A 576716-nucleotide genomic window follows, 5' to 3' on the forward strand; every position below is an offset into this window, starting at 1 on the left:
ATTGGCATACGTCGGGAGGCCCTCTCACCTTAGCGTGCACACACACCGCCCCACCGCCCAATCCTCGCAATGTCAACAACGAGAAGGATGGATGAAAGGGGCTTGGGCAAGGGGTTGAGACTACCCACGCTTATGGTGCTCCCTTTTTATGTAGCCACTATTATGATGCCCAATAGTGACCACATCATCTCATGCCCCTACTAGGTGCTTGCTTTGTAAACACCCTTACCCACACTCCTTGCTCGAATCCTACCCGCCCACACCCCCCTCATCGCAACCCACCCAAGATAAGGCAAGCATACCTCTCTAGAGAGCGCCCCTCATGGTTGGACCCTAGAGTCTTTCCATCGATTAACTTGAGGCATTTCAACATGTGTCTTTTGCATCTAGCTTCTGATAGTACACACACACACACGTAAAATCAATATAGTAAGTTATTTGTTCTTGAGAGATGTAAGAGAGGTAATGTTTTGAGGGAGAAGAAAGGTAGAGATTTTTTAGTAAGTTCTTGTCTTACAATTGTCACTTTTGAATTTGGAGGAAATGGCAATGTCCCAAGCTATGAGGGTCAGTGCAAAATCATTAATCATGGATGGTACATATTGACCAAAATACAAAGTGTTTTATATTAATTACCATGGAGAAAGTCTTCAAGTCAACTTATAGTGCCTGGAAAATGTTGGCCCAATCCTGGAGATAGATCATGAATAAAATAGATTCATGTACACAATGTGTAAAAATAGAAATGGTGAAGACATAGTATAAGTTATGAATGAGTGAGAAGAAGTATTTTTGCCAGCTAATGCCAAACTCAGTAAGATTTCCACAAATACTACATGTCTTCGAGTCTTTAAGGTATATATGGATGCATTATCAAGTGTCGACACCTAAACCTTGAGGTTATCCTCCTGTGCTTGTGAAGAGAAGAGTGCCCATCCCCCCCACCCAAGGATAGGCTCTTGCTAGAACTCATGTGTAAGTCTTAAACTACAACATGGCTCTTTGCTTGTTTGTTCATGTGGATGGATAGACAGCAATCTGTTTTTCAAGATGCCTATTAGAAAAATAAAAATCACTGACATTGTACAAAACAATGGACAAAGATTTTACCCAATTCTTTTCTCATTTTCTGACAAAGACAATAGTTTGGAAAAAATCAAAATTCACCCATTACTATCGGGGATAAGATAGGAGTTTAGCTAAAAGTGCGGATGTAAATATTGTTGGAATATGAAGCCAAAGTGAGTCAAAAATGAGTGTACTAGTGGTTTTATAGTCTAGTGAGTCCTAGACATGCCACATGTCATATTGGGAGATATCCCATAGACATTGTGACTTTCTAGAGTCTAGTGGTACACTATATATTGTTATACTTGTCTATTGTCTAATATATCAATCAACATCAAGCTTTATATCATGTGAGTATTTTGGTTATCATTGCCTAGCACTTTTTCTTTCATTTTCCTTTCCATTTTGCTTTTCATTATGCTTTCCACATTTCCATTCCATTCTTAGCCAGCTACTAGATCTCTTCATGTGGTATCAGAGCTAGGTTCCTAGCCCTGCTTTGTCTTTCCCTTTCCCTTCCAAGAGTCTATTGGGAGATATCCCATAGACATTGTGACTTTCTAGAGTCTAGTGGTACACTATATATTGTTATACTTGTCTATTGTCTAATATATCAATCAACATCAAGCTTTATATCATGTGAGTATTTTGGTTATCATTGCCTAGCACTTTTTCTTTCATTTTCCTTTCCATTTTGCTTTTCATTATGCTTTCCACATTTCCATTCCATTCTTAGCCAGCTACTAGATCTCTTCATGTGGTATCAGAGCTAGGTTCCTAGCCCTGCTTTGTCTTTCCCTTTCCCTTCCAAGAGGTTGAGGTGAGGGAGGCCAATGAAGCTACTCTACCTCCTCCTACTTGGAAGGCTGCCCTCTTCTCTCCTTAAATTCTCTTCTCCACGCCATGATCTGCTGCCACCTCTCTTCTCATTCCTTCAGCTACATCTTTCTGTGACCTATAGACGATGTAATGCTTTTATCTAGATCTGAAAGTAGAATCACAGCTTTGTGTCTTCAGCAAAGTTCTAGAGGATCTTGAGTACTACAAATTTCGTTTTTACATCATTGCAATCCGAGTTCTCTGTGAAAAGTTACAGCCCTTGCAAGAACTGACGAAATTTGTTTCTGCGCGCGAATTTTGATCTAGAGCTCAATGATTTGACAGCCCAAGCATGACGCAACCAGCTCAACGTGGAGCTGTCCATCCTCTTCATCGTTGATCTTTGCTCCAGCCTACCATTTGCTCCTTCTTCCTGACATTCTCTTGGAGTTGTTGCCCGCAAGTTGGTGCTCGTATTTTGCCCGCCATTCTGCTCCACGTAGCTCTGCTGCCCACGCAGTTGTGAGCTCTTGACATTACATTGCGGTGACTCCTTCACGTGACTACTCCGACACACTCATTGCTTATTCGATTAGTGTCTGAGGTACTTCGCATTGATTGACTTCCCGATTGGTCGTGGTACCTGAGGCTTCTACTTCGACATTGGTGACTCTCCTTCCTGCATTTTGAGAGTCATCATGTAATTTCTCCATGTAGTGTCATCAAAGAATACTACGAGACAATCTTGATGCTTTAGAAAGATTCGGTTCATCATTCTACTAAAAGTAGCTGGAGCATTGGTCAAACCAAATGGCATAACCAAAAACTCTCAATGACCCGTTTGCGTTCTGAAAGCAGTTTTGTAAACATCTTCATCCGTCATTCTAACTTGATGATAACCAGATTTAAGATCAATCTTGCTAAAGACTTTAGCTCCTCTCAACTTGTCAAGTAAATCATCTACTCTTGGAATTGGATACCGATTCTTGACTGTAAGTTTGTTAAGTGCTCTATAATCCACACACATCCTAAATGTGCCATTTTTCTTTTTCACCAAAAGAATCGGAGCACCATACGGGAGCTACTTGGTCTAATCAATTTTCTTTTCAGCAATTCTTCAATGTCTTTGAATCTCTTTTCTAAGATGTTTACTTGATATGGAGCTCTACAAGGAGGTGAATTTCTAGGTAAAATCTCTATGTGATGATCTTCAGGAAAAGACTTGGGTAAACCTGGGGGTAATTCGTCCAAGAAACAATATGAAAATTGCGAGATAAAATCTTTATAATCGTCATTTGATTTAATTTGCACGGCCATTATCGAATTAACCAAAACCAGAAATGATTTTTCACCCTTCCTAAAAGCCCTTTTAGCTTGTGTGTGATTCAACAAAGGATTCATTTCATTCTTTATTTGTCCCTTTAAACAAATTCGACTATCCTTGTGTGTGATCCACATTTGGTGAGTGTTATAGTCAACATCAGGATTAAATTGATGTCACCACGGCATTCCCAAAATTATATCTTTTTCATTAAGAGGTGCTACTAAGAAATTTCTCCTTTCTTTATATGGATTGATCGCGAGTTCCAAATCTTTCACTTCACTCAAGCAATTATATCTAGTCCCAATAAAAGTAGCTTTAACCTTGTACTGTGTTGGTGAAACTTTAAGATTCATTGCTTTTACTAATCGTTCAGAAATGAAATCGTGTGTACTTCCATCATCGTGTAGAAAAACAATTTCCTTCTCCTTTATTTTCCCCTTCATTTTAAGCAATGCATAAGGAAAAAGCTTACCTGATTTACCTGAGTCAGAAGTGTTACCCTCTTGCTTGACTTCGTCAATCACATTCATCTTTGCGGTTGATGTCTTCTTCTTTTTTGGACAATTATTTGCATAATGTCCCTCTTTGTGGCAGTTGAAACAAGTTTCCTTCTTCAAGTCTGTCTTCTTTTCTTCTTTTGCTTTGTCGCGGTTCTTCAAAGAGGTAGTCGATGGCGTAAAGCGAGAATACAGCTTGAACTCAAACTTCTTGTCCCTCTTATGAAAAGGAACAAAAGGTTTACTCTTTTCTCCATCCTTGGGTATCCCGTTCTTTCTTTCACAACTTGTAGCAAGTGATATGGCCGAACTCAAAGAATGAGGATGAAACATGTTGATCTCGGCTTTTATTTTAGCCCTAAGACCATATATAAATTTTCTCTTTTGCTCTTTCTCAAAAATCTTATCTATGGTTTGAAGTTGAATGAGAGATTGCCAAAATCTCTTATTATATAAAGCAACATTCTCTTTTTCAAGTTGATGCAAACTATCCCATTGTTGACGGGCTTTTGACTTGAATTGTGTCGGAAGAAAATCTTTCTTCAATCTTTTCTTCAATTCGTTCCAAGTATTTGGTCGTCTTTTACTATTTTTGACCACATTCCACCATAGTGCCGCATTGTCAATAAGATGGTTAACAGCACATTTAATTTTATCTTTTTCAGGAAATCGTTCATCCTGGAAATAATCATCATGTTGACTAATCCATGCCAAAACAATTTTTGCATCTTTTTTCCCATCATATTTTTGAAAAGCAAAAGATTTCCCACTAATTTTATTTTCCTTTTTCTCTCTTAATGCAGATTTAACAGCTTTACGAATCACTCCCTCAGAATCAGATCCCGATGAACTCTCACCTCTCGCATGTCTCTTTCTTTTCTTGCTCTTAGATCTCTCAAGTTCTTTTTCTAACTTCTCTTGTTGATCTCTCTCTTGTAAAAGTTGAAGGTGAAATGCATTAATTTGCTCTTGAATCGTAGGAGATGGCGGAAGATGTTGTGCCATTTTGCCAAAGCAAATAAATTCTCTTATACTCAATAAAAAATAAAATTTGCTCAGTCATTATACTTATCTCTTGTGCGCTTGCCACCCAAGTTGAGAGCGTCCACACGTGTTGCCAATTGTCTTTGCCAAGTTCCGCAATACCAATTTTATGATGCTATGAGTATGTGAGAAAATCTTCTCGACGCTTAGTGACGAGAGCTTTATGGCTTGTAGATTTTGCCGAATATTGCGTTGCCGGAGTAGAGGAGCCTCCAAGAATCAGCTTGAGGAGAGCTTCCCATATGCTCGAGAAATGAGAGAAATAGCACGAAAATAAGAGGGGTAGAAAAGGAGTAGAGGACTCCGATAAGTTGTTGAAAGACTTTGATAACTTATCAAGCAATTCCCATCGTCTTATCATTCTCAATCTGTTCTTATCTTCTTCTTCAACGTTTTTCCTTTGAAGAGCATTTTCGGACTCGTTGATGTGCTCAAAATTAGCCCGAACGGATCGGGGAAATGGATTCGGAGGGTCCAAAAACCCTGTAGCCAACTTTAGAAGAGATTTCGTCGCCGAAATTTTATAAGCAGCTGCTTCTTGATTCCGCGCGGCCGATCGTGACAGGAAGAAGAACAAGCAGTAATTTCTTTTCAAGGGCTGTGTTCAGCCGTTATGGAGAGGCTTTGGAGGGAAGCTTAAGGGCTATGCACTGGAGCAAGAGAGAGAGGGAAATGGTGACGCAAGAAGAGAGAGGCGACTCGTCCGTCGCGCGGCGAAACAGAAAAGAAGCTCTGTGTTGTTTTTTTTTTTCCCATGAAGAAGAAGAAGACGACTTTGATCAAAGTCTTAAGGCCCTCAAAAAAAATTAACTCATCATTTTACCACTCTCCCAACCTCCCAAGTACATTTGGAGCTCTCTTTTGGAAATCTCACTCTACAGATCCTTCAACTCTCTTTCCAACAATGTCTTGGAGAAGGACCTCTCAATCTCACTCCTCTTGGAGCATAGCAAGAGCTCTGATACCATTGAAACGTAAATACAATTCAAACACATACGATAGCACCAAAAATCGAATATGCACGGAAACTCATAAAAGACGAGGTAATCACTGAGGTGTGTGGCTCGTGATCCCATACCAAGAGTATTTATAATATTTCAATAAGCACATGAGCCATAGATACAAAGTTACGTATTCATCTCTTGATCATCCCTTTTCCATACTTTTCTCTTGAGCATCTTTTTATCTTACTTTTCTCTATGTCACTCCTTTTCTCACGTACTCATCCAAATTTACATGTCAAAAGTGAAAGGCTTTTAAGCACTCTCCCTTATCCAAAATGTAATGACCCTTGGCCATTTAACAAGTCACATAACACTAGCACAAAACCATGGCATTTAGCCTTTATTCCCTCGAGCATGTTTACTTCCATCCGTCCATGTCATTTCCTGTACTCAATAAACCAATCCACCATTAGTCAAATACTTAGCGCAATGATATACATCATATGATTAGCCAATCATGCTAACTAATGGTCTTTACAAATGACAAACCATTAATGTGAGTATTTCTAAATGGGCATCACCCATGATACTTATTAATGGCACATGTTTAGTTAGGCGTCCCTGACTAAACCCAAGCATTTAAATAGAACCCCCACCACGTTTGGTGCGATTCTATAAATACTTTGCATCATTTCGAACAAGAGCTTTGAGAAACACTTTCTTGTAACAAGGTGAGAGACTACTGAAATGGAACCAAGAACAAAACATGATAATGATGGTCTAAGGCGAGGGACTATTGGAATGAAACAAAGAACAGAACATGACAATGATGGTCATCAAACTGTGCACCCTATGTAACTCAGAGGCTAAAGTCTGAGCTTGTTTAGAGGTTGATCCAAGCACTCTCATGGCTTGAGACTCAACATGCTCAGAGGCTCATGTTATAGCATGGCTACATGACTACCTCATAGGTCTAGGAATACACCAACATCCTGGAACTCAACCAGGCCTGATAACGAGACCTATCAAAGCCAATACATGGCTCTCACAATACATCCCCCTCTAAACCTATCAAAGCCAATACATGGCTCTCACAGTACATCCCTCCTTGGCTTCATAACAGGACATGTTAGGAAGCCACACACCAAAATAGGAAAACTAATACATCTATTTAAGGTAGAGGACCTTTAGACTCGATGAATACCAAACACTCAATACATATCATTTTAGGGGGACTACCCAAGCTAGGCTATTGGTTTTTAGCAAAAATACTAAAGATCACAAGGAACATTTAGAATTGACTTTTTCTCTTTTAAAAGAAAATCAATTATACATCAATTCTGAGAAGAGTTTATTATTTCAAGATCGCATTGAATACTTGGGTCATATCGTTTCAAGTAAAGATATTCAAGTAGACCCAAAGAAAGTGAAATGTATAGAAACCTGGCCAAGGCCTAAAGATATACATGAAATGAGATCATTTTTAGGCTTATGTAGTTACTACAGGAAATTCGTTAGGAGCTTTGCTTTCTTAGCAAATCCACTGACCTATCTCCTAAAGAAAACTACAAAGTTCATTTGGATTCCAGCCATGAAAAATCATTTCAAGCTTTAAAAGAAGCTTTAGTCAAATCTCCAATACTTCAGTTACCGAACTTTTCACTACCTTTCTTTATTGTCGTAACTGATGCTAGTGGAACTGCAATTGGAGCTGTGCTTATGCAAGATAATCATCCGATAGCATTTGAAAGTAGAAAGCTTAAGCCAGCAGAGTTCAATTATAGCACCTATGACAAAGAATTGATAGTAGTTGTACGTGCCCTAAGGATTTGGAAACATTATTTAATGGGTTCAGAATTTTTATCAAGACTGATCGACAAAGCATTAAGCACCTCTTGACGCAACCATTGATTTCTGATAGACATATCAAATGGGCTTCTTTTATTCAAAGTTTACAGCCAATGATTCAATATCAGCCCGGAAAAGAAAATACGGTTGCAGATGCATTAAGTCGAAGACTGAAAATTAACAACATTTCAGTAATTGAAATACAGCCATTTGAGGCAATGAAAAATTCTTACCACGATGACTCTGATTTCTTTGATATATGGACTAAGCTGGAGCAGAACAATTGGAGTCCTATATCTAGCTATTCAGTGAATGATGGATATCTCTTTTATGAGAAAAGACTTTGCATCACCAGTCCATTTAGATTACAAGTAATGGAGGAAATGCATCAACCTCCTTATGTGGGACATCGAGGGGTGACTGCAACTTATCAAAGTATTGTCAAAGAATTTCATTGGCCTTTAATGAAGAAAGACATCTCTAAGTATGTTTCTGAATGTTTGATTTGCCAAAAGATTAAAAGTTTAAAGGGGAAAACACTAGGACTATTAATGCCTTTGTCTATTCCTTCACAGTCTTGGGAACAAATATCTATGCATTTTATTACAAGGTTTCCTTTGACTTTTAATAAGAATAACATGATCTGGACTATCGTGGACCGCTTTATTTATTGCCTTGCAAAAAGACATTATCTGCACCACAAGCGGCACACATGTATTTGAAGTACGTTTTTCCACATCATGGATTACCAAAGATTATAGTTTCAGATCGAGACTCCAAGTTTTGTAGTGCCTTTTGGAGAACTTTATTTGAAAATCTTGGCACCAAGGTGGATTTTACTTCAGCTTTCCATCCTGAAGCAAATGAACAAACGGAGGTAACCAACACTATCTTGGATATGCATCGGATATATGTTGATGCTCAAGGTAGATATTGGGATAAGTATTTGCATTTTTTGCAATTTGCTTATAACAATACGATCCATTCTACTATAGGAAGAGCTCCATTAGAAATAATATATGGAAAGTTATTACCGATCCCTATCACAAGGATTAGTCAAAAGATAGAAGCTGCAGATGATTTTACAAAAAACTATGATCAGATCATGAGAGAAGTGACTGACGCCATTAAGAGAGATCAAGAGAAGTATACTAAGCAAGCAAATAAGAAAAGACAACATATGATGTATAAGGAAGGAGATGTTGTCCTTCTATGAGTTGAAAAGAGGTGTTTAAAGAGTGTCGATAAATGCCCTGCAGTGAAATTAGCACCGAGGTTTTATGGACCTTTCAAGATTATCGCTAAGGTAAATGATTTGACTTTTCATTTGGACTTGCCAAATCATTGGAAGATTCATAATTCCTCACATTCATCTCTTGAAACCTTTTAAAGGAAAATTACCAACGCATCCTGTATATGAAGAACCACCTTTGATTGTTAATGAAGTTGAAGTTCAGGAGCCTAATTGTATTCTAGATGATCAGCAAAGAACAACGCGCAAAGGAAAGACTTATAACTCCTATTTATTGAAGTTTAAAAATCATCCAAAAGAGAATGCACAGTGGTTCCTTGAGCAGTTTTTTCGAGACCATCCTGATATCCTTAACTCATATAAACGGAATCACAACTGAGGTTAGTTGCACTTTAAGCAAGAGGTAATGTTACGATAAAGTATTTCTCAAAGCTCTTGTTCGAAATGATGTAAAGTATTTATAGGATCACAACAGACGTGGCGGGGGTTCTATTTAAATGCTTGGGACGCCTAACTAAACGTGTGCCATTAATAAGTATTATGTGTGATGCCCATTTAGAAATACTCACATTAATGGATTGTCATTTGTAAATACCATTACTTAGCATGATTGGCTAATCATATGATGTATATCATTGCGCTAAGTATTTGACTAATGGTGGATTGGTTTATTGAATACAGGAAATGACATGCACGGATGGGAGTAAACACGCTCGAGGGAATAAAGGCTAAATGCCATGGTTTTGTGCTAGTGTTATGTGATGTATTAAATGGCCAAGGGTCATTACATTTTGGATAAGGGAGAGTGCTTAAAAGCCTTACACTTTTGACATGTAAATTTGGATGAGTACGTGAGAAAAGGAGTGACATAGAGAAAAGTAAGGTAAAAGGATGCTCAAGACAAAAGTATGGAAAAGGGATGATCAAGAGATAAATATGTGACTTTGTATCTATGGCTCATGTGCTTATTGAAATATTATAAATACTCTTGGTGTGGGATCACGAGCCACACACCTTGAGGGGGGAGATTGTACCCAGTGATTGCCTCTTGTCTTTTATGAGTTTCCGTGCATATTCGATTTTTGGTGCTATTGTATGTGTTTGAATTGTATTTACGTTTCACACCTTGCCCGGGGGGGTGTTGGAATATGAAGCCAAAGTGAGTCAAAAATGAGTGTACTAGTGGTTTTATAGTGTAGTGAGTCTTAGACATGCCACGTGTCATATTGGGAGATATCCCATAGACATTGTGACTTTCTAGAGTCTAGTGGCACACTATATATTGTTGTACTTGTCTATTGTCTAATATATCAGTCAACATCAAGCTTTATATCATGTGAGTATTTTGTTTATCATTGCCTAGCACTTGTTCTTTCATTTTCCTTTCCATTTTGCTTTTCATTATGCTTTCCACATTTCCATTCCGTTCCTAGCTAGCTACTAGATCTCTTCAAATACTAGTACTATTTTTTGTTTTGGACTGTGCTTTTTAAGCTTTTCATATTCGTTACTTAAGTCAAGGTTCCCTCTCGATTTTGTGATCTACAATGACAGTATGTCTAATCTCAATCAACTGTGGTTGGTTACTTCTTCACGAACTTCAATATACATAAGTTTGCTTCACAAACACATTTTATCACACTTGAGTATATACCTAGATGAATCCAAGAACATTCCCAAACTCATCCTCTAAAAACACAACATAGTGCAATTTCAATCTCACGATAGTCACTCATAAGATTGAAAACCATAAACTCCATCACGCATAGCAGGGACTAGCTACTATGACATCCCCACTGACGTCATCAGTGCCCAACAGTGAGTGTAGTAGACCATAGTATAAAAGTATGCTCTCACACATACAAATCCATACACCCACACATACTTGAGCATCCATTTATACAAGGTCTTCGTACTGAGTTTCTGTTGGCACTCCAGAGGTGAAGGGCAAACTCAGCCATGACGAAGGCTAGCACTACAGGAGAAGGCTAATAAAAAAGTAGTCCAAATCTCTTCATTCAAGCTACAACTGCTTGTGAAGTCTAAACGATTTCATTTTAGTCTCTCCCAAACGAGCATCTAAATCTAAATCTAGCTGATAGGGCAACGCACCATTTTAGATAGAAAGAATTATCGCAATACCAGCAGGCCGCAACTTGGATAAAAACTTCACAACGTGAAATTTGCATGTCCGCTGATACAACAAAAGCATATACCTAGATAAATCTAGGAACATTCCCAAACTCATCCTCTAAAAACACAACATAGTGCAGTTTCAATCTCACGATAGTCACTCATAAGATTGAAAACCATAAACTCCATCACACATAGCAGAGACTAGCTACTATGACATCCCCTCTGATGTCATCAGCGCCCGACAGTGGGTGTAGACCATAGTATAAAAGCATGCTCTCACACATACAAATCCACACACCCACACATACTTGAGCATCATTTATACAAAGTCTTCATACTAAGTTTCTGTCGGCACTCCAGAGGTAAAGGGCAAACTCAACCATGACGAAGGCTAGCACTAAAGGAGAAGTCTAATAAAAAAGTAGTCCAAATCTCTTCATTCAAGCTACAACTGCTTGTGAAGTTTAAACGATTTCATTTTAGTCTCTCCCAAACAAGTATCATACTTGAGTATCTCCATTTAAATTAGGATGATTGCTTTTGAGGCTGAGAATTTTAAAAAAATACATATAGTTGAAAAGATTATAATAGCTACCATAAATTTACAATATTAGTACTTGTAAATTATTTATTTTTTAAATCACTTCTCAAAAAGCACTAGTTTGAAAGCTTACCATCAACATGCTCTTGATCTTTATCTTGCATTCTACCACAATGCAAGATCCCCCTTGTCAAAGACCCAACACATTTGCACGACATAGGGTGTGTACTAATAATAAGAAATCCCGAGTCATCTCAAAAGTTGGAGGCAACCATAAAATCCTTCACTTGAGACTTTGTAAAGAAGTAACACATGCTTTATTTTCAAAGGTGACATTAACCATTTATATATGAACAATGCATATGTCAAATCATGAATATTAGAGACTAATCCATCTCGATCCATTATGCTACTAGATAAGGAGTTATTGTAGAGAGTGAAGTGCTCATTACCAAAGATGAGACCTGTACAACACGACGCATACTCGTGAGAGTTGTGATCTTGAATTTGTAGCCAACCTATTGAGACATAAATTTCCATGATTGTAAACCCAACCTTTGCGTGTGTGCGGGTGTCACAAAAAAATGTGTGCACACTTTCTTTTTTTGGTGAAAATTTTGATGCTTTATATTATAGAGTAACTATCCCAAAATTAAATGTGCCAAAATACATCAAGAGATCTTTGTATAAGACAAGTATACATTAGAGTCTATGTAATGAGTTTGCACACAATCATAGAAGGATTGCTGCAAGGGGTGCCTAAAAAAAGAGAGAGATGAGAAAGTAGGATCACCAAAGACACTATGATTTCTGTCCTTCCATAGAGTCTAGAGTGCCCAGTAGCAAATCCGTACACACACATACACACACACACACACACACAGGGAGAGACATGCATGCATAAATAGACATACATATATACATATGTACATACGTGCGTGCATCCATCCATCCAATTACATACGTACATACATGCCTACTTTTTTATTATGTAAAAGAGCCTTTCATTAAGAAGAAAATGCTGTCATAGCTGTTCCAAAGCGAGACACACACGCGCGCGCACATATACAAAGAGATACACATACATACATACACATACATATGGGAACCAATCTAGGAACTATGTCCTCTTGCAAGGTTAGCACCCACTAAACAAGAAAAAATGACAGGTTGCTTGCGATACTGTTTGGTAAATGAAGTGTTACAAGCGTCAAACGCAGCACTGAAGATGAAGTCGTCAAAAATCACATTTCTTTTAGCTATTTATGCTTTTTGTCGTAACATTTACTACTTTTATTATCAGTAGCCAGTTTGTGTACAAAGCAGATCCTGAAACCAGTGAGCCATAGAGTCCAGCTCACTCACCCCCTCCCTCCCTCCCTCCTGCAAAGAGGGGAAGAGTTCCCTTTTTTTAAATGCCTCTAAGCTGATCCTAAAACCAGAACCAAAACATGGACAGACCTGCTGGCCCTCACATACATTTCAGTTCAGTTCACCATTCTTAATCCTGTGGTAATAAAAATGCCCCCTTCCAAAGGCTCTATAAATCTGCCATGTCTGCTGTGGTAAATTCTTGGCGCCCATTTTCCTGTGCATCAGTTACTTTATCGTGCTCTTTTACAAGATCCTCAGTCTCTTCCATTTGCATAGATTCTGTCCTTTCTTTTAATACTTTTTCTGTGTTACCATTGCTCTCTTGTCCAACCAGTGATGGCATAATATACAAACCAGCAAAGTCCTTTATTTTCTGCATCAATCTAACCTTTGAAGCATGCTTTTTGCCAGCTATGTGCAATTCGAGGACCTTCTTAGTGCGACAATCTACATTGCACAATTCACATCTTCCAAGCAGTTTCTTGACTTGAACTGCATGCTTTCTGCCAGCTAAATGGATTTCTAAGTCCTTACCACTTCCGCATTTGACTTGACACAGTCTGCATTCGGGCCCTTCCCTTTTCTCAAAGGAATCAGGTTGCACAGGAGGAGCATTGCTTGAAGGTTCTCTTTGAAAGTTTTTTTGAAAGATATCATCACTTTCTTGTGTAGCAGCAAACCTGGTTAGAAATCTCAGAAAGCAAGCAGAATGCATTTTGATAATGGAGCCATCCACATTCATGTCACAGTCTGTGCCACACAATCTGTCACTTTCCTGGAAATCTATGGAGTCGGTTTGTGTGTCCAAAACTGTGGTCCCTGCTTCAGAACCTGCAAATTCATCCAAGACTGCAGACAATCCTTTAACAACACATGCAGGTACTCCACCCTGGGCAATCAATGTCTTGAGATAATCTGCACGCCTTTTGCTGATAGAATGCCCCTCCAATGTGCATTGGACATTCTCCTCTTTTCTGAATTTCTCAGCTACAGGTCCACCATTTTGATCATTGGATGCGATAACATTACAAAAACTTTCTTGCACAACCTCTTTTTCTTCTCTCTCATCCAAGGGATTAATATCACTTGGGTTCAAACATGAGGCAGCATTTTGGGAACTCATTTTCTTGACCCTGAGTGCATGCTTTCGGCCAGCCAAATGGGCCTGTAAGGATGCTTTGTCACATTCAACATCACATAACTCGCATCTCATCCGTTTCCCATCAGAAACAGTCGATCTTTCTGCCATCTGTGAACCATCTAAACTTGCAGAAAGTAAGACGTGGTCTTGAATTCCATTAGAAGGAGTTAAATCACTAATATTTGAAGATTGGACCTGATTTCTTTCCTTTACACCTTCATCTTCCATGTTGGAAGCCGCAACACTGAGCTGTGATTCAACGTCACCTTCAAGTTCATCTCTATTCCTTTTTCTGCCACTACAAGGTGACATCTCCAGACCTGGCAATCCACCTGCCAATCCCATCTCAACCTTTGCCAGAGGGGACTTCAGACGAGCTGCATGCCTTTTCCCAGCAAGATGTGCCTCTAGAATCCTTCTACTCTGACACGTGATTTTGCACAACTCACAAAATAGCTTTTCTTTCTCATTTCCACTCACAAGGCCTTTTTGTACGGCTTGTGTTATTTCTTTACCATCTGTAGACCCTGAAACTGCAGCCACCTTAGTCATCATGGATATATCTTGCCACATTTGCTCAATCGTCATGTGGCATTCTCCTTCTTCCCTGCAAGTAGGAGAATTGGTTTGCATTGATTCTGCTTTGGGTGCATGAACCTGTTCCTCCATTGAACACAAGTTTGAAGTAAGCACTCTCTCTTATGTGCAATCTACCTGGCAGAGAAAACACCCAACCAGACTACTCAAGTTATTTTTTCGTTTCATTTACAGAGCAAAAATTCAGAGAGAGAGAGAGAGAGAGAAGCCCTTATTTTGAAGGAAAAGATACATTGCAGGTTATATATACCAGTCCCCATATATCTGCATTAGTAGTGGAAATAATGTATTTTATATAATATAGACCAATTCAGGTATATGTGACTTGAATTAGACATTGCATCTTCCTCCTATTTTAAATCTCATGCAAATGCGTCTATTATTGGAAATCAGACATCCCAAATTTATGTGCAGCTATTCAGTAAAATAAAATGGGTTTGTATTTTTTCATATAGGCCAGGCTTCTCTGCATAGATTCAATCATAAAGCCTTTGAATTCGGATTTTGGCTGCCATGTTGTCACATGCACCCCTACACTTGGGTGCAAAGTGACACACTAGCTACATCGACAAGTGCATTAGTTCCCAGATAGGAGATTTTGTCGTATGTTGTCACCCCTTTGTGAGCCCTTGTCCAGGGACAGTCAGGCACAAGCTACGTAGGTCAGTCTCTCAGCCTTAGGTCAAGTCAGTAATTCAGTTCTTGTTCACTAGTACCCACTGGAGAACAGCAGGTTAAGTGTTTCAATCTTATAGGTTAGGTCTTAGCCTAGGTTAGGAGCCCTTTAGGGCCCCCAAAGGCTGGACAGGTAAGCAGGGAAGGCAGCCGGCAAAGGCTGCCCAAAAACTCCCCTGGCAAATGAGCCAGGGAGGGCTTTGATAGGCTGGTTGTAGGCCAACCAGTCTGTAAAACAGACCGACCCAGTCGGCTGTTTACAGACTGGCTTGGCTCAGTTCCAGCCCTATAAAAGGGCCCCCTTGCTGCCCTTTTGAAGCATTCAGTTTGCTCCTACCTTCAGCTCTCCTACAGCTCCACTTCAGCCTCCTGTGCAGCCCCTGAGATCCTCAGATCTGGCCCTGCTCTAGCCTCAATCCCTTGGCCATCAGTTCAGCCTGATCTGAAGGTGACCACGCAGCACAACAGTCGGAGGTTTGGACCAGCAAACGGAGAGAGGTTTAGGCACTGTTTCCTCAGCTTTCTCAGCTCTCTTTTACAGTTTACACAGCTCACTCTCAGCTCTATATTTCAGTCATCTCGCAGTTTCTCTCATAGGATCTATCACTCCTAGTTTTCACTCTCTCACTCACGCAGTAACCCTGCATTCCGGTAGACAGCACAAGCCTCTTCCTTGCCTTGCAGAAGCGTCCTACATCGTCAGTGTGGACAGCCTCAAGGTCTCGGTATTGGTTGGCGTTGCCTCTCAGGTCTTTGGGTCTATTATACGTGTGCACAGTGAGCTCTTTAGAAGCGCGTTCCATGCTCTCTCGAAGAGTGTTCTTTGTATTTCTCAGTTCTCCAAGTATAAAGCAAATTCTCCCCTGATTGGGGGAGGGGGCCCTCAGTGGATACAGGGACCCAATCGGTTGTCGACTCTACTCTCTCTCTATCCTCATCTCCTTTCTCTCTCTATGGTAAACAACGCTAATTCCTTACTAAAGATTTAAAGAAGGTCTTGCTGTGAACTACACGCTCAGATTACCGTTGCATGTTACATTGGTATCAGAGCTTCGGTCTATATCCAGCTTGACTACCGCAAGTGTATGGTTGTGTTGAGATCCGAAAGGAACACACAATCAAGCGCCATGGAAGGGTCAGGAAAAGATTTCAACTTCGAAGACTTTGAAGAGGAGAAAGACTACCAACAAGATACGCTTCGCCAAATGCTCAAGTGATGGCAAACCTTCTAGAGCAGAATCGGGTCCTCCTGCAGCAACTCGAAGAACATTCATCCCAGCTGGAAGAAAGCAGACAGTTGGACCAACCAAAACAACGTCTGGAGGAAAAAGAAGCAGAAAAGCCGCTGGAAGAAAGAGGAACCACAGATTTTGAAAAACTGCTCTTGTTGATGCGTGAGGAACGCAAAAATGAGGAGGCACTGTGACGCGCAGAGCTCACCTAGGCAGAGAGGCACTAAAAGCTAGACCGATAGGTGATGCTTCTCCAACACAAACAGATGTTAGCCGCTATGTAGGCAAGTTTGAGCGCAGCAGCCGTCTTCGCCACAGCTTCGCCATCGACAAAAGTAACACCACTCACTCGGTCCACTTCAAATTTTGTTAAGTATGATGGTAAGTGTGACCATTCAACAATTTTGCAATTTATTTATCAATTTGTAGCTCATTTTCCATTAGCGCGGATTCAAGATGAGCAAGATAAAGTCCACCTTGTAGCCCCTCATCTTACAGGTGAGGCGGTGACTTGGTGGCAGCATTGGGCTAGTAAGCATACTGACCCAAAAACGTTTAAGACAAATTTCATTTGGGCAACGTTTGTGGCCGACCTCATAGCCCGTTTTCTCCCACCCCAATATATGCTTAACTTGGAGGATGAGTTCGCTCGTATCTCCCAGAATGGTTTGCCTGTGTTGACATACAGTAACAAGGTCATCACATTGGCGCAATAGTTGGGCGTGACAGAGAGCACAAAAAAGAAGCAATTCATTGGAGGATTGGACACGAACATACGTTTTACCATTCGGAACTTTGACCCGCCGGATTACAAGCGAGCACTGACTCTCGCATAGAATCAGGAGATGATGCTGAACGGGGAAAAGCCCAAGCAGGTCCAGAAAGATTCCAAAGCCCCGCAAGAGTCAAATGACATAGCGGGTAAGGATCAAAAGAAGGACAACCAGTTCCAAAAGAAAAACGACTAGGTTTCTAGTCAAAAGGAGTCCAAGCCAAAGATGACTTCAGATGAGAAGACTAAAGCGGATATTATGGGAGGCTATCTACAACCCAACGAGCAGAAGTGGTACCACCAAGAACATCCCTGCTTTCATTGCCACCACATCGCTCGGCATGGCAAGAAGGATTGTCCGAAGACTTCTCAGATAAAAAAAAGACGCTCATTCGAGCGTACGGCACAGCTAACGGGCATCAATTTATTGTCATGTTCGATATCAAGAGTTCAGAAGATGCCATCTCTCCTCAGCTTGCCAAATAGTGGGGTGCACCTTAGTGCCTCACGAGCTTCCAGTGGATGGGTTCAGGCTTGGCTTGCGCACACACATCACGCATAAGGCCATCCATTTCACTTTTTCGGTTCAGAAGGCCATGTTTACGCGGAATTTTATATTGACTCCTTTGATGGGATGCGGCATGATCCTCGGGATTCAGTGGTTCCATGAGCATGTTCCGACGCCTGATTGGCAACAGGACACCTCCACGATTGTGAAAGGTTTACCTAAGCCCATCATGATACGCGATGACCAGAGCATACCAGGGATTCCATTAATCTCTCATATTCAAGCAAGTCGCGCCGCCCCACAAGAGTGCCATGTGTGCACTTGTCTATGTCCAGTGTCAAATCACGACAGTTCAAGCCGCTCCTCCGATGGGGCAAGCAATGGTGGATCTACTCCAAGAGTTCAAAGACATCATGCTTCGGGACGATCTGCCACCCCAGTTGCCTCCCAACCGACCGGAAGACCATCGCATCGATCTACTTCCAAACTCGACACCTCCAAGTAAGTTCCCTTATCGACTTTCAAAGTCTATGGGAGGGGAGTTAGAGCAACAACTGTCTCAATTACTACGCGCAGGGTTTATTAGACCTTCTTCACCTTTTGCTACACCCATTCTATTTGTGGCAAAGAAGGATAAGTCCGCACGACTATGTGTCGACTATAGAGCACTCAACAAGCTTACGATAAGCAAGAAGTTTCCTATGCCCCGCATCGAGTACATCTTGGAAAGACTCAATGGTGCAAGATTTTTTTCAAAGATTGACCTCAAGAGTGGCTACCATCAAGTCCGGATTTTTGAAGCTGGCATCCCAAAGACAGCTTTTCGAACTGAGCGAGCTCATTACGAGTTCGTCATCATGCCCTTTGGTCTCAAGAATGCACCACCAACATTCAACAAGGTGATGTCCCGGATATTCGCAGAGTATACTGGGAAGTCCTATTCATCTTTCTCGATGATATCCTTATCTTTTCCACGACAGCCGAGCAACATATTAAGGATGTGCCATGTGCCCTGCAGTTATTATGGGATAACCAGCTATATCTCGACGCAAAGAAAAGTGAATTCGGATTGCTGGAAATTCAGTATTTGGGCTATATCATTAGTGCTCAAGGGATTCGACTGGACCTTGAGAAGATCCAAGCTATCACAAGTTGGGTTGTCCCCACGACGGCCCAGGAGATCCGATCCTTTGTGGGTTTGTGTCAAGCATACCTCGCACATGGAGGGTTTCTCAACATACGCAGCCCCTCTTACAGATTTACTCAAGGGGATAAAGACACGCAGACAAAAAGTTCAAGTCAGAGGCAAAGCTTTGCAAGCCTTTCACGACTTGCAACGGTTGGCCATGACAACACCACTTATGAAGATCGCCTCTTGGGATGATCCATTTCGAGTAATTACACACACTCTAGCAATGTCGCCATAGGGACAGTTTTACGACAAGAGGATAGGCCCGTGGCATACTACAGCAGAAAGCTTAACGATACCGAGGCTTAGCAATCTTCTTTAACAGGAGAACATTCAAGCACTGTTCTGCCCATAATGCATAGTTGTGTGCTCCTTCCAGTTTCTTTATGTTCAGAATTGAAGAATCACCTCCTCCTGATGCCATATCAGATGAGGAAAGTACCTGACTCCCTGGAAGTAAAAAAAGCTGAATAAAGGTTCTGATTTCTCAGAAAAGGCCTGCTCTATTCTAGAGCCAGAAGCACTCTCAATGGTGCTGTTTTTACTGTCAGTAAAATCTGCAGCAAAACAGTAAATGTCCCTGCAACTACTGTACCTTCTGACAAACTGTTCTGAGTTCAGAGAGGCATAAAAAACAGTAATTTTAGACTGCTGCTGCTGCTCAACAAGTGCTTAACAGTGCACAATCATCTAACAAAACCACCAACACTGCTGTAAACACTGCTGTACTGACTGTACTGATCACTTCTCCCACCTCAGATGAGGTATTGCACTAAGTTAAATTGCAGAAACCACTTGACTAACACCCCAAAAAAAACAGTAAATGATCCTTCAGCCTGTCACAAAACCTGCAACAGTAAATGGGATAAATCCCAAGCAATCACCCTTATACCAAGGGGAGAAAATGCATCTGAAGATCTCTGTCGGTAACCCAAGTGTTATCAGACAAAGTCTGGGCAAAAGCCCCTTGATCTGACAACTGAATCAAGCGGAGGACACCTCAACACTGCGGTAGCATGCAATATGAAAATCTCTCTGACACTTGTTCCTGACAATGTGCAATGCATAGACTGCCCCTGTGTACTCAGTAACAACACAAATCACAAAGTACAAACACCAAGAAGAAAATCTTTTGAGCACTGTCAACGATGGGCAGTTAGGGACCAAGTAAACTCGATGCGCCCTAACCAAGCGTGGCTCAACTGAGATTTTCAAAGTGCGTACAAAGAATGTGACCTGCAACAAATGTCACCAAATGCACTGCGGAAACAAAGCAAATGTGTGCTCCCTGGCTACACACTGCCTCAAGGCATATACTGCAAACACATCCAGGCAAAAGCCCTTTGATAAGGTCACCCAAAACTGAGAATTGCACTCAGTAAATGCATAGAAGCCTCTGATGTATCTCAACAAATGCACAGTATACTGCTAGAATGCTTCAGGAATATTCCTCTTCCAATCAGAAAATCTGATGTACTTCTGTCCCTGCAGAGTACCTGTGTACTATCAGTGCACGCTTCCCCCAAAAAAGAGTCGAGTTTTTGCAGCAAAAAAAAAAAAAAACTTGCTGTACTTCTGTCCCTGCAGATGAGGCGTCCGTACAGTTGTACGGCAGTCCGTACGACTGTATGGACAGTCCGTACGACTGCCTCGAAGCAGCTGCGCAGCGTCGCCCTTGGAGTAGCGCGACGCCCGAAAAAACCAGCTGCTGTACAGCTCTAGCAGCTGCTGTGCAGCTGCCTGATGCAGCTCCGCTCTGAAGCTGCGAAATGCGCCGCCTGTGCCGCCACCCTGAAGCTGCCCACGAAATGCGCCGCCCTAGCTGCGAAATGCGCCGCCCTAGCTGCGAAATGTGCCGCCCTAGCTGCGAAATGTGCCGCCCTAGCAGCCTGCGAAAAGGAAAAACGCCGCTGCTGTACCGTCGACCTGTCTAGATCTGTCCGTACGGTCGTACGGACGACGTACGGCCGTACGGATCGGTCCGTACGGAACGGATTTGGTAGGCAGATGAGGCTAGGGAGAGGAGGTGTGGCTAGGGAGAGGCTCTGATACCAGTTGTGTTTTATTAGGATTAGGTTTACCCTATGACTGTCTTAAGACAGTCATAGGTGTCCTATCTTTAATTCTTTAATTAAGGGTTGGCAATGTGCCTTTAACCCCAACAGTGGTACCGTCCTTGAATCTCATAGTGTGCTGGACATATGCATAGAGAGTGCTTCTTTGTCTTCACCTCTCCTAGTGTGCAAAGCCTGCATATTCCCTGCTCTCTCAGTATCCTGACAGCTCTGCATCCTTCTATCCCCAGCTGATGGGATGACCTCATCTGCCCTATGGCAATCCTTAATGAATGTGCAATGCGTGAGTCTTCCAGGTATGAGGGTCTAATGACCACTCCGTCCTCTGATATCCTAAGGAAATGGTCGCGGTTGAACTGGATCTTGGTGGGAAACTTTTGGTCCCCTCACCCAGTCCGTGCCGTGTAAAGATGTAATAGATCCAACGGTATGATACAGTTCATCTCATCTCGTGGGATCAGGGAAGATGGGGCATCCAAGCTGTATTGAAAGGGCGGAAGTCGATCCATTTGGATTGCACTGATTAACTACACCTCGTACTAGGTGACCACTCACATAGCAGCCCTCATTTGCCACACATGACATGCACTAAATTCTAACATGTGATAGTCTCTTCGTGGTAGGAGGATAAAGAAAGCATGACTTCGATTCTGTTTGGCTGAATTTTTGGCATCTAACATACTCCCAAGGATATCACCAAGTTTGGCTAAACAGACTACATCCTTTGTTGTTCTAGATATGGAACCATTGTAGCTCCCTCCATCTATAAAGGAGTGGTTATTAGATTTATTTTTCCTAGGATTTTAGAGGTTCTCTCTTAAATTCTGGAATATTATTGGAATACATATACATATACCTTTGTAAGACTAGAATATGTCCAATCACACAAATTTAGATTTTTTGATGTTCTAAAGACCAAAAATCTACACAGAAAATCAAAGAGAGAATGAAAGAGAAGAAAAAAGAGGTAAACAAAAACTTTTATGAAAAACAAAAGGAATACATATGCATGCCAAGTTCTTCATGGGGTGATCCTCGTTCACAACCCACTCAGCCTCACTTTTTTTCTGTTCCACTCTCTCAGTTTTATGACTACATGGTGTTAATTTTCAGTTCATGGCTATAAATTTCTTGTTCTAATTAAATAAAATACTCGGAAGCCCGCTTCCACGCAAGCTCTAACAATGGAGAACTTCGATCAATCGTAGGATATGAGGATAGTCCAATACCACCTACAAATGTGGAGGAGCACACCTAGCGATGGAGCACGATGAGCAAGAGCTCAGTAGGGGGAGCATAACTACAAGGTTACACATAGGCCTGTGAGCATAGTCTACAAGGTTACACACAAGCACGGAGGATCATGGTGTACTTCTAGTGGGAGTACCTAGCTTGCTCTAATTGCACACATCACCAGACTGAATATCCAGTCTATGTGTTTTCATTGTGTTTAACTGGAGATTTCATCAGATTGCTTTGGGATCAATATTTGTACAGGTACTGCCAGTTAATTGGGGGGTCCAGGGTGAAAGTTGTCCGTAAAGACAAACGGTAATGTCTCATTGACGCCTACTGCAAGATTGTCCTTGACATTAACGACGGAGACTTCAATAAGTTCGAGTTGATGATCGACGGAGGTGACGCCAGGGTGAAAGTTGTCCGTAAAGACAAACGGTAATGTCTCATTGACGCCTACTGCAAGATTGTCCTTGACATTAACGACGGAGACTTCAATAAGTTCGAGTTGATGATCGACGGAGGTGACGAGAAGCCTTTTCCAATCAAGCTCGATAGCATGACTTTAGAAGGACCAAACAACGATCTTGTCAAAGCCTTATGATGGAGAAAAAGGACCCGGAAGATCAACAGGTGAGACTTGCTCCAGAGTTGGTTGGAGGGATTCCTACCAATGGGGATCTACGTGGACCAGCCACAAGGACCTCACTCTGCGAGGAGGTATGGACCACGATGCAAATGGCACCGGTATATGCTGGTTGAATTTGACCCAAGATATTTGGTACCTTGCACGGTTTGGTCAATCCTTGTCTTCAAAGGGGACAACTGGATAGTGTTGTTGGTGCCTTGGGTCACTGAAGAGACAGGATTGTTTGCAACTTGGACCAGTGAATGTAACCATGTTCCAAACTGGACCCAATTGTTCAAGAGCGATACAAGAAAGCTTGTCATCCTACTTCAACAACATGTATCCACTTGCTTGGTAATATTTCTTTTTGTTTTTCAATAGTATGCTTATTAAGAAATCAAATGTTTTCCTACTGTTCAGTCACGGTCAATGGGGACTAGGTCTAGCATTTGAGGGTGGACCCCCTTGCTTGGGGTTATGGGCATTAGTGACCCACAAGAGTGATGGCCTCTCTTTGAGAGGGACATCTGGAAACCACACCCCACCTGAGTACCCAAACATGGGACCAATCAAATGCACAGATTGCATACTGACCTAGGAACTATTCAAGAGAATGTTCCCTGAGCTTTGGGTGTGGGCCTCGCAGCATGCCAAGAGTAATGGAGATACAAGATAAGACGACAATCGAAATGAGCTCAATATGGCTCAATTATGACCTTAGAGTACGTCAATAGATAGTCCAAGCTGTTAGGAACCCGTGGGTGCGATCTTCTCATAACTTTGAAATTTTAGGGTTTTTGGGAGTGACACGTGGCAGACTGCCACATAGAATCTGAGCTGGCAGGTCAGTCCACCTGTCCCACACATGTGGCATCATGCATGGCAGGTGGCAGGGCATGCAAGCCAAATGTCTGGCCCCAAATCTGGTAGATTTTAGGCCAGTTGTGGGCTGTCCTCTTTGGGACTGCAGCCCACCAAAAATCTGCGACAAGTGTCCACCTTCCACTCTGGGCCGGGGGGGGGGGGGGGGGGGGGGGGCTGAGCCTATAAAAGAAGGCCTCTCCCCTTCATTCCCTACATGAAAATTCGTCACTTTTCTTCTCCCTCCTTTTGGTTGATGCAGTAGAACCTCTCCAGCTCCTTGGGTGCAGCCAGCTTCTCCCCAGGCCATTCTCTCACCTCAGCAACACTTTCTCTCTCTACAGCAACACACTCTTTCTCTACAGTTCCAGCCCCTCCTCTCCAAAAATTTGCCCCCTCTCAGCTCTTCTGGAACAGCAGCAGCATCCTCTCTCCTTCTCCTAGCCTGGAGCAGCCACAGCCCCTTTCTCTCTCCTGTTGCAGTCTTTCTCTCTCTACTGTAAAATTTCTCTCTCTACTGTTCCAGCCCCTTCCCCTTGCAGAAATCTGCCTTCCTCTGCACCTCTGGAACAGCAGCAGCTCCTCTCTTACATCCCCTCCCTTAAGATCAGCTTTGGCACTCTCTCTCTACAGCTATCACTCCATAAAGGCTTTCTCTCTCTAGCCTACAGGCTGTTTTTCTAAGCTGTTCTCATTCCAGCCTGATTTCCACACTCTCCTCACCCAAGGGAGCTTCAGAGGCATCAAGGACTTCATAAGTCACGAAGGGAGTCTGTGTTGTCAAGTTTATCTCATTTACAGCACTATTTCATGTTGTTTCTACTATCTTTCGAGAAACTAGTGCATGCCTCTAATGTTGGATGTAAATGGTGATTGTTGCAGGCTTCTTCCTTGTGGATTGGGCAAGCCAAGTGTTGAAACCTGAGCTTGGAGTCCTCCTTTCTGTTGTCTACCTTGTACATATGCTCGAGTCTTGTATCTAGGTCCTAGGCTTTCACTAAGTTCATCAGTTTGGGAGGTGCATTGCACCTTGGTCTTGTATCTCCATTTTCAAGAATAAAGTGAGCCTGGATAAGGGGGAGGGAGGCCGTCTTGGCCCCTCAATCATATTGCAATTTCCAATGATGTCACTTTGTGTTTAAGCTGTATAAGTCTTAATTCCAGCTTAATTGCAATCTCTTAAGTTCAAGTATATGTGTTTGGCAACACGCAATCATTTCATTCAAACGCCTCTGCAAAATCCATTGTCTGAATTGATAGAAAGCACCAAGTAGTTTACAAAGCTCCTGGGGATATTCGAGGTGTGGGATTCAGGACCAAAGAAAGAAGACATCCTCAACATGTTCTTGAGTGCTTCTGCAAAGGACCTGATGCAGCAATTATATTCCTGAGTGCTTCCACAATGGAGTTGATGCAGCAATTCTTTGATGCAGTTGGTACTGGGCCACACTGTCATTGAGAGGGGGTCTTGGGGAAATAGGGTCAATGCCCCACCTCTGAGCCCCCAAATGAGGAGAGCTCAGGGGGTTGACACCTCAGAATGTATGAGAGTAGATGACCTGTAGGGAGATCCTGTTTAGGGTTTGTTTGGGGCAGCCCAAAGGGCCCCCAAGGACTGCCTTCATGAGCTGGCTGTGGGGCTGGAAAGAGCCCAACCATAAGCCCAAATGGAGGGCATGCCTAGCAGGAGCAGCAAGAAAAGGGCTGTAAAGAGAGATTACCTGGTCAACAGCAGGAGCAGGATCGGTTACAACAGCCAGGACAGATCTGGACTAGCGGCCTGTACAGAATGGTGCAAGGACTTTCAGAGGTGGGCTCCAGCACCAGAAGCGGCCAACACTGGCTGCTAGGGGTGCTTCTATAGGCCCCACAAAGCAGTCGGCAGACTAGTCGAGTCAGATCTGGTTGGCAGACTGCTGACCAGGTTGGCTGGTCTGCAGGATCAGTCGGCCAGTGTGGCCAGGGATTCTTGCCCATAGACAGCCCCATTGCGGAGGCCGTTTACACTGAAGGAGTTCTTATGGGAACAGAGTGCCAGCAGTCCATAGGAGGGGAAGAGATGATTCCTCCCTGATATAGTAGGTTTGATTATAAAGGTGCACCGGAGGGACTGTCAGCAGTGAACTCAAGAGCAGAATTTCCTACAACAGCTACTATCAAGGACAACAGCTACTATCAAGGACACCCAGTTATTGAGGAGGGGTCTACAGCAGAAGGATCAGCAAACAGAGCCTGTTGGTGGCGCTTTCTATGTGTATTCTCTCCATATCTAAAGTGTTCTCTCTATAAGCACACGGAGTGAATTGTGTTCCGCATTAAAGTGTTTTATCTCAGGCTTCATCTTCCGCTGCTGAGTCCTCTACGTTTTCCAACATGCTGTCTTCAACCAGAAGAACCCTTGGCTTGCCCTTCACTGTGTAAGGTTCAACTTTAAATGCAATACTTCAGGTTGTTTCTACAATAATCTTCTCCGTTTTGTTGGACTCACAAGGTCCTAAAATCTGTAACACTAGGAATTTTTCCTGTTATGTTAAAAAACAAAACCACCTGATTCATGAAAGAGAGACTTCTTTTCTAAGGCTAAAAACAGGTTTATTGAAATGAAGTTGTGTGGCCGCTTCAAGAGTTTTGGGCCTAGCTAGGGATACATTTGAAGCTATCCCTGCATGTAATCCACAACTGACTTTAACCATTCTTCTTTCTCATCAATGCCTTTTGCAAAGGCTGATAATGGATTGGTCTAGAATTTGACTGATCCATATTGATTCAGTTCATACCATTGCATACTAATCAGCAACAAAAGAGGGGAAAAAAGTAATTAGGACATCCCATTTAAACTCTTCCCATAATAATTGTCTGTTCTTGTACTTCCTGCATGAGCATCAAAATGCAACATTGCAAGCCTCATCTTTACTTTTTCGGTAGCTTAAAGTACTCTTTCAACTTACTGATACAATCCTAACTCGTTGGTTAAATGCTATCCCTTCTGTATGAATGAGCCTATTTGAAACATTAAATAAGCCTTGTGAAATTCACAACTTCACATTACGAGCCCTTAAAGCTGACTAGTTATTGAGATGTCAAAGTCATGGGATTGCGCAATCAATAATTCCACTAGATTTTCACTTAAAATCGCAAGAATATTTAAAAATTAACACATCCGCATGAAAGCATCCACATCTGAATTTCTCTGCACAATTTACAACGAGTTCACCTACACGATCCAAAAGCTTGCAAGGGCAATTTCATCGATGCCAGATGTATTCAAGACAACCCAAAGGTAATTTTTTCCTTCGCTGGGATTTCATACACTTCTACAATGAAGATCTCGCTGGAACAAATCTTTGAATCTATGAAAAGTATTTGCACCTCCTTTTCTTTTCCTTCGTAAAGGATTTACAGACTATGGAGAACTCGCTGGAACAAAGCGCAAATTTCTATGATAAGTCTTTGCACCCCCGTTTTTACGAACCATAAATTTTCATGTTTATGAAGAGCCCAGTTTATTTCGTTTTTAGTTGTGAAATGCGCTTGTGGTCGGAAAACTGTCTTAAGCATGCGAAAAGCACCAATGTACATGCCACAACAGTAACGGACGATGCGGTGCAAGCTCTAAGGGTTTTGCCTGATCCGTGCAGGCATGAAGAGCCTACAACCTTGCTTTACACGATGTTGACCAACCAGCAACTATTACTGCTGCACATTGCCCAGCCTTGGGATGGCCTGCTTGGACGGGCTGTGCAGAGCTCCACTACCCAATTACGAAGTGCCCAAAAAACACAAAAATACCCAAATTGCTCTGCAAAGAACCGGACCGGAGGTTGGCGATGCACGAGAGCCCTCCAGAGCTCAGGGCCTGACCTCCCGCCACCAAAGATTCATGAGACAAAACGTGGCTACGAGCTAAGGAAGAGTATTGCTAGAGTGACTCAAAACACAAAACATCAACCACGTTTTAATTCTCAAACGTATCACGCACCTTTTGTTGTTTGGAGAGAACAATTGTTGCAAAGCTTGAGGCCGCAGATGGATCGAGCAAGATTTCATTCACCTCAGCTGCATTCTTCTTGGTTCTTCATAGGGTTTTAAGTTGCATAGGTAGGGAGTCCGGGATTGGGATTTGAAGTTTTAAACCATGGTTCACATGGGAACAAGATGAATGTACATTCAATGTGAATGTCAACAAGATACAGATAGGATTCCCATGCCCGGTAATCCCATTGGTGATTTTTGGAGGCAATACCCAAACATGTAGTCAAGAGGATGATAGGACCTCTCCAGAATTTCAATGAGTATCCGCCAAGCACAAATCACTCCAGACATCAACATGAAATTGGAGCCACACCCTACTTGGCATAGACCAAAGCTGCTCGATGAAAAGTACCTCCTTGAATACATGGAGGCTCCATCTTCCTTTTGCATGCATCCCACATTTAATGCGGTGCCCCGTTGCTACTAGTGGGATACCAATCATCATGATCCAGATAATGCAGATGCTCCTTGCAATTGGCCGTTAATCAATAGAAACTCTAAAATCAAATGGACAAGCTAGGAAACACTCATCAGAGCCTTGGACAGACATGCATCAATTATGCAAAGCAGTTATGACAAAACACTCAAGGAAAGTGCAAGATACAGTGAAGCCTTAGCAGTCGTCCTGGAGGTGTCCCTCACCATTAACGACCATTTGCCCAACCTGAGCTTCAATCAAATCAATAGATAGATGCTCAAACAACGAGTCACCTCTTTCAAAGGGCCATATCTCTTCAAGGGCGTTATGTCTGTTTGTTTGAAGAAATGGTTGACACTGGCTTCTTAAAAACTGAGCAAGCAATCTACGGTGTTCGTGGATTACAAGGAAAAGATCGATAAGAAGCTCGCTCCATTTATCACTGCCGCCATCTTTACCATACTCATTAGGTAAAGACAACTGCACCACAACATCAGACGGGTAATCAAATCAGTCCAGGGGAGTTTTTAACCTTGTGGCAATAAGGGCCAGAAGTGCAATCTAGGACAACAACTATGAGAGCATTATGTGTGTAGAGTAGCGACAAAGGGTTCTTCAAGTCTAGAAATTTTATAAAACAAAATGAGTTGCAATGATATGCTAAAATGCCCAAAATTTCTCAATTTGCATCCTCAAATTCCTTTGCTCAAGTCTCAATATTTGCCATACCCCAGTCTCTTCATTATCATACTACTAAATACTTATATCCTTGCATAATATAGGAGGCTGAGTCATATTTGCCAATGGATGGCCAAATTTGCAATGATGGATACAATTGACGAGTCTCAGACTACATTTGTAGCAATTCTGACAAAATATCTTGTGAGAGGATGGTCGAATATGTTGAAGTTCTTAGTAAAAGGGTAGTAGACATCTTTCCTTATACAACAAAGCTTCCATTCTGCACAAGTTTGAGCATGCTCAATCTGAAAACTCTTCCTCGTCACACTTCAGCCTACTTTTCCAAAGCGTGGCAATACATCTTTTCCATTGCCTCACACCCAATGCTTCCAATCGGGTGATAATTGTGCAACCAGCTTCAAACATCCCTGCCATCAACAAACTATTTAACATGCAATGATGAACATGAGTGGTTGATTGATAGAAATTGATAGATGCATATGATTACCGTAAAGCTTGATACTAGTGTGAAAAAAACTAACTAAGAGGTCTCTTGTCATGACGTTCTCCACCTAGCCACAGTTTTTGAGAGTGCTCCCACTAATTTGAAATGTCCTCCCATGAGTTCTTTCTCTCTCCTTATGTTCCTACATGGATCTCTCTCTCTAGAAACCTCCCCTAAAGCCAACACTTGCCACTTAGCCTTTATATTAATGCCATATGTCCAAAAAGGGATCTTGTGGGATGTATTTTGTATCACAAAAATCTCCAAGCGAAGGTACTTTTCAATTATCCAAATTTGCGCAATGATCCAAATCTATCAATCACAATAACTCAGCACACTATCATGTCATGGGACAGCCCCCTTCCAAGAATGCTATATGTCTAGCTCATTAATATAGCAAGAGGGAATAAAACTAGACATTTCAAATGCATGTGTGTATGGTTGTGGATAAGGGAAGTGTTGATAAGATGTACATGTGTATGGTTGTGGATAAGGGAAGTGTTGATAAGATGTTTTGAAGTTGGATTCATCTTGGTTGTTAATATCATGATTGAATAGATCAAATGCTTAGTACATTCTCCAAGAATCTTGGGAAGAATGATGCATTTACTTTAGTAAAGATAATGGATCTTGTGAAACAATATCGTACCCTGTGGCTTGAGGTTCATCACTTGAAAGAGACTTATGATCTCAAGAGATTTATCCAAGGTGGAGAATGTGAGGAATGTTGGACAAAGAGATTGAATGACTTGATCTCTCATAAAGAAAAAAATAGATCAAATAACATATGTATATGGTAAGTAATATGCCTCTTATCTAGATGTGGTGCCCATGGATGGCTTAACATTTTTATCCTTTGTTCCAGTCCATGAATATGAATTCATGTTTTGATGCAAGAACCTCTAGTGATTGATAGAAAGGTAAAGCAGACACAAGCTTAAAGAAGGGACATTGACTATGAAAGGTGCATGTTTGAGAAGAGAAGTTTGATTAAGAGGGAAAAACCATACACTAGAAGACACTATAGTGTGGTGGAATACTCTCTTTGAAGCCCAAGCCATCATCTTTGATTGGGTCAAGAGCAACACTACTACTTTGTGCAATCCTTTTCGATGCCCAACATCTTCTCCTTCAGAACAACTTGCACAACCTTAGAGTCAACCATTTGAAGTAGAAGATTTAATTAACGTACCTACATGAGAGCTGTACATTGACTCACAATGATCTCGCCAAATGTGAGAAAAAGTAGCCAGACTCCTAACCCAAAGCTCTAGTAAAGTCCCCCAAACTCCCATGCACTATTTCATCATCAACTGAGGCCCCAAGATCTGATAGCATCATCTTCACACCCCCCAAACAGAATCTACCGAAAACCCTACCCCTACATTAACACCAAATACCACTTTATTACAATAGATGAGATGCCCCAGAAAAATTGCCACCTGAATATACTACTAGTAGGCTACTAAAGTTGAAGTTTCTCTATATCCTGAAGAAGAACTAGTTTCCACTTAGCATACAAGTTAAAATTTCCCATCAAGCCCACCTCCCTTAATACTCCCACCATTTTACTCCAGGCTCTTTTAGCTATCACACATGACCAGAACAAGTGGCCAATGTCCTCCTCACCTCATCCACATAGAGGACAATGCAAATTAACCTCTTTCCATCTCCCAATCCTAGAACAAAGAGGTAACCACTTGTGAAGTATTTTCCACAATATAAATCTCCCCTTGCGTGCTTCAAATCCTTTCCATAGGTCCTTCACCCAACTTCTCCACCACTTAGGGAAATGCCTAACCTTCCATTATCCTTCAGATAATCAAACATTGACATTTTGTCCATTACCTATCTATACATAGCTTAGCAGAAATTTTCTTAAGCGCTGCTCTACCACTAATTGACCCTCCAACCAACCACTGGAACTCAGCTGGATGGCCACTCATCTTGCAAACTATTCAATACAATATACAACAAGACTTTTTCTTTGTCATCCAAGTTAAGCTGCTCCACCAATCTACTCATTGGTGGGCCCTGTTTGTCCCACAGCTGCAACCAAGTAGAAAGACCTTTTCACGCATGCTCCTAGCCTAGGATAGATCCAAGGAATCCATCGACTTCTCATTAATATGGACAGCCCAACTCCACCATATGTTCTCATGAAGATTGGAATCCCCTCATAGCCCCACCCTTCCCTTCCACATCATCAGTCCACTACATTGTTTCTAGGCATCAATTAACCATGACACCAAATCTAAACCCAAATCTTGAGAGGTACCTACTCCCTTACCTCCACCATTTTCAACAAACCACTTCAAGCACTAAAACCAAGGGGCCTAAAACCAAGGGGCTCGGTAATCAAAGATCTTATGCAACCATTTAGCCAGCAAAGAGATATTTTTTAAATCCACATCAAGAACTCCTAACCGCCCACCTACCTTGGGGGCCTTCAAAGCATCCCATGGGAGATAATGCCATTTTGTCTTCACTCCATCCTTCATCCACAAAAAAGTGCTAAACAATCTCTCTACCTCCATCCAACAAGATCTTTTGAATCTCCAAATTGAGGTTAAGAAAGTGGTCATAGCCGTACCAATATATGTTTGATGACTAAGATACATGAATTCTAGCCCAAAGTCATTCCACAATTTTTGGTTTTAATTTATCCTTGAACCTATCAAATCTCTGACATAGAGTGATGCCAACTCCTAGAGGGGTCCTAAATACCAGATCACCACCCCTCATTCAATCCATTTCCCTTTAAATTGATTTAACCAACCAAGCTTGATGCTTGCATCAGTCTTCATGGCAAATGACTTGCTCCAACTACATGCTAACCCAGAAAGATCACAAAAATTCTCCAAAACACCCACTGAATTGTCAACACTAGATTGATTTTCAGCAACCAAGGCAATCGTATCGTTTGCAAAAAATTAAGAATAGAACTGTTCACTAGATGGAAACTCCAATCACTTTATACTTCCCAACTCTAGACCATGTCTAATTTGGGCTATTAGAGGCATAGTACAAATTGCAAACAACAAAGGGGCGAGAGGGAACCCTTGTCTCACTAACCTGTGGAAATCAAAACAGCCAACTACCTTGCCACATTAATGCACAAAGCTGCAAAGGCATTCCCAAATAGAGGGATCACCATACATCAAAAGGCCTCACTAAACCCCAGCTTTTATTCAAAATTGCTAAGATGAAAGTCCACTTTATTCTATCATAACCTTTATCAAAATCAAAGTCCATAAGAACCAAAATTTTTTGCATCTTCATGGCAAAATCCACAACAAAGGAAACATTTAAGATATTTTCAAATATCTCCCTCTTCCTAATAAATCCATTCTTCTCACAGTCAACCACCTTAATACAAATATCTCGGATTCTACAAGCCAATGGTTTAGCCACAAATTTTTATGACGTATTTAACATACGATGGGCCACCAATCCCCACCTTCAACCTATTTTAACACTTAGGGAACAACATCATCAAACCTACATTCACATCAGTAGACAACATCCCCTTACCCATGGAAGCATTTACCATTGCAACATAATGAAACTTAGCTACATCCCAAAAGGCAACATAAAATTTAGAGGTAAGCCCATTAGGTCTTGGAGATTAATCCTTTTCCAAACAATATTCTCCTCTTTCAACTCATCCATAGTAAGACAACTTGCTAGACTAGCTCTCTGAATACTAGACACACTTTTATTGAGTTCTTGCAAAAAGGCTTCGGCCTGTCTAGCTCATTCTTCATCCATTACCCCCTGCTCCCCAATAATCTTAGACAATCCATTAGGTCTAGGAGATTAATCCTTTTTTTTTTAAATTATCACTTCTTTCAACTCATCCATAATAAGTTGTGTTGCTAGACTAGCTCTCTTAATACTAGACACAATTTTACTGAGTTCTTGCAAAAAGGCTTCGGTCCTATCTAGCCCATTCTTCTCCATTACCCCTGGCTCTCCAATAATCTTAGACAATCCATGCCAAAACACCTCAGTTGCATGCCAATATTTGGAATGATTGCCACTTTTTCTTAAGAGGACTCTCTCAGACATCCACTCAGGATTGCAAAAGTGATAGAGATTCAAATTTCTATGCATGGGATAGTGACTTCCATTGTTGGATACTGGTTTAGGACAAGACATGCTGATTGGCTGAAAGGGAACTATGTTCTTGAATTAGTTGCATGTCCAAAAAGGAAATTTGGTTGTATAGCTATACCAAAACTTCATCTTTCTTGAAATACCATCATACCAAAATGTTGCCCAACTTTTGAATTCCTTTGACAATGGTAGCAATCCATGAGGACTAAAATATTGACAATTTTCAAGATTTCTATGAAAATACTCTTAAATTTAGGCCTCTTTTTTGCATATTTTCTCCCCCATAGTGATAGTATACAATAGTGCTTTTAATTATGATTTAAAAAGTCCCAAATTTAAAAGGAACATTCCATTTAGTTCTCATTTGTGCACAATGTTACCCACTTTATACACAATAGTATTTTGATAGGTAGTGATGAAGCTAGCATAATTGACACCCCTATCTCAAAATATACCCTTTTTCCTCACCAAGGTGGTCCCCTTACCCTAAATCTATCTTTGCCAAATCCTCCCAAATGTTAAAAGTCTTTTAAAATCTCAAATTTGGCTTGAAATATTTCAAACCTTATCATAAACCATTCCTATGCATCCATATCATTTTCCAACCCCCTAATTCCTTCTTTTCTCACCATACCATTGTATGTTATGATCTCAATTCTTGATGTGTAGTCTCCAGTGGTGAGTCACATGTCATGGGAATCTTGGGCAAATGCTATTGAAGCCTCTACTCTCAAACAACTCCTTGTGGGAGCCCCGTATGTGCAAACCACCCAAACTTCTACTGGATCATGCACAAGTGATTCCACGAGGGCAGGGATGAGAGGGGAGAAGGGCTAGAGAGGGGAATGAGGGCATGAGGGAGAGGAGATGGTGGTAGGGGAATAGTGGCAATCACAAAACAACTCCTAAGAAAGAACAAGAAGACTCAAGGAAGAGAGTGAGAAGAAGAGAGCTTCTATTCCAATTCTTGAAAGTACACAATGAAGACCAAGGTCAATTTTTGGCCTTATATCCATATCCACCTTTTGAAAGGAGGGTTGAGCCTTGCACTCTCTTATACCTCTCTTCTCTTGTTTTATAAGCACTTGGGCCCATTTAGCTCCAAGGGAATTATCAGCTGCTACTCCTCATGCTCTCTCCTACATTTTCGCTTTCACTACTATTAACTGACATGGCGGTTAACGTGCTCCCCTTCCTGTTCACAGTCCACCCATGGATTGTGTTGGGTGTATAATGTTGGACTTGAGGGCATTGTTCATTATTTGGTAGGGGTCAAATATCCTATGGGAGATGTGGCAAACGGGATGTAGCAGCTTCTAAAAATGTGTCTCGAAAATATCTTCAAATGTCTAAATGTGATGGCCGAGAAGATTTTGGACATGTGTATTACTTGAGGGAATAAGGGGCCCTCGTTGAGATAGAACACTATTTTTGCTTTTGCAGACGCTTATGGTGCTCTTCCATCGGTAGGTCTAGAGTAGGAAGGTCACTTAGCAACATAGTTAGTAGCCAAAAAAAGTTCATGGTTGCCACAACTGTTGGATCTAGTATGGATGCAAATGTCATGTTGAACTCCTCCATTTGGGTAGCGAGGGCGAGGGAGGAGCCAACCCCCAAAAAATTAAAGCGAGGGAAGTTGTATGCAATGTTGGGATCTTTTTCTTGCATCTTCTCAAAATTGGGCCAACTCCAGCATTGGCGTAGTAGCATGAAGGTGGGGTCGATCCACCATTCATGCCCCACATAGCATTAAGTCCTCCAAAATGTTGTGTGTTTCAAAAATGGGATTCTCCATTGATTACTGTCTACCATGGCGAAACCACCCATTCCTTGTTTTTGGAAATGTCTATAGAATAATATCTTTGTCGGCTTGGGTTATGATGTTGTAGTTAGGTTGGTTATATCCTCCCCATGTGTGCCAATCATGTTCACATCGCCATTTGCAAAAGTTGCATAGAATGAGCTTAGTTAAAGCTTTCACCTCCATAATGTCTTTCTGAGAGAGATGAAAGTTTTGCAGGTTTCCTTTCCACCTGTTCACGTCTGTCACTTCTTTTACTGACTTGAAAGAAGTTATTGCCTCATAGTAGGTATCGTGATCTGGTGTGGAGTCTTGTGGCTATGCTGATCCTCTTCTTCTAGGGGATGTTGGCCAAATTCTTCTTCTAGCTCCTCTTTGTATGGCCCTTCCAGATGGGAGAAGAGCATGGGCTTTAGTATATTGTACCACTAATTGGTACCCATGTCTTTGCATCCCTCTTCATCAAGAGACTCCTATTGCATGTCCCCTGTTCTGTGCTATGCAGTAGAGGGCTGTGTGGTGGAGTCCATGCTTGTCTGAGTGCCAGTGTGACTGTGGAGCTTGGGCCTATGCCAGGTGTTGTGTCGGGGTGAGGAGGGAGGTGGGTGTGGGGAGGTCAGAGAAAGAGTCCAAGTTAAGTCCATATTATTAGGATGGACTTTTGTAGGGTAGGCCACATGTGAATCATCAAATTGACTTATGCCAGTTTGAATCATGTTCTGAAGGGCTTGTAAAATATTATTGTAAAGGACCATGATGTCGGTAGTGAGATATCTTTCACTTCCTGCCATAACCAGGCAGTGGAAAATGAATTTGACGTCATTGTGCCCGCACCCCTATATCCATTCAAGACTACGTTGGAGAATCTTAAGATTGCAAGGGAGGTATTCTAGGATAAAAGGCTTTATAAGTTCCAATAGTGGTGTAGTCATAAGGAAATTAGCAGACTCTTGAAGCACTCTACCTCATGCCATGAAATTTTATACAATGGGGTGGTAATGGAGTGTTAGGATATCCATGTCTTGTTCCAAAATTAAATTTGCACGTGGTCTGTACTACCCCTAGGAGGTGTCGGAAGGCGTCTTGGAGCCGATGGATAATATTAGAAGTGGTACTCTCCATCCTCATGCATCCATCTTGTTGTGCACGTTGCCTTCTTGTAGTTGGCCACAAATTTGATAGCCTATCAGAGGTTCAGATGGCAGGGGGCTTGTCTGCTACTATCTACAATCCAAGTGATCTGACATAGGGCACCACCTCAGGGCCATGAAGTGCCTAGTATATCCTGTAATTTTTTATGTTGCACCTAAACTGTGAGTGCAGCACCATGCCCTGCAACTATTTGAGCCACTCCTTGGCGAGAGGGGAGAACCTTGTGAAATGTACTACATGCTCAGAGAAGTTATTGACTTCTATTGTGTCCTAGATTCTGCATTTGTAGAGGGTGCAAGTAGTGGATTGTTGTGTTGGGGACTCTTTTTCATGGAATTGTTCCCACTCCATTTGATTGGGTAGCGGTATGGAAATGGTATGGGATGTGGAAGGGGTAACATATTGATGAAGAGTTGCCCAGTGAGCTCTTCACTTGAAAAGAGGTCGTGCGTGGAGACAGGGTGTGAAGAGATGGTGGACATGTAGGTGACTAATGCATAGGAGTGATAGCAGAAGCTCTAGGAGGCTGTGGAAATTTGGACAAAAATTGAACTGAGATTTGGTACGATGCAAATGAGGTATTGACAAATGAGGCAGGTTGTTTATATAGGGGACCTATTAAAGCAATGGGTTATGTTTAGAAATAGCACAACAACTGGCTTTAATAAAGTAGCACTGGCATTAGCAAGGAGATATAGTAGTGACTCGATGTTAATAAAGCAACAGGGTAGCATTATTAAAGCAATAAGTGGCCTTATTCTAGCAACAATTGGCATTAATGGAATAGCGTGTTGTAGAATTAGAGGTCGGGCATTATCAGTAAAGTAGCAATTGGCATTAATATGGCAACAATTGGCATGATTTTTAGCATAATGGGAGTACGGAGTTTGCTACATTAATTTTATAGTAGTAATGAGACAACTGAGTTAGTCATTCCTTTATCAGTCTCACTGTGTTAGGGATATAGCATCGAGTCAACTTTTGAGGTCCTTGATGATGATTTTGACTACCTGACTAACTCTACAGGACTTCTCCATGTGTGCAAGTACATAGGAATTGAGACACATATGATAAGCCACCATGAAGTGTGTGTGTCCTTTTGTGATTCCCACTATGAAGTCAAATTCTAGGAGGATAAGAATCCATCGAGTGATGTGACCGGTCATGCATGGCTTATTGACTAAGTATAGGAAAGCCTGGTGATCTATGAAGAAGACAAGCTTGTTTGCTAACAAGTAATGCCTAAACCTTTTAATTGCATACACCATGGCGAGTCCCTCTCATTTAGTTGTGGTATAGTTCATCTCAGCATCATTTTGCTGGCAATGACTAGAAAAGTATATGGGGTAATCCAAGTTAATAAACTCACCTGGTTGTGCGAGTACCCACCCTACTAGCAAATTTTGAGACATCGATGCGAACATGAAATACTAAGTCCCAATCAGAAGCTCGCAAAATAGTGGCGAGGGCCAAGACCAACTTAAGGGTCTCATAGGATAACTAACACTCTTCTGTCCAAATAGAACACAATTAGCAATTTGTATAGGGGGCAAGCAATCTCAGCATAATTCTAAATAAAGTGATGGTAGTAGCTTGTATGCCCCTTGAATCGCTGTACATCCTTTTTATTTGTGGGTGGGGGTAGTTCTAGAATTAGCTTGATCTTATTATAATCCATGGAAATCCCATTCTTGGACACTAGGTGCCCGAGTATCACCCCATGCTTCACCCAGAACTGACACTTCAAGAGATTGAGGGAGATTCAATAGAGATGACATCTCTCTCAAATACAAGTCTTAGATATTTAAAATGATCATCCCATTTAGAGTGAATGCATAGATCATCTAGGGAAACCTATAGAAAATCCCTTAGGCATTCCTTAAAGGAGGTGATCATCAGCTACCACCACTAGAATGTAGCAGGAGCCTTGGAGAGTCTAAAGATCAACTTTTGAAGCATAAACTCCCCATTTCATGGTGAATGCAGTTTTATACTGATCTTGAGGCACTATAGACACCTGATCATATCCTGAGAACCCATCTAAGAAGTTGTATGCTTCTTTGCTTGTGACCCTTTCCAAGACATGCTATGTGAAGGGAAATTGGTCGTGATCCTTATGAGTTTCCACATGTACTTTCTTGAGATCAAACCATACCCTAACCTTGCTATTGTTTTTTAGCACACATGACTATGGGCGACACCCAGTCTGTATGCTCAATCTCATAAATGAAACCTGCATTGGTTTGTTTCTATAGTTCTTCTCGGATGATCATTGCATATTTTGGGTTCATGGGATAGGGTCATTGTTGTACCGATCTAATGTCATCTATCATAGGGATGGTGTATTTCTAGGTGAAACAATTTTGAAACTCATGTGACAAGGCAAGCAAGCCTTGTTCTTGCTCAAGAGTTAGGTCATCAGCTATGTAAATTGTCTTAGGGTCTTCTCCTATACCAGCCAGGTTCACCTTCTTGACCTTGCCAAGACTGTCGTACCCATTTTGGTCTCCTTCTTTGTAAGGTAGTCAATAGAGCGAGCGAGAAAAGGCGAGCGGGCCCAAAAAAGTGAGCGATCTTTTCCACAATCCCTTATAGAGGTAGCCAACATAGCTCTGTGAAATCCACTATTTGGGAAGAATCTCCGAAATGAAACTTAACCTACTTTCCATATTTAGGAGAGTAAAGCAAGTTCATAATATATTATAATTATCTTGATAATGTAACTTGGACTTAGTAGCATAGGAGAGACTAAAGCAACTAACACTTTTCCAACAACTCAATTCTCAAATCCTTCAGTGGGTCTATTGACGATGACTTGCACAATTTATTGATATTTCATAGTCCCTCATATGGCTGCAAGTTGTATATTCATGCCTATGAGTCTCACTATATACGCATGTCAAAAGATTTTATTGATTTTCTTTCTCTTCATCAAGATCCTAGGTATTCATTTGCCTCATATAAAGTTGCAAACATATCTCACGCCTTTTTTAATGTTTTCATTGTATTTAACTATCCAAGCACAACATCCTGTACATTTTGCTTTCTCAAATGGTAATTGTATTTGTCCTTCCTATCCCATTTAAATCGTGCATGTGAAATACATTGTGTCTATGGATTACTCTTGGATTACCAATAGCTAGTTTGTTAATGTACCATCAACATATTCCCATTTGTCATCCAATAAACCAATGTACATTTCCAAGTAATGTGATTTGAGTTGTCTAGATTCACTAAAATCTCAAGATTAATGTTTCTTGTAGTTGACATGATTTGGGTGTCAAATGACCTGTATACAAACCTGAGGTCACTAGACCAGACATTGCATTTGCAGTGGGAGTTGTTAGCAGGTATATGGCTAATCCAGGAAAGAGGCATTGGGAGGCAGTTAAGTGCATCATGAGGTACATGAAGGGTACCAAGGAGATGTGCATTTGCTTTGGTAGAGGAGACATGCATGTACTTGGGTACACAGATTCAGACTATGCAGGGCATGTGGATAGTAGGAGATCCACTTCTGGTTATGTGTTCACCTTTGCAGGTGGTGCAGTGTCGTGGATGTCTCGCACACAGAAGTGTGTTGCTTGGACAATTTGCAAGTTTCCATTGAGAGTGATTGTGCATGCCAGGAGGATACATACAAGCAACATGACCAATTTCCACCCAACTCTTGCACAAATTTGGAATCTCTAAGATCTTTCTCTCTCTTACCAAATGAGCAAGGTACCTACAAATCAATAATCACTAATTATTTGGACCTCCTATATAAAGAAAAGTTCACAAAAAATTTGAGACAAACAAAACTGATTGTCAAGTTCAATGTTGTTATAAGCTTCACAAAACAAAAATAGAAAAGCACCATCATTAAAACTAAAAGGGACCACAACCCTGTGAGTGGCCATGTCCAACTCAGAGAGACCGTCTACTTTCTTTCCTCCCTTACTCTCAATCTTTGAATCCTTTGATCGTAGAGCTAAGAACAAGTGCTTTCTTCCTTCCAATTTTATGTCCTCCATGTACTGTTGCATTCTGTAATTTTTTGTTGTCTCTAAAGGAATGCCCATGGTTGTTACAATCCTCAAGTCATCAATGAACTTTCAAAGCCTGGGTCTCTACTTTCTCAAGAAATATCTCTCTATTAATCCATCTACACAAGTGGAAAACAAAGTATTCACACAACTAAGACTTATGGCACTTCTATAATACATACAAACATTGCAAAATAAGTTTATTTATGAAAGGAATAACTCACCATCTATACTCCACATCCCCCACATGCATGAAATAGATATCCCTCATTGGTTTCGTAGCCTCCAACAAGGAAAGAAAAATGATTTTTTTCTCCAATCTCAAATCAGACTTTGCTATGAGTTGCAGCTTCTCCATAGTTACACAAGAGTCCAGACCATCAAATCGCAAGGCAAATAACTTTTCCAACCAGGCCTCACCCAAGCGTGGATCTATGCAATTCAAAACCTATCCAAGCACTGCATGTTAGATGCATAAAATGATTAAAAAATGTAACAACAAGAAGAATTAAACTCTCACCTTTCCCATCCTGTCAACAATTCTCTTTTGAATCAAGACGCATTGCTTTCCTTTAGTTTCTATTCTTTGGTCTATAGGCATCTTTGTGGATATCTTATCAATTGATTTTTTAAGCTCTCTGTTGTACTCAACCTACATAAAATATTTCCTTTTATAGAAAGAAAGGGAATGAAAGAGAATAAGCACCAAGAGAAGTGTAGCATTAAACCTGAAGGACCAATCTTGCAAGATAGCCTCTTGTCAACGGAAACCAGGGCCTTTTTCCTTTACTCTCATGAGCCCTCCAGTTCTCTATGGATTTCACTTCATTAGGAGGCAATAATCTCATAAATATCGTAGGATCACACTCACAAATGTTGTGTGCATTTATGAGTGTGTCTCGGAGGCTAGGTTTGATGATGGCATGCTCATTCATACTACAAGATACATCAAAAGATTAGTTCATTTGTACAAAATAAAAATAATGAAGGTAAAGAATTATACAACACAAAATAATGAAAGAAAAAAAGGTATCAAAGTACTTATGAATTCATGCGCTGTAGGCCAGCCAATAGAGTAATCTTGTTCGGCTCAACTTTTAGCATGTTCTAATAGTACTATATGGTCTTGTACTTTGTAAGCCTTAAAGGGCCTAGGGACTTGATGCAAATCTGCTATCTCTTCCTCATCCCCGTCCTCTTCTATGACTTTTGGAGCAATTTGACCTCCCTTATAGGGGGTCTTAGCATATTTGGCCTTGGGTGCTCTTGCTTTTTGGAGTGGTTTATCCTCAAGAGGAGGCATCTCTATAAAAGGGGCCTCTTCCACCTCAAGGAAACTGAGGGGGGCCTTTATTCTATCCAATCTGGCACCCCAATTTGATGAAAACTTGTGGTGTACCATCAAGATGCCAACATACCTTAGCCAATGAAGGTTTATTCTCACTTTTCTTACCCTTGGTCCTCAATTGGGGCCCTCCAAATATTTAACATGTTAAGGAGAACTACTATACCTAGACCTTTGGGATCATACATCGCCACCTTGGTTCTTGGCTTTTCGACTACATCTATGGTCGCCAAGACATGCATCCAATGAACAAATCGAGAGAGAGGAGAGGAGAAGAGTGAAGATGAGGAGAGAGGGAACAGCTAGAGAGCACACCACAAATGACTAACTGTACACTAGATTTAGTTGAAACTGTAGAATATATACAAATCCCTTTAGGGTTAGGGTTTCTTACCCTTTTCTTTATAGCACTCTATTGGGTTAGTACTATGCACATATAGAACATATTATGTTGATATGGTTCCTCAACACCTTCCCTCAAGATCAACATCATGAAGTAGGCCTTCCCTCAAGATGATCATTTTGGGGAATCGAAGAAGGACTAAGCATGACATTCCATCACACTCCTTTAATGGGAATGTCCTTCCTCTACGTCAAAGTAAGAGCTTGTCGGTACTTCTCAAAATCTCTTTGCCAAGTGGTTTGGTGAAGATGTCTGCAATGTTTTCTTTGCTATCACAATGCTGTAGTGTGATGTCACCAAGTAACACTCTTTCTCTGATGAAATGCTCTCTAACAACAATGTGCTTTGGATTCTTGGCCAATGCTTGAGCTGATTGATTATCACAGTATGTTGTTGTTGTCTTTGATTCATTAAAGCAATTTGTTTTTGACAATAGTATTATGAGCCATATAGCTTCACATGCACCTATTGTGAGTGCCCTATATTTTGCTTATGTTGAAAACATAGAAATAGTTGGTTGCTTGCTTGACAACCATGATATAGCACCTTGACCAAGGAAAAATGCATATCCCTATGTGGATCTCCTAGTCTCATGATCTCTTGCATAGTCATTGTCACTCTCTCCATGCAACCTTGGATGACTTCGTTTGTATTATATTCCAAACTGTCTTGTACCTCTGATGTATCTCAAGAATCTTTTGGCTAAATTCCAATGAGACTATTTTGGATTTGCCATAAACTGTGCTAGTGAACTTATTGCATAACAAATATATGGCCTTGTGATAGTCAAATAAATAAGACATGAGCTGCCGATAGTACTCATCATTGGCTATAGGCTTTTTTGAATATTTCGTAAGTTTTAAACTCTGTTCCATGGGAGTGATTGCAATCTTGCAATCTACCATTTGAAACTTCTTCAGAAGATTGTCAACATACTTTAACTAACTTATGAAGGTGCTATCTGAGTCTCTCCATAACTCAATACCAAGACAATAGTGCATAAGTCCAAGATCTTTCATGTTGAACTCTAATGATAAGTCTTGATTTAGCTTTTTTATGAAGCTATCATTGCTACCGATCACAATTAGATCATCTACGTACAAAAGTGCAATAGTGATGTTTTAGCTGCCTAGGCTTACGGCCCATCTACGATGCTGCATTTCACCTACCCTAACCTTATCCTCAAGCCATGGCATGGCGGGGTTTGCGATCAATCTCACAGGACCCGATGAGGTCAAGGTGGAGACCATTGGTGGTCTCTTCATCCCCGAACCACTCTAGATGTGACAATTCACTGATCTAAACCTTTCCCTACCTTAAGTGCACTAGCTTCACCTTTGCCCTTGAATTGGGAGGCAGTTTCCTTCTCCCTATTAGCTTGTTTGCAAAGCTCCTTACTCATGGTCTTAGCTTGGGACCTAGTGATCACATTTAGTGATACAGAAGACACCTGGCCCCTCTCAATACTCAGCAAGTTAATGCTGGCTTTTGAATCAAGAGCTAGTCTAGGAGCTTTCCTCATGAAGAAATCCTTATACAGATGATCCATCCCACAATCCAAACACAACAGAGTGCTTGAATTGGGTGCGGTAGGCCGGAGTGCAAGTTGATCATCCTTGTATGGGTAGTCTTTAAGGAAGTGAGATCCTTGACATTTATAATAGGCTATAACCTAGTTGGTAATTGCTTTGTATGGACACTCACTTACACGATGATGCGGACCTTGGCAAGTATAATGTTGAATTGCTGGTTTATGATTCACGATGTTCATGTCTCCTGCTTATTGCATTGTAAGGCATAGTCAGGGTCCTCCCAATCACTTGGTGGCTCCTTGATGATTACCTAATTTATGAGAGTAATCCGTGGTGGTGGGGGTTGTGGACCTAGAATTGGACCTAGAATTGCTGAAGGCAAAGGCAAGGTTTGAGCCCGTAATGGCCCTTGGTTGGCCTTAGGGGCTCCTTGTAAGGCTAACTGGACCTAATTACATTGATTAGGTGGCATCGAAAAGGACAATGGCTAACTTTGTTTGTACATGGGTGGGGCCATCGGCTTGGGGTATCAACATTGTAAAGTTTCATGATTTCCCTACCTAGCACAATGGGTACAGTAGAGCACTGGCCTTGCTTGTAGGTGAGGGAACTCATTTGTTCGGTGGTTGCATGGGCATATCCCACACCACACATTGTCTCGTCTCGAAAACAAGTGTGGATTACTTGGGCCTTCCCTGCCCAGCCCACCCTTGAGCTGTTGGGCCACTCAATTCAGTAGTTCCATGGCTACCTCATATATGCTTATGCCATTAGTCACTTGGGCGGCATCCTTGGCCTCAACAGAGCTAATGGTCTTGACCAAATGAGACACTATTGAGGGGGCAACAGGGGATTTCTCGGGCTATGACTTATCCTTCATGTTGTCATCCAGGAGCATGGCACTCAAGCTACACAACTCGAGGGATGAGGGATTTAGGGTGAAAAGATGATCATGCAACTTAGCATCCCTTAATCTGATGAGGAATCGAGGCAACAACTACTATCACTCATTCTCTCATGTGGTTCACAATGGGAATTTAGATGTTTTATTCTTGCAATATATTTCCAAAGGGTTTCATGCTCCTTTTGCTTAACTTCGTACAACTAGTTGATTGGACTCCAATTTGGGCATGTGAAGGCCTTCCTTAGGGTCTCCCTGTACATTGTCCTGCCTTGCCATCAAGGCTAAGCCCAAAGCATTATCTTTATCCAATTCACCAAGTCTCCAAAGGTCTCATAGATATGCTCAAACCTTTCAACGTGGGAGACACAATCTCCTTCACCTAAGCACTTAGTGATGAGCTTAAAGATCGTGATCAGGTGATTGTGTGAGGCATTAGTATCCCTCCCCATGACTACTTGTGGTTCCACCCCACTTTCTAGCACTTGCACTAGGATCTTCATTGCCTCATTAGTGATGAATACCGTATATGGTGTAGGCAGAGGTGCTTGAGGGACTAGCATAGTACCAAAGTTGGGTGTTCCCTAGGGTCGATTATAAAGGTTTGTCGGCCTGATAGGAATCGAAATGGATGGTCTTGGTCTCATTGGACCTATAGCTAGCATACACAATGGGCTCATTGGACCTATAGCTAGCATACGCAATGGGCTCATTGGACCTATAGCTAGCATATGCAATGGGCTCAGGTCTAGGGCTTGGGTCTATTGGTATTACCGATATGGGCCTTGGCTTCACATTTGGAAATGGCCTATAGAATGAAGTAGTGGGGGAGGAAGTGCTCTCTAGAGCTCCCCCCAAAGTTGCAAACAGATTAGGACGAGGGGCTATTGATTGTGGGAAGGTATTAACCCCAAAGTCCATTTGATCAGTCCTCCATCCTTCGGGACTAGTGCTTGGGTATCAGTCCTCTATCCTTTGGGACTAGTACTTCGGTATCCAAGGCTTAGAAGTCCTTGTGATGATGCAGGGTATAGGCTTGCTTGGTGCATTACCGAATATTGCAGTTGATGGTGGGTCTTGGTGCTCCTCAGCCACCCTATTTTGCCTCGAAAATGAATTGATTTGTTGGGGGTCAGCCAAGCTAAACCCTCCCATGAGATTGGAGAATGACTCCCTCAAACACAAGGTTGTGTTGGAAGGGGTGGGGACTAGGGCCTTACAAAGCTAGAGTTGGGAGCCATGGAGGCTCTCGGATTCGGCGGGTTCAAGTTTTTCCCCATTTCAGTGTCAAAGCTCATAGCATCACCTGAACTTGAGGACCTAATGTGCATGGGACCATGCATCGAATACAAGCTCAAGGTCGAGATCCTGGATGGAACTGACAGTGCGGCACTAGATGGATCAGTTAGGATGTTGTTGGAAACACCTATCACCCTCCTAGACCTTAGGTGCATGTGTCGCCTACTCCACAAAGCTGTCCAGTCTCTGTGTCTTCCTAACCCTTAAAGTAACAGACACTGCATTAACCTTAAAGCAATGACTCAGTGAGTTTCCACATTATTAGTCACTATGATAACAATAAAGTAGTGACGGCCGCTGCTTTAGCAAGATAGCAGTAACTCTTAAAGTTGCTCGACTAAATAATGCTATGGGTGAATAAAGCAACAACCAATAAAGTAGCAGGTGATAAGTCATTGCATTATCAATAAAGCAATGGGTGATTATAGTAGTGACAACTGAATAAAGAAGCGAATGGATATAGCAACGGGTCACAAGTTACTGCATTAGCAATAAAGTGACGAGTCACCAATCGTTGCATTAGCATTAAAGCAGGGGTTGACCTCTAAAGTGACGATTGTTAGTTCATTAGCTGCCATGTGGTGTTAGGTGAGGTGGATGGGGGTGGGTGGCTAGTTGGCAATCCACATGTCAGTTGTTGTGTTATATAGCAGGAGTATACTAGCAACAATTGACTGAGTTGCTACGTTAATTTTCTAGTAGCGACTCCTAGTTTGGCACAGCTACGCTACCAATTCTACCTACTCCAATTTAAAAAACACAAAAAACAACCACTTAAAAGCATCAAATGTTTGCAAGTGACATGTGAATCCATTGCAGGAAATGAAAGAACACCCTGAATCAAATAAACTACTAGTTATGCAATTGCCGATCAATGATTGGTGTAGAATCATAGTAATTGGTAAGGGAAATACATAGAAAATTCTAGAGGTTATCAATCAGTTATCTCTGTCTTTGGACCAGTTAATGGAGGAGGATAATGTTCTTTTGGTGGAATTTGCGGAGAAGTCTCTCGATACAATGAGGAACCTCTTCATATATTCTAATCTCCCTCCCCCAGCGGGGCCTTTGTCCCCAAAAATTTTGGGTCTGAAGTGTTTTTCTTTACCAAAAGGGTCATCCTCCAGCACAACACAACATAGCTTTTGCGAACTTGAGGGTCTTTTAGAAGATGTACAAGAGAATATTTTCAACTTATGTCTACTACAGTCACTCCAAAAAAGGGCTCCACACATACATATACTAATCCATATTTCCCTCCACGGGTGTTGGAAGCGAAATTGTTGGCATATGATAACAAAATTTGGGAACTTCATGATATGAATTTATTAAGCACCGTTTGCACTAGATATGTGGCTTTTTCTGGCTGATCTTGTGAAATCATCTAAAACATTGAAGATGGACGCAAAGAGGCAGGCGTAGAGCTTGAATATTAGCATCACACACAACCACCCTTTTTCCAATTTTCGACCATTGTCAACGTTTGCCACAGGCAGGTGCCCTTCTCCCATGGGTGTTTTTGGGAGGTGTAAGAGCCGGATATTAGAAACGGAAAGGAGAACTCCTAAGTACCTAAATGATATCTTCAATGTTGGGAGACCTTATGTTAAATGCAGATGTTTGGAGGAAAGGATTGATTGCAGGGCACATCCATTATGGTATGACCATGGAGTTTGGTATATGCTGTACAACTTACTAGTGTTCTTTCCAAATGGACCATTGAAAGCTGCCTTCAACTCCTTCATTTTATTTATGAAGGAATGTATAATATAATTTCATTCATTGATGCATTTTAGCATAATTGGTACTTGAAAGTGAAATTACTAATATTTATGATTTTTTGATTTATGAAGGCTAGTGATATGGCTATATTCTGCAAGGCTTCTCTCACATTCTACTACATGAGGGAGCTGGTTTTATTAGCAGTTAAGAATTTGGAGAAGAACCCCCTTGCTCCATTATTACCCCAACCGTCACCAGGAGTGATGTCGTATGGGGAACTCATGCTACGGTCCCCTGAGATGTTGCCCTCTAGAGCATTTGGATCTCGAGCAAGAGGGAGATTAGCAGGATGCATCGGATATACAAGGGGCTGGGGGCCCACAACTTAATACTTACTAAGAGACCACTATTCCAGTAATATGATTGAATGGCAACCTCCTTCAAAGAGTTTAGTGCATTTGGATAGCTCGGAATCCTAGGTACAACCATCAAAGATCTTAAGAGGGGGTAAGACCATGTCATACACTGATACAAAGAACAAGAATCTTTGTATACGACATCTACTTTATGATGACAAGGACTGATTAATGGTAGGTCTGTGACGGTTGCTTGAGAAGTATTGTGATGTTACCACATAACAAGAAAATTCTGATGAGAGTAAAGAGAAGAAGTCTAATGTCTTCATGCATGCATTATTTGATAACCCTCTACTTGAAATATTTTCAATTAAAAAACTATTTATGGACTTTTTCTCCCACCACAAGATGGATAGTATGATTGATACCATAAAAGATATTAGCATTGCTCGGAATTTTTCTGGTAATTTAGCATCTTTGCTTTGTAAACCTGGGACAATATTCACGGATGGATCAAAGATTGTATGTCACTGTGACACTAATACTTTTAGGAAATTCATAAAAAGGGAATGGGGACATGTATGTACTATTGATAATGAAATCGTAATTGAGAACACATTAAAGGAATATATGAAGAAGGGTTTGGGACATATCCCTAGAAAAGAGTTGAGTATTGATGGGACACTAGAAGTATTGTATATGATCTGGAACCAAGTAATAACATTAAGTCCCAGGTTTTTAGAAATGTTGAACCCAATGGAGAGGGAATTTGGATTATTTTGCACTAAATATTTGAGGAGACGAATTGAGAAGAAGAAACTAAACATTGTTGGAAGTGGGGATCTCTTGAGGACACCGTCTATTAAGAAGTAAGTTAGAAGACTGACAAGTTCTCTTCTTATTACTTCTACAGATAAGTCAGCTTTGACTCTAGCGTATATTTGTAAGAAGTTCATTTACGACCAAGCTATATTAATAGTATCTAGCAGAGACTTCGCAAGAGTGGATAGCCCATACATCTTAGACCGACTGGTCAAAGATATTCAAAACTTTAACTTAAATATTACTTTGGACTCCCATGCATTACCATATTTAATGGCTACCTTCAAGGACCACAAGAACACTTTCAGATGGATTACTAATGCACAGCTTTGTATCTTTTTGGAATTGGCGTCATTGATCACTTTTGCTTTACACAAGCATGCTTGGATCCCATCATGAATTCATCCAGGGATCTTCAAGAGCAAATCATACTAGAAGCCAACATTACCGTAAGGGCATTTTGGATATTCAGTTCCATCTATGAGGTAAAATTAAATTTACCAAAAAGGATCCACTCGGTGTTCAGTGCAGATATAGGTAAATGTTATGAAAACATCCCTTTGGATGGACAATATGGGTTGAATAAGGTCATATAAAAAATCATCAGTATGGCCTATAGAGGGAAGAAAAAGAGATATCTGAACCTAAACTGGAGTAGGAAGAAAGATCATGGAGTGATAGACGGAGCAAAACCATGATATCTTGGTCTATATAGGAATGTATCATGATCAATATGTGGCTCCTGGAAAACATGCACTTGAGATTAGGAGAACAAGTGTATAAACAAATCTCAGGCATACCTATGGGATTTTCCTGCTCACCCCTATGGTGTAATTTATATTTACATTGGTTTGAGTTTAACTTCATTAAGAAATTATGGAAGGATAATGATTGGGGAAGATTACCAAATTTGAACACCCATTTTAGATATATGGATGATATATTTTTAATCAATGTGGATTCCTCGAGAGATCTTCAAAGTGCAAGAGAAAGATGAGATCAATCCATGTTTGATTTACCCCCTCCAATTCTTGGAAATAAAAGACACTACAGTGGATGTACAAATTGGAGAGGATGGTATTGCAAGAGGAGTAAGAACCAACTCTTTGAGTATGTCCATTACTGTTACCAATTAGAGCAATGGAATAGCAATGAATGAACAAATATGATAAAACTGAGTCCCTGGACTACCCAGTATGTAAGTTCATATGGGCTGATAGTAACTAACCCCTATCATTCTTCGAGAGCGTAATCCTTTCACAACAAGTAATGCCCATACTGCATACTGAGAAAGAGGATTTCAATGCCTTTGGGCAGATTAAGAAATTTATCGGGAACTTTTAAAAGAATGGGTTCAAGTGCGATAAAAGTAGAAGACTTATAAGAGGATTCTTATAGCAGGAGTTTCGTGGATACAACTTGGACCTTCAAAAATTGAGGAAGTGGTTAGGTAGGTACACCTCCACAATCCACAACTCATAGGAACGTATAAATTATATATATATTTCTTGGGCAGTAGTCCGACCCAATCCATAGTGATGGGTGGTCTACTGCCCTCACTTGGATTGTGTGTTGGACCTGCGGGTATGTGGTAGGTGGGTCACACACACACACACACATATATCCTCCCATTGTTAGAAGTGCCAGAAAATATATTAATTTTATTGGGGCTTTTCCTAATATGGTATATTACTATATGGTAAGGAAAAAGAGTAAAGCATATACTGAGTTATGATAAGGAGAATGCTTTGAGACATGATCATGGAGAATAATTATAGTCGATAATAATTGATACATATGTACCAAGGATAATGAGAGATGACTAACACTTATATACCAAGGGTATTTTCATAATTGACCTTAATTTTTGTATCCGGACCATGAGAACCGGAATTTTACATGAGTTATGATGCAAAATTATGTTGTAAAGTATTATTGGAGATAGATAAGAGTACTAAGGAAGAGAGAATGGGGAGTGCATTAGCTAACTACTTCTAGTTAATTTAACGATGGATAGTGTTCTCCACATTACAAATTGGACTACCATGGGTAAGGGAATGTACCGTGACTACAAGGGAGATTTATAGGCAATAGCGAGTATACCGTGGTTATTCAAAAGATACCTATGGATACCCCTAAGTATCGAGATTATACAAGGGACCCAGAGATGGGACGAAAGGTAAAGGTAATATTGAAGCTTCTAACTTGAATGTTATATCAAGAGAAGACCCTATCCATCTTACCGTTGGAAGTATGGACACTAGGTAATTGAAGAGACTCTAATGGACACCGCTCTACGATAAAACTCAAGATCATGGCTAGATATTTTCACTGACCGAGATAGGGATATGCAACAGCCAATAATTAATGTTGAAGCATACCAAAGGAGCACCTTGGAGGGAACGTCTTCCCCTTCCCTCGAGAATCATGGCATCCAAAGGAGAAACTAGAGTAGGGTAGTACAAGACCACCATTCTCAAACTTGTTGAACATGAAGAATAGGAAAATGCATACGAGATTGAACTGAGAACACTAGAAGGAAGTGAGGGAGTTGGATGTGAGCTCCAAGAAGAGTGAAGGGACTGCATCGAATACGTGTGACTAGCAATGGAACTCTCACAAGTTTGTAGGCAACCTTGAAGTACCAGCTGTCTTGGATTATCGAGATGAATTGGAGCTTTCTAATGTTTCTCACCGTTGTATGTATACATACATACATACATAACCATATATAGATGGATAGATAGATAGATTGATTCATATATCTATCTATAGTTATGTAAATAAAACTCAGCACACCTTAGAAACTGAAGATGGCCAAGTGACAAAATAAGGAATGCAAGCTCTATTCATTATCTCATACACTTTCACCTATATACATATATTTATTTATTTAGTTATTTATTTGTTTATATAAAGGTAAAGAAAGAGAAGCAGTTAAGGCAACCAATCAAAATCATTAACTCAAAAGGAATAAAGAAAAAAGATCATAACTATAATTAAATTATTAAACATGAACATGTATATATATATATATATACATATAAATACATATATCTATAGCTATATCTATCTATCTATCTATATATATATATCTCTCTCTCTCTATATATATATAGATGAGATAACGAATAGAGCTTACATTCCTATATATATATATATATATATATATCCATTCATGTATCTATATAGATATACCAAACTAAAGCTGACCTTAGAATAAACAAGAAAAAATACCAGCTTTAAAGATGACAAGATTTAACTAACCCACCAAACATACACTCTCACAAATATGTATATTAATTAAACTATATGTGTGTATGTGTGTACATATAAAGAAACCAAATGAAAATAAATTCTACCTAGACACTTTTTGTTAAACCAAATTTAGAGAAAGAAAATACCAGCAGCAAAACTTGCAACTTGCGCTATGATCATATATACAAATAAAAATAATAAGATATATACAATCATAGACTAATATACACTTAAACTTAAAGATAAATAAAAATAAATAACACACTTAATAAATGCATACTTATGTAAATACATAAGCATATGAAAATAGAACTATGTGTGTGTGTGTGTGTGTGTGTGTGCATGTGTGTGTAATAAAGTATCTAAATAATTTCAGGCAAAATTTACTTTAGCCAAACAAAAAACCCAACAAAGGGAGTCGGACACTTCAAAGAATAACTTAAACTCATGAACAATATATATATATATACGTACATACATACATTTATTTATTTATAATTATATTTATATATTATTATATTTGTATACCTATATAAACCAAGGATGAATGACACACTCTAGTAACACAAAAAAATGAGATGAAGGGAAACGGCCTACCTGATGCATTGAGGCCCAGAAACACTGGACGAGGAAGAAGCAAGAGAGGCAAAGAGAAAACCACGTTCCTCGTGGATGGAACGACTGGTGAGGTAGGAGTACAAGGAGCAAAGGATAGTGGGATGACCAAAATGTAAAGCAAAGAAATGGCCAACAAAGAGTAGGCGGGGAGGCACAAGACTTGAAGCATGGTGCCACAAAAGCCACGAGGCTCATGCACACACATGAAGCCTAGTCCCTAACACAATGGAACAACAAGTTGAGAGATGCACATGGACTTTTGTGAAGATCACAAACGTTTGAGGTAGGCATGTCGATTTGTCACCCCACCATATCTTCAAGTTCCTTGATGACCCAGAAGCACAAAAAAAGAGGGAGAGAGTAGGCTAAAAGAGCAAGCTGCAATGATCTTAGAAAGAGATGAGAAATGAACCAGCTGGAATGAGTAGCCTTTCTACATTAGCAAGATAGGGCATGTCCATTTTCTAAGAACTTTGTGAGAAGTTGGCAAGGAAGAAGACGAAGTAGGCGAGTCAAAAGGATATCAGTAGAGGCATAACACCGGCGAGATGAGCAAAGGAAAGCTTGGTTAATGCTCACAATGTCAATCGAAGCATGAAGGAACATCCACACATCTAGCCAAATTTAGACGAACAACTTTAACACCACCTGGTAGAGAGTGCTCACCCAATGACTACTTAGATAGGCTAAGGAAGTAAGGCAAGGAAGCAAGGCTAGCAGGTGATGATCTGGAATGACAATCAACAAGCTAAAGGACAAGGGAGCTCCTAGCATAAACGCAAATCAACAGAGACATCCAGGATCATGGCAAGAAACCCGCTTCATGTACATTGATAGCTTTGCCAACTACCTTCTGAAGACCTAACAAGAAATATTGGTGCAACCCTCTCAGAGCAACCAAAAGCATAGGTAGAGAGCTGTCTGACATAAAACTTTGTCAACCCTTCAATTCAAACATGGTCAGATCTCCGCTGGAATACATAGAAGCTTCTTATACAGATAAAAACACTAAGATCCATGGTGTTGTCCAACTCCCAAAGAATATGAACATTAGCCATCAAGACCCTAATCAAAAGGAAGGAAGCTAGAGAGACCCATAGCCAAAGATGAAAGAGCACAGGGTCGAAGATTCCACAAAGCACTGCCAACCATTAATGTCCTACCACCCTTAAAACTACATCTACCTATAGCCATAGTGCTTAGATGCAAAGGCACCTTGAATTAATAATTAATCATTATAAAAAAATGTTAGAAAAAAGTTTCTTAACACTAACTACAAGTAAAAATCAATCAAATAATTGAACAACTATCCTACTTTTTTTATGAGAACCACACTGCCTCTCCCTCGACCTCAAAGGGCTCAAAGCTGAGGACACCTACTCATCCATTTTTGAACACGACTTCTAAAATCTCTAACAAAGGTATCATGACACTACTTTAATTATTTCAAAAACTTTAACGAAAAGATGATGCAAGGTGACCTTGTCATTCCCACTCTGAATAGAGACAAAGTGTGAACAGACAAGTCAAAAGAGAGGCACGTCAAAACGGCCAACTAATTTATTTTCTGGCAGAGAGTTAGGTTTTCCTAGCTATTGCCTAATTACCAAAATCTTGCACTCTTTAGATTAATTAGACGATGCAACTTTGAGAGATCGATATTGCACTCTTTAGATTAATCAAACGATGCTACTTTAAACTAATCTAAACATTTAAAGCATACATATAAGAGCATAAATATGAGAGCATATACATATACATATATACATATATGCATATACATACATATATATATATATATATATATATATATATATATGCATATATATATATTAAAAAAACAAAGGGAATATATATATATATATACATAAGAGCATAGCTATATAAATCTTTAACCATAGATACATAAGCACATATAAATATATAAATATAAATATTTATATTTATATGAAAATATATATTTATATATCTATATATAGCTATATATATACAAATAGAGGCAACATTAGCTTAAGAATACCACTGAAAAATGGCTAACATTAAAATACACACACACCCACCTATATACATATATAAATATAAAATAAATATACATACATACATACATACACATATATATTTATATGTATAGTTATATTTATATTTATATTTGTATTTACACACACACACACACATAAATATGTATAATGTAAAGAGATTAGAACAAATTTAAGAGGCAAAAGAACTTAAACCACATGCAAAGAGATGAAATCATAACAAATTTGAACTGTATATTGTGGATTAGTACTACGGATAAGGAACATGTTTTGTAGATGTATGAATTGCAGTCTATATGTATTCCACCTTCATTGTTTTGTGTAATAAGCAAAAAGAATTTGTTTAGGATGGATGTGATACGTAATTTAGCATCATTGATGTAGTAAGCATGAAAGTTCATTGAACTTTGTGAAAATTCAAGTCTGGTCCATTACACCCCCTAACACACACTTGGTCGTGGTTGTTTGCAATTGTATTGCAATCTCCACGTTTTTTCTACATACCATTTTGAAGTTAGTAGTAGCCTGGTATGTCTTTTCAGTTTTGATTTTGGCTTGTGTGTGTGTCTCTCTCTCTCTCTCACAAAGAGGGGTTCAAATGGCATGGCAAGCTAGACTAACGTAATTGTTGGTGGAAAGGTATGGCTGGATTAGCAACCTCTAGTTATGCTCTGGTTTTGTGTGCATGTCTGAGAGACATAGCACATCCTCAATTACATCCGCACCATCCTTCGTACCGAGAATTTGTACCACCCATTGCATGTTACTTGTGCCACCACCTACATGTCTAGATTCCTTCCCTCTATGTGTGTGTGCATACACGTGCATGCTCGTGCATGCGTGCGTGCATGTGTGTGTGTGTGTGTGTGTGTGTGTGTGTGTGTGTGTGAGAGAGAGAGAGAGAGAGAGAGAGAGAGAGAGAGATCACGATGCATTATTATAACGGGGCTAGTTATGCTCTGGCTAGATGCCCCCCACGCCCTTGCCATTTGAATGAACCCTCAATGTTATTTTTTAGTCCAAATTGGGCCAAACAATTTGCTGCATCACTCATCCGTAAATGGGGAAATGTATAATAAAGAATTGGCACATTTGGAAAATAAACCAACCCACACAATACATGTAGTCGATGGCTACCCCACTCTTCCAACCGCACTGAATTCATTTTCTCTCACCTCTCCTGTTGTAACTCCAACACTAGCATTGGGGGGGTTACAACCATTTTTGGCCCCATTGCCATCATTGGCCTTTAAGAAAGCCTTTTTTTTTTTTTTGGGCCCAAAAATGGCTTTTGGCATCTAAAAATGTTCGTATGGGGGGTTTGCAAGCATTTTTGGGCCCGAAAAGGTTTTATTTTATTTTTGGTTGCCCACAGAGTGGCACTCGAGGCCTCAAACGGTTGCCATTTTTGTATCCCCAAAAAAGGTTTGGTTTTTTTGCTTTGGGTGGGGGGAGGATTTTGGGCCCAGGAGACTTTGCATTCTTCTCACACGTAGGTCAATCATACAAACCCTCATTCTTTGCATCCTATATTTGATCGATCTTTGATTTTTTACACATATACACTACAATTTTTAATGCCATGTTGTGAACCATATCCTTTGTAGCCTTGGCTTAACACATGCACGATATCCTAGGGATCTATAATTAAGTACAAAAATATTCTCAATAGGTTTCAAATATTTTTCATAGATTAGTCGTCATGCTGCAGGACGTAAAATGCGGGTCCATGGATGGGTTTTGGAATACATGCAAGAAAATGGAGTTTGATGTTTTTTAGAACTGCCCCAATAGAGGGAGAGGGGGGACATTGGTTAGGTGTGTTGTAGCCATTGAGGCCACTGTTGATAGATTCCCAATTTGACTGGCTAGTGTCTACGCTCCCAACTCGTCTTCGAAAAGGTCTGATGGCTGGAAGTGCCTCTAGGAAAAACGTGATGGGGATCACTAGCTCATAGGAGGGGATTCGAATTTTATAGAAGGGCTCCAAGATAGAGGTCACATGCATCGCCTCCTCTTTCATCCCAAGAACGTGATGCCTAGGAAGATCTCTCACTCAGCAAGGGGCTAGTGGACTGCATAGACTTTGACAATGACACCCTGAAAGGATTTACTTGGTCAAATGGTAGAGTAGGGTCAGAGTTTAGATCGAGTTGGTTGGATCGCTTCTACGCCTTCGACGAAGGACATGCTCTAATGAAAGGGGATTACCTAACTCTGTTTGATCACATCCTAGTCTTCTGGTCACAAACTTCTGGCACATTGCTGACACTTTCATAAAGGAGCTTAATTAGATTGTGGGGGAGGAAGCAACTCAGGATGCGGATTGGTGGTAGGATCTTGGAACCCTCATCGAAGACCTCAACCCCTAAGTGTTGCACTACCACAACCAAATCTTGGGTAGACCATTCAAGGCAGAAGAACTAAATGAAGCCCTTAATGCAATGGCAAAGGACAAAGCTCCAGGCTCCAACGACTTCATGGTAGAATTCTTCATTAACTTCTAGGACCTATTAAAGAATGACTTCATGGACATGGTCAACCACGCCATCAATAGGGGATCCCTGTTAGTTTTTGTGAACACGGGGCTCCTCAAGCTTTTTCCCAAATGGGTAAACAGATTGAAGGTAGGTGATTGGCGGCCAATCACCATGCTTAATATTTCTTATAAGATTCTAGCAAAAGCGATGGCCATCAGAATTTGAGAGGTGTGTATGTCTGCGGTCGCGGTTTTAGAGCAATGTGGGTTTGTCAAAGACTAAGATATCTTTGACAACATCCTCAATGTGTCTGCCTTGCTAGACTATGCCTAGAAAATAGGGCAGAAGGCCCTACTCTTCGGTTTTGACCTCGACAAGGCCTATGACAGTGTCCGGTGGGACTACATTATGGAGGTGATGAAAAGATTAGGTTTATGTGAGGGCTTCTGCAACATGGTCTCAGCCCTCTTCGGTAATGCCATCCTGTGTCTGAATGGAGGCATGGTAGGATGCTTTGATCTTAAATGATCCATTCAACAAGGCTGCCCCTTAGCGCCTCTCTTGTTCGCCATGGGGACAATACCACTAATCCACAAAGTTAGAATAGCCATCGGGGACGGATCTCTCCAGGGCCTCCAGCTCCCATTTGAAAATCAGTTCAGCCTTCAACTCTTCTCGCTGACGATACCCTTGCCCTTTCTTTGAAAGACCTTGACAGTGTGAGAATCCTCCTCTACATCCTAGATCACTTCTGCAAAGCCTCTAGCTCCCAGTGTAGCTGGCAGAACACTTTCCTAGTAAGGGTGGCTGGCCCTCTTCATGATTGGCTCGCTAACAAACTAATGCAGATTGTCAAGAAAGGGGAGATTGTTTGATATCTAGGAGCACACAAGTGATAGAGGTTCAAATGGTTCCTAGAAAGGGTCAAGTCTAAATTGAGAGCCTGGCATGACATGAGCCTTGGATGGAATGTGAGAACTCTCATCATCCATCAGATCCTTTCCTCAACAACCACCTATCTGGCATCGATCTCTGGCACTTCACCAAATGCCAATGGTTGGAGGTGGAGGTTGTTCTGAGCATTTCTCTAGACTGAGGAAGGAGATAAAAGGAGAATGCACCATGTACTGTGGGAGCCCCTCAAGCTACCTAAGGCCCAAGGAGGTCTTGGCCTCCAGGATATCAGATGCCGTAATGTGGCCCTAATAGTAGGTAAGTGGTTGCAGCGCCTGTTTGTGAAAGCCAATCCCCCTGGGTTGAGATAGCTAAAGTCTTCCTCAAGAAAGGGAATGCGAAAGGCATTGGCACCTAGAAAAATCTTCAGTGGCATGATCGGCTCTATTCTATCTTCCCAATCAAGATTGTATGGTCTGATTTAATTTTTGATTTGGTGTTTGCATTGAAGGAATGTGTTGGGTGTATGGTGTGGAAGGGTTGCCTAGGTCTGTGGAGAGATGCTAGTCTCCTGGAATCAATCTAGTGAAGCAGGGCTTTTAGGAAGGACCCGTTTGCACTGCATGATCTGCCTCGAGCTCGCAGTATGCATAGGAAAGGACTCAAAAAGTGGGAGGACATGTGGGATGACTCTAAAGCTGATTGGATCTTCGTGGAGGAGCTCACGATCAAATTTGCACTTACATTGAGCGTGACCTCTTGCAAGTAGTGATTGATCGGATCTTGCAAGAGTGGCCTTCCAATTGCGTCTCATCCCAAAAGGGCCGCCTTAGCTAGTGGGTGTGCAAAAAAAACAAGATTGGCCGCATCTCGGCGAAGGTCCTATACAGAAACTTATCCCAAGTAGGGTTAATGACCATGGTCCTCAATTGGAAATGGAAGTTAAGGAGGGGGAATCTTTGGTGGCCAAAAAGGTTTAGGGATGCCTGGAAGCTCTGTGTGATGGGGAAAGCTAAGTTCATGCTGTGGAAGATCCTCAACCACTGGATCCTCGTCCACAGCAAGTTGGCCAAACATATCCCACTATCCATAGTCTGCCCGATGTGCGAGAAGGCCCTAGAGTCACTTAAGCATCTATTTTGGTCTTGCCCTGTGACTTGCGAAGTATGGATAAAGGTGGAAGTGGCCATTAGAAAAGCAGGGTTGATGGTGAAATTCTACATCAAAACAAGATGGAGGATGGTGCTGCTGGGAGACGTGCCCCACCTATCGTCCATGCTAGGCACTGCTTGGCCATTAGTTCGAGCCGTAGTTTTTCTATTGGTTTGGGAACAGAGAAACCAGATAGCCTTCAATTCGAGTATTGCATTTGGGCTTTGGGAATCCCACTTGTATCGCTTGGTGAAAGCCTATCTCAGAGACTTTGGGTGGATGATGGGCTCCAAAGACCTTGTGGTCAGCCATGCACTGCTCTCCATATGCTACACGATGTAACCCCATGCTATTGTGCTGGCATAGCATAGGCTGCGGGCCTCTACCCTTGTAGTCAACCAATTTTTGTAATGGGTCTCTTTTTTTGGGCTTGACTAGCCCCTATAAACATACTCTTCTTTTTTGGGGAAAAAAAAATATTGCTCATAGATTGGGCATGTCCACGAACGAAGCCAAAAATTTATTTTAAAATACAAATAGATGGATGAAGGGAATAATTACTTCACTTAAAGGTGCTACTCTCCTCCTTTGACAAGACCTCCTTGGATATGCCCTATGTGTTGCATACCATACCTATGACCCTATCATGTAAGGCCGTTCCGAGAGAGAGAGAGAGAGAGAGAGAGAGAGAGAGAGAGAGAGAGAGAGAGAGAGAGAGAGAGAGAGAGAGAGAGAGAGAAGGTGGCTAGTCATCATGTTGTAGAAGTGAATGATCCCTCTAGAAAGAGCCACAACTATTTTGGAAGCAAAAAATAGAGAGAGAGAGAGAGAGAGAGAGAGAGAGAGAAATAAGGTGACTATTCATCATGTTGTAGAAGTGAATGATCCCTCTAGAAAGAGCCACAACTATTTTGGAAGCAAAAAATCTAGCAAAAAATCATCATGGTGAATCTTTTGTTTTAAATGTTTCCTATTTCCCTTCACAAAGATGCACACTTATTATAATATCTTTCATTTTCATGATTGAGCATTTATACAAGTGGATGGGGTTATGTCTCTTAGTCTATGTAGGACATATGTGTACTATGTGGTAATCGTAATAATATTTTGGAAACAAGGGAGCATTCTTTGATTATGTAATTAATTTTAGTGTATAATGGCAAAAAAAATTTAGAACATCTAAAGAATGAGCTTTGTATCAATGCTAAAAAGAGTACTTTTCTTGAAAATCAAATTTGTTAGGCATGACACTAGAGATGTTCATCACATCACATTGTTCCATCGCACGTACCATATCATTATAATAAAAGGCACAGACTTTAGATGGAATTTAAAAAAAAGGGAATATTTTAAAGAATTGAAAGATAGCACTAACATATTAGACTAGTTCCCATCATGTCTCGCTTGTAAAAGTCTATTTTAATCAAAACTATGCCTATGGATCTTGTATTATCAATGCTTCGATAGGTGGTTGAAAAAACCACTAAAATTTAAGAACAAAGAATCAATTCTAAATAGCCTCTTTATCAAGAGCCTAAATATTTTCAGACATTCCCATGACCCATTTCTGTTAAGAGATAACATACTCATGAGAAGAAAGGAGAGCTATTAGGACATATTATGTTTTACTACTTGAGCAAGCATAGTTTCTATACCTATCTCTAGTTTTATTATTTTTTGGATTTTCTCTGATTGTAAGGTGGTATATTTGACATTGAGCTCCTCTAAAGAAGGTCTATACTTTGAACTTCAAGTCTATCCAATGAAACATTTAACTGGAAGTTGATGTAATCGGGATGCCTTGAGAACTCATGAGCTTGGATCCATCAACAAATCGATGATGCATTTGATTTGCTATGAAGACTAAAAAAGACCTTTCCTCACATTGAAGCTAGAGGAAATTGACAAGCCAATTGATCTGCTATGAATGCCAAAGAGACAAGGACTTGGCCACATGTTTGACATAAGTGAATACCAATAAAATGTCTCTTACACTTAGCACTATAGAAAATTGACCACACATACGAATCTACAAGGCTACTTGAGACACATGAAGCTTGTTGGGAAATGATCAAAACCACCTTTGAAGATATTATTGGTTATTGATAATCGAGTGTGAGCTAAGGAAAGTGCAACCATCTCCCAAAGACTTGATAGATGTGATGTTATTTTTTGTCATTGAAGAAACCCAGCTAGGTGTACTAATTACGGATGATAGCATCAAGGCAACCTTAATGGTAATGTGCTAGAAAATTTTCATTGTTGCCACATAGTTTTGAAAATTTGCTTTTGCTCATAGCTCCTCATCTAATTTTGCTTGCTTTCATTGTACAATACCTACATATTATTTGTTTAGATGTTTGAAATGAGCAAGTGAGACACGATAAAACATTTTCTAATGAGCCTTAGGCTTGCATTGCGGTCTTTTGAATATTGGCTAAATACTCCACATAAAAGCCTCGAAGGATGCTACTTTTACAGAGTACCATTTTTAGTGTGCATCAAATATATCATGGAAGGTGGTTTCTACTACATGTTGGATGATTACCTTTTACTTTGATATGGAAAAAGGAGCAAGAACTATGGTCGATGATGTAGTGTGATTCTCAACAAAGTGTGTTTTCTTTCTCTCTCACTCAAAGAGCAATACTTCTTCTCCTCTTGTATTGAAAATTGTAAAAGATGTCATATTTCGTGGTCATTTCTAGGCCTTATCATGTATCATATATTCTTAAGCATAGTAATGGGGAAATACAATTCACATACATCTGTCTTTGCTTTGTTTATATTGAAATGATTTTTTTCTCTTATAGCATGTAGATTTAGAGCCTGTCCCTATACCCACCCTATACCAGCTTGGTAATGGGGTAGTCACCATGGGATTCTCGAAGCTGCGCTACAACTAGCCACCAGTAGCTTCCTAATAAAATTTGGGGGGTGCTTGGGGGTACCCCAATTTGGAAAGGGGGGCATAAGGTATGTTTCCTGCAGTGGGAGGGTAGAGGGGCGAGCTCCACTGGTTTTGGCATACTTCTATGGGGACACCTTCCCTCCATCGGACCATCACCTCCCCTCCATCTGACACCCTCCAAAGAAGCTGCGCATCTTCGCTACTACCAAGACTATGGGGACATACTCTTAGGCCATCTACACATCGCCGACGCCCGCCAAAGTGAGAGAAGGCAATGGGTGGGATGTGTTTACACACGAGCGGGATGTGATAACACAAAAAAGGCAACAATCTGAAAATGGCATAAGTGGTTAAGGCCGTGGGGGTTTTCATTGAAGGACTCGAGTCGAGAATCGAGATCCTCGTTTCCTGCTGGGAGTCATAATGGGCACCAGCTTTGTTGTGCAACGTATGTTACTGCACCACGTGTGTGTACTGACGACGCCCGGTCCCCATGTTGGGCGGGTGTGTGTGTGTGTAATGGCCCTTATATTTCTCTCAAAACTATGATAACACGATGCCTTGATGATATGCCCTTGTAATAGATGATGAAATTTGTCTTTACTGAAGAGGAATCGTCATCATCACTTTACAGTGCGGTCCTCTCCTTTCAGGATGGGACTCGGGAGTGATACCCCCTGACTTCTCCTTCGCTGTTTCTATCGATTCGGATGGTCTTGACTCCTCAGGCAGTCGATTCACCGACGCTTTCATCTCATTTCAGTATTGGGCGGACTGAACTTCCCCCGATCTGCATCCCGGCTTTGCTGCATTTCTGTAATGGCCGCTCCTGGCACTTCTCAGCAACTTTTGAAGGTTAATTACGTCCTTGATTCTGTGAAATTTCCCACGTCGTTTGTTTCTGTCCTGCTAAATCCATCTTCGATTATTGTTTTTCATGGCGCCTGCAGAAGAAACCGTTCTGAGGTGCTATATTGTAATGTTAGGTTCAATGGCGACAGACGCAGCAGCGGACGCAGCCATTATGATGAAAGCGCACGTTTGGCGAGTGCTGCATGTTGCATTGCCTCGACTCGTCTAGAAATATATTTTATACTACTAGGAGCTTACTGGATACGGAGGTGTCAAGATGGAATTGAGGGGCAGAGATAATTTGATTCTGGAGGGATCATCGGTTCTGGAGACAGCTCTGGAATTTTCTGTTAGCTTGATGCCCGTGTGGGTACCTGTATTGATAGGTCTCATAGTGGTCTGGGCTTGGAAGCCAAGATGGGTGAGTTTATTGTTTTTGGGCTTGAGGAGCAGACCACGCTTACTTTGGACCAGTCCACCTGGGTTTGGAGCACGGAGAATTTGGCTAGCTATGACTGCTTTTACGGCATTCCACATGTTGTTGAAGGAATGTTGGCTGAAATTCGGAGCATGGAAATTGCCCAGAACGCAGCTTGTTCACTCGACAGAGAAAAGGTGGGGTTATGGTGGTCAGTCGAGTCCTGAAGCTTCTTTTCCTGGCGAAATCTGTATATGGTTGACTTATGATGGCTTATCAAGGAAATGATATGATGGATTGGATGTCATGGGTCAGTGGCTATGCGTGTTTGCCTAAGACAAGGAACTTCCAAAAGCTTTTCCTTTATCGAGGGGTTTCTTTTTCTTTCCACTGAACGGGAAATATAGGTTAGGGTCCTTGTATCCTGGGAGGATGGTGGTTATTATGAGCTCAATGCCCAAATGGGCTATTGTCAAAGTTGATACGGTTAGCTATTTGGAATCTGGATTAATGTTAAAGAGTGATTAGATTGGGGTGTTTGGTAGGTCTTCAATTATGACATGGGGTATTTAAATGTATCACAAGAGGCTCCACTCCCCCTCCCTATTTAATGCCCCTCCTCCCCTTTTTTACATCAATGCCCCCCATCCCCTCTCTCCTCTCGCACCCCCCACTTCTCCCCTCTCCCACTCACCTTCACTCCCTTGACTTCCCTCTCCTCTACTAATTATTGGAAGATTTTACTTTATCTTTTGTTTGAGCTAGTTTATACTATCTTATCATGGCGATTATAGTGGTTTTGTCACCTTGTTTGTTTTACAGTGGTGCAACTCCTTCACTGGAACATGTAGAATGTGAGACATCCAGTACTCCAAATTTGGCTCGGTCAGTTGTTGGAGATGAGGATGTGAGGGATCTTCAGCGCAGGCTGGAGCTCAAAGATGGCGGGTCACCTTGGGAGTTAATGATGAATAAAGAAGTTCCTGGCATGACTTACGAAGCATGGCGCCGTGATCCACAGGCAAGTTCCCGGAAACCCCCTGCCATGTCTTAAAACTTTGGGTGCAACGAGACATTTTCGTTTTTTCTTGTTGACAGACAGCTGGCATTGTGGTGGAGAGAGAGTAATGCATTGCCCTCTCAGTTTTAAGTTGCAAGTCTTATATAGATGCTGCTGCATTATGCTTACCTATTAATCAGATTCATTTTTCATATGCACATGTATGCAAGTGCAGAGTACATGTCCTCACGCTAATGCACATGACTCCCCACGTGCATGCATGCACCCACCTGCACACACAGGTACCTGCTGAACAATCTGTATCTACAGAACGTGCTGGGTCTCTGCCTGAGAAACAGATTGTTTGTTGGTCAGGGTGCCTTGTACTGTAATATATTTTAATTACACTTGGCCTTTTGTTCCTCTGCTGATGCTGTAGCTGAGAAAGCAGACTGCTCCTTCTAGGTTTGAAGGTTGGGCCAGGCAGGCTGATCCTATTCTCCCACTTCTGTCCTCCTACAACCTAGTATGGCCTCGATGGTCCTGATTTGGCTGCTTGAAAGCCCTTTTATCCTGCTTGCCTTGGCCTATGAGAGACAAAAAGAGCAAAGGACCGGGACAATGAGCTATTGCTGTACCAAGCATCCACTCCCTCAGCACACATCTGCGAGACGATTGACTGTGAGTTATAATGGCAATCCCTTACCCTTACTTTCTTCCATAGATTAATTCAGTACTTATTCTAAGTAGAAGTCAAGAATCGCAATGACCAGTGTCAGCTAGAATAGATGCACATCAAGGACAAAGCAGCCACTTGGTAGCTGAAGTGGATGTTGGATCAGCACGACAATCTGACACACTAGTCCATGGCACTGGTGTCCATCTTCTCAACTTTGTTGAGGTAAGCCATGGATTGACATAATGCTTCCCCTTCTAGAGGTATCATACCTGTTTCAGCCAGTAGGATGGGGTAGGGTAAACGCTTATGTAATGTTTCTATTCTTTCCCAATATTTCCTAGAGAGCCCGGGTGTCCAAGTGGGGCATATGTAAAGGATTACTGTCTGCACAAGCATGGTGTATAGAGACTCTCGCTCATTTCCCAATTCCACAGAGCTTTTAGACCTCCTAGAATCCTCCTTTCCACACATGCATTCCATTTTGTAGTTGTCTGTAAAATCTAGTCCTAGATATTTATATGTGTTGTCTGTTTCCAGAGGTACCCTTTCAAATGTGACGTCTAGTTGTTTGTTACGTGTCCTGAGCACCATTATCTTTGTCTCATCTATGTTGACCTGCATTCTAGAGTGTTTGCAGAATTCTCTCAGTGCATCCAGATGTATTTGCAGGCTCTCCTTGATCTTTGCGAAGAATACTACATCATCTGCATAGATGAGCATTAACAAAAATCAAAACACCTTTCTTATTGTGCATTCTCATCCACTCTTCCAACTCATTGATGAAAAGACTAGTGAGAGGGGGCAGCCTTGCTTAACCCCTATGTCACTCCTTATTGCAGGTGACACATCCACTAGGGGCTGTGCTAACTCAGCTAGAACCTTCTCGCAGGGTCGGTATGTGGCTTCTCTGAGTTCCAGAGGAAATTTAATCTTTTCCAATCTTTCCCACAGCCTCTTACGTGGCACAGTGTCGAACGCTTTCTTGAAATCTACAAAACAGCAGTACACAGCCTCTTTCTTACCTTCGGCTCCTTGAGTTGCAGCCCTTATGTCAACCAGATGATCAACCGTTGAGTGTTTGGGACGAAAGCCTGCTTGGGATGGCGCCCTCACTCCTTGTTCCTCCGCCCATTTGCTGATTTTTTGCTCAAGGATAGTGCCATATAACTTTGCCATTAGGCCGCTTACCGTTATTGTCTGATAATTCTTTGCCATCTTGCTATCTCCTCCCTTATGGATCGGTGCAATCCTACTAATCTGCTAATTTGATGGGAACCCTTCGTCTACAGCCATATTCATAAGTTTTGTAAGCATTTTCTTTGCGTTCTCACCTCCCCTATAACATCTCCGCTACTAGCCCTTGTGAGTCTGTAGCTTTCCCATTAGCTAGTTTTTAAAGGCCTTTTTCCATGTCTTCCTCGGTTATGATTCCATTTGTTGTTTTGATAGTATAGTTATGGTTGATCTTTTCTTCCCCATCTCTTCGTAGAGGCTTTTGACTAACCGTATCATGTCTTCCCATTGTGCCTCCCAGCTTGGGGTGCAATGGAAAAACTTTCTAGGATTTTGTTTCAGCTCCTCAAAGCTCTCAAGCTGTTTGCATTCTTGAGATATATTCCTTTTTGGGTGCCTTACCACCTGTTTATATGCTTGAGCTTTGTCCTCCTTCTCGTTTGTGCTTGCTGCTTCTAGGCTCCTTACAGTCCTGGTCGTACAAGTGATTACATGGCATCCCCACACTTCTTCCCTTGCTTTTAGCAAAGCATTTTTGGGCGGATGCGCATATCTGTTATGTATTTGCTCAATTTCTTGACATGTTGAAGGCGTTGGCCCTTGTGCCATTGCCACCTCTATCTCCCTTTCCTAAATAAATGCTTTTTTGTAGTCCATTCTTAACCTAGATGTGTGAGGGTTTTCTGTTTGTTTTACGGCATTGCTGGTCCCTATTATGCCTATAGAGATTGCTCTATGATCCGACTCAAGAGTCTCCTCCTCAATCCTGATGTAATCATTCATATGCTTTGCATGTGAGTTTGTGATCACATAGTCAACTGTGCTTGATCCTTGAGCTGTCTTGCATGTGTACCCTCCCTTGTTTTGAAAATTCGTTGTGCCATTGCATGTTTGTAACCCAAAGCATCCATACAATATGAGGAGTTATATTCCCATATATCAAGAGTGAGATCTTGGCTCTGACGGTCTTCTCCGAGTAGAGTAGTGATGGGTTGGACCTCTATCGTGCTTGCTTTGGTCAGCCTCTGCATCTTGTGTGGTGGCTCTGCTGCTCTGGGTCGTCTCTTTGTGCTGATCCATGCTGCCCTACTAGTATATCCCATTGTGTCCACTGGATGATTCAAATGAATAGAAGTTTGTGACATGTCGCTATGCTTGGTCTGTCTCTTGCTAACCCACTCTCGGCTAATCATCTGGATGACTCTAATACCAACCTTGATAGTAACTAACTAGGCAAGACCCATACCCTATGAAGAGATGTCACTGCTTGGAAGATGGCATCAAGCTGAAGTGGTGTCATAGCGAACTTTGCCTGTATGATCTGATTTTGGACCGAGGGCTTACTTTGGATCATCTTGGATTCCATAGTCACATGTAGCCTCTCAAATCTCTGCCATAGTCACATGAAAACGTGTTTTGTCCTGTCCAAATGCGATGAAACGTTTCATCACGAAACATTTCTAAACAGGACGAAATGCTTTGCACAAAACGCTGTTTCGCCCAAATCCTGAAATAACTTTTAAAACAAAAATTTTCCATTTTTTCAATGATTCAATGTTCATATATCTAGATTCTAGAATACATATGCTTTTCAATCCTTAAAGATTGATTTATCTGAAGTTGAAACTTGAGAATCAAGATTGAAAGCTTGAAATAAATTTGAAGGATGTGTTGGTGTTTTATATATCCTTTTTGGGTTTCTTGACTTATATTCCTCTTTGTTAACTCTAAACTTGAGTATAACATATCTTAGTAGCCAATAGCCTTGAATATATATATTATCATTTCAAAACCTATCCGGTTCGTCTGACAACACGAAACGAAACGAAACAAAACTTGTCGAAACGGTAAAATAGGCGAAACGTTTCTTGTGACTATGATCTTTGCCAATTGGTCACCGATAGGTCGCTCCCTCAGAAGGGTGCTGCATGCATGGCTGTTGGCCTCACAAGTTTGCCAAAGAGCCATCCTTTCGTCGGGGGGTCCTGGAAGTGTGCCTGAAAGCATTGTCACTCTAGGTTAGCCAGAGCTCCGTACCTCGTGTGAGTTGAGTTTTGGCTGCATTAGTCATTGTGAAAATTGGCCAGGAAAAAGGCCCTTAGATAGGTGTATGACTGCACGATCTCAACCGGCTACCCTCAGTAGGTGAAGTTGTGTCGAGGAAGCACTGCCCATGAGCTGTTGAAGATCGTAGCCTTTCTTTGCAAAACACCTCTAGGGCTGTCATCTGCGTATAGTGAAATCTGTATCATTAGATCAACAAGCAAGGATCCATGAAAGTTGTGATCTCATCAATGTAGAGCCCAAAGAGTGTCAGTGAGAGGTGGCATCCTGGCTTTACTCTGATCGTGCCCTCAATCCAATCTGATAGGCATCCAAGAGCCCGTACTCTTCCTTTGATTGACTTATATGGGCTTATCACCTCCTCGATCATATCCCCTAGGATGTATCTCTTAGAGTCTCCTAATCATGCAGGCCTGTGTGACTATCAAAGGCCCTTCGAGAGTCTACAAACCAAGTGAAGACTTTTTGGGATCCCGATTTTACATCCTTGATGATGGCCCGTGAGGTGAAAATATGATCAAGAGTGGAATGCTGTCTTCAGAAATCAGTCTGTCCCAAAGCTCGCTGCCCATGCCTCTCAGTGTAAGAGCTCATCTCTCTTTCTAGTACCGATCCATAGATCTTGGCCAGTGTGTGGCCAATCATGAGGATGGAGTAGTTCCGTGTGTCCATGGGGTCCCCTACCTTGTGTATCGGCACAATGATGGTGGTACTCAAAGTAGGAGGGAAGCCGTGGCATATTGCGTGGTTGAACATCTGCGCCAAAACCTCATGCCCATGTGCAAAGTGCTGAGTCCGTAGCCCCTCATGGTCTTGGGCTCCTCGATTGTGGAGCCGGCGCAGTGCAGCTTGCACATTCTATGCATTGAATAGGACGGATGTGTTGGGCCTAAGCAGAGACGACATGTCGTGTGGTGCCAAATTGGAACGTCATAGAGTGAGGTCACGTACATGTGCCAGATGCCTAGATCTGTGATGGGGATGGGTGGCTTACCCTCAGAGAGAAGTCCCCATCTAATAGTGGGATCCCCTCCTCAGAAAGAACTGATCACCTCATCCATCCTTTGTGTGAGCCTTCTTTTATCCTCTCCTAAGGCATCAGAAAATAACTCCTTCTTGGGGGCTGCTGTGCCTTTTTTGATCACATCTTTGCATTCTAGTATTGCGGTTTCCCCTTTGGTGATTTTCTATGTAAATTGCTGACCGTGCATTGTTGCCTGCAAAGATGCCAAATCTTTTCTGAGTTTTTCATTCTCAGATTTCAGTTCTTCCATTGCCTTGTTTGCCCCTTTTGGTGCTCTTTGCGTATCTCTTAGCTGTTGTAGTTTGGTCCCCATGGCTTGCATCTGGTTTTTAAGGCGGGTCTTTTCTGATTCCCATGTTGATCTCTCCTTCCCCCATTCATCCCTCTTGCTCTTCACCTTCCGTCGTTCGTCTTGCATCCATCCACCTTGCTTCTTTATCTCAGCAATTACATAGGCAACGTGCATAGTTATCAAACGTTTGGAGGTTCCAAACGTTTGGAGGTTCCAAACATTCGATAAGTTTGAAAAAATGAGGTGGAGTTTCCAAACGTTGGTTTTTTTAATATCATAATTTCAATTAAAAAAATGCTATGCTGCATATTTTGACATATATGTCATTATTATGCTGCATATTTTGACATATTGCCATTACAAATAATAATACATAGCTTACAAGCTAGAAATTTCATTTAAATTTAGAATTTTAAAGCAAAAACCAGTTACAAACTTACCACTGCCGAACCAGTCACATTTTGAGTTTTGACGCTCAAAGAGTTGAACTACAACGTTTGGAACTTGGGGCCTAGGCCCATAAATTGAAAACAACATTACAAAGCCAAATACGAAACCTTTTTCCTCAAAAAACAGCTTACAAATTAGAACTTGCTAGCTGCAAAATATGAAACTTGAAAGCGATAGTGTCCCCAAACATCAATGTCAAGGCTCGGAACTACTAACTAGCTACTAAATAGCTGGTAGCTAGTAGCTAGCATCTAAAAGCTAGAGCAGGCTGCAGCATGCAACCCTAGGGCCTGGAGAGCTGGAAACGTCACGACCTTGGAGGTAGAGCTGTTGCTTTCAACGCATGAGGTAAGGATGCCGTCGTGCGGGTATGGGCATCAAAACGGGCATGAAAAAAGAGGCAAAATCTTCATAGTTTAAGACTTAGGGTCTTTTTCAAATGTGGGGTTTTTCAAACTTGTGCATGCAAAGCAAAGTTTGATTGAAGTTTCCAAACGTCTTTTTTTCAAACGTTTCCAAACGTTTGGTAAATCAGTCAAACGCGTTTGATAGTAACTATGGCAATGTGTGCTTTCTCATTGAGCAATGCCACATCAGTGGCTTCCAAATGGTCAACCTTCTCAATCGGCACTAGACAAACCTTGTTGAGGTGGGTGATGACATCAGCAATACCTTTTGGTGGTGTCCCTGCTGTATATGTGGTCATGGCAGCTTCCAACGGTTGTTCCCCCAAGCATCTTCTACACACCCTTGTGTCCATCTAATGCATCCAATGTACACAATTGTACTTTCTCTGACAGTTCCCTTTTTATGGCATGATCAGAAACCTTGCTGTAGTGTGTTTTGTTTGCTGTTTTTACTGTTAGAAATCAGCCAACAGAGGGTACGCACAGCGGAAGACTGATAGAATAGCCCAGGAGCTCACACAGTGTTGTGTGGGGAGTGGAATCACAAACTTCTTAAACTTATGTGCATAGCATAGATGTGCAGACTCATCAATAGACAATGAACCAGCCAGATAGAGAAACCACCAAAATAATATATTTCCGTCCAAAGCTATGGACACAATACAAAAGAGAGAGAGATCAAGAGTCCCACCAATGGTGCGGTCGTCTGATCTTACCACAAGGTCCTTCTCCTATCTGCCGGCTATCTCTAGACTTGAGCCTGCGTGCTCCACCTCGAGTGTCTGTAGACTTTCTGTCCAGAATGATCTTCTCAACCTTGCTGGCCTGTGTGTCAGCCTAGGTAGGCAGCCCTCTGTGAGCTAAGTCTGCAGCTCCTCAGCCTAGTTTACCTCCTGGTCATAGGCCCAACTGGTGCTGCTCTGCTGCTCCTTCCTGCTGCCTGAAGTGCTGCTCCAGAAGATGAGAAATGGAGGCCCTCCTTTTATAGCCCCCAAGGGCTGCTGACCAGTATGGCGGATCAGACTAGTCTGTAAAATCCGACCAGGTTGGCTGGTCCAACCAGCCCTATAAAAGGGCTTTTGCCAGGCCCTTTTAGGGCTGTTGCTTCTGCCATTGTAGGAGCCTCTTGCAGGCGATTTTGCCTGCCCTCTGCCCCTCCTGCCTTTTGCAGCCCTCTGCAGGCACTCTCTGGCCCGCAAGGTCCGCAACAAATGAATAACTCTAGATAACCTGGACCACGAACTCTCACTGAGCTCTCAAGCAGGTACTCTTCTGGCTTCAATACATCTTGTCCATCACCTTCTAGCACTCTGTGTCCGAGATTTGAAGAAGCACCCACACTTCCTCTTTTGCCTTCGAAGAAGGCCAATCCCTTCCAATCTTGCATTACCTGAGACAAATGAAGAGTAGAGTCTCTCCATAGCATGCTATAAAGGCTCAAATGAAGAAGAACAAGTACATACCAGATCGTCGTACTGCCTATGTGCTTGCTCTGAAAGCAAACCATGCACCTCATCGAGGCACATACCAATAGCCTGTGTAATCCTGTATTGTTCCCTTCTGAAGTATAGCGTCCATTTGAACGTGAGACCCCAGGGTGTCAGTATCAACAATAGCCACACACCTGGAAGATACCAAGCACTCCATGCTGTCCTTCACCTTCACAAAGGCATTTGACTCCTCGTCGACCCACATCTCAATGTCAAACATCATCACTGTGGTTTCTAGGTTGGCATATCTGACCTCAGTAACACACGGAGATGTCAACAAGAACTCTTCAATTACCACATTTGCTTTGGCCTTTGTATCACCCTCTGAATCTGAGTCAAACTCCTTCCTTTTGTTTTTTTGATCCGCCTTCTTCTTTCTATAGTCCTTCGCAAAATGACCTGGCGTGTCACAATAGAAGCACTTCTTCTTCTGCTTCCTCTTGGAAGTATCCTCGTCATCAGAGTCGTCTTTCTTGGACTTGCCACCATTAGGCTTGCCCTTTCCTTTGCCAGTGTAATCCTTTGCCAGCAACGCCTTGTCATCCTTGTCGTTGTTGTAGAGTTTCTCCCTAGCTTCTTCCTGTAGCAGTAATGCACCCAACTCCTCAAAAGTCAGAGGTTTGGTCCTCTGTCCTGTTGTCACGGTCGTAACAAAGCTTTTGAAACTTCGAGGTAGCCTCCTCAGTACCATCAAGGCCAAATGGCACGAATCCACCTTCTGACCAACTGATGCCGGTTGATCCCTCACCACCTTGACCTTCGTGAGGTGGTTATGTACCGAATCTCCCTCATTCATATCAAGGTTGTAGAGCTGATGTTGAAGAAGCAAGATCCGGGATGTGTTGTCTGTCTCATACAGATCCTTCAAAGTGACCCATGCCTCTACTGATGTCTCGGCCATCTATATGTGAGGAAGCACGGAGTCCGCCGTAGTTCCCATGATCAATGCCAGGGCATGGGCATATCTGTCTTCCCAAGCTTCGAGCTCCTCTCTGTCTACTGCCATGAGTATATCTCCCTGTCTGTCCATTATGTCCTTTAGCTTCGCCTCCACTCCCATTGTCAATTTCCACAATTTCCGAGCCACTAAATGACTTTGGATTTTCACCTTCCAGATCGGGTAATTTGACCCATCTAGTTTCCGAGACTCTCCAAAGTTAGGGACAATGAAAGAAGAAATCTAGGGAAGGAGGAAGGGAGAGCAGGGGCTGAAGAGGTTGACATCTCTGCTGCTGAACCACACAGCAAAGTCGATTAAACTCAATCTTTAGTAGACCAGAACTGTGAACGCACCTGACTGAACCTGAGTCACCCTCCTTCTCGCAAGGGCACAGTCCTCCAGTCGTGGAAGTCGATTCCTAAGAGCTTCTGAATCAGGGTCGTCCTTCTGCAAGGTCCTTGTCTTCAGGTTCCCACACCTGTGAGCCTCCTACTTGGGCCTTGATACCATGTTAGAAATCACCCAACAAAGGGTACACACAGCAGAAGACTGATAGAATAGCCCAGGAGCTCACACAGTGTGGTGTGGAGAGTGGAATCTCAAACTTCTTGAACTTATGTGCATAGCATAGAAGTGCAGACTCATCAATAGACAATGAACCAGCCAGATAGAGAAACTACCAAAATAATATATTTCTGTCCAAAGCTATGGACACAATACAAAAGAGAGATAGATCGAGAGTCCCACCAATGGTGTGGTCCTCTGATCTTACCACAAGGTCCTTCTCCTATTTGCTGGCTATCTCTAGACTCGAGCCTGCGTGCTCCACCGTGAGCGCCTGTAGACTTTCTGTCTAGAATGATCTTCTCAACCTTGCTGCCCTGCGTGTCAGCCTAGGTAGGCAGCCCTCTGTGAGCTAAGTCTGTAGCTCCTCAGCCCAGTTCACTTCCTGGTCATAGGCCCAACTGGTGCTGCTCTGCTGCTCCTTCCTGCTCTTTGAAGTGCTGCTCCAGAAGATGAGAAATGAGGGCCTGGAGGCCCTCCTTTTATTTCCCCCAAGGGCTGCTGACCAGTCTGGCTGACCAGGCTGGTCTGTAAAACCCGACCAGGTTGGCTGGTCCAACCAGCCCTATAAAAGGGCTTTTGCCAGGTCCTTTTTGGGCTGTTGCTTCTGCTGTTGTAGGAACCTCTTGCAGGCCTTTTTGCCTGCCCTCTGCCCCTCCTGCCTTTTGCAGCCCTCTGCAGGCTCTCTCTGGCCCGCCATGCTGCGCCATATCCAGGGCCTGTTGTAGGTTGCTTTCCTGCCCATGAACCCCACCACCTGGCTTGCCACACAGGTGCCTTTCTTTTGGGAATACGCTGCCATCTGGTGCTGCTCCAAATATTCTTCTGCCAGGGCTGATCCAAGCTGAGCAGCCATAGCCGACTTTCCGTCCATAAGCTCCATTTGTTGCAGCCCTCCCATGGCTCCTCCGGGTACCTCTCTTTTCTTCATTCTTTGATTCCTGCTCACATGGCAGACATTACCCTGCCCATGTGTCAGTCTCTCAAGACCTAGGTTCACCCCCCCCATGCTCTCCCCATATGGGGGCTTACAGATGGGGAGGTGACCTTTCCAACATTTACCTCCTAATGGGTCCTTTAAGCAGAGAGAGAGAGAGAGAGAGAGAGAGAGAGAGAGAGAGAGAGAGAGAGAGAGAGGTTCAGGCTGAAAAGGGGAGTCCCCTTTTTACTGCATCGTATTTTGGTTGCTGTTTTTACGTCCTATTGGGCCCTTTAAGTAGAGAGAGAGAGAGAGAGAGAGAGAGAGAGAGAGGTTCAGGCTGAAAGGGGGAGCAGGGATCATGCAGTAGAATAGGGAGATAAGGTGTCAGTTAAATAGGTGGAGTGGAGGTGGGGCTCTAATAGTCCTTGGCTCTTCATGCAAAGCTAGCAAATGTTGTGCAAACTGCCAATGTTTGCATCAAACGAATCTGACTTAATCAGTGAACTCTTTATGAAGTCACTAAGCTATTCCACCTAGAGAATGACACGCTATTCCATTCCATGTTGAGAGAGAGATGTTCAGGCTGAAAGGGGGAGTGCCCTTTTTACTGCACGATCAGAGACCTTGCTGCAGTGTTTTTTGTTTGCTGTTTTTATGTACTATTCGGCCCTTTAGAAGAGAGAGAGAGAGAGAGAGAGAGAGAGAGAGACGTTCAGGCTGAAAGGGGGAGCAGGGAGCCTGAAGTAGAACAGGGAGGTAAGGTATCAGTTAAATAGGTGGAGTGGAGGTGGGGCTCTAATAGTCCATGGCTCTTCGTGCAAAGCTAGCAAAGGTTGTGTAAACTGCTTAATCAGTGAACTCTTCATGAAGGGATGTTAACCCATTTCCAGGGTTAACATATTGGCCATCCATGCCAGATTCCAGCTAGGCGTATGTGCACATTTTGAACTATAGTTGTATTACATTTAGGTGTGCGTATGTCATATGGTTTGGACCATAGGGTAGGAGGATTAGATCCACCTCCACATCATATTGGCTGCAATCCATTAGGCCTCTCATTGTATGACACATGGCATAGAGGTTACCCTCTTCTATTTATATATTGAGAGCATAGTGGGAGGAGTCCTCATTCCAATAGCCCTAGTTTGGAGTCCGCTTGTGTCTGTTTGCATGAGTGTGTACATAGATGGGTCCTCATTGCTTTCTAGGAACATGCCAGCATTGTGCTCTTTCTTTTGTGTGAGAGGCTTTGGGATTTGCATGTGCTTGTAGCGTTTGGTTGAGTTTTTGCTGTTTTTCAGTTTGTGATGTTCAGCCTTCTACATGACTTCTATTGCGACATGGACACTCGGTGTTGTTTCTAGGCTATACAACAAACTAAGCCATTCCACCTTGAGAAGGACATGCTAAGCCATTCCACATTGAGAATGCCATGCATCTTGTCAATGCAGCACACTCTGTGTGCAAGTGATTTATTGGTACAAACGTTGAGCTTGGTGTTACACTAATGAGATAGGCATGTTCCCAGTTAGCGAGACTGGGATTGTGTTGACAATTTGAGGGAACTTGCTTGAATGATGAATCCATTTTCGTAATTGTTTGTGTCTGATTGTACTGACTTCAAATGATTTTCTTTTTTCACCTTTACTATGCCTTTTACTTCTGAAGAAACTTTTGACTACATACTATGCCTTTAATTACTGAGAAATCTGAAATTTGTGTGTGGATTGTTGCTGAAGTCGACGGATAAGGGTTTCGGTCTAAGTTCCTACTATCTCAGGATAAAATTAAGTTTGTTGCGCTATTGTGGGATGAAATTAGGTTTTTTATCTATGTGACTTGAGCTGTTGTCCTGCATCACTAGGTTTGTCTGCCTTTCAAATGTAAACAGAAGCTTTGATCTTAGGGCAAATAACTAGGACTTCTGTTTGCAACTTCCTAGTGGCACTTGTCAGTAAATCAGAAGATTTCACTTGAGGATTAGTCTTTCATCTTAAGGGGTTGTGTGTAGTTCTGAGCAGACAGAGTTTCTCACTGGTTGTCTTGTTCATTTTTCAAAATTTCAGGTTGTAGCTTTTTTAATGTGAGGAGGTCTCAAGTGTACTAAAGAAGATCAAAATCTTTGAGTTGGCTTACGGTAATATAGCTTCATGTTATGTTGCAGGGGGGCCCTACAGAGTACAGGAGCTGCACGGTGTTTGAAGATGCCACCCCAGAGATGGTGAAGGATTTCTTTTGGGATGATGAATTTCGGTCTGAGTGGGATAGTATGATTATATACTCGAAGTCATTAGAAGAATGTACAGAGACAGGGGCAGAAATTGTCCATTGGACCAGAAAGGTGACCGCATTCAATCTGAATTTACCTGGAAACTTTTTCATTATCGTCTGGTGATGTGCATTCTGACTACTTACAAATTCTGTGTCTGATGCTGCTGCAACTGCCATAGTATCCCTTTTTCTGTAGTGACCGGGAATATCTTATTGGTCGGAGGATATATGAGTCAGGAAGCACATACTTCTGTATAACGAAGGTGCTACTTTGCAGAACTCGGTTTTAGATGGTTTAATTGTATCCCTCAATGTGCATTAACAAACTTGCCGTTGATTGCAAATGCAGGCTGTACCCTATACTGCCGTCCCCACACGAAAGAAATTTAGAAGAGTTGATAAATACTACTCGAGCTGGTGTATTAGAGCAGGTTGTGGCTCATCCCGTGCTTTGAAATAGCCATGGGGCTTTTTGATATTCAATGGATTTGCATTGTTTTATTCGACCTTGGCTGTGGCTTGGGGTAAAAATCTGATTTTTTTCCTGCCTGCAGCTGCATCTGCAAAGGGCAATGGTCAATTGACTGCATGTGAGGTGACCTTTTTTCATTGTGAAGATATGGGCATCCCAAGGGATATTGCTAAATTTGGTGTTCGACAAGGGATGTGGGGTTGTGTCAAGAGAATGGAGCCTGGGCTTAGGAAGTATCAAGCTCTTCGCAAGTCTTCAGAACTGCTGTCTCACAGTGCGCTCATGGCGCAAATTGTCACAAGAGTACCTGCCAATTATTTTGAGGATTCTACTGTACCTGTTCTGGATGAACTCTCAAACCCTGATTCTGGAAGGAGGGGGCATCCAGATTTTTTGAAGTGGTTTATTGTTGGTGGGGCTGTTGTCCTTGCTTTTGGGCTGGATAGGGGGGTGGTGGGGAGAGTCTTAGTGTCTGGTGTTGCAAAAGGGCTCAGTAAGCTTGGACATAGATCTTAATTCTTCTGAGTCCATTTTACAAGCTTATCCTGTTTTCCCCAGTTGATGATCTCAAAGAGCAGTGCAGGAGAGGGTTAATGATGCGGTAGAGTTCCTTTTTCTACTGGAGAGGGTTAGCTGGAAATTCTGCTGGATGACTGATCATTCAGGCTGCAACTGAAAAATACAAATTTTACATGTCTACAATGGTCAATTCATTTAAAGAAAAGTATTATTTTTATTAGTATGGATGGTTTTTTATGTATCAGTCTGCTCATGTTGTTTGATGGTACAAATCCAAGGAAAATGGTTGTGCTTCATGTTTGGCTGGGCAATCTATTGAAGAGAACTATAATCAAGCATTAGCCTTCCATTGACAAACCCAACATCCTTTTGCCAGTATGTCCCTATTGATGGTTTAATGCAATTCAGGATGTGTGAAGGGCATCAACGATCTTTACTTTTGGATTGAGTACAAGTTTATCAAAGGATCAAATCTTTTTCGAGGAAAAAACTCAAATGTGTTTTTCTGTTGTCACAAACATGTTACTCTACAAGAGATGTACCCCATATAAACCAAACAGTGGGAGGGATGGAGTCCTGGTGGACAGGTACAAAGACAAGCATAGGTATATGTCGAGGAGGGATAGGGAGTTAGGGACATAGGGAGTTTGTGTGTGTCTGTGCATGTATGCATGTGCACACATACTTCGTGTGTGTGCATGTGCATGTGCATGCCCGTGTGTGCATGGATGTGTATGTGCGTGCGCACGCTGTGTGCTTGTGTGAGTCCTATTTCATATTTTCTTACTTTTTAGGGGTCCCTTATCTCTCTCTCTCTCTCTCTCTCTCTCTCTCTCTCTCTCTATATGCAGCTTGTGTGAGTCCTATTTCACATTTTCTTACTTTTTAGAGGTCCCTTCCCGCTCTCTCTCATGCGCACGCGTGTGCATTTGTGTGAGTCCTATTTCATTTTTCTTGCTTTTTAGGGGTCCCTTGATACTGTGTGTGTGTGTGTGTGTGAGAGAGAGAGAGAGAGAGAGAGAGAGAGAGAGATTGGCCATTACACTTGAGTTTTGATAAATTTCTTCACTCTCTTCTTTTTGTAAATGGAAGATGTTTATTAGCTTTCTATGAAATTTGATCATAGACCAGTGATGAATAGTGCACACACTTGGATATAGGAGATGGCTTTAATTGACTACAGGAAATGAAAAACATTAGTATGAAAAGTTATTTAACTAATGTCTAAGCTATTGTGAAATGCAATAGCCATGAGGTTGCATAGTCACCAATATTGTTATTCTTGACAAGAGCTAACGAGATCTATGAAGATATGTATTTTGTAAAGGAGGAGCAATATGGGAGTCTAATAGAAAGAAATGCTCTTGGAATGAGAAATACAAGTGAAAGACATTGATATGGAAAATCTCGCATCAATATGAAGAACTCATCAAAGTCAAATACATGCTTTTCCTTTCTTTGGGTTTTGTATTTTATCCAATCAATAAAGCTTCCAAAAATGTTCTCTTGTTAGAATAGCTCCTTAGTTCGTCTCATGTTAGTACATAGGTTAATCTATGGGTGAGGGTCATGTAGAGTGGATAAGGTAATCAACAATCCTTTGACCTATAGGTGCATGTATATAAGCTTTATTTTCTTTGATAGAATCATTGTAGGTCATCATGTTGTGCACCCTTTCTATGTTACTATGTATGTGCTGTCTCTCTTCGTCAACTACACAGAATGTACGGGGTTACACTCTGTTGGCTACACAATTGGAAAGCATAGGAGCATGAGGGCCTAATTTTGCCCATGGGCAGGAGGTCTTAGCCTCGGTTCTAGCACAGATGTTCAACCATGTATGCCACGGATTCCCACTTGCTTGGAACACTACCACTCTTGTACCAATACACAAAGCAGGAGACCCCATGGATATTGCGAACTAGCGCACCCTCATGATTGGCCACTCATTGGCCAATATTTATGGATCGGCATTAAAGGGAATTAATAGTCATATAGAGGCTCAGGGGTAGCAGGCACTAGGATAGGTAGGATTTTGGATGCAGCATTCCACTCTAGATCACATCTTCACTTTGAGGGCTATGAGGCAAAGTCCAGACACCAGAAAGTCTACGCTTGCTTTGTAGTCTTTCAAAAGGCTTTCGACACCATCTCGCTATCTCACATGATGAGGAGACTACACAAAATGCAGATCCTAGAGACTTGATTTGGGGTGTGATGAGCCTATATGAGTCCATTTGAGGGAGAGTTTGTGCCCCAGGTGGTTTATCGGATTGGGTTGAGAGCACGATAGGGGTGAAGCAGGGCTGCCCCCTCTCACCGACTTTTGACACCATATCGCGATCTTGCATGATCAGGAGACTTCAAGAGATGTAGATCCAAGAGACTTTGATTTGGGGTATGTGAGGGAGACTTTGAGACTTTCGGAAGGCTTTCGAGACCATCTCGTGATCTTGCATGATCAAGAGACTACTTGAGATGCAGATCCCAGAGCCTTTGATTTGTGTAATGAGCCTATATGAGTCCGTAAGAGGGAGAGTTTGTGCCCTAGGTGGTTTATCGAATTGGGTTGAGAGTACAATAGGGGTGAAGCAGGGCTGCCCCCTCTCAGCGACTCTTTTCAGACTCTACATATATGAGATCACATCTTCATAGAACACCTAGGGGGCGAGGAATGACTACTGGCTGACCACATGACATAGATATTGCTATACGCCGATGGCATAGTCCTCATATCATCTTCAATGGAGGGGCTGCGGAGACACATCGAGAGATTCATAATTAGACCCCAATGTCTAGAGGACAGAGGAGTCTCACATGCACTAAGGATCGTCATTGGACAAATGTGGGTTTTGTCCCATTAGCTGAGGATTGAGGAAAGGAGAGCAGTAGGTATACCTAGAGAGCAACGGATGTGCATGTTATGCACATTCGGAGTGGTTGAGACAAAGGAGCATTTTCTTTCTACCTACCAAGTCTACTATGAGATCAGGGGAGGCCACCACTGTCTCTACCTGGAGGGGAGCAGCTGATCCACTTTCATGACTAGGATTGCATTGGGCTCTATCCGTTGGAGATGCACCGACACAGGGACACACTACTACGATAGATCACAGAGCAGTAGGAGGCGACTAGGCCACAAGATACAGAGGCTGACAGAGCACGACGATGTGTCATAGACTCTACATTTGAGCTAGCTCTAGGACACAATAGAGTAGAGGAGGAGCATTGAACTGATATGAGGGCATCTTGGATTGGTAAAGAGAGCCGACACAATGCCACCGAGAGAAGGACGCAGAGACCACGTGCGACAGAGAGCATCCATAGCACATTCTACTGGGGTTCAACCTATCATAGCTTTCCTGAGGGGAGACCGACCAAGACGAGGGGTTACTTTGGATCGAGGAGACCACGCCTCTCGCACCATAGTGTGGACAACTCGACAGACAAAATCTGAGATATCTTCACACCTCATCAAAGAGCCATCTCTATGCCAAGCTTCGATTTTTGAGTCTTAGCTCTTAGATTGCTTCAGGTTGTATTTGATTTTGATTTTTCTTTAGCTCAGATATCAGCATAGATTAGTACTCATATCAATAAGGCCCCTAGTGCACCATTTGCTCTTGCCCATTGAGACTTGTACGAGTCTTCTTTTTGTGCATGTTGTCACATAGGTCTGTGAGGCCTCCCACGAAGTTAATACATCTCTCCCCCCCCCCCCCCCCCCGCCCCCCCTCTCTCTCTCTCTCTATATATATATATATATATATATATATATATCGTGGTATTGGTGCCCCCTTCAATCTTTTGTTTCTTATACGTTGAGTTTGGAGAGGTAAGGCATTTGCGAGAGAAAATCCTTGAATCGGAAAAGAGTTGTGAGAGAGTAAAAAAATACGTGTGAGAGGGCTGCAAGATCATTGATAGGAAAAGAGCCCAAAAAAACTTATTGTTAACCCTGTGGCAACAAGGGCCAGAAGTGCAGTCTAGGACAACAACTATGAGAGCATTTTTTGTATAGAGTAGCGGCAAAGCTCCGCTTGTAATATCTTGAACCTAAAAGATAGTATGATAAATCTTAAAGGATGAGGATAGCCAAAATCCTCTCTAGAAAAGATCCAATCATACTTGCAAAATCAGGATCTAGAGAGAGAAAGACTAAATCTAGAGAGAGAGAAAGACTAAAAGCCTACACTTTCGAAGGTCCATCCACTTTGTGTAGAGACCCAAAAAGTCCCTCCACTTTGTGTAGAGACCCAAAAAGTACCCCCCAAAAGTGGAGGGAATCCTGTCCAAAAGGTCTCCTACACAAGAGGTCCCACCACGGAGGTACCTACGGATTGTGTAGAGACCAACATGTATAAATATCTCTCAATAGAATGAAGCTCCGACTCTTTGGGGTTTAGTGTTCAAGCTCACTACTGTGTTCATGCGATTGATCTCTATTGCGTCCATGCTCTCTTACACTATCGTGTTCTAGCATGCCCTTACCCTTGCATGCTCTACCCTTATACTTCCTCCTCCTCCCTCATCCTTCTCCTCCATCTCCTCCTCCTCCTCCTCCCTCCTCCTTCCTCCTTCCTCCTCCTTCTCCTCCTCCTCCCTCCTCCTCCCTTCTCCTTCTCCTCCTCCGTCCTCTTCCTCCTTCCTCCTCCTCCTCCTCCTCCTCCTCCCTCCTCCTCCTCCTCCTCCTCCCTCTCCCTCTCCCTCCCTCCTCCTCCACTCGCCTCTCTCTTCCTCATCCTTCCTTGTCCCTCCTCCTCAACCCTTACCCCTCAAATCCACGAAGGAGACTAGCTCTCCACTTCTCAACCTTGGACGACTCCGGAACCTTGCAACCCTGGAACTCCTAGTTAGCTCTCTCAACCCTGTCCTCCTTTCAAACCTTGAAATCCCCTTCTAAACCCTTGAACTCCTGTGGAGGCGAGAGCCTCCATCAATTGTTATGATAAAGATCTCTTTCTCATTCACGTGCGCATGAGATCTGCTTTCCACGCTTTAGCCTACACCTCTCATCAGATCACGACCTGAGGGCCTATGCTACGATCAGCAGCGACACGACTATAGGTGACCAACACCCTCGGAACCTATAAAAGGGTAAAACAGAGACAACATTTGGCGCCGTTGCTGGGGAGGTTAGTGCCTGAAGCAAAAGCGGAGCACGTGCTTGTATGTGAGAAAAGTATCACTTTTTCTGTCCCCCCGCTCCACCACCAATTTTTTCGGCACCCCCCCTTCCCCCACCCACCCCACACCCCCCACACCTCCCCTTTTTTCGTCCACCCCCATCCTCCCCCCAATACCCACCATTTTCCCCTCTACTATCTCTCTACCACTCCACACACACACATCTCCCCTTTCCCCCCCTCCACCTCCACCCCTATCTCCTCCACCCCCCCCTCCACCCACCCTCCACTCCACACCACCACTCTCACCACTCCAAACCCCACCCCCCTCCACTCTACGATCTCTCTACCTCTCTCCACCCCCCATCTCCATCACCCTCCACTCCTCTACCTCTCTCTAACCCCCACCCCCTCGACTCCACCATCTCTCTACCTCTCTCCACCCCCCATCTCCTCCACCCCCTTTCTCCATCACCCTCCACTCCTCTACCTCTCTCTATCCCCCACCCCCTCCACTCCATCATTTGTCTACCTCTCTCTACACACCATCTCTCCTTTTTCTCCTCCAAGTCCCATTTCCTCTCCCCCTCTTCCACCTCCACCCCCCATCTCCACCATCTCTCTACCTCTCTCTACACCCCTTGTCCCCTTTTCCTCCTCCACCCGCTCCACCTCCACCCCCCACCTTTCCCCCCCACCTCCACCTCCACCCGCCTTCTCCACCTCCACCTCCACCCCCCTTCTCCACCCACCCCATCTCCACCCCCCGACCCCCCCCCATCTCCACCCCCAACCCCCCCTCTCTCTCTCTTCTCCCCCCACCTCCTCTCTCTCTCTCTTCTCTCCCCTCTCCCCCCCTCTTCTCTCTCTCTCTCTCTCTCTCTCTATCTCTCTCTCTCTCTCTTCCCCTCCCTTCTCTCTCTAGATTCTCCCCCCCTGCTCTCTCTCTCTCTCTCTCTCTCTCTCTCTCTCTCTCTCTTCTCCCACCCCCTCCTCTCTCTCTATCTCTCTCTCTCTCTCTCTCTCTCTCTCTCTCTCTCTCTCCCCCCCTTCCCTCTCTCTCTTTTTCTAGCTCTTCCCCCGTCCCCCTTCCCCCCCCCTTCCTCCCCTCCCCTCTACCTAACTAAGAAGGCCTTAAGGCCTTAGGCTTGCTACCCCAAGGCCGTTTGCCCGCTAGCTAGGCGCGGCGCCTGCACAAGGGCGACACCCATGCGTAAAGCGATAGCGACGGCAGCGCCTGCCTGTCCGGCCACCCACTCTACCGAGGGCCTTAAGGCCCTCCTCCATAATCCTTCCCCCCCACCCCATCCATCGTAACCCCTCCCCCCTCATGTAACTTCAAAACCACCCCCTCCCCAAAAACCTCAATCGCCGCTGCCACCCCCCCTCTCAATCTAGAAAAAAAAACCCCTAACCTTAACCATACTTTAACCTAGGCTTAGGGCAAACTAACCTAAATTTGGTTAAGTATGATAGGTTAGGTTAGGCTAACTAGCTAGGGCAGGTTAGGCTAAACTTGAGTCAGCTAACCTTAAGTTAGTTGAACCCCTATTTGGTTAGTCTTGACTCAAATTAGTTAGGGTAAGTAATTGTAGTTAGAGAATTAACTCATCAAACTAACTCAGTTGCACTAACTAGCAGTTACCCCAACTCAGTTGGGGTTAGTCCACCTAAGGCACCTTCACACATAGACTTAAAGTCTGGAGACCATTCACACCACACTTTGGACCAAGGGACACACCCCCCCTTCCCAAGCCAAAAAGACCACATTTCACCCCAATTTAACCCTCTATATCTTGCCCGTTTGGGACCCAAATTGGACCCAGATTGAACCACAACTTCACACATGGAACCATTGAGCTACGGGAACTTTTTTTAGCCAATACCAGACCATTTAGGCATCCATAACACTCATCAATTTGTGCCCCCGTGTGGGCCTCTTTTTCACATTATTTCACTCAATAGATTCCATTGTGACCTCCGATCGACAAATCGTCTGCACCGGCACATTTTACCACTCACATGGAACAATCCTAGGCACGTTTTTAACATGACGGTCCCTACAACACTAACACATCCCTAACCCCCCCTAACAATTTTGACTCCTTTTTTGGGAGCCCATATCACGGCCGTTTAAAGACCAAATTGCACCCATATTGAATCAAGATTTCATGCATGTAAAGATGTATTGTAAATGAAGTTTTTCAGAGTATTTAACCATCAGTTTTGGGCTCTAGTATTTGTCTCACGTAGGCACCGATTTTGACCTATCGCTTGCTTGTTTTTTACCATTTTTGGGTCCATGAAGTTCGAAATCATAATCGAACTTTGCAATCATATGCACCCACCTGAAATTCACAAATAGGACTTGTTTATGCACCTCATATCTAGATGAAGAATGGCCCCTGCATACTTTCGCAAGCTTTCTTTAGCCCTCGATGCTCTTGAAGAATTCAACCTCTCACCATCGACAAGCAGGATGGAGGACATAACAATTGAAGAAGCAATAAGTAGTGACGATCAAAGTCCTTTAGAACACCTTAAAGAACAATGCAATCGCAACAAAAACAATAATGGCAGATGACACTTTGGTAAATTGGAAATGCCAAAGTACAATGGACGAGAGAACCCCGCCAGGTTCTGTCAACTCTTCAACGCAGCATGTGCTGCTAGAGGTGACCAGTCAAATGAAAACAAAGCCACCTAGTTCCCGATGGCTCTAACTGATGAGGCTTCCGAATGGTACCTCGACCTTCTTGTAGAGGGGAGAGCCACATGGGCACTGCTATCTGACCAGTTCAGAAGAAGATTCCAAACAGAAAGGCTGTAAGATGACCCCGCATTACAACTTAGTAATATAGATATGCGCAAGAAAGAAAAGGTCAAAACATACCTGGGAAGAATGAAAAGATTAATAGCAAAGTGTGATCCCCGTTTGGACAACAAGTACCTCATAGCATGGTTCATTTGGGCTTGGAAAAATCCATTCGCAAGGACATGAAAAAAGTCAGCAGCTATGCACATTTAAGCGATGCTCATGAAGTAGTAATTGACATTGAGGATGGCATGACCGATTCTGACAGCGACAGTGATGGCTATAAATCAAGTCATCGCGACGACAAGAAATCTTCAAAGAAGGGAAGCACTTCCCACAAAGATCACACCATCGAGGACAGAGTGGAAGCCATGGCCCTAAGAGTAAAAGATGAAATGATGCAAGCCATCGAGCAAAAGCTGCGTGTCTCTTAGCCACCACAGTATCCACGAGATAAAATGTTTGGTGCCCACATTGTATGGCCAACCATACAACCAATGAATGCCCAATCTTAAGGAACAGACTAAACCCACCAGAAGTGGCTTAGCCCCCACGCTTATGGTGCCCCATTTGCAATGCTACAGGGCATGATGTAAATACTTGTTTCTATAACATGAGGTAGCACAACCACGGCCCCAACAATACCAACAACTGTCGCCAATCCCAATGTACAGATAATTGGGATTGGCACCTAATGCACAAGTGCCACGCCTCAACCCACACCCGGTGAGAACACAAGTGCCTCAACTAATGAGGAATCCCAATCCTCTGCAATATCCATGGGCTCTCAATCTTGCTCTAGTAGTTCCAGTGCAACAACTCCAACCTGAAGAGCTGGAACCTCACTATGGGTATGAAACAGAATACCCTATGTACTACATGGATGGTGTTGAAGGACTCATCCCGGTGTATGCAAATCAAGTAAGACCCACCACATATCAAACACCCATCAAGTGTTTGATATGCAAATCAAGTAAGACCCACCACATATCAAACATCAAGTGTTTTGGTTATGGAGAAAACCATCGCATAGCAGAATGCCCACACAAGGGTAACCCCATTTCATTCCAATTTTTGTGCAGGGAATGCAGAGTTGGGCATGCTTTCATGGATTGCCCACTAAGAACAAAGCCTCAGCCAACCATGGAAGTAAAACCTGAAGTACCCCTGGGGATGATAAGTGTGGAAAATCATAGTGTGGCATCACAGCCAGTCTTGATCATAACAAGACAAAAGAAAGAAGTGGCCTGGCAAAAATTCCTTTCTACTCAAAAAGCAAAGAGCCCTCTGGCAAAACAAGCCATGCCAATCCCATAACACAGTGAGACCATGCTTAGCACGTCCATGGAAAGTGCCACCCAAGGAGCCAAGGAAGCATACCCCAATGCTGAAACTGAAAGGATGCGTTACCAAGCCTTGAAGCAATGGGTTCAACAAGAATAAAAATTTGAGGTAGACAAGATGGCAGCAACAGAGGTTAGAGCACCATCAGCACCCACCAGCATTGACATGGTGATTGATCCCAACAATTTCCAACAGGTAATAGAGCAACATGCAAAACATCCCCAATTAAATGGCACCGCACTAGCAAGCTTGATAAGCTGCCCCGTCACAATGCCAATTGGGACCTTACTAAGAAATTGCCCTACAATGTAGGAGAGTTTCAAGGGATCGATCGAATCTTCACAATACTTCCCCCCACTTGAAGAAGAGGAAAATGTAATTTCAGTAAAATTTGGTGCTCGGGGTGACATAAAAAATGTAACCATCCCGCTAGAGCATAAAGCCTTTGGTCAATACCTGGCAATAGTAGATGGCGGAGCCAGAGTCAACATTCTGGCAAGAGATCTATATGAAGAATGGGGCCTACCTTAAATGCAGAAGGCCACATTTAACATCCGCCTAGACCACACGAAAATGAAGCCATTAGGTATCGTTGACAATGTGTCAACAAAAATTGTTGGAGTAAGATTCACCTCTAGTTTACTATCTTGGATCTTCCCAAGGGTGCTATAGTATGCCATATATTATTGGGATAACCATGGATTTGGGAAGCGTCAGTACTCCATGATTGGGGCACCGATAGGATCACTATCCAAAATAGAGAAACCACTGTCAAGATAAATCTGGGAATAGGGGAAATCAAACTTACTATTCCTAAAAATGTTGAAGACACTTTTTCCACTACAGCCACTAGTCATGCATCGCCTGTGCCTACCAATGCACAAAAGCCCATAGAAGGGGATACACAAAGTGACATCAATAATTTGATATAGACGGCTACAATAGATAATTATGAAACAACACATCTAATATTGCTAGATGTGGATGCCCAAATGATACAACTAGAAGCACCAATCTAGGATGATGAATCAAAAGTAGTGGAAATGCCAGTCTTCATGACAAGCGTCGAATGGGACAGTGACCCTGAAGAGTCCATAATAGAAGGCTACGGTGCCGACATAGATTGGGATTTGGAAACAGAAGCTGATAATGCAACCTTGGAAGGCCAAGTTTTTGACAATGACTTGGCAATCCTACAGGCACTCATGGCCATTGACCAAGATCGACCCTCCAGCACACTTCGAGACAAGAGTGGTAGAATTGTACTTAACTAAGCCCACAAAAGTGCGTGAGTCCCTAAATTTTAAATGGGATCCTGAAGGGCTTGAAGGTGTTTGTATAGCTGAAGAACCACTCCTTCAGAGTGCGACTCCTATTGAAAATCCACCATTGGTCTCACAAAGCAAAAAGCTTAGAAAGTTCAAACCCAATGTGAGAATGAAGAGTGAAAAGGTGAATAGTAACAAAAAAGGACAAGGGAACATAGGTGAATTGGACCAAATATATTCCAGTGGAGCTAGTAGCCAAGCAAGCACATCAAAATGCCATGAAGGCCTAAGGGAAGTTCCCGATTACTACACTAGAGGAGAAGCAACAATAGCAATGCCTAGGCCAATCAGGGAATCCGAGCTCAAAGAAACAAAGAATATTGAGGATACCCTAGTTAATGAAGGACCAACCAAGACAAGGAAAGTGAATCTTGCCTTGGATGGTGAAGAAGAAAAGTCTATGTACATCGGTGAACAACTCACTCTAGAAGAAGAAAATGAATTGAAAGCATTGCTAATGGAATATAGAGATTGCATGGCTTGGTCCTACAAAGAAATGAAAGGGATTTCCCCAGAAGTTGCAGTACATACCATACCAATAAAGGAAGGATCCAAACTAAAGGTATGTGGACCTTACAAGACAAATCCCAAGCATGGCACCCATGTCTATGAAGAACTAGAAAAACTATTGGAGGCTGGTTTCATTTATGAGATCGAGCATACCTATTGGGTGTCACCAATTGTGATTGTTCCTAAGAAAAACAAGAAGCTCAGAATATGTGTGAATCTCATGAACGTCAATGCAGCAACAATCAGAGATCATTATCCCCTACCATTGATTGAAACACTTTTAGAAAGTGTAGCAGGATTTGAAGTGTATAGCTTCTTGGATGGGTTCAGTGGGCACAACCAAGAACAAATTGCACCTCAACATTAGGCAAGGATAGTATTTGCCATAGAATGGGGCATTTTTGCATACAGAGTCATGCCATTTGGCTTATGCAATGCCCCATCCACTTTTCAAATGGTAATGTACACCGCCTTCAAGGAATTTCTCAGTAAGTTCCTACAAGTCTTCCTCGACAACTTGTGTGTACACTTAAGACAAAAGGATCACTTGAAATGCCTTAAAGAAGTGCTTAAAAAATACAGGGAGTATGGAATCTCTTTGAATCCTCTAAAATGCCAATTCTTGATCACACACGGAGTAGTCTTGGGACACATAGTCTCTCGACATGGGATTGCAACTGACATGGACAAAATAAAGATCAGCATGGAACTTCCCCCCTGCTAAATGCCAAGGGAATTCATGTCTTCATGGGACATGCCGAATACTATAGAAGATTCATACTGAGGTATGCCATGATTGCAAGGCCCCTACACAAGCTCCTAGTCAGCTTCATCTAGACAGATGAATGCGAACAAGCATTCGAAACACTCATCAATCATAACAAAATAGGCTATTTCACTCTTAATGGAAAAGCTCAAGCTGAGCTGGATCATCTGGGATGTCAATTGATCTAAAAAGGCATTGTTTTTAGACTGCTTGGCATACCCATGGGCTTTGAGGTGTCTATGAAGGATCAATGGGGCTGGGTACTTAATAGATTCAGCACAAAGCTGGAAAGGTGGAGAGGATTTCAATCAAACCTAGTGGGAAGAAGGATGGTACTAAATCATTGCCTGTATCCCATAATGATTTTTTACTTGTTTTGTTGGCATCCAAGTCAAGCGGGACTAGATAAACTTATTGCCAAATGTAGATTCTTTCTGTGGGGGGGATATAACAGAATTGCCAAGGTGAGATGGGACTTCTACACTCAACCCAAGAGTGAAGGAGGGATGAGAGTGGTTGACATAAAGCATGCGGCGACAAAATTGGCTGCGACATGGATCTTCAAAGTTCTTCTAAACTCGAAACTGGATTGGGCTACCAAGGGTAGTGATTTATGGAAATCTTTGTGGAGAGCATTAGAATCAATTAAAACACAACTGCGCTTCTCTGACAAAGGTTTTTTTATGAGATTGGACCTATTTGGGCATCAGTAATACACATAAATGCTTTACTTAGCAATACGGATTTTATTAGAGCCTGCTTCCTGTTCAACAAGGGCATACAATCTTGGGGTCAACTGTGGCAAAGAGATCATATCAGATGGAAAACCTTGCTGGAGATTCTGAGAGAATTTGGACTAACTAATCAAGATGCTATGTTTGTCATTGATAGACTAGCTCTTTGGGATGGTGACACACAGTGGAAGGGGGGCTCAGTGCTTAACTATGCATTAGAGTTTAGTTTGATACACCCCTCATTTGCTCCCGGTTGCTAGACCTTATGACACTATTGAAGATATGATCCATGTATTCCTTGTGGAACACCTCCAACTCGACGCTTTGCTGGAAGTGGAGATTTCATTATATTTGGGCCAAAACTATTCCGGAGAAGATGTCAACCTTGCTCTGGTCCGGTTATGCTGAAGGCTATCTAGACAAATGCAAGGGGCCTCAAGATTGGAAAAGGGGATGGATCTATTTAGAGGTAATGATATCATTAGAATGGTGTACTGGTGAAAGATGGCAAGTCATTGGAGGATAATCCAAATACATAATTGTTGACTAGAAATAAGTAACTTAATGGCAAAATCGTTGGTTGATGCCAATAAGAATTAAGAGAAGTACATCTCACGTCAAATTGTATAAATGGTAGTATGATTTTACTCTCGCTCTATAAGTTTTGGTCACTATCACCTAAGTCTTCTTATCCCAATGCATGCATGATAGAAATGACATAAGTTTTCTTATTCTAGCCATGGAAGACCATTTGATAGATCTTTTTTATCTAGAGTCCTATAAATATGATATAAATTTTTAATGAACGGGTTGCTTTTGATGTTGCTAATTGCTATGAGTCCTCTTTATATACTTGTAACTTGTGTAATTAAGTCATTTGAAGTTTTTATACTTGCTTCTCCATCTTTTCTATGGATATAGGGTTTAAGACTTTTAAAAATTTTTGCTTTAGTAAATTGTTTTCATTGTAGCATATTTTCTTATGCTTTAATCTGATTCTTAGTTGAGATGATTTGTGTGGGGGTTAAAGGTCATTGTGCCTTTACCCCAGTTATGTACAATACTCAAACACATATATAAATGAATGAAAAAGAAGATTAGGGTGGTTCTGCACCCACCAAAACTTATGTGGCTCTCTGTTTCTCTCTCTCCCTCTTCCGTTCTTGCTTCCATTGAGAGCACTCTCAACTGATATCAGAGCTCTGGTGATCTAGCTGAGCGTGCATGAATGCTTGAAGCTCAGCAGCTATGTGGGAGGAAGGAGAAGCTCTGTGGGAAGCTTTGTGGGTGACTTTACTTGCATCTGAGTGTGTAGAGCTTGGAGGAACCTTTGGAAAAGTCACTTTGGCTTTGCGAAGTGGTTTGGAGAGCCTGTTAAGTGTTTTCAAAGAAAAAAGTCGTTTTTTGAGCTTTTCCTTGTTCCGTTCAATGACAGAGACTCCGTATTGACTTGTAGAGGCAACTATTGCTTGCTTTTGGTGTCACTTCACTTCAAGAGCTTGGAAACACCTTCATTTTTAAATCTGGGATCATTTCATTGGATTTCTGACTCACTGTGTCAGTTTCTACATTTTTTTGCTTGGGTGTTGGAACTCAAGTTTGGAGCAACCATTTGTAGATCTGTCAGTTTTGATGGACTCAGGAGGTCCTAAAACTTCTATATTGCTCATCATTCGCACTTCGGTGGAGTTTACAAACATCTCTATTTCCAAAAACGTTTTTCAGTCCATGTGTTGGACCTAGTGATTGAGACCACGGTTTCCAAAACCGTCTGTCCCATTGCATTTCGGATGCCCAAAAACCCCTACCTATCAGTTCTTGCATGATTTGGTGGAGTATTTTCAGAGTTATACATCTCTGTGTATTCAATTTTGTCTCTCTGTTATGCATTTTTCATTCTAAGGTTTTGAAACCTTAGATTTATGCCACATGGCAGTGGATGTGTTGACTCCCATTTCTCACTCATCAGTTGGGATTTTGGAGTTTCGGCACAAGAGAGATATTTGCAAATTTTCTCGCTGAGTTCGATTATGCAATGGCGCCCATGTTTTGAGGCATCTCAAGTTCTATTTTCAGTAGCGGTCTTTTTCGTGGGACCATGATTTCTTGAGCATAATGAGATCACTCTGGTTGCAGTTTGAGCCATGTGCGCTCATTCGTGGTGTGCATTGGGTTGTAGTGGATGATTTATAGGCCATTTGGATGCATTGCGATCCTTATTGGATGCGATGATAGGCCCAAATTGCCTTGTGGGATGCTATTTTTTATGGATGCTTTGCACATGGATGCTATATTATGCTAAGGGACAGCTTTGACACATTGCAGGTGATGCACTGATAGTGTTATGCTCTCTTGGTTGAGATATTATTGATATATATGCCCATGGACGGTGTTTATGCTTGAGCCATTTGGCACTTATTAGCATTTTGGATTGCCATTATAGTTGGCATTTTCTTTTGGGCCAGATTTGCTCATATGGATGCATAGTACATGCACATGAGTCAGCTACATCTTTTGATGCTTTGAGCTTTGAGTTTTGGTGATATTTCACTCTATTGTGGCATACACATTTGGGTGCACCTAGTATTTGGTGTGATTCTCTCTTACAGGCACTAGCATTTGGGATTTTGCTTTATTTGCATTATGGCATCTTCTTCCATGTCTGAAAAGGATTTTTTCAGCATTAAAAAGTTTGATGGGACAAACTTTTCTTTGTGGAAAGAACAAATAAGGGATGTGCTTATTCAAAAGAAGCAGATTAAACCCTTGGCAGGGATTGAAGCTAAGCCTGCAAATATGTCTGAGGATGATTGGAATGAGTTGGAAGATTTGTGGAAGAAACTGTGTGCCACTTATGAAAAGGAAACTGCCTCTAATAAAGTTTACCTCATGAAGAGGTTGTTTGAGCTACAGATGAAGGAAGGGGTCTCCATTGCTTCTCACTTGAATGAATTCAATATTATTTTCAGCCAGCTTTAGGCTCAGCAGATGAATTTTGATGCGGAGACTAAGGCAATATTTCTCTTATGTTCATTGCCATCCTCATGGGATACCTTCTGTACAACTGTCAGTAACTCTGCACCTGGTGGAGTACTGAAATTTGATGATGTTGCGGGTAGCTTGTTGGCCGAGGAGATTAGACGCAAGTCTATGGACGACAACAAGTAGGATGCAGTCTTAAATGTGCAAAGGGGCAGATCACAGTTCAGGGGAAGTCCCAAGAAAGAGGGAAGTCTCGTAGCAAATCCAGGGCACGGAACATTGAGTGTTGCCACTGTGGCAAGAAGGGCCATATGAAAAAGGATTACTACAAGTTGAAAAGAGAGTAAAAGGATAAGAAAAAGAATGCAAATTGGGGTGCAAATCAAAAGGAAGAGAGTCCAAGGGAGAACAAAGGAAAAGTGAAGATCGAGGAGATCAATGCAGTCACACATGATAGTGACAATGACATTCTCTTGAGGATTGGATTTTGGATTCTGGTGCTTCATTCCATGTTACTCCTCATAGGGAATGGTTCTCCACTTATGACAGTGGAAAGACAGGTTGTGTGCATCTTGGAAATGACTATGCATGTGACATACTGGGAGTAGGTGACATAAAGTTTTCTTTTGCAAATGGGTCTGCATTTATTTTGAAACATGTGAGACATGTGCCTAAGTTGACCAAGAGTCTTATTTCAATGGGTCAGCTAGATGATGTTGGTTTTCACACCACTTTTAGATTTCAGAGTTGGAAAATTCAAAAGGGCTCTATGCTTTTGGCCAGGGGTGCCAAGTGTGGGACTTTGTATCCCTTACATGTATCAGGGGTATTTGATCATGTTGTTGCAATAACTGAGCGGCTAAACACTTCTTTGTGGCATTGCAGGTTGGGGCACATGAGCCAAAATGGAATGAAACTCTTATGCCGTTTGGGTTATGTACTGCATTTGAGTTTCTCTGATTTTGAATTTTGTGAGCACTGTCTCTATGGGAAGCAGACTAAATCAGCCCATAAAAGAAGGGGAAAGAAAGAGTTTGAAAAGCCTGATTTGGTGAATTCAGACGTATGTGGTCCCATGCCTACACGGTCATTAGGTGGGGCTGAATACTATGTGACATTCATTGATGATGCAACTAGGAAAGTGTGGGCTTATGCTATAGCTCGAAAGAGTGATGTGTTACAGGTATTTCAGAAATGGCTGGCCTTGGTTGAGAATTAGTCAGGTAGAATGCTTAAATGCCTACAGACTGACAATGGTGGAGAGTATCTCTCTCATGACTTTCAGCATTTCTGTGATACACGTGGGATTAAGAGGGAGCTCACATCCCCTTGTACTCCAAAGCAAAATCCAGTTGTAGAAAAGATGAACCGTACCATTCAAGAAAGGTTGCAATGCATGCTTTCCAATGCAAGTCTTTCTAATGGTTTTTGGGCTGAGGCAATGAAGACTGCAGTGCATGTGATCAATAGATCACCTAGTAAGAGTTTGGATGGTGGTATTCCTGAAGAGGCATGGAGTGGCAAGAAGCCCTCTTACTCTCATTTGCATATATTTGCGTGTGAGGCATATGCACATGTGCCAAAAGAGCTTCGAAAGAAGCTAGATCCTAAGTCTAGGAAATGCATCTTTCTAGGTTATGGTGAAAGTGGAGAGATGGGCTATCATCTTTGGGATCCAGAAGCAAAGAAGATCATACGCAGCCATGATGTAGTCTTCAACGAGAAGAAGATGCATAAGGCACCCATGAGGGATGTGGAAATGAGGAGAATCACTTTCCAGGATGTGAATCCACCTGCATATGTTGATAGACAGCAAGCTGTCCATGCACCAAATGTGCAAGAAATGGTACCACCAAATACTCCCACAGGTATACAATCGAGGGTAGATGATGGATCATCTATTGGTGGAAATGATGAGCCAAATGTGGCTGATATGCAGATGGGACAGCAAGCTGAAATGCCCTTAAGAAGATCATCTAGAGTGTCTAGACCGCCTGATAGGTTTGTTCTAGGGGTAGACTATGTGATGCTTACTGATTGCGGGGAGCCTTCTTGCTATAAAGAGGCTATGATGCGCGAGGATCAACGCAAGTGGGAGTATGCTATGCAATCAGAGATGAGTTCACTTATGAAGAATAAGTGAACTCATGGAAAGAAATCATTGCCATGTAAATGGGTCTACAAAATGAAGGTCACAGGTGATAATGTGCCTAGTACAAGGCCCGTTTGGTCGCTAAAGAGTTCAAGCAAGAGAAGGGTGTGGACTTTGATGAGATATTCTCTCCGGTTGTGAAGATGACCACACTTAGATGCATGCTTGGACTAGTGGCATCAGAGGATATGGAGCTTATGCAGATGGATGTCAAGACAGCTTTCTTGCATTGGGGATCTGCATGAGGAAATTTACATGGTGTAGCTGGAAGGCTTTGAAGAAAAGGGCAAAGAGCATTTAGTTTGTAAGCTGAAGAAGAGTCTCTATGGTCTTAAGCAAGTGCCTAGAGAATGGTATCAAAAGTTTGATGCTTACATTCGGTTCCAGGATTTTAAAAGGAGTGAAATTGATCACTGCCTCTACACTAAAAGGGCTAAGGATAATAGCCTGATAATCCTGGCACTATATGTGGATGATATGCTATTGTATGACCTCTAACACCCCCTCTCAGCTCCTAGATCATGAATCATCCTGAGGGAGCTGGAATGACTGCTAAGCAGTTGCTAAGCCAAGGGCTTGGTGAAGAGATTGGCCTTGTTGTCCTTTGTCTTACAATACGTCAATCAGATCACATCATTCAGAACCTTCTCCCAAACATAGTGGTATTGGATCTCAATATGCTTGGTACGAGCATGAAAAACACAGGATTTCGAGCAAGAGCAATACAACTCTAATTGTCACTGTGGATGACGTTTGGGGATGTTGAGAGAGAGAGAGAGAGAGGAGAGAGAGAGAGAGAGAGAGAGAGGGGGGGGTGGGTGGGGGGAGAGAGAGAGAGAGAGAGAGAGAGAGAGAGAGAGAGAGAAGAGAGAGAGAGAGAGAGAGAGAGAGGGAGGGAGGGAGGAGAGAGAAGAGAGAGAGAGAGAGAGAGAGAGAGAGAGAGAGAGAGAGAGAGAGAGAAAGAGAGAGAGAGAGAGAGAGAGAGAGAGAGAGAGAGAGAGAGAGGGGGGGGATAGAGAGAGAGAGCGAGAGAGAGAGAGAGAGAGAGAGAGAGAGAGAGAGAGAGAGAGCAGGGGGGTGGGTGTGGTGGGGGGTGGGGAGAGAGAGAGAGAGAGAGAGAGAGAGAGAGAGAGAGAGAGAGAGAGAGAGAGAGGAGGGATGGAGGGAGGGAGGGAGGGAGGAAGGGAGGAAAAGGAGAGAGAGAGAGAGAGAGAGAGAGAGAGAGAGAGAGAGAGAGAGAGAGAGGATGTGGTTGGGTCGAAAAGGTTAAGTAGTTTAAGCAAGATCGGCTGTCCTACAATGGGTTGCTAACGTGCAAGACAACAAATAGAGACCTAACATTGGTAAGAAAATTTCCCCCCCTCTGAAATAGTAAAGCAAGATGTGATGATTCCAGCTAGCAATAGCTACATATTAGCAAAACATGGAGAATTAGATTAAGGGACACATATTGGGAGGCACAAGTAGGCTAACTCAAAGAAGGCTAATCGGAACCATAGTTAATCATTTTCATGATAGAGGGACAAACATGTCCAACAAACACCAAAGACAACACATTGTGAAGGGTAGAAAGCTCCAAGAAACGGTCCAATAGAAGAGCCGTGAATGCTAGAGATCCAATGTCAAAATTCCTTGAAAAGAATGGAGATTTGCTAAGAAAACCTAATTTTGATTCCTCGAATCCCCACCTTAAGACCTGGCGGAGCGGGTGTCTAATCCGTTGTAGATGGGCCATGCTACTCATTGTTCTTACTCAAACACTGAGTAATTTCAACCTTTTGCTTTCCATATGAATATGATGCTAGTCTATGAGATTTGGACTTGGCATGATCAGATAGATCACTATTCTGAATGTTGCAAGACCCTAAGTTTCCATAGTCACTCTTACTATTTGTATCTTGCCTACAAAAAAGCCAAAACATTCAACCCATATCCCTATTGAAATAAGCCCAATCAAAAACCCATCCCTATCGAAATATGCCCAATAAAAAACCTTGGTCCCCAGCCTACATTCCATTCTTTCCTAGCTTCTCTCATATGACTAGCCTTATTTGGTCCCAAACTTGCATCTAGGCCTTCTCTAAACTTGCATCTTGATTATTTGATTTTTAATAAGAGTGAATATGTGTTGTGAATTAGTCTTTCTCTTTTTATTAGATTTTGAAGATGAATCTTTCTTACTTAATTCCCACATATTGAATATTATCAATTGCACAAAACCGTTGCTCTTTGATACAAAAATTAACAAAGTATCAAAAATAAATACTCAATGCTTTGCTAAATTAATAAATTTAACAATTTTAACAAAGTATTAAATAAGAGATACGTAATGCTTGGATAAATTAATAAATTTAAAAGAAAAGTTGATATTATGCTTCAAGCTCATGAGGTATAGGTATCAGGATTGGAGTTTGGACAAATGATTATGAGAGAAGCATAGGCTCAAAGCTACCCAGGGATACACTGCTACATCCGGATACCTAAATCGTGATGCAAGGCATTTGACACTATGGAAAAAATTAAGGACCTACATCTGGTTTAAAAACCTGGATATCTCAAATGTAGTGACTCATGAACCATGAGCTTCATCTGAAAGAGGAGAAGCGTCACACAAAATGAATTTATAGTGACTTGGTGACAAGCTCCAAAAGTGCATTATCTTGGGAGCGACCAAATTTATTACCAATGCAATTTTCAAATGGTCAGATCCAAGAAATAAATTAAACAATAGGAGATTGCTCAATTTTGTCAAATAGAATCCAAATCCAAAGTTCTATATCTGTGCCATACTATTTAGGCCACTGGTGAGTTGTAACCAAAAGAGTCGACTGTCATGAGCATTTGATTGATAAAAGGCCAACATCAAGTTATAAAATTACACAAAGATTTACCTTTTAAGCCTAAGAAATAACATTAGGAGACAACTCTTACTAACAAAGATGGAGAGTGTCCAAGTTACTTTGGCAACATTTTTTATTACCCTCCTCATAGATTACACATGATTGTAGATATAAGGCCATCTTAGTGGCACTAGCAATGGAAGTGAGAGAAACAAAGATGTGCTATGAAAATAATGGCATCACAAGGTGCACTACTAAGTAGTTACTAGGAGCAAATGTGCAGCACGTAGACGTGTTGACATTAACCAAACCACGAAAATGGATTTGAAAGAAAATTCTAACTATATAGTGGCATTCTGATGGTTCAATCAAGAGGAAGAAGGGTTGCAACATAGCGCTCAAAATGCAAGGGTGAATCTAATGTAGTATGATAGCAACAGATGGAAGATCAAAGCCTTAATCCAATGGAGGCTCTGTAAAGGTGACTAACCTAGGTTGTAGCATGTTGTGAGAGACAGAGCTCTTCGTGTGGTGCTAGAAGAAGCTATAATTGTGTTGCTAGATGTCATGAGCAATGGTGTTCATAGGTCAACGGAGTGTAGGCTTGCAAGTGGCCGATTGGCAGAGGTAAGGCATGCGAGTGCAACACATGTGGGGGGTTCGGAAAATTCAGAAGGAAGATCCGAGGTGCTCAACACATAAAGCATGATCTAGCGATCATTTTTTGACAAGGCATCAGGATGCTTATGAGTGTCATGTGGCACTTGAATGGCTCTTGGAGACTCTCAACCATTGAGAGTCCTTCTCTCTTTTAGGATGAGAATGGGAAGATGCTATAGCACTTGGGGCCTCTCTCACACACACACATACAAAGTTCTCCCTAGTACTCTTAGATACTCTATGCCTCAAAGTTTCTTAGAATATCTTACAATTTCTTAGACTTAGATACTCTCTGCCTTAAAGTTTCTTGCAGTATCTTACGTCTCTCTCTCTCTCTCTCTTTGAAGAAGAAGGCCGCCCCCATACGACCTAAACTAAACACTCAAACCTGCAAGCAACCTCTCTACGCTTAACGTGGGCGCTTGCGAACTGTCAGTGCTGCAGCGCCTGGGAACGGCATACACTTTGCTTTCCTCCATACCACACGGGTTTCCAGTCCATCTTTTATGCTTGTTTTGCCACCATCTGCTCAAGTACTGTTTGGGCGGACATTGTATATTTTTACACCACCACAAGTGTTTCGCCCTCAAGCTCAGTATTTCTGGGGACGATTTCCGGTGCGAGTCTGGAAAAGATCCAGCTGCTGGATCCCTCCAAGGGTAGCCAACGCCTGAAGAAGATTTGTCTGGCAGCGATTGTCGTAGCTCCAGAAATCGTAGTGGATTCTTGATTGTTTGTATAATTATTAGACGACCTCAATCGACTGCACCTGAGGGCGTTTGGTCTAGTGGTATGATTCTCGCTTTGGGTGCGAGAGGCCGCGAGTTCGATTCTCGCAACGCCCCTCCTAAAGTCCGGATGGTGTAGTTGGTTATCACGCTAGTCTCACACACTAGAGGTCTCCGGTTCGAGTCCGGGTCCGGACACATTTTTATCGACATGGGGAAAAACGTATAGACAAGTGTTTTTTTTTTGGCCATTTTTTGTATTTTTGTTGGCACTTAAGCCATTTTTTGTATTTTTGTCGGTCTTTTCGTGGGCTAACTGTTAGGTTCTCCACTCGGGGTCCGTACATTTTTCCACTTTTATATGATTAGATAAACACACACAAGCCAAGCACTACTTCGTTTTCTTTAAAACACATAGATAAATCGAATTTTCCAACAAAATTAAGTAGAAAACATTGTGAAGAGAAGCTGAGCAACTATGGAGGCTTGAAAACAACAAGGGCTCGCATTGGAAACAACGTAGAAAAGTCTACTACTTTTATTTCATGATAAAAATGCCGTAGATATAGGTTGAAGTTACACATCTCACACATTGAACAATCACACCTACTAATTACATGGTGGTCACACAATCATACATACATGCAAACACATAGGCAAGACCTTGATCCCAATAAAACCCCTCCCACAAGGGATTGCCTCATTCTATGTCAAGGATAATTGATAGTTTTTTTGGTCAAGGATAAATCCAAGGCTCTAGTTTCACATGCCAATTAGGTTACACACACATTACATGCATCTCGAGATTCCAAGCCAATCCCCATAATCTTAGGACTCAGAGCTCACTAGGTTTTTTCAATGGTAATCGAGCAAGATAGAAATAGTAAACTGGAGTCACACAACAACACATGGAGACTAGGAGTGTGCTTCCTAACTAACAAAAGTGCTACGAGTACTTTGATTTTAAGCCTTTATTTAAATGCCCTTTATCATGATTGTTTTGATTTCACATAAAAGACTTTAGGATCTCTCTGAGTTCGATGACACAATAAAAACTGCATACTCAAATCAGTGTGAGTCTTCAATCCTATCATCAACGTTGCATTTATATCATGGTTGCTCTCATATGTTAGTTTCATTTCAAGCAACATTCACGAGTTGATGCAAATGTCAAGGAAAACATAATAATATACAATATCATCCCACCTTCCAACAACACTATTTATACTCTAGAAAAATCCCTCTTCTATGATTCTATGTGCTCGCTTTCTCAATGGAAATAAGATGAATTACATTCAATGGCCTTGCCAAGGGGAAGTGCTGGTTTTAGAGCACAGTGTAAAGGAGTGAATGGTGAGACCACGCCACTCTATTCTTGCTGATGGAGAGCCTCCGTCCTACAAAACCACACAATCACATGGTCACAACTTAAATCACCCTCACCTTTTGGTTGTATCTATTATGGGTCGAAAACCAAGCTCTTCAAGTGATTTAATTCAATACAAACACTTTGTCGTATGTGAGCATAGACAAGTCCATGTTGACTAAAAAATTTGTAATATTGCCATCACTTCAAAAACTATGCCTTGCAGAGTACCTGTGGCACACAAAAGAATTTCCTACTTAATGGATGGACTTAATAACACAAAGGACGACTTGCAAGGCTGCTAGCACAGGCACAATATGGGAACATTAATTTCTTGCTTATTGAATTTTCATGCCAAATTTTAGGGCTCAGAAACCTATAGCTCCATGCTACGAAGGATGTCCTGATTGATGATGTGAAAAATCCATCCAAGTCCATGTTTTCATAGCACTTTATGGAAGGGTAGCAGTTACCATTTTCATTCTTGGGATGATTCTTGATGGCAATGCTGATGAGACCAAGGAGATCTCATCTACATGTTCTTCAAACGACGATGAACTAGGCATTGTGGGCTACTCCTTTGCTGATTTATGCCCCTCTTTTAGTGGCACCATTAGCAACTTGAATCTGACCACCCATTGCAAGGGTCATCAATTTCCTTCTTGTCTAGCCTCACAATTGGAGCACCACGGGAGTTGAACCTTAACGCCATGAAGGTCGACGAATCATAGGACTCTCGAAGTCCATCTCTCAGAGCAATTTGGCATGGACAATCTTATTTTCTCCACAACCAAGCACTCAGGAACTATAGTTGATAGCAAAACATCCGCACCAAAATGAAGGGGAAGGCTATGCTGAAGCGGCTCTTTCTTTTCCTATGGGATTGTGATATCAACAATGGATGTGGTAGAGCCAATATAGCTAACTGATGATGAAAGCATGCCTAGAGAGGAGGAAATTCTTTCTATTCAAGGGAAAAAGATGGACTAATGAGAACTATCGGAACCTTTAGAGTCCCCATGAGGGAAGTTTTGGATGAAGCAATAGAGGAAGGATTGAGATTGGAGCCCCGATCATCGACGAGAGTAGGAAGAGAACATTGGGCAGAATCAATCTTTCCTCCAAAGACGGCATTTCTTCGACATTGGCAACCTAGGCGGTAATGCCCCCTCCAACTGCAAGTTCTATCACATGAACGGAAAGTATGGCTATGCAGAATGCACATGAACTATGTCTATAAGCTACTGTATCAAGCAACGGTAAAATGCACATGAACTACATGTGTAGCAATGTGGAACTACGACACTATCTGAAACAACGTACAAGTGAGTAGAAAATTCACTACAAAGCAACATATAAACACACATTGCCAGAATAAGGAAAAATTGACGGGAGTTCAAACAACACTCACTACTTTTCAGATGAGATTCAGGGACTCACCGATTTCATTGCATGAAGAGTTGGTTTACAATTGGCGCTAGCTTACCAATTGAGCTGTGCAAGATCACCATCGCTCTCCCTGGATTCTAAGTCCCTGGCACTTCTACATCGACCCCTCAAGTGACAACAAAGGTAGATGCTGTAGTCCTTCAAGAGATGTGCTGCAAGGCTTCTTTGCTATTTATGTTGGTCAAGAATGTAAGCAGTTTGTTATTCCTTCTATCTACTTGAATCATGTCATCTTTAACTTCTATTGGAGAAGACAAGGAAAAGCTCGGTCTCAGTAAAAAAGGGGTCGAATAGGTACCCATGAAGGGGTCAAATAGGTACCCATGAGGTCAGAATGGAGCATAGTAAAGTCATACGAGGTGGAAGAGCAAGAGTAGGAAAACTATGACAAAGAGTGTTTACTGAGGGTAAAATTTGGCATCGAAAATCACACAAGGGCATAGTAATGTGTGGAAAAAATGGACATCAGTACCAGCGACTTGACTGAGAAATGAAAAGCAACACCAACAACTCAACCGAGAAATGGCAAATTATGGTCAGATCCGAGAAAATTGGTGAGGGAAGGGGGCTTCTTCAACAAAGGAGGGATGGGAAGGCAAGAAAAAAGGAAGAGGGAAGGAACAAACATGGGGAGGGAGGCCACCATAGCCGGAGCTCAAGACATGATCTGGTGTTGGGGAGGTTGCCTGGGGTGATGAAATTGCTAGAGGAGGAGCAGAAGTGAAGCAAGGGCAAACCAAAAGAATCTCTCATAGGAAAATAGGGTAGAGAAAGAAGAAGAAAGAAGAAATGTTTTAGATTGCATGTGCTATTTTGGACTCGCATTCAATGGCCAGGTTGCAACATCCAAATTCGATTGTGCTATAGGGTTCTCCTTTTAAAGCCATGTGACCTACACCAATATAGTTTTTTCTCAATCTCTGAGGCAACTAGATAAAGGGAGAAAATTAATTTTCCCTTTGAGAGAAGAACCATCACAAAGACCTTCCCCGATGGGGTGGGCCAAAAATAGCTAGAACAAGGGTTATAGAACCTTGCAGCAGGTCTCTCAATAGCACAGATTGGTAGTGGGCTAGCTTATGCACTTGTGTTGGGGTGTCATCTACCTCTTGACCTTCTATAGTAGTAGCTCCTACTCCTTGCTTGGCCCTTAGACCATGGCACAATATGTATTTGGACTTGCCCTATTGCATATAGAGACTATCCCCAATCTCAACGGCCCCTTCATTATGCAGATCACTCTAAATTTGATATAATACAGCCAAGGCAAACTTAGTGTGTGTCTCCATCAATCAACAACAATGACCTAAAGCCATAGAAGGTCCTCGAAGTCCCATTCAAATTAGCAAAGCAAATCAAGCATGAAACCTTTCGAGTTAGAATAGTTGTACAAAGATTTTGGTTTGGCAGCCAAGAAGAATTGAGCAAGCACCTAGTAATTACTGTAGAGAATGAGCAAGAGAGAATAGCAATGATGACCAAGATTGATGATGCGAGTGAAACACATATGCAAGCCCTTGGATCAAACATGACAACAAGCGCTCTTCTTAAAGCTAATTGTTTGCATTCTATGTAATTGGGATTAGAAGAGAAATTGACAAACTAATTATTTTTTTTTGGGGGTGGAAAGTATTTGCAATATATCTAATGTGATGTGACATTTAAGAATAAGAGGGCTATAGACCCATGGTTGAGGTGGAAGGCTCATTTCCAACCCCTCAGCAAGAAATGGGCCTCTCGCATCCCATACAACTTCCATTATACATATCTCGTCTCTTATATATATGCCTTCTTTTCCCCCAATTAAGCTATGAAGTCTCTTCTCCTTCTCTCATGGAGTCCCCCCTATTTCCTCTATCTCCCTCCAATTCCCTCCCTATGCGTATATTTCCCATCCCTTTCCATGTGTACATTCTGATTGCAATTATCACCTCTGATGAAATCCCTCCTTGCCTCCTCCTTTGGTTATGCTTTACTGATGTGTGCTTATATGGATTGTGATCGGAGATACGGTGTGGCTCAAGAATAACTCACAAATTTGGTGTGCTTGCTACTGGGATAAAATTTCCATATTGACAATGGATTTGAGCATTATTTTTCTTGTGTCTTTGCTTTCCACCCATTTTCATGGAGTTTTTATCATTTCTTCTTCTTTCTTTCCATGTAAGAATTGCAAAATAAGAGAAAAGTGCTCCTCAAATTAAATTTTTAGGGGGGGATTAATCCTCACCTTGAGTTAATTTTTATTCTATACACTCCCCCTCCCCTTCCCTTATTTTCCCTTGTTTTCCCCCTCCCTTAGTGAATCCCACCCTTCTTTTCTTTGCCCCACTTCCCTTATTTTCCCCCTCCCATCTTGAATCCCACTACTTCAAAACCTATGTCTCTTAATTGACCATCATTGCTACTATCCAAACAAACATATTCTTATATAATGAAACTCAAACATAGGCTAGCATCCCCCCAATTTGTAAAGGATTTCCTTGATCAAACATAATGTGTGGTTTTGATGCCATATCCACATGCCCTAGATTAGATGCCCACTATTGTCTTAAATATTAACATGCATGGATCACATGGTTCCCAACATTGGGTTATTGCATCAATAAACTCTAAAAGTTGGTCATTCCCCTTATATTTAGACAGAATGACCTCGAACAAGTCCCCCCCCTCATATTGTCAATTTCTTCTACAACAATAGATAGCTAGTCCACGTATTACACACATTATCTCCACAACCTCCTATCTTAACTAGGACACCCCCAAATATACACGCACGGGGGCCTCGTTCTAGCAAAATTCTCCACAAGTACTACAATAATCAATGAAAAACTTTGCTTAATCTCCTTAGTTTGCTTGTGAAACCAAAATTCGGCAAGCCCTTCCATGAAAACAAGTATCAATTTAATCCATTCCTCCTTTGTTAAAAAAGTAAGCACAATGCAAATGGAGCTTTTAAAAAAAAGATAATCTTAATGGCTTGCATCTATCCCACCACTAAAGGAAGGGATCTATCATTTTCTCCCATTAAAAAAAGAGACAAAGGAGGAAAAAGAAATAAGAAAGATTAATTGTGGATGCTCTCCTTCGACCTCAAAGGGGGATGCTCCTCCTTAATTGTGTGATGTTACAACCATCAATTCATATGCAAAAGAAATGTATTGAATCATCCAATTTGCTTCACCTTACACTCATTAGAAATTTGATCTCACTAAAGCAAATACATAGAGCTTGCAAAATTGCATATTTTTCTTTTTATAGCACTTAAATTTGACATGCCCTTGAAAAGCTAAAATTTTTGGCACTCCCTCTCTCTCACCTTCTTCCATTCCGCTTCCGTTGTTGAGATCTCTCAACTGGTATCAGAGCACGGGTGTTCTAATTGAGCTCGGGGGTGAGCTTTGGAGCCCAAAGTCTACTACTACAACTCTGTAGGAGGAAGGAGAAGCTTTGTTGGGTGACTTTACTTGCATCCTAGTGTGCAGAGACCTTGAAAAAACCTTTGGAAAGCTCTTTGAGTGGTTTTGGAGCAAAAAATACGTTTTTTGATGATTCCCCTGTTCCTTTCGACGATGATTGAGAGTCTGGAATGACCTATAGAGGCAACTATTGCCTATTTTTGGTGTCCATTACACTTTGGGAGTTTGAAAACCCCTTCATTCTTGAATTTGGGATCATTTCATTGATTTTTGACTCACTGTCTCTTTGCTTCAACGTTTTTCTGCCAGTGTGTTGGAACTCAAGTTTGAAGCAAGCATTCGTAGATCAGTCAGTTCCAGTGGACTCAAGAGGTCCTAAAACTTCTATGTTGCTCATCATTCACACTCTAGTGGTGTTTACAAACAGGTATGTTTGCAAAAACGGTTTTTGGTCTATGTGTTGGACCCGGTGATTAGGACCACGGTTTCCAAAACTGTCTATTTCATTGTGTTCTGGAGGTCCAAAAACCCTACCTGTTAGCTCTTGCGTGATTTTGTGGATATTTGGAGAAGTTTTGTCTCTTTGAGATGCTGAATCGTCATTTTCTCTATCAAAAATCCATTCAAAGGTTCAAACCTTTGAAATTTTGATTACAGGCCAATTGTAAAGGTTGACTCCCTATTTCTCATTCATTGGTTGGGAGTTTGGAGTCCCAACAAAAGAGAGATATCTGTAGATTTTATTGTTGAGTCTGATTATGCAGTGACACCCATGTTTTGAGGCATCTTAAGTCCTATTTTTAGTAGCAGTCATTGCCGTGGGGTTGTGATTTTTGGGACATACCTTATGCAGATCACTCTGGTTGTAGTCTAAGCCATGTGCGCTCATTTGTGCTTTTGATTAGGTTGTAGTGGATTCTTTCTAGGGCATGTGGGCGCATTGCAATCCTTTTTTGATGCACTGATAAGACCAGATTGCCTTATGGGATGCTTTATTGATGGACGTTTAGCACTTAGTTGCTATATTTATGATGACGGATAGCTATGAATTATAGTGGATGCACTGGGTATGCTATGCTCTCTTGGATGAGACTTTATTAATGCTTATGTGCATGGAAGGTGTTTATGATTGAGGCATTTGGCCCTTATTGGCATTGGGTTTGCCATTGTTTTGTCATTGCAAGTTGACATTTTCTCTTGGTCCAGATTTGCTCATATGGATGCATAGTATATGCACATGAGTAAGATGCATTTTGATGCTTTGAGCTTTGAGTTTTTTGGTAATATTACCCTCCATTGTGAGAGACATATTTGGGTGCACCTGGTATTTGGTGTGATTCTTTCTTCTAGGCACTAGCATTTGGGATTTTGCTTTATTTGCATCATGGCATCCTCTTCCATGTCTAAAAAGGAGATTTTCAACACTAAAAAGTTTGATGGGACAAACTTTTCTTTGTGGAAAGGACAAATAAGGGACGTGCTTATTCAAAAGAAGCAGATTAATCCCTTGGCATGAATTAAAGCTAAGCCTGTTGATATGTCTGAGGATGATTGGAATGAGTTGGATGCATTAGCAAAGTCTACTGTTAGACTTCATCTTGTAGAGTTAGTTTATTTCATAGTAGTAAATGAGCAGACTACAGAAGATTTGTGGAAGAAATTATGTGCCACTTATGAGAAGGAAACTACTTCTAATAAAGTTTACCTCCTCATGAAGAGGTTGTTTGAGCTGCAGATGAAGGAAGGGGTCTCCATTGCTTCTCACTTCAATGAATTCAATATTATTTTCAACCAGCTTCAAGCTCAGAATCTGAATTATGATGCGAAGACTAAGGCGGTGCCTCACATGCGGCAGGGGCATATACAAGCTGACTCTGCATCCACCCTCATACTGGTCTGGGGTATATGGAGCTACCTTTTATGTTCATTTCCATCCTCATGGGATACCTTCCATATAGCTATCAGTAACTCTATAGTTGGTGGAGTACTGAAGTTTGAAGATGTGCGTAGCTTGTTGATTGAGGAGATTAGGCGAAAGTCTATGTATGACAACAAGTAGGATGTAGATAGGGGTAGAGCCTTAAATGTGCAAAGGGGTAGATCACAATTTAGGGGGAAGTCTCAAGAAAGAGGGAAGTCTCATAGCAAATCCAAGGCAAGGGACATTGAGTGTTACCATTGTGGCAAGAAGGGCCACATGAAAAAGGATTGCTACAAGTCAAAAAGAGAGAAAAAGGATAAGAAAAAGAATGCAAATTGGGGTGCAAATAAGAAGGAAGAGAGTCCCAGGGAGGACAAAGGAAAAGTGAAGATCGAGGAGATCAATGCGGTCACTGATGATAGTGACAATAATATTCCCTTCATGTCTAGTCTATTTGCTATAGAGTTGCTTACCATTTTAGATGATGCATATTACCAAGATTGGATTTTGGATTCTAGTGCTTCATTCCATGTTACTCCTCATAGGGAATGGTTCTCCACTTATGATAGTTAAACGATAGGTTGTGTGCATCTTCAAAATAACTATGCATGTGACATAGTGGGAGAAGGTGACATAGAGCTTTCTTTTGCAAATGGGTCTGGCTTTGTTTTGATAAATGTGAGACATCTGCCTAAGCTGACCAAGAGTCTTATTTCAGCGGCTCACAGGTAGATAATGCTAGTTATCAAACCACCTTTGGTTTTGGGAGTTGGAAAATCCAGAAGGGCTCTAAGGTTTTGGCAAGGGGTGCCAATTTTAGGACATTATATCCCTTACATGTACCAGGCGTGTTGTTGCAATAACCGAGCATCCAAGTACTTCTTTATGGCATTGTCGATTGGGGCACATGAGCTAGAATGGAATGAAACTCTTATGCCATTTGGGTTATGTACCACATTTGAGTTTTTCTCACTTTGAATTTTGTGATCGTTGTCTCTATGGGAAGCAAACTAAATCATCCGATAAAAGAAGAGGAAAGAAAGAGCTTGGAAAGCTTGATCTAGTGCATTAAGACATATGTGGTCCCATGCCTACACAATTATTAGGCGGGGCTATGAATACTATGTGTCATTCATTGATGATGCAACTAGGAATATATGGGATTATGCTCTAGCTCAAAAGAGAGATTGTTCCAGGTATTTCAAAATTGGTTGGCTTTGGTTGAAAATCGGTCAGGTAGAACGCTTAATTACCTATGGATTGACGATGGTGGAGACTCTCTCTCATGATTTTCAGCATTTTTGTGATACACATGGGATCAAGAGGGAGTTCATGTCCCCTCATACTCTAGAGCCAAATCCAGTTTTAGAACAGATGAACTACACCATTCAGGAAAGTTTGCAATGCAAGTCTTTCTGGTGGTTTTTGGGCTGAGTCAATGAAGACTGCAGTGCATGTAATCAATAGATCACCTAGTAAGAGTTTGGATGGCGGTATTCCTAAAGAGGCATGGAGTGTCAAGAAGACATCTTACTCTCATTTGTGTATATTTGGGTGTGAGGCATATGCATATGTGCCAAAGGAGCTTCAGAAGAAGCTAGATCTTAAGTCTAGGAAATGCATCTTTCTGGGTTATGGTGAAAGTGGAGGGATGGGCTATCGTCTCTGGGATCCAAAAGCAAAGAAGATCATAAAAAGCCATGATGTGGTCTTCAATGAGAAGAAGATGCCTAAGACACCCATGAGGGATGTGAAAATGAGGAGAATCACTTTCCAGGATGTGAATCCACCCCCATATGTTGATAGACAACAAGCTGTCCATACATTGAATGTGCAGGAAATGGTGCCACTAGGTACTCCCATCGGTTCAAGGGCAGATGATGGATCATTTATTGGTGGAAATGATGACCAAATGTGGCTGATATGCAGATTGGACGGGACAGTAAGCTGAAATGCCCTTGAGAAGATCAGCTAGAGTGTCTAGACCGCCTGAGATATTTGGTCCAAGGGTAGACAATTGGATGCTTGCTGATTGCAGGGAGCCTTCTTGCTATAGGGAGGCTATGATGCATGAGAATGAATGCAAGTGGGAGTATGCTAGGCAATCAAAGATGACTTTAATCATGAATAATAAGACTTGGGACTTGGTTTCTTTGCCACATGGAAAGAAAGTATTGCCATGTAAATGGGTCCACAAGATGAAGGTCATAGGTGATGATGTGCCTAAGAACAAGGCTTGTTTGATTGCTAAAGGGTTCAAGCAAGAGAAGGGTGTGGAATTTGATGAGATCTTCTCTCCAGTTGGTGAAGATGACCACACTTAGATGCGTACTTGGACTTGTGGTAGTAGAGGATATGGAGTTTATGCAGATGGATGTCAAGACATCTTTCTTGCATGGGGATATGCATGAGGAGATTTACATGGTACAGCTAAAAGGCTTTGAAGAATAGGGCAAAGAACATTTGGTTTGCAAGCCGAAAAAGAGTCGAGCTATGGCCTTAAGCAAGTGCCTAGAGAATGGTATAAGAAGTTTAATGCTTTCATTCGGTCCCAGGGTTTCACAAGAAGGGAGATTGATCATTGCCTCTACACTCAGAAGGGCTAAGTATAATAACCTGATACTCTTGGCACTTTATGGTGGATGATATGCTATTGGCTAGAAAGAACACTTACGAGATGGATGCATTGAAGGTCAAGTTGCATGAGGCCTTTGACATGAAGGATTTGGGACTTGCAGGTTATATTCTTTGTATGGGCATCACGCGTGACCGAAGTAGGAAGCTCCTTTGTTGGCTTTCATAGAAGGAGTATGTTACAAAAGTGTTGCAGCATTTCAATATGGAGGGGGGGAAGGCAGTAAGTACTCCATTGCTTCCATATGTGAAACTGAGTTAGGAAGATAGAGATGAGGAGAGGGCTATGATGGTTAATGTTCCTTATGCATCAGTGGCGATTGGGAGTTTTATGTATGCTATGATAGCTACTAGATGGGACATTGTATTTGCAGTGGGAGTTGTTAGCCAATATATGGCTAATCCAAGAAAGAGGCATTGGGAGGCAGTTAATTGCATCATGAGGTACATGAAGGGTACCAAGAAGATGTGCATTTGCTTTGGAAGAGGAGAGATGCATATTCTTGGGTACACAGATTCAGACTATGTAGGGCATGTGGATAGCAAGAGATCCACTTCTGGTTATGTGTTTACCTTTGTAGGTAGTGTAGTGTCATGGATGTCTCATGCATATAAGTGCATTGCTTTGTCCTACCATAGAGGCCATGTATGTTGCAGCCATAGAGGGTTACAAGGAGGCTATATTGCATGATTGGCTAGTGGGAGATTTGGGGATCCATACAAATGTACCAACATTTTGATTCCATGAGTGCTATTCAGCTAGCATGAGATTTGGTCTTTCATGCAAAGACCAAACACATTAAGGTCGGGGACCATTTTATTAGGAGGTACTTGAGGATAAGCACATAGAGCTTGTCAAGGTTCATACAGATGATAACCCTACAAATATGCTAACGAAGAGTCTACCTAGTCAGCGGTTTGAGTATTGTTGTGTATTGATGGGCATTCGATAGTATGTCCACTGGTTGTTCTCTTTTAAAAGCACATTGGCCTTTAAGTGGGAGGTTGTGGGGATTAAAGACCACTCTTCCTTAACTTCGGTTATGTACAATACTCAAACACATGTAAATATGGATGACATAGAAGATTAGGCTGTTTTGCACCCACTAAAACTTATGTGGCTCTCTCTTTTGGCTCTCCCTCTCTCTCATCTTCTTCTATTTTTCTTTCGTTGTTGAAATCTCTCAAGAATCACTCACACCACTCAGATGAACATCAAAACTCTCTAGATGTCTTCCTAAGCAACTATTCCATTCTTACGAAGTCTGCTAAACTCTAAAGAGATTTATAAGTGTCATAGACTACTCATTAGATGGGATTTTCCCTCTCTAGCATGTGCTTTCCTTAAGGCTACTATCCCCTCTTAGCCCTATTCTCCCCCTCTAGCTCAAGACATCCTTTATCTTTATGATGCGTCTGACAAAGTCACTAGCAACTCTGATTTCTTTCACCTTAAGAGGAAATCTTGTCATTATTTTTCCATATCATGAAATGTACTTCGAAGACTCCACCAAATGTCCTATAGCCTAGCCACAAACCATTTAACTAGATCAACCCATGCAACGTTGTATTCAAAAAAAGCCAAGGCAACTAGTTACTTACCGATCAGATTCAAGTTTAGGTTCAGATGCAAGCAACCTTTCAGACCTTAGGTGCATGTAGGTGAGTCAAGGTGAGTGAAAACTTGGCTAGCTACATCAGTTCAGGTCAACAATGCTCACTACCATTCAACTGGCTAACCCAACATGCATTGAGTTACTAACTCGATGTGCACTGGATTATTAACTCAATGTATGCTGTGTTATAACACAATGTGCACTTAATGTACCATGTTACTATTTTTGGTAGTTTTAAGCTCTATTTGGAAATTCTCAATGCTTCTTTATGGACTCACAGCCTTTTAGATGTGGCCACTTTATAATTTTCCCCTTGGTTCATTCAATCCACAATTTTACCCCTTTATCAACTTTTTGGAGTCTCAGTTCAATGGTTCTTGGTGGTTTGTGGAGATTTTGTGCATAATAAATCCCTTAATGATAAAAAATGGGACAATGCAATTCAATTTTCACCCTTGCAACACTGACTAGGTAACCCAATGTATTTTGAGTTATGGTTAATGCAGCATGAGTTACGATGCTAATGCAGCATATGCTAGGTTAATAACCCCACCTACGTTGGGTTAAGGGTTGATGCTATTTTGGACCAAATTTAGTGCATTAATTATGTTAGCTGCTGGCAGATCTTGTTAGATGTCAGGATGTTACTTCTTGTTAGAGTGCTAGTTGCTAACGTAAGATGGTCAATTTCTATCCCAACATGGTCAAAGGCTAACGCAACATGCTAGTTAACATAGCATGCACTAGGTTATAATGCAGTGTGCACTAGGTTAGAATTAACCCAGTGTATCCCCCCCAAACTCTGCTGTTGATAGAATCTTCAAATTTTTGAAAGCTTCTATAGCTTTTGTGCAGCATTGGGAGTGCTTGGGGGAAGTTTTCTACGTCCTCTAATCAAAAGAATAAAAAACAAGCACGTTTGGAGCAAAATAGACAAAAAAAGGACTGTTTATCATTTCCAAGACCTTGAAAGACACAACTAATTATCACTTCTCAGCCTTTTCTATGAATAGGATTGCATATAAGGTTCAACCATGATTTTTGCTACCATTTCCTAGATTTGTACAACTTGAAACCTCAAAAAGCATAAAAAACTAACTTGAAATGACTTCCTAGCTTCCTTCTCGCTCACTTTCCCCTTCGTCTCACCTTATTTCTCTCTCAAAATACCAAAAACAAGAACTTTTCATCTAGTTACTAAGTGTTGGGCAATGGAAGATAACAGAAGAAGAAAATGCAAGCAAAAGCATACCTTGAACTCCTTGGCAATGATGTGTAGTCTGAAGTGGCTCACATGTTGTGGAGATATTGGAGGAATGCTGATGGAGCCTCCTACTCCATGCTACTCATTGTGGGAGCAATGCAAGCATGGATAGGGGCCATGAGTGTCACATAAATGAATTCAAGAGTTGTTACAATGCAAATGCTCATGAGAAGAAGGGGGAAGGGAGAGGGGGGAAGGACAGGGAGAGAGGGAGAAGAAGAGGGAGGGGGAGTGGGGAGCACGAAGGATAGGGAGAGAGGGGGAAGAAGAGTAAGGGGCAGTGGGGAGCAAGAGTGAGGGGGAGTGGGGAGCAAGAAGCAAGAGAGGGGAGGGGGGATGAGAGGCATTCACAAAGACAAGGGCATGAAGGACAAAAACAACACTCTTTAAAGAAGAGAGATCTTGTACTCCTCAAACTTGAAAGTAATAGCTGAAGGCCAAAGTTTGACTTTAGGCCTTTGATACAAGTCACCTTTTGAAAGGAGGGCCAACCCTTTGCTCTCACACCTCTTCCTACCATTTTACTATCTTATTCCTAGTATTACATCTCCCTTGGTCTGCTACGGCTCCAAGGTATCTTCTAACAAAATTCATGAGCGCATTGTGCATATTTACAATCTAGTCTGCGGGAAGGCACAAAATGTCACAATGTTAACCTAGGCGGTTAACACCTTCCCTCTCTCTCCCTCTCCTTTATCTCTTGACCTTTGATTTGCCCTCATTTCCTTTCTCTTTTTCTCTCTTTTCTCTTCTCCCACCCCCCCTCTCTCTCTCCCTCCCCTTTTCCCTCTCTTATCTACCTCCTTTTTGCATGTTTCCCTCTTTCTTTTTGCTCTCTTTTTTGCCTCCTTTCCACATGTTTTCCTCTCTCTTTTTTCTCTATTTTCCCTTCATCCCCTCTCTTTATGCATCTTTCCCTCTCATTTCCCTTCATTACCTCTCTTTTTTTCTTTCTTTTTCCTTCATTCCCTCTCTTTTTCCTTTTTTTCCTCTCTCTCCCTATGTTTTGTCTCTTGCCCTCTCATTTGCTCTCTTTTTCCTTCTCTTTTTACCTCTTTTTTGTTCGTCCCCCCTCTCTCTCTTTCCTTCGTCTCTCCTCTCCCTCCCTCCCTTTCCCCCCCTCTTTTTTGTCTCTTTTCCCCTCTCCTTTCCCTTTGTTATTGTGTGTCTTTCCCCCTTTCTTTTCGCATATTTTCTACTTCATCCCCTCCCCCCCCTCTCTTTTCACATCTTTCCCTCTCTTTTTTGCATTGCCTTCCTCATTTGCTCTCCTTCCCTTCATCTCTCTTCCTTTTGCCCTCTCTTTTCCACCCTTTTGTCCCATGTTGCGACTAAAATTAAACACGATGAGCAATGGATTAAGTTTAATGTATTATGTGGTAGTGCAAGGGAAGTGTGTGTGCATGGTTGGGATTTGGGAGAAAGAACGCTTAGAGTAGAGTGCAATGAAATTGGCAAGAACGAACTTGTGGGATATAGGAAGCTTTGGAGAGATTGGGACATGCCAAACATCACCAAAGACTTTCACATGAAGGACATACTGGCTTGTGTGGATATCTTCATGGATGATGTAACAGAGGATGCACATGAGGAGGTCGTGAGTGACCCCCTAACAATGACAAAGGGAGTGACAATACGAGTGACAATAACACTAAGAAATAGTCTTTTTGCTTCAACATATACACCCCATATATATGACAATGTCTTTTTTAGGGATTGATTTTGTTTATAGATACAAAATTTTTTGGAAGTTTAAAGCCAATAGTTTCTACTTTTATTATTATTTTCTATTGTTGAGCTAGATGGCATGTATATGATGAGAGAGTTTTAGGCAATTTTGTAGCTTTGAGGCCATGTATTCATTTTGTTACTACTTTGTAATAGATGTAGTAGGGCAGAATGGGGCTATAACAAGCCCCATTTTGTCCCATTATTTTTTTTCAAAATTTGACAGCATCGGTATTTCTATCAGACACTAACCGACATTCGCACTACTGACTCCTAAATGAAAATTCTAAGTGATTTTTTCTAATGGAAATTCAAATGGAAACACCGACACTTCCCCCCTTAGCATTTTCAAGTGCGATTTTTGTCAAATTTTCCATAAAAAATAGACCGATACCTTGTAATAAACACAAGAACTTGTGGATCAATCCCTCATCAATGCTCATAGCTAGCACATTGGATGGTATACAACTATCCAAGTAGATGAAGGTGTTCTTTACCATACATGATGAAGGTGTTCTTTACCATACATGATGAAGGTGTATAAGTGTCCAAGTAGATGAAGGAATTCTTTACCATACACACATTGTAGGTGATCCAAAGGCAAGGAAAATACAATTTCATAGCTTTATTGAGGCTCTAATAAGGACTAATTTAATGCATTAATATTGGAAAGACAATAATCCTTCGATAACTTTTTCTTTTTAAAACTGATGATGCACATTGAGAATAGTAACTAAGCTCGCCACCATAGATAAATTGCAATCAATTTCCAAGTAAATCACTTAAATCTATTTGCTAAGGATTTAAAACATAGAATACAATGGAGGGATAATATGCAAAAGCAAGCTAGGCATGGGTCTTGGATTGCTAGAGAAGACAGTGTTACCACAATAGGATGGGGTGACTCCGAATTAATAGCTTCACCAAAGGTTGCCATGTTAGAGTGAGTATATGGGATGTAGACTCAGTGAAAAAATTCACTCATATATGAGTTATTTACTCGTTATTTATAGCCATCTATAGGCTAGAGTTCAGCTAGCTAACAAAGTCAGCAAAGGACCTCTAGCTTTTTATCTACTAAGAGCGAGCACCTAGACTATCGGTTATATAAGGCAATGAAGAGATGAACTAACTTGACAGGAATTTTCTTTAATACAAATATCTATTGAACTTCCAATTTGAGCCATATCCACCACATTAAATTGTTCTCCAAAGACCATTGGCCTTTCAAAAAATAGGAATAAAACCTATACTTACTTGGTGTATAGTGTGTGAAAATATGTTTCTTTATAGACTTTTGTAGCTCTTAATACAATGTTGCAATTGTCAATCACATGCATGTTGATTGAGAGCCACAACAAAATGAAGCAATCATATGTGACAATCTCGTTTATACATGATAGTAGCAATGTCTAGTACTCAATGAGTACTACATGTCTCATTCAAAGGGATTTGATATAAAGCTACCAAAAGATTCATAGTTTTTTAGTATGCCTAAGGATATAAAATTTTACTTTTTTCAAGGAAAATGAAACAAAATATTAAAAGGTGGTTATTGTTTGTGTGTATGTGGGGTGGGGGGTGGGGGCGTTCATGTATAGACATGCATGTGTGGAACCACATATGCATGCATGTGTGTGTGGATTCATGAATGCGTGCATGTATGGGTACATATGCATATGTGATATTATCATTGAAAGATAGTGGGTGTTAATGTTGGTAATAAAATCAACAAGTCAATTGTTAGACAACATATTGAGAACTACATAGATTTTTTTTTGTAAAGTGAGATAAACAACATGAAAACAACTCCTGCCACCAGAACACATGTACTCAAGAAGTCATGGCAAGGAAAAAAAGAGAGCTTTCATATTGTGTGATATATTAGAAGGGATCACAAAAAATTTGTATTCATGTTTCATATGGAAATGGTAGCTAGTGTCTTTGATAGTTAGAGCTAGTGATTTATGTTAAAGTTATTGAAAAATAAGTCTTTCTCAAAAGAACATAACATCCAACCCCCTATAATGCCTCATCCATGGCCCTTTGTAACATTGTAATTTTAGGCTATTTAGGAACCCTATCTTTAGTGCTTAAAAGGGTCAAACCTTGGGTGACTTGACCATCAAGTCAAACAAGGGCCCAAAGTAATCTTTTCAAGGAAATGAAACATTGCATCCAAAATTTTATGGCCTAGATCCAAAGAAAAAACACTAGTTGAAGCATCACAAAAATCCATGGTGCACAAATAAGTTATTACCGAGAGAGTATCATGATATAAATAACACTTCAAGGTAAAGAGCTCGATGTACAATGAGAAAAAAGAGTTTACTAGGATTGTTTGTCGACAGGGGTATGCATTAGGGTCTAGAAAGCCATGGATGGTAGAAGGTTTACTTGATTGTGAATTTTGAAGGCTTTTACATTCGTGGGTGAGGCTTGAGGATCAATTGCATCAATGTTACATGCCTCATCAAAGCTAGGGATAATTTCACCCTTAGTTTGCATTGTTGCTCCCCAATCAAGCAAGAGACGAGCAATTTTGGGGCGATGGAAGATAATAGCAAGATTGAGAGGGGTGGCATGGGAATGGGTGAAAGCATTAGGATCAGCTCCATTGAGGAGGAGGAGTTGTGCAACATCCTTTTGGCCAGCTTCCACAGCACAGTGGAGAGGTGTGTAGCCCTCATCATCAAGTGAATGTATGTCAGTTGTAAAAGAGTCAAGCAGAAACTTCACGATGTCAATGTGGCCTTTAAAGGCTGCTCTATGGAGGGCAGTCCATCCATGTTGGTCACGACTAGTGTCCAAGGCACCAGCATCAAGGCATTGCTGAATGTCACGGAGTGCACCCTGTCGTGCCGCACCTCGCATGTCATCACCAAGCCGGAGTAGATCAAGGAGTCGGCGATTGCCAAGTGGGAGTGCGAGATCAAAGGGGGTGAGGCCAGTGTTAGTACATGCATCGATGCTAGCACCAGCGTCTACTAACAAATGTGCCATTGAGATATCACTACGGGAAGCAGCATGGTGGAGGGCAGTGTAGCCATCGGTAGTACATGCATTGGGATCTGCACCAGCATGGAGGAGGAGTTGTGTGCAATGGAGGCACCCAGGTTTCATGGACGTGGCAGCGGCGAGGAGGGGAGTGTGTCCGTCACGGCCCACCGAGTTCACTAATGTTGTTAGAGGTGGTGCCATGGCTTGGTCATCTGCAGGTGGAGCATGTTGGCTAGCTTGAAGGAGGAGCTCCACCACAGCGACATGGCCACAACTGGAAGCAAAGTGCAATGCAGTCCATCCTTGGGTGCCACCAAGGGCGTCTGGGGATGCACCCTTTGCCACGAGCAATTCCACGATGAGTGCATCTCCGAGGGCAGAAGCAATCTGTAAGGGTGTTTGCATGCAACCAACAACTCCTTCATCAGCCTCCACAGCCGCCCCGAACTCTAACAGAACTTGCACAATCTCTGCACGTCGCCTCTCCACCGCCACATGCATTGCTGTGCGTCCATTCGCATCTGCTACATCCACCACTCTTTCATCCCTCTCCAGAATCGCCCTGATGCCCTCGATCGACCCATGTTCTACTAGCCTCCTGAGTATGCATCCCCCAACAATTACAACCCTCATTCCGTGATCAGAGAACACCTGCTTCGTCTTGGCACTGAACCACTCCAAACTCACCGCTCCATTTTCACCCACACCTCCAGGCACCACCACACTCTTGACCGTGAACGTGTCTTCGCTTATAATCTCCTCAGGTAACTCCTCTTGTGCGATCAATCCCACCTCCAAGGTCATCCTCCCTAGCGGCTTTATAATGCCATGAGACGGCTTCACTGTGTACTTATGAGGAGTTGTTTGTTGAACCAGGAACGCTACCGGCATCGTATACATCACGTTCTTCAGCACCACCTTCGAGCTCGATGCCTTTCCAATCTCGAACCTCATCACCAGCTCCCTCGGCTCTATGATGAGAAGCCTGTCCATGGCTTCTTCTCCAAGTAGGTTCGATCAATGACCACACCTGGAAATCAGGCAATAACAACATCAGGAATGTCTGACGGGATTCGAAACGATGCTGAGTACGTCTACAAGTAAGCTTCTCATGGGTTCAAAGCTCACGAGGGAAGCTGGTGCCGGCTGACGGCTGCATAAATTGTAGCTCTGTATACTTTTAATGGACTCACAGAGGTATAAATAGCCACAAAATTAATGTACCTTTCGGAAACAGATATCCCAGCGTTGCTGTCAGGTGTGCGATTCTATGGGCTGGTTGCAGACTAGCCTTGAAGCCGCAAGTCGAGCTGAATTTCGAAAGGATCATGCTGTCTGAGTTCCGATTCTCTGGGAGCAAACGTTGAAGCAGAGGGAGGAAAACACATTGAGGAATGCGACATGCTCGCCTGCATCGTGTCTGTACTGATACTCAATGGTAGGAATTGATACTCAATGGTAGGAATCACAAAGCCGAACTGCAACTCCCAGTCGTTTCTGGTACAGTCCTTACGAATGCATGGGTTGGCGTCCCTCAAGGCGAGAAGATTCGGGGAACAAGTTTGACATGCGACTACACCACGGAACACCCTAGAAGCAGTAGCTGCCGAGAGGGGGAGATGATGAGGTATGTGAAAGGCCTGGTCAGCCAGTTCCTACGAGGGCACCATACAAGGACAGCGGCAACGATGTGTCTAGATCGAAACGGGAAGATACCGCCGCTCAATTGAAAACGGCTGAACAAGCAAGGGTCGACGGATGGAACGAGCAAATCGCCTGGGATTACGAAGTGCAGAAGGCTAAATGGGAGGCAACAATAATGGTGAATAGAAGAAAGAAGGCAAGCTACAGTAAAACCAAAGATGGGCAAGGATTTGGTCGTAAACATTGTTGGATGGATGAACGTTTTTTTGGGCAGTTGACGAAGGATTCGTCGTATTGAATGGCGCTTAGGCGTTGCCAAGTGTCGCCCAAAGCCGGCATTTCTTATGCGCATATTTCTGATTAATATACCACCAAGCACATAATACACCACCACCCTTTCCTTCCTTCCATTTCTTTATCGCAACACACTCCATAAATAAACCCCTTTGCTTATCCTCTTCTTTCTATCACTTATATGAGCCTTTTCCTCATTTATACCATCATGCAACGCTATCATTCAAGATAATGTTTCACGTATGCATTTTCTTCAAACCCCAATTACATGTGCCCTAAGTCTTCTAGGCGTTTGGTCTTCTTCATAATTATGGAAAAATATTCTCCTTTCCTCCTCTTTTTCTATAATTCTCCATCTAAAACAAAATCCTAGCCACTCTTTCCCTAGTAGCCTTACCCAACCAATAAATGTCATAACAAGAGACAAAGCCCTTGTATTATACAATTCTGATACCCACTCGAGGTCGGGCACCTCTAGATCGATTGGTTCTTCATGAAGAAGAGAGGCAACGATTTTGTCATGGACTCTTTTATTCAGCATAGTCATAATGGCCTAGCATCCAAGTGATGGGGCGGGCAGTGGATCCTCCTTATCTTGTCAGTTGGCCCTCTTCAGTTTATAAGGTGTGCTAGAGTTTTATTTACCTAACTATATATAGATATATAAATATATATGATCTATAAATAAATAAATATTAGATTTATATATATGGTTATGTATGTATGTATACATTTTTTTTTCTTATATATACTTATTCTTAATGATTTATTGATTTAAATTGCTTTTAAATTGTGTTTGATTCCCCCTTTTGTCATATAAATGCATTGTTCTATATAGGCTTTCATAGTACTCTATATATATGTTTGATTTGATCTCTTCTATATATATATATATAATTTATTTATATATTTATGTATGTATGTATTGTATATGTATATGCATATGTATATGTATATTTGTCACTAGTTTGCTAGGACATAAAAATGTCCTAGGACACTTTTATGTCCTATTAACCTAGCCACTTCCTAGAATTGTTCTAAAGCATTCATAAGGTATTTTGGGTTTTTGATTATTTTCCATAATAGTTTATATGCTAAAAAAAACTTGGAATTAATATGGATTGGAACTTGCATGAATTACTTTGAGTTCTACCTAAAGTATTAAGGTAAGGAAACATGGTTTTTACACTTTTATTTTCACTAAAACTAGATCCCTTTATCATAAAAACATACAGAATTGTTACTCATTCAATTTTACATAGCATAAATTTTCTTCTTCATAGACATCCTTTGTACCCCTGTTATTACCTTTAAAAAGTGTTGAAAAATAATTACTTTAAGAAACATCCCTCATAATCACTCTCAATGTAATAATATTATAAATATACAATTACTTATTAAACACATTTATATCAATATGACAAGAGCTTTCTAGTATTTTAATAGCATAGATAACAAGACATTTATGGATATGTTTCTAAAGAAGTTTAAATTACGATAAATAAGTATTAACTTGGGCTTATATATCACTCTCATACAATATATGTAATATTTAATACTATATATGCAAGTATAACCCCATAGATGTGCTCAAATAGGGTTTTCTGACCAATTTGAGTGGGAGAATGACTATATTTGGACATTGGATGTGAAAGTTATGCCACTTTTAAAAGTGTTGTCCATGGTAGTTTCGCTGGTTAAATTACTATAAATAAGTATTAACTTGGGCTTATATATCACTCTCATACAATATATGTAATATTTAATACTATATATGCAAGTATAACCCCATAGATGTGCTCAAATAGGGTTTTCTGATCAATTTGAGTGGGAGAATGACTATATTTGGACATTGGATGTGAAAGTTATGCCACTTTTAAAAGTGTTGTCCATGGTAGTTTCGCCAGCGAAACTACCATGGAAGACCTACTTCAAAAGGGTTTCATTGCTGCTGGTGAAACTACCTTGATGGCTTACTTCAATGAGGCTTCTTTGGATAAACCCTTTCATAGGCTAGGTTGAGAGAGGGTTTTCAATGTCACCCCCTAAAGTAAAAGTTGTAAGAAGGATCATAAGGGAATTTTCATAGAGAAGTCTACTCTACATGTAGGTTTCTTCAAACGCCATCCCATTATGTTACTCACCATTCCCAAAGATTCATGTAAGGATTTGTGTATAAAATAGGCATTGCTATAATACTTTGCATATTTCTATGTGAAACTATGTTTTGTTCCGATCTATTTTTGCCATATCTTTACATAGTTGGAAGCTTTTTTTTTTCTTCACTCGGACGCTTGAAAGATTTCGCTCGGAAAATGCTCATCCCCATGTGTGTGTGTGTGTGTTTCCATGTATTAATTGATGTTAGATTTTTACTCATTGATATTTAAGAATGGGAAACCTCTTATGATCAACTAAATGGGATTGAATATATACTTTAAGCCATGATAAGTCATAGGATTAAACATATTTGACATCCATACACTACGAAAACATGAGATATGTCATCATATTTAAAAATACATTATATCTACTAACGACAGTACACTCATCAACAACTTCTACATCAAAGTAAAACACCAAAATGGCATTGGAGAAGGTATACTCGATGACATAAAGAATGGGATATACCTAGTAATATTTTATTGTAAAGTCAAAATACATGACAAGACAAAAAAGAAATGGATATACACTAGACAAAACATCATTAAGGGTGAGTTTCCTTTTACTTAATTGTGACATGGATAACAACTAGGGAGATGCATTCTAAACCTTCCTTTCCAGCGTAACATAAATTGTTCCTTCCTAAACATAAATTGTTATGTTGGATGGTGGTAGATTAGTATCTCTTCTTCAATTAAGGATGGCAAACTTCACAAAGTTTGACGAGTATATTGGGGTATTTATATCAGTAGGATTATTTCGATTGATCTTTAGATTTTTGGAAATTTCTATAAAGGCAGTCCTAGAAAAAAAAAACACCAATTGATTGAAATATTGCATGACAATTTGAAGCATTATATTATTTTACAAAGAAATGCCTAGAATTTGATTCATATTAAATCAATATGTTGAATTAAAGTTCAACATTATAAAGAATTGGTTTGCATATATATTGTAACCACACCCACACACCATATCATACCTAGAGGTTGCTTATTCACCTATACTACCTTTCCCTCAACCACTATGTTAGTCTAGCAAGCCACACCATTTAAACATCTCTTTATGATAGCAATCAAGGTATCAAAAGCACTTTTTTGGCAACAGACAAAACACCTAACCATACCTATATCTTTGACCTTTAGAAGGGAGTTAGATATGAGATCATCTTTTTCATTTGCATTTGCTACTATTCTTGCATCTAAATTTTCCAATGGTCTTAATGTTGATATTAATCCAACATCATAGCTCCATTCATGCATAAGAAGCCATTTGAATAGAAAGGATTTTGACTTAAGATGACACTTAGGAATTGTCTACTTTTTTAGAGAAATTAACTCCTTGGAGAGGAAGTGCATCTTTTTCCTCTAGTTGGAGTTGACCATAGAAGGCTTTTCATGCTATCTCAGGTTATCCTATTGTGTGATATTGAGCTACCATACATTTGCATATATGATAAACAAGTTGTAATCTTTGTTAGTTCTTTGCTCTTGTACATAGCACTTGTATAGTATATTTGCTCATCTACCTAATGTCCTAAAAAATTATAACTCAATACAAAAAAGTCAAAATGAAGTTTAACACGTACTATCGAGAGAAAATCATGTTCAACATTTAAATGTGTACATGGATTTATGAGTACACAATAGAAGAAACAAAATTTCAAAAATTTAGTATTAAATCGTGCCATGAAAACATTTATTTGACATTAGTAATAGTCTCTAAGCTACCCTAATGAGCTCCAAAACTAGCCTAAGATAGCTACCTTAAGCCATGATAAAGTGGCCATGCTAATAATGACAATATTATTTTAAAAAATTATCAAGATTATCTGAACTAACCTAATGAACCACGCATCTAAGCTAACTCATCTACCTTAAGTAGACCACTAACTTAACTGTAACCTAAGCTATCAATGGAAATTGGAAAAAAGAAAGGTCGATAACTCAAATGAGTGTCCGCATAATAGGGAGATGATTGTGCAGCCCTAGTAGGTTAGTGCCGCTTTGCAATTCCTGAGTAGGTGAGTGCCAAAGTCAAGTATGTATGCATAAAAAGTGGCATATCTGGAGAGGGCAAGAAAGGAGAAAACTAATATCACATATTTTGCATTTCAATGAAAACACAAGCCTCAAATTAGAAAACAACTCAGATTTTTTTGATCATGTGAGTGTAGTGTGTTGGTGGTAGCAGTAGCAACATAGAAATGTGAGATTTCTATAACTTTTATGGCATTTGGGAGTGGTTTCAAATGAAGTAACTTGGTCTTTTTAGGTGTATTGGAGCTAGCTTAGCCACAATTAAAACTAGGGTGTGAACAAAATTGAGCAGGGAAGCGTACTGCTAAAGAACTTTTTAAACCGTAGAGCCCCTTGGAGGATAGGCTTCTTGTAAGCTTAGTTTGGGATCATGGCTTCTCTTGGGTGATTGGAGTACTATGCTACAATAGCCGACTATTATAACATGCTTTCTGTGGAAGAGGGTTTAGTTAATCCCACCATCCAAATAACCCCATGAAAGCCATCAATCTATATATATATCTATATATATATATATATATAGAGAGAGAGAGAGAGAGAGAAGTAATGATGGAGGTTAGTCAAATCCCATTTTCACCCTTTCCCTCACTTACTCCCACAATCAATGAATTTAGAAATATTTCAAGTTGGAGGACCTATACAGCCATGGCTAATGATTTGGGGATTAGCACTAGGGTCCTGGAATACCAACTGAAGGTCGTATGTTCATACTTCTATCCTTTGCATATCTTTTGTAAAGAGCATTCACATTCTTGTCTTGGGTAGTATCAATGCCAAAAGGGCATCCCAAATGTTTGAATATGTCAGTATGAGCAATTCATTAGAAGCCATATTTGTTGATCCAACTATCTCTTAGGTGTCCAAAAGAGGTATTTAGATACTTCACGAAATTCATCAATTTCTTTCATCATCTCATCATTCCTTTGTCATTGGAAATGGATCTTATTCAGATACTTCATGAAAATCATCAATTTCTTTCATTATCTTATCATTACTCTTGGATCTAATTCACTTGCGAGCATTTGTAAGCCATGTGCTTTCCCTAGGGTAGAGTAAGGCCTCTATAAAGGCTTTGTTCTCTATGTCATTATAGTTCACACATCATAGGCTAGGTCATAATAGCAAAAAGCGGATTGAAAATCAATCGCATTCAAAGATTTGCAAAAAATTTGTTTCATGCTATCTTCTATACAAATGCTCATCCCCTTATGCAATTGTGGTAAGTTTGCACATCATGTAAGCTCTTGAGTTTTGAGATTAAATTTTAAAGTGTGGGATTCTTGAAAAAATAAAGAATCATACTTAAAATTCCGCATACTTGCAAAGTTTTCCCTAAAGAATTGCCTAAAAACAATGCCAAGAGAGATCTTATGTATGTTCCTCTTTTTGCAAGCAATGTGGTGCAAGCAAGTCTTTGAAGCCTTGCTTACGTATTATTTGCCCTTTCACCTTTTGTAAAATAGGTATGAAACTTGAAATGTCATCCTTATGCTCTTCTCCCCTTCACCTACATGTATTATGCCACTTGTTGTGGCTTATGTGTTCATGATGTAGTATAGGGATGTGGGGGGCTATATTCCATTGAAAGTGTATAATAGAGCATCGAAAGTGGTTCTGACATTATTGCATGTATAAAAGAGTTGTTGATTGATCAAAGTTGACGAAGTTTTTCACTTACTATGTAGGGTTTAATGTTTTATAAAAGATTGTAGGGTCTTCTCTTTCTCTTTCAATTTTGTTCTAAGTTGAGCATTTTCCCCTTGGCCCCTACATTGCATCTACCTTGCACTCATTTGCAAAGCAAGCCATCAATTAGCCATCTAAAAATAAAAAATTGCCTCACATGCCTTGAGGAGTAGCGAAAGGCAAAGCATGACCAAATGAAATGAAGCAACGGTAAGAAACACCATGATTTGGGATTAGCATTTTGGAGGCTCTAGTGAGAATGAGGTTATTTTTGCTGGCAATGCTACAAATTGACTCGCAACAATGAAAGACAAAAAACAACAGATGTAATTGGCAAAGGTATCAATAGCAAATAGAAGAGTGGATAGCAAGAATTGAAGCTCAAGAGTACAGTTGATTTGCTAGACTAGCCTATCCATCATGAGGTGACAATCGACACAATTGATGGGGACTTGAACTCCCTAATAGTAAGCAAATGATTAATCAATAATTTGTGGATGACACCAAACTCATTCACATTGTGTTTTAGAGTCTCTAATTGGTTTTGACTTCTAGATCTACAATTAACCATTCTAGAATAGGTTTTGCTGAATCTTGGGTAACAATGTCCCTTTCTTGAGATTTGGGATGGAACAAGCCAAATCTATTCATTCTTGGGTATTCCTATTGGAATCTACCTCAAAAATACTTTACAAGAATCTTTCTTAAAGTAGCATTCTTAATTAGCACCATTAAGTTAAACATTTATTTTTTGTATTTCAACCTCTTTTCCTTCACAAAATGTACTTGAAGTACCTATTTTAATGGGATTAAGTTTTCCAGCATTATTAACATGGGATGAAGAGAGTTAACACAATTGGACCCCCTTGAGTCCCAAATTGAATGTACAATTTTATTAAATTCTTGTCTTTTTCGCGAGACAAAAAAGGAGATAAATTATATTAAAAGAAACAGACAAGGTGAACGATGTTCAAGTGGCCTACCTTGCAACAAGGAATAGAGGGGGAGAGAACGAGAATGAGAGAGAGATGACTTGGATCCGCACCAAGGAGAATGGTAGAGAGAGAGAGAGAGAGAGAGAGAGAGCCTGCCTTGAAATAGAAAGAGAGAGAAAGAGGGAGGAAAACTTGCATCACATGCCACCTATTTTTTCATAAATTAAGAAAACAAAATGGGCATTTTCGCTTCTTACAACGTCACCTTCACTTAGTCCTACCCTTGAGCATCGCCTTCACTTAGTCCTACCCTTCAGAAGGGCAAAAAAAAAGGTAAAATACAAAATGCAGCTATTTAGGTAAGACTAAGGAGCTCTATTCGAGAGCATTCGCTACCAAAAGTAAGACATCTCTTCTCTTCTCTTCTCTATATATCTTAAGGAGAGGGTGGTGCTTGAAGAGACTCGGGGTAGGCTTCGGGGAGCTTCGAAGGTTTTGGGGGTTACACACCATTGGATCACGATCCTGTAGTGGAAGGGTAGCGTAGCAATGACACGTGGCAAAGGGATGCGGCCAGGGGAACTTCGAAGGCTTTGGGGGATTATACACTGTTGGATCACGATCCTGCAATAGAAGGGTAGTGCAACGATGACATGTGGCAAAGGGATGAAGTGGCACCCTCCAGTTATAGAAGGTAGAGTGCTCAATGATCCCGGTGGTGCGCACGCTGCTATCATGTGCTGAGACTGCAAAGAGATTGTAGACTATAGTCCACAGGTCCACAGGGTCAAAGCATCCCGTCCACAGGGTCACCATATGGCCGGGGTAGCAAGGTCGCAGGGGTGAGCAGAGCTCTAATAGCATGCTAGAAGGCGATAAGACACCAACTTCGTATGGCATCACGCCATGTATCATGGTAGCGCAGATGCTCTCTCACTCTCTCTATCATTGGAAGGGAGATGTGCCACATGGCCCTCTACTAGAGTGTGATCAACAACAGCAGCTCTAGTTTAACCCACAGCACCACCACGTGCTGACACAAGCACACAACCACTCGCACTCCGAACTCTGAGTCTTAAGCGCTGGACACACGATACACGAGAATATTGCGCACACGGGCCAATAGAGAGAGGAGGAGGTGGCTACCCACTTGCCATAGAGAGGGGGGGAAGCTATATATATATATATATATATATATATATATATATAGAGAGAGAGAGAGAGAGAGAGAGAGGAGGGGGGGAGGGGGAAAGAGAGAGAGAGAGAGAGAAGGGGGGAGAGGGAGAAAGAGAGAGCAAGAGAGAGAGAGACAGACAGACAGAGAGAGAGGGGGGGGAAGAGAGACAGAGTGACAGAGCGAGAGAGAGAGAGAGAGAGAGAGAGAGGGGGGGGGGGTTATGTACATAAACATTATTATTTATATATTTTATATTGTATATATATAGATAAATAGAGAGAGAGAGAGAGAGAGAGAGAGGGGGGGGGGGGAGGGAGGGAGGTGTGAGAGAGAGAAGTGTGTGTGTGTGTGCGCGCGCGCGCGAAAGAGAGAGAGAGAGAGAGAGAGAGAGTTTTCATGAGAGAGAGAGAGAGAGAGAGAGAGGGAGGTGTGAGAGAGAGAAGTGTGTGTGTGTGTGTGTGTGTGTGTGTGTGTGTGTGTGTGTGAGAGAGAGAGAGAGAGAGAGAGAGAGAGAGAGAGAGAGAGAGAGAGAAATGCCAGAGAAATTCACTTTGGGCCGACCGTGGACACTTAGATTTTTGAAGATCATTTCAGAATGGGAGGAGTGATTTTGATTAGCTTGACGGGCCGACTTGTGTTGAAGGACCGAGGACTATGGGTATGGCTACTTGGCTCTCTATGGTTATCATATGCTGAGAATTGATTATGTCTGTTGCCATTTTGTGTGAGGATCAAGGATGAGAGGCCTTATGTATGCAAAAGGTTTCCAATCATCTACAAGGTGGTATGTTTTTGTATGTGATGGGGCGGGTATAGAACATTGGACACCGATGTCAAGGAACCCTTCGAACTAATCGAAAAGAGGTGCCATGAGATATTCACAAAACTACCAAAAAGGATCTCCAATGATTACTAATTTCTTGAATGATTCTCGAGATTTACATAAGGGTTTTTGACAGCCATGAAAGCTTGGGCTTGATCTTTCATGGATTGAAGGAATTGTGCAGGTGAAGGGGATTATTGCCACTCACAAAGAACAAAAGAAATAAGGAAGGAGATCTTACAAAGAGGGAGGGCACATCAAAAGGAAGACTTTTGGACCTAAGAAATTATTACTGAACAAGAAGATAGGAGGCAGACAGGCAAGTGATAAAAAGTGAGAGGGAAGTAGATGCAACAAATAGGGAAGAATCCATGCAAGAGAGGATGAGAGGCAAGCCCATTCAAGCTGATAGTTTAATTGACTTTAATGGGAGGGCTCTGTATAGCAAGGTTACGACGACTTTGGTTTGGCCTTGGATGAGTGGAGAAGGAAGTAGAACGTAGGTAAAGCATGATCACCTAAGTAGCTTCCAAAAGCAACTTGAAGCATGTGCACTAGAGCTAGATGGCAAGTCACCATTAATAATTTTCGATGATGCATACCTTAACATGGCTGTTAAGATCTTTCATAAATTTGAGTTTTCATTAGTTCATCATTGTTTGCCCTTAAAATTATGTGCATATATTAGGTAATCTAAATTTTCAATGCAACTATAAGTTGATTCTTTTTCTAACCAAGGTTCTCCGAGTTAAGTTTGCAAGATCCAATGTCTATGTGCAAGAGGAGATTTATGATGTGAGAGATCAGCTAAAGCTTGGGGACATCTGTTAAAGAGCTTTGACCCTAGGTGAGAAATATAAGATCTACACATTTAGTGCTCATATGTAGGTAGACTGCCGAGCTCATTTTGTTCTTGAAATAAAACATAACCTTATATTTTAACCTTAAGACCGATTGCAAGGTAACCTTATATCCCAACCTTCAGACCTAATGGAGGCAAGCTTCAATCCCATCGTAGACTGGTCATGCAACTCGTGGGTTGAAATAATGGATAATGGATAAGCTAGTGTACTTGGGTTGAGGCAAATCCAAAGGAACTTTCTCTTGGTGAAATACTACCAAATTGCGAATTCCCAAGACATGATGAATCGCACTAGCTCTTACAAGATTCCATAGAATAAGCTGAGATTCATTCATTCGTCGCTCATCCCCAAAGAGAGCAGTCTTCCAAAGTTCCATGTAACAAAAAAAAAAACAATTTCTTAAAATTCTGAACTAATGCTGAAGTGTGGGACTCAGGAAAAAGGCTTTAAAAGCTTTGGGACACAATCACATGTGGAAGCTTCGAAAACAAATGTGGGAAGCTTTCATTGAAGAGCCTCTCGAAGCTTTGATTGAAGAGCCTCTCGAGTCTCCACTGGAAACATTTGGAAGCTTTGATCGAAGAGTCTCTCCACTGGAATATCTGCCAACTCCTAAACAGTGTGAGCGCACTGAAAGTGCATTAGTGTTTGGCTCGAATGATCAGTGCTGAAGTAATGAGGTCTCTGATCAGATTCTGGACACTGAATAGCTTTCCTGGCAATATATTCTCATAATGTCTCGTGTTCCTTCTGCTTGACCTCATATATCTAGTTGATAGGGATCTTGGAACATGTTAAAGTAACACGATATCGCCAGATAGAACCAGAATATTAACCCAAATCGCAGTGAACCCAAACGATTGCAGCTCGCACAGTCGCCCGCAGAGATTTCCAACGAGGGTACTTTTGTACTAGAGGGATCATTAATAACGCCAGGGAGCTCAGAAGACGGCCGAGAAGCTGCTGGCCCGAGTGTTGTACTCGAATTGAGACGGCAGAATCCAATTCCCTCCACGGATGATGCTTGTTCGGGACTTGCGAAATCGGCAGAATCTACACTAGACGGGTAGCAGAGATCCGAATTTTTGCTCACACGTAGCCGCCTGCCAAGCCTCCATACGAATTCTCGGGAAAACGGTAGAGGGCCGCTGAGTAGATTTTCATCAAGCTTGAGCTCGTAAATTCCCGAGAGCTTTCCCAAGCTTGCAGGGATCGTGCCGTTAAGCTGATTTCTATTCAGACGCAAAACTCTCAGCCTAGACAAGCTAGAGAAGATATCTGGTATTTGACCGGTGAGCTGGGCCGACGTCAACACGAGTATTTGCAATTGCACAAGATTGCCTAGTGAAAGCGGGATGGGAGAGCTCAGGTTGCCGGTGTTCTCGAGAATGAGCGCCTGCAAGCTTTTCAGGTTGCCGAGGGCGGGCGGCAAGGCACCAGAGAAGGCGTTGTTGCTCAAATCGAGAAGCACCAGCTCGGAGAGCATTCCGAGGGACTCAGGAATCGCTTCTGTGAGCTGATTGCCGTTGAGATCCAGCTTCTTGAGGCTGCGGAGAGCACCGAGCTCCGGCGGGAGCGAACCAGTGAGGAGATTAGAACTGAGGTCGAGGATCTGGAGGGAAGGGAGGGCGCCGAGGGAGGAGGGGATGGGGGAGTGGAGCTGGTTGTGGCTAAGGTCGAGGAGGAGGAGGTGGGGGAGGAGGTTGAGGGACGGGGGGATGGGGGATGAGAGGGAGTTACCGTGGAGGTCGAGGGTGCTGAGGGAGGTGAGATTGGAGAGGAGGGAAGGGGAGAGGGGGCCAGTGTGGCCGTTTTGGCGGAGGACGAGGGATTGGAGGGAGGGACCGAGGGAGGAGAGGGAGGGAGGAAGGGGCTGGGGGTTGAGGGAGCAGCATTGGAAGAAGAAGAGGTGTTGGAGGTGAGGGAGGAGGGCGATGGAGGGGGAGATGAAGGCGTTGGGTGAGCAGGAAGGGAAGGAGGTGTCGTCGGAGAGGGTGCCGAAGGAGAGGGAGACGACGTGCTGAACGCCATGCGAGTCCGGCGAGCACTCGATGCCGTGCCATCGCCCTTGGCAAACGTCGGGAATGGAGCTCGCCCAGCCGTTGCCTGTGGCTTCCATCACGTCGTAGACTGCTTGGAGCTCCTTTGGATCCATGGCTATGGCGTCTGCACCAATCGTAAGCTTCTTCTGATCGTCCACCAGCACCGTTGCTACCAATACTGCCGCCACCATCGCCACCACCTTCGCCACCTCCATTCTGTTTCTCAACGCGCCTTTTAGTTTGTCTTCCCGCCAACGTCGTTGTTATCTTCCCGCGAAACTTTCTGCAAGCTTCCTTCCTCACCGGCACCCCCGCGAAAGTTTCTTCTCGCAGTATTGCTACGTTCTCAGCCAACCCACATTCTTCTTTCCTGATTCCCCAGCTTCTACGGCATTGCTGGATCGCAAGCTGAGAGAGGAATTGAGCAAGCGGATAATCGAGCAGCACTTGATCCAAGTTGGCTGGTTGGGTGGGAATTGGGCGGTGCGGCGTTGTGGATTCTTGGATTTCTGGTAGGCTGCTTGTGAGGATGGATGGCGAAATGCGTAGACGCTGTTTGTGGACGAACAGCAAATCAACTAAGTGCGCTGCTTGTGAGGATGGATGGCTAACTGCTGTCGAAAGCTGCTTGTGGACGAACAGCGAATCAACTAAGAGCAATCAGAGCGCAATCATGCACATCCAATCTACCAGAGAGGAATGAGAACGCAATGCCAAATTCCTACGAAGAAGAATTAGAAAGCAATGGCCGGCACTGTGCTGCTTTGCCTCCAGCACTCCCGAGCTTACAGGCAATCGACAATCTACCAGAGAGCAATAAGAGCGCAATGCGAAATTCGTTCCCGAGCTTACAGGCAATCTACAATCTACAATCTAAGAGAGCAATGGCCTACAATCTAAGAGAGCAATGGCCTGCTAGATGATTCGCCTCCAACACTTGCCCTTACCGAGCTTACAGGCATAGAACAATGCAGGCTCCCAAATCCACTAAAAGCTTTGCGATTCACAGAATGATAAAGCTCCCCAACTAGAGCGACCAAGCAGTGTCGTCGATGAGAACACTCAACCGAAACCCAGAACAAAACACACTCTTCTCCGCCGACTTTCAATAGCATTAAACAAGAACTCGGCAAATGGCACTGCAAATTGCACACCCAAATCATCCACGAAGCTATGAGGGAAACTGGCGCACCTATTTCTACTTATATCAGCCCAATTGCTCAAGCTCACAGCCCACCCCCTCCCCCCCCCCCGGGGCCTGTACAGACAAGCCCAAATTACATAAAGCATTAAGACGATCGATAGAGGCGAGATTGTACCCAAAAAACCGTGCACGAAACCAGAGATTTCATGTCCATGAAGCAGCAATACGTTTGGATTCATACCATTCCGGTCCTTGAAGGATACTTCTCTCTGACCAAGCATTACATCCGCGAAATTGGGCAGAGTAAAAACAGGTTGTGCAATCAGATGATAGTGCGTGGGCGCGTGAATGTTTTTATTGGCAATGAAATGTTGTCACACTGCTCATGTGAAATTTGTCACTCCTTATTTATGCTCAGTCTGACCGTCTCCCTAGGATCCTTTCCGGCAGTCCTAAGCCCTCAACCAACCCCTCATACATTGATATGTATGTATCTGCCCACGATGTTGGAAAAATGCTATTAGTCATTAGAATTGGAACAATGTGAATTACATTCAAAAGGCATGCCCTATGAGACATTAATGTAGGTGTAAAGAAGAGAGTCGTCTCACCAATAAATGAAGTTAGTTCCTCTTAATGTATGTTGTTTGGGGTTGTTTGTCCATATGTGGTCAATGGTGGATCCATGTATTGTAGTTGGATGTTGAATCACTTGCTTGAAATTATGTTGTGTCATGAAGGACTTGGTTTTTGTTGTGCTAGTGTTTGTTCTGTTGTAGTCTATATTGAAATCTCCTATGATCATTGTGATTGTTGATGATTGTATTTTCTGTAGAAGCTGTTGTAGTGATGATAGAAGGGTCGAATATGATGCTGATGGTGATTTGTATACATTGACAATTGCGATTTTGTTGGCACTCGAAGTGGAGAATATTGTTTAGTAGGCATTCACATTTGTTTTTTGTTAATATATTCTTCATATTGTAAGAGCAATTCTCTTTTGTAACATGTAGCTATACCGAAGCCATGGTTTTTTTGCAAGCATTTGAATTTTGGTAGGGATAATGTATTAATCGCATGTAATTCTTGAAGGCAAAGTATTGATGCATTTAGTAAGGTTTTGTCATGAAGTATGTCATTGTAAAGAGAAGATAGTGGATCTTGTGTTTTGGGATTGTAATGTACTATGTATGTTGTGCTCTGTGGAGAAGTTCATTTGTTTGGGTAGCCATTGTCGCTCTTTCTACAAGCGCTCAATCTCTTTCAAGACATTCTGGTCCACTTTTATATGTTTTTGTTCCAGGGGGTTTATGAGGAGTAGATTGTCAGAATTTCGTGCTCGTGATAGTGCTATGTACGTTAATCCATGTGATTTGGTGCCTGAAGTATCAAACTCAAGCGACTCCATGGATAGTCCTTGTGATCGATGTATTGTTCTGTCCGCAGCTGGTTGAACCAAAAATCATTGTCACGACACTGTGTTCCAACAATTTTTACCCACTTGAAATTCTCTTGTAATGTGGTGTATTAGAGTCCAATTTTTTAAGATGTTGTTTTCATAAAGAAATGAGTTTCTAAGTCGAGCTTGCCTTCGTATGCTCTTGTCACTGAACAATATCCAAATGACTTGGTTTTGAAAGGTGCCTTGTGAATCTTTGAATATGCCATTTGCTCCATTCACTAACCCATCAGAAATATCCGAGTTTCTTGAGCATATTTCCACAATCATCTTTGGTTTTAGAAATACTGCTTTGTGCAAGCCTCCAATTTTTTTAATGTCGGAAGGTAATGAAATTATTTTGCTGCATGTCTTGTGTTTTTTGTCAGTTGCGGTAAGGATATGTGGATTCCCATCCAGTAACCAAACACTTCCTTGTTGTGGATGTCTTTTGCTGCATTTGTGTAGACAAGATGTGGAATTTCTTGTTTTCTCAAGGGCTTATGTAGAAATTTTAGATTTAAATGTTGGAGATGTCTGTCAATGTTTGATTGCCAAGTCTTATTTTGTTGAGGATTTCAAGCATGGGAATGTGAAGTTCATACATTAGCACATTGTCTCGCCAAAAAGATGTTGTCATGAATGTCTTTGAAGATTGTTCCATGAAAAGCCATGAGTCGTTTGTAAGACTAGCTTGGCATAAATATGCACACAATAAAAATATCAGCAAATACATTAACAACACTTCCATGTAGTCCATATTGGCCTTCATATGTCAACTCTCGGATCTGTGCAAAAGGTATTCTAATGGATACTAAGTGGGTCTCAATGTCATTAAGCTGGCTTGTGTATGTTGTCTTTGGAGCCATTTTCATGTTTTTTGAGCATAACAATGGTAGTTTGTTATTTTTAACGTCTTTATAGCAAAGTGAATGCAAATTATTTGTGTTTGATTGGGAAGCTGTTATGTTTAATCCATTTGCGTGCAAGAATATTGCCATGTCTTCTTTCAATATTCGTAACTTTGAAAAAAAAATTAATGACAGACAACATGTACATGAGAACCTTGGTGTGGCTAATATTTTTTTGTGATATATGTCTTCATGTGACAATTGTTTTCTTTTTCTTTTGCATGGGTAAGGTTGTCCAAATAAATTTGGTGGCGTTGTTCTTGGAATATAAAAATCATGATTGCTAATAAGTTGAAGAACAATCCTTTTCATTTTATATATTTTGTTTAAAGTACGTTCTAGTGTATAATTGTTTTCCAACGAACAATCATTGAATAAAGAAGCGATTTCTTTTGCAGAGGTGTTTGGATTTTCCAAGAGGAGTTGTTGTAATTTCCCTTCATCATTTGTAGTCCACACATTATAAGCACGCTTCTCGTGCAAATAAATTAATGGAGTGATTGTGGAAGTAGTATTCGATTCATTCAACAACAAGGTGTTTACTACCTTTCCTTTAGTTTTGCCTAGTCCAATCTTTCTTGATATTTTTATTCCATCATAACAAAATAGAGCAAATGGTGTTCTGAACATAAAATGAAATCATTTGCAGTATTCCACAATCAGTGCATGTGATACTGAAGAATTTGCTGCCAATCTTTGTACATCTGCAAACATTAGGAAAAGATTCTTGCTTATCGAAGCCAACAAGTGACATGGACTATTGTGGTAGTTGTGCATGTGATGTTTTCAAACATTAGTGTTAGAAGTTAACTTGTTCATATGTATGACAAGTTGGGATAAAACTCTTTCACACAAATAACAGCATTTTGATTTGAAGGATGTTCATTTTTGAAAGTTCCATTTACTACTAAGTGCTTTGCATGGAGAAGTTGTTGCTATTCCATAATTGCAATATGTTTTATTGGTTTATCCAAGAAGGAAATTGTGTAGCAATGGAGCAGAATACTTAAAACAAATATGTGTTGGGAGGAAGAGTAAAAAGCAAAATCTTTATTGTCATATATTGCAAATCATACATTTGCTTCAAAGGCAATTACAAATCCTGAGCTGTTAATAGTAAAGCTTCCACTTGGCTTGCAAGACTTGAGTTTGGCTTGAGCTATCATACGATCCTCCTCATACAACTGAAGGAAAGGAACACCTAAAGAAAGCACGATGTCAACATAAGGGCCTCTAATGTGAACAGAGATCGCCTCACCCCCACATTGCACGATGTCCTCAGTCAAGCAAGGAACTTGTGCGATGGGTTGAGGATTCTTGCAGCTATAGCAGTAAGGGTGAAGAGGATCACCGGTTGACATGAGATCCTCCATAAGTTTTGCAAATGTGCTCCAACAAATCCACGTCAATGTTGGTGAAGTGCAAAAAAACAAGTACCTGCAATGCATTTGAACATTACAATGAGTGTAGAATCCAATTGCAGAGGAAAAGAAGCCAAGTTAAGATATATACCTTTGTTCCATAACCCAATCAAGTGACTTGGATAATGAAATCTGCTTTCAACTGCTCCTTCGTATCGTTATCCATGCTACCTCTGCTAAAATGGTGAAATTGAAAACACAAATTGTATTCTTCACTTTTAGGAATGACACATTTTTCAAGATGTACATAACCACACCTTCTTCATTGAATTCTTGCACAAGTTATGTGAGAGTGTACTTCCTTTCTTTGACAAAGGAAAGCTACAACACCGAAATAGTAATGTCAATTTGTAATTTAAGGGTAGAGACTCAATAAAAATATGATGCAAGTAGTTGTGCTAGTTTATCATTGCTCTATCCTCTCGTTGCATGGTCCATCAGCAACTATGATTTGATCAGTCATTCATCGCTTGCAACTTTAATAATCACAAATGCAATTGTTCCCATAACATTAGGCACATTTTGTTTGCCAAAGTTAACCATCTCTGCTACCCAAGGGACGTAGGTGCAAATAGGGTAATCGAGTAGCAAGCAAAGGTTTCCTTCAAAAGGTTCCCCTCGGATGATGCATGTGGTTGCATCAACAAGGAGAGAAAATTTGGAAGTACCACCTTCAAATGCTCCCCTTGGCACCATAATTGCTGCCTCAATTCTATAGCACTCTCCAATTTGTAAGAAACTCACAAATTGGTGGATGTAAGTGGAAGGAACTAGCAAAGTGACTGTGTGAGAATAAAACTTATTCGTAAAATCACCTTTCAAGAAAATTGGATATTTGGGGTTTATGACCTTGTATGTTCCATACTTGCAAAGCAATTTCTTGTCAAAAACTAATCTATGAGGAACAAAATCTGATAGCTGAGTTATGCTCAACAAAACCAAAGAATTGCCCCCTCCTACAAAATGTTCTTTTGATGGAGCTATTTCTTTGGTTGTGGACAAAAAATTATGGGGTGATGGTTGAGAACTCTTAACATCATGTAGGCCATTGTATGAATTAACTTCATCATTTATTTCCTTAGAAGCAACTTGCTTTCTTGTCGCTGTAAAGCCGGATACACCAAAGTAAGGTCGTGCGACTGTAATGGCCTAAATAAAGTGCATCAACATTAGTTAGGTTTTTTTAATTTTTCAAAGTGATTTAAGGAGCTTGATATTCATTATACAACATTGCATGTGAAATTAAAGCCAATATGAGTTAATATAATGGAAAAAAACACAAAATAAAGTTAGTGTATTTTATTGAGATTAATGTACTCGTACAATTTGTAAAGTGCACACACAATAGACCTTATTTAAAATGTCAAATTTGGATCTTATTGATACTTCACAATATCCCACAAAGCAAAACATTGCAATTACAAGGATTGGCACAATTGATATTTATAACGTTGGCTTAGTCTGAGTCAAGATTAATAATATCAACAACATCTCCTTTAGGTAAGCATGATTTTGGAGGCTCATGTGGCACATGGGTGGATTTCTTTGTGCATTGAATATGAGAGGTCATTGTAGATTTAAAGTTAACATACTCCGGGTAATCGTGTATAAGCTTCCTTGCTAGTTGAAGATTGCCACTTATGCTCCCAAGTATAATTTGCAAGTCACTGAATCACCTTGAGCATAGGCTTCCTTGGCCACCTCCTGGAACGAGTTCTTCAATGTGCGGCGAGGCATATTTTTGATCGGAGAGTTTTTAAGCAAGTTTTCTTTTGGGGGTCTACTTGGAGAAGCAACTACAAAGGCAGTTGGTTTCGGACTAGTTGGAGAGTTGTTGTTTCGCATGTAAGAACACACAGAAATTGTAGCTACAGCAACAAAAAATGAGACAAAGTCATGCATGCAATACAAACATGCAAAATAAAGATGGTGAATACCAAAGTCATGCATGCAATACAAACATGCAAAATAAATGACACACTAATTAAGTGTGTTTAATTTGAGGCAACGAGATTAAATACAAACAAACTTAGTCTATGGAAACTCAACATTGTGGGAGATGTTTCAAACGCCACACAATGTAATTACTTCACTATTTTCGATATTTTAAAAAAAATTACTCGCCTTACAAAGAGTCTGCAGGTACAGAGAAAGCCGTATGCTTGATACACACGTATGGTGCCCAACTCTATAGTTTAGCTGTCGTGCGAGTTGGTAGAGTTGGTTAATTGAAGATTTTCTCAAGAATGGAACAAAGCAGACCAAGTAGTCAATAGCGGGTATCATGCAAAAAAGCCAACGTCAAGAGCGGACGCATAACATATGTTGTGTCGGTGAGCCCTTCTTCGAAATTCTAAGGGGGGGAGCAAGTGGTAAAGGGTGGCGAAGGGTTTGCAAAAGGCCATAGGGAGGCACTTTTTATGTAGACTTGTGTGCATGCACAAATCAATCTACAAGGAAAAGAAGCGAATTACGAAGCAATCAGAGCAAGAAATTGAGGTTTGGAGGAGGGAGTGGTCAAGGAACAAATGCGATGTGTGCAATACCAATGTAACAAGTGCCATTGTTCAATTGTAAATCAGAAAGAAGATGAGGAGGAGGAAATCATTCGATCTTAAAGCGTTCAGAGGCTAAGCTATGTAGGAGGAATAAGTGAACAGACGCTAAGCATGCAGAGGCTAAGCACGAGTTTGTAGGGCCTAAATAGATATGGCACAGGCGGAATCGAACTACAAGAATGATGCAGAAGTAAATGTCTGGCGGGCCTCAACAGATATGGCACAGGCGGACCCGAACTATAGGAATGATGTAGAAGTGAATAGAACAAAGAACAACAAAACCAATACAAGCAGAGCAAGAATCGTTTTTGCAAGACGAAATGTCAAAATAAACGGACGCAACAGGAATAGACGAAAAGGATTGTGATGCTATCAACAAAATGTAGGAGCAAGATGGAAAATGAAGTGTCAACACAGACAAATGTAAACGAAGCGTCAACACAGGCGAATGAAACGAGAACAAATGAAAAAATTGCACGAGCAAGAAACGTAACAAATGTGAAGACAAACGTACCAGCATGTGCTTTAGCATTTGTGTCCTCCACCCCTTTCGCAGATGATGGTGTCACAGGAGAAGGGATTGCATCTGGACATACTTTGACGAGACCTACCACCAACAAATCCGTCACGTAACGTACAACAATAGATTCTCAAGCAAGAAAAGAAAGACGATTAAGCCAAACGAGAAGATATGAGCGGACCTTTTACAGACGTCCCTCTATCTGTTTCTGTCAAATCGACAGAGGCTTCCATAGCAATAGTGTTTGGATACACGAAAACAGAAGTGGAAGTGCATAGTTCGATTAGAGGATACGTATTTATAGGTTGAACATGCCATGAAAACTCACACAACCACTATTTTTGCAGAGATCTCCAAGATTCGCAGAGTAATGGGTGATTCAATATTAGTGGAAGAAAACAAAACACGCCAAGCTGTGTTCACTAAAGATAACTTCATTCTCTACAATTCTGTTGTGCAAAAGTGGCATAATCCTTCCACCCATGTGCTCTCGTCCACAAGAAAGTACTTAGCACAAGTGTGTCTGCCATCAACTTCCTTGAAAAGATATTCTAGCAGTAAACACTTCACTGCATTGTATATTGAGTATCAATACCATGAATAGCTTTGGATATTGCCCATGATTGTGCCGCCCAGGAATACCAAAGAGGCATCCAACTCACCCTAATCAAATGCATGCATTTAAAATACCAGAAAAGGTCCCCCACATGGACCAATACCAAAAAAGTATTTTTTAATAACCACGATTATCCAAATAACAACCTAAAATTCCAAATTTCTACTTTCCAAGTTGTAGAAGAATGCTTAGGATTACCCCCGGGCATGCCAAAAATGAGAATTCCCATTAATTAGATTTTTTTCTCGGGTGAAAAGGTATCTCATATTACAAACAGAAAAGAAAGTAAAAAGTCTATCCCTATTTGAGGAAACAAAGACAGGTTACATCCATATTTTAGCTAAAGTCATGTAAGTCTCATTCTTTCTTCAGAGAAAGGTTATAATTCTCTTGGTGTCCTCGACAATCAGACGTCCTAAAGATCTTCCATGATGAGGATGCTGGAGCACAATGTCATTCCTGAGCTACCAGAGATGGGTGATTACTATTCCTCTTATGATCTACCATACATAAAAAATGGAGTCATTTAGTTTGCCCCAGTCACCCAATAAGGCAACTTTCCATCTGACTGCGACTTGTATCTCCAGCTTTTCCAAGCTCTCTGCTACCTCCTTCCATATTTCCCTTGCAAATCAGTAGTCCCATACCATGTGCATGTGTGTCTGCCTACATGTGTTACAAAAGGGGCATAGAGGGGTTACCCGCGGATTCCATTTCGGGACTCACTCTCTCACGAGGAGCTTATCAACTAAAACTCTCCACAGCAAGAAATTTATCTTTAAAGAAGGGGTCAAGTTCCAAACCCTTCTAAGTCTCATTGCCCAAGTGGAGTGATGGTCTAGCAGTGCGTGGAATATCTAGTGCTTTCTAGTTGTATCTACTACAAAATTAGTAGCGTCCCCCTCATGGGTCACCCAATAAGGCAACTTTCCATCTGACTGCGACCTGTATCTCCAGCTTTTCCAAACTCTCTGCTACCTCCTTCCATATTTTGCTTGCAAAACAGTAGTCCCATAGCACGTGCATGTGTGTCTCCCTGCATGTGTTCCAAAAGGGGCATAGAGGGGTTACCTGTGGATTCCATTTCAAGACTCTATCTCTCACCAGGAGCCTACCAACTAAAACCCTTGACAGCAAGAAATTTATCTTTAAAGAAGGGGTCGAGTTCCAAACCCTTCTAAGTCTCATTGCCCAAGTGGAGTGATGGTCTAGTAGTGCTTGGAATATCTAGTGCTTTCTAGCTGTATCTACTGTAAAATTAGTAGTGTCTCGCTCAAAATCTTTCAGGCTTAGTTTATAGAAAGCTTTGTCATTCTTCCAACAGAATCCTCTAAACCCAAAATCATCTTGAAGTGTGCAACTGGTAGGCCATTCTTCTCTTATCCTTTCAAAGAGCATTTCCAATAGTCTCTCTTTAGTTGCATTGAGGTTAAACCTCTAGACTATCGTTTCCACTTCTTGCCATCTATTCCCCCCCGAGTCCCAAATCTGTCTGAAATTGTTGGGGCCTTTTCTGAAAAGTTTCTTCACCAAAAGGGGTTGAGAGTTTACAAGAGCTGTACCATTATCATATGGCCATTTTGTCAACCATAAAGATCTCCAAGCGAAGCATCACCACTAAGAGACCGTAGTCCACCCCAGTAGTAGCCTTGTGCCTTAGCTTTCTAGATATGAACAAGTCGTGATAGCAGCTCTGATTGCGGTATCTTGATATTAGCTTTAGACAGGAGAACATCCTGCCAAGGGAAATTGACACCTCGAGGAGTGTTGAGGCATATAAGATATCTTGCCATTATGGCCCACAGTTGGGAGGACACCACCTGAAGCAACCACTTGGTACACAACCTCTTGTTCTTCTCTTTCATGGGAGTTAGGCCAAGTACACCATCCTTCTTAGTGGTCAAGAGTAGCTCCTAGTTAATGGAGTGCCATCTGCTCTCCCAAACAAAGTCCATGATTGCCTTATCCACTTTTTTAAGGTTTGTCTTTGCGAAAACCAACAAAGATCCCATTACATGCTTTGCTATTATGATCCTTCCTAGTAGTGAGATTCTTCTTCCACTCCATTTGGTCAGTTTGCCTCTGATTCTCTGGAGAGCCCACTCAAACTTCTGCTTGCATGTGACCCCTACTCCAAGTGGGCAGCCTGAATATCTCATTAGTCTCCCCTTTGGGATCTAGTTGAAGCAAAAATTATGAGTCCATTCATGCATATCTCCTACCCCAAGCCACAACACAATAGTCTCCTCATGGTTTATTCTAGAATTAAAAAGTGCAGCAAATTCATTAAAAATCTCCAAAAAGCCACGTATGTTATCTTCAATACCATTCAGAAAGCTTGTATTATCATCAATGAAAAATTGAGAGCAAAAGTCTAAGCCATCCAGGAGCCTCATCCCTCTAATACTCCCACTGTTCAGGTGTTGATCAATTTGAACCAGTAGGGGCTCTGTGACCATAGCAAAAAGTAGTAGGGCCAATGGGCAACCTTGCCTTATCAACCGCTGAAGAACGAATTTCTCATAATGGTATCCATGCATTGGAAAACATCATCCTTACTAACTTGCAGAACCTATTCCCAAATCCAAGTGCCTGCATAGTGCATATCACAAAATCCCAGTTGACCCTATCATAGGACTTTTCTAAATCAAGGTTGAGCATAACAGTCCTTTCATTGTGTAATCCACTACCACTAAAGCATTTAGAACAACCTCATGTATGTTCCTACCACAGCCACAAAGCCAAACTGCTTAGAATGGACCAGTCTTGCAAGAATAAACTTTATTCTATTTATCATTGATTATGGTTGCTTTGGTGCATTGGCTTCTTGAGCTCATAGTACATTATGTGGTCTTTCCAAAAGGATGATGGCATAGATAAGTTTGCTACCTTGTTTAAAAAGATCCATGCATCCTTTATTGGACTTGCTTGGCACAAGTTTTCACAAAGGAGCACATTGACACCTCCAAATGGCTCCAAGTGGTTGTACTTGATCTCTCACATTTGCATGTCTATTGCAATAAACATCTTTTGGTGAATGAGTGAATGGTGTTGACAAAATGATTTCACATGCATATATAGCCCATTTTTTCTTTATTTATTATTCATTAAGGTTGTTAAGAAAATACTAGAATAAGATTCTATCACACATAGTATGACATACAAAAGCATTAAAAAGACAAAATGAAACCAATAATAATGAAGCAATGATATAATATTATAAAAGTGGCATGAACATGCCTAAAAATCATATTCAATGAACAACTCCTCTCTCGGAGCTACATTTACAATGTATCCAATGTCATTCGAGGTTGCACCTATATAATGCTTCCATGGTGGCAAGCATGGTACATATTCCCAATGTGCATTTGTCTTTTCTACACAAATTTTGGAGCTATTGATATAACTAGCCACATTAGAATTCTCAACATCTTCTATAATCATTACGCTATCTCCCTTTGGTTGTACTTAATGATCCTCACAAAACGAGTACTACTTTAGCCTTGGATTGCGTTGAATGAAATCCTTCCATGCATAGAAGTCATATCGTGTTCCAGAGTATGGAAACAAATCCACACCTTGTTGCACCTCTAAATGGATAAAAAATCCTTTTCTTGCACCTGGGATTGTAGTCTTGTATTGAGTATATAAATGTATTTTGTATTCAAATTGCAATCCAATAGGTATTGGAAGATTCTCTCGCCAGATTTGTCACTTGCTTGGATCCAAATATGTTGAACACATCCTTGGCATTAAACTAGACTCTTGTTTTGTTGACTTGTTTGGGCAATTATTTTCCTGATTTCTTTGAGCATGAACTTTGAATGGCATAAAAAATATGAACATATTAGTAAACAAACAATTCAAAAAATCAAGTATGAATATTGTGTTATTTTCATTGACACAAAAATAAAAAAATTGAAGCCAAAACATAGAGTAATAGGAAAATTTGTAAAGTTGTGCAACTTACAGAGAAACCAGACAAGTAATTCAGTTTGACAAATGGGATCATTTCTTACTTGCTCTCTTATGGCCATGTTGTCTTTCCCAATCTTCCAAAGATTGAAGGTATATGTACCTGAGAATCCAAGCTATTGAGCCTTAACATTGCCTCCACATCACTCATTGAATCCACCTTGCACATTGATCGTAGTATTCTTGTTGTTCTGCAGATAATTTCCTTGGTGGTGTTGGTTTTCTCATTATCTCCTTCTTGTTTTTGTATATCATGCTTTGAAAAAATTAATGGTTTCTTCTTCTTGTTTGAGGAAGAGTAACTTTATTCCCAAAATGTTTCTAGAGTAGCAATAGCATTCAATAAATTTTGGAAATGCTTGATAACATTCTCAAAGTATACATTCAAGGGATGACCGAGTGTCACTAGGAGTTGACCAAAAGGATGTGCTGAGTCATTGATCAGACATCCAAAACATGTCTCAATTCAGGGACATAAGGCAATACTTTTTCCATGAGCTCAATGTTATCTTTACTCTAACTGGTAAATGGTTATGGGAACAAACAAGTTCCAAGAGGATTTACACAACCCTTATATGTGCTATCATCGATCAAGATAGTATTCGAGTGATATCTGCTTTCATCTCCTTTGTGATGTATTCCATGTCTATCAAATCTTTACCTTCTTTGACTTCCTGAAATCAACATTATGGTTCATGATCGTATCTTGGAGTTCTCAAATATTGTCTTCAGATAGCCTCTCCAAGCAGCGAAACAAAGTTTCACAAATGGGATCCGTGTGTGGTGCTTCTTGTACCCTCCCAAAATCCTCTCCCTCTTTGATTGGATCCTTTGCCTTTTTGTCTTCTTTTAGTGGCTCAATATTTCACAATGTGTTGGGGAGTTGGCTAGCTATGTACATTTTTCCCATTTTTATCCACTTTTCAAAGATTTCTATGGAATATGTCATCATATGGATGTCATGTTTGAATGTGCCCTTGTCAAGGGTCAACTTCATCATTTCAATGAATTTCTATCATCATTTCATGAAAAATTCATTTAGATGTAGTCATATTCAAGATCAAAGAAAAACATTAAAATATATATATGAAGGCAAATTATGAATACATACATCCCATGGATCACTATGATGCGTCCCTTTGTTGGCCTTGGTGGATTTCCAAAAGCTTCCCACTATTGTCTAGCATGTGCCAGCTGATCCAAGTACGTGGGATATTTTCTCATGGTTTTAGCGTGCACAATGTTTGTTGTCTTTGAGCATGCAACTAGATAATTAGGAGGACAATTCATGATGATTATTGCTCTTTGCTACATATTAACATTAGTTGAAAAAATAAGAACTTGATGGACAAAGGTGAATATCAAAAATTCCAATAAAGATATACTATATAAAAACATGAAAAGCAAGATTGTTACAGTACCTGTATAAGGATTTTACAAGTTCAGGGACTGTAAAAAATTCTTGAGGTCTTTTCACAGCCTCAATGGAGTGTTGCCCAAAAATGACAATGTATTACAGCCTCAATGGAGTGTTGCCCATAAATGACAATGTATTCCACATGAGGGATGTCCTCTTTTCTCAAGGTCTGTTCTTTCTATCATAGGGCATCAAGTCTATGGTTGTATCCACGGGATGTGGTGCTTTGCAAAAGTCCATCACCAACCTTAACACCACTGCTTCATTACTTGGCTTGTACACAAAGTCGACTCCTACCTCAAAACACTCTTTAACATCAATATCGAAGCTAGTCTCATATCCAAATGGGTAGTAAGCTTTTCATCGCATTAACGTTTGTGCACCTGCCATGAATTGCACCTCATTTTTTTCACAAGCCCTTGGTATCTGGTCCCATCCTCAAGAGGCTCTACCAATGGTGGACGAACAAGTAAAAGTTCACTCTCACTTTCTTTCTTCTCTCTATCTGTTTTACTCCTCTTTTGTCTATGAGATTTTTTATCTTTTTGTGATCTTTTTTTCCCTTTTTTATTCCCTATGTTTGATTACACAGTTTTGAACTGTGCTACTGTATCTGCCATGTGAAGTAGGTTCCACAATCACCCAATGTGTTTCCATGCTGTATATCCCAACCAAGGTTTTTCATCGAACATGGATTATTAATAAACCTAGTTACCATCCTTGTAACCTCAAATTTATCTAGTGTTGCTCTCGCCATTACCTATTCGCCTCTCTTTGTCTTTATTTGAGTAGCAATACATGGGTTTGCTTTACTATCCACACCCTCTTGCATATCAAGTACCTTGCCAAGAGTGTGCCATCCCTCTCCTATCCCTCCTTTAATAAACTTTCTTGGAATGTTTCTGGCAAACTCATAGTAGTGAAGATGACTCCCTCTACTAAGGACTACATTGAAACAATCAGTAGACTTAAGTCCTTAGCTACTGGCAATGAGAAAACAAGAACAATTGCTTCTAGCAACTTTGGCAGCCTTTAGAAACCTTCCAACAATACCCAATCTATGAATCTGCTCCAATATCTCCAAAAGAATCAACCAAACTACTTGGAGCATAAACACCACCAACTATTTAATGTAGTTTCAATAGTCATACCAACAAACTCTCTCACTGGTTATGCACTAGAAATGGAAAGAAAAGAGTAGATGGAGGAAGAGCCACCATGGCTCTAATAACATGTAAAGAAATAGGATCAAGTACTCAAGAAAGAGGGAATTCTCAAAGCATGGAGGAAGCTCACACAAGAAGAAGAGGCTCTAGAACAAAAAATGTGGGAGAGCATATGATCCAAATACAATGAAGGATTTCATTCCACACCACACTTTCCAATTATGAGTGTACACACTCATAGAGTCTTTCCATTATGTTACATAAGATGTTGTGAAAAAGGGTTTAAAATTCATCCCTCGCCTCCTGAATAGAGGAAAGTTCTCATTAGTCACTCTCCTCTTTACCGCTCCCCTTGCCTTTTCTATTCTTCCTCTCCTCCTTTTCCAGTAGACTTATGAATTCTTTTCAAGACATATAGTTTCCACTCTCAAGGTCTTATCATTAGGCTAATGAAGATGTTGTGAAAGAAAGTAGAGTATAGATATGATAAAAGGGCAAGGGGCCCTTCCCCTCATAAATAGAGGGACTTCCTCACTAATCATAAATGTCTTTATTCATCCCCCCTTTATTTTGTCACTATTTCATAAATTTTTGAATTCTTTCCAATTTGGGAGACTTATGTACACTAGTAGGGGAACTACACATTGGTGTTGCAGCACAACAAGATTGTATTAGGTGGCAAGTGCACGTCTTGGCAAGTGGTGAACAATGCATGATATGATATAAAAGTCCTACATTCTAATTTATTATGGCAAATGAGAGTATATACTACTACCTTGTTATCCTAGTGGTCTAGGTTATTTTGTGTGATGGAAGTGGTCTTGGCTTTAATCCATGAAGGTGCTCGGGGTGATCTTTGGTGAGCATTATGCAGCCACGTGAGAAGCCCACAGCACCACCTTTTGTGCTCTGGTCCATGTGCATAGCTAAATCGTCACACATGTTCATTCACCTCTCCTCTTGCAATTCCTTTGTTTTTTTAAAACCTCATTTTTGAGAGCTTTTTGAAGATGACAAGTGTAGAGAGAGAACAACTTTATTATAGATAGTATAGATAAGAGTATTGTGCCCCTACTTACCCAAAAAGAAGTTAGATGAGAATTAGATCAGTTCGCAAATTCAAAGGTTACAATGTCCCTCAAAGGAGGTTTTTGCTCTTCTTGAGAAGGGCAAGAGATAAATAAACCAAAAAGAATTGCCACATTGGGAAATTTTATAATAGTGCCCTTGAAAAATGATCAAAAATATCTAAGTAGAAGGTTGACTTTGAAATTACCATCAAAATGAAATTCTAGGTTACCCTTTAAATTTTGAGGATTCTTAGATCTTAAGGGTGCATTTATTTGAAAACATCTTAACTAGAAGGATAGCTTTTAAGTTACCATTCAAAGTGAAATTCTAGGCTATCCTTGAAAGTTGAGACTTCTTAGGGTTAATTCAGACCACCCACCTGCCCATTGAAGAAGAAAAGAAGACTATCGCAAAGAGATTGCATTTAATTGCATCAAACTTAGATTGGTGGGTGGAGAGATGAACTCCTCTATGTTAGGAGGTATGGGTTTGATCACCAATCGTGTATTTTGCCGAGAGAAAGTTCAGAATCCCAAGTGGGTGGGCGGCCTCTACAGGTCAGATAACTTTTTTGAAAAATTAGGTCCGTACTCATAACTTCCATTGGTCCACGTCCCTCCTAACTTTGTTAATGGGCATAAAATAAGTTATTGTAGGTCTCTAGCGAGGCAATCCATGGAAACCAGATCGATTGTATTCTAGTCCCCATGCTTTGTGATTTCCATGTACGAGTCTGGGAAATAAGGGGACTCATGTAATGCCCAGGAGACATTGATCAATATCGTATCAATGCCATCTCTTATGTTGCTTTTAACACCAAATGAGTGGGAAATTTTGCTTAAGGTTTCTTTCGGCCCATTCCCTGATTCTTGCCATCGATGCAAGGGAAGTGGGCATTTTGCTTGTAATGGTCCTTCTTGTGCTTCCTCTGACAATTAGCTACCGACAAGTGAAGGAAGTATCTCTGAGGGTGATCCTATTCATGATAATACATACAATGCTAATGATGATACTTTACTGGCTCATGGTGCTCCAGTCAAGAATGACTCCCATGAGAAAGCAGTCCAGTCTGCTGCATCTCTCCGATCCACACCGGTTCAAAAAGTATGACAATGGACCTCTGACGATAATACTCCAGTGGTGGGTGGTGAGGGTAGTCGTGGTAAGGGTTCTCATCCAATGCGTGGTCAGGTTATGCACGCAGGCCAATGCATGGCATCCACTAGTGGACATGTGGACATCCGTGCTACTTTAGCGCCGTCTAATCACCGACCAACCCCCAAGTCTCTCAGAGCGATCAAGGGAGTTGCCCATAAGAAAACTTCGTTAGGTACCAACCTCTATGCACCATTGTTGGAGCTCTCAGATGATGATGCTGCTATGTTTCAAGACCATTGAATTTATGAAGCATGATTCAAGGTGTATAAGTTTGCTCAGCTGGAATGTGCCCGGCATTGGTGTGCAATGGAAACTTTTGATTCTGGGTTGTCTGATCCATCAAATTGATCTAGAAGTGTGAGCTTTTTAGGAGTTGAGGTTGGTTCCGTGTGGTCTCCAATATATTTCCTTGCTTGGCTATTCCGTGTTTGTTAATTGCCCGATTCGGGGTTGTGGAGGTGTCACACTACTTGTGCATGATGATCTTCACCCCTTGTTCATGGCGTAGGATGTGGAAGGCTACTTTGTAGTTGCAAATTGCTCTGTTGGTACATGTGATTTCTTTGTAGTTTCTATTTATGCACCTAATTTGTCTACGAACTGTGCTAGGCTGTGGTATAGTATGTGATTGTGCTTTGCAAATCATCACACACTCTTTACTGGTGATTGGAACATGGTGCCTACTGCATCTGACCGATCTCACTCTTATGCTTAAATTTCTCTTTCTAGAAGAAGATGCATGGTTTTCCTTTTTGACTGCCTGTGACTTGTTTGGCTGGTGCTTCTTTGGGAACCGCTCTCACCTTCTATGTTTTACCTAACATAATTTGCATGGTGACTCAACATGGTGTGCAACTAGGCTTGACTGAATTTACGTCTCCCATCAAGCTTGGTTGATTGATCAAAAAGTGGCATACGACCATGTAAGTTGGGTTTTCATGTTGAAGGTTATGCATAAGTTTGGTTTTGGAGAAGGCTGCAAAATGACCTAGGTATAATTTGCTAATCCCTCTACTAAAATTTCCATTAACGGGTACCACTATGATTCATTTCCCCTTCATGGCTCTGTTTCCCTCTTGCACCTTTACTTTTTGCCATCATCACGGAGCCTCTCCTACGACAACTTGATTTCCATCTGGCATCGGGTCCTCTTTGCAGACTTAGTATTGCAGATCAGTCTCATTTCTGATCCCAAATGTTTGCAGATTATAATGCTAGTGTGCTAGAAGTGAAAGAACCCAAAAAAATCCCAGAAAGTATTTTTTGCCTCTTGAAGGAATCGAACCATCACTTAGGTAGGATTCACAAACGGTTGCAGACATCCTAGCAAAAATGATATCCGCGAATAGCATGGTGCCATTTTAATTGTTCACCCTCAAATGGTTTCACAAATGGGCGTGGACATGCTTATGTGGCATCTCAATAAAGTTCAGGCAGAGGATTTTTCTTGGGTGAAAAATCAAGGCCGTCCAAAAAAATTTGGAGGCGGACAAAGAGTAGAGAATTTGCCATCACTTGGCCACTTCTCATTTGTTGATATAGTTAAATTTATATGTTTGTGCGGTGTTCATTTGTGAAAGTACTTATGCCCAAGCTCCCCGTTACTCGCGGGTCATGTAGGGTCTATGGTCCAATGTGAGGAGCCCGTTTGTGAAACCTACCCTTGAGGGCAAGCAAAAAGACTTTCAAGGGTTTTAGAGCCACCGTAAGCAAAAAAACTTTCAAGGGTTTTAGAGCCACGGTGGCAAATAATGTACCCTTTGAGTACATACAAATAGTGTGTGAAGCATAAGTCACACGAATTGACGACAGTCAAAAGCGCGAGTGAAGGGAGAATGACTCCCGTCGTCTCTCCAACCAACAACATCTTCATTGGATCCATGAGAAGCTCGCGTCAATTCTTGTATCATTTTCCCCTCCAACGTTGTAGCCATTGCCACATTGCTATTTGCTCTTTCAAGGTAGCTTATCGCGTCTCTCTGCTAGATTTTGAGGCTTTGCTTTCTCGCATTCCTATCGATTCCCGTCGCAACGTCTCAGTATCAATAACTGGCAAACAAGTCCGTGGCTCGACTTTGCGCTGCATGCTAGGATGCCTGATCGGTCTCACGATTATCTGGTCGAGCTATGTCTTCTCGTCGTTTGTAACTCATACACGTTGCATTCGCATGGATTTCATTCGATACTGCTCGGTCTTTTACGAGGATTTTATGTGTACTTCATTACTTCAAATGTCTAATTGGCTTGGATCACCGTTCCCTGAAAAGAGAGGAGAGAAAGACTATGACTTCATGAGATTAGAGAAACAACTTTAGCTGAAATGTTACCTTTAGACGCCCATCATTAACATTCGGTTCGGCTCGCTTGTCTTTGCAAAAATACATCTCCAACGATGCTTGGAGAATGTAACAAAGGAAATCAAGGTATGACTAGCACTTGGGGTTGCTTTGGGCTAAGGGGGATCAAAATGCATGAGAGTTACTACATCAGTGCGAGTACTCATTGGCTATGTACAATTTAATCATTTGACTACAGCTATTTCAATCGTGATGGAGTTTATGGTTTTCAATCTTATGAGTGACTATAGTGAGATTGAAACTGCTCTATGTTGTGTTTTTAGAGGATGAGTTTGGGAATGTTCCTGGATTCATCCAGGTATATGCTTCTGCCTTATTATCGGACCATTAAATTTCACCTTGTGAAGCTTTTGTCCAAGTTGCGGCCTGTTGGTATTGCGATAATTCTTTCTATTTTAAATGGTGCGTTGCCCTATCAGCTAGATTTAGATGCTCGTTTGGGAGAGACTAAAATGAAATTGTTTAGACTTCACAAGCAGTTGTAGCTTGAATGAAGAGATTTGGACTACTTTTTGATTAGCCTTCTCCTTTAGTGCTAGCCTTCGTCATGGCTGAGTTTGCCCTTCACCTCCGGAGTGCTGATAGAAACTCAGTACGAAGACTTTGTATAAATGGATGCTCAAGTATGTGTGGGTGTGTGGATTTGTATGTGTGAGAGCATATTTTTATACTATGATCTACACCCACTGTTGGGCGCTGATGACGTCAGTGGGGATGTCATAGTAGCTAGTCCTTGCTATGCGTGATGGAGTTTATGGTTTTCAATCTTATGAGTGACTATCGTGAGATTGAAACTGCACTATGTTGTGTTTTTAGAGGATGAGTTTGGGAATGTTCTTGGATTTATCTAGGTATATGCAGCTATTTCAGGCCAGCAGCAGCAATAGCAGAATAGGAGGCCAGGTAGAAAGCCTAATGAGCAAGTCTGAAACACCTCCAAATGTGGCTGCCAGGCCAGAAACAGCTGCAGCAACCTCTCAACTGGGAAATCTCCTTAAAAAGGTAGTTGACGAGCAGAGAAAACACCTAAAAATAACGTCACCCAGGCCCAAAACTGAGGCGGTCTGTCTAGAGAAGACCTGAACAGCAGGTGGCTGCAAGCTGCTGAGCAAATAAGTGCTGTACAGCTGTGCTTTTCTTACCTTAGCATGGTGCATTAGTGTCTAACAATCATCTTTATATCATAGTGTATGTGTTGAATGGTCATGACACTCACTTGGACCATTATTACCATGTAATCACAAAGTTAATGATAGGTTTTAGCCCCTCTGGTAGGCTAGTGTGTGTGCTGGTATGCACATTATGCCGATATCAGTGCATTAGCGTAAAGTTAACCTTATAATTCAAAATTTGCCCCACAGATTGACCGAGCTAGGTCTTTAGGGTTAGCCATCAAAGTCACATTCTCTTGTACTTGTTTTGCACTATTGTGCTGGTCCAATACCTTCTACAGCTCGTTTTCTGCTTTTCAGATCAGTTTCTACTGCTGTACTACTTTCCAAGCATCCTAATATCGGATCAAAGCAGCTGTGGTCTTGCCTACTGCCTGCTTTGATACCATGTTAGGATGCTTCAAAGCAGCTGTGGTCTTGCCTCAAGCTTCAGCTAGTTGTTCCAGCTTTCTACTGCCTCAAAGTGGCTGTGTGACCTGCCGCCTTCCTGTTTCCTGCTGGTTTCAGGTCTGACTGGTAGCCGCCCTGCTTTCCTAGGCCTCAGGTAATTTTGCCTTGCTGGAGTAGCATTCCCTTTGCTGAAGAAGTTGTCTTGCAGCTGTTTGTTGCTGTCAGAGCTGTTTTACTGCACTAAAACAGGTCAAAATGTCTCTGCAAACAATCACATTTTTCTACAGCTCTTTCTAGTGGTCCTTCCAAGCCAGTCAACTCATTCCAGCACTTGCAGATTGAGTTCTGCTTCAGTTTTCTGGAAATAAACGGTCATAAACAAGGCACATTTTCTATGGTAGGACAGTTTGTACAGTCTGCAGTTGCTGTATGGAATCTGTCAGGAGCACCTGACAGTGCCCTGCATATTGTTCACTCATTTGGTCAGTTTGGAGATTCTGTAGAGGAGCTTACATTTCTAGTTAGGAGATATTTGTGCTTCAAACACAGGTTATAGTTTGACTTTCTGTAGAAGAAAGTTTGCAGTTGTTGCATTTGATGTGCAGTTCATTTATGCAGAGTTTTTGTGGACCGGCCTTGGCCTTTATCTGGCACAGTTGCCTTCATGCCTTGGGTTTTGCTTCTAGGGCATCTTATTTGCAGCATTGCGTCAGGCAGCACATTCTTTGGTTCTCAGATTTTGTGCAGGCCACTGACCTTGTGTGGTCAGAATTGGACATTGCACTTGCCTAGTGCTGTCCTTTGATTTAGTCAATTTTCTTTGGGTTCTTTGCATTTGTGCCTTATCTGCAATGGCTAGTAATGATCTTTTTGATATGCTTGCTCCTGAAGACAAGCTTGATGGCATCAACTACCCCATGTGGTCATACGTGATGCATGATGTGTTGCTGGCCAAGAACTTGTGGAACATTAGGTGAGACCTCCTTCACAGGCACCTTCTCCAATACACCCGCCACGATGGGGGTAGTAATGTTGTAGCTGTTCATCATGTGCCATTGCTGCCGCAGTGCCTCCTACTTATGATCAGATCAATGGGATGGCAGAGATGCTCAAGCTCATGCCTTGATTGTCGATTAAGAGGATGATATTCCTCGCATCAGATCTTGCAGTATTGCAAAGGATGTGTGGGATAAGTCAGCCTCATTGTATCGGATTCACAATGAAACATGGGCTGCATACTTCTAGAAGCAATTGGATAATCTGAAGATGGATGAAGAGGAAAGTATGGATGCCTATTTGACTAAGGTCAAGGATTTTGAAGAGCAGCTGGCCCACATTGTGAGGTTGTGCCAGAAAGTCAGTTTGTGCCCATGATGCTGAGTGGACTTCCTGATTCATAGCAGGGGTTTGCTACCACATTGAGTTTGGTTGCCATGGCAATCCCAACCATTATAGCTTTGATTGCTATCCCTGGCGATCGGGCTTTTGCTACCATAAGGGTAATGTAAAAACAGCAAGGCCTAGTGGTAAACCCAAGCACAATTGTGGTGTTACTTCGGATGCCGACAAAAGTGCAGAAAAGAAAAAGAAGAGATGCAATTACTGCAGGAAACCAGGTTATAATGTCGTTAAATGCTGAAAGCGAATAGAGTCGGAGAAGAAGAAGAAGTAGTCTAGTCTTGCAATTATTGATGCTTCCTCTTCCCATGAGAAGGATGAATCAGTCAATGTGGCTTATCACGATTGGGCTTTTATGGTTACATGCCAGATTTATCTTTCCATTCATGACTCTTGCATGGCAGTTTCTGATGCACAACACATGGTATCTTGATAGTGGTGCTTCTAAGCACATGACTTCTTGCAAGAAGTTGTTTCTTTCTATGTACCAAAAGGTGACACAGTGACTTGTGCCAATGATGCATCTTATGCCGTGAATGGCATTGGCCAATTTGAACTAACTGCAGCGTCAGGTGATCATATCTCTCTACAGGATGTTTTGCATGCTCCATGGATTAAGAAAAATCTCATATCCTTTTCAGCTACAGACACTTCTGGATCTAGAGCTATCCTCGATTGCTACCATTGTGCCATCTATGATTTTAGAAATGGTAATACCCTATTATCACTGGGGCATTGACATGGAGGTTGTATAGACTTGATGCTTATGACAGAGAGATAGACACTGCAACACTTGCAATAGTAGATTTTGTGCTTTCCGATACTTATTTGTGGCATGATGCTTTGGACATTTGAATTATGGCAGCTTGGTAAGATTGCATTCACAAGATATGGTTGTTGATCTCCAAAGATGCATGCATTGTCCGAACATGTTTGTGAGGGATGCCTAATTTTGGATCCACTGCTCCCTTCTCTCACTCTAGCTTGCAACCAACGTGCAACTCCTTGACTCCCTATGGATGCTCGCAAGTTGCATTTGGTTAACAATGATGTGTTTGGATCAATGCGAACAGCATCTATTGGGAGCTATTCATATTTTGTTACCTTTGTGGATGATCAATAGGCATACTTGGGTTTACTCATTGAAATCCAAATCAGATGTTTTTGGTTGCTTCAAGCAATTTCTTGCCATGGTTGAGAATGAGAGCGGACACGCGCTTCTCACTTTCCGCACTGACAAGGGAGGTGAGTACATGTCCCATGAGTTTGCTGATCTTTTAGCATCTCACAGTATCATACATTAGTAGTGCATAGTGCCATACACACCACAGTTGAATGGTCTTGCAGAAAGAAAGAACAGAACTTTGATGGATATGGCACAGTGTATATGATGGAAGGGAAGTCTTTGCCAAATAAATTCTGGTTGGATTCTGTCATGTGTGCCAATTATGTCTTAAACAGGTCACCAAAATAGGGTATTAAAGATTACCACACCTTATGAGGCATGTTATAAGCTGGTTGTCTCACACATGATATTGTTCTAATGCCTGGCGTATCCATCTCAGCTATGATATAAGCTTGAGGACAAGGCTATCAAATGCATTTGATTGGATACAGCTTAGAAAGCGAAGGGTATAGGTTGTATCAGCCTAGTTTAGGCAAGGTTATCATTGTTGTCTTTGCTGAAAACTCTGTCATGCCTTTTTTGGACCGTCAAAAGCAGCTAACTATTGTTGCTTTTGACGTCTTCGATTCATTGTCGCCTTGTTCAAATCCGCATCAGATTTTGTTAAGTCTACGGAGGCTTCAACTCAGCCACAAGCAGGTGCTTTACAGCCACATATTGGATTTTACAGCCTGATATGATCCCATGCAACTGAAGAGAGGGCTGTCATAAGACAGCAGAAACCAGTGCCTAGATGGTTGTTAGGCACCTTAAAGGACAGCAAACAAGCTGAGCCTTTGTTTTGCCGCACGAGGGCCATCTCTCTTTAAATGTAGGGACACTTAGTGGAGGTTGCATCGGTTGCTACGACATGCAATGAAGAGCGATTGTGTCAAAATGATCCCTTTGAGACCATGGATTGGATGGATGCTATGAAATTTGGGTTGGATACAATATATTAGAATGTCACTTGGCAGTTGTGTGACTAACCTAAAGGAAAGCGTGCCATAGGCACTACCTGGGTTTACAAACTCCAAAGGAAGACTGATGGCAGTGTTACCATTATAAGGCCCTCCTTGTTGCAAAAGGGTATGCTCAACAGCAGGGTATTGACTTCGAGGAAATATGTACACCCATGTTGCACATCACGACCATTTAGGTGCATCATTGCCATATCAGCCCATCATCATCGGCAAGCGCATCAGCTCGACATCAAAACTGCTTTCCTGCATGGAGATTTGCAAGAGGAGGTGTATGTCTCTCAGCCTCTTGGTTTTGAAGTTAGAGGGTCCGAAAATAAGGTATGCTGATTGCACAAAGCGTTATATGGTTTGAAGTAGGCACCCCAGGCGTGGTATGCAAAGGTTCATACACATCTAATCTGCCTTGGTTTTCAGAACAGCCCTACAGAGAGCACTCTTATGTTCGCAAGTTTGATGCTGATTTCTTGGTTCGGATTTTATATGTGGATGATATGCTCATGACTGAACTCTCTACACAGCATACTACAGCCTTTAAGGTTGACTTGCATCAGTCATTTGCTATGACAGATTTGGTCCAGCTGCAGTACTACTTTGGTGTTCAGTTTGCTCACGTTGAGGGGGGTATTATGATGAGTCAGTCCAAGTACATCGGACAGCTCCAGATTTCAGTTTGAGGGCTGCAAACTGTCCTCTGGGCTCCATAGCGCTTGGGTAATGAACCCCTCTTAGAACCTGTAACCATTAATTAAAGCGCACATAACCATGGCACCCATTAACCATTAGCGCTTTTGCATGCAAACTGCTTTCGCCGAACCCAAGTCATGTTGACCGGAGTTTGAGGTTCTTTGATTAACCGCAGTTAACCCTCTTGGCATATGCCAAGTCTTCCTAACTAGGATTAGGCTTACGTAACCAGGGTTAAGTATCTTTGACTGAAGTCAATACTTTGACAAAAAGAAATAAGTTTTGAACAAGCGGAAAGCACCCTGGAGCATAGAAGCAAGGGTATCCAAAAACTGTGTTTGTGTTGCCTGCGCTTCTCGAGATGCAGGAGAGAGAGGCTGAGTTGTAGAGGATCTCTGTACCACCAAAGGATGCACCCACTATGGAAGGCGTTTGCTCATGCTGAGCAGCCTCATCACTATCATGCAATGTATCCCGAGGGGCACGCTTGGGTGGCATGGTGGCTGTTCGGGAGTGAGACGCTCGAATGCAAGCAATGAGATGAAGTGGACTCAAAGAAAGAGATAGCAAAAACCCTATTGTAATGAGCACCTCTGATAGCATGTGTAGAACCACTAAAAGGACCGATGGTGAAGCTCGAGAGGAGAATCGATGAAGAGGCTTCAAAACGGAGTCAAAATGGCTCCAAACGGGCATGTGAAAGGCCCCTAAATGAGTCTGAAATTTTGACTTTTTACCCCTTCTTATCTTTCTCGTTTTTTTTTTTTTTTTGGGAGGGGGGGAAGGGGGGGGGGGTTCCGTAAGTCACCGAGAATGATTAGTACAGCACTAACCTAAGACTATTAGGACTGCTAGGACATTGACTTAGGCCAACCTAACCCTAATTAGCACTAACCTAACCTAGCCCAAGTAACTAAACTTAACCTAGCTAAACAGACCTAACTAACCTAACCCAAGTAACTAACCCAACCCTGGCTAACTTAACCTAAAAAATACATGGAGACTAAGGTTTTTTTTGATGCGGGATAAGCGACGGCAGTGGCACAACGAGGGTGGCGGAGAGATGGAAGGCGATGAGCGGGCGATGGAGAGACGAAAGGCGACGAGCGGATGGGTTGAGTAGCTAAGGGCTGCCATCAGGCGATGAACTGATGAGAGACTAACGAATACCAGATAACATCTGAGGGCCTGAGCAATCGAGTGGATGCAGACATAGGAACCGGCCTTGGTGGCCAGATTCAGGTCGGCTGCTCTAACGCTGAATCAGTGACATTTGCGCCAACGCCACGAGCTCGTCTGTGATTGGTTTGTAGCAATTTGTCTACCAATTCGTCACACTACTCCTGGGGGCTATTGGGCAGGCAATTTGTGCAACGTTGAACCCTTCGTATGGATCTCTATTCCTAGTGTTTGGAAGGAAGCTGAGGTTATTCGCTGCCTTGGCGCCTGTTCCTTGTAGGTCCGGTGAAGATGTTGTTGGGCAATAATTATCTGCCTCAGGACGGTCTTGGCACAAAGTTTGTTACGCCAGTTTTGGCTTCAAAGAATGCAAGATGAAAGATGAAAGGAGACGGAAGCAACAATACCAAAGAGCGGAGCTTTGATACCAATGCAATGAAGGAGACAAGGGGACAAATTGGAGGAGGGAGAGATAGGAAGGGGGAGAAGGAGAGAGAAGTGTGGAAAGGGAGAAGAGGGAGGAGAAGAGAGGTTGGGAGAGAAGGGAGAAGGAAAGAGAGAGAGATAGAGAGAGATTGGAGAGAGAGTGTAGGCAGCACGTAGGAGGGAGGAGAAGGGAGTAGATAGGATTAGATGTCACATCAAAAAGTGTACAAGTCGGGGTGGATGGGGACTTATATAGTCCACATTTCCCACCTAAGAGACCTCTAAAGATCCTCTAAATTGCCCCTTTTTCCCCTTCCTTACAAAGATAAGAGACCAGCAGGCACTAATACGGATGTGATGACCAAGAATAGTCAAGTTTTGGGCTCCTGAAATGAATGCAAGTGTTGAGATGAGACAACACTAAGATATGCTAGTATAGACAAACCCTTGAGACATAACCTCATAACCCTACCACATAGTTTGGGAAACCAATGGAGCCATGAAAGGAAAGTATACATGTATAGACCCAAATGATGCATTCACCATTGACCTCTTTGATCAATGTGCAATCAAACTTGTATAATGCCAGAAATAATATGCTCTTATGCACCTCCTTTTCCCATGACATCATTTAACCTTCTCAATACTCCAAGCGGCCTTTAAACTTTGATTTTATACGATAAGTATGCGTCAACTTTTTATGCCAACAAATTGCTTTTGCTTGAAACAATAGAAGTAATGTCTTACTGCTATGTAAGCACTTGATCAAGGATATGGAAGAATTGCCAAAGCCTGCAAGGTTGGCCATAGTGAATTGCCTCAAGAAATAAATCTGGATGCTGACCAAATGTTATGTGGGAACCCAGTGCCAGTTACTCCCTTGATAGGGAAGCTCTGTCTTCATGTACAGAACTATGTTGATCAGTAGGATTTCTTCATCTCCCCATTGAAGCATCATGATGTGTTTTTGGGTATGCCTTGGTTCCACCGCAAGGCAATGAAGCTAACCCTTCCTGAGAGAGTGCTTGAGTTTGTATATAGAGTAAAACACAGCGTATGGTTGCCAAGAATAAAGGGGAGACCATCCCCATTGTATCTAATGTTTCAATTAGAAAAGCAATAAAGTCCGCAATTTCAGCGTATATGGTTTTTATAAAAGAAAGAGATGTTGAAATGCATGATGAAACAAATGAAGCAAATAAGGATAAATTTATGTTTCTTGTAAACCTTAAAGATTGTTTTTTTGGTGCTTTGCCAGGGGAGTTACCCCTGAAGATCATGGTATAGGACTCATTTCTGGTAGTGAGCCACCTAATAGGCCCCCATAAAGAGTTAGTGCAACTCAACGAGAAGAAATCATGGCCCAAGTGCAAGACTTGATTCAAACCATTTCCCCTTCATTTTGCTCCCATGTACTGGTTATACAGAAGAAAGATGGTTCATTTCGTATGTTCGTTGACTATCGCGCACTGAACAAAATGACCATCAAGACTAGATTCCCAATTCCATGCATCGATGATGTGTTGGACCAGCTAAATGGAGCCTCCATTTTTAGTAGGATAGACTTAATTGGTTATCACCAACTCAACGAGAAGAAATCATGACCCAAGTGCAAGACTTATTATCTAAGGGGCTGATTCAAACCATTCTCTCTCCATTTTGCTCCCCTGTACTGGTTATACAGAAGAAAGATGGTTCATTTTGTATGTTCGTTGACTATCGCGCACTGAACAAAATAACCATTAAGACCAGATTCCCAATTCCACGCATCGATGATGTGTTGGACCAGTTAAATGGAGCCTTCGTTTTCAGTAGGATAGACTTAAAGTCTAAATATTGGTTATCACCAAGTGAGGATACAGCCACAGGATGTGTAGAAGATAGTGTTATCTTCCGACCTTATAGACAATTCACAGGAACCTTCTTCGATGACATTATTGTCTTCTCTAAGTCCGAAGAAGAGCACAAGGAACATCTTGCTACGGTTTTCCAAGAGCTGCGAAATCACCAGCTCTATGCAAACAGCAAGAAGAGTAAATTCTTTCCAGAAGAGATCCTTTATTTGGGGCATATAATATCCAAAGATGGGATACGGATGGATCCGGCAAAGATCCAAGCCATTCAAGAATGGCCAGAGCTGAAGACAATGCATGAAGTCCGTAGTTTCCTAGGCATGTGTTCTTACTATAGAAGATTTATCATGCATTTTGTGGATATAGCCGCTCCACTTCATGACCTAACCAAGAAAAATGCAGCTTTCAGATGGGGTACTCCACAGAAGAAGGCATTCACTAAACTCAAAGACAAGCTGGCCACAGAGCCAATTCTGATAGTTCCAGATTTGTGTCTGCCATTTGATGTGGATTGTGATGCCTGTGGGGTAGTGTGCTAGGGCTGCATTGCATCAGAATGGTCATGTAGTGGCCTACAAGAGCAAGAGACTCCGTGATGCAAAGAGATATTTGGGAATCTATGAGAAAGAGTTGTTGGCTGTGATTCATGCCCTCCATACATGGAAGCATATCTTTTGTGTGCGAACTTTACAATTAAGACAGATCACCAAAATCTCACATATTGCTTGACTTAGACTAAGCTCTCCGAGAAGCACATGACATGGGCAAACACGCTGTCAATGTATCATTTTCAGATTGTCCATACTCCGAGAGCTCAGAACAGAGTGGCAGATGCCTTGTCTCAAAGACCCCAAGTGAACAATGTAACTATTGCTTATCATAGGGATCTAGCCGACATGAGGAAGCAATATGCCCTCAATGCTTTTGGACCAATTTTCAAGGTATGGCATTGATGGCAGCAGCCATGTCCTTGGCCAACAACGACAATAGCATTGACGCTCTATGATTAGGTTTAGAGCTAGGAGTGTATTTGGGAATTCAAAGCCCGACGTTCTCAGTGTTTTAGAGAAGAGAGAAAGGCTGTGAAGCCTTATTGTATAGAACTTTTATTTTATATGAATACAGATATACTTTTTATACAATGTCCCATTTTGTATTCTTTTACAAAATTTATTTTATACTGTCATTGTATTTTGTAACTTTAATTGTTGTTGGCATTAATATTTTCATTCACTATTCTGTTCAAAAGCATGCTATCAGATAGATTTTTGCGCTATAATGGTCATTTCTGAGCAATCCAGTAAGAATCTCACCATAGCGCAGGAGGGAAAATGATGCAGATTTTGGTGAGATTTTACAGCAAGTGCAAGAAAGGCAGTCCACCAGTCACTATACCCTAAAAGATGGGTACCTAATGAAAGATGAGCGGCTGTTTTTTGACCTTTTGAGATCCGATTTCTACGTTTTTTGAAATTTTGGCACTTCCCAAACATAAACGACCCTATCCCACACCTTTTCAAGGAAAATTTTTTTCGGCTTTTTTGTCCGTACGTCCATACGGATCTCTGCAGGTGGATGCGTGATAGTGCCAAGAGTGGTTCAACTTTGTCAAAAGGCGCTTTCGAGTAGTTTTAGGCCATTTTTTGGCATTTTTTGCTCAGATTTGGACTCGTGTGACCTCCAGCAGTGATTTGGGCAGCTCCCTTGAGCACTTTCGCTCATTTTTTTGAGCCTCTTCTGCGCATTCGATCTCTCCAATTGGCACATTGAGAGTCATGACGTGATCTCCCTTGGTAGTTGCTCCTATGGCCTTCATCGACACATCATTTGAGGGCATTCTAGCCTGGTTCTTCACCGACATACCTCTTTGCATCAGGATGTGCACACTCTTGTGCGGTAGCTACTTCGGGCTTATGGGTTCTTTGCCCTTGCTATGCATAATATATCTTTACTACTTTCTTGTTTGAGTCAAGGGTACTCTACCCTAGGTTATCCCCCAAAATGAATGCAAATAAATCATGTTCCTTACTGACGTCATCAGCGCCCAACAGTGGGTGTAGACCATAGTATAAAAATATACTCTCACACGTACAAATCCACACACCCACACATACTTGAGCATCCATTTATACAAAGTCTTCGTACTGAGTTTCTGTCGGCACTCTGGAGATGAAGGGCAAACTCATCCATGACGAAGGGTAGCACAAAGGCTTTTTATGGCACAAATCTTTAAGCACCATGGTATGCCCAAGCCCATTGTCAGTGACCGAGATCCCAGAATAACCAGTCTATTTTGGAGAGCTCTTTTCGATAATATGGGGACGAATCTGAATTTTTCTTCTTCTTTCCATCTCGAGACAGATGGTCAAAGTGAGGTAGCAACTTCTACAATGTTGGATTTATTGAAATGCTACGCAGCTGACCAAAGTTCAAACTGGGAAAAGTACCTACCACTGTTGGAGTTTGCATATAACAATATAGTTCACAACTAAAAAGGGAAAGCCCCCTTTGAGGTCATCTACAGGAAGGTGATTCTGCCACCTATCCTAAGGACCAAAGATGAAATATTTGCAGCTGATCAGTTTGTTAGAGACCTCCAGACAGCTTTCAGCCAGGTCATAACAGCAATAGAAAGGTCTCAAGAAAAGCATAAGAAGACTGCAAATAAGCATAGGAGACACTTAGATCTCAAGGAAGGGGATAGGGTGCTTTTGAAGTTCGAGAAAGCTAGACTCCATAAGCTTAAAGGCAAGCAAAAGTGTACACAAAGTTATCTCCCACATACTATGGCCCTTTCAAGGTAACAGAAGAGATTAATGAGGTTGCATACAGGTTAGCACTGCCATAGCATTGGAGGATGCATAATGCTTTTCATGTGAGTCTCCTAAAGAAATATCAGGGACCAGAGCCTACAGAGCCAGTAATAGAGGATCCACCAGAAGTGGACGAGCTAAAGGAGGTCCTTTAGCCATAACAAATTGTGCATCATACTGTACGCAAAGGCCCTCAGGGCAAGAAATTTTACATATATCTTGTAAAATTCAAAAACTATTCGGCATTGGATGCCAAGTGGATGGATGAAGACATGTTGTCTGATCATCCACAGCTTTTGGATATTTACAAGGAAGCTTTTCAATTTAGGTCAACTGAATAAAAGCCGAGGGGATGTCACCAAGATGTAAATACTCCAAAGTCGAAGTTTCAATTGACCATTTATTTGATCATGATTAAAGACTCTCGTTTATTTAATTAAGATGGGACAAGAGTTCATCCAGCAGCTTACCACGGCCATGGCTATGCAGCATACAACTCTTGCCCAGATGGGACAGCAGCTCGAGTAGCAGATTGGCTAGGCTATGCAGGACAAGGGTAAGCAGCCCGCACCCCAGCAAGGGGACCACTCAGACAGTCAAGATGTTTTGTCTGCTCCACGCAGGGGTTTTATGGAGATGTGTTCTGTGCCTATGAGCATTTGTCTTCTAGAACGTTGCATGTACCCTAGCATGGGGATTATTTGGACTTGGATGATGCATTCTCTATGCCACAGAGCACCTTCTTGCAGGATGTTAGGCCATCTTTTGGCTCCTAGTTTTTTACATTCATGCATCATTTCGGAGAGATGCGTTTGGTAGATAGACCCAACCAGGGGTTCATGCACCTATCGCTCCGCCAGTGAGCACATATACCTAGACGCAGCCGGTGCATCAGATGGCAGCAGCTACTACGTAGCAGGGGGTTAGTGGTGGGCAGCAAGCCACTTTTGATGAGATGCTAGTAGATTCCTTGCGTTCATATAGGGCCTTACCTGAGGCCATCAAATTTGAGATGCCTTTCTCCGATTATTTGAACCTCAAGCATGATGATGCCCGCACTTTTGGACGTTACACGCACATGAATTATGCAGCCAAGGATGTCAAGGACAAACTCACAGTGTGTAAGTTGATAGGGGACACTCGCACACCTAATGAGCTGGAGGAGTGGCTTACGAGGCCGGAAGATTATTTTCACTTCTACCCAAAGCAGGATAAGGACCACATAATCTTTGCGGGTATGCACATGCAGGACTATGCACATACTTGGTGGCTGTATGAAGGATTCACCTCAAAGGCCAACCACATGGAGGGGTTTTAAAGAAATGATGGTTACTACCTTCGTATCCTCACTCATCTTGGATCAGCACTTGGTTGTATTCTATGCTTTGTCACAAACTAGTACAGTCCAAGAGTATTTGCAGCGCTTTTGGAGACTTTCCTTGTTTGTACAGGATGTATCTGAGAAAGGGAAGTTGCTGCGTTTCATCCACGGATTGAGTCCTTCCCTGGCTGTAGATGTGAAGGCACATAACCCTCAAACAATTGAGCATGCAGCCCAATTGGCAGAGGTGTTTGAGCCCAAATATGTCAACAACAAGTATAAGATGGCAGCAGGCAGCGCATAAGGGAATGGAAATGCGGCTGAGAAGAAGCCTAAGGTGACTGATTGGCATGATAGGAAATCAGCAGCAACACCATTTCCGAGGTTTCCCACTGTTACACGCAGCAAGATGCCATATGCTAAGCCATACAGGTCACTTGATGCTAAGTCAGGGGCTTAGCCAAGTGCTGGAAATGAAAAATCAGAATTTAAACAACACATGAGGGCTATTATGGACAGCAAAAAGTGGGCAAACTTATGCTTAAGTGTGGTGAGAAATGGACTCCTGAGCATCGGGAAGTTTGCAAAATGCGAAACAGTGGTACTGCAAAACTCAGCATGATTATTGAGATATCTGGATGATGAGGAGTCAATGGATGCTTCTGAGACCTTGGATGCCACTCATGATGATTTAGAGGGTGCACATGATGTGGAAGAAGCTCTAGATACTGGAGCCACGAAGAGGGTTGATTTTCCCTTTGATCCCGGTGGTGCTATTGAACATAATATGCATGGCATACAGTCCAATACGCTCGGCCCACCTGTGGCATGTGAGGTCGTTAGCCTACAGCCTTTCATGTGGAGCATCAGGTTGCTATGCCTTTTCATGCGCAAGAGGATAAGTCAAAATGCTCCTGTGGACGAGGAGATCTATTGGGATGCGCAGCAAACAATTTATGTTATCTGTTTTCATGCCTTGATGGGTGCCAAAAGTGCTGAAACTATTAGATTGAAAAGGGCAAATTAGTTGGAGGACTGTTCACATGCTTGTGAACAGGGGTAGCACACATAGTTTCATCAATTCTAAGACCTTACAGAAGGTGGGACTGATTGCTAGTGAGATTGATCATGGGCTGAGAGTAGAGGTGGCAAATCGACAGCATTTGATCTGTAAATTTTGTTGCCAAGATGCAAGGATCAAGCTCTCTGAGCATTATGAATTTGCTGGGGATCTCTTGGCACTGGACATGGGCCAAAGATGCAAGGATCAAGCTCTTTGAGCATTATGAATTTGCTGGGGATCTCTTGGCACTGGACATGGCCCAATAGATGTTGTCCTAGGCTGTGATTGATTGTTGTCCTTAAATGGATTCTCAAGTATGTGTGTGTGTGGATTTGTATGTGTGAGAGCATATTTTTATACTATGGTCTACATCCACTGTTGGGTGCTGAGGATGTCATAGTAGCTAGTTCCTGCTATGCGTGATGGAGTTTATGGTTTTGAACATTATGAGTGACTATCATGAGATTCAAACTGCACTATGTTGTATTTTAGAGGATGAGTTTGGAAACGTTCCTGGATTTATCTAGGTATAGGCTTTGCTCTAGTAGAGAACTTGATGTGAGAACACAAGAGAAGGCCTAAGAAGTTGCAGCTTGCAAGGAGAGCAAAAGACAAAGTAGAAGCTTTTATTGGCCTGTACAAAGATATTATCCATTCAATTATGCTGCATTGAATGTAGATGGTTTACCAGTTAGGGCATTTAGATGGACCATCTCTCTTCCTTCTAGTACAGCTTGGATGTCCCATCCATCTAGGTCCCGCTAGATGAGATCAATAGTATCATACGGTGGGAACTACTTCAGCTCTATACATCACGGACTTGGGGGGGGGGAACCAGGAGTTTTCAACCAAGATCCAGTTCTGTCATTACCACTTCTTGAGAGTATCGGAGGATGGAGTGATTATTAGACCCCAGTATCTAGAGGTCAGACGGGTTTCACATGCATTGAGGATTGCCATCTGACAAATGCAGGTCTCATCCATCAGCTGAGGATTGAGGCACAGAGAGCTACCAAGAGAACAACGGATTTGCAAGCTATGCACACTGGTAGAGGTGGAGATCGAGGAGCACTTCCTGTGCACTTGGCCCATCTATCATGAGATCTGAGGACTGGTACCATGTCTCTTTTAGGAGGGGCACATGTTTGGGCCACTCTCTTGGTTGGTTCACTTTCATGACCAAGTGTGTGTTGGCCTCTATTTGATGGAGATGTGGTGACATAGAGAGACCTTAGTACAACATATCAGATAGCATGAGGTGACAATACCGTTGGAGACAGATCATGCAGAGTGACATGTCACCAACTTCTATGCATTCGACCCAATCTTGGGACATAGTGGAGTAGAGGAGGAGGAGATAGCCGACATGAGAGTAGCATGGATCAGCGGCGTGGAGTGGTGGAGCCAGTTACACAGAGACCATGCGCGATGCATAGGTTGACAAGAGCATGTACGATAAAGGTCCAGTCCATCCTTGCCTTACTCAAAGGAGACCGTTTGAGCTGGGGTGTTACTCTTGATATGGCTAATGGATACAGAGATCACTGAGACCACACCTCCCTATCCTAGCGAGAGACGATTCCATAGACACATATATGAGACATCTTCGCATTTGGAGAGCCACCGTGGCGCCTGGATATGTATTAGCTTTGAGTGCTTGAGATTTTTGAGATTATTAGCTTAGCACTCAGCAAGGGCCTTAGTGAGCCCTTTGCCTCAGCCCACAGTGGCTTGTACGAGTACTTTCTTGATTGTACTTTGTCTCATAGGCCCGCGAGGCCTTCCAGAGACGTTAATACATCTTTCTTTCTTTCTTTCTTTTATATACTTTTCTTCTGTAAAGGCACACTTCAAGTGTCTTAATTGTTGTCTTAAAAGATGTACGCTAGTGTTGATATCTACATAATGATGAAACAATTGGGGGCAACCTTACTTCAAACATCCAAAACCGAAGTACAATCATTACAGAAGAGGTTCGAAGCATCCCACACACTAGCAATGCTAGCTGGCTTGGGTCCACTTCTTCACCAACTGATGCCAGCTAATCTCTCACCACCTTCACCTTCATCTTCACCTTCACCTTCATGAGATGGTCATGTACTTGATCCCCTTCTTCCCTGTTACGACTAATGTTGAAGAGCTAGGATCTTGGACTTGTTGTCTGTCTCGTACAAGTCCTTCAGAGCCGTGCATGCTTGCCAAACGTATCAGCTGCCTGAATATGTGGAATGTGTTAGAAATGACCCAGCGGAAGACTGATAGTATCGCTAGGAGCTCGCGCAGTGTAATGTGGGGTGTGGAATCACAAACTTCTTAACTTATGTGCATAGATGTGCAAGCCAGTAAATAGACAATGCTGAGAGACAATATAGAAGCAACACTTTATATTTCCGTCCATCCAGAAACTAGGACAGGATACAATACCAAAAGGTTCTTCAACTACAAGCTTGGCACTTCTAGATATCTGAGCCCACGTGCTCCACCTCGAGCATATGTAGACTCTGCCTAGACCCCTTCCACCTTGCTGTCCGAGAGCCAGCCTAGGTGGGCTGCCACTCTAGCTCAGTCTGCAGCTTCTCCTAGGTCACCTTGTCCTCCTGCTTGTAGGCCTAAAGGCTCCCTCTTTGCTGCTCCTGTCTGCTGACCTGAGGACTGCTCCAAGTGATGATTGAATGAGGCCCAATGGCCTCTTTATATTGGCCCAAGGGGCCTTGAAATGGACCGACCTGGTAGGGCCGACCAGTCTGCCCCCTCCCAGTCTGTAAACCGACTTGGTTTGGGGGCTGTTCCACAAACCCGCCTGGCCACGTGGCAGCCCACCATAGGCGCAGGCCTCTGCCCTTCTGCTGGCCCTGTTCCAGCCTTGTTGCAGGCTCCATACAAGGCCCAAAGGCCCTGCCATGCAGGTGCCTTTGGCTACTGCAGGTCCCACCCTCTGTCAGGCTTCCAGCAGTCCTGCTCTCCATCAAAGAATCCTCCGTACAGCCCCGCACAGTGGGGCTGTACCCTGCTGATGTAAGTGCGACCTTCACAGGGCCCTGTTGCAGGCCGTACGCCTGCCCTTTGCTTTGACAGCTGCCCACATGGCAGCTCATGTGCTGCTCATGTGACAACCCCAATATCTTCAGGTCTACCTCCCTAATGCTCTCCTCATATGGGGGCTTACAAAATAGGAGGTGACCATTCCAACAGAATGTTCTCGATATGATTAGTGTAAGAGCTTGGGCATCCTTGTCCTCCCATGTTTCAAGCTCGCCTGGATTTACAGCCATCATACTCTTTCCTGAAGCATTCTTGATGTCCTTGGGCTTTGGATCAAGCCCCGTTGTGACTTTCCATAGCTTCCTAGCCACAAGACGGCTCCGGATCTTGACTTTCCTTATGGGATAGTTTGTCCCATCAAGCTTCCCTGCTTCTTCGAAACTTGGAATAAGCGTAGAAGGAATGGTGGTGGAAGTAGCAGTATGGAGTAGGAATGGTAGTAGACACCGCTTAGATCTAAGTTTGTTGAGCTCTACATATCCCAGCACATGCTGCATGTTTGCAGCCCATCTTCCTAGACCTTGTGGAGGAGTCATCTCAGTTCTTTTGCCTTATTTATTTGTTGTCCTTTGTGGGTTTAATATTCAGTTCCTTTTGCATGAGTGAGAATTGGAGAGGGTTGAGTGTTGCTACGGCTGTGTGAGATTACTACAGCAAGCTTCCTCTCTTAAAACAGAGAAATATATTTGACTGATGTTTCCTTGCTGTACCACTACTGCTACTAGCCTGAGTGAAGACTGGGCTATGCTTGCTGAACCCAGTATAGCTGCTTATGCTTGGGCACTGATGACGACATAAATGTTGCTTTGCTTGCTAAGTATGTCTTCCTTTTGTTTTTCATAAAAGTTTTTGTTTACCTCTTTTTTCTTCTCTTTCATTTTCTCTTTTATTTTTTGTGTAGATTTTTGGTCTTTAGAACAACAGAAAATCTAAATTTGTATGATTGGACTTATTCTAGTCTTACAAAGGTATATAGGAATGGTAGTAGACACCGCTTCTGAAAATTACAGCAGAAGAAAGCAAATCTTGCTGTATCAAGCAAATAAGCACAGCACACCTTTCTTTGAATCGGGGTCGCCTTCCGACTTCTTCCTTCTGGGTGAATACATGAGTTCCAATGTTGGCTCTGATCCCATGTCACGGAATAGAGGTCTAAAAAATCAAACATTACCACACGCAGCGGAAGGATCTCAGAAACTCTTTCTAAACACTGTAGATGCACTCAAGAGAGTAGACAGCAGATGAGAGAGCTGAGACTTTTATTCATTCACTGTTGTGGGAAACGTGCTCAGCAAAGGGGCTGGGCACAAGTCAGTAATCAGGGTGATTACAATGCTGAGTTCACAGAAGTAGAACACTCCACACTATCTCCAGTCAATGCTGCCAGTAGCACCTAACCCAAGGGTAATTTATTGAACTAATTCCATGGTTGATCACTTTTTCCAGCACTGAGATCTGTTTGGTATATGTCTAAACTCCCATATGTGACCTATATCAATATTTTCTGGTGTTGAAGTTTTAAAGTCCATACTATCCATGGCAGTCATGTATTGAATTTAATGAGGAATTTCTTGTAAAATAAAAGAATTTGTGTCTGCAATTCATTTTGATGCAAAGGTTGGAATTAACTTTACATTGGCATGTACTTCTCTGATTGTGATGGTGTTAAAAACAAGCCACTATTAAATAGCTTTATTTCTTTTAGGAAAAAAGAAAGAAAGAATTATTAGATTGGTATAAGTCAGCAGTCAGCAGCTCTACAGGAATCGCTGGCTTTATTCAAGTTTCTGTCCCTATGAACTTTCGGGTAGGATATGATTTTATAGAAACTTTCCTTGTAGACGACATCTCTAAGTTTGACTAGGTTATTGTTGTTATTGTTAGAATTATTATTATAATTCAGCAGTGACCAATGTAATGTAATAAGTAGGTTAGGGGCACTTTTCCCTCATTTAGAGGTTTTTCCCACTAACCACAGTTAGTTCACTAACTACGGTTAGTTAAGGATAAGGTTTTGTCACTTAGACAAAACCCATCCCACTTCTTGTAACAGTCACTTCTTCTATTGCAAACACTACGTTCAGCTCTCTTGCTTCCTGCTCTCTCACTCTCTTGGTTTCTAACATTCGGTATCAGAGTAGCAAGACCCTGCTCCTAGCTTCCTTGCCCAGCTACCCTGCTCCCTGCTCTTCCTTCTCGTCGTCCGTACAGTTCGTCATCAGCAGCTCATCGTCTGTACAGTCCATCCGTACAATCCGTACGGACTGATTCCGTACAGCCCGTACACTTTGCCGTACAAACTGCGCTCCTCTACCGTACAGTCTTCCACTACATTGCGTCACATCGTTCGTACTGTGCCAGTCCGTACATGTGCTGTCCGTACCTACTTCCGTACAACAGATCTGCGCCTGGTCGTACGCACAGCCTGCTGGTTGCTAGGTAGTACACAGCTTCAAAGCTGTTCGACGTACTACCTTCCGTATGTGCCCATACTACGCAAGAAGCTTGAGCTGTACATCTGTACAGCAGCAGTCCATATAAACAGCTGCTGTCAGTTAGCACTCCCACTGTTGCAATGCACAATGCGGAGTTGTGGCATGCTAGGTATGGGCACATGAGCTATGGCAGCTTAATGACACTTCAGAGGCATGATATGATTGATGCATTACCTCCTTTGGAGTCGCCTCCTCCTCATGCATGTGAAGGTTGCATTTTTGGCAAAATGCATAGGCTTCCCTTCAAGAAGGATGGTGGAGTGAAAGCTACAAGAAAATTGCAGCTTATTCACAGTAATGTTTGCGGTCCCATGAGGACACCTGCTTTTGGGGGTTATCTCTATTTTGTTACATTCCTAGATGACTTTACCAACTACACTTGGGTTTATGGTCAAAATCAAAAGTGTTTACGCATTTCAAACACTTTGTGGCTATGGTTGAAAATGAGACAGGACTCAAGGTGCAGACACTTCGCACAGATCGAGGAGGGGAGTACATGTCTCATGAATTTGAGACATTTCTGAAAGAAAAAGGTATTATGCATCAGCTTACAGTGAGGCTTACACCTCAACAGAATGGCAAAGCTGAGCAGAAGAATCGCACCACCATGGAAATGGATAGATGCATGCTCACAAGTAAGAAGTTGCCTCACAGGTTTTGGCTGGAAGGCCTCATGTGTGCCAACTATATTTTAAATCGGGCTCCTACAAAGGCTTTGAAGACAATCACTCCCTATGAGGCATGGTATGGGAGAAAGCCTTCAGTGGACCACTTCAGAGTTTTTGATTGTGTTGCATATGCCCACGTGCCTGTGGAGTTCAGACACAAGTTGTCAGATAAGGCACTAAAATGCATTTTTGTGGGATATAGTTCACAAAGCAAAGGCTATCGTCTCTACAATCCTGCTACACGCAAGATTTTTGTCAATAGAGATGTCATATTCTCTGAAAATTCTGCACATACAAATGCTGAATTTCAGATTCCGGCCTCTTCAGATGATGAGTTTGAGGGGATGCTTCCTATAGCATTTGGTTCCCTTGCTGAAAATCAGAATTTACAGCAACCTCCGCCAGCTCCACAAGTACAGATTCAGCCCCCAGCTGAATTGGTACAACCTCAGGGTGTGGATGAAGTTGTCAGGCAAGAAATTCAAGAGATACATGCTGCCAAAACAGTCCCGCATTGGTTGCTTTAGACTCTCAGGGAGAGTAGGCTTGAAGCTCCATTGCCTGGCAGAACTCGTAGTGCAGTAAGGCACATGGAGGGAGCTCATTCAGTTGAATCAGCTTATGCAGGTACTCTTCTTGATGAGGAGGAGCCTGAGACATTTGAAGAAGCAAAAGATAATATGCATTGGATGAATGCCATGCACGATGAGTTGCAGTCCATTCATAAAAATCAGACTTGGGATGTTGTGGATTTGCCACCAGGTAAGAATGCCATAGGTACACGGTGGGTTTTCAAAGTCAAAAGAAAACGAGATGGATCCATTGATCGGTACAAGGCAAGGCTGGTTGCAAAAGGATATGCTCAAAAAAAGGGCATAGATTATGAGCAGACCTTTTCTCCTACATCCAGGATGACAACCATCAGGTCAGTTATAGCCATGGCTGCAAATTTTGAATGGAATGTTTATCAGTTGGACATCAAAACAGCTTTCCTTAATGGAGACTTGTTGGACGAGGTTTATGTCAAACAACCTCCGGGCTTTCAAATTTCAGAAAATGCACTTAAGGTATGCAAGCTGAATAAAGCTTCGTATGGGCTGAAATAAGCCCCACGTGCATGGTATGCCAAAATTGATGCCTATCTGACCAGCAAGGGGCTGCACAATAGTCCAACTGAGAGCACCCTCTACATCAAGAAGGATGGGGCGATATTCTAGTCATCATTCTTTATGTAGATGACATGCTGCTCACCGGATCAAATGAGGAAGTAATTGTAGATTTCAAGGCCCAATTGAAAGCTACATTTGATATGTCAGACTTGGGCTTGTTACATTTCTTTTTGGGGATCCAGTTTATTCAAGAGAAACGTGGCATTGTTATGTCTCAGTCCAAGTATGTTCAAAAGCTCTTGGACAGATTCATCATGCATGATTGCAAGCCTATGTCCACTCCCATGGAGCCGGGGCTGAAGCTTACAATGCATGATGCGGGTGAATCAATTGATGTCACACTCTATAGTCAGGCTGTTGGATGCCTCATTTATCTCTGCAATACACGACCTGATATTCAGTTTTCAGTTTCTCAGGTGAGCAAGTATATGCACAGCCCAAAGATTATGCATTGGCGGGCTGTAAAACGCATCTTCCATTACTTGCAAGGTACAAAGTCTTTTTTTCGAAAAAGTGATATATTCCATTCAAAACGAATCATACAACAAGTGGGAGAGAAAGTACTCTATCCCTAGCCTCAACAATGTGGCTAAAAAGCCATGGAGGTGGTCTAAAATGCCACGACATCCCAAAAGGGGTCAAATGAAAAAATAATGAGCAGTCCCATGTCCTCATGAAGGATAAAAGTCTTTTGGCTTGATGTTTCCCAAGGGGGGTGACTTGCAGATGCATGCTTACAGTGACTGAAATTGGGCTGGAGACTATGATACTAGGCAGTCCACTAGTGGAAATTGTTTCTTTCTAGGACATGCTTGCATTTCTTGGCTGAGCAAGAAACAGTCTACAGTGGCTACCTCCTCATGTGAAGCTGAGTACAGGGCAGCTTTCACAGCGACAGTTGAATGTGTTTGGCTGCGTCGTTTATTTGCTGATCTTCATCTTTCATTGGAGGGTCCTTCTCCGATTCTCAGTGATAGTCAGAGTGCTATAGCAGTGGCAAAGAATCCTGTGTTTCATGCTCGCACGAAGCGAAGCACATTGAGGTTCACTATCACTATGTCAGAGAGAAGTTGCATGCAGGAGAGATCAGTATGATCTATGTGTCAACACATGACAATGTTGCAGACATCTTCACCAAAGCACTTCCACGTGAAAAGTTTGAGGCATTTCGCAGTGCCATCAACTTATCTCCTTTTGGTGATTGATCATTTCCTTGTACATGACATTGGCACTACAGGGGGGTGTTAGAATTATTATTATAATTCAGCAGTGCCCAATGTAATGTAATAAGTAGGTCAGGGGTACTTTTCCCTCATTTAGAGGTTTTTCCCCCTAGTTCACTAACTGCGGTTAGTAAAGGATAAGGTTTTGTCACTTAGACAAAACCCATCCCACTTCTTGTAACAGTCACTTCTTCTATTGCAAACACTACGTTCAGATCTCTTGCTTCCTGCTCTCTCACTCTCTTGGTTTCTAACGGTTATTTGCAGCTGAAGTTGAAGAGGATTTGCAAGTGTAAAGAAGTCCATGGTCTGATTGCTTGGGGATGCTTAGTTGGCTGTTGTATTACTGCATTTCATGCGAGCTTTATGTCTACTATAGGACAGTGGGTAGAAGTAGAATGTATTGTTCTTCATGCCCAATTTTGTGTTAACAGAAAGCGACAGTGTAAGGAAGCTAATCGTCAGGTTCTATGAGCTTTGACTGGCTGTGGATATTTACTGTGTTAATGCTTTTTTCCAGGGAAGAGGAGAAACCAGAGGTCAGTGGAAAGGAATCCCAAAGCAAGTTTTGCAGAACAACAGATTAGTGAAAGGCATCTCCAAGGCAAACGCTAGTGCCTTCAGCAGGAATTCTGGGGGATTGGTCTCCAATGCACTTCTGAATTCCAGTATCATGTCTTCCAGCTTTTTTACTGGTGGTTCTTCCGGTGGTTTAAGGGCAGAGGACACAGAGGTATTGGGTCAAGGGAGCTCTGGACCAAAAGTTAAGTGTATTCCCAAAGCTCAAGGTTTCTCCGCAGCAGAACTCAATACAAAGGCTGGTATTGCTGCACAAACTGAGCATCAAAGAGAGCTCAAAGTTTCAAATGATGAGTCTGAGCAGAAGATTAGTCAAATCAAAGGTGCTCTTGCTCAAGCTCGACTACGAGCAACTTTTTATCCGAAGTTCGAAAATGAAAAATCTGACCAAGAGGTAAAACACAGTGAAAGATTGAGTTAGTACAACTGTTCAATTTCTAGCATGGAGATCACGTGGCACCCTAAAACAGTGTTATGCATTTCAAGTTAGGTTATTCAGGTGCCTTTTGATGCTCAATTTTATGAGCAATCCTTAAAGAAGTTTTTTTGTGTGCAAACTATTTATTGTCATAACTTGCGAAGTTTGGCCACATTGGGTAATGGTCAGGCCTACTGTGTTAATGGTGCAATTTTTATCACAAACGTGTATGGGGCCTAACTTTTACCACAAAGGGTAACTCCTTTACATTTTGTTCTTTTATAAACAGCACTTGTAATATTTCTGCTTCCACTTGACTCTCCTTATCACTCTCTCCTGCCCATACTCCCTCAGTTTCTACCCTCTCTTTGCTCCATCCTGTCCTTTCTTACAACCTCACCATTTCTGCAATCCAATGGCAAGCTGCCTTTAGGGTAGGAAGGAAAAGCGTCAGACCAAGGCATATAATTGTGTCCCAAGATGCACAATGCAGACTCAAAGTGCTTAATCACACGCACCATCTGAAGTGCCACTCTATCTAGATAAATGAAGACCTCATGCAAAGCTAATACTCCCATGATCAAAGATACAAAAAAAGAGGGCAAAAAGGCATATGTAAAGAATGGGAAGGTAGTCATTATAGAAAAGGGCAAAGGAGGGGGTAACAATGCGTAGGGACTCCAGACCGTTGAGATCTAAGCATGGAATGTAGGCAAATGGTCACTAGAAAAGGCCTAATAGGAGGAAGATGTTTTGGGGGGATAGCATGCTACATCAACAAAGAATGGGAGAACCGAGTCAGGAAAATAAAAGAAGACCCACATAAATAATAATTGTGGCTAGAAATCAAAACATGGGAAGAAAATATAGGCATGGCAGTTTGCTATTTTGTGCCCCTGCAATCTCCGTTACACAAAAACAATGGTAGCATATCACGAGATAGTGAAGAAAGAAGTATGGAGAGGCATCTTAAGATGTAGGAGAAGCCACTCTCATGGGAAAACAGTTGATCATCTTATGTGGATGCTTCAGACTTTGAATATGCAATCGCTCTCCCTTTTTCAAGGACATGGGAGGCTGCACATGTAAAAACCCACAAGGGTCAAGTGTGATTGACTACAAACGGCTATCTCATCTTGTGAGGTTGATGAGTACAAGGCAGCCGTCACAACCATAGTCGTGTGTGATGGCTGTGGTGTTTATTGGCCGATCTTCATGCATCATTGAATGAGCCTACTCCGATTCTTATTGACAATTAGAGTGCCATTGCTGTTGCGCGGAATCCTGTGTTTCATGCTCATACAAGACATATTGAATTTCATTATCACTATGTCAGGGAACATGCATGGGATATTAGCCTTGTCTTCTACCCTATACAATAGAGTGTGGCAGATCTTTTCACCTCGTCCAAAGTTTCAGGCTTTTTGCGAAGCTTTGAACTTACATCCGTTTGGTGATTGATGTTTACCTTGTACATCGTGACATTGTCATTGCAAGAGGGTGTTAGGAACTTTGTCATCGTGACATCATGCCCAATTCCTCTCAAGGAAATAAACGCATGATGGGTGAAGACGGCGGGAGCTGACCCAATGCGCAATGAAGTAAGGGTGGGAGTGTGTTTTTGCTCTATGTTCAACCAATAGTCCGGGAATCAGGTCTAGATATGGTAGTTGCCATAAAAAAGAGGCCAAACAAGGACTGTAAATTATCTCCCACAAACTGTGAGTGCTCCCTTTCAAGTATCCTTGCCTTAGCAAGCAATAAATGACTGATTCATATCTCTGTTTTGTAAAAACAGCAAGTTCCCCAACTGAGTGCACAATATGGGTTATCCTTGCACAATACTGCCTGAAATAGGTTCAAAACAGTACGGAGAAGTCTTGACAATCCTCAAACAATCCCGGAAGTGGTGGAACAGCTTGAAAACAGCAAAACAGGCCCTTGAAATGCATGTCCAGCCCTCAAGCAAGTGGAGAATGGTGAGGGGACATGTGGAGAGTGGGCGTAGTGAGACTGGCTGAGGAGGGTAATGGACCCTAATTGGGGTCAAAAGATGTGGTGACTAGTTCACCCATTGACTCAACCTCTAATTGAGGTTATCGGTAAAAAGCCCCTTAATAAAGGGAAAAAGTGTGCCCCTAGCCCTTACTATATAACTTGGCCACTGTCTTGGGGAATATAAACATTTCTAACGCCTAGGCGCCCTTTTTATAGGTAGAGGGCTTGCTGCCCCCACCCGACATGTGGGCCGACCAAGCCTTTTGGATAGGTCAACCTAATGGCGTCCTTGCTGGCCCTACCTGCTAATCCTCAACAGACTAGTCGATTAGCCTGTGCCCTCTTTTCCTATCCAACAGGCCTGTCTTGGCTGACTGTTTTCAGGCTCATAGAAGTCTCTCTGCCTCCCATTTCAAGCCCATTTATTGGGCCTTTGCTAGCCCCAAAGGCTGGCCCATATATGGTACTAATATTATGCTCAAGCCGAGATAATATGGCCTCGAAAGGGTCAGTCGACATTAATGTTTAAGTAGCTGAAATTTGTATTGTATTTGGATTGCGCTTTATATGTATGGTCAAGAAGTTTAATGTCTAGGTCGTTGGTGAGGGTGATTACATGACTAGGTGAGTCGAAAGGCCAAAGGCCTAGGTGCTCCTACTTGTGAATTGTGCCTAGGGACCAGTGAGTTAAAGGTATCCCAAGAAGGGGTAAAGGGCGCATCCAAAGAAGGCTTTATAAATTGGACATGTGGCAATCTAGACTCATCTAGGGAACTGGGGGTTTGTAGAAGTAACCACACGAATGGAATTGAATTTGAATTGGATGGTAGCTTTTCTTTGATCGTGCTGACTTTCGGTAGTGGAGATATTTGTTTTGCGCTTTTCATTTGGTATCAGAGCCTTGGGAAGCTGGGTTGCTGCTCGTCATCGTTGCCTAATTGTCATCGCTGCCCGAGGTCCCATTGCTCAGAAACTATAGGCTTGCTATTCATCGCACCAAGGAGCCAAGCATTGTAGCCTGCTCGTGGCCTGATGTGCTATCCACAGCTGTCCAAGATTTGAATGTGCAATAGAATTAAAGAGAGGGCAAGTAGAAGACAAAGAGACAATACAAAGAAAGCCAAGATCAATTGACTTGGATTTCCCTCGTGCCAAACAACCACATGTTGATTTACCAGGGAGCTCTCTATCTTTTTTAAAATTCAGTTGGCTGAGGTTAAAATCATTGGAGCTTTCCAATTGTGCGCTTTAGTAGTTGCAGTTATTTTGGATTGCAGTGAATTCCTTAGATTAGGAGAAGATACCATGTCACAAGGCTTTGATGTTAGAGAGATTTGGGATACTTCACAGATATTTCCCGAGTATAGGGAGAGGACACTTCTTGTGGTGGACGTGAATTTATAGTGTTACAAATTCACAGTTTTGGGAGTTTTAGATTGTGCTTGTATACAAAAGGGTTTTAGAATTCTGGTTTATTCAAGCTGTTATTTCACTTTCTGGAGTGTATTAACAAAAAAAACCTTTGAAACTCTATGGATAAGGGGAAAGCTGTTGCAATGGAAGTTGAGGAAGAAGCCTCACGTGTGGATCCCGTAGAATCGGGAGTCTGGCCAGCATAGCAAGTGTTGCGCCCTGTGGCCGATACATTGTCAGGTAGGATTGCATTGTCAAAGGATGCCTTATAACAAATAATGACTCAGCACTTAAATGATAATGTAGGGCAATCTGAGTTTAGGAGGATGGTTCAAAATTTATTTGCGAGACCATCTAGAGAGGAGAAAGGAAAGTCTCCTATGGAGCTTGAAACCAATGTACGTGCAGTCGAGCTTGTGAAGGCTAAAATACCTAATATTGCCCACTATAGACCGGAAAAGTATGCTGGTCGGATGACGGACGGTAGTTGAGATGTCATTGAGGATTGGTTACACAAAGGGGATGAAGCATCCACCATTTGTGACATCAGAAATGACATGAAGAAAATCCGCGAGGCCACCCGTATGTTTATTGAGGCAGTGGATAGGTGGCGGATCAAACAACAAAAGGATGTAAACAACCTGACTTGAGTGGCTGCCAAGCTAGGGGGGCAAACCTCATACTGGAGTTTAATATGAAGATTTGGTACTGAAGAGGACGGAGAATAAGGTTGATGCGTTGTCACGCATTATGCACAATACGAGTTTCATGGTATCTGAGAGTGTTCTGATGACCATGGATGAGTTTGTCTAGGGCCTTTGGCCCAAGGCTAATTTGATTAAACACGGGGAAAGAGATGGCCTAGCATTTAGAAGAGGCCAAACTTATGTGAGATATACCATAACGGATGGTATGCTGAAACATAACGCCATGGTAGTTGTATCTGGTCAGAAGGATCTCAGGTGGAGGGTCTTTCGATAGTGCCATGATAGCCCTTGTGTGAGACATCCAATTGTTGACAAAACGTATGATCTCGTGAAGTGAGATTTCTTTTGGCCAAAGATGAAAAGGCATATTCGTGAATATGTGACACGGTGTTTCTCGTGTCAAGTAAGTAAAAGGCAGAGCGGGTGAAGCTACCTGTCCTTTTGCAGCCCTTGGATCTTCTACGAGGCCTACTTCTCTAACAACTATTTGGGTAGTATGTGTGAAGCAAGAGGCAAAGGATGCGCAGTCACAATTTTTCTTTTCTTGCAATCTCTCTTTTAATGTGGCAAGGACAAAAGATTCTATTGTCACATGTGCCAACAATGCATCTTTTCTTGTGAGAGGGATTGGCCAAGTGCTAGTCACTTTGTTGCTCCTGCTACCCACGCCCCCTCCCTCCATCTTCCGTCTCCTTTCCGCCACCTCCTTCCTCCGCCTTCTCCTACCTCCTCTTGCCTCCTTCCCCCTCCTTCCCCTTGCCTCCACTCATGTTCTTCTCCCACCATCTCCCGCCTCTAGCCCTACCTCCACTCCACCTCCTCCTCTACCCCTTCTTGGCCGTCCTCCTTCCTCCGTCCCTCTGCCTCCTCCTCCTCCCTTCCCGCCTCCCCTCTGCCTCCCTCCTTGCCATCTTCTTCGCCTCCCTCCTCGCTTCCTTCCCCGCCCCATCTCTCTCCCCTTTTCTGCCTCCCTTCCTACCTCCCTTGTGCCTCCTTTCCTTTCACCTCCTCCATGCCTCCTTCCCCTTCTCTGCCTCCTCCTGTGCCTCCCCCTCCGTCTCCTTCCTCTTCTCCCCCCCACCTCCATTTTGCCCTCCTTCTCTGCCTCCCTCCCCAACCTCCTCTCTCTCCTTCTCTCCTTCTCTCCACTCCCGTTTCCTTTTCAAAGGACCCTCTGCAGCCCTTCAACCCCTTCTCGTCTCACCCTCAGGCCTTGGGTGTGTTCGGGCTTGGGTAGCAGGGGTTTCTTTGAGGCACCTCATTCTTGAAGGGCTCTCCCTAGCCTTGGGGTGAGGCAGCTTCCTTGCCCACCGTCGAGGTGGCTCTTTGTTTGTTTCTTTTTTCCTTTCCTTGCTTAGCTGGAGTTTTTTTGCTTGTTTGGAGAAAGAAAGTATTGGTGGTGACCCTTGGTCTGGCTTGAGGGGCTCTTTGGCAACACCCTCGAATCTCATAGCCGTTATGATTATCCTTTTTCTAGCGACAAGCAATAGGTGTAGCATGCAGTCCAGTCACTTCAGGACAAGGAAGTTGTGGGCAGAATAGTGGACCTCACTCCCCGAAGGAGACAGGTGAGAGAGTGGATCCAGGCGAGCTTGACACTAGAAGGAGACCACATCTGGGAGGTACCTTTTCACGTGGTACCATGGCTTCGTAGTGGAGGACATGGACATGGCACACCATGCTCCCGGATTCCCAGTGACGCTCCGCTTCCCGAGGCTTCCAAAGGAATACACAGCCATCCTTCCCTCCATTGGTAGAGCATTTGGCACGGTGCTGGAGTCTCCGTCAGATTCGGCAGCTTCAGCAGATGTCGGGTCTCTAGGATCTGATTGGCGGTTGAGAGCCCGGAGTCCTTCCCAGAGTTTTGATTGTCCTCGAGACCCTCGAGGGGGGTACACTTCGTTAGAGAGTGGAGATCTCCGGTTTATGCAAGTAGATGGGCCATCTAGCCCGAAATTGCCCTGGTGGTCAGGGACAAACTCCTCCCTCCCCACCCCCACAGGACAAGTAGAGTTAGTAGGCCAGGGCCCAACACCCCCTCAGACAGGAGCAACAGGAGTCCCAAATCCCCTGGGTGACACCTTCAGAGGGAGAGTGGACCTAGGTGGGAAAAAAGAAAAAGATACGAAGCAAATTGGCTCGAAAGCACTGCAGGCAACATGCTAGACGTAGGGGGAGAGAGGCACCCGTGGAGGAGCAACGCAAAAGCCCTTGTTTGGCTCCCCATCAAGCACCACGGTTCAGCCAAGTGATCTTCCATTAGTGGAGGTACAATGACCACAATCACCCTTGCGTCAATAGCATGCCTCAAGAGCTCCTGAGGTTACGATGGCAGAAGCTGCGGAGGGTAGCTCGGCAGCGGTTGAGGAGAAGGGGATTTAGAGCCTAGGTGTGCTTGATCAGCAGGGCGGACCTGTGACTGTCCTTATTTCCTCCTGCCTCCCTCCCCCTCTAGACCCCTCTCCCTCTCCATGCCCTCCCCCTACTCCCAAGCTACCCCCCCTTCCCCTCTTCGCCACTCTTGCTATGGTCATCCTCACCACCTGCCCCCCTTCCCCCCCTCCCTAGGCCTAAGTCCGTCATCTCGAACTCCTCCATGAGAAGTCTCTTGATCTGAGCAATCTTCTTCGTGTGATCCCCTGTAATGATGAGGTCATCCACATATAGAATCAATACTAGCCGCAAATCCCCCTCTGTGTTGAGATAAAGATTTGCCTCTGATGGACTCCGTTGGAGCCCGATCTTCTGAAAGAAAACATCTATCCGTTGGTACCATGCTCTGGGGGCCTGTTTCAGCCCGTATAAGGCCTTCTTGTGTTTGCAAACTTTTGACGCGGATCTTGGAATCTGAAATCCTAGTGGTTGTGCCACATATACCTCTTGCAGGTTTCCATTAAAAAATGCAGACTTGACGTCCATCTGAAAAATAGGCCAACTGTGATGAGCAGCCAAGGCAATGACTGTACGAATGGTCACCATCTTGGCTGGGGGGGTGAAGGTCTCGTCGAAGTCAAGTTCTTCTGACTGTGCATAGCCTTTCACCACCCCTTTCACTACCAATCTCGCTTTGTACTTGTCCAAGCTTCCATCTGACTTGAACTTAAGCTTGTACACCCATTTAGTCCCAATTACCTTCCGCTTGGTCGGTTTAGGCGCTAAATTCCTGGTGTCATTTTTTAAAATGGCATCCATCTCTGCTTGCATGGCTTCCTGCCATTCTGGAATATCCTTTGCTTCCTGGAAGGAACGGGGCTCCTCAAGCTGAGCCACCATAGCGTAGTTCACAGAGGGAGTCTTCATGTTGCGTTGAGATCGCCACACTCTGGAACTACTCTCAGGAATGGCCGTGACCCGTGAGTCTGCTAAAGTCTTCAAATACCAATGAGGTAGCTTCTTCATGGATGGAGGGGCCTTTGCTGGAGTTGCCTTGGGAGTTGGTTCTGAAACAACATGCTTCTCCTTCTCCTCCTTGGGGTCTTTAGTTGTGTCCACCTCTTGGATGGTGACCTTGGGTAGGGGAAATGACGGAAGTTCATGAACCTCTTTTGCAGGCTGTGGCTCTGACTCCTCAAAGATCACGTCCCTGTTGACAAGGATCTGCTTCTTTTCCGGGTCGAAAAGATGATAGGCCTTGGATTCTTCACTGTATCCCACAAAGATACATCTTTGGCTATGGGAATCAAGCTTCGTCCGCTCATCTTTATGCACATGAACAAATGCATTAGAACCGAAAATCCGTAAATGAGATATTGCTGCTCCCCGCTCCTCATGCTCCCTTCCTCTCCCTGCTCGACTGCTACTCTCCTCTCCCCGCTCCTCCTGCTGCTCCTCCTGCTCCCCTCCTCGCTGCCCCCTCCCTTCCCTCCTGCTGCTCCTCCTCCCTGCTGCTGCTCCTCTCCCCGCTCCTCCTGCTGCTTCTCTCCCCGCTCCCTGCTGCTCCTCCTGCTCCCTCCTCGCTGCCCCCTCCCTTCCCTCCTCACTGCCCCCTCCTACCTGCCCTCTCCCCCGCACTGCCCCCTTCCCCTGCGCTGCCCTCTCCCCTGCGCGCTGCCCCTCCCTCCTACCTGCTGCAGCCTCCCCCCCCTGCGCTGCAGCCTGCTCCCCCCCCGCGCCTGCTGCTGCTCCCCCCCCGCACCTGCTGCTGCCCGCCCCCACCCCCCCCCCCCCCCCCCCCCCCCCGCGCTGCAGCCTATCCCCTCCTCTCTCCCCCTGCTCTTCCTTGCTTCTCCTCCCATCTCCTCCTCCTCCTCTCTCCTTCCCCTCTCCTCTACTCCTCTTCTCCCCCTCTCCTCCACTCCTCCTCTCCTCTATCCTCCCCTCCTCTCCCCTCCTCCGCCTTGCTGCCGCTGTCTCCCCTTGGTTTCTTCTTCTCTCTCCCTTCTTCTTCACCCACTCCTTCATCTGGAGTACCCCTATTCTCTTATAGGGGTCTCCTGGGTTTCAGGAAAGCGGACGGAGTTTTTATTTTTTGTGTTTGAATCGGCCAATATACCTCGATTGACGAATGGGTTCCCATTCAGTCAATCCGTCTCTGCTCACACCGGCCGCGAGAACTATCACTTTTTCAAAAGACGAGCTGCAGCAGTTGCAAAAGGATTTGGAGCATGAGTGTTCCACGACTCTCTTCGCACGCTTCATGGCTCACACCCCTCCAGGTCACAAGCTAGAGATTGGATGCTGGCGGCGCTTCCTCAGGACCTCGCCCCCCACCTCAAGGATGTTCGTTTGTTGGGACGGGGTTTCTTTCAGGTGTGCCTAGATTCCCCAGATGTCACAAGAGACCTGCTACATGCCGGGTTTCTACTTCTAGGCTACATGAGGATCTTTTTGTTTCCTTTTCAACTGGGATTTGACTCAGTTGAAGAGGACAAGCAGGGAGTTTCTGTTTTCATCAGGTTCCCTGGTCTTCCCTCAGTTTATCACCGGCTTCTTTCAGTTATTGGCGAGAGGTTTGGTGTGGTGGCAGAGATCCCCCCTCTCCTTGGCGAGCCCTCTTCGGTTGCTGAGGCGGTCAGGATGGACGGGGTACCTAGGGTTAGGGTCATTGTCCAGGACCCCAATATTTCAGATGACCACATCATGCTACAGCGACCCGATGGGTCTTTCTTCGGCCAGAGATTTGAGGTTGCAGGTCGGCACGACCAGTGCAAGATTTGCAGATCCTCGGGGCACTTCGCTAGAGATTGTCCAAAGAAGAAAAAGAGGCCCACAAAGCAACTAGCTCGTACTAGCTTACGACAGAGAGTTGGAGCAGGACCTACCGCTCCACAGACACGGCCTCAGACAGGGGCTCCCCCCTCTCCTAGGGCTACTCGAGTCCCTTCGGCACCCCACACGATCTCTGGCCCACGGTGGGTTCTGGTCGCTGCTAGGCCCTCTACTTTAGTTCACTCCTCCACCTCTTCGGGGTAGCTTGGAGCCTCAGAAGGAGACTACTATTCAGGAGCCTTGTTCGACTCCACCCTTGGTTCAGGCTGTACCTTCCTCAGCAGTGCAGGTTGTTGGCACCTTGTCCGCACCACTTTTTGATCAGGATCCAGTACAGGTGCCTCCCTCTTTGGACAGAGGGAAGGGGGTTTTACATTCTCTTCCTGCTTCGGTAGGAATCCTTTGTACCCCCTCCCCAGGACTGGCTCATCGGAACTCTTTTTCTGCTTTGGAGGACCTCTCTAGCCTCCCAGATGATGATTTTGTACCCTCTACTTTTGGAGAGCCAGTTATCGGCATCCCTCTTGAGAGATCCTTCTCTCTCTCACCTGTGGACTTTCCTCCCTTTGGACCTCGTGTGTATGGCAGGAGGTCTGCTCCGGTAGAGGTTTCTGTTTTCGCCACCAGGTCGGGTAAGGTATTCCAATCCACTTTCTCCCGCCGATGAGGATAGCCAGTTGGAATATACAGGGATTGGGAGGCATCCCTCATCGCCGTCGCAGACAGCTGATCAGGAATTAGCTCCATCCAAGTGTTTCAGGTGGTTCCCTAGACATTCTTTTTCTTCAGGAACACAAACTGGATTTCAGAGATTGCTCCAAGTCAGGTAAGTTGCTTTCAGGCCGGACTTTTTGGCTTCCTTCCTTGGGAACCAGACGATTTACACGCATTTCAGTTTCAGACTCTATTCTCCCTCTGGTCATTGGACATGGTACCATAATCCCCTCCAGGGCCCAGTGGGTTTTACTTCTGATTGACGGACGTAAGGTTGGTTTCCTCAACCTTTATGCTTCGAACAACAGAGGGGACGGTGTTTTGTTTTGGAAAGAGTTGCTGCTAGGCCCTCTACTTTAGTTCACTCCTCCACCTCTTCGGAGGCTACCCCTAGCCCACGGTGGGTTCCGGTCGCTGCTAGGCCCTCTACTTTAGTTCACTCCTCCACCTCTTCGGAGGCTACCCCCTTGGAGCCTCAGAAGGAGACTACTATTCAGGGGCCTTGTTCGACTCCACCCTTGGTTCAGGCTGTACCTTCCTCAGCAGCGCAGGTTGTTGGCACCTTGTCCGCACCACTTTTTGATCAGGATCCAGTACAGGTGCCTCCCTCCTTGGACAGAGGGAAGGGGGTTTTACATTCTCTTCCTGCTTCGGTAGGAATCCTTTGTACCCCCTCCCCAGGATTGGCTCATCGGAACTCTTTTTCTGCTTTGGAGGACCTCTCTAGCCTCCCAGATGATGATTTTGTACCCTCTACTTTTGGAGAGCTAGTTATCGGCATCCCTCTTGAGAGATCCTTCTCTCTCTCACCTGTGGACTTTCCTCCCCTTGGACCTCGTGTGTATGGCAGGAGGTCTGCTCCGGTAGAGGTTTCTGTTTTCGCCACCAGGTCGGGTAAGGTATTCCAACCCACTTTCTCCCGCCGATGAGGATAGCCAGTTGGAATATACAGGGATTGGGAGGCATCCCTCATCGCCGTCGCAGACAACTGATCAGGAATCAGCTCCATCCAGGTGTTTCAGGTGGATCCCTAGACATTCTTTTTCTTCAGGAACACAAACTGGATATCAGAGATTGCTCCAATTCAGGTAAGTTGCTTTCAGGCCGGACTTTTTGGCTTCCTGCCTTGGGAACCACAGGAGGTACATGCATTTCAGTTTCAGACTCTATTCTCCCTCTGGTCATTGGACATGGTACCATAATCCCCTCCAGGGCCCAGTGGGTTTTACTTCTGATTGACGGACGTAAGGTTGGTTTCCTCAACCTTTATGCTTCGAACAACAGAGGGGACGGTGTTTTGTTTTGGAAAGAGTTGCTCTCGTGGGCTGACATTGCAGATTCGTGGATTATTGGAGGTGACTTCAACATGGTTGAGGCACCTTCTGATAAGAAAGGGGGCAGAGAAGGTGGTATCCACTCCCTTGAGAGAGCAGCCTGGGATGCCTTCTTGTTCAGGTTCAGTGGTAGAGATGTTTGGTCAGATGATGCATTTCTTGTTGAGTCTCAGTCACTTTTGTTTTCATGGTCGAACCATAGGGTGCAGATGCCTATCCATGCTCGGATTGACAGATTCTATGTGGGTGATTGGGCTCTTGATAGAGGGGGGACAGTTTGCATTGCACCCGGTGTTTCCACTTCTGACCATTTTCCGGTAATTTTGTCCATTTCGGAGCCTCATCTGAGAGGACGGTCTCACAGTATCAGGATCCCAGACGCCTTATAAACGGATGAGACTCTCACAGAGGTAGTGTTGGAGATCTGGGTTTCTCATATGCAGGGGGGGCCGGTCCTTCACATGTGGCCATAGCACTTGCCAGTATCAACGACTTCTATCACTCCGTTGCTAGTGCTCAGCGAGGTGAGGTACTCAGGCGAGAGATTGGTATCCGTCGGCAGTTGGCAGCCGTACACAGGGAGGAGCAGAAACGACCATCAGTTGCTTGGATACAGGAGCGCCTTGCTGCGGCAAGGGCTCACTTGTAGACCTTGCTTGATCAGAGAGCAGAGTATGCCTTCCATGCACGGGAGTCCTTTTGGATACAGATGGGAGGGAGAGTCAATAAACACTTTTTCTCTACACTTGGTCCCAGACATAGTAGAGAGAGTGTCAGGCAGCTTATTGACTCTGACGGCGTTTTGTAGTCCCATCCGGGAACCGTCATGCATTTAGCGACAGCTTTCTATACCTCCCTACTTTCCGCATATCTGAACTCACAGGCCAGAGAGGTGGCTAGAGATGAAGTTTGGCAGAGTTTACCTGTGTTGGTCACCCCAGCGATGTTATGTTCACTTGATGCACGCTTTACCAACACAAAATTCAAGACTGCTCTCTCTGCCCTTCATAAGGGCAAATGCCTTGGTTCCGATGGTCTTACTCCATAGGAACAACGGCGGACTCTGTTCTTCCGCACATTCAGATGGCTGAGACGTCTGTAGAGGTGTGGGCTATTCTAAAGGATCCGTATGAAACTGACAACACATCTCGTATCTTGCTTCTTCAACATCAACTATACAATCTGGATATGAATGAGGGGGACAATGTTCATGACCATCTGACAAAAGTCAGCAGTTGGTCAAAAGGTAGACTCAAGTTATCTAGCATTGCTGACGTTACACAAGCTACCACGTAGTTTCAAGAGTTTCGTGACTACGGTCATTGCAAGACAGAGGACCAAGCCTCTCACCTTGGCCCTTTACTATTGCAGGAAGAGGCTCAGGAAAAGCTATTTACTCAATCGAACGAGAAGGCTCTCGTGGCAAGGGACAAGCCCGCCGTTCACATCCTCAACATAACCAAGACCAAGGTTGTTGATGACAAGACTCCATATGAAGCTTACTATGGTAAGAAGCCAACAATATCTTTTTTTTTTTTTGCAAAAAGAGACTTCTATTAAGTATTAAAGAAAAACCGTCAGAGCAAGCTCCATATAGGATACATCATGCAATGCACGAAAAGCTCAAGAGCCAAAAAGAAAGGATTGAGGCTGATAGTGCCATCTCAATCCAGTAGAAACCTCCCAGAAAAAGGGAGAACCCCTCCAAACTCAAAGAAATATAGTCCTTCTAGAAGAGGCTGCCCGTGAAGAGCCTTGCATGCTAGCCCATATGGCTATCAAAGTGTGAATCGTGTCAGTCCAAATAACTGTGAACACCTGTGATGGGTGTATCTGGGTGCCATCCAAGGCCTCAGTACATCTGGCTCTCCAAATGTGCCAAGAGGAAATGCTAGCCAAAATCTCCCAAGAGATGTCCACTGAAACATGAGAAGCTCTGAAGGGAGTAAGTGATACATCCTGCAGAGAGCAGGGCTCTATCACCTTCCGGCGGAGCGAGAGTGCCCAAGAAGAAGGCTCACCCTCATAAAACACCTCGGGCCCGGTAAGAGATAACCATGCGACCGAGCCCCAAGTCATGAAGAAAGGGGAAGTGTGAAAGATGCTAAGTATCCGAGCAACCCCTTTCCAAACAGTCCTCACCTGACTGCAGTCCCAAAGGCAATGTCGCACTGACTCCTATGCAAAATGACAACGAGGACAAGTGGGATCAGCCCCAAATCGTGATCTCCACAGGTTCACTGCAATCCCTCCATGAATAGAAAGCCAAAAGAAAAGTGGGCATCTCTTTCTTCCCAACTTTCAAGCTCCTCTCCATCTTCTGGAATGAGAATCTTCCCCTTGTTGTCCAATAGATCTTTCGGCTTTGCCTCCACTCCCGTTGTCAACTTCCATAGTTTTCGAGCAACTAAATGACTCTGGATTTTCACCTTCCACATTGGGTAGTTGGACCCCATCTAGTTTCCCCGACTCTCCAAAGTTCGGGATGGTGAAATAGAGTAATCTGGGGGAGGAGGAAGCAAGAGAAGGGGCTGAAGAGGCAACAGTTGAATTCTTGTCCTCCATCCTTGCTGTAATAGCGAACAACAAACTGAAAATTGAATTTGCAGTAGAGAACTTGACCCGCAGGAAACCTAAGTGTTGATTGGAGTCACCTTCTTGTTGAGGAACTCCGTTCCAGAGCTGGAAACCCCGCTCTGATACCATGTTGGAAAGTAGAGGATAGAATCACTCACTCCTCACACTCCCGATCGCAGCTCATACAACACTCAAAGAGAGAGAGAGAGATAGAGACAAACTCAGATATATTTCTCCACAATAGTGGGCTGACAAAAGCTCAAGATGTGAGCAACAATCAGCAAGGAGATGCTGACACAAAAGCTGAGTCTACTTCTCTCCCTGCACGCTTGCCCGGGTGCTGGCTGTCAGTGCTGGTGATGAGGAATGAGGGGGAGTGGGGGGGCTTTTTATAGGAGGGCTAGGCCCTCTCAAAGTGGCCGACCAGGGAGTCGGCTCTCTGATCTAGGCACCGACCGGGTAGGGCCCCCAACCGACCAGCCGGGTTGGCCATTCCTTGGCTGATCTGGCCGGCTTGGGCTAGGCCTATATAAGGGCCCATGTGCCCAGCACATGGGCTGCTGCTGCAGTCCCCAACGCCGCCCGCATGCTGCTCCAAGAGGCGCCTAGGATGCCGCACCATCATCTTCTTGCTACACGGGTTCTCGGCCAAGTAGGTGCACTGTTTTTACTTCCCCTACCCCCTATAGTTTCCTGCCCCCTTGTCCCCTGAAATCAGGGGCTCACAGGTGGGGCAGTGACATTCTAACACGATGGCCACATAGGTCTACGATCAGGGTGAGCTTATTATCCCAAGGCGGGCAGTTTGGATGGGAGTCAGGATGGGATGGTCTAGGATTGGGATCCTGAATATGTATGCCTTGGGGTGCGGACAGCACCGTCCGACCTTTTGGAGGAGGCTGATAGAGTGTCTGCCAGATGTTGGCTCCTGAATCATTGGAGGAGACCTCAACAACTTGGAGTTTGGGGAGAACAAGCAGGTGGGTGCCTCCTTTTCCGAGATGCTAGCAGAAGAGTGAAGCATGTCGGAGTAGTTCGTCTTCACGATCAGTAGTGGCAGAGACTCGTGGAGAGAGCCGGAGCTCAGCAGGATCCCTTGCAGCCTTCTCTTCGCATTCGGCTAGAGGCGACATGATGAATTGCTTGAGAGACGAAGTAGTTTTTTCATACCATTGGGCCTCGATCGGAAGGCACGTAGCTACAATGATTACGGGATCTGCAAGGCATCTCACACTGATCCACAGGAGATTTTAGAGAGGACCATGGATTTCTACAACCAGCCCTTTTAGGTGGAGAGGGTGACTCTAGCATGCCTTGTGGCCCGTGAGTTACTTTGGGACCATGTTTCGATAGTTTTCTCGAGGGAGTTGTGCAGGAGCCTAGAGGAGCCTTTCACGGATGAGGAGCTTTGGGGAGTGCTGAGGCCCTTCCGACCTAGAAGTGTCCCGGCGAAGATGGTTGACTCCGGCCTTCTTTTGTAACTTTTGGGAGATCATTGCCAGCCCTTTTTGCTAAGCCTGCTAGGAGATCTTCGACATGGGTTCCCTTCCTCAGTCCCTAAGCAAGGGGTGGATTTGTTTGATCCGAAAGGGGGAGATAGGTTGGACGTTGTGACCTCATCTCATCGACGTCATCCACGACACACAGACTAGCTTTGTACAGGAGTGCAGCACCTTGGATAACAGTTTCACATTTTGGGAGGTAGTGGATTGGATGAGGGAGGAGTCACAGCCTATGGCCATCCTTCTCTTGGATTTTGAGAAGGTGTATGACAGGGTGGAGTGGTCTTTCCTGAAGGGCGGCACTATGCAGAGGTTGGGTTTCTCAGACAGATGGATTAGAGGAGTCTCTATGCTCTATGCGGGGAGGTCTATCAGATGCTTATAAGTGGACAATGGGGGAGGTTGGGGACAAGAAATTTTTGCAAAGTAAATAATAATCTAGAAGACATTAGGGTACTTTTAAAAGCTAAATTTTAATCAAAAAATTTACTTAATAATTTGGAAAGAATAATTACCATTAGAAGGCATTTATTGGAATCAATATTCTATAAAAGCAAATAATACATTGAGTGAGTGAGTGTAAAAAAAGGAAGCTTGTGTAAAAAACTTGACACAAAATGTAGACATGAGTAAAATATACAAGCCATTATTAAAGAGAAATTAATTAAAGAATTTTTATACAGGTTCCTTTCTCTTTCTCTTTGTGGCGGAGGCGTTGGGCTACTACTTGAGATCGCAGGTGGCGGGCCTCATAGGGTTGAGGCTCCCAATCAAACAGGAGGAGCTGCTGTTGGATTTTGAGCTTGTAGATGACACAACCTTGTATGTAGAGGGCACTACAGTGAGCTTGGAGAGAGTTCGGGGAGTCGTGGCTATTTATTGTGAGGCCTCCGGTGCACGGATCAACTGGACAAAATTCATCGGTTTCTTCATAGGCTATGAGCAGACACAGGTCATTTGAGAGTGGGGGAATGCCTTTGGCTTCCATTGGATACCACAGGGCCAGACAAAGAGATACCTCAGGTGCCAGGTGGGTATTGATATTACAACAAAGTAGTAGATTGCCTATGTGTCTGTCCGGTCTACTATGAGATCCGAGGATGATATCACTGCCTCTTTCTGGATGGGCATGGCTTTGGTCCACTCACATGGTTGATACATTTTCATGATCAGGTTTGTGTTAGGCTCTACTTGCTTGAGATGCGTTGACAGAGACACATTGATGTGACACGCCAGAGAGCAGCATGGACTGATGCCACAGGTCACCATCGACAGATCACAGACTTTTGTCACAGACTTCTATGCATCGGAGTCAGCTGCTAGTGTAGCTGAGGGAGAGGAGCTTGATGAGATGAGAGCATCATAGATAAGTAGTAGGACTGTCCACTAGGATGCGGTAAGACGAGTGACACACACTCCACGTATGACATGGAGAGAGCCTAGAGTACACATGATTGAGGTCTGGCCTATCTCATCCCTTCTCAGAGGCGACCGCGAGTGATGAGGCATCACCCTTGACGTAGCCCACTGGATCGAGAGATCGAGGAGACCACGCCCTCCCCCATGTCGTGAGACAGCTCGACAGACACATATATGAGAGCTTTTCACATCTCATTAGAGTGCCACCAGGTTACTTGGATATTTGGAACTTGAGCGCGTACTAGGAGTGCTCTAGCCTTGAGCGCCTGACATGCTTCTGTTACTTTGCTACTCTAGTATTTGGTTTTGCTCACTAGCTGAGCATGTTAGCATTTTAGCTTTTGCTTTCAGTTTTTCAGTTTTCAGTTCTCAGCAAGGGTCTTAGTGAACCCTTTGCTTCAGCCCTCAGTGGCTTGTATGAGGTACTTCTTGAGTTCGCACTTTGTCTCGTAGGTCCGCGAGGCCTCTCGCAGACGTTGATATATCTTTCTTTTCTGCACCACATGCTTGAAGAGAACAAATGGGGTTAATCACATTCTTTTCTTTCTTTTCTGCACCACATGCTTGAAGAGAACAAATGGGGTTAATCAAACAAGATTTCGAAGGCTTTAAGGAGGCTTGTGCTTGATATGGATGCATCATAGTCTCTGATGGATGGAGTGATATGAAGAGGAGAAAGAAAGAAAGAAAGAAAGCTTATTAAAGTCTTTGGAAGACTGATGGGTCTATGAGACTGTGAAAAACCTGGTACAAACGAGCTGTGGTAGTGGAGCTACTAAATGAGCATCCACACCATTGCAAAATTTTTGGTGATCAACATTTCGGTGAATTTTTGCATTGCAACCAGCTTGCTTAGGGTGGCTGATGCATCGCATGTTGGCTGGCCTCATATCACCAAAGAGTGGATTTGGAACCACATTGAGGCAGCGGGAAGGCTGCATAGCAGACAGCATTTGTTGCCTTTGGTCAGTGCCTCATGGATAGCTGATCCTTTGTATTGGTTTCCCAAGCTTCTAATAGACAGTTCTTTTATCAGGAAAAAAAAAAGAGAGTATTGATGCTACATGGTAGAGGTATAGTTAAGCAGTTCATGCCTTAGCCTGAGGGTATGTATTGTAGCTAGTGTCACAATGCCTCAAAGTCCCAACCTTAAGATAGAGGCCGGTCATGACACAACTGGCAGGTCCTAGACTTGGTATGTGTGATACACCAGCAAGTCAGATGCAGTAACATATAAAAAGTTCACATATTTATAACAAAATGTTAGTTATTGACGTGAGGACAGAAGCTCTTTTTTTCTTTTTTGAATCATGATTTTTTAAATAGTGTTAGTCATGTACATTCAGCTCTTTTTGGAGTAGGGAGGCAATGTAATCATGAATGGATGCTTGCACTCATCTTTTGACAAATTTTCTGCTGTGTTCGATAGGTCCGCTCAAAAATGATTGAGGTTGTTCACTTGGGAAAGGGAAGCTTGGAGGTATGTCTCAGGTTTGAATTTTGTTGAGATTTACTTTTGTTATGCTAACTACATATTTTTGTCATATTATCACTAGTTTCATATCTATTTGCCCAATAATCTTGAATAATTTACATACCTTATGCTGAGACACAAGTACACAATTTAAAGGTGCGTGTAAAGTATTGTGCCCATCGGATATGCTTTCCATTGTTGATCAAGCATAAAACACCATTTTTGCCTTAGTGTGATGCACAACCATAAAAAAACACGGTCCTAGGGGTGTTATTCAAACAAGTACTTATCGTGTTACGCTCTAATCGAGGTAGCATGACCTCGGAAGAATCAGTCGACATTTCCCTTTAAAGGATCTATCTTTGTAATATATGTGTATGCGCTTTATGTAAATGATCGGGAGGGATTTAATGTCAAGGTCCTAGGTGAGGGCTGATAGCACCAGACTAGGTAGATCTAAGGCCAAGGGCCTAGTGCAATGATTGTGCCTAGCGGCAAAGGAATTAATGCATCCCAAGAGAGGGGTGGAATGTTACATTAGTAAGTCCCTATATGGATGACATGTGGCATCTAGATCTATCTAGGGAATTGGGGCTTGTTGAGGCTAGAGAGAGAAGAGAAGATTATTATTCACGTAGAATTTAAAACGAAGATCTCAGCTTGCTTGTTAGCCTCAACGAGATATGGCTGGGAGGATAGACATGGTGCTACTCCCGTGATACGAATCAGAGAGAATTAGATCATAGTATGTGTGACAATTGGTATCAGAGCGCGTGGAGAGATCAAGGGACGTGAGCGTCAAATTGATTGGCGCGGGCCTACACCAGCAGGTCGTAGAGCGCAAGAGCGGGGCACGCAGGCGGTGAAGTTGGGTTGGAGGGAAGGTTCCTGCATGGTCCTTCGACATCAGTACTTGGTGGCTGACCAGATCGATAGGAAGCCCAAGGAAAGGCGCTGACGGACGATTGGCCTACGCACCTGGGCGCTTGACTACTTTAACAGAGGTCCCATACGTGCATTCAACGAATATGGAGATCGTCTACGATTGACGAAGGCTTCTGAATTGTGGCGGACAGCGGGTCTGGAGCCTGGATGGAACGGCTGGTAATCAACGATGTCCACGAAATAGGGAGCGAAGGACTGGTGGCGCTCCCGCAGCGACAACGAAATTAGTAGAGAAATTGTTTGACAATGGGGGTCCCGTAAGGCAGCGATGACAGCGGGGCAATCGACGAATATTGAAACGGTCTAAATTGGTGGAGCTCTGGTCGACGCAGATTGCGACGGGAAGTGGGGCATCGGTGTAGCTGATCCTAACTATTGGTCATAAACCTTATGTGACGGGCATACTGCAACGATGCAGCAGACGATAGCGTGGAGCGCATGATAGGCAAGGAACGCCGATTGGTCCTTCGTGTGATCGACGATAGGCGTGGAGCGGTGCAGGTAGCAGTAATTGGTGAGCAAGGAGATCATTTGGCACGTAAGGTGTGACTTGGGACGCCGATTGGGCGCAGAGGCGCAGGACTTGACCAGGGAGTTTTTTTTAATCTCCATTAGTTTCGTGTTGTTTTTTTTTGCCTTCTCGATTTAGTTGGGTAATGCGCTACTTCCATAGACAGGATAATGTGAATGATTAGCATGCATGAGGCTTCAATGTTGTAGTAGGGACAGATTATGCATGTGCATATGCCTGTGTGCTTCAGTCGGAGTCAGATTGCAGGAATTTCCCTAGTATAGGGAAAAGCGCCATCTGTGATATATGCCTGTATTAAATGCTTGATCGGTGTGAATGTGGGATTGCAGGAATTCCCTAGTATAGGGAATTGTGTCAGACTGTTAGTACACTGAATTGTATCAGCTTGTAAATACAGTTTGCAAGTGGTGGTTTAAAAAAAAAAAAAAAAAACTCAAAACAAAACAAACCACCCATTGAACAAAATGGAAGCAGAAGAAGGGGCTTCCAGGAGGGACCCTGGTGAATCAGGAGTCCGGACGACCCAGCAGGGATCGCGTCCAGTAGCTCATACTTTATCTGGCAGGATTGCATTGCTGGAGGATGCCTTGCAACAGTTGTTAGCGCAGCAATTATAGGCCAATGCAGGGCAGTCCGAACTTAGGAGAGCGATACAGAGTATGTCTGCCAGACCTTCTTGAGAAGAGAAGGGAAAGGCTCCAATGGAACTGGAGTCTAGTGTCCATACTGTCGAGCCTAGAAAGGCTAAAGTGCCAAATATTGCTAATTACAGACCGGAAAAGTATTCTGGTCGGATGAACGACCGTAGCTCCGATGTAATTGAGACCTGGTTACACAAATGGGACGAGGCGTTCGCCATTTGTGAAATCAGAAATGACATCAAAAAGATCCGCGAGGCCACCCACATGTTTAGTGAGGCAGCGGATCGGTGGTGGATTAAACAACAAAAAGATGGTATAGCATCCACTACCTGGGAGGGGTTTAAAAGAGAGTTCAGAAAACACTTCTTACCTCCTGACGAAGCATCCCGAGCTTGGGATCAATATAGGAACCTTCGTCAGAGAAATTTATCAGTGGCAGAATACACTGATAAGTTTCGAGAGAGTGTAATGAAGGTTGACGAACCCCTGCCTCAATCAATCCAAGTGAAAGATTTCATATTTGGATTGAATGATCGAATAAAAATGGAAGTTCGGGCTAAGTACGCGAACACGTTAGATGATGCAATAGCTATAGCCCTGAACTACGAGGATGCCAAGGGCAGCAAGCCAAGTGGGTTTGCACAGGTCGGAACCCACTATGGGTATCCGAAGAAATTTGGGTTTAAGAAGAAGTGGGCTAGTAGAGGGAGTGGTTCGTAGCCGAGTGGTCAAGCCAAGCAGGCGAGACCTGCTGAAACTCCTAAACCAAGTACCACCATTGGAGTGAAAAGGAAAGTAACCCCAATGGCAGCCCGGGCTTGGTCTAAGTCTCCCTTGAACCCAGAACAAAGGGAAAAAGCGAGGAGGGAAGGCTTATGCTTTGGTTGCCTTCAGCCTCACCAGTGGAAGGATTGTCCACGTAACAAAGATCGTCGGATGGCTGAGATGGTGATCTCAGAGTGCGACGTGGAGATGCAGGGAAGTCCCAGAGCAGAAGAGATGCAGATTCAGCTAGCGGGACCTTCTCAAAGGTTAGTACCTTGTTTGTTATGTGTGTCTTTTGCTAAGCTAGTGACGAGTGCACCTGATAACATCCTATCTAAGCCCGCAGCAATGGGGTATACGGCCTTTAATGATACGGAGTTAATTAAAATGAAAGGGCAAGTGGCCAATCATGATGTCATTGTGTTATTTGACTCGGCGTCAACTCACAATGTGATTAACTCCAAGCTCGTGAAGAGGCTGAAATTAAAAACAAGCCTATATGACTATGCGTATACAGTCAGAATGGCAGATGGAAGTTCAACTGAAGTATGGGACCAAAGGGTTACCCAGTTGGAGCTTCGTATTCAGGACTATGTCGAGAAGCTTGATTTTGAAATGACCAAGCTTGCTCATGCAGATATAGCCCTGGGTATGGCGTGGCATTCTAGGAAGAATCCAGCCATTGATTGGAAAAAGCACGTATATCAATTTAAGATGAATGATGTGCTTTATGTCTTGCGAGGTGAAAAAGATATACCTCAGGGACCGTTGGTTTTCGTGATGGAAATTAGAAAAGCTCAAGTAGAGTTTTTATTCCTTTGCACAGCATCGGTAGAGGCGATTGATGATTCTTCGGCTAGCACTGATGTTATGCAAAGTGGGGAGATGGCCAAGCTGGCTAATCTTATAACAGAGGAGTTCTCTGAATGTTTTAGGGATGAACTACCTTATGGGTTACCTCCAGAGCGGAATGTTCAACATAAGATTGAACTGATCCCGGGGGCAGAACCTGTAAATAGACCTCTCTATAGAATGAGTTTTACTGAAGAGGCGGAGGTGCGTAGACAACTGGAAGAATACCTCAAGTTGTGGCAGATTCAACCAAGTTTCTCACCTTTTGCTTCGCCAGTGATATTAAAGAAGAAAAAGGATGATACGTTTCGCCTCTGTATAGACTAGAGAGCATTGAATAATATCACTGTTAAGCACAGGTATCCGATGGCTCGGATTGATGATTTGCTAGATGCATTACATGGAGTTGTGATTTTCAGTGAGATAGATCTTAAGTGTGGCTACCATCAAATCCGGATTAGAGCCGAGGATGTGCATAAAACCACTTTCAGAAGCAGGTTTGGTCATTATGAGTTTTTGGTAATGCCCTTCGGACTTACCAATGCTCCAGCGACCTTCGTCATGCTTATGAACGATTTACTACGTTCGTATATCGGAAAGTTCGTAGTACATTTTATTGACGATATCTTGATATTCAGTAAAAGTATTACTGAGCATCGTGAACACTTAAGAGTAGTGTTCAGTACTTTGATACTATGTATGGTTAGGCTTGAATATTTAGGATTCATAATTACTCCACAGGGGGTAGAAATGGATCCGAAGAAAGTGGCTGCGATACTAACTTGGCCAATCCCTCAGAGTCTGACCGCGTTGCGATCATTCTTGGGATTTGTCCAGTTTTATAGAAGGCATATCAAAGGATATTCCGGAATAGTATCGCCATTGATTGATTTGACCTCAGATAAAGTACCTTTTATTTGGAGACAGAATCAACAAGAAAGTTTTAACACCATAAAACAAGCTGTGGTCTCAGGACCGGTGTTAAAAATAGTTGATCCCCAGAAACCGTTGTTCCTAGAAACCGATGCAAGTGGCATTGCGGTAGGAGCAGTCCTCCTTCAAGAGGGAAGGCCAGTAGCCTTTGAAAGCAAGAAGCTTTCTCCCTCTCAAAGGAATTGGCCAACTCATGAATTGGAGTCATATGCTGTTATCCATGCTTTGAAAACATGGAGGCATTATTTGTATGGATCAGAGTTTTATGTGGATGTAGATCATGATACTCTGAAACATTTTTGTAAACAGCCTGACTTGAGGGGCCGTCAAGCTAGGTGGGCAGAGCTCATGCAGGAGTTTAATTTAACGATTCGGTACCGAAGAGGAAAAGACAATAAGGTTGCTGATGCGTTGTCTTGCATTATGCACAACTTGAGTTTCACGGTATTAGAGAGTGCTCTAATGACCGAGATCAGAGAAACTGAAAAGGTGGACGAGTTTGTCCAGAGCTTATGGCCTAAGGCTCATGTGTTAAAACCCGGGGAAAGTGAAAAGGATGACCTGGCATCCAGAAAAGGCCAAACCTATGCAAGATATACCATAAGGGATGGTATGCTAGTTAGAAATGGCAAGGTTGTACTACCTAGTCAGAATGATCTCAGGCAGAGAGTCATTCGACAATGCCATGATAGCCCGTGTGCGGGCCATCCAGGAGTCGAGAAGACATATGATCTCGTGAAGCAAGATTTCTTTTGGCCAAAGATGAAAAAGCATATTCATGAATATGTGACACGGTGTTTCTCGTGTCAGGTAAGTAAGGCCGAGCGAGTGAAGCCACCCGGACTTTTACAGCCCTTGGAAATACCACTAAGTAAGTGGGAGAGTATTTCCATGGATTTTATTGTAGGGCTGCTTACGACACAAGGAGGGTATGATTCTATCCTTGTGGTGGTTGATCGTCTAACCAAGATGGCTCACTTCATTCCGACTAGAGAGTCTGTTAGTGCCCCGCAAGTAGCGGATTTGTTCATTAGACATATATTTCGTCTGCATGGATTGCCTAGATCCATAGTGTCAGACCGAGATGTCAGGTTTACCGGTCATTTTTGGACGGCGGTATTTGAGACACTAAGGACTGAGTTGGGAATGAGTAGTGGGGATCATCCTGAGACGGATGGTCAGACGGAGAGAGTCAAGCAAACTTTAGAGGATATGCTGAGAGCATATGTGTCATTGAGGCAACATACGTGGGACAAGTGGTTGCCATTGTTGGAGTTTGCCTACAATGATAGAAAACATTCCTCTACCGGGTTCAGTCCGTTTGAACTGAACTATGGTTATAGACCAGTCAATCCGACTATAGTTGGAGTACCTCAGAAAGTGCCTAGTGCCGCGAACTTTGTAGTTCAGATGCGGGAGATGCTAGCACTTGTGAGAGCTAATATCCGCCAGGCTATGGATAGAGCCAAGGTGTATGCGGATGAAAACCGGTCTATAAGAGTATATAAGGAAGGAGAAAAAGTTTTTCTCAGAGTTCATTCGCACTCGAAGTCACTGACTTCAGGAGAGTGTGCTAAGTTATCACCTCGATACTGTGGGCCGTGGTTAATTCTAAAGAGAATAGGCAGTGTAGCCTATAAATTAGAATTGCCACAGGGGTGTAAGGTGCACCCGGTTTTTCATGTTTCGCGGTTAAAGAAATTTTTGCATACTGGTGACTCACTAATCGAAGGTGTGGTTTTGTTTCAGGAGATAGAGGATATTGCAAGGCGCAAACCAACAAGAATCCTGGACCGAGGAACAATGCAAATACGAAATCGGAAGATACCCACGGTGTTGGTTGCATGGCATGGTCAGCCTCTATCCGAAGCTACCTGGGAATCCGTATATCAGTTGCGGAGAGTGTTCCTAGACTTTATCATCGAGGACGCTGATGTCTGAAGAGGGAAGGATTCTTACGCTCTAGTCGAGGTAGCATGACCTCGGAAGAATCAGTCGACATTTTCCTTTAAAGGATCTATCTCTGTAATATATGTGTATGCGCTTTATGTAAATGATCGGGAGGGATTTAATGTCAAGGTCCTAGGTGAGGGCTGATAGCACTTGACTAGGTAGATCTAAGGCCAAGGGCCTAGTGCAATGATTGTGCCTAGGGGCAAAGGAATTAATGCATCCCAAGAGAGGGGTGGAATTACATTAGTAAGGCCCTATATGGATGACATGTGGCATCTAGATCTATCTAGGGAATTGGGGCTTGTTAAGGCTAGAGAGAGAAGAGAAGATTATTATTCACGTAGAATTTGAAACGAAGATCTCAGCTTGCTTGTTAGCCTCAACGAGATATGGCTGGGAGGATAGACATGGTGCTACTCCCGTGATACGAATCAGAGAGAATTAGATCATAGTATGTGTGACATATCGGATGGGGGATCCACTTTGCATGCAAGTTAAGTTCAACTAGGTTGAGGTGTGTGCAAAGTATTGTGCCCATCGGGTATGCTTTCCATGGTTGATCATTCATTATACCCCGTTTTTCCCCTAGTGTTATGCACATCCGTAAAAAAAACATGCTCTTAGGTGTGTTATCTGACTTTCCACTTGCAATGGCTTTGAACTAGACTGGATGATTGCTTGTTTTCTTATATGAGCATACTAGGAGTTGATTATGTATCATTCTGCAATGGTTATGGCTAATGTATTTGATGAGCTCTGGTCAGCCCTTGTTGTGACTTACCCATTTGTCTCCAGTCAATTGAAAGAGACTTAGCATGTTGGTTTGTGTTGAGCATACTAACTGGACATGCTCTCATGCATGTGAGATCAATTTCTTTTTTCTGTGATGCAACGAATGACAAATCTCATGCACTTATGTGAATTGGATATTTATTTGCAATTATAAATATGAGTATATACCAACATATGTACATGCGTAGATATGTACCTGCTTACATGCTCTCTCTCTCTCTCTCTCTCTCTCTCTCTCTCTTTGTCTCTCTCATTGACCTTGGAGCACATTTCACTTTGTATTATGAGGGCAGTTGAGGATGGTGATGCTGTATATGACTACTATTTTGATATGACTATGTAGGACACAGTTTTTCTGCTTTTGTATGGGTGTGGATGCTTGGTTAGTAGCTCCACCCCTTCCGCTGGATTTGTATCAGGTTTTTTCAAACTCATAGACGCATCGGTCTTCCGAAGACTTTAATAAGCTTTCTTTCCTTCTTTCTCTCTCTCTTTGAAATTCATGCTGCAAGGTAAGCACGCTGAATTCACAGAAAAGATCACGAAGGGAGAAGCTGGAATCCTAGAATGGAAAGATGTGGTCAAGAAAGGCACAGCTGCCCCCAAGAAAGAGATTATTTCAGATGAGATAAAAGGAGGAACAGCAAGGCTCTAAATGTTTTGGTTCAAGGTCTCGCAGTGGGAGACGCCCCTATGGCGGATGCATAGGTCTTGTTCACCAAAATGGGTGTGAACCTTATGTGCGAGATAGCTTGGAGTGGGCAAGCCCGAGGCACCTACAAGGCCACTAGTGATGAAGCTTCAGACAGCTATGGACAGGAAGACCCTCATGAGCATGAGGGCGACCTTGAAAGGAACCCGAATTTCCTTGGAGGATGACGTGACTTTCCTACAGAAAAGGAGCACCGGAGGAAGGGTGATACAATCCTTGACTAATCTCTCATTCTTTCCGTAGATTCACAGACGAAATTCACAGGCGCTGGCATCCCGAATATCCTCCTAGCCTATCTCATGGATGGCATGCTCACAAAGATACGTAACTTTATTTCCTTCATGCCTATCCACAAGCCCTCAGTTCCCTAGATGGTTCCCTCTGCCACATGTCATCATTCTAGACCTTTAGCTTGGTACACCATTTACCCTTCTCTTGGGGCACAATTAAAATATTTGCCCCTTGGCATTTTTACACATTTAGGTGCACCTAGGCCTGAGCACTCAGAACCACCTAGTCGATGCCAATACACATACTTCCCTTGGCAATTACTTCCCTTGACCATTTTATTTACGCACATAAAATATTACAAAAGTCGGTCATCTAAGAGAAAATGCCCACCGATCTTTCCGAGGTCATGCTATCTCGGCTAGAGCATAACATTCCTTTCCTCTTCAAGCATCAGCGTCCTCGATGATGAAATCTGAAAATACTCTCCGTAACTGGTATACGGATTCCCAGGTAGCTATCGATAGAGGTAGACCATGCCATGCAACCAACACCATGGGTATCTTTCGATTGCGCACTTGCATTGTTCCTCGGTCTAGGATTCTTGTTGGTTTGCGTCTTGCATTATCCTCTATTTCCTGAAACAAAACAACACCTTCGATTAGTGAGTCACCTGTATGCAAAAATTTCTTTAAACGAGAAACATGAAACACTGGGTGCACCTTACACCTCGGTGGTAATTCTAATTTATAGGCTACATTGCCTATTCTTTTTAGAATTAACCACGGCCCACGATATCGAGGTGATAACTTAGCACATTCTCCTGTAGTCAAAGGCTTAGAGTGCGAAGGAACTCTGAGAAAAACTTTTTCTCCTTCCTTAAATTCTCTAGCGGATTGGTTTTCATCCGCATACGCCTTAGCTCTATCCATAGCTTGGCGGATGTTAGCTCTCGCAAGTGCTAGCATCTCCCGCATCTGAACCACAAAGTTCGCGGCACTAGGCAGTTTCTGAGGTATTCCAACTATAGTTGGATTCGCTGGTCTATAACCATAGTTCAGCTCAAACGGACCGAACCCTGTAGAGGAATGTTTTCTATCATTGTAGGCAAACTCTAACAATGGCAACCACTTGTCCCATGTATGTTGCCTCAATGACACATATGCTCTAAGCATATTCTCTAAAATTTGGTTGATTCTTTCAGTCTGACCATCCGTTTCTGGATGATCCCCACTACTCATTCCCAACTCAATCCTTAGTGTCTCAAATACCGTAGTCCAAAAATGACCGGTAAATTTGACATCTCTGTCTGACACTATGGATTTGGGTAATTCATGCAGACGAAATATATGTCTAATAAACAAATCCGCCACTTGCGGGGCACTAACAGACTCTCTAGTTGGAATGAAGTGAGCCATCTTGTTAAGACGATCAACCACCAGAAGGATAGAATCATATCCATCTTGTGTCATAGGCAATCCTACAATAAAGTCCATGGAAATGCTCTCCCACTTAGTGGTATCTCCAAGGGCTGTAAAAGTCCAGGTGGCTTCACCTGCTCTGTCTTACTTACTTGACACGAAAAACAACGTGTCACATATTCATGAATATGCTTTCACATGGGGTATCATGGCACTGTCGAATTACTCTCTGCCTGAGATCATTCTGATTACATACTACTACCTTGCCATTTCTTTTCAGCATACCATCCCTTATGGCATATCTTGCATAAGTTTGGCCTTTTTGGGATGCCAGGTCATCCTTTTCCCCGGGTTTTAATACATGAGCCTTAGGTCATAGGCTTTGTACGCGAACTTGTCCACCTTTTGAGTTTCTCTAATCTCGGTCATTAGAGCACTCTCTAACACCGTGAAACTCATGTTATGCATAATGCGCGACAATGCATCAGCAACTTTTTTATCCTTTCCTCTTCGGTACCGAATCGTCAAATTAGACTCCTGCATGAGTTCTGCACACCTTGCTTGGCGGCCTCTCAAGTCAGGTTATTTACAAAAATATTTCAGAGTATCATGATCAACATCCACATAAAACTCTGATCCATACAAATAATGTCGCCATGTTTTCAAAGCATGGACAACAGCATACAACTCTAATTCATGAGTTGGCCCATTTCTTTAAGAGGGAGAAAGCTTCTTGCTTTCAAAGGCTATTGGCCTTCCCTCTTGGAGGAGAACTGCTCCTACCGCAATGCCACTTGCATTGGTTTCCAGGAAAATGGTTTCTGGGGATCAACTATTTTTAACACCGGTCCTATGACCACAGCTTGTTTTATGGTGTTAAAACTTTCTTGTTGATTCTGTCCCCATATAAAAGGTACTTTATCTGAGGTCAGATCAGTCAATGGCGATACTATTTCGGAATATCCTTTGATATGCCTTAGATAAAATTGGACAAATTCCAAGAATGATCGCAAAGTGGTCAAACTCTGAGGGATTGGCCAAGTTAGTATCGTAGCCACTTTCTTTGGATCCATTTCTACCTCCTCTGGAGTAATTATGAATCCTAAATATTCAAGTCTAACCATACATAGTATAGTTTTCTTCTTATTTACATAAAGACTGGCTTTTCTCAAAGTACTAAACACTATTCTTAAGTGTTCACGATGCTCAGTAATACTTTTACTGAATAATATCGTCAATAAAATGTACTATAAACTTTCCGATATACGGACGTAGTAAATCGTTCATAAGCATGACAAATGTAGCTGGAGCATTGGTAAGTGCAAAGGGCATTACCAAAAACTCATAATGACTAAACCTGCTTCTGAAAGCGGTTTTATGCACATCCTCGGCTCTAATACAGATCTGATGGTAGCCACACTTAAGATCTATCTTACTGAAAATTACGGCCCCATGTAATGCATCTAGCAAATCATCGATCGGAGCCATCGAATACCTGTGCTTCATAGTGATATTATTCAATGCTCTGTAATCTATACAGAGGCGAAAAGTATCATCTTTCTTCCTCTTTAATATCACTGGCGAAGCAAAAGGTGAAAAACTGGGTTGAATCTGCCGCAGCTTGAGGTATTCTTCTAGTTGTCTTTGCATCTCAGCTTCCTCTGTAAAGCTTAATCTATAGGGAGGTCTATTTACAGGTTCTGCCCCCGGGGATAAGCTCAATTTTATGTTGAACATTCTGCTTTGGAAGTAACCCATAAGGTAACTCATCCCTAAAACAATTAGAGAACTTCTCCGATATCTCTTTAGCCAACTCGGCCATTTCCCCATCTTGGGTAGCCTCAGTGCTAGCCGATGCATTATCAATCGACTCTACCGATGCTATACATAGACAGAGAAACTCTTTTGGAGTCTTCCAAATTTCCATGGGTGAAATCAATGGTCTTCGAGGTAAATCCTTTTCACCTCGCAAAACATATTCTACCCCGTTCATCTTGAACTGGTAAATATGCTTTTTCCAATCAATGGCTGGATTTTTTCAAAAATGCCAAGCCATGCCTAGGGCTATATCTGCGTGAGCAAGCCTGGTCAACTCAAAGTCCAGCTTCTCAACATAGTCCTATATGCGAAGTTCCAACTGGGTAACCCTTTGGTCCCATACTTCAGTTGAACTTCCGTCCGCCATCCTGACCGTATGAGCATAGTCAGATGGACTAGTTTTCAACTTGAGCCTCTTAATAAGCTTCGAGTTAATGGATCCGTGGGAGCGTACACATTGAGAACACCAACTGCTGTGCTCTCAATCTGAAGAATAACATAGCATGCCCTGCTCTCCACTAATGTACCCTCTTGGGTGATATCTGGGGCCCACCTAGCTGAAACTGAGATACAGACTCCTCCCCTCGTACCATCCGCTGGGCTCCAATATGTCCGGCTCTGTCCTCTGAGTAAGGATCTGCATCTGTCAATCCTGTCCTGGGAGAGCTTATGCTCCTGGATAAGCACAATGTCTGGAGGGGACTCTGAGGAAATAAATCGAAGGGAGTCCCTAAGCAGCTACAATCTAGGAACTCCCGATCTACGACCATCTGCATCTGCAATAAATTTGTGGCCGTTCAGTCCTCTCACGTTCCAAGAAATGGACAGCCTAGACATCGGATGGAAGTGAGGGGATGCCAGTGGCGGCGGCACAAATGACTCTTTCTGACGGCGCAATCCAAAGTCGGTCTTTGATCAGGCTCCAGATCTGCCCCAACTCATGTAGAATGGCTCCATCCAAGGGAATAATACTCTGGCGCGAACTGAGGAGCTGAAAGTCAAACCAACCAGCACTCCTGGGCAAATCGAAGTCTCCCTGAACCTCAAAGAACAGAAATAGAAAGGCCCCGCCTCCGAAGCCAGGTTGAAGAGTCCTAGGGCAAGAATGAATTTGCGAGCCGACAATACGGTGAACTGATGAAAACTAAGTCATGCTCAAAAGCTGTCTATTAATCTCGCTGTCAAAAAGCTCAGCTGACGAGCTTTCGCTCCCCCGAGAACGGAAGCTGCCTGCGGAGAAACGAAGAATGTGCCCCTCTCTGGATAGAGTAACAGATCTCAAGTACTCCTCTACCTCCTCTGACCGTCGACAAAATACCGGGAGAAGTTCCAATCTAGTGAGGGAGTCTGTGGAAACCCCTCGAGCAAAAAAGGACCAAAACTCAACGGGCAGATCTCTGTTCACCATCCTAGGGTCAGGTCTAGGAGTTAGAAGAGCTGAAAGAGGCTGAGCCGTCCTAACTCTACACCTGGAATAGGTAAGAGGGAGAGGAAGAATCTGTGACGAGGTGCCTGTACGCAAGGGTGACTGAAAATCTCGCTCAATCTCATCTGCTAGGATCTCCCAACCCTCACGCTTGTCTGGGTACTGAGCGAAATCTGTGACCGCACTCGCAAAAGATCTGGATAAACCAGGAGTGAAAAGCTGCGAGGACGAGGCTGTACTAGGAGGGGTGTCTGAGAGGATGCTCCGCATAGCAACAAAAGAAGGTACTGTGCGACAGGGAAGAGAAAGAGGTCTCGAGGGAACCTCATACAGGCGCATGAGATCTTGGGACGGTCTCTGACTCTGACCTGTGCCATGAAATACCTCTCTCTCACTGGACTGCTGTGAAGAGGCATCCATCACCGTGTCCGCAGCCTGAGCAGTCTCTTGCTGGATAACTGTCTCAGAAACCAATAAATGAACCTCCGGGGTGGAAGTGTCAAGAGTCATCAAATCCTGAGTTACTGTCTCCTGCACAGTGTGAGGCCCTACCTGCGGATGGTCCTCTGCATCTCCCCTTTCCGGGGTCTCCTGCACGTGTGCCTCAACTCCCTGAGCTACCATCTCTTGCACAGTGTCAAGACCTGCCTGTGGATGGTCCTCTGTATCTCCCCTATCCGGGGTCTCCTGCACATGTGCCTCAACTCTCTGCGAACTGTGAGCTCGTACCTGGGGCTGCTCGAACTGCTGACTCTCCCTCTGTCTCCGTCTCCTCCGAGCTCTCCGTGAGAGCTGTTCCGCTGGAGGCACCTCCAAGTCCTCTGAGTTCACTGGAGGCTCCCCCAAAAAAGTCTCCTCTCGCTCTGCTGAATGAGTCGAAGCAGGCTCAGAGACCCCTAGGGGCTGCTCATACTGCTGACTCTCCCTCTGTCTTCGTCTCCTCCGAGCTCTCCGTGAGATCTGTTCCGCTGGAGGCACCTCCAAGTCCTCTGAGTTCACTGGAGGCTCCCCCAGAGGAATCTCCTCGCTCTGCTAAATGAGTCGAAGCAGGCTCAGAGACCCCTGGAGGCTGTGCTGTAGGTTTTGGGTTACTCGGAGGATGAGATGTATCCGGAGTCTCAGATCGATGCCGATGACTGGGGCAATCCCTAATAAAGTCCCTAATAAAGTGACACCTCTTCCGATAGAAAAGACACTGATCAGGAAGACCCTCATACAAAACCCTCTGCTGCATCTGGACCCCATCTCCAGTGGAGTACGAAATCAAAGTAGGCAAAGGTCGAGGAGGGGGGAAATCTGAAATGAGTCTAACCCTCGTAACACCTGTACCAGTAAGTGACTGAGCATAGGAAGGTCTAGCACCTGAAGGGATGAGTGTATCTGCCACACTAGCCATATGCTCCACAGCTCTGCGACAAGAGCTAACCTCATCAGGAAGTCCAGGGAAAAGGATCCAAAAGGAGACCTGTCACGGTCCAGGGGAAGTAGAACTGAAGTGCTTCCGCCAAGGCCACAAATGGATGACTCTGCTCTGAAACTGAAGCGGTGAGCTCATAAGTACTCTTTGAGCCTGCTCTGCAGACTGAAGGCCAAAAGAAAAGTACCCTCTGCCAAGCAATCGGAAAACCGTAACTGAGACACCCAAAGAGGCCATGCTGGTGTACACCCAATCATGTAACTGCTGGCCTCTACTGGGTAGAAAGCCAATGATGTGAGTCGAACGAAAACCCTCCTCTGCTACCTCAATCATCTGCACAATGTCGGGAGGAAAAGAAACTGAGACTTCAATCTCCTCAGGTTTGGCGACGGGAGTGGCATTAGTGTCCTCCATTGTCTCAGCTTACGCTGTCTTGAGGGGAGGAGCTACCTCTGCTGGAAATACCCACCAAGAACTCACAGCCAACCACCAATAAATCCCAAAAAAGAAAACTGTGTAAAGAAATCTCCGAACTTCAGCCTGCGTGGGATGCAAACAGGTTGCTCAGTGCTGAAGCAGACAGCTCCGCCAATGCCTGGAAACAGCTCAGGATAACAGCTCCCCGGAACACGAGGCGAACCGTCCTGGAGAGGGCCCTGAAACTGTCTAACCTGAAGCAAGGGAGGGGGGCAACCTGAAGGGGCGACCTGGGCTGGGCATTGCTAAGAGACCTGGCCTGCACGACCGGTTTGCAGGCGACTTGGGTGCCAAGGGGCCTGCGCGGCCGAGGCAGCAGATCGCAGGGCCAAGGGGCTGCGCGGCGACCTGTGAGCTGGATGCTGCCAAGGGCCTGCGCAGCGACCAGCAAACTGGGCGCAGGGCCAAGGGGCCTGCGCGGCCAAGTACCTGAGAGCTGGGTGCAAGGCCAAGGAGCGAGGTGGCGAGGTGCTGCAAGGGGGGCCTGCACGGCCACGTTACCTAGGGAGAGGGGCTGGGTGAAGGCGATGGGTAGTGGTGGGCAGCAACAGCAGACGGGGAGCTCCTCGCTTTCACGAAAATGCTTACGTGTCGTGTCTTAACGTGTCTTACAACCATGATAGATAGGAGCACATTGAGCATGTGAAGCAGGTGCTGGAAATGCTGAGGATGCATCAGCTTTATGCAGAAGCCAGCAAAATGCATTTTTATGGCAAAGGAGGTTGATTACCTTGGGCATATTGTCTGTAGACGTGGCATTCAGGTGGATCCCGCAAAGCTGAAATGCATCAAAGATTGGCCACAACCACAAACTCCCACCCAGTTGAGAGGATTTTTAGGTCTTGCTTCCTTCTACAGGCGCTTTATTCGCAAATTTGCGAAGAGAGCACCTCCTCTTATTGATCTCTTGAAGAAGGATGACTTTCGGTGGTCAAAGGAAGCACAACGCAGCTTGAAATTTGCTCTCACTCATGCACTTGTCTTGGTATGCCCTGATTTTTGCATGCTATCATTATGGAGGCAAATGCGAGTGGCAAAGGTTGGGGGTCTGTTCAGCAGGAAGTTTGATGCCAAAGAACTCAATTACCATGTTTATGATCAGGAGATGCTGGCTATCTTGCATGCTTTCAAGAAATGGCACCATTATCTCTATGGAAGTAAAATTAAGGTGAAAATATACACTTAGATTCTTCCTCACCCAGCCAAATATGTCATATAAGCAGAAGAAGTGGTTGGCTGCAGTCCAATCCTATGATTTTGACACTGAGTATAGAAAAGGGCATTACAATATGGTTGCAGATGCCTTGTCCAGGATGTGGGCTTGCAATTTGTCTGCTATCTCTACCATATATCAGGAGTGGATTCATGGCATTCAGGAAGAGTATATGCAGAATTGTAAGGCAGCTCCCATATTTTCAGATTTGTAGAGGCCTTCTAGTCAGGGTCATCCGAATTTCAAATTGCATAATGGGCTGTTGTGGTGCCAAGACAGGATCTATTTAGTGCAAGACTCAAAATACCGCCAGTTGGTTTTGCAAGAAATGTACTCTCTCCCATGGCTGTGTAGGGTCATTGAATGAAAAGAGAGTGCAAGGTACAAAGAGTCGAAGAGTCACAATCGTGACGTCAATCTTGAATAGTGAAAAAGGAGGAGTACAAGGTACAAGTACCTAGACCTAGGACTAAGTGTCCTAGGTGTCACATAGGACTAAGTGTCCTATGTGGCCTAAAAGGCACTAACACTACAAGTGCTTATATTTATGCCTACAAGGCACATACCATGGCCTATAGGGCATCACTAGAACCACCAGGAGATGGCCTACAAACCCCCCTGCATGGGATGGGCTGAAGTACTTTGGAAACGTCTTAGAATACCTAGTATTTTCTGGTCATGGTGGCACATGTTCATCCAAAAGGATATAGCCACCTATGAATGTATAAGGGATGTCAGATCATGTAACAAAGGGAACCAAGTGTAAAGCCTTCGAACTTGGGACGAGGAAGTGCCTTTGTAAACATATCTGCTATGTTGTCCTCTGTGGGAAGATAGGACAACTCTATGTCTCCTGCTGATAACCGCTCCCGAACATAATGATAATGAACTTCAATATGCTTGGTACGCGCATGAAACACTGGGTTACGCACAATGGCCAAAGCACTCTGGTTGTCAGTGTAGACCATAGTGGAGGATGTCTAGCGACTATGTCTCATTGATTTATAACAGTGGAACTCGGCAAGTCTGGAGCTGGTGACAACTGATACGGTAACAATATTCCACAAATGCTTTGCAACAAGAATATGTTTCATGAGATAAGACCACATTGGATAGTTGGTGCCATCCAACTTATCATCTTCACGAAGAACACCAAATAGATCCTGATTGTTCCCAGCCATAGCAAATGTGATACCCTGAAAGAGACCTGAAAACCCAAAAGCCTCAAGGCTGGCTGTCCAAAAATGACAGCAAATATCTGCAAATTTCCGACCCAAATCAAAAGGCAAATGCAGATCTGACCCAAATGTGACTGTGGCAGGCAATGTTCACTGCAAAAACAGCAAATCTAGCAAAAGCCCCAAATTTATTGAGGGCAAATAGGCCAAAAAGAGGGCAAATGCAGAAAAGCCCCAAATTTTGCTGAAATTTTGCAAATGTGACCCAATGTATTCGAATTTGACTCAATGTTTTGCAGAAAAGACTCAATGTCTGAAAATCTGACTCAATGTCCTGCAAATGTGACTCAATGTTCTCCAATCTGACCCAATGTGTTGCAATCAAACAATAAATTGCAGATCAAATCCCAAAAGAAATAGCCTCAAGGCTTGCAACTGCAAAATTAGGAGTTGCTGTCCACAAATTGATTGCAAAATTGCACATGTCCCAAAGTATGGACCTCAAAATGTAGGCTTTCCAAGCTGTTGAAATGGCTTGAGATGATTTCAAACAGTAGAAGGAAGATAAGGATAACAAAAATCCTCAAGAGCCCCAAATTTTGAGAAGGTCTTGAATATAGCTTTCACATGTGCCAAACCTGTACGGTGCAGGTACGGAGTGCAATGTACGGAAGCAAGAACGTTGTTGTACGGATACAAGTACATTGTACGGAATAGTGAGTAGCGCAGTACGGAGTCCAATGTACGGCACCTGTACAATGTACAGAGATTGTACGAAGCATGTACGTCTGCTGTATGGAAGCTTGGTGTACGGAGTCACAAGTACGGCTGTACTGATCCAGGTACGAGGCAAGTGACTGTACGGCGGCACATTTATGGAGCACGACGTACGCGCTATACGGAAGGTGCACGACGACAGTACGGAGCAGGTACGGGATGTTCCGTACAGCGGGTGTCCAATGTACGGACGTCTGTTGTAGATTGTACGATGCAAGTGAGTACGGAAGCAGCGGGTGGAGGACGTACAGATTTTGACGCAGGATCTTTACGGATGTTCGTACAGTCGTACGGACTGTACGGATGAAGGGATAGGGAGCAGATGCAAATCCGGGGGTAGGAGACGAGTTGAACGTGGCTCTGATACCAGTGTAGGATCGTTGAATGAAAAGAGAGTGCAAGGTACAAAGAGTTGAAGAGTCATAGCCGTCACGTCAATCTTGAATAGTGAAAAAGGAGTACAAGGTACAAGTACCTAGACCTAGGACTAAGTGTCCTAGGTGTCACATAGGACTAAGTGTCCTATGTGGCCTAAAAGGCAGTAACACTACAAGAGCTTATATTTATGCCTACAAGGCACATACCATGGCCTATAGGGCATCACTAAACCTCCAGGAGATGGCCTACAGGCTGGACATGCGGGTATCACTAAAACATATGAAAGAATCAAGCAAAGCTTTACCTAGGAAGGCATGTGGAGAGATGTGGTTAAATATGTGGCTGAATGCTTGCCTTGCCAACAGAATAAAGTGGAAAGAAAATTACCCGCAGGTCTCTTGTAGCCATTACCCATTCCAGAGGGCAAATGGACGCACATAGCAATGGATTTCATCACAGGATTGCCTTCTACAGAAAGGGGATGGGGCAACATAATAAAGTGGAAAGCAAATTACCTGCAGGTCTCTTGCAGCCATTACCCATTCCAGAGGGCAAATGGACGCACATAGCAATGGATTTCATCACAAGATTGCCTTCTACAGAAAGGGGATGGGACAGCATCTTTGTTGTGGTCGATAGAATGACAAAACAGGCCCATTTCATACCCACCAAGACCCTTTATTCAGCATCACAGGTTGCTTGGCTTTTCATTGAGCATGTCTTTAAGCATCATGGTTTCCCTTAGGAAATTGTCAGTGACAGAGATGCAAAATTTATGGGTCACATTTGGCAGGAGATATTTTCAGCAGTGGGTACTTTACTCACACCTAGCACTGCTTACCATCTTGAGACTGATGGACAGTCGGAAAGGGTGCACAAATGGGTGGAGGAATATTTGAGGCACTTTTGTGATGATACTTAGAAGTCTTGGAATAAATGGTTGGCAGTTGCTGAATTCTGCTACAACAGTACCAAGCATCTCTTCATTGGCATGAGCCCGTTTGAGGCAATGTACGGATGCAAGGTCGGGATGCCTTCTTCAATTGCTGGCATGGCTGTGAAAAATCAGCAAGCATGGAATGACTTGGAGAGGTGGCATATTAGTTGGAGCTACCCAGGACCTCGAAGATCCATGATGTTTTCCATGTGTCTTTGCTGAAACCACATGTGGGACAATATGTTCATATTCTTCCTGAGTTGCCACCTATGGATGAGGAGGGCCACATCCTCTATGTTTCAGAGCACATCATGGGTTTCAGACCATGTGCTCTGCAACAAGGTCTATATAGAGTATCTTATCAAGTGGCGGGGACTCCCTGAGGGTGAAAATTCATGGCAGCCAGAAAGCATTGTCCAGCACCACCCTTATCTCCTATCGGGCTGATTAGTAGTTGCTGTTTGCTGCACTCTTCTTGGACTGCCATGCTGTGAAATTTTGAGGGCAAAATTCAATGGGAAGGGATGGCTGTAATGAAGGGGAAAAAAGGGGCAATTTAGAGGACCTTTTTGATGTGACATCTAATCCTATCTACTCCCATCTCCTTCCTCCTACGTGTTGCCTACACTCTCTCTCCTACATGATTGGACATGTCATGTCCAAGATTTATGCATCAGTGCTTGATTCCGAGGGCAGCCAAGTTGCGGAGTGTCGAGGGTAGTAGGACACAGGGTTCCGGCCTGATCATGGAACCATGGATCATATTCTCATGCTCAGATGTATCATCGAGGAGGCGAGGGCACGGAAGTAGAGGGTTTACTATTGCTTTGTGGATTTTCGCAAAGCATTTGATACGGTTCCGAGAGCCTGCCTCATCCGGCGTCTATAGGATTTGGGTTATGACCATGAGATCATTTGGGCTGTCATGACACTTTATGAGAGAGCCTTAGACAGAGTCCGGGCAGGATGTGGGTGGACAAACGAGATCATGATCACTATTGGGGTCAAACAAGGGTGTCCTTTATCACCTACCCTGTTTGGCCTCTACATAGACAAGCTCGAGACAGTGATGCAGACACAAGGGGGATGGATGTTCTCTTGCTGGCACGTTGATCCGGATATTGCTGTACGCAAATGATGTGGCTCTTTTGTCTTTCTCAGCAGAGGGGCTCTAGGGATACCTTGACGCATTACAGTTCTTTTGTGAGTCCCATGACTTAAAGGTCAACCTGGGTAAAACCAAGGTTATGATCTTCAACACATCTCGAGTCGTCATGCGATAGGAGCAATTCACGCTTGATGGGTCACGTTTCATCATACACGTATCTTAGGGTTGTCTTCTCCAGACCCATCTTTACTATGAGACCCATGATGCATACCTGCTTGAGTAGAGGATACGCTTCATTAGCCAGACTAGAGAGGCAGTGCTTCCGCTTGCACTTTCAGGATCCATGGACCAAGGGGTTGCTTTTTGACTCCTTGGTCTGCCCAGCGAGGATGTATGGCAGCCCTTGGTGGGGGCCAGACTTGTCGGATATAGAGTGGGAGCGGCTACAGGTTCTCATGCTATCACGGATGATCCGTGGTAAGCCATCCGTTCCTTACCAGATCATTCATGATGAGTTTGGGTCATCCCCATTACAGCTAGATGCTGCATTTCAGGTCATCACGTATTTGTACCGAGTCCAGGGGTATGGGGATTACACTTCTGGACACAGCAGGCTACCATGGTTAGCATTGTCCTCCTCTATGGCTCTCTCAGCAGGAGGGGACTAGAGATGCTGGTATGCATGCACAGAGAGATGGTTTGAATGACTAAGGTTCCACATGGATAGACTCCATCCCTTCCAGTACAGTATGGACGCTCTGTTTTCTCTCCTCCGGTCACACGAGGTCAACCAAGTCATTCGCGATGATCTCTTACAGCTACACACATTCCAGACCTGGTTGGGATCGAGCGAGCTTCTAGTGAAGGTACAAAAGGATTGGTGAAAGATGTACTCTATGTTTCAAAGCTTAGGAAGAACCTCTTATCAATTGATCAAATGATGAAACATAACTATCGAGTCATCTTTGATGGATATGAATGCACAATCAGAGACAAATCTAGAGGATATCAGTTAGTAGGAAAAGCAGTGAAGCTTGTTCAAAATGCTAGCTTCAGTACTGGATTTGCATGCCATCTCAACTCAACCACAACAGATGCGACTTTCTGCAATATGGCACAAGAGATATGGACATGTCAATTTCAAAAGCTTAGAAATCAAAATATGGCAATTGGAATTCCTAAGCTTCAATTTCTTGGAAAAGTTTGCAACATATGCTTCTTTGTTAAACAAAAGCAAGCCAATTTCGGAAGAAGCACCTCTCAAGCATGAGGTATTCTTGATTTGATACATATAGATGTATGGGGTTATGCCTAGACCCGTAGCATCAATGGTTCACTTTACTACTTGACTTTCATTCCTCAGCTTCTACAGGGATCAATGCTTGCATATCATAGAGGAGGGGCTCATTGACCCACCAGGATTCATGCAGATCCACTTACCCCACTCACTGAGGGTCTCTATTGGCCAGTTTCCGGTCTCTTCACATAGACTTCGCATCGAGAGCGGCAGAGCAGAGGACCTACTCATGGAGAGGCGCATATGCATATTGTGTGACATAGCCTCTTAGAGATAGCTCGAGGGTTTTGTCCCGATTCCTCTCCTATCCATACCAAAGCCGAGACAACTCTCAAAGCTCCATCACTGAGTTTTTCTTGCCAAATCACAAGGACCTCCATGGGGCGAGACCTCCATATGATCGTGACCCAGAGCCAGCGACTCGATAGCTCAGAGAGAGCGTTGACGCGCATATTACACTTGGGGATATCCCCTCCCTGTTCAGAGTCGAAGCCCGGCCGACAGGGGTTACTGTAGCCCTTGTTAGATGCAGAGTTATGACCAAGAGATGTCATAGGGGCGCACCTATGAGCGGCCGGCAACACTCTATTACCGCGTTCATGCCTCCACTGCCTCATCCACCCTGATGTCCTGATGATGATGATGATGATGTTGAGATTGATATGTAGTCGACCACTGACATGACTATGTTATACTTATTACTACCATTTTGTATTTTTTCTATTCTGCATTGGCGTGGATGCTTGTTTAGTAGGTCCACCTTCATAGCTTGTACATGCCCAGTGATCTGCCATCCTCATCTAGTATGCAATCATTCCACATGACGGGCTGCTTGTCAATTTCTTCACGAGAGGAGGGTGGAACTCTCCGAAGAGTACTTCTGAAGCTGTCCCAAGCGTTCAAAATGGCAGCCATGAGAGGGGAAGTAGGAGATTTGAGGCGAGCTGACGTAAAGATCCATCTAGTGCTGTCCATCCAATCTCCCTCCTGAGAAGGTGTGCATGTCTGTATACTGCGTAAGAAAAAATCCTTCCAAGGCTCCTGACCAGGCATCAAACGTCTGACCACCATCCTGCAGAGCAAGGCCCTACACTGCAAGTCTGGATCAATAATATTGAGGCCCCCTTTCTCAGTGGGTAGAAGAAGAGTCTCCCAAGCCACACTGGCTATCACATCTGAAGTGCTGTCTAATCCACTCTACAAAAAATTCTTGATAGGTCTCTTGAGCTGAGTGATACTGCTTGTGGATCGGCACCAACAAGAGCAAACAAACCAGGCTGTAGCCAACAGTACCTGGTTTACAACCACCACTTTGGATGCAAGGTCAAGTCTGGCCGAACTCCAAGATAGGAGTTTCCTCTTGATGCTCTCCAACACGGGAGCAAACTGTTGTGCTAGAGAAATGCCCACCCCAACCTAGCATCCAAGATACCTGACGGAGACACCCCTCTGAATCCAAGTAAAGCCAATATCAGCATCCCAATCTCGAGTGTCCTCATCACTAATCCAAAAACCATTGGATTTGTTCCAGTTAATGTGAGTCCCTGTTGCAATGCAAAATAAATCCAACGCTGTCCTAAAAGAGGTGAGTATTTGTGAAGTGGCATCCAAAAAAATAGCCGTCATCTGCCAGCTCGCTGTCCAGCAACTCCTCTTTCTGTCTCAACAGAAGTCTCAGCCCAAAAATATGAGTTTGAGCTCTAATATATAGGCTCATAGCTTCAGCCACAAATAATATATAGGCTCTTCAGCCAACCTGGCATCCAAGATCCCTGACGGAGACACCCCTCTAATCCACAAATCTGAAAATCCAAAGTGAAGAAGGGTTCCCTCTAGAAAACCCCAATCTACCGTGTCATATGCTTTTTCGAAATCCAGGAGTAGAATTACCTGTTTATGGCCGTCATGCATAGCCCACTTAGAAGCCTCCCAAAATGATTGTACTTCATCCAAAGGCCTGTGAGGCCTCGCGAAGATGTAACTCTCTCTCTCTCTCTCTCTCTCTCCCCCCCCCCCCCTAAACCCACAGCGCATATTGGGCGGAAACGGAGAAAACATAGGATGTTGATGGAATTCTATGGACGTCTTTGACGGAATTGTGGATTTCGTCAAGTTTCAAGGCTGATATATTTGTCAAAAAAACAAAAAACGATAAGGTACTTAATCCTTCCACTTTCCGTCATTTCTTCATTTTTTGGTTGCATACAGGATGCCTACCAGCCGAAGGTGTTCGAGGATGCTTTAACACCTCTCCTTTCTCCATGGCGATGAAACAAGGCTGCACTGTGTGCAGGAATGCCGTGGTATTATGCTTGATGGGTTTGAAACAAAAGCAAGATGTGCAGGCTTCTAACATCAAAGCACCTGAGTTGGAATTCGAGAAAACTAGGTAAGAGCTCATGAAGGGAGGGGGTGGAACCTAGGACAACCACATCGGATGCCTTGCTGAAGGAGAACACAGATCTCTAAAAGAGCCTAGAAGAGGTGAAGAGTGCCAAGGGTAAAGTGATAGAGAATTGCAAGGAAATAAAAGCCAAGGTGAATGCCAAATTGGGAGCATATGCAAAAAAGATGCCAAAATATGGTTAGAGATAGTGTGTATGAACCCTAGAGGATCATTAAGGAGACTTTTGAGGAGCAAACAAGAAGATGGAATCAAACTCTCGATCTCAAGCTGGTTGGGATTAAGATAAGTCCAGCCCTTTGGATGCAACAAAAAGCTTGATGCATGAGTAGATTGGGGTTGAAAAATATAAATCGAGAATGCATGGAGGGTGGGGAAAGATGCCACAAGGGAAGACCTCTTATCATTAAGTTTAAGGATGCATCAGAGACACATGGTGTCTTGGCCAAGTGAGCATAGAACAGAAGGTCTCAAGATGGTGATGGAGGTCAGGGAGAAGAGAAAATGGGCTTTCTACAGAGATGGTAGGGTTATGCAGCCTTTGGGACCATCAATACTTTGTCTCTTATGGGAATGGGACCCTATGGTCCTCACTAGGCAACTTTGCCAAGACTTTTTGAGAGAAAGATCTTGTAGTGTAAATTGAGACACACCAGATCCTTGAGTAGTCCATATATCAATTGGAGACCCGTAGAGACGGGAGTTTGCGAGGATTGGGAGGAGTGGCAATGCTTTTTTTGCACATACTTGTATATTCGGGCATGCTTTTTCCCCCCATAGACATATGGCTATGCCTGGACCACCTTAAGGAGGAGGTGGATCTCACTATTCTTGGCACTATGAGGACATTTAGAGGCACATGCAGCACGAAGAGGTTCTACTCAGTGGGGACTTAATGCCAGGACTAGGGATACACAGACAAAGATTTTAGATTTTCGGGTGATGCCTTAGCACTGCAAGATCCTCTCCATTGGAGAGTGTAGATGCAAGTCAAAGGGCACACACATTGGATCCGCGGTCATGTAGTATGGAAGTTATTTGCTTGACATGTGTACCACTCATAAGCTGCTCATATATAATGGGCTATAGAGGCGGCTAGGGTCAGAGAGATACACGTGCTGCTTAGACAGTGTGGTGGACTGTCACCATTTGGTTTTTCTCTCAAGAAATAAAGTACAATCTTTATTAGAATCGACTTTGGTCAAAGAACGTTGACTTTGGTTAACTAAGAATAAGTTTTTATTGTTTTAATTTTGCTTTGCATTGGTAAAAAAGAACTGTGGGGACACCCACAAGGGACTAGGCTTAGTCCAAGAACTAGGAATGCATGCATTGCGCTAACCTTTAATGGGTTAAAGTGTTGGTGTTTGTGTAGGACTTGGAAGAGTGCCAAAAGGCAAAAAAATGATTGAGCAATTGGCAAAAAGTGGGTCCTACAAGGAAAAAAGCACCAAGAAAGATGACGCCATTAAAGAAGGCCCCACAGGATTCTAAAAAGGATCCAAAAGCTGCCCAAAAGCGCCCAAAAGCAAGAAAGCTCAGTCTAGTTTTAGAAAAGCAGGTCTAGCTTTTAGCTAGGCCAAGTCTGTAAAAGAAGGGGCCCTGAGCTCCTAGATTCATTCAAGAGTTGTACTCAGCTTCATGCTCTTCTCAGAGACAGTTGTACAAAGTTTATTTCTATTGCAATAAAGACCTTCAGGGGGGACCACCCCTTATTTCTGGGCCCTAGTGCTGTGTACCGTCTTCTTCTCTCTCTCTCCTAGATGCCTTCTCTTGTTGTGAATCACTTTCCCTTGTCTCTCCACGCCTTGCCCACTAAGATGCGATTGATTCCAACGCGGGAACCCTTTCCAGTTTGCACGTGTGAGCTTCCCATTCGAGAGAGAGCTCGCTGCGATTAGGGTTGTCAGCCCTCGTGTGTTCCAGGCCTGCTACTAGACCTAATTCCGATTTGTTGCAGAAGGCTTGTATCTGCAGTGATTCGATCCCGGGCTGCCAGATTGGATTCTAGACAGCCTACCAGAGCTCCTAGTTGCTGTGATTTTCTTTCCAAAGGTGGTTTTGTTGTGCCTGGAGTCGATCTCATGGACTATGTCATGGGATATCCTTTCTTCATTTGACAGATTTCTGACCTTATAGTGCACTCCCCTATGCCATAGGAAGAGCACTCCCACATATCCTTTGATATGGCACTCCATCAATGTATACATGACACACATGGAACTAGCCCCTCCACATACCCCTAGTATGACTTTGTAGGGGTATGACTTTGATCACTTCCTAGACCACATCTATGGTAGTTCTCTCGCCTCTCTCCTAGAGCACATAGATGACGAGCTAGATATTGATGTTGAAGCCCTCTTCCTCACAACTTCCCTTCATGTAGCAACCCAACTCTCCTTACCCTACTCAATTAGAAACATAGGAAAGCCATCCAAAGGATTTGTGCTCCAGAATAGTTGGTATGATGACAAGTGAGAAGCGCTTAGGCAACAAGGACTCCCAAACAAAGATTGGATGGAAAAAGAGTATAGACGTCTAGTGCAGTGCAAGAAATGACAATTTCGTATCTGTCACAAACAGAAGCTCTAGATTATCCTATGGGGTAGTAACTCCAAAGGAAAGGAGATCACCATGCACAACTAGGACTCTAATTTTGGAAAGCCTATGCAGATATGATATATGACATTCCTAACCAACACAAGCCGGCTTGGAAGACATACACCACTCCACCACTTCCACACTTTTCACCACAGCTTTCTTGAAAGGGGCCATTAAGAAGCTTCAAAATGGCAAGGCCAAGGATTAGGAGGATCTTTAAGCGGAATACCTGGGTGATCAGCTTAAGGCCTCATCCCACAGCTCCAAATTGAGGCAGGGCATGTGATTGCAACCACTTGACATCGTAGAGACATGAGGCTGTACACACTTTGTGATACACTTGAGGTGGAGATGGAGGAGCATGTCATCATGTGCTGTCCCGAATACTATAAGATTTGGGGGAGGTATATTTTGACATTGTCATCCATGGATACACAGATAATGGCAGTGTCATTACTACCTAGACTAGAGCTGTGCCACACTCTTTGTATATGAGGTCAAACAACCCATGTCTCGACTCACGATGCCCATCATGGGACACCGTCCTAGACAATAGGAGATCAGAGATGACTTCTTATCGGTTAGGAGGTGTCTGGGGCACATAAGGATGAGACCATGGTTTTCAGGCATGCAGGAGATTGGATACAAGACCAACAAGCACCCGCATCATTGGGGCACCATCATTGTAACATCTTGGTGAGGCTGCAATATGTTTAACATATTGGTATATGACGTGCTCCTAGCTAAGACTTCTCATCCATTTTTCATAAGAATATGTGGCTGTCTCTTTCTGTTGCTAGTTTGAGCTGATTGACATGTCAAATTTACAGCTTCTGTTCCCAGCAGTGTTGGCTATTGTATTGTCTTGGATGAATGTACTTCTTGTGCTCACTTAATTAATACTAATTTTAGGTTTTATTATCAGGTTTCTTTGAAGCATTCAGGATCTCTTTTTATGTATGCTGGTGATCATGGTGGAGCCTTTGCAAAGAACAGTTTCGGAAACTTGTAAGTATCTGCAACAAACATTAGCATCAGAGATTGTGAGGTATCTGCAAGAAACAGTTTTGGAAACTTGTAAGTATGTGCAAGAAACATGAGCATCAGAGATTGTGAGGTATCTGCAAAGAACAGTTTCGGAAACTTGTAAGTATCTGCAAGAAACATTAGCATCAGAGATTGTGAGGTATATTCATTGCATCATTTTCCTTATTCTCAAAAAAGATTGTATTTAGTTTATGTGTTCTTTTGTTTTGGATGTATCCTCAGGTTGCTTCCAGATCTCCATTATTCTTTTGCAGTGCTTGTACCATTGATTACATTTAAACAAGTCTCACATTTTGCAACTACTGTGTCTTTGCTTAGGTGCCCTTGTTTTGTTTGCGTTTTTGTGTTTGTTGCCTTTTTTCCATCTCGAAAAAGGTTGTGTATAGTTTATGTGCTCTTGTTTTTTGAATGAATCCTTAGGTTGCTTCTAGATCTCCATTTGTCTTTTCCAGTGCTCCTACTGAAACACATTTAAATCAGTCTCACATTTTGCAATTCTGTGGTGTCTTTGCTTAAGTGTCTATGTTTTCTTTTGTGTTTTTGAGGTTGTTGCGTATATTGTTGTTGGAGCAGGCTGAAGGTTGCACATTGTTGTTTCTCTTTACTAGTGCTTTAGGCAAGTGAGGCATACGGGGACTTCCTCATGGAAAACTCCTCTTCCAGATATGTATCCAAAAAAGGCTATAGCCTTTAAAAACATATGGTGTGGTAGTGTTGTAAGGACAATGCCCATTGAGTCAGAGATAAGGGCAGTTAGAGATGATGACAAACAAGGGTAACAGCACTCAGTGCTAGCACCCAGCAATCATTTTTGTTCTGAAGGCAGGGTTTCTGGGGTTGACTTTCTAAGTATCTCTATCAATTGTCTTTGGTTTGATGAGGCAAAGGTTAGTTTCTATTATTCCAACATGATGGTACCTGCCGAGGTGTCATTTGAATGTATTATAATTTTATGTTTTCCCACAGGACCCTTAAGTCTTTATATCTTCATAAAGTATGCTAAGGAAACTCCAGCATTCAGTCTTATATTGCAATGAATGCAAACATTACTGGAAATTTCTTTGATGTCCATCCCTTTTAGTTCAGTAATGATAGGATGAAATCTTCTTTTGCAGATGGTGTAACGTAGTCAGGTGGACAAAGGGCTCAGATAATGGAGCAGGGAGAACTGGTGCTGTGGGGCCAATTTATCCTAGGACCCACTAGTAATGTTATTAGCATGCTTATCATGGTTCTATGATGGTTCAAGAGATCTCTTAAACATGTGGTCAGCTCAATTATTCTAGACCTGTGAACCATGGGACATTAATATGGAAAAGATTTACCGCTGCCACTTTTGAATGAGAGGATGCTTTGGACAATGAATTTTCTCCCTTGTGTATGATTAAATGAAAGAAACAAAGAAAGTTGTTAAAAGTCTTTGAAAGACCGAAGGGTCTATGAGACTGAAAGAGCCTGATACAATAAGCTCAAAGGGTGGAGCCTCGAAGCGGGCATCCACACCTAAGACGAATACAACATAGACATAATCATAAAGACACCATCAAAAAGAAAATCTTTGAGCCCATAGAGAAGATGGAAGCTATGATGTGGCAGCACTGTGATGATCATCTGGAGGCTGGCGGAGGGGTAAAGCCTAAGAGGGAGCCAGCGATGCAAAGGCTGCGGTGGAACAAAGCTTGTGATAGAGTGTTGGCGGCTGTCGATATGTTTAGTTTGCTGTGGTCTCCTAGCTATGGCCCTGCATTGGAGTGCCATTGCCACCCCTATCAGCCGTGCCTCTGATTTAGCTTTCGTTCTTGGATCTGTCGTCAGGCCCTGAGGCCTGCTGCTCCATGGTGTCTCGTTGGGAAAATCAGCGATCATGCGTTGAGTGGAGTTTGGTTGTACACCCTGATCTTGCCTACATGTCTTGAGCAAATGCTCCTTGTGTCTGGATGGCCGTTGTTAGACAAAGGGAGCCCAGAATGAGTGATGGAAGAGCAAAAACGAGCTGCTGTATTGAAAATGCTGCTACACTAAGTGTGCAGAACAAAACCCTAGGGCTAACTGCCCTAACTAGACTAAGTGTCCTAATTGACCTAGGACACTGACCTAGGTGGTACATATACTAATTGTACCAATAGTCCTAACTGATTATAACTAGGCCTACAAGGCACATACCAAGGAATAAGTGGCACCTATGGATAGCCCATAGAATGGCCTACAAATCCCCCTCCATGGTATGGGTTGAAGTATCTTGGACATGGCTCAGGATACCTGAATATCTAATGTCATGGTTGCACATGTTTGTCCTGTAGGGATATAGCAACCTATGACTGTACAACGTACAACATATCAAGTAACAAAAGGTTCTAGGTTTAAAGCTTGCCAATTAGCCTCAAACTTAGGTCGAGGTAGAGCCTTCATTAAAAGATCTGCCAAGTTGTCTTTAGTAGGAACATAAGACAACTGAATATCACCTGTTGATAATCGCTCTCTGACATAGTGATAGCGAACCTCAATATGCTTTGTGCGAGCATGGAAAATAGGATTTCGTGCAACATCCAAAGCACTCTGACTATCAGTGAAGATGACGGTAGGAGCAATCTGATATGCATAAAAATCTGCAAGGAGCTTTCGAAGCCAAACACACACTCCATTGTAGCTGTAAAAGCTCCTCTATACTCAGCTTCAGAGCTAGAAGTAGCAATTGTACTCTGCTTCTTGCTGAACCAAGAACACATGAAGTACCAAGCGTAAAATAGTTGCGACTATGTGACACACGTGTGTCCAAACAACCAGCCCAATCACTATCCGTGAATCCATGCATGACAAGTGTAGTATTAGTCCCATAAAAAAGGCCTAAATGCTGAGTGCCTCTGAGATATCTGAAAACACGTTTCACGGCATGCCAATGGTGCATAGATGGGCTGTGCATATATCTGCTCAATTGTGAGACAGCATACTGTAGATCAGGTCTTGTATGGCATAAGTGAATCAAACAACCAACTACGTGCTGATAGAGAGTGACATCACATGTACCGCTGCCATCCTCAGAATAGAAGTGAAACCAGGCTCTAATGGTGTGGATATTTGCTTGCAATCTTGAAACTGAAAACGTTGCAGAAGCCGTCCAATGTACTTGGATTGTGACATCAAAATGCCTCCCCTGACTGCTAGCAAATTGGATGCCCAGATAGTAGTGCAAAAGACCAAGATCAGTGTCTTCCGCAAATCAAGCTTAAAATCTGCAATTTGCTGAGCATGTGTCCCAGTCACAAGCATGTCATCCACATAAAGGACTAAAATCAGCAAATTTGTCCAACGCTTGTGGATGTAAAGGGTAGCCTCTGTAGGGCTGTTCTGAAAGCCAAGTGTGAGCAAATGAGTATGAATCCAGGAATACCAAGCCCGAGATGCTTGCTTCAATCCATAGAGGGCTTTTCTCAAGCGGCATACCTTGCTTTCAGAACCTTCAACCTCAAAGCCAGGAGGTTGGGAAACATAGACCTCTTTTTGCAAATGCCCATGAAGGAATGCTATCTTGATATCAAGCTGATGTATCTCCCAATGAAAGTGGGCAGCAAAGGCAATGACAATGCGAATAGTAGTGATCCTGGAAGTGGGAGAAAAAGTCTCCTCAAAGTCAATGCCATGCTGCTGAGCATAGCCCTTAGCAACAAGACGGGCTTTGTTACTGTCCATTGAACCATCAGCTTTCCGTTTGAGTTTATAAACCCACTTAGTTCCAATGGCATTCTTGCCAAGAGGCAAATCACACAATGCCCAGGTGTTATTCTCATGGTTCAGCTTGCATAGCTTTCAACCAACATTCATTCTGAAAGGCATCTTGATGACATAAAGGCTCTACATTGCATGTGGTAGCAACCAAAGCATAAGCAACAAAACTAGCATGCTCTTTCCGGACAACAGCTCTAGTACAGGCTGGCAGAGGAGTATCTTGTTTGCTGTCTTTTAATGTGTCAAGGAGTCAACAGGGGACCTTTTTGGGCTCTTGGATTTCAGCTCTTTCCTGGTCAAGAGCCCTGTGCAAATGGTCATGATTAATGAGAGGCATATCAGGCTGAATATCTGGCTGCACATGTGGCTACAAATGACCAACAGATGGAGGAGGTACAACCTCAAATGGAACATCATCCTGAGCATCGGATGGAAACAAAGGCATCAAGCTGTCAAAAATATCTAAGGCATCAACAACGGGCTGTTTTTGACAGTCCAGCAAAAGCATAGATGTAGATTCATCAAACACAACATCCCAACTGACAAAACTCTTGCCCGTGTAGGGCTGGTAGAGCTTATAGCCCTTGCTCTTTGAGGTATACCCAATAAAAATGCACTTAACAGTTTTATCATCCAACTTAGTGCGTGTCTGTGAAGGCACATGAGCATAAGCTAAGAATCGAAAGGTCCTCGTGTGAGAAATGCGAGGCTTACGACCCGTCTAAGTCTCATAAGGTGTGTGAGTTTGCAATGCCTTTGTGGGATATTTGTTCAAGATGTAATTAGCACACATGACGGCATCCAACCACGACTTATTAGGCAAATGTCTGCCTTTCAACCACAACTTATTAGGCAAATGTTTGCTCACCCACGGGATTCTGTTGAGGAGTATAAGGCACCGTGCATCGATGATGTATTCACCTCCCCTGTGTGTATTAAGGTGAGCAATGTGCAGCCCACTATCATTTCCAGCAAAGGCAATAAACTGCTTGAAGCATGAAGAAACTTCAGATTTGGATTTCAAGGCGAAAATCCAAGTGTACTTGGTGAAGTCACCAATAAAAGTGACAAAATAGTAGAAGCCCCCAAGAGCTGCAACCCTCATGGGTCCACAAACATCACTATGAACCAGATAAAGCTTGCGTGAAGCACCAAATCTCTCATCCTTGGGAAACACAGCACGGTGCATCTTACCAAGCAAGCATGGTTCACGAACATGCTTTGAAGGCATATGCATTTTGGGAAGATCAACAACCATACCATCCTTATATAACTTCACCAAAGCTCCAAGTTTGAGGTGTCCAAACTTCTCATGCCACAAATGGGTATCTGCCATGGTAGAATCAAGAGCAAAGGCATGTGCATCTGCAAGTGCAGCATCATCATCTAAACATCTATCATAAGCATCAAGTCTATAAAGACCTCTAGCCAATGTGCCAGTCAAGACTATGGTAAAGGCATGTGTAGCATCATACACTGCACACCTAACACCATAAAAAAGAATCTGAAAGCCATATTTAGCTATGGCTGAAATAGAAATGAGGTTCTTACAAATGCTTGGAACATAAAGCAGATTCTCTAGAGTAATACCACCAGAGACATAAGTAAGAGCAACTTGCCCAATACCTTTCACGGTATATGATGCATTATTCCTCTTTGTGGCTCAACCAGCTTTAATGTATACACTACATTTCTTTCTTGAGATCTTTGGCCAATTGCCTTGCCAAAATTACCAGCATCATTTTCTTGCCTTTGTGCACAAAATGGAGAGTCATGCCATGTAAATGAACATTAAAGTCTCTCATAGACTTCGTCTACTCACATTCTAGAACAATGTCGATGTGACCCAAGTCCAAGGCAAAGAGATCTCTTGCAAATGAGTAATCATGCTAGAGTTGGGTAAGTGCATCTTGGCAACATAGCCTGCCTGATCTTGGCTGTCCTAGTGTTACCTCATTTCGCTAACATCCCTGTGTTTGGGAGTCCATTTCTGAACACACTTGGAAGCATATATTTTCCCTCTTCTTGCTGTCCATGATTGCTCTAGAATGCTTGTTTTGTTTGATTTTATTGGTGCAGCATTAGGCTTTGCTCCAAATTTCGCATATAGTGGCCTATATGGTTTAGCATAGGGCTTTTGGTTGCCTATTATTGTCAGAAACCTCGGAATGGGGCTGCTGCAACCCTTATATCATGCCTTCTTTGTCTCCAATTCATTCCCATGTGTGCTGCCCTCAGGTTGCTTGTATTTGCCTGTATATATTTGCTCAAGAACCTCATTAAGCTTGGTGGCTCGCTCAATGGTTTGAGGCTCATGGGCCCTCACATCAGATGCCAAGGAAGGATGCGAGTTGTCGATGAAACTATAGCAACTTTCCTCCCTCAGATATATCTTGAACAAAGAGGGAAATCCTCCAAAATTATTGTATGTAATTTTAGACTGTGCCAGTCCAAGAAAATACCTGTAATAAATCCAAAGTGTTGTCTTTGCAGTTTTTGGAAAAGAGCTCTCACTCATCTCACGTAGATCTAGGTGATGATCTGCTCTTCCTGGTCTGTGTGAATGCTTGTACAGTTTGGCGCCTCTTATAATAATCGGATAACTTGAGAGATTTGTAAGTAGCAGATATATTGTGTGGACACCTTGGGATGGGCATGCAGGAAAACTATGTGCTTCAAGACCACTCACTTTAGAGGTAAGAAATACAATAGAACAACCGCAACTGGTTCTGCATGGAGTGTTCTGGTGTAGTAGGCACTCCGTTAAGGAGCATCAACTCTTCTCACATTGGTTTGCCTCAAGGCTCAATGGGTGCTGTGCAAATGGTTACTGATCCTCCTTTAAGGATTCCAATCAATGGTCCAACCATAGAAGGCAAGCAAAAGATCTCACAAAGTTCAACCTGGCTTTGATAACATATTGAAGAGCATAGGTGCAAAATCTTGTCAGTGCAGAGGGAAGTATGGATTTGAGTAATACAACTTTTGGTGATTGATGTTGGTGCCTTGGATATAACTACATGTCATGCTATGTGTGAACAGTCTCTTTGATGTGAATATGCATTTTTATGTAATAAAAGTTTTATCATTGGTGAACAAAGAGTGGTGAATACCCAGATTAGTGGCTATTTGGTTAACATCAATTGTCTTGCTCATGGATATGAGAAGTCGACAGCATTGATTGCTAATGATTTAAATCCACATAACATAGGATTCAGAGCATGTGCATGTTGGGCCCTAGCAATAAGAGGAAACTGAACGCTCTAGTGTGAGTGCTGAATCGTTTCACAATTTATACTTGTAATATTATCAGTCCAGTTGTTCAGGTTTACTGAAAACTATATTTTCTCAGTAGTTGTGAGGTTTGATGCTAGCTGAATATTCTTTTATTGGCATTAAAATTTTCCAGAAAGTGCCTCAGCATTATCAATTTTGTAAAGTCAGTAAAAATTTCTTTGACCAGACTCTCTATCTCTACTTCGACTTCAGTCCTCGCTTCAGGCCCAGCTCTAGTTCCAGTCTCAGCTCCATCTACATCTACGATCAGTGACATACTCGTGCCCATGGCGCCGGTTGTTGTTCCCTCTCCCTCTTCTCTTGTTACAGCTCTCGCATAGCTTATGACACCTACTTCGGAGGTGTCATACACTGTGCCGCATTACGCTTCACTCTCCCCTCTCCCTCTCAGTCAGCCCACCCTCCCACGCCCCGTTGGGACTGCCTCATCCATTCCATTGTCATCTCCGTTCCTCACTCAGCCACCGTCCAGTTTTCGGACTCAGTTCCACTCTTTCATACCACGCTCACCACAGTTTCAGCATGGACATGGGTGGACTGACACACCAGAGGCCCGTGAGACTCTACTCACAGAGATACATAGTTCTCGTGAGCGTGAGATGGAGCTGGCTCGCTTCGCACGGGAGCAGGTCCACTTCAACCAAGAGCAGAGCCGCATCATACAGGAGTAGGCTAGGGCCATTCGGGAGCAGGCGGGTCTTATTCAGGGACTCATACAGGATATCATGCAGCTCCGACAGGAGGTCACAACCATACACACTGCCCCAGGGAGTACTCCGGTGGTCGAGGCACAGATTGCGAGCATGCAATGTGCTATTGAGGAGACTTCCAGATGGGTTGACGTGGCCAAACGGGAACCCACAAGGGTCACCGTTCAGTAGAGCAGAGAGATACACATTCCAGATTTCTTTGGATCCGGATACGACACATGGACATTCAGGATCTGTTTGCCGCAGTTTGCTACTTCCCCCTGGAGACCTCCCACTTTGCCAGAGATATTCGAGGTGATGATGAGACATCCCCATTTGCTGCCCTTTATCAGTCCATCGTTGACTTTTCTAGCCGCGGAGAAGTCCTTCTAGTGGGGGACTTCAGCGCGAGGACAAGGACCCGTCAGGTACCACTTCTTGATTTCAGAGATGATTCCACTCTATTGGCAGATGTTGACCTTGAGGAGGCAAGTATGCTACGGGTTTCGGCTGACAGGCGAGGTCCACTTTCATCCTATGGACAGCCCTATTCGACCTAGGCAGAATACATGATCTCATTATCTATAATGGTCTTGACAGATAGCTAGCTTCAGGTGGTTTCACATGCTTTCCACATGGGGGGGGCTCAAGTGTTGTTGATTACATCATGGGATCCCCTGTCTTCACATCTCGCATTACTGACTTCACTGTAGCACCTCTCTCCCCAAGGGCTGATCACACATATTTTTTCTTTCGCATCTCCACCTCCCTTTGCACAACACCTTCCACCCCACTCAGTGCTTACTCCACCTACCACGATATACGCTTTGATCGGGATCACTCACCTTCTTACTCTGGCCGTCTGTACATACTTCTCGCTTATATTGACTTCATACCTCTTTTAGAGGATCGTGCTGCCCTTGTCACCCGCTCACTACACGAGGCTGTCATTCACGCTTTTACCCACACCACCCGCTCCACCCACCCACCACCCCCTGGAACTGTACCCTGTAATAGTTGGTACGATGATGAGTGTAAGGCCTTACGCCGTCAACTCGGATTTGGAACCAAAAACAGTCTTCCAAGCGCACCAGATACGCTACGTGAATACCGTAGATTGGTACGGAGAAAGAAACTAGACTTCGTTCGTCGAAACGAGGAGGAGCTACTGAACATTTTGTTTAGTAACAACTCTAAGGACTTCTGGTGGAGATTTCTAGAAGGACGGTCCCCTCCGCCACTCACTGACACCCAGATCTGGTTTGATTATGCACGCACACGTTATGACATCCCAAATCAGCTAGTCCCTAGCCTCTCACACATGCCTTGTCCCACATTTTGCACCCTCTTCACTAGAGGAGGGATAAAGGATGCTGTAATGAAACTTCATAATGGCCGAGCGAAGGATCATGAGGGACTATGCACTGAGTTCATTGCATATGGGATTAACCTCCTAGCCCCGATCGCAGCAAAGCTTTTTAATGAAGCGGTTTGATTGGGATTTCCACACACTTGGAACATTAACACTATCTCACCCATCCACAAGGCAGGGGATCCCATGAGCCCGGAGAACTACGGGACCATTATGATTAGATATGTCATGTCCAAGATTTATGCATCAGTACTTGACTTCGAGGTTAGCAGACTTGCACAGTGTCGAGGACTCAGAGCAGCAGGACAGGCCGGATTCCGGCGTGATCATGGAACCATGGACCACATTCTGACGCTCAGATGTATCATCGAGGAGGCGAGGTCACGGAAGCAGAGGGTTTATTGTTGCTTTGTGGATTTTCGCAAGGCATTTGACACGGTCCCGAGAGCCTGCCTCATACGGCGCCTATAGGACTTGGGTTATGACCAAGAGATCATTTGGGCTATCATGGCACTTTATGAGAGAGTTTCTGGCAGAGTTCGGGTAGGATCCGGGTGGACAGACGAGATCATGAGTACCATCGGGGTCAAACAAGGGTGTCCTCTATCGCCTACCTTGTTTGGTCTCTACATTGACGAGCTTGAGACAGTGATGCAGACACAGGGAGATGTAGGTTGCTCTCTTGCAAGCACGCTGATCCGGATTTTGCTCTATGTAGATGACGTGCCTCTCTTATCTTCCTCAGCAGAGGGGCTTCAAAGACACCTAGACGCACTACAGTCCTTTTGTGAGTCTCATGATTTGAAGGTCAACCTGGGTAAAACCAAGGTCATGATGTTCAATACATCTCGAGCCATCATATGTCAGGAGCAGTTCACATTTGCGGGGTCATGTGTTGAGATAGTTTCATCATAGACTTATCTTGGGGTTATCTTCTCCAGACCGAGCTTCACTATGAGACCCACGATGCAGGCATGCTTGAGTAGAGGGTATGCCTCATTGGCCAGGCTAGAGAGGCACTGCTTCCGCTCACACTTTCAGGATCCACGCACCAAGGGGTTGCTTTTTGACTCCTTGGCTCGCCCAGCGGGGATGTACGGTAGTCCTTGTTGGGGGCCAAACTTGTCGGATATAGAGTGGGCCCGTGTGGAGCGGCTACAGGTTCTCATGCTATCACGGATGATTCGTTGTAAGTCATCCGTTCCTCACCAGATCATTTAGGCTGAGTTTGGGTCACCCCCTTTACAGCTAGATGCTGCATTTCAGGTCATCACATATCTGTACCGAGTTAGGGAATATGGGGATTATACCTCGGGGCGTAGCAAGCTACCATGGATAGCTTTATCCTCTTCTATGGCACTTGCAGCAGGAGGAGATCAGAGGTGCTCGTATGCACGTACAGAGAGATGGTTTGAGCGACTGGGGCTCCACATGGATAGACTACCTCCCTTCCAGTATAGCATGGATGCTCCGTTCTCTCCCCTCTTATCACATGAGGTCAATCAGGTTATCCGTGAGGATCTACTACAGCTACACACTTTTCGGACCTGGTTGGAACCGAGTGAACTCCCAGTGAAGCTTAGCTTCTACAGAGATCACTTCTTACATATCACAGTGGAGGGTTTCATTGACCCACCAGGATACACACAGATTCACCTACCCCACTCGATGAGGATCTCTCTTGGGCAGTTCCGGGTCTCTTCACACAGACTTCGAATCGAGAGCAGCAGAGCAGAGCGACTACCCAGGTAGCGGTGCATATGCACACTATGTGACATATAGGAGGTTGAGACAAAGGAGCATTTCATCTTTAGGTGTCCTGTGTACTATGAGATCCGAGGACGTTTCCACTGCCTCTTCAGAGATAGTTATGGGATTTGAGCCCATTTCCTCTCCTACCCAGACCAGCGGTGTTTGGCAGGTTTTATTCATGAGGCACTTAGACACCGCGAGAGGATACTCTGAGCATGAAGATAGGAGCAGACTTCTTCCTCGGTTGATCCCTCTCACAGCTCTATCACGGAGTTCTTTCAGCTAGATCCCCAACGAGACAAGGCCTCGACATGATCGTAACTCGGAGCCCGTGACCCGACAGCTCAGACAGAGGGTCGACACACGGATCACACTTGGAGACATCCCCTCCTTGTTTAGAGATGGAGCCCGACCGATAGGGGTCACAGTAGCCCTGGTTAGACGCAGAGGTACGACCAGGAGACGTGCCAGGACCGCACCTCTGAGTGGCCGACAGCACTATATTGCCGACTTCATGCCTCCACTTCCTCATCCATCCTGATATCTTGCTGTTGCTGGGGATGATGATGATATTGATGATGATGCTGAGATTGATATATAGTCGACCATCGACATGACTATGTTGAACTTAGGACTTAGTACTGCCATTCTGCATTTTTTGCATTTTTTGCATTTTGCATTAGTATGGATGCTCGTTTAGTAGCTCCATCACCACAGCTCGTTGTATCAGGATTTTCACAGTCTCATAGACCCATCGGTCTTCCGAAAACTTTAATAAACTTTCTTTCTTTCTTTCTTTCTTTCTACAACGAGGGCCTGCTGGGCAGTAACTTGCTTGTAAAGATGGTGTTATTCTTTTGCAAGATGTGTTTTGGTTGCCACAAAGCCGTGCTGAAGTTTTGCCTTGATTCCTCTCCCGAATTAATTGAAATTTGCATCATGTTTAAATAATGAATTGCTTGCTGCCCTCCAGCTGCAATTGATCAATTGGGGTTGCAAATTCTGCAGGTACTCAGCTGTGGGAGTTTTTGTTCTTGGAAGGACCCTACAAGAAGCTTGGGGTGCACAGGCAGCAATTAAGCAGAGGGAGTTCAATATATTCCTTGAGGTAGCATTTTGTCTAGCAGTAGTGCTTGGTTTCTTTTCTCTTTCTGATTTTCTGCCATATGAACGCTGCTTTTATAATTATCTACATCCGCTTTGGCTTACGACTGCAAAGAAATCTAAAGGAAACTACTAAATGATTCGATCTGGATTGTTTTATAGAGTTTACGAGTTGAGGGGTGTGTACAAGTTAAAGGAAACCCATGCACATGCTCACAAGATGAAGAGGGAGAGAGAGGAAAAGTCCACAGACTCGCGTAGCTACTTGTACACTACTTGTTTTTGTATTCATAAATTTAATCTTTATCCAACCCTTTGATTACCACAATTGTACATGAATTTTAGACATGACTTTATATTTGCATGACCCAGCACCTTCGCTCAAGAAGAACATCATGAAGTAGGCTTTCCCCAAACATGTTGCTGCAGTAGGGACGATTTGGAGAATGAAGAAAGATGGAGCATTATTGTGAATGAAGGACTGAGCATTACTATGAATAATAAGGACTGATCATTATTTTCAAACCAAGAACTTGTCGATCTGTTTCAAACAACTCTTTATCGAGTTGCTTGGTAAAGATTTCTGCAACTATCACTATGCTGCATAGATAATTATAAAACCAGCTTTTATGGGGCAGATATCTACACTTTTTCCTTGATCAAGTGCTCTTTGACATCAATACCATTTGTTCTTGAATGATACATTGGTTTTTTTGTAATTGCTTGTGCTAATTGGTGGTTACGTCATTGGTTGAGTGCAATTTACAAAAATGTCCCTAAAAGTAATCTTTTGAGCTATGCTCTCCTCCAAGTTTGTGCCCAACAATGCATGCTTTGTTGTAGCTGCTGAAGTTTCACACTTGCGAACCCCTGACTGACTCAGCTAGGGCTCCCCCCCCTCCTAGGGCTACTCGAGTCCCTCCTGCACCCCGCACCACTTCTGGCCCACGGTGGGTTCCGCTCGCGGTTACACCTCCACTGCTTCTGAGGCTATCCCCTTGGAGCCTCGGGAGGAGGATCAGGCTGTACCTCCCTCAACAGCCCAGGTTGTTGGCACCTCGTTCGTAGCACTTCTTGATCAGGACCTAGTACAGGTGCCTCCTTCTGTCGATAGAGGGAAGGGGGTCTTACATTCTCTCCCTGATTCGATAGGAATCCTTTGTACCCCCTCCCCAGGACTGGCTCAGCGGAACTCCTTTTCTGCTCTGGAGGACCTCTCTGACCTCCCAGATGATGATTTTGTACCTCCACTTTTGGAGAGCCAATTATTGGCATCCCTTTTGAGAGATCTTTCTCTCTCTCACTTGTGGACTTTTTTTCCCTTGGACCTCGTGTGTATAGCAGGAGGTCAGCTCCGGTGTAGGGTTCTTTTTTCGCCACCAGGTCGGGTAAGGTATTCCAACCCGCTTCCTCCCGCCGATGAGGATAGCCAGTTGGAATATACAGGGATTGGGCGGCATCCCTCATCGCCGTCACAGACAGCTGATTAGGAATCAGCTCCATCCAGGTGTTTCAAGTGGTTCCCTAGACATTTTTTTTCTTCAGGAACACAAACTGGATGTTAGAGATTGCTCCAAGTCAGGTAAGCTGCTTTCAGGCCGGACTTTTTGGCTTCCTGCCTTGGGAACTAGAGGAGGTACATGCATATCAGTTTCAGATTCTATTCTCCCTCTGATCATTGGACACGGTACCATAACCCCCTCCAGGGCCTAGTGGGTTCTACTTCTGATTGACAGACGTAAGGTTGGTTTCCTCAACGTCTATGCTCCGAACAACGGAGGGGACCGTGTTCTGTTTTGGAAAGAGTTGCTCTCGTGGGCTGACGTTGCAGATTCGTGGATTATTGGAGGTGACTCCAACATGGTTGAGGCACCTTCTGATAAGCAAGGGGACAGAGAAGGTGGTATTCATTTCCTCGAGAGAGCAGCTAGGGACGCCTTCTTGTTCAGGTTCAGTGGCAGAGATGTTTGGTCAGATGATGCATTTCAGATTCAGTCTCAGCCACTTTTGTTTTCGTGGTCGAACCATAGGGTGTAGATGCCTATCCATGCTCGGATTGACAGATTCTATGTGGATGACTGGACTCTTGATAGAGGGGGGACAGTTTGCATTGCACCTGGTGTTTCCACTTCCGACCATTTTCTGGTTTTTGTGTCCATCTCAGAGCCCCATCTGAGAGGACAGTCTCACAGTATTAGGATCCCCGATGCCTTATACACGGATGAGACTATCACAGAGGCAGTCTTGCAGATCTTGCTTCCTCACATGCAGGGGGGTGGCTGGTCCTAGGTTCTCACAGTAGAAGCATTTCTTCTTTGTCTTTGAATCGCCTAACCTATCTTCTTTAGAGTCTCCATTAGACTGTGGCTTACCCTTGATGGGCTTACCCTTGGCTTTTTCTTCATGAGAAAATCTTTGTTGTTGGATCCATCGAACTTCCTCTCCTAAGCTCCATGCTGCACGAGAATGGGCACTAGCTCTTCGAATGTAACTAGTGTCGACAGTTGTCATGCAATCATGGTTGTCACAAAACCCTTGTAGCTCTTGAGGAGCAACCAAGAAAAAGTCTAACAATCCGAGCAGAATCCAGTTGTTGACCAACTACAGAGAGTTGATCCCTCACCACCCTCATCTTGGTGATGTAATTATGTACTGAATGTGGCCACAACTCACTCAGGCAGGAGATTGGTATCCGCCGGCAGTTGGTAGCCTCGCAGAGAGAGGAGCAGAGACGACCATCAGATGCTTGGATAGAGGAGCGCCTTGCTGCGGCAAGGGCTCACTTGCAGACATTGCTTGATCAGAGAGCAGAGTATGCCTTCCATGCACGGGAGTCCTTTTGGATACAAATGGGAGGGAGAGTCAATAAACACTTTTTCTCTACACTTGATCCCAGACATAGTAGAGAGAGTGTCAGGTAGCTTATTGACTCTGACGGCGTTTTGCAGTCTCATCCGGATACCGTCATGCACTTAGCGACATCTTTCTATGCCTCCTTTCTGCAGATCCTGACACACAGGTCACAGATGTGGCTAAAGATAAAATTTGGTAGAGTTTACCTATGTTGGTCATACCAGAGATGACATGCTCACTTGATGCACGCTTTAGCAACACAGAGTTCAAGACTGCTCTCTCCACCCTTCATAAGGGCAAGTGCCCTGGTTCCGATGGTCTTACTCCTCCTTTTTTTACAGCCTTTTGGATATGATAGGTGATCATATTACTTCAGCCCTGCAGGGCATTTGGGACTGGGGTGAGATGCCTGACTCACTGACTGAGGGACTCATACAGCTTAACCCGAAAGGTGGCAATAGGAATTTTGTATCCCAATGGAGACCCATCACTCTTTTGGGCACTCTATACAAAATGCTTGCCAAGGCGATCAGCATCCGATTGCAGCCCCTTCTTCCAGACCTCATCCATGATACTCAGACAAGCTTTGTGCATGGCAGGAGCATATTTGATAATATCTCTTCCTTTTGGGAAGCCACAGAGTGGGCTATGCAGAGCGGGCAGAGGCTGGCAGTTCTACTCCTGGACTTTGAGAAAGCCTAGGACAGAGTAGATTGGGGTTTTCTTGAGGGCACCCTTCTACAATTTGGATTTTCAGATGCATGGATTAGAGGGGTGTCCTCCCTGTACAGATCAGCCGACAACCAGGTTTTGATTGGAGGGGTAAGGGGTGACAAGTTTCAGATTTCCAGATCAGTTCGTCAGGAATGCCCTTTAGCCCCCTTTCTCTTTCTTTTTGTGGCAGAAGCTATGAGTATCTTCCTTAGATCTCAGGCTGAGCTTTATGGGTTGAGTTTGCCCTTGAGACAGGAGCAGAAGCTTCTTGACTGTGAGTTGGCTGATGACACTGCTATTTTTATTGAGGCCTCTTCGCAGTCACTTGATTCTTTCCGGATAGCCTTGGATATTTTTTGCTCAGCTACAGGGGCACACATTAACTGGCATAAATCCTTTGGCTTTTGGATCAGTGATGAGGACACTCCAGGCTGGGGAGTTGACATTGGCTTTTCCTGGATTCAGAGGGGTGTGCTGTCAGATATTTGGGATGCCAGGTAGGATTGGGCATCTCTCCAGCACAGCAGTTTGCCTCAGTACTAGAAAGTATAAGGAAAAAGCTCCTTTTTTGGAGCTCAGCCAAACTGGACCTTGCTTGTAGAGTTGTGGTAGTGAACCAGGTTCTCTTGGCCACCGCCTGGTTTGTGTGTTCTCGTTGGTGCCGGTCTAGGGATTCCATCACTCAGCTCATTAGACTAGTCAGAAATTGTTTATGCAGTGGACTTGATGGCACGGGAGATGTTGCAGCTAGGGTGACCTGGGAGACCATTATTCTCCGTACATTGGAAGGGGGCTTTAATATCATTGACCCGGACTTGCAGTGCAGGGCATTGCTTTGTAAGGTGGTGGTGAGGGGACTCATGGCTGGGCAGGAACCTTGGAAGGATTTCTTTCCTTGGGAGATGATTGGGTGGACAGGCCTCGCTGGATTTTTACTTCCGCCTCTCTCAGGTCTCCTGTCTCTCCTCTCATGACTGCCATCCTCAAAGCTTGGGGGAGCTTCAGGAACACTCTTCGAAGGGATTCGCCGTCTACTCTTGAAGAGATTGATAGGTGGCCGATCATTTGGAACGATAGTATACTTGATGAGCATGGCAGACCACGGGGCACTTCTCATTATATGCAGTGGTCTAGATGGGAGAGAGGCCCCGCCTACACAGTAGGCACTTGGAAGGCTTTTATCAGGCTACATGAGGATCAGAGGCTACAGTCCATGAGTCACCTGAGAGGGTTAGCACTCAGGATTCAGCAGATAGATGCAGCCATCCCGGTGGAATGGACAGTTGAGATGCCTATTACTTCCACCACTTGGATGGGAGCTTTTTCGAGGACTGCAGTTCCTCTACAGGTGATCGCTCTTCGAGGTCTCGGGGAAGATGCTTTGGTCTTTGACGTTGGGGATGAAGGTATACTCTCTAGATCCACGGATGATATTCTTCTAGAGGTGTCTTTCAGCCTGTCAGGATTGCTGGTTTTGTGGACCATGGAGCGGGCTTGCAGTGATACTTAGACGTCGACCCTCTGCTCTTGGCCCTGGGATCCTGGAGGTTGTGGTTATATTGAGGTGCACCTATCAGGTGCTTGCAGTGGGATCCAAGAGAGTGGGAGTGGATAGATCATGGGCACCGAGAGAGGGGTATTCCCTTCTTTCGTTTCACGGTTGGTAATGCCAGGTGATTTAGCTGAGCAGTAGGGGTTGGATTCCCTCCAGAGCCGCATATTGGGATAGCTTCTTCATCACCGCAGATTTGCGTATGAATTTTTGGAGGAGGCTCTGGAAATCCCTCAGAAATAGAACGATCACCTTTTCTTTTGCCTTTCTATTCATGAAGGGATTGCAGTGAACCTGTGGAGATCACGATTTGGGGCTGATCCCACTTGTCCTCGCTGTCATTCTGCAGAGGAGTTAGTGCGACATTGCCTTTGAGAGTGCAATCAAGTGAGCACTGTTTGGAAAGGAGTTGCTCGGATACTCAGCATTTTTCATACTTGCCCTTTCTTCATGACTTGGGGCTCGGTGGCATGGTTATCCCTTACTGGGCCCCAGGTGTTTTATGAGGGTGAGCTTGCTTCTTGGGCACTCTCGATCCGCCGACATGTGATAGAGCCTTGCTCTCTTCAGGATGTACCACATATTCCATTCAGAGCTTCACATGTTTCAGTCGACACCTCTCGGGAGATTTTGGCTAGCATTTCCTCTTGGCACATTTGGAGAGCCAGATGTATAGAGGCTTTGGATGGCACCCAGATACACCCATCACAGGTGTTCATGGGGATTTGGAGTGACATGGTTCACACTTTGATAGCCATATGGGCTAGCATGCAGGGCCCTTCACGGGCAGCGTCTTCTAGGAGGACTGTATTTCTCCGAGTTTGGAGGGGTTCTCCCTTTTTTTTAAGGGTCGCTACCGGATTGAGATGGCACTATCAGCCCCAATCCTTTCTTTTTGGCTCTTGAGCTTTTCATGCATTGCGTGGTGTATCCCATATTCCCTTATGGAGCTTGCTCTAACGGTTTTCTTTAATACTTAATAGAAGTCTCTTTTTGCCCAAAAAAAAAAAACTGACTCAGATGCTACAACCCTTGATGGAAAACTAGTAGTTTTTATTTGAAAAGAACTACATGTTAGAATTATTGCCATATTCTAGGCAGTGACCAATGTAATGTAATAAGTGGGTTAGGGGCACTTTTCCCTCTTTAGAGGTTTTTACCCCGAACCACAGTTAGGATCCCTAACTACAGTTAGTGGTTAGGATAAGGTTTTGTCACTTAGACAAAACGTTCTCTCCTTTGTAGTTGTTCTTACACTCTCTATTCAACTTACGTTTTGCTTCAGCTCTCTTGCTTCTTGCTTTTTTCTTCATTTGGTATCAGAGCAAGGTTAGCTCTTACATCCTGTACCTGCTCTAGGACCAGCTCCCATTGGCCTCGCTATCAGCCCAGATAGCCTCTTCGTCGAGCTCATCTTCAGCTTCGCCGTACCTATCCGTACACTGTATAGATTGATTGCTTGCTTGCCTACATGCTGCCCGTACAGTCACAATGTATTGCTGTCAGCTCCAATCATCGGTACACTGGGTATATGCTTTAAGAGCCAAATTTGAAGTGTTCTTATGCTTTCAGAGGTGGGTGAATATGGTTGAGAATGAATCAGGATGCAAGCTTGTCACCCTCAACACAGATACGGGGGGAGACTATATGTCAAAGGAGTTTGATGCATTTTTGTCTTCATGGGGCATTGTTCACTCATGCACTACTCCGTACACTCCTCAGCATAATCCTGTTCTTGAAAGGAAAAATAGGTCTACTATGGGGATGGCCAAGTGCATGCTTAAGGCCAAGTCTTTGCCCAATGAATTTTGGCTTGATGCAGTGATGTGAGCCAACTATGTTTTGAATAGATCACTTACAAGGGCATTGAAGACTGTTACACCTTATGAAGCATGGAAAGGCAGGAAGCCTTCACTTTCACATATGAGAGTTTTTGGGTCTCTTGCATATGTTCATGTACCATCTCAGCTGAGACATAAGCTTGATGACAAGGCAATCAAATGTATATTCATTGGTTATAGCCAGGAGAGCAGAGGGTATGGGTTATACCAACCAAATACTGGGAAGATTATTGTCAGTAGAGATGTCATTTTTGCTGAACATTCGGCTTCTCCTCTTGTGGACTGCAAAGCTAAGCCAGAATTTGACATGTTTGATGCCTTTGAATCTTGGTTACCTTTGCCATCCTCAGAAGAGGACTTTGACCAGCAAGAGGAGGTTTTGCAGGCCCTCCAACAAGCAATGATCAGCCAGTATCCCATGCTGATTTGTAGGTTTCTCTTCCAGCACAAAATGATCCCACTATTCATGATGCAGTGATTGAAGACAGAGCTGTCAATAGACAACAAAAGCAAGTTCCTAGATGGCTTCTTGATACATTGAGGGACAGCAAACAAGATCAGCCTTTTGTTGCCTGGACAAGATCAGGAAATAGACAGATGCATGGTCACTTTCTTGAGTTTGCACTCCTTGCTACAGCTTGCAATGAAGAGCCTTTGTGCCATAAAGATGCTTTTGACAGCAAAGAGTGGATGGATGCAATGAAAGTTGAGTTACAATCCATTGCCAAAAATGACACATGGGAATTAGTAGATCTCCCCCCCGGCAAGCGTGCCATTGGTACCCGATGGGTCTACAAATTAAAAAGGAAATCTGATGGCAGTACAGATCGACACAAAGCCCGTCTTGTTGCAAAAGGGTATGCCCAACATTAAGGCATTGACTTTGAGGAGACATTTGCTTCCACATCCAGGATTACTACCATTAGATGTGTCATTGGCATTGCAGCACATCACCATTGGCAAGTGCATCAACTTGACATCAAGACTGCTTTTCTTCATGGGGATCTGTGGGAAGAAGTCTATGTCACACAACCTCCTGGCTTTGAGGTTGTTATTTATGGTTTGAAGCAGGCACCCAGGGCATGGTATGCCAAAATTCATGCACACTTACTATCCCTTTGTTTTTAGAATAGCCCCACAAAACCCACTCTTTATGTCCGTGTGAGTGGATCTGATTTTTTAGTGCTGATTTTATATGTGGATGATATGCTCATCACAGGCCCAGATGTAGGGGGTCTTATGATGTCTCAGTCCAAGTATATTGTACAGCTCCTTGATCGTAGTCAGCTCAAGGATTGCAAGCCCATCTCTACTCCAGTGGACCCTGGCTTCAAATGTTCAGCTCATGATGGGAGCTCACCATGTGATATCACTCTGTATCAGCAGGCTATTGGATGCCTTATTTATTGATGTCACACCAGACCTGACTTACAGTATGCAGTATCTCAGCTTAGCAGATTCATGGACATGCTCAGCTCACAGCATTGGCAGGTAGTGAAGAGAGTTTTCAGATATCTCAAAGGCATTTAGAATTTAGCCCTTTTCTATGGTGATCAGGTTTCACTTAGCATGCATGCTTACATGGATAGTGACTGGGCAGGATGTTCCGACACCAGAGTGTCACATACTGGCAATTGTTTTTTGCTTGGAAATTCATGTCTCTCTTAGCTTAGTAAGAAGCAACCAACATTTGGAACATCTAGCTATGAGGCTGAGTACAGGGCAGCTTTCACCGCTACAGTAGAGTGTGTTTGGCTTCGACAATTACTTACAGATCTTGGTATTCGCCAGACATCCTCCACTATGGTCTACACTGACAGCCATAGTGCTTTGGCCATTGCGCGTAATGTTTCATGCGCGTACCAAGCATATTGAAGTTCACTATCATTATGTTTGAGAGCGGTTGTTTGCAGAAGACATAGAGCTGTCCCATCTTCCCACAGAGGACAACATAGCAGATCTGTTTACAAAGGCACTTCCTCGTCCCAAGTTCGAAGTCTTCCGCCAGGCTTTACACTTGGTTCCCTTTGTTACGTGATCTGACATACCTTGTACATTTATAGGTGGCTATATTCTTTTGGATGAACATGTGCCACCATGCTCAGAAAATACGAGGTATTCTGAGACGTTTGTAGAATACTTCAGCCCATACCATGGAGGGGGGTTTGTAGGTCATCTTCTCCCAGTTCTAGTGATGCCCTATGGGCCTTGGTATGTGCCTTGTAGGCATAGGTATAGGCACTTAGTTTATTTTGTGCCTTTTATGCCACATAGGACACTTAGTCCTATGTGACACCTAGGACACTTAGTCCTAGGGTCTAGGTACAAGTACTATGTGTTTTTCTTTACACTACACTAGTTGACGTGACGGCTGCTATCTTCGACTCTTTGTACCTTGCACTCTCTCTCTCTCGTTAATCGATCCTACATGTGCTTTTATTTTTGGACATGTTTCAGTGCTTGCTGGCTACCCGTGTACAAGGCTGATGCCTTGAATCTCTTGTTCTAATTTGTAAATAGCTTTTTCAGATGTTAACTTTTGCCAATCTAGAGATTGACCTTTCACTTTGTTATGTTTCCTCAGAGACACCATTTGTGCATATCAATGGAGCTTGTTACGGCAGTTTTGGGTGATCATGGGCAACGTCCTCTAAAAGATTATGGTTTGTACATACTAGATTCCTTCTATTTGAGGGGCTCACATGCTTTGGTTGTCTCACTTGACAATAATATCAAAATAAGAAACAGCATCCTCAACAGCAGGAAAGCAACCTTTTGTGATGGGAAGTTCTTTGCCCTTTGTTGTGTCCCCTTTTCCTTTATTCTATGGATATACAAAAAGGGTCGTGGGAGAACCCGATACAAGAGGATTCACAAAATAATGTCCCAGTGCTTAAGCTCCTCTATGTGTAGCCATGAGATACAGATAAATGGTTTTCTGCAAGTGGTTTTCTGCAAGTGGTATACGATGTTCATTTTCCCTTTATTCTTTCCTTTTTCTTTAGAAAACTGATAGTCTATGGACCTGCAAGACAAAACTCAAAATGTTGGCTGACATCTTAAATGCAAGACATTGATTTGAAAAAGAGAAATTGAACAAAGGTTGTAGATGTTGCAAATCTATATTGTTGGTAGGACTATAGGGAACTTATTATCCCAACAAAGAATTGGTATTCGTAGGGCCACTTATCGTGCTCATCCTTAGCAGGCTCCTATCTTTTTACTTCTGATTGGAGTTTATGCAGTGAGTGATGCCTTTTAGATTTGTGCAATCATTCTTCATAAGCTTACGGAAGTTAGTTCATAGGTGGTTTCTTTGGCCTAGTCCTTGCATGCTTTTAATTATTATTTATAAAGATTCAAATTCATTCCTTGGAGATATATTTATGGGCCGCATTGCAAATCAATAGATATTTCTAAGACCTCAATCTATCATAGGTTTAGAGTCAATATTTATGATGAATGACAACAACTAAAATATTTTACCCCAGAATCTCATATGGATGCCTCACATGGCTAAACCTTGTTTGCTTGACTAAATTTGTACTGATTGCTTCTTAATCTTGAGGTGTTTTAAGAAAACGAAAGTAATGGTGCTTTTACTTTTTAAAACAGCAATCTAATCATCTCACTTCGTTGAAAGGCTTTAATGCAGGGTATGTAATAACGAAAGTTTGGCTCTTTACTATGGTGTAGTTGTTACATTTTTGGCAGTTCAGTGACAGGGTTTGAGAGAGGAGAAAATTCAGCTGTTGGTACATAAGTTTCCGTTTTAGTGACCAAATCAAGCTAATGTTAATACAGAATAATACAACATGACTGATTACAACTCATGCAGTAATATGTCAATCATTCCCTCATAAATGCAAAGGGGTTGAAATGAAAGAGACTACAAGATTGAAAGTTACTTAATCTTTAGGGGCATCTTGCATTGCGAATCTTTTATGAATCATGTTATCTTGACTATCATGGAGATGCCTGCAAACAACAAAATTCTCCTTTTGTAATGCCTTGGTGAAGTGTTAGCTTGAATGCTTTTTGTAGAACAATAGATCATCTGGATCTGGCCATCTGCTTTCTCAGGGATAATGTTACTTGATAGTGACGCGCTTGGTCCTAAAATGATTCACAGGATTCTTGGTAAAAGCACTGTACTGTTGGTTATCACAACCAACAGGAACTGAACATGTGCTATGCCAAGATCTCAAGTTATCTATAAAGACAAATGGCTTCTCACACTGCTGTAGTAATTGCCATATACTCAAGCCTCAGTGGAAGAAAGAGCATTGTATTGTCACCCATGAAATGCTCACTGTTGAGTAAAAGGGTGTAAGCTTGTTGTGGACTTCTTGTCTTGCTATCTGTCTGGCCATTATCACAAAACTTTTCAGTAGTAGGGTTTTGATTGCCTAGTATTCTTGATGCACTTGAGATTTTGCTTGCTGTCTTCCAGTGGATTTTTCTGCAATGTGCCATAGCCAGGCTAAAGCAGTTGACAACACATGAAATGTCAGGCCTAGTGGTCATGAGACCGATTCTCTTCTTTGTTATTAAGGGAAAAAGACATCTAGTAAGTATGAAAAGGTCCCCAAGTGCAGAGTGCTCAAGGCAAGAATACACCATGTGTTAGCATTTGAAGAAAACTGGAGAGGGTCAAACAAGCAAGTTTAGAGAAAATCCTAGGTTGAGGCTGTAAATACCACCTCAAACTTGTAGTGACCTGTCTAACACAGCTCCAATCACCAAACCACAGCCCCTCTAGCTAATTCACACTTCAAATCCTCAAGAATAGGTGGCTGAACACCAAATCACAGCGATCAGCAACAATTTGCAGCACTAAGGGGCAAATTGCACTTTAATACCTGTGTTGTCTGGGGGCTGGAACTGTTATCACAATGGAAGAAGGGGTGGAAGAGTAGGGAAGGAGAGAGAGACCCCCCCCCCCCTTTCCCAACAGCCACCCACCCACCTGCCCCGCACACAAAGGTCTTTATTGCAACAGAATAACTTTATACAAATGGCTCACAAAGGGAGCATGAAGCTCTCAATACAGCTTAGAGCTCAGGGGCTGTCTTTTCATAGCCTAGGTCTAGTTTGTGCTTTTCCAAAAGCTAGTCCTGCTTTCTAGCTAGAATAGGCTTCTTTTTACAAAAGCTAATTTTTTCAGCTTTTCTCCATAAAGAAAGAACTTTTCTCCAAGTAGGGCGTCTTTAAAGGAATTTTGACTCTAGTGGTCCCTCCATTAAGTGGGGCACCACTTATTGTACTTTTCTTGTGGGGCCTCCGTTTTGGCACTCGCTCTTTGTATTTTGGGCCTTTTTTGCACTCTTCTTGGTCCTACACATTCAATAAACATTTTCCAACACTTTAACCCATGAGACGTTAGTCAAATGCATGCTTTCTAGTTCTCGGACTAATCCTAGTCCCTTGTGGGCATCCCCATAGTTCTCTTTACCAATGCAAAGCGAAGTAAATTAGTTAGCCAAAGTCAATCTAATAAAGATTCCTCTTTATTCATCGGGAGAAGTACCAATTGGTGGCAGGGACTATCAAGTGCTTCTGTGCATCTGGATCTGCAAATATGCTAAGCGAAGCTGCGATCTATGCATCTCATAAAACAAGTGAGGCCCCGATAGTGAGAAAGAAAGAAAGAACGGAAGAAAGAAAGTTTATTAAAGCCTATGAAAGACTGATGGGTCTATGAGACTGGTAGAAAACCTGATACAACAAGCAAAAGGGTGGAGCTACTAAGCGAGCATCATCACCCATGATGAGTGCTAAGTCCTAACAAAGTACATAGTCATATATCATCAGTAGTGGCATCATCATCATCCTCATCAGTACAATGCGGTCTCATAATGGTGTAGGTGTCAGGGGGAGCTCAGGGAGGGCGAGGCCGTGCGGATGTATAGCTTGTGATGGAGCACATGCGCCTGTATGTGGCTGTAGTCGGCTGTCTCGGTCTGCGGGTGAGGTCTGTGGGCGATGACCCTGCTCCTAACCAGAGCTACTGTAACTCCTGTGGGCTGTGCTCCAGGTTTGAATAGGGATGGGAGGTCGCCAAGTGTAATATATGCATCTGTCTGCTATTGAGTATGGTGTGTCTTGCACTCTACCACCTTGTTAGTTGCAATCCTAAATTATGAGACCACTATGACCACCGTGCTAGTTGTGATCCCAAAATAGCTTGTTTGATAAAGAAAGAAGCTATATGACCACTTATCCTATATGACCACCGTGCTGGTTGTGATCCTAAAATAGCTTGTTTGATAAAGAAAGATCCTAAAACAGTTGGCTTGTATAAAGGAAACTTGTATTAAAGTGACCACAAACATTCAACAACTTTGGAAGTAACTAAAGAGTAAATTCATTAATAATTGAGTAGATACATCTCATACATTGAGGTCATTCAGCTACATCCGATTGCTTGGAGGTCTTTTAGGTACATCCGATTGCTTTGAGCTCCTTCTTGTACCTTTCCTTCAAGGGTTTGATTTCTTTCTGCTTTGAGCTCCCTTCATCAGGTTGCTTTGAGCTCTTTGGTCTATGTCTGCTCCCTAATGGGAGGATCGGCCTTGATGGGGGGGATCAGCCCTTGGGTGTCTGCTGTGTCTCCCGTCAGGGACTATGTGATCCATACAGTCTCCCTACGGTCTGAGTGAAAAAACTGTGTAATCTTGCTCTGGAGTAATCGGACTGTGTATCGGAGGCCTGTCTCCGTGTCCTGAGTAGGTGCTCTCTGTGTCGAAGTCCTCATGAAGGAAAGCGGCAAGGCACCCCTGGTTTGGGTATGAAAGAAGCTTGCACAGGGGCCCAAAATCGTCTCTGAAGAGACAATGATATCGACCATGGATCTCATAGTATGCGGGGCATCTGAATGCGAAGTGCTCCTTTGACTCGACCTCGTGTCGATCACATAGCGTGCATATGCAACACTCTTGGTATCCCCTCAGGTCGTCCGCTCTCAATACGGAGTCGGTGTGATGACAGTCGAAATTGCCCAATGGCGATCCTCAGTGTGTGCGGTAGGTGGATCCACGAGTACTCGGGGGGATAATGAAACCCTCCTCTGAGATGTGGAGGCAGTGGTCTCTGTAGAAGCTGAGCTTCACTGGAAGCTCCCTCGGCTCCTGACCATGTCCTGAAAGTGTGTAGCTGTAAGAGATCCTCTCGAATGACCTGGTTCACCTCGTGGTATCCAAGTGGGATTGATGGAGTGTCTAAGCTGTAGTGAAAGGAAGGCAATCTATCAATATGGAGCCCCAATCTCCTGAACCAGTTACGTGTATGTGCATTCTAGCCTCTCTCGTCTCCTCCATTTGGGAGACCCATGGATGAGGCCATAGCCAGCCATGGTAGTCTAGGTCGCCCCGATGTGTAGGATCCGTGTTGTCTAACACGGCATAGATAGGTGATAGTCTGGAAGGTTGCATCTAGTTGCAATAGCCAAGGGCTGAACTTGGCTTGATTGATTTGGTGTGGCAACGATGGCTTGTCCCGGACCATCTGCGAGAGCAAGAGAATCTGTAGTCACTCTACTCGAGCCCATTCTATGTCTGAGAGGTGTGGCCCCCAACAAGGGCTGCAATACATGCGTGCTGGTTGTACCAAGGAGTAAAATAGAAGAGCCTTGGTCCGAGGATCCTGAAAGTGTGAGTAGAAGCACTATCTCTCCAGTCAAGCAAGTGAGGCGTAGCCCCTACTCAAACGGGCCTGCATCGCTGGTCTCATCGTGAAGATCGGGCCAGAGAAACCGACATTGAAGTAGGTATATGAGGAGACAATCTCAACCGATGCCCCATCGAATGTGAATTGTGTGCATGGCTGCTCGAGATGTGTCGAAGTTCATAACCTTGGTTTTATCGAGGTTGACCTTCAAATCGTGTGACTCATATGCAGTGTCGAGGACTTGGGTATCTCATATGCATGATGGGCAGCTTTCTCCATCAGACTTAGCTACAACCCTCTCTGGTATTAGCGACTTTTATCTTTTAGTTGCTCGTATCAAGAGGGGTGCGATCCTCAGGCGTGATATAGGTATCCGTCAGCAGTTGGCTGCCCTTCAGAGGGAGGAGCAAAAGAGGCCTATAGATGCTTGGATTCAGGAGCACCTTGCTGCAGCAAGGGCCCAATAGCAGTCACTTTTAGATCAGAGAGCAGAGTATGCCTTTCATGCCAGAGAGTCATTTTGGACTCAGACGGGAGGTAGGGTCAACAAGCAGTTCTTCTCTAATCTTGGCCCGAGACATAGTAGGGAGAGCGTCTCACAGCTTGTTGACTCAGGCGGAGTTCTTCAGACACATCCAGATGCCGTCTTGCAGTTGCCACTGATTTCTATGCCGCCCTTCTTATAGCAGATCGTGACACTCAGGCCACAGATGATGCTAGAGTGGTTATTTGGCATCACTTATATAAGCGGCCTTCAGTTTCCTAAAGGGCAGTAGACCATAACTTGCATTGCATAGTCGTTATTCACAGCCTCCTTCTATCATTTCAATCTGTTAACTTTAAACAACACCACTTAGAAACAATTTGAGAAATAACTGGATGGAGGCTAGAGTGCCCCTACTCAATGAAACCAAGTACAAGACACAACACTGGCCCCAAACACTTGGTGCCCCTTCCGGTATTTATTTATTTCTTTAGGAATGAAATTGGTACATACAACAAGGGCTCACCCTTGTGCTTTGCCCCACAGGCAATTCCACTGTCCAAGCCAAACCTTGGCTATAACCTGCATTCCATACACTTTCCAAAATGCTCAAGCAGCCTCAAGGTTTCCAAAATGCAATACACCGCCCCTTGGGCACTCTCCCAGGCACACCCTCTGTATCTGAGTGTTTGCTTAAGCCTGTAAGGTCCGGAGGAAGCTCCAAACAACAAGTGGAGCCACAACAAGCTTCCAAAAATCACCAAATGCAATCACATGAAAGGAATAGCGACAAGAGAACTCAAACCAGCTTCAAACACCTTCAATCCAGCTCCAGACCAGCTCCGAGGAACTCCAATCCAGTCCAGGAAACCTCCATGGGCAACAGATCCTATGTGGAGGCTGGAGAGGGGAAGGAAGAGAGAGATAACAGGCTGGAATCAGAGAGAGAGAGAGAGAGAGAGAGAGAATAGGAGGGTGTCACGGGCAACAGAGGAAACTGATCAGCCAACAACTTGCCTTGGGGTGTGTGCAAGGAATCGTACGATCAACTATACAACAGCCCGTACAATCTGAAAATCCGCCCGTACAGTAGCCAAAGGTTGTACAACAGTAGCAAGTGCTCCGTACAATGTGCAATTAAGACCTTGGGCTTCGTGCAACGCGAAAGACCCTGTACAGCCTGCGTGGAAAGGCCATACAATCAGCCTTGGATCCCGTACAGCAGCGTTGAAAGGTCTACAGCAAGTATGGATTCATTAAATGCAGTCCCTACAGTCCGTACAGCCGTACGGACTGGCTCGAGATGCATGAGATTTATGTACGACCTTCAAATGAGTGCCGATGCTCACGGAGGGGAGAGAGAGAGAGAAAAGCTATGTTGAAAAACCCGTACCTTCATCAAAAACCAAGGTGGAAGGAGAGCAAGGGGGGTTAGGTGTGCATGAGGGGCAGCCACGTGGCCCCCTCATTAATGCTCTAACCCACACAGACCAGTGGAACATTGGTTTGCCCCTCACATTTAAGTCCTAACCCCTTCTAACCAATGCATTATTGGTTTCCTTGGGCCTGACTTTAAGACCCCTCTAAACCTTGCCTTGCCCCTAGCAAGTAGGCCTAGTGTGTGCACCTAGGGACTTCTGGGAAGCGTCGCTTTCCCCTGGGCTAGCCCCTTCAGCCAAAGCTAGTCACGGTTCATAACTTCACATCCCCGTGACATACCCTCCTCTTGAAATAGCAAACTATCAAGTTTGCTGCTATAAACATAAACCACTAGCAATGACGATATGGTCTAGGAGAGCGTGCAAGTCCATCCATATATCAATGCATCATCCGTGTGGAGTGACTAGTACACTCATCGTAGAAGTCCCATAGCAGATGTGTTGTTAGCAAACAATACCTCAGGTGAGACATACAGTGTCACCAAGCGACTTCTAGACACCGTTAGCCTGTCTGTTGGTAAGGGGGTGGAGGAACTAACCCCCTCTTGAGCATCAGGCAATGCTCTAGACCTACGCTTTGCTGAGCTTGAAGGAGCTACAACCGAAGTCAGCTCAAAGCACAACAACTGAGTGGACTACACCACTCTGAGTGAAATCTGCTAGTTCACTTGCCTGCAAAAACTTGAACCTCACACACATGGCAATAAGGGATTTGGGAACATAGATCCCGGTACTCGATGTCCTTTCAGACTTGCATCACCGCAAGCCGAATCAGTTCAGCCAATCTATGCTAGACTTGGATCCTTGCCTCATGGTTCAAATCAAAAACCAACTGGCATGTACTAAATGGATTTATTGCTCGAGCCATGCCGGGCAACAAGAGCATCCAAAACAGGAATGTGATACGTGGATGTGCTGCTCTAGCCATGCCGGGCAACAAGAGCAATCCAAGAGTAACAAGGAATACTTATCTGCAATTTACGATTCAGCCTAGAAGAGGAGACTCTCCATCTTCTGATTGATACAAAAATCAACAAAACTAGCAGGGAAGAACCATCCTGCAAATTACCATGCAAAACTAGTAGGGAATAAACATCCTGCCAATAACAAAGCAACCTAGAAAGAGGAGACTCTCCAATTTCTGGCTGTTACAATTATTCATACCAATATTACTGCTTTTTTACCAAAGGAAAACAAATCTCCTAGCATGTGTGGCTGTCCTTTTTCGCTTCTTGTGCTCCCAAAGGTTGTTTCCATTTACGATTGGGACAATCTTTGGCCTGATGGCCCTCTTCTTTGCAAAGGAAACACTTTCCAGCTTCAAATAGAGCTTGCCGTTCCTCATGAGACAATCTCTCTCTGGTACTGGGCTTACTATCAGGTCGCTGGTCCACATCAAACTTGACGTTGGTCGTCTTGGCAAATTTCCTTTTTGTGAAAGAGTCATCCTGCTGCTTACCTTTGAATCCTGGAGTCATCCCTTGCATGAGAGCATAGGCTGTAGTAGCATTCTCAATCAGCTGAAATATGTTGGAGACCTTTGTCTTGGTGCAATAGTCTGTTGGAATTATATCTATAATTCAGCAGTGACCAATGTAATATAATAAGTTAGTTAGGGGCACTTTTCCCTCTTTTAGAGGTTTTTCCCCCTAACTGCAGTTAGTTCACTAACTATGGTTAGTGACTACTAAGGTTTTGTCACTATGACAAAACCTTATCTACACTACTTTGTGTTGTACTCTTTTACACACTCTATTGAGCAACTACAGCTTTTAAGCTTACGTCTCTCTCACTCTCTCTTGCTCTCACTCTCTCTATCTATCTCCATTCCTTCATATGGTATCAGAGCAGGTCCAAGAGTCTTGTGCTCCTTGCTCCCTCAAGCTTCAATCATAACCTCGACTTTTCAGCCTCAACAAATCAGACCGTACAGTCCGTACGACTGTACGGATTTCTATCGCCTGCCGTACGAACAGCTTCCCGTACGATTCTGTCGCCTGCCGTACGATTTCGCCTAAGTACATCGCCGTACATCGTACCTGAGTACATCTCCGTACGATTCTGTCGCCTGCCGTACAAATCCGTACCTCTACGCCGTACTTCGCCGTACAGCGCCGAATCTGTCAGTCGTACTTCGCCGTACAGCGCCGAATCTGTTCGTCACCTGCAGTCGTACTTGCTGTACCTGTAGTCGTACTTTGCCGTACCCTGTGACCGTACACCGTACAGCGCCGTCGATCTGTACTGCATTTGCTTTTCGCTGTACCAGCAATCTGTACTTCGCTGTCAATCCGTACTGCATCTGCTTCAGTACAGCAGCACGGATCTTCTTGGTTTTGGACAAGAGATCTGGCAGGCTAAGTTTTTGGCAGGTCATCTTCATTTTGGCAAGTGATTTTTGACAGGCTAAGTTTGCAACAGCCATTGTTTGGCTAAGTATTCTGCTAGAATATTTGGGGCATTTTGCAGATTGAAGCCATTGCAATCATTGGGCAATTTTGAAGATATCACAAGAGCAAAATTGCAGATTTATCTGAAATTTGGGGCTTTTGTATTAAAATTGCAGATTTGGGGCTTTTGACATTTTTACCCCTTTCTGGCTGCAATTTCTAGCTACAAATTGGGGCTTTTGTGTTTGGAGAGCATTTTTTGGAGTATTCAGTATATACTGCCTTTATTGGAGTGTTTGAAACACTTTTGGCAGATTTTGGAGAGTGTTCTATGCTTGGACAGATTTCTGACAGCTCAAGTGCAGAAATCTAAGTTGCTTATACAGCCCGTGCTTGGGTTTGGTTTTTGGGAGTTGTGCATTTTATTCCCAGTAAGGGAATTCAGCTTTGTATCTGCTTCAATTCTTTTTTCAGATATGGCCCATCAAAATCAGAATGATTTTCAGTTCGGTGGTCTTTCTCAGGAAGACAAATTGGATGGTACCAACTACTCCCTCTGGAGTTTCATGGTACGTAATATTCTGATTTCTCGCAATCTATGGGATTATGTCAATGGGGATGAAATCCGACCAGCAGATATTGCACCTGCTACCCCTCCTCACCAAGGAGGTGGAAGAGGTCGTGCACAAGGTGCAGCTGCAGGACAAGTTGTTGGTGCAGCTACAGTTAATACTCCTGAACAAAAGAGATGGGATTCACGGGATGCCTTAGCCTTGTCTTGCATCTCTCTTTCAGTGAAAAGATCAATCATTCCGCATATCCGGTCGTGTAAGACCTCCAGGGCAGCGTGGGATATTTTGGAAAGCATGTATGCAGCACGGAATGATGCCAGGGTATCTTTTTTAAAAAGAGAGTTGAGCAATACACATATGGAGGAGGGTGACTCCATGTCAGCCCACCTCACTAAGCTACAGGATCTCAGAGAGCAGTTGTTAAATATAGATGAAATTATTCCTGATTCAGAGATGATTACAACCACTCTGAATTCTCTTCCTGAGTCTTATCTCAGCTTTCATACTTCGCTGAATTTATCATTGAGGGGGGGTGCAAATCCTCTTTCTTTTCATGAGCTGATAGGACTTCTGCTTCAGGAAGAGCAGACCAGGAAAAATTTGGCTTCACGTGCAGGTGAACAAGCAATGCTCTCAAAATTCAAATAAAAAACAAAGGGACAGGCAAAAACAGCAGCAAATCAGCCTTCCAGTGGGTCAGGACAGCCTTCACAAAAGGCTAAAAGTGATGCAAGCAAGCCCAAAAAGAAGGGTTTCTGTCACTACTGCAAAAAGCCAGGTCATCACATAGCAGAATGCAGGAAAAGGATTGCAAAGGAAAAGAAAAACAGCTCAGGAATGGCTGTTTCAGATTCATCCCCTTGTGCATCTGACAGTGGGGATGCTGCAGCCAACTTTGTTGGTCAAGATTATGCCTTTTTATCTTGCATTTCTGATTCTAGGTTGGCTGTTCCAGATGCTCAAGCTAGTACAGCTTCATGCAGTGATGATACATATGCATTTTTGACTTGCAGTTTTGACTCTCCTTCAGATGCATCTGCTTTCAGTGTTGATGAAACACTGAACACATGGTATTTTGACAGCGGTGCATCCAAGCACATCACTTCGAGGAAGTGTCTCTTTACTTCCTTGAATCCACCCCCTGTTGGTAAGAAAGTCACTTGTGCCAACAACTCCTCATATTCAGTACGTGGCACAGGAGAAGTTGAGCTCACTGCAATTGATGGCTCAATTTTCAGACTTTCTGATGTTTTATATGTGCCTGGCATAACCAAAAATCTCCTTTCAGTGTCCACTCTTAACAGAGATGGATTTCAGGTCATCTTTGAGGATGACAAATGTGCTGTCCGGGACAGGGAAGCTAACTATGCCTTAATGTTATCTGGTACCCTGCTGCGTGGGCTTTTTCAGCTTGATATTTTTCAGAAAAGAGCAGCTCATGCTTTGGCAATTTCTTCCCCTACAGTTGCCATGCAAAATGCAGAATTATGGCATGCCAGATATGGCCACATGAATTACAACAGCTTGATGACACTTCAAAAATTTTCAATGGTTGATGCATTGCCCCCTCTTGAGATACCTCCTCCACATGCCTGTGAAGGGTGCATTTTAGGTAAAATGCATAGATTTCCCTTCAAGAAGGATGGTTCAGTTAAAGCTGTTCGCAAATTGCAGCTTATACACAGTGATGTCTGTGGTCCCATGTTACGCTCTAGCCGAGGTAGCATGACCTCGGAAGAATCAGTCGACATTTCCCTTATAGGATCTATCTTTGTAATATATGTGTTTGCGCTTTATGTAAATGATCGGGAGGGATTAATGTCAAGGTCCTAGGTGAGGGCTGATAGCACCGGACTAGATAGATCTGAGACCAGGGGCCTAGTGCAAAGAAGTTGCCTAGGGGCAAGGAATTAAATGCATCCCAAGAGAGGGGTGAAATGTTGCATTAGAAAGGCCCTATATGGATGACATGTGGCATCTAGATCTATCTAGGGAATTGGGGTCTGTCAAGGCTTGAGAGAGAATGAAGAATTGGGATTTACGTGATTTCGAAATGGTTCTCTCTCTGATGCTTGAAGTTTTGGCAGTTTGGCTGGGTGGACAAGAGAGGTGCTACTCCCGTGATCAGCAGTAGCGGCTAGGAAAGAGAAATCTGTTATATTTGGTATCAGAGCGACGGGTTGTGTAGGGGTAAGACTTGGGAGCAGCGCAAATGAACGGCGCTCACGTGGAAGGGTGACGTGCTGCGGTGAATCGACGCAGACAGGCCCAAGGTTGAGAGAAAGAGGTGACGCTGGTCAGCGGAAAGTACCAGGGGAGACTTCGATTGATGCAGCGGCCAGTGAGCGGCAAAGTTGAAGGCTGGCTGGTCGTCGCGTGAGCTCGTGAAGGACTTGTGTGCACGTCGTCCGGGGGAGTGGTCGGAGCTGTCGATGAATGGAATTGGAGAGTCCAATGGGGACACGTCTTACGTAATAGGCGATACGTAATAGGTGATATCCATCGTAAGGGCGCTGACCTATGAACGACGTGGGCAGTCGGTGATTGACGACGGATCAACGGAAGACCTGGAATGGGATACGCAGTTGACTCGACGCAATAATAGAGGAAGAGCGCAGGAGGGTTCCGTTGATTCTGACCTCCATGCGATGAACTACGATGACGTGACGACGAGGGGTCTGAGTGTAGCCCTCCCGCACTTGGCATAGTTGATCGGACCTGACGGAGGGGAACCCGTGGAGAACAGTTGGTAACAGCAGTCGACTGTTTCTCTGGCGCGCATACAGTCAGCGTAGGGATGATTTGTTAGAACTGCCAGCAGGCCGTACGTGCAGGCTGCGACACATTCCAAACAGAAGGGAAAAAAGTTGTATCAGTGCAAGCAGATCATTCGTGGAGGCTACAGTCTTCGGGGACTCGGATTGCGTGGAGTTTCCAGGGAGCATCGAACTTTCCTTCACTATAAAATTTCAGTTTGATTATACAGTTTGTTGTTTTAGTATAGAGGAGTTTACGGTTACTATACTTGTGTGTATGCATGCGTGCTCCGATCAGAATCAGTTTGCAGAAAATTCCCTAGTATAGGGAAAAGCGCTATTTGGGTTATGCATCTATCAAATGCCTGGTCAGTGTGCATAAGGGATTGCAGGAATTCCCTAGTATAGGGAATGGTGTTCAGAGTGTCAGTACCCTGAATTGTGTCAGCTTGTGATTACAGTGTTCTAGGGGTGTGTTAAAAAAAAAAAAAAAAAAAAAACCCCAAAACAAAACGCCTACTGAACTAATGGAAGCAGAAGAAGGGGCTTCCAGGAGGGACCCTGGTGAATCAGGAGTCCGGCCGACCCAGCAGGGATCGCGCCCAGTAGCTCACACTTTATCTGGCAGGATTGCATTGTTGGAGGATGCCTTGCAACAGTTGTTAGCGCAGCAATTACAAGCCAATGCAGGGCAGTCCGAACTTAGGAGAGTATTACAGAGTATGTCTGCCAGACCTCGAGAGAGGAGAAGGGAAAGGCTCCAATGGAACCGGAGTCTAGTGTCCATACGGTCGAGCCTAGGAAGGCTAAAGTGCCAAATATTGCAAATTACAGACCGGAAAAGTATTCTGGTCGGATGAACGACCGTAGCTCCGATGTCATTGAGACATGGTTACACAAATGGGACGAGGCGTTCGCCATTTGTGAGATCAGAAATGACATCAAAAAGATCCGCGAGGCCACCCATATGTTTAGTGAGGCAGCGGATCGGTGGTGGATTAAGCAACAAAAAGATGGCATAGCATCCACTACCTGGGAGGGGTTTAAAAGAGAGTTCAGGAAACACTTCTTACCTCCTGACGAGGCATCCCGAGCTTGGGATCAATATAGGAACCTGCGTCAGAGAAATTTATCAGTGGCAGAATACACTGATAAGTTTCGAGAGAGTGTAATGAAGGTTGACGAACCCCTGCCTCAATCAATCCAAGTGAAAGATTTCATATTTGGATTGAATGACCGAATAAAAATGGAAGTTCGGGCTAAGTACGCGAACACGCTAGATGATGCAATAGCTATAGCCTTGAACTACGAGGATGCCAAGGGCAGCAAGCCAAGTGGGTTTGCACAGGTTGGAACCCAGTATGGGTATCCGAAGAAATCTGGGTTTAAGAAGAAGTGGACTAGTAAAGGGAGTGGTTCGCAGCCTAGTGGTCAAGCCAAGCAGGCGAGACCGGCTGAAACTCCTAAACCAAGTACCACTATTGGAGTGAAGAGAAAAGTAACTCCAATGGCAGCCCGGGCTTGGTCTAAGTCTCCCTTGAACCCGGAACAAAGGGAAAAAGCGAGGAGAGAAGGTTTATGCTTTGGTTGCCTTCAACCTCATCAGTGGAGAGATTGTCCACGTAATAAAGATCGTCGGATGGCTGAGATGGTGATCTCAGAGTGCGACGTGGAGATGCAGGGAAGTCCCAGAGCAGAAGAGATGCAGATTCAGCTAGCGGGATCTTCTCAGAGGTTAGTACCTTGTTTGTTCTGTGTGTCTGTTACTAAGTTAGTGACGAGTGCACCTGATAACATCCTATCTAAGCCCGCAGCAACGGGGTATACAGCCTTCAATGATACGGAGTTAATCAAAATGAAAGGGCAAGTGGCCAATCATGATGTCATTGTGTTGTTTGACTCAGCGTCAACTCACAATGTGATTAACTCCAAGCTCGTGAAGAGGCTGAAATTAAAAACAAGTCCATCTGACTATGCGTATACAGTCAGGATGGCTGATGGAAGTTCAACTGAAGTATGGGACCAAAGGGTTACCCAGTTGGAGCTTCGGATTCAGGACTATGCTGAGAAGCTTGATTTTGAAATAACCAAGCTTGCTCATGCGGATATAGCCCTGGGAATGGCGTGGCATTCTAGGAAGAATCCAGCCATTGATTGGAAAAAGCACGTATATCAATTCAAGATGAATGATGTGCTTTATGTCTTGCGAGGTGAAAGAGATATACCTCAGGGACCGTTGGTTTCCGTGATGGAAATCAGAAAGGCTCAAGTAGAGTCTTTATACCTTTGCACAGCATCGGTAGAGTCGGTGGATGAGTCTTCGGCTAGTACTGATGTTATGCAAAGTGATGAGATGGCCAAGCTGGCTAATCTTATAACAGAGGAGTTCTCTGAATGCTTTAGGGATGAACTACCTTATGGGTTACCTCCAGAACGGAAAGTTCAGCATAAGATTGAACTGATCCCGGGGGCAGAACCTGTAAATAGACCTCCCTATAGAATGAGCTTTACTGAAGAAGCGGAGGTGCGTAGGCAACTGGAAGAATACCTCAAGTTGGGGCAGATTCAACCAAGTTTCTCACCTTTTGCTTCACCAGTGATATTAAAGAGGAAAAAGGATGATACGTTTCGCCTCTGTATAGATTACAGAGCATTGAATAATATCACTGTTAAGCACAGGTATCCGATGGCTCGGATTGATGATTTGCTAGATGCATTACATGGAGCCGTGATTTTCAGCAAGATAGATCTTAAGTGCGGCTATCATCAGATCCGGATTAGAGCTGAGGATGTGCATAAAACCGCTTTTAGAAGCAGGTTTGGTCATTATGAGTTTTTGGTAATGCCCTTCGGACTTACCAATGCTCCAGCGACCTTCGTCATGCTTATGAACGACTTATTACGACCGTATATCGGAAAGTTCGTAGTACATTTCATTGACGATATCTTGATATTCAGTAAAAGTGTTACTGAGCATTATGAACACTTAAGGATAGTGTTCAGTACTTTGAGGAAAGCCAGTCTTTACGTGAATAAAAAGAAAACTATACTGTGTATGGTTAGGCTTGAGTACTTAGGGTTCATAATTACTCCACAGGGGGTTGAAATGGATCCGAAGAAAGTGGCTGCGATACTGACTTGGCCAATCCCTCAGAGTCTGACCGCGTTGCGATCATTCTTGGGATTTGTCCAGTTTTATAGAAGGCATATCAAAGGATATTCCGGAATAGTATCGCCATTGACTGATCTGACCTCAGATAAAATACCTTTTATTTGGGGACAGAATCAACAAGAAAGTTTTAACACCATAAAACAAGCTGTGGTCTCAGGACCGGTGTTAAAAATAGTTGATCCCCAGAAACCGTTGTTCCTAGAAACCGATGCAAGTGGCATTGCGGTAGGAGCAGTTCTCCTTCAAGAGGGAAGGCCAGTAGCCTTTGAAAGCAAGAAGCTTTCTCCCTCTCAAAGGAATTGGCCAACTCATGAATTGGAGTTGTATGCTGTTATCCATGCTTTGAAAACATGGAGGCATTATCTGTATGGTTCAGAGTTTTATGTGGATGTGGATCATGATACTCTGAAACATTTCTGTAAACAGCCTGACTTGAGGGGCCGCCAAGCTAGGTGGGCAGAGCTCATGCAGGAGTTTAATCTAACGATTCGGTACCGAAGAGGAAAAGACAATAAGGTAGCTGATGCGTTGTCTCGCATTATGCACAACCTGAGTTTCACGGTATTAGAGAGTGCTCTAATGACCGAGATCAGAGAAACTCAGAAGGTGGACGAGTTTGTCCAGAGCTTATGGCCTAAAGCTCATGTGTTAAAACCCGGGGAAAATGAAAAGAATGACCTGGCATCCAGAAAAGGCCAAACTTATGCAAGATATACCATAAGGGATGGTATGCTAGTTAGAAATGGCAAGGTTGTAGTACCTGGTCAGAATGATCTCAGGCAGAGAGTCATTCGACAATGCCATGATAGCCCGTGTGCGGGACATCCAGGAGTCGAGAAGACATATGATCTCGTGAAGCGAGATTTCTTTTGGCCAAAGATGAAAAAGCATATTCATGAATATGTGACACGGTGTTTCTCGTGTCAAGTAAGTAAGGCCGAGCGGGTGAAGCCACCCGGACTTTTACAGCCCTTGGAAATACCACTAAGCAAGTGGGAGAGCATTTCCATGGACTTCATTGTAGGGTTACCTGCAACACAAGGAGGGTATAATTCTATCCTTGTGGTGGTTGATCGTCTAACCAAGATGGCTCACTTCATTCCGACTAGAGAGTCTGTTAGTGCCCCGCAAGTAGCGGATTTGTTTATTAGACATATTTTTCGTCTGCATGGATTGCCTAGATCCATAGTGTCAGACAGAGATGTCAGGTTTACCGGTCACTTTTGGACTGCGGTATTTGAGACACTAAGGACTGAGTTGGGAATGAGTAGTGGGGATCATCCTGAGACGGATGGTCAGACGGAGAGAGTCAACCAGACTTTAGAGGATATGCTGAGGGCATATGTGTCATTGAGGCAACATACATGGGACAAGTGGTTGCCATTGTTGGAGTTTGCCTACAATGATAGGAAACATTCATCTACTGGGTTCAGTCCGTTTGAGCTGAACTATGGTTATAGACCAGCCAATCCGACTATAGTTGGAGTACCTCAGAAAGTGCCTAGTGCCGCGAACTTTGTAGTTCAGATGCGGGAGATGCTAGCACTTGCGAGAGCTAACATCCGCCAGGCTATGGATAGAGCCAAGGTGTATGCGGATGAAAATCGGTCTATAAGAGTATTTGAAGAAGGAGAAAAAGTTTTTCTCAGAATTCCTTCGCACTCGAAGTCGTTGACTTCAGGAGAGTGTGCTAAGTTATCACCTCGATACTGTGGGCCGTGGTTAATTCTAAAGAGAATAGGCAGTGTAGCCTATAAATTAGAATTGCCACAGGGGTGTAAGGTGCACCCGGTTTTTCATGTTTCACGTTTAAAGAAATTTTTACATACTGGTGACTCACTAATCGAAGGTGTGGTTTTGTTTCAGGAGATAGAGGATATTGCAAGGCGCAAACCAACAAGAATCCTGGACCGAGGAACAATGCAAATACGAAATCGGAAGATACCCACGGTGTTGGTTGCATGGCATGGTCAGCCTCTATCCGAAGCTACCTGGGAGTCCGTATATCAGTTGCGGAGAGTGTTCCCAGACTTTATCATCGAGGACGCTGATGTCTGAAGAGGGAAGGAATGTTACGCTCTAGCCGAGGTAGCATGACCTCGGAAGAATCAGTCGACATTTCCCTTATAGGATCTATCTTTGTAATATATGTGTTTGCGCTTTATGTAAATGATCGGGAGGGATTAATGTCAAGGTCCTAGGTGAGGGCTGATAGCACCGGACTAGATAGATCTGAGACCAGGGGCCTAGTGCAAAGAAGTTGCCTAGGGGCAAGGAATTAAATGCATCCCAAGAGAGGGGTGAAATGTTGCATTAGAAAGGCCCTATATGGATGACATGTGGCATCTAGATCTATCTAGGGAATTGGGGTCTGTCAAGGCTTGAGAGAGAATGAAGAATTGGGATTTACGTGATTTCGAAATGGTTCTCTCTCTGATGCTTGAAGTTTTGGCAGTTTGGCTGGGTGGACAAGAGAGGTGCTACTCCCGTGATCAGCAGTAGCGGCTAGGAAAGAGAAATCTGTTATATCCCATGAGGACTCCTTCATTGGGTGGTCATCTCTACTTTGTCACATTTATTGATGACTACTCCAATTTTACTTGGGTTTATGGGCTGAAAAAGAAATCTGAAGTGTTCACAGTGTTTAAACACTTTTCAGCCATGGTTGAAAATGAAACCGGGCTCAAGATACAGATATTACGCACGGATAGAGGTGGGGAATACCTATCTGCAGAATTTGATGCTTTCCTCAAACAAAAGGGTATTGTGCATCAGCTCACAGTCAGGCTGACCCCTCAGCAAAATGGCAAAGCTGAGAGGAAAAATAGAACCCTCATGGAGATGGACAGATGTATGCTGAAAAGCAAACACATGCCTCATAAATTCTGGTTAGAGGGTTTGATGTGTGCCAATTACATTTTGAACAGGGCTCCCACTAAGGCTTTAAAAACAAAAACTCCTTTTGAGGTGTGGAATGACAGGAAGCCTTCAGTGGATCACTTCCGAGTCTTTGGATGCCTTGCCTATGCACATGTGCCAGTTGAATTTAGGCACAAATTGTCAGATAAAGCCATCAAATGCATATTTGTTGGATACAGTGCAGAAAGCAAGGGGTATCGTCTCTACAATCCTGCTACACGCAAAATCATTGTAAGTAGAGATGTGATATTTTCTGAAAATTCAGCTTACACTCAGGCTGATTTTCAAATGCCTTCACCTTCAGAAGATGTATTTCAAGGGTTGCTACCCATTGCTTTGGGTTCCCCTGCTGATTTTTCTGATCCAAATCAGAATTTACAGCAACCTTCACATGCTTCAGTTCCGCCACGGGATGTCATGCCTCCTCCACAGGAAGTGGAACAAGTGGTACAGCAAGAAATTGCAGACATACATGCAGCAAAAACAGTCCCAAACTGGCTGTTACAGACTCTCCGGGAGAGTAAACTTGATGCTCCGTTACCTGGCAGGACTCGCAGTGCAGCAAGGCACATGGAAGGTGCTAATTCAGTGGAATCAGCATATGCAGGTACTCTCCTTGATGAAGAGGAGCCTGCCACATTTGAAGAGGCACAAGGTAATGTGCATTGGATGAATGCCATGCACGATGAGTTGCAGTCCATTGCCAAAAATCAGACTTGGGATGTTGTGGACTTGCCACCGGGTAAACATGCTATTGGCACACGATGGGTATTTAAAGTCAAACGGAAGCCAGATGGCTCCATTGACAGATATAAAGCCAGGCTGGTTGCTAAAGGCTATGCTCAGAAAAAGGGCATAGATTATGAGGAGACTTTTGCTCCTACATCCCGGATGACCACCATCCGCTCAGTAATTGCAATGGCTGCACATTTTGAGTGGAATGTTCATCAGTTGGACATCAAAACAGCCTTCTTAAATGGGGACTTGCTGGAAGAGGTGTATGTCAAACCACCTCCGGGTTTTGAAATTACAGCAAATGCACTTCAAGTCTGCAAGCTTAATAAAGCTTTATATGGGCTGAAACAGGCCCCTCGTGCATGGTATGCCAAGATACATGCATTTTTGACCAGCAAGGGGCTGCACAATAGTCCTACTGAGAGCACCCTCTACATCAAGATGGATGGGGGGGAAATATTAGTCATCCTTCTTTATGTTGATGACTTACTGCTCACAGGGTCCAATGACGACAAAATTGCAGATTTCAAAACTGATTTGCAGACCCACTTTGATATGTCAGATTTGGGGCTGCTTCATTTTTATTTGGGGATCCAGTTCTCTCATGAGAGACGTGGCACTGTTATGTCTCAGTCCAAGTATGTTCAGAAACTTTTGGACAGATTTAACATGCAAGAGTGTAAGCCCATATCTACTCCTATGGAACCGGGGCTGAAACTCACAATGCATGATGCAGGAGAATCAGTTGATGCCACACTTTACAGTCAAGCTGTTGGATGCCTCATATATCTCTGCAATACTAGGCCTGATATTCAGTTTGCAGTATCTCAGGTGAGCAGGTATATGCACAGCCCTAAAACTATGCATTGGCAGGCAGTTAAGCGCATCTTCCGTTATTTGCAAGGCACCAAGTCTTTTGGCTTACTATTTCCCAGGGGGGGTGACTTGCAGATGCATGCCTACAGTGATTCAGATTGGGCTGGTGATTATGACACTAGGCAGTCCACTGGTGGCAATTGTTTCTTTTTGGGAAAATCTTGCATTTCATGGCTAAGCAAGAAACAATCTACAGTGGCTACCTCATCATGTGAAGCTGAGTACAGGGCAGCTTTCACAGCAACAGTGGAATGTGTCTGGCTGAGACGTTTATTTGCTGATCTTTATCTGTCTTTGGAGGGTCCTTCTCCAATTCTCACTGATAGTCAGAGTGCCATTGCAGTGGCAAAGAATCCAGTGTTTCATGCTCGCACAAAGCACATTGAGGTTCACTATCATTACGTCAGAGAGAAGTTACATGCAGGAGAGATCAGTATGATCTTTGTGTCCACACATGACAACGTTGCAGATATCTTCACCAAAGCACTACCACGTGAGAAGTTCGAGGCATTTCGCAGTGCCCTGAATATCCGTTTGGTGATTGATCAGCCTTGTACATGACATTGGCACTGCAGGGGGGTGTTGGAATTATATCTATAATTCAGGAGTGACCAATGTAATATAATAAGTTAGTTAGGGGCACTTTTCCCTCTTTTAGAGGTTTTTCCCCCTAACTGCAGTTAGTTCACTAACTATGGTTAGTGACTACTAAGGTTTTGTCACTATGACAAAACCTTATCTACACTACTTTGTGTTGTACTCTTTTACACACTCTATTGAGCAACTACAGCTTTTAAGCTTACGTCTCTCTCACTCTCTCTTGCTCTCACTCTCTCTATCTATCTCCATTCCTTCATAGTCACGAAGCTCCTTTGGCAGCCCACAACACTACTTTTCCACCTGTTCAGACAGTGATACAGTCCTATACGAGCTGACTGGCAATAAGGCTTCCCCGCACTTTTTGTTATACTCTTCAAGATTCTTACAGTTTGCAGCATCCAGCTTATGCCATGCTGTCATTATATCCACTTCAAAAGTCGTGGTGAGCCAAGCAGATGAAAAAACTTGCTTGAACTCAATCCAAGTGTAAGGGGCTTTACCCTGCAAAAGCAAATTGGTCCACCATTGGAGTGTGTTACCCTTCAAGAAGGTGGCTGCATTTCGTACCTTGGAAGACTCTGTGAAATGACCATCGGAATAGGCAGCATCAAACTATTGCACAAATGTCAAAGCCTTCAATCTGTCCTGCATCCCATTGAAGGTTTCAAACTTCACAGCTGCCCCTTCCTCCTTATAATCTTTCAGCTTACCTTTGGGAGTAAGATTATCATAAACTAGGGGCCCATATTCTATACCATATTGCCTGTGGCCATGGTGGGGTGGACCATTCCAGATCCCATTCCCTGCATCTGTGGCACACTCCAAGTGTTGCTCATCATTCCGGGCATCCTTGTCTGCATACCAGGCTGCATTGCTATGCTTGCATACATCATATTGGCATTTGCAGGGGGCATTCCACCCTCCATATGCTGCTGCAAATTCTGCATTCCTCGCTGGAAACTACCCAAATATGTCAGGCATACTAAGCCCTTCGGTGGGCTGTCCCACCATTGACTGAAAAACTGATTCTCCGCCAAAATATCCTGGATGCTTCATGGGCTGAGGGAGGACTTGCTGTCCCGGATTAACTGAATGAAAATTATTGACATTACCTGCTACGGGGGTGACTGTGGGCATCTCTGGTGGCTGTCCACTGAAAGATACACGCCTCTGAGTCTTCTTATGCTTTGTCTGCTTCTTCTGAGCTGTCTTTTTGCTTTTAGGGGGAGCATTACTACTAGGAGAAGCTTGCATCATCTCCATCAAAGTCTGTTGCATCTGTGACAGGGCTCCCACTGCACTTTGCATTCGTAACTGAAAAAGGGCATTGGGATCAAGCTCCTCTGCCTCATCTACCTCGTCCTGTGAATCCTCAGTGGCATGCCCAGGAGAAACATGATGTCCCTCATCATTTTGCTCTTCTTCACCCTCACTGGTGTTGTGCTCCTCCTCAAAGCAGTCTCCTTCCTGCTCGGAGATAGTTAGTGATCTCTCGCGGTGCGACATGATTGTTGATGATATGGCTGTATCAAAAATGCAATGGGGCTTTCTTCACCCAACACTCCCAGGGCTCACCTCTGTAGGAAGATGGTGATATCCCGGCAATAGAACCACTGTAACCGGCCTTCAATTTCCAAAAGGGTAGTAGACCATAACTTGCATTGCATAGTCGTTATTCATAGCCTCCTTGCATCATTTCCAACCACTTAACTTTAAACAACACCACTTAGAAACAATTTGAGAAATAACTGGATGGAGGCTAGAGTGCCCCTACTCAATGAAACCAAGTACAAGACACCACACTTGCCCCAAACACTTGGCACCCCTTCCAGTATTTATTTATTTCTTTAGGAATGAAATTGGTACATACAACAAGGGCTCACCCTTGTGCTCTGCCCGACAGGCAATTCCACTGTCGAAGCCAAACCTTGGCTATAACCTGCATTCCATCCTAGTGCACACACTAGTACCCAAGTGCCAAGGCAAGGCTAAGGCATTCACCATTTGTCCATGACCAACCGTAAAAGTATCCAAGCATTCCACAAAGACTGTAACCAACTGTTAATGACCAGGCATCCATACACTTTCCAAAATGCTCAAGCAGCCTCAAGGTTTCCAAAATGCAATAATACACTGCCCCTTGGGCACTCTCCCAGCCACACCCTCTGTATCTGAGTGTCTGCTTAAGCCTGTAAGGTCCGGAGGAAGCTCCAAACAACAAATGGAGCCACAACAGGCTTCCAAAAATCACCAAATGCAATCACATGAAAGGGATAGCAACAAGAGAACTCAAACCAGCTTCAAACAACTTCAATCCAGCTCCAGATCAGCTCCCAAGAACTCCAATCCAGTCCAAGAACCTTCCATGGGCAACAGTCCAGTCCAAGAACCCTCCATGGGTAACAGATCCAATGTGGAGGCTAACAGGAGGTAATGGCAGCTTGGAGAGGGGAGGGAAGAGAGAGATAACGGGCTGGAATCAGAGAGACAGAGAGAAAGAACAGGAGGGTCACGGGCAACAGAGGAAAGCGATCAGCCAACAACCTGCCTTGGGGTGTGAGGAAGGAATCGTATGATCAACCATACAACAGCCCGTACAATCTGAAAATCCATCCGTACAGTAGCCAAAGGTTGTACAACAGTAGCAAGTGCTGCATACAATGTGCAATTATGCCCTTGGGGTTCGTGCAACATGAAAGATCTTGTATAGCCTGTGTTGAAAGGCCGTACAATCAGCCTTGGATCCCGTACAGCAGCATTGAAAGGACTACAGCAAGTACGGATGCATTAAATGCAGTTCCTACAGTCCATACAGCCGTACGGACTGGCTCGAGATGCGTGAGATTTACGTACGACCTTCAAATGAGTGCCAATGCTCATGGAGGGGAGAGAGGAGAGAAAAGCTACGTCGAGAAACCCATACCTTCATCAAAAACCAAGGTGGAAGGAGAGCAAGGGGGGATAGGTGTGCATGAGGGGCTGCCACGTGGCCCCCTCATTAATGCTCTAACCCACATAGACCAATGGAACATTGGCTTGCCCCTCCATTAAAGTCCTAACCCCTTCTAACCAATGCATTATTGGTTTCCTTGGGCCTAACTTTAAGACCCCTTTAAACCCTGCCTTGCCCCTAGCAAGTAGGCCTAGTGTGTGCACCTAGGGACTTCTGGGAAGTGTCGCTTCTGCTGGGCTAGCCATTCCGACAGAGTGGATAGACACAAATGACATGCCGATGACAGAGTCCACTTGGTGGGGAGCGTTCTCAGGGACGGGTATTCCAGGTTATTGCTCTACAGGATGCACATGAGGATATCCCAGTCTTTGATGTTCAGTCGGGAGGCAGACTTACCAGATCTTGTGATGATATTCTTTTGGAGGTTGCCTTTCAGCCTGTCAGGATTGCAGGTTTCATGGAGTGGGGCTCGGACTCACAGTGGTATCTTGACCCCGTCTTCTCCTTGCGCTAGGGTCTTGGAGACTCTGTAGTGGGACCCAGGGGAGTGGGAATGGATTGATGAGGGCAGCAAGAGAAGAGCATCCCCTTCTTTCGTTATACTGTCAGAAATGCCCGGAGATTTCAGCTCAACAGTAGAGGTTGGAGGCCCTCCAGAGCCCCTTATTGGGATGGTTTTCAAATTTTCGTAGTTGTGTAGAAAAACTCTTGGCGTAGGCTCTAGAAATTCTTGAGGAATAGAAAGATCACTCTTGTCTTTTGGCTTTCTATTCATGGAGGGATTGCAGTGAACCTGTGGAGATCCAGGTTCGGGGCTGACCTTGCTTGTCATCGTTGCCACATTGCAGTTGAGTCAGTACAACATTGCATTTGGGAGTGCATATAGGCGAGGACGATCTAGAAAGGTGTTGCTAGGATTTTCAGTATCTTTCATACAACACCTTTCTATATGACCGAGGGGTAGCATGGTTATCTCTTACTGGGCCTCAGGTGTTCTTCGAGGGACATGATCGACATCCAGTTCTCATTGTACGGCGAAACTTAGTGGAGTCTTATTCCCTCTAGGATGTTTCCTTCACTTCTTTCAGAGGTGGTCATGCCTCAGTAGACACAATATGGGAGATTCTGGCTAGCATTGCAGCTTCGCATATTTAGAGAGCTAGGTGTACGGAGGCGATGGAGGGTACCCTGGTTCACCCTTCCTAGGCTATGGCCAGTATTTGGACCGACACAGTACACTCTCTAATGGCCATCTAGGCGAGCATGCAGGGATCCTTTACAGCAGCCACTGCCAGGAGAGTTACTTTTTTCAGAGTTTGGAGAGGATCCCTTTTCTTTTCTGGGTCTCCCTCAGGGTTGAGGTGGCATTTTCAGCCTCCGCCTTGCTTTTTTATTAGCTCCTTTTGAGGCATTTTTTCCCTCATGCATAGCATGATGTATTCCCACATTTGAGCTTGCTCTCGCGGTTTTCATTCATACTTAATGAAGTAATTTTTTGGAAAAGAAATAAAAAATCATGTGACTCACAAAAGGTGTGCAATGTGTCCAAGTGTCTTTGGAGCCCCTTAGGAGAAGAGGACATCAATACCACATCATCTGCATACAAGAGGATCGGAACCAAGGTATTGGCGAGAGAGCACCAATCCCCCCTAATGCCCTCATGAAGGTCTCGAGCTCGTCTATGTAGAGGCTAAACAAGGCTGTTGACAACGGGCAATCCTATTTGACCCCAATGGTGCTCGTAATCTCCTGTGTCCATCCGGCAACTATTCGAACTCAGCCTGAGACTCTCTCATAAAACGCCATAACAGCCCATACGGTCTCCTGGTCATCACTCCTGTCACAGAGTCCAGCACCTCCTAGCTCTTATAAGGCTCCTAGATTCGACTAAGGCTTCGACTAAGCCAGGCTCCAGCGCATGCACCGAGAGCAGCTCCTAGTGACTCGCGGGTCTTCTCCGAGCCTTCTCCACTGTACCAAGGCGCATCCAAGGCTAGCCTCACATCAGCGAAGCCCAAGCTTCGTAGGCTTTGTCTCCGATGACTTGCTCCAACGACGATGGTGGCTTCTCTACGTAGCTCTGCTCCAGAGCCACCCAACGGAAGATTTCGACAGAATCTTAGGTAGATTTCGGTGTCCCGGATGGCGACAGGTGGAGGATAGCTTATCCTCAAGGTCAAGGTCACCTCACCAAAGCTTTGGTAAAAAATGAGCCATGTGGCACTCTATCCACGTTGCCACGTCATCACTAGCTCATCAGGTGCCACCTCATTTTTATTTGCCACGTGGCAATCGACTGTCATGTCAGCAATCTAGTCAGCATAAACACGTCATCTGCCACATCATCAGTGACACATCACCCTTGCCAGCTCAACTGCCACGTCAGCAAAGCCATGTCATATGTTGATATCATCATCTGTGCCACATCATCACTGCCACTTGGCACTGACCCTTGCAGGCACAGTCCCCTGCCAAGCACACTGTGCACACACTGCGTGTGCACACAGTTGCCACCTCGGCACACTGCTCCATAGGCACACCTCTTGCTAGGTAGAGAGCCACATCATCATTGCATGTGATCGACAGTGACACATCATCATTGAGTACATTCCACTCCTTTTGCCCCTCCACCTAGATCAAGTCGTATCTCTTGATCCAGGAAGAATTTGAGTGCGCTCCAAAAAGAAAAGTTGCTCGTTTTTTCGTGCTCTATGCGCACGTCACACGCACATTTCGGCGCAAGTATCACTCACATTTTAGCCTCACTGTCAAAATCGACTTCCTACATGCACATCCACCTCTACATCCACGCATCTGACCCAACACTTAAAAAGAACAAAAGAAAAGGAATTATTTGCTGTTCTTTCATCGATCGACGGTTGGTATAGATCTAGATCAGAGTAGACTAGATTGCCATAGAGGGGACGCTTTGAATCTCCCCAAGTTGCGAATCTAAGCCATGTCTGAAATTCTCGCGTTCATCAGTTCAGTGAGTAGACTTTAGAGTTGTTCAGTGGCATTGCAGATTATTTGTGGGCAGATAGGATATGATTTGATTTCACACACGCACATGCCATCATTGTAAAGCCTATTCGGCTATTTCACGGCATTATGCACATCATTTCAGCCTTGTAAAGCCTCTTGGCTATTCTCGGTATCATTTGCCATAAGCCTTGTAACACATATTGGATTTTATACATTGCATGGTGGATATAAAGCTGCTGAAATCTGAAATGGACTATAAAACTTCGGTGCTAACTTGACATGTTTGGTACTGGCAGGATCTGCTACAGGTGCAAAAACTGTATGTGTAGCTGTAGATTCCGTTGCTGGTGCTATGACAACAGGTGGATTGCCCAAGCTCAGGCAGAATGGGATAAGAAAGACAAGTACGCCTATCATCTGATCAAGTAGAATGTGCAAGATGTCATGCTAGGACAGCTCAACACAGTCAAGGCATCGAAAGAAGCATGGGATATGTTCGCAGCTCTTTACAAGTCCAAGAACACATCCAGGATTCTCACACTGAGAAACCAAATCAACCAGAGTTTCCGCAACAGCAGCGAAACCGGTCATGCTTATGTACTTCGGATCAAAGACTACAACAATCAACTTGCAGCAGTAGGAGAGACTATGAATCCTGCAGAATTGGTTCAAGTCATCCTGAATGGACTAGGAGAGAGATACGAGAATCTAGTCCAAAGTAATATCATCCAACGACAAATTCCAACACTGGAAGAACTTCAATTAGTCTTACTTGGTGAAGAAGTCAGGACACAAGCAATTCAAGCACGCAAAGGTTATTCTAATGATGAGGCATTCACAGCTTCAGACAAAAGCAGAGGCAGAGGTAGAGGTAGATCATTCTAGAAAAGTGGTCATCAGCAGCAACAAGGTTATCATCAGCAGAATCGGCATCAGCATCATCCTCACCAACATCAGAATCACTAAAGAGGAACTTATTCCAATCGAGGAAGATTCCAAGGATGAGGGAATGCATCCACCAATGTGTCAAACATCCAGTGCAACTACTGTCATAAGTTTGAACACTATGAAAGAGATTGCCGCAAAAAGCAGTACGACCAAGGCAATCAATCCAACAGTAATCGAGGAAATTTTCGCGGCAGAGGAAATCGTCGTGGTGGACATTTCAGTTACAGTCATTTTATAAATGAACATGGAAATATGTTTCTTGCAAACGAGGAAATGCAGCAAACTGATACACTGTACCTAGACAGTGATTTCAATTCCAAAGAGGACTTCACCTATCAAGTCGACCAAGTGGAACAAGATCCTTGGTGTATCGACAACGGTACATCATCTCACATGACAAATCATCAGGAATGGTTCACAGGGATGACGTGTACCCGTCCTTGTATTGAAGTCCCCAACAAGGATGACTTCTCTACGGCACAAGAAATTCGTAATGTTTGAATGCATGGTTAGCCTCCTTACGTATATCTCTGACAAAATGTGATGTCTTAGGGGGAAGTAGCCTACATCAATGCAGAGGTTCTAACGAGATCAAGCTTCTAACCGCAAAGCACTTGAGAAGGAGCTACAAGAAATACACAAGGAACAAGTGAAGAGGCTTGAATCAAAGACTCTCGAGAGGAAAATGTAGATATAAAAAAGAATCTAGAGGAATTGTAGAAAATTCAAGGGCAAGCAATAGAGGTTGGAGGCCAAAAGGGATGCCAAAATGAACATTTTGAGTGCCCCCAAGTTTACCATGAAACTAGCAACATAGACACGGTTGACTAGAGGGGATGCCTCACTATAGAGATTAGAGAGAATTTCTCAAGGACATTTCCAGCGTGTAGACAAGACATTACTCCTCCTTGATGGCCTAGTCCAACTAGCAATCTTATATGCATGTGCTTTTTGGGTGGTAGTCCTCTCCAAACTGTGCCTCTTTCTAGATCTTACCTGTCTGGATTGTGTCAAATAGTTTGGATGCACAAAAGCATGATGATACTAAATACCATGGCTGGCTCTCTCGTCATCTATGTAGCTTGCAGCCAAGGGAGATGAGCAGTGCTGGTATGCATGAGTCTGCAAATGTTTCCACTTATTGGGCATGTCTATCGATCACTTACTGCCATTACGTACGTGAATCCTTGGTATACAAGATAACTTGTTTCTTTAGAGGGAGATTGATAATGCACAATGATGCAATCTCTGGGAATCAAGTCAGAGTCCTACTACAATTTTGCATTATGGGGGGATTGTTGGGCTTACCTTAAGGGTTTGATAGAGAGATAGTCCCCCTCTAGAGGTAGGGGCTTAGTCTGCCCCATAAAGGCCTTTGTATAGATGGATGTTCATGTGTGTGTTTGTGTGTGCGCGTGCACGTGTGTGAGTGGAAATTCTTTGCGTGCTGAGAGTTTGCATTGGTCAAAGGTGTTTGATCGTCCCCTTGCCTTGCAGGAATCCAGATGCGCTTATTTTATCTCGTTTAAAGGGATTCAATTGGTGGGTGATGTGATTCATGGAGATGGTACTTCATTATCTTTTCAATCAGCAGCCAGGCAGTATGGTTTGGGGCTGTATTATCAACCCCTTTGGCATTATCTTTCTCAGATGCTTCAATGTTTCTTACTGCTGCTAAGGTTAGAGCTTACTTATCGTCCTATGGATTGGTCTTCGTACCGTGAAGGTTCAGGCACTCGTCCATCACTATTGGCTGATGTCTCAGTGGCCATTTTGTATAAGGTTTTGATGCCTTGACCTTGGATTTCAGATTGGGCAAATCAGGTTTGACCTATGAATCGTAATGCCGAGTGGAGGCACAAAAGATAGTGGCAGCTTTGGAGCTTCAAACTTCTTTATCGTAAACAGGTCTTTTTATGGCCGGTGATACTTGATTTGGCAAACTCCTAGCACATAGACATATTGCTCCTGCTGTTTGTCACATATGTTTGTCTCCAAGGGAATCCTTGCTCCACCTTCTCTGACATTGCCGTGCGACTCGTGACTTTCTGCTGTTTTCTACAGCAGCGTCTCCGAGCTCGGTTTCCTATTGCCTGCTTTGGGAAGCTTTTTTGGTATTTGGGATCTACCCACGGAGGCGAGAGTCTGATGTTTTTCTTCACTTGGGTTCGAGATTAAACACTTTGGACTATTTCCAATTTTCACTACTTCCAGATGTCACATCTTCTGATGCTGTAATTGCATGTTCCCTCTTTGGGGACTGATTCTTTTCATATAAAGTTACGTGGATTTCACCCAAAGCAAAAAGTATGTGAGTGTGTGAGAGCATACGCCTATGCAATCGTGTCCACACCGTTGGGTGCTGATGACAGCGGTGAGATGTCATGGTAGCTAGTCCTTGTTATGCATAGAGTAATACTTACCTTATGTGACTAATAGCTTTCAAATATTGTGATTCACGCAAACATAATGTTGGTTTGTTGAAATCGGTATAAAAGTGTCATTTTGCACCTTCAAATTTGATGCTAAATAAAAAACGTTTACAGTGGAGATACTTGTTGCTCATTTGATGGTGCATAGCAAAGAGACGTTCCACTGCCTCATACAGAACTTTTCCCATTGCTGTGCCTTCCGAAAGGGCTGATGTATACATTCTGATGACAGTACGGAAATTGATAAATAAGCATTGAAATGACATCCATCTGCAGATCCCACTACACATTATGTCTAATGTCTTTTGGATTTGTAGTAACATCACTCAAGGATGAAGATCTTTATGCATAACATTGTGCATACCTGATTACACCAATAGCAGGCCATATACCAGGTCTTCTCACCATGTCATGGGAAAGTCCTGTCTGCTGTAAGCAGAGAAAGCATGAAGTTCCTAGTGCTTATCCTGAGGGCACTTTCAACACTGGAAAACATAAGGGCTGAGACAAGGTTAGTTGAGTGCAATAGAATGAGACTACTTGGTATGTCAAGTGACCAATGCAATAGATAAAAATAAGCACACTCATGAGACTACTTGGCATGCCAAGTGACCAATGCACTCCACAAGCCAGCCAAGAAGCAGATCACCAAGTTTGACTGCCTGAGCAAGACTATTCCCCTCACCTCCGGGCACAGAGCATGTGGAATACATGGTCTAGTAGCCCGTTTACAAGGAGTGCATTCAGTGGCTTCATGGCAACTCCAATGCAAAATGGATGGACTACTACTCGAGGTATCACAACTGAACCTCCCTTGCGTTGTTATTTAGCTACAGGATGGTTAAATATATACAACTAGATGATTATAAGAACATGCCTAAACTGATCCTCAGAATACAAAATACATGGTACGGTCTTTCCCCCATGTATTCACTTATAAGCCCCCCATACGGTTAAAAACCATACTTTCTCTTGGACTAGACAATCAGATGAACAATGTAAGTTTGGGAACCAAAAACATCTTGTTTTCACCTTGTTCCCAAACATCTTGTTTTCACCTTGCAGACTCATGAAGTGCTTTTAAGGTTGTAGTTGATATGATAATGTAGTCTCCGTCTGTTCTTCATGAGTTTCCTGTTTTTATGCCTTTTTTTAGGGTCAAAGTAAAACAAAAGTGCAGTTTCCTGTGAAGAATGGTATAAGGGCATTTCAATATCAAAATCCACACAGTGGGAAATTTTCTGGCACAGCCTGCATCATTTTTTTAGAAGGGAAGGGGAGGGGATGATACTTTTCCTGTTGCTGTTATTAAGCAAATAAAATTGAATTGTTCTTACTTGACAGTGGTGGTCACTGCTGTGACTGATCTAAAGAGTAAGCCTCGCTTTTATTCTACACCGGATCTTATCGCATTTTGTCGGAGATGGAGACTTCCCACTAATCATGTTTGGTTGTTTTCATCAAGGTACTCTCTGTGACAGACAAATAAATCTAGTGTTGAATGAGCCATATGAGGCTAACGAATACTAGATTGTCTTCTTGTGCTCATGGGGTCTGATCTCGTCTTATTTGATGAATGAAGGAAATCTGCTACTGCTTTTTTTACTGCGTACGATGCACTTTGTGAAGAAGGTACAGCGACACCTGTGAGCAATATCTTAGACCAGATTGCAGATGTATCAGTCCCAGGTGGGAAACTTCCTTAGTCAGATTTGTGTTGGGTGTCGGTGAATACTCTCATATGGGGTAACTGTTTGGATGTGAGATAACTATCTTTAGAGCAAGTATGCTTGTTGCTTATCTGCGAAAATGCATGTTGCAACAAAACTTAGCCTTCCAATTATGCAAGATTTCTTTCCATGATGTTCTTTCGGTTATTATTTGGCAATATGAAAAATTTATTGAACATCTGAGTTGGCATTGGTTCTAGTGCTACTGCTATAAAGCTCTGTGAAGTAATCTTCACCTTAAAATTTTGTTTAAACAACTGCCTGTCAGATGATAAATGTACCATACCCCTAGCAGCAACCTCTAGTAGGTTATCACTTTACACTGCTCTGCATTTGTGATTTGGGTGAAGCCACATAATTTTTTTCTGAATCTCAGAGAACATTAAACTGCAGATTGGTCAGTTCTCTTTATTGTTTGCGTTTTTCCCTTTCAGCAACAAAAAGTCACACAGAGGTACAAGGGGAGATTCTTGAAGGCTTGGTTGCAAGATTAGTCAGTCCTTACAGTACAGAGCGTCTTCAGAAAGTGATCCAGAAATTTCCTATAGTAGACTGCAAAGGTATTTGTTTGCATGGTGCATTGGAAATCTTCTTGGCTATCTTGGCTTTTTGGTAACAATTGAAGCCTCTTTGCATTTAAGTTATGTTCTTGTACATTGGGATTTAATGCTTGCTCAGTTTGATTTTCAAGAAATGTGGGAAGCGCTTTAGGAAGGTAAGATATAGGACGCGTAATCCAAAAAAATGAGTAAGGGAAGGCAAGACCAAGGTGGGGAAGTGGGCTGTGTGCGTGCATGCGCATGTGTGTGTGTGAGAGGGAGAGAGAGAGAGAGAGAGAGAGAGAGAGAAAGAAAGAAAGAAAGAAAGAAAGTTTATTAAAGTCTTCAGAAGACCAATGGGTCTATGAGACTGAAAAACCTGATACAATGAGCTGTGGTAGCGGAGCTACTAAACGAGCATCCACACCAATGCAGAATGCAAAAAATGCAAAATGGTAGTACTAAGTCCTAAGTACAACATAGTCATGTCGATAGTTGACTATATTAATCTCAGCATCATCGTCATCATCAACATCATCAGAATCATCATCATCCTTATCATCAGCAACAGGACATCAGGATGGATGAGGCAGTGGAGGCATGAGGTCAGCAATAGAGCGTTGTCGGCCCCTCAAGGGTGCAGTTCTAGTACGTCTCTTGGTTGTAGCTCTGCGTCTAACCAGGGCCATTGTGACCCCCGTCGGTCGGGCTTTGAGTGACCCTAAACAAGGAGGGGATGTCCTCAAGTATGATTTGTGTGTCAACGCTCTGTCTGAGCTGTCGGGTCACAGGATCCGGGTCACGGTCATGTCGAGGTCTCGTCTCGTGGGGGTCTATGTGATGTGGCTGAAAGAACTCTGTGCTAGAGCTCTGAGAGGTATCAATCGAGGAAGAAGTCTGCTCCTGTCTCCATGCTCGGAGTATCCTCTTGCGGTGTCTAAGCACCTCATGGATGAGACCAACCAAACACCGCTGGTCTGGGTAGGAGAGGAGACGGGCCAAACCCCCATAACTATCTTTGAAGAGGTAGTAGAAATGCCCTCGGATTTCATAGTAAACAGGACACCTGAAGATGAAATGCTCCTCTGTCTCAACCTCCTGCATGTTACACAGTGTGCATATGCGCCTCTCCCTGGGTAACCGCTCTACTCTGCCACTCTCGATACAAAGTTTGTGTGAAGAGACCCGGAACTGCCCAAGAGAGATCCTCAGCGAGTGGGGTACATGAATCTGGGTGTATCCTGGTGGATCAATGAAACCCTCCGTTGTGATATGTAAGAAGTGATCTGTGTAGAAGCCCAGCTTCACTGGAAGATCACTCGGGCCCAACCAAGTCCGGAATGTGTGTAGCTGTAGTAGATCCTCACGGATAACCTGGTTGACCTTGTGTGATAGGAGGGGAGAGAACGGAGCATCCATGCTGTATTGGAATGGAGGTAGTCTGTCCATGTGGAGCCCTAGCCCCTGAAACCATCTCTCTGTACGTGCATACCAGCACCTTTGGTCTCCCCATGCTGCAAGTGCCATAGAAGAGGACAGTGCTAGCCATGGTATCCTGCTACGCCCAGAGGTGTAATCCCCATACTGCGTGACTTGGTACAGGTATGTGATGACCTGAAATGCAGCATCTAGCTATGATGGGGTGACCCAAATTCTGCCCGAATGATCTGGTTAGAAACGGATGGCTTACCACGGATCATCCCTGATAACATGAGAACTTGTAGCCGCTCCACCCTTGCTCACTCTGTATCCGACAAGTCTGGCCCCCAGCATGGACTGCTATAAATCCTTGTTGGGCGGACCAAGGAGTCAAAAAGCAACCCTTTGGTCCGTGGATCCTGAAAGTGAGAGCCGAAGCAGTGCCTCTCTAGTCTAGCCAATGAAGCATATCCTCTACTCAGACGTGCATGCATCGCGGGTCTCATAGTGAAGATGGGTCCGGAAAAGACGACCCCAAGATAAGTGTATGATGAAACTACTTCAACAAGGGACCCATGAAATGCGAACTTCTCCCGGCGCATGACAGTTCGAGACATATTGAAGATCATAACCTTGGTTTTACCAGGTTGACCTTCAAACCATGAGACTCACAAAAGGACTGTAGTGTGTCAAGGTGTCTCTGGAGCCCCTCGGCTGAGGAAGACAAGAGAGCCATGTCATCTGCATAAAGTAGTATCTGGATCAGCGTGCTCGCGAGAGAGCAACCTACCCCCCTTGTGTCTGTATCACTATCTCGTGCTTGTCAATGTAGAGGCCAAACAAGGTAGGTAATAATGGACACCCTTGTTTGACCCCGATAGTGCTCATGATCTCGTTTGTCCATCCGGATCCTGTCCGGACTGTGCCTGAAACTCGCTCATAAAGTGCCATGATAGCCCAAATGATCTCTTGGTCGTAACCCAAATCCTGTGGGCATTGTATGAGGTGGGCTCTTGGAACCGTGTCAAATGCCTTGCAGAAATCCAAAAAGCAATAATAAACCCTCTGCTTCCGTGCCCTCGCCTCCTCGATGATACATCTGAGCGCGAGAATGTGGTCCATGGTCCCATGATCCCGTGTGAAACTGGCCTGTCTTGCTGCTCTGAGTCCTCGACACTTCGCAAATGTGCTGACCTCAGAATCAAGTACTGATGTATAAATCTTGGACATGACGTGTCCAATCATAATGGTCCTATAGTTCTCCGGGCTCATGGGATTTCCTGCCTTGTGAATGGGTGAGATAGTATTAATGATCAGGTGCGTGGAAACCCTAAGCAAACAAGTTTATTGAATAGCTTTGCTAAGATCGGGGCTAGGAGGTTAATCCCATATGCAATGAACTCAGTGCATAGTCCGTCATGATCCTTCGCTTGGCCATTATGAAGTTTCATTACGGCATCCTTTACCCCCCTGCTAGTGAAGAGGGTGCAGGATGTGAGATGTGGCATGTGTGATAGGTTAGGGACTAGTTGATTTGGGATATCATAGAGTGTGTGTGCATAATCAAACCCCACTTGAGTGTCAGTGAGTGGTGAGGGGGACCGTCCTTCTAGAAATCTCCGCCAAAAGACCTTAGAGTTGTTACTGAAAAGAATGTTCAGTAGCTCCCTCTCGTTCCGACGCACAAAGTCAAGTTTTTTCCTACGTACCAGTCGATGATACTCGCGTAGCGTCTTTGGTTCGCTTGGAAGATTGTTTTTGGTTTCGAATATAAGCTGACGGTGTAAAGCCTTACACTCATCATCGTACCAGCTATTACAGGGTACAGACCACCCAGGTGGTGGTGGGCGGGTGGTGTGGGGGAAGATGTGAAGAGCAGCATCGTGTAGTGAGCGGGTGACTAGGGCAGCACGGTCCTCTAATAGGGCTATAAAGTCAATGTATGCGAGAAGTATGTACAGACGGCAAGAGTAAGTAGGTGAGTGATTGCGATCAGAGCGTATGTCATGGTAGGTGGAGTAAGAACTACTGAAATCGTAAACTGTACAAAATTGAAAACTATACGGAAATCGAAAACTGTACGAAATCGGAAACTGTAGGCAGTTCACATCCATTTCAAGCCATCTTGTCACTTTGACAAGTGTTCTTTTTGTGCTTGGAATTAAAGTCAACTTGATTTCAATTTCAGCAGTTGCCACTTCAGGTTTCAGAGTGATTCTTGATGGATGCAAATGCCTAGTATATGATCTTCGTGATGACAATGCCATAGATCTCACTGGCACTTTGCAAAAGGGGCTTTATCACCTTGATCATGACTCAGTTGCACTTTCCCTTGAAGCATTTGCTATTTCATATTGACAGCTTGCTGAAACTCATCTTTGGCATGAGAGAATGGGTCATCTCAATTATAGAGCTCTTGCCAAGTTACATTCACAGGGCATGGCAAATGATGTACCTCAAACTCACACAGTTTACAAACATGTGTGTGAGGGTTGTCTTTTGGGTAAGTGCATCGGTTTCCTTTTCAAAAGAATTGTCCAAAATTCTCACAAAGGAAATTGCAGCTAGTGCACAGTGATGTCTGTGGGCCAATTAGGACAAATGCCATTGGGGGGTACAAATATTTCATGACTCTAATTGATGACTTCACAAGATATTGCTGGGTATATGCTTTAAAAGTCAAATCTGAAGTGTTCTCATGCTTTCAGAGGTGGATGAATATGGTTGAGAATGAATCAAGATGCAAGTTTGTGACTGTCAACACAGATTTTTGGGAACGGAAACGGAAACGGAAACATTTCGAGATTTTTGGGAGGGCTGAAATGGGGAAACGCCATGTCAGCAAGGGAGGTTTAGAAAAGGGAGTTTGGAGATGAGAACACACACATTTAGAATGCTACAGCCTACAGCCTACCTGTAACTTAAAATATAGTGCATAATACTTACCACATGGCACAATGTCACTTAGAAGTTAGAAGTTGGAACTTAGAAGTTAGAACAAGTTACAAATTATAACTTAGAACTTGGAGCTTAGAAGTTAACTTAGCAGTGAGCAATACATATTACAAATATAAATGACAAAGCTGAAATCAATGAGAAAAGCTGAAGATTGACAAGTTATAAAATGCCAAAGGCAATATAATATATGATTCATATATTATTATGTCTCATTGTCAAGAGTCAAGACTCAAGACTCAAGACTCAAGACTCAAGAGTCAAAAGTACAAAATTCAGATTCCCAAAAGCCTAGGCTCTAAGCCTTAAGGCCAACCGCTACATCACTGATGATACGATCAAAATCCATAATGTAGATTCTAGAATCTAGATAGCTCAGCTGCTCAAGAGTCCTCCTCCTCCTCCAGTGCCATCTCCTCATCGTCATCGTCGTCGTCATCGTCCTCCCCCTCCTCATCATCATCAGTGAGGTGTCATTAGGCTTATGAAAACCAATGAACTTGTCATGATTGTACTCCTGTCTCATCCTGTTAAGCAAATGCAAGTTTGCATTAACAAAGACAAGATCGTTCGCCTTGTGTGCTTTGAGACGGTTTCTCTTCTTTGTATGGATGTGGGCAAAGCTGCTCCACATGCGCTCACAAGAGGAGGAGCTCCAACCGTGGCTGAGAATCCGAATGGCAAGCAATTGCAGCTATGGGGAATCAGCTCCATAATCCTTCCACCATGTAACAAACCCAACTCGAAATCTGAAATTTGAAAGATCATAAAATTCAGATATATGGCAAAGTTCATGAAATCTGAAAATTATGAATCATTAAATAGTAAAATTTAAGAATTTAAATGAGTTAGGATTACCTGTCATGCTGGGCATCTGGCCATCCAAATATGCCCTCCTTATTGCGGTAATTGGTGAGCTGGTCCTTCACTGTCCGGCGAGCCTCTGGCATTTGCACCATCTTCTGAAGAGTGAGGTTCCAACCATGGACCACCTCTGTATCACTTTGTTGTGCAGTTGCCTTGTGTTGAAACTCTGGGTCCAATACAAATGCAGCCGCATGAATGGGAGAGTAGTACTGATTCCACCTAGTCACAGCCAAGTCCTCCAGCTCTTTCAACCTGTGGGGATCTTTCTCTAACACTCTGATATTTTCTATCATACGATCCATCCCCTCATATACCTTGCCAATAAAAGACATGTCTCCATCAACCTTTTTTAGCAACAAGACAATCAGCTTACAGAAGTCATACAAGTGTGATGCATCAGCCCAAAAGTCATCGCTGCCTATGCACAAATCGTACACCAATGTCCCAAGAGCTTGCTTTGAAGTGGGCCATGCATCCCAGTGTGGGCTTGCCACAACCTGCTTAAGAGCAGGTCTCATTTCAATGAGTCTGCGAAGCATCATATAATTGTATGCAAACCTTGTCTTTGCATACTTCAAAAGCTCCTTCCTTGCATAGGTGCGATACAAAGAGAGAGAAAAATGATGGCGTGTAATGAACCCAACTATCTCTCTTCCATTATCAATTACAATTTTTACCCAAGGTAATTTGCCAATGTCTTTCAAAAAATTATTCAAACAATGGGCAACACAAGAACTCCATTTAATATGGGGGTACCTTTGTTCCAATAATGCACCTGCAGCCCTATTGGTATTTTCACCATCTGAAACCAACTGCACAACATTAGACGGGCCCACATACTCCACTGCATCTGCCCACATCTGCATCAAAACATTTGCTGTTTTTTGTTGTACTCCGCACTCTATGGAGTGTATGTACAAAGAAGATCCTCTGCAATATGCCAAAATATCCTCTAGTGATCGACTACGTACATCACTCCAGCCATCTGCTACCAAAGTGACCCCATACTTATGCCATTTCTCCTTAACAGGCTGAATGGCAATGTGAACTGCCTTCACCTCATCCTCTAGAAGCTTTCCCCTCAATGCATCAAAAGTGGGAGGGGTGTATGTGGGCCCAAAGGCTGTAATTTGAGTCACCATCTCCTTGAAATAAGCAGACCGTGCCACATTGAAACTAATCCCATTCGAGTAAAAGAAACGGGCCACGGCTGCATCTACGTGTGCCTTCCTTTGTGGATGCCATGCAGTATAAAGGGTACTTTGCCTTCGTGTAGGTGGGAGAGGTGAAGGAGATGCAATAGGAGTAGAACCTGTAGCTCCAAGAACATGTGCACTCCCAAAAGATGAAATTGTAGTAGCAGCAGCAGAGGGAAGAGGACTCCTTTTTGCAGTAGCCATATGAGCACCTGAAGTAGCTCCTCCACTAGTGAGTCCTACCTTTCTTCACGGAAGGAAATGCCTCGACCTCTCGTGCCAACCTTGCTTTCTCTTCCTCGGATAGTTCATTGCATATCACGGCACCATCACCCCCTCCAAGGCCCAGTGATTTTACTTTTGATTGACCGACGTAAGGTTGGTTTCCTCAACCTCTAGGCTCTGAACAACAGAAGGGACCATGTTCTTTTTTGGAAAGAGTTGCTCTCGTGGGCTGACATTGCAGATTCATGGATTATTGGAGGTGACTTCAAGATGGTTGAGGCACCATCCGATAAGCAAGGGGGCAGAGAAGGTGGTATTCATTCCCTTGAGAGAGCAGCTTGGGATGCCTTCTTGTTCAGGTTCAGTGGCAGAGATGTTTGGTCAGATGATGCATTTCATGTTCAGTCTCAGTCACTTTTGTTTTCATGGTCAAACTCTAGGGTGCATATGCCTACCTATGCTCGGATTGACAGTTCTGTGTGGATGACTGGGCTCTTGATAGAGGGAAGACAGTTTGCATTGCAGCTGGTGTTTCCACCTCCGACCATTTTTCGGTAGTTTTGTCTATCTCAGAGCCCCATTTGAGAGGACGGTCTCAAAGTGTGAGGATCCCCGGTGCTTATACACAGATGAGACTGTCACAGAGGTAGTCTTGGAGATCTGGGTTTCTCACATGCAACGGGGGGTGGCCGATCCTTCACATGTGGCCATAGCACTTGCTAGTATCATCGACTTTTATCACTCTGTCGCTAGTGCTTGGCGAGGTGAGGTACTCAGGCGGGAGATTGGTATCTGCTGGCAGTTGGCAGCCTTGCAGAGGGAGGAGCAGAGACGACCATCAAATGCTTGGATACAGGAGCGCCTTGCTGCAGCAAGGGCTCACTTGCAGACATTGCTTGATCAGAGAGCAAAGTATGCCTTCCATGCATGGGAGTCCTTTTGGATATAGATGGGAGGGAGAGTCAATATACACTTTTTCTCTACACTTGGTCCTAGACATAGTAGAGAGAGTGTCAGGCAGCTTATTGACATATTTTTTTTGTAGGCTCATCCGGATACCGTCATGCACTTAGCGACATATTTTTTTTGCCTCCCTTCTTTCTGCAGATCCCGACACAGGCCAGAGGTGTGGCTAGAGATGTAGTTTGGCAGAGTTTACGTGTGTTGGTCACACTAGAGATGATATGCTCACTTGATGCACGCTTTACCAATAGAGTTCAGGACTGCTCTCTCGGTCCTTCATAAGGGCAAGTGCCTTGGTTCCGATGGTCTTACTCCATTGTTTTTTACAGCCTTTTGGGATATGATAGGTGATCATATTACTTCAGCCCTGCAGGGCATTTGGGACTCGGGCGAGATGCCTGACTCACTGACCGAGGGACTCATTCACCTTATCCCGAAAGGTGGCAACATGCATTTTGTGTCCCATTGGAAACCCATCACTCTTTTGGGCACTCTATACAAAATCCTTGCCAAGGCGATCAGCATCGGATTGCAGTCCTTTCTTCCAGACCTTATCCATGATACTCAGACAGGCTTTGTGCATGGCAGGAGCATATTTGACAATATCTTTTACTTTTGGGAAGTCACAGAGTGGGCTATGCAGAGCGGGCAATTCTACTCTTGGACTTTGAGAAAGCCTATGACAGAGTAGATTGGGGTTTTCTTGAGGGCACTCTTCTACGATTTGGATTTTCAGATGCATGGATTAGAGGGGTGGCCTCCCTTTACAGATCAGCCCACAGCCAGGTTTTGATTGGATGGGTAAGGGGGACAGGTTTCAGATTTCCAGATCAGTTCATCAGGGATGCCCTTTAGCCCCCTTCCTCTTTCTTTTTGTGGCAGAAGCTATGAGTATCTTCCTTAGATCTCATGCTGATCTATATGGGTTGAGATTGCCTTTGAGACAGGAGCAGGAGCTTCTTGATTGTGAGTTGGCTGATGACATTGCTATTTTTATTGAGGCCTCTTCGCAGTCACTTGATTCTTTCCGGACAGCCTTGGATATCTTTTGCTCAGCTGTAGGGGCACACATTAACCGGCATAAATCCTTTGGCTTTTGGATCAATGATGAGGACACTCCACGTTGGGGAGTTGACATTGGCTTTTCTTGGATTCAGAGGGGTGCTCCTGTCAGATATTTGGGATGCCAAGTAGGATTGGGCATCTCTCCAGCACAATAGTTTGCCCCAGTACTGGAGGGTATCAGGAAAAAGCTCCTTTTTTGGAGCTCAGCCAAACTCGACCTTGCATCTAAAGTTGTGGTAGTGAACCAGGTTCTTTTGCCACCGCCTGGTTTGTGTGTTCTTGCTGGTGCTGATGTAGGGGTTGCATCACTTAGCTCATTAGACCAGTCAAGAATTTTTCATGGAGTGGACTTGATGTCACGGCAGATGTTGCAGTGAGGGTGGCCTGGGAGACCATTATTCTCCCTACCATGTGAAGGGGGCCTTAATATCATTGACCCGGACTTGCATTGCAGGGCATTGCTTTGTAAGGTGGTGGTGAGGGGACTCATGCTTGGGCAGGAACCTTGGAAGGATTTCTTTGTTGGACGCATTCAGGCTTGCACACCAACCTTGGGAGATGATTGGGTGAACAGCCCTCGCTGGATTTTTACTTCCGCCCCTCTCAAATCTCCTACCTCTCCTGTCATGAGTGCCATCCTGAAAGCTTGAGGGAGCTTCAGGAACACTCTTCGAAGGGTTCCGCCCTCTACCCTCGAAGAGATTGATAGGCAGTCAATCATTGAGAACGATAGTATACTTGATGAGCATGGCAGACCATGGGGCACTTCCCATTACATGCAGTGGTCTAGATGGGAGAGATGCCTTGCCTACACAGTAGGCACTTGGGAGGCATTTATCAGGCTACCTGAGGATCAGAGACTGCAGTCCATGAGTCACCTCAGAGGGGTAGCACGCAGGATTCGGCAGATAGATGCAGCCATCCCGGTGGAATGGACAGTTGAATTGCCTATTACTTCCACGACTTGGATGGGAGCTTTTTCGAGGACAGCAGTTCCTCTACAGGTGATCACTTTTCGAGGTCTTGGGGAAGATGCACTGGTCTTTGACGTTGGGGAAGAGGTATACTCTCTAGATCCATGGATGATATTGTTCTAGAGGTTGCCTTTCAGCCTGTCAGGATTGCTGGTTTTGTGGACCATGGAGCGGGCTTGCAGTGGTACTTAGACTCCGACCCTCTGCTCTTGGCATTGGGATCTTGGAGATTGTGGTTATATGGAGGTGCATCTATCAGGTGCTTGCAGTGGGACCCAGGAGAGTAGGAGTGGATAGATCATGGGCACCGAGAGAGAGGGATTCCCTTCTTTTGTTTCCCGATTGGTAATGCCAGTAGATTTCAGCTGAACAGTAGGGGTTGGATTCCCTCCAGAGCCCCCATTGGGACAGCTTCTTCATCACCACAGATTTGCGCAGAAATTTCGGGAGGAGGCTTTGGAAATCCCTTAGAAATAGAAAGATCACTCTTTTCTTTTGGCTTTCTATTCATGTAGGGATAGCATAGAACCTGTGGAGATCATGACTTGGGGCTGATCCCACTTGCCCTCGTTGTCATTCTGCAGAGGAGTCGGTGCGACATTGCCTTTGGTACTGCAGTCAAGCGAGGACTGTTTGGAAAGGGGTTGCTCGGATACTCAGCATTTTTCATACTTACCCTTTCTTCATGGCTTGGGGCTCGGTTGCATGGTTATCCCTTACTAGGCCCCAGGTGTTTTATGAGGGTGAGCCTTCTTTCTTGGGCACTCTCGGTCCACTGGTAGGTGATAGAGCCCTGCTCTCTTCACGATGTACCACTTACTCTCTTTCGGTCCGCCGGCAGGTAATAGAGCCTTGCTCTCTTCAGGATGTACCACTTACTCCCTTCAGAGCTTCTTATGCTTCAGTGGACATCTCTTGGGAGATTTTGGCTAGCATTTCCTGTTGGCACATTTGGAGAGCCAGATGTACAGAGGCCTTGGATGGCACCGAGATACACCCATCAAAGGTGTTCACGGGTATTTGGATTGACACGGTTCACACTTTGATAGCCATATGGGCTAGCATGCAGCAAGTTAGATGATAAAGCTGTCAAGTGCATTTTTATTTGGTATAGCTCAGAGAACAAGGGCTATAAGCTCTATCTGTCTCGCATGGGCGAGTGTTTTGTTAGTCAGGATGTTGTGTTTGGTGAATCTACCACTATGCCTTTGTTGGACTGTTAAAAACAGCCTGTTGTTGATGCCCCATATATTTTTGACAGCTTGATGCCTTTGTTTCCTTCTGATGCCCAAGATGATGTTCCATGTAAGGTTGTACCTCCTACAACCAGATATTCAGCCTGATATGCCTCTCATTGATCAAGACCATTTGCACAAGACTCTTGACCAGGAAAGAGCTGAAATCTAGGAGCCCAAAAAGTCCCCCGTTGGCTCCTTGACTATTACAAAGCCTGTCTTGTTGCTAAGGGCTATGCTCAGCAGCAAGGCATTTACTTTGAGGAGACTTTGGCTCCCTCTTCCAAGATCACTACTATTCGCATTGTTATTGCCTTTGTTGCCCACTTTCATTGGGAGGTACATCAGCTTGATATCAAAAGAGTTTTCCTTCATGGGCATTTGCAGAAAGAGCTCTATGTTTTCCAATCTCCTGGCTTTGAGGTTGAAGGTTCTGAAAGCAAGGTATGCCGCTTGAAGAAAGCCCTCTATGGATTGAAGCAAGCATCTTGGGCTTGTTATTTCAGGATTCATACTCATTTGCTCACACTTGGCTTTCAGAACAGCCCTACAGAGGCAACTCTTTACATGCGCAAGCGTGGGATAGATTTGCTGATTTTATTATTTCATGTGGATGACATGCTTGTGATTGGGACACATGCTCAGCAAATTGCAGATTTTAAGCTTGATTTGCAGAAGACATTGCTATGTCTAGTCTTGGTCTTTTGCACTACTATTTGGGCATCCAATTTGCTAGCAGTGAGGGGGGCATTTGGATGTCACAATCCAAGTACATCGGACAGCTTTTGCAGCGTTTTCAGTTTGAGGATTGCAAGCTAGTATCCACACTATTAGAGCCTAGTTTTCAATACTCTTCTGAGGATGGCAGCGGTACATGTAATGTCACTCTCTATTAGAAGGCAGTTGGTTGTTTGATTTACTTATGTCATACAAGACCTGATCTACAGTAAGCTGTCTCACAGTTGAGCAGATATATGCACAGCCCATCTACGCACCATTGGCATGTCGTGTAACGTGTTTTCAAATATCTCAAAGGCACTCAGCATTTAGGCCTTTTTTATGGGACTGATACTTCACTTGTCATGCATGGATTCACGGATAGTGATTGGGCTGGTTATTCGGACACTCGTGTGTCACATAGTGGCAACTGCTTCATGCTTGGTACTCCATGTGTTTCTTGGTTCAGCAAGAAGCAGAGTACAATTGCTACTTCCAGTTGTGAAGTTGAGTACAGAGCATCCTTTACAGCTATAGTGGAGTGTGTTTGGCTTCGGAAGCTACTTGCAGATCTTTTTGCATGTCACACTGCTTCTACCGTGATTCCACTGATAGTCAGAGTGCTTTGGTTGTTTCACAGAATCCTATTTTCCTTGCTGGCACAAAGCATATTCAGATTCACTATCACTATGTTAGAGAGCGATTGTCAGCAGGTGATATTCAGTTGTCTTATGTTCCCACTGAAAACAACTTGGCAGATCTATTTACGAAGGCTCTACCTCGATTTTTCGGCAAGCTTTAAATTTAGAACCTTTCTTGATTTGTTGTACTCTGTACAGTCATAGATTGTTATATCGGAGCTGCTGCTGCTCCCCGCTCCCTCCTGCTGCCCCCTTCGCTGCTCCCTCCCTCCCCTCCTTGCTGCTTCCTCCCTCCCCCCTACCCTCGACTCCCCTCCTTCTCTCCCGCTGCTGCAGCCCCCCCTGCGCGCTGCCTTCTCCCCCTTGCGCGCTGCCTCCCCCTTGCGCGCTACCTCCTCCCCTCTGCGCGCTGCCTCCCCCCTGCGCGCTGCCTCCTCCCTCCCCTCCCCGTTGCCTGCTGCTCCCCCCTGCGCTGCTGCAGCACCCCCCGTTGCCTCCCCCTTGCGCGCTACCTCCTCCCCTCTGTGCGCTGCCTCCCCCCTGCGCGCTGTCTCCTCCCTCCCCTCCCCTTTGCCTGCTGCTCCCCCCTGCGCTGCTTCTCCCCCCTGCGCTGCTTCAGCCCCCCCTCGCTGCTGCAAGCCCGTCCCCCTCCCTCTCCTCCACTCCTCCTCTCCTCTTTCCTCCCCTCCTCTTCCTTCTTCCTCTCCCTTTGCTGCCCCCTCTTCTTCCTCCCCTCTACTTGCTGACTCCTCCTCTCCTTGCTCATTCCTCTCTCTCTCTCTCCTTCCTTTCACCCTTTCCCCTCATCTAGAGTACCCCTATTTGGGTTAGGGGTCTCCTGGGCTTCAGCCTGGGCTTGAGGAAAGCGGACATAGTTCTTTTTTTTGGTTTTGAATCGGCCTTTCCCACCTCGATTGACGAATGGGTTCCCATTTAGTCAATCCGTTACCGCCCACACCGGCCGCGAGAACTGTCACTTTCTCAAAAGACGAGCTGCAGCAACGGCAAAAGGATTTGGAGCATGAGTGTTCAACTACTCTCTTCGCATGCATCCATGGATCCCATCCCTCCAGGTCACAAGTCAGAGATTGGATGCTTGCGGCACTTCCCTAGGAGCTCGCCCCCCACCTTAAGGATGTTAGTTTGTTGGGACGAGGTTTCTTTCAGGTGTGCCTAGATTCCCCGAACCTCACGAGAGACCTGCTACAAGCCGGTTTTCTTTTTCTAGGCTTTAGGAGGATTTTTTTGTTTACCTTTCAACTTGGCTTTGACCCAGTTGAAGAGGACAAGCAGGGAGTTTCTATTTTCATCAGATTCCCTGGTCTTTCCTCAGTTTATCACCGGCTACTTTCAGTTATTGGTGAGAGGTTTGGTGTGGTAGCAGAGATCCCCCCTCTTCCTGGCGAACCCTCTTCGGCTGCTGAGGCGGTCAGGATGGATGGGGTACCTAGGGTTAGGGTCATTGTCCAGGACCCCAATATTTCAGATGACCACATGATGCTACAGCGACCCGATGGGTCCTTCTTTTGCCAAAGATTTGAGGTTGCAGGTCGGCAGGACCAGTGCAGGATTTGCAGATCCTCGGGACACTTCGCCAAAGATTGCCCAAAGAAGAAAAAGAGGCCCAGAAAGCAACCAACTCGTACTAGCTTACGACAGAGAGCTGGAGCAGGACCTACCGCTCCACAAGCACCGCCTTAGACACGGGATCCCTCCCCTCCTAGGGCTACCCGAGTCCCTCCTGCACCTCGCACCATCTCTGGCCCACGGTGGGTTCCGGCCCTTTGCTTTAGATCACACATCCACCGCTTTGGAGGCTACCCCCTTGGAGCCTCGGGAGGAGACTAGTGTTTAGGAGCCTTGTTCGACCCCATCCCTGGATCAAGCTGCACCTTCCTCAGCAGCCGAGGTTGTTGGCACCTCGTCCGCAGCACTTCTTGATCAGGATTGAGTACAGGTGCCTCCTTCTTTAGATAGAGGGAAGAGGATCTTACATTCTATCCGTGCTTTGGTCAGAATCCTTCGTACACCCTCCCCAGGACTGGCTCAACGGAACTCCTTTTCCGCTTTGGAGGAGCTCTCTGAACTCCTAGATGATGATTTTGTACCTTCTACTTTCGGAGAGCCAGTTATCGGCATCTCTTGTGAGAGATCCTTCTCTCTTTCACCTGTGGACTTTCCTCCCCTTGGACCTCGTGTGTATGGCAGGAAGTCAGCTCCGATGGAGGGTTCTTTTTCCGCCACCAGGTCGGGTAAGGTATCCAACCCGCTTCCTCTCGCCGATGAGGATAGCCAGTTGGAATATATAGGGATTGGGCGGCATCCCTCATCGCCGTCGCAGACAGCTGATCAGGAATCAGCTCCATCCAGGTGGTTCAGGTGGTTCCCTAGACATTCTTTTTCTTCAGAAACACAAATTGGATGTCCGAGATTGCTCCACGTCAGGTAAGCTGCTTTCAGGCCGGACTTTTTGGCTTCCTACCTTGGGAACCAGAGGAGGTACATGCATATCAGTTTCAGATTCTATTCTCCCTGTGATCATTGGACACGGCACGATAACCCCCTCCAGAGCCCAGTGGGTTTTACTTCTGATTGACGGACGTAAGGTTGGTTTCCTCAACCTCTATGCTCCGAACAACAGAGGGGACCATGTTCTATTGTGGAAAGAGTTGCTCTTATGGGCCGACATTGCAGATTCATGGATTATTCATTAGGAAAAAAGGGAGCTCATTTTGGGGCCTTTTAGAAGAGAGAGAAAATAGGCTCTCAACCAATTAGGAGCGGGCCAACGTAACGTTGAAAATTCAACAAAAGAAGATGAAAATAAGAAAAAGAAATAGTACTATATGTTCGTAGAAGCATGTCACATTAATGAGGTGATCTGATTTGAATCTTTAAAAAATTTATTTTCTGTACAGAATTTGATGATTCTGACACCGCAGACGCGTCCGGAGCGGCCCAAAACCCCAAGAACGGCACTGAAAACGCTGGAATCGGATATCCGGAGGCCCGGAAACGGCCAAAAAAGGCCGAAAAACGCGATTTGCAGCAAAATGCGATATGGCACTTTTGAAATTTCAAAAGATGCCAGATCGCATTTTGCTGCAAATCCCACTTTTCGGCCTTTTTTGGCCATTTCCGGGCCTCCGGATGTCCGATTCCAGCGTTTCCAGTGCCGTTTTTGGGGTTTTGGGCCGTTCCGGACGCGTCTGCGGTGTCAGAATCACCAAATTCTGCACAGAAAAGTGTTGCTCTTATATGAACATTGAATGTAAAGCATGTGAAAGAATATATTTATTCCTTTTCACACTGACATTTCTCACGCAAGTATCCATATTTTCTTGCTTTTGTAGAGAGAGAAAAGAGAAAATAGTGAATTTCTTACAGGGCTCCAAAATGAGCTCCCTTTTTTCCTAATGGGAGGTGACTTCAACATGGTTGAGGTACCTTCTGATAAGCAAGGGGGCAGAGAAGGTGGTATTCATTCCCTCGAGAGAGCAGCTTGGGATGCCTTCTTATTCAGGTTTAGTGGCAGAGATGTTTGGTCAGATGATTGATTTCATATTCAGTCTCAATCACTTTTGTTTTCATGGTCGAACCATAGGGTGCATATGCCTATCCATCCTCGGATTGACAGATTCTATCTGGATGACTGGGCTCTTGATAGAGGGGGGACAGTTTGCATTGCACCTGGTGTTTCCACTTCCGACCATTTTCCAGTAGTTCTGTCCATCTCAGAGGCCCATCTGAGAGGACGGTCTCACAGTATTAGGATCCGCGATGCCTTATACACGGATGAGACTCTCACAAAGGCAGTCTTGGAGATCTGGGTTTCTCACATGCAGAGGGGGTGGCCGGTCCTTCACATGTGGCCACAGCACTTGTCAATATCAACGACTTTTATCACTCCGTTGCTAGTGCTCAGCGAGGTGAGGTCCTCAGGCGGGAGGTTGGTATCCGCCGGCAGTTGGCAGCCTTGCAGAGGGAGGAGCAGAGACCACCATTAGATGCTTGGATACAGGAGCGCCTTGCTGCAGCAAGGGCTCAGTTGCAGACATTGCTTGATCAGAGAGCAGAGTATGCCTTTCATGCACAGGAGTCATTTTGGATACAGATGGGAGGGAGACTCAATAAACACTTTTTCTCTACACTTGGTCCCAGACATAGTAGAGAGAGTGTCAGGCAGCTTATTGACTTCGACGGCGTTTTGCAGTCTCATCCGAATACTGTATTGCACTTAGCGACAGCTTTCTATGCCTCCCTTCTTTCCGCAGATTCTGACACACAGGCCATAGATGTGGCTAGAGAGGAAGTTTGGCAGAGTTTACCTGTGTTGGTCTCACCAGAGATGATATGCTTACTTGATGCACGCTTTACCAACACAGAATTCAAGTCTACCCTCTCCGCCCTTCATAAGGGGAAATGCCCTGATTCCGATGGTATTACTCCTTCTTTCTTTATAGCCTTTTGGGATATGATAGGTGATCCTATTACTTCAGCCCTGCAGGGCATTTGGGACTCGGGTGAGATGCCTGACTCACTGACCGAGGGACTCATACACCTTATCCCGAAAGGTGGCAACAGGAATTTTGTATTCCATTGGAGACCCATCACTCTGATTGGAGGGGTAAGTGGTGACAGATTTGAGATTTCTAGATCAGTTCGTTAGGGATGCCCTTTAGCCCCCTTCCTCTTTCTTTTTGTGGCAGAAGCTATGAGTATCTTCCTTAGATCTCAGGCTGAGCTTTTTGGGTTGAGATTGCCCTTGAGACAGGAGCAGGAGCTTCTTGACTGTGAGTTGGCTGATGATACTGAGGCCTCTTCGCAGTCACTTGATTCTTTCCGGACAGCCTTGAATATTTTTTGCTCAGCAGCAAGGGCACACATTAACTGGCATAAATCCTTCGGGTTTTGGATCAGTGATGAGGAAACTCTAGACTGGGGAGTTGAGCTTGGCTTTTCCTAGATTCAGAGGGGTGTTTTTGTCAGATATCTGGGATGCCAGGTAGGGTTGGGCATCTCTCCAGCACAACAGTTTGCCCCAGTACTAGAAAGAATAAGGAAAAAACTACTTTTTTGGAGCTCAGTGCAACTCGACCTTGCCTCTAGAGTTGTGGTAGTGAACCAGGTTCTTTTGGCCACCGCCTGGTTTGTGTGTTCTTGCTGGTGCCGGTTTAGGGATTGCATCACTCAGCTCATTAGACCAGTCAGGAATTTTTTATGGAGTGGACTTGATGGCACAGCAGATGTTGCAGCGAGGGTGGCCTGGGAGACCATTATTCTCCCTACATGTGAAGGGGGCCTTAACATCATTGACTCGGATCTGTAGTGCAGGGCATTGCTTTGTAAGGTGGTGGTGAGGGGACTCATGCGTGGGCAGGAACCTTGGAAGGATTTCTTTTTTGGACGCATTCATGCTTGCACACCAACCTTGGGAGATGATTGGGTGGACAGCCCAAGGTGGATTTTTACTTTAGCCCCTCTCAGATGTCCTGCCTCTTCTCTCATGTTTGCCATCCTGAAAGCTTGAGGGAGCTTCAAGAACACTCTTCGAAGGGTTCCGCCCTCTATCCTACAAGAGATTGATAGGCAGCCGGTCATTTGGAATGATAGTATACTTGATGAGCATGGCAGACCACTGGGCACTTCCCATTACATGCAGTGGTCTAGATGGGAGAGAGGCCCCGCCTACATAGTAGGTACGTGTAAGGCATTTATCAGGCTACTTGAGGATCAGAGACTGCAGTCGGTGAGTCACCTCAGAGGGGTAGCACGCAGGGTTCAGCAGATAGATGCAGCCATCCTGGTGGAATGGGCAGTTGAGTTGCCTATTACTTCCACCACTTGGATGGGAGCTTTTTCGAGGACAACAGTTGCTCTACAGGTGATCGCTCTTCGAGGTCTCGGAGAAGATGCACTGGTCCTTGACGTTGGGGATGGAGGTATACTCTGTAGATCCACGGATGATATTCTTCTAGAGGTTGCCTTTCAGACTGTCAGGATTGCTGGTTTTGTGGACCATGGAGTGGGCTTGGAGTGGTACTTAGACCCCGACCCTCTACTTTTAGCCTTGGTATTTGGGAGGTTGTGGTTGTATGTAGGTGCACCTATCAGGTGCTTGTAGTGGGACTCAGGAGAGTGGGAGTGGATAGATCATGGGCACCGAGAGAGGGGAATTTCCTTTTTTCGTTTCACGGTTGGTAATGCCAGGAGATTTCAGCCGAACAGTAGGGGTTGGGTTCCCTCCAGAGCCCCCCATTGGGACAGCTCTTCATCACTGCAGATTTGCGTAGGAATTTCTGGAGGAGGCTCTGGAAATCCCTCAGAAATAGAAAGATCACTCTTTTCTTCTGGCTTTCTATTCATGGAGGGATTGCAGTGAACCTGTGGAGATCACGTTTTGGGGCTGATCCCACTTGCCCTCGCTGTCATTCTGCAGAGGAGTGAGTGCAACATTGCCTTTGGGACTGCAGTCAGGCGAGGACTATTTGGAAAGTGGTTGCGAGGATACTCAGCATTTTTCATACTTCCCCTTTCTTCATGACTTGGGGCTCGGTTGCATGGTTATCCCTTACTGGGCCCCAGGTGTTTTATGAGGGTGAGCCTTCTTCTTGGGCACTCTTGGTCCGCTGGCAAGTGATAGAGCCCTGCTCTCTTCAGGATGTGCCACTTACTCCCTTCAGGGCTTCTCATGCTTCAATGGACACCTCTTGGGAGATCTTGGCTAGCATTTCCTCTCGGCACATTTGGAGAGCCAGATATACAGAGGCCTTGGATGGCACCCAGATACACCCTTCACGGGTGTTCACGGGTATTTGGACTGACACAGTTCACAATTTGATAGCCATTTGGGCTAGCATGCAGGGCCCTTCACAGGCAGCCTCTTCTAGAAGGACTGTTTTTCTTCGAGTTTGGAAGGGTTCTCTCTTTTTCTCGGAGGTTTCTATTGGATTGAGATGGCACTATCAGCCCCAATTCTTTCTTTTTGGCTCTTGAGCTTTTCATGCATTGCATGGTGTATCCCGTATAGAGCTTGCTCTAACGGTTTTCTTTAATACTTAATAGAAGTGTCTTTTTTGGGGGGGGGGGGGGGGGGGGGGGGAAAGGATCGTCATATCCCTACTGGATGACCATGTGTAATTAGGATATTGATTATTCAAGTATCCCATACATGCTTCTTTTTACTTGGTATGTGCCTTGTAGGCTTAGTTATAGTCAGTTAGGACTATTGGTACAGTTAGTATATGTACCAGTTAGGTCAGTTAGTATATGTACCAGTTAGGTCAGTTAAAACACTTAGTCCAGTTAGGGCATTTAGCCCTAGGTTTTTTTCATATTGGCTCTCTCTTGAGCCTCCACTTGTAGTTGCAGCATTTTCAATACAACATCTCGTTTTTCTCCTTCTCACCTCCATTTTTGAGCTTCGATTGCTTGCCATAGCCAGCAAATCTACAGAAATGAATTGTAAATGATGCTAAACATGTAAGGGACCGAGTAATGTGATCCTGAATGGAGATGTTGTGCATTGTGGAACCACCTGAGTCAATTGAAAAGCTACTTAAGTTTCATGTTTTAGGGAGTTTCAATTTTGAACGTCTTTTCTATATGAACCTAGACTTGTGAATGGACCTAGACTCGTGAATGGAGTACTTATGTATGTGGTTGGAGGTTGGAATGCATAATAAAAACAGTGGGGGTTTTTGGTATGTCAACAGTTGAAGGAGTGCCAGGGCCAAGTCTACGGGAAATATGTGCTAGGCACAAGGCTAGTGAAGAAGAGGTACATTGTGTTATCAGTGTTTTTCAGTCTCCTCCTGGGTTTCAGTCTCAGGTGTCTAAGTCATGATTGATACCACTGCTTTGCAGCAAGTGAAGGAACTGCTTCGGAATATTGGCCCAGAAATGTGCTCAGATTGGACAGACTGGACCGTGGGCCAGAATGATTCATCATTGTTCACTAAATTTTTAAGTGCGGCTCCTGCAGATCACATGACAACAAAGTTACAGGTAGGAACCTTTTGAAACCTAGAGGGCAGCTTATTCTTGGGTACTGATTGAGAACATAAGCCTAGCCTCGCTTACTAGTTTTTCCTTTTTTCTTTTTTAAAATTGCTCATTTGCTCATAATTTTTTCTAAAAGGACTCTCAAACTCCTTTCTTTCCTTTGCTCCAACACTTGTTTTATAAAAATTTTAATTTTTAAGATTGGATATATTCTAGTCTCATGAAGGTGTATATATATAGGAACCGCCTTGTTTCTTGTCTTTCAAGGCCTTTGGTAAATCAAATGCTGCAATATTTTATTTCATATGTTTGTCAAGCAGAAGAACATGGCTGCAGAATTTGCAAGTAAATTGCTTTGTTAATGTTTCTAATCAATGGATTAAAAAAATAAATAGTTACAATGTAGGTTATTGATTTAATACTTGCAAGATAAGTAATATCTTGTGCTGGTCATGTGGACACCTACTTGTAACTACTGCTTTATTTCGTAAATACATGTTGATAACATAGAGCCCTTGCAGTGGGAACCTGGCTTGTGGTTGGTTGCATTCCAATTTCATGCTCACGATGTGGTTTTGTACAGGAGTCTCAGAGGCACTTTATTTGGCTTTGGCTGCTGGCAAAGGAGGTTTGGAGGACAGCTTTGAGTATGGTCTTCGCTGGGATTCAGGATGAGATGGTCATGACATGGGGAGCAGTGGCCTTGGTTATAAATAGAGGACCTTCTTGCGGGTACGAGGACATTTTGGGGAGTTCTTCCTTTGGATTAGTAGGACAGAAGTTGACCTTCCTTCGTCCATTCTCTGCACTTCACAGAAATGGTGTGGACACCTGGACACTGTCATAGATGGATCATGGAAGTTGATAGCGAGAATCATTGCCTGGTACATAGGGACAGCTAGGTGCATAGAGCAGTAGACCACATCAGCCTTGGAGACAATGGCCAGCATTTGGCTAGATATCAATCATACTCTCGGAGGTAGATGGTGATAGCATCTAGGAAGATTTCTGATCGTGCTAGGCGAAGGAGGGAGGCTTTTATCAGTATATGGGAGCCAGGCCCTTTCTTTTATTTCACAAATGACTGGAGGGGTAATCCCTCATAGAGCGGCCAGCCAGGGGGATATCCTTGTGCTTTCCATTGTACCCTTCATTGTGGAGTTGTATTTTCCCTGTTGTCCGTGTAACTAAGGAGCTTTTTAATAGAAAAATCTTTTCTCTTGAGAAAAAAAGTGGATCTAGAACATAGCTTCTCCCTGCTTTGCCTCCTCCTAGCATGCTCTCTTGTTCTCATTCCTTCCCAAACTGAGTGCTATATTAAGAAACTCAAAAGCAAAAACTCAAAGCTCAAAACTAAAAAATCCTAATCAACTATGATGACCATGATCCTGGTGCCTTTGTAGTCCTCCAATGGTAATGAGTCTATATTGTATCTCCCTTTGTCAGGTCATCTCTCGTTGTGGTGGGGGACGTGGCCTCTGTGACCTCTACATATGGTGGGCCATCTTAAGAGTGATACCTCCACTTTGACGGTCCCTTTGAGTAGAGCTGGGATAGACTAGACCTCGTACGGCTGTCTCTGCCAATACGGTTTGGGAGCTCATTATCGTCCTCTCTGGTATCGGATTTCAGCAATGCTTCAACCGTTTTTGCCGGTACCTTGCATGGAACTTCAGAATAGGCTTGAGGATTGGATTTTGGTGCCTTGATGCAAGCCCTCTCTATTTATGGTTTGGCAGCTGGTCTTCATGTTAATTTTCAGAAGCCTAAGCTGCTCCCTTTGCATTCCAAAGACTGGCATAGTCTATTATGGCACGGGGATATCATTCCACCCACTTAGTTTGTTCGTCATCTTGGTTACCCTTTGGGGTGGGAACTCACTCGCCGACAACAAACTGATTAACAAACTGATTGGGTTTTGGCTAAGCTTCGGCAAAAGCTTGAGTATTGGAAACTTGCAACCTGGCCTTTGCACGTTCGTCTTCGAATAGTGCAGTCCATCCTTGTGGCATGTATTCAATTTTACGTGCCATTGATCATGTTCACTGAGGCAGATCTTACATCTTTCATGTCTGTCTTTATGGAACTCTTCTGGCGATCCCAACATAGCAGAAAAAGTCTCAGGATGCTTTCGATGCATCACATTTGTTCTCCCAAGATGCATGGTGGATTGAACATCACGGATATTCATGTGCATATTCTTGCCCACAGGGGGAAAATGTTGCTGCAATTTCTGCAAGGTGATCAGTAGCCTTGGGCTCTCATGATTAGGACTCTGGTTAGTCATATCAGTATTTTTGCGTTTGGTCATTGGCAACTCGATCACTGGGATTTCTTTTTTGGTTGCACTGATGGCACTTTGCCTGGATGCCCTTTTGTCTCCCGCTTGCTTCTTGACTGGAAGCATGTTCTTTCTCATCTGGAATGGAATGGACGGCAATCTTTGCTTAGGAATTCTTTGAGAGCTGAAAGCATTCACTGGTCGAAAGTCTTTCGGCCTCCCTTGGCTTTACAGGAACCTCAACGTTCCTACTTTGTCTCGTTTAAAGGCATCACCTCGGTTGCTGGTGTTGTAGATGATGCTGGTACTGTTCTCCCCTTTTCTCTAGCAGCTACTACATATGGATTGGGCTCTCATTATCGTCCTTTATGGCGACAAATTACTTCTATGCTTTCGACCTTTGTTCCGATTCCTCCTTTGGAACTCCAGGATGTTGAGAGTTGTGGTGCCATGAGCACATAATTAGAGACTAAGGTATGGTATAGGAAAGAATCAAAGTAGCCACCCTAGGATGTGGACTGCATGATGTGGAGATGTGGATTGAGGATATCCACAAGGAGAGATGTGGATGAGAGGATCCCACATGGTTGACTATTCAAAGGGCTCTCTCTATATCAGAGGCCTATCATGTATTATTGAGTACAAGAGAAGAAACGCACATTCACTCAAGATTCTGTTTATGAGTCCAAGCTAATCTATCTTGGAACCTAATTGACTTGAGGTATATGTCATGAGCATTCTCTTCATCATGTCTCCACATAGGTTCCATCCACCTTAGAGCACTCCATGGATCCTGAGGCACGCATGCTTTCTCATGGTATCAGAGCTTAGGTCTAGAGGCTTGCCTTAGGAGTTTTTCTCCTAGGTTAGTTTTAGTTTTAGATTGAGAGTGAGAGAGTTCTTATGAAATTTCCGACCATTTTCTCCCATGTGAGATAGAGAATTATGTTCATCTCTTCTGATAGGAAGTCTCAGCCCAAAGATGTCAGCTTGAGACATCAGTTTATTTGGATGCCTCTCCACAGACATTGACTTCTTTCAGGACAGCATTGGATTTATTTTGCTTGGCGGCAGGGGCGCAGATAAATTGGCATAAATCCAATGGCTTTTGGATCAGTGATGAGGACACTCCAGTTTGGGAACTTGACATAGGGTTCACTTGGGTTCAGAGGGGTGTGCCTATCAGGTATTTGGGCTGCCAGGTCGGCTTGGGTATTTCTACCACGCAGCAGTTTGCTCCCGTGTTGGAGAGCATCAGAAGGAAGCTTCTCTTTTGGAGCTCAGCCAAGCTGGATCTTGCCTCTAGAGTTGTGGTGGTCAACCAGGTCCTCTTGGCCACGGCCTGGTTTATTTGTTCATGTTGGTGCCGTTCTAGGGACTGCATCATTCAGCTCAGAAGACCGATCAGGAACTTTCTCTGGAGTGGGCTTGATGGCACAGCAGATGCCTTAGCCAGAGTGGCTTGGGAGACCCTCATCCTCCCTACACAGGATGGGGGTCTCAATATTATTGATCCAGATTTACAGTGCAGAGCCTTACTTTGCAAGTTAGTGGTGCGAGGACTTATGCCAGGACAGGAACCGTGGAAGGACTTTCTTATCAGCAGCATACAGAGGTGCACACCTTCCTTAGGAGGAGACTGGATGAGCAGTGTAAGATGGATCTTCACCTCAGCACACCTCAGATCACCTTCATCCCCTCTCATGGTTGCCATTCTGAAAGCTTGGGCTAGTTTCAGAAGCTCTCTTCAGAGGATTCCTCCTTCCTCCCGGGAAGAGATTGATAGGCAGCCCATCATGTGGAACGACAGTATTTTAGATGATCGTGGCAGACCACTGGGTGCCTCACTCTACATGCAGTGGGCCAGGTGGGAGAGGGGACCTGCTTCTTCTTTGGGATCTTGGAAGGCCTTCCGTAGGCTTCCAGAGGAAACCAAGTCAAGGTTGACAGGACATCTCAGAGGGAGTGCAAGGAGGATCTTGCAGATTGAGACAGCCCTTCCAGAGGCTTGGATAGACACAGATGATATGCCTCTCACTACCTCCACTTGGGCAGGTACTTTCTCGAGAGGCGGGGTTCCACTTCAGGTCTTAGCCTTCCGAGATGCACAGGAGGATGCTTTGGTTTTCAGTGTCCAGGATGGTGGCAGATTGCTCAGATCTACAGATGATTTATTGCTTGAGTCTGCTTTTCAGCCTATCAGGGTCGTAGGCCTTTTGATGCAGGGATCAGATTCAGAGTGGTTCTTAGACCCTGACCCCCAGTTACTCTCCACCGGGTCTTGGAGACTTTGGCTCTATGGAGGAGTTCCCATCAGGTATTTACAGTGGGACCCCGGAGAGTGGGAGTGGATTGACGCGGGGCATCGAGAGAAGACCATCCCCTTCTTTCGTTACACGGTCAGTAATGCCAGGAGATTTCAGCTCAGTAGTAGAGGCTGGAGACCCTCCAGAGTTCCTCATTGGGAGACTTTTGGTATTACTGCGGATCAGCAGAGATACTTCCGGAGGAGGCTCTGGAAATCCCACAGGAATAGAAAGATCACTATCTTCTTTTGGCTTTCTATTCATGGTGGGATTGCAGTGAACCTTTGGAAGTCCAGATTCGGAGCCGACCCTACTTGCCCTCGTTGCCTTTCTGCTTCGAAGTCTATTCAGCATTGCTTATGGGATTGCAGACAGGCGAGATTGATTTGGATGGGGATAGCCAGGATCTTCAGTCACTTTGCCCATTCCCCACTCTTTATGACTTGGGGCTCGGTGGCTTGGCTTTCTCTTACAGGACCTCAGGTTTTCTATGAGGGACTTGACTCCTCCCGGGCCATTTCAGTTCGATGTCATCGGGTTGAGCTCTGCTCGTTGGATGTGGTTCCACACCGTCCTTTTACAGCTGTACATGCCTCTGTGGACACTTCTTGGGAGATTATAGCGAGCATAGCAGCCTGGCATATCTGGAGATCCAGATGCACAGAGGCTATGGAGGGTACTCAGGTTCATCCCTCGCACACATTGGCTAGTATCTGGACAGACATCGTACACTCTCTGATGGCCATATGGACGGGTATGCAGGGGGACTCCCGTGCAGCCTCAGCTAGGAGGGCTTCTTTCTTCAGGGAATGGAAGGATTCTCCTTTCTTCTCTGAATCTACTACAGGGTTGAGATGGCACTTTCAGCCTCAGCCTTGGTTTCTTTCCACCTCACTCTGAGGGGGTTTTTTATTATCCTCATGATTTCATGATGTATTCCGCTTTGAGCTTGCTCTCGCGGGTTTTTGTTCTTACTTAATAGAAGTCTTTTTCATGAAAAAAAAAAAAAAAAGAATTATGTTCATCTTCTGCGAGAGTTCTTTGGGAGATTATGTGAGAAAGAAGTAGAATTTATTAGCATCCTCGGGGGGCCAAAAGATGACCCATGGGACCCTTCTCGATACAATGTAAAAAGAGTCTCCTCAAGGAGAGGGGTCAGGAGTCTATGAGTTCATGACGGCAGGTAAAAAGACGAGTGACAAAAGATCCCAATGCTGCCGGAGAGGCAGTGAAGAGAACTGATGTCAACTGAGCGGAGTCCCCCAGTATCTGCTGGTAGTGCTCCTTGATATGTGCATATCGGGGGCACTGTAGAGCTACATGTGCCTCCGTCTCAACTGTCTGCATGTCACAAAGGGTACAGATTGTAGCATGTTTGGGCTGGTGTATCCAAGCTCCCTGCTCAATGGCGAATGTATGAGATCTGGTACGGAACCTGGCGATGTTTCTGCGATATAGAAGGGGGATAGGTGTGCTAATATAAGACTAAGCATGAGTCTCTATGGACATGTATGTAGACTAATATGTGGGGTTTATGTTGTCTTGGTAGTATTCCAGCTTTACCCTCTTTTCACTTGTCAACCAATGATTCCGCAAAGTGCTCAGTAAAGACAGTTGAAACTCTTGCATGTTGACCTTTTCAGGCGGCATGGTCAAATATGCTTCCACTTTCCATTTGCTGAACCATGAGGGAGCAAAGTTTTCATTGAGAGCTTCTTGTGAGAGAGAGGTATTTTTATGTAGAGAAATCTCTCTATTCTTGTTCTCCAAGAGAGAAAGATACATCAGCGATTTCAAATTTGAATAGCAACTAAGGCACTTTTAAGCTAAAAATCTCTAGTAGCGGCCGACCAAGACTCCAACAAAGAGGCAAGCTTCTTCCAACAAGCCCAGCCTCACAGCTCCATATCAAGGACTTTCTTTGGCTTCTCTGCCTACACACATCAGTCCAACGAGTTGCCTGACAACCTCAGCAAACCCGCCTCAGCAGCAAGCAGAGCCTCAACTACGACTCGTAACAACTTCGGGCTCACGGGCAGCTCCTCTTCCCAAACGGCTCTTCAACAACACGAACGATGGCAGCTGATTGCAAAGCCAAGCATAGGCGGCTCCCTGCAACAAAGACTCTCGACTCTTCACCAACGGGAAGGCTCCTGCTAAATGCCACAGCCTGTCGACGTACTCTCCAACGCTCTAAACAATTGCATGTAGCTGAGAGACCAGAACCAACGGGCACCAGCAAGCTTCTCCTTCAATGACCTCACTCCCATTCTAAGGCTGTAAGCCCCTACAGCAGTGAAGCCCAAGCTTCAACAAAGCCTCGACCAAATGGCTGGCTTGTAGTAGAGACCTCCACGCACGGGCTCCTCCTTGGTTTGTAGCGACAACGCCATAACAACATCAAGGCTTCAAAAGCATGTGCTATTTCCTCGGATGCGAACCTCCACGAGGGCAGCTAGCACGAGCAGCAAACGGACGTCCATCACTCCAAATAGCTTCAAAGTAGGGCCTGCAAATCGAGACAGATGGTGAACAGCCTCATAGAGGCCTCCACAACAAAAAAAAAAACAAATCCATAGGCTCACGGACGACTCACGTCCTTTGAAAACTCTACAAGCAGCCTCACCGACATCCCGTTCAGAGTAGCGCGCCATCTCCTGCATCACCATCTCCATCTCCTTTAAACCTTAGGAGATGACATGTGGAGGATAATATGTAACCAAGGTTGGGTTGAGCTCAACCAGGGTAGCTCAACCAGGGTATAGGCAGTGGTTAAACTTTTGCCACGTCATCCGCTGACTGTGCAGTTGCCACATCACCTGAGTTTACTTAACCGAGGTTAGGTTTCACTAAACTCCCATAGTCCATCTCATCAGCAGTGCCACCTAAGCACAGAGTCCCTTGCTAAGCATAGTCTGGAATTCAGCATGTGAATCCCTATGCCACATCATCAAGGCCCCCTCTTCTTCACAAAAATTCAACAAGCCGTAACTTGCAATCCAAGAAGAATTTGCAAATGCTCCAAAAAAGAAAAGTGATCGTCTTTTCGAGCTCTATGCGTCTATCAAGTCAGAATCATTGTATGCAATTAGACACTACCAATATTGAAAGAAATCAATTGGTAAGACCTTTGCAACAAATGACAAATCAAAGCATGAATGCACACATCATTGTCATAAGCATGCCAAAAGGGCAAGTGCATGAGATGACCATAGCACGAAGCATGGCATCCACACATAAAGCATCAAGGCACATGGAAGAACAAAGCATCGTCATCAAGCCATGAGCAGAATAACAGGAACAACATGTACTGAGAAACAAAAAAAAAAACCTTGCCAATCTTGCCTATATTTTGTAAATCAAACTTGACCACCTGAGAGTAGCTATGTAAGCACCCAGGGGAGGATTTGATCTTGTAACGCACATCTGACCACCTTGCAGTAGCCAAAGGATCATGGCACCAAGGGGAGGTGTTGAGAGTTGTGGTGCCATGAGCACATAATTAGAGGCTAAGGTATGGTATAGGAAAGAATCAAAGTAGCCACCCTAGGATGTAGACTACATGATGTGGAGATGTGGATTGAGGATATCCATAAGGAGAGATGTGCATGAGAGGATCCCACAGGGTTGACTATTCAAAGGGCACTCTCTATATAAGAGGCCTATCATGTATTGTTGAGTACAAGAGAAGAAATGCACATTCACTCAAGATTTTGTTTATGAGTCCAAGCTAATCTATCTTGGAACCTAATTGACTTGAGATATATGTCATGAGCATTCTCTTCATCATGTCTCCACATAGGTTCCATCCACCTTAGAGCACTCCATGGATCCTGAGGCACGCATGCTTTCTCACAGAACCGACTGGAAGATTGGACTTTGACTTCTCCAAGGTCCTTTTCTCGTCCTTTGAAGATTACTGTACGTGCATTGTATAAAATCCTTTTGCCTCAACCTTGGGTTTCAAAGAGAGGTGATTCTGTTTGGCGAATGCATCACCCAGCCAAGTGGTGGAGGAAAAGATTACAGCAACTTTGGGCCTATAAAGTACCGCTTCGGCAACAGGTTTTCTTTTGGCGAGTTCTTTTGGGAGTGTTTCCATCTGGACAGCTATTAGCTCATCGACACATTGCTCCTGCACTTTGCCATAGATGTTCTACTTCTTCGGAGACTGTGCCTCACTTGTTTTGGCATTGTCCGTGCTCTTGTGAGCTTTTTGCTCGCTTTGACAGCACCTGCGAGCGAGATTCCCATCTGTTCCGTTTGGGAAGTTCTTCTGGCTATTTGGCTTTCATCCATCCAGACCGGAGTTTCATCTTTTCTTCGTTTGGGTTCGCTACTGGGTACTATGGACTCTATGGACATAAAGGAATTGTAAATTCTTTGGTGATCCTACTTTCTCTCTGTTTGGCTTTTTTAGGCGTTCTCTGTAGCAATCTTTCTTTGATTGCTTGCAGACCCGCTGCATAGATCATGAGGTCTTTTTGGCATATACTGAAATTTTCAGTTGATGTAAGTGTAGCACCTTTTTTTTGAGGTTGCTACTCATATAATATAATCAATCAAAGATTTCACAAAAAAAAAGTGTGTGTGTGTGTGTGAAACACCTCTGAAAGATATAAAATAAGAACGCCTAGGTTCTTGTATAGCCAAAGGAGGGTGGAATACTTTGGACCAATAAATATTCTCAGCCTTCAAGGAATTTTCCGACAAAGAATCCTTGCCATGCCATTCCAAGTGGGATAAAATATGCTTCCAATCAAGCAGCAAACGAGAGACAAAAGGGCAGCCTCTGATCTTGCCTTGAATAGAGCCAAATAGAAAATCCCACTGTGTAGGCTGCCAATGCCCAAAAGCAGAAGTATCAATGTGCAACAAAAGAGAGCAGATCATGAAAGCCCAAGGCTGATCCCCTTGCATAAACTGCAACATCATTTTTCCCCTGTGAGTAAGTATATGCATTTGAATATTGAGTATGTTCAGACCCCCGTGCATCTTTGGAGAGCAGAGACGATGCATAGAGTAATATGAGACTTTTCTTGCCATTTTTTGAACACCAAAAAATCTCCATGATAGCAGACATAAAGGAAAACAAATCTGCCGTAGTGAACATGATGAGAGGCAGATAGAAAAGAGAGATTTTTTTCTTTTTCTGCAAAAAAGAGACTTCTATTAAGTAAGAAAGAAACTCGCTAGAGCAAGCTCTGTGTGGAAATACAACATGCTAAGCATGTAATAAAAAACACCTCAGAGGAATGAGGTAGAAAGAAACCAAGGCTGAGGCTGAAAATGCCAACTCAACCCTGTAGAAGTCTTAGCAAAAAAGGGAGAGTCTCTCCAATCTCTGAGAAAAGTAACTTTCCTGAAGGAGGCTGCTTGAGATGATCCCTGCATGGTCGCCCAACTGGCCATCAGAGTGTGTACCATATCTGTCCAAGTATTGGCCAAGATTTGAGAAGGGTGAACCTAAGAACCCTCCAAAGCCTCAGTGCATCTGGCTCTCCAAATGTGCCATGTTGCAATGCTAGCTAAGACCTCCCATGGAGAGTCGACCGAGGAATGAGCAGCCCTGAAGAGAGTGGCCGGAACATCCTCTAGAGAGCACGACTCCACAAGGTGTCGTCGGATGTGAAGAGCCGAAGAGGAGTCAAGTCTCTCAAAAAAGACGTGGGGCCCTGAAAGAGTAAGCCAAGCCACAAATCCCCTATATAGAAAGGTAGGTGAATAAAGGTGCTGAAAAGTCTTGCAATCCCCTTCCATACGATTCTTGCCTGTAATCCCAAAGGCAGTGTTGTATTTAGGAAAGAGAGATTTAGGGATTTAGAGAGAAGAAAATACAAGTTCTGTAGAAGAAGCAGAGAAAAAAACCAGTAAAAGTTCCAAGATGAGCTATATTTCAGAGAAAGAAGAAAGAAAGAAAGAAAGAAAGTTTATTAAAGTCTTCAGAAGACCGATGGGTCTATGAGACTGTGAAAATCCTGATACATCGAGCTGTGGTAGTGGAGCTACTAAATGAGCATCCATACCAATGCAAAATGCAAAAAATGCAAAAATGCAGAATGGCAGTACTAAGTCCTAAGTACAACATAGTCATGTCGATGGTCGACTATATATCAATCTCAGCATCTCATCCCCAGCAACAACAAGATATCAAGATGGATGAGGCAGTGGAGACATGAAGTCAGCAATAGAGTGATGTCGGCCACTCAGAGGTGCGGTCCTGGCACGTCTCTTGGTCATAGCTCTGCGTCTAACCAGGGCTACTGTGACCCCCGTCGGTCGGGCTCCGACTCTAAACAAGGAGGGGATGTCTCCAAGTGTGATCTGTGTGTCAACCCTCTGTCTGAGCTGTTGGGTCACGGGCTCCGGGTCACGGTCATGTCGAGGCCTCGTCTCGTTGGGGTCCATGTGATCTAGCTGAAAGAACTCCGTGATAGAGCTCTGAGAGGGATCAACCGAGGAAGAAGTCCGCTCCTATCTCCGTGCTCGGAGTATCCTCTCACGGTATCTAAGTGCCTCATGAATGAAACCTGCCAAACACCACTGGTCTGGGTAGGAGAGGAAACGGGCTAAAATCCCATAACTATTCTTGAAGAGGCAGTGGAAACGTCCTTGGATCTCATAGTACACAAGACACCTGAAGATGAAATGCTCCTCTGTCTCAATGTCCTGTATGTCACACAGTGTGCATATGCACCGCTCCCTGGGTACTCGCTCTACTCTGCCGCTCTGGATGCGAACTCTGTGTGAAGAGACCCGGAACTGCCCAAGAGAGATCCTCAACGAGTGGGTTAGGTGAATCTGTGTGTATCCTGGTGGGTCAATGAAACCCTCCGCTGTGATATGTAAGAAGTGATCTCTGTAGAAGCTAAGCTTCACTGGGAGTTCACTCGGTTCCAACGAGGTTCAAAAAGTGGGTAGCTGTAGTAGATCCTCACGGATAACCTGATTGACCTCATGTGATAAGAGGGGAGAGAACGGAGAATCCATGCTATACTGGAAGGGAGGTAGTGTATCCATGTGGAGCCCCAGTCGCTCAAACCATCTCTCTGTACGTGCATACCAGCACCTCTGATCTCCTCCTGCTGCAAGTGCCATAGAAGAGGATAGAGCTATCCATGGTAGCCTGCTACGCCTTGAGGTATACTCCTCATATTCCCTAACTCGGTACAGATATGTGATGACCTGAAATGCAGCATCTAGCTGTAAAGGGGGTGACCCAAACTCAACCTGAATGATATGGTGAGGAACGGATGACTTACCACGAATCATTCGTGATAACATGAGAACTTGTAGCTGCTCCACACGGGCCCATTCTGTATCCGACAAGTTTGGCCCCCAACAAGGGCTGCCGTACATCCCCGCTGGGCGAGCTAAGGAGTCAAAAAGCAACCCCTTGGTGTGTGGATCCTGAAAGTGTAAGCGGAAGCACTGCCTCTCTAGCCTGGCCAGTGAGGCATATCCTCTACTCAAGCGTGCCTGCATCGCGGGTCTCATAGTGAAGCTCGGTCCGGAGAAGATAACCCCAAGATAAGTGTATGATGAAACTATCTCAACAGATGACCCCGTAAATGTGAACTGCTCCTGACGCATGATGGATCGAGAGTTATTGAGGATCATGACCTTGGTTTTACCCAGGTTGACCTTCAAATTATTGGACCCACAAAAGGACTGTAGTGCGTCGAGGTGTCTCTAAAGCCCCTCTGCTGTTGAAGACAAGAGAGCCACGTCATCTGCATAGAGCAAAATATGGATCAGCGTGCCCGCAAGAGAGCAACCTACACCCCCTTGTGTCTGCATCACTATCTCAAGGTCATTAATGTAGAGGCCAAAAAAGGTAGGCGACAAAGGACACCCTTGTTTGACCTAATGGTACTCATGATCTCGTCTGTCCACTACCCAAACTTTGCCAGAAACTCTCTCGTAAAGTGCCATGACAGCCCAAATGGTCATAACCCAAGTCCTGTAGGCACCGTATGAGATGGGCTCTCGGAACCATGTCAAATGCCTTGCGGAAATTCACAAAGCAACAATAAACGACCCTCTGCTTCTGCACCTCGCCTCCTCGATGATACATCCGAGCGTGAGAATGTGGTCCATGGTTCCATGATCACGCCGGAATCCAGCCTATCTTGTTGCTCTAAGTCCTCGACACTCTGCAAGTCTGCTAACCTCAGAGTCAAGTACTGATGCATAAATCTTGGACATGACATGTCCAATCATAATGGTCCTATAGTTCTCCGGGCTCATGGGATCCCCTGCCTTGTGGATGGGTGAGATAGTGTTAATGGTCCAAGTGTATGGAAATCCCAAATAAACCGCTTCATTAAAAAGATTTGCCAAGATCGGGGCTAGGAGGTTAATCCCATATGCAATTAACTCAGTGCATAGCCCCTCATGATCCTTCGCTCGGTCATTAAGAAGTTTCATTACAGCATCCTTTACCCCTTCTCTAGTGAAGAAGGTGCAGGATGTGGGACGAGGCATGTGTGAGAGGTTAGGGACTAGCTGATTTGGGATGTCATAAAGTGTGCGTGCATAATCAAACCAGATCTAGGTGTCAGTGAGTGGTGGATTGGACCGTCCTAGAAATCTCCACCAGAAGTCCTTAGAGTTGTTGCTAAACAAAATGTTCAGTAGCTCCTCCTCGTTTCGACGAACGAAGTCTAGTTTCTTTCATACCAGTCTACGGTATTCACGTTACGTATCTGGTGCGCTTGGAAGACTGTTTTTGGTTCTGAATCTGAGTTGATGGTGTAAGGCCTTACACTCATCATCGTACCAACTATTACAGGGTACAGTTCCAGGGGGTGGTGGGTGGGTGGAGCGGGTGGTGTGGGGAAAAGTGTGAATGAGAGCCTTGTGTAGTGAGCGGGTGACAAGGGCAACACGATCCTCTAAAAGGGGTATGAAGTCAATATAAGCAAGAAGTATGTACAGACGGCCAGAGTAAGAAGGTGAGTGATCCCGATCAAAGCGTATATCGTGGTAGGTGGAGTAAGCACTGAGTGGGGTGGAAGATGCTGTGTGAAGGGATGTGGAGATGCGAAAGAAAAGGTATGTATGATCAGCCCATGGGGAGATGTGAAGACAGGGGATCCCATGATGTAATCAACAACACTGGAGCCCCCCCCATGTGGAAAGCATGTGAAACCACCTGAAGCGGGCCATCTGTCAAGACCATTATAGATAATGAGATCATGTATCCTGCCTAGGTCTAATAGGGCCTGCCCATAAGATGAGAATGGACCTCTCCTATCAGCCGAAACCCGTAGCGTACTTGCCTCCTGAAGGTCAACATCTGCCAGTAGAGTGAAGTCAAGAAGTGGTACCTGACGAGCCCTTGTCTTCGCGTTGAAGTCCCCGACTAGAAGGACTTCTCCGTGGCTAGAAAAGTCAACGATGGACTGATAAAGGGCAGCAAATGGGGATGTCTCATCATCACCTCGAATATCTCTGGCAAAGTGAGAGGTCTCCGGGGGGAAGTAGCAAACTGCGACAAACAGATCCCGGCTGTCCATGTGTCGTATCCGGATCCAAATAAATCTGGAATGTGTATCTCTGTGCTCTACTGAAATGATCCCCCGAAGTGTGGATCTGAAAAGGACTGCAACTCCACCTGAACCTCGAACTCCTCCTATACCCCTCGTCTCGTCTCTGTAGGAAGACTCCCATGTATATCCCTTGACTATTGGAAGAGGGCGCTCTGGACTCTAATGTGTCTATGTATAGAAGACTATGTCGTGGCCTGTATAGGATTCGGAGAAGCTCCCTGATTCTGACCATAAGGTACATTATAGTTCCAAATGGTGGAGGACAGGGTCTCGGGTATCTAAGTCTCATAGACCCCGCTTCCCTATGTAGCGGAGGGGGCAGGTGCCCTACGGGGACCTGTAAGAAGTCGTCCCTCTCGTACCACTACCCACTTTCCCTCCTTCCGGGCCTGATCCCGCTGCTGCAGCAAAGAGCGCCTCTCCTCAACCTATAGAGGTGTGAGGTCCTCATCCATAGAGATCGCTGGCTGATCTCGAAGGACTGACGTGCGTCGTAGAGTTGAAAGTCGTGCCTAAGTGTCATGGAATCGTATGATCAGGGGTTGCTCTCGGTTGAGATCTCTCCCCACCCGCCATGCCCTCTCTATCGTGTGCTCAGCCACACCCAGGGTAGCGGCCACGAACGTAGTCGCATCTACCATCGGTGTAGCCTCAATGCGTGGGATCCTGCGTACTCTAATGTTGAGAGCCTTATTGGCTCTCTGCTGCTGCTCCATGAGGGTGGCCGAAACGGTTACCCTTGCGGGTTCCCGTTTGGCCACGTCAACCCATCTGGAAGTCTCCTCAATAGCAGATTGCATGCTCGCAATCTGTGCCTCGACCACCGGGGTACTCCCTGGGACAGTGTGTATGGCTGTGACCTCCGTCGAAGCTGCATGATACCCTGTCTGAGTCCCTGAATAAGACCCGCCTGCTCCCGAATGGCCCTAGCCTACTCTGTATGATAGGACTTTGCTCTTGGTTGAAGCGGACTTGCTCCCATGCGAAGCGAGTCAGCTCCATCTCACGCTCACGGAAACTATGTATCTCTGTGAGCAAGGTATCATGGGCCTCTGGTGTATCAGCCCAACCATGTCCATGCTGAAACTGTGGTGAATGTGGCATGAAAGAGTGGGATTGAGTCCGGAAACTGGACGGTGACTGAGTGAAGGAGATGACAGTGGAATGGATGAGGTAGTCCCAACGGGGTGTGGGAGGGTGGGCTGACTGAGAGGGAGAGGGGAGAGTGAAGCGTAATACGGCACAGTGTATGACACCTCCAAAGTAGGGGTCATAAGCTGTGCGAGAGTTGTAACAGGAGAAGAGGGGAAGGGAACAACAACCGGCGCCATGGGCATGAGTACGTCAATGATCGTAGATGTAGAGGGAGCTGAGACTGGAACTAGAGCTGGGCTTGAAGTGGGGACTGAAGTCAAAGTAGAGATAGAGATAGAGGGAGCTGAGGCTGGAGCTGAAAACGAAACTGACACTGTAGCGGGAGTTGAGGTTGAGGTAGAGATAGAGGCTGAAGAAGATGAGGCGGGTCCTACCTTTGCCTTGCTGTCTACCCCGAGTCCACTTTGGTTGTAACTTGTGTTCACATCCTCCGATTTCAGTTGTGTTGTTTGCTTTTTTTGTTTTTGTTGTTGTTGTTGTTATTGTCGTCTTTCTGGGTTTTGTCCCCCATTTCTCTTGGGGTGCGGGTGCATATCCTAGTGTTCGACCGGGAGCAGGAGCACCGGTTCCCCCCCCATAATGGGAGGCACGTCTAGTGCGAGGTGGTGGAGAGGCAGGGCGGAAGCCTAAGGTGGAGAGGCAGCCCAGAGGTGGAGGAGGAGGAGAGCTATTCTGGCGATGGAAAGAGTACATAGGACCCAGAAACCAAATAGGAGAGAAAGGGGAAGAGAGAGCCCTGAGAACCAGCGTATAGATGCAATCCGTGAGCAAAACCCTTCACAAAAGCGACCCAAGAGCAGGGAATCAACTGGCAGCAGCAGCAGCCTGAGCAGGGCGGGACAGGCCGTACAGGTCCATACACCTGTACAGAAATTGTACGGAGCTATGGCTCTCACATATCACAGTGCCTTCTCTGTATAAAGTGTTGTTACTTCCGCCTTGGATTTCTGACAGAGCAAATTGTGTTTGGCATATGGATTGCCCATTAAAGTGGTGGAGAAAGCGGCTATGTCTCCTTTGGCATTATAAAGTCCCTCTTAGCCAGCAACTTTTCCTTTGGCGAGTCCTACTTGGCATTTTTCCATCTGGGCAGTTACTCGCGCATAGACATATTGCTCCAGCTGTTTGCCACAGATGTCTACATTCTGCTGAATCTGTGCTTGACATCTTTTGGCACTGTCCACACTCTTGTGATTTCCTCGCTCTCATTCGACAGGGGCTTCGAGCGAGATTTCCTACTGTTACTTTTGGTAGGTTCTTCTGGTTATTTGGTTTTCATCCAGCCAGACAGGGTTTTGATTTATTTTTTGTTTGGGTGCGCTATTGGGCATTGTGGACTCTATGGATGGATAGAAATCATAGAGTCTTGGGTGATCCTACTTTTCCATCTTTTGTTTTTTTCAAACGACCTCTGCGGCAATCGTTTTATGATTGTTTTCAGACTCATTTGATTGATCATGATGTATATATAGCTTATACTGAGATTTTCAGTTGAGTAGTAGTTACTCCGCTTTTAAAGTAACTATGAATGTAATTATTTTACAGCAATAAAATATTTCTTCTCACCCAAAAAAAAAAGTGTGCATAACACCTCTAGAGGACCCCTCTGCTAAAGATTATATGAGGACTATGTTATCCGCATATAGCAATATCTGTATCATTAGGTCCGCCAATAGTGATCCCTTGCCTCCTAGGCAGTCTATAAATGATGTGATCTCATCAATTTAGAGCTATAGAGAGTTGATGAAAGAGGGCATCTCTGCTTCACCCTGATCTTACTCTCAAGCCAATCCAATAGGCCTCGTGGGGTAGGAACTCTCCGTCTAACGGACTCATATATAGGCTTATCATCCCCCAAAAATCAGAATCTCTAGAATCTATATATCTTGTAACTTCCTGATCAAGCGAGATCGTGAGACAGCAGCAAAGGTCTTCCGAAAATCTACAAAGCAATTGTAGACTTTTTGGCATGCGGTCTCGCCTCTTCAATGATAGCCCTCGGGGTGAAGATATGGTCTAGGTTGGAGTGCTGTGTCGAAAATCATGCTTGCCATAGCGCCTACTGCCCAAGAGCCTCTATGTGGCCACTGATCTCTCTCTCTAGTACAACTGATCTGGCCAAAGTGAGACCAATCATAAGTTTGGCTGCGAAGATATCGCGGGATCTGCGTCGATCGAGTTATCTCTCGCTGTGGCGGAGGACGTGGTCACCTCGACGTCTGTATCCAATGGGCTAATGTCAAGAGTGATGCCTCGTCTCTCGCGGTCTCCTCTTAGGAGAGTTGAGATAGATAAAACTTCGATCGTGCGTGCTCTGGTCACTCTTCGAGTTGTGTGTGGTCTCTGCGTTCCTTGCGTGGCAGCTTCACGTCGTCTCTCTTTGCTGATCTACATTGCCCTCATGTCAACTAGCTCCTCTTCCTCCATCCCACTATGTCATTGAGCTGACTCTCTGTGTCGCTGCTTCTCGATCAAATAGAGCCCAATGCAGACTTGGTCATGGAAAGGCTGGACAGACACTAAGAAATGCTCCTCTGTCTCGATCTCCCCAGGCGTGCATAACTTGTAGATCTGTTGCTCTTTGGATATGCCTGCAGCTTTCCTTGCCTCAATCCTTTGCTGATGGGACAAGACCCGCACTTGTCCAATGGCTATACTCAGTGCATGTGAGACTCCTTTGTCCTAGAGGTACTGGGGCGTGATGATGAGTCCATCCTCCGATACTCTCAAGAAGTGGTCATGATAGAACTGGATCGTAGTGGGGAACTCTGTGCTCCCTCCTCCCTGCCCCCCCCCAAAAAAAGTCTGAGATGTATGGAACTGCAGCGGTATGATATGGTTAATCTCATCTCATGGGATCAACTTAAAGGGGGGCATCTATGTTGTACTGAAAAGGGGGGAGCGGGTCCATTTGAATACCATGATTGGCAAACCATGTGGATACGCGCGCATATCATACTGTACTGACCACTCTCTCTGCTGGCCGTGACTCTAGTGGCAACCTTGGCACTCTCTAGTGGGTTAAGGCCCAAAATCTATGGAGTAATATCATTGTTGAAAAATGGCATTAACATAGAGAGGTGTCTTGGGGAACTTTGCCTATACTATCTAATGGGGGACTGAGGGCTTACTCTGTATCATCCTAGACCCCATAATCATGTGTACCCTGTCAAATTTCCTCCACTCTATCGCCAAGAGATCACTCCCCAAAAGGATGCTGCATTCATGGCAGTCGGTCTCACTAGGGTGTCGAAAAGCCAGCCCTTAATCGACGGATTTTGAAATTGCACCTAAAAGTGCTGCCTCTCTAGTCGGGCCAAAGCTCCTTGCCCACGTGTGAGTTGTGCCGTAGCTGCATGGATCATTGTGAAAACTGGCCCTGTGAAGACTGATCGTTCATTTGTGAGGTGACATCTTATGTCTTTGCACTCGTCATTGAACCAAGAGTTTCAAGGCATCTTTCCAGCTGGGACATGTGCTGCAAATCGAGTCGTAGGGAAAAACTTAGCAGTGGTGTCTTGTATCACTAAGACAAGGGCGAGGTCTACATTATCTCCTAGTAAAGTTAGAAGCTTATAGGCCGAGTGACTCACATCGATTGGATCAAGGGCATGGTCAAAATGGATCTGGCATGGGCGGATCTGGGAGGGGCTCCCTTTGTGGCTGGCACAGTGGCCGAGATGCTAAAGGCTAGGTATGAGTGGTTAGTGCCGAGTGGGGGAGGGGGCACAATAAAATCATGTATCCGGGATACAAAGGCTAGGGGACCCATTGGTAGTCAACAGTGCTTGTCGCCCCTCCATGTGGAAAACAAGTGAGCCCGTCAGATGATGGCCATCTTTGGAGGCCATTATATATAATCCGATCATGGAGAGGCCCCAACTCAAGTAGATGTTGCCCATATCTTGTCACATGTGGTGCATTTACTGAACATCTCACTATCTCAAGCTCTACTAGATCCAGCTCCGGTACTATGAGAGAATTAGATGCAAAATCTAGTAGACCCACGTGTCTATCTCCTGTGTGTGCATTGAAGTCTTCAAGAAGGACATCTCCCTGCCTAGAGAGCTTGGTGGTGTCATCATATATCGTCTCATATGGGCTGTGCCCCTCTAGAGTGACCTCATGCGCATAGGATGATGTATCTGGGGGAAAATAGCACACTACGATGAAGATGGAGAGAGAGAGATGCTTACTAGGTTTTATCTTGCCTATGGACTAGCCTTTGCCCTAGGAAAATCTCTTATTTATTTTGGTTGGTAGTCCATAGAGATTTACAGATAGGACTGTATAGAGCTTAAGCTGATGAGGGCAGATGGGGCTTGCCCTTATTACGCCATAGGGACCTTGAGATGATAACCCGCTGCTATGGAGCTGTTCAATGGCATAGAGCATTTCCTAGTGCTCTCTTAAGAATGAGGCCAAAATGTAACACGGATGCAATGGGTATTCACTTGGGGCACGGTAGCATGTTTGATACAGGAGCGGCACACTTTCTCCTTTGAGGAGGCCTCTCTAGCCTACCAGTTTGATATGTCAGCACATTTAGGGCTTGGCCCTAACCTCCTGGTAGAGACCCCAACCCTCTCTAGAGGACAGCATGCCAGAGATGTCAGCTAGTATCACTGCTTGGAATTAGTGATGAGGGGGCAACAACAAGCATGCCTGGCAGCCCCCTCATCACTAATTCCTTCTGGACAGTTGCTGGCCCGTAGGTACATTGCTTCTGCTTTATGTCATCGGTGTCTGATTTCTCAGGAGACTGTGCCTCATTTATTTTGGCATGGCAAAAACGGCTACGAGAAATCAACTGCTGCTGCTCCCCGCTCCTCCTGCTCCCCTCCTCACTGCTCTCTCCGCTCCCTGCTGCTGCTGCTCCCCCGCTCCCTGCTCCTCCTCCTGCTCCTCTGCTTGCCCCCTCCCTTCCCTCCTCGCTACCTGCCCTCTCCCCTGGACTGCCCCTTCCCCCGCGCTGCAGCCCCCCCCCCCCCCCCCCCCCCTGCGCTGCAGCCTCCTCCCCCCCTTCCCCGCCCGCTGCTGTCCCCGCTCCCTGCTGCTTGCCCCCTCCCTTCCCTCCTCGCTACCTGCCCTCTCCCCCGCACTGCCCCTTCCCCCGTGCTGCAGCCTTCCCCCCTTGCGCTGCAGCCTCCTCCCCCCCCTTCCCCGCCCGCTGCTGCCCTGCGCTGCAGCCTGCTGCTCCCCCCCCCGCACCCGCTGCTGCTCCCCCCCCCACTCCTGCTGCTGCTTTCACCCCGCAGCAGCCTCTCCTCTCCTCTCCTTCCCCTCTCCTCTGCTCCTCTTCTCCCCCTCTCCTCCACTCCTCCTCTGCCCTATCTTCCCCTCCTCTTCCCTCCTCCCTTCTTCATCACCCTCTCCTTCTTCTGGGTTACCCCTATTCTCCTATAGGGGTCTCCTAGGGTTCAGGAAAGCGGACGGAGTTTCTATTTTTTGTGTTTGAATCAGCCAACACACCTTGATTGACGAATGGGTTCCCATTCAGTCAATCCTCTCCGCTCACACCGGCCGCGAGAACTGTCACTTTTCCAAAAGACGAGCTACAGTAGTTGCAAAAGGATTTCGAACATGAGTGTTCCATGACTCTCTTCGCACGCATTCATGGCTCACACCCTTCCAGGTTACAAGCTAGGGATTGGATGTTGTCGGCGCTCCCTCAGGACCTCGCCCCCCACCTCAAGGATGTTCGTTTGTTGGGACAAGGTTTCTTTCAAGTGTGCCTAGATTCCCCGGACGTCACGAGAGACTTGCTACAGGCTGGGTTTCTACTTCTAGGCTACAGGAGGATCTTCTTGTTTCCTTTTCAAGTGGGATTTGACCCAGTTGAAGAGGACAAGCAGGGAGTTTCTGTTTTCATCAGGTTCCCTGGTCTTCCCTGAGTTTATCACCGACTTCTTTCAGTTATTGGCGAGAGGTTTGGTGTGGTGGCAGAGATCCCCCCTCTCCCTCGCGAGCCCTCTTCGGCTGTTGAGGCAGTCAGGATGGACGGGGTTCCTAGGGTTAGGGTCATTGTCCAGGACCCGAATATTTCAGATGACCACATCATGCTACAGCGACCCGATGGGTCTTTCTTCCGCCGAGATTTGAGGTTGCAGGTCAGCAGGACCAGTTCAGGATTTGCAGATCCTCGGGGCACTTCGCCAGAGATTGCCCAAAGAAGAAAAAGAGGCCCACAAAGCAACCAACTCGTACTAGTTTACGACAGAGAGCTGGAGCAAGACATACCGCTCCACAGACACGGCCTCAGACACGGGCTCCCCCCTCTCCTAGGGCTACTCGAGTCCCTTCGGCACCCCGCGCCACCTCTGGCCCACGGTGGGTTCCGGTCGCGGCTAGGCTCTCTACTCTAGTTCACTCCTCCACCTCTTCGGAGGCTACCCCCTTGGAGCCTCAGGAGGAGACTACTGTTCAGGAGCCTTGTTCGACTCCACCCTTGGATCAGGCTGTACCTTCCTCAGCAGCGCAGGTTGTTGGCACCTCGTCTGCACCACTTTTTGATCAGGATCCAGTACAGGTGCCTCCCTCTTTGGACAGAGGGAAAGGGGTTCTACATTCTCTTCCTGCTTCGGTAGGAATCCTTCCTACCCCCTCTCCAGGACTAGCTCAGCGGAACTGTTTTTCCGCTTTGGAGGACCTCTCTAGCCTCCCAGATGATGACTTTGTACCCTCTACTTTTGGAGAGCCAGTTATCGGCTTTTCAGTTGAGAGGCCCTTCTCTCTCTCACCTGTGGACTTTCCTCCCCTCGGACCTGGTGTGTATGGCAGGAGGTCTGCTCCGGTAGAGGCTTCTGTTTCCGCCACCAGGTCGGGTAAGGTATTCCGACCCACTTTCTCCCGCCGATGAGGATAGCCAGTTGGAATATACAGGGATTGGGCGGCATCCCTCATCGCCGTCGCAGATAGCTGATCAGGAATCAGCTCCATCCAGGTGTTTCAGGTGGTTCCCTAGACATTCTTTTTCTTCAGGAACACAAACTGGATATCAGAGATTGCTCCAAGTCAAGTAAGCTGCTCTCAGGTCGGACTTTTTGGCTCCTTGCCTTGGGAACCAGAGGAGGTACATGCATTTCAGTTTCAGACTCTGTTCTCCCTCTGGTCATTAGACACGGTACCATAACCCCCTCCACGGCTCAGTGGGTTTTACTTCTGATTGACGGATGTAAGGTTGGTTTCCTCAACCTTTATGCTCCGAACAGCAGAGGGAACCGTGTTTTGTTTTGGAAAGAGTTGCTCTCGTGGGCTGACATTGCGGATTCATGGATTATTGGAGGTGACTTCAACATGGTTGAGGTACCTTCGGATAAGAAAGGGGGTAGAGAAGGTGGTATCCACTCCCTTGAGAGAGCAGCCTGGGATGCCTTCTTGTTCAGGTTCATGGGCAGAGATGTTTGGTCAGATGATGCATTTCTTGTTCAGTCTCAGTCACTTTTGTTTTCATGGTCGAACTATAGGGTGCAGATGCCTATCCATGCTCGGATTTACAGATTCTATGTGGGTGACTGGGCTCTTGATAGAGGGGGGACAATTTGCATTGCACCCAGTGTTTCCACTTCAGACCATTTTCCGCTAATTTTGTCCATTTCAGAGCCTCATTTGAGAGGATGGTCTCACAGTATCAGGATCCCAGACGCCTTATACACGGATGAGACTCTCACAGAGGCAGTGTTGGAGATCTGGGTTTCCCATATGTAGGGGGGGTGGCCGGTCCTTCACATGTGGCCACAACACTTGACAGTATGAGCGACTTCTATCACTCAGTTGCTAGTGCTTGGCGTGGTGAGGTACTCAGGCGAGAGATCGGTATCCGCCGGCAGTTGGCAGCCCTTCATAGGGAAGAGCAGAAACGACCTTCAGATGCTTGGATACAGGAGCGCCTTGCTGCGGCAAGGGCTCACTTGCAGACCTTGCTTGATCAAAGAGCAGAGTATGCCTTCCATGCACGGGAGTCCTTTTGGATACAGATGGGAGGGAGAGTCAATAAACACTTTTTCTCTACACTTGGCCCCAGACATAGTAGAGAAAGTGTCAGGCAGCTTATTGACTCTGACGGCGTTTTGCAGTCCCATCCGGAGACCATCATCACTTAGCGACAGATTTTTATACCTCCCTTCTTTCCGCAGATCCGAACTCACAGGCCAGAGAGGTGGCTAGAGATGAAGTTTGGCAGAGTTTACCTGTGTTGGTCACCCCAGAGATGTTATGCTTACTTGATGCACGCTTTACCAACACAGAGTTCAAGATTGCTCTTTCTGCCCTTCATAAGGGCAAGTGCCTTGGTTCCGATGGTCTTACTCCCTCTTTTTTTATAGCCTTTTGGGATATGATAGGTGATCATATTACTTCAGCCCTGCAGGGCATTTGGGACTCAGGCGAGATGCCTGACTCACTAACTGAGGGAATCATTCACCTTATCCCGAAAGGTGGCAACAAGAATTTTGTATCCCATTGGAGACCCATCACTCTTTTGGGCACTCTTTACAAAATCCTTGCCAAGGCGATCAGCATCCGACTTCAGCCCTTTCTTCCATGATACTCAGACAGGCTTTGTGCATGGCAGGAGCATTTTTTATAATATCTTTTCCTTTTGAGAAGCCACAGAGTGGGGTATGCAGAGTGTACAGAGGCTAGCAGTTTTACTCTTGGACTTGGAGAAAGCCTATGACAGAGTAGATTGGGGTTTTCTTGAGGGTACTCTTCTACGATTTGGATTTTTAGATGCTTGGATCAGAGGGGTGGCCTCCCTTTACAGATCAGCCCACAGCCAGGTTTTAATTGGAGGGGTAAGGGGTGACAGGTTTCAGATTTCCAGATCAGTTCGTCAGGAATGCCCTTTAGCCCCCTTCCTCTTTCTTTTTGTGGGAAAAGCTATGAGTATCTTCCTTAGATCTTAGGCTGAGCTTTTTGGGCTGAGACTGCCCTTGAGATAGGAGCAGGAGCTTTTTGAGTGTGAGTTGGCTGATGACACTGCTATTTCTATTCAGGCCTCCTTGCAATCACTTGATTCTTTGCGGACAGCCTTGGATATCTTTTGCTCAGCTGCTGGGGCACACATCAACTGGCATAAATCCTTTGGCTTTTGGATCAGTGATGAGGACACTCCAGGCTGGGGAGTTGACATTGGTTTTTCTTGGATTCAGAGGGGTGTTCCTATCAGGTATTTGGGATGCCAGGTAGGATTGGACATCTCTCCAGCACAGCAGTTTGCCTCAGTACTAGAAAGTATAAGGTAGTGAACCAGGTTCTCTTGGCCACCTCCTGGTTCGTGTGTTCTTGCTGGTGCCGGTCTAGGGATTGCATCACTCAACTCATCAGACCAATCAGGAATTTTTTATGGAGTGGACTTGATGGCACAGCAGATGTTGCAGCAAGGGTGGCTTGGGAGACTATTATTCTCCCTACATGTGAAGGGGGCCTTAATGTCATTGACCCAGACTTGAAGTGTAGGGCTTTGCTTTGGAAGGTGGTGGTGAGGGGACTCATGCTTGGGCAGGAACCTTGGAAGGATTTCTTTTTTGGATGCATTCAGGCTTGCACACCAACCTTGGGAGATGATTGGGTGGACAGCCCTCGATGGATTTTCACATCAGCCCCTCTCAGATCTCCTGCCTGTCCTCTCATGACTGCCATCCTGAAAGCTTGGGGGAGCTTCAGGAACACTCTTCGAAGGATTCCACCTTCTACCATTGAAGAGATTGATAGGCAGCCGATCATTTGGAATGATAGTATTCTCGACGAGCATGCCAGACCACTGGGCACTTCCCATTACATGCAGTGGTCTAAATGGGAGAGAGGCCCCGCCTACACAGTAGGCACTTGGAAATCTTTTATCAGGCTACCTGTGGATGAGAGACTGCAGTCCGTGAGTCACCTTAGAGGGGTAGCACGCAGGATTCAGCAGATAGATGCAGCCATCCCGGTGGAATGGACAGTTGAGCTGCCTATTACTTCCACCACTTGGATGGGGGCTTTTTCGAGGACATCAGTTCCTTTACAGGTGATCGCTTTCCGAGGTCTCGAGGAAGACGCACTGGTCTTTGATGTTGGGGATGGAGGTTTACTTTCTACATCCAAGGATGGCATTCTTCTTGAGGTTGCCTTTCAACCTGTCAGGATTGCTGGTTTTGTGGACCTTGGAGCGGGCTTGCAGTGGTACTTAGACCCCGACCCTCTACTCTTGGCCTTGGGATCCTAGACGTTGTGGTTATATGGAGGTGCACCTATCAGGTGCTTGCAGTGGGACCCAGGAGAGTGGGAATGGATAGATCATGGGCACCGAGAGAGGGGGATTCCCTTCTTTCGTTTCACGGTTGGTAATGCCAAGAGGTTTCAGCTGAACATTAGGGGTTGGATTCCCTCCAGAGCCCCCCATTGGGAAAGCTTCTTCATCACCGAAGACTTGCATAGAAATTTCTGGAGGAGGCTCTGGAAATCCCTCAGAAATAGAAAGATCACTCTTTTCTTTTGGCTTTCTATTCATGGAGGGATTGCAGTGAACCTGTGGAGATCACAATTTGGGGCTGATCCCACTTGTCCTCGATGCCATTCTGCAGAGGAGTCAGTGGGACATTGCCTTTGGGACTGCAATCAGGCGAGGACTGTTTGGAAAGGCGTTGCTCGAATACTCAGCATCTTTCACACTTCCCCTTTCTTCATGACTTGGGGCTCGGTCGCATGGTTATCTCTTACCAGGCCCCAGGTGTTTTATGAGGGTGAGCCTTCTTCTTGGGCACTCTCAGTCCGCCGGCAGGTGATAGAGCCCTGCTCTCTACAGGGTGTACTACTTACTCCCTTCAGAGCTTCTCATGTTTCAGTGGACACCTCTTGGGAGATTTGGGCTAGCATTTCCTCTTGGCATATTTGGAGAGCCAGATGTACTGAGGCCTTGGATGGCACCCAGATACACCCATTATAGGTTTTCACGGGTATTTGGTCTGACACGGTTCACACTTTGATAGCCATATGGGCTAGCATGCAGGACCCTTCACAGGCAGCCTCTTCTAGAAGGACTATATTTCTTCGAGTTTGGAGAGGTTCTCCCTTTTTCTCAGAGGTTTCTACTGGATTGAGATGGCACTATCAGCCTCAATCCTTTCTTTTTGGCTCTTGAGCTTTTCGTGCATTGCATGATGTATCCCGTATGGAGCTTGCTCTAACGGTTTTTCTTTAATACTTAATAGAAGTCTCTTTTTGCAAAAATAAAAAAAAAGGGCATTGCCCGTCTTCTCGGCAGTTTCTGGATTCTCAATGATAGAGGCTACGAGCAAGATTCCCGACTGTTCTCTTCGGGAAATTCTTCCGGCTCTTTGGTTTTCATCCACAGTGACCAGAGTTTCATCTTTTCTTGTTTGGGCTCACTATTGGGCACTTTGGACTTTATGGACAAACCACAATTGTAAAGTCTTTAGTGATCCCAATTTTTCTTTGTTTGCTTTCTTTAAGCATTCTCTGCAGCAATCTTTCTTTGATTGCTTGCACACTCACTAGGTAGATCAGGATGTATATTTGGCTTATACTGAGATCTTTAATTGATGTATTTTCTAGCGCCTCTTTTCTTTTTTTCTTTTGCAAAAAGAGACTTCTATTAAGTATTAAAGAAATCTGTTACAGCAAGCTCCATACGGGATACACCATGCAATGCATGAAAAGCTCAAAAGCCAAAAAGAAAGGATTGTGGCTGATAGTGCCATCTCAATTCAGTAGAACCCTCCAAGAAAAAGGCAGAACCCCTCCAAACTCGAAGAAAAACAGTCCTCCTAGAAGAGGCTCCCGTGAAGGGCCCTGCATGCTAACCCAAGTGGCTATCAACGTGTGAACCGTGTCAGTCCAAATACCCGTGAACACCTGTGATGGGTGTATCTGTGTGCCATCCAATGCCTCTGTACATCTGGCTCTCCAAATGTGCCAAGAGGAAATGCTAGCCAAAATCTCCAAAGAGGTGTCCATTGAAGCATGGGAAGCTCTGAAAGAAGTAAGTGGTACATCTTGAAGAGAGCAGGGCTCTATCACCTGCCGGCGGACCGAGAGTCCCAAGAAGAAGGCTCACCCTCATAAAACACTTGGGGCCCAGTAAGGGATAACCATGCGACCAAGCCCTAAGTCATGAAGAAAGGGGAAGTATGAAAAATGCTGAGTATCCGAGCAACCCCTTTCCAAACAATCCTTGCCTGACTGCAGTCCCAAAGGCAATGTCGCACTGACTCCTCTATAGAATGATAGTGAGGGTGAGTGGGATCAGCCCCAAACCGTGATCTCCACTGGTTCACTGCAATCCCTCCATGAATAGAAAGCTAAATGAATGGAGTGATCTTTCTATTTCTGAGGGATTTCCAAAGCCTCCTCCAGAAATTCGTACGTAAATCTGCGGTGATGAAGAAGCTGTCCCAGTGGGGGGCTTTGGAGGGAATCCAACCCCTAATGCTCAACTGCAATCTCTTGGCATTACCAACCGTGAAACAAAAGAAGGGAATCCCCCTCTCTCGGTGCCTCTTTTCTGAGGTGACTATTCTTGTAATATAATCAATCAAAGCTTTCACTAAAAAAAAAAAAACTGCGTGTATGTAGAAGAGGCACGCTTAGTCATGACATAAGTGATGATGTAATACAAGGCCCCCCACATGGGGTGGTACCTATGATTGTGGAGTTCCTATGATTTAGGAGTCACCTCCTTTGATGTAGGAGAGGTGCCATTGATGTAGGAGATTATTGCAGCAGCCGTACAAACATGTAAAGCTGAGCCCCCAACATCACAGCTGATTTCCACGGTTAGAGAGCTCATCCAGGTGAAAGTGACAGCTGAACCCAAGGTTGACATCCAAACAGAGATCCAAGAACATCACCTTCGGAAAGAGAATGCTATGAAGATTCGAATAGGGGGAATACCCGATTGGCAGCACGAGGATGACACTTTCGAGGAGGCAATCAACAGAATCAAGGCTGCAGTCCCGGCCATTGATTGGTCAACAAGCCCAACTGATGACAAGAATGATGATGAAGAGGATTCTTCCCTAGTTTATTTATCGCCCAAGAATGGACACGTTGTCATCACCTTCAACTCGAAGACACTCAGGAAGAGGATTCTACGACAATCCTATAAGCTGAAGGGAACAAAGATATGGATTGCTGAGGAGCTTACAAGAACCCAACTGAAGAACAAAGCTACCGAGCTTGCTAAGGTTCGGGCAGCCAGGGAAACAGGAAAATGGGCAGTATATCGTGACGGTCTTGCAGTGATTAGAAAATTTAAGACAAAATCTAAAGACCCTCAGTCTTAAACTGATGTAATGGCCACCCCATAGCCTAGTACTTAGTTCCTTTTATGTTTTATGTTCTAGGTGTTTTGTTTTTTGGAGGAATCTGATGATACTCCCAGGGAGGTTGCCTATGGTTCTCTCTGTACTGATGTATAAGCAGGTCTCTTTTGTCCCATAGACCTTTTTAGGCCTCCAATGGACATTAATAAACTTTCTTTCTTTCTTTCTTTCTTTCTCCCATTCTATAAAAGAGAGGACTTCCTCTCAACTCAATGGAACATTTTGTCATTTGGTTCCCACACTCTTCTCCATGATGTCCATCTTCTCTCCCACTCCCCAACATGTGGTATCAAAGCCTCCTTGAGCCCCCTAGCCCATTCTAGCTTCAATATGCCACCTCATCATCTTCTTCTCGACCCTCCACCTTCTTCTTCATTTTTGCCCTCTTTTCCATCAGATTTTGCTTAGCTTTGTTCTCTCCATCTGCTGCACCATTTCCAGAGCCCTCTGAACTGAAGTTTCCTCCCCCTGGGACGCACCTCTGGCTCAAAGTGTTTCCCAACATTTCGCCTGTGTCAACACTTTCTGTTCTCTGCGACTTTTGACGAAATTGCGCCTCTACAGAACAAAATTCGACCTGCCCTTCAAGCACAAGTTAGGCAATGCCACGAGCTTGCTGTTGATCAAATCTGAGGTCAAATGCTTGCTAGAGTGTGGAGAAACAAGCAAAAGACCAGTCGGAGAAGGCGATATTCTCATGAGCAACTCTGCGCATTTTTTGGGCAATCCTCCTAGGTGGACAATTTCTGGTATAAGATCTTCAAATGCGCATTAAAAGCCCTCTTAGTTATGCTTCATAGAGCTTGAATCAAGCCCTCCAGGCTACTCTGTTTTTCCACGATAATTTTGGGCATTTTGGTTGTTTGATCCTTGATGCAAGTATGGAGATGACTTAGTGACATAAAATTTTTAGTTAATAATGCCTAGCTGTTGTTCGTCTTCCAATGCATCATATGTGAAAGCAAAGAAGAAGAAACAAACACCTAGATATGTCAATAGGAAGATAACAAAACTTATGAAGGAAAAGTCACATAAACCATATTATTATTTTGATGCAAAGAATTTAGGATTTTTTGATTTTATGGCTTCCAATATGCACTTGTATGGTTGAGACTCATAAGCCATTTGTAAGAGAGCAGACACGGCCTAAACATAAAGGTAAGACCCTCTCATGGCCACCTTTAAGATAGACAAGTTCAATGGCCAAGGTTTTCACACTTGGCAAATGAAAATCAAATTTGTGCTTATGAAAGAAAATTTGTGAGACTTGGTCAAGCCAGGGAATCAATCATCTCAAGAAGGTGAATCCACCTTAACCAAAGGTAAAGGGAAGGCAAGTGACTCTTCTTCAACTATACCTGCAGATGCTAAAAGGCTAGAGAAAGCTTATGCAATTATTGCATTAGGTTTGGGAGATGATTATGTGCATCATATTTCAGATTTGGAATCCCTTGCTGAGGCTTGGCAGAAGTTAGATGTGTTATTTGGTACCAGCTCTTATACTTCTAAGTTGAATTTGAAATTAAGTTCTTTGAACTTAAGATGGATGGGGACAATGTTGCAGCTCATGTTAATACTTTGAGGAGTCTTATGACACAATTAGCCTCAATCAACTCTCCAGTTACTGAAGATGATGCTATGGCTGTGCTCTTGAAGAGTATGCCTCAAGACTATGATTATGTTGTGACTACTTTGAAGAATCTTCCCCAACCCACACTAGAGGGCATCATCAATGCTCTATAAGAGGAAGAGAGAAAGAACACTTTAAGAATGGGTCAAGTGCACACACAAGCACTTGCAGTAAAGTTTACATCAAAGAGCAAGTACAAGGCATGCAAGCATTATGGAAAGACCAATCATCTTGAAAGAGATTGCTACAAGATCAAATCCTTGTACTTATTGTGACAAGAACAATCATGATCTGTAGATCTATATTGGCTTTTTATTCAAATTTCCTAATAAACATTTCTTTTCTCTGAGAAAAAAAAAAGATAACACTGGATCTGTGTTTGAGGGCTTAGTCCATTGCTAATGAGTACAAATGAAGGCGCGTGGCATTCCATTCTATGTCGTATTGATGCTTTCTTGTTTGTTTAATAATTTTATTCTATTTATTCAATTAAAATCTGGGTTTTAAGTCACGATTGGTATTTTTACAGACCGAAACATACAAGCTTATTTTGGAAACTAAAAAGTCAGATTTATGAGGTTCTAGTGGTGTCATATTGGACTCTGGCGAAGTGGTCTTTTCCTATCTGATGGGATTATCTTGTTCTATTTGATGATACTATTCCAGGAGATGATTCAACTATTACGAGAAAGAAAGATGCAAGTCCGTTATCCTTGCCATGCAAAGGGGTTCGACATGAAAAATGAAATGTCTCATTTCAGGTTGACAGTGCATGTTCTTCAAGACAATGTTTTTCGCAGATATCAGAAGGAGCTGAGGTAAGTTTTAGTACAAGTAGCTACTTTGGTACTAAGCCAGGTGTTGAATCGAATGCTGTTTTGCAGCAAATAAAGCCCAATAAGAGTTACCCATTATATATTCTTTGTATATGACGATAGTGTTTTTAAAGCAATCACAGCTCCAAATTTTAAGTGTATAGTGACGAGATATTCTTTGTATAGTGACGATAGTGTTTGTAAAGCAATCACAGCTCCAAACTTTCAGTGTATACGATGGCAGGATTGGAACAGAACAAAAAGTTGAAGTTGTCTGAAGTATGTAAAGTGTACTACCATTTTTGCCATAGTTGTTCCTTAAATCATATAATAACGAAGGATCTTAAGGTAACTTATGGAAGTTTCAAAGTTATATCATAGGGTATCAATGAACTGTGTGGCTTTTGCCATAGGTGTCTTTTGAACCTTTCATGAAACCTCTTATCTTTTGTAACTCATATATTCCCTTTGACTAAAGGCTGCTCCCTATCATTTTGATTTGTACTGGACTAAAGTGTTTTTGCTCATACTACTACAATTATTCCAATCTTCCCAAGCCCTTTCCAACCCATTTCCAGGTAAGGATTCTTTTAGGAAAGCCTACACAAACTCAGCTTAATACTTTGGAGTCATATCCTTTCCCCTAAGGCTCATCCACCATTTATATGCTTTGTTTCCAAGGGAAAGACTCGCTTCCACGACTTGATTTTCAAGAGGGGTATTCGTGAGCCGATCAAAGTCTTGCCACTCGTGTTTTATGGTGTTCTTATTTCTTTCTTTTTTTGCCCCATTGAATATTTGTGGCTTTAAGTCTTTAACAATATTCAAGGTTTCTTTAAGGCGAGAGGTAGTCACCTCAATTGGACTTGGAGGATCTGGTGATTTTACTACAAGTGTTACCAATTTAGAATAGGATAACTTAGGAACGACTTCAGTTAGAGTTTTAATGAGCGGTTAATAGACTCTAACCATGTTTCTATATTTTTGCATTCGGGTTTCTAGCTTTATGAATTCCGAGTATGGAGTTCCGTAATCACCATAATCCACGTCCTCCAAATCCATAGTTCTTTGTGTGTTTCCTCATGTTTTTCCTCTTGAATAATGGCCTTGCCTTTTCTTGCTCTTTCCTCACTCTCACTAGAGCCATCTTATTCTATTTCAAAATAATCTGCTACGCGGTGGTAATTTTGTGTCTCTTGTACATTTAAGACCTCCAAGCAGGAAAGATACTACAGCTCTTGTTGGCAACATTCGAGAGCTTTGAAAGCAGACAAACAGCTGCAATACTTCAACGCTTTTGCGTGTAGACTCCATACAGTTCTGAGATTGGCTAGATCGAGGAATTTATTGCTCATGCATGTGGCTATAAGGGTTGCCCAGCTTTAAAATACTAATTGCAGTGTGTCGGGTGTCAATGCCTCTTATAAGATATTTGTTATCAGCCAGCTTCCATATCCATGGTTTGAGAGCCATATCAACCTGCAAATTTGTTAGTTCCTTTGCTTTTGACGTTAGGACTGGAAAGTACCCAGGCTGGTTGTCATAAGATGAGATGAATCTTTGTCGTGCACTTACAACCATACTAAGTTGAAGCTTCCTAGCTTACACAGCTATGCTCTAATACCAATCAAACGTAAGATAACTAAGAGGGCTCCAATCTCCATCCAGACTCAGATTCCACTCATGAGCTCCAGAAGATACCCTCCTCCTACTTGGTTGAGCCTCCCTGGCAATGCTCAACATCTCATGGCAGATGTCAAGCAGGTAGCTCTTCCATGTGGCAGAATCCAACTTCCATGGGTTTTTGTGTAACCCACGGCTGCCTAGAAGCAGTGCACGAATAATGTTAATCCCTTAAGGCAGTTCTTTTCAGGGAGGGGGGGGTGGGGGGGGGAGGCGAGGAAGCCCTCAAGGCTTTATTGTCTGCCCAAGTAGACTCAATAGGCTGCCTTGTAGCCATGGCCACGTTGCAAGAACCACCCATACACAAGTGCAAACAAGAAAATACGAATAAAGGAATTTTATTGAATCTGCTGAGTGTGAGTACATCTCCTGCGATGGATGGCACATTCCTATGCTTCCAATAGCTAACTCAATAGAAACATCTCTATCTTATCTCCATCTACAATAAGCTCTGAAGGAAGGCTGAGTGCTTCCCATCTCCCAAACTCTTTGCATGTGCCATCCAACCTCATGTGAGAAATTTGGTCTTGTAAGTGTCTGTGGCTTTCAATTAGCCGCCCCCAGGCTATCCGTTGGAAGACTATCCTTGAGCATGAAGTTGACTTTCTGAATACACAACATCGACCGTGTTATGTTAGTTGTAATACCGAGGCCATGATATAAGCAGAAAACCAGAGTGTTAACTGTGGTTGCTGAATGCGGGCTAAGACATAGGAGTATCCCTATGTCTAGGCATTAGGCCCATGCGACGGCTAATGAGATAAGCTCCTTTGTAGGACACATGGCACCATTGGAGTAATCCATATGTGAGCACTATGCTTGGAGGAAGGGTTCTAGAGGAAGCTCCAACTAAGAAGGAACTCGAAAGGAGAGTTCATGCAGAGAGTATAGGGAGCTTTCCATACGCTTGCGATTCAGTGAGAAACGAGCTTTTTGAGCCCTCATATTTATATATATGACATTGGTATCAAAGCTAATGGGCTAGCCTTGTTACTATTCCTTTGGCTTGAAATTCTAGTATTGAGATCACAAGCTTGAAGATTCGCTAGGCAAGAATATTGTAGCTGATCTTTTTTGTGATGACCAACTTATTAGCTTCGCATAATAAAGAGCATAGCTACCATAGTACTTTATTGGACATTTTGCTTGGCAGTAGAAAGAAAGCATGATAAAGAAAGTCAGAGCCTGTGAAGACTTCTGTCATCTCAGGTAGTGCAATCCCCTTGAAGCATAAAGAATTCTCAAAACAGCCTTGGCGATGCACATCAGCTCTCTAGAGCTTGCAGAAATACTGTACAGGAGCTAAGTGGCAGCGGGCTTGAAGAGGTACAGTGGCAAAGCATTGGCGGAATTGAGCAACCAAAAGAGGAAGACCTGGAGACAATTTTGCACAAAATGCACGAAGAGGTGCGAGCTTTGATCCATTTCAGTGAATGGCATATACTGGCCTTCTTGCGACTTTGTGAGGTGGCTGGAAAACTAGCCGCATGATAGAGGAAGTGTTACATTAGCCATAATTGCAGAAGCCAGACGCTTGGTTATGGTGAAGCGGGAAAGCAAAGGGCTTGGCAACATTTGCAGTTAGTGGGGACCTCTAGGGTTTTGGTCTAAGGTTGTTTGTAGGCCTAGGCAATTAAGCCATGCCCCTCCTGAAAGAGGCAATGATATCACCCTCGGATCTCATAGTAGACTAGGCAAACACATAGAAAGTGCTCCTCTATCTAGATCGCCTCCATCTGGCATAGTGTTCAGGTCCTCTGCCCTTTGGGTATGCCTGTAGCTCTCCTTGCCTGAATCCTCAGCTGATGTGACGAGACTCGCAACTGACCAATGGCGATCCTCAATGCATGTGAGACTCTCCTATCCTCGAGGTACTGAGGTCTAATGACGAGACCATGCTCAAAGAGCGGCAAGAAGTAGTCATCGTAGAACGGTTTTTTGCATTCTGCATTTGTGTGGATGCTTGTTTAGTAGCTCCACCCTCAAAGCTCGCTTGTATTAGGATTTTCATAGTCTCATAGACCCATCGATCTTCCAAAGACTTTAATAAACTTTCTTTCTTTCTTTCTTCTCCCATGGGCCCATTTTGGCCTTTAGTGGACAATAATACACTTTCTTTCTTTCTTTCTTTCTCTCTGTAGTTTGATGCCATCTTTCAGACAATGATCTTTCCTCCACAGAGTCTGGTCCTTACCCCAGTGGAAACTACCGAGCCTAGCATTGGAGTATTCCAGGCGGCTCGAAGATAGCGGTGTTGATACAACATGGTACACACGGCTATCCACATAGTTTCATAGTCAAGGCATTCAGATGGACAAACTTCCCCCCTTTCAATAGAGCATGGATACACCACCCGAGATGATCCCAAGAGATGAGATCAACCGTATCATGAAGTTGGACCTCCTCCAGCTCCATACATCGAGCTAAGTACTGAGTACAACATAGTCATGTCGGTGGTCGACTACATATTAGTCACATCATCATCATCATCATCATCATCATCAAGACATCAAGGGTGGACGAGGCACTGGAAGCATGAAGTCAACGATAGAGTGCTATCAACCACTCGAGGGTGTGGTCTTGTGACGTCTCCTAGTTATAGCTCTATGCCTAACAAGGGCTACAGTAACCCCTATTAGCCGTGCTCTGCGACGCGAAACATGGAGGAAATATCCCCAAGTGTAATCTATGCGCCCGCCATCCTCTGTGTGAGCTGTTGAGTCACTGTCTTTGGGTCCCGATCATGTTGAGGTCTTGTCTCGGAGGCACTAATTGGGAGGAGAATTGAGGTCCTTCCATTTCAATATATGTGGCTGTAGCCACACATGTTTTTGAGATTATTAAGATTCCTCCCTAAGGAAACTACCTCTACTCAATACCACACACTTATATATTGGTGAACACAAAGATAAAAACTTTCTCTCACTATGTCTCACCATATAGCACCACAACACTCAACATAGCAGACAACAAAGACAGTACACAATGGACATTGTTCAAGTCTGCAAATAGTATTCACAATTGCAATGGATGGTAGAGTCTGTCCATGTGGAGCCCCAATCCCTCAAACCATGTCTCTGTGCGTGCATACCAGCATCATTGGTCACCCCCTACCAAGCATGTCATAGAGGAAGACAATGCTAGCCGTGGCAGCCTGCTACGTTCAAAGAGTAATCCCCATAGTCCCTGACTCGGTACAGATATGTGATAACCTAAAATGCAGCATCTAGCTTTAATGGAGATGACCCAAGCTCAGCCTGAATGATTTAGTGAGGAACAGATGGCTTACTGTGAATCATCCATGATACCATGAGAACTTGTAGCCATTCCACCGGCGCCCACTCTGTATCCGATAAGTCTGGCCCTCAACAAGGGCTGCCATACATTTCTGCTGGGCGGACGAAGGATTCAAAGAGCAGCCCCTTGGTCCATGGATCCTAAAAGTGCGAGCGAAGGTACTGCCTCTCTAGTCTAGCCAATGAAGCGTATCCTTTGCCCAGGCGTGCTTGCATCGCGGGTCTCATAGTGAAGATGGGTCCGGAGAAGAGAACCCCAAGGTACGTGTATGATGAAACTATCTCAACAAGTGGCCCATCAAACGTGAACTACTCCTGGCGCATTACAGCTCGAGATGTATTGAAGATCATAACCTTAGTTTTACCTAGGTTGACCTTTAGATCATGGGTCTCATAGTGAAGATGGGTTTGGAGGAGATAACCCCAAGGTACGTGTATGATGAAACTATCTCAACAAGTGTTCCATCAAACGTGAACTGCTCTTGGCGCATGACGGCTTAAGATGTATTGAAGATCATAACCTTGATTTTACCTAGGTTGACCTTTAGACCCATTTGGGCGAGCATGCAAGGATCCTCCAGAGCAGCCACTGCTAGGAGAGTTACTTTTTTCAGAATTTGGAGAGGATCTCCCTTCTTCTTTGAGTCTTCCTCAAGGTTGAGATGGCATTTTCAGCCTCTCATATTGAAGATGCGTGTATGAGGAAACTATCTCAACAAGTGTTCCATCAAACGTGAACTTCTCCTGGCGCATGACGGCTCGAGATGTATTGAAGATCATAACCTTGATTTTACCTAGGTTGGCCTTTAGACCCATTTGGGTGAGCATGCAGGGATCCTCCAGAGCAGCCACCGCTAGGAGAGTTACTTTTTTCATAGTTTGGAGAGGATCTCCCTTCTTCTCTGAGTCTTCCTCAGGGTTGAGATGGCATTTTCAGCCTCTGCCTTGGTTCATCATTAGCTTATTTTGAGCTGTTTTTTCCTCATGCATTGGATGATGTACTCCCGCATTTGAGCTTGCTCTCGCAGTTTTCTTTCATACGTAATGAAGTAATTTTCTTGAAAAAAAAAAGATCATGAGACTCACAAAAGGACTGAAGTGCGTCAAGGTGTCTTTGGAGTCCCTCTGCAGAGAAAGATAGAAGAGCCACGTCATTTGCATAAAGCAATATTTGGATCAACGTGCCAGCAAGAGAGCAACCATCCCCTCCTAGTGTCTGCATCACTGTCTCAAGCTGGTCTATGTAAAGTCCAAACATGGTAGGTGATAAAGGACAACCCTGTTTGACCCCAATAGAGCTCATGATCTCGTCTATCCACCTAGATTCTGCTCGCATGCCTGGGACTCTCTCGTAAAGTGCCATGACAGCCTAAATGATCTCTTGGTAAAACCCCAAATCCTATAGGCGCCGTATGAGGTGGGCTCTCAGGACTGTGTCAAACGCCTTGCGGAAATCCACAAAGCAATAGTAAACCCTCTGCTTCTGTGCCCTTGCCTCCTCGTTGATACACTCAAGCGTGAGAATATGATCCATGGTGCCATGATCACGTCAGAATCGAGCATGTCCTGTTGCTCTAAGTCCTCGACACGCTGCAAACCTGCTAACCTCGAAATCAAGCACTGATGCATAGATCTTGGACAAAACTTGTCCGATCATAATGGTCCTGTAATTCTCCGGGCTCATGGGATCCCCTACCTTGTTAATGGGTGGAATAGTGTTAATAGTCCAGGTGCGTGGAAACCCCAAATAAACAGCTTTGCTAAGATTGGGACTAGGAGGTTAATCCCATATGCAATGAACTCAATGCATAGCCTCTCATGATCCTTTGCTCGGCCATTATGAAGTTTCATTACGACATCCTTCACTCCCCCCGCAGTGAAGAGGGTGCAGGATGTGGGGCGTGGCATATGTGAGAGGTCAGGGGTTGGATGGTTTTGGATGTCATATAATTTGCGTGCATAGTTATACCAGACCTGAGTATTGGTGAGTGGTGAGGGGGACCGTCCCTCTAAAAATCTCTGCCATAAGTCTTTAGAGTTGTTACTAAACGAAATGTTCAGTAGTTCCTCCTCGTTCCAGCGAACGAAATCTAGTTAGTTTCTTCCTATGTACCAATCGACGATACTTGTGTAGCATCTCTAGTTTGCTCGGAAGGCTGTTTTTGGTTTTGAATCTGAGCTGACGGTGTAAAGCCTTACACTCTTCAACGTACCAATTATTACACTGTACAGTCCCAGGAGGTGGTGGGCGTGCGGAGCGAGTAGTGTGAGGGAATGCATGAAGGGTAGCCTTGTGTAGTGAGTGGATGATGAGGGCAGCATGGTCATCTAATAGGGTTATGAAATCAATGTAAGCAAGGAGTATGTACAGACGGTCAGAGTGAGTAGGTGAGTGGTCACAGTCGATGCGTATATCATGACAGGTGGAGTAAGAACTCAGTGGGGTGGAGGGTCCAATGCAACAGCAGGGAGTGGAAATGCTAAAGAAAAGGTAAGCGTGATCTGCCCTTGGAGAAAGAGGTGCTACAGTGAAATCGGTGATGCATGATGTGAAGGCAGGGGATCCCATGATGTAATCAACAACACTAGAACTTCCCCCATGTGGGAAGTATGTGAAACCACCCGAGGTGGGCCATCTCTCAAGACCTGCCGAGGTGAAACCACCCGAGGTGGGCCATCATCCTGCGAAGGTCTAACAGGGCCTGCTCATAAGATGTGACTTGCCCTGGTCTGTCATCCGAAACCCATATCATACTTGCATCCTCAAGGTCAACGTCTGGCAGCAGAATGGAATCATCCTTGAAGTCAAGAAGTGGTACTTGACGTGCACCTGTCCTCGCGTTGAAGTCTCCAACTAGGAGTACTTCTCCGCGGCTCGAGAAATTAACAATGGACTGATATAGGGCTGCAAATGGAGATGTCTCAACCTCATCTTGAATATCTCTCGCAAAGTGGGAGGTCTCGGGAGGGAAGTAGCATACTGCAACAAACAGATCCAGGATGTCCGCGTGTCGGTATCCTGGAATGTGTATCTCTCTACTCTATTGAAATGGTCCCCAAAAGGGTGGATCTATAGAGATCTGCTACTCCTCCTGATCCACGTACTCCCCCTGTGTCCTTAGTCTCATCTCTGTAAGCAGACTCCCACGTGTACCCTTTGACTACTGGTAGTGGGTGCTCTGGACTCTCATGTGTCTGTGTAAAAGACTATGTTGCAACATGTATAGGATTCTAAGAAGTACCCTGGTTCCGACCATAAGGTACCATTATAGTTCCAAATGGTGTAGGATAGGCTCTCAGAGATCTGAGTCTCATAGACCCCACCTCCTTATGCGGAAGGAGGGGGGATGATACTCGACGGGGTATGTAAGAAGTCGTTCATCCCGGACTATTGCCCACTTCCCCTCCTTACGGGCCTGATCACGCTGCTGCAACAGGGAGAGCCTCTCCTCAACCTGTAGTGGGGTGAGGTCCTCATCCATGGAGATCGTTGGTTGATCTCGTAGGATTGACCTGCATCGTAAGGTCGAAAGTCGTGCCTGAGCGTCATGGAACCATATGATTAGGGGATGCTCTGGGTTGGGATCTCTCCCCACCCTCCATGCCCTCTCGATCTTGTGCCACGAAAGCCGTCGCATCTGTCATCGGCGTAGCCTCAGTGCGTGGGATCCCACGAACTCTGATGTTGAGGGCCTTACTGGCTCTCTGTTGCTGCTCCAAAGGGTAGCCGAAACGGTTGCCCTTGCGAGTTTCCGTGTGGCACTTTGACCCATCTGGACATCTACTCAATCATCGATTGCATGCTCGCAATTTGGGCCTCTACTACCGGTGTGCTTCCTGTAACTGTACGAGTAGAGGAGAGGTCCTCCCTGATCCAAACCATGTCCTACCTTAGCACCTAGATGATATTGGCCTACTCTTGAATATGACAAGCGTGCTCGTGAATATCCGAGCCAAGTCTTGAGTGAACCTGGCTTGCTCCTGTGTGTAGCGGGCCAGCTCCACTTCCCTAGCTCGTATACTATGTACCTCCACGAGTAAAGTCTCCCATCTGTCCGGGGGATCAAAAAGACCTTGTCCGAGCTGAAACTGAAAGGGCTGAGGTACAAAAGTGGTAGGGTGTGGCAAGATAGTAGGCGGTGGTTGTGCAAGCTAAGTAAGGAGAGCGGATGCCCGAGGTACAAATACGGGTGTCTCAATGGTCCCAATCGGATAGGAGATGGAAGACTAAGTTAGTGGCAAAGTAATCGAAGTGGTATGAGGGAGCGGTGGCTGATTGAGAGGGAGAGGGGATGGGAAGGTCGAGACAGTGGCCTTGCGTGCATCACCTCCTGTGGGGGTGACCTAGGTGGTGGAATGGCTAGGGTCTCCAAAGTAGTGGACGAAGAGGACTCAACAAAATGCCGCCTGTCACGGGAGGGGTGGCTAAAGTTTTAGACTTGATTGGCATAGTTGAAGTAGACTTCAATGGTAGGGCTGAAGTAGGCCCTCTTGACGCAGGTGAGGGTGTAGATGTAAGTGGAGTAACTCTTGTAGAAGCAGATGTGACTGTGGTTGATGATGATGATGATGATGATGATGATGATGATGACCCTTTATGAATCGCTTGACTGTCCACTCCAAGTCCACTCCGGTTGAGGCGTCTGTCGACATCCTCAAGCTTCGATTGCACCTGCTGAGGTTTGTCCTTTTCCTTCTCAGTATCTTTTCCCCTTTCTCCTTTTTCCATCGGATAGAGAACTAATTGTTCTTGCCGTTTTTCCCCTTACGTGGGCATAGTGATTCGGGACTGCCCCATGAAGATCGGCAACACCTAAGTGGAGGCCACAAGGCCACGTGGCAGTCAAAAGCCACGTGGCAATTGATATAGCCATGTGACACGTGGCTATCAGTTGGAGGGTGGCGAGGCTGAGTTGGCGAAGTAGGGTGGAGGGAGTTGGAAGTGAGAAAGGGGCTGTAGCGGGGTCCCTAAGTCACCTAAGATAGTTAGTCCATTGACCTAGGATAGTTAGGACATGTAGTTAGTCTAACCTAACCAAACCATGAATTAGCCTAACTCTACTTAGAGGTTGACCTAACCTAATCCCAACTAACTTGACCAACAAGCTAAGGTTCTTAAAGGAAGCAAGGGGTGGCATCGTGAATAGGGGGGCCTGAGGGCATAGCCCACGGGGGCATCGCAAGCAGCATGTGATGGGCATGAGCGGAGCAGAGCAAGGGTGACAGACATGAGCGGAGCAGAGAAGATGGCGATGGTGTGATGGGCGTGATGGGCGTGGAGCTGAGAGAGATAGCGGAACGTGGAGCAGAGAAGATGATGGGCATGACGGGTTACATGATCGCTGAGCGACGAGCGATGGCCAAAGCGTAGCGATGAGCGACGAACAAACAACAAAGTAGTGATGGACGTGATGAACTAGCAGATCAGAGTAGTGATGGACCTAGTGACGTGATGTGACGACAGAGCAATGATGGGATGAACAGACTAGCAACGACATGAGCAGACCAATAGATCAAAGCAGCGACGTGAGCAAACCAGCAACAACGATGCGGCGTGACACGACGACAAAGCAATGATGTGTGTGTGTGTGTGTGTGTGTGTGTGTGTGTGTGTGTGTGTGTGTGTGCCCTGGTAAAATCAAGCTGTGAGGATTGAGCTACTAAACGAGCATCCACACCAATGCATAATGTAAAAATAATTCAGAATGATGGCTAAGTATTAAGTACAACACAGTCATGTCGGTGATCGAACTACAAATCAATCACATCATCATCGTCATCCTCATCAGGACATCATAGGTGGATGAGGCACTGAACGCAGGAAATTGGCGATAGAGTGCTATCGGCCACTCCAGGGTTCAGTCCTGTGACGTATCGTGGTCATAGCTCTACGCCTAACAAGGGCTTTATTAACCCCTGTCGGACGATCTCCAATGGTGAACATGGAGGCGATATCCGCGAGTGTAATATGTGCGTCTACCCTCTGTCTGAGCTGTCGAGTTATTGGCTCTGAGTCCCTATCATGTTGAGGTCTCTTCTCGGGGGGGTCCAGGAGATCTAGCTAAAAGAACTCCATGATAGAGCTCTGGGAGACGTCTGCCAAGGACGAAGTCTGCTACTGTCTCCGTGATCGAAGTATCCTCTTGCGGTGCCTAATTACCTTATGAATGAAGCCTGCCAAGCATCTTTGATCTGGATAGGAGAGGAATCGGCGGGACAGGGCCCCATAACTATCTCTGAAGTGACAGTAGAAACACCCGTGGATCTCATAATAGATGGGACACCTAAAGATGAAGTGCTCCTCTGTCTCCTACATATCGCATAATGTGTATAAGCTCCTCTCCCTAGGTAGACGCTCTACATTGCCGCTCTCTATACAAAGTTTATGTGAAGAGACCCAAAACTGCCAAATAGAGATCCTCAATGAGTGGGGTAAGTGGATCTGCGTGTACCCTGGTGGATGAATGAAATTGTCATCTGTGATATGTAAGCAGTGATCTTTGTAGAAGCTAAGCTTCACTGGGAGTTCGCTCGGTGCCAACCAGGTTCGGAATGTGTGTAGCTGTAAGAGATCCTCACGGATGACCTGGTTGACATCGTGTGACATGAGGCGGGAGAAAGGAGCATCCAAACTGTACTGGAAGGGAGGGAGTCTGTCCATGTGGAGTCCCAACCTCTCAAACCATCTCTCTGTGCGTGCATACTAGCATCTCTGGTCACCTCCTGCTAAGAGTGTCATAGGGGAAGACAATGCCAACCATTGCAGCCTCCTACGTCCGGAAGGGTAATCCCCATACTCTTTGACTCGGTATAGATATGTGATAACCTGAAATGCTGCATCTAGCTGTAGTGGAGATGACCCAAACTCAGCCTGTATGATCTGGTGAGGAACTGATTGCTTACTGTGAATCATGTGTGATAGCATGAGCACCTATAGTCGCTCCACCCGTGCCCACTCCGAGAATATTCCCCTGAGTATCTACCACATCATCAATGAACCGGATGCCCAACTTCATGAGATTGTAAGCTTTGATTGGTTGTTGTACAGCAAGAGGAGAGTAAAAAACAGCACTCCAGTGAAGGCTTTCCAGTCGAAGAGATGAAGCTATAGAAGCACGATCGGGAGACCATGTAATGCGAGAAAGCACCTGCTTCCAATCCTGAATCAAGGTAGTAGAAAATGGACAACCAGGTATTTTACCTTGAAACTTGCCAAGTACTACTTCCCATGGATCAACTAGCCAATGCCCATAAGCATTTGTGCGCATCTGGCCACACAAAAATGCCAACATAATAGACCATGGCTGCTCTTGCTGAGAAAATACCCTTAGCATAGTGATCTTTCTTGCCAACACATGAAATTTGATGTTGAGAATATTCAAACCTCCATGCATTCTTAGAGAGCAAAGCAGGTCCATTTTGAAGAACCTCAAAGCTTTTTTCTGAAGCTTAGTTTTCCAAAAAATCTCCATGGCTTGAGACATAAAAGAAGAGAGATCTCGAGATGACCAATGTAATAAAGGCAGGTAAAACTGGATATAAACTAAAACAATAGACTCGACAAGCCGAACATGCAAAGGCCAAGTGGAGATCTTCCAATATTCTAATTTGTCCTGAATTTTGTTGATAACCCAAGACATTTGTTGCTTATTGCTGATTTTCCAGCCAATTGGATAACCCAAATGTCTTACTTGTTGGAATCGGAGTCCTAGTGTGTGTGGTCCTAGAGTCCTAGGAGTGTCGTACAGTTGTGTGAGTGTGAAGAGTCTTGAGGCCACTTGTGCCACCTCATGTGGTAGGTGTGATTCCTCCCCTAGATTATAGGATCTAGATTCTCTTGTGTGTGACCTCATCTATGAGGTATCAGTGTGGGAAGATAAGGGCTGCCCGGCCTATAAAAGAGGCAATGTACTTGCTGTGAGATATCATCTATCTATCTATCAACATCAGTTCGTGCCTCAGCTTGAGAGCAGAGTGGGCAGGAAAGGTTACACTGCCATTTTCAATGCAGTATCAACAAACTTGAAACATCAGAGGATAAAGCATGTGCTCTTACCGAAGCCTACAGAAGTGTGGAAGTTAAGAGGCCTACTTAACCAACAAGTAGATGATTATATTGGAAATTATATGCATATTGAAGGAGTGTACAAAAGCAACAAGGGGACCACTGTATATTTGTCTCCAATCATGTGTCTCTCACCCTCTCCCCATTTTCAACAGCTGGTATCAGAGCCACCTTGAAGCTCCTGCCTGATGGCATTCCTCTCCTTGTGAGCTCCTCTTGTAGCTACTCGTGATTTCCTCTTCTCCTTAGCCTCTCCTTGAGGTGATGAGCTTCATCAACGAGGAGCTGCACAGCTACCTTCCATAGCTGCGTATGAAGGGGAGCGAAAGCAAAGGGGAAGCACTCGTCATGGAGGAAGCGTCCTGCCCATCCTTTGCTGCCACACCTGCGCCACTCTTCTGCTGCCTCTACTTACGCTGCATGCACCACCAGATCTGGAGAAGCTGCCGACCAGCAACAGATTGAATCAGTTGGCCTCCCTCGCAATCTGCTCACGCCTTGCCCATTGCTGCTGCCGCCTCTCCGCTATTTTCCCTGGTGTTGGCTGTGGGGTCCGAACCCACACGCGCTTGTGCGCCATTCTGCCCGCCATCCTGCGGATCTTCTACCTACTCGAGCCTGCTGAGTGCCCGTACACCCACGCTGCTTCTAGTTGCCCACGCAACTTCTCCTACTGCCCACGAAGCTAGACCTGCGAATATCTTCATTTGTGTGTGTCTCTCTTTCGTTGTCCAAGAGCTACCACCATGCAATTAATATGTGATTTGTGTTTGGGTAGGGTGTTTCATTTATAGCTCATTTATAGATCTTGATGGTGTTTTGGGAAACATTTATAGCTCCTTAAAAAATTTTGGTGGTTGATGCTCATAGATTTGAAATAGCAAATGTGCAGTGATGATTGAGAGGAGGAAGACAAACCTACTAATACTTCATCCCCTCCTACATGACCCTTCTCGTCCTCATGGCCATGGGAAACATTGCTAAAGATGTTGTAATTGGCACCATACCGTAAGGGCATAGGGCAAAGTTGAATTTTTATTTCTTCAAGGACTTTTAAAGAAATTATGTTATTAAAAAATTGTTTTTTAAATTTAAAAGCATAAAAAATGTTCATTCAAGACCAAGTTTTTTGCGACCGGGTACCGAAAACCACTTGATAAGTCAAAGTTATGCAATGGCATTTTTGTTGTGGACCTATAAAAAGGGGTTGCATCAGCATTCAAAATTTCCATGCTCCAAATCACTGTCACACGACATTGAAATTTTTATATTGGATTCATGCTATGCTTTCATCCATCAACAACTTTATGCTCTTCACGTAATATACTACTATCTATTTATCTATGATGGAATCTACATCTACATGGGTAACACCTCATAGGATGGTAGCAATACTCTTAGCACCCTGGCCATTGACTCGCACGTCAACGCAACTCTTACTGACCCGAAGCTGCCCACGTTGCTGCTTCAGCTCTTGCCCACGCTATAGCTCCTACCCACGCAACTGTTGCTCTACGCTGCACCTCTCTGCCCACGTTGCAGCTCCCCTTTCGTAATTCCCTCAGTCGGAATGGATCAGATGCTGCAGCAATTCAGTCGTCATTTTGACTGCCACAGGCCCTGTTCGTGACCGATTTCGTGCCCGAAACCCTAATTTTCGCCCCTTTACAATTTATGCTCAACTTCTCGAATTTTTTGGGTGTTTTCATGATGTGAGGGTTTCCAACCGTTGAACGAGAACTCTTCTGTCAGAAAGTTAGAAAAGCCCGAATTTTCTGCAAACCCTAATTTTGCAGCAACCCTAACCCAAAAATTTAGGGTTTTTCTGTCATGTGTCTTCCTTTGGCATAATTGAAGCTTCTACCATGTAAAATTTGGGCCTTTTTTGAAATCTGAGTAAACATTGTAAGGGATTTAGACACTGGCTGTAATAACAGCTAAGACCTTCCCACCAATGGATAGCATAAAAAACTCCTCGTTCATCGAGAAATTCTCAAGGAGCAATTTCCCAACTTGGTAGACAAAACTCCGGCTTCTTCTTATGCAAGAAGGCATATGGAATATCACCAATGGCAAGGAGCCAAAACCCCAAGGTGATGATGCTAGAATCAGTTGGTGGGAGAATCAAAATGATAAAGCAATGGCTATCATTGGCCTAGCTTTAGCTGACAACCTTATCCACCATGTGGATTTTGATAAGACAGCAAATGACGTTTGGGAAAAGTTAGAGAATTTGTTTGGAAATAAGATAAATAATTCCAAAGTATTTCTCAAACAAAAACTCTTCAAGCTCAAGATGAAGGAAACTGAAACCCTCAATGAGCACTTGAGCAATCTTGGGTCAATTCTCCAACAATTATCTGCCATCCGAGCCATTGTTGAAGATGATGATCAAGTTGTTGTACTTCTCTCAAGTATTGAAGACATTTCCAAGTACAATGAGATCCTTGCTGTCCTAAGAGTCAGCCGCAATATGAGCTTTAAGGATATGGTAGCTCATCTCATTGATGAGGACCGTAGGCTTACAGAGAAAGCAGAATCTTCCTTCGAATCTAGCAAAGCATTCTTTCTCAAGAATAAGCCCACGAAGAAAGGAAGACCTCTTAAATGTAATTACTGTCAGAAACTTGGCCATCCAGAGGATCGTTGCTTCAAGAAAATGGCAAAGGTACAAGCCAAAGAACATGCCAATCTGGTTGCGGAGCAGAGCGAGGACGAAGCGATGAAGCTACACCTTCTGGACCTGAGGAACAAGCCTGCACTGCTGCTATTTCTGGTCTATCCCTCCATGAGGTGATAGATGAAGAGTGGCTTTCTAAAGTCATGTGTGTTAGGTACTCTGCCTTGGGTAGTCCCCCTAAAATGATGTAATAATTTGTCATTTTTGTGTGCCTTGTCCTACAAAAGGCTCCACTTATTTCCATGTACCCAGCTAGGAGATAGGGGGGTTGTTATGTCTTTCCTTTATCAGGCATGGCCGAGTTGATCATGCATCCATGATCAGATTTGAGTCTCTGATCACATTGATACCTAAGCCATGAGAGTGCTTGGTTCAACCTCTGAATTATACTCAGTTGTTAGCCTTTGAGATTGCCTGGGATGCACAGTCTGGATGATGTCATAGTTTCTCACCCTAGCTCCGAAGGGGGGTTTGTTGGAATCAGAGTCCTAGTGTGTGTGGTCCTAGTGTGTGTGGTTCTAGAGTCCTAGGAGTGTCCTACAGTGGTGTGAGTGTGAAGAGTCTTGAGGCCACTTGTGCCACCTCATGTGGTAGGTGTGATTCCTCCCCTAGATTATAGAATCTAGATTCTCTTGTGTGTGACCTCATCTATGAGGTATCAGTGTGGGAAGATAAGGCCTGCCCAGCCTATAAAAGAGGCAATGTACTTGCTGTGAGATATCATCTATCTATCTATCAACATCAGTTCGTGCCTCAGCTCTTGTCTCCAATCATGTGTCTCTCACCCTCTCCCCATTTTCAACATTACTATGTTCTCTGGAGGAATAATCTGACCTGGCCAAAGGACAGCATGCCAGTCACAATGCTTGAGAGGCAAGAGTTTTGATTTTTGAAAATTAATATTTAGACTAGTTGCCAACCCAAAATCAGAAAGGGTATCCATCAATAAACGAAGCTCCAGAGGACAATTCTTTGGCATGAAGAAAGAATCATCTGCATAGGCCTGTGCAATGAAAGGCCGCGAGCCAGGAATCTAGCTTTGGCCCAAAACCAAGTCTAGACATGATTTGAGAGACATAATCCCACTGTACGGTATCAAATGCCTTTGCCACGTCCACCTGCATGACCAATACATCTTGAGCTGAATATTTAGCATATTCCATTGCGATGAGAGTATTGGAGATATTATCATGTATATTCCTTCTTGGAACAAAACCATATTGCGTGGGATGTAGACCATCATGAAGAATATCCTTTATCCGAAGAACCAACATTTAGCAATAAGTTTATATATAACAGGCATCAAAGTGATGGGCCGCCAGTCAGTCATAGTCTCACATAGGAGTTTTTTGGGCACAAGCTTGACCAAACCATGCTTCCAAGCTGAAGGAAGATGTTGATGCTGCCAGGCTACATTAATGATCTTCAAGATTGGACCCTTCAATTCAGCCCAGAAGGCTACAAAAAATTCAACTGTCAAACCATCCCAGCCGGTGGATTTATGTTTACCCAAATGTTTGAGAGCATCATGTTAGAATTATTGTTATAATTTAGCAGTGACCAATGTAATGTAATAAGTAGGTTAGGGGCACTTTTCCCCCACTTAGAGGTTTTTCCCCCTACCCACAGTTAGTTTACTAACTACGGTTAGTGAAGGATAAGGTTTTGTCACTTAGACAAAACCTATCACTCTATTCAGTTGTAACACACTCATCTAATTGCAACTATCGTTTTCAGCTCTCTCACTCTCCTGCTCTTGCTCTCACACTTTGCTCTATCCCTACTCTCACATTTGGTATTAGAGCAGGTTTACCTTGCTCCCTGCTCCTTGCCCGAAAGCTTCAGCCCGCTCCTCGTCCGTACAGTCCGTACATTGTATGGATTGCTTCCGTACAACCTTCGTCAGGAGTTCGTACATTTCTGTGCCTGCTCCGTACAGCTACTTCCTCAGCTCCTGCCCGTACTGTACCTTCAACATTGCCGTACAGCCGCCGTACAACCTGCGTCAACTGATTCTATACCAGCCCCGTACTGTACCTGGACTGTACATGTCTATACCAGCTCTTCGTCTGTACTGCTATCCTTGGTTGCCTTCCGTACAAGACGTACGGACTGTTCCGTACAGTCTTCGTACCTTCCGTACATTCAACGTACAGCTTGGTCGTACATTCTGTACTATTTTGCCATACAGCCTGCAGCACACAGCTCGTCTGTACAGTACGGCCATCCGTACCTCTGTCGTACAGTCACCGTACAGGCCGTACATCCATATGTCAGTTTCGTACTAACAGTTCCGTACATTTGCATTTGGCCTTCTAAGCAGGTTTCATTCCTGCAGGCATTCTTGCAGTTGGTCGTCTGGCAGACATTTCTTTAGAAATAGCCATTGTTTGGCGTAGTTCTTCGCGGGCAGACATTGCAAACACTTTGCAGGTGTTGAAGAAATTTGGAGCTGCACTTGGAGCAAGCATTGCAGACAGATCTGCAAATCTGGTCTGAAATTTGGGGCTTTTGCTCAGAAATTGCAGATTTAGATTTGCCGTTCAAGGAGTCACGGCCATGCCAAGCCAAATGCGAGAGAACATGTTTCCAATCCAAAAACATTTGAGAGATAAGAGGGCCACCTCTGACTTTGCCTTCAATACTTGCCAACAAAAGATCCCACTGAGTAGGCCTCCAATAATTCAAAAGCAGGGGTGGTAATTTGTAGAAGCAAAAAACGCATCATAGCAGCCCAACAGTGATCTTCATGCAGAAATTGCAGCATCATTTTCCCCTTATGAGCAAGAGTATGGACGTGAATATTAAGAATATTCAATCCCCCATTCATTTTTGGCGAACATAACTGATGTACAAGAAGTAAGCGCAAGCTTTTCCTGCCATGTTTTGAACGCCAAAAAATTTCCATAATAGTGGACATAAAGGAAGTAAGATATGCCTTGGTAAGGAAGATCAAAGGCAAATAAAATTGAATATATGCCACCAAGATAGATTGAGCAAATCGGAGCCGAACATGTAGAGGCCAAGTAGCCAGGTTTCAATATTCAAGCTTTTTCTTTAATTTGGCAAGGACCCAATCAATCTGTTGACGATGGGTAATCGTCCACCCAAGAGGATAATTAAGATGGCGTACTTGTTGAGTTGGCAACAGAATTTCCTCTGGCCATACAAGACTATGCGAGTCTTTTTAGTGCGAGGGCAATAGCTGAGATTTCTGAAAATTCACATCAAGGCCCGCAGCCAATCCATATAAAGAAAGAGCCTGCATAAGCGTGGAGAGATCCCTTTTAGTGTTTCGTGGTACAAACACACACATACATGTACATACATACATACATACATACATACATGTACATGCATACATACATACATATGTATGTATGTATGTATGTATGTAGAGAGAGAGAGAGAGATGATATGATTGTATTTATGTCTACACGGGACACTTTAGGATCTATGGGGCTAGCAATTTCCATTAACTAATAGTACATCCAGGGAAAATATTACGAACTTGCTATGTAGTGAGTACTTGTTGGGCTAGTTTGTGTGCTACTCCTAGTACTTTGTTGCAGTGTTTTTTAAGTAGCTTCATAGAGAGAGAGCGAGAGAGAGAGAGAGAAAGAGAGAGAGAGAGCGAGAGAGAGAGAGAGAGAGAGAGAGAGAGAGAGAGAGATTTGAGGTTATTACCTATTGTTGTTTTGTAGGAACAATCCGGGATTGTGGCCTTTGTATAGAGGTATCTTGTCTTGACTTAGTTGATTGTTTGACTTGTAAGGAAAAGGAGCACCCTCTTGCACCATTTCCCCTCTCTCTCTCATTCATTTTTTCCTTTGGTCATTATGGTATTTATGTGATCAAGTATGTGGATTGACTACGTATAGTAGGAATGGTCTTCTATTCTTTTGTTGGTAAATATGCATGGGAGGCTGGCTGTGGCGCCAATGGTAGGCTTATTGAGATGAAATGTGGCTGCAATCTCAACTTTATTCCAAAAATATCTTCCTTGTCATATTTCAAATCATCGTTCCTGATGAATCTAGGCATATATAGATTTAGTGCTCCTAAACTCTATGCCCATGCAGAGGGGTGGAATATTAGGCAAAGTTTCTTTTGACACAGCATGGTACGATGATGCCTTATAGTGATCCCCAATTCTTTGGTACAACCCATGCAAAGGGGCAGGACAATAGGTGGAGTTTCCTTTGACAACCTGATGCTAACATGGAGCTTCAATGGATAGTACCAAAGAACGTTAGAAGCTAAAGTGGAGCCTTAAGAGGAAGTGTGAAGCAGAAGTGCAAGGGAATGGGAGAGAGATTAAGTGGGAAAGAAAAGGAGGTAGAGAGAGACGAAAGAAAAAGAAGGATGTAGACAAGTGCACTGGAAGAGAAAATGAGGGATGGTGGGAAAAAGAACGAAATAAATAAAGGCTATTAAAGCCTCCAAAGGCTGAGGGTATATGAGATTCAAGAAAACCAAAGACAATAAAAGCTAATGGATGGAGCCACTAACTCCCAAAGCTGACAATTGACACGAGAAGAGTAGGTAGAGAAGAACACCATGATGTCTCCATGGGAGTGCACACATAGCCTAATATAACTGTGCGCATGAGAGCCATGGGTGATGTGGGATCCTTGCAAGAGCCCTGCAAATACTGCGAGAGTGCCTCTTTAAAAAAGGCTTTGAATGAGCATCCTTTATAAAAAAAGCCCTCTGTCGTGCCCATGTCTCCCATTTAGAGATTTTCTATTGCATTGGAGACAATGTTTAGCTTGGTATAAAATCTAATTTTCTTCCATAGAAAGATTTCTAACATGACTTAGCTCAGTCAAAGATTGGCATGTAACTTTACCATGAGCAATGTGGTCATCAAACGCATTGCATCCAATCCGCTTTTAAAAGATGTTCTTTTTATTTGGAGAAACTCTCATATTTTTGTGCCAAAACGTCGTCACTCTAGCAATGACTTCCACACTTAGGTTGTCTCTCCTTTTCTTGCGTTATATTGAAGCCCATAGACTTCTTGGATTGGGATGATCGTGCATTGCTTCCACTCTACATTCAATCATTGGAGCCACGTTGGTCCTTCTGGTTAACAACATCTTCAACATTGTGTGACCAAGCTGTTTCTCCTTTGTTTCAGGGGATAACAACATATCTAATGTCACTCTCTTTGCAGGTAGATGATCTAGTCAATGCCAAAGCGAGACTGTTTTTTTTTTTCAAAGAACCAAAGCGAGACTGTTGTGATAGGGGGTGAACAGCTTCATAAACCATGGCCTTGTATGTGTCATGCTCCAAATAGCTATTATTCATCATCACAATGAGTAGCCTTCTTTGTGTAAGCTGATCATCAGGCATTTCATGAACAGAGATCCTCAACCACAAAGGGGCATGATCCGAATGCATAAAAGCATAATCTGCCCATAATTTAGTAGTAAGATAATCATAGTGCTGAGGATTAACCGTGTACCAACGATCTAGACGGGTGCGATAAGAAGACTGAGCATTATGCTGAAAAGCATAGCGTGGCAACATTGGCTGTGATTCTTGCCAAAGGTCATCAAGACTAAGCTGATGTAATAGATTTGACCAATGATGGCGCTCAAAAGCCAATATATGAGTATGGCCGAAAGTATTATACCCTAGGGAGGAGCATTATTAAAATCCCCACAAATAAAGGCATGCTGTCTCCAGGGGTAGCCTTGCATATCAGCCCAAATTAAACCTCTACTGCGAGAAGATTGAGGTGCATAAACCGAGGAAAATTCAAAATTTTATCCCTGAATGAGACACTATATAATCAGCCATCTGCCTTAGCTATCATTGAGGGCAACAACTGGCTGAAACTCATGTTTGACCAGAAAAACTACACCTGAAAAAGTGTGCTCACCCGCATAAATTATGTCATACCCAGCAAAATGCCCATAAAGACCAGCATACATATGCTGGTTATGCTCTTGCATTGCCACTATGTCAGGCTGTAATTGATTGAGATAGCCCCTGACAAGTTTCCATTTACTAGGATCACATAATCCCTGTACATTGAGAGTCAAACATTTTATATGTGACAACATATTTACAGAATATGTACAGCTGAGAACCTAAAGTATCAAGTATGCATTTCAATCTCAGGATCCGGCACCCAACCCTGAGAAGATACAAGTGTCTATGGAGAAGACAAAAGACCCGTAATTTCCTCTTCAGGAAAGAGGGTGCGACTTGCTGTCACAGCAGCCCAAGTAATACCAATTCCTGAATTTTCTTCAGGAGAACGACTACAGTCGCTGCTAGCTCTTCTCTTACTGGCCCGTTGATTATTCTTCCTAGAGTTGGTGCATTCCTTGCTGGCCGACCATTGCTAGAACAACACCTCATTTTGCAGCCCATGTATCTGCTGGTCGTCCTCAGGTGCAATAGACAGCCACTACATTTGGAATCACCTTCAAATTTGGGCCTTTGTGATTTTGCCATCGGATTTGTTGCTTTCCCTGCATGTGCTACCGTTTTCCCTTTCTGCTTGCAAACATCATTTTGGAGAGCTTTCATTGATTTGGTCGTCACGTTGGCATATGTCACTGCCAAATTTGTTTGCAGGTCTACTTCTGTTTGTTGTGGAGTCATCTCTGCAAGTCCTTGGCAGTGAGGCATATAGCGCAGACACAAAGCTTTCATTGGCAGTACATGTGTGTGGCATTGGTCAAAATTGGGGCTTTCAACTGATTTTATTGGGGCTTTTGGTTTGAATTCCTTGGTAAGCAGTTGGCCTGATTTGCCCTTTATTTGCACATTTGGCATTTGCTCCATTTGTTCTCCCATTCGGCCCTTGTGCCTTGGGGTTCCCTTTTTAGGTACCAGTAGTGCGTATCAGTGGTTGGACAAAGACATCTGCCTTTGAGTCAGTGCAATGATGATTTGAAGACGTTTGCAATTAGATTTTTACCTTACATTTGCAGTCCGATTTTGTAGCCAGCAACTGCATTCGTTTTAGTCACACCTTGCAGTGATAGCTTTGAGGCTTGGGTAGTTGTATTTGTGCAGAGATACTTTATTTGGGGTTTTCCTTGCTTTGTTGCTTGATAGCAATGGCCAGCAATGATTTTTTTAGGATGCTTGGAGCTGAGGATAAGCTTGATGGCACCAACTATTGTATACGGTCGTATATGATGCGCCACATGTTGGATGCCAAAACTTGTCGGTTATTCTTGCAGGAACTGATGTGAGAGCCTATGTCCTACCCATCTGCTGCCACTGTACCCGTTGCCACGGGTGGTGGTACCGTTGTGAGTTCTTCCTCATCTACCGTTGTTGCCGCAATGCCTTATTCAAGATCAGATAAAATTGGGATGGTAGAGATGCACATGCACATGCTCTGGCTGCCTTTTGCCCTGTTAGTGAAGAGATTTATTCTCCCTCTCTCAGCCCCCCGGCCGCTCTTCTTGCCAGGTTGGACAAATGAGATCTTGAGTACCATAGGGGTCAAGCATGGTTGTCCCTTATCATCAACCTTGTTTGGCCTCTACATCGATGAGCTTGAGACTTTCATGGGGGCGTTCGGAGGGACCGGTTGCTCACTTGCGGGGATCATCATCAGGATTCTTCTTTATGCAGATGACGTGGCGCTCTTGTCGTCCACACCCGAGGGGCTCCAGTGACACCTGGATGCACTGCAGGCTTTTTGTTTATCCCATGATTTGGAGATCAACCTTGGCAAGACCAAGGTCACGATCTTTAACACCTCTCGAGCAAACATGCAACAGAAGCAGTTCACTTTCGGTGGGTCACCAGTTGAGATCGTATCCTCAGACACTTACTTGGGGGTCATCTTCTCCGGCACGATCTTCACGATGAGACCAGCGACGCAGGCCAGACTGAGTAGGGGATATGCCTCATTGGCTCGGCTAGAGAGACAATGCTTCCACTCCCACTTCCAAGACCCTCGGACCAAGGCTCTTCTCTTCGACTCCTTGGTCCGACCAGCCGGTATGTATGGCAGCCCTTGTTGGGGGCCTGACATGTCAGAGATAGAGTGGACATGGGTGGAGCGCATGCAGATCCTCATGCTCTCACGGATGATCCGAGGGAAACCATTTATACCACATCACATCATTCAGGCCGAGTTTGGTGCTTCTCCACTCTAGCTAGATGCAGCCTTTTAGACCATCACATATCTACACCGGGTTAGATCATATGGGGACTGCACATCAGGGAGACAAAGGTTGCCATGGTTGGCTGTCGATTCCTCCATGAGGTTGGCAGCAGAGGGAGACGAGCGATGCTGGTATGCACGGACTCACAGATGGTTTGTGAGACTAGGGTTTCACATCGATAGGATACCTCCTTTTCAGTACAGTTTAGATGCCCCTCCGGTACTCCCACCCACCATCCCGATCGGGCCACACACCAACCAGGTCATTCGAGAGGATCTCCTACAGCTACACACCTTTAGGACCTGGTTGGAGCCAAGGGAGCTTCCAGTGAAGCTGAGTTTCTACAGAGATTACTGTCTTCGTATTTTGGAGGAGGGATTCATCACACCACCGGGGTACACTGAGCTTCATATGCCTCACTCACTACGGATCTCCATCGGGTATCATCACACCGCCTCCGCATAGAGAGCGGCAGAGCAGAGGGGATTCCTAGGATGTGCACATGCACACAAACACATGTGAACATGCATAAACACATGCACATGCACACATGTTCTATGGAATTTCCATCTAGTGCTAGTTGTTGTAGCCTAATAGAGCTTATGCAGGACCGGTATAAGTAGATGGTACACATGTCCATTAGTATTTGATGTGAGGGGACATTGCATACACATTTTGAGCAACTAAAAATGGTGTTGTGCCATGCACAAGCACCCAAGTGCCATGTAACAAAATCTTTGATGGAATGTATACACAGTGGTGGGACAGTTGCTCTTTAATAATGGATTATTTTCTCATCGGTGTCATCATTCCCCAATCACAAATGCATCCTCCCACATGCATGGTGTGTGTGGAAAAGTCTCCCATGTGGGCTAGGCGGTTATGCACTCTCAATTGTGTGCGATAACCCTTGGCCTCATTTTTCCACATATATCAACACCCATATCCCAAGTCTAAGATACTCCCCTGGTCTCTTCCCAATTTTATAATACGTTCAATCATCTAGGAGGACAAGTGGAGGGTTGGCACAAGGAATTATTTGGCACCCAATCGCATGTCCAAAAAGTAATTGGCAACTATGGGAGAAGCGCAGTGTTCCTCAGAGTCGAGGTCAACCTCTTTTGTTTGGAATAAGGCTCCTTATAGTAATGCAACAATGCGGTAGGTTGAATTTTTGTTTGATATACGGATTTGCACAGGCATGATTTATTGGATGGCATGACATCTATCACATGGACTACTTTTCAAATTTTTAGGACAAGCCTCTTTTCCAGACATATGAGAAACGAGTGCTTTAATATTTTGTATTTCCCAAGATCCGAGGTCGCTACCACTGCTTCTACAGAGACGGCGGCTCCGGGCTCCTTTCCAGATTCCTCGCCTACCCAAATCAGAGGTGTCTCACGGCCTTCATTCACAAGGGGGTCTGACAGAGAGAGTACTTACTCAGGCGACGGGGCTTGGCCACATCATCAGACACCTCTCTGAGCAGGATCATAGAGTTCTTCCCATCGAGTGACATTGATCGTCCAATCTCTAGCCGTAGACGTGACAGAGGCCCCGACCCAATGATCGCAGCACGACACACGAGACATCGAGGGGACACACAAATCACTCTGGGGGACCTCCCGTCATTGTTTAGACCTCGGATACGTCCCACGAAAGTCACGATGGCTCTGGTCTTGCGTCGAGCCTTGTCTAGGAGACCGAGACGCACGGCACCCCTTGACGGGCGCCAGCGTCCCATCATCGGCTATGCACCAGCCAGGGCGACATGACAGACGGAGGATTCCGCTCGCTCCAGTTTTTTTCTTTTCATTGTTACATCCAGATGTATTTGATTATGTATGATCATACTTAGGATTCAATAGGAGTGATGATGCTCGTTTCAGTAGCTCCACCCTTACTGTGATTTGTGTCAGGTTTTCTTTCAGTCTCATAGACCCATCGGTCTTCCGAAGACTCTAATAAAATTTCTTTCTTTCTTTCTTTCTCCCCTCCCTTCCCCCCGCCTCCTCCTTCGTGTCCCCACCCTTCTCTTAGCGCCCCCGCCTACCCCCTCATACTCCTTGCCTCTTGCCCTACCCTCAGCTCCCCTGCCTCCTTGCCTTCTCCCCCGTCCCCCCCTTATAGCCCCCCACCTGCTCCCCTACCCCTGCCCCCCTTTCAGCCCTCCTCGCCTCCTACCCTAGCTATGCCCCCCATTCCATTCCTCCCCCTCTCCTATCCTACCCCCACCCCCCCTTATCAGCCCTCTTCATCCCTCCCCATGTCCTCCCTAGTAGAGCCTTGCAAATCAGACTGCCTCCATGAATGCAGATCAAGCATTTGCCAATAACCATAAAAGTAAAGGCAAGGGAGGCAGGAATTCCAGCAAGCCTAAGAATAATGCTAATACTTAATCTCCTTCTAGCCGGTGGGATGGCAAGAAGAAAAACTGGACATAATATTTCAGAATGCAGAATGTGCATGGCTTCAGAGAAGAAGAAATGGGCGTTTTTTGTCACATGCAAGCATGCCACTTTGATTGTGTGTGATGTTCCAAGAACATCACATCCTACAATAAAAACTGTCTTTGGATAATGCACCGAAGGTGGGCATCGTGATGTGAGCCAACAATGCTTCTTTTGTTGTTAGACGCATTGATAAAGTGGAAATCACATCAGTCTCAGGTGATGCAGTCACTCTATTGGATGTTCTATATGTTCCAGGCTTTAATAAAAATCTGATTCTATTTCTGCCATCGCTACTGCTGGTTATAGAGTCATCTTTGATGGTTATCCTTATGCCATGTACTGCATTGTACTCATTGGAATACTTACCAGCGGGCTGTATAATCTTGATTATTATGAGAAAGGGGCTGTTGTAGAGGCACATGCAGTGAAAGACTTAGTTATTACAGATGCTTATCTATGGCATGAGAGATTTGGGCATGTCACTAATGGTAGTTTGGTTAAGATGCATTCATTGGACTTGTAGATCTTTAAAAATGCATGTACTTCAAAGCACATTTGTGAGGGATGCTTGTTGGGAAAGATGTACAAGTACTCCTTTCCCAAGGATGGGATTGTTGGTTTAGTCCGCAAATTGCATCTGATACATAGAGATGTGGGTGGTCCCATGAGGACAACATCCACTGTGGGATTTTATTTTTTTGCCAGTCTGAAAGGGTGAATAAATGGGTAGAATCTGCTTGCACAAGTATACTCTAGCCATTTTTTAGGAAGCAATTGGAGGAGGAGGACCTTGAGGGGGGAGAGGGGAGAAGTATGCTACATGGGAGGAGGAAAGATGCTTGATTTTTTGAAAGCTTTGTAGAGATGACGAGAAGATAAGAAGGAAGGAGGAAGGAAGGATGAAAATATACTTGTCTTGGTGGAGGTGGGATCTGTTTAGATCATAGCGATGTTGGAGGGAGAGAGAGAGAGCTGAGAGAGAGAGAGAGAGAGAGAGAGAGAGAGAGAGAGGAAAATAAAGTGAGAGAAAAGACAAGGGAGAACACTTGCTATTAGACTTAAAACCAAGATGCAATGCTAGATAAGGGAGGATCAAAAGGGCCCTGTGACTTTGCTCAATTTTTAGCATCTCGTGGTGGCATCATACATCAATGCACAGTGCCATACACATTGGAGTAGAATGCAGTTGTAGAGTAGAAGAATCTTACTGTAATGGCGATGGCTGGGTGTATGTTAAAGGGCACGTCTTTGCCAAACAAATTTTGGTTGGATGCATAGTTACCAGCGAACAGGAATGTCTTATGCTGGAACAAGAACCTTTCGGGAAGGGGAATGGGGTCCAGAATGCCACATCATATGACATGTCATATGATACGGCATACAACACGTCATCCTATGACCTAAAACTCTACCAGAACATGAAAGAAACTGACTTTAAGTTTTCACAGCTTTGAACTTTCCATTTTAGCTTTAAATATGCATTTGGAATGTTTCGTAATCTACGCTTCCTGCATGTGGATGAATAAATGCTTCCTTAATATATGAGAATCCCTAATATATGAGGAGACATTTTCTGAGTACCCTCTGCCCCTCCCCCGGTCCCAAACCACACACAGACACCCAGAAAAAGAATAAAGAAATCCAAAACGTTCTGGTTCCCCCTTCCTTCACGGAATGGCATTCCGGATGTTCAAGAAGGGGGAACGGCGTTCCCTATTAAGTAAGAATGGATGCCATCATGATTCATGTGTGAAATTTTGTGCTGAATAGAGCACCAACTATAGCATGTAAGAGCATTGGGTAGCCCAGATGTTGTTTTGGCTGAGCAATCAGCTTTGCCTTGGCCGGACTGTCAAAAGCAGCCTGATGTTAATGCCCCTTTTCAAGTACGGTACAGTTTCAGATCAGCAATTGGAGAGTTTAAATCTCCTTGCTGCAAGTCATTCTCAGTTTCAGAGTGCTGAAAACATTCAGTCTGATATGCGTTCTATTAAGGACAATGTCACTGAGGAGGCTGTTACAGGGAAAGGGCCGTTATTAGACAGCAGAAAACAATTTCGAGATGACCGTTGGATGCACTTAAGGACAGCAAGCAGGCTAAACCTTTGGCTGCCCATACTAGAAGTGAACAATGTTGAATGCATCGCCCTTTTTTACATGAGCCTTATGCCACAAGGATGCTTTTGACAACAAGGTGCTGTAAACTTAGAGTTAACCTCCATTCACCAAAATGGCACATGGGAGTTGTGTGACTTGCCTCTTGGCAAGCTTGCCATTGGCACAAAGTGGGACATTGTGTTGGCATGAGTCTACACAAGCTGGTTGTGCAAGTGACAACCTGTGTAATCAATTGAAACCCTCCCAAGAGGGTAATCACATGACTCTTTACAAACAAACCCCCTTTCATCTTAGTGCTAACAAGACCATTTGGCTATGCCCACTAGGTGATTTTGCCTCTCGTAGTGGTCCTAGACCACAAGGTATAGCTGGTTCTTCTTTTAGCCTCTCCTATGATATCTTGTTGATAGAGGATGATACAAGATCAGTATACATCAATGGCATTGGTGCATTGTGCTTCGTGACGATGGCCACTAATGGTTTTCAGAAGCCATCTGTGTTTTTCTTTGATGAGTTACAAGGCTTGGAGTGTCGGGGATTGTAGATCTTGTACGGTTTGTCATACAAAGTCCTTTGGTAGTCCAAAGAACATCAACATTGGTCCTTTTTGTCATTGAGCACAAAAGGATGCCTTGTATGCCAATCTAACATCTGCAATTGTGGATCAAGTATATCACAGTCTAGCTCTGCACCATTACATGATCTTGCTAGAAGGCATGCGCATTCAGGTCTTGCAGCATGACTATCCTCTTCTACTGGGTCAAAACCTAGCTTGAAAGGAGCCAATAAGATCCTCTATAACCCTACTGCGATGGATTGTCTTTGAGCCCCGTGCCCACAGCTCTTTTTGTCATAGAGCACAAAAGGATGCCTTGTATGCCAATCTGACATCTGCAATTGTGGATCCACTTTCAAAAGTATATCACAGTCTAGCTCTGCACCATTACATGATCTTGCTAGAAGGCATGCACATTCAGGTCTTGTAGCATGACTATCCTCTTCCACTGGGTCAAAACCTAGCTTGAAAGGAGCCAAGAAGATCCTCTATAACCCTATTGCGATGGATTGTCTTTGAGCCCTGTGCTGCCCACAGCCTTTGGGGAACCAAAGACCACGTGGAAGAACCCCCTTTCCAATAAACGAACATCTTTAAGGTGTGAGGCGAGGTCAGAGGGTAAGGCCGCAAGCATCCAATCTCTGGCTTGAAGTCTTGAGGGGTGAGAGCCATAGATGCGAGTGAAAAGAGTGGTGGAAGACTCCAATTCCACATTTTCCAAAAGGTGCAGCAACTTCATTCCATTTGAAGCTATGTATGGCTGCAAAGTTCATGTGCCTTACACAGATGCTGATAGGGTAATGGCCCATGTGACTACTTTGCTATAGCAATGTAGGGATAATATCATAAAGTCCCAACACGTTGATAAGGAAAAAATGGAAAGACAACCAGGAATTATGTACTTCACCACGTCAGATAGGTGAGACTTCATAGGGATCAGCTGCAATGTGGGCTCGTAGAGGGTGAGCTTATGAACCAGATTCCAGAGCAGATATCCAGAGCACACAAATAACAAGTCAATCTCCCACACAATCTGACTAGGACACACACAGACTCTTTGAAAGAGGGGAAAGACTACACAGCCCGAAACAGGCTGAACTCAGAACTGAACTTCCCCCCAAAAAAACTCAGAAAACAGTCAGCCTCAGAATACTATGAACCCACAGCCTACACTTCTAAGCTTCCATCAAGAACAGCAGCTCATAATTCCCACAAAGCTGCAACAGCACCTCCTCTTCTCCCTCTCAATCAATATCCAAAAATCTCCCACAATCAAATCAACCTAAGATCACAACCATGTCAAAGAGACTTCCGATTCCTTTAGGACAGCTTCTCTTCCCTCACAAGGCAGAAGATCAGTGATTGATGAACATCTGCAGCAAGCATCAATTGCCCAGCTCCTTTAGGACAACCATCATCGATGCAGGTCACGATCCATTGCGCCTTAGCCTGCAACTCCTTGGTCCTTCTATCTCTTTGCATACGGAGTTCATGGAGTCTCTGTTGCCCAAAATTCTTCAGCTAGTAGACAACGGTACACAGCTATGCCTTAAGTTGTCCTTATCCATAGATCATGACCAACTACACACAAACCCAACGGAAGACACTTCCAGCAATAGCCCTGCTGCCTTCATTTCTCACGGAGAGATTAGCTCACATTTATGGCATCACCCGCACAGCCACGTAGCTTCCTCAATCAAAAAAAACGGAGCCCTTCCATATGATCTCAGCCAGACCACGATTCTCTGCATCAGCTCACGTGCAAACGACTGTCCTACCTACGTAGTAGCTATGCTCAGCCAACGAAACAGCTCGCTATCTCTGGAGGTCCTCAGCGCCAAGGTCTTCTCAGCGCACACAAGCTCACAAACTCCCTTTTGTGAAGATAACTAACAGCGTCCGCAATAGCCCTTCTCTCCCATTCGATCTAAATTCACCACGTAGCCGTAGCCCAGGAGCACCCATAGCTTATCCTTTCCAAACCTGGAGTCCCTTTTTGCCAAGCATGCAGTCGGAAATCCCCGTCTCATCACGTACGTAGGCCTTTTTCTTCATAGGCACTCAGCCCTTCGCTTATGCACACACACCCTTTTTCATCTACGGAATCCCCCCTCCTACAGTGTAGCCCTTCAACCAGCTAGCAGTTGCGCTCCTTCAGCTGCTCTCTCCTCTTCACCCTACGAGCCTCCCACCATCGCAATGGCCTCCAGCCAGCCTGCAAGCTCTTCGCAGCCCAGGTCTCTCCGCTCTCTCCTGCCACTTCTCCCTCTCTTCAAGCCCAAGCTCCTCCACGTACCATGCTTGCTCATCGACGAGAAGCTTCCCTCTTCTATTATGTAGCCACATGCATGAGCAAGATGCCTTCCCAATCAGTCTAGCCACCTCAGCCTAATCTGCCACCTTACCAGTGACATTTTACCACTCTCAAGACATTTCCCTCAAATCACATTAAATGCACATTTTGGACCTTTAGTCACACAATTCCTACACACATTAGCATGCACATTAAAGCTTGCATGCACCCCTGTACACACACATGAGAAGCCCCTTGACGTGGGCACCAAAACATGTCAAATTCCCATAGCATGCAAGTGCACGTTGACTCAGAATAATAAAATAAAGAAACCCTTCATGACTTGACCCCAAAAACATTTCACTTGACCACACACTAGACAGCCTTGCTCTGGAAGTCTGGTACAACCACATTGCATTTCATCATTTCCCATGAAGTCCCTGCAAACATACTTTATTATCTCAAAAAAAATATACATCAGTCCATCATGCTTGTGAAAGAAATATCCACAAATGCCAAAAGCCCACACCTACCCTGGATGTGTACAACTATGTGCCTACCCACAGCTATATACAGTGCTAAAAAGCTTGATACAGATTTTTTCCTATCATTTTGCCCATCCCCAAGTGTGCAGACATTCATGTCTTGCAAATAAAGGGATATAAGATTTGCATTTCTCAGAGATATCCTCATCCATGAGGTCTTCCGGCTTATCTGGTTTCATCACAGCAGGTCCACAGCCGCCCACACTCATGATCCTATGAAAGTATTTCTTTAATATGAAGCCATTACCTCTATTCTTATGCTGCTGACCATCCAAATCCTCAAGTTGATATGATCCATTTTTAAATTTCTTCGTCACACGAAAAGGTCCATCCCATTTGGTCACAAATTTCTTCTTGAAGGTAGAATCCAGACTACTGTTGTATCTCAAAACTAGATCACCCTCCTTGATTTTCTTATCCCTGAATTTCCTATTTGCTCTCTTCTGATTCTCCTCTTGAACTAAAGCATAATGTTCCACCGCCTTTTGTCTATGTAGTTGTACTTCCTGCAAATCCAATAACCGGTTTTGGAAAGTAGAATTTGAATCCTCATTTATCTTCATTAACATCTGTAATGCAGGAATTTCTACTTCCAAGGGCAACAGAGCTTCTTTCCCATAAACAAGATGAAATGGTGAAAACTGGGTGCCTTCTGTAAGCCCATAAAGCCTAGTGCAAAGCAAGATCCCACTCCTTCTCATAGGTTCTCATGATCTTTCCCATGATATTAGTACACAAACCATTAAATTTTTCATTCATCCCATTACATTGAGGGTAATATGGACTTGCATATCTGTGTTCAATCTTCAGCTCACTCCTGAAACCTGGACCTCTATCAGAAAGCAACTCCAATGGTACAACAAATCTATAACAGATATCCTCATACACAAAACATACAGATTTTGCATTGACAGCCCGTACTGCTCGTGCTTCGGCCCATCTCGTCAAATAATCCACAGCTGTCAGCATATAACAATTTCCCCTGGCTGTGATGGGTAGAGGACCGATGGCATCTATTCCCCATTTCTCGAAAATATTATAAGCAAGCATGATATTTCTGAGTTATGGATGTAAGATCCTCTTACTCATTTGTTGACACTGTAGGCATGACTTGCACCAATGTCTTATGTCTCTCTGGAGGGATGGCCACACATATCCTTCTGTAAGTATTTTCCTTAGCATAATTTTGAAAGCAAAATGTCCTCCACATACTCCCTCATGATTAGCTTGTAAAATATGAAAAACTTCCTCATGTCAGGGAATTCTTCTGAGCACCAGATCAGCCCCTTTCATGTAAAGAACATCATCTATCAGACAATAAGAAGTACAGCTTTTAATAAATCTGTATTTTCTTTGTTTCGGAACTTCTTCAGGCACTTTACCAGTTAACAGGAAGCTTTCCTCACAAGCTAATGTCTCCCTTCCTTTGTATAAGGGTTCCTGCACTCCTACTGCATCAACATAGGCTGCTGTAATTTCCTGCGCAGCATCATGTGCATTTACATTCTTACCTCTTTCAATATGCTGGAGTGTCCAGGCATCCAATTGATTTAACAGTTTCTTCACCGCACTTATCCATCTCTTCAGATGAACATGCTTAACCTTCCAGACACCTAAAATTTGCTTCACAACCAACAGAGCATCTCCCTTAATCATGAGTCTCTTAATACTCAGACTAATGCATACTTTCAAACCTTCGAAGAGGGCTGCATATTCAACTCAACTTCATTATTACTATTGGCTTCAAGCTGAATTTCCATTTTTTGAATCTCATTTCCTCTAGGATCATAAATGACAATTCCTCCAGTACTTTTATTTAAACTTTTTTTATAAGATCCATCAAAGTGCTCCTAGCCTACTCTAGCTCCAAAGTGCCACCTCATCATCTTCTTCAACCTTCTTCCACATCTCTCCCATTTTTCCCGATTCTGCCCTAATCTTGCAGCATCAATTTCTCCAAATCCAACCGTTAACTTTCAAAATGCTTCCAGCTCCAACTTCCCCACACTAGGGCACCTCTTCACTGCTGGGATTGACGGAATTTTTCTTTGAGCAGCCGTGCTGCTTCGTTCTTTGCTTGCCAATCTAGCTCAAAATTCCGCCCATAGCTGCGACCATTCGTCAATTCCTCTCAACCACTTAGGGCAATGCTGTAAAGAGTTTGCTGAAGAAATTTGAACTCAAATGATGCAGCGATTGTGGAGAAATCACACAAATATCTGTCGGAATAGGTGCATCTCTCCACGGTGACACAACGGGAAATTTCGCCATTCCTCTTTGCTGGAAGTAGTCCTCAGTAAGAGCTTTCATTTGCCTCTGAAAGTCCTCTTGAAGCTTTTCTCTTGCACCCTCCATCTTCATACTATTCAATTTGGGGGTGACAGTGATATTTGCTTCTAATATGAACTATTGAATATGGTTAAGTGCTAGAAAGTTTCATTATTATCTCAATTATCTTTGGGATTTTGGATGTTTGACCATTGGAAGTGATCTGAGGCATTTTTCAGTCTTATCTTTGGAGCACTGTCTTGCGGTTGTAGGCTCACGGAAGCAAAAGGATGCACAAGAGTGGAGCAGGTCCGGGAAGGAAGTGCTCTGATATCACTATAGGCTCACGGAAGCAAAAGGATGCACAAGAGTGGAGCAAGAAGTGGAAGCCGTCACATCAACTAGTATAATGAAAATGAAAGTACAAAGTACTATTAAAGAGAACCCTAGGACCTAGTGTCCTAGTGGTACCACTAGTACTAGGTGCCATAAGACACTAAAAGTACTAGGTGACCTAAGTGCCAATAACTAAAGCTACATAGCACATACCTGGGCCCAGAGGGCATCAATACGACGAGGAGAAGATGGCCTACAAACCCCCCTCCATGGTATGGGCTGAAGTATTCTAGAAACGTCTCAGAATACATGGTATTTTCTGGTCATGGTGGCACATGTTCATCCAAAAGGATATAGCCACCTATGAATGTACAAGGTATGCCAGATCATGTGACAAAGGGAACCAAGTGTAAAGCCTGTTGAAAGGCTTCGAACTTGGGATAAGGAAGTGCCTTTGTAAACATATTTGCTATGTTGTCCTCTGTGGGAAGCTAGGACAACTCTATGTCTCCTGCTAACAACCGCTCTCGAACATAATGATAGTGAACTTCAATGTGCTTGGTACACGCATGAAACACTGGATTACGCACAATGGCCAAAGCACTCTGGCTGTCAGTGTAGACCATAGTGGAGGATGTCTGGCGAATACCAACATGTGAAAGTAACTATCGAAGCCGGACACACTCTACTGTAGCGGTGAAGCTGCTCTGTACTCAGCCTCACACTTGGATGTGGCAACTGTGGGTTGCTTCTTGCTGAGCCAAGAGATGCATGAACTGCCAAGCAAAAAATAGTTGCCGATATGTGACACTCTGGTGTCGGAACAACCTGCTCAGTCACTATCCGTTCAAGCATGCATGGTCTAAACCCTGATCACCATAGAAGAGGGCTAAATCCGAAGTGCCTCTGAGATATCTGAAGCCTCTCATCACTGCCTGCCAATGTTGTGAAATAGGCATGTGCATGAACCTACTGAGCTGGGATACTGCATACTGTAAGTAAATGAGACATCCAACAGCTTGCTGGTAAAGAGTGATATCACATGGTGGGCTCCCATCATGAGCTGAAAATTTGAAGCCAAGGTCCACTAGAGTAGAGATTGGCTTGCAATCCTCAAACTGAAAACGATCAAGGAGCTGTCCAATATACTTGGACTATGACATCATGATACCCCCCTCAACATGAGCAAACTGAATGCCCAAATAATAGTGCAGCTGTCCCATGTCTGACATTTCAAAAGCTTGCTGCAAATCAGCCTTGAAAGCTGCAATATGCTTAGTATTAGGGCCCATGATCAGCATGTCATCCACATATAAAATCAGCACTTAAAAATCAGATCCACTCCCACGGACATAAAGAGTGTGCTCTGTGGGGCTATTCTGAAAACCAAGGGATAGTAAGTGTGCATGAATTTTAGCATACCATGCCCTGGGTGCCTGCTTCAAACCATAAAGGGCTTTTCTCAGTTGGCATACCTTGTTTTCAGAGCCAACAACCTCAAAGCCAGGAGGTTGTCACATAAACTTCTTCCTGCAGATCCCCATGAAGAAAGGCAGTCTTGATTTCAAGCTGGTGTACTTGCCAATGATGATGGGCTACAATGGCAATGACACATCTAATAGTAGTAATCCTGGAAGTGGGAGCAAAGGTCTCCTCAAAGTCAATGCCTTGTTGTTGGGCATACCCTTTTGCAACAAGACGGGCTTTGTGTCGATCTATGCTGCCATCAAATTTCCTTTTTAATTTGTAGACCAACCGGGTACCAATGGCATGCTTGCCGGGAGGGAGATCTATAGATTGTAGCTCAGCTCTCATTGCATCCATCCACTCTTTGCTGTCAAAAGCATCTTTATGGCACAAAGGCTCTTCGTTGCAAGCTGTACCAAGGAGTGCAAACTCAAGAAAGTGACCATGCATCTGTCTATTCCCTGATCTTGTTCAGGCAGCAAGAGGTTGATCTTGTTTGCTGTCCCTCAATGTGTCAAGAAGCCCTCTGGGAACTTGCCTTTGCTGTCTACTGACAGCTCTTTCTTCAATCACTGCATCATGAATAGTGGGATCATTTGGTGTTGGAAGAGGAACCTGCAAATCAGCATGGGGTGCTGGCTGATCATTGCTTGTTGGAGGACCTGCAGGAGGCTCATGTTGCTGGTCAAAGTCTCCCTTTGAGGGAAGCAGAGGTAACCAAGAGTCAAAGGCATCAAACATGTCAACTTCTGGCTTAGCTTTGCAGTCCACAAGAGGAGAAGCCGAATGTTCAGCAAAGATTACATCTCTACTGACAATAATCTTCCCAGTATTTGTTTGATTGCCTTATCATCAAGCTTATGTCTCAGCTGAGATGGTACATGAACATATGCTCCCCCTTACCGCCTTTCCATGCTTCATAAGGTGTAACAATCCTCAATGCCCTTGTAGGAGATCTATTCAGCACATAGTTGGCACACATCACTACATCAAGCCAAAATTTATTGGGCAAGGACTTGGCCTTAAGCATGCATTTGGCCTTCTCCATAGTGGACCTGTTCTTCCTTTCAGGAATAGGATTATGCTAAGGAGTGTAATGAGTAGTGCATGAGTGAACAATGCCCCATGAAGACAAAAATGCATCAAACTCCTTTGACATATACTCTCCCCCCCTATCTGTGTTGAGGGTGACAAGCTTGCATCCTAATTCATTCTCAACCATATTCAGCCACCACTAACTTGGCAAGAGCTCTATAATTGAGATGACCCATTTTCTCATGCCAAAGATGAGTTTCAGCAAGCTGTGAATCTGAAATAGCAAATGCTTCAATTGAAAGTGCAGCTGAGTGATGATCAAGGTGATAAAGCCCCTTTTGCAAAGTGCCAGTGAGAACTATGGCATTGTCATCACGAAGATCATATACTAAGCATTTGTATCCATCAAATATCACTCTGAAACCTAAAGTGCCAATTGCTGAAATTGAAATCAAGTTGACTTCAATTCCAGGCACAAAAAGAACATTTGTCAAAGTGATAGGATGGCTTGAAATAGATGTGAGCTGCACATCTCCAATTCCTTTTACAGCATAGGAAGCATTATTGGCACATGTGACAGTCCCCCCTCGAGGTGCATTAGCTATGGAATGAAACAACTATCTGCAAGATGTGACGTGCTTGGAAGCACTATCAAAATACCAAGACTGAGCATCATTAGGAGTAAAGAATGCATCAACAGAATGCATCAACTTTGGAGGGATCAAAAGAGCAATGCACAGCCCATGCCCAATCATCCTGGAGAGCATGTGCATGTGAGGCATCTGCTAGCTCATGGGATTCAATTGCATGTGAGGCATTGACTGTCAATCCTGCTTTCTTTTTCTCCGAAGCAATGCGCTTCTTGCATTCTGAAATTTCATGCCCTGGCTTGCGACAATAGTTGCATCTTTTCTTCTTTGACTTATCTGCTGTATTTTGAGATGCATTGGAGGAATTGCCACTGTTAGGCGCATATTTAGGCTTTCCCATAGGCTTGGAAGCCTTGCCTTTTCCTGTCTGCTGTGAAGCAAATGCATGATCAGGAATAGTAGCTTGCCTATTAGCACGACTTTGCTCTTCCTGCAAAAGCAAAGTGACTAACTGATCAAAGAAGTAGTGGTCTGGATTACCCATGGCCACTAGTCAAAGGGTTGTAGCAAACCCTTGATATGTATCTGGGAGCCCATTCAATGTGGTACTGACAAGCTGAGAATTTGGCACCACCTCATCAATATTGACAAGTTGTTCCATGAGGTCCTTGACCTTTGTTAAGTATGCATCCATAGAGTCACCTTCATTCATGTTGACTTCCTGCAATTGCCTTCTTAAATATGCAACACGTGCCTCATTGCAAATCTGATAAAGAGAAGCCAATTTGTCCCAAGCCTCCTTTGCTGTCCTGCATGACCGGATGTGTGGAATAATGATTCTCTTGCATGATAAAGCAATACAGGAATGTGCATTTGCATCTCTTGCATCCCATCTTGTCTGTTCCTGAGTTGGAGGAGCAGCAATAGGGGTGTTAGAGGATAAAGCATCAGGAGGAGTACCCTCTGTAGAGGGACCAGCAATAGGGGCAGCCACTATAGCATTGGCTGGCCTCAGATCAACCCCAGAAGCAATGTTCCAAAAATGCCTTGCAACAAGAATATGCTTCATGAGATAAGACCACATCGGATAGTTGGTGCCATACAACTTATCATCTTCATGAAGAATGCCAAATAAATCATGATTGTTGCCAACCATTGCAAATGGGACAAGTCAAAAAGCACTGACAAAGTGACCCAAAAGATAGCCTCAAGGCTTACAACTGCAAAAAATAGTACTTGCTGTCCAAGTCTGAAAAAGTGCCAAAATAAGCTGTAATTTGCAAATGTGATCAAATGGCCTACAATTTCTTGCCAAATTCACTGCAAATCTGAAAAATTGTACAATCTACTTGCAAAATCGTAGCCCGAATGCAAAAGCCCCAAATTTCACCAAAAATTTGCAGATCTGCTAGAATGTCTGCTTCGGACGGTACGAAATGTATGGAATGGTACGGCCGGTACGGAACTGTACGGACGTCGAAGTACGGAAATGTGCGAAAATCGAAAACTATACAAAGTTCCGTACAACTGTACGGGACAATACAGAATTTCGTACAATTATACGGACATGTTCTGGCGCGCTGTACGGATGGCTGTACGGATAGGAAAAAATTTTCCGTTTGATGCACCATTACGATTGTACAGGATCGTACAGACAGCAGGTCGAGGGGTCACGCCAGAGCTATGCGGGACGTCCGGTAGCTGAGCTTTGACGTTGGAGCTGGAGCTAGAAGCAGGAAGCTAGGAGTAGGGAGCAGGTCCAGGAAGGAAGTGCTTTGATACCACTGTAGGCTCACGGAAGCAAAAGAATGCACAAGAGTGGAGCAGGTCTAGGAAGGAAGTGCTCTGATACCACTGTAGGCTCACAGAAGTAAAAGGATGCACATGAGTGGAGCAAGAAGTGGAAGCCATCACATCAACTAGTATAATGAAAGTGAAAGTACAAAGTACTATAAAAGAGAACTCTAGGACCTAGTGTCCTAGTGGTACCACTAGTACTAGGTGTCATAAGACACTAAAAGTACTAGGCGACCTAAGTGCCAATAACTAAAGCTATATGGCACATACCGGGGCCCAGAGGGCATCAATACGACCGGGAGAAAATGGCCTACAGCGGTTTGATAGTTTTGGTAAATGCTCACGATGCATTTATGATATATTTTGAATTGAATATGTTTGAATGCTGTTTTGTGAAGGAATAGGCAGTGCCTTGTAAGAGGTAAGACCTTCCTAATGACTAACATGAGTAAGATAGATGGTCATTCTTTCCATACTTGGCAAACCAAATTCATTCTCATGAAGAAAGGTCTATGGAATATTGCTTGTGGAAAGAAGAACAAACCTTCAACAAGAAAAGGTGAAATAGCATAGATAGTAAAATATGAAAAGGCCCTTGCTATCATACCATTGGGACTTAGTGACTCATACATTCATCACATAGATGGGTGTGAGACTTTACATGAATTTTGGGTGCAACTTGAAAAGGTATTTAGTGCATAAGTTTTACTCAAAAGCCTTCTAGATGAAGAGTATAGCAACAGTTTTACATCCAACTCAATGGATATTGAAGCATATCTTGTAAAGAAGGGCTACATCAACAACATGGCAAATCTGGTTGAAGAGAGAACTCCATCAACAAATGAAGAATCAAACTTTGTGGTAGATGATAAAGACTATGCCTTTTGAGCACTTTGTCTTTTGAACTTAATTTATCATCACTTGGTCAAATTTTTTAGGTTCTTTGTTTGGAATAGTACTCCAAAAAGAATGTTATGTGTTTTGTCTTTTGTAAATCACCTCTGGTCACCATATGATGTAGGCCATGTGATACATGTTTGCCCCCATGGTATCTCTTGCAAACATGAGAAACTAGGTTCACACAAAGGCCTAAGATTCATCCTTGTACATGCAAGGGAGATAACCATTTGAGGGGACTCTATCCCATTTTTGTAAACGACCCTTGGGAACCTTTGCTAGCATGAGATCCTAGCCATAGATTTATCCTTGACCATCATGAAATGGCATGTGAAACTATGTGACTAGATGTATCCTTGACATAGCAAGAGGCAAACCCTTGAGGGGGGATATGTTGGGATATGTGTGATCAAGGGCTTGCTAGGTGCATGTGTGCATCCACCAGGAGTCATATGGTTGTGTGTGTGTGTGTACAATAATGCAAAGGGCCCCACATGGGGTGGTGCCTATGATTGTGGAGTTCCTATGATTTAGGAGTTACCTCCTTTGATGTAGGAGAGGTGCCATTGATTTAGGCCACCCTCTCTGCCAGTCTATAAAAGAGAGGACTTCCTCTCAACTCAATGGAACATTTTGCCATTTGGTTCCCACACTCTTCTCCATGATGCTCATCTTCTCTCCCACTCTCCAACAAAGGCTTGGTTTATCGACCTTCCTAGCATCCCGGATCAAGATGCCCCCCTGTGGCGACCCAAAGAGAATGGTTTTGGCCGCAGAGAGGATAGAGGAGATACCCTTCTTCTCCTACACAACACGGATTGGATGGCGAGTACTACAGATGGAGACATCGACCTCGACTCCTTCGACACGGAGAGACACTGATACCCCAAGAGGTCTAATCTTGTTTTTGGACGCGGCTATGGTCCAGCCTTTGACCACGGAAGATCTCGTACTTCTTTTGGTTGACCGCTCACCAAGGTTTGTCCATAGGACCTTGGTTAGAGCACATGCCGGTGGATGGGCGCTGCCATTGATGCATGGATGGTGTCTTGGAAATGATCCCACATTGCCTTTGGAGCTGCTCTAGCGCCCTGAGGATGTGGCTAGGATCCCGTTAGGATTGTGGCCCGAATGTAGAGTATTCACTAGGATTTCACATGGGGCATGGCGGCCTGGCTGATGAAGAGGGGTCATGCCTTCCACATCAACGAGGTCTCTCCAGCTTACAAGATACACAGACAGAGCATTTATCGGATTGAGCTACATAAGGCAACCCCTCCCACTCGACAACGCCCTCTTCCTTCTCCTAAGGATGGTGTGTGGGAGATGGTGGCCAGCATCACGGCATGGAACATTAGGGTTGCATGCTGCAGCCTAGTGATGGGAGAGCATCATGTTGCTAGTGGTACCGGTTGGGGATGGAATTGCACGTGTTTATGGATCGAACAAGATTCAAGCGGGGAAAATGGTAGAATTCGCCAGCGCAGCAGGGCATCATATATACTCTATGCATCACTTGGGAGCGTGGGGCATCAGATTTTAGAGCGATTGTCAAAAGGCAGGAGCATTTGTGGAAGGCATGGCCTGCAGGAGTTGTCTACATTTTTATGCCGCAAGGGATTTTTTGGCTGTATAGTCCACCCCTTGATTGTTAGCCCCTATCCTTGAGATATTCTAGGCGGTGAGCTGGGTTCTCGGGAAGCAGGCTAGCTTTCTCTCCACCAGGCTTGCAGGCTTTTTCCTCGATCACAGCGCCTTTGGGATAGCTGACTTGTATGTTTTTTTTCCAAGCATTAATAGAAAGTTTATTTTTTTGTTTAAAAAAAACAGCTCCTGTGAAGCTGACATCATAGCATGTGATCACGATCAGCCTGCCAAAAATGTGTAACAAAGTAACACATGCCTCAGCAAGTTGCGCTCTGGAATTGGTCCAAGTACCAGAAATAAAATCGGATGGATAAGTTAGTGTAGCCTTCATTTAAATGTAGCTGGAAGTTTTATAGTATCTATAACATCCTTAAGTGTGCTTTATTCCCTTGCTATGTCTTCCAAATATCAGGTATTTTGTTGGTAAAACTGAACTTTTTGGTCTGTATTTTTATTCCGAAATTGTGAATCAATATGTTTTTGCAGGGTTTTTTGTGGACGTTTTCTTATTTGATAATCAGAGTCAGATCTCGTCAAAGCATTCGACTCCCAGTATGATCTCATTGTCAGAAAAAACTCAGGAGACTTTGCATGTGAGCAATGTTGAGGGTGATGCACTTGCGGATGAGTCAGAGCATTTGATGCTGAAGTTGAAATTTCTGACTTACAAGGTGCTAGTTCATTGTTATCCCACAATGTTAGTTGTGTGCTGTCACGTCTCTTTTGAATTCATATTATAACTAAAGACTGGACGAAACTATGTCAAAAGAACCAATTGTGTTTGTTCGGTTCAAGTTTCAGAAAATATTATGACTTTGTTGCAGTTAGTGAATGGGATCGATGAGTAGAAGAGGATTCCAGGTTATGGTTTGGAGTATTCTTTCTATGCTGGAAGCCGATTGGTTGTCTGAGATGCTGTCATTCTTTGAATGCCATCAGGATATGTAGCTGTTTATGGGTTTAGATGGAATTAATGGCCGGGGCCTGGTAGGTCCTTCTTCATCACAAGATTGTGCTAGTTAAGAGAGAAGAACGGTTTTGTATTGTGAATGATGATCTGAATTCCTGTGAACTTTGGCATTCGTTGAGAGTCTGCGATATACGCTTTTGTTTTGAAAATATCCACATGGCCATAATCTGATAATACTGTGCGAGATTCGAATAGTTTCTGAACATAGCCTTGGATAGAGAGGTTTTTCTTCCTAAAAAAATTTGAACAGAAAGGAAGCCTAGGGTAATGACATTTTCCCATTCAAAAGAAATGTCCACATTTTGTTGTCCTCCGATGTAGAAAGATTTACCCTTGTCCAATGATATTAATGTTTTGAAAGGTTCAGATGTTGGATAGCCCTCATTTCTGATCTTTTAGGATGGTTTCCATCAGTATGCTCTTTCTTGGAATTGCCTTTGGACTTTTGTTGTTGCTCGCAGGTGACTTGGACTTCTCCTGTTCTCATGGCTTCTGCCTTGGTAGAGCATGTCCTTGTGCCAGCATCCACCGACAGGGTTTGGTCAATCACATGCACCAGCTTATCAGGGGGTTGTTGTTGGTTGACAATGAGGCACGTGGTATTCCAAAGAATGGAGGTTCCCAGGGCTGAAGGCAGTGGAGGAGGCCTCAATTTGGGGCAACCTTGAGTGTGGTGATCCTTGGCCTCCTGGTAGTCAGACAAGGTGAAGCATTGTTTGGAAGTGAGCCACTTTGATTGATAAGCTTTCTTTGCATTGTAGCAGGGATGGTGGACATCTTTACCATGGTTGCTGAGTAGGGTGCGCAGGTACAATGGCTTAAACTCGAGGAGCAGGTTTCTACTGTGTAGTGGGGGCGGGAATGTGCAGTGGTTTCCAAGGAGATGTGTAGATTACACTGGGCTTTGTAATAGAGGAAAGGATTGGGAAGGTGTGGAAGCTGGGGGTTTTCCTGCAGGGATCCCTTATGGCCTATCTCTCTCATGCACACAGTTATGCTAGGCTATGTGTGCACTTCCGTAGAGACATCACAGTCTACATGTTCTTCTCGTCTCAGACATCAGCCTTGGGAATTTAGTGGCTCTATCCCTTAGCTTTTATTCTATTTGGTTTTCTTTAGTCTTATATAGACCCTTCGGTCTTTTGAAGACTTTAATGAAGCTCCATTCTTTTCTCTCGTGTCCTGATCTCCTATGGTCTCATCTATTCATTGTCACTTACCACTTCCTCATTGGTTGAGTGGATCCCACATTGGTGGCGGTCCTTTCTTATCATCCTTGTGTTTCACTGCTTGGCTCGTCAATGACCTGCAGATTTTCTGGAACGATGAAGCTTTAGCTTTTCTGGTGCCATAACTTATGTCTTGCAAAGTCCTTGTGGCTTTCAGGTGCTCTTCTGCTCCATGCAATGCCGCAACTCCTCCAAATGGTCTCTTCATGTTTTCTCCTCGATCTTGAGTGACTCAGCATCCCAGTGGTAGCGTACTGGGTCCCAAGTCCTGGGTAGAGTTAGTGAGCCTGATCACTTTATGATTTAATTTACAAGTCCCAAGTACACAGTGTGGATCCCATGGCCACTTATTTGTCTTTTAAAAATCTTATTTTTCAGGCAAGAACAAAGCACTTTATGTTTTTTGATTCCATAGCACAAAGGGAGAGACCTGAAGTGTTGTAGTCCTGCCTTTGTTGAGTAACATCACATCAACTTCCTATTTGGCATAATTTCTAGACTCCAACTACTAATAGCTTCAGCACGGGGACCAGATTAAGCTTCTGGGGGTTGCTCCTAATCTTATGTTCTGATTGGCTGAGTGAACTCGCTAGAAAATCCATCTCAAGCATTGTGTGTAAAAAAAAGGAGTGTCAGGTCTTACATATTTGAACAAAAATTTGAGCTCCCTTGACTGCGTATACATTTGCATGCTGCATGTAACTGATCTCTCGTTACAATCAGATGTCATGAATCTTGTACCTCCTTTGTAAAAGTTTCGAGGGAGGTTGATGAGATTTCGAGCCACACGTCTAGCAGGTGTAAATACCAAGGAGGATATATTGGGATTTTTGCCATTGTGTTATATACGAATAGAGTTTTGGATGCCTTTGGCAACAGATGACCTGTGTCTTAGGAAGGTTGGCTGTTTGATGGTGTCATTAGTTGCAAGAGGGGAGTCCTTGTAAATCACATGAGAGGGGTGCCACCTCTTGATACCCCTAGCTTGCAAGATCTCGATGTTTCTGTTTCTTTACATCATTTGGATTGTTCTTGTCTGTTTTTTGTGAAACCATTGTATACAAATTTTGGATACAAATTTTAGGTTTTCTTATAGTATGTAGAAAAGAAGTGTCCAGAAAATTAATTGGACATGAGATATAATATTGGTTGTCCTAGCTTGCATACTCATTTTATTTGTGGATATAAATTAAATTTGAAGTACCTCCCTCAAGTCTCATGGTGAAAGTGTTTCTGCAATTTACCTTTTTTAATTGTGTGTGTTGTATTACCACATTATCGAAATCTTTTCTTTTGAAATTTGTTTTTGGTAAACTGGAGAATTATCCAATGTTGGGTTTTGGAGGTAGTTTATCGTTTCCTAATATTAAATTACTTTGCAGCTCCGAACATTTCTGATACGCAATGGACTCTCTACCCTCTTCAACTCTGGTTTTGATGCATATAGAAACTATTACCTCAGGTTTGTAATAGAGGGCCTTTCTTGGTTTTTTTGATGCCTAAAGGATATCACTGAGTGCTACTGAAACAATCTCTTTGCAATTTTGAAACTTAAGGTTTTCAAGATTTGATGGTTTTAGATTATCTAATCATTGTAATTGCTTTTGATTGCTACCACTTTTACTGTAATCATCAAAGCATAGAAAGATAGGAGGGTTTTACTAGGATATAGAGATTGAAGTTGCATTTTAAAAAACAGCTGTGTGAGTGTGTATTGGTGCATGCATGTGTGTATAACTTCCTGTTGTTATTTCGTATCTGGAACCTGCAGGTAGTGAAAATATTTACATGTGCAGAATATTCAGATGTAATTGATCCATCGCATGCAAAATATATAGGGTTTATGGGAGATTATGGCTAGAGCTGGAAGTGCTTCATAAGACGACCACTTCTGACTCAGACTTTGTACCTGAATCAATTCTATAATATGTAGGGTTTTGACGTTATCTGAATTTAAGTTGCCTTTGAAGAGTGCCTAGCATGTATTGGGATTTTAAAGATGTAGTTTCATTACAAAAGTGCATATCCTTGCTCTTGTTTTTTGTCCTATGTATTTTTTGATTCAGAAAAAAATCTAGTACCAGTATGAAACGTGCTGCTGAGTACCTCAGATGAGTTTCGGTCATTTTTAGCCTACCCCAAACTGTAGTTCTTCTAATGTTATTAATGTATCCCAAACTAAGTAGGGTTAGTTTGTCCCTAACTTGCCTAGGTGGCAGGACAAGGACTGTCTAGGTAATCACTTTGCTTAATAACTGAGAGGACTGACGACATATGACAGATCAAGAGGGAAGTTAATCAGGTTTTTCTTTTCAGTCGTGCTAATATAGCCAAGGGCCGAGGTTATATAAACTTGACTTGTAGAGGGATGATCGTCGAGCCTAAATGAGGTTGCGTGAGCCCTTAGGGATTGTGTCATGTGAGGACATCCTCGGGCTGTGCGTTGGTGGTATGGGATGCCTTGAGGTCTACCCTGGTGTGCGATCATGACTTCCCTAGCTTTTGGTTGAACTTGCAGTAGATCTATGGGCTTAATTGTTAGTGTCTCAGCACAGATAATTACTTCAAATGTTACTGCTGGGTAGGAGTATAATATTGGTATGAGAGCAGACCTGAAAACATTACTAGGAAGAGAGAAGCTTTCTTCCTCACACTTGGGTGAAACTATATGTAGCATATGTTGATTGTTTGAAGCAAGAAAACACCAGCTTTCTATATAGATGTGCATTGTGGAAAGAAAACAAATGGTGATGGTTTCTTGTTTGCTTTACTTTGAGCAGTTGCATGTAAGTGTTGCTCATGAGTTAGAGAAAAGTTGTGGCATCTTGTCATGTTTGCAGGATTTATAGGATTAGAGCAGCACAAAGGAAAGGTACAGCCCACAAGGCAATGAGGCAATTTGCTTGGGAAGTGAAAATACAGCCCTGGACAATTGTGATCTGCCTAGGAGGCTTGTCGCAAATTATGGTACATGACCTGATCATATAAAATAGTCTTCAGCAATGGCCATTGTCCGTAGGGCTTACATGTTTCCCAGATGGAGGGGGCATTTGTGACACGAGTACAGGATTTCACAGTTTCCTCCCCCCCCCCACCCCCGTTGCCGATCACCCATGAGGGGCTACGGATTGAGCACTTCGCACATGGACAGAAGGTCTTGGCCCCGATCCTAGCACATATGTTCAACCATGCAGTATGTCATGGCTTCCCTCTTGCTTGGAGTATCACCACCATTGTGCCGATACACAAAACAGAAGATCCCATGGATATTGGGAACTACCGCACTCTCATGATTGGTCATACACTGGCCAAGATCTACGGGTCGGTACTAGAGAGAGAGAGAGATCAGCTCCTACTCGGAGACACACTGGAAGCGAGCTTTGGGATAGGCTGGTTTAAGGAGACATCATTCCACTCTAGATCATATCTTCACTGTGCAGGCAGGAGCACTTCCTATGTACCTGTCTGGTTTACTAAGAGATTCGAGGGAGCAATCATTGCATCTTCCAAGAGAGACATGGCTTGAGACCTCTCTCTTGATAGATTCACTTCCAGGACCAGATCTGCGTTAGGCTCTATTTGATGGAGATGAGATGACATAGAGAGACCCTTTTGCATCAGATCATAGAGTAGGGGAGGGTAGTGCCGCAGGAGATAGAGGTAGACCAAGCCCAGCCCAGTGACACGTCACAGATTTCTACAGATTTGGGTCTGCTCCTGGGCATGTCGGAGTAGAGGAGGAGGAGATCGACAACATGAGAGCAGCATGGATCAGTGAGACAAGACGACGAGGAGGAGGGATGCAGCCAGAGGCACAGGAGCCACACATCAGGTAGCAACAAACCAGAGCACGCACGATGGAGGTTCAGCCCATCATAGCTCTACTCAGTGGAGATCGTCCAACTAGAGGCGTCACTATCGATATGGCCCACAAGATACAAAGATCTTGGAGACCACGCCCCTGGCCACACAGTGTGAGACGACCAGACAGACTCAGATACGAGACATTTTCACAGGTCACAAGAGAGCTACCATGGCACATGGCTATGTCTTCTGACTCCGATTCTCTAGCTATATCTCCCTAGTTTTGGACTTTGTTTGCCTTCTATATGTTTGAGTTTAGTTTAGTCCAGTACTCAGCAAAGGGTCTTAGTGATCCCTTTGCCTCATCCCATTGGCTTGTATGTGCATGTGTCACTTTGATTTTGTACTTTGTCTCATAGGCTTGTGGGGCCTCCTGAAGATGTTATCACATCTCTCTCTCTCTCTCTCTCTCTCTCTCTCTCTCTCCCCCCTAGGCCAGCTTCATCTAGTCTCTTCACACCAGAGAGTGTCCGTGCAGCAGTCCACCAATTGAAGAACGGGAGAGCTAAGGATCATGATGGATTGCAAGCGGAGTATGTAATCCATGGGATTGATGCCTTAGATTTTGTTCTTTCCCGTCTCTTCAATGAGTCTGTTTGTACAGGCCTACCACAGTCCTGGTTAGGCAATACCATAGTACCTATCCACAAGTCGGGGGACCCTATGGAGCCGTCGAATTACAGGACCATCATGATTGGCCACGTTATGGCCAAGATCTATGCATCAGTTTTGGAAAGCCGTATAAATGACCATGCCGAGACGACAGGACTCAGAGCCAAAGGGCTGGCTGGATTTTGCAGGGATCATTCGACACTTGACCACAAGAGCTCGCACAGGACACATGCCTCCACCCTGTGGATGTACATATGAGATGGTTTGTAGACGCCGCAAGATTTTGTTACATAGGGGACGTACTCGCCGCTTCATCCCATAGATACTGAAGGGTCTCACAGTGAACTTTAATACAATCAGATACCAGTCCCCTTCATGCTCTCTTGGTTGTACATTTTTTTTACCCCTATTTCTCACATCCTTTGTGATTGCTTTACCCTAAATCTAAGACTTAAGGGGATAATATAATTTTTTCTTTGTTTATTACTGCTATCAATTCCTAGTTTGGGATGGGTTACAACATGTCAATTTGCTGGTTGATCATTTCTAGCAAATATCTTCCCTCTTCTTGCATTTTGGTAATCAAGGATACGATGTATGCTGTGTATGGGATTCTGGACATGTGTAGAACAAAAATAACAAAAAGGACAGCTTTCAGGAATGCCTCCCTTTGTGACGCTGTACCAAAAGATTATAAAAACATAAATCATGTGAGGCTGCCACAAGAGCAGTATAAGGGGAGGTACACCAGGAAAGCCCATGTCCCATGCTTCACTAAAACTATTAGTGTATATATCTAAAATGTATTGGTAGAAAAAGGTGAAAATGGGTTTGATTTATTGTGCTCACACTTCTTCCAATTAATATTGAAAGTGCTTTGAAATTCTCTTATTCACTAAGTTTTGTAATTAAGCAAGCATTTTGGGAAATTGTTAAAGAAAGAAAAGAATCTCAAGATTGGATTAATTGGGGTGAAATTGACTTTGAATACTGGTTACCAAGACGACTCTTAATGTGGCGGCGCTCTTTTCCTTTGCTTTTGGTTAGACAAATGGAAATTTGGGGCACATCATCAACTAAGCAACGTCAACTAGATCAACTTTTGACTGAATGGTAAGTCTTCATGTTGTTTTGTACTCCTTTTTTTTGTGCATCTGAGTACCAGCTTCCTAATTCTATTTTATAATCGATTCAAAAGTAAGGGTTTTTCATGGCCAAAATCTAAATGACATAATGACACAGTTGTTTCAAGATTGGTCTCTGTGTTTTTTAGTCGAAGATTTGTTAGAAGGTTGAATTCTTCTATAAGAAATAACTACATAGATTCCTTTACTTCTGACTTTGAAGATATTGTTCGAAATTGTGAGTAATGAAGGTCATCCTTGCTTGACATCAATGCTACTAGCCAAGTTCTTCTCTACTTCTGATTCTGCATCTTACTTCGCTACAGTCCAGTGTTGCTTCCCTGTCACCCTTTTGGCACTCCTTAATCCTCTGTTCGCTTACAGAGGCTCGTTCTAGCAACACCCTCCTTAAGGAAGAAAGTGCCCAACTCTAGACTAGAAACCCAACTAGTTATACTCAAGAGAGAGCAAAGTTATTTGAGGATTTGGAGTTTGTGAAGCCAAGGATGTCATGATTTGGTGTAGCAAAAGGATAAGTAGGTCAAACACCTTAGGAAGGCCAACCTTGATATTTGTTTATCATCGGTGCATGCTATAGAGACCAACCAACATTGTGCCTAGAGAAATACTACCAGTTCGTTCCCATAGGGTGACCTTTCAATTGAAATGTTAGAAACTAGGTGAAGATCTAGATGGATGTTACTATCCTGGCTTCACGAACTTCAAAAAAGGGGAGAGGATTTTTCTCTTCATTCTGCTCGTGTATTGTGAAGTGTACATAATTTGCCTGCATCATGCCTTTCTTTTGGTTGTTCTGCCATTAAGCTTATTTTTTGTGTCTGGAATGGTACCAGCTTATTTTACTGTTGGATTTCCACCAAGATTGTTTTGTGAAAACCGGATGGAAGCAGAAAACTGTATTGCAGGGGTCTTTTAAATAAAACAACTCCAAGGGACCAGTCAAGCAGCAGAGGAGGTTTTGCACTGAGGTTTAGATAGCTGGTCTGTCTGTTGATTTATTGTCCTTCACAACTCCAGAATATTGCAGAAATTTATAGAAACAAGGATGTTCTGGATCCACAACAGTAGCAAGCACAGACATCTACCATCTCCTATGTGTGCATTTGATGTCCTTCATGAAAGAAGGTTTGGGCCTTTCCCAGTAATCTTCCTCTTTGGTCTTGTAGGGCAGGATATATTACGAATAAATGTAAACAAAAGAAGCTCAATGAGCGAATATATCTATCAGAAGCAGAGCCATTTTTGCAGCAATTTGCAGAACGAAGCATGCTGAACCGTCAATTGGTTGGGTCAGCCGGGGCGCATGTGAAGACTGAAGACTTTCTTGCAGGCCTGGAAATTGGGAGCAGTTTTGAAGAACATGAAAATATTCAGCAATTGGATGTTTCTGTGGATCCTAAGCAACCATCAAAAGCCAAGGGCATGCTCGTGTTTTTTCCGGGTAACATATTCTGTTTTTCTCAATTTTGCTTTTGTTTGTTTGGTTTACTCACCAGTGTACGAAATTCATCTGTTGGTACATCAATTCGTTAAAGGCCTCTTATAGGATGAGAGTGTAGAGAGGCTTGCTACTCTTGTCCACACTTTTATATAGGAAGCATCTTTTGCTATCCATCACGGTGTTGTTTTTTCAGCAATGTTATTGAAGAGGAAATGTTTTTTTAATAGATATTCCTAGACAGCTTGAAATCTGTGTGTGTGTGTGTGTGTGTGTTCGGACAAACCCTGTACATTAAGTGTCAAACATATAAGTTTCGACAGCATATTTATAGATTATGTACAGCAGAGAGAGAACTGAAATCAGGCCTGCATATCAACCTCAAGATCCGGACCCCGGCCCTGAGGTATCACAATTGGTTGAGAAGTGGACAGCAAACCAACAATATCTTCTTCGGGAAAGAGAGTCCGACTGGCTGTCACAACTGCCCATGTAACACCCACTCCTGAATTTTCTTCAGGAGTACGACCAATTGAGGATGCACCATTCCAAGTGCGAGAAGGTAAAGGTCGTCTAGCAACGATAGTTTTCCTGGGAGTCTGCCAAACCTCCTACAAAGTTTTGTCTTTCCCTTTGGGCTGAGAGGTGGAAGGCATAGAGGGAGAGGCATTCCCATTGGACACAACAGGTGTCTTGCCTTTTTCCTGAGTTGGAGTAAGAGGCTTGACACCCTTCTGTTTGAAAACGGGCTGACCCATCATTTCTTTAGTAGGCATCTGAGAAGGCATATTTTCCAAAGGCCTTTTGTGCATAACAAGAGGGCACTGAGAAGCCATGTGGCCAAACTTCTTACATTCAAAACATGCACGTGCAAACAGGCCCCACTTGAGCTTGTAAAAAGAATTGCCCATATCCACTTGATTCACCGTAACAAAATAGGAGTCAGGAGTGGGATGATCAGTATCTCACAAAATGCAAAATCGGTTGGAGTTCCCATTTGGCCGCGGAGGGCACACCACCTTACCCAACGATGCTGCAATTTTGGGTAAGAGAGAAGCCAAGCGCAAAGGGAAGTCAACCACTTCCACCCATACCGGACAACGATGGCCTTACAGTGGAATTTTTTCTTGAATACTAGGATCTTCTCAAGCCCATTTTGCTGCGTATGATCAACCATGCCTGGGAACAGTAACATATGCCAGTTTCTTGGAAAAAAGGGCTAGTAAAGCTTCTTCCCAAAAAGCAGATTTGTGAATCATTGGCTGATTGGAGACCCATTACTCTTATGCATGTCATTTATAAAATCATCACCAAATGGGTGGTTGATCGTATTAAAGGATACTTGCATGATGGTTTACATCCTGCACAATATGGTTTTGTTCCTCACAGGCATATCACTGATAATATCACAAATGCTTATGTTGTAATTGAGTATGCCAAATATACAGAGCAGGTTGTTCTTTTACTGCAAGTTGATATTGCCAAGGCTTTTGATACTGTTCAATGGGACTTCATCTCTCAGACAATGCATGCTTTGGGATTTGGGCAGAAATTGCAGCATATCATATACTGGCTTTATAGTGACAGTCAAGCTTCTTGCATTCTTTCTGGGGATATCTCTGAAGCATGGACTCTTCGTTGTTCGGTGCATCAAGGCTGTCCACTTAGTGCGCTTTTGTATCCTATAGCCACGCACCCCATGCTTCAATATATGGATCATCTCGTAGCTACGGATAAGCTACATGGTTTGAAAATTCATGACAGTAAACCATTGCTTGCTCAAGCTTACGCAGATGATTCTTTTTTCACTCCCCGCAATACAAAGCAAGATCTTTCTGAGCTAATGCAAGCTCTTTCTTTATATGGTTTAGCTACTGGGCTTCATGTAAATTTTCAGAAATCAAAATTGTTGCCTTTGCATTCCAAGGAATGGTACTTTCTTTTATGGCCTAGAGAAATCATCCCACCAACTCAATTGGTTCGTCATCTTGGCTATCCTCCTCGTCAACAATCTGATTGGATTCTCGCAACTCCCAAGAAAAAGCTGGAGTACTGGAAATTGGCAACTTGGCCTCTGCATGTTCATCTTCGAATTGTGCAATCTATTCTGATGGCGTATATTCAATTCTACTTGCCTCTTATTATGTTCAGCAAGGCTGATCTTGCCTCTTTTATGTCTGAGGTTCTGGAAATCTTCTGGTTTTCTCGCCATGGTAAAAAAAGCTTGCGTTTGCTTCAGGTACAGCAGCTTTGTTCTCCAAAGATGCATGGAGGTCTTAATATTCTCAATATCCATCTGCACATTCTTGCCCATAAGGGGAAACTCATGATACAATTTTTGCAAGATTCTCAACCATGGGCTGCCATGATTCGTCATTTACTCTTGCATGTTGAATCTCCAGCTTTTGGTCATTGGCAGCTTTCCCAGTGGGAGTTTCTTTTTGGTTCTGTGACAAGCAAAATCCATGGCTGTCCTTTGGTTTCCCATTTGTTAATGGATTGGAAACCTTGGATTGGCATGGCAATGATTCCTTGCAAGGCAACTCTTTCAGAGCTGAAAGTATATATTGGTCTAGAGTGTTCGCCCTTCCTTTGGCTTTGCAGGAGCCTCGACGTTCGTATTTTCTGAGTCTCAAGGGGATTCGTTTGATTCATGATGTTGTTGATGATGTTGGATTTCCCCTTACTTTTCCTTTGGCCGCTGCTAAATTTGGCCTTGGAATGCATTATCGTCCACTTTGGCATAAGATTACTTTGATGCTCCAACCTTTTCAGCCGGTTCCTCCATTGCATCTACAAGATCGTCTTCAAAACTGGACACTTTCTTCTGTGGGCTTGTCATGCCATCCTCTGCAGTTTGCACATATTACTGTCTCTTCTCTTTATAAAGTTCTACTTCCTCCCATTTATCTCACAAAAGACAAATCAGCTTTGGCATCTTAATCGTCCTATGAAATGGTGGCGGAAACGTTTGAGACAAATTTGGCATTCTAAGATCCCTCTCTGTCAACAGGTTTTCTTGTAGAGAGTTTTGTTGGGTGTTCTTCCTCATGAACAGCTCTTGGCACGACGACATATTGCTTCCTCTCATAGACCCATCGGTCTTCCGAAGACTTTAATAAACTTTCTTTCTTTCTTTCTTTCTTTCTTTCTCTCTGTATGCTAACCATTCTTTTGTATACAACAGGAATACCAGGATGTGCAAAGTCTGCACTCTGCAAAGAACTCTTGACTACTCCCGGTGGTCTTGTAGATGGAAAACACGTGCACAGCCTAATGGGTGACCTTACCAAAGGTACACTTTCTTTCAGTAGGAAGAATTTTCCCTAGTTGAGATCTCGTTGCAATAAACTGGTCATGGAAGTATATCCACAATCTTGTATATCATCTTGGTAGTTTTTAGTCCATTGAGATGTGTGTTCAACTTCTGATCTCTGAAGGACTCTTCAAAAACCTGTCTTTGTCCCAATGTGTTATTTTTCCTGGGAATGTCTCTGAAATACCACCATTTTAGGGGGCTTTTTTAGTGTGAAGCACCACCATGTTGGAATTTTAATCTCCCTTTTGTGGTCAAATGTGTCACTATCAGGAAAATATTGGCCTAAGCTAGCAGAGGAACGAAGAAAGCGTCCATCAGCAATCATGCTAGCTGATAAAAATGCTCCAAATGATGAAGTTTGGAAAACAGTAAGGCGGTGACTTGCCATCTGGTGTATGTTTCAGAAAATTATATATGAAGAAAAACTTCCAGGATGTTTAATTTTGTATTCCAAGAAAGAAAGAAATAGTGCTGTTGTACTGCACAATAGAATTTATAGACAGATGTTTCTTGGGTACCAGAGTTGCTTGGTCTGAGTTCCATATAACTGAAGATTGTCACAAGAAGACTAAAAATGACCCATGTGTCGCAGATAGAGGAGGTGTGTCAGAGCACACATGCTATTGGAGTTCCAGTTGTGCCTGATTCTGAAGGTGGGAAATTCACATTTGCATGAGTAAACATGGTTTCAAATTAGTTAGGAAAGTGTTAGTTGCTTCAGGATATTTGAAGGAAGTTTTTCTTTTTAGAGGACAGATGATCAAGTCAATTCTAAGCTTTATCATGATGAATCTTTGAGATGACGAAGAAGAAAGTACTTGTATTTGTATTTAATTTGGCGTGACTAATACTACAAAGATCAAGCAAAAATATGGCCTGAGACTAGTCCTTTTGTCAGCTTCAACATGCCCCCTTCCATACCGACCTCGCCTAATAAAAATAATTTGAATCCATTTTTAGGAAATACATTGAAATGTTGTCATGTGACAATGCTATGAATTGCAGGTACCGCTTCAAACCCTTTTTGTCTGGAGATACTGGCAGTGTTTATTTATCGTGTACTTCAGAGAGTCAACCATCCAGTAAGTCTATATTGGATTCTGGTACCTTGTTTTGTTTAGTTAAACATTTGTGCTACAAGACCTATTTGTATTTCTCTGTTGTTCTTATCGAAGGGATTCAAAAGTTGACCTCCTCAATACGAATTCGTACATCATTTTGTGATCCATCTTCGATGCGAGTATCTTGATTACGTTGTCATACTGGGTCACCCTTGATTTCAGCATAGAATCATTATTTCCACCATGTTCTTCAAAATCAAGTCGTCCCCTCTTAATCCTTCAGTCACTTCATGATTTTCATGTTCGTCTACTGCTATGGAAAAGCTACAAAAGAGACAGGTAACCTGGAATAGCCCTAACCAGAACAGGACAAAGAGATGCTGGAAGGATGTGAGATTCAGCAGGAGTGCAAAAGCATTTGATCTGCAGTCTATTGGACAGAAACATGAAGTAGCCACCAATGGACATGTTGGATAGACCACAAACCTGGAAGACTAGCGAAGTTGTCAAGTTGACCAGGCGTCATGACTACACACTGGCTGCCTACTGCTCATAGAAAGCTAGTCATCACTCTAATGGCATCAACCATAGTTTTTTCCACTGCATCCAACCTGTGGCTTCATGTTAGCTTAACTCGAGGGCTAAGACCCTCTTAAATATAAAAAATATGCAAGAGAGTGCAAAAAGAGCACAATGGAAAAAATAAATATAAAAAAGATGCACGAGAGTGCAAAAAGAGCACAAAGGGAAAAAGTTTGTACAAAGGTGTACAGCTTAACCTTCACTTTCCCCTCTTAAGTTGCAATTGGCTAAGACCAAGCTGATGTTGAAAGTGTGCAAACTGATCAAGGGAAAGTGGCTTGGGGAAGATATTTGTGGGATCAGCCCCGAGGGCTGAATCATACGTTATTTCATATGCGTATGGTTTAGCCAACCATACGTGTACGGACCCAACTATGTTATCAACAATAAAAAGCATTACCTTGGGTTATTTCAATTCAAGACTGCACTCCATAGCTAGTGAGTACACATTGCATCTTGGTATGGTAGGACAGCAGCTTACTTTTGTGATCTGCTATCCTGGAGGGTCAAGGTCCAAAAAACAAGCCCTGCAGCATCACAAGGAATCTGTATACTGAGCCCTCAACAGAGCCAGAGTTTTTTTTTAATGCAGTTTGCCATTTCTCAATGTTTTCTTACATCATGCCACATTTATGTAATGCCTGAACCAAAGTAGCATTTTGCTTCCCGCAATTTACTCTTTGAGCTTCCCTACAATCTGCACTTTAGCCTTCCCTTCTTTTAGTGACATGCAAGGATAATCTCAACGGGTAGGAAGTAGTTCGTGATGTGAAGAAAATAAATAGTGCAACTCAATGAAAGTAAGGCATTATCTTTTCCAACCAGTAGACCCCTTCTCTATCAGTGTGGCCTATGGACTTGCTCTACTTTTTCGATACCTGCAATACTAAGGCAGCAACAGATCCAACCTTATCTCAATTCATTATAATTCATTTCTTGGACTTATAGGGAATAAGGCCCAGAGGAGAAAAATAAAACGCGCAAATGCATTAAAGTGAACCCTAATAGTAACGATAGGGAAGAAATCTCCTAACTAGAGGAAAGTGTCCGCCAAGGGTGTGTTCATAACACTATTCTTTATCTAATAAATCCCCCTGTATTGAAGTGTGAACATGTATAGAGACATGGATCAATCACCAAAAGGAGATGAACCTAAATCAGTAAGAAAAGCTTCATACTTTTTTCTGGGTAGTGCCTTGGTGAAGCGATCAACAACATGGTCGTATGTAGAGCAATAAGTCAATGTGGTCTCCCTTGCATGAAGCCTCTCTCTGACATAATGATCGTGAATCTCAATGTACTTAGTGCAGGCCATAGCACTCTGTCAATGAAAATGATAGTGGGTTGCCGCTGACACTCACAAAGATCTCCAAGTAACCTCCTCAGCCTTAAGCAATCTGTTGTGTGGCAGTGAAGGCTTCCCTATACTCTGCTCATAGATAGAGGTGGCAATAGTGGGTTGTCTCTCACTCGACCAAGATATACATAATTCGCCAAGGAAAAATGATTTCCGCTAGTGAACTGTCGGCTATCATACTCACCTACCCAATCTGATTGAACAAAGTGTATGCCCAAGTAATAGTATAAAAAAACCAGATTTGACAAAGTCAGCTTTGACTGGGATGGCTTCTTGATTATTATCGCAGTGTCATGAATATGTACTTCTCAAAGAAATAAAGAGAAATCTTTTATATTGACTTTGGTCAAAGAACGTTGACTTGGCATACAAGAGACCTGTTGCTCCTCCCCGAGCTCCCTTTACTACGTTTCAGCCTCCCTCAGCCAGCCCCCCTCTCAGCCCCTCTCTCCCTCAACCTCCTCCCCTCAGCCAGCCCCTCTCCTTGCCCCCTCCCCATCCTCCTCTCCCTCTCCTACTCTCCCTCCCTACCTTGCCCCTACCCCTGCGCCCTACCCCCAGCTCCTTCTCTCGCCTCTGAGCCCCTACCCCCGCCCCCATCCTCCGCCTCTCAGGCCCCCACCCCCCTCCCCTCCCCCTCCTACACCCCCCCTATTCCGCCCTCTCTCCCCCTTGGGCCTCCCCCTCCCCCTCACACTCCTCTTCTCTCTCCCTTCGACTCCCCTTACCCTCTCTCAGTCTCTCCTCGTAGTACCTCTTTCTACAGTCCTTTCCTTCACCCCAGGATGAGCTGAGCCCTTGGCTGAGCTTGGGATTAGCTTCAACAAAAGGGCACATCAAATTTTGCACAGGCCATCATGGAACTCCCGAAGACAAGACTTTCGCCTAATACACTGATTAGAAAGCCCTCCTACTTTGACGTTGCAACCTGCATATCGACACCCAGCCCCTATGCATTGCACTACAAGTGGAGGATTGGACCTGATCCACAGGAGCAAATATATTTTCTACGTCAAGAAGTGAGAGAGCTCAGGCTTATGGTTGCAGCTCTTGGAAGAAAGGTGAAGGAGATGGAGAGCGAAGGCAAGCAAGAAATTATTGTAAAGGTTATGGAAAAATGCAACACATATCCAATAGCGCCAACACTTTTCTCCACGGTTGAAGAGATGATCACCACTCAGGTAAGCTCAACCACGAAAGAAATGGCCATTGTGGCCAACAGCAAAATCAATAAAACAGATCTCTATGCAGAAGTAAAAGAGCAGGAAGCCATAGTACATAATAAGAAAATATTGTGCATTGGAGGACTACCAAAGGATAGTCTTGGGTGTTTTGATGATGAGGGGGGACACACAGAAGAAGAGAAATTTACATGCCTCAAGAAGGGGATACCACAAATATAATGGGGTAAAAATGACATCAGTTGTATCTCCCAAAAGGGGACACAAGTGCAAGTTTACTTCAATGTATTTCTGCTCGAAGAATTCCACCCCCCCGCACTTGGAATGGTGCATCTTCTAGCGGAAACACCCCAGAGATCAATACAGGAATTGGGATTACATGGGCTGCAATAACAGCCAGCAAAACACTCTTCCCTGAAGAAGAGGTTGCTGCTTTGCTGTCTACTTCTCAGGCGACTACTTCTTCTCAGGGGCGAGGCCTCGACCCTGAGATAGAAATGCAAGGCTGACCTCATACTTTTTGCTGCTGTACATAGTTGTTACATTACTATAAATATATGTATATATGACTGCTCACATCACCTGTTTTACACTCAATGTCCAGGGCATGTGTGACAGTAGGAAATGGAAATCTGTGTGGCTGTACATCAACAGATTTCAGCCTGACATAGTGGCATTACAAGAGCACAACCAACATATTTATGCAGGCAAGACAGGACACTACTGTGGGTATGACATTTTCTATGGTGGGGAGCACTCTTTCTCAGGGGTTGTCCTTCTGATCAAACATGAGCTTCAACCAGTCATTGCATTAAATGACAACAAAGGCAGATGGCTTGTTCTCCAATGCATTATTAGAGGAGAGGTGTTTGAATTTGCTTCAGTTTATGCACCTCAGTCATCTCGAGACAGAACTGTAATTTGGGATGCTATGCAACAATACCCGTGGAGATATTATGCCTACATATGTGGGGATTTCAATAATGCTCCACAACAGGGAGACAACACTTCCAGCCACGATCATATGTTATCCCCTGAAAGGCATGCATGGTCTCAACTACTTTTGCATTTGGATCTGGTTGACCTTTGGAAGGAATTGCAGCCTTTGTCACCGGGCTACACTTTTCAACATAATGCTCTTTCCGCTTATCAGGCAAGACTGGATCGTTGGTATAGTGTCGCTCCCCAACAAAATGGGGATTTCGCATGCAAAATGTGGATTGACTATGCCTTTGTGCATTCAGACCATGCACCACTATGGCTGCGGTTATCTTTTCATAAGATGCTAGAAGATAGATTGCCACAAAGGCGACATCTAATCATCAACAATAGTTATTTGCAACATGCTGAATTTAGGGCAATGGTTACTGAAGCAGCTCATTGTCTTTCCTCTAGCAGCTATCTTCATGCTGATGATGCCTGGGCATCTTTTATTTCTAAAATGCAAATGGTGATTAGAGCTTATGGCAAGTCTTACACGAAGACTCTGAGGGAAACCATTGCTCAGGCCAAGTCTACTTGTCAAGACCTCACTGAACTCAGTCATCATCATTCGTTGTCCATGCATGAGCAAACCACACTATGTCAGGCCAGACATTGTCTTAAACTAAATGATCACAGGAAACTGGCAAAATGGGAGACTAGAGCAAGACAAAGAGCCTTCACAGATAAAGGTTGCTCTTCCAAAGAATTTTTCAAGAGTTTGCATCAGAGGAGAATCAAAACAGAAATTTGTAGAGTGCTTATGCCCGATGGATCATGGACTACTTCACGGTCACAGCTTGCCTCTGTATGTGTGCATCACTTCTCCCAGCAATTTGGCTCTGCAGCTCCTCCCTCGCAACAGGTTTTGCTTGCACGAAACTTATTGTTGCAAAATGTTTCTCCAATAATTTCCCCTACTCAAGCTTTGGAATTGGAGGAACCCTTTACTGAGAGGGAACTGTCAGATGCGATCAAATCATGTGGCAGATGGAAATCTCCCGGATGGGATGGTTTAACAGTCGAGTTTTTTCTAGCATACTGGCCTATTTTGAAGCATCCATTAATATATATGGTGAATGCTGCATGGTAACATCAGAAAATGCCAGACACATGGAAGAGAGGTCTTGTTAAACTCCTTCCTAAAAAACAAATTTGTGAGTCTTTGGCAGATTGGAGACCTATCACTCTTATGCCCGTAATTTACAAAGTCACTACCAAAATGATTGTTGCTCGGCTAAAGGGGTTTTTACATGATGGGTTGCATCCTGCACAATATGTCTTTGTCCCGCGTAGGCATATCACCGATAACATTGCTAATGCCTACATTGGAATTGAATATGCCAAATACACACAGCAGGATGTTTTGTTATTGCAAGTTGATATTGCCAAAGCTTTTGATACAATTCAGTGGGATTTCATTTCATCGACTATGCAGGCTTTGGGTTTTGGCACAAAAATGCAGCAACTCATCAATTGGCTATATCAAGATAGTGAAGCTGCTTGCATACTTTCAGGAGATATTTCTCCATCCTGGACTCTTGCTTGCTCTGTCAGACAAGGATGTCCACTGAGTGCTTTACTTTTTGCCATAGCCACTCATCCACTGCTTCAATATCTGGATCACCTCTTGGACACTGACCAGCTGCACGGTTTGGAGATTCTTGGCAGTCGCAGCATGATTGCTCAAGCATATGCTGATGATTCTTTCTTTACTCTAAAAAATACTCGGGCTGATCTGTCCATGATTATGCATGCTCTTTCTACATATGGATTGGCTGCTGGCCTTCAGGTAAATTTTCAAAAATCAAAATTGTTGCCTTGACATGCACAGGACTGGCACAATCTTTTGTGGCCTGGGGAAATTGTCCCTGCTTCTCAATTCATTCGACATCTTGGTTATCCTCTAGGCTGGGGACTCACCCGTTCACAACAAACTGATTGGGTGCTAGTAAAGTTAAGGGCAAAACTTGAATATTGGAAGCTTGCAACTTGGCCATTACATGTTCGTCTGCGAATTACACAATCCATTTTGATAGCATACATACAATTTTATCTGCCTCTCACTATGTTCACTAAGGCAGATTTGGTTTCATTTATGTCAGCTATCATGGAAATTTTCTGGCGTTCAAAACATGGCAAGAAAAGTCTCAGATTACTCTCCATGCATCGTCTCTGTTCTCCAAAGATGCACGGGGGTCTGAACATTCTCAATATTCAAATGCATTTGCTTGCTCACAGGGGAAAAATGATGATGCAGTTTCTACAAGGAGATCAGCCTTGGGCTTTTATGATCCGCTCTCTCTTATTACATCTTCATACATCTGCTTTTGGGAATTGGCAGCCTACTCAGTGGGAATTTTTATTTGGCTCTATCCAAGGCAAGATCAGAGGATGCCCTTTTGTCTCTTCTCTGCTTCTTGATTGGAAACATATTCTATCCCACTTGGAATGGAAAGGCAGGGACTCTCTCTCGGGCAACTCTTTGAGGGTAGAGAATCTCTTTTGGTCTAAAGTATTCCATCCACCTTTGGCCATACAAGAACCCCGACGTTTTTATTTTCTCTCCTTCAAAGGCATTTCATCTATGGCGGATGTACTTCAGGATGATGGCACAATTCTATCTTTTTCTTTGGCTGCTCGCAAATATGGCTTGGGAGCTCATTATCGTCCTTTATGGCATAAAATTTCAGCAATGCTCCAACCGTACTTGCCGGTACCTCATTTAGAAATTCAGCATCGGCTTGAGGATTGGATTTTACGCTCTTCTTCCTCATATGTCCGTCCTTTGAAGCTTTCACATATTACAGTGTCATCACTATATAAAGTGTTATTACCTCCACCTTGGATTTCCAACAGAGCAAATACTGTTTGGCATATAGATCATCCAATGAAGTGGTGGAGAAAAAGGCTGCGTCTCCTTTGGCATTACAAAGTCCCTCTTCGACAATAGCTTTTCCTATGGCGAGTTCTCCTTGGCATTTTTCCATGTGGACAGTTACTCGCACACAGACATATTGCTTCAGCTGTTTGTCACAGATGCTCGCACTCTACTGAACCAGTGCTCCATATCTTTTGGTCCTGTCCAAACACTTCTGATCTCATTGCTCTCATCAGACAGAGGCTTCGACAGCGATTTCCTACTGTTACTTTTGGCAGATTTTTCTGGTTGTTTGGATTTCATCCCCAGAGACAGGGTTTAGATTTATTTTTTGTATGGGTGCGATATTGGACCCTATGGACTTTATGGATGGATAGAAATCATAGAGTCTTTGGTGATCCACTATTTTCATCCTTTCTTTTTTTCAAACGATCTCTGCAACAATCATTCTACGATTGTTTTCAGACTCGTTTGATTGATCAGGATGTGTATACAGCTTATACTGAGATCTTTTGTTGAGTAGTAGCTACTTCGTTTTTGAAGCAGCTATGAATGTAATTATTCCATAGAAATAAAAGATTTCTTCTCACAAAAAAAAAGCAAGTTTACTTCAATGAGAGGGCAAGACGAGTTAAGATTCTCTGGTAGACAAACAAGCTGAAAGGTACATGGGTATGGATATCTGAAGAGCTCACCCTGACTCAGCTCAAACAAAGGAATGCTGAACTTACTGAAGAGAAGGATGCACGCAAAGCAGGAAAATGGGCAGTCTAACGTGATGGAATGGCTCTAATTAGAGACTTCAAATCTAAACGTAAAGACCCTCAGTCTTAAACTGATGTAATGCATGCCACTTTTGATATAAGACTAGAACTTAGATGTGTACTAAATAATCTCGAGCTGAGATGCCATGAGCTCTCCTCGAGTCTCTGATTTTCAAAGATGTAGTAGCTACACTTTTTTTGGTGTGTACTTTGTCTCATAGTTCCGTGAGGGCTTAGAAAGACGCTAATATTATTTCTTCTTCTTCTTCTTCTCCCCCTTTCCCTCACACTCCTCTTCCCTTCCCTCACCCTCCTCTCTCTTCCTGGGCTCTCTCCCCTCCCTCATGCCGCAGCTTAGGTTGTTGGGCGGATCCTCATTGTGATTGAATCGGCCTTTTTTGCCTAGATTGACGAATGGGTTTCCATTTATACAGCTTGAAAGTCCCAACCTTCCAGGTTACAAGCCATGGACTGGATGCTCACAGCTATACCGGGAGACCTCGCCTCCCATCTCACCGATTTGCGCTTATTGGGACGAGGTTTGTTCCAGGTGGTTTTTAATACACTTGGGTCTCTGGCTACAATGCTTCAGACAACGCTAGGCTCTAGGAGGATCTTTCTCTTGCCCTTCACTTGGGCTTCTATCTAGTTGTAGGGGACACTCAGATTACCTCTCTTTTCATCAGATTCCCTAGTCTCCCACAAGTGTACCTTCAACTTCTTCCTACCATTCGAACCACTTTTGGTTTGGTCGCAACCCCCCCCCCTCTCCCCGGCATGCCTTCTTCAGCACCACAGGCAGTCATATCGCACCGCCTAGGCCCTGTATGTGTCAAATAACAATTTTCATTGGTGAGAGGAAGTGAGATGGAACACCTTACTTGACCTAGTGGCTGATACAAATCTCTCCTGGGTAGAATTCCTCCTACCAAGGGAAGGAAAGTCCACGGGAGAAAGAACCCCTACACCTGTGGAAGGGGGTGCTCTGCCAATATACATTCCCAGAACAGCATTCCCAAAGGTGGAGGGCACAAAATCTTCCTCTCCAATATCTGCCATATCTACCAGGATAGAGAATGAGTTTCTATGAATCAAGTCTAGCAGTGGAGTACAAAGAATTCCTGCACTCGAGGGGGGGTGAAGGAGAGGAAACCCTCTTGCCTCTGTGGACTAAGGAGCAAAAGAGGCAAGGGGCTACACTAGAAAAGGGCTAGGGGTTTGAGAATCAAACTGAGCATCATCACTGGTCCTGTCCAAAAGTGAAATTGGAGGGGGATCAAGTCACTTGAAGGCCCCTCCTGAACTGCATGTAATAGGACGGGGGCAGGGGCATCTGCATCTACTATCAAGACAAGAATATCATCCACTCAAAGATGTGGAGGATCAGGAGCACGGGTAGTGTCCTCCTATACTGACAGTGGAGGATCAGTACCCAGCGAGAAGCAAGAGGTGTGGACCGTGCTGAAGGTCCTGGACGTGCTACTAGTGCTGAATGTGTCCCTGGTACTAGCCTGGTAGTGCGTGTCGAATGTGCAGGGTGAGAAGACGGTGCCGAAGGAGCAGTGTGAGGAGGAGCCGCCCCCGAAGACCACTTGGGTCTTTTCTTCTTCCTTGGGCAATCTCTAGCAAAGTGCCCAAGGGCTCTGTAAATTCTGCACTGTCGATAACCTCCACTTTTTACAAAAAAAGGAGCCATCCGGATGCTGAAGCATCCATGATGTTAGGGTCTGTAACCAGGACCCTAAGTCTCGGCTCTCTCTCTCTCTCTCTCTCTCTCTCTCTCTCTCTCTCTCTCTTCCTTCTATAACAGAAGATAATCCACTGACCATAATCTTTTATTTTTTATTTTTTTTCAAATTACCAAAACATTTAGAAAAATAATTTCATGGAAATTTTTCTCCATGAGGATTTTGGAGATTGGCACCAGTGCCATGCTCCAAAAACCCATATGGGGATTGTCACCATTGCCAATCTTCCAATACTCGAGCTTCTTTTTCAATTTTTCAAGAACTCAGTCTGTTTGTTGACGACGGGTCATCATCCAACCCAAAGGATAGCCCAAGTGACGAACTAACTGAGTAGGTGGGACAATCTCCCCCGGCCATAAAAGACTATGCTAGTCTTTAGCATGCAATGGTAAGAGCTTTGATTTCTGAAAATTGACATGAAGACCAGCAGCCATGCCATATATAGAGAGAGCATGCATAAGTGAAGAAAGGTGTGTCTCAGTATTCAAAAGAATCATCAGCATAAGCTTGAGCAATCATTAGGGGACTCCCTTGTATTTCCAAACCATGGAGCATATCAGTAGCCACCAAGTGATTCAGGTATTGAAGCATCGGGTGTGGGGCAATAGCATACAAAAGTGCACTGAGTCGACAGCCTTGGCGAACAGAACTACCAAGAGTCCAAGTCTCAAAGATATCCCCCGACAAGATACAAGAGCTTGACTGTTACTGTAAAGCGAATATATGACATGCTGCATTTTGTGCCCAAAACCCAATGCTCTCATGATCTGCGAGATAAAATCCCATTGGATAGTGCCAAATGCTTTAGCAATGTCAACATGTAGCAATAAGACATTCTGCTCAGTGTATTATGCATATTCTATGCCAACATATGCATTGGCAATGTTATCTGTAATATGCCGACGAGGAATGAAACCATACTGTGCCGGATGAAGGCCATCTTGTAAAAATCATTTGGTACGATCGACAACCATCTTAGCAATGATCTTATAAATAACAGGCATGAGAGTGATAGGCCTCCAATCAGTCAAAGATTCACATAGTTGCTTCTTGGGAAGAAACTTAACCAGTCCTTTTTTACATGAGGCTGGCATGCATTGATTGTGCCAGGCAAAATTAATCATACACAGCAAAGTAGACTTAAGAAAATCCCAATACTTGAGAAAGAACTCCACAATGAGACCATCCCAGCCAGGAGATTTCCATCTACCACATGATTTTACTGCATCAGACAATTCAGTTTCAGTGAAAGGAACTTCCAACTCCAAGGCTTGCACAGGAGAGATAGTTGAATTTACATGATGCAATAAAAGGTCTCTTGCTGAAAGAACCTCATGAGTAGAAAAATCTGCATGCCCAAAATGTTGAGAAAAATGATCAACACAAGCTTCAACAAGCTGTGCTCGAGAAGAAGTCCAAACACACACACACAACGTGAAATACTGCACACAATGTGAAATACTGACCGAACAATGAAGCATACTACAAGAGAAGAAGAATCATGGGAGAAGGACTTGACGAGAGAGAGAGAGAGAGAGAGATGAGATGATATGAATGTATTAAAGTCCGCTTGAGACCATTTAGGATCTCTGGGACCGGTGATCACTATCAACTAATAGTGATCCTTACATCAAGTGATAGAAAATATTACAGACTTCTAGTGAATACGTGTTGGATTAGCTTGTTGAGAGAGAGAGAGAGAGTTGTATGTATGTTGATGTCGGAATGGATTGTCTAGGGGAATTTGGACAGGAACTCTCCAAATGCAGGCTATGTGCTGTTAATGTTCTACAACCTATACGAGGGCAAGGTGAGACATTTCAGATGTCTTAATAGATCGTTTCATTGTTTACTGCTATTTGTCAGCATTGAAAAGTGTTAGCTTGGGAGATGCTTTTCTTAGAAGCACAAGAACTGCAGTTCCACACACATCCAATCATTGCCTCGATACAAAAATTTGCCATGAGATTCTCTAGACATCTTCTCATTTTATTCTTGCATGAAGGACCGGAGGGAGTTTGAGGAGAGTTTGAAGCGGCGCTTTGGCTACCTTGTAAAACAGCCAGTTCTCAGATCACAGTACGCATTTTCTTTTTCCTCAACTCGGTCCATCTTATGACACGCTTTGGTCTGCCTATCAAGAGCTGCATTTTGCTACTTGGGTGTTGTCTTTGATTCTTGGATCAAGTATTTCTCGAAACATGTCCCCTACCAAGAGTTCAATGCAACGTTTTTTCTGGATGATCTCATCAGATGTTCTCTGTGATATGATGTTTTCCTCGTGAAATTTGTAACAGGGCTTCCCTTCCACCTCCCGTCAATGGAGTACTTAAACAGGGTCTAGATCTCTTCAGGCGACATGTGATGAAACATGGAAGGTAGGAATTGATTTCATTGCCAGCTGCAGGTCTTCCCTTTTCCTATTTTCATCCTTTTTCCGCATTTATCTCGTAAAAAGACTAATAGAAATGAATAAGATAGAGGTGCAGAATGCTGTTGGTTCTCATATACAATTTGTGAATGCGAACAAGAATGATTTACAATGCGTCACATTCCTAATCTATCATGGGTTATTTCATGGTTGTATAGTGGAAAGTGCCCAGAGCCAAGTGTTAAACAGTTGGCACAGTTTCTCTAAATGTAAAAAGTAGCCCATGAATCAAACCTTAGGGGACATTACACTCTGCAGCACATCAAGGAGATTCTCCATCATTGGGCTGACAAGCCAAGACATCTACTAGAAAGATACCTGTGGTATCAAATATTCATGTATACTATTATGAGTCATGCCAGCAGGCTTGATGTATGCATGTGTGTCAGAGCATGGAATAGAGAGATCAGTACTTGCACATGACAAGAATTGTGGGTTGTGTGTGGACTCACCATACATCACTGAGTATTGAGATGATATTGCTAAGCTAATTGGGTGGATTCAACAAGAGGGTGATTACTATGTGGTATCAATCTTAGGCATTTAGTCTCCAAAGTATTTCTCACTTTACTATGGTTTATCTTCATTGATAGATGAAACATGCAGATAAAGGAAAGGAGAGCATATCTAACTGCTCATTGTTCTTCATTATCAAACGAGTAATCAAACAGGCCAATCAAGGAAAAATCTTTTGGAAAGAGAGCTGACTTTGATACCTGTTAGAGTTGCATTACAGCGGAAGCATGTTTCCAAATATTTTCAACTTAATTAACAATTAGAGATTGAAATAGCAATTCAACTGAGCGAAATAAATTGCCATTCAACTAAGCAGAATAAGCAAAATAAACACAAACTTTGCACAAGGAGATTGTTGTAAAAGTGAGTCATGAACTCTGGACTTAGTTCAATAATTCACACTTGGGGTGATTGGTGGTAAGGATATTAAAAGGTTCAATAGATTAGTAGCTAGATAGACAACCCATGGCATTATGTCATTAAGTGGCTAGAGACATCTAAGATGCCACAAGAGCTGGCATACCCCCACATGCATCCACCATGGTGATGGGATATCTCAAGGTGTATGCCTCTAGCACACCTTGGTTTCTATGTGTGAGTGCTAGAGGCACAGTTAGGTGCCCACAAGCACAGTTAGGTGGTGGAAAGCCACATAGGATGATTGAGAGAATCTAGGAGCAAATTGAGGAGATGATTGTGGAGCTCTGAAGTCATCAGTGATGTCAGTGAGCATGTATGAGGTGCCTACTTAAGGACCTCACTCTTCTTCATTCCATAATGCAATTATTCTGAGTTTGTGTCCACTCTACTCTTTCCTTTCAGTTTACCAACATGGTATCAGAGCCCTTTGATCCCCCTTGAGCCCATTTCTGCCACATCATCATCTTCTTCTTCACCTTCTTCTTCATCATCTCTTCCTCTTCTTCCCAAAGTTTGCTTAAGCTTGTTCTCCTCCGGTTCTCAACCATTTCCCACGCCCTTCCTGCTGGAGATCCACCTCGAAGGGGCGAACCCTTGGCTGAAAGGAATCAAAGAAAGACGCCCTCGTTTCGTCGCCATTTTGCGCAGATCGTCGATTCTGTCTTCTGTGATTTCTGTGAGACCGCTTCATCTTTCTCTAATTCCTTTCAGGGGTAGATTCTCCATGCCTTGGGCTATCCTGTGCTGAAATCTGAGCAGCAATGGCTGCATATTCAAGGAGAAATCTGTGAAAAACGAGTCGACTTTGAAGGGGCAAGCTATGGCGCCCTGACGCGTTTTTGCGCCTTCTCTTCCCAGAGGACCTTCTGTGGTATATCAGCTCTCTTTTGCCTTAAAAACCCCCTTTTCCTTTGCTCTAAAGCGTAAGCTACAAGTCCTCCAAGTTCAGCCTTTTGGTTTTGACAGTTTTGACAAGTTTTTGAAGATGATGCTACATAAGATGCTATTCTAGCATTTCTGGTTTTTTGAAACTTTCAATAACATCAGTACAAGTGTGGCTTCAGTTTTGCTTTGAGTTGCTATACCTGGTTTTGATTGGAAAGTATTCATTTTAGCCAACTCTATGAAGCATGTAAGAAAAAGCATCATTGATTGAATATTGGTCACTAGTCTTTGCCACATCAAGTGCTTATATTTTGGAAGCCTTTCAGTTGTTTTTTGCCTTGTAAGAGAGAAAGACAGTGCCCAATATCTGGGTTAGACCCTCTCATGGCTACCCTATTGAATCTAGAGAAGTTCAATGGAAAGGGCTTCCACACATGGTAGATGAAGGTGAAATTTGCATTGATGAGGGAAAACCTCTGGGGACTTGTCAAACGGACTTCAACCGCTTCTTCTGCAGCCTCCAATGCTGGAGAATCCTCAACTCCGACACGCCCGGCAAGGGATCCTGCTAGCGAGGAGAAAGCATATGGTATCATTGCTCTTGCTTTAGGAGATGATTATATTCATCACATCTCTGACTTAGAGTCTCCTTCAGAAGCTTGGCAGAAGCTTGACATGATTTTTGGTGCTAGCTCTCACATCTCTAAATTATCACTTAAAATCTCTTTCTTTGAATTGAAGATGGTTAGTGGCACTACTTTGGCAGCTCATGTCAACTACATGCGGAGTCTTATGACTCAACTAGCTTCTATCAACTCTCCTATTACTCCAGATGATGCTATGGCAGTGTTACTTAAGAGTATGCCTGAAGATTATGATCACATAGTTACCACTTTGAAAAATCTTCCTAATCCTAATCTTGAAGGTATTATCTCTGCTCTCCAAGAAGAAGAAAGGCATATGGAGCTCAGGAAAGGCAATGACACTATTTATGCTGTAAAAATCCAGAAGGGCAAGTTTACACCTTGCAATCACTGTGGAAAGACAAATCACCTTTCAAAGGACTGCTTCAAAATCAATCCATGCAAACACTGTGGCAAAAACAACCATCATGAGAAGTTTTGTAGAGCCAAAGCAAAGACACAAAATGCAAATCTACTTTCAGTTGATGAGCCTCCACAAGATAAGGCATCCTTCGAAGATTATGCATTTTAAATCATCTCTATGTATGCTCCAGATCTCTCTTTTTATGTCAAGGTACTCAGCCTGGATAGTCCTCCAAAATTAATGAAATAAACTACTGTGTTTTGTGTGTTTTGTAAACACCTCTGGTCACCTTATAATGTAGGCCATGTGTATGTTTTGCTCCATGGTACCTCCTGCAGACATTGTGTGCATGTACATGCAAGGGAGATAACCATTGGAAGGTCTTTTTGTATCCCTTTTTGTTTACCTTACACCCATGGGAACCCTTGCTAGCATGAGAACCTAGCCATAGATTTATCCTTGATCACCATGAGATGGCAGGAGAAACTATGAGACTAGATGTATCCTTGACATAGCCTGAGGCATTCCCTTGAGGGGGGGTTTGATGGGATATCTCAAGGTGTATGCCTCTGGCACACCTTGGTTTCTATGTGTGAGTGCTAGAGGCACAGTTAGGTGCCCACAAGCACAGTTAGGTGGTGGAAAGCCACATAGGATGATTGAGAGAATCTAGGAGCAGATTGAGGAGATGATTGTGGAGCTCTGAAGTCATCAGTGATGTCAGTGAGCATGTATGAGGTACCTACTTAAGGACCTCACTCTTCTTCATTCCATAATGCAAGTATTCTGAGTTTGTGTCCACTCTACTCTTTCCTTTCAGTTTACCAACACATGGATGGAGGATATGGGTGTCACATGCCACTATATCATGGACCTAACTTACCTGGCTTTGCTACGTGTTATATGGGCATGGACCTCACCACATTAAGCACTCTAGGACAGCCAATCAGATGCTAGTGTTGCACGTATGCATGTCTATTATCGCAATCTGATTGGATACTTATGCATGTCTGTGTCATTGTACATGTCAGGCTTGAACCTGACCCTTCTGAGAGGTCAAAGGGTGGAATCTCCCTCACACCTCCTCGCTTCAGCTAGGAGTGTTATGTATTGGATTCATTGTGTTTGTGGCCTTTGGTTGCTGCATTATTTGGCTAGAGATAGGCATTCTCTATTTGCAGCCATTCGTCTTGTGTGTGCATATTGTGATTCTATTTGTGCAATTGTAAAGGTTATTACAATGTAGCAAGCCTCGTTTTTTTTTTCATGGTATAAGAGCACTAAATTAGATTGGATAGACTTGTGAAGACCCATCTTGGACAGTCTTCTAGCTCAAAAACATACAGGTTTCAGAGCTTGGATAGTAGAGCTCTAGAGGCTCCGTTGTAAGCCTCAATATAGAGTTTGTGAGCCATATCTCAAACTTGGAGAAGAGTCTCTAATCATCTAAAAAACCTAGATCTTGACCCAGATGAAGTACTTGCAAAAAGGCTATAGCTTTGAGGGCTAGTGACAGCAAGCTAATGCATTATAGAAGCCCTAAGTAGATAATCAATTGGGCACACAAGCCCATAGTTTGGCATGCATACAATTCATCAAGAGTGGAATTTGCAAGCCCATTGGGATGAGCCTACAATGGTGATGTACTTTTACCAAACAAGTTGACAACAGCAAATGGCAAGATTACTCCATAGTAGCTCGCACTTTCACTTTGCATCTCAGTTTGGTACTCCGGTTTGATGAAACATGATGTGTACAATATATCCCATTCGTAAGCATATTCCTTCATAACTTGTAGCCTTCGCCTCTTGCAGAGGAGAAAACTTTGATCCCAATGGCATGTCCAACCTCTACTCCTATTTGTGTTTCCCTAAAGCTCTTTGTAGCTTTTGCAAAGGGGCAGAAAGTCCTAGGAGAAGGAAGATATAGATGCAAACTGTGAGGTCATTGGAGACCCTATCGATCATGACAAGGTCAAAGCTCCAATACAAGATCCGAGTGATGATGATGTATGGGAGCCAATTGGGTTTTGAGCTTGTTTCTCAGTCTTAAATTGAGCTTGTTCCTTTTGTACCCATTGTTGAAGTGCCTAAAAACGAGCCTTCTCAACTTCTGCATTTGGGTATGGAGCTTCTTTTATTTGAGGCTCGGGAGCTGATGTGGATGAGCTTGGCTGCTCATTGCTTGGCGGAGGTGAAGGCACTTGTGCTTTCTTTCTAAGAAGTCGCTTTGGTTGGATTGGAACGTTAGGGGCCTTGGTGGCCTCTTTCTGCTGGCGTGTAATTACATTCACAGATTGTGATATTATGCTTGCCGGCCCCAGGCTTTGATGGTCCACCCCAATGATGCCGATTGGGACGTCAGGCTTAACCTCTGTTTGTTGTGGGATCTTATTTTTCATGGGACAATCCTCTCTCTCTATATCTATCTATCTATCTATCTATCTATCTGTGTGTATGTGTGTGTCTATGTGTGTGTTTATGGCCTTTGAAGCTGTCTCATATCACTATCTCTTCTCTATATAAATTCTCATATCACAGTCTCTTCTCTATATAAAGTCTCATATCACAGTCTCTTCTCTATATAAAGTTTTGTTGTCACCACCTTGGGTGTTAGACAGAGCTAATCAGATTTGGGCATTGCATCGTCCACTCAAATGGTGAAGAAAGCAATTTAAGAAGATTCGGCACTCTAAGCTTCCTTTACGCCAATAGGTATTTTTATGGCGTATTCTGCTAGGAGTTGTACCGTCAGGACAACTTTTATCTTGCAGACTTATTGCTCCTGCTTTCTGTCGTTGGTGTTTAGTTCCCTGGGAATCTATACCTATCTTTTGGAATTGCTCGGAGACACACATTGAGATTGAGATTCTCTCAGGCTGTTTTTGGAAAGCAATTTTAATTGTTTGGGATCTATTCCAAACGGCCAAAATTACTTTGTTCTTTACCTAGGTTTGCTACTAGGCACTCTGGACTCTCTGGAAAGCTAGAAATCGCAAATTCTTTGGTAATCCAGTATTTTATACTTTTGTCTTTTTCCATCGCTCTTTGCAACAATTGCTCTTCGATTGTTTGCAAACTCACTACATAGATCAGGATGTATATTTGTCCTACATGGACATCTTTGCTTGATGTACTACTTCCGCTTACCAGTTTTTCCCTAGCTAGCTATATTGTAATATAAAGCAATCAAAGATCTCACCCCAAAAAAAAGTGTGTTTTTATAGCGTGTTCTACTGGGGGTTGTTATTGTCGGGATAGCTTTTATCTTGCAGACGTATTGCTCCTACTATCTGTCATCGGTGTTTAGCTCCCCAGGAGTCTGTATCTCATAGCTTTTGGAATTGCTCTGTCACAAAGAATTTCTTGGATATCCTTCACGACAGATTGAGATTGAGATTCTCTGAGACTGTTTTTGGCAAGCATTTCTAGTTGTTTCAGATATATCCAAAACATCCAGATTTTGATTTGTTCTTGACCTAGGCTCGCTACTGGGCACTCGGGACTCTCTGGAAAGCTAGGAATCACATAGTCTTTGGTGATCCAGTCTTTTCTACTTTGGTCTTTTTCCGTCGTTACCTTGCAGCAATCCCTCTTCGATTGTTTGCAAACTCATTGCATAGATCAGGATGTATATTTGTCCTACATGGACATTTTTGCTTGATGTATTATCTCTGCTTACCAGTTTTTTCTGGCTAGCTATCTTGTAACATAAAGCACTCAAAGATTTCACTTTTTAAAAAAAAGTGTGTTCATAGGGTTTTTGGTAATCCTCAGCTATCCTTTTTTCTTTTTTTTCCGCAAATCTTTGCAGCAATCTCTCTTTGATTGTCTGCAAACTCACTACATAGATTCTAATGTATATCTTTCTTACACTGAGATTTTATGTTGATGTATTGTCCAGCTTTTCCTTTCTGAAAAGCGCTTTTGTAATATAAAGCAACGAAATTTTCACTTTAAAAAAAAGTGTGTGTTTATAGTGAGATCTTCTCGTGATGTATTTTTCCACATCCTGTTTTGGGATAGTGATTGTATAATATAAAGCAACAAAATTTTCACCCAAAAAAAAAAAGTGTGTGTGTGTGTGTGAAAGACCCGTGATTTCTTGCGTCTCCTTGGGCAACGTTTGAGAACTCGATTTCCTAATGCTACCTTTGGAAAGTTTTTTAGGCTTCTTGGGATTCACCCACCCAAACAGGATTTTGATCTATTTTTCACTTCTTCAGGTGCTCCTTGTAGCAATCTCTCTTTGATTGTCTGCAAACTCATTACATAGACTATGATGCATACTTGTCATATAGTGAGATCTTCTGCTGATGTACTTTGGCACATCCTGTTTTGGGATAGTTACTCTATTATATAAAATCTCAAAAAATTTCACCAAAAGAAAAAAAAAAAGTGTGTTTGTGAAAGGTCTCAAGGGTTCTCATCCTAATCCTCATCATTTCTAGCATTTTCTTGAGTTCTTTTCCATTTACATATCATAGAGGTGTGATAGACACCTCTAACTCCCCCACATGGTGTTTCAATTTTGGTCTCATATGCCTTTTTGGCCTTCTGCGAAGGTTAGTACATCTCTCCTTTCTTTCTCAGGATGAGGTTTCTTTTATGCTCCTATTTTCCTTTCTTTTCATCACAGCTTGTTGTGACCTTGGTGCCCTAGGCTTTTCAGCTTAAGTTTCCTTCTGAAACTATGGCTGTCTCTTATATGGGCTACAGATTCCAGAGACCATGTTGATCTCAACAATCAATAAAGTTATTGTCGTCCCAGGTGTTGAACACTTGGTTGAAAGACAGAATTATTACAAGGATTGATCCTATGGGTGCTCTGTCTATGGTTTTGTTCAAGTTTGACGATGCTTGCAGATTTGTTGTTGTGCCAAAGCATACAAGTGCAGTTCCTTGCTTCCACGATGTCTTGATGTCTTTGCTTTTTGTGTGTTTAACATCTTGTGCTCTTTTGATAAATTTTATGCCATGTATGCGTTAATAGTATGCATTGCATGCTTTGATAGAATGGAAAGCACTAAAGGAGCTTTTCGAGAGGAATGGTCGCGCTGGGAGAAAAGACTGCGAGAAGTCTTGTTTGGTAATGCAGAACATCTCAATGCAATTCAGGTAAGATTTACCTCAGCTTTGCAGAAGCCTGGATATGTTCTAACATCCACTTGTCAATTCATATTGACACATGCAAGTACAAAAGTGTGTCTATGCTTCATGCCTTATTTTATGTACACATCTTTTATGAGCATGTACTTAATGAAAGTTCACCAGTGCCAGCATCAAGCTAATGTGTCTGGAGCATATTGGACCTTGATTGTTTGGGTGCTTTCAGGTCCCTTTTGAGGAGGCTGTCCAAAATGTCCGAAACCAGCTGCAGAAAATTGCAGGAGGAGATACATTGATGCACACATCTGTGGAAGGGGATCGCACATTTAATACCATAACTTACGCTGCAGTTTCGTTGCCAGCAAAAGAAATTGTGAATGTTATTCAGAAGGTAAACAAAGAATGTCTTTTCTTGAGTCCGTTCCTAGATTTTATTGCTTAGTTAATACAACTCAGTGGATGTTACTGCTGAGCTTTTTGTGACGAGGATATGTATTGTCTCATTGGCAGTCACGATTTCTTCAGTTTAAACTGGTGTAAACCTGTTTGTTTTGTGAATATGACCAGATATCACTCAAGAATAAAGATGTGGAGATGTTTTTCTCTGGGAAAGATATTGAAACCAATCTCAAAGCTGCTCATGTTACGCTTGCCCATAAGAGGTCCCATGGAGTTCCGGCAGTGGCAGCATATGGAGAGCTACGTGGTTTATCAGTTCCTATAGAGCTTACAGCCTTTCTTTTCTCAAAGAAGATGTGTGCACTCGAAGCACGTATTCCAGCAAACAAGCAGGAAGTTTCTTCACGGAATGAATGGCCTCATATTACGGTACGATGAATTTCTGTTCGCTCTGCTTTTAGTGATTGACAATTTATACCTTTATCTAGTTATCAATATTTGAAGTTTGTTTGGAATGAATTTCCCCTCAAGTATGTCATAGTGGATAATGTAGTATTTCACAATATGATTCCCTGACCGTACTAATTTTAGGATTTCCATAGTCCTTGTACCTCATTTGATCTATTCAAATCATCATTTTTTGTCCTTCACTTTAAAATAATGTAGAAAGTTGTTTCTGTGATGTAGTAAACTGTTGTACAGGTTTGGGGTGTGTGTTCACACCATTATAATTTCATAGGGTCACACTGGCAACTGCTAATTGTAAATGTGTTTGGCTCAGGTCTGGACAGCAGAAGGGACACGTCCTAAGGAGGCTAATTCTCTTCCCGAGCTCGTATCTCAGGGCCAGGCATCCCGTGTAGAGTTTCCCACGCCATTTGTAATACCTGGGGTTGTAGATCTTTTATAATGCCAGAATCACGTATTTAGAGCAAATGAGCCGATAAAATTTTGGCAGAAAATTTTGTAGGCATGTATATAGGCTTTTTCATTTTATAGAGGTCATACTGGACTTTGCATATTCAGCAAAGTTCAACATTTTTTCAATACCCATGCAATAAGAAAGCACCAGAGTATTATGTTTCCACACTCAGGGTATTTTGTTTCTCATGCTATGCATGATTTCTGCCATGAGTCATACTTTTAATAGAAGTCTTTTCATTGAAAAAAAAAATGGAGTATTCCTTTTGTGATCCATTCAAGAAGTTTGTGTGTGTGTGAGGCCAACATAGGCTGGAGTTGATAATAACATCTCTAACAGGTGGCTTCTTGTTTCTTTTGCTTGTTCTCTCTTTCGTGTGGGGAATGGTTCTGGTTATTTGTCTCATCAATAGATAGCATTGATGTCTAAATCTATTCCTTTAAAAGTCAAAAGGGTCATGGATACTTGTACGATGCCTTGGTTCATCTCCAGCTGGGCACACCATAAACTTAATAATATACCAGCATGATGGTTTTTGTGCCATATACCAAAATAGGAATAAGTGGTCACTAGTCATCACGTCCCAACTAGCAACCATCGCTAAGTTTGGGTTCATGTTGCTGTCTTTCTCACGATATCAAAAAAATGTGATCAATAAGTCCCATTGGCTTCAGGGTAACAGAGACCACTTTATCGATGGTTCATCGACAGCCTCTTTAGCAACTCGTGTACCACATTATTCACAATCGATCTATGATGATCTCTAAGGGATACCCAAATCAAGCATAGATGTAGTGAATGATGGGGTTTGTTATAGGACCTCATCATTTGTTACTATGGCATTTCCTATGCACTTGGTGAAGTGTATTTAAGAAGACTTGAAGTTTGCAAGGTCGTGTGATGGACAAGGGGTGCTTTAATTTTGAGAGAAAAGATGGGGTGGAATTGATTTGGTTAGAGCTTTTCTCATCCAAGTATGTGCATACATTGTAGGTGTGGCAATAGGTGGTTGTGTTTTTCTACTAAGTATGCCAATAGTAATCAATGTCCATGATTTTCTTCAAGATGTAGATTCTAAGAAATGTATTTCATGAACTGCATCGTGACATTGAGTTAGGACTTTCATTCCTTCTATGGAGTGATGGCCCTTCAAAGTACATATACACCGTCCCCAATTAAGGTTTTATTATGTGAAAACTAGTATAATAACAAAAACTTGACTCACAATGATTTCATTGCCTTGCAAATATGTTGTTAAACCTATGCTTGGAATTTCGTTTAGACCTAAGAAAAAACCTTACCATGTAGAAGATAGGATAGCCTTATGTTGTTACCATAAGAAATAAGGGGTTTTTAGTCCCAAGCCTATGATATTATCAAAGAATACGACTCAATATCTTGAAAACCTTGTTACAAAGCTGCTCATACAAATCATTGTCCCTAGGTTCTACAAAACTTTAATCATGATATCTTGTCAATAACATCATCATTTGAGCATGCTCCACTCGCTAGGTTTCACAAGCATTCTTCGGAACCTTAGTATGAACATTATACATGCATGTAGTTGATTCATCAAGGTTGCAAATTTTTAAAAATTGTAATTTTCTTATTTTAGCATGTTATTGATGTAGTGTAAAAATTAACACAAAAGATGGAGATGTATGTGCATTGTGTGTAATCTAGTCCTACAACAAGGATTGGAAGATCTTGCAAAAGAAAGTACTTTTGTGAGAAAATGTGACATCACCTACAAGTGTGATTAATAAGCTCATTGACTTTAGATATCAATAAACTTATTAAATATATGACATTAAAAAAAAGAATGATTGTTACCATGCATAGATTTATATCTTTTTCAAAAGGAAAATTTGCACTTTAAAGTGTACTCATTATTCAAGGTTTAATGCACTTGCCACTCTATCCTAGATGCTTCTTTTATATGTGTGTGTGTGTGTGTGTGTGATCTCTGTTTTCAGCCGTACAAATTTTGTACATTTGTTCGATCATCGTACAGATTCCGTACGTTTGATCCCGTTTGCTTTTCGTACAGCCCTGTAGGCTTTTGTCGTACAATTTTCTTTTCTCTTGTCCTTTTTTATCGTCTGTCGTACAATTTTCGTACAACTGTACGGTCGCAGTCCAGTTTCTCCATACAGTCCCTTCTCTGGGTTACCATACAGCCTGTCAATCCTTCCCGTGCCCCGTCTGCTTCTCTCCATTTTGTACCTGCTGAATTTCTTAGCCTCAATGGCAGAAACAAGCAAGTATTATGTCAAGAGAGCACTCTCTCCTGAACCTAAAAGACAATCAAGGGAAACTTCGCCCCCCATAGCTTGTTCATCTGAAGATGCTTCCTATGTGTTTGATATGTTGAATGAGGATTTTCAACAAAGTAGAAGAGAATGGATTCTACCTGCTCCGGAACTCACTTATAAGATGAAGTTACCTTCTATGGTGCATCCTTTGAAGAAGCTCTCTCAAACTACAGTTATCATCTTTTTCCCAGGCAAAATACCCTCGGCTAATGATGTGGGACAATGGGTGAATTCTCTCCTAGGTGGATGCTATGTAGGAGTCTATTTTGCCTCCTGAGGATTTTATGAAGTTCATCTTTTGGATGCCTTGACAAAACAAAAGATGCTCGAAATGTCCCCTTTATTTTTTGGTCGTCAAATGGTGCACATCATGCCCTGGTCCCCTAATAAGGACTATCAGAATCTCATCAAGCATCATTGCCCTGTATGGGTTGAAGTGGTTGATTTTCCAGATTACATGAGAACAGAGCTTCCAAGCTTAGCCATGACATTGGGACAAGTGATCTGTCCCCCTCGTCCCACAGGTAATAAAAATCGTTTTTGCATCTTATGGGATACTGATAGACCAACCCCCTCTGCTATTGTAGTTGAGATTGAGGGTGTTAATTTGGAAAAGAAATATTTCACTTTAAAATGGGGCTTTTTGTTGGAGCTTGTTTCTCTTGTTACAAGTTTGGGCACCTAGCTTCTAAGTGTCCCTATATCCTTCATCCACCTCCTCTAGCAGCTATTCCTCTGCCATCTAATAAAGGCGGTCAGAAGACATATGTGGAAAAGACTAAAGCGAAAGGAGTAAAGCTTTCAGTTCATACAAGGAGCCAGGCCAATTCAGCTCAAAATAAGGATAAAGGAAAAAGCAAGTTAGTGGAAATTAATTCTTCTTCTCACGAGGGATGGCAGACTGCAAAGAAGACGGTGCCTCTCAAATAAAGACCTCTCCAATCTCGTAATTGGGATGCTTCTGCTCCTTCTCCGGGTTAACCTTCTACCTCTTCGAGCAACCCCATTTCAAAGGCATGGGTTAATGCAGTCAAGAAGGGCCTTCCACTTTGTGAAGAAGATGATCTAGTCCGGGAATTGGATTCTGAGGGTCAGCAAGACCTTGTGGCAATGGCAGAGGCTTGATGCCTCCCTTTCTTTTTGAGGACTGTTCATCTCTCATACATATTTTCATGCGTGCTTCTCTTAAATGTATTTCTTATAATATACAGGGCCTCTGCAACTAGAATAAATGGAGGCTCCTATGGCATTATATAAATAAAACTCATCCAGATGTTGTGTGTCTACAAGAGCATAATCAGCATTCTTTTGCTGGCCAGCATGGGTTCTTTTCAGGATATGATATATTTTATGCAGAATCTGAACAATTCTCTGGGCTGTGCATTTTAGGCAGACATGATCTGTAGCCCTTGATAGCGTATAATGATCTTGGTGGCCGATGGATGATTATCCAATGTATAATCAATGGAGAGATTTTTGAAATAGGCTCCTTGTATGCCTCTCAAAATTCAGCTTCTAGAGATGTGGGACTCCATAAAGCAATATCCTTGGTCTTCAAATACTCTACTTTGTGGTGACTTTAATAATTCTCCTAACTGGAAGGACAATACCACGCATAAATCCCATATGTTGCCCTCTGAAATCAAGCAATGGGAACATATGACTTCATCACTTCAATTTGCAGATTTATGGACAGCAACTCACCCTTCAATTATGGGATTTACATATCATCATAATGCTTTTACAGAATATTGGGCCAAGCTTGATAGATGTTATCTTATTCATGCTCAGCAATATGATGAATATACATGTCAAATGTGGACTGATTATTCTCAACAACTATCTGATCACACTCCACTTTAGCTCTCCCTTTCATTTGGAATGCTTCTGGATGACATGCAGCTCTCTTCAGTCAGACATTTACAGGTCAATCAATTATATCTTTCTCATGAAAAATTCCAGCAAATGATCAGACTGGCTTGCAAGCCATTCTTATCCCATGCTCAGGAGGATCTGGACTTTGCTTGGAACTCTTTTGTACATCGTATTCAAAATGTCATCAAGGAATATGGAAGATGGTACATGGTAGAAACCAGACAGCTTATCTAGTGGGCAAAATCATACAAGCAGTATTTGGTACAGATTAGCCATCAAAGGTCTTTATCTGCTTCTGAGCAGCATTTATTGTCTTGTGCTTCCTCCATAATTGATGCCAATGATAAACGCAAGCTTTCCAAATGAGGCAGACCAGGGCTAGAGTTAAACCTATGCTAGATAAGGGTTGTTCCTCGAAATCTTTCTTTCGGAATTTACATGCACATAGACAAAGTCAATCTATCATGAGGGTCAGGAAACCTGATGGTCTTTGGACCTAGACTTTATCTCAACTAGAAAAACAATGTCTGGATCATTTTCAGCTTCTTTTTTCTCAGCCATCTTCTTCTACACCTCAGATTGCATTGGCTCGGACCAAATTTATTGAGCTTGTTTCTCCTATTGTTTCTTTGCAAAAAGCTTCAATGCTGGAAATGTCGTTTCCAGATATTGAATTGGATGAAGCCCTCAAGCATTTAGGTAAACATAAATCCCCTAGCTGGGATGGTTTGACGGTTGAATTTTTTGTAGCCTTCTGGGCTGAATTAAAGGGTCCAATTTTGAAGTTCATTAATGTAGCCTGGCAGCATCAACATCTTCCCTCAGCTTGGAAGCATGGTCTCTTAAGCTTGTGCCCAAAAAACCTCTATGTGAGACAATGGATGATTGGAGGGCCATCACTTTGATGCCAGCTATATATAAACTTATTGCTAAAATGTTGGTACATTGGATAAAGGATATCCTTCATGATGGACTTCATCCCAAGAAATATGGTTTTGTTCCAAGCAGGCATATACATGACAATATCTCTAATACTCTCATCGCAATGGAATATGCAAAATATACAGCTCAAGATATTTTGGTCATGCAGGTGGATGTGGCAAAGGCTTTTGATATGGTACAGTGGGATTATGTCTCTCAAATCATGTTTAAACTTGGTTTTGGGCCAAAGCTAGTTAATGTCATATACTGGCTTTACTCAGATTCCACTACTCAATGCTTTATAGGGAATCATTTGTCTGGGTCTTGGACTCTGGAACGATCAGTTCGACAGGGATGCCCTCTCAGTGCTTTGCTCTATGCCATTGCTTCACATCCTTTGCTTCTTTATATGGATCATCTGGTTGATACTGGACAGTTAGTGGGGCTTCAGATTTCTGGTTCACGGCCTTTCATTGCACAGGCTTATGCAGATGATTCATTCTTCATGCCAAAGAACAATCCTTTGGAGCTTCGCCTATTGATGGATACCCTTTCAGATTTTGGGTTGGCAGCTGGTTTTAAATTAATTTTCAGAAATCAAAACTCTTGCCTCTCAAGCATTGTGATTGGCATGCTATCCTGTGGCCCGGCCAGATTATTTATCCGAAAAACATAGTAAGACATTTGGGCTATCCCATTGGCTGGAAAATCAGAAATAAGCAACAAATATCTTGGGTGTTAAACAAAATTCAGGATGAATTAGAATATTGGAAGATCTCCACTTGGCCCCTGCATGTACGGCTTCGAATTGTCCAGTCCATTGTTCTAGCTTATGTCCGGTAGAAAGATCTGTTGGTAAGCTAAAAGGAAAGCAAAGAGTGGACACAAACTCAGAATACTTGCATTATGGAATGAAGCAGAGTGAGGTCCTTAAGTAGGCACCTCATACATGCTCACTGACATCACTGATGACTTCAGAGCTCCACAATCATCTCCTCAATCTACTCCTAGATTCTCTCAATCATCCTATGTGGCTTTCCACCACCTAACTGTGCTTGTGGGCACCTAACTGTGCCTCTAGCACTCACACATAGAAACCAAGGTGTGCCTGAGGCATACACCTTGAGATATCCCATCAAACCCCCCCTCAAGGGAATGCCTCAGGCTATGTCAAGGATACATCTAGTCTCATAGTTTCTCCTGCCATCTCATGGTGGTCAAGGATAAATCTATGGCTAGGTTCTCATGCTAGCAAGGGTTCCCATGGGTGTAAGGTAAACAAAAGGGATACAAAAAGACCTTCCAATGGTTATCTCCCCTGCATGTACATGCACACAATGTCTGCAGGAGGTACCATGGAGCAAAACATACACATGGCCTACATTATAAGGTGACCAGAGGTGTTTACAAAACACACAAAACACAATAGTTTATTTCATTCATTTTGGAGAACTATCCAGGCTGAGTACCTTGACATAAAAAGAGAGATCTGGAGCACACATAGAGATGATTTAAAATGCATAATCTTCATGGGATGCCTCATCTTGTGGAGGCAAAATATCCATGTCAAGGCAAGGTCTTACCACATGGGCAATGTCTAGTGCCTTATAAGATGGTACTATGATAGAACAAGTGGATCTGAAAATCATATCCTTCAAGAGAACAATTATCTTGTCATCTCCATAGTTGTGTAGAGAAGCATATCTTAGGTATCTGACCTTCATCTTTTTCTTGTACTTGGAGTCAAATGAAGGTGCCATGAGAGGGTAGATCTCTGGCTTTGTAGTTGCTTCCTTTTTGGCAACCATTGTTTTGGCAATCTTCAACAAGGAAGTCAGGTTGGCATTTTCATCCTTTGTAGCATAACAAGACATTGCTTTATGTTTAGGCTTTTCACATATTTTGCATAAGCAAGCCATGAGAGGGTCTAACCCAAGTATTGGGCAGTGTCTTCTCTCTTACAGGGCTTAGAATAACAACTGAAATGCTTCAAAATATAAGCATTTAATGTAGCAAAGTCTTGTGACCAAATTTCAAACAATGATGCTTTCACTTATATGCTTCACAGAGGTGGCTAAAATGAATACTTTCCAATCAAAACCAGGTCTAGCAATTCAAAGAAAAACTAAAGCCACACTTGTACTGATGTTATTGAAAGTTTCAAAAAACCAGAAATGCTAGAATAGCATCTTATGTAGCATCATCTTCAAAAAGCTTGTCAAAACTGTCAAAACCAAAAGGCTGAACTTGGAGGGCTTGTAGCTTACTCTTCAGAGCAAAGGAAAAGGGGGTTTTTAAGGAAAAAGAGAGCTGTTATACCACAAAAGATCCTCTGGGAAGAAGAGGCGCAAAAACGCGTCAGGTCGCCATAACTTGCCCCTTCAAAGTCGACTGGTTTTTCACGGATTTCTCCTTGAATATGTAGCCATTACTGCTCAGATTTCAGCACAAGATAGCCCAAGGCATGGAGAATCTACCCCTTAAAGGAATTAGAGGAAGATGAAGTGTGCTGAGAGAAAATGTAGAAGAAAAAGTCGACGGAATTCGTGTAATGGCGACAAAACGAGCACGGTTTTCTACAATTCCTCTCAGCCAAGTGTTCGCGCCTTTGAGGTGGATCTCCAGCAGGAAGGGCATGAGAAATGGTTGAGAACCAGAGGAGAACATGCTTAAGCAAACTTTGGGGAGAAGAGGAAGAGATGGTGAAGAAGAAGATGAAGAAGATGATGATGATGTGGCAGAAATGGGCTCAAGGGGGATCAAAGGGCTCTGATACCACGTTGGTAAGTTGAAAGGAAAGCAAAGAGTGGACACAAACTCAGAATACTTGCATTATGGAATGAAGAAGAGTCAGGTCCTTAAGTAGGCGCCTCATACATGCTCACTGACATCACTGATGACTTCAGAGCTCCACAATCATCTCCTCAATCTACTCCTAGATTCTCTCAATCATCCTATGTGGCTCTCCACCACCTAACTATGCTTGTGGGCACCTAACTGTGCCTCTAGCACTCACACATAGAAACCAAGGTGTGCCTGAGGCATACACCTTGAGATATCCCATCAAGATCACTATGCTCAAGACATTTTTTCAACAAGAGCAGCCTTGGTCTATCATGTTGGCAATTTTATGTGGTCAGATGTGCAAAAATGCTTATGGACATTGGCTAGTTGATCCATCGGAAGTAGTACTTGGCAATTTTCAAGGTAAAACCCCTGGTTGTCCATTTTCTACTTCCTTGATTCACGATTGGAAGCAAGTTCTCTCTCACGTCAAATGGTCTCCCCATCCTATTTCTATAGCTTCCTCACTCAAAATGGAAAGCATTCATTGGAGTGCTGTGTTTTCCTCTCCCCTTGCTGTACAACAACCAATCAGAGCTTACAATCTTATGAAGTTGGGCATCCGGTTCATTGATGACGTAGTAGATATGCAAGGACATATTCTCTCTTTTCCGGTAGCATGCCGACAATACAATCTTGGGATGCATCACAGACCTATTTGGAAAGCTATTGCTGATCTCTTACTCCCTTTGGTTCCGATTCCAACATTGAATGTAAGAGACAGGCTTCAAGATTGGCACCTTCAGTCTTCAAGTCCAAGATTAACCTCTCGACCTTTGCATTTATTGACTTCTATATAGGCTTATCGATTGATATTACCTCCTCCTTGGATTGCTCATCATGCTAATTCTCTATGGCATCTGAATAAGTCATTAGCATGGTGGAAAGGAAAATTGCAATTGATATGGAAGTTGAAAATGCCATTGAAGTAGAGACTCTTTCTATGGAGATGCATTGTTGATATTCTTCCAGTGGGAGTGAAATCGGCTCAAAGAAGGATTGCCTCACCTCTTTGTCCAAGATGTCATCATACTCCTAAGAGTATTCTGCATTTATTGTGGTTTTGTTCATATACAAGAGACCTTCTAGACAAGATCTCCTATTTCTTATCTCTCAAATTTCTTGCACACAGGTTCCATAGGTTTTTCTGGATGTATGGCAAACTATCAGCTTCTTTGCCATAGTATTCTCTTTTCTTCCAATGGATCAGATACTGGGCCTTATGGACCCTCTGGCTGCAGCAAAATCATGCATATCTGAATTCTCCCCTTCAGCACCCTTATGAGTTCTTCCGAGCCTCATTGTAGCAGTCTTTATATGATGCCTTACATGAGGATGATTTAGATGTTTCTTGTATTCAGCTTTTCTTTTACTGCTTCTGATGGATAGGGCATTGGCTCTTTTCTTGAGCACTGTCCTGATGTAAATGAATGTATTATAATATAATTTTCTTGGTTTCACCAAAAAAAAAGAAAGAGTGTGTGTGTGTGTGTGTGTGTGTGTGTGTGTGTGTGTGTGTGTGTGTGTGTGTGTGTGTGTGTGTGTGTGTGTGAGACTTGATTCTATTTGCACTTTTTTGGCAGTTGGTAATGGAGATAGAATGTGCTAGAGCCTAAACCCAAATTCACTTGTTGACTAATTCATCCACCAGATGGAGTGAAGCATGCCTTTCTCAATGATATTTTGGATGACGAGATCTACATGGCACAACCTCTAGGGTATGTTATGAATGAATGGAACACAAAGTCTTCAAGTTGAAGAAGTCACTTTATGATTTGAAATAGGCATCATGCATGTAATCCGAGGATACATCATCATTCCCTAGTGGTGGCTTTTTAGCCATTCGATTCAAATCCATCTCTTGACATCAAGAGCAATACATAAGAAATGCTTCTTGTAGTAACTTTATGTTGATGACTTGATCATCACTGGCTCCAATGGAAGCTAATAGTAACTCACCTTAGAGTTTGACATGAAAGATATGGGAGGTCCATGATTCTCTTGGGATATAAATATGGAGAGATGACACAAGGATCATGCTCTCTCAAGGCAAGTAGACTTAGAGGATACTCAAGCAATTTCATCCACATGTCTGCAAGCCTCTCCCTACTCATATGGAATGCAATGTCAATTTTCAACACTTAACAATTCTCTAGCTTTGGATCCTCTTCACTAAACATAGCTCATTAGTTGCTTGATCTACTTGACTATAGCCATGCCTAATATCTCTTATTTAATTGATGTGCTTAATTAGTTCATGCAAAATCCCAAGAAGACTTGCCTTAATGTTGCAAAGAGAGTACTTAAATACCTCCATGTTACATGGGATTATTGACTACATTATGCTAAGTCATCCTACTTATAATTCCATGGATACACCAATGTCAATTGGGTAAGAAATGTAAATAATAGAAAATCCACCAGCATATATAGCTTTAGTCTTGGCTCCATATCTTTGACATGGCAAAGTAAGAACCAACCACCAATAGTGTCCTTGTTTTTCACTAACATGACTATAGGGGATCCATTAATGTTGCTTGTGAAGTAATTTGGTTTAAACAGATTCTTTAAAAGATTGAGACATGTTTTGAAGATCCTACAATGCTCTATTATGATAACGTGAGTAGCATCCAATTGGAAAGAGCCCTGTGTTTCATGCTAGAATAAAACACATGCATTATCACTTCATTCTTGAGAAAGTCCCTAGTGAAGAGATAGCCTTGGTTCACTATTCAATACAAGAATAGGTTGTATATATCTTCACAAAGCCAATTTCCATCGACAATTTTGCACACTTTTAGCACTATCTTGGTCTTTTCCAATTGCAACTTATGCGAGGGAGGTGAAGGTTACATTGTACAACTTTGTACATAGTTTTTCATTGCACTCTTGTGCATCTTTATTTTTGTTGCCATCATGCAAATGTTCAAATAATCTACACACAAAAATTGTAAAGAAGCCTTGACTTATCTAATGCAATTAAAGAGGGGGTGTTGACAATGGTGTAAATTGCACCATCCATATAAGGGTTCATGGAAGAAACCCTAACCCTAAGGGGCCCATGTGTGAAATGCCAAGCTAAAGACAGTCCCCTAAGATGGGGGAAAGGCCTCCAACACTGTTGACAAAGCAACACCAAGCCAAACAATCCAAACCTCACCCTCGACAACCCTCCCCAAATTAGTGACCTAAAGAAGGATAGGATCCAGGATCACGAACCTAGAGGTCAATACCAATATGACCACGGCTGGTGGTTCTAAACAGTGATAGTGATGAGCAAATAAATCCAACATGCCAAGAAGATATGCCACAAAACTTGAGGACCCTAGAGTCAGGAGAACTGGAGGGAGAGACATCGACTATGTAGGATGCAGGTGCAAAACAGCTTGATGCCCCAATACAACAAAGAGCTAACAATAGAGGGAACAATACAGCTTGTATAGCCACGAGTCTCAACGTTCACCATGTCAGACGATGCATACAACTTCTTATAGTCAAAGGGTCTAGGGAATCTTTTTGAGAAGCTACGATCCTTCTTACCAACACCTGCAATAAGAGAATACATCAGTCAATTCATAAAATCATATAAAAGCAGAGAGTTGGAGAAGGATAAGTATGGCACAAAAATGTATAATGAAAGACCCTTACAGATCTACCTCAATTAACCTAGAATGCAGGAAGCTTTCTCATTCCCAGAGGCACAAGAAGAGTATCCAATGAAACATTTGGATGTGAGATTCTTTGAGATTCAGGATGTGTTCCCACCTAACACAAAGTCACAAAGCATGGGAATATGCCATGATACCACAAGAGGAAGCCTCTACACCCCTCTTAACACAAGATATAAAAGACTTAATATTATCTTAGGAATAGGATTTAGAGCCTCCATCTACTCTCAATGTGAATGACAGGAAAGGACGACAATGCAAGCATATTCTAGAGAATAGCAATGTGGACCTCTGCCAAAGAATCCTACAACTCAATTTAGAATTGCTACTACAATAGAAGGACATGAGGGTAGAAATCCAAGAGGAGACCATGCCACTTAATGACTTTACAAGTGAGCCAAATAGTGTGCCTCTTCAAGAATCACAAGTTAACAACATTGAATACACTAAGGCTCTAGGGTCACAACCCCAAAGTGTCTTTAAAGACACTCTACAATAGGCTACCTTCAAGAAAGAGATTAGGATTCCACATGGACACATGGGAGCCAACTGTATGACCAATACAAGCAAGGCAATAGCACATTCCATATTATATAGCATCATAGTCAGAAATTGCAACAATGGTCACAGTTATTTGCTAGCATGGCATTAGATGAGAAGCAAAGAGAAATGGAAAGAGAGATGATCCCATCAGTCCAAACCAAGTTGCAAAGTGTCAAGACTAAAATTCATAAGCTCAAGGAAAGCATGGCAGAGCAAATGCAACAAAGCTCCTTGTACAAAATGCTCTAGTAGAAAGTAGGAAGGATGCCTTACAAGCCACGATTTTTCTTCAAGAAAAACACCTACATCTATCTGATGCCTTGAGCAAAAAGAAAGAGGTCAAGCTATCCCTCTCCCAAATGCAAGTCTCTTGTGATGATCTTAAAAAAGAAATGGTGCACTTAAACGAAAGCCTGCTACTTAAGGAGGGTTATATCCATAACACAATAGATATAAAAAATGAGTTACAGCACAACCTCAAAGTAGGTAAGCATCAAATTCAAGCATTAGAGAAGGATTTCATAGCATCAAGGGAGACAATTGTGAATGCCGATGCAGAACTAGATGCTCAAGAACAACAGATACTCCAACTCTGCATGCTTAATGATCAATTGCTAGGGTAGCCAAAAGCAACTCAACAATTCAATTGTCTAAAACTTGCATACACCTCAACCCTGGGTAAGTATAAAGAAAAGTGCATAGAGCTGCAAAATCAAAAGGCAAGAATTTCCAAGTTGGAACTTCAACCCCTAAGTCAAGCCAATGATGATGCAGAGGAGTCAGCACAAGATCTAATGCTACAAGGCATCAATACATTATACCAACAGCTTATTGTAGTCCTCCAACAAGAGGATCACCTTGAAGGAAGAATACACATTCAGTGGAAACACTTGTAACTCAAGATGATACATGCAATATCTGGTCTTGATTCAGGCTAGTGAGAACAAAAACTCTCTGGGATCTACGCCAGCAAATGGATGAGAATGAGAGAAATGTGTTCTGTCTCTCAGTGCATGCAAATCTCATACAGTTAAAGCTTAATGTGATACTTCCACATGAGTGTTTGATGGAAACTCCTCTTCGGGTAGTAGTCGAGGACTTCTACCCTTACTGCAACAATCACTATCAACTTCCTTGGAATATAAATCCCAGAAAAATCCTACATAAAAGCCGACAATGCCTACCTGAAGTGACAAACATTTGCCAGAGGAATATATGTGGTCTACCTTCAATCTAATCTCCCCTATCTTGCTATTCTCTTATTTGATCTTCTCACATCCCTTCCCCCCATGCTAACCCATATCCTTGCCATGCCTCTTTGTCCATGCCTCTCAACACTACCTCCTAATCAAAGCATCCAACTCCTACCATCCATTAATACCTAACTTTTTTCCATCACTTGAAAATCCTTCCCTTGAGCACTATCAATCGCCTAAATCCATTTTCCCCAATCTCCCTCCACTTTCCACTAACATCCCTACTTCTACCTTCTCGAATTGACTACTTGCTTCCACCTTAAGTTTGTCCCCTATAACCTCTTCCTCCCCCAAGACCACGTATTCCTCAGATCTCACTTGAGTTTCCAATGGAAGGCACCATTAATGATTCCATCAATGAGCTTCACAAATCGGATAAACCAAATTTCACACCCACACAAGAGTTGCAACAAGATATAGACATGATTCCCATGCGTGGTAATCCCATTGGAATTTTTGGAAGCAATACCCAGGTATGGAGTCAAGAGGAGGATGGGATCTCTTTGAAATTACAATAAATATTTGCCAAGTGCAAATCACTCTAGACACAAGCAACAAATTGTAGCCACAACCTGCTTGGGGTAGACCAAATTTGCTCAAAGAAAAGTACCTCCTTGAGTACTTACAAGTTCCATCTTGCTTTCAAACGCATCCCATCCGTACAATTCCATTCATTGAAAGAGATCTATGGTGGGAAAGGTTCTTTTCCATTGAGAGAGAGAGAGAGAGAGAAAAGAGAAAAGGTTGAGAGAAATGCTTGAAAGAAAAGTTAAGGGTGACTCGGAGCCGCCTCGATTAGTCTTATCTAAGTGTTGCAAGCTTCAGCTATTGGTTAGTCTTGTCTAAGTGCTGCAAGCTTCAGCTATCGAGTAGTCTTCTAAGCATCAACTCACCACAGACGACCCTTCGACAACAGCTTCTCATCAGCTTAGTACGCCATCACCACTCCTACTGGCTTGCCTATGCTTTTTTACGATGTTCGAGAGCCCCTTGTATAATGCCATGGCAATGTAGTACTACAGGTCCAGTTGCACTGCCTCATAGAGGCCTTCACAACTTACAACTACTTCATAGCCAAGGCTCCATAGCCTTCCTTCCAACCATAAGCGATGCCATAATGGCTACTCGCCCAAGCGCCAGCACCGACAGCAACCTCAGAGCCTCAAATCTCCTTTAGTGGCCCTCCCCGTTTCAACCTCTGCCTTCAACACTTTGGCCACGCTACTTTGGCCACGCTCTAGACAATAGCCGCGACTACAGCGCCCAAGTGCTCATAGTATTAACGGCCTAAGCTCCAACAATTGGCTCACAACAGCCCTTCAAGTAAAGGCTATAGCTCCAACTGTGCTCTCCTCCAACTCGCTCCAACAAAACGGCAACAACCACGTACTGTGGGCATCTCCAACATCACGAGCATCTCCAAGCGAGTACCAACTCTACGTAGCACACACAACGATCGCGTCCAAATTGCTCACGGGCAATGCTCCAAAACTCCATCTACTATGCTGCCCCATCATCACCCGTCAGCATCTAAATGCTCAAGAGCTCTGACTGCTCTGCTATAGCCAGAGCTAGCTCCTCATTGACGCTTCTCTACTCAAGCCATCCGACGACAAATCTTATTGATTCTGTCAGAATTTGAAAAAGATTTCGATCGCCTACATATTGACATGTGGCCTTTTTTTCATAAGGCTTATCCTTTAGGTGACATGTGGTACCTTATCATGCCACATCAGCAAGCACCTCCAGCTACCACATCAACAGCCTTGTGAGGTTGCCATGTTATCAACCTTATCTACCATGTCAGCACTCCAGCTCAACAGACACATTAGTTGCCATGGTGGCAACCACATCATCGATGACACATCACCTACCACATCATCAGTGACATGTCACCTACCACATCATCTACCACATCATCTGTCATGTCATCAATGACACCACCTACCACATCATGTGTGCCATGTCATCAGTGACACATCACCTACCACATCATATGTGCCACATCATTAGTGATATGTCACCTACCACATCATCAGTGACGTCATCTACCACATCATCTATGCCACATCAGCTATTGCCACATCATCATTGCCAGCTATTGCCACATCATCTATTGACATCATCATCTGTGCCACCTCATTAGTGCCCCATGGCACACTAACCCTCTGCAGGCACACACAGTGCTCCACAGGCACTTCATGTGACCACTCCTACCACCTCATCACTGCTTCACAGGTACACCTCTTACTAGGCACAGTGCCACATCATCAGTGCATGTGATCCACAGTGACACATCATCATTGAGCACCATTTGCACTCCTTTTGCCCCTCCACCTAGATCAAGTCATATCTCTTGATCTAGAAAGAATTTGAGGGTGCTCCAAAAAGGAAAGTCGCTCAATTTTTTGCGCTCTACACAGTCATGACATCATGCACACATTTCAACACAAGTATCACTCACATTTGAGCCTTGTCAAAAAAACCACTTCCTACATGCACATCAGCCTCTACATCGATGCATCTGACCCAGCACTTAAAAAGAACAAAAGAAAATGAATTATTTGTTGTTCTTTCATCGATCGACAATTGGTATAGATCTGATCAGAGTAGAGTAGATCACCATAGAGGAGACGCTTTAAATCTCCCCAAGTTGCCAATCTAAGCCATGCCCAAAATTCTCGACTAGTACCTACTCGGAGTCAGTCCATATGCTCACATATGATTTCACATCATTACATTACCTGAAACCTGATGTTCATCAATTCAATGAGTAGACTTCAGAGAGTTTAGAGGCATTGCCGATTGTTCAGTGGGTAAATAGCATAAGATTTGATTTCAAACACACATGCCACCATTGTAAAGCCTATATGGCTATTTCATGACATTGTGCACATCATTTCACCCTTGTAAAGCCTCTTGGCTATTCACGACATCATTTGCCACAAGCCTTGTAACACATATCAAATTTTATGTATTGTAGTGCTTCACCTATTGCAGTTCTTTAGTGATAGTTCAGAGATTTCACTCGCCACAGTCAGCGTTTTGTAGTTGATTTATATAGTGATTTTCACAACACTTTGAGTACATTTCTTGCACCATGTCTCTGACTAGCAACCTCAATCTGAAGGCATCTACTAAGCTCGACAACTCCAATTATGGTACATGGAAATACCGAATGGAGACCATTCTAGTACTTCATGACAAATGGGAGTATGTCGACGGGTCTACACCTAGACCATTGGATGATTCAGCCAGGGGTAGCTCTACTCCACCTGTTGTCATAGCACCAGCAGCAAGATCTACAATGGGATCAACAGCTACACAAATAGTTTTTGCATCTGTAGCAAATCCTGCCATTGCTTGAGCTCAGGCAGAATGGGATAAAAAAGACAAGTACGCCTATCATCTGATCAAGCAAAATGTGCAAGATGTCATGCTAAGACAGCTCAACACTCTCAAGACATCGAAAGAAACATGGGATATGTTTGTAGCTCTCTACGAGTCAAAGAACACTTCCAGGATTCTCAAACTAAGAAACCAAAACAACCAGAGTTTCCACAATAGCAGTGAAACCGATCACGCTTATGTACTTCGGATAAAAGGCTACAACAATCAACTCGCAACAGTAGGAGAGACTATGAACCCTGCAAAGATGGTTCAAGTAATCCTAAATGGACTAGGAGAGAGATACGAGAATCTAGTCCAGAGTATTGCCATCCAACGGCAAATTCTGACACTAGAAGAACTTCAGTCAGTCCTACTTGGTGAAGAACTCTAGGACACAAGCCATTCAAGCACGAAAAGGTCATTCTAATGATCAAGCATTCACAGCTTCAAACAAAAGCAGAGGTAGAGGCAGAGGTAGATCATACTAGAGAAGTGGTCATCATCAACAACAGAGGCATCAGCAAAGTTAGCATCAGCATCAACATCATCCTCAACAACATCAGAATCAGCAAAGATGAAATCATTCCAATCAAGCAAGATTCCAAGGACGAGGGAATACATCCACCATCATGTTAAACATCCAGTGCAACTACTATCACAAGTTTGGACACTATGAAAGAGATTGCTACAAGAAGCAGTATGACCAAGGCAATCAATCCAGCAGTAATCGAGGAAATTTCCACGATAGAGGAAATCATTGTGGTGGACATTCTAGTCATAGTCATTTTGTAAATGAACATGGGAATTTTTTTCCAAATGAGGACATGCAGCAGACTAATACAGTGTACCTAGACACTGACTATAATCCAAAAGAGGATTTCAACCTATCAAGTCGACCGAGTGGAATAGGATCCTTGATATATCAACAGCGGTGCATCATCTCACATGACAAATCATCAGGAATAGTTCACAAAGATGAAACCATTAGAAGGTCAGAAAATATCATCTACATAGCAGACAATACACTGAATCCAATTCAAGGGATAGGTGTTATCCCTATGAACAATTTCACTGGTATGAAAGGATTGGTGAAAGATGTGCTCTATGTTTTGAAGCTCAGCAAGAACCTCTTGTCAGTAGGTCAAGGGATGGAACACAACTATCGAGTCATCTTCGACGGAGATGAATATACTATCAGAGATAAATCCAAAAGATGTCAGCTAGTTGCAAAAGGTGTCAAGGAAGGATGCTTATACAGAATGCTTGTTAGATCTCAAATATCAGAATATGGCAATGGGGATTCTGAAGCTATAGTTCCTTGGAAAAGTTTGCAAAGCATGCTGCTTCGGCAAATAAAAGCAAACCAATTTTGGTAGAAGTACCTCTCGTGCATGAGGTATTCTTGATTTGATTCATACAAATGTATGGGGTTATGCCCAAGCCCGCAGCATCAATGGTTCACTTTACTACTTGACTTTCATCGACGACTATAGCAAATATTGTTGGGTCTACTTTCTGAAAGAGAAATCTAAAGTGTTTTCCAGATTTTAAGAATTCAAAGCCATGGTAGAAAACTAGACAGGGAAAAAAATCAAAGTCATGAGATCAAATAGAGGAGGTGAATACATGTCTTCAGATTTCATGAACCTTTGCTGAAGTCATAGCATTCGAAGACAATTCACATGTGCAGATACTCCTCAGCAGAATGCAAGAGCTAAAAGGAAGAATGGGACTTTAGCAGACAGTGCTAGAGCAATGCTTAGTGAGAAGCATCTTTTGAATCAGTATTGGGCAGAAGCAATAGCCATTGCAAACTATCTGCTTAATCGGCTTCCTACCGAACCGATACAAGGTATGACTCCTTATGAAGCATTCACTAGACACAAGCCACACATTGGGCATCTCCGCATATTTGGTTGGATAGCATATGCCCACATACATGATGATCATCATCGTAGGAAATTGGATGCAAAGTCATGCAAATGCATCATGGTTGGCTATAGTGAAGAAAGCAAAGCATACAAGTTATATGATCCCATCAACCGCAAGGTCATTATCTCCAGAGATGTAATCTTTGATGAGGAATTAGAATGGAGAACCTCAAATACATAGGAGATGGAAGCATTGACTTCACAGTCATCCACAAAATAGGTTGATGAAGCAGAGCAAGAATTGCCAGCAACACCCCAAGCAGAGCCACAACAGCTTAGATGCTCTACTAGGGAAAGCAGACCACCAGCCAAATTGACATATGCTCAGAAAGGCAAAGCAATTCAGATTGAAATGACCAACTTGTGAAGAGAGTGGGAGAGAAGGAAGGAGTCTCACTTGTAGCTTTCTCACATACACAATGGGGGAATATACACAAAGGTGGAGGCTAAAAATAGTTTTCCGCTTCTTAGTTGTGAAAGCCAAAAGAACTCTAAGTACAAAAGAATAGGTGAACCCTATATGTGGGTCTCAAACCAAACTCAGCTAAATAAGGTGGCATACTAACTGAGCCACAAACTAGAGCACATAAAGATAGCTGTCATCTAGCTATTATTCATGGGTGGTGTACCAACTGCATCTATAGCTAACAAGTCGGTGACATAAATGCACAACAGTCACCCTGGCATATCACGAGTGGAGCTCGATATCTCAACACTCCCCCTCAAGCTCAATCCCAATTCCTACACACCAAGCAGGTCTTTGAACTTGCATAGCTTCTCTACACCCAATGCCTTTGTGAATATGTCAGCTACCTAATAGTCTATGCTAACATAAACTAGATCAATAAAACCTACTAGAACCTTCTCCCACACATAGTGATAATGCACCTCAATGTGCTTTGTTCTAGCATGATAGACTAGGTTATTTGCCAAGTGTATACTGCTCATGTTGTCACAGTAAATGACAACTGGCCCATTTGTAGACTGATGCATATCATAAAGTAGCTTATGCAACCAAGCTACCTCACATGTAGCCATTATTGCACCCCTATACTCAGCCTCTGTGCTCGACAAGGCAACCATAGGCTGTTTCTTGCTACTCCAAGTGACTATAGCACTCCCAAAATAGAACATATATCCACTTGTAGATCGTTTATCAGAAATACTACCAGCCCAATCAGCATCAGTGTATCCATGCAACTGTATCTGAACCCCAGTCTTATAAAATACTCCATACTACAATGTGGACTTCACATACCTCAGTATGCCTCTAGCCGCATCTAAATGTGGTTTCCTTGGAGCCTACATAAACTGACTTACCAACTCAATAGCATAGCTCAAATCTGGCCTGGTAATAGTCGTATAAATCAAACTTCCTACTATGCGTCTGTACATAATAGGGTCTTCCAGAAGCTCACCTGCATCTATGCTCAACTTCACATTCTGCTCCAAAGGAGCTGAAATAGGCTTACAACGTGTCATCCCATATTTGGACAGCATGTCCAATCCATACAGCCTCTGCAAGAGCCACATCCCACTTGTGGATCTAATCACCTCAATGCCCAAGAAGAAATGCAGCTCTCCCAAATCCTTCATCTCAAACTTCTACTTCAATAACATTTTCACATGAAGGATATCTTCATCACTATCACCTGTGATGATCAAATCGTCAACATAAATAATTGGTGGCTGCTCCATATAGACCTCTTCTTGCAAATCACCATGCAAGAAAGCATTCTTTACATCCATTTGGTGTAAAGACCAGCCCTTTGATGCAGCCATAGCAATGACTGCTCTTACGGTTGCCATCCTTGCAACTGGACTAAATGTTTCTTCATAATCAATGCCATATGTCTGTGCATACCCCTTGACAACTAATCTTGCCTTGTATCTGTTCACATAACCATCTGCATTGTGCTTCACCTTATAAACCCACTTGCAGCCAATTGCATTCTTGTCTTTAGGCAAAGGCACCAATTCTCATGTAGCATTTGCTTCCAAGGCATCCATTTCTTCATCCATGGCTTTCTCCCATTTTTCTTTTCCCATGGCTTGCTCAAAAGAAGTGGGTTCTAGTTCATGTATCACTTTGACCATATAGGCATAGTGAATGGCTGTAAATCCATCATATTTCAGCCCATCTACAGGATACCTAGCTTTGGTAGACCTGTGCAAAATAGGCTCACTACTAGGTGCTCTCAAAACATCCCTTGTCTTCCTTACTCTAGGTGTAACAACAAAAGGAATACCCAACTCATCATCAAGGCTCTGTTCTGAGCCACTACATTCACCATCCACATAAGAGTGACCTACATTCACATCAACCATGGGCTGATCTACTTTCTCTTTTCCTTTTCATGATACTTGCATACCACTATCTGCATTGCTTTGAGGAGATTCTCCTAATCTCAATCTGCCTGTCCATGGTGAAGTATGTGAACCATTGAGGACACTACAGGTCCACTAATATTTTGTGATTGCTACTGTGAATTCCATGCAGCATTACCATTTTGTGCATCTACATCATCAATCACATTTATTGGTTTATACCAGCTGCTCATCTCATCAAAAACAACATCTCTGCTCACTGTAAACTTACAAGTAGATGGGTTATGGCATCTATACCCTTTCTACTACAGAGAATAACCAATAAAGATGCACTTCTCAGCTTTTGGATCCAACTTGGATCTCAACTCATCTGGCACATGAACATAGGCAATGCAACCAAAAACTTTCAAATGAGAAATATTTGGTTTCCTACCAATACACCTCTCCTCTAGTGCCATGCCATGTATTGCTGCAGTGGGAGTCCTGTTCATTATGTAGACTGCTGTAGCAACTGCTTCAGCCCAATAATAATCTAGCAGGTCTTTTTCATTGAGCATGGCACGAGATACCTCTCCAATATGCCTGTTTTTCCTTTCTACAAGTCCATTTTGCTGTGGGGTATGATTGCATGAATATTGCTGCTTTATGCCATGCTCCTGTAGGAAACTTGCAAACACATTTAAGAGATACTCTCCCTCTCCATCTAGCCTTTGGCATTTAATTTACAAGCCTGTTTCTTTTTCAACCATAGCTTTAAAAGCTTTGAAATGCCCAACACTTCGCTTTTCTTTTTCATAAAATACACCCAAACTTTTCTGCTGTAGTCATCAATAAAAGTGACAAAATAATGACATCCTCCAATAGATGCAGCTTGAGTACTCCACACATTAGAGTGGATTCATTCCAATGGCCTCTTACTCTCTTGAACATGTCTAGGAAATGGTTTCCTTGCCTATTTTCCAAATTGACTGGCTTCACATACCTTATGCATTTCTGCAACCTTGAACTTAGGCAATCCTACAACAATATTTTGGGCCTACATTAATTTAAGTTGCTATACATTAACATGTCCAATGCATTTATGCTAGATATCAATATATGCAACTACACCGGTCCCATGTGCAAACATTGATGCACTCAATTCAAGCATGTCTGCATCCAATGTAAACATCCTGTCCTTCTTCTTCCCTTTTGCTATCAAGCAACCTTTATTTTTCATATCCTTAGCAAAGCATCCATGAGGATTAAATCTAACCTGCAAGCCCTGCTCAACCATTTGACTAACAAAAACCAGGTTCTTGGTGATATTTGGAACATGAAATACATCAAACAAGTATTTCTTTTTTCCATCTTGCATAGACAAAGAAATTTTACCAATTTGCACAATAGGATGTGTAGTATCATCACCAGTCTCCACAAATTAGTCTTTCCATTTTCCTTGCATCTTGCATCCATTCTACATGACTTGTCATGTGGTTTGACGCACCTGAGTCAACATACCACACATCATTGCTATCTTCTGCACTTGTCATAGAATTGGTCATGTGCTGCACCATAAACAGATGCTCATTTCTGTCATCACCCTGTCTACTAGAGGATGCATAATTGCCTTGCTGCAATTTTCTAATCATGATGTCATTCTACTTTTTATAGCAGTCTTTAACCATATGACCCATTTTACCATAGTAGTAGCATTCAACATTGTTGTTTGCATTTTGGCCTCTCTGCCATCCACCACAACCTCTTTGGCTCCCGCTGCCTCTAAAGTTACCACGTCCTCCTCCATAGGACTAGTTTTCTTGAGTTTGCTGCATATTCTGATTTCTGCCACAGCCTCCAAATCGGCTTGCTCTACCTCCGCCTCTACCTCTTCTAGCATTTGAGTAGAAGGCAGCTTCTTTTGAAGTTCTCCTAAAGAAGATGCACCACCATTTCTCTACTCTTCAAAAATTAGAAGAGCAATCAACTCCTCAAAATCAAAAAAATTCTCACGGATGGAAATGGATGTCTGGAATTGTGCATAATCCTTTCTTAGACCATTCAAGGTCACAAAAACTAAATCATCATCTTTCACTGGTGACCCAATAGAAGCAAGTTCGTCTGCAATCTTCTTCACCTTCATGTGGTAGTCATTGATGCTCATATTTTCTCTCTGCACATTATGCATCTCCTGCTTGAGCTACATTTTCCTGGCTTGCGTATTTGTGCTATACATTTTTGTCAAAGTAGCCCATGCCTCCTTCGGCGTGCTTGCATCCTAAATGTGCACAATCATAGAATCTGAAATACTGATAGATAGCTAGTACATAACTTTTTTGGCTCTCTCATGCCATCCTTTAAATGCCTGTAACTCGTGTTGATTGGAAACATTAGGAATAATTAGTTCTTGTTTAACTCCAGTAATGAACTCCCAATAGCCTTTTCCCTTAAGGAAATTTGTCATTCTAAACTTCCATGCTTGGAAGTTGTTCTTCTCAAGCTTTTCAGTGACAATCTATGAAAGAGCATCAAACGCCATTACAGAACAATGTAAAATATTATGTCACTGTAAAAAAACACTTCTTCTACCTCACAAGGGCAAATCTGCAAAACTGACGAGAGTGGTATTTGACCACACAGTCACTTCCTAGCGATGATTATGTATCAATAGGCAATAAGAATGATTCTATCACTCCTAATATCTTTGCGCACATGCATACAATGTAATTTTTTAGATAACTTTTCACCGACCTACAGAACAGTGGTCGCATAGCCAAAACAGGGACTTTCCTGAGTGCCTGTGGAAAACTTCTACCATCAAAACGGGCTCCGAAATGGCCTCGAATCAAAAAAAAAATTTCACCAAGGGCTTAGCCTTCTCCTGTAGCATATACTGCCCTCTCGCCACATCGTGAAGGTGTCCCAATCTAAGATAGTGTACTCTTGCACTTTTTGGGTGTGCTACCTGCAGAGATTTGCTCCCAAACTCGAAAAAAAAGGAAAGCAACACTGATCCTCTTACTAGGACACTACAAACTTGGTTTGATTTCTTGAGCTCCTTACCATGAACCAAGCTCTGATACCATGTGAAGAGAGTGGGAGAGAAGGAAGGAGTCTTGCTTGCAGCTTTCTCACATACACAATGGGGGAATATATGCAAAGGTGGAGGCTAAAAATAGTTTTTCTCTTCTTAGTTGTGAAAGACAAAAGAACTCTAATACAAAAGAATGTAGGATCCCGTAGGATAGAATAGATGCATCTTGCAAGAGGTGTGAGAGCACAATGAAAGAAAGATGGTAGATCTCTATTATGATTGTGAGAGAGAGGACTCTCTCTTATAGAAAAGGGGAGAAGGTAATACCTTCCCTACATAGTGGCAATCAGCCCCTACATCAGTGGGAATCAATCCCTACATCAGTGGGATTGCCTTTGTCTTACATCATCACTTAGGTCACACAACACTAGACACATCATAGCACTTGATGTGCCTTTACAACACACACAAACACACATGTGACTTCCCTAGATGCACACATGCACCATAGAACAAGCCCTTGATCATACTTACCCCAACAAACCCCCCTCAAGGGATTGCCTCTTACAGTGTCAAGGATTCATCTAGTCTCATAGTTTCTCATGCCATCTCATGGTGGTCAAGGATTAATCTATGGCTAGGATCTCAAGCTAGCAAGGGTTCCCAAGGGTGTGAGTTTCACAAAATGGGATAGTTAAAACACATATCACATGGTCTACATCATATGGTGACCAGAGGTGATTTACATATTCTTTTTGGAGTACTACTCCAGGTAGAGAACCTCAAAATTTGACCAAGTAATGATAAACAAAAAGACAAAGTGCCTAAAAACATAGTCTTCATCATGTGGAGATTCATCAAATGAAAGTAGATTGGCAGTTTTGACTTTGTAAAATTTACCAAGTTTTATTTGAACCACATATTCTCGACTTGCAAACCCTCCAATTCCTCTAGATCTTAGCAACACTATGTGTTTTTTGCTCAAAGTATTGATACAAGTAACTTCAACTGCTACCAACGTCTCTTGGGAAGCCTAGAGTTTGAAGTAACACACACAATTTCTCTGCCTCACACTATAGGTTAACCCTATTGTAGCTCAATATGAGTGTGTTAGAGCTCGCTATGAGACTCCAACAACTCATCATACATTGTGCATTGACTATCCAACTACTTGCTGCAAGCTATCCCTTTCTGCACTAAGGACAATTTGTGCTTAAGAAAGACTAGCCATGTTCTTCTCAAAGAACTCAACCAATTGGTCCCTATATTGTGTCTAGAGAAATAAATTATGATTCAATACTTGGAAAGGGAGCCAGTGGTTGGCTAGGTAGTCCAATGCCTAAGCTATCATGACCATGTTCTTTAATCAAATATTGCCACTATACCTCTATGGCATACCAGTCCGTGTGATCATCCCTATGCAACAAAGGGTTGAGGGAAAAGTTTTTAACTCAAGGCAAAGCTAGGAGAAGTTCAAAAGGCATGGGTAGAGTGGCTGGACTACCTGATGCTATGATGACCACTTGCTCTTTTTGTGTCTGTTGTGTAGCCTATGGTTCCATTTCTTGTTCCGCTCGTTGCTAGTACTCTTCAAATTTTTATTTCTCCTACTACTTGGAGCCTTCCTTGCCTTTGTCATGCTTACTAGTGACTTTTGATTCAGACCTAGTATATACTAACTTAGTATCCTAAGACTGTGGAGGGAAACATGTGCTATCATCTTTCTCACCCTTTGATTCTTCCTATTCCACTACCCTTGCCTTCCTCAACACCTTGTCCCTTTTTGTCGAATGGACCTGCTCCAACGCCAAGTGCAGGGAGAGTTTTTGGCCACGGCACTTCTCTAGAGATTAACCTTTGATACAGCATGCAAAGATGGGGTCCAAGCTTGCAATGTGCTTGGCCTAGGCTATAAATGTAAGCTATGACTCAAACGTTTTATTGAATTTGGTCATCCAATCTACTTCCTTTTTTGCATCTTCATAATAAGCATCAATTGTTCAAGTAATGTATTGGCAAGGCACATACTCGATGCTCTTCTTCAGCCCTATGAATGCAAAGATGAATGGGCAAAAAGTACAAAGGCCTCTATCAAGGGACTTGTTGGAACAAATAACCATGTGATCAATGAGTAACTTCCCTCCTCAAAGTACTCGTTGCACCTATCATTGTCTACCAATGCACCTAGTGCTATCAGAATCACAAACCAAAAAACTTCCCCCATGTATTCCTTGGACAATGGCATTGTGGTCCTCCACATCGTAGGAGTCCAATATCTTTTTGACAAGGGATTACTTTTAAACTTATGCCCATGGAAGGTTTGTGAAGTGCAGTAAACAATTGGGCTTCAAAACCTCCCTCAGCACCTCGTTTGAGAAATCTATAATCAGTGAGGTGGAGCAACCTATGAAGTTGACCAGTGTCACTTCCTCCATGGGATGGAATATGGTGTAGATGGATATGGATGAAGGTGGAAGAGGGAGAAAAGGAAAAGGAACAACAGAGGGCAACATAATAGTAGGCAAGTGCAACTATGAGTGATGGATGAAGATGAATGTCTTGAGCAGAGTGTAGACGATGAAGAACGGATAAAGATGGATGTCTTGTCACCTTAGTGGCTACCTGATTTATCAAAACACCCCTATCTTTGGCATGATTTGCCAAAATTATTTCCTTCATAATGGTCTAACTACCATCTACATGTGAGTTGTCCCATCCGCAGTGTAATTAAATAGCTTATTGGCATGCTTGCTGGTGCACAAGGATCAACCAAGCACTATTGGCCGAGTGACATGTTTTTGAGCTACATTCTACCGATTAACCTATTGCTTGGTAAGGCTTTATTTTTCTCCCATTTTACAACTCAAGAAAAACTCTTCCTTGTAAATCCTTGAGCTATATTATTCCATTAGGAAACACTTTAGTTAACCTGTAGGGCCCATTCCATCCAAGTTTGAAATTTGTTTTGAGGGCTCCCAACTTATAGTAACACCAATATTCCTTTTTCCAAGTGTTTAGGCACAATATTCCTTTTTCCAAGTGTTTAGGCACAATGTTCCTAGCATGCCATGAATTCCTTCTCCTCTAAATCACCTGATGTGACTAGGCTACTCAGAGACGCAGTTCATCCAAGTGGACATAATACTTCAAAAAATGATGAAATATGCAACTCTAAATCTTGCAAGTCTTTACTCACTCAGCAAAATTTATTTTGTAGAACCTTTGGTGGAACCCTCATTCTATTCTTAGGTGAGATTTCAAATTGTGAGATTTGAGGCAAGTGAAAAGGCAAACATCTTGATGGCTTTGAGTGGGAGTAATGTGTGAGTCTCTAGTTGCATATTACTCCTAGATGTTGAAATTTAAAAATACACATGCACTAATCTTATGTGTTGTCTATCTCTAGGCTAATTTTAGTGCTAGCACTAGAGGAATTATCTGATGAAGGATTCCTTGCAAGAGAACAATGATGATGAGGATGATGGGCATGTCATCAAAATGATCTAAAAGAATGGTGATGAACAAAACTTTCTAAGGTTAGTACTAATCACAATAGGTTTGTTGGAGCTAACAAAAGTGGTTACATGTGGTGATGCTTGCGATGGAATTCTTCCATTAGATTAAGAGGGTGTGTCCACCTTTCTTTGATTGAGTGCAAGCAATAAACATTAGTCTTTTTGCAATGAGATTTCTGACATGCTATGGGAGCCATATTTTGAACCATCATGTTGATCTTTATTACGGTAGACATATCATATTCCTTTTGAATCTCACAAAAAAAAGGGATTGGATATTTGAAGAGAGAGAGAGAGAGGGGAATGACATGGGATGAGAGAGAAAGAGAGAGAGAGAGAGAGAGAGAGAGAGAGAGAGAGGAGAAGAGGGAAAGGAAGAGGGGTGGGGTGAGATGGGAGATAGGAGGGCGGAGAGGAAGGAGACAGAAGAGATTGTGTATCCTTCAATATGGTGATCCACATGTCATGGGGATCTTATCAAAAGTTTGTTGGAGAGCTCATCTCAAAGATACCATCTATGAGAGAAATGCAATCAAGAGCTATCCACAACTGTCACTCAAGTGGCTCCCAGGTTGTTGTGATTGTGACTCGACAAGAAAGAGAAAGGGAAGGGAAAGGAGGAAGAGAGGTTGTGAAGGGAGATGAAAAGAGAAGGAATAGAAAGAGAGGGAATGCAAGCGCGGCAATCACCAAGTCATGAAATGGAAGAAAGATAAGGAAGAGCAAGAGAGTGTACAACAACTGAAGACCAAATTCAAAGATCTTCCCTTAAATACAATCCTCATTTTGAAGGGAGGGCCAACCCTATGCTATCTTTACCACTCTCGACTCATACTTTACAATAATCTTGGGCACAATTGGCTCCAAAAGGCACAGCCCAACAACTGAGTCCGCTACTCAAAACCATCAAAATGGTGTTGCTAATTAATGTGGTTAACATGCCCCCTTCTTGATGTTGATCTATCCTTGGATTAAGGGAGGTGAAGAATGCTAGAATATTAAATAGCTTGGACAACTTGATGTTGGTGGAGGAGCCATTGCAAGATGAGGCAAAAAATGCGATGGGGCAACCAAAAATGGGTGTCATGCATGTCTTTGGAAGTCCGTATATGATGCACATGAAGATTTTATACTTTGATATACATGAAGATCATTTGTTTGAGTGTTGGTCCTTTGTCAGGATCAAACACTAGTTCTGATCGTAAGTTAAGATGTTGTTCTTCTATTGTTGGTGCATGGAGAGGTATATCCCATAGCAAAATGATTAGGAGTTGAAAGAAATGCACAAAGGCCACAGTCACTAGATCTAGGACCTCGGCGTAAGTGTCATTGAAATTTTTCACTTGCACCACCAACCCTAGGGTAGTTAGACACTTGGGATATTTAAATGAGGGAAAATTGTAGCACACATTGGAGTCCTCTTTTTGAAGCTTATGAGAAGTTTCCCATGTCCATCAATGAAGAATAGGCATGTAGGTTGGGTGGATGAGGTGGCATCATAGTACGCAATAGTAGATCCTCTAGATGTTGGGGTTCTTAAAGAAACTATATCCACCATTTTGATTGGACACCAACATTGTCATCGTTGATGGGCACATGAGATATCGGTGATTGTTTGTAATCTTCCAAGGTCTTGATAGAGTGAGCTATTCCACCATGGCCAATAAATTTTTTGAATAAATTTTGTGAGGGCCTAGACCTGCATGATGTTGACCATGTGAAGGTTGAAGCTCAAGAGTTTTCCCTCCAACGATTGAGATCACTTATATCATTGAACACATGGAAAGATGTAATGAGGTGATGCTAGCCAGAATTAATGGGTAGTGCCTCCCCTTGATCTTGATCATCATCGCATTAACTAGAAAGTTGGTACCTTCATCTTGAGTAGGAGGATGGGCTAGTGGCATCTCGATGGGATCTGCAACAACAAGGAAGGGAAAAGAATCTATTGCATTAATTGATCATCAATTTCTAGAGCAAAAGGTGTGGATGTCAATAAATCTGCTAAGGGCCCTGATTGCCCAGGCTTGTATGTGGTGATAGGTGTAGGTATGTGTGTTGTGGAATTGGAGGTGGGTGCAATGATGGATTTTGATGTGCTGTGAGGGGGTGGGTTAGAAACGATGTGTTGTGCATGGATAGATTGTATTATGCTTCCTAGGTAAGTGTGTAGTTCAAAGGGATTAGGGTTATGACCTCAAGTCATATGGGGTGGCCATTGGGGTCAACTTCTTGAGGTCTATTAGATTCAAAAATTGTGATTTGGAGTTCCTCCTCCTCCTCCTTTGAAAGGAAATTAGGGTATACGACATGGAGGGTTCCAAAAAGGAACTCATTCTAGCTTGGACCATGTTTTTCATGGCCTTGAATACTCTATTATACAAGGTCATAATTCTATACGGATGATATTGAGTTATGATATTATAGAGTTGATAGTCTCTAGTGTGGATGGCTTCTTGATATCCTTGCACATGCAACCAATCAAGACCTTCAACTAAAGGAATTTGGACTGCAAGGCTAGGACTCAAGGTAATTTGGTTTTGTTAATTCCAATTTTTTTTCTTCGAGGGAAAATCACGATGATTCTTGAATAATGCAACACCAACCCCTAAAGTTCAAAATATTAGAATGTGGGAAGGTATCAAAATCATTTTGAAAAAGGAGGTCCCCACCAAAGGACATAGCTAATGATGCGAGGAAACTATCGATAATTTGGCTCAATTAATAATGACTCAAGTACAAAAAAACAAAATCCAACGCTTAAGAAACAATGTCAAGGAGACAGCATAAAATAGGAAATCCATACTTACATGTATACAATAGAGGAAACCACATGCCAAATTGACATGTACCAGAGCAAGAGAAACAAGAAAATATGAAGCACATTGAAATCTATACATCTTGGTGCATAATTATCAATAGTAGATCAAGGATTTACAACCGTATTGCAATAGGCCCAGCAAGCACCAACCACCCAAAAAGGACACTGAATGGGGCTTGAATTCAATCAGCTTTTGTTGGCACCCACGAATCTAATTGCCCAGGATCTTCATCCCACACATAGTTGAGCACACATTCCAATACCACTTTATGACACTCTCATCACTACCTTTGTTCAAGACCACATATATCCAACATATCCATTGCCTCCATAAACACTACAAGCCCTCTTGGAGAAGCATTATAACATACTCATTTAGGGAAATTTCGGTATCATTACAGTATAGATACTAAATAGTGTCTAGGCCCCCTTGTTGATTTTATAGGCATGGTAATGGTATCTTAATGGCACTGGCTTAGCTTTCCTAGTGGCACTTAGCTAGCTATCCTAATGTTCTATCTGGACAAGTGTTCTAGTGCTGATTTTAGCCCTCGTTCTTAAACCTATTTATGGTCCTTCAAGAATTTCATACCAATTCATGGTCCTCCAAGCATTTCATACCAAATTTTGGCATCATGAGGTAGCCAATTCACATCACCTCCCTATCTTATCTATGCCAACATCTTGATAGGCTAAGTCAGTGCCCTATCTGGTACTGATACCCTGGATAATCCAAATGTTGATTTATGGTCATGGGTGTCTTCGTTAGACATATCGATCCCCCTCAAGCACTAAGATTCAAATCATTGTATCATGAGATGGCCAATCATGCAACCGTACTGACTTACCTATCCTAGTGTCTTGATAGGCTAAGTCAGCATCCTATTTGGTTGAAAGCCCTTTTGGAGGAGTTTTTAGCCAAGATATAATCTAGGGAATCCCTAAGTGTGCAAATGAGGTCTGATGACATCAAATGAAAATTTTGGGTCTCCATGCTAACTCAATGTCCTAACAAGCTAAATTAATGCCTTGGAATGCTATCCTAGTGCCTAGCCTTATTTTTGGCCTTGTTTGAATCTGTTGTTAACATGAAATAATGTACTCACTCCTCATGGTAGGTCTAGCTTATAAACTTGACTAAGGAGTAATCAGAATAATGCAAGTGGGATTTCCTCGAGCCAAGCTAGGTTAGTTGCTATCCCACAGTGATCATGTTTTGAGGACCCTAGATTGTACCAATAACTGATGTGAAGTGCCAAAAATACTTCTTAGGTTGTACAAAGAGTGCGAGGATCCTAGTGCATTGGTTTGGATGGACTAAGGGTTCAGACATTGCCACAAGAGTGTGAATATACATTGTGGATGTTTTTGTACACTAGAAGAATCTAATGAATGGATTGTCTAGGGGGTAAGTTGAGATAGAGGACTATGGACGTTGTGACCCCAAGACTCAATATTTATACACACCTAGACCTACTAGACTAGATTGAGTTTTATACACACCCTAGAATAGACTAACAATGCATGTAAGGTGCTTTTAGCGACTGAGATCCCTAGGACACTGAGATCGGAGGTGACTTATCCTAAACCTAGTAAAGTGATCAAGATTGTAGTGTGGACAATATCCATGAGGAGTATGATTTGAACGTCTTTGCTATTTGGATCTTCATCATAGTTCAATGATTGTTGGAAAGAAGTATCATTGAGAAATTGATGAGGACCTTTGTTGGTGAAGAGTATCTTCTAGTGATTCTACTCCATTTCTAGGAGTAGGTTCTTGTGGTTTTACTATTGTGGATGTAGATGGAAGGTCGTGTTGAAGGAATGACCCTATGAGCACCTGTGTAGAAATCTTTTGAGACATTGATTGGACCGAAGATTCTTGAACTAATGTATCCTTGCCCTTCATAGACCCTATAGTAGAGGTGCATACTCGTCCTTAAGGTAGGTGGAGGAATGTTAGGTGTCACAAAGCTTTGGTACCTCGTTAATGTAGTTGTTCTCTCCCACCAATTAATTTGACAATTGACACTCCAATACCATACACTATCCAAGGTGATTTGTCCTTTGATTGTTCCAATGGGCATGATAAAGAATCAACTTTCAACCACATGGTTATTAACAAAAACTTGAAGTGTGATATAATCCATGATGTGCAATACTTGGCCATTAATGGCTCTAATTCTTGTAAGTGTAGAGATAAGAGGTACCTATTTCAAACTTTCCCATACCTCTTGTGGATGAAGTTATGACTTGCACCTGGATCAACCAACACATTTTTGTATTCAATCAATATATGATTAAAAGCATGTTAATGCGTAAGCAACTTGGCAAGATCAATAGTCACTTCATACAAATGTATCATTATCTATGAGAGTTTATCAAATGTATCATCATTTATGAGGGTTACCTTGAGCCTAATAATCGTATTGAGTGGTATGGTCATGTCGAGTACTTTTTTATTAGGGGTAGTAATCCATGTTCCCCTCTTCTCTAGTATGTTTATGGTTGCAAGTAATTGCATCCAATTGTGAGAGAATATGGGCTCTGGTAGTGGAGCATACCAATGATCATCCCAGTCCTCAACCTTGTTCCTCTCATTACATGCTTGGGATACATTAATTGATGTCATCTATCCAGTAGCATTAGACTCAACTATAAACAAATTTCCATACGTAGGGTGAGCCTTCCATGTTTGGAGATATACCCTCATAACTTGCTCATATTTTCATAAATAAAGGTTGTTGGAGTGCCAGCCATGGACCAATCCTATTATATGCATGAAAGGTCTACCTAAAATGATTTCATATAGGAATTATGTTGGTTTCCAAAGTCCATCACACTGAACCATATCGCTATGTGAAGCTAAGGGTTTTGATTTTAGTGTCCCTGAGTACTCCCATTTGTCAAGTCGTGGCTCCATCGGCCAATTTTAATACCAAGGAAGTACTCTCAAGTTTGAGTTTTCCCCATTTCTCCTAGCATTGGTTGGTGATAATTCTAACACTTGCTCCTTTGTCTAAGATCGCCAAAAATTTAGATCATGGTAGGATATGAGTGGTAATGCATTCATCATTACTCACAAATTATTGACCCAATTTGTTGATTGGACCTACCTTTGGAAGATCTTGAGAGTCATTTGGAGATTCGACCATCTCAAGGTCTAAGGGATTAGGTGCCACTCCGATTGAAAGATGTGAAGCTAGATAGGTAGCTAGACAAAATGTTGTTTGAGGCAATATCTTTAAGCTTAAGTTCTGCTTGTAGCACTCTACCAGACCTAAGGTTCATGTAGATGAAACAATGTTAGCTTGTAGGATGTTACCAAGCTAGGTAGGTCTTGCATGTATATCTGTCCAACTCTAGTTCCCAGGTTATCCCAATGCAACACTGACTTAGCACTATCCTAGTGGTGCTGACTTAGGCCTATCCTAGCATTGCTGACTTAGCCTTATCCCATTGGTGTTAACTTAGATCTAACTCAACATCTTGGATTCTATCTCCACGATGATGCAACAAGCAAAGTTTTTAGGTATTAATAAATGTTCAAGTGATTAGGATGAAGCTTGGAAGATTGGATAGCACTTTGGGTCAAATGTTATCACAGTGCCCTGCAATGCTAACTTAGTGTGATGGTTGTTTTCGTGTAATTCAAGGTTTTATGTTGATATCTCAGCAAGAATTAATCAGATAACCCAATTTTAGTTTGAGTGGTGTTCACTTGATGTGGCAACTCTTGCAACTAGCATGACAATTCTTACTATCTTATGATAGGTGTGTGATAATGCATGTATATGAATTTTGCAAGCTTTGGAAACTCTTCTCTTATGATAGGTGTGTGTGATAATTCTCAGTGTCTTATGATAGAAATGTGATAATGCATTTGTACGAATCTTATAACCTTTGGAAACTCTTGTAATCTCTATGTTATACTTTTAAGACTCATGGTCTCAAACTGAATGCCATTTGATGAGCCTTCTACACAAATCCTTTAACTACGATTGACTAACCACATTATGGTTATGCTTTTGACCTTTGGACCTTGACATGATGTTTAGTGCTTTAAAACACTCTATAGCCAATCATTAGTGGCCTTCATAATTGGCCCCTTGTGGTTGTCCTGCAACCATGTTTATAGTCTTTTCAATTGTATGTGCTAGACTTGGAGAAAGAACTAATTGCAAATGCCTTAGTCCACTCCTCTTCTCTCCTTAGGCATGAAGAAGCTCTAATTTAGAGCTATCTCAGCTTGTCGTGTTCGCAAGGCTTTTTCAAGAGACTGTTTTGGATCTTTTGACCTCCTCAAATACACCATCAGTGATAAAGGGTCTTTTATGGAGCCAAATTCTACCACTTATAATGATGATGCTTTTCCCTAAGTACACTTGAATATCCCATGACTACTTAATGGGTACTCTTCCTCCCACACTATCAGCCTTAGCTATAGAAAACCTCCTTTTGGAGTCCTCTCTTTATCTCATTTTGAGAGCTTTTCAAAATCTCTACAAACGGAACTAATGGGACGATTGAAATTGATGCATATAAAACAACTAGGCATTACACGTAGACATATAAACATATTGAATTTGATGCATGAAAACAACTAGACCAAATTCATTAGGGCTTTGATACGAAACGAAAAGATAGGGACTAGAAGCGCCATGTCCACAGAGATGCTTATAGAGTACACTTTATTCAAAAAGCAAAAGAATACAACAAATGTTCTTGTGTATCCACTAATATATTACACCATGAGCCCATAACAAGTAACCTAACATAGATTCCTTGCAAGGATTTCAGATATGTAGATTAAGATTGTGATTTTGCCTTATCCTCCCTGTTTGCATTGAAGGTTGAAGGTTGCTTTCTCGGTTGCCACACGAAGTCAAGTTCAAAGCCAAGGCAAGGACGAAAACGCTTTGCCGTACCGAGAATTTAGATGACCTGTCGGCTTATGCTTTTCGTGGATAATATCAGGCAGATATTCTAACGGACAATATCCACATCGGTTGACAACGAAAAGTTGTATTTGGGCTTTCTTATTAGTGCTGATTAGATGTGGACGGACTAAATCTATGTTCAAATCCGATTCCGATGAGCTTTCTCACCAAACTCCGCGGCGATGGAGCTTCCAGTATAATACTTGATGCGAGCAAAACAAGGCGAGAAAGCAACTATCAAATCTGGTTGTTGGCGATCCATGCGTTCGCGCAAACTCTGAGGCTGGAAGTTGGAATGTGTGCCGTGCAATCGGTGAGGCCAGAACAGCGATTACGTACCCCAATGTCCCCCCACGTTCTTCATAAACGTGCAATTTTATATTCTTTTTCCTTATAGCAGCATTAATCCCGATAATTAGGTCTATTTGATAACTTCCAAGTTTTAAATGGTTTGCTTTTCCACACGGTTTGGAAGAATCACAAGAACTCGACAAATAGTTCCTTTGAAAACTTCCTCCTTCAATCTCCTTCATGACCATGAGGTCTAAATTCAATTGTTTGTATATGCTTTTCACATGAAGGAATGCAAGTCCTAGATAATAACACGTTTATTACATCAAGGACATCAAGCCTCTTGCTGAAAAGAGAGGCTTAAATTCAATTGTTTGTATAGATCATACTCTCGTCACATGAAGGAATGCAAGTCCTAGCTATCAACAGGTCTATTACATCAAGGACATCAAGCCTCTTGCTGAAAAGACAGGCTTAAAAAGACATGCCTCCTTCCACATTATAAAGTTGTGTCCCCTCTACCCCACAGATAAAAAGGTTACCCTCTCGAATGGTGGCAAGAATCCACCCCTTTTTATCATTTATAACCTCACATATTTTCTATCTCACATGCATCCATCAAGACTTAAAAGTTCAATTTCCCTATGTGTGTGGAAGTGCAAATTCTTCGGGAGGATGAAATTTATCACCCATGTTTAGAAAACAAAGATATAAGAGCAAAAGTATTTCACATATCTAGTACTCACATTCACCACATGGCGAGCATATGACTTATCTTCAACTTGTTATTCATATATATTCACCATATGGCTTACTATTATCTTTAATATTTACTATCAGATGCATGCACCTTATGGCTTACCATTATGTTTGATGTACATAGCATGAGTATAGGCCCCTCCCACTAAGATGGCAAACCAACCTAACAATAAGAGTGCAATGGACTTTCTCCCTTATTTGGGTCCCTAAAGTATCAAATCTTCTTATTAAGATTATCAAGGGAGATATGGTGCTTGTAATATGTAAAAGGGCCTTTAAGCCAGTTGTCATACACATATTTGAAGGTAATGATATACGTAAGATGTAAAGATGTAGCTATAGTGATAAATACTACAACAAAGAGGTTTTCCTTTTGCTAAATCAAGTATTTTCAATAGTTCATGCATGTGATAGCTACAAAATCTCTTCCATATGGAAACCCCATCGATATACATTAGAATTATGTGATTACAAAACCAAGGTGCAAGATACTTGCTGATCCTTTCACACCATGCTCTTGGTGCTTGTTTCTTAGCCTTTTTCAAATACATACTCAAGATATCTAGGTTGGACATAACCCTCAAGCTGCTGCATATACACTTCTTTCTTCAACTTGCTATTCAAAAATGGATTTTTCATGTCCATCTGCTATAACTTCTAATTTCTACTTGTAGCCAATGCAATGATGGTCCTCATGGTTGTTATCTTTGCAATGGGGCTGAACGCCTCCTCATAATTCAATCTTATGTATGTGCATAGCATTTTGCAATAAGCTATACTTTGTAGCAGTCCATTGAACTATTGGCATTGCAGCTAACCTTGTACACCGATTGCACTCTTTCTAACTGGCAATATCGCCACTCAACCCCTTGATCTCTTGCAATAGCCCTAGGGCCCCAACCTTGCACATACCTCAGGTTTTTCTATAATTCTAGTCTTGAATCAATCCCTTAACAACCATAAGCCTTGGGTGATTCTTAGGTTAAGAAGATCTTATACTATGAAAAAAAGTACAAACACTTCTCATATGTTATTTGAGGGCCAAAATGAGGTCTAAAGCATTCCAAAGAATTTTCAAGTATAGTAATTAGGTCAAAAAAATATAATGGAACAACCACACATTAAGTACATTAATGAGAAACATCAATCATATAGCTAACTTGGGAAAAACGAAAACCTTGCTCACACGATAACCCACAATGGCAAGGGGTCAATGAAGTCCCTAAAACACATTGTGAATGGTAAAGGAAAAATATAAGGACAAAATGGTACACATGTAACTTGACAATTAAGCTAAAGAAAGTTCACTCGAAACAAGTTCTATATAGTATAGACCATAGATTCACCCAACTGTTAAAGCCCATTGTGTACAAAAAGGCCTAGACCCATAATGTATAGAATCAAAACAGAAGCCTATGAGCCTAGAGAACTACCACCATAAGGAGTAATCAAGGATATTGAAGGGAAAGGAAGGGGAGTACAAATTCTCAAAGGTAAAGAGTATTACAACTTGTTAATCAAACATCCTAGGTCATGAATAAAGAACAATGAAACATATATTCCAAACTATGCATGGAATTGAGATCTAAAAGATAGTTATGATAATTCTATTTCAAAATTCTTACCTATACCTTAGATGACATCTAGAATTTGAATATTTATCCATCATCCATTAATTTTATGGCTGAATAGATAAGTGAGCGAAAGTGAGATCCAACATGACAATGTGGATGAATAAAATTACTTTGGACACCGTAAGAACGGTGGAAAAAATGGCACTCATGGAATAAGACATCTAGGGAGCATAAAATTACCCAAGAAAGGGAAATGTATTCCCAAAGGTTCCTTATAGTTGTTTACAACTTATAGAGAAGGTGGAGACCAAACAAGTCCACATACTGGCTAACCTACATGCTAAGCACTAAGACACAAATCTTGGACATGATATGCCCAATCATGATGGTCTTGTAGGTTTTTGGGCTCATGGGATCCTCTACCTTGTGGAATGAGACAATGGTATTTAGGGTCTCTATGTGGGGGAAATTTGTGCATATCGCTTATTAAAAAGGTTTAATGAGATCAAGACTAGGGTACTAAGTTCATATGCAATGTATCTAATACATAGTCCCTCACATGCGATGTATTCAATTTTAGTGCATATGTAATGTATTATGTACATAGTCCTTCATGATCTTCGGCTTGGCCATTATGTAACTTTAAGGCTATGTATTTGATGTCATCAATGGTGAATAATACACAAGGGTTGGGGTGATGTAGCTATGAGAGCTCAAGGGATGGCTAATGAGGAATGTTGTCTATTGAACATGCATAGGAGTGCCAGAGAGTGGTGTTGGCACAGGGAGGACTTTGTCATTGAAGCAATATCTTGCAAAGTCTTTAAAGTTGCTACTAAATAAAACTTTTAGTAAGTCCTCCTCATTTGGAATAGGTGAATGCTCAAGGGAGTCACTATATGTAAGCATTATATGTCACATGCATTCAAATCCTATTTCTTAAATCCCTTATCTGTGAATATTGTATGATTCAAAGGTACCGTTTTTCTATACAAATCTATAACTTATTTTTTAAATTTTTTTTGTGATACCCCTTTGTAAATATATTTTTGTTAAAAACATGATTTGAAAATGTCTTGTTGAATGCTCATGATAGTCACATTTTTTCTATTTGGCCCCTTAGGATGAATGCGTGCTTCTTTTAGATCAAATGGCAATACTTGTATATACTCTCTAACACACTGGAAAGGTGGTTCTTGGTTTATAATCTAAGTTGCTAGTGTAATTCCTTATGCTCATCATCATACCAACTATTTTGCAAGGGATTGAGCCAATAGTGGGTGATGTAGGGAAAGGTGTAGGAAGAAACATGAGGGAGTGTGTCATCAGACCACATTGAGCCTCCAGATGTGGGATATTCCCAAGTTCTATGAGTAGAATACAAAGGCCAGGTAGAAAGGTAGGTTGGCATACACATGGGATAACCTAGGGTCAAAGTGAATTTCATGATATGTTGCATGTGTAGAAGGTGTCCTGCTATGTGGCATATGATGGGGTATGGATACGCTAAAGAAAACATAAGTATGCATAGCTTTAAAAGGTGGCATTGAAATGGAGAAGCCAATTATATCTAAGGCAAATGCAAGGGTTCCCATGAGGTAAACTACATTGGAGCCTCCCTTGTTTGGGAAACCAGTGAGTCCACCCAAGAAAGGCCATCGATCTAGATCATTATAGAAGAAGAGGTCATGTATCTTGGCTATGTCTAAGAAAGAGTGCTCATATGAAGTAATTGGGGCAAGCACGTATCTATGAATATCAAGATATCCATGCCTCATCTAGAACAATATCAAGTAGAAAAATACAATCATCCCAACAATCTATGAGTGGTCCTTGATGAGAAACAATCCTTGTGTTGAAGTACCTGATCACCCCTTAATTTCCTTGGATGCATCTAAGTGATGTTCATATGCTACACACAGCTTGAAAAGTTCTTTTTAAAGGCTATTGGTGGCCCACAATATATAATGATGCCTATGTGTTCATAAAAAAAGGTGATATATGTGAACAAGCTACCAAACCCCAACAAAAGACTTCAATCCCCTAACTATAGTCATGGCATAACGACCCTTTAAAAAATGGGGAATCGACTTTGTAGGACCCAGACACCCTGCTGCTAAGGAGTGCTAAAGGAACACAAGCCCAATACATCATTGTGGAAACATGTTATTTTGCTAAATGGGCTGGGGCAAAAGCGATACACAAAGCGGATGCTAGATATACTACCAAGTTCCTTTATGACAATGTGATCACATGGTATGGTTGTCCCTTGGAAATAGTCTCTAACCAAGGAACACACTTTGTTAATGAAATAATCCAAGAACTTCTCTTAGGAGGTATAAACTCATTTTTGTGTGGAGACTGTGATTTAGTTGTTGCTTCTTGTCGAGCCTATGATTCTCTTGGTGTATAATCAATTTTCTCTTCTTCAAGTGCAAGTCTCGACAAAATCGCCTCTGCTTGCATTGGAGGTATGGTAACCATCTCCTCTACTTTAGTAGTAGGTATAAACTCACTCTCCTCTACTTGAATTCTACATATAGTCATAATATCATCCTCCTAATTTTCAAGTACATTGAGAACATTGTCCTCTCGAATTGTTGAATGGAATTAAGTTTGTTGTGACTTTGAATGTAGTTCTATGTGCTCACAATATAGCATGTAGCTTGGCATCCCAATTGGCCTATGACATTGCATGGTCTTAGTAGTCAAAATCAACTTGACAGTTTTGTTTGTAAACTCATCTTCTCCATTGGCTTGGGCATAATAGGTTGTAGAGAGGGTGTGCAAAATCTTAAATTCATCTTTTAGCAACTGCTTGACCTCATTCAAGAAGTGTGATCCTTGATCATTGACAAGTTGTATTGGGCATCCATACCTACATCACTGATAATTTTGGCCATGCTCCAAGCCAAATTGTCTTAAAGTGCCTTAGCTTCTACCCAATTGGTAGCATAATCAGTGGCAACCACAATATACTTATTTTTGTAAACCTCCCTGGCTTGAATGGACCAATAAAATTCAATCCCCCAACTTTGGAATGTTTGCCAAGGACGAACAGGTTGCAATGGCATAGACTAGTTAGGCAAAAGACGGCCAATACGTTGGGATACGTCCACTACATACATTTTGTCTCAACATTCTTAAATAAGGTTCCCCACCATAATCTTACTTGCAACACCTTTTGAGCTGCCAATTCACCTTGGAATTGTCCATCGAATGGACTCGAGTGAGCTTCTTACAAGACTACAATGCATTCATGTGGTAGAACATGATGACGTACAAAAGCATTTGCACATTGATGATGGATGGTCTCCCAACTGGCTCTCCATACACTTGAATAGTGCCTCCATCTCCCTCGACTCGGACGCCTCCTTGTAAAGTCGGCTCCTATAATAGGCTCGTGCAATAGGCTCCGACAATCAACAAGATCCAAAGCATCCATCCATACAGGAGCTCCATGGCTCATGGGCTCCAAAGCTCATGGGCAACACGTCTACGACTCCCATGCTTCTACAATGATAGGCTTCTATAGTAAGCAGCCAACAGCCCGGGCAGCTCACAGCAATGCCTATGACTCACAACAATTGCTCCTCCACAAGGCACCGCCAACTAACAATCCTCCATCAAGTGACTCCGAGAGCCATCTACAACCTCTCATCCGTACCCACATAACAAATGCACATGGCCAATCGGTCTCTTGTCATTGAAGGAAATGGAATCTTGGCAAGATGTCATCGCTGCAAGCATATTCCCACCTTATTATCACAAGGATGGCTGCCCTTGTGACACATGGTGACCTTATCTCCTTCACACAGTGCCATGTGGCATGTTATCACAACTACCATGTCAATACCAATCTAGTTATTCCACATCATCACGTGCCTCCACTACCATGTCAGCACCCTCGGGCCCTAGGCCACGTAAGCACAGACACCTCATCGCTTATCTTCTAGGTGGTAGTCGATTACCACATCAGTAACCGTATCATCCCAAGCCACATCAGTATTAACACGTAGTACCTTTTGCCATATCACCATGGTTACTATAACCCTAGTTAGGTCAACTTGACCCTGGGTTAGGTCAGTCAAAGTGCCACCTCACTTGTCCAGTCGGCATTGCCCCTTACAAGGCACACTCACCTCTATAAGCACACTGTGCACACAAGCGACACATCAACACACTGCACTGGCACACCTCTTGGTAGCAGGCACACCCTTGCATGTGACTCTGAGTGCCACATCATCACTTAGCACATTTGCACCCTTTTTCCCCCTCCAGCTAGATGAAGCGGTATCTCTTGATTTAGGAGGAATTTGAGGGCGCTCCAAAAAGAAAAAATGCATGATTTTTTGTGCTTTATGCGCTTATCACATCATACATGCACATTTTGGCACAAGTATCACACTTTTTAAAGCCTCAACAAGACAAGTCCACTTCTTTCACGCACATCAGCCTCTACATCGACGCATCTGACTCAACACAAAATGAACAAAGAAAATGAATTATTTGCTACTTTTTTCATCACTCGATGGTTGGTCTAGTTCTAGTTCAGAGTAGATTAGATCATCCATAGCGAAGAGAACTCCAAAGCAGCCAATCGAAGCCATGCCAAAAAATTCCTAAATAGCTCCTCTACAGTCCCAGTGCTCACATGCGGTGTCACATCATCACATTACCTAAAACCTGACGTTTCACAGTTCAATGAGCATACTTTAGAGTGTTCAGAGGAATTGACCAACATATGCACTTATCACATCATACGCACATTTTAGCACAAGTATCACACTTTTTAAAGCCTCAGCAAGACAAGTCCACTTCTTTCACGCACATCAACCTCTACATTGACGCATCTGACCCAACACAAAATGAAGAAAGAAAATGAATAAGCCTTGTAATAGATTGGATTATATATTGCAATTCTATATGCACCAATAGTTCATATTCACTTGATACAGTCAGTGTTTGTAGTTGATTCAAACAGTGATTTCACAGACACTTTGAGTACATTTCTTGCATCATGTCTACAACTAGTAAGCTCGATTTGGAGGCATTTACTAAGCTAGAAAACTCCAATTACGGCACATGGAAATACCGAATGGAGACCATTCTTGTACTTTAAGACAAATGGGGGTATGTCAATGGGTCTACACCTAGACCATTGGATGACCCATGCAGTAGTAGCTCTACTCCACCTATTGTCACAGCACCAACAGTGGGGTCTCTAGCTACACCAACAGTTTCTGCACCTGTAGCAAATCTTGCCATTGCCTAAACATAGGTAGAATGGGACAAAAAAGACAAGAATTCATATCATATGGTCAAGTAGAATGTGCAAGTTGTCATGCTAGGACATCTCAACACAGTCAAGACATAAAAAAGAAGCATGGAATATGTTCGTAGCTCTCTACGAGTCCAAGAACACTTCCAGGATTCCCACACTCAGAAACCAAATAAACCAGAGTTTCCACAACAGTAGTAGTAAAACTGCTCATGCTTAGGTACTCAGGATTAAGGATTACAGCAATCAACTCGTAGCAATAGGAGAGACCATGAATCCAACAGAAATTGTTCAACTTATCCTGTATGGACAAGGAGAGGGATACGAGAATCTAGTACAGAGTATTGCCATCCAATAGTAAATTCTGACACTGAAAGAGCTTCAGTGTCAATTTTACTTGGTGAAGAACTCAGGACACAAGCCATTTACACATGCAAAGATCATTCCAATGATCAAGCATTCATAGCTCCAGATAGAAGTAGAGGCAGAGGTAGATCATTCCAGCGAAGTGGTCATCATCAGCAACAAAGTCAGGGTCAAAGTCACAATTAGCATCAGCATCATCCTCAGCAACATCAGCATCAGCTAAGAGGAAATCATTCCAATCAATGAATATTCCAAGGATGAGGAAATGCATCCACTAACATGTTAAACATTCAATGCAACTACTGTCATAAGTTTGGACACTATGAAAGAGATTGTTGTAAGAAGTAGTATGACCAAGGCAATCAATCCAGCAGTAATTGAGGGAATTTCCATGGGAGAGAAAATCATCGTGGTGGACATTCCAGTCACAGTCATTATGCCAATGAACCTGAGAAATGTTCCTTGCAAGCGAGGAAATGCAAAAGATTGATACAGTGTGTATCTTGACATTGATTGCAATTCAAAAGAGGATTTCAGTTATCAAGTCGATGAAGCAGATCAAGATCCTTGGTACATCGACAACAATGCATCATCTCACATGACAAAGCATTAGGAATGGTTCACAGAGATGAAACCATTACAAGGTCATAAGAATGTCATCTACATGGTAGATAATACACCGAATCTAGTTCAAGGGAAAGGCATTGTCCCTATGAACAATTTCACTAGTACGAAAGGATTGGTGAAAGATGTACTCTATGTTTCAAAGTTCAACAAGAACCTCGTGTCAGTAGGTCAAATGATGGAGCACAACTATCAAATCATCTTCTACGAAGATGAATGCACTATCAAAGACAAATTTAGAGGATATCAACTAGTAGGAAAAGCAGTCAAGGAAGGACGCTTGTCTAGAATGCTAGCTGCATGCCATGTCAACTCAACCATAACAGATGCCACTATCCACAAAATGGCACAAGAGATATGGGCATGTCAATTTCAAAAGCTTGATAGAGCTCAAAAATCAGAATATGGCAATTGGAAATCCAAAGCTTTAGTTTCTTCGAAAAGTTTGTGAAGCATGCTGCTTTGGTAAACAAAAGCAAACCAACTTTGGTAGAAGCACCTCTTGAGCATGAGGTATTCTTAATTTGATACATACAGACGTATGGGGTTATGCCCAGACCCCTGGTTCACTTAACTACTTGACTTTCATCGACGAGTATAGCAGATATTGTTCGATCTACTTTTTGAAAGAGAACATGGTAGAAAACCAAACAGGCATAAAGATCAAAGTCATGAGATCAGACACAAGAGGTGAATACATGCCTTCACCATTCATGAACTTTTGCAGAAGTCACAGCATTCGAAGACAATTCACATGTGCAGATACTCCTCAGCAGAATGCAAGAGCTAAAAGGAAGAATGGTACTTTAGGAGACATTGATAGATCAATGCTTAGTGAGAAGCATCTTCCGAATCAGTACTGGGCAGAAGCAATAGCCACTACAAACTACTTGCTTAATCGACTTTCGACCAAACCGATTCAGGGTATGACACCTTATAAAGCATTCATTGGACACAAGCCACGCATTGGGCATCTCCGCATATTTGGTTGCATAGCATATGCCAACATACATGATGACCATAGCAAAAAATTGGATGCGAAGTTATGTAAATGCATCATGTTGGCTATAGTGAAGACAGCAAAGCATACAAGTTGTATGATCCCTCAACCACCGCAAGGTCATTATCTCCAAAGATGTAATCTTTGATGATGAATGAGAATGGAAAATCTCAAATACACAAGAGATAGATGCACCGATTACTTGGTCATCTACAAAAAAGGGTGATGAAGAATGAGGAGCCGCCAAAGTGTCGCACTTGGGAAAAAAGGGGGGAGGGCTTGGAAGAGTGCTTTTAAGCTAATTGAATTAGGAAGAATTGGGGGGTTGTATTTACGATTAGGAAAACAAAAATGCATTAGTGTAGCATCCAATAAAACTCAACCTACTCTATCATAGGGTAAGGGTTAAAGTTTGGTAGAGTGAGAAGAAAAGTAATAAAAAATAAAGAGGATTTTAAAAATGAAAAGATATTTGAAAAGAAAAGGAAATGTTAGAAGAGAAAAAGTAATTGAAAATTAATAGAGAAACTAAAAAGAAATTAAGGATAGGAAATAAAGAGGAGAAAATAAAAGGAAGAAAAAAGGTTAAATTAGAGAAGATAATGGAGGATTTTAAAAGGGATTTTAATGAGGAAGGTAATTTTAAAAATCAAGGGGGGTGGTGGGAAGGGAAAATAGGAAAAAGTAAATGTAACGGGGGAAAAGTAAATGTAAAAGGGGGCAGGGGGATAGGGAAAAGTGAGGGAAAGGATAGGAAGAGTGTGTGTGTGTGTGTGCGTGTGTGTATGTGTGTGTGTGTGTGTGTGTGTGTAGAAGACATTACAACACCCCTTTCCATAGTGAAGAGAAGGCAATTTAAAGTAGTAATGAGAAATGTTTAATGTGACAAACTTTAAAATAAATAGAAATTCCACTATGAATGAAGCAGCATCACCAGAGGGTAAACATTTTTTTATGAAAAGGGAAAAGTGAGAAGTCGAGCTTTGATAAGTCATTGGCAGCATCATTTTTATTGAAGAGGGGAATCTGCCTACATACCACCATCCAATAAGGAAAACATGATAAGAACTAGTTTAAAACTTAGTACGGAAGACAAGTGTCATAAATACCCCTCCCTTGTTATCAGAACTTGACAACAAACTTGCAAAGCTTGATGTAAAATATTGAGAGTAGGTTAAATTGTCATAATATGAAATTAAGGGGAGGTTGTGGACTAAATGGAATAAACTTGGAAACATTAAAAGCAAAAGAATTTTGGAGCAAAACCCCAATTTTTGGTAACGGGATTATAATCACGTAAGCATAAACTTATGTTAGATCTTATAATACAAGAATTAACATTAAAATGGTGTTACAAGAAGCATAGTAAAATGAAGGTAATAGAGAGAAAATGAATAAGAAGAATTAATAACAAAGAACTAAATAAGGAGGAATGAAGGGGGGGGGAGGGGGTGGCAAGGGAAAGAGTAATAAAGGGAGGGAGAGGGAGAATTACTGAGAAAATAAAGACTTTAGCTTAAGGGGGAAAGATTAGAGAATGAGGGACATGAAAAGAAAAGAAAAGGGGAGAAGTAAAGTAAGAGGTTTAGAGAGGGGGGAAATGAAAGAGAAGAGGGGTTAGATAAACGAGAAAAGAAGGGGGGACATGAAAGGAAAGAGGAACATGTTTTTGCCTCCAAGTAAGTCAAATACTGGCATGTAAGTTATGAAACGGGGGACGATAGACAAGGAAAACTTCAAAATGTAAAGCTATAGAGACAAAGTGTGTGGGGGCATGCATCGGACTCAGAGGTAAGGAGTATTGAGTCAATGCGACAATCGAGGAAGTGGCATGGTAGTCGAGGCCGACAGTAGTGAGCCAAAGGTAGCAAAGAGCATAGGACTACGTAGTGTGGCCGGCGGTGGAATAAAGCAGGCGTGCACGACAAGAAAAGGAATATGGCTCATAGAGACTGTAAAGGGGGTAGCAGAAGTCATTGCAGGGGGCAGTACGGTTATAGGCACCGTGCTACAGTTGAGCGGGTGGCAAAGGTAACTACAGGGGGTTGTGGAGAGAGTAGCAGAGAGAGCATGCAGGAGGGCTAAAAAGCGAGGGGGGGTTGGAAGTGACTAATAGGAGATGGTTGGAGGAGAGGTAATTTATAGGCAAGGGAGTCTTTGAGTCGGGGAAGGGAGATGCAAGGCATATTGTGAGTCGAGAGAATGGAGAGACAAGGAAGAGAGATAGTCCCCGAGGGGGGTTGGTTTAGGAGGAGCTAGTGTAATTGTGAGAGGTTAGGTTAGGGGAATTTAAAAAGGGGGAAATTTTTTTAATAATAGAGAAAAGATTACGGCAAAAAATTGTGAGAAATTTGAAAAATTAGGTAGGAGGAGGGCGAAGTAGGGGGAGAGAGTTTAATGAGGGATAAAATAGGGAAATAAAAAAGGGGGGGTAAGGAGAATTTTAAGAGAGTAAGAAAAAATAGAAATCAAGAACTAAGGAAAATAATGAAAAATACCCCCAAAAGTTGGGCAATGGCTTGTATATGCACTAGGAGATTCACAAGAGTGTTTAAACCATAATAGGCTAAAAACCTAAAAACTTACTAGGAGAATCATAGTCTTTTATATGTGCCAGTAGTGCATTGTAGATATCTCACGGTACAAGCAAAATTTCAACCTAGATTTCTAGCAAAAGTTGTAAATAAAACAATCAAGAACTAGTTGCTACTCCACAACTAATTTCTATAGTTGATGACTTGATTAGTACACAAATGATGTATATGCAAAAACAAGTAATAGAGAAGTCAAAAGCACATTGGGCTCACATGTACAAAAAGAAATCAAAGAGCTAGCTGTAAGATAAGAGAATGCACTAAAAATCACGATAGAGGGCTTACCTATGGCATCGTATAAGATTAAAGAGATTTGATGAGACTTATGATGAATTCAGATAGTAACAATAGGCATTACTATGGGATAGAAAGGGAATAATTACTATTGAAAGAAAAACTTTAATAAAAAGTAATGTCATAACACCTGCATTACTCTAGATATAGGGATACTAAATACACACTCCTATAAGTGGGGAAAACAAATGTCTTTACTAAAAAAAATTGTAATTGTCACATATAAGCACAAAACTAGAAATGAAGAAGTAGATATTTAATTTAAGCACTAGCATTACTCCAAACATAAGACCCAGTACCTACCACCATCCATTATGAAACAATGAAATTTAGTCTTTGCTAGGAAGGCAGGTGACTAATGCCAAAGTATGTATGGCCTAAGAGAAGGAATATAATATCTTGCATATCATGTGAAAGGAAATAAATAAAGGTCATTTTTTTCAAGATGGGAATATTTGTTTTGGATCTCAATTTTGGGTTTTGGATACATGAATTTTGGAATCACTAATCTCAATAACAAATTCTATATTCACTATTTGGAATTCTTATGCGCCATGTGAGGACACAATTCTGAGTTTTAGGTGCATCAGATTTTGGATTTCTAGGGCAATCCTTGGAAAAAGTCCAATTTTGATAGGCAATAGATACCCCTATTTTGGGTATCAAATGTAGGGGAAGTCCTTGAAAAATATAACGTCCCGAAAAATTTCAAGCTACAATAGATCATAAATCTTTTGATGATCATAAAATTGATCAAGAAAGGAAACCAAGGTTTTAGCCCTTGATGGAAAATCACACAAGCTTTATAATGAAAGCAAGGCATCCAACATAATGACAAATCCCCATAGCATATTAATGTAATAGTACAAATCCATTTGGAAAACTTTATATATTTATTTATATTTATATATATGTATATATATATAATCAATGCACACACTCACATGCATAAGGAACGGCTAGAAATATCACTTGGCTAGGTCATCCTCAAGGGGATTTGGCATGTGAGTAGATGTTGAAGAGGACCAACATCCAAACCGCTTAACTTTCCATTTCCTGATATTTGGAAATATTTTGATGAGACTATTAGAAATTTAGACAATAGTCAGAGTTCCAAGAGCAAACCCTCAGTATTTTTCATGTGCGATATACTAAAAAATAATTTCATATCAATAGTATAACCCAACATATTTATATAGTCCTACCGATTCCAATCCAATGTTTATTTAAGAGTAAGAGATACTAGACCAACACAAGAAACATTATGAATCCTTCTATAAGTCTCTATTGATATTATTAGAAAATTTGGAAATCATACAAAGGTCCAAATACATACCCTTAGCTAACTTGCAAGTATTTTCTTAATATATTCATCCGACCCTATTGAATATTATCTAATTCTTCTCCAAGAGTGACACTAGACTAGTTGAACATGTTCACCAAAAGAAAGGAGTTTTATGAAGAAAAGAAAGGCTAAGGTGAATAGTAAAGAAGGAGTTTGTATGACATAGGGAATCTGAGAACAAGGGTGTCTCTTGATGGAATAACATATTATCCTCCAAATTTCATACAATAACATTTCTTAAACATTCATCTTTGTCATGCTACTCATACAAGGTTCATGTAATCAACATATTGTGCCCAAAGCTTTCCTTTGTTGTGATTTTCTCCAATCACACAAATAAGACATATACACAACCATTTGCAAAATGTTTTTTTTAAGTTAATTCATGCAATGCTCAAGATCTCCAATGCTAATGTCACATGTCAAATTGTTTAATATGTCAATTAATTCCCTTATATTGCTTACTCTTTAGTTCTATGAGCTTTGATTGCTCAAATCAAAGATGCTAGTAATATAATGACATAAGACCTAGATTGGTAAAATGACAAAGGCTTTGAGAAATTTATTAATCCTAATGATAGTTCATGGAGAGTAAACTAGCATAACTTTAGCAATTATTGCACTGATAAGGGACAACTCTTGAACTGGCTCTATCACCAATTCAATTGCAAAATTTGGAGCGATAAAAATATGAGTGAGGTTATCATAAGAGCATTAAAGTTCTCCCCTCCCTTAAGTAGGATATGCTCATCTTGAAAAAACTTCAATTTCCAAAATTATCTTCAAATTCTTTAAACTTAATAGCTTGGCTTTAAACTTCTCTTCAATCTATTTAGACTTCTCTAAGCAATATGCAAGATATCTTTACAAAAGGCCTTTGTATTGATATGTTATTTTGAATTCAAGAAGTCTTTGGGATTAGAAATATTACAAAAATGTCAAGGGGGTTAGTAAAATGATAGTTTTATTTGTACTCTCATAGATTAGTTCACTCCCATTTTTATTTGTACCCCCATAGATAGGTTACTCCCATAGGTTGCTATAACCCTTTGGGATAAATCACTATATACACTAGCACTATTGACATATTTCCATGGATACTTCAAACATACCATAGATGAGGGAATCATAGGGACCTTTACATTGGTATGATAATGTATAGTAGTTATATTGGTCTAAAATTTTAAGGGTTTTGTATAACTCAATTCCTCTTATGTTTTAGTTATTTTTGGTGTTATAGACATCTTTGAATCTTGCTTCACCACTCTCTTGTACTCCCCTACACTTTCATCGCATGATAGGCATCAAAAAACATTTTCATACCCCCAAGCATTTGCAAAGAACTTCAATTTTGTAGCTTGGTAGAAGAGAATTTTCACAAAATCCCCATGCAATGTAGCATTATATTGCTATGTCCTAAACCTTTTTGTGAGATAGCTAGTTAGAACTTTATATAGGCATCTTAGCATTGGAAATGGAATGACTATCATATGCAATTAACTTAAACGTTCAACTATCATAAATAGGATCTAAATGCCTACAAGTTTTTGGAGTACTATTTTGAATGAGTTGAGAGCATCTGAAAGACCACGAACCATTATGTGATTTTAAAGGCATCTTGATCTAAAAGAGTAATTTACTAACTACTTGTATCTAAAATCAAAGGTATTAATCAGCATGATTTTGATGGTACATGTTGGAGCAGGCATGCAAGGGTAAGCAAATATGCAAACTCATGTCATTAAAATTTGAAAGTAACCAAACATCTATGTTGTTTTTAAACCGTACTCTCACCTAACATTAGGAAAGAGCTCATTATAGGACTCTTGTGGCCACTTGAGAAATAGTTTCTTACTCTATTTTTTGCACAAAAATCATACTTTTATATTTGCAAACATAGGAAAAAATGAATGTCTCAATGCATAGTTGGTTGTCTTGTGTTGCTTCTATATTTAAGTGCAATAAACACAAATGGTACAAAACTTGGACTCTAAGCCTAAGTGGATGTGTACATTCGGATACAATAGAATACCAATAGGGTGAAATCTCGATCACTATGAAGCAAATATTCTTTTAGATGCTTGATGGATTTCAAATCAAGATTAGGTAACAAGAAATAAAAACCCAAGCTTTAAATACTTGCTTGTATCTTTTGTAGTGTGTGTTTGCAAATAAAATCCCAAGCTTTAAATACTTGCTTGTAGCCTCTATGGTGTATGTTTGCAATATCAATTTTTTAAATTCTCATTGGATTTCATGGGGAATAACTTTATAGCCCTTCTAAGGGAGGGATGAGAAGAATTGCTTGGTTCCTTGTTAAGGCATTATAGCCATGAATATAAATATCCTTAGGTTTTAGACATGAAGTCCCAAGTTGAGTCCCTTCTTGAAAGATAGGTGGTAAAGGTATGGAAAAGAGAGTCCTTTGGGGCCTTAAAAAGTTGAAATAGCAGATTGACATATACCAGAAGTTGAAGAGAAGGGAATTAAGAGATGGCATTAAAGGGTCCACTAAAGTCATGCCTAAGCTCGCAATTGGAGTTACTAGTTTTTCCTTGGTAGAAAGAATTCTCATAGAAAGAGTATAGTAATGGAGTATCTCTTGACAAAGCTTAACACAAGAAGAGCTCTCTCTCTCTCTCTCTCTCTCTCTCTCTCTCTCTCTCTCTCTCTCTCTCTCTCTCTCTCTCACAGACACACACACACACGTACATGTATGTGCATACGTACATCATAGATACATGCATACATACATGCATATGCATATGCATACACACACACACACACACACACATATAGAGAGAGAGAGAGAGAGACACACACACACACACAAACACACATGCACACACGCACGCACACACACACCAAGAGTTGTTCCCACTACCCTATAGTTCGCCCCCTCTCCAACAAATTGATGAAAATCACTATTGCCTCCTCGATTGACATCGAGTTACAACACCCACCCAAGAAGGCCATAAAAAGTAATGAAGCACTTGAGGTCAAGTCCATTGCCTTAGCACAACTAGTCGTCTTGGCATTGAGTTACCACAACCACATGAGGTGAACATACAAGTAATCCAAGAAAATCATTCACTTGAATGCAAGCTACTAGCACGAGATTGAGCTCCTAGAGTCTTGGCCCAATGGAAAATGGAAATTTCGATTGGATGTATTGCAAAGAATATTTCAGTTGGATGTATTGCAAAGAATATTGATAAGACACTTGTAGGAGAGGAGGATTATGAGCATGCCACTAACCATCTAGCCATGCCACCACATAGGTGCTCCAAGCTAATCTTGGCCACCGCATGCAAATATGAGCGATCTAGCCACACATAGCTAATCCCTCATGTACCACACATGTGCTACCATGTGACCTCAAGCTTATATATAGCTATGGGGACTCCCAATACATATACCTTTATATCCGAAGACCCTTTTTTACCATTGTCCCTTTACATGTCCATTATTGATATTGCTCTCTCTTTAATTCCAGAATTACCATTCTCGTAACATTAACCCACCTTAATGATAGTTTTCATCCTCAAAAATAAATTCTAGAAATCTTTTCTAAGTGTGTTAAGATTTTTCCAAGTAGAGTCTTCCTTGGGCTTGTCTTCCACATAACCAAACATTCACGTCTAAGGGAATGCCTAATTCTTTTCTCTTAGGCATCCAAGATCCTCTTTGGTTAATGTGGCAAGGCAGGAGGCTGAAAGAGGTCTTGGAGTACCTCGATGTTAACAATAGTGTCATCGACACATAAAACCCTTTCAAGTCTACTCACATGGAAGATTGGATGTATCTTACTACCTTCTAGTAAGGCGAACATATAACCAATACTTACATAATTCTTTTAGGTTCTACAAATGGACCGTAACACCTTGGTGATAGTTTAGGGACTACCTCAGAATTTTAAGGCCTCTGAATGTTCAAGGACCCTCAAATACACTTATAAATTTCTCAAAGGTAACTAGCTGACATAATGTCTAGCACGGTCCTATGATTGTATAACATTCTTATTCTTAATTTTTTGCATCTCCAGGAGATTTAGGGAAAACCCTTCCCTTTCTAAATCAATGCTTCCTTGAGTCCAATGACCGTGAAGACTTAATGTTGAAAACAATATGTCCTGTCTCCATTTTTGAATCAATTCTTCCTTGAGTCCAATGGCCATGAAGACTCAATAATGAAAATAATATATCCTCTTGTCATTTTATAGTAACTCCCAACACAAGTGAGGATTTGTTGGGTTTAGTTTTACTATATTCGCACTCATAGTATGTCTTTGGAATGGAAATAACTTACTCAATCCATTTCAGAAGAACAGCCCCTGCATCTTCACTAATCACTGTGTAGGCGTAGCTAGACTAGGGATTTTGTGGGGGATAAAGGTCACTGTGCCTTTACCCCAGTTATGTACAATACTCAAACACATATATAAATGAATGAAAAAGAAGATTAGGGTGGTTCTGCACCCACCAAAACTTGTGTGGCTCTCTGTCTCCCTCTCTCTCTCTCTCCTTCTTCCGTTCTTGCTTCCGTTGAGAGCACTCTCAACTGGTATCAGAGCCCGGGATGCTTGAAGCTCAGTAGCTCTGTGGGAGAAAGGAGAAGCTCTATGGGAAGCTTTGTGGGTGACTTTACTTGCATAGTGTGTAGAGACCTTGGAGGAACCTTTGGAAAAGTCACTTTGGTTTTGCAAAGTGGTTTTGAGAGCCTGTTAAGAGTTTTCAAAGAAAAAGTCATTTTTTGAGCTTTTCGTTGTTCCGTTCGATGACAAAGACTCCATATTGACTTGTAGAGGCAACTATTGCTTGCTTTTGGTATCCACTTCCCTTCAGGAGCTTGGAAACACCTTCATTCTTGAATTTGGGATCATTTCATTGGATTTCTGACTCACTGTGTCAGTTCCTGCGTTTTTTACCCGGGTGTTGGAACTCAAGTTTGGAGCAACCATTTGCAGATCTGTCAGTTCTGGTGGACTCAAGAGGTCCTAAAACTTCTATGTTGCTCATCATTCGCACTCCGGTGGAGTTTACAAACAGCTCTGTTTCCAAAAACGTTTTTTAGTCCGTGTGTTGGACCCAGTGATTGAGACCACGGTTTCCAAAACCATCTGTCCCATTGTGTTTCGGACGCCCAAAAACCCCTACCTATCAGTTCTTGCACGATTCGGTGGAGGATTTTCAGAGTTATAGATCTCTGTGTATTCGATTTCGTCTCTCTGTTATGCATTTTTCATTCTAAAGTTTTGAAACCTTAGATTTATGCCACATGGCAGTGGATAAGTGTTGACTCCCATTTCTCACTCATCGGTTGGGATTTTGGAGTCCTGGCAGAAGAGAGATATTTGCAGATTTTCTTGCTGAGTCCGATTATGCAATGGCGCCCATGTTTTGAGGCATCTCAGGTTCTATTTTCAATAGCGCTCATTACCGTGGGACTATGATTTCTTGAGCATACCTTATGCAGATCACTCTGGTTGCATTTTGAGTAGTGTGCGCTCATTCGTGGTGTGCATTGGGTTGCAGTGGATGATTTATAGGCCATTTGGATGCATTGCGGTCCTTATTGGATGCGCTGATAGACACAAATTACCTTGTGGGATGCTATTTTTTATGGACGCTTTGCACATGGATGCTATTTTAAGCTGAGGGACAGCTTTGACACATTGCAGGTAATGCACTGATAGTGCTATGCTCTCTTGGATAAGATATTATTGATGCATATGCCAGTGGACGGTGTTTATGCTTGAGTCATTTGGCACTTATTGGCATTTTCTTTTGGGCCAGATTTGCTCATATGGATGCATAGTATATGCACATGAGTCAGATGCATCTTTTGATGCTTTGAGCTTTGAGTTTTGGTGATATTTCACTCTATTGTGGCATACACATTTGGGTGCACCTGGTATTTGGTGTGATTCTCTCTTGCAGGCACTAGCATTTGGGATTTTGTTTTATTTGCATCATGGCATCCTCTTCCATGTTTGAAAAGGAGTTTTTTAGCATTAAAAAGTTTGATGGGACAAACTTTTCTTTGTGGAAAGAACAAATAAGGGATGTGCTTATTCAAAAGAAGCAGATTAAACCCTTGGCAGGGATTGAAGCTAAGCCTGCAAATATGTCTGAGGATGATTGGAATGAGTTGGTGGCATTGCAGGTTGGGGCACATGAGCCAAAATACTCTTATGCCGTTTGGGTTATGTACCACATTTGAGTTTCTCTAATTTTGAATTTGCCATCTACCAGAATGCATAGGCATTTATTCATAGAGGAATGGTTATGTAGGCATCACACACACACATACTTTTCCATTTTTCCTCTTGACCACACTAAATATTTTTTCTGCCCTTTATATTCCTTTGAAATTCCTTTAAAACTACCTTTCCCCCTTATTCTCTCTCTAGAATTATTTCCTCACTCTCTCTTTACCCTTCTCTCCCCTCTCTTTCTCCTAAAATTTCCCCCCCTAAAACCTCCCAATTTGTCCCACTCTACCATCTCTTTAGTTTTCACTGGTTTCTCCTAATTGTTTGTATTATCCCTTATCCTTTCTTTTTTCTCTTTTATTATTTTTTTCTTAATTTCCAAACTCCTCTTCCTAATTCTCCCTATTATTTCTATATATAATTTTTCTAATTTTCTTTACTTTATCTTTTCCTAAATATTTTCCTTTTTCAAAATATTTTCCTTTTTTCTATTTTTTTCTTATTTTTATTATTTCTCCTATGACCTTTGTTCCTTAACCCCTCTTAATTTTCCATATTTTCCCTAATTAAGTCCCATTTTTGCTTAATTATCACTCTTTTTCCTCATTCTCTCCCTTTTCTTTTCCCTTTTCCCTAATTTTTCCTTTTTAACATTTGTGGCACATTTTTGTCTTTATATAGCTTGTGGGTGCCTTGTTTGCCTTGAAACTAGTTGTTGGCAATTCATTTTTTCCATTTCCATACAATAGGCTGCCTTATCTCTTCAGATAGTTTGTTGCTTACTTTGACCAAGAGAGATCATATATAATCCATCTATAGGAAAAAAGTATCCATGCCCACATTTAAGGCACTAGAAAAGCGTCATAGTTGCCTAGAGCACCTCTAGAGCACAAAGTTGACAATCTAGCAAATTTCTAACTAACAATCAAAATACTTTAGCTATGCAGAGTCTTTCGTTCCATAGCCTAAGCAGTTGAGAAGTATGCCTATCACACCACTCAGTGGGAGTGAACTTTGCTTGCATCCATTGCTTCCCTAATTTGTATAGGAGTCGAGGGATCATTGATTTTGCTCACATTCTAAAATCCAATTATGAAGTGAAATCGTCCCAACAAAAGATTGTAACTCTCTCAAAAAGCAAGATTTTCATTTCTCTCTAAGTAAAGAAAAACTTTACAATGCATTGAAATCAAATTGCTCCAACTTGATTCAAAAGATGTAGCTCTCTCATCTAGAAAGAATAGAAAGGGAACATCATCTTGTGCACCCTTGCCTCATGCAATTGCCTAGCTCATTCTCTTGCAATGATGGATGGTAGAAAATGAGTAAGTGCACATGCCCGGCAATAACATAAATGATATTTGGCTCTTATAGAACCTCGCAAATACATGGACCTTAGTCAAACAAAGGTCCTTGCAAACCTTAAGGACTAGTAGACAGATACATGTATGGTATGATCATTTTGATGCACAATTGCTAAACACTTACGCACCATGCATGGCCATGAATCAGAAAATATGCATGCCCCACATACAAAAAAATTCAACCCATATGATCCTTATGTAAAGGGGGTCCCTTGCAAAGTTTCACAACCATCATCTGGACACATACATCTATTATATAAGTGTATAGATGTGCATTTTAAACACTCATGTGCCATGTATGATTGAAAATTTAAAAATATGCATGTCCCATCAATGAATGATGTCAAACCCTTATAAAACTTGCAAATACATGCATAATAAAAAAAGGTCCCTATAAATTTTCAGACACGCATGTATGGTAAGCATATCGATGCATGATTTTTGGACACTTGTGCACCATGCATGGTAAAAAATGAGAGAATATGCATGGCTCGCCATACCAACAATGTCGAATCATTATGAAAAATTGCAAGTTCATTGGCCTTCCTCAAAAGGATTCCCTTGCAAAGTTTCATGACTGTCAAACATAAACATGTAAGGTAGAAGGCTACTAATGTGTAATTTTTAAACAATAATGCACTATGCATGGTTGAGACTAAGGAGACGCACATGTCACACCATACAAATGTTGTCCCGGCCTTATGAAACTTTGCAAGTACAAAAAAAGATCCCTACAATGTTTTATGAACATCATACACATGCACGTATAAGCCAATCGATTTGGATTTTTAGACACTTATGCACCATTCATAGAAAAAAAAGAGCGCAAAAGGGGGCTTCTACAAAGTTTTGTGACCATCAAGCACATATATGTATAGTATGAGCATACCAATGTGTATGCTTTGATATGCATACTATGGTAAAAAATGACACCCATGTGTATTTTTTGACACTCATATTATTTTTTGGCATTCATATTATGGTAAAAAATGAGAAAATGTTCCATCTCTCACCACATAAATGATGTCAAACCCTTATGAAACTTTGTGAATACATGGTCCTAACCCAAAGAAAGGTCCTTGCAAAGTTTCATCACCATTGGACACTATATGTATGGTATAAGCATAACGATGCACAATTTTTTGACACTTCTGCACCATGCATGATCGAAGCAAAAACCCAATGCTAGGACCCACAAAAGCAATAGAGATCGAGCATGGCTTTGATGAAAATGCAAGAAAATGGAGAGATTTCAAGGCCCTAGTGATGAAGGGAGGAGTTTTTTGCATGTAAGAGGAGGGGAATGCAATTTACTTTACAACAAAGCCCCAATAGCAAGAGTCCCCTTTGAGGTGCTCTCCATCCTCCGATTGCATGTTATTCAAGCATCGCATGGATCTGAATGACATGCAGATTGAATGCAAAGATTGAGGAAGAAGACAAGCAAGATGAAGTTTTGCTCATTAGCTATGGCAAGAAGCTCAATGAAATAGATTTGCATTGTTGTGTGCTCACAAAAATTAGAAGGTGTGGATTTTGATGTCGATGCAAAACTAATTCTTGTTGTTGATTTCTTGCTCTTGATTGGCATCCAATCAATGGATGTTCGTGGCTCTTTGATCAATTGCTAGCCAAAAGAACATTGATTTCTATCTAGATGTGTTCTTCCAATCGATTTTCACATCTTGTCATAAATCAACGTACTATGCCTAGCAAATTTGCCACTAGGTGAGTGCTTCCTAGATAGATAGACTTTAGCTCTGTTCTTGAGTGTTATTTCTTATGCAAGATCGCAAACTTGCAAGGATGTGTTGTTTCTCGATGGACTTTCTTTGATGTGTTCTTCGTTGTTCACTTCCAATTCTCTTAGGAAGGAAGGTATTTTCTTTGTTGTGTTTTCACCGATCAATATTTCTCTTGGGAAGCAAGGGGATTTCTACCACTATATGACCTCCAAAATTCACACCACCCACCTCTTTGCCACATTCTCCTTCACTATATAACACGTTTGTGGCTTGTCACCCATCCACCATAGTTGCAATCGGCTCCGTCTCTCTATTGCCTTCACTATCTTTCATCTTCCCATTCAAAGCATGTAGGGGAGGTTGGATTCCTTGGTTGGTGAGGTGTACTTTCTCTAAGAATGGAGTTGTAAGAGCTACTTGACTTTAATGCTTCCTTCTAATAGTGAAGATTAACATTCTTCTTCTTCTTTTCCGTTTAAAACAGTCTAAAGTTTTCTTTGAGTGGAGAGACTTAGTTGCTCAGTCAATTACATTCTCTGAAGATCAAATGCTTAAAGGACTATTCACTATCCCATCAACCTAAAGCGTTGCATACGGCCTTGTACCTTGCAAGACCAAGGAGTAGATTTTGTATATCTCAGTTTTGAGGGGACTTGGCGAAATGCCTGGTCAGTTCATCCGCAATATTATTATGTTCGTTCAATGAGCGGAGTCGTTGCTCCGTGGAGTGTAGGTAATGCTGTTTACCGAACGACCCCAAAAAGTGAACGATTCAGCATCGTTTATGGGATTGCGGCTGAGGCGTGTGTATTCATCAGTATGCGGGTGCGAGAAAGTCGAAGCTGGAAAGCGCTCGAGTGTGGAGACGAAGGGGCGGGTGTTTCAAGAAGCAGACGCGGATGCGAGAGGCTGGAAGCGAAGCGGCGAGTGCTTCAAAAAGAAGACCAAGAAGCTGAACTTTGAAGCTGCAATCTCGAGTTTGGAGGCGAAAGCGGCGAGTGCTTCAAAAAGAAAGAAGAAGAAAATCCAAAGCCGAGGTTCCGACTTTCGAAACTTGGAAGTGGGTTACAACTTACAAGTTGGAAGCGTTATGATGGGAAGTTCGAAAGGAAAGAAGTGGAGTGTAAAGCGTAAAGGCTGTTGTGAAATGACCCTCGAGTAGGTTGTGTGGCTACATCGAGAAATAGGGAAGAGAGTCACGAGGAGAGATGGCCAACATGGCAATTAGAGGGTGTGCACATGGAGCCGAAAATGTGAAAGCACTTCCAGTGCCACAGAGCTCCGTGGACTTTTGGCTTGGTGACAATCAGGAAATTTCACCCCAAGCGCAATAGTTGTCATGGGGTCAATTGATATCATCTCACTAAATATTCCATTGTGGTTGAAAAAGTGTGAGAATCTCTTTTTAATTATCCTCATTTCCTACTCTAATAAGGGATTGATTGGAGTATCTTTGCAATAGCTGCATTAAGATCATTTAATGTTGAGTATTTGCATGGCCCTATATTGAGCATATATATATATATATATATATATCTTGAGAGAGAGAGAGAGAGAGAGAGAGAGGGGAGGAGCTACTATTGCGACGAGTCTCTTCCTCACGATTAGCCCATTTGGTGGAGAATGGCATGGCTATAAATTGGATCAGGATATTGTGTACATAATTGCCCAACTAGCTTTGGCCATTTATTACATCTGACTTCGTGCAGAGGAGCTCTATGTGTGAGAACATTGGCATGGTTAGTAACCCGTTCGACATTAGGATAAAAATTTAAGCCATTGGGACAGAGCTAGATGGCACCTTGCCATTGGCTGGATGGAAAAATTATGCTCTAGTGTGTGAAACTTTATCCTCAAGAATGGAGTGTGCACACCAAGTCGCATTGGAGTCCCATGATTTAACCCTTATTTCAAAGTATGGCCTTGTCAAAGTCTAACCAATCATGCATTTTTGGCTCACAGTGCATAGCCTATTGGGGCCAATTCCCATGCAAGCATCTGGGTGCCCTCTTCTTTCCTTAGAGACTTCCCCTCCCCATTCTCTCTTCCCTCATTCGAGGGAGATAAAGCTTCATGGCAATGGGGAACACAAGCGTCACACTGGTGTCCATCTATGTCCAATCTTGTAGTGCTTCTCATGTTGGTCTCTAAAGCTTCCTATTTGCTCAAACATTTCGAAGCTTCAGGCTCCCATACTTATGCAACGATCATCAACAAAATTTGCAATGTTAGCAAGGTGCTTCTCCAGCCCGATGAGCAAGGCTTTTTTTTAAACATCATCCTATGTTTTGGCGTGCCCCCTTAAGGGAAAAGGTCTTAGTGATGAATTTGGGTTGAAAGGGAATTCTCCCTATTGGTCCATTCAACTTACTATTCATGTTAAGCGCTTTTTGCTTCTACTCTCTCTCTCTCTCTCTCTCTCTCTCTCTCTCTCTCTTTCTCTCTTCCCCTCTCTTCCCCTCAGATTCCTCCACTAACCTACCCCTCTCTCTCTCTCTCTCTCTCTCTCTCTCTCTCTCTCTCACTTGCTCGTTCGACCAATTGCTCGCTTCCCCCCAAATTCCTCTGCTAACCTCTATGCAGGCCTTTCTGAATGACGAATTGTTTGGCTGTCCACAAATTATGGGCGTTAGAAAGATGAGATGTGGGAATCCCCCCTTAGCTCACGCCCCTTACAGCAAAAGGGTGCAAGCCTCAAGGACATTACTCGATATGGATTGGCCAGCGTGGTTGTGGTGATGATGATGTGGCACGGGAACCTGTAGATTGTGGCAACGCGGAGTCCGGACTCCGGTCCGAGTGTATGCACAGGGCGACGTGCGAGTGACCCTGGTAAATTGTAATCCGTGAATGGTGCTCACTGCCCACTGCTCACGCGGCAGCTTTGTCTCGCAAAGCGCAGACAAGGACTGCCACACAAACTCGCATGTTCGTCCTGACACCGACAATCTGACATAATGTCAGCTGCACCTGCACCCGCTGCCCCACCCCGTACACTGTCCACTGACTCACCACACGCTACAGTCCTCTGTCACAAAGATCTGACCGCGCCGTCCCGTCAGTTGCTCACATAATAACCAACGATTCCTGTCCACGTGGCACGGAATCACCAGGGCGGGACCCAGCCTCTTCAAAAACCTTTAACCCGATTTTATTATAATACTTTCCCTTATCACTTAATTTTCCTAGTTACTAATTCTGAATTTGTTCTAGTTCTCTCTCAATTGCCTCCCCCAACGCTCTAGAGACCATCGAAAGTCCTTGGGGCTCTCGGCGGATTCAATCTCCACTGTTCGATCAAGCGGCTCTACAATCTGGAAAAATGGCACTTGAAGCTCGCTGCTCACATGTCCAAAACTTCAAAAGTGACCAATCACATCATGGTAAAAATCCTCCATAAAACGATGACATGTCAAAAACTTTCTCATGCGTCCGTCACATGATAGTAACTTCCCAAAACACTTACCCCTCTTGCCCCACTTTGACAGCTGTAGAGGCCATGAGTCAGCCATTACCTCAAGCAAAAGTGGCAAGCAGCGAAGGTAAAAGAGGCTCAGAGCTTCACTTCTACCTAAGGCAAAGGCCTCCCCATGTCCTCTACCTACCCCATGAAACAATAAGGAGTGTTGCTGAAAGACTCATGCGCATCTCTCATACACAACTGAGCTTCAATTGCTTATAAAATTTAAAAATCTTATAAGAAATCATACACCAAATTAACATATTTCCTTGGACCCATTGTACCATATGCCCTAAGCACACAACTAAAGTTCCCTTGTTTTTTTACTTTCATTCGATGGTGCATTCCCTCCATTGATGTTGCCAACCATGCACTCATTCACTTCGGTGTTCATCTTACTCACATGATGCACAAGGGCCCAAAAGCATACTAGCACAATGGAAAATCCTCACCTAACTAGCCGCACACCAAGGTAGGGGAGTTTTGTTATATGAAGGGAAAGGGGGGGACTCCTTTAATGTATCTTGAGGCAGGAACATATAGGATGGATACACTGGCAAGATGGGTGGTATAGATTGTCCACCTTATTAAAAGCATCTCCTCATCACCCATGGCCTCGGTAGAAGTTATATGGTAAGGCAATGCACAATGAGTCTTGAGTTGTGACCATAGCAAGTTAAGGCAATGCACAATGAGTCTTAAGTTGTGACCATAGCAAGTAAACTGCTACAAATCAATGCTTAGAGCCTATTCTAACATACAATATGGCACTAGCAATGTGTAAGAATATCCCCCCTATTATTACAAGGATTGTGACACCTCCCCCAGTATTATTACGAGGATTGTGACACCTTCCCTTGAGCATTGTAGTGAACTACTACAAATATCACTTCCAATTCACACTCGCAATGTATGAGAATTATTCCCCTTTATTAGCGAATTGTGACACCTTAGCATTTCTAGTGCAACAAGTAGCATGGGCAAAACTACATGATGGTGGTAATCCAAAACTTTTGATTGATTATTTACATTTTATCACACAAAGTTGCCCCAAAGATATACTTTTATATAAAACCAAGCTATATGTGGTTGCTACAGCATGGCTATAGCCATTGGAAATGTGAGATAGCGCAACCATTGAAGGTTGCTTTTTTAGGCCGTGCAGTCTCATTAACATCTCAAGTTTCACTAGTGATTCTAGTATGGCTCTAGTGTGGTTTGACTATAATATTTGCCTATCCACATTGGGCAATGTTGGTGAGTACTGGCTACTATAACCCAAGAGTAAATACATGTGTCCTTCATGACTATAATATGCAAGACTTGCCTATCTACGTTTGGCAATATTGGTGAGTATTGGCTACTATAACCCAAGAGTAAATACATGTGTCCTGTATGACCGTTAGCATCATCTAAGCATCGAGAGCACACACCTCACTCAATATAAATGAGGGTGTGGTGACTCACTCACCATATCCATTCTAGCACTACACTTTTGCGGCCTTGCCAATATATAGCTAGACGTATGCTATCAAGGCCTTGACCAAATGTGTGGGACTCATAGTAAGTAAAGTTGTCATGGCTGTCAAAAAAGACCAAACTAGATAAGTGCAACATATAGCCCCAAAAATAAGCTATTTGTGTGATCCAACTATAATCAAGGTCATATGATCAAATTTGAGCCTTAATTCTTTTAAAAAGAAAGGCCCTTATTGAATGACATTAGATTAGAGTTGTAGCATCTTCGTGTAGCCAAAATCCCAAGCCCCTCGACAACCAAATGAAAAAGCTAATTCCATCAAGTAGGAAAGACAAAGCAACAACCATTAGTTGATGGCTCAATGTTCTCCATTGTCTGGATGAGGCACCATGATTCTTCTTCTGTTGCCATCCTTGCATTTCTAGTTTTCAACACTCCTTATCCTCTCTCTCTCTCTCTCTCTCTCTCTCTCTCTCTCACACACACACACACACACACACACAGCCTTGTACTTTTGGCAAGGAAGGCGATTGGATGTTTGACAGAAGACAATCATTGTGACATACCTCTCTCACACACAGCCTGGGCACATGTTGTACTTTTGGCAAAGTTCAGAAGTGCAGGCAAGGAAGGCAATTGGATGTTTGATAGAAGGCAATCATTGTCTCCATGGAATAGACATTCTTACCTGGTTATTTGAAATGTATGGGAAAGATTTTGGCAAAAAAGTGTGGTTTGTTAAGACTAGATGTTGATTTTCTTGTGACTCAATTTTTGTGTTTAAAATGTCGATGAGGAGAACGAAAAGGTGGGGAAAATGTTGAGGGAATAATTAACAAGCCAAGGAAAGGGCTTTTTTTCATCACGTGGTGCTCTGATTAAGCCCATCTGCGAATACGATGGAACAGCAGAAGCATCAAATACAAAAGATCCTCCCTAAATAGAGAAAGAAGCGAGCTGTTCGACAGTCGGATGGGTTGCCGGTAGGCGGTCGAGCTCGCAGGGAGCTTGGAGCGTGCATTGAGGCTGCGGTCGAGGCCCCAACGCCCATTTTGCATGATTGAACAGATTGACTTTGTCCACCCCCTTCCAGACAAGCGCCCATCGCTTGCTATCTCTCATTCATCAGCAAATATCAACTCGGAAGTTCTTAATTTGCTGCCTGCTCATTCAGCAACATCACAAGATTGAGCCACGAATCTCGTCCAATTGACAACAGTGTCCACCACAATGGCGCACATCAATAACCCAACGAATTTGCCTTCACGCCTGCAGTGCTGCCCACCAGCAGCAGCACAGGATTGAGCTCTCATCCAATTCCACGATTGCCTGCTCAGTAACGACATCACAACATTGAAGCACGAATCTCCTTCAAATTTCCGAATGTCAACGAGCCTATTAGGCCGAAAGATTCAGCCAATGATCATGGGCAATCCCCCGTAAATTTTTGCCTCATCATGAAAATGTCTGGCAGCCCGTTCAACTAACAACATTACTTTTCAGGTCCAAAAAACAAACAAACAAAATCTTCTTGTTTTTTTTGCGCAGGAAAAAAGAAACTATATTAAAGAAGATGTAAAAAAAGTAGCAGCATTGTGCTAGCCAAGAGTGCTTCTTGCAAAACCTTACAAAAAAGAAGCCACATACGCAAATTTGTGACCGTAATACTCAAGAACACCAACCAATAATCTCGCCTAGAGGAGCCCAAAAAATGTTCTAATTTGGCGGATAACTATGGCTCGAACAATGTTACACAATTGAATCTCATAGTCATTAAGACATCCCCAGTCACCAAGCAATTTAATCTTCAATTTCAATGGATTACAAATGTGAGCTTTCTGAAGCCAACATTTGTAATATGGCGTGGCTCGCCATATTCTACGAGTAATCAGAAAGCCTCATAATAAATGATGGTGCGATTCAACCACCACTCAACATAAATGAAGGTGTGATTCCAGCGCCACTTCACCTTCCCTTTGAAATCCTATCTTTGGTGGATAGCTTAGAGAGCAATAGTCGCCACATAAGAAAATTCAGCCTCTGAGATGGCATGCGAATTGATGTTCTTCCTTTTTATACAAATGTCGTTACTCTGTTTGTAATTGCTCACTTAAGTCATCACCTTCTGCATTTGTTGATGTATGTTTACCCAATGCTTTCTTCAAACAAACAATTATTGAAGAGTTGTTGCATAATTGTGTGCATCGCACTTCATTTGTAAACTTTAACGTAGATTTAGTTTTAGAGGTGAATGCTCCAATCCTACAAATTAGGGCATGGCTCTACAAATTAAGTTATCCATATTTGAAGTTGTAGCCTTGCTTCATACATCTCAATAAGTCTTGCAAATAATATTGAAAAAACTCTTCATTAATTATTGTTTTAATTGGTTTATTCACATGCTTGCTCGAAAGCTAGGGTGTCATGAAAAAATGGAGTAAGCTCAATGAAGTGTCATTCCATAAAAACTACAAAATGAAGATATAGCATCTACAAGGGTATCAATTAATCATAACTTTTGTGCATACTTTGAAAAGAATAGAGACATAAGCACACCATATTCCTTACTAAGTTCACAAGTAGATCTTAAAATAAACTTTCAGATGAAATAAAATTCTATAAGATCAACCAAAATATACTTCCCATGGCAACTTAAGCATAATCGAATATCATGACAAATTTTTAACACTCATTTGATCTTTCTTTTTTGGAAAAATTGGCATGCTTTTATTATAATAAGCAAATAGGTTACAAAACTGCGGCTGACTATTCAAGGCATACTACCCGCAACCTACACAAAAAGGCTAAAACTACAACTAGACTACTAGCTAAATAACTACAGTTCACTATGGAGGTCATTAAAACATAACTCCACCTCTTGCAAATAACTCTATTTAAGTTAGCAACAAAGCATTTGGTTTCCCAAGCAAGGCACTTTCCCTATATGCCAATCTAACCCCTTGTTTGAACGCAAACTCCACATAGCCAACAGAACCGTTGCCATGATAAACTGCCAGCACATTGCCAATGTAGAGGGTAGACCCTTCGTTTCTCTCAAAATCACAAGCTTCTAGTTAGCATGAATGGTGAACCAACCATAAGACCTACCTTCCTAACTGCTTACACAACCCTACACCATACCCTTCCTGGCACAGATATCCCTAGATCAAGTGCATAATATCCTCATACCATCTCCCACAAAGTGGGTAGAATGGATTAACGTTGGACCATTTTCGCATACGGCCCTAAGTGGAATCCACCTTCCATTCTAAGAAACTCGCCTTGCTCAAAGCACAACCCTTCCACAAGTCCCCTTCCACCATTTCTTAGATCTTCTCAATTTCCATTTGTTATTCAAAGTTGGAACAAGTGATAGGCCTTCCGTCAAGCTCCTGTAGATGGACCTTGCCATGATTGTTCTCAATCCTGCAAAACCCCCTTACCATGGGTTGACTTTCCAATTCACACGAGGGATGCAGTTAGTTAGCCACCCATCTAGGATGTTGATAAGGACTTCATTCAACGGAGATATTTCTCTATCCAATAGCAGGGAGTACTGATCCCACAAATCCCACATAGATTTCCACCTGGCACCTCTGGCATCCCATAAGTGAATCCATTGCTTGATTCCCTTTCTATGGAGAGACCTCATTGAAACAATGTCGAGGCATGCTAGAGATTTCCACTGAACCGTGACTGCCCAACTCCACCAGAGACCTTCCACCAAGCTAGCATCCCTACCTATTCGGGCCTTCCATCTCATAAACGGGCCGCTAAAGCATCAACTAACTCATAAGCCTTCAAAGCATCAACTAACTCAGCTGCTAAAGCAAACCCAAGAATTTTGGCCGGGAACCAAGAGCACACTCTATCATACCAGGAGATCTCTTTTAAGGTACCCACACCTTTCCCTTTAGCATTCATAATAACCACTGACAACAATCAACCCATGGGGCATAGCATAGGAACATCCGGGGGAGCTATTCACCAAGAAGGGAGACATTCTAAAGATCTATATTCAGGACCCCAACCCTTCTATTGCCTTGGGGACTTTCATTGCATCACCCCATGGAATGTAATGCCACCTTCTTTTAGCCTTAAATTCAGCCCAAATGAATGCCTTGAACATCTTCTCAATTTCTAGCCAATGACACTTCTTGAACTGCCAAATTGTAGCCATGTAGGTGTTGGTGGAGGCAGCTAGAACATGTTTGACAACAACTACCCTCGCATTCCACCCTAACATTGTTCCATGCCAAGCTCTCACCTTCTGCCACACCTTAAAAGAGGGTTCCTTTCTTTTGTAGGACTGAAGTTTGAAAATAAGTTTTCATTCTTAAAGTAATTGCCTTTGTAATTGTCATTTGAGTCTATTCTGGACAAATGTTTAAACAAGAATTCCAAATATGTTTAACATAACAAGCATCTTTGAAAATGCTAAGTGTAGAAATTATGGAAAGTAACTCATTTAATTACACTTTGTCCATTTCTTAGGAAAATGTTGTAATATAAATGTGAACCACATATTCATTGTGTTTCTAGTCTTATAAGCAAGTTCTTGTTTCTTTACAACTTTTTATGGCCAAGCATATCTTGCTTCCTTATAATTATAATAAACTTTACCTTTTACTTTAAATAATAATGGAAAATAGAGTACTTGGAAAGATGGAAGACAACCATACAATGGGAACCTTTTTGCCAATAAAAAAATTTAACATGTATGTGATGCAAAAATGAGATCAAGGTTGGTAGGAATGAAGAGGAAAGGTCAAGAGGCAAAGCAACTGAAACAAGAGACTCAAAAAACATTAATAAGGCAAAAACAAACAATTCAAATACAATGTATGGGTAGCAAGGATTAGGAAGTACTGTATTGAAAGACTTTAATTAGTAACTCTAAGAGATTAATGAAAAATAGATGGTTGAGTATTGATTCACTATTAATTTTGGGATAAAGCACTAATATGAACAAGATCAACATATAACAACTATTTCATTTTTCTTTAATCCCAAAGGATAGTACATGTGAGTCTGTTACAGTATCTATTTAAAATAACTCCCTTGAGATAATTTCATGAGATTATTCCCATAAATGTGAATCTACTAAAGACAACACTTTGAATAGTAGTAGATTATATAACTTTACATCTACCTTCATTGAGTGGCCTGGGCTATTAAAGAGATTATCACATGGAGCTCCAAAATGCATAAGAATGTACTACATAATATTATTTATAGATTAGTGTTACAAACTTAATGGGCATTTCTTTTGTCTAATTGCTAGGCTTGTTGCTATGTTGAGCCTACTTGTAGTTGGTTGAGTCATTGCTTTGCTTGTGTATTGAGTTCTCATTGTGTGTTGCTTTGTCATTGCTTAGCTGTTGTACGTGTTGCTTGTATGCTTCTACATGTATCTACTTCATCAGTCACAATTGGGGCTTCACTTGTTGTTGTTGGCTTGTGCACTATTATTTCTTTGATGTGCTTATTGTATGTGTGTGTCATTGTTGCTATGTTGCATTGTTGTTATCTATGTTGCGCTTGTTGGTTGCATCGTGTATTGCTATGTAACTTGTTGCGTCTGTCATGCTATTGTCATGGATTGTTCATCATCCACAGGTAGGTATGAATCTTGAAGAACTACACAGGCACGTGCGTGCACGCACACACACATACATGTGTGTGTGCGCGCTCATGTGTGCATGTATATGTATATGTATACGTGTATGTATATGTATGCCTATATATATGACTAAAGTTATGTAAGGATCTGCTAAAATAAATACTGAGGATCACATAGCACATACTACTCTAATATTTTTAGTTTTTTATTTTGATTTCAGTTGTTATCATATTCACTAGTCACTTTACTCACACAACACGTACCATTTTTAGTTTTTCCTTTTGGTCTTGGTTGCTACCTTATGCACCAAAAAATCCAAAAAGATCTTGTACAAGCACCCTAGTGCATTTAAAAGGGCGGGGGTGCTTACACTAGATAAGGAAAAGATGCTTGTACAATATCTTTTGGGATTATTTGAAAGTTGCATGATGGCAACAAAAATAAAGATAAAAAAAGAAGCACAACAGTGCAAAAAAAGTTTAGCAAAAAAATTAAGTACAAAGCTGTATAGCTTAACCATCAATTCCCCCTCAAGAAGACCAAGTTATTGACAAAATTAGCTAAATCTGTTGAGGGAGAGAAGTTTGGTGATGATGTCTACAACTTTTCTAGTGTCAAATGAACAAGATCAATCTCACCACCACTGAGTATTTTCTCATTATGATGTGATATTGTATTTCGGTTTGCTTCTGGAATAATATGTCCTTTGGCAACTAAATATTGCTCATATTATCAAAATAAAGTGTACAAGGATTCTACTTAAGAGGGAATGAAATTTATCTATAAGAGTTAAGTTGTACTCATTGTGCAAACTTTCACTGCACAGTCACCGTGCTGACATGGCACTTACAAATTTGATTTTCTTGTAGTCTTTGTTGCTATCATATCGACCAAAAAATTGAGATAGGGCATCGGGACAGGCCCTAACCCTAACCATAAGGTGTGAACATTTATATATTTTAAACTCTTTGAAATATAATATAGTGTATCGTTAGGTCTCTCTCTCTCTCTCTCTCTCTCTCTCTCTCTCTCTCTCTCTCTCTCTTCCCAAGACTTCAACACTATTTCTTACTTGACCACATTATGCAATCCTAACTAAGCAAGATCTAAAACCAATTGTTGACTTTACATCCACCCCAATTTGCATCATTAAAGCCCACGAGGTGAGGTTTTTGTCATGGATCCTTCAGATATGATAGTTGATGGTCCATTGTACCTTTAAGGTACTTGAAGATCTTTTCACCACTCGCCAATGATGCTCACATGGACCAAAACTATTAAGTAATAGATACTTGGTATATTTCCTATGATCAAATGAATTAGTTTGCCACGTACTTGGTGATATAATGTAGCATCTTAGAATGTTCACTCTCTTAGAACCATTCAATTGAAATGCTAACATGTATGCAATCTAACATGTCAAACTATTTGAGCATCTATCAATGCATCTTCTCTAATTCAGAAAGATTCCATCTTCTATGCTCTTGATCTCAATGCTCAATGTAGTGCAATTCCCCTAGGATCTATCATTTCAAAACTTCTAGGATCCATCTTCTGTCGTATTGATTTCAATTCCCACAATGCAGTGCAATTCTCATGGGATCTATCATTTCAAATTTCCTACTCAATTTTGCTTTGACTTGATCTATCGTCTCCATGTTGCCTGGTACTATCATTAGATCATCCACATAAACTACATTGAGCATTATTTTTTCATCTTTCTTCTGAATGTATAACCCATGATCATCTTCACTTTGAGACAAATCCTTTTGGTTTGAGGTATGCATCAATTTTGTTGTACCAAGATCTTGGAGCTTGCTACAATCCATAAATTCCTTTCTTGAATTTGCATTCTACCTCTACCTCAATTCTTAATACTTGTTGCATTTATACTTCTTCCTAAAGATTTCATATAGACATTTTGACTTTACATCCATTTGATGTGTCCAAAGTGCATGTAGTTGACAATAGTAAGAACTTTCCTCAAAATGTACTTCCATTTGAGAGTAACCCGTTGCAACCAATCTAGCGTTGCATCTTTTCAATATGCCATCTACATTTAGCTTGACTTTACAAACCTATTTGCAACCATCTTCTTGTCCCGAAGCGTTTTACAAGTTCTCATGATTTGTACTTCAGTATGCCTTCCTAGTCCAATGTTGTGATGGTTGCTTTTCAAAACGTTTTGGCTCTTTGACATTGGTTAGTAAGCAACATAGACCTTGATGTCTAGGTTCTTATCTTTGATAATATCGGGTTCTTCTTCCACAAATTTTCTCATCCATTGGGTTGAGATTTTGTAGTTGATGCAAGCTAATCAACTTTTTTTGTTGAGGAGAGTTTGATGACTCAAATGTCTCAAGTTCTTGTCGACTTGGTGTGTTGTCTCATCTTCCTCCATCTCCTTTGTTACTTCCCCTATTGTTGAACTCCATTATCCAATTTCTCTTGTTGGATTTTCTTTGAAATGCTCTTCATCTATTGGGACAATGATATACCCCTTTCCTTTAGGAAAAATATCCCGACTATAGAACATCTTCTTTGTTGCCTAATTGTACAGCTTGCATGCTTTCTTCTCTTCAATGTATCCAAAAAGGTTACATTTCTTACTCCATCAAAAGTTGCTCCTTTTGTCCTTGTGGATATCAACATATTGTTGAACTAAGTATTTGGAGATGTCTCACCATTAGCTTGACTCTTGTTCATGGGATTAAACATGAAAATTTGTATTATATGGTGTGGTTAATCAAATAAAGTATGGTATTTACAACTTTTTCCCATAAAGAATTTGCCAAACCACTTTGTTTGCAACATACACCGGGCGCACGTGCGTCTGTGCACACGCACATGCACATGCATGCACACATACATACACATGTACACACATAATTGAAAGTGTGTGTGTGTGTGTGTGTAAGCACGCGCGCGCGCGCACACACACACACACATGCATACATAGATACATATACAGATACGTATATGTGCATGCATGTGTGTGAGCACACGTGCATGCACGCATGTGTATGTGTGTGTGTGTGGAGAGAGAGAGAGAGAGAGAGAGAGAGAGAGAGAGAGAGAGAGAGAGAGATGTACACACACACACACACACACACACATATGTGCATGCATGCAAGATTGCACTCAAGTTTGGAAAATATTAAGCACATAGGAAAGATCCCATTTGTAAGACATACAATTTTTACTTTAATGAAAACTTAATACTGTTATAAATTTAACAATCTCCTTGAAAAAAAGGTGCCTATGTAAAATGAGTAGATCAGAAGAGTAATAGTCTAAGGCATAGACATTATACTAGTCAATATTTCTACACTGAGTGTGTGCAAGGAGCAAGCTTTTTGAGTGAGTTTTGGAGCTAGTTTTTTTTGGCAACCAATGTGCTTTGTTCCACCTATTCCACTTATAGCATCTCTCTCTCTCTCTCTCTCTCTCTCTCTCTCTCTCTCTCTCTCTCTCTCTCTCTCTCTCTCCCCCCCCCCTTTTTTATCGTGAAATTTTTTTTTTCTACATTAGTTTGGGCAAATGCTTTAGCCAAAAAACGTTTCCAAAGGAGAGCTAGCGTGCACTGAATTACACTAGAGATGGAATTTCATGAAAATAACAAGAGAAATGAGCTCATTGGATGTATTCTGATCATTTTGATACCAAACATGACTATATTTGGACATTTTTAACAAAAGTTGTGAAATTCTTTTAAAGCCCAAATTGGCGTCCAGAGGAGGGCGCTGGTGCCCTCCTGTAGATTACAATTGGGCTTTAAAAAAATTATTTGATTTCTTGTTTTACTCTCCCTCTCTCTCTCTCTCTCTCTCTCTCTCTCTCTCTCTCTCTCTCTCTCTCTCTCTCTCTCTCTCTCTCTCTCTCTCTCTCTCTCACACACAACCAGTTTGGGCTAACAAAAGTTTCACAACTTTTGCTAGGAATGTTGAAACTTAGTAATGTTTGGTATCAAAAAGATTGGAACACATTGAATGAGCTCATTTCTCTTGTTATGAAATTCCATCTCTTCTCTAAAAGCCCTGTGGGCTAAAAAGTTTGCCCAAAATGGTGGCAAAAAAAGGCAAATTGTCAAGGGGAGAGAGAGAGAGAGAGAGAGATTTAAAGTAAAAATTTCAAGACCAAATTGGCATCCAAAGGAGGGTGCCTCCTCTGGATGCCAATTTTGGCTTTAAAAAATTCGTAACTTTTGTTAGAAATATCCAAATATAGTCATGTTTGGTATTCTAAACAATCGGAATACATCAAATGAGCTCATTCCTATTGTTAGTTTCATGAAATTTCATCTCTATGGTGCTTTCGTGCATGCCATCTCTCCTCTGGAAGCCCTTTTGGGCTAAAATTTTTTGCCCAAATTGGTGGGACAAAAGACACAGACAGAGGTAGAGGGTCTACGCGTAGAACGAAGATAGAAACGAGAGAGAGAGAGAGAGAGAGAGAGAGAGAGAGAGAGAGAGAGAGAGAGAGAGTCTTCAAGTGGATGAAATTGGGAAGCTCTAAAAATAAATACAAGGCTTTTGTTTTTACAGACTACGTACCATACAAGCTTGCAGAGAGAGAGAGAGAGATGTAATTGAGAAGTTGTAAAAATGAAATGAAGGCCTTTTGTGTTTACAAACTACACACTATGTAGACTTGATGAGGATCAATATGAGAGAGAGAGAGAGAGAGAGAGAGAGAGAGAGAGAGAGAGAGAGAGAGATGCCGCAAAGAGAGAGAATAGAGAGAGATGTCCTAAGTGGAATAGGTGGAACAAAACATGCTGGTTGCAAAAATAAACTCACTTCTAAATTTGCTCAAAAAACTCGCTTCTTGCCCTTCCCCTACACTAAGCATTTCATGTTCTGATTATTTTGTTTCAAATTGTTGTAAGCTTACTATAGTGACATCTTATACTTTTGCTCCCTCTTTCGTATCCTAAATAGATATAACCTTGATACAGATGCAAGTCATTAGTGAAAATAAAAATGTGACAGCGAAAAAAAGTCAAAATAAAAGGAGGGGAAGACTCAAGCATCTATTCTTGGCTTGCTGGAATCTAGGCAAATCTATTTAGAACTAGGTACAATGAATATTTGTTCGTAAAAACTCTACTTGCATACTCTAGTTTCTTGATGGCATACTTGGAGTGTGTATTTGTAAGAGAGTGCGCTTTTTTTTTTTGGGACTCACCCACCCAACTCAGACCCAGTTGAGGCCTTCGAGGGGACGTCGCCTTGCCTCTACTCCCATAGGGAATTGAACAAGGGCCGCCGCCTTGGTAGGCTGGTAGCCCTACCACTGGGCTGCTACGACTTCCCCAACTCGAGAGTGCACTTATAAAGGGGCATGAAGGATGATGGAAGGCAATGGCATATATGTCATAACTCGAGGAAGAATTGTTCATAAAATTTCAAGCATAAAAGTCCAATGAAGATAAACTTTAAGCAATATAAACCCTCCTTACAAGTTTCATGCAAATTGAGGTATATTAACTTGAGGAACGACTATGCAACAACCTTTCAAGCATGGAAGTTCAACGAAGAAAAACCTTAACCTATAAGTTTTGGTGTCTATTTTAGCATGCACCATTGAGGTGCACTTAGTTGCATTGTATGCATAGGCATGCATGCATCTGTGTGTGCGCGCGCATGCGCACGCATAAGCAAGTAAGCAACCAAGTAAATATGTATGCATGAATGCATGCATACATACATATGTATGCATGAGTGCATGCATTTCATTGTGTATACGTATGTGTGTGTGCACACGCGCACGTGGGCATACACACGACGTGCCCGTAGCATGAGTGTGCATGCATAATGAAGCTTTACTTTTTTTAAGGAAAACATTGTAGGAAAATTTGCATGTTAGATTGGAGTATGGATTTTTTTGGGGTTATTTTCTTGCAAGTTTGCACATGACTTTACAAAGTATAATACAAAAAAAACTCAAAGGTCCCTTAGTTATACAAATGTTAAAAAATGCATTACTAGCTTTGATATCCATGGCAAAGGCATAGCTTTAGTTTTTTGGTGGCGTTCCCCCAAGGTTTGAATATGCTATTCGAGGAGTTAAATGATTATTGGGGTTGGTTGTTTTGAATATGTTTAGTGCTTGTCAATTCATACCTTGAATGATGCGAAGGAAAAAAATTAGACATGTAAAGACATTATGTCCAGCAATAGCCTAAATATATACTTTTGTGATACTTCTTTGACATATAGGTGAGGTAGTCATGATGTCAAAAGCCTTTATCATGTATGCAAATGTAAAAGGGATGATAAGGATAAGAGATAACATGTATCTAGAGTTTTTATGTGACTAAGCGTTTCAAACAAATAAGAGTAGGCAATAAAAGCCTTAAGAGGGAGTGCAAAGACTTGTTGGGAGCTTAACTTGTGTTATCTAAATTTGTAGAAAATTGCCTCTAGCTTATCAACTAGGATATTTTATAGCCACTTTAATGATGTATTGATGTTCTTCTATTTGTAAGAATGTTAAGCATCTAGTGATTTGAGCTATAAGCAATTGATATAGTAATCTAAAAATTTTAGTGCTTTTAAAATAATATTGATAATGTGAATTAATCTCGTTGTCGACTTTGTGATAAGGTTCTAGACTTTTGGTACCTCCATTGTAGTTATTGGAGTTGATTGCTATTGCAACACAATGCTACACATAATAACTAATGCCATGAATTCTTCGATTGAAAGAGGAATATATTTAGAGTTTATCTTTTAATCCTTTGTAAACAAGCTAAAAAGTTTGACATATAATTAAATAATTTTTTACTTACCAATATGCTCCACTTTCTACTTCTTTCGATGTAGTGGAAAATCGTTTTGAGTGTTACTAGCTAAGGACTCACTTTTTAGAGAGGTCTACAAGCACAGGTGCAAAGGGATAACGAGGTGACTAGCAGTGCTTAGCCTGCATGAGTGCCAATTAAACAAAAGATCATTCTTGAAGGAAAAAAGAGACGATTACTTTTTATAATCCTTTTGGTGAGGAGAACTGATCTTGGCTCTTTGTCCTTTGCCCTTATCTCTTAGGATGTGGGAACTTTATACATTTGCAATGAGTGAGGATAATAACGTTGTCAAAAAAACCACTCCCATCACTTTGATCCCCTAATCTTTCAACTTGCAATCTTTGTGACATATGTGAGTATCTCAATAGATTATCCATTCTTACCTAGATTGAGAATTGCTTGCAACGAACATGGACCAAAGTTAAATATATTTTCACTAGGAAAAGAGATAGATTTTGAAGCCATATAGTAAAAAATTATCCTTTTCGATTTTGACCACATCAGCCTATCGAACAGAACAAGTTATTATGAGTTTTTTGATATGACACGAGGATCTACAAGGAGGACAAAGGGTGCTAGTGCTATATGGAGGTACAAGGATGAGAGAGAGAGAGAGAGAGAGAGAGAGAGAGAGAGAGAAAACATATTTGCCTTAGCCCTATAGGGATGCATTTGGAGGTTTTCACCTCCGGCTTAATGATCCTCTTAAAGTAATCGATTGAATAATGTTTTGTGCTTTCGCATGCACCTTCTTCTAACATATAGAGACATGTGTTTATCTTTTTGTGCCATATGTAAGAACATACATACTACAAGCAGTGTTCCAAAAGATAAGCTTCTCTCTTGTGTAACTATATACAAGTTGAACATCCATTATTGAAAGAAAGCATGTAAATTCATAGCTTCCTTGACATTTCTATAAAGTATTTAGACGTATACAATGGCATTCATAAAAAGACGAACATACCTCGAGAAAAACTTTTTAATATCTATACATTTAATTTTAGATGAATGCAGTGTTAGATTGTGTAGTTATATTGCATATAGTAGTGCACAAGATTTTTTAGCTCACAATATAGGGAATGTAAAGGACATAGAGTTATTTTTGTTGAAGCATAAGCAAGTATAGGTATATAGACTATGCACTACGCAAACCCTGTCTATCGTTGCACATATACGATTACTTTAGATGTGAATTCATGGTCACATTCATCTATATTCTATACAAAAGAGCCATGTAGTTTTTCACTGCATATATGTGTGTGTGTGTGTGTGATTTTATCAAAACAAAAAGTGTGTGTGTGTGTCCCCCCCCTCTCTCTCTACATAAATAAACAAACAAATAAATAAATATATAAAATAATATAATGCTTGTGCTCACAAGCATTAATGATGCGTATTCTCATAAATAAGCCTCTACCACTATGGTTAAGAACATGGGTGCCATTGTTTATGTGTGCATGTATAGAGTGTCAACATTCTTAAGTACAAGAGTGCCATTGTTTATATGTGCATGTGTAGGCTGTCAACATTGTCATTAGAATAAACATGTGTTTTTAGTTAATTGGTGCATTTAGAGGAAAAACTCTCACATAATACACACATACAAACATGTAATAAAGAAAGCTTTAAGAGAGCCTTCATTTTCCATTATTATTGTCAACTTTGAAGTGTTTGTATATGTAGAAAAAGATATGTAGGAAGGAAAGTGTTCCAATACTCACTCAGGAGAGAGAGAGAGAGAGAGAGAGAGAGAGAGAGAGAGAGAGAGAGAGAGCACCTTATATGTTGACTATGCACTGTTGTGTTGATTGCTCCTATCTTGTACAGGTAGGTAGGTGTGAGCTGACATGCTCGTACACAAGAGGAGGGAGGGAGAGAGAAGGTGTTCGAACATGTGTGAGCCCACATGTTTGTGTGTGTGTGTGAGAGAGAGAGAGAGAGAGAGAGAGAGAGAGTATGTCGATATTGTGTGTGTGTTTGTGTGTGAGTGATGACATAGTGGCATAGGGTAAACTTGAGAGAGAGAGAGAGAGAGAGAGAGAAGAACCTTTCAACGTCCCATCAATCAAGGGAGAGAGAGAGAGAGAGAGAGAGAGAGAGACTTAAGGAGGAAGGTCTATAGATGGAGCTTCCTCTTGGAGCTTCGAAGCTCTCCCCTTTTAGTGTCTATCAAACTATAGTTCTGAATTTAAGTTGGAGAGTTTCTCTCTAGTTCTCTTTGTCAATTGTGTCTTGTATCTTTGTCTACGTAACATTTAGGAAATTCAAGGTGGCCCACGTATTGAATGAGAGAGAGAGAGAGAGAGAGAGAGAGAGAGGTTTGTAAGAGTGACCTATAGTTATAGGAGAGAGAGAGAGAGAGGGGGGGGGGGGGGCTGTAAAAGTGACCTGATAGCAATGGTTGATATGTAGGATGGGTATGGTGAACAAACTTGAAGAGAGAGAGAGAGAGAGAGAGAGAGAGAGAGATTTGATCAAAGTCTAGGAAACAAAGAGAGAAGGGCCTATGAGAAAAAACTCTTGGAAAGAAAGAGGCAAGTGCGGATGAGACTGAAAGACTGAAAGAAACATGATAGAATGTGGAGCCTGTGTGATCGGGCATGATGATGAGAGGAGAGAGAAGGGGGGGGGGAAGAAGAACAATAATTGCTGGGGAAGCATAAAAATGGGAGGGGAAGAGGAACAGAGTGACACACGAGGGGGGGGGGGGGGGGGGGGAAGCCGTAGTATGTGTATGTATAAAAGAGAAAGCCAGCCAGCCAGCCAGCCGCCAGCGCACTGCTTCCCTCTCTTCCCCTCCTCCCCTGTCTTCTCAAAGCAAAGGAAACCAAAGCAAACGAAAACACACTACACTCTCACAAAAAATATTACTACCTTGTTTCTTCTTCCTCCTCCTCCTCCTCCTCCTCTTTGGTAGACCCCCTCCTCTCCTCTCCTCTCCTCTCCTCTCTCTCTCTCTGCTGCTCTAGCTCACCCACTGTTCTTCTTCTCCCTCCTCACACTCCCCCCCCCCCTCCCCTCCCCCCCCTTCAGCTCCCTCACAGCTCCTCATTTCGCTCTAGAGTTCCTCCTTTGCTCCTCGATCGCCACCCCCTTCCCATTGCTTGCTGCCCTGCTTCCCACAGACTGACTGCCTGAGCGTGAGAGGGACAGTCCACAGCTTAACTCTTCCCCCACTTCTGACCAGCAGCTCGCGCCGGAAGGATTGCCCGGAGTGGTCCTCGCATCCTATCATACACACACTTGGGGTTCTTTCGACACTTTGGGGTTCTTTGGGAGCAGTCCACGCCTGACGGATTACTGGTGCAGATCCTTACATACTTGGGGGTTCTTTTGTCTGGCCCGATTTTTTGCTGCTTCCGCTCCCCCCCTTGATCCTTTGCTTGGGCGTTAACCACGACTCCATCGGTGAACTCGTTGCGCGCTGCATCGCCTCCAGATTGTGGGCAGAAAGGGAATGCGGGAAACCCACTTCCTCCAACGTGAAGATTTGCTATGGAGGTACTGGAAATAATCTGCCTGAGCAAAGCTGGTCGGCGGGAACTCCATAGCGAAGACGTGCTCCGGATGGGCAAGTATGACGTCTCGAAATCCAGAGACAGGAAGAAGCGCGGATGACCGTGCTTCTGTCTGTGGTTCCAGTCTTCACTTTCAATCTTATGGTCTATGTCTGTGGGCAAGAAGGCGCAGAGGTACTCGTGAGGTCTGTACAAGCTCTGCGCTGTAAACAAGGCAATCAGACACAACTGCCGGTATATGCACGACAACAGCTGTATCGAAAGCCTTGTGAACAACTTCTATTGCAGTTTTGCCTTCTCATCACACTTGCGCAGCTAGGTGTAGTAAGCTGTCCAGCAAGAAGAGCCCGTGTCTGTTATACCGACGGACATCATACGAAATTTGGGGCTCGTGCATCTCAATAGTGCAACTTGCAGCACATTCTCTTCGTATCAAAGCATCCGAGGTTGATGTTCAATTCTTCGCAGATGAGGCTATCCGCCTCCGGTTCCGTCGTGACTTCCCCAGAAGGTATTAGGCTATTAATGATGCAATGCTAAACTTGGGTGGGTTTTCAACTTTAGGCTCCGAAAATGTTTGTCGCTTGCATTGCTTGCTTGGATTGATGGTTCACAAAGCAATGGAGTTTCTGCGTTGACACACGACGAGTCGAGTTTGACGAGGGAGTAATGAATTGTAGCTGGGCCGACCGATTTTTCATATCCTTCAAACTTAAGTCAAGGGTTATTCCGCATGTCGACTGTAGCTTCGATGTTTTACTTTCTCAGTGGGTCGTGGAGGTCTGTTGGCTCTGACAATGCACAACCAAATTATGAGTTTATCCTGTCTTCTTTCTGTTTATTGGGGGTTTGGCTGTGCTGTAGGCATGGTTCACTTCTATTTCTCTCTCATGCTGTCTGGAAATTTGACGCACTTTCTTTAGAAATTGGAATTCAATAGTTGACGTAGGACGTCTGGGCAGAGGGCAGCGGTGGATAAGCTTAGAACTTGGTGAATATTTTATTTGTTCTGACCAAAAAAGGGAAACTTGCAAAAGCTGATGAATCGAATGGCTACATACACACTGGTAGATATTTTCTTTGGGTACAACCGAAAAAGTAAACGTTGCAAAGTGAATGAGAACTGTGTGTAAAGCGCACACGTCAGGAGAATGCCAATACATGCATGCATATCAGCGCCTTCTTCCAAAGGTAAATCAATTGATGTCAGTGAATGGTGCAATGTAGCTGATTGGGTACCCAGACACAGGCAGAGGATGGAGAGAAGATATGGCGCATACTTCTTGTTACTTTTAAGAATCGTTTTGTGAAACGAAAGGAACTATTGCAAGATATGACCAGTTTCAGACTTGCTAACATTTTTATGGATACAATAAAATCTTTTTGCCATATTACAAACCAACTTGCTGAACTTTCTTGATAGCTGATAAAATTTTCTGCCTTGCCAGCTACCTTTTATAAGTAGTTTTGTGTAGAGTTCTTACCAGCTACCTTTTAGAAGCAGTTTTGCGTAGTGTTCAAAAACAATAAACACTCAATTGGAGACAAAATTGAAACACACCACGTGGAAAAAACAACACGACCTTGACATTTAATCAAAGATGTATATTAAGGTGGAGAACCAAAGAAGGTGGGGCCACCTTGAGCTAAATCTAAGATATGCTAATGCCCGAGTGCCTAACGCCACCTCTTGCCATTCTCAATGATAAAGAGGAGCTGCCACAATTCCCCACCTTCAGAATGTTGAATGCGTTGATCCCCAATCAAATCTGCAACCTGATCTTTCTATCCATGGTCCAAAAGTTACCAGTGTACGCATATACCCACTTGCACAGAAAGTGGGACCTTTGGAATTTGTGGTCAAAATACGTTTAAAATGTCACGTTTCAGTTTTTATTATGAGGATGTACATCAACTTAAAGCCCAAACAAAATGGGAGCGAGAGGGATTTCTGTACTCTCAATTCTATATTCCACCTTCTCATTATTCTTCCAATGGCTGTTCAATATCCCAGACGCCCCAATTCTTCCTGCCTTTCCCATGTATAGCGTGTATAATAGCCCCAGGAAGCCTGCTTTCCTCCATCATCTCTCGTCGGATGATCTGCTCTGAACCCAGCTTGCCGTCTTTCCATTGTCTTCTGCCTATTGGCTAGTCTCTCTTTATCCTAGTGTCTAGGCGTGGCTCTGTTTCTATATTGTGTCCATTGTTCTATCCCCACACTTGAAAATGGGCTTGATTACGATTCTCTTACCGGTTGTCTTGAAAACCTTATTGCATTGAAAATTTAATTGAGATGGTGGTTGCCACTGTTTATATATCCCAGGCTGTTGTCTGTTTCCCATCACAACTCTATTGCCCCTTGCCTGATTGGCCCTTAGGTGACATCATTTACTGTTCCCTTCAATCATATTTGTAATCTTTTTGCTCTTTGATGGAGCTCCATTTATAATATACAAATAATAAACCTGCTATATTGGACCACCTGTTCACGTGCGTCTGTTTATGTGCGCGCGCGTGTGTGTGTGTGTGAGAGAGAGAGAGAGAGAGAGAGAGAGAGAGAGAGAGAGATTAACGTCCACGGGAGGCCTCGCAGGCCTATGGGGCAAAGTACTCCAAATAGAAATGGAAACTCATACAAGCCTCAAAGGGCTGAAGCAAAGGGAGCGCTAGGGCCTTTGCTGAGTGCTATGCTAATCTAAGCTATAGCTATAGATCTCAAAAAACTCAGAAGCTAAAACAAAAAAAAACTGGCGCTGATAGTCGGGAGCAGAATCAGAAACCGAAACTTGGCACCGTAGTAGCTCTCCGGTGGGCTGCAAAGATCTATCGGGCCTGCGTCTGTCGAGTTGTCTCGCGTTGTGGCGGAGGGCGTGGTCTCCTCAACCTCTGTATCCGATGGGGGCTGTCAAGAGCAACTCCTCGTCTTGGGCAATGGTCTCTGAGGAGGGAGGAGATAGGTCGAACCTCATCATGCGTGCCCTGGTCACTCTCCGTGTCGTGTGTGGGCTTTGGGTCCCTCGATCAACAGTATCATGTCATCCCTCTCCATTGATCCATAGCGATTGCATGCCAGCTAACTCCTCCATCTCACTGTTTCCTGGAGCCGACTCAAGAGCATAGAAGTTTGTGACACGTTGTTGTGCTCGGTCTGCCTCCACGGCCTGCGATGTCGTACCTGTTTGTTGCAGTCTGATCTGTCGTAGTAGCGTATCTCTATGTTGTCTCAATAAAGCCCAATGCAGACCTGGTTTTGAAAGTGGATTAGTCATGAGAGTAGACCAAAGCCGTGTCCATCTTGAAAGAGGCGGTGGTATTGCCCTCAGATCTCGTAGTAGGCTAGGCAAACACATAAGAAGTGCTCCTCTGTCTCAATCTCCCCCAGTGTGCATAGCCCGCATATCCGTTGCTTTCTCGGTATACTTGCAGCTCTACCTGCCTCAATCCCTAGCTGATGTGATGAGACCCACATTTGTCCGATGGAAATCCTTAGTGCATGTGAGACTCCTCTGCCCTCAAGGTACTGGGGTCTGATGATGAGTCCCTCCTAGTCACGATAGAACTGGATCTTGGTAAGGAGCTCGTGGTCCCCCCCAAGCCCATGATGTATGTAATTGGAGGAGGTCTAACCGCATAATACGGTTAATCTCATCTCGAGGGATCGAATTGGGTGGTGCATCCATGCTGTATTGGAAGGGGGGAAGCCATTCCATTTGGATACCGTGGTTGGCAAACCATGTGGATAAACGTACATATCGTAATGCATCGTCCCACTCTTTGCTAACTGTATGGATGACTCTAGTGCTAGTCTCGGTAATCTCCAGCGAGGTAAGGCCCATACTCTGTGGAGGAAAGTCATTGTCTTGAAATTGGCATCAACTTGCAGATGGGTCATGGCGAACTCTTCCTACATATATGATGGGGGATTGAGGGTGTACTTTGAATCATCCTAGAGCCCAGAATTACCTGTATCCACTCAAATCTCCTCCACTCTGTCGCTGAAAGGTCGCTCCCCCGGAAAGCTGCTGCATACATGATAGTTGGTCTTCGCTAGTGTGTCAAAAAGTTAGCTCTTTGTCGGTGGGTCCCCAAAATGCGCCTGAAAGCAATGTCTCAACTCGGGCTAGAGCTCCCTATCCATGTGTGAGCCTTGCCTTGGCTGCATGAATCATCTTGAATAGTGGCCTTGAGAAAACTGCCCCCAAGTATGTATAGGATTGCATGATCTCCACTGGCTCGCCTAGGTAAGTGAAACTAGTGCCGATGCAGCATAGCACTTGAGTTGTTGAAGATCATGACCTTGGTCTTCCCAAGGTTGACTATCAAGTCTCTCTTTAAAACACCTCCAACGCCTCTAGATGCCTCTGCAGTCCCTTTGTTGAGGATGATATAAGGACTATGTCATCCACATATAGCAAAATCTGTATCATCAAATCAGCCAGTAGTGATCCCTCACCTCCCAGACAGTCAATAAAAGATGTGATCTCATCAATGTAGAGCCCTAAGAGATTTGGTGATAGAGGACATCCTTGCTTCACACCGATGGTGCTCTCAACCCAATTCGATAGACCTCTTGGGGCACGAACTCTCCCTCTGATGGACTCGTATAAGCTCATCACCCCCTAGATCAAGACTCGTGGAATCTGCATCTCTTCAAGCCTTCTGATCGGTTGGAGCGTGGGATAGCGTCGAAGGCCTTCCGGAGTCTACAAAGCAAGCATAGACTTTCTGGCGCCTCGATCTCGGCTCCTCAATTATGGCTCTCAAAGTGAAGATGTGATCAAGGGTGGAGTGTTGTCGTCAGAAGGCTGCTTGTCCTAGAGCTCGCTGCCCATGTGCCTCCATGTGACTGCTAATCCCCCTCTCTAGTACCAACCCATAGAACTTGGCGAGAGTGGCCTATCATGAGAGTAAGGTAGTTCCCAGTAACCATGGGCTCCCCTGCTTTGTATATGGGCACAATGGTGGTAGTGCTGCAAGGGGATGGGAAGCCAGGACTTACTGTGTGATTAAGATCGGAGCTAGGGCCTCTTGCCCATGTGCGAAATGCTTGTCCGTAGTCCCTCATGGTCCCTGGGCTCTCCAGTTATGGAGCTTGTGGAGTGCACCCCGTACATTCTGTGCAGTGTACAAATGGCATGCGGCGGGCTTGGGCATAGAGGACATGTCAGGTAGTATCTACATTGGGACGTCATAGAGTGAGCTCGCATACGTGTGCCAAATCTTGGATATGTGATGGGAATAGGCGTCTTTCCCTTAATAGAAGCCCCCATCCAATGGTTGGGTCCCCCCCTCGGAAAGAACGAATCACCTCCTCCATCTTGCGTGTGAGGAAAGCCTGCCTCTTGTGGCGTGTTACTCATCGTGAAATCCGTTGTGCCTCGTGTCGTCAAATGGCCCAAAGCTTGCTCACGCATGAGGTGTGATCTCATCTCTCTACACTAATCATCGTACCAAGATTCTGAGTCACCGTCCCAACTGGGGCATGTGCTGCAGATCTGATCATGGGGAAGGATTTGCGGCTGCGTCATGTATCACTGAGAAGAGCAAGAGAGAGAGAGAGAGAGAGAGAGAGAGAGAGAGAGAGTCCTTATAAATATAGTTGTGGTTATGCAGGGGAAAGGAGAACTCTTAATTCTGAGCTATGGCATGCTTGTGCTGGACCTCTTGTATCTTTACCTACAATTGGGAGCCGTGTTGTTTACCTTCCACAAGGCCACAGTGAGCAAGTACGTGTGCAGCAAGAGTGTCTCACGTTTGGACTGTCTCGTGTAACTACATGTGATTCTTTGGATTGTCCATGTTGTAGATCGGGCAGTTGTCTTTTTTAATTGCATTGAACATACGGGACCGGTCACTCTGTTTTTTATGTCATTTGAGCATGCTTCACAGGCCATCGAACATGCTTTCTAATTTCTGTTTTTCCTAGTGTCACTGAATATACTTTCTAGTTTCTAATTTTACAGTGTCATATTGAATGTATCTAACTGGTCTTGCTATGTTGCCTATCCACCTTGAAGGACTCGCGTGCAACTTGTTTTTATGTCATTAATGGGGGAAGAGACAACCTTTGGATATTATAAATCATGGCATTCAGATTTTATTATACATGGATGGCACACAATAATGCTATTATATTTTGACGATAGAAAGTCGTGAATGATTTGAACAGCAAGAAGCAGGTCGGCAAGGTTGCTATTGCATAGCATAGATTGCAGCTAGATATCTTAAAAAGCTTAACGACACTTTAAATTTGACAATTACTGATTATTTGACATTTGATTGCGCTCTTGGCCCAAGCATGAATGCAAATGCACTCTTGATTCCCAGGCATAGAAGCAGATTTACGTTAGTGCAAGTTTTACTGTACAATTTTCTTTGATTCAGGGTACAATTTTCTTTGTTATGCCATGATTTTTATGTTTGATGTTACTGCAAGTTTTATTGTACAATTTTCTTTGTGTTATTCTATTTCGATGATGAATAGTATGGCAAACAAGAAGATAATTGGACTTTTGTCTTGGTGAGAAAGAAAATTCCACCCTAAGTGAAATAATTGTCATGCGTCTATATCATCACACTGAATGATCCATTGTGGCTGAGGAAGTCTGAGAATCTGGTTTTAATTATCCTCGTGCTATTCTAACGAGGGATTGATTTAAGTATCTTGGCATTAGCCACATTAAGATTGCTATTGTGTGTTTAATGCTCAGTATTTGCATGGGCCTGTATTGAACATGTGTGTGTGTGTGTGTGTGTGTGAGAGAGAGAGAGAGAGAGAGAGAGAGAGAGAGAGATGATACTATTGTATTAAAGTCCTCTTGAGACCCTCAGGATCTATGGGACTGGTGACCACTATTAAACTAAATAATAGTCAATTACAACCGTTGAAATGAAAATTTCACAAAGCTTTCTACATTGTGAGTATTTCCTGGGCTATTTTTTGTGCTAGTCTGAGAAGTTTGCTGCAGTGTTCCAAGATTTCTTTTAGGTAGCTTCCAAACTTGTGAGCTGGCTGTTCCAATAGATTCTTCAGATTACATCAGTTGTTCACATGATTGTCCCTGATGTGTGCTTATGCTTGACATTTGAAGAGCACGTGCTGCTCATCCTCTACCTCCCCTGAAGGGCAGATTTGCATAACCTTGCCTCTCTTTGAATCCTGGGCCGCATCCATCTACCCTTGTCCACTTCTACTGAGCTGCGAAGATATCTCGTAGCTGTGTCAACCCGGTCGCCTCCCATTGTGGTGAGGGACGTGGTCTCCGTGATCTCTGTATCTGGTGGGCCATATCAAGAGTGACGCCTCAGCTTGGACGGTCCCCTCTGAGTAGACCTGGGATGGGCTGAATCTCCATCGTGCTTGCTCTGGTCAACCTATACATCGTGCATGGTCTCTATGTCTCTAGCTCCCAAGGCTCCACGTCGTCTCTTCCCATTGATCCATGCTGTCCTCATGTTGGCTATCTCCTCCTCTACTCCACTATGTCCCAGCTCTATATGTCTCTGTCTCGCATGGAAGTGTCACCTCCTATTGTAGGATTTGTCGCAACAACGTCTTTCTCTATGTGTGGCCGCATTTCCATGAAGTAGAGCCCAACACAAACGTGGTCATGAAAGTGGATTGACCAAGAGAGTGGCCCAAAGCCAGTACCGTCCTCGGATCTCATAGTAGACTAAGCAAGTTACATAGGAAGTGCTTCTCTATCTCCACCTCCATCCTCAACTAATGGGACGAGACTTGCATCTGTGCAATGGCAATCCTCAATGCGTGTGAGACCTGCCTGCTGTCCTCCAGATAGTGGGATTTGATAATCACTCCATCCTTTGATACTTTCAAGAAGTGGTAATGGTAGAACGGTAGGAAACTCCTGGTTTCTCGCGCGAAGTCCATGATGTATAGAGCTAGAGTAGATCCCACCGTATGATACGGTTAATCTCATCTTATGAGATCAAGGGGCGGGGCATCCAAACTGTACCGGGTCCATTGGAATACCATGACTGGTAAACCATTTGGATATGCGTGCCTATGAGGCTGCGCTAAGTGCTCTCTCAGCTAGTCGTCTGGATGACTCTAGTGCCAATTTTGATAGTCTCCAGCTAGGAAAAGCCCAAACTCTGAAGATATGTTGCTGTCTGGAAGATGACATCAATCTGGAGTGGTGTCATGGCAAATTTTGCCTATGCGATTTTGATGAGGAACCGTGGCTTACTTTGAATCATGCTGGACCCCATAGTCAACTTTAGCTTGTCGAATCTTCACCAATTGGTTGCCGACAGGTCACTCCCTGAGAAGGGTGCCACATACATGGTTGCCATCCTCACATGTGTATCAAAAAGCCATCCCTTTGTCGGATGCTCTTGGAAGTGTGCCTGAAAGCATTGTTGCTCTAAATCTCATGGGCCCGACACTGGTATGTGCTGCCCACTTCTGCTTCTTCCCCTTTATACCCTTTCAGCTCTCTCTTGGATAACCACTTTGCCATCTCTATAGGCAGCCCACTTCTTCTCTCCTCCTCCCTGCTGAGAGTATGACGTGTTGTTTGCTGATCTACCTTGAAGAGCTGCTGAAGGCTGAAGGCTAATTCTGAGAAGGAGCCAATGGGTGGCCTTCTATAGGCTGCTGGCTCCAGACTGACCCAACTGGAGCACAACAGAGTTTCTGTAGCAGCCTGACAGGGATCTATTTCAGTTAATGATGCAGAACTACAATGTCAGTTTCTCCTACTCTGAAGAATCCTGTGTTTGTGTCCTGACAAGCGCACTGAGAAGGTAGTTTTTCAGCAAGTAACTCCCTAGATCAACCCCTCTGCAGTCAGTTTCACGGGCATGCTATTGTATCCCCCTCAACTTAACATTCCTATTGAGTCTACCTCCACTGCAATAGGGAGCAGGTCAACTTGTTGTGCAGACTTGATCCTGGCTGAAGGGCAATCTGGTGCTCATGGTGGACCTGCCAGAGCATGTCAACACCCTACATTGTTGGTGTAATGGGCAAGAGGACTTCATCATCTCTCACTAATTGCGCCCGTGTTAACTATTGGGTGCGGAAGCATGGAATGCTAACTTTGAAGAGAAAGAAAGAGAGTTTATTAGCGTCCTCGGGGGGCCAAAAATGACCCATGGGACCCGTCTCGATACAATGTAAAAAGAGTCTCCTCAAGGAGAGAGGTCAGCAGTCTATGAGTTCTTGACGACAGGTAAAAAGACGAGTGACAAAAGATCCCAATGCTGCCGGAGAGGCAGTGGAGAGAACTGATGTCAACTTAGCGGAGTCCCCCAGTATCTGCTGGTAGTCCTCCCTGATATGTGCATATCGGGGGCACTGTAGAGCTACATGTGCCTCCGTCTCAACTGTCTGCATGTCACAAAGGGTACAGACTCTAGCATGTCTAGGCTGGTGTATCCAAGCTCCCTGCTCAATGGCAAATGTATGAGATCTGGTACGGAACCTGGCGATGTTTCTGCGATATAGAAGGGAGAGAGAGAGAGAGAGAGAGAGAGAGAGAGAGAGAGATTCTAGACATGCATGGGAGACATCACATGTTGCACGCATGGATATGCTAATTGGGCCTGGCAATCACCAAATACCCTCGATCATACAAACAATGAAGGGAGCTAGGCTATTTCATCTGGGTCCACTGAAGGGCTGCATTTGTAGGGCTGAGACTATGGAACGCAGCACATGACTGAGGCTGACTGGAGAGACTATAGGGAAACTGATCCCATGATTGAAGACTCGAAGAGGCTAGAGTGACTGTTAGGGCCTCTGAGAGGCTAAGGCTACTGGAGTTGAAGCTAGGGCTGATCCTGCTGCCAAAACCAACGGTACTGTTGTTGCTGTTGCTGTTCCTGGACTGAGGCTGCACTAGGTGCTGTGCTGCTGCTACTGTTGCTGTTGAGGCTATTGGTACTGCTGATGGTACTTCTCCTTTAGTGCTAGCCTTCGTCATGGCTGAGTTTGCCCTTCACCTCCGGAGTGTTGACAGAAACTCAGTACGAAGACTTTGTATAAATGGATGCTCAAGTATGTGTGGGTGTGTGGATTTGTATGTGTGAGAGCATATTTTTATACTATGGTGTACACCCACTGTTGGGCGCTGATGACGTCAGTGGGGATGTCATAGTAGCTAGTCCTTGCTATGCGTGATGGAGTTTATGGTTTTCAATCTTATGAGTGACTATCGTGAGATTGAAACAGCACTATGTTGTGTTTTTAGAGGATGAGTTTGGGAATGTTCCTGGATTCATCTAGGTATATATCTGCTGCACCGGCTGCTAGGGAGGCTTCTGCAGTCTGCTACTGCTGGAGCTGAATGAGGGAGAGAGCCTCCTTTCATAGCCCTTAAGGCTCCTCTCACAGACTAGTTGTAAATGCCATACACAGGCTGGTCTGCTAGTGGCGCTTCCATAGACTGGTCTGTAGCTGCCATTTTCAGACTGGTCTGTGAGTTTACTGACTGGATCTGAGCCATGTTGAGCTCACGCAGCAAATCACTGATGGTAAAGCAAACATGATGGAGTGGAAAAAGGTGGTTAGCAAAGGTACATCAGCCCCCAAGGAGTTCATATCAGATGCCCTGGAGGAGGACAAGAGACGGGACAGCAAGGTCAAATGTCTGGTCAGAGGCCTAGCAGTAGGTCATACCCCAATCACAGATGCCAAAGCTCTGTTCATCAAGATGGGTCTCAACCCTACTTGTGAGGCAACTTCGAGGGCAGGCAAGGCCGGCGCACCGACAAGGCCACTAGTGAGATTCCGGACAATAACGGACAGATCCACCCTCATGAGCATGAGGGCAACATTGAAGGGAACCAGGACTTTCTTGTATGATGATCTCACTCTCCTACAACAAGAACACCGGAGGGAGGGGATGGTACGTGTGATGGCAACAAATATGCAACATTGCCTTTGATGTTACCAATGTGCTGAATCTTCTGGATGCCGTATCCAGAACCCTATTGATTTTTACGTTTTGATAGTTTAGACTTGTTTCTTTGCAATTTGTTTACCAATTCGTGTACTCCCTACTCTAAGGATTCATTGAATTTAATATGTTTCTCTGCATCTTCTTCCAAAGAATGTTAACATGTTTAATTGACTATCACAGGTGGCTGCTTCTACGCAGAAGGAGGTGGATGCGCATATTCCAAACTATCCCAACCTCCCACCTCAACTAATCTGCCAGCTCCACAATATAACTCTGCATGTATAGTTGCTCCCCTCCCGGTCTTCAATTATTTGTTTGTTGTGATTGTTTCCATGCCCTATTCTGACTTCCTGTCAATGCGGCTTCTAATGATTCTATGCAGGCTGACATGGAGACTGATGAAGTGTACTGTCAAATGACTCTGCAGCCAGTAAATATGGTATATCTTTCCAGCAAACTTTCTCGGTTTTAAGCTTTACAAATCTGATGCAATCATACATAACAAGTTGAAACTAATTAGATTGCTATCATATGGCTCTTGTGTTCTTTATGTCATGCAGAAGATTTTGACAAGTTGCTTGATTTTTCAGCAGGATAAAGAATCATTTCTTGTACCTGATATAGGCTCTCAGAACAGGCAGCCAAATATTTTCTTTTGCAAGACACTAACAGCCAGTGACACTAGTACCCATGGTGGATTCTCAATTCCCCGCAGAGCAGCTGAGAAAGTTTTTCCACCACTTGTATGACTTCTCCTATCTGTTTGATATCTCTGTTGTGATGACTTAGTCAGCAACAACTGTTGACATTTTCCTTCCTCCTTCCGGAAAATACAATATTGTTCCAGGTGAGACTGATCATCTGGAATATTATTCTATGAGTCTTCACAAATGTTGATGAAATGTATTGCCTTGCAGGATTTTTCACAGCAGCCTCCTGCTGAGGAACTCGTTGCTAGAGATTTGCATGACACGGAATGGAAATTTCGCCATATATACCGAGGTAACAATAAAGCTTGCAGTTAGTGTGACATCTGTGCTTTACTTTTGAGGGCAGATATAACATCCACCACTTGGGAAATCACCTTTTTTTAAATTTGAAAGAAGTCCCTGCAATTTTGCCATGTATACAGAGGTAACAATATACCTTGCAGTTAGTGTGACATCTATGCTTTACTTTTGACAAGTTGTTTTGCGGGCAGATGTAACATCCACCACGTGGGTAATCATCTTTCTTTAAATTGAAAAAAGTCCCTGCGTGCAATATGCGTCAGCCAGTAAGGCCCAACAAGCTAAGGGCAAACAAAAAGCCTTTCCTGGATGTCAAGACTTATGGTCATGATGTTCAAGGCAACCTATGGAAGTAAACATCCAAGGCAAAGAGAGAGAGAGAGAGAGAGAGAGAGAGAGAGAGAGAACACTGAAATGGCTTTTTGTCAGTGTACACTACAATGAGAGGGACAGCCTATGCGCATCTGCACCCACTAACACAAAGGAAAATAGTAGAGTGCAAAGTATAAATCTGTTGATGTGAATGTAACTCATGTAGGCTGAGGTGCACCCTCTCCAGCTGATATAATGAAAGACGAATGTATCGAGTGGGATCTGCCCCTGATGTGAGCTATGTATGAGAAAGAAAGAAAGAAAGTTTATTAGACATCTTTTGAAAAGCGGAGGTGCTATGAGACTAAAAGAAACCTGATACAATGAGCTGAAAGGGTGGAGCTTCTAGTCGGGCATCATTACCCACAATGAATACAACATAATCATATCATATCAGATCTAATACATGAGAGACATCTGGGCCCGCGGCCAGATGGGAAGTCCGAAGCTCAAGGGGAGCCTGACGAAGAATGAGGCTGTGATGACAGGAAACGTGCGATAGAGCTTTGGTGGTGGTCGTGCGTGTGATCCACTGTGGTCTCTAGTGGCGGCCTTGCGTCTTGACAAGAGCCACTATAATACCCATTGGTCGTGCCTTGAAAGAAAGACAGAAAGAAAGAAAGTTTATTAAAAGTCTTCGCCGAAGGGTCTACTAGATTGAAAGAACCTGATACAATGAGCTGAAGGGTTGTGGGCATCAAAGTTCGAGTTGCTGATTAGTGGTGGTGATCACGAGGCTTCTCTAGGCAAGCCCAGTTGCATGATACTGGAACAACCAGATGATGATACTGTCGAAGCCGTTATGATGGAGACGTGTGATGTGTTGATATCCCCCAAAATCAAAATATCAAGCTATGGTGAAATGGTAGATATCCCTTATATATATGCAGGAATGGAGTGTGCACAAGGAAAGAGATGGAGGTTCAAGCCATGACAATGGTGCACACGTGATAGAGAGACACAGAGAGCCAAAGATGTGACAGCTAACAAGAAAGAAAGATGGCACTACTCAAATGGTACTCGTATATTTTGGAAGCACACAAGTACATGCCTTTATAGGCAAAGCCTTGTCTTTTGACATCACATGAGGCACCACCTATGATGTCATGTCCAACACCTACCATTGACCTTATCCACTTCCAAAGGTCACGTGACCCTTCACAAACTTTTTTTTTTTTTTGTGGAAAGAAATCTTTTATTGCTGTAAAATAATTACATTCATAGTTACTTCGAAAGTGGAGTAACTACTACTCAACTGAAAATCTTTGTATAAGCTGTATATACATCCTGATCAATCAAATGAGTCTGAACGCAATCATAGAATGATTGCTGCAGAGATCGTTTGAAAAAAACAAAAGATGAAAATAGGGGATCACCAAAGACTCTATGATTTTTGTCCATCCATAAAGTCCACAGTGCCCAGTAGCATACCCATACAAAAAATAAAGTCAAAACCTTGTCTAGCTGGATGAAAACCAAACAACTAGAACAACTGGCCAAAAGTAACAGTAGGAAATCTCGCTCGAAGCCTCTGTCGGATGAGAGCGATGAAATCACAAGTGTGTGGACAGTGCAAGAAGATGTGAAGCACAGATTCAGCATAGTGTAGGCATCTGTGGCAAACAGCCGGAGCAATATGTCTATGTGCGAGTAACTGGCCAGATGGAAAAATGCCAAGTAGGACTCGCCAAAGGAAAAGCTGTTGCCGAAGAGGGACTTTATAATGCCAAAGGAGACGCAGTCGCTTTCTCCACCACTTTAGTGGGCGATCCATATGCCAAACAGTATTTGCTTTGTCAGAGTTCCAAGGCGGAAATAATACCACTTTATACAGAGATGACACTGTGATATGTGAGAGCTTCAAAGGACGGGCTGAAGAGGAAGAAGAATGTAAAATCCAATCCTCAAGCCTATTCTGAAGTTCCAAACGAGGTACCGGCAAGAACGGTTGAAGCATTGCTGAAATCCTATGCCGTAAAGGACGATAATGAGCTCCCAAACCGTATTTGCTAGCAGCCATAGAAAAGGATAAAAGAGTGCCATCATCCTGAAGTACATCCGCCACAGAAGAAATGCCTTTGAAAGAGAGAAAATAAGAACGTCTGGGTTCTTGTATGGCCAAAGAAGGGTGGAATACTTTAGACCAATAAATGTTCTCAGCCCTCAAAGAATTTCCCGACAAAGAATCCCGACCATTCCATTCCAAGTGGGATAAAATATGTTTCCAATCAAGAAGCAGACGAGAGACACTCCAATGGACAACTCATCTCAGAAGCAAAGAGTCAGCTTACTTTGACATGAAGGATATGGAAGAACTCCATGATTTTCTTGGGACAGAAATATGGTTAAATGACACATGGATTACACTTTCTCAAGGCAAGTACACTCAAAAGGTACTTAAGAAGTTTCAATTACATGACTACAAGCCACTCCCTACTCGTATGGAATGCAATATCAAGTTGTCACCACTTGACACTTCTCCAACTTCAAATCCTCTATAGAAATCCCATTGAGTAGGCTGCCAATGCCCAAAAGCAGAAGTATGAATATGTAATAAAAGAGAGCGGATCATGAAAGCCCAAGGCTGATCTCCTTGCATAAATTGCAACATCATTTTCCCTCTGTGAGCAAGTAGATGCATTTGAATATTGAGAATGTTCAGACCCCCGTGCATCTTTGGAGAAACACACAAAAGACACAATTTATTCGAGGAAGAGGAATCCCCCCTCGTTGTGAAGAGTGTGAATGAGGAGATGCCTTTTACGGCAATGTTTCCAAGTTACTTCATCTTGGGGCTCTTGTTGATGAAGACTGGTCACTTTCGAAGGTGCTGAAGATGTCAAGGCCAAAATGCATGCTGACTTCAATGTGAAAGCTTTGGAAAAACTACTACCCAAGGTGTATTTAAAAATATCCATGCCAATAACCTTTAAACCTAAAGGGCTTTTCATACGCTTTTTTAAAAAACTACTAAGGTTAATAACCATTTGAAAAAAAAAAAGATATCTTCTGCCTTTCAAGAATGATATCTTCTGCCTTAAATGCTCACAGGATTGCTGCAGAGGACGGTTATTCAGGGTCCCAAATGTCTGCACTGTTCGTAGGTGCAGCAGAGGGAGCAGTTTTGGATAGAGACTGTCACAGGCATCCTTAGCCTGTGGCATACTAAGCTGCCACATGGACTGCCATGCAGGAGCCACGTCATCAACTGCACAGGCCAGCCATGTGGACTGCAACGCAGGCAGCCATGTCATCAACTGTGCAGGGCTGTGCAGAGCAGCCATGTTAGCAATGCCATGCCACATCAGCACCATATCAGAAAGGCCACGTCAGCAGGCTGTACGGCAGCATCACATCAGCAGCCACATGGAAGTCGGTGGTTGGCTGAGCCAACCTGATCAGTCAGGGCAGGAATCTGCCCCTAGTCGGCCAGTTTTAGGCCCCAATGGACCTATATAAGGGCAGCCCCTTGGCCCATGATTTCGTCTACTTTGGGGCAGCAGTTTCACCAGCAGCAGCAGCAGGGATCAGCAGCAGAATAAGCCAGCTTTAGGGAGCAGCCGATCTGCCCCTTTCTTGGCATCTACAGGTTCATCTATAGATCCCGAGCAGCAGGAGGGGTTTACATCAGAGCAGCCCCTTATTTCCAGCAATTCATAGTTCCTACGCTGATGGTTTATTTCCCTCTATACAGTACTCTCTAGTCCTTTGCAGTGAGGGTTATCCCCACGATACAATATCTATTCTTTCAGTTATATTCAGCCCTATTGGGCCTACATTTTTTCAGTTTTTATTTCCCCCTTCGGAGGCCCATTGTATTCCTCCCTCAGACTCTCACACTCGTTTCACAGTTGCACTTGTTTTTTGAGTGCATTATTCTATTTATTCAGGTAGTAGTGAGCAGAAGAGAGAGTGAATTTAGGCTTTCTCCTTGCTACATTGGTATTAGAGCTTCAGATTTTCTTTCCTAAGATAGGGAGGTGTAGTTCAGGGACAGGCCACTGTTTTATGGTATAAACAACATCCAGAAAGGACACCATGAGTACTAGTGGCACGTCCAACACTAGTGGGGAGGAAGGGTCTGCTTCCCAAGCCTTGCCATCACAGAATCCTGCCCTGGTCGCAGAGGCCCCGATGACAGTTTTTTCTATGATGGCCATGATGCAGACCTTGATGCAGATGCAGTAACAACAGTCAAAGAATCTTTTTACTCACATGCTTCAGCTCCAGGAGGTGCAAGATGAAGGAAGAATGGCATCTTCTCATTTCTCTACGCCGTCCACATGGAGATGAAGGAAGGGAGAGAGTCCAGCAGCTCGTTGAAGCTTCATTTCTTGGGAAGCTCAATTTTCTTCGGTATGATGGTAAGACCGAACATTTAGTAGCTAGTCCCTGCTATGCGTGATGGAGTTTATGGTTTTCAATCTTATGAGTGACTATCGTGAGATTGAAACTGCACTATGTTGTGTTTTTAGAGGATAAGTTTGGGAATGTTCTTGGATTCATCTAGGTATAAGACCGAACATTTAGTGTTGATTTCGTGGCTCAATCAATGTGAAAGCTATTTTTGTGCCTACGATCGACAACCAAAGGCGTATTCTCACCTCGATGCACCTCATAGGCAAGGTAGTAGTCACCATGGGCACAGACGGACCACTATGATGCAGACGAGGAGGCACCTTCTACGACAATTCCAAATTTCAAAGAGGCAAGGAAACTTGATGGGACAAATTGCCCCATCTAGAAAGCGAAGATCTGTAGCCATCTAGTCGTTGGATCACAACGGGGGCGGATCCAATGCCCTCAACGTCAATGATGCTTCACGAAAGATTACCATGGTTGTAGATTAGATGAGCTCCAAGCATGGGAAGACAAAGATGCCCAAGCCCTTGCACTGATCATAGGGACAATGATGGACTTTGCTATTCCACATATGGAGATGGGTTATTGATAAGGTGAGGCATGGACTGCTCTTAAGGATTTGTACGAGACGGACAACACGTCCAAGATCCTATCTCTCTAGCACGAGTTGTTCAACATGGATACTGAGGAAGGGGATGAGGTACATGACCATGTCACAAAGGTAAAGGTGTGAGAGATCAGGTAGCATCAGTTGGTTAGAAGGTGGGCTCAAGCTAGTTGGCATTGCTAGTACTTGGGATACTTCCGAGGAGTTTTCAAAGCTTTGTGACTGTTGTAAGAGGATCAGGCCTCTAACATTTGAGGAGTTGGGCCCCTCGTTGATGCAGGTTGTGTTGGAAATAGAGGATAGAATCACTCACACCTCACTTCCTCTCTAGCTCATACAACACTCAGAAAACTGAAAGAGAGATAGGACAAAACTCAGATATCTTCCTCCACAATCGTGGGCAACAAAAGCTCAAGAGTGAGCGTGACCTGAGCCACAATGCTTCACATGCCGCTGTACAGGCAGCCCTGTACTCTGTCTCTGTAGATGACTGGGCGACAGTAGATTGTTTCTTACTCAGCCATGACACGGCTTCTGATGAGAGTAAGAAACAATATCTAGAGGTCGATCTCCGGGTATCAATGTCACCTGCCCAATCACTATCACAAAAACCTCCCACTCGATGCCTCTAGTATAAGTGATGCTGTAGGTGTAGGTACCCTTCAAGTACCTTAGCACCCTCATACCTGCGTCCCAATGAGCCTTCTTGGGTGTGGCAGAGAACGGACAGAGCAATCCAACTGCGAAGAAAATGTATGGTCGAGTATTGGTGAGGTAAAGCAAACTCCCCACCAAGCGTCGATATAGTGATGAATCAACTGGCTGAGATGGATCACGGACACTCAGCTTCAGACCAGTTTCCATGGGAGTCACTGCAATGGGGATTTTGGAATGTGAAATCCTGGTGGCTGTGCCACATATACTTCCTCCTCCAGGTTACCATTAAAAAATGCAGACTTGACGTCCATTTGAAAAATAGACCAACTGTGATGAGCAGCCAAGGCCATGACTATCCGAATAGTCACCATCCTAGCTGTGGGGGCAAAGGTCTCGTCGAAGTCAAGTCCTTCTGACTATGCATGGCCTTTCACCACCAATCTTGCTTTGTACTTGTCCAAGCTCCCATCTGACTTGAACTTAAGCTTGTACACCCATTTAGTCCTGATGACCTTCCGCTTGGTTGGTTTGGGCCTTCCGCTTGGTTGGTTTGGGCACTAAATCCCAGGTGTCATTTTTCAAAATGGCATCCATCTTTGCCTTCATGGCTTCCTGCCATTCTGGTATATCCTTCGCTTCATGGAAGGAACACGTGTCCGCAAGTTGAGCTACCATAGCGAAGTTCACAAAGGGAGTCTTCATGTTTCTTTGAGACCGCTACGCTTCGGAATTGCTCTCGGGTAAGTCTGTGACCCGTGAGTCTGCTAACGTCTTCAAATACCATTGAGGTAGCTTCTTCTCAGATGGAGGTACTTTGGATGAAGTTGACTTGGGAGCTGGCTCTGGAATGGCATGCTCCTCCTCCTCCTCCTCCTTGGGGTCTTCAGTTTGCTCCACCTCGCGGATGGTGACTTTGAGTGGGGGTAACTTTGGAAGTTCTGGAACCTCCTCGGCAAGATGTGGCTCGGTCTCTTCAAAGATCACATCCCCACTAATAAGGATCTTCTTCTTGTCTGGGTCGAATAGGCGGTAGGTCTTGGACTTTTCGCTATATCCCACAAAGATACAGCTCCGGCTATGGGGATCCCGTTTTGTTCGCTCATGTTTGTGTACATGCACAAATGCTTTCGAACCAAAAACCCTCAGATGAGAAATGATGGGCTTCTTACCATAATAAGCTTCGTATGGAGTCTTGTCATCAACAGCCTTGGTCTTGGTTTTGTTAAGGATGTGAACGGCAATGTTCACGGCTTCACCCCAGTAGGCTTTCTAGAGATTCCTCCCTCGCAACATGGTCAACCCTGTCTCTGTGACGGTCATGTGCTTCCTCTCAGCAACTCCATTCTGTTGAGATGTGCGAGCTGTCGTGAGCTGTCTCTTAATCCCTTGCTTCTTGCAAAATCCATTGAACTCGGTAGAAGTGAACTCTTCCCCAGTGTCGGTGCGGAAGGCTTTGACTACCTCCCCGTTCTCCTTCTCTACCTGGGCCTTCCAGACTTCGAATTTCTCGAAAGCCTGAGATTTCTTGGCCAGGCAGAATACCCATGTCATGCGATTGAAATCATCAACAAGTAAGAGAGAATACCGCGAACCTGCGAATGAATTTGTCGACATTGGGCGGCAGATGTCGGCGTGAACTAAGTTGAGCGGCTTCTTGGACCTTGATGAGGCCTCCTGTGGGAACTTGTCCCTGTGTTGCTTGCCTTCCATGCAAGCCCCGTAGACACGATCATTGCTTGCAATCGGTGGAAGTCCATCCACCATCTTTGTCTCCTGCATCTCAGAGAGAGTGCCATAGTTGACGTGACCGAACCACTCGTGCCATAATCTGGATCTTCCATGGTCCCCGTGCACCAACAGTGTTAAGCCGATATAGCCCATGCTCCTTGAGCCACCACTTGTCCATTTGCCTTGGATGTGACAGTGACCTTGCTACTGTTGAATAATACCGACATATTGTGCTTGTCCATTTGACTGAGAGACAATAGGTTTTTGCACAAATTCGGTACATACAGTACATTGGAAATCAGCTCCTCGTTTCCTGCAGTCGTAATGAACAGAATACTACCGACACCCTTCACAGGGCATGACCGGTTATCCTCAACAGTGCCCTTGGAATCGGGATGCGTACCTTCCATGGTTTTGAACCATTCCTTCTTGTTGGACATGTGCTTTGAAGCTCCACTGTCCACATACCAACCTCCTCTCCCTCACTGACTGCATAAGCGGAGCAATACTCAGTGATGATGAAGAGAGCGCCGCTCGTGACATTTGCCAATTCGATCTTTGGCTCCCCCTTGGTCTTGGACTCCTCCTTCTTGAGGTCTGCCTTCTTCTTGCGGCACCCTTTAGCGGAACGACCAAGCTTCTCATAGTAGAAGCACTTCATCTGCCTCTTTTTCTTTGCATCCTCGGTCTTGTTTTTGTTCTTGGATTCTTTGAACTAACCCTTGTCGTGCTTGTCCCTCGCCACGAGAGCCTTCTCGTCCGATTGCGTAATGATTAATGCTAGGGAGTGGGCATCTCTCTCTTCCCAATGCTCAAGCTTTTCACCATCCACTGGAATGAGAATCTTCCCCTTGTCCAACAAGTCTTCTGGTTTTGCCTCCACCCCCGTTGTTAGCTTCCACAACTTCCGGGCCACAAGATGGCTCCGGATCTTCATTTTCCAGATCGGGTAGTTTGACCCATTGACCAGTCTGTTAGTCTATAGATCTTACAGGTCAGCGTCTGGCCGACCTGAAATGGCCGACCAGATCTGCAGTTGGGGGCCTATAAACCCCCCCAGTGCTTGGTGGGCCTATAAACCCCCCCAGTGCTTGGTCCATCTGGCTGGGTGTTTCCCAGCCCTGCTGCCCACCATGTGGTTTACATGCCTGCCAATTGCAGCCCTATATGCTCTACAAAATGGGTCCACTGTTGGCTGCTGTCCAACCCAATGCAAGGGTCCAACCCAATGCAAGGGCCCATGTGTGGTCCATTGGATGGCCACCATCATGACTGTCCTGCAGACTGATCTGCCCATATGGCAGCCCCTGTGCTGTGACATTCCATAGAGTTTCCTGAGGACGGTCTCATCTAGACCCTTGATACCTGCAAATTCACCTCTTGCATGCAATCTAGATTGTTGTGGGACAGCTCAAGGTCTTGTCACATGATCGAGGTAGCACCTGATATTCAGTTTCTTGAAATACCCAAGATATCATGATATCTGAGGTCATTATCATTATCTATGCATACGGTTTCCTTGACATGATACAAATGATTGACTACCAAGACTTGCATTATACATTCCTCTTTGCGGTAGAGCTAACCAGACTGAGGGATAGACTGACAAGGCTCACTCAAGACATGAATCTCCATAGTACAGGACCATAGGTTTCTTCCAGAGAGAGTCCTCATAGAGTAGACACTGCAGAGGCTGCATGTAGAGCAGACAACTTGGAGTGCCACACATGAGAGCCCCACGTCCCTGCTCCATATGCTGTACACATCTAGTAGGATCATGACGTCAGGCCATGATGTCCATGTTTTGAGGCCATTGAGACGAGTAGAGCATGCCAGCAAAGTATCTTGGACATCCTTCAAGCATATTGGAATACCCCATGGGACTTGAATGATGCTCACACAACACTCATTTCACTTACCATGGGCTAGTGGACACACAGTTACTGTGTCTTTGTGTTTCACTTTTCAGTTTTATGGTGCCTAGTGCTTCCCTAGCTCACCAGATTAGGGGGAGGGGTGTGTGGGCTCTCACTATATATTTACTTATTGGTCTCTTAAGCTTCTTTGGCCTTTTGCAGATGCCATAAACCTCTCGTGTTCTCTCTGCTGTTTTCTTTCTTATCCTCTTTGTCAATGATTCCCAGTTCATTAGATTGAGATGTTCTAGCCTTATGAAGTCTACTGTATCTTTTTGAAGCCTGTTTTTGGACCCTCATCTGTTAAGTCGGGTCAGTCATGATTCCTCTTTGAATAAGATTTTTGGTGGCTATTATATTTTGTGGAGTGCTGGCCATACTGATAGTATACTATGGATCGCTTGCAATGGATCCAGATTGCAAATATTGCCATTTTGAAGGGTTGTGTGTAAGTTTGGTGTTCCATAGATGTCATCGATTCTTCTTGTGCAATGTGAACTTATGTTTCGGTCTGACCAAGCTGTTTTGGTGTGCGTTGCTACAGGGCAGCCAAAGCGGCATCTGCTCACAACAGGGTGGAGTGTCTTTGTGAGTGCCAAGCGCCTCACAGCTGGAGATTCCGTCCTTTTTATAAGGTAATGATGCCTCTGTCATCTATTATGTTATTTGGTGCATTATGGCTTTTACGTCTGCTGACTGTATTAAGGCATTTATATGACTATTGAAGTGGCAAACAGGCCAATACATGTGGCATAAGTAGATACACATTCCCAACCACCCCTTTTAGCATGTTCTACCAGAATGGGGCATATCATTGACACAACAAGTCTGCTTTTGGACCCTGACATTTAAAGCCGGCATGGGAGGTTTGTGCGAAATATAGGAAAACCCAAAATCTAAATGTGTTCTTCAATCTCCATAGACGAAACCCTACAGAACTGGTGATGACATCATATGCTGTACCTATTCCTAAAAATCATAGTTATGGTCTTTCTGCAGTGTTGTCCTTCAATTGCATTAATCATACTTTCTTTCCACGACCCTTTTCAGCTTTTAAAATAATTATTGAATCCATGTAGAATAGTTAATTCCTCATCGAGGGGTAAGATTTAAAAGTTAATGTAGAGCATTTGTGGCCTTCAGTAGGTCATTTATTCACTTTACTAATGTCGATTGCTGGAACAAGTGATGTGAAATTTGTTCTCGTGTAGTTTGTCATGTTAAAATATTTTTGATTTTTGTGAAGCCTCAATATTTTTGAGAAATTTGCAATATGATCTTTATATACCTTGAGCATTCTGTTGACCCTTTATGGCATATTGCTGCTGCTCCTATGTGTGAGAGCCAATGGTCACTGAATTTCACATACATGCATGCATAATCGGATGTGTCTTGTCATGATTGGGATTGAAGTCTTCACAAGCAACTATCAGTGGGAAAGTTTTTTGAATTGAAGTGTTCGGTTTTTGCAATGCTGCATTGGCTTTGCAAAGGCATCTTGTTGTATCTTTAAATATTGCTTCTATGAGTGAGTCTGATAGGCAAGAATTTAATTCATGAAATCCTTCCTGTGGTTTGTATATTCATGCTGGTGTGTCTTTTATGTTGGCGAATTTTGTGTATAGGAACGAGAAAGGCCAGCTGCTTTTGGGGATCCGGCGAGCAAACAGGGCTCAAACTGTTATGCCATCATCAGTATTATCAAGTGACAGCATGCATATTGGAGTTCTTGCTGCTGCAGCTCATGCTGCAGCTACCAATAGCCGATTTACTGTCTTTTATAATCCAAGGTAAACTTTGATTGGTGTGCTTTTTGCATATTTGTGTAATTTGATCTGTATTATCTATACCTGGTCTATAATATACATGCTGTTCCAATATTTTGATTGTCTAGAGCAAGCCCTTCGGAATTTGTCATCCCTTTCTCAAAGTATGAGAAAGCTGTCTACCATACACGTGTCTCGGTGGGCATGCGCTTTCGAATGTTGTTTGAAACTGAGGAATCAAGTGTGAGAAGGTGAAAACCTAGCTGATCTCCTTGTGACTCTGATTCAGTCCTACTTGTTGCGCTTTGCAGTTCTACAGTAATTTTCACAGTTTTTTGATGGGCTCTTCTTAATGTAAAGTGGTTTCGGGATCCAAACATTTCATGGCTGTGCTGGAGCTAATCTCTTGTTCACACAGATATATGGGAACCATTACTGGTATTGGTGATCTAGATCCTGTTCGATGGCCAACTTCGCAATGGCGTTCCATTAAGGTTAAAACTAACCTAACTTATGCGGCAATAGTAGGGTCCTTCAACTTAGCTTGCTTGCTTCTTATTTTTTATGACAATCTGGTTTCAACATCAATAATCATATGAATTACATATGCCAGTGATATTTTTAGTGATCATCTCTGCAAGGAAAGAAAAAAAGATTGTTGTCCTTTGATTGTGCAATCTGTGCCATGCTAAAAGTCATTGCAAACTCTTAGTTGATGCACGTATGGTGTTTCAAAGGTCTTGTAATGATTACTGTTGGCTTTTGCATTTAAATAATGACATTGTTAAATGTAAGGCTTCAAGTCCTGTGCATGCTATGCTAAAAGTTTGGTCGATGTTTTATGTGCTTTGAAGACTGCTAATTACTGAAAGGATACATGCTGAGATTTGTCTCGAAGTAACAAGGTAGGATAACTCCAAAGGCGTTGTCAAGGCTACTTGCACCACTTGTGATGGAAATGCTAAGATCTGTTTTTGATGTGCTAGAATCTGTCCTTGAAGCAAGGTTCTAATAAAAGAAATTATGTTCAAAGAAAAAAGCCTCCTTCTAGATACTGAGCATAAGTACATTGTGGGTGGTACATGCAGCATCATTGTGGTTGGTTCTCCATGCAATTGTTAAGCATGTTGCTTGGATAGTTAATGCACTATGTAAATTGCTGTGGTCTGGTGCAATTCGTTTAGTTCATAGAAGTTTTGTATGTTGCAGGTTGGGTGGGATGAGTCAACAGCTGGAGAGCGGCAAAGGCGGGTTTCGATATGGGAGATAGAACCCCTCACAACATTTCTTGTATATCCTCCCTCCTCAAGTTGGAGACTGAAGCGTCCATGGCCTCAATCGATCGGTACTTCTTCAACCAACGTTACTATATTGATATTGATAATAGTTTTGATGCGTTTAAATCCTTACTTTTTATTTCACGTTGGTGAGTTCATATTTGAGACTGTATGCAAGATCCAAGAGACGGCATGTAACAAAGAGTATGCATATATATTGATTATATTGCAGACAGTTTTAGCTTAAAGCTAGGTTTGCTGGTCTGGTGATTTTGGAAACACTTTTCCCACAGAAAGAGGATTGGCACCTTCATTTCGAAGAATACTAGATTTCCTTAATGAAAGTTTGTATCTACATATTAAAGGTTTACTTCAAGAATTGACAATGGAATCTATTTCTTACTTGGTAAAAACAAATGAGTGAAGACCAAAATTGTCAATCATTTCAAAGGTTTAGCAAAAGTGCATGCATAGCATGGTAAAAGCAGGTCGAAATTGTAAGTGGCTGTGTAGATTCGATTGAAAATTTTGTCAACTCTTTGGTAAAATCCAAGATGCTGGGAATTACACAAGTTGCCTTCTCAGCTAAAGGCTTAGAACACCAATCAACCAAAGCTGGCCAAGTGTCAAAGATTTTGAGTTTTAAGAGCATGAGTACACCTTGAGCTTTTGACAAACATGTGGGATTACTGCTTTAAGAGGTGCATTGTATACCACTATCAACATAGATTATAGGGTTATCTTGTACTAGTGGTTTTACCTCTTGAGCCCGCGTGCTCCACCTCGAGCGTCTGTAGACTTTCCGTCCAATGTGTTCTTCTCCACCTTACTGCCTGTGAATCAGCCTAGGTGGGCAGCCCCTGCCAAGCTTTGTCTGCAGCACACAGGTCCCTGTATTGTCTTGATGTACATAATCCTCCATTTATTTGTTTGATGGAATCAAAACAACTCTACACTTATTTATAATCTTGGGACTGTTCCAACCTGCTCGTGAATGGCTGCTCCAGAAGGTATGATGATCTCAGCACCTTGCTGCCCTAGAAGACAGCCCAGGTCCAGCCCCTTCCTGGCTAAGTCTGCAGCCCTTCAAGCACCCTCTCACCTCCTGAATATAGGTCCAGAGGGTGGCTTCCTGCTGCTCCTTTCTGCTTCCTGGAATGCTGGCTGCTGGATATATTGTGAGGCATCAAGCCTCTCCTTTTATAGGCCTAGGGGCCTGTCAAAAAAACCGACCAGCCTGCCTCATACTGGCCGACCAGTCTGCTGCTGGTCCAGCCCTTTAAGGGCTCTAAAACCGGGGCCCTTTGGCCCAAACTTCTAGGGCCTTTGGCCCTCCAATGAAGGCAAGGGCCCAGCCCTATATAAGGGCCCTAGCCAGGCCCTTTTGGGCTGCCCTTTGCTGCTGCTGGAGACCCTATTGCAGGATGTACTCCTGCCCATAGCCTCTGCCATCTGCCCCGTATCTTTCTTCATGCAGGCGCCTTCCTGCTGCAGCATCCTTGCCTCGCAGGTCCCTGATGTCCACGTGTCTGCCCTGTACATCAGGAGCTCCACGACTTGCGAGGTACCCTTCTTGCTTTGTGTGAGGTGGTGTCCATGTGGCAGTCCCCCTCCCTTTCTCTTCTCTGGGCATCTTCTGCCCTAGGTCTCCCTCCCCCACGCTCTCCTCATTTGGGGGCTTATAGATGGGGAGGTGACCATTCCAACAGTCTCATGGTGTCCGTGATCTAGAATGCGCTTGGAAATGAGGAGAGATGCTACTTGTGTTCAATTTCAAGAAGATAATCACATGGATTTGGAATACATGATTTCAACCATCAAATGTGAAAAGGAGGGTGAAATTTACCCCAAGATGGTTTAGAGTACAACTGAGTTGTAAACCCTAGGATAAGGCAACCCAAAAGTGTGAAACGATTAAATAAGACTCCAACAAGCTATATACCACAAGTGCAAAGTACACCAAAAGGGAAAAACTCATACCAGCCACAAAGGGTTGGAGCAAAGGGTGTGCTAAGGCCCTTGCTGAGTACTATGCTGAAATAAAGAGAGCTCAGTAGCTCAAGCAAAATCAAGTACAAAACATATCATATCATGTGCTATCTGCTATCTGGAGCAAGTTGAGAGCTAGAGCTGAAACTCAAAATCTGAAACTGGGCACTGTAGTGGCTCGTCTATGAGCGGTGAAAATGTCTTGGATCTGCGTCTGTCTGGCTGTCATATGCAGATCTCACCTCCTCAATGATAGCCCTCAGAGTGAAGATGTGATCTAGGGCAGAGTGTTGTCTCCGGAATCCTACCTGTCCTAGTGCCTGTTGCCCCCAAGCCTCAGTATGACTGCTAAGTTCCCTCTCTAAAATTGATCCATAAATCTTGGCCAGAGTGTGGCCAATCATAAGGGTACGATAGTTCCTAGTCTCCATGGGGTTCCCGGCTTTGTGTATCAGCACAATAGTGATGGTGCGCCAAGCAAGTGGAAAATTGTGACACAAACCGGTTAAACATCTGTGCTAGGACCAGAGCTAGGACCTTTTGTCCATGTGCAAAGTGCTCAGCCTGCAGGCCCTCATGGTCTTGCGCTCTTTGATTGTGTAATCGACGTAGTGCAGGCCGTACATTCTGTGTGGTGAACAAATGACAAGTAGTGGGCCTAGGCATGAAGGACATATCCGGCGATGTCTACATCTTGTCATCATAGAGGGAACATGCATACGTGTGCCACGCGTCTGGATTAGTGATGGGGATAGGTGGCTTCCCCTCTAATAGAAATCTCCATTCAGTGGTAGGGTTTCCTCCTCGGAAAGATTTGACAATCTCATCCATCCTATGTGTGAGGAAGGCTCGTCTCTTATGATGGGTCTGTCGACGATAGATCCTTTGTGTCTTAGGTGACGTCAGATGACCCAAAGCATGCTCCTGTGTGAAGTGGGCTCTCGCCTCTTTGCACGTCTGGAGGAAAGTAGCACACTGCAATGAAGATAGGCCGAGCATTTGGAAGCTGAATTCATATCAACATGTGTTGTGCATGCTCCTCTCTCCGAACCACAGATATGAGTGGTCTCAATTGTTGAAAAGGACAGCCACCCGCTTGGAGCCTTGTACTCCGCTATCTCTCCTCAACTCCTTGCTGTGAGCTGACTCCCATGTGTATCCAGTCACTGTGGTCAGCCCTCGCTCTGGGCTCTTGTGCATTTCGATGTAGATCATATCTCTATCATAATATGTCTCCAAGAAACCTCATGGGTCAGACCATAATGTGCCATTACAATTCCATACTGCTATTTTCAGTCCAGTACGTGCACACATCCCATGAACTCGACACCTTCACAATTCTCCCTCTTCCTTTTCTTCTTTCTCTTCCTTATCCTCCTTATCTCCTCTTTCTCGGATGATCACCGTACCATCCCTATATACAGCCCATTTCCTTGCTTCCCTCGCTACCATTACTCTTACCATACCTTCCCTATGGTGTTCCTGTTTTAGAAGTGTGAGGTCGTCATCCAGGTAGATCCTAGTTCCCTTCAAGGTCGCCCTCGTGCTCATGAGGGTCTTCTTGTCCATGGCTGTCCGGAATTTCAGCACTAGTGGCTTTGTGGGTGCCTCAAGTCTACCCACCCTCCAGGCTGTCTCACAAGTGAGATTGACTCCCATTTTTGTGAACAGTCTTTTGGCATCTCCCATCGGTAGGCCCCTCACTGAGACATTTAAGGCTTTGCTGGTCCTTCTCTTTTCCTCCTCAAGTGCTTTGGAGTTAATTTCTCTTTTTTGGGGCTGTTGTGCCCTTTTTGACCACATCTTTTCATTCCAACATCTTAGCTTCGCGTTGTTGATTTGTTGTTTAAGCTTAGCATGTGTGCCTTGCATTGTTTCCTGCATGGTGGCAATCTCCTTCCTGAGAGTGGAATTTTCTGTTTTCAGCTCCTCCATTACTTTGCAATTTCCTTCCGGTAGTGCTTTCATGTCCTTTATTTGCTGCAATTTGATCTCCAAAGCATGCACCTTGTCCTGGAGCTTGTTTTTCTCACATATGATATGATATGATTGTATTAAAGTGTGTGTGTGTGTGTGTGAGAGAGAGAGAGAGAGAGAGAGAGAGAGAGAGAGAGATGATATGATATTATATGATTGTATTAAAGTCCTCTTGAGACCCTTCAGGATCTATGTGATTGGTGACCACTATCAAAAAGTAGTGATCGTTTACATCTGGTGAAATAGAATACTATAGATTGCTAATTAATTAGTACTTGTTGGGCTAGTTTGTGTGCGTTTGACCTATCAGCTAGATTTAGATGCTCGTTTGGGAGAGACTAAAATGAAATCGTTGTGTCTTCACAAGCAGTTCTAGCTTGAATGAAGAGATTTCGGACTACTTTTTGATTAGCCTTCTCCCTTAGTGCTAGCCTTCGTCATCGTTGAGTTTGCTGTTCACCTCCGGAGTGCCGATAGGAACTTAGTACGAAGAATTTGTATAAATGGATGCTCAAGTATGTGTGGTTGTGTGGATTTGTATGTGTGAAAGCATATGTGTACACTATGATCTACACCCACTGTTGGGTGCTGATGACGTCAGTGGGGATGTCATAGTAGCTAGTCCCTGCTATGTGTGATGGAGTTTATGGTTTTCAACCTTATGAGTGACTATCATGAGATTGAAACTGCACTATGTTGTGTTTTTAGAGGATGAGTTTGGGCATGTTCTTGGATTCATCTATACATATGCTAGGCCAAATACTTTGTCTCGGTGTTCCAAAACTTTTTTAAGATAGCTCCCTAGCTTTGTAGCTGGCTGCTCCAATAAAATTTTCAGGCTTCCTCTGCTGTCCTCATACCTTTCTCTGATGTGTGCATAGGCCTGGCATCTTAGAAGTACATGCTGCTCATTTTCTGTACATGCTGCTCATTTTCTACATCTCCCGTGGGGCAGATTTTGCACATTCGTTCTTCTCTTCGGACCCAAGTCCTGTCCACCTTGAGCTGGTTCTCATTTTGCAATTAGATGCCTTTTGAACATGGATGTCTTCTCCAAGGTATTTTTGCATCCCATAGCTATCCATTGGATTAATTTCCTGTTTGTAGAATTGCATTTACCCGGGTCTTGCCATAGTTCTTGTAGCATCTGTTGTGTCACTAGCTTTCTAATCTCGCATGTATCCTTTGGTATATCAGCAGCTGTTATACCCCATAATTCCATCCATTTCGTGAGAGAGAAAGAAAGAAAGAAAGTCTATCAATGTCGCACTAGAGACCAAAAGGTCTATGGGACAGCAAGAAACCCTCTTGCTTTAGGGAGGGCACATGGCAGCTCCCAAGGAGTGCAAAAGCAACCCACATTATTTAGAGTACCTACATGATAGTCTGAAAGAGTAAACAGCCATACATCAGTTTAAGTCTGAGAGTCTTTTGGTTTTGATTTAAACTCTCTGATTAGGGCTACGCCTTCATGGTAAACTTCCCATTTTCCATCCTTTCTGGCAGCCCCGACTTTAGATAATTCAGTTACCTTATTCTTGAGTTGAGCTTGTGTGAGCTCCTCTGCTATCCATACTTTGGTACCCTTCAACTTTTCAGATTGTCGAAGAAGCTTGATCCGCATATCTTTTGACTCAACTTTTCAGATTGTCGAAGAAGCTTGATCCGCATATCTTTTGACTTCAGTGTAAGGATTGCATGACCTTTATACTGGATAATAGAAGCTGGCTTTGAGTCTTCATCATCTTGCTCATCATGATCCGAGAGAGAGAGAGAGAGAGAGAGAGAGAGAGAGAGAGAGAGAGAGAGAGAGAGAGATTGATTTACGTCTTCGGGAGGCCTTGCGGACCTATGAGACAAAGTACAATCCAAGAGTAACTCATACAAGCCACTGTGGGCTGAGACAAAGGGATTGCTAGAACCCTTACTGAGTGCTATGCTAATAAGCTCAAAAACTCAATACTAGTACTAGTACTAGTACTCAAAATACATAACTAGGTGCCATGGTGGGTCTTTGGTGGGATGTGAAGATATCTTGTATCTGTGTCTGCCTAGTTGTCTCTCGTTGTGGCGGTGGGCATGGTCTTCGTGATCTTTGTATCCAATGAGCCAATCAAGAGTGACACGTTGGCTCAAACGGTCCCCTCTGAAGAGAGCTGATATAGGTTGGACCTGCGTCCTCTGGTCATCCTCTACATCGTGCATGGTCTGTGTTTCTCTGGCTGTGCTGCTCCGCATCGTCTCTTCCCGTGATTCACTCTGCTCTCTTGTCAGCGATCCTCTACTCCAATATGTTCTGAACTTCTGGGGCTGACTCAAATACATAGAAATCAGTGACGTGTGGCTTTGTTCGATCTGTCTCTGCCCCCTCATGGCACTATCACCACTTGCTAGTTGGTTTGTGTCAGTAGGGTCTCTCGGTGTTGCAGCATCTCAATCAAATAGAGGCCCACGTAGACCAAGAAAGTGGCCCAAAACCAAGCTTGTCTGGAAAGAGACAATGGTATCTCCACGGATCTGATAGTAGACTGGGTAAGTGCACAGGAATGCTCCTTGTCCAGCTCCTGCAATATGCATAACCTGTAGATCCGCTACTCTCTAGGTGTTCTTGTGGCTCTCCTCATCTCGATCCTCAGCTGATGGGATGAGATCTGCATCTGGCCAATGGCTATCCTTAATGCATGTGAGACTCATGTGTCCTCCAGGTGTTGGGGTCTGATAATCACTCTATCTTATGATACTCTTAGAAAGTGCTTACGGGAGAATTGGATCTTGCTTGGTCCCCTCCCCCCCCCCCCGTTTGTGACATATAGAGCTGGAGTAGATCCAACTGTGTGATACTGTTGATTTGATCTTGTGGCAATATAGGGAGGATGGGGCATCCAAGTTGTATTGGAAGGAGGGAAGTCGGTCCATGTGAATACCTTGATTGGCAAACCATTTGGCTATGCGTGCGTATCAGGCCGTGCTAATCCCTCTCTTAGCTAGTCGTCTGGATGACTATAGTGCCTACCTTGTAGTCTCCAACTAGGCAAAGCCCATGTCACTGTCTAGAAGATGGCATCAATCTGGGCAGGTGTCATGGTGAACTCTACTTGTACTATCTGGTGAGGAATTGGTGGCTTACTCCAAATCATCCTGGATTGTATATTCAACCATAGACTCTTAAATCTTTGCTAGTTGGTCACCGAGAGACCACTCTCTCAGAAGGGTGCTGCATACATGGCTATCGGCCTCACTAGTGTATCAAACAACCATCCCTTCTTCAAGGGGTCTTGAAGTGTGCCTGAAAGCACCGTCGTTCTAGTCGGCTAGGGCTCCTTGTCCTCCTGTAAGTCTTGTCTTGGCTGTGTGAACCATCGTGAAAATTGGTTCCGAGAGATTGTCCCAAGATAAGCGTACGATTGCATGAGCTCCACTGGCACTCACTCCGAGGTAATGAAGTTGTGTCGATGAAGTACTGCCCGTGAGGTGATTGAAAATCATAACCTTGGTCTTGCCAAGGTGGACTAACAATTCCTCTCCATGCAAAACACCTCTTGGCCCTCTAGATGTCTCTATAGGCCTGCTGCTGAAGAGGATAAGAGGACTATGTCATCTCCATTCAACAGTATTTGTATCATCAAATCAGCAAGCAATGATCCAACACCTCCTAGGCGATCAATGAAGGTCATGATCTCATCAATGTAGAGCCCAAAGAGTGTTGGTAAAGGGGGCATCCTTGTTTCACTTCGATTGTGCTCTCAATCCAATTTGATAGGCCTCTAGGGGCACATTCTCTCCCTCTGATTGACTCGTATAGACTCAAATCATGTCGCCTAGGATCTGCATCTCCTGAAGTCGCCTAATCATACGGGATCGTGGGATTATGTCAAAGGCATTCCGAAAGTCTACAAAGCAAGTGTAGACTTTTTGGCATATCAATCTCGCCTCATCAATGAAGGCCCATAGAGTGAAGATATGGTAGAGAGTGGAATGCTGCCCTACATTCTGTACTTTGATCCAAAGGGTCTGGAGTCCCTATTCATTTGCATTTGCCTTACAATAGCTTCAACAATCTGTTTTAATGATGTTTTGCTTAAATTCTAGAAACATTGCGTTGCAAAGAAATGGTGTCTCTAGCATCAGCGTATTGCCTTTGTTGATCAGAAACATCAAGCTTAGCTCTTTTGATGATATAGGTTCCAAAGAATTGTGTGGTCTTTTTCGTGTTTTCATGCTTGGCTTGTTGTTCAACACCCTTCATAGACAAGCAACTTTTTCTGGAGGGGCATTAGAAAATGTGGGATCTTCAGAGGAGTTTTTGGGTGATTAGAGATGATTTTTTCTTGCTCTTGTTGTCAGTCAGCACACTGCTCTACGAATTCTACTAGGAAAATGCATGGAATTTTGTTAATTTTAAGTCTCTTGTCTGTTAATTCTATAAATTTATACCAGTCAAAGTAGAAACTGTGATATGAATGTTAACTTATCCTGTCCATTTTCGCATGCTATATGCAGGGGACATGGAACTTGAGAGCCTTAAAAAACCGTCAATGTGGCAGAGAAATCAAAATGGTGACAGTGCTTTTCATAGTTTGGCCACTCAAGGATTGGGAATAAATACTTGGGGACCTATGCAGCAGAGATTTGACTCGGCCATTGAATCTGAGATGTATGCTGCATTAGGAGCTGCAGCATTAGAAGAGATTTTCCCTTCAAAGCAGTTGCATTTCCAACAGCAGTCCATACAGCCTGACCAAATGCTGTATAGGACACAATCTCAACCTCACCAGCACCCTCAATACCTTTTCCTTCCTCAGCAGCAGCCACAACCATCTCTCCCACAGACACCGTCGGGGCCAGTACTTCAACAGCCAGAACTTCCCATCCAGCAACAAAAGCAAAACTCCCTCCTCCAACAGCAATCCCAACATGGGCCGCCTCCTCAGCGGCAGATACAACAACATGCTCCCCCACAATCCCAGAACTCTCTGCTACATCAACGGCAGACTTCTGGTACGCATTCTCAGCAGCTGCATCAACAACACTCGTTTGCAATTCCCAATGGTGCTGGTCCTATCACCCGCTTACCCTCTTCTCAACCACAGGTAACCCTGAATAGCACAGTCTCTACACATCAGGCGACTTTATCTGAGCCTAGTACAATGTTAGGCCCAATAGCTTCTTCCCATAACTCTTTTTCACTGCACTCCATTCTTGGTGGCTTTGCAACAACAGATGCCAACGCTCTACACTCAAATCTTATGCCTGCAGCTCAACCTGCAGTCCAACAACCACCTAGAATGATACCTGGGGATCTTCACCAGGACTCTACTATTTCAACATCCTGGCTTCCTTCGGCACATGTTGCAGTGAGCCAACTATCTATGGGGTTGCAATCGGATCTGATTGATACCACACGACCTTTAGGTGATGCTTGTATTCTCCCTCAAACGGACCCGGTTCTGCCAAATTTTGCAGCACCAACCCTGCCCTCAACGCCTTTCAGTCTGAGAGATTGTTCTCAAGATGCCTTGCTATCTGAACTTCAAAGGCAAACTCTATGTGGAGTGAATATTGATCCATCATCAATGGTCTCAATGTCGGCTGGTTCCAGAGGCTACAGCAGCAATGATGAGTATCAAAATCAATGTATAAGTCAGCTGATGCAGGGGCAAGGGCTAGTGGATCTCCCTTTAAATTCAGGCCTGTTTGGTGGTAGTTTGGATGATGGTTGTCTTCTTCAACAAGTTCAATCCTTGCAGGCCAATCCTCCGATGAGGACTTACACAAAAGTGAGTGGGACACTTCTCAAAGATGGTAATTGAATTTAATTTCACCGTCACTGGTATAAATTCGTTGACACATTATTTTATTTGGTTTAGGTTTACAAGCTCGGTTCTGTTGGTCGGTCATTGGATGTTACGAGGTTTGGCAATTATGCTGAACTTCGTCGCGAACTTGCCAGCCTTTTTGGCCTGGGAAGCAAAATCGAGGATCCAAGATCAGGCTGGCAGCTTGTATTCAAAGACAAGGAGGAGGAATACCTCCTTCTTGGTGACGATCCTTGGGAGTAAGTGCTCTTATATTGCCAAGCCTAAAATTATGTAATCAGAATTTCTCTAATTTTCATTAAAGAGTTGATCTCAGTCGTCATACTGCACTGGTCTGTTGTTGCTTTAGCAGAGGACTCGCTTCTTCCATGAATATGATGTCTTTCTTCACATTCTGTAGGGAGTTCGTCAACAGTGTGCGCTGCATAAGGATTTTGTCTCCTGCAGAGGTCTTGCAGATGCAAGAAGGACCTGATTTTCCAGCTAGTTTCCCAATCCAGGGGCAGACAAGCAGTAGCTCTGAAGATGGTGCCACACAACAAGACTCCCGAAATCCAAGTTCTGTAATCACATCTACCGGTTCCTTTGAGTACTGATGATGCTGCATTGCATCGGTGACATGGTCTATGTTGAAATGTTGATCAATTCTCCTGCCAACAGAGATCATTCCACTTAAGGAAACGTGCTGCTCCAGTTTGGTTTCCAAGATCCCTGGTTTGAATTTGAGGGCATTTTGCTTCTACCTGCTGCCGAGGATGGTTTTCATTCCAGGGCAGAAGCTTTACAGAAGGAATGCAAGGAGAGCAAATGTAACATGGGATATTATCAAATGCTAATGTGGATTCTTGTATTTGTCTGAAGCATGAAGCCTGATTAACGTATTTGCATATTTACAAACCCCCTTAGAACGTTGGATGATCCGGCAATTTGATGCAGGAAGTGTCCCTTTGTACCTTGAGCATACTGTTTTGTGCGACCATGTATTATTGGATAATAATCAGACAAAAAAATGTACTTAAATTTTAGTGACTGGATAAGGGTTCAGAAGCTCTCCTCCTTGCGAATTCTTTATCGTGTCAGTCACTTTACAGTAAAAGATTACCTTTTCAAGTCCATTGTTGATTGGGGGTTAAGGAAGTTGAGACTTGGCTAATGTCGTTTAGTGTTTGTGGCTGGAAGCCTCAGCAAGGAGAATCAAAAGCTAGCTCTGCACACCTTTCCTTTCTTTAAATGGGCATGGTACTAAGTGCTGGATTCTTATTGCACGTTGTTTCTTTGCTAGGAGCTTCCAATGAGGCAAGTGAACTAATGATACATTCTTACATACAATTCTTTTAACTAAGCACTGGATTCTTTAGCATCTTAGTTACGAGCTAGTAGCTTTCAAATAGATGGTTTAATCATTCACAGATTTCTAGGGGTGATGTACTGAGAGAGCGAGGGGGCGTGTGTCAAAGTGATACTGCTTGTTGTGACGGAGTCTATGCTTCTCATTCTGGCATAAGTTGTAGAATTGTGCTTGCTAGTATATGACTATTCTGGCATGCAACTTGGTTTAAACTAATAATAGCATGGGAGAGTCGGCAACATTTCTCCAGTCTGATATGCATGAGAGGTGATTGTTTGAAACAATGTGGTGTATGTGCAGGTTCAAAGCAGTTTGGGCATTCCTCTTGATTTCTGTTTGTGTCACCCCCAGACATCTACACCTGCAAAAGTACCAAAGCCATCAATTTGACAATTCCCCTCATATTTGAGTTCCTCTCGAAGACCTCAGCCATAAAAATGCCCGTAGAACAGCTGGTGCCTCAGTGCCATTAATTAAAACCTTAACCTTTAGAGAGTGGCGGCATAGTAAATGATAAATGATTTTGTAGCTTTCTCTGGACTATACTTGTATCAACTCCTTGGTGGCCAAGGAGCATATTTACTAGCCCCCCCCAACCTGGTGGGCAAGGAGCGTGTGTGGCCAAGCAAACGCATGGCTAGCCGCTATTGGCTGTTCGTGAGGACACGCGGCCAATGGGCGGCTGCCCAGTCTGCCAATATAGCTCAAAGGAATATGCCATGTTGCGGAGGACGATGCATGGGAGGGGTACATAAACCCTAAAGGCCAGCAGCCAATCAAAGGTTGCGACCGATCGACCAATCAGAGGAGCCGGCCAATCAGTAGCGACCCTGTGGCGCGGCGCATGAAGGCTAGGGCAAGCTCATGACCAATCGGCTAGCGGATGCGCAGTTGTGGAAGGCGCCTGGCAGCCGGGGAACTCCAGACAGATCCGTATCCGTGGGCTGAGGTGGCAGCACGGGACAACCATGTCGCCTACCAAGGGCTGAGGTGGCGGCACCAGAGGAGCAGCCACGGGCTGGACGACTCGGGGAGTGGGATCCAAATCCCACTACTCGGGGAAGTGCCGTGAGCCAACGTGCTGGAGCCAGCCAATCTCAACTCGGATAGCTGGCAATCATCTCCGGCGAGGAAAGTTGGGGCTCCACGGCTCCAATGACCCGGATGGACCTTAGACTACATAGGGAGTTCAAAGGTGGAACTTGGAGCCAGAACGAAGAGATCTGATCAGAAGAAGAGCTCGTCGAGGGCGAAGGCGTGTAGATGCAAATGGGACGTCCAAAGGCTCTCAAAGGGGCCAAAGCGTTTCTAGAGGCTGCAGGATCCGCCCCAGAGAATCGACGGGCAGGTCAACGTGAAAGTGGAGGGGGCGTCTGAGAATGATTACGTTGTCAACATGAATTTGAGTATCACATAGTCAAAGGTGACGAAAATATATGCGGGATGAAGATCCATTTTCTCAAGAAAACGTAATGGTGAGGTTATAATGCTTGGTTGAGGAGGAAGCTCCTGTATCTGCGAATGTGGTCGTTTTGATCCAAAATGCAATGAGCCAAGGCTTGGCATACACATTACAGGGATGGAAATACTCCCCGATCGACGAGATTAAGAAATCAGTGTCACAGCTCATCGCAAATGAAAACCACATTGACGAGGAAATGAACCGAAATCCTCAATGGGTTTCGTTGCACTACAAGACGTCGTAGTAATTTGAATACGTAGTTGATTTTGCTCGTTCGAACATTCCACAGGTTTCATCAGAGCTCGTATGCTTGTGAAGTAACAACGTGGCGGACTTTCGAAGCACACAGAGGGAGACTCGGGATTGAAGATGTGTGCTGGGTTTGTGGGAAACAGTGGCGGAGTGTAATTCATTGTGCATCCTTAGTCGCACTTTGGGACACGAATTCAAGGATGGTTCATTTGGTGGCTCAATGCAATTTTGGCTGCATCAGTTCTATTGCAGGATTGAAAGGTCTCATACTCTAAATTGACGTCGGCTTATCAGTGGAAAGGGAGTAACAATGGTAGATGTGTGTTCTCCTCCACTAGTAGGGGGATGTTGTATATCATGTTTGCTAGAGAGGGATTTGTGTTGTATATCATCTTGTATATCAAGTATGGGCGCCCACTTTGCAAGATAGAGCCTCCAGACCACGCCCTTTCAGATTCTTAATTACCCATAAGCTGCCCAAAGAGTTACTAAGTATACATCACCTTATTCAGGTGTATCTTGGGTCCGACCCAGTTGCTAAGATGCTAATAAGCCAACATTGCGAAAAGCACTTCCCCACCACCACAAGGAAATGACAGCTGCAGTCTGTTGTCTAAGGCTCTTTACACACGGGCAGCTTGCCCTCCCGCTGCCACCCCAAAAATGCAAGGGCGTTTCACCACATGGGAAGGCCCAATTGGCCTCGAAAATCATGCAACTTGCCCAAACTTGAGCAGCCAAGACCCCTTGCCCAAAAGAAAGGGGGGGGGGGGGGGGGGGGGGGGTTTTCTTTCTTCAAAATATTAAATGCACTTTCAAGTGGTGGGTCTTCAACCCACAACCTTTTGCCACATGCCCAACATTCACCATGGTAGTGTGTAAGCACCATTGCCCGCCAAGATCCATATCATTTAGGCTTGGGCGAAGAAGTTGGAACCATTGGGGCGACAGTTCATAGTCTATACAGGTAATGTTTACTACATCTTACTTCGTGACACAACCAAAAATGACTCCAAAGCAAGCGAGGTGGCAAGATTGTCTTGCAAATACAAACTAGGGAAAGAGAATGCATTAGTTGATGCCTTGAAGGCCCTACTTGTTAGCTATACAACTTTTGCAAGTGGCAAGTTCACTTGAAGAGATCAAACATGGGTACCTTAAAGATCCTTTAGCCAAGCAAATCTTACAAGAAGACACCAAGTGGGCCCATGTTGTAAACTACTCTGTGCTTTTATCACTTTAGACAATGGAGTCTCATGGCTTTATTTTATAGAAGCTGTTTCAAATTGCCCACACATAAATGCTGTAATTTAGAGATGGCAGAGGAGGCTGAATTCAAATTTGCATAGCCTAACAATTGTTAACAAGAAAAGAGATTGCAATATGGTTGAGGGGCCAAGACGCCCCCCCCCAATCCAAGCTCACTTTATTTCTTGACATAGAGATACAAGACCAAGGTGCAAGGACCTTCCAAAGTGAGAACTCAATTATTGACTAGGACTCCGGCATATGATTTGGGGACAATTGTAGAGAGATATAGACAATATAGAGAAAAAGACTCCAAGGTTGGGGCTAAGAGAGAATCAGCTTCTGGCCGTCCCAAAAAACAAGGAGGAAGCCTGCAACAATCAGCACTTCCATCCAACATTAGTTGCAAGCACTAGTTATCTAGAAAGAGAGCAATATCAATATGAAAATGTGTTGCAAATGAGACAAACTTGAAATTATAGACTCTCCTCATGACTTGACTCCGTTGGAGATGGAGTCCTTGATGCATCTGTAGCCCCTTTGGGTGGGAAGAGTGAGATCATGGGGTTGGAATAAGAAAAACTTAGAAAAATGCCCTGTAGGCTAGAGAGAGAAAGCTTGAAAGGGGTTATACTTTTAGAGAGAGTGTTATGGATGCCCCTAAGTTGAGAGATGAAAAGGGGATGTTGTTGTAGTTCCAGAGGTGCAAAGAGAGGTTGTTTTCTGCATGAAGAAGGGGCTGGAACAGTAGAGAGAGAGTATGCTATTCTAGAGAGAGAAAGCTTGCAGCAAGAAAGAGAAGGATGTTGCTGCTGCTCTCAGGTTGGGAGAAGGAAAGGGGAAGCTGCTGCTGCTCCAAAAATACTGAGCAGGTGCAGATCCTTGAAGAAGAGGAGCTGAAACTGTAGAGAGAGTGTTGCAATACAGAGAGAGTGCTACAATAGGACCCCAAAGGGTGGAGGAGGGCTACTGCATTAAGGGAGAGGAGGAGCGACTGAATTGGATGTTTGATTTGTGTGGGGAAAGGCCGCCTTTTATAGGCTCAGCCCACCCTCTTCCCAATTAAGAATGGGGGCTGGCCCCCCTTGGATTTTGGTGGGCTGCATGGGGGCTGCAGTGACAAGTGGTGCCATGGTCCATGCATGGCTCTCCACATGTCCCCATAGGCTGCCATGTGTCCCATGAGTTGCCATGTGGCTATGCCACATGTCAAGGTTGCCATGTGGCTATGCCACATGTCAAGGTTGCCATGTCAACATGCCACGTCACCCAAAAACCCTAAAAATACAAAGTGGTCAAAATTCAATTCTGATTTCACTATCGGGTACCTTACAGCTTGTACTATTGATTGACACTCTCTAAAGTCACAAATAAGTCATAACTAAGCTCATTAGTTTGTCCTCTGATCTTGTATCTATCTCCATGTCTCTTTGGCATGCTTCCAAGCTCACACCTAAAGCCTGGAGACGTTCTCCTAAATGGTTTTCATGTCGGTATACAATCTGTGCATTTGATTGGTCCCATAAATTGGGTACTCAGGTGGAGTGTGATTTTCCAATGTCCCTCCTAAAGGTCATAACTCTGTAGGACACTAATGCCCGTAACCCCAACAAAGGGGGTTTACCTTCAAATGCTAGATGTTGCCCCCATGTACCTAACTGAACAGTAGGAAAAACATTTTTTATTCTTTTGCAAAACATATCAAATATAAATCTAAAAGAAAAATTACTAAGCAAGTGGATACCGTGTGAAGCTAGGTGACACATGTGGAGATTTCGAGGTTAAGCACCAACGGTGTACGTGTCAATTAACAACAGCTTAAGGAGGAGGTTGCTAGATGAACACCATGACACACAAACTGGATTGGACATGTAGGCCAAGAAAAGACTCTTGGGTTGCTTGCCAAGAACTTCTGGTGGCCACTTATGGAGAGGAGTGAGATGTACTTGTGCTCAGGACAAGGTTGAGCACAAGAAACTCGTAGGGTTACTTCAGCCATTGGCAATCACAAAAAGACCTTGGGAGATTGTCTCCTTAGATTTCATTATGTGCCTTCCTTCTTCTGATCTCTACACAGGTATTTTAGTTGTGGTATGCCGCCTTAAAAGTATGCTCATTTCACACCATATAAGGCTCCATGTGATGCAGAGATCACAACTTAACTGTTTTTTAAACATGTGATCAAGCATCATGGCTTGCCCAAGGAGATTATCTCTGACAGAGATAGGTAGTTTATTGGCGCTTTTTGGCATACCTTATTTTGTGGTAGCATGATGGAGTTCATCAATTCCTACCACATGCAAACGGCTGGACAAATGGAACACATTAACCAGATTCTCAAGGATTATCTATGACATTATGTTCGGCTAGACCAAATCGATTGGGTTCTCTACATTGATATAGCTGAGTTTTGTTACAATGCTTGGCAACCTTCTACTACTGGCTTCTCACCTTTCGAGTTGGCTTATGGATATTAACCCTTGGCGAATGGCAAATGGCGAATGGCGAAGGCCACTACATGAGGGGTAGCACTTTTGCGGGTGGAGGGTTTCATGAAGAGTGGGTTATCAATTTAGCTAGAGCTCCTAGAAGGCTAGAGAAAGCTCAACACTGCATGAAAAATTTTTACGATGCTAAAAGGAGGCCAAAAGAGTACAAAGAAGGTGGTTGGGTCTATTTGAAGTTGGACGTTGAACAATTCACCTATCCATCCAAGACAATCGATTGGCTTGCACGTAGGTCTTAGGGCCGCTTTGAGGTTATAAGACGAATTGGCATATTAGCTTACGAACTGGCTCTTCCAACCCATTACCACATGCCTCCCATGTTCCACGTCTTTATGCTCAAAGACGTGAACATACATTGAGATCCAAAGGGGTTTAGAAGGTTCATACGAGGGCTTGTGTTTGATCGTGCACCGTTGTGAAGCAGAGGAGCTGGAAGCCATTCTGGCACATCAAGATTGGGAAGGGACGCACGACAGCTCAGGAGCTCTAGACAGATCCATTGGCTAAGGTGGCAGCACGAGGCAACTAGGTGGCTCGACAAGGGTTGAGGTGGTGGCATCTATGGAGTAACCACTAAACGTATTATAGTGGCACATGTAGCATGCATGCCACGTGGCAGAGGTCCCTTGATGATCACCCGTGACCTTTGGAACGAGCAAAATTACAAACTGAAATAAGCCAAATCCTGCAAACTAAATTTGGCTGCCCTCCACAAACGAAGGCGAGCAAAAAATTGGCTATGGCGGAGCAACAACAAGCTATCCTTCTCTCTCTCTCTCTCTCTCTCTCTCTCTCATTCTACTCAACTCTCCCTACCCACTGTTGTGCCCCCTCCTACTTAGAGCCCCCCCCCTCTCTCTCCCCCCAAAAACGTTTGCCCCCCTCCTCTTTCTATACTCTATCGGGGGCAAGAACCTTCTGGGACATGATTCTTCTGGAATTTGCCACCGCCATTCGCTTAATATTCACTATGCTTAGGTTGATTTCCCCCCTCCATGAGCCCACCTCCACAACTAATTAATGAATTTTATTTTTGGGAGTGTCGTGGGCACCTATTGGTCAACGGGAAAGTCTCCATATGTTGAACACAGTTCAACCCTAAAGATAACGTTAAATCCATGTAGGGAGATAACCCTATCAAGGTTCAAGGGAGTTGGTTCGACGGTTAAGGTAGAAAGCTATGCAAGGAACGGTCCTGGGTTCAAGTCCCCTACGCAGATGAGTAAGCAGAATGTTCCTAGAGAATAAACCTTGGTGCGCGGAGGTACCTTTTTACACCGTATGGCACCACGGGGTTCGAACCTAACCGTGATTGACAAAGGTCAGTTATCTTTTTAGGTGTCAGTCTCAATAGGCTAGGTTTGAAGTGCATAGTTTAACTTGGCACCCATGGTTCGTTTGATGTTATGTAACTTTCAAAGGATTGGTTGGCGAGATTAGCCTAAGCCTAAGCCTAAGCCCAAACCTTAGAGCATGTTGCCATACTTTTTGGCATTGGGCATGTCGATGATCCGTTCTTGGCATCCATTGCTTGCCTATACTAGGCTAGATCTATTAACATCTTCAGGAGGCCTCATGGGCCTATGAGACAAAGTACACACCAAAAAAGAGTAGCTACTACATCTCTATGAATGAGAGAGTCGAGGAGTGCACATGGCATCTCAGATTGAAGTTATTTTAGCACACAACTATGTTTATATCTTACCATAAAGTGGCCTTCATTACTTCAGTTTAAGACTGAGAGTCTTTGGGACTGAGAGTCTGGGTTTGGATTTGAAATCCTTAATTAAAGCTTGCGCATCTTGATACACTGCCCATTTGTCTGCTTTGCATGCTTCCCTCACTTTGGTGAGTTCACAATCCTTTGTTTGAGCTGAATTGGAGTGAGCTACTCAGATACCCAAATCTTTGTACCCTCAGTTTATGTGCTTGTGTAAGGATCTTAACTCTTGCTGCCCTCCCTCTGAAGTAGACCTGTGCTTGTGTGCCGTTTTTATTGATATTAAGAGAGAGAGAGAGAGAGAGAGAAGAAGAAGAAGAAGAAAGAAAGAAAGAAAGATGTATTAACGTCCGTGGGAGGCCTCGCGGGCCTATGGGACAAAAGTGCGGAAACAAAGTAAACTCATACAAGCCATAGTGGGCTAGAGCGAAGGGCTTGCTAAGGTCTTGCTGAGTACTAGAAAACACATAAACTGAAATATTAATGTAGTATTGTTGTCTCTGTGCCAACATGGACTTAGGTAGAACAGAATGTGTGTGTAGAGTAGCGGCAAAGCTCCGCTTGTACTTGCATAAGGCTAGAAATAATCCCTCTTAGAAATCCTACTTGCATGTTCTACATGCAAGTTCTACATACGATTCCTACATGCAACTTCTACATGCAACTCCTACATGTGAGTTCTACATGCAACTCCTACATGCGAGTTCTACATGCAACTTCTACATGGGAGTTCTACATGCAACTTCTACATGCAACTCCTACATGCAACTCCTACATGCGAGTTCTACATGCAAATCCTACATACGAGTTCTATATGCAAATCCTACATGCAACTTCTATATGCAAGTTCTACATGTAGAGAGAGAATGTCTTACAATTCCTACATGTAGAGAGAGAAGCTCTGCAACTTGTATAAATACCCCATAATGGAATGAAGCCCAGACTCTTTGGGCATTGTGTTGAGTTCTACTTTGGTATTCCAAGCAATTGTCTCAAGTGTCCATGCTTCCTTGCACTCCACGTCCAAAAGCATGTCCTAACCTTGCAACTCTTCCTCCTCTCCTCCAAACTTGCAACCCATCCTCTCCCTCTCCTCCTCCCTCCTCCTCCTCCCTCTTCCTCCTCCTCCTCCCTCCTCCTCCTCTTCCTCCTCGTCTTCCTCCTCCTCCTGCCTCTTCCTCCTCCTCCTGCCTCCTCCTCCTCCTCCACTCTCCTCCTCCCTTCCTCTCCTCCCTCCTCTCTCTTCTTTCCCCCATGCTCTTACACCTTCTTCCTCTCCCACTCCTATGCTTCCCCTAAACCCTTAGTTCCTCAACCCTTAATCTCCATGATCTACAAGGGAGACGAGTTCTCCACCATGTACTCTACTCTAAACCTTGGAACCTCTTCTAAACTCTGGAACCTTCTTCTAAACTCTGGAACCTCTCTCTAAACCTTGGAATCTCCTTCTAAACCTTGGATCTCCTTCTAAACCTTGGAACTCCTTCTAACCCTGGAACCTCTTCTAAACCCTTGAACCTCCTCCTAACCCTTAAACTCCTCCTAAACCCTGCAACCCCCAATGAAGACGAAAGCCTTCATTACCTCAATCATGATGATACACGTTCCTTTTACACATGCATGCACTATGTTTGCTTACCACACTTAAGCCTACGTCTCTCACTGGAATACAACTCGAGGTCCTAAGCTACACGTATCCCGTGGAAGTTGTGGGAAAGAGCCAACATTTGGCACCGCTGCCCGGGGAGACTAGCGTCCCAAGAAAAGAGTAAACACACATAGATATGTGTAAAAAACAAACTACTTCGAACTTTCATGAACATATCACTCAAGAGCTAGGAGAGCTAAAATTTTTCCAACTCAAGTTTAAAAAAAAAAAAAAATCCTAGTTGAAACTCTACGCTATCGGTTTAGGAAAATGCATGTTTTCTAGAAAAATAGCACCTTAAGAAATAAATCAGACCATGTGATGGTTGTCAGAGTATAGAGCTTGGAATTCTGAACATTTCTTCTTTTTACGAAAGCACATTCCGACACAACCACCAAAAGTTATGGGCAATCGATGATTAAAGGTTCTAAATGCCATAACCCAAAAGAAAAATTAAAACCACCTCCCTAGTCAAACATGGACAAATTCAAAGGTGCACATGTGTTTGACTAAATCCACACCTCCCCCTCCTTCCCTATAAAAGAGCACCCATCCCTCTCATACTTTTTCTTTCACATCTTGCCTCCATCCTCTTCCCCATTTCGAGCCCTACACATAACACTCCTCCCTCTCCATTGACCACCGCCCTACTCCCATCCTCACATGGTAAGTTACTTCAAGCCCATCTCGCAGCGAATAACCTAGCCATCCACCCACCGTTCATTGGTCCTCAACAATCCTGTTACATCGAGAAAGACTTGGAGAGCGTTTAGTGACCATCTCTTCCTCCCTTTGGATTTCCGTCAAAGTTTTTCGTTTTTTGTCAAAGTTTTCCATCCATCAAGTTTTTTCTTTTCCCCCCCTCTCCCTCCTCCATCTCCCCCTCCACCCTCCACCCCTTCCATCTCCACCACCCCCCTCTCCCCCCCCCCCCCCCCCCTCCTCCATCTCCCCCTCCACCCTCCCCTCCATCACCACCACCCTTTCTTTCCCCCCCCCAAAACCCCCCTACTCCATCTCCACCTCCCCCCCCTTCCATCTCCTCCACCCCTACTCCACCCTTCCCCTCCTCCAACCCCCCTCCACCACCACCCCCTTCCCCCCCCCTCCTCCATCTCCCCCTCCACCACCACCCCGTTCCCTCTCCCTCCTCCATCTCCCCCTCCACCCTCCACCCCTTCCATCTCCACCACCTCCCTTTCCCCCCTCCTCCATCCCCTTTTCTCTTTTCTCTTTCTTTTCCACCTCTCTCTCTCTCTCTCTCTCTCTCTCTCTACCCCCTCGTCAGCTGCTCCACATGCTACCCAAACCTAACCACTAACCTATTAAAGCAAGGGCCAAGCCCTTGTACTAAGGGCATGGTGCTTGTGCGTAGTGCCTGCTCTACCAACGGCGGCACTCACCACTACCCTGTGCTCCGCTTGCGCCCTCCATCCACCTGCCTCTTGCACCATCTACCTGTGCCTCGCCCTCCTTCATCCACCTGCCTCTTATGCCTGCCGCCCCGCTCAACCGCCTCACCACACACCTCCTCCCCCCTCCCCTCCCCTCCACTCCACACCTCCCTCCCCTCCATTTGCATACCCTCCCCTCCCCTTCATTTGAAACCCCCCCCCCTCCTCTCAGACGCCGCCGTGCGATGCCCCCTCCCCCCCCCCCCCCCCAATTTTTTTTTAATTTTTGTGATTTTAAAAAAAGAGAGAAAAAAAATCTAACATGACCTAACCATCGCACTAACTATAGTTAGGTTAGTATTAACCTAGGTTAGGTTAGTTTTAACCTAGGTTAGTTAGGTTAACTTTAGGTTAGTTACTTGCAGTTAGGTTAGTTTAACTGTTAGCTAGTTTTCCTAATTGGACGATTAGGTTAGTTTGATTGTACTAGGTTAGCTCAGCTAATTGTGGTTAGTTAGCTACAGTCAGTTTAACCATAACTAGGTTAGGTTAGACTAACTATTAAGCATCTAACTAGATAGTTAGGTTAGTTAAACTAATTGGGCTAGTTAGGTCAACTAAATTGGGTTAGTTTTACGATGTCGCAATTGGCTTCACGTCCACCCCAGTAGCAGTATCCCAAAGCTCATATGTGCTTAGGATGGTCTTCATCTTGAATTCCAGAGTGGATAGTTAGTGCCGTCTAACTTTCCGCTTTCGCTGAACGGTGGGATTCGCAGTCTTGCGGGCAAGGCCATCTCTCACAATCTACTCGCAAACAGAAACACACTACCAAATCTTCTTGCTAGAGCCCAAGCTCTGATACCATGTAAGAAAACAATACAACGTCTGTGCTCAACAGATAACAGGATCTCATATGCAAGAGAAAAGCAGATAGTATGGAGAATCAAAATTTTGATTATTGTAAAACTGATACAATAGATGGCGTTGCCTCCCTTTCACACTAAACCTTAAGACCAAGCCCCCCCCGCCCCCCCCAACCCCCAAAAAAAAGGTCCATTTTTCCCCTTCTTTAACCCCTTGTAACTCATCCGTTTGGGACCCAAACTAGACCCCGTTTGAACCAATATTTCACACACGAAAACACCACGCTACGTGGCATTTTTTCAGCCCATTGCACACCATTTTGACATCCCTATCCCTCGCTCATTTGTGCCCCCGTGTGGGCCTCGTTTTGCACAAATTCATTCGTATCTTTACACCGTGACATCCGATTCATGATCTGTCAGCACCGGCACATTTTCCTACACATGTAGGACAATCTTAGGCACATTATTAACATGACGGTCCCTATACTAACTAACACCACTCTAACGCTCCAAACAAAACTACATCAACGCCCGCACTTGTGACAGTCACCCTTGGCAACTCTCGCCCCCAATCTGCATGCAGCTACACTCCGACCAACACCTTCGACTCCGACGCTAGCCAAATCCACATACAACTCTGCTACAACCACCACCCCTGACAATCCTCTACCCTAAATCCCCCCCTGAAATTCAAGCAATCCCTTTAAATCCTCCATGCCACAACATGGCTGGACGCCGCACGACAATCAATCTCATGAAACCAAGGTGGCTTGGTTCCCCATGGCCTTAATTGTTGATGAAGCGTATGAATGGTATGTAGACCTTCTAGTGGAAGAGCGTGCCACATAGGACCTGCTTCAAATAGAATTTAAAAGACGCTTTCAAATGGAGAGGCTCCAAGATGATCTCGCTCTCCAACTAAGCAAGATCGAACAAGGCCGTCGAGAAGATGTACGCATGTATCTGGGCAAGATGAAAAGATTAATCACCAAATGTGACCCACGCCTAGATGCAAAGTACCTCACGGCCTGGTTCATTGCAAGACTAAGAAAGAAAATCTGAAGGATATGAAAAAGATTAGCAAGCTATGAAACGTTCAGTGCTGCTCATGCGGTAGCCATTGACATCGAGGATGGCATGATCAACTCTGATACTAGCAGTGATGATGACAGATCTAATGCACGAGATAAGTGCTTGAAAAAGGACAAATCCAAGTCCACTGCCAAAACATAAAATGAAGATTGCCTAGAGGCCATGACCATGAAGCTGAAAGAAGACATGATGTAGGCCATGGAACAAAAACTTCACTTGTCTTAGCCGCCAACTCAGACGTATCCATGGCGAGAAAATGTCTGGTGTCCACACTGCATGGCCAATCATACAACAAATGAGTGCCCGGTCCTAAGAGCCAGGATCACTGCACAAGCAAATCCATCGCCAAGATTGTGGTGCCATATCTGTGTCATCAGCGACCATGATGAAAATAGTTGCATCTTCAACATGTGCAACAACCCACCTCGACCTCAACAATACCAAGCGGTACCCATGCCAGTGTACGAGCAACTGGCACTTGCTCAAGCACCCCTAGCTCCGAGGCTAAATCTTGTTCCTGTTTGGACACAAGTCCCACAACTACTCAGGAATCCAAATCCACGACCATATCCAAGAGCACCAAATCCAGCTCCTTAGGCAGTTCTAATACATCAATTACAAGCCGAGGAAGTAGACTCGTCATTTGAGTATGAAATAGAGTACCCAGTGTACTATGTAGAAGGTGCATAGGGTCTAATACCAGTTTATGCAAATCAAGTATGTCCCAACACATATCGAGCACCAATCAAGTGCTACGGTTGTGGAGAAAATCACCAGATCTCGTAGAGTGCCCTCATCGTGGTAGCCTTGCTACTTTCCAACCACTCTGCAAAGATTGTGGCATAGGATTGTACCATGAAAAATAAGGTCCCACAATAAACAGAGATTAAGACTGACGTCCCAATCAGCATCATTGGGGTGGACCATCAAAGTATGGGTCCGGCAAGTGTAATATCACAACCTATAAATGTAATTACATGCCAACAAAAAGAGGCCACCAAGGACCCTAACATTCCAATCCAACCAAAGCAACTTCTTAAAAAGAAAGCACAAGTGCCTCCACCTCCGCCAAGTAATGAGCAGCTGAGCTCATCCACATCAACTCCCGAGCCTCAAATAAAAGAAGCTCCATACCCAAATGCAGAGGTGGAGAAGGCTCATTTTCAGGCAGTTCAACAATGGGTACAAAAGGAACAAGCTCAATTTGAGGCTGAGAAACAAGCTCAAGACCAATTCCATGACTTGGCCCCATAAAGTATTGACTATACTTGAGCCTCTGTTCCAACAACAGACTCCACAACATAATGTACCACCACGTCAACTTGAAGGAGCTGCACTCTCTAGCATCGTGAGTTGCCCTGTGTCAATTCCCATGGGAATCCTCCTATGAAATTGTCCCAATCTCTAGGAGAGTTTTAAAGGATGGATTGAACTTGCAAATCCTCCTCCACCTATGAACGACATCGAAGATATACCGATGCAGATGGGTGAGAGAGATGACATATGACTCTTCTTGCACAAAAGACGCAGTCGCATCTTGCTGCTGACCAACTGCTCTTTGGCCATGCCCATTGTAATGAAATGTCCTATCAAAGGAGCTCTATGAAGAATGGGGTCTCCCACCAATGCAAAAGGCTAATTTCAACATACGCCTTGCCGATGATTCACATGCTAAACCCTTAGGAATAGTGAATGGTGTGCCACAAAGGTCGCAGGAGTCTGCTTTTCCCTTCAATTCACAATCTTGGATCTCCCCAAAAAATCCTATCAAATCTTACTAGGATGTCCTTGGTTATGGGAAGCATCAGTCCTCCATGACTAGGGAACTGATAGACTAATAATCCAGAATCATGACACTGCAGTTAGGGTGAATGTGGGAATAAGAGCTATAAAGCCAATTGTGCCTAGAGCATTGGATGACACATCTTCAATGACAATCTCAAGCAAATCAGCTCCCTTGGAACAGCATGCCATGGCGGGCGATTCACAAAGTAATGTAAATACACAAACATTGGCAACCATCGACAACTTCCATTCATTAGACCCCATCTTCTCATAGATAGATGCTAAGGTGCTATAGGTAGATCCTCCACTCACACATGAAGAACCAATCGATCTAGAGATGCCATTCTTTATGGCTGACCTCGAGTGGGATAATGAACCTGAAGAAGATACCCATACTAATGATGACTCAGATTTTCCTTGGGACCTTGAAACTGAGGGTGAGAATGTTGAAATTGAAGATCAAATATTTGATAATGACTTAGCCATTCTGCATGCCCTAATGGCAATCGAAGTCCCAAAAGTTGAACCTCCAAAGTTGAATAACAATAGAAGATCCCGCAAGAAAGCTGAAGGAGGAAATTGCAAAAAAGCCAAGGCTGAACACTTCAATGACTTTGAACAAGTCCAAACAAGGATCGTCGAATTGTACCTTGTAAAGCTAGCTCCATCAAAATCAGAACCACCACCTCTTGAATGGTCCCCTGAGGGACTAGAAGGAGTATGCACAGCAAATAAATCCTTACTTGGAAACACCTTACCAGTGGAAACGGCTGCCTATCAGGTCTCTGAGGTGCTGCTATAGGTTGGGTGACCTCTGCCTCCTTGCCTTTATCAGAAATCTTCTTGTTCTTTCCTCTTTTCCTTCTAACCTCAGTCCAACCGCCAACTAACTCTGGACCGGGCCTCTGCTCCTCCTGATGTGGCTGCCCGGAGGGGGGGGGAGGGGGCGGGGGAGGTCGAGAAGAGCTGGCGAATCGTGGACAAACAGCCACCAAGTGCCCAAAGCCGTGACACCTCAGGCACTGGCCTGGCTGTCCGGTGACTACCATGCTCTAGGTGATGCTGCCGGCATCTGTCACGATCTCGATCACTGCAGGGAGAGTCGCAGGATCTGCCACAGCCACACGGACTCGGGGAGCTCCTACCGTAGTCACCGCGTCGGCGAAAGTGTCGTGCATAACCCAGCCAAAGTGGGAGCCCAGGTCCCTGACAATCGGCCGTAGCTCAGCAGTAAGACCTGGAAAAACTAGTGTCACTGGATGGCGAGGTATACGGAACCGAGCATCAAAATCCGCTGCGCTGAATCTACGGTACCACGGGACTATCATAATAATCTTTCCATCCACCGACGTGGGGGAACCAGCAATTAGGTTGCTCGCAGTTTTCGCATTGGAGAGTTTGAGCCAGAAGATGCCCCTTCCCATAAGGGCCACCTCCTCAATATGGCCGTCCTCTAGCATGAGAGTGGACTGGAGCCAGTCCCTGATGGCTGATTTGGAGGGGGAATGTCCAATGACTCTGCCATAAACAGAGGTAAGGGCAAAGTCATTGGCAACCTCCTGAACCCGAGACGATTGTTGCTCTGTCAGGATGACGTGGTAGGCATCTGGAGAGGGAGGGTCCGCCGACTGGGCCTTCGGTTCCGAGCAGGGAGCCGCCATACCGCCAAGACAAATTGCGAGGCTTCCGATGAAGAAGAGGCTACCACCCAGAAAAGGGGGGATAGATGTGGGAGGGTGGAGCCTGGGTGTGAAGAAGACGAGTGAGGCGAGCCGGGGCGACGTGAGTCGGGCGGGGGAAGCAGAGGCGCAGTCGAGAGCGGAGGCGGGGAGCAGGAAGGATGGAGGGCGGAGGGTGGTGGAAACGGGGGCGGGAGGCCGGGAGGCGGAGGTGGCACAGGGTGGGGGGGTGAGGACGGAGAGCGGGTGAGGTGAGGAGATGGGAGCGGGGGAGGGGCGGGGCAGGGCGAGAGGGGTCGGGGTGGAAGGGCAAGGTGGAAGGGGCGGGGCGGAGTGGAAGGGCGGGAGGGGCGAGGGGCGGTGTAGCGAGGGGGCGGGGGGGCGGGGGAGGAGCGGAGTGGGGCGATGGGGCAGGTGAAGCGAGGGGGCAGGGGGGTGAGGCGGAGTGGCAAGGGGGGGGTGAGGCGCAACGAGGGGGGGCGGCGTGAGACGGGGTGAGGCGGAGGGGCGAGGGGGTGAGGGAGCGGAGAGGCGAGGGGTGAGGCGGAGAGGCGAGGGGTGAGAGCAGACGGGGGCGAGGGGGTGAGAGTGGAGGGCGAGGGGGCGCGGCGACAGCGGCGAGGTGAGGCGGCGGGTGAGGGGGGGTGAGGGCGGAGAGGTAGGGGGTGGGGGTGGTCGAGGCGAGGAGGAGCTATGGGGAGGTAGAGGTTGCGGGAGGGGAGGGGAGGCTCGCAGGAGCTCTCTGAACCGATGTTTACAGTTTTGGGATAACCTGTTGCAAATGGCATTCATGGGTTTGATCGTGTAAAATAAATGGGCGCTACAAGAAACCTGAATGCCTTTTCCAACTCACATACCAAATAATGTAGAACAATGACTCACAACAATGGTTATCTTAAAGGACATTATACTAAAGAAACACACAAACCCCCAAAACTATGTTTCATTTTTTCATGTCTATGAATGCATAAACATAAAAAACTTTCATGCTACTACTATTAGTTCAAGCCCTTCTATGACACTATACACATCACACATCACACAAAAAAATTACATTGAGATACCTAGGGCCTTGCTACTTGCATACATTGGGAAGGTAGCATTTAACATAAGAGGAACAACCATACACACCACCTTGCATCTACCTTTAATGGCATCTGACTACACATGCCTTGCATCAAACAATATCTAGTAGCTATCCTCATTGTACAACTAATCATATTTGATGAGGTGTCCTTCATATGGTAGTCAGACATGTGTATGTACAAGATAAAGCAAAATCATGCGTAGCCATTTGGTGGTGTAGATGTCCTTCTCTGCGGTGTAGACCAGGGAATGGTCTCTGGCCAGAATATAAAGTTTGCTTTGTGTATGTTGTTTTTGTTTGTGTGTTGGTCTAGATATGGTAAACCATGTGGATTGTTATGGGTAATCTAATGAGTTGCTCCACCTTGTGATGATACATGAATTGATGGAGGTGTGACATGGATTTATTTTCTTTTTCAAGTCAATGTTGAAGTCTCCCAAAATGTAAGTTTGAGTTTGTTGTATTATCTTCATAAGCATCCCTTAGAGTGCTAGAATGAGTAGTTTTGTGTATGCTGTAGGTGATTTGCACACATTAACAATTACCACACTTTGTAGGTCAAAGGATTAAAATATTGTTAACAAGCACTCAATGTGTTCCTTGAATTTGTGGAGTGAGTGCTAGTAAGCTGAAGATACGTCCTATAGTATGTGGCGAGCCTTTTCCTTTGATGGGGGATATGTGAGTGAAGTTCAAAAGGCTCATCCTTGTTGAGGGTTTTGCATGTGTTTCTTGGAGGCAAAGTATTAACAGCTATGAGTGCACTTTTGCTAGAGTGTATGTTTGCCTTGTGGTAGGCAAATGATCTAGCATTGAGTGATTGTAATATCACTATTTGATTTGGAACGTGAGCAAAGTCCATTTGTTGGAGTCTCCAAGTGCGTATGGATTGAGGTTGGTCAATCCCTTGGAGGACTGTTGCATTGACCTTGACATGTTTCGGTTCAAGGTTTTTTAGAATGAAAAGGTTGGAAGGCTCGCATATTCAAGAGAATGTTGCATGAGTAAGCCCATGTGTTTTGACATTGGAGGGGTCAAAACTCAGTGCATCTATAGAAAACCCCTGTGCTAGGTGAGATTGCTCTTGTGGTAGCGGGTTAGATCGAGAATGGGCACTGCATGTTTATGGTGTTCAAGTAGTTTAACTACTTGGAACTCCTTGCATATTTGCAAGAAGATTGATGCCATCCGTGTAGAGAAATGCATATGTTCTTCAAGCCTATCTTCTTGTTCTTATGTCATAGAATCCAATCCAAATGACTATAAGGGCCTTGCTTATGTGTGAGTGCTTGAAAATGCTAATACTACATGTAGCAATTCATATATGAAATTTTTATACAAGCCACATTAATAATTTATTGCTCAATAATACTATATTTTAATATTATTTCTATTTTGGTTGTATTTTTATACCTTTTTAGAAAGTGAAGCAAACGTACGTACATGGTGCGTACAAGAATTTGGATGCTCGACTTGGAATACAAATCCACTCATTGAGATTTAGGTAATATGTTAGTCTCTTACATATTTGTGATACTCAATCTCGAAGATTCCAATCTCGACGCACGAGGAAGGGCCCGTTACCTCGAATTATTACTCTTTGGGGAAGAAAGCATGCCGCCTCCCTACCCACACTATGTGTGGTTATATATGTATGTGTGTGTGTGTGCACGTGCTTTCCTTTCATTTTCTTTGTTGACTTTTGCTTTTGCATATTCTAAATTCTTCTTCTATTTGTGTGTCAAGGTATTCGCAAGAAGGGAATACTTAATTAAACACATACATCATTTGGTTGCTATTGTCAGCTTAGTTTATAGCCTAGTATTTCTTTTTTTTCACTTTCGAAAATTAAAGAATTCATAGTTTTCAATGAACAAAATCTTTAATAGATCTGCAAATTCCATAAAGAGCAAACTCGGTACTTTAAGTTTGTTCTTAAAATTTTTGGGTTTATTTAGAATACATAAACTAATTCTACACTCACGTTTTTATGATAGGTGCACGACACGTACATTTAGAATCATGGCGATAAAGAGGATTATCAAGAAACAATGGCTAGCAATAAGGAGGACGTTTGACCCCCCCAAAAAAAAAAGGAGCCATCAATAATAACCTGATGTTCCTAGATAGAATGCTAAGTGAATGGAATAGGATTGTACTTTCTTGAATGTCACATTCGTGGAATCGTCCAAACTGAGCAAGACATTCATTCCCCTTAGGCGGACTACTGCACCCTAGTTTTTTAGCTTAGCAAGATAAGAGCACTACTCCCAAGGATTATCACCAAGGAGGTAGTCCCCCTTCTTGTCTTGAAATACAAGCTACCCCAATCTTACCTCCTCGAATTCACCTCCCAAGCCAAAAAAGCTAGCAAGTTCATGAAAGAATTTAACATAATTGCTAAACCTTGTAACATCCAATGACCGATCAACAGAATCAAGCTTGTAAACCTAAACCAAATAAAATAACAAGACAATGAATTTATACCAACCGCTTAAGCATCTTTGAGAAATGCCTCACATTGGAGGATTCACTTGATTTTAAAGGGAGACCCATTAACGGTTGCCCCCGCATCAGCATTGGAGATGTGGTTAGGCCAAAGAGGTGAATTTTGGAGGTCGTTTGGTGGTTGAAATCCCTTCCTTCACAAGAGAATTGGAGGTGATCAATGAAGAACACATTAAAGAATCATTCCCAAGAGAATTGGAGGTGATCGTGGTGAAGAACACATTGAAGAAAATCCACACATCCTTGCAAATCTGCGATCTTGAATGAGAGTTTAACTAAACATAAACTAGTCATTCCCTTTAATACTTGTTTAGATATAAACACTCTTTCAAGAATAGGGCCAAAGTCTGTGTTTGGAAATCACTCATCTAGTGGCAAATTTGCTAGGTAGAGTACGTTGATCGATGAAGAACATGGTCAAGATTCAAACATGAGTAGGCGATTGGGAAGTGGCCAACATCAATTGACAACATGAAGATCAAGAGTGAGAAATCCTACAAAAGATGGCAAGCAACAACAAGAATCAAGTCCTCATCAACATCACAATACACACCAATGAACACAATCCTAATCTCTTTGATTAAGCTTCTAATAAGCAAAACCTTCCTTGTCTTTCTTCCTCAATTTGTGCATTTGATATGTCATCATCTTTGATGTCATTCACAGCTCAAACATTTGAGCATCTGCCACCTCAAAAAGCTGGCTCTAAGATTTTGGCTTTGCTATAAAGTTTGATTCTCATGCACACACACTTGGTCTCTATTGCTTTTGTAGATTCTCTATTCTCTCCTTTTTCCATTTTCATTAAAACCATGCAAACCATGCTTGATTTTTTTTTCAATAAAAAAAAGAGAACTTTATATTAACAAAATATATGAAGTTCTAGGAACAAAATAGTCTCATAGGGAGACATTAGACTCAACTAACATCTGGAGAAGGCATTACTTTGAAGCTGTGCACTACTTTATTAATATAGATGTTGAGAAGGCATATGAACTGCATTTTCATGCTTTGGAGTGTGTCCTTTGTGTCAAGAAGATTGCATCTCATTAACTGTGGGACTGTCCTCAAGTGTCTTCTCAAAGTCATTACACTTATGCTCGATTTATATTTCTTTTGTAGATGCTAGCATTGGTTTTTTGCTTGGAACATATATGCTATATAGATGTCAAAAATATCGATATGGTATACTTGTATGTGTCCGATGGTCATGGGAGGGTGGAGGTGGAAAGAAAGGAGGAGATGGAGAGACTAGAGAAAGGGCAAAAAAAGAAGAAAGTGGTGAGAGAGGAATACATGGAGATTTCAATTTCCTAACAATTTGTAAAGGAAAAATAGTTTAGTTTTGGAGGAAAATGTAGAGCACCCTTGAGTATTCTCCTAGTTACCTTTTCTTCATGTGGTTCCTACTTGCTATATTGCAAGCTAAACCAATTCTCTAAGAAGTCACCACAATGTTAGAAATGTGACAAGATTATGTAAGAGTTCATACTGCTTTTCCACCATTTTCCTCACCGTGGGCTCAAATACTTAGTATTTGTCTTGGGTGCGGATGCCTGCTTACTGGCTCCATGCATTCAACTCATTGTATCTGGTTCGTTCAATCTCATAAATCCTTTGATCTTTCAAAGACTTTAATAAACTCTCTCTCTCTCTCTCTCTCTCTCTCTCTCTCTCTCTCTGTGCCCAGATCACCCAGATCACCATGGAGCAAACTCCGAGTCTCCTGACATGTTCGCAATAGTGACGTGTGGCAAGGATCCAACCATGCAATGTCAGTGAGGGTTGAGCCTGTGTACACTCTTCCATATGCAAGGGGGAGACCAAGGACCTTGTGTGGACATGAGAAAAACACTAGAGTACCAAGATCCTCAAATTGATCAAGTCAAGGGATAGACTTGGGTTAGGGGCAGCAAGGCAAGAGTCCTGACAGCATAGGATCATAGGCTTCTTCATGAGCGCCTATGCAGCAAGGACACTGTCGAGACCATGAGTCACAGAGAAACACCCTTATGCGCCAAACCCGTAGACTCTCAAGCACAGAAGCTATAAGTCCTTGCTCTATACATAGGACACATGTAGATGTCAAGCAACTTTGACATGCATAAGTCCAGCCTGGGGGGGTGTTAAAGCATCTCCTTTTTGGTCTCATGGGCCATTTTTGCCTTTTGCAGAATTCAATAAATCTTTCTTTCGGCCACACTGGTTTTGCAAATTTATACCTACAAACATGCAGAAACAATTAGAGTATGCTTACTATTTGAGTAGAAAAATATATAGTTTCCACTGGAATTTTACAATGAAAAATGATAGCAAAGTGGAATTATACAAGTATTGTCCAGAGAAAGCTACAACGAGATTCATTTATTGTTTACTATGGAGCTAATCTCGAAAGGTTAAGGTTTTGACTGATGGCACTGAGAGGCACCAATTGTTCTATGGGCATTCCTATGGCTGAGGTCTTTGAGAGGAACTCAGATATGAGGGGAACTGTCGACTGATGGCTTTGGTACTTTTGCAGGTGTCGATGTTGGGGGGGTGAGAGAAATAGAAATCAAGAGGAATGCCCAAAACTGGGAAAGTAAACTACTTTGAACATGCACAATAGAAGTACAGGCCCTGCACATGCTTTAAATAATCAATTGTCACACAAATCAGATAGAGAAATGCTGCCAACTCTCGCATTCTATCACAAAGTTAGTCATATACAAGCAAGCATCCTGACATTCCAATTCTATGACTTCTGCTAGAATGAGAAGCGTAGATTCCATCACAACAAGTGGTATCACTTTGACATATGTTAACCACATGCCCCCCTAGCTAAGTACATTTTTGTGTTATCGAATGATACATGGTTGCACAAAACAGTATGCTCAAGGTACCAAGGGACACTTCCTGCATCAATTGCAGGATCATCCAACGTCCTAAGTGGGTTTAGTAAATATGCAAATATGTTAAACAGGCTCATGCTTTAGACAAATACACATCATTGGAGGATTGGCCTGCAAGGATTGATATTGTTGAAGAAGACGACCATCATCCAAACTACCACTACACAGGCCTAGATTTAAAGGGAGACCCATTAGCAGTTGCCCCTACATCAGCATTGGAGATGTGGTTAGAGATGCAGAGTAGGCTAGAGAGGTGGGTGGTGTGAATTTCGGAGGTCGTTCGGTGGTTGAAATCCCTTCCTTTCCAAGAGAATTGGAGGTGATCGGTGAAGAACACATCAAAGAAAATCCACACATCCTTGCAAATCTAGTCGATTCTTGAGTACAAAAAAAAGAATACTCAAGAACAGGCCCAAAGTCTCACTCATCCAGGTAGAGGACGTTGATCGATGAACAAGGTTCGAAAATTGATTAGAAGGGCAAGCAATTGATCGAGAATCAAGAGCAAGAAATCCTACAAACCGCGGCAAGCAACAACAAGAATGAAGTCCTCATCAGCATCAAAATACACACCTTCTGATGTTTGTGAATGATGCATGGATTTTTTATGCAAGGAACACAATCTTGATGTCTTTCATTAAGCTTCTTGCCATAGCTTATAAGCAGAACCTTCCTCTTGTTTGAATTTTTGCATTAAATCTGTTATCATCCTCAAATAGTTGAGCATCTGACAGGGCTTTGCTATAAAGTTTGCTTCTCGTGCACGTAAAAATCATGCAAAGATCTGCAAAAATCCTCCCCTCTACATTTTCATCAAAACCATGCTCCATCTCTATTGCTTTCATACTCTCCTTTATGGGATTCTAATTTATCTGACTTAATAATTTTAATTGATCAGCTATCGGGTATGTCCTTCTTGATGATAAATAGGTCTCTTCCTGTAAATGGTGGAGGTATGTCACTCACTTCATCATAACCATCCAAGAAAGGACACGATATCCCAAAATTATCATAGTTCGTTTTGCATTTTCATTAAAACCATGCAAACCAAGCTAGATCTAGGTAATTTTTTTTCCCCCTCTGCATTTTCATCAAAACCATGCTCCATCTCTATTGCTTTCATAGATTCTCTACTCTCCTTTATGGGATTCTAATTTATCTGACTTAATAATATTAATTGATCAGCTATCAGATATGTCCTTCTTGATGATAAATAGGTCCCTTCCTATAAATGGTGGAGATGTATCACTCACTTCATCATAACCATCCAAGAAAGGACACGATATCCCAAAATTATCATAGTTCTTTTTGCATTTTCATTAAAACCATGCAAACCAAGCTAGATCTAGGTTTTTTTTCCCCCCCGAAAAGAAGAAGAAGAAGAGAACTTTATATTAAGAAAACATACAAAATTGTAGGAACAAAAGAGTCTAATCTCACCGGGAGACACTAGACTCAACTAACACGTCAAGAAGGAAAGCTCTCCATCAATTTGTTAGCATAGATTTGGAGAAGCCATATGACCACATTTTCATGCTTTGCCATGTGTCTCCTTAGCTGGATGATTGAATCTCATTTAACATGGGACTGTCCTCAAGTGGCTTCTTAGTGCATTACACATATGCTTGATCTATATTGCTTGTGTAGATGCTAGCATTGGTTTTTTGCTTGGCCCACGCATGGTGTATATGTGTCAAAAAATTGTGCATCGATATGATATACTTGTATGTGTCCAATGGTCATGAAACTTTGCAAGGACCTTTTTTGACTAAGGGCGCAACTCCGTGGCCCTTCACCCAGTAAGTATAACTGTATGTGACACTCTTGTGGCGTGTAACTCCATCCCAGGAATATCGAGCCTCCCCCCCCCCAAACCAATGCAAGATCTAGGTCTTCGAATCTGGTTTCTCTTTGATTGACGAATTCGGGCATCAAGAAGGTTCCACAGCGAAACCTTTGGGGGCCAGGAATGGTTCGAAGGGCAAAATCTTTAGGGCCATGAGGAGATTTTTTTATAGTAAAGATTATCTATACTATTGTAGCATTACACGACTAAAGGCATTGTACTATAAATTCTATCGTTGTGGAATGGATTTCCCGATCTTCCATAGTGGGAAGGGCTTCTAGGATTTGGTGAAATTAAGACTCCTTTTGCTTGCCTCGATTTATGGTAGATTTGCTTCTTTGGAGCTAGAATCTATAGTAAAATGTAATTGTAGCTCTCTGCACTCTCCATGGATACACAAAGTTTCATAAGGGTGTGACATAGTTTATGTGGTGAGAGATGCACATTTTCTCATTTTCGACCAATAAGATGAGTGTTTAAAATGCACATTGGTATGCTTACACTATATATATGTGCTAGATGGTCATGAAACTTTTTAGGGCCTCCTTTGATAAGCTCCATATACTCCCAAATTTTCGTGGGGCATGCATATTTTCTCATCGTGTATATGGTCTCGACCATTCATAGTGCATAAGTGTCCTTCTACCTTATATGTTTATCTTTGATGATCGTGAAATTTTGCAAACTGATTAAGCACCATGTACTTGCAAATTTTCATCATGATCAGACATCATTTTATGGTGAGACATGCACACTTTCTCATTTTTACCATGCATGGTGCATGCATCTCAAAAAGTTTTGCATTGGTATGCTTATATTAAACATGTACATGTCACGATGGTCATAAAAGTTTGTAGAGATCTTTTTGGAGTAAGTCCCATGCACTTGCAAGTTTTATAAGGGTCTGACATCATTTACTTAATGGAACATTCACATTTTCTCATTTTAAACCATACATGGCACATGAGGGTTTAAAAATGCACATCTGTACAACTATGTGATACATGTATGTGTCAAAATCTAAAACCTCGCATGATAGTTGATATTTGCTAAAGCAATCTAGACATTGAGGATGGCCTCGTTAATCGTGTGGATGGAATCCAAAACAATATTTCTAAGAATATGCTTATAAATTACTACATGTACCATTGCAATATAAAACGATATTTTTGGCAAAACATTTATTATTTGGTTTATAAAAGTACAAAAATGTTACCACAAAATTTGTTATTTTTTAGTTCATTTTTCAGTTACATAAATATAAATGATTTCAGTTACATATAAGTGTAGCACTTCAAGATAGGACAATGAAATGCATTAGTGACTTTACTTGCAAGGAAAATCAAATTTTCCTTTGCCATATAAGTGTAGGACTTCAAGATAGGACGATGGGATCCACTTTGAGTTTTTATTGCACATCTTTGTATTAGCTTCATGTTTCATCTTCTTTTTTGGTAAGAAAATCATCTTTTCATTAAGGAACTTTTGAATAATCTTCCAAGAAAACTTCTTTTGGCTCATTGATTCTTTGATACTTGTTGACGATGCCATTGTTATCAATGGAATAATGAAGAGTTCAAATCTTACTATATTGAGCTACAGGCTTCAAACCCCTTGCTTGATACTGAGCAATTGGCTAGATCTCGATCAATTATGCACTTGAAATCATAGAAGTGCTTACATCATTTAATTGCAAAAAAATAATCATATAAAATTTCTTATGCATGACTCAATGATATACATTAGTAGATGCATGTCCGAGATCAACCTCTATTCTTGAAAGTTCAAAATAGAATTCCAATGACACTACATGTGTGCAATATCATCCTGGATGCCAAGAGAATTTTGATAGTTGTATTTTATGTTTTTAAAGATCTAGGCTAGCACTTATGTTTCCAAAATAACATAGTCCATTTCTTTGATACTTCTATGCACAAAAAGGCTTCTCTTTCTTTAGTTGCCTAGCCATAGCTCAAGCATAGTAGTGACATCATATCATCCTGATTTACTCTCTTGTCAAACATCACTCTCTTGTCCCTTCCAATGTTTTGTGTCTAGTGAGAAGAGAATAGCTTAATCAAAGGTGCGAGATACGAGAGGATAGAGTGGATTTGTATTTCATGAGTCTAAGTGGGGTGAGAGAGACACGAGAATCCTTTAAGGCATGAGGGTGGAGGTGGACGAGAGAGATGTGTAGATGCTGTAGCCAGAAGAGCGGTTTGGTAAAAGTTCAAGGAGCATAAGCCCTCCCACATACATTCTAGAGATGTATTGGAAACAAAAATTATTGGATTGATCAACTAGGAAAAATTGATGTGGACGCACCTATTAAGCAGATCATGTATAGGCGATCCACAATCCACAAAGCAATTGGTGGACAAACTGCTTGAACGACCACAATTGATCATCAAATCTGCACTGATAAGGTGGAATCCCTTAGAGTTCAGCCTTGCCCATTCTAAGTCCAGAAAAATGTAGGCGCAGCTTTAGTTTGAGGCACTTCAAGGCTTAGGCATGAATACTCTCTCTTGTTAGAATTTCACAGTTTACGGAAACAAACGCAATCTCCTCTATGCCCTCATTGATAGTTTCCCAAGTTCCTCTCGTTTTTGCTTCACTGTATTGCAATTTAGGCAATTGCCAATGTCTTCTACATTGCATCTCCATTTCCTTATCCAGTTGTTGAGCTTCAAGGGAAGCCTCACATATCCATTGGATCACACGTCTTGATTGTGATTTTTTTGCAGATTCAAGAAACTGGAAGCCTTGCGGCGATGATACAAGGCCCGGTGGAGTTTATAGTTTTTAAGCTTGTGAGTGATTAACATGAGATTGAAACTGCACTAAGTGATGTGTTCTTAGAGGATAATTTTGGGCTTGTTCTTGGATTCATCTAGATATATGCTTGCTAGTATATGAATATGGCCGCATGCAACTTTGTTTGAGCAAGTTATCGTATACTAGAGTGACAACATTTCTCCAGTCTAACATGCATGAGAGTTGATTGTTTGAAGCCATGTGGTGAGAATTCCTCTTGATTTCTATTTTTGTCACCCACGGACATCGACGCTTGCAAAATACCAAAGCCATCAATTCAGTAGTTCCCCTAAGTATATGGGTTCCTCTCAAAGGCCTTAACCATAGGAATGCTCATATACCAATTGGTGGCTCTCAGTACCATGAATTAAAACGTTTAGCAAGTGGCTCCAAGTAAAGGATAAATGAATCTCTTTGTAGCTTTTCTCAGGATGATACTTGTATCAACTCTGCTTTATTATCATTTTCATTGTAAAATTTCATAGGAAACTATATATTTTCCTATTCAAATAGTAAGCATACTCTAATTGTCTCTGCATGTCTGTAGGTATAAATTAACAAAATTGGTGTATTCAATGCATAAGTTTTGCTGGGGCATAGTACCAGGAAAGAAAGAAAGCAAAATTTATTAATGTTGGCAAAAGGCAAAAATGGCCCATGAGACTAGAAAGCAGATGCATCATTTGATCCAGCCCTCCCCAGATGGTAGGAACAGGGCAACTAGTGGTACCTAATGAAACCCCTAAGAAAATTAAGACATAAGAGTATTTATATGTAGTGTGTGTCCAAAAAACAATAGAAGATCATGTGCTGTGAGCTTTCTAGGATCCAATGGAGTATCTTGCTATCCTTGGAGCATGTCGGTGATCCATTATTGGCATACTACATGTCAAGTTGCTTCACATCTAAGTGGGTCTAATATATGGGGCAAGGACTTACAAAAGCTTTTGTGCTTGAGAGTCCATGGGTTTTGTGAACAAGGGTGTTTAGACATACCTCATGGTCTCGATAGTATCCTTGTTGGTGGATAGGCTCTCATGAAGAATCCCATGCTATCAGTACTCTTGCCTTGATCCCTTGACTTGCTCAATCCGAGTACATAATGTCAATCTTAGTACTCATGTGTTTTGTGTCATGTCCACATGAGCAAAGGTAGCAACGTTAAATCTTGTAGTATTTGGGGCATTGCATCTGCACAAGGTCCTTGGTCTCCCCCTTGCATATGGTAGATTGTACACAATGTCAACCCTCATTCACCTTGTGTGGTTGGATCCTTGCAATTTGTCATTATTGGCAAACATGTGAGAAGACTTGGAGTTGCCCAATGGTGATCTTTAAGAGAGAGAGAGAGAGAGAGAGAGAGAGAGAGAGAGAGAGAGAGAGAGAGAGAGAGAGGGAGAGAGGGCTCACGAGCCTATGAGACAAAGTACAACAAAAAAAGAGTAACTACTTCATATGAGTATCAAAGATTTGAGGGAGTGTACAAGGCATCTACTAGAGCATCTACATGATTATTATAATTTAATGTAAAGATAAACGACCTTCATTTACATCAGTTTAAGGTTGAGAGTATTTGGGTGTATGCGTGAAGTATCTAATTAACACCTCCCTGTCTCTATAGATAGCTCATTTTCCTCCTTTCGAGCATCTTTTACTTTAGCCAATTTTGTAGCTTTTGCATTGAGCTGAGTTGGGGGGAACTCCTTTGAGGTCCAAATCCTAATGCCTTTTAGCTTGTGTTAATTTGCTTGAGAACCTTGCCCCTTACTTGCCACTGAAAACTTACTCGTGCTTGTGCCCCCTTTTGGTGGACACAAAGTATGTCATCTGAACCCATTTGATTTGGGGAAGCTTTTCCTTGATAGATCAATATTTTCTAGCGAGTACCAACCTTCAACATACCTGCCCTCAAGCATCCCCCTATGCGTAGAATGAGGGTATTGATAGCCCTAGTTTCTTATTCTTTTACCTCCCCATACATGCCCATGTGTCGACTTTATTGTCTACCGCTACTATGATCTCATACTTCATGGACTTGAGCTATGTGGTAACCATATCTTGAACAGTGTATACCAACTATGGTGTAGGTATTACTGCATCACCTTTTGGATTACCTCTTGTTTTCCACATCAAGGACTTTCCTCTCCAAGGAGGCAAATCGTTGACCCCTCAGTGTTGTTGCTATAGAAAATAGATTTGTTCTTGTAGACCTAGACCCCCTATAAGTTTGCTCCACTATCTTTGGTAGGTCATTGTAGGTGGGTGTTGGGGCAAAGGTGACTACAAAGGAAGATAATCTCATTACTAGAGTCAAGGTGGCAAGAGCAATAGGGTTGGTTCCTTCTATTGATCCATAGTGTCTAAGCTATGAAACCCTAACCCCTAAGGTAATGATAGAGTAGGATAATCTCTTTATTATAGTTAGGATGGTAGGAGTGGTCATCACTGATATCTTCCTTTGATCCATATTGGCCTGATTTGCAAAGGCCCTTGTCACTTTTGACCCGCAATCTTAGCTAGGGTATCATCTTAAACTCGAGGTGGGAAAAAAGAGGGGAGAACAAGGTGACGGGTTAGGAGGTGAGCTAAAGAGGACTAAGGGAAGTTGTGACTATGGGGGGGAGGGGGAGTTGTGCAAAAGGGGATAGGGGGTTGCGAGGGGGCAAGGGGGGCTGTGCAAGGGGGATAGGAGTGTTGGTAGGGGTTGGAAAGCCTGGGTGGTGTTAGAAAAGAGAGGAAAGAGTGCTCAATTGAGAAGAGAGACCACGTGGGAGAAGGAGAAGCTAGAAGAGACAACACACAAGGACAAGGATAAACATAGCAATTTCATATTGAACATCAGCCTTGTAATGATAAGGCTCTTGGTTCCACCTAATATGTCAGCAACAAAGTCTCCACAACCTATTCCAAGATACAACCCTCCAATCACCTTGATGATAAAATATCAAGCCCCCGCCCTCCCCGTCCCCAAACACACATGCACACACCCTTAATATGAAATGGGTATGAAATGTAAGAGGAGTATTTCACTACATCATGTGATAAAGAAATAGGAGAAGTCTTTATTAAACATGCTTATTACAAGGTTTTGGATCTGCTAAGAGACATGGTAGTAACAACACACTACATAGCTAGAGTAGTGTATTGATTAAAGAAGATGCCTCTGTGAACTTGTTTGACCTCTTGCTCTACATGCTTTGCACCTACACAATGACATACACAAGGCTATCACCCTTGCTTAAGTGATTTGCACATGGATATAATCAGCTTCCACGAACATGTTTTTTTTTTTAAAACTCTGTGGATGAAAGACTCCGCGCAAAAAAAAAACGTGCTAGGGGCTTCTTTGCATATCATAGCTAGTCCAACTCATGAGGATATCAACACCTCCTCTTTATGTCAATGAGGGCATTTCTATCAATAATAGTGAACATATAAGAGAAGGAAGGGTCTTATTACTTGCTTTAAATGAAGTTCAAGGGTAGTCGCTACTCCATTACAATGTAAAGGAAAAAAATTCATAGGCAAGATGCCCATAAAAAAGAGGATACAACCATAATAGAGTCAACAAAAAAAATAAATCACTAACTTCTCCAAATGATGTTTTGCCATTACAACCTCGTGTCAAAATCATGGATGATTCTATTACCTAGATGAAGCAAAATAAAAGCCACAGCACACTTGTTTTCCTTTAATTCAAATACACTCTTCGAATTGGGGATATCCTCCCATTAAGATATGGCAATAAAACTCTTGATTAACAAGAGATTTTTAATAAGTATTTGCCAATGCAAAAAATGTTGCCAATAAAAGTCTTGATTAACAAGAGATTTTTAATAAGTATTTTCCATATGCAAAAAATCTTGCCACAATAAAAATCTCTTGCATCATTTAACTCCAAGAAATAGAGGAAAATATTGCCAATCTATAGCACAAAAAACCACTCCTTTATGGTTGACAAGAAGACAAAAGTGGCTGAATAATAAGCTAGTCACCTTAAAGGTTGACCAACATTAGGACCTTATAAAGAGAGGAATAATCTCTACAATTTTAGCCAAAAAATTTGCAAATCTACAAAAGAGAGAATGAAAACCCACCATCATTGTCGTCTGAAGTAGAAGAAGGATTTTGATACATCCATGACCTTGAATTGTGGTCCTAGAAACCTGTTTGGCAATGCAAGAAGGGTTTCTAGCTTGCTGTTAAGAAAGTGACTCCCAGGTTACTATTTGTAGAACAAAACAACAATGTTAAAAAATATGCTTGAGGAGGTCATAAACTACATTGACATAGAGAATGGAGTCCCAAGTGCAGCAACCAAGAGGCTTCAACATAAGAGATACATAGGAAATGGGCCTGACAGTACAGCCCATGAAGCAACCTTACTAGCATAGCAATCCCAACATGCCTAAAATCTCAACAATAAGAGCAATGAACTTGCAAATTGAAAATTATAGCAACATCTTTTGAAAGTTTTGGCTAAAAAGATGCTTGATGGCACTAGCGATCTCGAATAAGGCCTAGTCACTCTCACACTTGAATAAGGCCTAGTTACTCTCAAACTCTATGGCAACTTACGCACGGTGAATATGCACATTCTCTAGGAACTCTTCAATTGAAATTTACATAAGGTCCTTATCATGGGCCAATTGCTCTTTCTCAAGACTAGCCTGTGCTCCATCCAAGCTTGCAAAGAAGTCAATGACATCTCCTTGATTCTTTCTTCACAATATAGTCTTCCTTGCTTGCGGCGCTTCTTGCCACTAGTGTGCTCTAGTTGCTGCACTTTCTCCAAGGCATCCTCCTCATTGATATCCACACAAGAGGTTTAACATTAGGACTAGAAAATTCATTAGATGCTTCCTGCCCACATTGCCTGTGTGCAAGAGGAACAAGAAACCCTATGAGATATGTGATTCATTCGTTCAATGGCTCAAAAGCTACAAAAAGTAAAGCAAACCCTATGAGATATGCAAGTCAATCATTCAATGGCTCAAAAGCTACAAAAAGTAAAGCAATCTAGTAATGAGCATACAAACCTATCAATTCTTCTGCTATAACCACTCACTAGCCACCAAACCTTTGCTCCATGGTAGCAAATACTTACTTAGCAAATAGCTCCTTATCAAATGACTTTGGGAGGCCCTATGCAACTGACTTGTCCTCCTCACCACACAATATGAGTCGTGTCCTGAGGGGTGGATCTCTCGTTATTGTAAATCACCTTGAAATGCTTCCACATGCAATTCCATTGATTCTCACATTGCAGCAGTAGTGACTTTGCACTCCAAACTATTGATTATAGTAGGAGATGAAATCCCACCTCGCTTTCTTAGACCTCATCTATTGTATCAACGAGCATGAATTCAAGTAGTTTGTGAGCATCAAGCAAAGCAAGAATATCAGCATTTGACCAATTCTGGGTCATAGCTCTCTCACCTGTGAGGAGACCATCAAGAGCACAATAGGGGAAATGTTCTTTTCCACCTACATAGGGACCTTCTCGCCAGGTTTCGAGATGTCGACATAGCTCCTTCCAAGATCTTTCATCAACAATACCCCAAATGGAGGATGGGACTATGCAAGCACAATATGCGCAAATACCTTTTATGAGAGGGGGGAGAAGAAGGACAAGACACAATAGGAGCAATTCAGAGCAGTAACATCACAAATGGGAGATGGACGTGAGACAACATTGCAATTTTGAGGAAAGACAGAAGGGATAGATCAAAAGCATGACGAGCAAAAATATACTCAAAAGGGAGGGTAGAGCATGCATGAATAGGTGGAACTTCACTCCCATGAATAGGTGGAGCTTCACTCCCACACAGACAAGCCGAGACAAGCACATAAAAGGGTGTCCTCCATCCCCTCGCTGTTGCATGTCATGGCAACCATCATGACGAAGGGCGTCGCTTTGTTCAGATCCCTAGTCACAAAGCTATCTTCACTAGAGGGAATTCTGGACAAGCACCATGATGCCATGGACAATAAAAACGAGCAAGGACCAAATAGCATGCCATTGAGCAGCTTGATGTTTATTTTGTACCTAGAACCACCATGTCACACCCTGCCACCATCAGGAGGAAGGAGAGTTAGTGGCCATGAAAGACGTTTATGGTGGTGAGGTGGGAGGGCATAGCTAGTGAGTTGAAGGTGGAGCCGTAGGACCCAGTGAGGAGCTAAAGGTGGGAGGCATGCAGGCATTGTGATGAAGGCCTGTGCAAGGAGGATGCATAGGGGAAGTAGGGCACCATGGCAGAGGGCAAGGTAAAGGAGGACGAGGATGGTGATTGTTGGAGGACTCGAAAGAGAGAGGATGGCAAAAGATAGGAAGGCAATGGAGAGATCATAGAAGCAGCAGAATATGAGGGTAGTGAGGCAGAGGTGAAAGTAGCAAGATGGAGGTGAAAGTTGAATGGAAGGGCATGGCTACATGGTAATGGAACTAACACTTAGATGAACGTGTGGCATCTTTGGTGGGCCCCACCACAAATTCAAACGTCATACATCAATTCAATGTGTGGCCGCCATACCCACACGTTAGATTGCATGCCACTTCACAAATTCTTTTGGTCTTGAAGTCTTTTGTAATAAAGGGAACAAACCATGTAGGGGTGAGCCACCTTTGGTTTTTCAATATCAAAGCTTTTGTTTGAATATCATGCCATGTACGGCAAGGAAGGATTGGATGGCTCAATTCTTCTTCCATGTGCAAATGTAGCAGTGCATGCTAACTCAAGTTAACAATACATTCTAACTCGATCCTCAAACCATTACACAATGTAGGGCCATTAAAAAGTACTAGATCATTACAACTTACCCACATATGTATCCCAAAGGACCTAATGTGTATTTCTCAAACCATTACAAAATCTATATTTCTCAAACCATTACACAATGTATATTTCTCAAGCCATTACATAATGTAATGTCATTACAAAGTACTAGTCTATTACAACTCACCCACATGTATCCCAAATAACCTAATGCCTATTACAACTCACCCACACATGTATCCCAAAAAACGTTATATTGATTTCTCAAATCATTACACAATGATGGGCCATTACAAAGGACTAGTCCATTACAACTATAAACAAATATAATAGTAGCAATGTATCCACGCAACAAACTGAGCTAGAGCATTGCACCGTGCATGTGCTCGAGCTATTGTAGTAGGGCGAGTATGCAGTATAGGAGCGACAAACTGCTCCCCAACATCCATTGGGGAGCATGGGAAGCCACATCCTCAATGTCCGCCATGTCCTCGATAAGCATGTTGTGAACATGCAACATTCTAGAATACTCCTTGTGACCAACTTCGACTTTAGGTTAAGGATTTCTTATGGGGGTACTGTCACATGCCAAACACATGCTCCACAACTATACGTGTGGAGGACAACTTGAAGTTGAATGCTAAAAGTCCATGCAAAATCGTAAACCATGGCATAATTGTGTAATTCCTATAACACATAATGTATTCTCGAATGCAAAAATCATCATCAAAAGATCAGGTTCGTTAAGCAACATGCCTTGTTCAATAACCAAGAAAAATGACGAGTTTTAAGACTTTGGTGTAATTGCTAGACTACACCACCTTGCAAACACACCATGCAATCACATGTCACTATCTACAATCTTCTACAAGCACATGAAGAACCTCTTATTAAGATTGCACCAATCTTGACTTGCCTCCCTATCAAGACAATCTCTATATGTGTGATGTCCAGTGCATCACAATAAGTCAAAAACCCTGTTGTTGATGGGATCACTTCAACTTTTGTGCAAGCGTCTGCATCCGTGGGCCATGCAATGAAAGTGGAGCGATATGAAAGGAGTGCACCAACAAGCATGTACATGATCTTTGTGCTTGTGGACTTGCCAAGCCCAAAGTGTTTGCTGTGTGCTCGCTCAACTCCACAACCCTAGTCTCGTTAGTAGATCACAATAATTCCACAACCACTTGATTCCCATGACAGATAAGTTCAGCACTTATGAAGTGAGTGAGGTAGGGATGTCACCCTGCTACAAGTCATCAATGTAGAAGAGCACAAAGATCCTAGAACAAAGAGATGGGCAAGTAAAAGATCTCATGGGACTTGGCATCATCTCTATGTGTGAATGTGATATAGTGGTTCCACCGCTTCAAGCTCCTCGACTTGACATAGAAGTCCAAAATGGTGTGAAAAGCTCCATGTTGGGTGAGAAGGTCCATTAATTGCACCCTCATCTGGTTGTGGATGATAGTCATCAAAAGAGGAATATGGGAAGGAGAAGTGGTTACCATGACGTGCATGCGATTGTGTGGACGAGGCACATGGAAGGGTGGCTAGGGTATCTTGACGGCAACAAAAAAGGACTTGGAGGGAAACAAGCATGGACAAAATGGGTTGATGATAGTCTATTGGAAGGGTGTGCCATAGGAAGGAGGAAGAGTGGAGGAGGGATGGGGATTTGGTTTGTGGAATGGACTGTAATGGTGAAGGTGGGCTTTACAAAATTGTAGAGGAGGGGGTAGGGTGGGTGAAAGGGTATAAATATTTCACATGGTGTGGCATGCAAGGGCATGAGTAATGGCATGCCTTGGGTAGGCATGGTGTACCACCATGTCTGCCCCGATGTTTTTGACTGCCTACCCCACCATTAGAAACTAGTATGCCAAATTGGTCTCCTCCACACATGATCATGCATAGTCCAAACCACCCTTGAACATTTCACCCCTGCCACTGCATCGTTTAGAACCTAGCTTGCCAAATCAAAGTACATGTGTGACTTACTCTTATAAGTACCTCCTTATCCCCAATTAACCTCTATCTTGCAAACAACCCCAAGTATTCAAAGTAAGTCTTCCTCTCCTCTGGCTGATTTTGGAGACGATGAGTTTGTTTTCTTTATGTATCGATAAAGCATCTTCTTCCACGAGTGTGGAGGTTCTTTTCCCTATGGATTTTCCTCCTCTCTTCTCTACTCCAAGAGAGCTCCTACTTAGGAGGGAGAAGTTTTTGCCACTAGGTCCAGTAAGGTTTTAGCCTACTTCCTCTCATTGATGAGGATTGTTAGCTGGAATATTTAGGACCTTGGTAGTATACCTCAACTTTGCCGAAGGCATTTGATTTGTAACCAGCTTTAGCCAAGTGTTACTAGGGCTCTTATTCATAAACACAAAATTGAATGTCTAAGATTGTGCAAGTTAGGTAAATTGCTTTCTAGTCATACCTTTTGGTCTCCTGCATTGGGTGCTAGGGGAAGACTCTGCATTTCAGTTTCAAATTCTTTTCTTTCCCTGATGATTGGACATGGAATCATTACACATCTAGAGCAAAGTGGGTCATATTTTCTATCAGGGGACATAAGGCTGGACCACGTTCTTTCCTAAAAGAAACTTCTCTCTTGGGCCCAATTGTAGACTTGCTACAACATGTGAGGAGATGGTACTCCGCAGTGCATATGAGACACCCAAATCTATAATACTACCTCTGTGACACCTCTGTGAGGCCCTCCTTTACATAGAAGGGATCAAAACAATGTCTAAAACGAGGCTCACAAACCATCAAAAAGTGATCCGAGGTAGAAACTCCTAATGAAATGCATATTGAGCCATCTTTATCTAATGCCTAATCATCAACATAAAATTTATAAATTCACGGATGGATGGGCATATGATGTCTCTTATTCAACCATAAGAACATGAATGAATGAAGCGAAGTGTGAAAGACATCATCTATCCAAGCATCTCTACCACTAAACTAGAAAAGAAGGCATCCAAGCTGCTCTCTCAAGAGAAATAATGCTACCTTCTTTTCTCCCATTTTTGTCTGAAGGCTGTCTGAAGGCAACTCCACCATGTTGAAGTCAACCCTAATAGTCCACCCTCTCTAGTATTAGTGATTTCTATCATTCCATCGCTAGTACTAGGAGTCATGATATTTTTAGATGGAGGTTAGCCTCTAATAGCAATTGGCAACCCTATAGAGGAAACAGTAGAAGGGCCTTTTGACCCTTGTATTCAAGAGTGCCCCACTGCAATAGCAAGGAATCATCAATATTAGAGAGTAGATTAGCCTTTCATGCACGAGAGTCATTTTGGAGGTAGATGGGAGTCATTTTCGTGCAGGGGAGTCATTTTGAATGTAGATGAAGGAAGAGACTATAAACACTTCTTCTCTACTCTTGGCCTGAGACATGGTAGAGAATGTATTTATCAGCTTATCGACTCTGATGGGGTTTGTCAAAGTCTTGATCTCGTCTTATTTAGAGCTTATTTATAAGTACAGGTTTTTTATTTAAACAAATCCTAACAAGCTTGCTAGAGATGATGCTAGACATAGAGTTTGGCAGTGTATTCTAGCAGTGATGGTGAGGCTGATATGAGAGTCTCACTCGATGTACCTTTCACGAATCTATAACGAATCTATAATTTAAGGCTGCACTTATTGCCTTTACAAGGCCTTGTGTCAAGGCTTAGATGGGTTAAGGCCTCCTTTTTTATTGGCTTTTAAGGGCCCATGTTACTTTAGGCCTCCAGGCCATTTGAGACTCTAGTACTATGTCTAATTCACTTGCAGAGGGTCTCATTCATCTTGTCCCAAAGGGGGGTTGCAAAAATTTGGTTTCCCAATGAAAGCCAATCACTATTTTCGGCACCTTCTATAACACTTTGGCCAAAGCTATCAATTTGCATTTGCAACTCTTTCTTCCAAGTCTTATTCATGATATGTAAATGGGCTATGTGCATGGGCATAATTTTTTATAATATCTTTTCCGTTTGGGAGGCTTTGGATTGGGCTATGCAGAATGGCCTAACCGACCCGCTAATGTTGCCATCCATCGCCCATGTCAGCCAAGTCCCATCAACCCACCTCGGGTTCTACACCACCCGTCATCACTTGTGCCACCCTCGGGCACACCACCATTGGGCCTTTGGAGTTTGGGTGCCAACATAGCCTCGAGCGGTATACCCCATCACCACCCTCTCCTCTCACATATCCACTCCACCTCAGCTCCCGTTTGTGGCATTGTAAACCATGCCACCTGCCACCTTACCACCATCCACCACTCTGAGCACATTGCCCCAACACACTACCGCTGTGCTCAACTTGGCCCAATCGCCTAATGATTACCTCAGGCCTTGTACACACCCCACCCTCCTACACTTCCCTCTCACACCCGTCATCATTGGCATCTCCCACTCGGGCGCCGTGCCCCTCGTGCCTCGAGCACTATTCCCCCTCACATCCTGACTCTTCTCAACCACCCTCGCCCCTGTTTCTCACTCCGTTTGTGGCTATGATGCCTATCTGGCGCTCTCGTTGCCAGTTGGCAGTGTTCCTTACTCACCACTCACCACTCAACTCACTGTCTTGCACAAACGCACACCAAGACAAATGAAATGCATACACTATAGACACACAACGCACACACTCTCGTGATCATGACACACAACACAAGCACAACACATAGAAGCAACAAAGCAAGCATACCACGTAGTTGACTTAGAGGACGAACACATACAAAGACCAAAACACACATAGCAAGACGCCCCAAACGGAGACGGACAAAACCAACGATGGAGAGAGAGAGAGAGAGAGAGAGAGAGAGAGAGAGAGAGGGAAGCCACATGCTAGATAATATCTAACCTTGGGTCTAAAATTAACCTTAGGTTAGTGTCATCTAGCTGTAGTCAGTCAAGCTAACATTGGGTCAAATATGTTTCATCACAGTTAGTATAAACCGTTCCCTAACTAGTCATAGCAGTTAGTCTAACGAGGATTCCTATCACTAACCATGGCAGACCTAATTGAAATAGGATTGGTTTCTCAAAGAATAAGGTCAAAGCCTTAAGGCTAAAATCTCTTCACATCAACCTTAAAGACCCAAAGAGGAATAAATTTCATCCTAGTTTAACTAACCATAACTCAATCATTTGGAGTCCAAATTGAATGCTATTTTGACTTAAACTTCACATACGGCAACATCATGCTAAGGGGTATTTTTCCAACCCATTATGCACCATTTCGGCATTCAAAGCACTCGATTGATTTGCACTCCTATGAGAGCTAATTTTTGTACTAATTTACTCATGACTTCTTTCACTCGTGACCTTCGATGTACAATCCGTTTGCACCAACCTGTTCTTGCTCTCAAGGCGAATGATCCTAGGCATGTTCTTTAGCACAACCATCCATAATACACTAACACACCTCTAATCCCCCTTAAACTTTCAGGCCTGAGGAGGATGTCTCTAATCGACCTCTCCTCCGTGTGCATGCAACTACAATCCGATTGGCTTCTATGACAACCCTCCTCCCTAAATCTTAAACTTCCAATCAACCCAATCCATCTTATTCCTCTAATCTACAACAAGGTAGAGTGCCATCGTGCCATCATGATGGTTGTGACCTTGACTTTGAAGCGGGTGGCGACTACTTATTTAACCACTGCAACTTTAATGAATGGCAAAACAACAATTATGGAACACGACCCCTTGGCAAGCGTGAACTTCCAAAGTACAATGGTTGGGGCGATCCAAAGAGATTCGTCTAGCACTTTGATGCATCTTGTAGAGTCAAAAGAGATTAATCTGATGAGACTAAGGCAACTTGGTTTCCCATGGCCTTGGTGGATGAAGCTTCTGAATGGTACCTCGACCCTTTGGTGGAAGAACGAGCCACATGGGCCTTGCTCTCTAATAAATTGAAGAGGCATTTCCAAAATGAACACCTTCAAGATGATCCAACTCTCCAACCAGGCAAGATCAAACAAGGCTGTAAAGAAGAAATATCTAGGCAGAATGAAGTGCTTAATTGCAAAATGCAACCCTCGCCCCAATGACAAGTACCTAACGGCTTGGTTCATTGCCAGTCTAAAAAATAAAATCCGCAAGGAGACGAAGATGATCAACGATTATGAGTCATTTATTGCTACTCATGCAACAACGGATGATATTGAGGATGGAATGATTGATTTTGACACCATTAGTTATGATGGCAAAGACAGAGGCTCCGGAAAGGGAAAAACTAAGTCAACTGCCATGACCACAAAGCTGAGAGAAGAAATGATGCAAGCCATGGAGCAAAAGCTTCACATGTCTCAGCTGTGGCATTTCTGATTTGTCCAAGGCAAGAAAATCAATGGTGCTCACATTGCATGGCCAATCATAAAGCAAATGAGTGTCCCATTCAATGCACAACCAAATCCACCACCAAGGATATGGCATCATATTCGTGTGGGCATGATGAGCGTAATTGCATATTCAACATGCAAAGCAACCCACCGCGACCTCAATAATACCAACCGACACCCACCCAGTACAATGTACAACCAATCAACTTTTGCTCAAGCGTTGTTGCGAGCTCCAAGGTTGAATCTTGTTCCAATCTAGACCCAAGTTCCATAATTCCTTAGAAATCCAAATTCGTAGCAATACCTAAGAGCACTGAATCCCCCTTCTCCAACAATTCCACTACAACAACTTCAAGCTGAGGAAGTGGATCCTCAATTTGAATATGATGTTGAGTACCCATGTATTATGTGGAAGGAGCAGAAGGCTTGATATCTGTCTATGCGAATTGAATTCGGCCAAACACATTTCTAGCACCAATAGAGTGCTACAGTTTGGAGGGAATCATAGGATTGCAGAGTGCCCTCATCATGGTAGCCCTACTACTTTCGAGCCACGTTGTAGAGATTGTGGCATCGGCCATGCTTGTATGGATTGTCCCCTCAAACCCAAATCCCCACAACCAAATCATGTTATGTTAATTGAATCATGTTAAGCTTGATGTCCCATTATGCATTATTGGGGTTGACCAACACCCACAAGCATTCTATCACAACCTAAATGTCATTACGCAAGAACAAAAAGAGGTAGCCAAGCATCCTTCTACTCCTCGTTAACCAAAAAGGACTCTACAAAATTAAACACAAGTGCCTATTCTTCCATCAAGTAAAGACGAGCTGAGCACATCAACTTTCAGTCCAAATCCACATATCAAAGAAGCTCCATATCCTAATGTTGATAAGATTTCAAGTGCTCTGGTAATGGGTAGAAAAGGAACAAGCTCAATTTGAGGCTAAAAAACAACAAAAAGAACCAATCCCTGACTTGGCCCCACCAAGTCTCGACACCATAATCGAGCCTCTATACAATCAATAGGATAACAACACAATGTTCTCAAAGGATGGGTTTAATCAGCAAATCTTTTTCCACTTGTGGAAGAAATAGAAGATATCCCTGTCCTTAGGTGAACAAGATGGCATACGCAATATCACTGTGCCTTTGATCCATAAAGCACATGAAGAGATCCAAGCCATTATGGATGGTGGTGCAAGCCTTATCCAAAGATCTTATGAGGTGGGCATCATTGCCTCCTACCTCCTACAACCCGCTACCTTGCTATTGCAGGCAGAGAATTTATCACAATTTGTCCCCAAGTGGTCTCTTATCGGAAGTTGTAGGTAATCGAATGTAAAAGCCAACAACCGTGTGATTTGAGTTTTGCTTGCCTCCAGGTTTGCGAAGTTGCATCAACAGCCTCTTAGAGCTTTATTCTCGTGACATGTCCGGCTTAAAAATTTTAGAGATTTGGTTGGTAGTTCAAACGTTCACGATGGAATTTTTGTAATGACTGTGTTTGATCAGAAAAGTGGTCTTCTAAAGGGCCCCTCCTTTCGAGGAGGGGCTCCAAAGAAAAACTAGGTTTTCCTACTGACACGCCAACTTTTTTGATCTGCAGAGTTTGAGCGCCTGTAGAAAACTTCTCTGCATGAACAGATTTGCAATGAGGCCCAATATGTGGCAACATGCTCTTAGGTTGGGTTCACACCACGTGGCTGCGGCCATTCTCCAAAAGGTGGTGGGAAGAATGCTATCTGAGTTGGCCCAATAGGAGGGAAGGGCCGGGGCACTCACTGTGCGTGGCCCATGAAGCAGCAGGCCACACACGCCATGGCCAACTCCTCCCAACGCCTAGGCCAATCAACAGCTCTCTTGGGAAGCACCACACGTTCTATTTCCAGGGTAAACCTAAAAGAAAAGTCAACTCTTAAGGTTGACTAGGATGTGCCATAGGCAGAGGCATATTGGGAGCTACAGAGGGAGCTTCCATGGCGATGGCGATGGCGATGGCGGGAGCTCTGTCGAGCTGCGGAGGAAGCTTCCATGGCGATGGCTTTCGAGTTCCCCTGTAAGTCCCCCTCCGCTTCCCCCCTCGTTTATCCTTCCCCGCATCATCGCTTTTGCTTCACCCCTTCTCTCGCTTGCATCTGCTTTCTCACAGGCCCTGCTTGAGTTGTTGGAGATAAACGAGGCGATTGGGCAGAAAGCGTTGCCTTGTAATTCATCGTGAGTCGCATTTGGTTCATGGTAACCTTCCATTGCCTCCTGGTTTCCGGCTGCGGTTTTGCAGCAGTTTTTGTGGCTCGGTCTTTTTCGGCGTGACGCCCCAAGCTTTAAAAAAAATCTTGATGTACTGGCCCGAGCTTTCCCGACAAATCGATATTGTGTCGAAAGCCTGAATCGGCAGCAATGGCGTCGCCCTCTCTCAACTCAGGAAATTCAGAGGCCCCTGGTGATAACGATGGAGCTGACTTGATGAGGATGGGGCAGAGCGATGCGGAGGAACTTGCGCGAAATCTGCAGAAAGCGCTGAATCTGGAGAAAAGGCATGCATTCTGGGAGACTCAACCAGTAGGACAGTACAAGGATAAAGACAAGCAGCTTGATGAGGGTCCTATAGAGCCTCCTCAGGATGTATCAGAAGTTCGGCAGGAACCATACAATCTTCCTAAGAATTATGAGTGGTGTACCTGTGACATAAACTGTGATGAGACCATGGCGGAGATTTATAGCCTCTTGACCAATAATTATGTCGAAGATGACGAGAGTATGTTCAGGTTTGATTACTCTAGGGAGTTTTTACGATGGGCTTTGCGACCCCCTGGTTATTTTCCAAGTTGGCACATTGGTGTACGAGTGCAGGCTACAAAAAAGCTTGTTGCTTTTATCACTGGAGTACCTGCACACGTTAGGGTGCGGGACAAAACCGTCATCATGGCTGAAATCAACTTCTTATGCGTGCACAAGAGGTTGAGATCCAAGCGGCTAGCTCCTGTGCTCATTAAGGAAGTGACTAGGAGAGTGCACTTGGAGAATATTTGGCAGGCCGTTTACACTGCAGGTGTTGTTCTCCCGACCCCCATTACAACATGCCAATATTGGCACCGGTCTCTGAATCCCAAAAAGCTTATAGATGTCGGTTTCTCCAGGCTGGGCCCCCGCATGACTATGAGCAGAACAATCAAGCTCTACCGTTTGCCAGACACAACTGTGACCCCTGGATTTAGGCCCATGGAGAGGCATGATGTGCCTGCTGTTAGACGGCTCTTGCAGGATTACCTGTCCCAGTTTGTGGTCGCACCTGATTTTTCTGAAAATGATGTGGAGTATTGGCTGCTGCCAGTGGAGAATGTTATCAGCAGTTTTGTTGTTGAGGACGTAGATTCTCGTGAAATCACAGACTTCTGCAGCTTTTACACCCTTCCTTCCACAATTCTTGGTAATCAAAACTATACCATTTTGAAGGCAGCTTACTCGTATTATAATGTGGCAACAAAAACGTCCCTTCTTCAGCTCATGAATGATGCCTTGATTGCTGCCAAGCGCAAGAACTATGATGTCTTCAATGCCTTGGATATCACGCATAACCAGTCCTTCTTGAAGGAGCTCAAATTTGGGCCTGGTGATGGCTATCTTCATTATTATTTGTACAACTACCGTTTAAAAGATACAATGGCACCTTCAGAGTTGGGGTTGGTCCTTTTGTAGTAACAGGTAAACACAGGTTTTGATGTCCTCCGGTTTTTCTTGCTCAACGTAAGAGCAGTTGACAGCAGTTTGTGTATATGAAGCAAACCTTCCTTTTGGCTGGGTTAGCTTCGTCTAAGGGTAGATCTTAAATTGAATAATTGTTTTAAATTTGAGAAATGAAAATTTTATTGAATGTACGTCTCTGAACTTGGTAGCGATTTTTTGATTTTACTGAGACACTTTTATCTCTGTTATGTGTTTTCTTTGGTTTCATTGTCCTGCACTTGTGTGTGCTTTTTGAGACTGGTGTGGCTGCATAGACCATACTGGAGTTTTTCACATTTTCTACTTTACGAATAAGCACTCTGTTTGTGTTTGAGCCGCTGCCATGTCCAAGATCCAGAATTTATTGGATCTGTTATTATGTAATTTTTTATTAATGGTCACGGGGCCTGGTATGTGGGATCTCTTCGATTTTCCTCTAGTAGCATCCAGGAAAATTCCCTCTTCATCTATAGCTTGGTGGGTGAGGTCAAAATCCAGGACAAGTGATTGGAGCAGCAGTTGCTACTCTAGTGGCTTCCACAGCAAAACAGAAAAGGTGGGATTCTAGGGATGCACAAGCTCTTTCTGTTATTTCTCTTTCTGTCAAGAGGTTTGTTATTCCTCACATCGGGTCATGCAAGACCACGACGGCAGCTTGGGAGATTTTAGAGAGCATGTTTGCAGCAAGAAATGATGCCAGAGTTTCCTTCCTGAAGAGAGAGCTAGCTCATACATATATGGGTGAGGGAGATTCCACGAATGCTCACCTCACAAAGTTGCTGAATATAGATGAGGTTATTCCGGATTCAGAGATGATTACCACCACTTTGAATTTTCTTCCCGAGTCTTATCTCGGTTTCCACACCTCGCTGAATTTGTCATTGAGGGGGCGCAGGAATCCTCTCTCTTTTCACGAGTTGGTAGAAGTCTTGTTGCAGGAAGAGCAGACAAGAAAGAACATGGCAACTCGGGCTAGCGAGCATGCCATGCTTTCTAAGTTCAAGCCCAAAGGAAAATGGCAGCAAAAGCAACATGGAAATCAGCCCACACATGAGCATAAAGCTGATTCAGGATAGCCATCTTATAAGGCTAAAGGTGATGCAGACAAGCGTAAGAGGAAGGGCATTTGTCACTACTGTAAGAAGCCAGGTCATTACATTGGAGAATGCAAGAAGCAAATAGCTAAGGAGAAGAAAAGGGATTCGGGAATGGCTATTTCAGATGCATCAGCTTCTAATGGAAGAGCATTATGTCTTTTTGTCTTGCATTTCAGATTTTTCAGTGGCTAGTCCAAATACTACAGCCACTCTTGAGGATGACCTTTATGCTTTCTTGACTTGCAACTATGACCGTTCATGCTCTTTTAGTGACAATGAGACACTGAAAACTTGGTATTTTGATAGTGGTGCTTCCAAGCACAAGGAAGAGTCTTTTTGCATCTCTGCATGCACCATTCGCTAAAAAGAAGGTGACATGTGCAAACAATTCTTCTTATTCAGTGTGTGGAGTGGGTGACATACTCACATCCATGGATGGCATAGATTTCAGAATTACAGATGTTCTTTATGTGCCAGGTATAAATAAGAATTTGCTTTCGGTGTCCTCTCTCAATCGAGGAGGATTTCAGGTCATATTTGATGATGCTAAGTGTGCAGTGTGAGACAAAGAGAATGACTATGCTTTGATGTTGTCTGGCGCTTTGTATCGGGGTCTTTTTCAGCTTGACATTTATGAGAAAAGATCCGATCTTGCACTTTCAGTGAGCACTCCCATTGCTGCGATGTAGAATGCGGAGTCATGGCATGCCAGATATGGACACATGAGCTACGGCAGCTTGATGACACTTCAAAAGCATGCTATAGTTGATGCATTGCCTCCTTTGGAGTCACCTCCTCCTCATGCATGTGAGGGATGCATCCTTGGCAAGATGCATAGATTCCCTTTTAAAAAGGATGGTGCAGTAAGAGCTACTTGTAGATTACAGCTCATACACAGTGATGTCTGTGGTCCCATGAGGACACCTGCTTTTGGTGGTTATCTCTATTTTGTTACATTCATAGATGACTACACCAATTATACTTGGCTCTATGGTCTAAAGAAAAAATCAAATGTGTTTATGCATTTCAAACACTTTGTGGACTCAAGGTGCAGACACTTTGCACGGACAGAGGGAGGAGTATGTGTCTCCTTAATTTGAGGCATTTTTGAAGGAGAAAAACATCACGCATCAGCTTACATTGAGGCTTACACCTTAGCAAAATGGCAAAGCTGAGCGCGTTTATGTCAAACAACTTCATGGATTTGAACTTTCTGGCAATGCACTTCAAGTTTGCAAGCTGAATAAAGCTTTATATGGGCTGAAACAAGCCCCACGTGCATGGTATGCCAAGATTGATGCCTTCGTGGCAAGTAAGATGGTCCCACGGAAAGCACCCTCTACATCAAGAAGGATGGGGGGGATATGTTGGTCATCATTCTTTATGTAGATGACATGCTGCTCACAGGGTCAAATGAGGAAATAATTGCAGATTTCAAAGCTGCGTTGAAAGCTGAATTTGACATGACATATTTCAGCATGTTAAATTTCTATTTGGGGATCGAGTTCATGCAAGACAAGCATGGCATCGTTATGTCTCAATCCAAGTATGTGCAAAAGCTCTTGGATAGGTTCAACATGCAAGATTGTAAGCCTATAGCCACTCCCATGGAGCCAGGGCTGAAGCTTACTATGTATGATGTAGGTGAATCAGTGGATGTCACACTTTACCGCCAGGCTGTTGGATGCCTCATTTATTTGTGCAATACAAGACCCGATATTCAGTATGGAGTATCTCAGGTGAGCAGGTATATGCACAGCCCAAAGACAACACATTGGCAGGCTGTAAAACGCATCTTCCGTTATTTGCAAGGCACAAAGTCTTATGGCTTGATGTTTCCCAAGGGGAGTGACTTGTAGATGCATGCTTACAGTGACTTAGATTGGGTTGGAGGCCATAGTTGGAACCATATGCGTATGGTTGTCTGGACTGTGTGGATTCTGTATGTCTGCACCGTACGGATTCCGTACGTCCGTACTGTACGCGTATGGTATGTTATTTCGTACGTGCTTATTTTTAACTTAAAAAAAGGAAAAAACAGCGATGCTTCGTTCTTTAATCCTTTTTTGCCCGTACGCATCTCCGTTGGCCTGTGGCCGGTGGCACTCGTACACCTGTGACTTCCAGCCTGCAGCCTCATCCGGATTCCGAACAGCCAGGCAGCAGCAGGCTCCAAGCTTCGTACGATCGTACGACCGTACGACCAGCCAGCCAGCCTTGAAGCCTTCAAGACACTTCAAAGTTCAGTAGCCAGCCTGAGAGCTGCCACTGAAGTTTGACGGTGTGACCTCAGGAGACAGGATTCAGGTCCCAGGATTGATTGAAATTTGGAGGAGGACCGAGGTCCCTCCCTATTATCTCCCCCATGTCTGTTGAAAGTTGAAACTTGAAACATGAATCTTGAGACTTGAAACATGAATCTTGATTCTTGAAATTATCTTCTTTGTCTAGAGTCTAGACGCTAAATGTCAGATTTTTACCTCTCTCTCTCTCTCTCTCTCTCTCTCTCTCTTGTAGATGGGAAGAAAGAAAGGAGAAGAATGGGAATTTGTGGAGACACTGAAGCCTTTGGGAAAGGGCCAATTCACTTGTAAATGCAAGTGCTGCTCTCACAAATGGGATGGAGGACCTACCCGCATAAGAGCACACTTTCTTGGGCTGACAGGCCTTGGGGTTGACCCTTGCTCCTATCTCCCTGAAAATGTGAAAGACACTTGCAGAAGGTTGCAAGCAAAGGCAGGTAAAAATAAATTTGCAGAAGAGCTTGATGCAGATATGGCTGATTTGGGAGATGCCTGGGAGAGTGGTCCTGCAAGTGCAAGTGCATCTACACATGAACCAAAAAAGAAGAAACAAAAGGTGTCAAAGGGAGCCTTGGCCAAGGCATGGGAGTCCTAGGCACGGAAGGATGCCCACATTGCTCCTTGTGCACTTCAGAGCTGAAAAATGAGGTGGTATGCATAGATCAAGAGTTGCTGCAGTTTTGGGAGAAATGGAAAAAGTATGGATGCAACATAGTGTGTGATGGCTGGTTTGACACTTGGCGTAGGCCTATCATTAATATTATGGTCTCATGCATTTTTGGGCTGTCTTCTTGAAGTCTGTGGATACTAGTGGGCAGTATAAATTAGGTGAATACATTTTTGGGATATTAAAAGATGCCATTCTTGATGTTGGGCCAGATAATGTGGTGCAGGTGTGCATGGATAATGCATGTAACTGCGTGCGAGCAAGAGGTTTGGTAGAGGAGGAGTGGCCTCATATTTTCTATACTAGATGCACATGCCGTTGCCTTGTCCTCTTGTTTGAGGACATCGGGCAGCTTGCTTGGGTGAAGCCAGTGTTAACACATGCCAACATGATTGTCACGTTTGTTACTCGGAAGCACACTGTGTTAGCATTATATAGAACTTTCAGCAAGAAGGAATTAGTGAAACCTGCATAGACTCGGTTTGCTTACATGCTTATCGTGTTAGCAAACTTGTTGGATGAGAGAGTCTACAATGGATTGCGTCGTATGGTTGTTAATGATGAGTACTGCAAGAAGAAAGTATCACGCACTGTGAAAGCACAACAGGTGAATTCCATTGTATTGGGCGCCTCGTTTTGGCAGGAAGCAAGAGTCATAGTGAAGATATGTGCACCTATAGTGAAGATTCTTCGTTTGGCTGATAGAGAAGGGGCTACCATGGGACTTGTATATGAGCTCACTGATCGAATGGTGGAGAAGATACAGACTATAGATGGCATAGACTCCTCCAAGTTGGCTGATGTCAGAGCCTTGTGTGTTAATAGGTGGGATATGATGCACTCTTCTTTACATGCAACAGCTTTTGTTCTCCATCCTAAGAGAGAGAAATCCAGATGGTGATAAGGAGGTGCATGATGGGTGGATGGATGTCATTGAGTGATACATGAAGTATGATGTTGAGAGGCAGGGCATCTTATTTGATGAGTTTGATGTTTTCAAGTCCATGTCAGGCACATTTGCTCGGGCAATTGCGAAGGATGATAAGAGGATGCACCAAGGGGTGAAGTGGTGGGAGACATTTGGGGCTCACACTCCAAATTTGCAGCAGTTGGCTATTCGAGTGCTCTTGCAGGGGACATGTGCTTCTCCTTGTGAGAGGAACTGGAGCACATTCTCTCTTATATATACCAAAAGAAGGAATAGGCTTCTTCCAAAGAATACAGAACAATTAGTATACATCCATACTAATTTGCGACTGATCTCTAAAATCAAGGAAAGGGGATTTGAGAAGATAGAAGTGACCTTGGAAACGATCAACAAGGAGAAGGATGATGAAAGGCTGCTTGCTTTGCAAGAGACTACAGAGGGAGAATAGGAGATTCTAGCCAGACCAGCTCCTCTTGTTACAGGAAGGATGAATGTTGCTGCAGCTTCAAGCAGCTTCAGTATTTTAGAGTCCCATAGCGAGGCAGATGAGATTGACAGTGATGAGGATGAGGATGAGGATGAGGATGAGGAGGAGGAGGAGGAGGAAGATGGCACTGATGTTGATGATGATGAGGATGAGGCACAGGATGAGGATGCACCTTGAGGCTTGAGCCTCATCAATTGTGATGCATTTCAGTTTTGTTTTTTGGCTGTAGCCTGTAGCAGCTTGTAGGGCACAGGGCCCCAGACTGGCAGCCTTTTCAGTTTGTTATATGATGTATTCCAGCTTGCCTTTGATGTAGTACTTGCAGCCTACAGGGCCCAAGATTCTTTCACTTTTCTAGTATCTACTACTTGCTACTTCATGCTCGCTCGAAGCACATTGAGGTGAAGGTGGAGACTATGATACCAGGCAGTCCACTAGTGGTAATTGTTTCTTTTTGGGCAAAGCTTGCATTTCTTGTCTGAGCAAGAAACAATCTACAGTGGCTACTTCCTCATGTGAAGCTGAGTACATGGTAGCTTTCACAACGACAGTTGAATGTGTTTGGCTGCATCGTTTGTTTGCTTATCTTATCTCTTATTGGAGGGTCCTTCTCCAATTTCACTTATAGTCAGAGTGCTATAGCAGTGGCAAAGAATTCTGTGTTTCATGCTCGCTCGAAGCACATTGAGGTTCATTATCATTATGTCAGAGAGAAGTTGCATACAGGGAGATCAGTATGATCTATGTGTCAACACATGACAATGTTACAGACATCTTTACCAAAGCACTTCCACGTGAGAAGTTTGAGGCATTTCGCAGTGCCCTAAACTTATCACCTTTTGGTGATTGATCACTACCTTGTACATCACATTGACACTGCAGGGGCGTGTTAGAATTATTGGTATATTCTAGGCAGTGGCCAATGCAATGTAATAAGTAGGTTAGGGGCACTTTTTCCTCATTGAGGTTTTTTTTCCTAACCACAACTAGATCCTAACTACGGTTAGTGGATAGGATACTTAGACAAAACCTCACTTTTGTACTTTCTCATTCTCTAATCTATTCAGAGGTTTTCCATCTTCTTGCTCTCACTCTTGTATTCTGCTCCCTCTACCCTCACAGATGGCATTGTAGCTAGTCCCTGCTATGTGTGATGGAGTTTATGGTTTTCAATCTTATGAGTGACTATCGTGAGATTGAAACTGCACTATGTTGTGTTTTTAGAGGATGAGTTTGGGAATGTTCATGGATTCATCTAAGTATATGGGTTCCTATAGCCACCGAGGGCCACCTTCCCCAAATAGGGAGGAATTCGCTTTATACTTGGAGAACTGTGAGATGCAAACGACACTCCTTCAGAGAGCACGGAATGCAACCTTGAAGATGACCCTTCGACACTGAGAGCTGACCCACGAATGCTTAAGAAACAACCCAATCTCAACCAAGGCATGATGCTGGCCACATGGTAAATGTAGATGAATGTGCAAGGCTATTGGCTTGTGCTGTCCTTGGGCATGCAGCGGAGCTGCGTTAGTGAGAGAGGTGAAGGGAGGAAGGAAAGACTGAGAGATATGGAGCTTGAGAAAACTATATGAAAGCGTACCCATTGGAGAACTCAATAGGCTAGTGTTTCCATCTTAGGGTTTCGTTAGGTCTAGGTCTCAGCCTAGGGTAGGAGCCCAGAAGGGCCACAAAGGGCCGGGCCAAGAGAAGAGAACAGGAGCAGCCAAGATAGGAACCCAAAAGGGCCCCTTGAGGCAGCTTCATATCAAAGGAAATGGGCTTGGGGAAGGCACCTTTTATAGGTTGCCTTATGCCCCTAGGCAGCTTTAGGGCTGGCTTTAAGGCGCAACCGTCCAGCCAACTGGCTGGTTGGCTGTTTTATGCTGGTTGGGGCCGGCCAACCAAGCCTAGAGCCCTCTATAAGAAGGGGGCCTTGTAGCCTCATTCCTCATCCAGCTCCCCTCAACAAACAGCCTTCTCTCCAGCCCTAGAGCAGCCTCTAGCCCCTCCAAAATTCCCTGCAGGACAGCTGAACAAGGACTGATCTAAGGCTTGAGAGATTGACTGACGTAGCTTGTGCTTGACTGCCCTTGGACTTGGGCCCACAATGGGGTCACGGCATATGACAAAATCACCTAGATTAGGGATTTACTAGCACTTGTCAATGTAGCTAGTTGTCACCTTGCACCCAAGTGCATGGGTGGATATGATAGTACCAAATACAAAAGACATGTCCGGTTGAGTGTTAGTGATAAACTAAACTGCCCACTAATTGTTGATACTTGCCAACACCTACCAACTGAGAAGTATCCTCAACACTCAACTTCAGCTGGACTTCGCTCGGTGTTATTGCCTCCTTGCAAGTCCTCCATTTGGAACCGCTTCCCCTCTTGGAAAATGAAATGTTGTGCTTTCTTTGTCTGACTTAAATTCCAAGGAAGTAGTGGAGAGTCCTAGGTCATCTCAAATTGCATCAAGACTGTCATCTCAAATTGCATCAAGACTCAAGAGCTTCTCGACTAGAAAAAGCTTCATACAATATTATGTTCATCCTCCTCCCCTTCAGTTTTGCATCTGATGGACTTCAAGACAATCCAATCTTAGTGAAGAATTCATTAATGCGTTGGTACCTTGCCCTTGGGGACTCTTCACAGCTCGTATAAGGCTTTCTTCAGTTTGCACACCAGGAACATGAAATCCCTTTGTCTGATCCACATAAACTTCACCCTCCGGACTACCATTTAGACACGCAGACTTGGTATCCATTTGGAAAATGGACCATCCGAAATGGGCGGTCAAGGCTGTGACTGTTTGTATGATTGCCATCTGTACTTTCGGGCAAAGGTCTCATCAATGTCAAGGTTCTCTGCCTGAGCCTGTTTCAGCCCGTACAAAGCTTTCTCAAGTCACTAGCCTTGTCCAAAGTGCCATTGGATTTAGATTTCGCTTTATATACCCACTTGGTGCCCATCACTTTCCGTTTGAGAGGGCTACCACGAAGTCCCAAAGTGTGATTCTTTAGAATGGCATCCATCTTTGCCTCCATGGCAGCCTGCCATTAGAATACATCTTTTGCCTCTTCAAAAGATCTTGGCTGCGCAATCTGAGCCATGCATGCATAGTTCACGGTGGGATACTTGACATTCGTTTTCGAGATACGTGCTGGAGCTGTGGAAATTGAATCGCCAATTAGATAGAGTGCTGGGAGAGAAGGGTAAGGAGCAAGACACAGCACTAGGGCCCAGCAATAAGGGCTGGACCCCCCGGAAGGTCTTTATTGCAATAGAATAATCTTTGTACAACTGGCTCTTAAAAGAGCATATAACTGAGTACAATTCTGAAAAATGAATCTGGGAGGCCTAGGGCCTTTCTTTTTTAGACTTGGCCTAGCAAAAAGCTAGGGCCTGCTTTCTAAAAGCTACTTTTACAAAAAGCCAAGCTTTTAGTCTTTTTCCTTCTAAATCTGGTGCTCTGGAGCTTTTAGGCGTCTTTTAATCTTGTGGGCCCTCCTTTTAATGAGGCGCCCCCTTGTCTTTACTTTTTGAGCCTTGTGGGGCCTGCTTTTTACACTTTTCTCCCCACGCTTTGGTCCTTTTTGCACTCTCTTAGGTCCTACACATGGCACAAACAAATTCCAACACTTTAAGCCATTACAGGTTAGCGAAATGCATGCATTCCTAGTTCTTGGACTATTTCTAGTCCCTTGTGGGCGTCCCCACAGTTCTCTTTTTACCAATGTAGGGCAAAAGTAAAACAATAAAACTTATTCCTGGTTAAACAACTTCACCATTCTTTGACCAAAGTCAATTCTAATAAATATTACTCTTTATTTTCTTAGGAGAAGTCCCAAATGGTGACACTACAAGACTGTTCTCCTACCTCCTCGTGGCACCTTCAAACCAGTCAGCCTGCGTCCTCTCCTAGAGCTTCAGTGGGCTGCATAGTGATGGCCGAAAACATGTCACCTTACTGCTCTGGTGGACAGCCAATGGTGAGGTGCTGTTTGCCTTGTGATCCTTGACATCCTTGCTGCTGCTGTCTGCAGCCAATGGTGAGGCACAAGTCTGCCTTGATTGTTGTGTAGGCAGCCTAGCTTGGTGGTGTTTTGGACCTTCCTGCTGATGTATAGGCAGCCCAAACTAAGACATCTGGAACCCTGAACAGTGAATAAGGCCTGGAATGTCCTAGAAATAGCACGTCCAGTCTGCAGCAGTGTGCAGACTGGCCAGATCAAGCCCTCCAGACATGAGTCTGCTCAATCATTGCCCTGCTGCCATGTGGCAGTTCTGTCTGCTGTGCCTGTCTGCTGCAGGTTTTCTTCCTGCCCTGACCTCTCTATCAGCTCCAATCTGCACCTGTTTGCTGTGCAGGTCTGCAGATCCGTTTGCAGCCCTCTGAGTTGGCCCTGACAACCCAGTTTGGCTGTCCTTGCAAGGTCTCCTCTGCTCCAGGCTGCTGCTGCCTCTGCTGCAGTCTTCTGACCCCACATGGCATCTCCCATATGCTGCTGGTACACCTTCCCCATGTCCTCATTTGGGGGCTCATAGGTGGGGAGGTGACCCAAATAAACCCAACACCCCCTCTCACCGACCCACGGTGGGCCAATACTCACACATCGATGTAGATGCTCCATTAGCTCCCATTGAGAAGCATCCAAGAACAAATTACATGGCATCTCCCATATGCTGCTGGTACACCTCCCCCATGTCCTCATTTGGGGGCTCACAAGTGGGGAGGTGACCCAAATAAACCCAACCCCTTTCTCACCGACCCATGGTGGGCCAATACTCACACGTCGATGCAGATGCTCCATAAGCTCCCATTGAGAAGCATCCAAGAACAAATCAGGGATGTTTTTGAATTTTGTTCTTTGAACCCGCTCCTCCAGGTCCGGTCTTGTACAAGCAAACCATCCAGCTACACACAATCCAGGTAGCTTACTTGTGGGTGTGCCGCCTAGTGTGAGGCTAGGGTAGATGAGAGAGGGCTTCGTTGTGGGTGTGCCCGCTCCCCGTGAGGACAGATTAGGGTGGAGGGCAGACTGCGTGGCAGTGTGGCAGCCTCTTGTAGTGCTGCAGGCTGTGGCACCCTGGTCGGGGTGGTTGGGCAGGAGTAGAGGGCTCCCTTGGGCTGCCTTTGAGCTCTTTATATGGCTGTTTGGAGGGCAGGCCATTACGTCCTTGAGGCGCCCTGTAGTCATCCTTTTGGAGGAGCAGTAGGGCTGGTACCAGCGCCTTTTACAGGGCTGTGGGCAAGCCCTAGAGGTGGGTCGGCCCACCTAACCTGGTCGGCCCTAGAGAGCTGTTTGGTGGGCCCATTTCAGTGGCTGGTCGGTTCCCTAGCAGGCTGGCCGACTAGGGGGGCTGGGGCTATACATAGCCCCCCCCCGCCCCCCCTTGTGTTTGAGGCATCTCATTGTGGAGCCTTGAGGAGCGGTCTTGTGAGCTCCTTGGCAGTCCTTTTCAGTAGAGGTTTTCGCCAGTAGGTTTCAGGGTTTTGGCCTGAGATCACTTGTAGTTCTCTCTGTTTTCCCCTCTCCCTCTCCCTCTCAGTGTGTTGTGTGTGTGAGGCGTGCTCTCTCTCTCTCTCTCTCTGTTCATTTCTGCTGCACTTCTCACATGGTATCAGAGCCACGGTTGGCTTGAGACTTGAGGAGCAGAGGGAGTGTTGAGCCAGCACATAGAGAGGAGGTTTAGGGTGCTGTTCGGAGGTGTCTTTGAGGAGGAGCGTGTGGACTGTTCGGAGGAGGAGCGTGTGGACTGTTCGGATGCCCAGCAAGGGGTGACTTTGAAGGTTGTTTTCAGATCGGAGAGGAGGTGTTTCCAAGGGACGGATAGCGAGGAGTGAAGGTACATTGGGCTGTCAGCCCCTTCATCCTCTTCTCTAGCTCTCTACTTTCTTCAACCTTTCAGCTTTCTCTTCACTCCGACTTGGTGACTTTGTCCGAGATGGCAAAGAACAAGACTAGAATTCAAGTGCTACCCACGTTCCCGGTTGATCAGCAGTTGGATGGGCTCAATTATGGCATCTGGCGGGTGATGATGGAGTCTGTGTTACAGTCATATGATTTGGCAGATTTCATCTTGATCAGTGTTGCCCGACCAGATTCCCTTGCATAGGTATTAGGACCTTGGCATCCTGGTACAGAGGGAGGCCGAGACTCTGTCTCAGCTTTGGGACCGTGTCAATGCAAGGGTAAGATCATTTATTTTACTTAACTGTACTTCTCAGGTGATTAATCATGTGAAGCACATGACAGTGGCCAACAGTATATGGGAGCATTTAGTGTCCATGTATAATCGAACCTCTCCCATGAATAGGGTTTCCTTGGAAGTCCAGATGCGGTTGTTGGATCCCAAGAAGTCTTCATTGATGCGGGACCACTTCAACAAGTTACAAGAACTTCAGCAGGAGATCCTCCAGGCTGGGAAGCAGATATCGTCCGAGGACATGCCCATAACTCTACTGTCCCAAGTATCCTTTTAGTACGGGGCCTTCTATTCATCCTTTATCGCAAGTGGAAGGATGAATGAGTTACCTGGGACGAGTTGGTCCCGATGGTGCTTCACCAAGAAAAGCGCTTTGTAGATCATACTTATGAGAGTCAGCCTGAGGCTTTGCAGAGCTGAGCAAAAAGGCAGAAAGCAGGTGACAGCTGAGGAACAAGAAGCACTCAAGGCATCTCGTACATGTAATCGATGTGGCCAGAAAGGTCATTATTGGCGGGAGTGTCCCTAAGAGAATGTTGAGGGGCTCAGTAACTAGTTGGCCAATAGTGTTATTGCCGTGACGGCGTATACTCTAGCCTTCTAGTAGCACGAGGATGACATTGCTAGCAGGGTTTCTGGATCTAGATGTTGCTTGCTTGTTTGTGGCAGCGGGACTTGTCGATCAGGTGCAACGGGAAGGGAGTCATTTATCGAGGCAGGCTCTCAGGTAGGACCTCGAGCCACGAGGAGTTTTCCTGCTGACTCAGGTGGCTGTATGTTAACCGTATGTGGTTTTTGGACGTTATGACCTGGTAGATCTAGAGGGGGACTCTTAGTGTTGTGCTGCAACTATTGTCTGATGTTGCTGGAGATATGGATGGGTCAGCATATTGCCAGTGCATGAATCCAGACACCATTGATTGATCCTTGTGAGCTGCTAGATGCCCATTGTCATTGAAGCATTGAAGTTCATCGATCTGGCGACCAGTTTGGACTTGAGAGGGGGCTATCTAGCTGTGAGATGTAGGTGCCCATGAGGAAAGCAGACCTTGTACCAGTGGTAGTATCAGTTGGATTATTGTTCGAGTACCTTTTGTTGGATTGATGTACTAGTACTAGCAGTTGGATTGTTGTACCAGATGACCCAGCGTACCAGCACCAGAGCAGAGGAGTGTATCTAGCACCTGTGGCCTGGAAGCAATAGTTCCAGGTTCCTAGTGATTGTGCTGAGGGGGTTCGTGCCAAGAGGGGGCTTCTTCAGCAGTACCTGTGGTGGTCTTCAGCGATGGAGTATCACATGATGGATTCGTCCAGTTGTTCCAGCGGCACACCTAGCTCCTTGGCGTCTCTGTTCCATCTAGGAGCTGAGAGGGGTGTTGGAGGTCAACGTCTCCTGATGTCACCTAGAGAGAGAGGGCCTTGCTTGTAGGTGTGCCCACCCATTGTGAGGCTAGGGTAGATGAGAGAGGGCTTCGTTGTGGGTGTGCCCGCCCGTCGTGAGGACAGAGTAGGGTAGAGGGCAGACTGCGTGGCAGTGTGGCAGCCTGGTTGGGGTGGTTGGGTAGGAGTAGAGGGCCCCCTTGGGTTGCCTTGGGGCTGTTTGGAGGGCAGGCCAGTCGGCACCCTGCAGTCAGCCTTTTGGAGGAGCAGTAGGGCTGGTACTTCGAGGGCTGTGGGCAGCCCTAGAGGTAGGTCGGCCCATCTAGCCTGGTCGGGCTGTGGGGTCCGCCCATTTTAGTGGCTGGTTGGTTCCCTAGCAGGCTGGCCGACTAGGGGGGACGGGGGCTATATATAGGCCCCCCCCACTTGTGTTTGAGGCATCTCATTGTGGAGCCTTGTGGGCAATCTTGTGAGCAATCTTGTGAGCTCTTTGGCAGTCC

The 576716-nt window shown here is 43.3% G+C and overlaps 7 protein-coding genes, 2 non-coding genes and 1 pseudogene across 17 annotated transcripts; 7 read left to right on the top strand and 3 right to left on the bottom strand.

The window, feature by feature from the left end:
* Positions 1-12715: 12715 nt before the first annotated feature.
* On the bottom strand, positions 12716-27893 carry LOC147903776 (uncharacterized). Of its 3 annotated transcripts, none has more exons than XM_087401133.1 (2): positions 27741-27893; positions 12716-14702 (listed from the first exon to the last, which is right to left on the bottom strand). In XM_087401133.1, exon 2 carries the CDS (start codon positions 14655-14657, stop codon positions 13014-13016), a length of 1644 nt encoding a protein of 547 aa, XP_087257259.1. In that variant the 5' UTR covers positions 14658-14702; positions 27741-27893; the 3' UTR covers positions 12716-13013. The 3 variants fall into 3 exon arrangements, with proteins under 3 accessions (XP_087257259.1, XP_087257269.1, XP_087257276.1); XM_087401143.1 differs by having other exon boundaries at positions 27737-27893; XM_087401150.1 differs by lacking the exon at positions 27741-27893 and adding an exon at positions 27418-27533.
* A 34830-nt stretch (positions 27894-62723) lies between these two features.
* LOC147903777 (uncharacterized) lies at positions 62724-78041 on the top strand. Of its 4 annotated transcripts, none has more exons than XM_087401162.1 (7): positions 62724-63081; positions 63177-63693; positions 64319-64517; positions 76726-76902; positions 77012-77095; positions 77182-77263; positions 77387-78041. In XM_087401162.1, the coding sequence occupies exons 2-7, from the start codon at positions 63356-63358 to the stop codon at positions 77818-77820; spliced, it is 1314 nt and encodes a 437-aa protein (XP_087257288.1). In that variant the 5' UTR covers positions 62724-63081; positions 63177-63355; the 3' UTR covers positions 77821-78041. The 4 variants fall into 4 exon arrangements, with proteins under 4 accessions (XP_087257288.1, XP_087257292.1, XP_087257299.1 ...); XM_087401166.1 differs by having other exon boundaries at positions 62724-63042; XM_087401173.1 differs by having other exon boundaries at positions 62724-63042; positions 63213-63693.
* A 21812-nt stretch (positions 78042-99853) lies between these two features.
* On the top strand, positions 99854-99925 carry TRNAP-UGG (transfer RNA proline (anticodon UGG)). Its single transcript has one exon. It is a non-coding gene; the product is annotated as a tRNA-Pro (tRNA).
* A 7-nt stretch (positions 99926-99932) lies between these two features.
* Positions 99933-100006, top strand: TRNAV-CAC (transfer RNA valine (anticodon CAC)). Its single transcript has one exon. It is a non-coding gene; the product is annotated as a tRNA-Val (tRNA).
* A 17566-nt stretch (positions 100007-117572) lies between these two features.
* Positions 117573-119198, bottom strand: LOC147903780 (protein VAPYRIN-like). The gene has a single exon (XM_087372286.1). It carries the CDS (start codon positions 119196-119198, stop codon positions 117573-117575), a length of 1626 nt encoding a protein of 541 aa, XP_087228412.1.
* Positions 119199-130589: 11391 nt separating this feature from the next.
* Positions 130590-132086, bottom strand: TMM (Leucine-rich repeat (LRR) family protein). Its single transcript, XM_087372288.1, has one exon. It carries the CDS (start codon positions 132084-132086, stop codon positions 130590-130592), a length of 1497 nt encoding a protein of 498 aa, XP_087228414.1.
* An 18958-nt stretch (positions 132087-151044) lies between these two features.
* LOC147903782 (tRNA ligase 1-like) lies at positions 151045-404226 on the top strand. Its single transcript, XM_087401184.1, has 28 exons — positions 151045-151227; positions 175188-175640; positions 193966-194016; positions 221741-221823; positions 233704-233803; positions 243344-243422; positions 275033-275153; positions 275271-275377; positions 275853-275978; positions 295930-295994; positions 296081-296221; positions 327136-327287; positions 346713-346744; positions 369650-369834; positions 372745-372824; positions 376886-376951; positions 378150-378424; positions 381609-381716; positions 382011-382108; positions 382333-382393; positions 382746-382822; positions 394034-394105; positions 394301-394374; positions 394593-394673; positions 402609-402711; positions 402929-403093; positions 403270-403530; positions 403883-404226. Exons 1-28 carry the CDS (start codon positions 151102-151104, stop codon positions 404009-404011), a joined length of 3471 nt encoding a protein of 1156 aa, XP_087257310.1. The 5' UTR covers positions 151045-151101; the 3' UTR covers positions 404012-404226.
* Positions 404227-483036: 78810 nt separating this feature from the next.
* On the top strand, positions 483037-519159 carry LOC147903783 (auxin response factor 12-like). Of its 2 annotated transcripts, none has more exons than XM_087401195.1 (14): positions 483037-484237; positions 489343-489455; positions 494838-494936; positions 495040-495096; positions 495251-495400; positions 495575-495659; positions 505854-505944; positions 506935-507099; positions 507204-507326; positions 507494-507569; positions 508285-508420; positions 516819-518095; positions 518186-518373; positions 518535-519159. In XM_087401195.1, the coding sequence occupies exons 1-14, from the start codon at positions 484177-484179 to the stop codon at positions 518728-518730; spliced, it is 2817 nt and encodes a 938-aa protein (XP_087257321.1). In that variant the 5' UTR covers positions 483037-484176; the 3' UTR covers positions 518731-519159. The 2 variants fall into 2 exon arrangements, with proteins under 2 accessions (XP_087257321.1, XP_087257319.1); XM_087401193.1 differs by having other exon boundaries at positions 483038-484237; positions 495248-495400.
* A 42153-nt stretch (positions 519160-561312) lies between these two features.
* On the top strand, positions 561313-563266 carry LOC147903784 (glycylpeptide N-tetradecanoyltransferase 1-like). Of its 3 annotated transcripts, XM_087401206.1 has the most exons (3): positions 561313-561475; positions 561569-561654; positions 561783-563266. In XM_087401206.1, exon 3 carries the CDS (start codon positions 561817-561819, stop codon positions 563113-563115), a length of 1299 nt encoding a protein of 432 aa, XP_087257332.1. In that variant the 5' UTR covers positions 561313-561475; positions 561569-561654; positions 561783-561816; the 3' UTR covers positions 563116-563266. The 3 variants fall into 3 exon arrangements, with proteins under 3 accessions (XP_087257332.1, XP_087257327.1, XP_087257335.1); XM_087401201.1 differs by having other exon boundaries at positions 561569-563266; XM_087401209.1 differs by lacking the exon at positions 561569-561654 and having other exon boundaries at positions 561698-563266.
* A 4866-nt stretch (positions 563267-568132) lies between these two features.
* Positions 568133-568801, top strand: LOC147903785 (uncharacterized; annotated as a pseudogene).
* Positions 568802-576716: the final 7915 nt, after the last annotated feature.

Source organism: Dipteris shenzhenensis, chromosome 3, assembly GCF_047967505.1.
Source record: "Dipteris shenzhenensis isolate YYH24624 ecotype China chromosome 3, Dip_SZ_1.0, whole genome shotgun sequence".
NCBI lineage: Eukaryota > Viridiplantae > Streptophyta > Polypodiopsida > Gleicheniales > Dipteridaceae > Dipteris > Dipteris shenzhenensis.

What these genes read in the sequence shown, in the direction of transcription:
- LOC147903782 (XM_087401184.1), top strand. Translation starts at nt 151,102, where the DNA reads ATGACTCCCGTCGTCTCTCCAACCAACAACATCTTCATTGGATCCATG. An exon ending in ATGAAAAATCTGACCAAGAG is followed by an intron (nt 175,641 to 193,965) that starts GTAAAACACAGT and finishes TGTGTTCGATAG; the next exon opens with GTCCGCTCAAAAATGATTGA. An exon ending in TGGGAAAGGGAAGCTTGGAG is followed by an intron (nt 194,017 to 221,740) that starts GTATGTCTCAGG and finishes TTTTATTATCAG; the next exon opens with GTTTCTTTGAAGCATTCAGG.
- LOC147903783 (XM_087401193.1), top strand. Translation starts at nt 484,177, where the DNA reads ATGTTCAATTCTTCGCAGATGAGGCTATCCGCCTCCGGTTCCGTCGTG. An exon ending in CACAAGGCCACAGTGAGCAA is followed by an intron (nt 489,456 to 494,837) that starts GTACGTGTGCAG and finishes TGACTATCACAG; the next exon opens with GTGGCTGCTTCTACGCAGAA. An exon ending in CGATGAGGACTTACACAAAA is followed by an intron (nt 518,096 to 518,185) that starts GTGAGTGGGACA and finishes TATTTGGTTTAG; the next exon opens with GTTTACAAGCTCGGTTCTGT.
- LOC147903784 (XM_087401201.1), top strand. Translation starts at nt 561,817, where the DNA reads ATGGCGTCGCCCTCTCTCAACTCAGGAAATTCAGAGGCCCCTGGTGAT.
- LOC147903780 (XM_087372286.1), bottom strand. Translation starts at nt 119,198, where the DNA reads ATGGACAGGCTTCTCATCATAGAGCCGAGGGAGCTGGTGATGAGGTTC.
- LOC147903777 (XM_087401162.1), top strand. Translation starts at nt 63,356, where the DNA reads ATGGAATTGAGGGGCAGAGATAATTTGATTCTGGAGGGATCATCGGTT. An exon ending in GTTCACTCGACAGAGAAAAG is followed by an intron (nt 63,694 to 64,318) that starts GTGGGGTTATGG and finishes TTTGTTTTACAG; the next exon opens with TGGTGCAACTCCTTCACTGG. An exon ending in CATGGCGCCGTGATCCACAG is followed by an intron (nt 64,518 to 76,725) that starts GCAAGTTCCCGG and finishes GTTATGTTGCAG; the next exon opens with GGGGGCCCTACAGAGTACAG.
- TMM (XM_087372288.1), bottom strand. Translation starts at nt 132,086, where the DNA reads ATGGAGGTGGCGAAGGTGGTGGCGATGGTGGCGGCAGTATTGGTAGCA.
- LOC147903776 (XM_087401133.1), bottom strand. Translation starts at nt 14,657, where the DNA reads ATGGAGGAACAGGTTCATGCACCCAAAGCAGAATCAATGCAAACCAAT.